Here is a 541,899-nt window from a genome sequence, read left to right on the forward strand (position 1 = left end):
GTCGCAGGGACAATGAGTGATTAGCAATTTGATTTTGAATATATTCAGACTGAGTACTTAGAGGAAATATCAAATATACAGCAGCAAGCAGACATAACTGCTGTTCCTGAGAATAAAGTTTGTTTTAAGTACCGCCCAAGGTGTAATAAATTCTTCTTTCTGCCTTTTATTAGGCCAATTACTGTGCAAGGCAGCAAGGGGAGGAGGGTGGGGGAGAACCACGGCAAAGTTTCAAGGCGGCTGAAACAGTGTGTGTTCCATTCCCAGTACACTGCTGTCCTACAGGTTACAAATGTGTCAGCAGCAGCATCTCCTGGAATCAAAACCAATTATCAGCCCAAGCCAGAGTCTTAAGGACAATGAAGTCCTACATGACTTGGTAGAGCACTAACTTACGATGGCGTTAGGTCAGAAGCCTATTGCCAGGCTCAATTCTTCACCCTGTTGCCACTCCCTGCTGAAACGGGGCATCGGAAAATGTCTTCCGATAAATAACCTGGCTAAAAACTAGGTGAAGGAACAGCTTGTCTTATTGGTTTTGTTCCCAGAAAAGCCAATTCAAAGCAGGCAATAAAAGGTAAACAGGTAGTAATGCCTGCGCTGCCTGCCACCCCATGTCTAAGTCAATTGAATGTTTGTTATTCAAACCAGCAGTCTCTTTTGATGTAAGAAATAAGAAGAGATGGGAAGAAATTAGAGCCCTGGCTCACTGCCAGAGTGGCCAACCAGAAATCGGAGATTTACATTAGAAGTATAAACAGCAAATTGTAGTTCAGGCTCACCAAAGAATACCCATGAAAATGCCAATAACATACAGAGTTTGAGATTACTTATAATGAGGTGGATTTCTAATATGAAAATTGGAATTTAAGTTGTCTTATAGTTTATTAGCATTAACCAAAGGCAGACTGTGTTATTTCTAGCCATGAGGCATTTTATTATCATCCATTCATGGCTTTGTCACAATGCTCAGGAATCAGACTGCACATTCCAATACGTGGGATTCCAAAAGCTAATTCTAAAATTTAATGAAGGCCTGATCTAAATCAGTTCATCTGCATTTTATCTTTATGAAGTTATAAGAATCTAAATTGATGAGGAATATCTTGCATTCAGTGTATTTAGATATAGTTTTCGGAATTTCCTGAGGTGATGTGATCTGCTTTTAATAAAAACTCACTTTTAGGTATATAATCAGTGGAAATGAAATGTTCTTTTTCATCTGGATTCTCAGATTCCTCTAAAAGGTGGGTTCCTTTGAAGAAACCCCAACTCCATGGATCTTAGTTGTCTGCTGCTTTCCAGCATTCTTACAAAGCTGATTTCATCTATAATATTATGTCTTTAAAAAGTGTTGGGGTAAAATGTGGGTACTAAGTTATTCACACACTTAAGTTTCTAATTCTTGCTCCGTCTCTACTTCAATAAACCTTTAAGGTGGATTAGTAGAGTCTTGTATATGAGCTAATCTATCGAATTCACCACAAAGTAAAAACGTGATTCCTCCTATCAACCCCATTCATGAGCATAAGACTTCAAAGAGATCTTTGTCCAATGGTTCAGCTCTGTTGAAAGTGTTGGCATTTATAGGAAAGTGATTAGACTGCTCTGCCATGATGTGGGAGTGATTTGTTTCCCGCCCCATACACAGTTTAGAAGAGTAAACTCAGCCCCAGCAAAGGGAAGCCCTTTCTTAGAGGGGTCCATTCTGATCACACTTCCACTTTGTCTCGGTAGCCGGGAACCTAGAATTCCCTAACCAGATGTTCTCCACCCACTTTCAGGGTGTGTATGCACCTCTTCTAGGGGGTCCAAACAGCTGAAGGTAGGCAGCAGCATGAGTGCATATCCCTGGGCATGGCAAAGGCTGAACGTGTGTGGGTAGATTAGTGCCTTGAGCCTGGGAGTATGCACTGGGGAATTCATACGTAAGTGAGAAGAGGCCCCTTGCAGTGAAAACCAGAGTTCAGGGAAGGAAAAGAAGGGGCTAAAGGTGGGAGAGAGGTAGACTAGGCTTTCAGGACCAAGGTCCAGTACAGAACAGTTAAAGATTCTAAATCTCTACCTGGGTTTCTAATTGTTATCAAAACATTTGTGTCAAAGTAGCAGGTTAAAACATGTTTTATTTCACACTATGTTAGCTTGATGTATAACTTTTAAATATCTAGACATATGGCACATGGGCTTTCCTTGGTACATACTTTGGTTCTGGCCCCTGCCTGGTGGATCTCCCTGGACATGACCTTGAGGTGCCCTTGAGTCAAATCACTAAGTTGGCACTAATTACTCACCCAGGTGACATAAAGAAAGGTATAGGTTGGGAAAAGGCATATCAAGGGTTCCTATAGTTAATGTTCTGCCTCACCTCTTCTTGGACCCGTGGCTTCACTGGAATGTAAGAACCTCTGAATGGACTGGGCATAGCTGTAAGGAAACCCTGTCCTATCACCTTTATTCTCCACCATCAATAATCCAGTATTATTGGGATATAAAGATTCCATATTCTGAAATGGGATGCTCTGTGCTATCTGGGAAATGGGTTGTTGTACTTTACCTGCTATTAAATACTAAATAAAATACCTGTTTAATGGTTTCTCTGCTCACAGAATTGCACAGAAAGTGCCAGAACTTTGAACTCCATGTTTTATGTATTTACATACAGGACTCTATATATTTATGATCTGGTGCAATTTAAACCTTCAGCTTCAGAAATCTGAACTAGAATTCCTTACCGTTTTTATTTCCAGTCTTATTAACAGGGATGGCGATGGTAGTGGTGATACGCTGCATCTGAGAACAAAGTGAATAAACCAGGTGAAATTCTAGGATTTTTTTTTTTTAGAAAATCCAAAAGGACAGCATTAATAATATATAAGAATAAAAAATATAGATAAGGAACACCCCCAGAGTTTTGATCCAAATGTCTGGCCGTGAGCAAGTCTTTCTTTGCCTCAGGACTAGATTCTAATCAATTTTCTTTCTAAGAAATATCAAATGTTCATTGGGCACAAATTTTGTGATAGTTCTGACCATTTCCATATAGAAGAATTTTTTACTTTTAACTATATTTTAACATTTTTACCCTAAAAGTAGTTTTTCCTTTTAGTTAACTAAAACAGATGCCAAGAAATGCCCAGCAAAAACTGCACATAAATATATGATATTGGAAAGAATTAAGAATGCCAACTATCATATTTTGAATTTTCACCCACAATCTTGAGAACATAAAGAACTTTTACTCTTCGCAACACCTTGTAAATTGTGACTCACATATTACCATCTTCATTTTGCATCTGAAGAATCAAATAACTAAGAAACAAAAATACACCTTGTAGGGCCGGCCCGGTGGCTCAGGCGGTTAGAGCTCCGTGCTCCTAACTCCGAAGGCTGCCGGTTCGATTCCCACATGGGCCTGTGGGCTCTCAACCACAAGGTTGCCAGTTCAATTCCTCGAGTCCCGCAAGGGATGGTGGGCTCTGCCCCCTGCAACTAAGATTGAACACGGCACCTTGAGCTGAGCTGCCTCCCGGATGGCTCAGTTGTTGGTTGGAGCGCGGGCTCTCAACCACAAGGTTGCCAGTTCAATTCCTCGACTCCCGCAAGGGATGGTGGGCAGCGCCCCCTGCAACTAAAAATTGAACACGGCACCTTGAGCTGAGCTGCCGCTGAGCTCCCGGATGGCTCAGTTGGTTGGAGCGTGTCCTCTCAACCACAAGGTTGCCGGTTCGACTCCCGCAAGGGATGGTGGGCTGTGCCCCCTGCAACTAGCAAGGGCAACTGGACCTGGAGCTGAGCTGTGCCCTCCACAACTAAGACTGAAAGAACAACAACTTGAAGCTGAACATAACCCCCCACAACTAAGATTGAAAGGACAATTTGACCATTGTTCCCCAATAAAGTCCTGTTCCCCTAAAAAAAAATAAAAATAAAAAAAATACACCTTGTATAAATTATTTTGCATTTAACTAGAAATGAGAAAATAAGATCTGTGAAAAACTTATATTAACATTGAAAAAAATGAAGTTATTTGAGATCTATTATGGCAGAAAAATTCTGCCCCTAATGCATTTTTAGAGTAGGTTTTGAAACAAGTCTACCAAAAAGATTTAAATGATTTTAGGAGCTGTTGTTTAGATTTGTATATTGAGTATTTAACGAATGCTGGAATCCCCCCTCTGCCTTCTCCCATCATCCAAGAATTCTTTTTAACTGGCAGATGAATTAAAATGTAGCAGTAACATTTAAAATTGTGATGTTTTCATTAACCTGAAATAATAGCTGGTAAAATGGGCCATTATTCTGTGAGACCTAATTATGTTAAACTGAAGATGTAGCTAGCTAGGCTGGCTGAAGCAAGCTACAGAGAATTGGAAGTAAAAATAATACCCATTTTCTTAACTTAGTCCCATTTTTTCAGAGGTGTCACTTATAACTATTATTTAATTAGTGAACTATGAATTGTATGGGGGGAAAAAACTGACTGGAAGAAAGAAAAAATAATTACTACCCCTCCTACGTCTGTCTGAATAGACTCAAATTCCTGCGTGGCAAGAATGTGTCAAGTTACACTGGAGACATAAAGAGCCATGGTGTGTATCCTCCAGCCGCCCTGCCCTGATAGTAGCTTTACTCTTACAAGAGGCAGTCATTCTAATCTAATAAAAGAAGGAAAATGGCAGAAAATCACACACCTGAAGTCCTGTTAAGAATAGGTGATTCTTTTTGCCCCAGGCAGGCAAGAACATAATGTCATTTTTGTTCATTTGTATTTGCACTCTGAAGGAGGGCCGATCCTGTGGGGGAATGATTCGCTTTCTGCCAGTGTGAAACACAGCAAGAAAATGTTCTCCAAGGAAATAGCATTTTGCTATTTACCAATCATGCCTACCCCATGAAGCCCTGAGTAATTGTTTTGGCTTTCGTGGTGTGATAAACACCTAAAGGCAAAGAGATTAGTGTCATCACTCTCCATCTCTTTTTCTCTCCCTTTAGAGAAAAAAAAAAAAAGTCCAAATATAGAATGACGACGTGTGCAAGAATCGTTCAGTCAATTGATGCCTAATTATGAAGACCTCAGCTAAATATTTAGTTTATTAAATGAATAGTGTGACAAATATTGGAGCAGTTTTACAACCACTTAAACTAGTGTTTACATCTTGTGTAATTACAATTCATAATTGGGAAAGCAGTCAACTCTAATGCATTCTGATCAATGGTTCTCATTCTGTCAAGTAGACCCAGCACAACTCGTTACAGTAAGTGACTCTGAAAAACGGGACTTCTGCATCTGGAGTTCACACCAGATTTGGGGAGGGCAATGAGGGATTCTAACAGTGAACTGCTTTAAATTATATGTAAGATTTTGTATATGTATGCTTTTTTTTTCTGGGCAGAGGATCTATTATACTTTCTCTCTTTTTTTTAATTGATAAAAGGCCTGAAAATGTAAGGATGACTGCTCTAAAACCTAAGAGTAAGATTTACCCAAACTGTAGAAGGTCTCTTTAAATAATACACTGTTGACAGGAGATGTGCGAAAAGAGCGTATAGGTATTTGAAAGCACATGTTTTCCAGCAATCCGCTGCTCATTCGTTTCATACTGACCTTATCTCTCCTAAGCTGCTAACGGCATCTGTATTCCCTTTTGTAGATACATATTTTAACATGGTCATGGTTGTTCTGGAAAGCAGGCATGAAGTAAAAGTGAAAATGGCCCAGATCAGGAGTGCAGTGTGAGTGCCAACTGATCAAAATGTCTTGGCAACTTTGCTGTATTTCTCATGGCAGCAGGTAGACCAAAGGAGACTCACATCCTTTGGGTCTCTGGCTTCATCCTCCTTTAGAGTTTGAGGGATATTGGCTCCAGTAACGAGTCCCAAATACAACTCTTGAGAGAATTTCTGTTCTCAGATAATTTAAATATTTGCATTAATATATTCATAATAAAAGCCTTATACCTCATAACCAGTTCCAATTAAATGATAACTAAATTTTGGCATTTGGGTGTATATCATTTTCCATTCAATGTGAATGTGTACATATTTCCATGTGCATTCTTACCTTAATGCACACAGCATTTTTTCATGCACAATCACATGACTGTACTATTGGTAGTGAGTGAGGGCTACCTCTAATTAAAGGCAGACAGCACTTGATTTGAGATGACAATTAGAGTATGTCATCACATAGATTTCAATCCCTCCCCATTAGTCAGATTCTGTCACCTGAAATATGATCACACGGAAAATGTCTGAAATAAGGTGGGTTCTGAATCTGTTTCCAAGGTTGTGAGAAGCACAACCCAGTCTGATTTCTCTATTGCAGACATTTTGCTAGAAAGAGCTCAAACTGTTTCTTTCCCACAGTTGTCATAAAATTTTAAAAAATGAAATGTGTAACACTGGAACACATTTGGATTGAATGACACTAAGTCATTTTCTTTTTGGCTGGTTTGTTTCATTTTTATGGCTATCCTAGGTTACAAGCGTTAGATCAGGAGCAAAGATCTTTCTAATTGTCTTTATGGTTCCCTGAGTTGTGGGCACTATTCTGACTATTCATTCAGGGGACTTTTCTACATTCCCACTCTGCCTTCTAGACCTGTGCTATCCAAACCAGTAGCCACCAGCTATCTATGGCTATTGAACATTTAAATGTGATTAGTCCAAATTGACATGCCCTGGGAATGTAAGATAAAAAGATTTCAAAGTCTCAGTACAAAACAAACAAGAAAAGAATCTAAATTATCGCTTTAATAATTTTCATATCGATTACATGTTGGAATGATATTTTGATTATACAGGCTTAAATAAAATACATTATTAGAGTTGATTGTAACTGTTTCTTTTTGCTTTTCTAATAATGCTACCAGAGATTTTTTAAATTACCTATGTGGTTCGCATTATATTTCTATTGAACAACACTGCTCTAGACACCTAATTTTCCCATCTATGCAATGGGGTTAATAATATTCATTCTCCAGAGTTAATATGGAAATCAAATTGAGCTAATGAACATGAAATTACTTGGTAAATTATAAAGTGTAGGAAGAGTCTAAAGTGCTGATGGCCGTAAGGGTACTAATCATGATGATATTTCCAAGCTCCAGTTCCACATTTCCAGATTTTTCTAGAAAAATTCAGCCAGAGTTCTTTCCATAACTTCCTCTAAAAGTGCTGTGGGCAATGAATGCAAAGCATTTAAAGTTTTGAATGTGACACAGGACAGGAGCATGGAGCTTACCTTAGCAACAATATCAACACAGAGAACATTAATGCTCATAAACAAATAATAGTAATAACAGCACTTCTGCTAATCTTTAGTAAAAGCCTTGAGCCGGGTTAAAAAAAAAAAAGTGCTTTTACCGTCTTTTTTCTAAATAATAGACTGCGCTTCTATTAATGCAACTTGTGAGCACATTGTTGACTCATAGTATTCTTGCTGGAAACTTAATTGCTTCTGATAAGTTATGAGTGCATTCAAAGAATGGAGTTTAGCAAAATGCAAAATGTGACTTAGCAGCAATTCAGCAGACAAAAGCAAAATGTGAGTCAACAACGTGTGGGTGGGTGAGGTTGCATAATAGAGATGCAGTGTTATAATGCAAAACGTGTTAGGATTCCTGTAGTTGGATTCAAGTGTTCACCCTCTCCTTAATTTAAATTGTACCTGCTTAAAGGATGTGTGGAGACAGAGCCAGGAGAGCAGTTTCCAGGCTCTCAACCTCACATGGAAAGGTGCTGGCTCAGGTGGTAGATGGCCATCAGCTGTGACAAGTTGGCCATCAGCTGTTACAGGTTAGCCATTGGCCACTAATATAACTGCCGTGGCGTGTACAGCCTGCTTCTTATGTCTCCAACCCAGCCGCCAGGGAGAATATAGTGGTATGACTCCCCTATCCATGGCTCCGTTGGCCTCACCATATCCTGCGTTTTTGTGCGGGGAGCGGGACCAGAGACCCTGCACGACAGGATGAATTTCATGAAATGATACTTGTTATCTCTCCTCTCCATTCAACAACCTTTCAAGATAAACTGCTCACTCCACAGCCCTGCACTCAAAACCCATCGTCATGTTGTTCCCAAGATGCCTTCCCAACCCACAAAGCTTGAAAATGCCCTGAGTATAATCATCTTCTTGACTTTAGTTGGGTCTTTTAAAAAACCTGGAGTACCTCTCAACATTCTTCACCCATAAAAATCCTACCCCAAGTTCCACCTTCCCAAGAAACCTTGCCAAATCATCCTCACTACCTCTATTCGCACTTAGTGGTTTGACTTAACACTTAGTTCTTGCTAAATGTGATTTATATTGTGATTTACTTGTTATCTCTCCTGTCATTGTTAATGCTAACATTACACACACAGAGACATACACAGAGGATCTTGCATATCATAGGGCTCTATACATTCATTCCCAAATATTTATTGAGCACCTATTATGTGCCAAACTCTAAATGATTGAAGCAACAGAGTCTACCCTGTTTCCCTGAAAATAAGACCTAGCCAGACCATCAGCTCTCATGCATCTTTTGGAGCAAAAATTAATGCAAGACCCGGTCTTATTTTACTATGAGACCAGGTCTTATATAAGACTGGGTCTTACATTAATTTTTGCTCCAAAAGATGCATGAGAGCTGATGGCCTGGCTAGGTCTTATTTTTGGGGAAATACGGTAATACAAAGTTGGGTGTGTGTGCCTCTTATTATAGTTAAATCATGCAATGTAAGTAAGTTACTGTCTAAAATAATATAAATAAGAACTAAAACAAGCTTAATTCCTGAAGAGAAAATGTGTATATATTAAAGATTTGCAGATTGAAATCTCATTAAATACATTGCAGAATATTCCCCACTAAAACGTGTGGTGTACGCTTCTTAGAAAGAAAACAGTTCTTCCTAAGACCACCAATGTATCCCAGTTCACTTTTTCTAATTTCTGATTTTGATATATGTCGGCTTTTCTTAAAATAGAACCATCTGTATTCCTCAGTCTTTGTCATACTGTGCCCTTGAGCGAATCATTCTCAGACCTGAGCGTGCATCAAAACCACCTGGAGGGCTTTAGTAAAACAGTTTACTAGAGCCAACCCCCAGAGTTTCTGCTTCAGTAGGTCTGGGGTGGAGCCGGAGGGTTTGAGTTGTACCAAGTTCCCAGGTGAGATTGATGCTGCTGGTTGAGTTGTCACCCTTTGAGAACCATTGGTTTAAGCTAATGAAAAACCTCACTGCAGTTTACTGAGAACCTCACCAGGCTTCACCTAACTCCCCTACCTTGAGGCTCAGTTACCTAACATTAAGATGGGCATTATAATCCATACCCAACGGGGTTGTGGTGAGAATTCAATGATGTAATGTCCATGATTCAGAGGTTCACATTTAGGAAATAGGAGTGGAAACCACACCTTTTCAATTTAGCCATAAAATAAGGCTAAGACACTTATTTCATTAGATTCTCCCACTCAAGCAATTCTAGCTATCCATTAGAAAATTCTGCCCTCTAAATTCAACTGATTTCACGGACAAAAGGACAAAACAATAGGATCCTACAGTTGACAAAGACCTTAGAGATTTTCTGGAGCGAGTAGTTAATTGTTTTGGACCGGTAAATTGTCCTACCTTTTTTTGTTTACTTTCTTGATTCAATAAAGCAATCAAAACCATTGAGCTAGTTGCATGTATCATTCCTCAACTTGAAAATCTGGCTTCTCCTAAAATGAGTTATTTGAACAAAACAAGCTACGTCTGAACTAAAAGGAAAATAGAAATGAGATTCTCATTTTTCTTGTCAGCTCATGGTTTAGCTTCCACACGGAAGCTCTAAGGGCCTGCAAGATCCCACTTAATTAAAGACCAGTTCCTTCTAACTCCAGCTTGCCCACTAACTTGCTCTGTGGCCTCGCTCTGTGGTGTTTCTCTACCCACCAGAAGGGCTCGGGGGAATGTTAATGCAAGGAATCAGTGACCAAAAATTAATTGTAAAGCCCGTGGTAAGAACGCATTACCATGAACAGTGCAGCTTGCCTAGCAGAGAGTCTGAGCAGCACAGCTGAGATCTTCCAAAGGATTTGAGAACAAAATTTTGCAGATAGAATGTATCTTGAGAATAATGACGCATGTCACTAATAACCTAGTGCTAAGTTATAAGCCTGAATTGGAGACTTTGCAGAGGAATACACAGCCTCTATAATTTCCAGTTTGGTGTAATAATATGGAAATGGCTTTTGGTGCCGGGATTGGATCAGCCTAAATGAGCTGGAATTGATAGCTGCCTGTAATACTAGGGCCAAGAGAAAGTGATCACGTCTGTGTCCTTCCTGACTTATCTAGGGCTCTCCAGACGTGACAATTTTAAGGAGTAAGCCTTTAAATGTGTTATGGAAATGCACTACAATATCCTGCAGCACAGAGCAGGTACTTCTAAAACTGCCTCCACAAGAATATAGAATGGGGAGTCTCCTTTGCAGTGAGGGAAGGGCTTTTGTTCCCTGAAAAGTAAAAGGAGATAGTAAATTCAGGGGGAAAAATGTGATAAAGGTATTCTGAGAGCACGGAGAAGTTAGCTCTCTCCTTCGGAGACCCCCCAAGCCCCAGTCCACTCTGTGTCCTGGAAGTGATAGCATTCCAGAAGTCAGATTCCTGTACCCTTTTGGGGGGGGGGGGAAGACGGGACAAGAAAGTAGACACTCAAGGACAAAGCAATTACTCTCATGATTAAAATGTTATACAGCAAAATTCAAAGCCTGAGGTCCTATGACAGGAAATACAGAGGTTCTTCAGTTTCTATTTATTGATAACATCTCAGTATTACACAACAATTAATGCCACTAATTAGCCATCACCGCATGGATGAATCATTGGGAGGGCGGCCCACTGGCAATTTTAGGTTAGCCTGAATGGATCAAGCATGACGCAGTATTTGCAAGGCATGTAAGGCTCCCTGTTATCTGGTCTCTGTATTGCATCCACCTCAGCTTCTTGCCAGCCTGTGCCCCAGCTGTCCCAGTGATGGCAATTCCCTGAAGACACCAGACTCAGATGCTCTCTGTGCCTTTGCATGTGCTGTCCCTTCTGCCTGACGTGCCCTTCGCCACTCTGTCCATCTGGTGAGCTTACCCTCAAGGTCCAGCTCGAGTGCCTTCTTGCTGATGCCAGTCACTATGGCTGTGTAACAAACCACCCTAAAACATCATGGGACAAAACAAGATAAGCAAGGATGGCTTGTCTCTCTTCCACAATATCTGGCACCTCTGTCAGAGGAGACTCAAAGGACAGAAGACTGACAGCTGGGACTGTAAAGTCTACTCCCCAAATGGCTTCTTCACTCAATATCTGGCATGTTGTTGAGGATGGCTGAAGGCTGAGCTCAGCTGGGACTGTCAACCAGAGACCTACACATGGCCTCTCTGGCGTAACTGCCATAGGGTAGTCAGACAGCTTATATAGAGGCTCCGTATTCCATCGAACCAGATGGAAGCCACATGTCTTTTATGACCCAGATCCAGAAAGCATATGGTGCTCCTTTTGTCACATTCTATCACGGAACAGTCACAAGCTAGCCCAGATTCATGTGGAGGGGACGTAGGCTCTTCTTCTTATTGGGAGAAGTGCCAAAGAAGTGGGCACCTTGTTCCTTCTCTGACGCCTCCCAGATAGGGTGGTCATAAAAGGCATGTGGCTTCCACTTTCTCCTTCACCCGCCCCTGTACCTTGGGGTCTCTGTCAGCACACCCTTGTGGCTGTGCTGTGTGGCTGTTTAGCACATTGACACCTGCACCAGACACTAGACTTCTAGAGGCATTGTATCTGCAGGGCCTGACCACGCTCATGTAAGATATTAAATAAAAAGGGCTTAATGAGACCACCCTGAGCACGGTTCAAATGGAGTGTCTGGTTCAAGTTTGGATTCCAGGCAGAAACTCCTCCACCAAAGGCTATGTCACCCTCACCCCAAGCGCAGCCCCACTGTGCCCTGCGGAAGAGCTGTCTGTGAGCAGGGGTGGGCAGTGGCTGAGCGAACACAGACTCAGACCTTCAGTGAGAGACCCCACCAGTGGCCGCAGCCCACAGCCTTTCCAGAGGCAAGTGATGAAAGACAAATGCCAGCAATGATCAAGGCCAGGGCTCCAGGCCAGGAGGAGCACTCCCAGTGCAGAGGGGGCAGGGGACAGGAATAGCAAGGGCACAGGGCCCAGGGGTCATGCAGGCGGGCACCCAGAAACACTCCATCGGCTGCAGTTATGCCCGGCTGCAGCACGGATGGACAAGATCCTGACAGGAAAAGCGCTGCTCTAGAGAACTAAACACAGCACACAGGTCAGGGTAAAGAGTCTGCCCTTCTAAGCAGCAACAGTGTTCTATCTGTGATGGACTGAATTGTGTTCTCCCAAAATTCTTATGTGGAAGCCCAAACCCCCAGTGGGACTATATTTGGAGACGGGGGTCTTTAAAGTTAAATAGGTCATAAGGGTGGGGTCCGACTCCAATAGGCCTGGTGTCCTTTTAAGAAAGGATTAGACGCATGGAATGCATGCACACAGGGAACAGGCATGTGAGGACAGAGCGAAAAGATGGCCGTCTGCAGGTTAAGGAGAGAGTCCTCAGGAGACACCAACCCTGCCAGCACCTTGATCTTGGACTTCCAGCCTCCAGAACTGTGAGAAAATAAATATCAGTTGTTTAAGCCATCCAGTCCATGGTATTTTGCTACAGAAGCCCTAGAACACTAATACACCATCGATAAACCTGCCTTTGAAAAAGAAAAGAAAAGCCATTGTTAAATGCATTCCCTCAGTCTCCACGTTTGTAGGAAGGACTTATCGTGCACAAGGAATGATTCTGTTCAAGTGCCAGGATCCAGTGAAGAACAGATGATCGTGTTGTGATGGTGCCTACACTCGAGTGGTGGGTGACGGACAGAGAGGACATGTCAGGTGGTGATTCACGCCACGAGGACAGAGCACGGGTAGGTCAGTGCCCTCTGAGGTAGAGTGAAGATGCCACGACAAAATGGCCTCTAAGCAGGAACCCAGATTAAGTGAAGGGGAGGAACGTTGCAGATAGAGCGTACAGCAAAGACCAATAACAGGAGGCAAGAGCATGTTTGAGGAACCACAAAAAGGAAGAATGGCTGAACAGACTGAGGAAGGAGAGAGTGGAAGATGAGGTGAGAGAGTCAGGGCGCATCTCATCTTAAACTGATACAAATTTGTAAACTCAATACAAACAGTTAGGTGAGGATTTCTGGTGCTCAGAGGCAATAAAGCGAAGAAAGTCGCTCCCTTATAGGGTTCTGCCTTAATTAGTCTCATTTCTGTGTTGCAAGTCATACAAAAAGGTAGCAAATCACATAAGAAGTGTTCAATAAATGCTTGTGGCACAAGTGAATTCATGACCACTTGAATTAACTGACTCAGTAATACTGCATCCAGACTTTTTGAACAGTCTCAATTTTGAAATATTAATATTTATCAGGCCATCTGTGCCAAGGTTTAGTCAGAAAATATGATCGATAAATTTTATAGAGTAGTCTGTATTTCCTCCACAATCAAAGGAGAAATTTTGCCAATACTGAAAATTTTGTCCCAGGAAATAACTAACATTTATGAACTAGAACTACACGCACCCACAGGGGTTGTCAAAGGCACAGCCAATCTTGCTGTCGCTCTCCTCAGCCACTGCCATCTCTGCCCTGCCCTGGAACCCAGCTCTGTGTCTGGTGGCCTATGGGACATCTACCTGGGTGTCTAATCGGAGTGCTCAACCAGTACGTCTAAAACACCAAACTCTCATGTGCCCACCTCCTCCAACCCCCACCTGTACCTCAGCTTTTCCCATTTCAGGTCATGGCACCACCTTTCGTCCAGTTTCTCAGACTCTGAAGCTTGGAATCTTCTCTTTCCCTCGTAGATCCAGTCAGCAAGCCCTTCTGGCTCCACCTTCAGTCACATCCCAAACGTAGCTCCTCTCCCACCTGGTCAATGGCAGCAGTGTCCTTACTGGTTTCCTTTCATCCAGGAGCCTTGCCCCTCTTCGCTTGTCCCCTGGGCTGGCAGAGAAACCCTTCAAATAAGAAGTACAGTCAAGTCCCTCCTGGGTTCAAACCCACCAATGGCTTCAACTCACATGTAGATTAAAGTCCAGAAGGATTCCAAGCCTCACAAGGCCCCACGTATAATAAATCGCCCTCAGCGCCATCTCCACCCTAATGTCCTCCCACACCACCCCTCACCGACCGCACCTCAGACACGCTCTGCCTTCCCTCTAGCACACTCTACCTCAAGCCTCTCTCCTGGCTGTTTCCTCCGCCCGAATCTTCTTCCCTAGATAGTCTTCAGAAGTCGTTCAGGATTCTGCTCAACTATCGCCTCACCAGAGGATCCCCTTTTTCTCACCAGCCACTTCCTATTCCTTTCACCTGCTTTGTTTTTCTTCCCACCACTTACCACCAACCGACATTATATTATTTGTTTCTTTGTGTCTGTTTCCTTCACTAGAATGTCTGCTATGGTTGCTACTGCATCCCAAGCATCAGAACAGCGTCTGGCAGTATAGATGGCTCTGAATAAATGTTTGTGGAATGAATGAACAAATGAATGAATGCTCCTGGAAGAAATTGATCTCAGTGCTGTCCCCTGCGGAGCCCAAGGAAGCCTTAGGACCCTTCTGATCAGTGATCTAGGTGGCCACTAATGGTCTAAAAGTATTTTGGCTCAAGAAGCTAAAACGATATTCCATCCCTGTGCTAAACCTTGGGATGCTTTTGTTTTTGTTTTCTTTTTACAACAAAGACTGTTCTATTTGTCTCTTTATTCCCAGGACCTAACAGCATCTGGGACGAATAGGCACTTGCTATGTGTTTGCTGAAGTCATGCTCAGTAGACAAGTGGAAATACACAAGATGGCTTTGTGACTCACTATACGTAAAAACTAACCTGTGATATGATCACCCCAATTTAATTCTGCACGTAGTTCATTGACACCCAATGTGTGTAAAGCACTGTACCCCATGCACCATGCTCCTCCTGCATCTCCGTGGCTCATCTGAGGGTTTGGAAGGCAGGAGAAGGGGCTCCTCACTAACCAGCTGTCTCCTGAGAAAAGTACCCCTGTATCCTTCATCAGTACAGCCTCCTCTCTGGGCACGTACTAGAGCGACGTGGCTGGTCACTCTGAGCTGGCATCTCTCCTTGGATTACAGGGAGATAAGAAACAGTGCTGTCTTTGCCCTGTGCTTACATATAACTTTTAAGGAAAGTATTGCTTCAGTTTGCAACACAAGCCCTTAATTTACGTTTGACATTTTCTGCCTTCTAATGTGAACACTCAGTCACTCAGGTGGCACCATCGCTTCATAGGACCCAAGAGACTGTGCTTTCAGCATTTCTGCCAGAACGGCACCCCTGCGATAGGTGCTAAATAAGGACAAAGAGACGCAGGGAATGCGGCTTTGTGTTTGCCAAAGTTCTTCCGGCCAAGGCTCTATAAGCATGGTAGAAACATTAAGAGAAATTATGATTCCCACTTTACATAAAAAGGAGAAACATTTGATTTCTTTAGTAATAGCCTCTTATAATGGTTTGCAAATGTAATTACATTGGTTGGAAATGCCAACTTGTGCAATAAAATTATCAGCACATTACAGGAGACAAATAACGGAAAGCAATACTTCATAGAACACATCAAGTACAAGAGGAGTTTCCTCTAGATCCTGACCCCCACTCTCATGTGGCAAAACACAGCATTGCCATTTGGAGGACATCTGACTTGTCTTTTTGGGCTGTGGTGGAATGTTCTAACATTATCATTTACACACACATGAGATAAGAAGTTCCCCTGGGCGTAAGAAGAAGGCTGCCCCTTGCCCCTCAGGCATTCATTCTCTGAGTGAAATAATGAACAAATAAAGTTTTACCAAGCACCAGCTATGCACCTGGCAATGTGATAGGGGCATTCACATACCCAATCTCCTTTAATCCTCATCACATTCATTTTACAGGTGAGGGAATTGTGGCTTAAAGAGGCAGTGGGAGCTTGGTCTTGGACTCCAGGGTTGGTGTACTTTCCATGACCCACAGCTGCAATACCCAGGTCAGGCCAGGACTCACTGCCCTCTCCCAGCACCTCCAGTTCCTCACTTCTCCAGCATCCCCAGTGGGCAGAGAGCCAGCTCTCCAGAGCTGGGGGGACATGTCTGAGTCATGGGAGTGTGACGTGGGTAGAAGGAGAATGCTGGGAGTAAGACATGATAGGAGCCCCCTCACTGAGGGCCACAGGGTCTTCAGTACCCATCCGGCTTCCCTGACGCTTTCCTTGTCTACTACAGTAGTTGGGAATGTGGTCCCATTGCCTGGGTTTCAGGCACAGTTTCTTCACTCATGCCATTTTTGGCACTGACTTAACCTTAGTGTGCCTCAGTTTCTTCACTGTTAAATGAGTTTAATAATATCTACCTCACATTGTTGTTAGAGGAATTGAATGTATTACTACATATTTCAAGCTCAGAACCTAATAAGCACTTTCCAGGCTCTCAGCCTCATGTGGAAAGGTGCCGGCTCAGGTAGTAAATGGCCACCAACTGTGATTGGATGGCCATCAGCTGTGGTTAGTTGGCCATCAGCTGTAAGCAGTGAACCATTGGCCACTAATATAATTGCCATGGCTATGCTAGCAGCAATTGGGGGCTAGCAAGAAGATGGTGGCTGAGCTGGCAAGCACAGATTGCAGAGAGGTGAATGCTGCCAGCGAGAATATAGTGGTATGAATCCCCAGTGTATGGCTCCGTGGGTGTTCCTTTTTGGCCTCACCATATCCTGCGTTCTTATGTGGGGAGCGGGACCAGAGGCCCCGCATGACACCCCACATGACAAGCACTTAATAAATACTGAGTGTTATCATTATTACTTTTATTAGTGCTTTTTTACTGCGAAGTGTCTGTGTCCTCCCAAAATTCATATGTTGAAGCCCTCATCCCAATATGATGATATCAGGAGGTGGGACCTTTGAGAGATAATTAGATCATGAGGGTGGGGCTCTCATGCATGGGATTAGTTCCCTTATCAGAAGAGACATGACAGAGATGATCTCGTTCTCCACCACGTGAGGACATGGCAAGAAAGTGGCCATCTACAAACCAGGGAGAGTCCTCACCAGGAACCAAATCAGCCAATACCTTGATCTTGTACTTGCAGCCTTCAGAACTGTGAGAAATAACTTTCTGTTGTTTAAGCCACACAATCTGTGCTATTTTGTTATAGCAGTCCGAGGTGACTAAGACAATTATATTCAATTACTTTAGTGGTGTCATCTGCTCCCATTATTTTAACCTCCACTTGGACATGGCACTCCTCACGATCTCCCTCTATTTAATTCCCTCTTCAGAGTTGCCAGGACAGGTCTGATTGAAATTGGGGTCTGCAGCCCTGGGTGGCTGGCTGGGTCCTGTAAAACTTGGGTCAGGCAGGGTGATCCAGAATGATCTTGAGGCCAAATGGGCAAAAATATTCACCACGTGAGGTTCTCCAGGATCCAGCTTGAACTGAAAGTTTTCCCAACAAAAGAACAAGACAAACAAATGAGAAACAGAAACTCATAGACACAGACAATAGTTTAATGGTTACCAGAGGGTAAGGGGGGTGGGGAGTGGGAGATGAGGGTAAGGGGGATCAAATATACGGTGATGGAAGGAGAACTGACTCTGGGTGGTGAACACACAATGGGATTTATAGATGATGTAATACAGAATTGTACACCTGAAATCTATGTAATTTTACTAACAATTGTCACCCCAATAAATTAAAAAAAAAAAGAAAGTTTTCCTTTTCAAGTTTAAATGGGTGGGGAAAGCCAGTACTAGTAAAAAAGCAAGAGATTCAGTAAAGAGTGAAATGGCAAGCGATGTGGGGAATGGGGACGGTGTGGGGGGCAGGGAAAAGAAGACAATTACCTGTTTCTCACAGTCACCCAGGCTCTAAAACTTGCGGTCGTATTTGCCACCTCCCTCAATTTCCCTTTCAATTCAGTCCCGTTCATTCTACAGCCATCAGATGTTTTTGTATCAGTCTTCTCTCTTTCATTCTCATCACCCCCACACCTCACGTCAGACCTTCTCTTCCTGTCCCCCACACCATTACCGTAGCCCACCTTCAGTTCATCCTGCTGCCTGCTGCTGAGATGGTCTGTATAAAATACACTCTGAGAATTCCAATTCTACCTTTAGAACAAAATCCTTACAGATGTCCATTTTGTTATTTAATAAAACCCATATGCCTTTCCTTTTTCTACTGTCCACTGACAAAGCTGGCTGCTTGCTGTCCCCAGAACATGTATATCCTATGTTTTCATTCAACAAATATTTATTGAGCACCATCACTGTTTCAGTATTATTGTAGGACCTAAGGGCATAAAGATGTACTTGGTCCTTGAACACCAGGTCACAATCTAGCAGGGAAATCGGCAGGGACTAATGTAAAAGCGTGTCAGGAATGGGTGGAGAGGATGCAACACATATGATTGGCAGCACTCACTTGGCGGAGGCTTCTCTTTTAAAATACTATCAGCATTGAGTTATTTCATTAATTGTTGAATGACCTTGACTTAATGAAAAAAATCTGAAAGAGAATGGAGAACACCTGGGTCAGGAATAGGACGATAAAGAGAATGGTGGTATGGAAGGGCCACAACTGAAATACCTTCAGTAGTCAGGAGGGAATGTTGGGGACTGTATGTCGTGCCTAAACATGTTCTTTCTCATTTTTCTTTCTAAATTCCATGACAAACCAAATATCTAAGCAGGGCATGATCAGCCCACTACACATCCTTTACAAGCTGCCCCACTGGAGAGAGAACAGCCAAGATCCAGAACTCTCACATCCAAGATGGCGTTCCACCACCTCTAAGGAGCTGTGTATCTTTGGGCAAGTGACACAAATTCTCTGAGCCTCAGTTATCTATTTTGAAAACTGAGATAAAACTATCCCAGGGGGGTGGCCGGTTAGCTCAGTTGGTTAGAGCGCGGAGCTCTTAACAAGGTTGCCAGTTCGATTCCCACATGGGCCACTGTGAGCTGTGCCCTCCACAGCTAAATTGAAACAACTGCTTGACTTGGAGCTGATGGTTCCTGGAAAAACACACTTAAATAAATTTTTTAAAAGTTAAAAAAAAAGAATTCCTACCCCATAGAGTACCATGGGATTTACAAAACAGAGCTCATTTTCCATTATGGGAATGCTATTATATCAGGAAAACAAAACCAAAGAAATGACCATGAAAGCGTTTCCTACCTTAATTACCCAATTATAGGCAGAGTTCAACATTCTAAATAAAATGAAGTCATAAGCAATGGTGCCTAGGTTCCTTTGCTTTCCAAATTTCCCCTCTTTTTTTATCAAGACCTCTTTTTCCTTGATATAGCTGCCTACAGATAAAAACTCACAGTCTCTAGGTGATTCCATCCCTGACCCACTCCTGTCTCAATGAGATGGGAAATTGTTCTCTGAAGATAGAAATGCACTTATGTAGGTGCATATACACATTTTCCTCCCTTTGGGCAATAAAGCCTTAAGGAAAACAACAATGTGTTTTTTAAGATGGGGCCATAAAACTATTTGGTAGATCTTATAATCTCAGGACCAAGAGAAACAAGAAGAGAAATTTCAAACAATGTTATAGAACCACAGCACTAAAGAAGTTGTTTTCTGAACAACATCATCGCTAAGCCACGTGACCTTTGCTGCCATGTGAAGAGCAAGAAATTCCCTAAATTAAATCAGCCGGAATGGTGAACCTGAGAGGTGCCTCCTGACTGAGACCTCTGGCAGCAGGTCAGAGGGCCAGGCTGAGAAATCAAGCAGAATTGAAGGCCCCCTGAGAGAGCAGTTAAGAGTGGAATGGGTAGGTGTTTATAACTTTTGCCAAGTTGTCTCTGGCTGACAGACTGTGGCTTCTCAATTGAGTATTCCACTTCTGTTTTATGTCTCTGCTTCTGTATCATGGACTTGCAAATACTGTAATGTTAAATTATGGCATGCTTCTGTTCTCTGAACCAACACCCAGAAGGTAACTTCCCAATATGCACATACGTTAGGACTAAAGACAAAACGGGGTCATAGCCTCATGATACTCAAATGCACTTCCCTTGAAACGGGGCATATCTGAGCCTCAGATGGACCTGTGAGAAAAGCAGGTGGCCCCATCTGGCCATATTTGCACCTGGCTGAGCTGGAACTTGGATACAGTTCACACATGGTATGAAGAGACACCTTCCCCAACTCAGCCATGAGTGTTTAGGGATCAGATGCTACCTAGGAGTGGAGTAAGGCAATGTCCTCCATCCTTGTCCCTTCCCACAGCCATGTACCTATTTGAGTCTCTAATTTAGTAGAATGCTAGCTTGGGATGGATCATACCCAAGAGCAAATTTCAAGAGAGGACATAGGTTTCTGAAGAAGAAAATGACTTTGGAGTAAGTGCCACAGCCTAAAACACAGAGAAGAGACTTGGATTTTGACCCAATCATCCTCTTGACATGGGGGGAGAGGGGCGGTGCCTTGGAGAAATGACTCTGGTGTAGTCAGGTTTCCAACAGGAAATGGATGGCACACTCAAAAGGAGCAACTGAGGAGAATTTCATGAAACAGCTATGTTCAAAGCTGTAAGAAGAGATAAGGGAAAAGCCATGATGAAGTATCTGGGTTTGGGGAGCTGCTATGTGCCCTGCTATAGGCCTGAAGGGTGAAGGGAGTGAGCCATCACCAGAACCTGGAGAGACTGGCAGCTTTGGGAGAGGTGTGGGCTTCGGCAGAGGAAACAGCCTCTGCCAACATGCATCCTATAGGAGGAGCTCCTGGGGAAAAAACTCCCATTCTCCTCTGCCCTTGAGTCTCTTGCCAGTGCCTCCCATTGGTTGAACCCAACAGGAATCAAAAGAGCAAAGAAGCCTACTTATGTGATCCATGAAGGAGCCAGGAAGGATTGCCCAAGACATGGAGCAGGTGGAAAAGAGTGGAAGGTGGGTCTTCAGGGGCAAATGGAGAATGTCAGCATCACCCTTCTCAGTCCCTGACATCCTGGCCATCTGGGGCAATCAGAGAATCTTCACAGAGGCCAACCTGAGTGACCAGATTAGGCATATCCCCAAGAGGCAATCAGGGACCCTTCTGTCTTGGTTGGCAGCCCTCCAATCAGGTTGACAAGTTCCTGGTTCTACCAATAGCTACTAGGATATTTTGCAACATGGTAGGCAGTGCAGAGAGGACAGTAAAAGCTATGGCATTGAGGCCATCAAGGCCAGCAGGAGGGGCTGACCCCATTGCAGTGGCCCCTCTGTGGGGTGTTTGAGGCTAGCAGTCTCTGAGACCGGCCTCAAAGGACACACACAGACTCCCAGTTCCCCAAGAAGGACATCCTCAGGACTGGTATGTGAGCATCCTGGCAGACCTCAAACATTTTGGAGGCATGGAAAGAGGGGTCAGCAAACTGTTTCTGAAAAGAGCCAATAGTCAATACTTTAGGCTTTGTGAGCTGTATGTTCTGTGTTGCAACCACTCGATTCTGTCATTGCAGCCTCAAAACAGCCACAGACAAGTAAACACATGGATGTGGCCATGTTCCAATAAAACTTAAAAAAAAGGTGGCAGGGTGGATCTGACCTTCAAGTAGTAGGTACTGACTACTGACTTAGAATTTGAGATTCGGGATGTTCATATAACTCTTCCCTCCTTTGTACCCGCAAGATGGGGAGGCTGTGGTCACATCTGTTTTATGTGTTGACATTCCTGATTTCGACGAGACTGTAAGTAAGCCACATAAAAACAGGAGCCATGTCTTATTGTTCTGGGCATCTTAATACTAAGAATTACACGAATGAATTAATTAATTAATGATTATCCACAGAAGGGATACTATAATTTCCAGTTCCATCTGCAGTTTTTGTTAACTGAAACTCCATGCCTTGTTCATATATTTAAAATATTGAATGATCAGAAAATGTGTAGAGAAATAGACATTCCAGAGGGGTCCGAAATTACTTATAAAATTGAAACACATTTTCATGTGCCGACTGCTGCTGCTTTACTTTCATGAAGGTAGACTAGGTTAGCTCAGACAAACAAACATTGACAGCAGAAAAGTAAACAAGATCCTAATTAATGTGTTTGCTAATGAGACTCCCTGGATGGGTGTTTAACCATGACACGTGACTTAGGTGTTTATTCCTAACATACGCTCAACTTTGGGGGTTGGGTGTTCAGTGCTCTATTGATCATATATGGCCTTCAAAAACTCCAGAAAAAAATCCTTGCAACTCTGTGTTTATGATCTTGAATAAGTTCTTTCCCTTTCTATCTTCCTTCCCTTCCACCCCCAGAGTATTGGTGGCACACCTGCTATCATCAGCGTTCTCATAAAAGATAACTTTGGAACTGCCTATGAGACACTAGTCTTAGCACCCCAACCACTAATGCAGATCCAAAGACTCCTGGGACTATATACACCCATTTGCAGGGAGGCAGAGAGAGCTGGAGAAGAGAATTCAAAACAGTTTATGTAGTATAGTATAAGGTTGGACCACAACCCCCCTTTCCAAGTAAAAAGAGATAGCAAGAGGAAAAGACTTCTCTGCCTTCCTCATAGCCTGAATCAAATTCTTTATGATGGACGGAATACAGCCAGTAAAGGACTGGAACAGAGCCTCTTTTTCCTTAAGTAAACAGTCATTTGAACCATTTGACCATAAAACATTGAAATAAGGGAGTTCTTAGCTTTCCCAGAGCAGAAACAAAATTTTGGGGGTGGTGGCGTTTATGGGGCACAAAGACTCTAGTAAATGAGTTTCAGCATGAGTGGCTGGAAATATCTATGCTCAAGCATCAAGAAAAACATATGACCTCTACTTCTAGGTCACTGAGTTCATTCAATAAATATTTATTGAGCATTCACCAAATATCCAGCAAGATGAATTCAAATCTGGATGCTGCTGCTTCATCCAGCCTATGCACAAACTGTTCTACAAGCATTTTAGAAAGTATATATTTGATACTTGCTTTATAGTCGTCACAGAATCAGAAACGAATTCCCTGCCACTGACACTTTTCTGTCTGTGTTTGTGCCATGGTTTGCAATGCCTCACCTTAGCATGGTTGGCCAAAGAACACACACAAAAAAAGTTTTGTGGTTTATTGACAGGCAATTGATAAAATAGTATTCTTATTTTTTTTGGTGAAAACAACAACAAAAAAAATGTGTTTCCTTTATTTCAATCTAAATAAAATGTAAATTTTATCTTTTTCTTTTTTAAAACGGCAATATTCTTCATAAAATCTGAGTTCTTCATAAAATCTGTGGTCTGAGCATTCGTATCTTGATAAATTATAAAACAACTTCCTCTCCTCTTGCCTTTTCCTGCTGAGACCCAGCTCTTCCCAGGTCTTGCTCTCTACTCTTTCAACCTGTGGCACATGGCTATTACTCAGAGTACCAACTAGAGGTCAACAAGTTCCTCAAAAAAGACCAGAAAAAGGAAAGAAATCCTTACTGCTTCGCACTGACTGTTGGCCTAAAAGCACAATGATTCATATTATTTTGGGGGGTCAAGTTCTTGTATGTCAGCCTATGTATGGGAAATACATAACAATAAGTGAGCCAGGTTAATAGAAATGTTAAATTGTTTACATGCAAATATATTTAATAAAATTAAATTTGAAAAGGTACAATCCTCATTTTGTTCAACCCCAAGACATTCTGCTAAAACGGATTCTTAGGATCAATCAGTAGGACAGGAACACAGATCATGAAAAACACTGGAATTTTAGAATAAAGAATGACTGTAACTAGAGTCAATAGGTGGCAGATAGTTACACATTGAGGGGCAAACTTAAACACTTTCATGCTGTTTCTGAATTTCTCATTACTTTGAAGAACAATTGTTTAGTCCTAAAGAAGCTGTATACTTACATAGTGAAAGAGGACACATGCAGCTGTAGATCTTGAGCCATCAATGGATGGCGTTATTGACACCAGCGGCCAGTGAACTGGTAAGAAAACTGGCATGTTTTCAATTCAGATTGACACTGTTTAAGACGTGGGCATATCTGACATCTCTTCAGTAATACTGTACTAAGACGTATCACAGATCTGAGAAAGTGTCTGATACTTAGAGTAAACATCAAGTCAAACACTGGGTAAAAACACCTTCCAGACTGTCACAGATGTTCTCCGCAAAACTGTTCAGCTGATGGAAGATTCAACATGAAGGGACTGTTTAATGAGTTAAATCATGTTCTTAAAAAAAGAACAACAAAAGAGAAAAACGGTAGCCAGGTTTTTGTGTGGTATGATTCTTTGTTTTGAAGTTGCTAACAGGAGACAAGATATAAATGTCAGTTCTCATTCAGCTATTCAATCTTTGTGGGCTGAATGAGACTTGTATTCAATCTTTAAGAGAATCATGTAGGAGAGGAAGGATTTTTAGATACTCCTTTTGGGGAAGTGAGGTAGTGGGCTAAAGATATAGATTTGGTAGAGGTGTTTGAGAATGAGAGAGATCAGAACCTAATCCTGTGATTACATGAGAGCATGCTAGTTTGAGTGTGTGGCAGTAATAGAGATACTGAATAATACATGTACAGTCACACAGCACAGGAGTTGTTTGATTTGAGTAACAGGTTAGGACACTAAAACAGAGACCAGTGATCAATCAAGGGTCAAAGATTACATAAGCAAACTCAGCACATGGCATGTGACTCCTACTTGCCGAAGAAAATGTCAACACACCGAAGCAGAACCTTGGGCAACTAAAAGAACATTGGTTAGATACCACCTCCAACCTTCTCACCCTACCTCCATTATTTTACAGATATAGAGACAAGGTCCAAAGAGAAATGATTCCTCTGATCATACTTTTTATTCCTTCATGCACTCAAATTAATGAACACCTACGATGGTCCAGGTGCCATGCTAAACAGTAGGCAGAAGTGGAGCCAGCTTTGTGGATCCTGTGTTATCTGTGTTGTATATAATTTTAAGAAAGGAGTGTAAAATTAGGTCAAAAAGTGAATACTTATGTAGAATAACGCAAAAACACAAATAAAAAAACCCACGAAAGCCAAGATCATTACAAGTATCACAAAATCCAGAAAAATAGTGACATTTTTATTAATTAGCTGCCCATTACACTTCTATAATACTTTTCCCTGACAATTCTGGCTGCGTATTCCCTGCTCACCTTTTTGATGACAAATGATTTTATAAAATAATCTTCTATAGATAGAAAGGAAAGGTATTTCAGTCTTCCCTTCAGCATCATTGGTCAAAATTTGTTTTTTTACAATTGGCAATGTGCAGTGTTTTTTTTTTCCAGCTTCACAACTCCTCATTGGTAATGTAATATAAAATGTCAGAATTGCCATCAAATCTGGGAAACCATTTATCAAGGAGAAAACTTCTCTTTTGATTTGGTTCCAGCAATGAGGACAAAACCCTCTAGGATTTTATACAGGTGATGAGGGAGAGATTTTTCATAGATTCACTTCTGGCACCATATAGTTCTAACCTTGTGTTTCTTCTGTTTCCTCTCCCTTCCCTGCTTGGAGCCATAGGAACACACACATTTCAAAGCACAAACTCTGGTCTTTCATCGTTGAGGATGAGCTGGCACAGGAGGCGTAAGATCATATCTGGAAACTGTTCTTGGCCTGGATCAGTGAGCAATAACTAAGTTATACAAAAAAGTGTATGTGAACCTCAGAAATATACCTCATTAAACGAAAGTTAAATATTTATGCAACTCAACTGTCCCTTAGCTGAATCCAAGAATCACCCCTGGCCACGTGGACACGACTCAACATGAAGGAGAGGGTGACAAAGGGGACGTGACAGAGGGGAAAGACCTGTAAGTTTAACTTATTGTTAAGATTTCTTACTCATGCAAAGTTTACCAATAATAACCATGTGAACTTTTGTTGAAGACACTCCCCACCACCACCCCAGTAAAGGGAAAATGCGAGTTAGGAGCCTGAAGTCCAAACTACACTAGCTTTATGGCAAATGCACCTCGGGTGCTAGGAATTCAATAATGAACAAGCAGCCATTTGAAAACCATCCAATGGCTTTCAGTCTAAACCAGTAAACAGCTATTACTACACAATGTGTTAGGCGTTACTTGTCCACTTGGAGAATAGCGTATGGACTACTTGTGAAAACTCTTAGACGACATCCCTCTCCCCCGTTCCTCTCAGGGAGCAAGGGATGATGGTTATAATTGAAAGTAAAACCCAGTCACTCTATCCAGCAGTCTAGGACCAGATAAAAGATCTTTTCCAAAGGCCGCAGGTTATTCTGAGCAGCGTTTTAGTTTATGATACTCATGATGGCTACAAACAAAGGAGACAGTGAAACTAATTGGTAAAGGAGTCTTGCCCGCTTTTTAAGAAGTGGTAAACTAGAAAGAGCAGCCCCAAAATTACTTATCACCTGCCATGCAAATTTTCCAAGTATTACAAGTTAAAGATTAGCATCTTGTTCCTAAGACAACTTATGTAGCTACTGGAACACTGTCACCTCTCTGTACCCCATCTATAACCACCATTTTTTGTCACTTACCATCAACAGGCTCCGGGCAAAGGGTTTTACACGGTGTCTCGCATTTCAGCTATTTGACAACCTTCGTGTTTGGGATTCTTAGTGTCTACCCAAATATGGAAACTGGTGTTAAGGAGTTTAAATGCTTTGCTCAGGATATACAGATATTGCAATTAAGAGTCTCTGACTCCAGAGCCTGTTTTGGACCCACTATGTGTCAGACATGGTTCCACCACAGGAGACACAGAGGGGAAGATAACACAGTTCTTGTTGCCAGAGAGGAAAGACTGACAAGGAACAACAACAAAACCCCAGGCCTGTCATATCTCATGGGTGATGAGTGCTGTGAGAAACCCTCCACATCCCCAGCTACTGGCCCCTGCACTTGCTCATTCTGCTCTATCACTCCAGACTTCGGATTTGTTCCTTACGTACACAAATATCCACAGTTCAGGGCTTTTGTGTTTGGTGTTTTCTTTGCCTCGGAACACTTTCCTCCTAGATTTCCACCTAGTTTATCCCACACCTTCCTGAGGTCTCTGCTCAGATAGCATCTCCTTAAACAGAATTTGGACCAAACCAAACCCTTTCGCTGTATTCCCCTTTGGTTTATTTTTCTTCATAGCACTCAGCACTACCTGTATGCATGAATGTTTACGTACATATACTCTTTATGTACACTGCCTCCCCCATTAGATTTAAATTTCATGAGATCAGGGGCTTTGTTTCATTGTCTGTTCTATCTGCAGTGCTCAGAATAGCGTCCAGTGCATTGTAGGTGACCAGTAAATATTTGTGGGTAAACGGATATGCCTCCTGTGTGGCCTGATGTCATGAATTGTCAATGAGGCTGTCCCTCTAAAGCAAAAGCAAAAGAAAAACATAAATCCCTATACACGTGTTTTTCCACTGAAGGTCTGGATCTATAATCTGAATTGTTCCGGTTCCCTCTGGCTTCTACCAGAAAACACTCCTTTTCTTTGTCAGGTAAACTCTCTCCCTGTGAGAGGGTCAGGTTTAAGGCCAGAATTAGGATTCTGAGCAACACATTCAGTCCTCACATGGACTTTTCATTCTTTACCATGAGTCACGTGTATCTCTCCTTGTCAGCAAGTCTGATTCTTAAGATATACTTATTGCACTGCTCTGGGAAGCTGTTTGTGATATTTAGGGCACAACTTTATCTACCCTTGCTATAAAGTGATACAGACACACACTATGTGTATAAATGGCTGGTGAGTCATATATGCATAGCAGAAAGGGGAGCGAGGATTTACTTGGCTAAAAAGCTGACTCTGAAACTATTGTTCCTTAGGCCCTGTAATGACACCCTCCTAGTAATATCTTTTTTAATGAAGAGGATGCATTCCAATGAAACTCTTAAATGCAACAATTTATCAGAGGAGTAATGACCTAGAAAGTCCCAGGATGTGCTTCAGCCTCAGCAACTAGGAAGTTGCTCCCATTTCCCCAAATTGCCTAAGAACAGAGGGGGTTCAGAGAGGCCAGTGTGTATAAAGCATCACGACAGCTCCATTCTCCAATTTAGGCTCAGCCCCATCCCCTGCAGCCATGGCTGCCAAGAATTTGTGCTGTAAAAAATACCATTACCTTTTAAACAACAATGGAGTTCAAAGATACTGGCTGCTCCTGAAATCTTTACCGGGGTATTCTCATTTCTTGCCATTTGTCCCAACCTGGACACACAGTATGGTGGGGAAATGCATTAACATTCTAAAGACATCGATCTTGATTTCCAGGTTTAATTTGAGGGAAGTGTTTCCATCATCCCACAGCAGTATAGGAACCCCTACCTGCCCCACAGTGGTTGGGCACTGCCTGTGAGTGCACACACGTCAGGATGAGGAGATAAGGGAAATTGGCCTCTGTGCTCACTGGGCAGCCCTACGTCTGGTCATAACGATGGAAACAGCACGTGGTGACTTGCCTGCGCTCACCCTGTTCTCATGACTGGGCCACGTCCCCTCTAAGAACCCACCTTCTCCTCAGCCAGGCCAGGCCTTGAACCTAAATCACCTGTGTCCTCTGCTGTGCCTTGGCCACCATCACGACAAAACCTAGACATCAACTGGAATGGAATATTCTGCAAGTTCTTTAAAACCCAAGGCCAGAACTCTCTAAACCCACTCCAAACCCTGGTCAAAGGACCTTTGCATCCAAAGGGCTATACCTAGCCTATATTTACTGAGCCCTTTATTTAATATGTTTCAGTGTGATTAGAGAATAGCAATCAAACGGCAGAGAGGTATCAGATGACGTTCAACAGGTATACAGGGGCCACATCAAGAAGAAACTTGTTTATAAGGATTTGGGACTCCTGTGAGGTCCTCTTGCACTAGATCACAGTTGTGATCTAGTGTTATTGACAAAGCTGGGACTCAAATCCAGGCCAGTCTGATCCCACAGCCCAAACTCTTAGCAATCATGATGAATCCTTAATTGCAGTTCTTACCATTATACAACAACTTTCTACATTTTTCAATATTTTATTTGTATTTTATTCTTTTTTTTCAAGTATAATTTCTATTTCTTTACACCCCTTCATCGGCAAATTTCTTAAAATATCCATCCAAACCCGTTTCCTCCTGATTCTCACCACGCGCTGTCAATAGTCTTAAAATCTGTTCCCTGCTCTCAATAGTCTTTCGTGAAACTCCTTGTTCCAGTACGGTCACTAAACTAAAACTCTAACGGGATTCTTTTAACCCTCATTCTTCTCAATGTCTCTACAGCATTTGATGCCTCTTTCTTTCAGAAAGTCTCTTTTCCTTTAGCTTCTGTGACACAGCAAGACAACGTCCTATGCTCCTTTAATGTCCACTCTTCCTTTCCTGCCCCCTAATGATGTTCTTCAGCTTCTGTTCTCAAGGCAGTCGTTTTCTTCACTTCCACCACCACCTAGAAGCAGGTGATTCCTGAGCCCTGAACTTTGTTTTGAATCCTTCAATCGTAATTAGTTCATGGTCCAAATTCTTTTTTCCTTCCAAACTCATTTCTCCTATTACAATTCCTATTTCCACTAAAGGCCACATAATTCTTCTAGTATCTCAAGTTGGAAAATCTAGACCTAGATCCTCCCCCCATCTCTCGCTGCTAATCACTCAAAGAAATCCTATAAATTCAGTTATGACGATATTTCTCCTATGTATCATCTCTCTTCCACTATCCTAATTCTTACTCTCATTTTCTCTTGTCTAGATTATTGAATATATTTTCGGTTTTTCTATAAATTGACATGAGAGTACTGTTTCAAAAATGTAAGCTTTGAACATATATGCCACTGCCCTAGTATTAAGACAAAACAAAACAAAACAAAAGGAAAGCACTCCAATTAGTCCTCATTAAAAAATCCAGACTCTTAACCATGGCTTGAGTTACAATCAGGACAGGCTAGGATTTGCTGAAGTAACAAGCAGTCCCCAACATCTCAGTGCCTTAAAACAATGCATTCATTTTTCATTCACACAAATCTGATATGGGTTCAAATGACTCTCCAAGGAAGCCATCCACCACATAATGACTCTATGTTTGCATTTCCATGTCAACACATGTTTTATAGTCTCATGATAGAACCAGATATAGAGTTGAGCACCAGTAATTAAATGTTTCTTTCAACACACATTCCATTAGCTAAAGGAAATCACATGGTCATGGCTAATTTTAAGGAATGTACAGTCCCCCCAGGTTCCCAGAAAAAGAGGGCAACAAGACTTCGGTGAACAGTAGTAAGGTTCTCCACAGTTTGCAAATGTTTGCATGTTCTGTTTCCTGCTTATGTAGCTAAGTTCATCTTTGGCTACTCTCATCTCCCTTTCATAATCTATATATCAGCCTTTCTGAGATAATTCCAGTTTTTCCAAACACAAGATGATTTTCTTCAATATTTTCTTGTTGAAAATCTCAGGACTCAGAGTTAAGGTCATCTGCCCAATAAAACCTGTCTGACCTTTTCTGAGCTATTAAATGCCTTGGTAATGCATCTGCATAGACTCTGAATTTACTCTATTACCGTACATTTTTTGTTTTATACTAAAATTGCTTTTTGCATTGTGTTGTTACCCCCCAGAAAACTGAAACCTTGAGAATAAGTAGCATATCTTATTCATAGGACCACTAGTCTAGTAGGTGCTCAACAAAAATTGGTTCAACAATGGTGTTGTCTACCACATACAGGCAAAGATTTTGGCTTAACCATAATCTGGCCTCTATGATCCCTCCAGTGTTATCTCTATTAGGTGTCTTCATGAACCTTATTTTACCACACAATTAAGTTGTTTACCATTTCCACTACACGCTTCCCATTTCCCCACCCTTGTGTCTTTGTTCCCACTGCTTCCTTATCCTGGAAGCTTGCCTAACCGCATTTGTATATTTTTAAATCCTACAGATATTTCAAAAGTCAGCTCTAAAGACAAGTCTCTTTCCAGTCTGAATAATGTCTCCCTCCTCTGAGTGAATGCCCATCAAATATTACCCATAGCCTATAACACCACTTTATCATACAAAGTGCTCAATAAAGTTTTGTGGGATGAATGTTGAATGTTTTACTACTTCATATAAAATCCTTTCCATTCCCTCCCCACCTCAGAAACAAGAAGTGGACGCCTAAAAATCCATGAAATATTCAACACTCTATTAGTCCTTATTAACAAGCCGCTGGAACAATGACCCGAGTGGGCAGAAATATCTGTGTAACTTTAAACGAATCATCAACAATCAACATTTTGCCCAGGAAAACCAATAGGTGTGTCTTATTTGTTGTTTTGCCTTATTCTTTCTTCTTGTTGGGTTTATTAATGCCCATATCATCACAGTTATAATAAGCCTTAAAATGAATATCTAATGTCTTTTATAGCTTAAGACTTAATTTATTCCCCAAGCCTTAGACTCTGGCACAATTAGGTTTTGATACATGGACTTTTCTGCTTACTCGGGACTTACTAGGAAAGGACTCCACATTTTGAACGGCCTCATAAATATATATTGAATTCAATTTTCTAACATGCAAAGCCCATTTTCCTGTTGTTTGGAGCTTTTTCAGGCAGGGGGTAGAGTGAGTTTCTATAAGTATTTTTGTTGTGTTCCATTAATTAGTTCATAAATCAACGTGCCTTAGAATTGCACAGATTACCCTAAAGCCAATACACTTAGCATCAGAACACAAAAGTACATTCTTCAATCTCACCTATGTCTTGAAAGGTTTTATTCCTAGCAATTAAGATTGTTGGGGTCACGTGTACATTAATAAGAAGTTAGTGATACTTTCAATTTTCACTGTATTCTTTTTTGAAAAAAAAAGGTTACTATTTTTAATTATACAGTTACATAGGTTAAACAAAAAACACTGCAGAAAAAAAGAGAAAATACTGTTGAACTAAAAGATAAAAAGTTAAAGTCTTCCAAGATGCCCCTACTCAGAAAAAAACACAGTTAATATATATATGTTTTATTCCATCTCTTAGGCTTTTATTTGTATGTATGTATGTTGTTTTTTTCTTTCTCATTCCTGGTCAAAATGTCTTGTGTGCTTTATTGTCACACTCATCTGTTGGTCATTATGCATTCTTTTTTTTTGATGAGGCTAGTGGGAGCAAGAAATGCAAAGGATAAGAATTATTGTATTGGATAGTCTCCATCGCTTCTGGCTTTGCTGCAGCAGTGAACGAATCTGGTCCCATTTTATCCTATTGTATCCTCTTGTTATAGCTGCTCTACCCTCACCTGGTACCTGCAAGGAGTATGCACAGAGGCCATGCACCTCTACCTCTCCTGACTTGATTTTCACTTCTGACTTTGGAAATGATAGTTTAATGAGAAGGCAAAGCCACACAGTGAAGGAAAATGACAAAAGAGTGAGATGTGAATTTGGTTGAGAACAAGTTGGTCTGTAGACAAATTTATTTATTTTTGGTTCACTTCCAGCTTCCAAGTTCCCAAAGATTTAAATAGCTCAAAATGATTATCAAGGAAGTACCTAGAGAGGCCTCTTTAAGTGGCAAGTTATGTAAAACAAACAAATAAACAAAAGTATGACCGATGGAGAATTCTGAGCATTATCAATTCATCCATCCATCTAGCCAACCATTTCATCTATTTGTCTTTCATTATTTTTTTAATCAACTCTTATTTATTTATTTTTTATTCCATAAAGGCATTGTTATTAGGTATGAATAGATCAGTAAAATCACGACCTTATCTTTAAGGAGTTTAAACTCTAGGATATAATCCTCATTTCCATTCTGATGAAAACATGAAGTTCCTTAATCCTGGGTTTCTTTTTCCTAGGTTTGGATCCCAGTCTCCAAGTCTCTCTCTCTCTCACCTCTTCAGTGATAACCTAATTATTTTTATCACCTTAAGGAAAAAACTTGTATTTGGATTATATCTTTCAGTACTCCATAGGTTATCTTTTACCAGAAGAAATAAACCATGCCAAGCTCCCAGCCTGCTGCCTGGCACACAATAAGCACACGTTATTTCCCTTTCTCTTCCCCCTTTGCGAGCTTATCTAAGGTGACATTCACACCCACCCACCCAGTGAGGTAAACTGAGCAGGGTTTGAGCACTCTCATTAGCATAAGAGGAAAAGGAAAATCTAAGAGTAATGAGGTGACAGAGTTGGCAGATCCATGACCTCTGTCTGACCCCTAGTCCAGCATTCTTTATTCCCAACATGTTACCACCGATTACTAAGACAAATAATAGGGGGGGGGGAATTGAAATGCCAAAGAAATTCCACTTGAAATTGAACAGTAAGAAGCTGTTGCATCACCGTGGTTTTTCTGAATATGCTTAAAGATAGCTGACGGCTCTCACCTCACACTTACCTTGATCTCTACAGCATACTAAGTCCTCTACTGCAATAGCAGCAAGAACGTTTTGGTTCTCTGGCATCTCAGAAACCTTGTCAGATAGAAAGAGCAGTTTCTCAGTGACAGCCACTGCCATAGCTTCCTTATGCATCTGCATCTAAGCCACAGTTCTCATAATGCACTTAAGGCAAGATGCCAGCGAGCCCTCAGGCTCTGCCACAGCCACACCCCTACTCTCTGCTCCAGCCACACAGACTCCTGTCATGCCTGAGAACAAACTAGGCCTGCTCCTACCTTAAGGCCTTTGCTCTACTGTTTCCTTGACCTGCAAGGAACACTCTTTTCCCAGTTACCCTCCATGGCTACTTCCACACTACCTTTAAGCCATCGCTTAAATGTCACCTTCTCCATAAGGCTCACCCGCACACTGTACTTCAAATGTCAAATACTCCCTGCCCCTGTTATTCCCCTTACTCTACTGTATTTTTTCAGGATTTGTGTGTTGTTGTGTTTATTTCCATAGTACTTATCATCTTCTGAAGTATATACTTTACTAATTTAATGTTTATTACTTATCATCTTATCCCCACCTCCCTTGCCTATCTTAGTCAAAGATAATATCAAGTGGCACTTAGGAAATATTCAATAAATGTGTGCAGAAGGAAGGGAGGAAGGAAGGAAGGAAGGAAGGAAGGAAGGAAGGAAGGAAGGAAGGAAGGAAGGAAGGACCACATCCTTAGGCAAAAGTCAGAGTTAAGATGGATGCATGGTAGGCATTGTTCCTATACTGAAATTCAAGGTAGGACTTAAGTCTTTCAAACTGTCACCTGTTGTAATTATTAGAGTTGCTTAATTATCCTTCGCTTTGTTATTTTTCTCTCAGGAAATAATTCCCAAAGAGATCCCAGGTGCCCTTAATTCTGCATTGTCTCCCTGCAGGAGTCATTTGCCCCAGGGCTGCCTGCATTGTCAAGACAGCATGGGCGGTGCATTAATTGGAGCTGGTCCCTGCCCTTGACTCTACCTGCAAACTAAAGGCAGTCTACCTGGCCCAGTCAGAGCTGGTTCCCCCTGAGCTTTCCTTGCCAGCAGCATGTTTTCCTGTTTGATCCATGTTAACAGCCCAATGCAGGTTCTCCTCACTGGAGGAGATTCTGTCTGATAAGCCTCATCCCCCCCTTCCTGCTTCTGTCCTCTTTTCTTTTATAGAAACATCATTTATTGATAATGTATTGTAACCGACAACTATACAGCCAAGAGGGAAGCGTACTTCCTCCTGATAATACCCGCGTAAGATATTACAGGTGATTTTTCCACTTGCAGGATGCAGGCTGGGAAAGCAGTGTAGGTTTGGCAGGAACCGGAGCTGGGAGGAGTAAGACGGAGATCCTGGGAAGCCCCCGCTATCGGGGTGGTTTTGCTAAACCGTCCCTTCCGGAGCCTGCTCAGCGTGCTTCAGCCTCTGAAAGCATGCAACGTGCTTCTTCCTTAACGTGACTCTAATGTACGTATATTTGGAAGTGGAAACACTGACCTCTCCGATCTGTTTGACTGGGCCATACACCACAGAACGTATCTTGCAAGGGGAAGGAGGGAGAAAAGCCGTTAATTTTCTTCAATTTGTCATGGTTTTCATTTCCATTTGAATGGTATATGTCAGAAGACCTCTGTGTGCTGAAATGTCTTACCCTTGTCATCATTTCCTCTCCACAGTCTGCCTCAGGCCCATGAACTATATCGTGGAGTCACTCCTGGCAGGAACCCATTCCTTCTTGAACTGCATGGAAATCATTTCCTAGGCCACCTTTGTTAGCATTCTAGCAAAGCTCCAGTGTGACCCTTTCAAGGGAGGGGACATCTGCTTTCAGGACAGTGCTTTGCTAAGCACACGATAAATAACTATTGATCAACTGCTTAGCCACCTAAGTAAGACATTTGTAATCTTGCCATTATGTAGTACAACATCTGGAAGGCCACATGATCCATTACCAGAGAGAATCCAATCTTACTCTTAGCCAATCACAAACATGCTTGGGGCGGGGTCAGGGGCAGAAAATGGTGCAAGCAGTACTTTATAGCTCTCCTTGGGTTCAGAGGGAGGCCTGCCGTTCTTCCTCCCTCCTTTCTCCTTTAGGTTTCTCTGACCCCACCCCCACCCCAAGGTCTGGCCTCTATCTAGCTGTGGCTCCCATGGAATAAGTCTGTGGGGTGCATTCCTGGCCCCACGTACCGAAGTGGATGCTAGGGAGACAATCACTTTCCTCAGCATAAAAGATCTGAAAGACACACAGGCTCTCATTTGCTAATATCTGTCATTTCTCAAGCATGATATGAAGAGCTAAAAATCTGTGGCGCTCTGCCTGTGTGCCGGGCACTGTGCTATATACACTTTACCTGTGTGATCTCGTTTAAAGTTCATGAAGCCTATGAGTTGAATACTATCATTTTTCTGATGATTTCATGGGCTGGGGAGGTGAGACATGGAGAGTTATACAGATAAGTCATAAGGAAAGCAGAACCAAACCCATGTTGTCTAATTCTAGAGCTGGCATGCAGTAGGGTCTAGAGCAGTGTTGAGAAGATAAAGGAGCTGAGACATGCAACGCACTCAAAATATTGCCTGGCACATGGCACACTCACCGCACAGGTGTGCTTCCCACCAGGGATGAACATGGAATGAAATCAAATGGGTGAAGGGAAAGTGTGTGCTACACACTCATTGTTCGGAGAGTGTATATAAAGAACAAAGGGGGGGGAATTGCCTTAAGAAGCTTTCTTTCCCTTATCAAATATTTATAGACTGACTATTAAAGAGCAGGTCCTGTACTCCATAGAAAGATTCAACCTAATTGTTGTCTCAAAAGAGAGAGAGGAAGAGACATAAATGGATTAGCCCATAACATGTTGTAGACCTTATGAGAGCAAGATTTACAAAGAAGAGGGAATGGTTGATCCCTATAGGAGTAAGGTTCAAGGTCAGGAAAGATTTCATAGATTCATAGTAAATGCATCAAGATTTCATTGGCCGGAATGAGGACCTCCAATTTGTAAGACAACTGGTATAACACTGAGGGGTATTAGAGTCAACCTTTTCCTGAATTTCATCTGCCAAGCCTGCCAAGCCCAGATACCACTCACAGATGTCTGAAGGCTATTTCTTGTCACATCCCTCCTTACCAGTACAGTGGGGTGCAGATATTGTTCACTACTGTATGCTTAATGAAGTGGCGAGATTAAATCCAAACACACAGTCAGAACCTGCTTCAGTTCCAATGACGAAATCACCTCTTTCCTTTGTTCCAAAAAGGTCACATTTGCTGTAGGTACAAAGAGGGTTGTTGGGCAGTGAACTTAGGTTTACATTTCAGTTTTGTTTAGTTTGTATAGTCCCCAAATCCTAATAATTTTCTGCCATACCCATATTACCATATTTCACTGTCGTCATTACACTAAGCTAAACTGATTTACTTTCGTGTGTACATTTTCTATTTACAAAGTTAGAATAAACCCAGGAAAATGTGACTGAGTGGAAAGGATGCTGGACCCAGAGTTGGATGATTTGGCCTCTGATCTCTTCCCTTCCATTTACTAGCATCACTTAACCCAGATTGTTCATCAGTAAAGCGGGTTTGATAATAGACAGAGTTGCTGCTCTGAAACTCGAAGAGAAATAAAATTGGCTTCTAAGAATGCAACTAGTGGAATTCTACACAAGGAACGTGACAAACATCAATGGTAATAAACCAAGAGATCTTCTGTGATGTGCAGCTTTAGAAATATCCCAAATTCCAATCAGGTTGGTCTGGGTGCAAATTCAGGGATGGTAAACTTGAGAACATAATTAAGATTTAGTTCGTAGAAAAAAATCAATAGTAATGAATCCTCCTTGGAGGAAGATTTTGTGAACAGAGATAATCTAAGAAATAATCTCAGACAGGTGGGGGTATCAGCCAACTACGGCCCATGAACCAAATCCAACTTGTTGCCTATTTTTGTAAATAAAGTTTAATTGGAACATTTGTTTACATATTGTCAAAGGCTATTTTTATGCTATAATTAGAGTTGAGTAGTTATGGCAGAAATCTTATGGCCCACAATATCTAAAAGGTTTAATAACCGGCCCTTTACAGAAAAACCTTGCTCATCTCTAATGTAGAAAGTCACTTTTAATCTCTCCATCTGGAGAGTGTCTCTTCTGGCACATGTCCAGAATAAAATATACTCCCATTAGTTCCCAAATTGGGGCTGGGAAGCCCTGGTCCTTATCAGAATCTCCATTTTGTGGGGTGTAATTATAAGTGTCCCCTAGTGTGGATATAGTGACGGAAACTCCAGAGTTTCCAAATTTGGGAATGTCTAGGACGAGATGCCTGTTTAGTCCAACACAGGAAGTCAGTGCCCCCGATAGCCACATTCCCACCTTGGAGATGAATATATCAGGCTATCAGAGTTTAACACCATTTCATATTCAAATATACAATTCCCCTGTTCTGTTGTACAATCCTAAAGCAATCTTCTAATAATTGACTTCCCGTGTAGAGAGCCCCCGAGAGAATGAGTCAAGTTGACATGTCTGCCTTCCAGTGGCGTGGTTCCTTACAGACGCCTAAATTGGTGTTCTGGCTTGTCTATGTCAGTCTGTGTGAAGTTAGTTTATGTGCCTCAGTCCCTGAGTGGTGGATCCACTCTCAAATGGACCAACACATTCAGGGCTCGGAACCCACAAGTTTCTCCTGAGAATTACATGAGTAATTCATGTATGGACCAACTTGATAAACCATAAAAACTCACTATGCTGGCTTTGATTTCCAAGGTGGGCATAATTAATAAAAACTCGGGAGTGTGGGGCCTTCTCCTCTGTGGAAGAGGCTTTGCTAACAGTGGAAATACTGTCAATATGTTTTGTTAACACTTTTTCATTGAGGCGACTAATAGAACCCTAACAGCCAGTTTCAGTTCAAATTCTTCTTAAATGTCTCTTAAATCTCCTTTACCCTCACTATCAGCACTCCCCCACCCAAGTAAAACTCTCATCATCTCTGACCTGAGCCTATAACAACTGCCTACTTCCAATCTACCCATGCCAACCATCTCTCAAATGCCAGGTAATACAGTGATCTACCCCAAACTCAAAACTCAGCATGCTGGCCCCATTAAAATTATTTCAGTTATGTAGCATTCAAACTCGTGCATGTCTGGCCCCACCAGCCACTATCCATGTCCTGGCCTCCACCACGTACAAATCCGGCAACACAGCATTCCCTTTATATCCCTTTGCTATGGCTGGCTGCTACTTGTTCCCCACAGCTTTTTCTCCCCTTTTCCACCATATTAAAAATATATTTCCCTGACCCTTACGCCCCCTGCAGCGAGACGTGGCCATGTTTCTATGCTCGAAGCCAATGAAATGTAAGGGGAAGAGGAGCACGCACCTTCTGCCTCACTTGATGAAAATCAACTAGCTTGCCCTGGACCTCTTCGCTTTCTCCTTCCTACAACTGCAAGTGCTCTTAGCAGCAAGCCTCCTGATAGTCTACAGATCCTGGAGGACTGTGGAGCTACACGTCGGAAGCATTTTAATCCCTGAATGGCCTAGTGGAGCAAAGCTGCTCCACCCAACTGACTCTCCAGCTTCAGACTGTTATGTGAGAGACAGATGGGCTTCTTTCAAGTCACTATATTAGATCTCTTTGTTAGAGCCCTTAGCCTTTACCTGAACACACTTGCCTTCACATGTCCTAATTCTTCAGGCTGCCCCATCTCTGTTCACTTGGTAAGCGCCGGGTCACCACTTTCGTGAAGTACCATGACGTCCTCAGGACCAAGCAAAATTAATCCTTCCTTGCGTCTACACACCACAGTGTGTTTACTTGATTACATCACCACCACCAGACTCCTGCAATTTGACTGTTGAGTTGTCTTGTGCATGACCATACTCTCCCATCAGGAAGATGAGAACCATTTTTTAAATTTATCTTTGAATCTTCAGACCAAAGGTTAGCATGTAGTAAGAGGTCAATATGTTTTCAAAGGTAAATGAATAAATAGCTCCTCTCCTTATCTTCTAGCTTAAGAGTAAGGAGCATTGGAAGGGTTGAGAAGCAGAAGACAGAAAATTAGAGAAAGGGGATAAATAAGAAGGAAGGAAAGAAGGGTGAGGCTTAGCCCATGCCCTCAAGGTCTTCTGCATTCTCACCAGCACCTGGTCCTCTGTAGGAACTCAGTAACTGCTTAATGTTAGACCCAACTTCTGCTTGTCATTACAGTAGCCACCATATAATGATAACTCAGGCAATGACTAAATCACCTCTTTTCTTTGTTCCAAAAGGGTCACATTTGCTGTAGGTGTAAAGGGGGTGTTGGGCAGTGAACGTAGGTTTACATTTCAGTTTTGGTTTGTTTGTATAGTCCCCAAATCCTAATAATTTTCTGCCATACCCATATTACCATATGTCACTGTCACCATTACACTAAGCTACACTGATTTACTTTCATGTGTACATTCTATACTTACAAAGTTAGAATAAACCCAGGAAAATGTGACTGAGTGGAAAGGATGCTGGACCCAGAGTTGGATGATTTGGCCTCTAATCTCTTCCCTTCCATTTACTAGCATCACTTAACCCGGATTATTTACCTGTAAAATGGGTTTGTGGTCCCATTTGTGCATATACAGCAGGTGGTCCTATGAGATTATAGTGGAGCTGAAAACCACCACCTAGTGACATCGTAGCCATTCTAACTTTGTAACGCAATGCATTCCTCACGTGTCTGTGGTGATGTTCGTGTAAACACGCCTACTGCTGTGCCAGTCGTATACGTAGAAGTATAGCACATACAGTTATGTACCGTACATAATACTTGATAATAAATAACTATGTTACTGGTTTATGTATTTACTATACTATGCTATACTATACTTTTTATCATTATTTTAGAGTGTACTCTTTCTACTTACAAAATGTTCCCTGTAAAACAGTATGCCATGTTACACAAGCTGCATCTCTTCATTGCATCATTCTCTCTTGTGCTTGATTTAATCTCATGTTGTTTTGTACAGTAACATGCTGTAAATGCTTGTAGCCTAGGAGCAATAGGATCTACCATACAGCCTGGGTGTGTAGTAGGAAATCCCCTAACAACACAGTTCTATTTAGAACATTTTCTGCTGTTAAGTGGCTCATGACTATATTGCTTCTTTTCTGTCAGCTCCCAAGGAAGCCGCTGTAGGAAGTCACTCAGGAGACTAAAAGAATAGTGAGGGAGGGGTATAGCATTGACTATTAACTAACACCCGTCATTCAAATCACTGAGTTAATAAATCTACGTGAGATATATGCAAATGTTTAGACATAGGGCTTTCATTTAACATAGTTCAATTTATAAAATGTCCCATGATTATATGATTGTTGTTAAAGCCCATTTCTTTATTTCATCAGATTTTCAAACAAAAACTTTCAGAGGTGATTGCTTCTCTAACTGATCCTGTTTCTTTCTTATAGTCCTGTCCACTCGTGGCACTCTCTAATTACAGCACATGTTGCTTGTGGTAACACATGCTGGGGAAAGAACTGGGAAACTCGGTGGCCTTTAATTATTCAAGATTTAATCGTGCAAGCAGGTACAATCAATATTTGTTCATTTTAACCTGATTACCAGCTAGCAGTGTTCCGTACCCCCACCAACAGGATAACAATATGGCACATTTCATAGACCTTCCCTACACCCTTCTAACAAGCTTATTGGAAGGATTTTAATCAGCTAATGAACTCATCAATGGCATTTTCAGGAGCCAACCCACCTTCCAGCACCTACGTCCCATGACCATATTTGCCTGACATCTTGTGGCCACGAGGAACATGACAGTCTGTAAGCCCAACATCTGTACACAGTACCAGCAGCATCTTTGAATGCTAATGTCAGCATTACAGTTGGAGCAAATACAAAACGGCTTAGAAGATGTGTGACATGTAATTATTTCATCTAATTAAAATGGAAAATAGCCTTTTCTTTTTATATTTATGAGGCAAGTTGGAACATGTGGTTCAATTTTTCTATGGAAATGAATGGCTGGGGCCTCTTTCTGAGCTGAACAACATCTGGCTTGGTGTCCACTACCTTGGCCACGGGACACTTCTCCTATGAAAAATCCTCTCAGAATGTGGCTCACTGGACTGCGAAGAAAAAGAGACTCTGCAGACAGCTCCTCTGGGAAAGACGATTTCAAGCTGGGACTGTTGGAACAAAGAACAAAGAATCCTGTGAGTACTACAGGAAGCTGATGAAACGTTTCGTTTTCAACACATCTGGTGCAGTGTTGTGGCTCGTGAGCTTTGTTTTTTAGCACTGGAAAAGTTTTGTTCCAAACCAGGTTTAGTGTGGAATCTTATAAATATAAAACAGAAAAAAGGGTGGGGGGAGCAGCTTTGATTGAATCGGGAGGTCTGAGCTCCTTTGGCTTAGCTTCTTTTGCCCCTCAGATACCTCCCAAAACCCAGACCTTTGAGAGAGCAGCTGGAAAACCATTGGAAAGATGGAAATAGCATTAGATTTGAAACCAGAGCTGCTTAGTATCCCAACTCGAACCATTAGTAGCTGAGGAGTCATTAACCTTTGTAAACCTCAGGTTCTCCATCTATAAAACAGGGGACATAATATTTATTCCACAGGGTTATTGGGAACATTAAAAGAGGCCGTAAAATGAAAGTGCTTTGTAATTACTAGACAAATGATCATGTTGTCATCATTAGACATAAATGGGCAGTCACGCAACCAAGACGAACACGCTCCAGACAGTGCCCTGCATTGTCTTCTTGCCAAGTTCCAAAGAAATCTGGAGGAATCCACCAGAAGTCTTGATTAATGAATATGTTTCTTTTCTCAGCTTAGCATAGCTAAGACACAGTGGAGTGCTCTGAACACTAAATACAGGGCCTCCAAAACACCTGTTGGTCCACCATGAAGGATAGCTGTCCCTCAGTCTGTCACCCTCTTCTACCTTACGCGATAACCAAATCAGGAGAACGACATCAGTATGTCTTAAAAGAAGGTACAGATACAGAGACACAGAGAGGCTAAAACGTGTCTGTGAACACAGAGCAAGTTCATGACTGAGGCTCCACTTCTCTTGTCACTCCAGCCATCATCCACCTGCTCAAGACATCCTGTCATACAAACAACACCCGTCTAGGAAGGGAGAGAACTGGTCCTGCACTGAAGAAATCCAGTGAAGATGGCCAGAAGCACAACTCCAGAATCACTTGCAGGAAGTGGGAGCTGGCTGGGGACAGAGAGCAGGATGAAACAGCATAGGAGCCTAGCATTTGCTTCCCTTGGGAAGGTAACGAGTGGGGGCATGGAATATGTTCCCTCTGCTGGAAAGAACATCAGGAGATATTTCTAGGTGTTTCCAAGGGAGGACTAACCTTGACTGACCAGCAGTAGGCTGTCACCCCTTGGAGCCCATGACTCTGGGCACACACAAACCCATGAGCGTGTGATACCAGGTGAGGAGGTAAAGCTGGAGGTGTTGCTACCACGTTACCCAGCTGGGTGTTATCAGAGAGCTATGATGCAGACAGTCAAATGCAGAAGACCTGGCTTATCCTACAGCACACATTTAACACATTAGAATAAATTCTCAAGAGAAAGCGTATTATTTCCAGTGGAGAACTTTACAAATAAGCTGTCTGATGTGTGATCCTGACCCAAGAAAGAGGATATCTGTAGGATCAGATATCCAAACCCTCTTTTGGGGCTGAAAATTATATGGTTGTATTGTACCATTAGAGATAATTTAAAAGAAAATTGATATTTAATTTAAAGATCGTCTCTGGCAAGCCTGAGCCCTATCTTCACCAGCATTTGAAGCTATTATATAAACCACCAAAATCAGAACTGCAGGCAATCTTCTCTATTAATGGTCCAGGCATTTATGCCTCTCCTCTCTGCTCTTTAATATTTTCTCTTTCCTTTATTTGGACCAAAGGGAGAAAAAGCTCAGTCGCAGAAATAGAACATCACTTGAATTCAGCAGAGGTTTTTAAAAAAAGAGAGCGCCTTCCGAAGCAAGATGATAAATGGCTAATGAGAAACAGGGGTGCCTGGGGGCTGGCAAGGAGGGGCTTACCACGCAGGGGAGAATTCAGGATTCAGTGAGAGGTAGCTGCTGTTTCTACCCTCAAAGAAGGAGCTATTGATTCACTTTTAAGGAAAACAAGTGGGATCCTAGGGACTGCTGAAGGTGGAGCAGCGGCTTCTCTGAGCCTGCCATACTGGGTGACCTTTGCACGGCGCCACAGAAAGAACAATGGAGAGGCAACACTCCTAAATTAGTCATCAGGGCTGTTTGATTTGTTCCTGTGCCAGATGTTCCCTGGTTGATCCCTGCCTGGCCCATATGTCCTCCGTGAACAAGAAAGCCAGTGGAGCCAGCAGCCACCACTTCAGAAGCAGCCACCAGAGCGGGCTAATGGAGTCCTTGGCAGGAGGTCACCGCCCGATTGGTTCCTCACTGTTCTCTTAGAGATCAAGGGCATTATGCAGACAGCACACCTGCTGGCTCCTGGGGCCAGACTCAGGACGGCCAGGCAGCCTTGATTCCCACTGAGCTCTGGTGAACTCCACAGTTCCTCAGCTGTGTCCCGACCCGCTCCCTCTTTTCATACCCTTAGCAAGAAGCCACTGAGCAAGTTTAGTAAACAGTCATGGAATTGAGTCAACAGCCATTGTCATGTTCAATGTGGGCCCCAACCTGGAGCAGCTTTTCTGTTCCCTCTAGCAGTATCTATTTGCTGTCTACTGAGCTGAGGGTTGGGGGGCTCTGCCCTGCTCTGAGTGAAGGGTGGGGTGGGGGGTCACCATCTTAAGCTGGCAAGTGGAGACAAGAGACTTGAGACCTTGTTCATTTGAGGACCTGGCTGGTTTTGTCCTTGTGTATCCATAAGAACTACGCTGTGGGTATAAAAAGCAAGGGCACCTTTTCCAGCTTCTCATGGGGTCTGTGAGGACATCTCTTTTCTCTGCCCACATCGTCCCCTTCTTTTAAAAACGCTGCCAGCCCCTGCTTTGGGATGCCTTTCTCATGCTGGCCAATGAGAATTTCTCTGCAGTTTTCAAAGCAAAACTAAGCAGATAGTCAGTCCGCTCCAGGGATGGGAGCCGTGGGATGAGAGACTCAGGACCAGTCAGTGGCTTCGTGGCAGAAGCCAGCATGGCACACGTGAGTCTCGGCAGACACCAGCCCTGGGGCAGCCTGTCCCTGGGCCAGCTGCCCCTGAGGACCCACTGCAGCTCTGCCTCTCCCCTTTAGCTGGCTGGCCCTCCCTTCAATTACATAGGCTTCTCCCATATCCTTCTAGTAAATTACTCTTTTTGCCAAAGCCATTTTGAGTTTCTGTCCTTGAATCTAAAAGAATCCTGACAAATAAATGAATCAAATCAAATGGAAACAGGACAGGACCCTGAATCACCATGTTTTTGAAAGCCACCTCTCAGATGAACCACTTCGCCCAAAATCAATTCCTCAACTAATCTATTTACCGAGAGACCTAGTCACAAAACAGGATTTCCCCATGCATTGGCTTAGCCATCGCTTCTCTCAGGCTGTTTCTTTAGCTATGATGTCAGTCACACTCGTCTAAGTTGAATGTCAATTTCTTATGGATTTCACATCTTAAATGCCCAGGACGTTTTGAAGGGGAGAATTTTTACACAGAAGTGGAATGAATTTCCCTTGAATACAGTTTGTCACCTTCTAATTTGAGACCTTTCACCCCTGCTTCTGCCTATTTATTTTCATCTGGAGCTCCATCATGACCTGTGCCCTCACAATGGCTGTGACAAGCTGTTCTAGAGCCAGTTAAAGAATGTATCGGACCAATTTCAGTGATTTGATCATTTAGCAAGTCTTCACAGGAATTATGAATAATTTACTGTCAATAACTTGACCAAGACCCCAGTCAAATATCTCACCACCAAGATGGATGGGAAGAATGAAATCCAAGAGGAAATTGCAAACTTTAGCTTTTACCTACCCTCTCCCTTCCCATTCAGTAGACTAGCCCACGGACCCTACTAGTGGATCTCCCCAACCCACAAGATAAATTTGGAGCCCCTGACCTGAGGGTTGGTACTATCGCTGTGGGAAGGCCACGTCTTCCTCTTGGGCTCCAAGCTCCAAGTGGTCACATCACCTGTGCCGTCATAGCTGGAACTTCTCTTTCACAGCCCATCAATCACCTGCATTAACTAATCTTTCATTACAGTTATTGTTCACTCTGTCCTTCCTCACTAAACCATAAGTTTTTGAGGGGAGGAACCATGTCAGCCTGATGTCATCATTGTGTCCTGGGTGTCTGGCCAGTCAGTGGCACCATTTGGGAAACATCCTACCTCCAGCGTCCTGAGCTGACCATGCTGTTGCCTCACCTCACCCTGCTGAGTCTCCAGCAGCCCGAGCACTAGGCTGCAGTCACCCACGCCTTTTCTATCAGCTCTGGTTTTCTGACGGCCATGTGACTGGGAGAGCCTAGTCATACCGAGCGGACGAGCCCAGCCAAGCCTTCTGCTTTCCATTGACCTCAGCAACTATTTCCTGCACCTCTCAGGTCTCTGTCTCTGGGTAAATTGTTGCCACTCTGTGGTCTATCCAAGAAAGGAAGCTGAAACACCTGACACCCGTCATCTATCATGACAAAAGAGGGGACTCAGTCGGATGCCTCAGAAAGAGGAGGCACATGAGACCCTGGAAGAGCAAGAACTGTTGCCATTGGCCTCATTAGGGTCAATTTCAGGTTCTCTCATTTATTAACCATTTAATGTGTTGTAAAGGAGAGTTAATAATAGCAACTCGCTTACAGTACACTAGTTGTGAGGAATAAGACACTCAGATAAAAAACAAAAACAAAACTGGAATGAATTAAAAAGGAGTGTTTCTGCTAGGCCAGGTGCAAGGACAGCTGAACTGGAAAGCTGCCAATAGTTTGTCTCTGTCTGTCTGTCTGTCTGTCTCTCTGGTCTCTATCTTTCTCTGCTCTCTGTGCACTGGCTTTCTCTGCACTATAAATGGCATACACGGGTTACTCTGGTCACCTAAAATGGCCAACTAATCTTCTGAGTCCATAGGCTCTTCGAACTTTTCTTCCCACAATTAAGAGGTTCAGTCTCTGTGTCCCATTCGGAAGCTTCAGGAGAGTTTCCTGTTGGCTCAATTTAGATAATGATATTTACATGGAAACTAGAGCTGCCAAGTCCAAACTCTGGCTGTGTGTGTGAAGGGGAAGAGGGTGTAGAAGAGGGGGACAAAAGGAGGAGAAAAAAGTGAGACAGACCCCAGTAAATAAGGACTGGGGTGCCGGGGAGTTAATAGGCACTGCAACTCCCCCATGTCACAGTGGTTGTTATGAAAATAAATTCAGGAGCAAATACAAAATGCCTGGCCCAGAGTAAATGTTTATTAGTTTCCCCTTAGGTTCTGCCTCTATTGAGTCACACTTACCAGCTAGTTACAGAGAATTCACACTTAGAGTCTCTGCTTAAGGTCACACTCTTGGCCCCTAGGACAACCAAACGTTCTCTTGCTTTTGAAAAAAAAAAAAAAAAAAAAAAGGCCCTGGAAAAATGTGAAGGGTTTTTAAATTACTGTTCAGTTCTTACTCAGTCTGAAGTCTGGCGGGACACGGGAGTGCTGCCTACAGCTTTCTCCCCGGACCTGGTGGAAGCAGATCTCCTGATTCACCCGCTGACCAAGGGGACTCCACAGCTGTCCACAGCAAGCCTACCTCCTGAGCAGAACCCATGGTGCTGTGCGGCCCACCTCAGCTAGGCTGCTGCCCACCTGCTTTATCTGACCTAGGCCTCCTGAATTTAGGGTGGCCGCATTTAGCAAATAAAAATACGGGGCACCCATTTACATTTCAGACAAACAACAAACGCTGTTTAGTGTAAGTCTATTCTAAATATTCATTGTTTACCTGAAATTTAAATTTAACTGAGTATATTGTATTTTATCTGGAAACATGTCATTGCTTGTTTTATTCTCTGAAGCAGCTCCCTAATCACACACACCCCCACCACCCCAACACACACACACTCCCTACCTAAGTAGGCCCATGGTCAGTGTTCTCTAAAGTTAATCTTCTCCCCACCCTCCCCTGTCTGCCTCAGTCCGGAGTCTCTAACCATAGTCCTGTTCTAACTTGTCTGACCAACTTCCAGCCTCAGCTGTACGTGCCTGATCATTTACGCTGGGCATTAGCCCAGCCCAGCCCAAACCCATAACAAACCAGGCCCTTGGCTCCGTACCAGCTATTTCTGAAACCAAAATGGGCACTGATGTTGCTTACGCACTACATCATAAGGATAACAGCTTAGCCTCTACCTGCATCTCCCTCTAAAAGAGTGATCATCCCGCAAGTAAGAAAACCTTCAACGTCTTGCATTATTTCATTTCCCCCCTCATTTCTAGGCTTCAGTGATGTATTCCAGAAAACTGCTGTGGCCCTCACTTTCTGTCTCTGTTGAACAGTTTGTCGTGTTCTCTTATGGTGTTTTTGTTGTTGTTATTGTTTTGGCTTGTTTCCCTGAAGCTACATTCCAGAGTGCCTCACTGAGGTCAGAACGAGGAGGGCAGACTGTATTCAGAATTCTCAAATTGGGGAATTGATAAAAGTCTTGGATCACATCCCTTTGGGGGATGGATGCCAAGATCTTGAAGTATATCCAAAATGATTTCATTTGACTTTCCGACTTCCTGTCAGAGATCCCTAAAACACAAAGCAAGCCCCAGGCCCTATAACCTCCCTATTCTGAAGGGTAAAGAAAAGACCAGAAAAATCTGAGCCAGTGCAGTCTGCCAGATGTCAGAGAGAAAGAAACACCTGCTCGAGCCACCATCGAAGACAGAACAAAACATTTCTCAAATTAAAGAAAGAAGGAAAATCCTTCGTCATCACAAATGAAATGTTTGGCAATTGAACAAACTTTTGCATCAACCTCATTTCGGTGGTGGTTACAAATACAAACATCATAAGATTTCTTCAGAGAGCCCAAGAGAGAGCAGATGTTAATTAGAATGAAATCGTAGCAAGGCAGACTGTATTTTGTTCTGTCCTGGTGTTGCATTATTAGTTCATCACATCCACTTAGTCAGCATTGCAATCTGGGCAGAAAATAGTCTATGCAAATAGCCTGGTCTATAGAAGCCATGCTCAAAGTGTAGTCCTGAATCCAAAGCCTCAGCATAACCTAGGAACTGGCTAGACATGTGACTTCCTGATGGACCTAGAGGGTAACATGCTAAGTGAAATAAGTCACACAGAGGAAGAATAATACTGAATAATTTCACTTATATGTGGAATCTTAAAAAACAAGACAAAACAGATGAACAAACAAAACAAAACAAAAACAGACTCACAGAGAATAAGCTGATGGTTGCCAAAGGGGAAGGGGTTGGGGGATGGGTGAAAAAATATATTGAGTGTCATGGAATCGATTTTTATTCTGTATCCCAAAACAAAACAAAAACAAAACACTGAGCCAACACAGAAACAGAAAAAAAAAAGATGTATTCATGCCCCTAAATTATATCAGAAAAAAAGAGAAAATAATAAAGGAAGATTTCAGAATACAAATTCTGCCAAACCAAGTTATTTACACTGCATTTCTTTTTTATTAATATGTCTAATCCAGACATTGTATTTTGGCTTAAAATGAAGTAGCACTACATAGCAGACAAAGCTTCAAGTACTTTTCTTGAGTTGTCTCCTTTAATTCTCACAACAAGCCTGTGAGGTAGACACTAATATTAACCCATTTTACAGATGAGGAAAATGAGGCACAGGTTGGTTGGTAACTTGACCAATGTTACTTAGATTATGTAAATGGTCAAATACATTTTTTTAGTTCCTAGTCAGGCTAATCTTACCATTGAAAGGGCTATGTATTTAGCTTACAATTTGCAGCTTGTCAATCGGGGTCTGTTCCTGTGCTTTGCATTCCTGTACCTACTAAAAAACAAACAAAAGAAAAAGAAGAAGAAAAGAAAAGGAAAGGAAATGTAACTTCCTGGCTGCCACCCCAGGCCAACTGCATCAGAGAGTCTGGGAATGGCCTGGCAACCTCTGGGTTAACTAGCCTGCAGCTAAGGTAGCTCCAGCAACAACTCAGATGTCACCGACACAACACGGCTCTTGGTGATTTCCCTGAAGCTCATCCACTCTAAAGCTTTTTGACAGGAGAAAGAGCCATTTTCGTCAAAGCATTTTTTAAAATGTGTCAGAAGTCTAATTTGGTCATTGACCTTGCTTAACATGAACATCAGAGTCAACCTGGTATTAGTCCTGGACCCAGAGGGTTATTTAGTTACCCACAAACATTTGCAATAACAAAAGCATTGTTTTCTTACTGCTTTCCCTAGTCTGGAGTCCTGAAGAGGGATCCCCACGGCGGGAGAGAGATATAGATATCCACATTCCCGTAAGTCAATCTGGAGTAACAGTAAAAGAAAGTGGATCTGGTAGGTGTTGTAATACTACCTTTATGTATCTTCCCAGACCCACAATACAACTGATGGTACTAGTTGGTTCACTTAAGAAAAGCCAAAGAGAGACAACGGTGGGACGCCTGTGCCGCTCACAAGGTTTTAAGGCTAATTATTGATACACAGCACTGTGATGGCAGCAGAACTCTGAAGTTTCTCTTGGGACTGACGGACAGTCCATGTAAATTTGTAAAATGCCTATAACTTTGACACCATCCATTTTTCCCTACATCTTTCACTATAATATTTCTGGGACATTCTTCATATTAGGGAAAAAAAGCTCACATTATGATTCTTTCCAAGACTCATTTATGAAATGAGTCCTAGTTGTTACCAGCTGGGCTGCCTCCCTCCACCCCAGGTGAGGGCTCCTAAAATGATGAGGAAAGCATTAGAATTTTCCTTCCGTCAGTGAAAATCAAACACTTTTGAATGAGATTTAAGCTGGCATTCTAGAATGTCTAAATGGCTCAGTTTTCACCGTGAAAGACTTGTGGCTTTGGTCTCTGCCTCAGAGGTCAAGAATGAGAGTGAGGTTGTCGAGCTTGGGAGCTAGGGAATTGCTCGTTGTCCCTGCCTTGAACCCCATCTCAGCACACACAACCTCAAGCTAGATTATTTTTGCCCTGTTACATGGTTTTAAATTAAAAGCCGATATATTTTAAACCTCGGGTGACGGTATTGATCTTAAACACCCATTCTTAGTAGCGGGGGGATAATGAATGAGTCATATCATCCTCGATGGTCTTCCCAAATATAATTTTGCATTAAAGTATGTTCACAACATGCTAAATTTAAGAAATCGGTTACCAAATAGTAAACACACCACACACACACACACACACACACACACACACACACACTGCAGTGATTGGTGAGATTCGGGTTTTTGTTTATGAAATAGGTGAGATTTAGCTTTTCTGCTTTCCACTTTTGTGATTAGAGAAAGGAAGAAAAGTTAATTTTAAAATAATAAAACTATTTGCCTTCAAATTAACTCTCCCAAGTATTGATTAATTACTGTGGTGGTTATAGCATATGTTTACAAATTCTTTCATAGTCCTCCCTCCTCCTGTCCTCAGTGTAGGCTGGACTTAATGTCTGTCTTCAAAGGAAGAGTATGGAAGGGGAAGGACAGTACCTTCCCAGTGGAGAGACCCAGAAGGTACCACCTTCACTCCCTGGAGGTTAACATCACCAGCCGTAAGCCCCAGTGGTACCACGTTGACATTACGTGACAAGAAGAGTGCTTTCACCTCAGGGCCACTTTTCCCCTGATCTATAACCCCAGGTTAATCACAAGAAAGCATCAAACACAAATTGAGGGACCTTCCACAAAATACCTGACCAGTACTTTTCAAAAGTATCAAGGTCATAAACCACAAGGAGAGACTGAGAAACTGTCCAGATTGGAAAAGACTGAGGAGGCCCTACAACTGAACACAATGTGGCTTCCTGAACTGGATCCTGGAATAGAAAAAAGACATTAGTGGAACCAGTGGTGAGATGGGAATAAAACCTGTACCCATATGAATTTCTGGGTTTTGAAAAATGTACCGTGGCTAAATATGAGGTTAACACTAGGGGAAGGGTATATGAGAATTCTCTGTACCATATTGGCAACTCTTCTCTAACTCTGAAATGATTTAAAAGCAAAAAGTTAAAACTAGAATAAGGCTACTGGGCGTTTATAAAAACACTAATCCATCCCTTTGCCAACTGTGAATCGCGCACCTGGACAGCTCTTAGATAAGGATGTTTCAGTCAATCCCAGCAGACCCAGAGCGCTCAGAACTTCCCCCAGGAGCATCACATCCTGGCAAGACAAGTGAATTCGCTCCCTGAGTGGAGAAGGAGCAGTTGGAACAGGAATTCTGCGTGCAGCAAGCCCCTGCCTTGCTTTTTTATTGAGCTCCTCTCTCCCCTGACTACCCCACTGGGGCATTGCTGGCACCTTTCTTGTTGCCTGCTCTAGAGAAAAAAAGGAATATCTGAATATTCACCATTTTTTCTCTTCCCAAGGAACCCACCCAGCCAATCTGCTTAATTCTCCATTTGTCATCAACACACGACAAGGACATTTTAGATTCATTTGTGCTTGGTTTTGTTTTATTCCTCCCAGAATGAGAAGAGCTTTTTTACCTCTGAGGGTTTATGTTTCATTATTTCATTGGCATTGATTTCTTTGCCACATAGCCCAGCTTCTTTCAAAAGCGCAAAATCTGTCCTCACTATACATTGCCACTGGAGTTCATTTTCTGTATGAGTTTCCAGGCATAGCTTCTCTTTTTTTGAGAAACAAAGGATCCCGCCAGCAGAGTGGTCTTTCTCACAACCTATTTCAGGATGACATCTGACCCAGGAGGTTTGCATTCTGGCTCACAAGTTTCCCCTGTGAGCAGACCCTCATATCCCCTGTGGATTGCAAAGGGCATAATTGAATAGATGAGAACGGTGACAATGGGCATCCAGGGTCTACAGAGCACCTTTCCTTTGGAAACCATTGGCTCTTCATCTGTATGATCATTTGCAAATATTCACTGAGCGGCCTTGGTGAGGGAGATGATGAAAACATTAAACAAGGCAGAGGACAACCTGTCTCGAACATTTGACATTAATGCTTACTAGGTTTCTGAGACAAGTCAGGAACAGAGGAAAAGAATGAGAAGAGATCACGCATGTGTCAAGTCTCCCAGTCTCCAGAGACTGGAAAGCAAATGAGAAGAAAGAAGATCTGAGTCTAAAGTATTCAATCCACAGGAACCCAGTGGAGGCTCATATGTGCTCCAAGGAGATCTGCCTTCTTTTTTTTGGTGGCAAAACTAGGACATGCTCAGAAAGGAGGAATTGTGAGCTGACCTGGGAGACGAGATCCTTGTTGGCAAAGTCCAGGAGCCATGACAACTATCGAACTCCATGTCTCCAATTAGCAAGATGGTGCCTACAATGATCTAAGATGGAAATTCATTTGCTTCAAAAAAAACTAACTAGCAACAGCAAAAAAAAAAAAAAAAAAAAAAAATACAAGAACAAAACCCTATTTATCTTACTTGCTTAGCATGTTGACTTTACAAACATTTTAACAGATTTTAAAAATCACAATAATTACATCACTGGGCAAATCAACTCTTTGTTTATTCAAGTGCCTTTGTAGGAGTTGTCCTTGTATAATTATTCTTACAAAATTAAAATCATAGCACAAGTAGATTTTTGAATTTTGCTGTTTAATTTTAAATGGCAAAGCATTTTCTAAGCTGCTAGAAGACAGCCATGATCACTATTTTTAGTAAGTGTACAATATTCTATTTTATTGGTATCCTGTAATTTATTTGACTAGCCCCTTTTGTTGGGTATGGATATTTTCCTTTTTTTTTTTTTTTTCTATTATAAACTAGAATTGAATGCATATGACTTTTGTCTTTTCCTGGATAATTTATTTGGGATAATTTCCCAGAGGTCGAATTTGGAGGTTAAAGGATACATTTTAAACCCCTCGTTTACAACTCATAAGTAATTTTCCAGAGACATTATCTATAATATGTTTCTTTGTTCAATGACTAGAAGACGAGATGAAAATGGAATAGATATGCAGCTTTGTTTCTGTTGGGCACCAGACCCATATATCAAAGTGTCTACCAGACATCTGTGTTTGGATGTTCTGTAAGTATTTGAAATTCAACATTTCCACAGCTAGTTGTTATATTCTTCTCGACTCCCCAAACTTGCTCCTCCCCCAGTGCACCCTGGTTCAAATGACAGCATTACCACCCTCCCCATTGCTTAGGCCAGAGCCTGGGAGTCAACCTTGAATCCTTCTCTGCCCTCACCTCTCCCTCCATCTAATTAATCATTAAGTGCTGTGGGTTCTTTCTCCTTGGTATTTGTTGAACTTGACCATTTCTCTAAATACCCACAGCTCCTGCACTAATCTCACCTGGACCACACACTAACCACCTAACTGGACCCCAAGCCTCTGGTCTAATACCTTTCCAATCATCTGGCTGCTCACAGAGAGATCTTTGTAAAGCATTCTATTCCTGTACTTAGAATTCTTTGTTTCCCCTTTGCACAATCTTAAATTTCTCATTATGGTTCACAGGTCTATCTGGGATCTGACCATTTCCAATCTCTCTAGTTTCATTACATGCCACTTTCCCTTTGTTTTCTCTACACCAGCCATTCTTTTTCTTGGGGACAGCCTACAAAAAGTTATTTTATTGCTGTGAAGTATTACTACTGAAGTATTACCCTCACATTCCTGTGGTTCTTGCTAACATATACGAGTCTTCAAACATTTGTGGGGGACGCCAAGGAAGGGTGGACAGAGGATAGAGTGGTAACCCTTCTCTCTATGGGTAAATTTGCAAGGGCTTCTTTTAAAAAAAAATAAATATATTTATTTATTTTTATTTCACCATCTCTCACCCGCTCCCTTTGGCATCCATCTGCTTGTTCTCTGTATCTGTGGGTCTGTTTCTGTTTTGTTTATTCATTTGTTTTGTTTTTTTAGATTCCATATACAAGTGAAATCATACAGTATTTGTCTTTGTCTATCTGACTTATTTCCCTTAGCATAATACCCCCTAGGTCCAACATGTTGTCAACAATGGCAAGATTTAATTCTTTTGTATGGCTGAGTAATATTCCAGCCGTGCTTATTTCAGTTACTGAAATGTCCCCTGCTCCCTTTTGCACTGGGGCTTACATATCCACCTTTCTCTCTTTTACCCAATAGCCCCTCTCCATCTACCTAAACCATAGTCACCATTTATATATCTCTAATGTCTCTTCCTCAGAAAGTGCCCTCATGTCACTCACTGCCACCACCATGGATTGTCACATTGAGTGGAGTGATATGGTCTCTGTGCTTCTCCTCTGGTAATGTTTATCTCACTTGTTTACTTATTAAACATGTATGTTCACCACGAGATTGTAAGCTCCATGAAGGCAAGAATTGGTTTTAGTCTCGTTCACCACTATTGTCCTCAGTGTCCAGCATGCATTTGACACAAAATAGATACTCAATATATATTTGTTCAATGAATGAACACAGAAAAGGCCTAACCATATCCTCAGACCCCATTTTAAAATGTTTTTATAATATTAAACAGGATATTCCAAGAATCCTTCTCCCAAAGATCTTTCTTACAATTCACATCTCCACATTTTATACTGAACATGCACTAAATTGCAAGAGCGATAGTTTCACAGTTGATTTGCTTCCCCCAAGCAGATAGATTATTAGTATAACAGCAGACCCATGACTAAGGGAAAGACAAATCCTACGTATTTTCTCCTCTTCCCCGCTCTCAGACTTGTCCTTTTGGAGAAGAGTGATAAAGCAGATGGATTTAGTTTTTATGTCAGTCATCATCAGCTAAGTGGAGGTTTTGTGTGAAAGGAAAGGAGAGCATTAAATTGATTGATGGTTCATTTTTCCTATTTGCTCCTTGGTCATTGGAGTGACACCGGGAGAGCTATCAAGTTAGAGGTGTGTGAAACAATAGCGATGCCAGCGGCTATCACAGACGCAGAAATCATCGCTTGTAACTGATCCCTGGAAATGAGCATATTTATACCTAGTTACCGATAAACTTGCATGCTGCACTGCCTGGGGAAAATCTAACCTGCACTTATTCAAGGAATATAAGCAATTAACATTAACATCTAATGTCAGGAAGAATATTTATAATTGTATTTCTCTAACTTTTATTACAAATGGGAGATGACAAACGTTTCATATGTGTATTAATAATTCCACCTTTGAGTTTCCTTCAGTCCTGGTCACACAACCAGGTCCTGAAAGAAACGTAAATATGTGAATTCCACGCACTGCGGTGGTTCTAGGTGGCACAGGTGATGTGTCCGACCAGACCTTGGGCTTTGATCCTATTGCTGCTATCACTTCTCTTTATTAAAATATCCAAGGTTTTCACCCTCAAAGATGAAGCTCAAGGCAGGGAGGAATAATTTGCCAAGTGGATCCAATATTGTCTGCCAGGGTTTTATTTTTCCCCATGGGACTTGCTCACAGAAAGTTCCTCTACCACCAGCCTGCCCCCAGAAATGGCTGCACCCCCTTGAATGTTCTGGCATAGAGGAGACAAAATCTTCTGTCTCTGCTATCCTTAGCACAGCTAAACCCGGCTGGGCTTGTCACAAAAGCTAAAGTACAAAAGGAAACCAAAGGAGGGCAAGAATCATAAAACAGCCCACGTACGAAGTGCAGATTGCTGAGCCAGCCCTGACCACCTTGCTCTAGAAGCTCAAGGGCCCTTCTCTTTCTACAATTGTTTCCTGTGGATGTTCTACTTTCACCTGAAAAGGGGGCAATGTGCCTGACTTCCTGGCCTCTCAGCAATGATGTCATGAATTACAGAGGAGCCTCCATCCAAAGCCTAAGCAAATTCCCTCCTCTGCATTGATATGCAGCGAATATCAAAGCATCTCATCCTTCCCCTTCCAGCAGGAAGAGTGTGTACATGAATGAGAGCAATCATTTGTTGGATTCTGTTTCTGGGCCCAGCGTTGTGATAACAGAAGTTTCTCAGGGTAAGGGGCAGGGCCAGGAGTAGATCTGGGGGTTGGGGGGGAGAGTAAGTTCATTACAAATATAGCATTCCATGGGGGTCACTGGTAACCAGGGCTCTTATTTCTTTCCCTTCCCTTCCCTTCCCTTCCCTTCCCTTCCCTTCCCTTCCCTTCCCTTCCCTTCCCTTCCCCTCCCCTCCCCTCTCCTCCCCTCCCCTTCCTTTCCCTCCTTCCTCCTCCTCCTCCTCCTCCTTCTCTCTCTCTCTCTGTCTCTCTCTCTGTCTCTCTCTCTCTCTCTCTCTCTCTCTGGTACTGCCAATGGGAATGGACACAATGCCAAATACCGCAGCTACCTCACCACACACCTACCGACCTGCTCTCTCAAAACACCCTAGACCAGCGCAGTCCCTGGAAGGCTCTGCGATGACGGAAGTAGCCTGCACCTGATAGTGCTGCCCAGTGTGGTAGCCACGAGGCACATGCGGCTACTGGAAATGTAGCTAAATCGCACTTGAAATGTGTGACTAAGAAAGTGAATTTATAGTTTTATTTAATTTTAATTAATGTAAAGTTAAAAAGGCTGGTGGCTAACATACTGGACAGTGCTGCTCAGGAGGCTAAGTGTGGCAGCGACCCCCCGGGAAGCCAGGTCCAGCATCTCTGCAACAGGTGAAGGCCCACACCCACCAACCTGCCGGTCAAGCCATCAAACCCAACCAAAGAGACCCTTCAGGGACCCCTGTGTATATCATGAGACCTGCACACACCTTCGGTGATACATTTGCACATCACTCAAGTTTCTCCTTTAAGGCACTTTTCACGCTGTAATTTGAAATCATTTGAACAGTTCATTCACTTTTTTTGTATTGTTTTGTTTAATAAACCAATATTTCTTGAGCATGTCCTCTGCCTGGCCCAGGCCCCATTTGGGGCACTGGGGCTGCACCAGTGAACACAGCAGACAAACCCCTGCTCTTGGGAGCTTGCATTCCAGTGAGCAGAGCCAGACCATAAACAAGTAAAGAAGTAATCATATAAAATAATAAAATCATAGGGAGCCATAAGAGCTCAGTAGGAAGGAATAAAGCAATGTCAGGGCATGGAGAGTACAGAGATTTTATTTTAGAGAGGCAGTCGAGGAAGACTTCTATGAGAAAGCATCTTGGAGCAGAGACCTGAATGAGAGGAAGGAGGAGGCATGAGGAACTCTGCAGGGAGAATATTCCAGGCAGAGATCTCAGCAAGTGCAAAAGATAAACAAGAGAGAGCGCGTGGAATGACCAGCATGGGGGAAACAGGGGGAAAAGTGAAAAGAGACGTGTATGAGAGCTTTGCTCTTTGCTTGTCTGTCTCCACAGCTCAATCGAAAGACCTACGATGACAGAGCCGATGCCTGCCTTGTTCACCGTTTAAAGGACTATTTGTGCTACTGACACGTCCAACACCAAATGTATGGGGTTTCCACAGCAAGCATTTCTCCACTTCTCTGCAGGCCCTGACTACATGTCCCACAAGTCAAGTCAATTCTGACACTGACTACCTGGAGCTAGCACTGACCCCCAGGTTAAGGACTCAGTCCCACAAGATTCTCAGCTCCCCACCGCCACTTCAGATGCCAATCACAAGTGGGTTGCCAGGTAACCCACAAGTTTTGTCAGGCTGAACCACTAATCAGGGTTCACACGGTGCCCTCCATCATTTGATAGGACAGTGCACAGACCCCAGGGAAACACTTTCCCTATTACTACCTGCTTATTATAAAGGCTATCATCAAGGATACACAGGAACAACCAGATCAAGGGGTACATAGGCAAGGTCTGGAGGGATCTCTAGAGCAGCAGCTTCTGTCCCCGTGAGTTTGAGGTCTGGCACCCTACCAACACAAGAATGCGTTCACCAACCCAAAAGATCTCCAAACCCCTTCATTTAGGGTATTTTATGGAGGTTCCACTACAGAGGCATCATTGACCATTGGTGATGAACTCAGTCCCCAGCCCCTCTCCCCTCTCTGGAGGTCAGCAGCGAGGCTGAAAGTCCAACACTCTAATCATGTGCTTGGTTCCTCTGGAGACCAGCCCCCATCCTGAAGCCATCTAGGGGCCTCCAGCCACCAGTTCGCAACATAAATTCAGGCATGGTTGAAAGAGGGTTGTTATGAATAACAAAAGATGCTCCTATTATCTGTCATGCAAGAAATTCCAAGGGTTTTTTTACTAAGGTGCTCAAAAAATATTTGTGGGATAAATGATTTGCAGGCGAGGGCAGGGACAGAGTTAGGGGAGCCTTGTAAATGAAACTTTACACCTTCTAGCCCACTCTCTGATGACACTTTGTCACCGTCACCACAACTGACCCAGGATTTCCTTCCTTGATAGGTTCTGTGAGCCATGGCCCCCCACTCAAGGAGGCAGGTGAGTTGTTGTGAGTGAGGTCGAATGGCATGACTGCCCTTGGCCATCGGGCCCCTGCACCCTTTCTCCCAGTTAACCCCTGTGATGAGTTATTTGCAAAGCTGGTATAATGCCGAGTGCCATGAGGAAGCAGATGGAGCACATAGTGAAAGAGGCGGTGTCATAGCTCGCGCTGGTCCCCAGTTCCATGGTCCCGAGCTCCACAGGAGAACAGACACTGATGCTGACAACTCAGGCAGGTTGAGGCAGGAGAAGCAGTGTAACTTAGGAGCTTGTCCTGCATTTCTGTCACAACAACCATCAGGACATTGAGTCCCTATCCTCCCCCAAGGAAAAAGGTCAGTTTATGCTCCTGCGTCCCTCTCAGCTCTTCCTCCTGGGTAATATCACGTCTCCAAGGTGCCTGGGTCTAGGGGGTTATAGGGAGACTTCACAGGGTGGTGAGATCTCGATATCCTCTGGCTCAGGAACAATGGAGAGAACACCCTTTTCCTAGGAGCCTGAGGAAAATACAAGATTGAAAGGACAGAGCCTGTAGTTGCCCTCCCCTTCCTGCTCCCACATCCAGAAAGGAGAAGGATGCCACTGGCGAGACAAGTGTGCCCAGGTGGCAGTGATTTGGCCTTTGGCTAGCGGCCTCCTGCCCTAGCCTGGCTGTTTGTGCCCATAACTACCCACCAGCTGGATGGAACACGTTACTGCTTTCATTCAGCTTCCCTACTGCCCCTCCGTCCGCACCCCGGAGAGCAGGTCCCAGACATCTCGGTGCCATCTCAACCTTGTGCACACTTAGGACTTGCCCTGTCCACTGGATTTTCTTTTGGAGAAACAGACATCGCTCAGGTGATGGTGGGACCGTGAGAACCAGCACAATGTGTGAGAGGCACGCAGTATAAAGGCATTTTATAAAACCCTCATATAAATAAATATGGCATGCACATAACAAGAAATGCACATGTGCACACGCGAGTGCACACACATGCCATCTGGAGAACAAGGAGGGCCCATTCCATCACAGTTGGTTGAGGCGGCCACACTCCAAATGGTCACATTACAGGTGGCCACAGGCCCCAAAGTCTGGAGCTGAGTCTGCTTTGGCTCCACTTCCATCCGACTCTGCTCTGCTGCTGCCCACTCTTTAAATGATCAGTAACCAGTTCCAAAGGCCAGACCCAAGGTCTGCAAGTGACTGTGTGCTGTGACAGACACTCAATAAACCACAGATTTGGCTGTCTTCAGTGCCCATCCCTAGTCCGTAAGGAGTCCTGAGTTTTCTAGTTGTTCGGGAATCATAAGGCTCCCAAGTGATTTGCATCAACTGTCCTCTGGCTGCCACCCCACTCCTAACCAGAAGCACCAATGGAGTGAGACACTTTGTATAGGGACATGGATTTGAGGCTCTGTACTTTGAAGCTAAGATGCTGGGGAAGGGCCACAGTGATCCCTTCTGGGGGATGGGCCCTTCAGCCTAAACTTGGCCTCTGGGCTGAAAGGTGAGAAGTTCCCACAGCAGCAGCATCGGGATGGGGGGGGGGGGGCAGCTGAGATGGACGCAAGGCTAGAGAGGAGCAGATACGCCTCATACATGATGCTAGGAGACTCTCTGTACTGGAACAGGGGAAAGGGCTCGTCCTCGGGGCTCTCAGTGAAAATCCAGAGAGGGCAACGTTTGAAAGTCCCATTTCTGCTAGGGCTCCAGCCCTCCTGTAGGTATCTTCCACCCCCACCTACCCCATCACTGCTCCCTGCCATGTGGACCTCTAGTCCTCTCTTACACTTTGATCCTTCCAGAAATTCAGTGACTGTCCAGGGCTTTTGGGTCCCCAAGGGGAAGCTCATCTTCTATTTCACCTATGTTCATAGAACCTGCTGCGTCATCATGGCAGAAAACAAGAGTGAGACCCCACGCCCGAGGAAGTAGCCTGGATGGACGGGGTAGAGCCCTGACGATGGAGTGTGCTGCATCGCTCGCTCTGCCCCACAGCCCCCATGACCTCAGTTCTTACCACGTCCCCTCTGTGGGTGCTGGAAGTATGAAGAAGGAGCGTGGTGGGGACACACCCCTCCTCTTTGGGGCTGCACAGCCATGGCCTCCTCTCAAACTAGAACTTGGGCTCAGCCTCTGCCCCCCCACTCTCAGACATCCAGCCTCTAACGTCAAGCCCCACATGGTCAAAAGAGACATGAAACTCCCTGGGGGAGGGAAAGGGTCCAAGGAGCAGCTGGGAGGAGAGAGAAACTCAACTCAATTGACACATCAAGGTCAGGGGTCTCACCTCTACGAGAATTAAAGAGGAGGATCTATACGCAGGAAAAGGGAGCCAGCTGAGGGACCCCCGAGTGGAAACAGGGCAGAAGTCTTTTGCAACACAATCCCCATGGGAAACATGACAAAATTAGTAACAGGAATGAGGCCTCCCTCAGAGGATACAAAAATCACTGGGTTGAAAAAAGCACAAGGTCATTCAGTCCAGCTGCCACCAATTGCCAGAAGTTTTCCAACACATTTTTGGACAAGCAGTCACCCAAACTCATACAACCGCTCAGTGTTCCATGTGGCAGCCCCTTCAGAGGATGGACAAGGCTTGCACAACCCCTTGGGGTCCAGTGCTTCCAGGGACAAGCTTATAGGACAGTATCCTGGGGCCTGGATCTAGCATATTCTTCCATGAGAGAGGTGTGTTCATACGCCCTTGATTTACAGCAAAGACTTGGTGAGATCAAGTTTTCTTTAAGCTGTTTACATGGCTGCTTTAGTGAACCAGCCTTAAAACATTCCCCATCAGAGGGCAATTTTTGGTTGTTCTTGGCTCTTGTTTCTGTGAAAGTTCTGGGAATCATGATTTTAGAACTGGAACAAACAAGCCTTTTAGTTCAACATCCTCATTTGACTTGTGGAAACTGAAGGGAGCCTTGGGACAGAATTCAGCAAATATCCTCCACTGTTTCCATCCAGTGCCCCCGCTGAGGCTGCTCCCTCCGTAGCTCTGGGCAGTCGCTGGCTCTGAACCCCTCATGAAGGTGCCTTGTGGCCTCTCTTCTGAGTCCCATGTTACCTGATCCACTGCAGCACTGGTCCTTGTTGCTCATCCCTTGTTCTAAAAATTCTCCCCCCTTGGTCTTTGCAACACCAATGCTGGTTTCTTTCACCTTCCTTTCAATCTTTGTGGCTGGACATTCTTCTACCTGTCCCATGAACACAGTTATTTCCTACCTGGTCCTGTCTCTCTACTCGCTCTACATATTCTTTCTACTGGTTACAATCACCACCTATATATGGATAATTTATACATACCCACCTTCCACTCACAGCTCTCTCCCCTGCTAATAGGTTGTGCTCCAGAGCCATAGATATAACTGATTGTCTCAATCTGGGTGTCTCATAAGCGTCTTGATTGAAAATGTTAAAAAAAAAGCAATTTGATATCTACTCTCTCAACCCAATTGTGTTCCTGTGTTCCCTACCTTTCTTTTTTTTCTTTTTTTAAATTTTATTAGTTTCAGGTGCACAAGACAAAGCAATACTTAGACGTTCATCATTTATATCCCTCACACTGTGAACCCCCTTCCCCCATCCACTGTCCCTCTGACCTCGCACAGAGCCATTACATTTCCACTGTCTCTATTGTTCCCTACCTTCCTGATACCTATGTCTCCTCATCATATCAGTCAAACACAGAAGGTATCCTAGACTTCTCTCTTTCTCTCAATTCCTACTTCCAATCTGTGCCTGCCATGAAGAAATGATGGAAGGAATACAGAAAACAGTTGCATCAAGATTGGGGAAAGGAGCTCCACCTCCCAACCTTGAGGGATGTGAGGAATGAAATGAACAACAGATTCTTCTTACCTCAGACAAAACTGCCCTCACAGGTGCCCTCACAGGTGCCCTCACAGGTGCCCTCACAGGTGGGCAGCCTTGGCTTCAGTCCGGAGGGCTCTACCCGCCCCCAATCCGTCTGTCTCCTTCTGTATTTGCCTCCTACAGATTCACCTCTGATTTAATGGGCTACCTTTTCAACTACTCACTTCCCAATAGTTGCAACTCACTTATCCAGTCATCACAACAGCTAGAAAATCCCAACTACCTGTCTTCTCCATGCCTGCACGTGGCCTACCAATGGCCGATGGGGGACATTTTGCAATCAAGCACAGTAGCACCACTGTAAACGCATGGTCCCTGACACAGGCTTGTCCTCGGCACTTCCTGTTAACATTACTCTGTCCTGTAGTCAGCTCACTCTTTTTTCTCCGCAGATTTCTCTCTGATCATGGTCACCTCTCCCTTTCACAGCTAAACTTCTTGAAGAGTGTCTGCTTCCATTTCCTCACCTTCCTTTCATCCCTCATCATGGTTCCATCTGTCTTATGCCTCCATGCTCCCCTGAAAATACTCTCACCGATGGCCTCTGTGTTGTTTTATTCCAATGTTCACTTTTAGTCCATCTGCTTGGTCTCTTAATAACATTTGTCAGAGCTTCTGTAAAATTCTCCTTTCCCTTGACTTCCTTGACACATGGTTTTCTCCTAACTCCACGGTAGGCTGTTTTGCCTACATGGCCAAGCCTTGACACTGTTGTCAGTTAAGAAATATTCTGTCCCAGACCTTTCTTATTCATTCTAACTCTTTCCTTGTAATCCCGTACTAATTCCTCGTGACCCAATGACTTGGGTCACCATCTATCTGCAAACCAATGACTCCTAACCTGTGGCTCCTGCTCAGACGTGTTCCTATGAGGGAACATCGTCATAGCAACACTGCATATGTATATGTCACATTCACTGAGTCGGAAGCTAACTCACACCTTCTCCCGATTCTCACGCTACCACTCTGCATCCCAAACCCCATTTACTTCAGTATGCCTCTCAGGAAATGGCATATACCTGCTGTTCAAGGAAGAACCTGGGGTTCACCTTTGACTCCCCTCTTACTTGCTAACCACCCAAATCCTATGCAAATTGGCTCTAGCTCATGACCTTCTCTGTAATGCAGGCATGTAGAAGCTTTTACAACGTGTGCAATGGGATGTCACTGGATTGTTTGCAGTAGAAGAATGACATGGTGGGACATGAATTTCAGCAGAATCACTCAGAATGCTATGTTGGGAACACAGTGAACAGGAGTAAAAACGGGAGCAAAAGTGCCAGATCGGAGGCTCCTGCAATCATCTGGTCTATAGATAATGGCAGCGACAACCAGGGTGGCAGCAGAAAGGTTGAATGCAATACAAATTCTGAAGGTAGAGTTGACAAGATTTACTGATGAACTGAATGGTGCCTATGAGAGAAAGAGGAATCAATAATGATTCTAATAGTTTTGGCCTAAACAAATGGAAACATGGAGCTGTCATTAACTGAGACAGGAAGACTGGAAGGAGTTGGTTTGAACATATTACTTCTAAGCAGCCATTAGACATTCAAGACATTTCATGATGATCAGAGTTAGACTTTTTAAATTAAAATATGACTTGTCAAAATGTCTGTTATCTTTTAGGATTAACCTCATTCCTTTCAGACTCAAAGTTTCTGGCACTGTCCTAAATTTATAGATGTCGTAAAACTGGTCAAAGGAGATATATTAGTTTGGTTCCATCTGTGGTGCCCAATCTCCAGAACTGCTGCTGTCTAGATATTTACTCTGAGCATCATTTTAAAAATCTAATAAGTAAAACATTCCTGGTTGTGTGCAAGTCTTGGAGCCCTTCTTTCCTCTAAAGCTTCCCAAATTCAGAGGTATTAGATGAGGTTTTCTTGGCCAAACCATGTGCCAGATCCTCTGATAAACCATCTGCTAAGAATCTGTCCTTCTGTAACACTGAGCCAAGTGCTCCAGATGGCGCTGTGAAAGGGCTCCAGTCTGGATAAAGAAGGTAAAGCCATAACTGTGGGCACGTTTTCACGTCATGGTACCCGGGCCACAAAGGACATCATTGGATCATGTCCTTTCGGGCCTTGCTGACCTAAGGATGGGACACTCATGCCTAGCAAGTCCCTATGAGAACCTCTGTGAGTAAATGGGGGGCAGATGTTGCCCCACGAGTACTATGAAAAAAAATCACAAACCCCAACCTGCTTAAACACAAAAGGTTTTATCTCAAAGCTACAATGCTAAATGGGTGAGTGCATTTTCTTTTCTTAAAAAAGCTTGCTTGCTAAAGACAAAGATGTGCAAATTTCTCAGACTCAAAAGTGCATCCAAGGAAAATCGCCAAATTCTACAACGTTCCATCATCCACTTCCAGGTTCTTGTGACAGACCTTGGGACAATTAAAATGTTAGCATCTCCATTTGGAAGGAGTGGTCCCCTCTTGAAGGACTCATGGAGCAAAGACGCAAGGTGAATTTTTGAGACAGTCCTGGGCAGTGCTTCACTTGCTGCTGTCATATGGAATGGAGGAATGACATTTTCCTGAGCTTGGGACAGGAGTGCCCATCAAATAACCAGCCTGGTTTCTCCGTAATTCACCTCACAAGACCCATCACCAACAATATTTCCAACTCTTCAGGGAAAAAGGCAGCAGCAATGAAATTGGAATACAGTTCTTCAAAGGGGGGTGCTTTGAAGACAATAACATACATTTAAATGTAGAATCGCTATAGGTTTACTGTTTAAAAAATTCTTTCCTCTAGAGTAGACAAGTAATGCACTAGGTAAATAAGAATAGATGGAGTAATTTTACTGAGATGCTTATTAAATAACATGATCCTTTCTTACCATTGAAACCTTGAAAAACAATTAAAATATAATAGTTCAGGTAGATTCTGAGATTCTGATCAATATCTAGGATAGGGGTTCAAAGGGGGACACCCCTAGTGGGAGGCATCTATGAGAATCTCAGCAAGAGAAGTTACTTGTAGAAAATACATTTGCCCCTCCAGTCTCGAAATTGCCACCTGCTACAGGTTCAGGACGTACCTCCGCCCCTGCATAGAGACGCAGGGGAGTGTGGGGTTTCCCTACCTGCATTGGGGTAGATAAACATTGTGAATGAATAGCTGTTTAATCATTGTAAGGTACACTTGCAAACTTGTCTGTGATTGTAGCTGGCTGTGACCCTGTCCTGAGAATGACTTTAGAATCGTGCCTGCAACACTGACATCGTAATCATGTGTTTGGAAGCCTAACCAGAGAGACAACAGAGCATGAGGTTACAGAGAGGCTGGGGCCCTGGCTGGGCCACTTGCTAGCTGTGTGATCTTGAGTAAGTCAAGGAAACTTGACGGGCCTCAGCCTCTTCACCTGTAAAGTGGGTAGGAACAGTACAATTCTCATAGGACAGTAAAGATGAAGTGATTTAATACATGCAAAACATTTCAACCAGTGTCTAGGACATTATAAATACTCTATTGTGTTTGTTATTTTAATATTACCAGCATTGTTGACATAGATGCAGATCCTGTGCCTACTCTGCCAAAGAATTGGATGACAAGGATATAAGCAATCAAGCATCCCATAGTGTCCAGTAACCTACGTGACTGCTGCCCTGAGGATGCCCAGGAAACCAGGGCAGGACAGGGTGTCACAGATCTCAGGTTGGGCACCTTTTTGACTCTGTTGTGCAAGGCGAATGAACTGGGAGAGCTTTCTGGCAAGAGGATAAACAGGGAGTTCATACACCTTTTTGTCTCTTACAGAAATTGAACTAAAGGGGCATATTCTCTTCCACCGTCTCCCACCGAAACAAGAAAATAACTGAAGATTTGAGACATCAATGTGTGAAGTTAGAAAAAAAAATTCTCTGCTTCTTCCTAATCTGCTGATGATGAAGACAAACACAACACACTTAAGAATTTTGCATTTTAATGATGCTAGTAGATCAAATCATATGAAATTGCTGATTTGTGGGTCAAATAAGATAACGCATCAGCAATTATCATAGGGGTCAATTTATAATATGCCCTGGACATTGCTATTCTGAGCAACATGCTTTGTTATTTTTTTATGCTTTCTACCCTAGGGGATATTTATTAAAGGGCGTGTTTAAAAAGATGTACATGAAATAAAAACATTTCGGGCCTGACCTTTCATTGCATAAAGATTGAGTTTGCATAAAAAGTTCCAATCATTTTGCCTCACTAATACATGGAGCTTCTAAACGTGGAGCAACCTTTAGAGAATACCTTTTCTAAACCTCTCTTCTAATGAAAAAACTGAGGTCGGAGGGGTAAATGTATTCGGTCAAGGGACAGTTAGGAACTATCAGAGCCAAGAACAGCTGTCAGGTCCCTGAGTCCCTGTTCAGTTTCTCTTATGAGAAAATCAAATCTCTGTTGTCTGGACGTTTGTCAGGTGGGTGCAGACTGTGTTCATAAAAAGACCCCATTTTCGGTGTGGATAACACAGGTCTGAGCAAATCTGCTCTGATCTGAATGCTAAGATCCACTTTCTCAGGTCCGAGGCCAGGCTCCTGATTGTGGACTATGCATTGGCCGTGACTTGCCTCAGATTCTCTCCTCCAGCTTCCTCCAGTTCTCCAGGTTCCTGAAGCTCCTCATTCTACTAGCTCCCTGGGGACTAGGTCTTTGTTCTCCACTGTTGCTGGCCTAGGGATGCCTCACCAAGCCTCACAGGTTTCCTTAAACCCTGCCCTGAGCGCTGTAACAATCTGTCCATTAAACTCTCTATTACTCATGTGCCATGTGTTTCATGCTGGGATCATGACAAATGCAGCTCTTGTAGATTGTATCAAACAGCATGAGATGTCATTTCATAAAATACACAGGAAAAGTACTCAATTCCCTATAACCCGTACTCCAAATAGACAGGAGCTCTTGACCAACCAAGAATTTATTTGGGCTTTTGAAAATGCTTTTACTGTCTTTCAGAGATAACTCTGTTTTATACAATAAGTCAATCTGTTCATGATTTGGTGTCCTTTCCAGTTCTACCCCCCCCCCCCACTCCGGGGATTGATAATTAGCACTTAACACACAAGTTTACTCTCTTCTGAGGCCAAGGGCCTTGGTATTATGTGGAGGGGGTACCTAATATTCAGGAAAAATAATCTGACATTTAAGAACAGATAAAAGTTACTCTAACAATACATATTCCATAAAAAATAGTTAGTGCCACTAGCAAGGATAGTTGCCTTACCTTATTTTTGATCTTTCATAATAACCATGTTAGGTGGATTAAGGGAGCTTTTTGACAGTCCTAACTCTGGTGACCAGTAAAACATTAGATATCTTATCTGTCCTCCCAATGCATAACAACTTAACATGAAAAATCCAAAATAAAATGAATTTTTATAATAGAAAATACATGCATCCTTTGCCCTTTCTTTTATAACCAATTTCAAGAAGGAAAGCAAAATGCTTTCATATGTTCATATTAACATAGCATAGCATAACATAATAACATAACAACACAACATAACATAAAACAACATAGCATTGCTGCCTTGGGAACTAAAGACTCTAAGCCAGTAGATGCCAAAACTGAAGTGATGGGAAGAAAATTTAATTACGGGACACTTAGGGTAACTCTGAAAGATCGCTTCCCATATCTATCCCTGATCTCAGAACTGAAAATCTTGGCTATGGAAGAAACAACAATATATATTGGCCCTGGTTTGGGGTATATACTACATAATGGAGGATACTACCCCAGTGTTGCCAGCCAACTGGAACCATAACTGAATCTTTAGTTCTATCAGGTCAGCTGTTTCAGCATGATGGGAAATATTGTGATACTAGTAAATTCTGTGACTACAAGACCATTGTTGCATTTAATTTGCAAATGAATTCCTTGGTCAGAAGCAATGGTCTGTAGAACAATGAAAGACATTCTGTAAATCCATAGATGTTAGTAATTTTGGCAGAAGCACTCTGGGTAAAAAAAGGCAAATCCATATCCAGAGTAAGCACTTATTCCAGGGAGAACAAAGCACTGCCCTTCCATGATGGATGTGGTCCAAAGTAATCAGATGGCTGGCTGGTTCCCGTGTGGAACAGTGCCATAGTCAGCACTGAGGACTGGTCCCTGCTGTTGGAAGACTGAGCCTTCTGCCCAGGCTATGGTCAGATCAGCCCCAAAAAGTGGCATTCCATGTGGCTGGGCCCATGGATAACATACTAATAACCAAGGTTTAACCAGAAAACTAGAGCCACTGTAACTCTCATTGGATGAAACACTGATTACAGAATGAGACCTTATACAATCGTGGCAAATGTTAGGGAAGGTGCCTCCAGAAAGGAAAGTTGGAGGAATCAAGACAGAGTCACCAACAAGTCCTCCTGAAGCACGGGGTAGACAAGTCCAGGTTTGCAGGCAAATCTAAGAGACCCTACTGGGGCTACAAAGCGGAAGTTTTTGATAGGTCTATGGGAAGCTGTGGCCTCTATACAGTTCTACCTCTGTGTCTCCACAGTCAAGCTCCTGGTTTTGAACCTAGGAGTCATGTCTAGTAGTCAGAAAGAAAAGCTAGATAAAGAGTGGAGAAGAGAAATCACAAATGGAATCCCCTGGGCACTTCTGAATTTATTCTCTACATATTTGACTGCAAGACCTTCTGACAATAATGACTATTGCTTTGCTTCTACTTTCCAAATCTTGCACACATTCTTGTTTTGCCAACTCTTCTTCGGAAACATAAAGAAAATGGGATTCTAGGAAATGTAGTTCCATCCTAACCAAGTTGATAGCCCCATGAAAGGAAGGCTGGTTAACCGTTCACTTATTCATTCATTTATTCATTCAAACAACAAGTACGTTGTGGCAGCAACAGTCTAGGCACTCATTTTGCAGAGTGTAAAGCATCCTTAATGAAACTTAAAGAACAGTGAATAAATTTCGAATACTTCAGTCCATAATTAGAAACATGATAGTTCAATGACAAAAAGTAAGATGATCCTATGAGAAAAAAATGACCGAGCAGGAACTTAGATTGGGTGGTCAGAGGACATTTTGCTCATGAATGGCATCTAAGCTGAGACCTGCAAAATGAAGAGTGCAAGGAAGTGTGTCCGATAACAGGAAGAGAAACACATCTCAAAATGTATTGAAAGGAGGTGAGTACGCTGGCTACCACCTTCTCGTCACCTGCTATTTTAACTGGAATCCACTCCAAATAGCATTATTTTGCTGCACTAAAACTCATGATGTCAGGGCTACTACCAAACCCCTCACTGCCAAACCCAGCAGCCAATTCAGTCCTCATCTCCCTTGACCTCCCCACATCACCTGTGCAGCTGATCGCCCCCTCTGTCTTGAAACATTGTCTTCTTCTGGCTTCCAGAACATCACTGTCTGCCTCTACCTACTAGAACGTGCTATGTTCCTTGACAGCAAGGGCTTTAGCTTGTTCGTTGCTGCATTCCTGGTGGTGGAGCAGTGTAGGCACATAGCAGGTACTAAATATTGGTGGAATGAATTAAAGACGTCCTGGAGAAACAGCTAGTGAGATAGGAAAAGGAACAAGAAAGCATGCTGTTCTAGAAGCTAAGTGAAACAATTATTTCAAGAAAAAAAGGTGTGATCAGTGATTTAAATGCTGCTGAGAGTTGATTTTTGGACTTGGCCATGTGAAGGGTTTTGGAGGAGGTTTTAGTGGAGTCTTGGGGTTGGAGTAGGTTTAAGAAAGAAGAGAAGAAGAATTAAATGGTAGCAACTTTAGTCAGCTGTGTGAGGCGTGTTGCTTTAGAGGAAAATGTGAAATGGCAGTAGCTGGAGAGAGATGTGGGGGGAATGGAGCTATTCCGTTTTGTTTATTTTTGTAAGAAGGACATTTATGTCCTGATGGGAAGTGTCTGGTAAACAAATGAAGTTTGAATTTTCAGAATGGAGAAGTGAGAATCACTAGAGTGATGTCCTTGAGGGCAGAAGAGGAAATGGGTTCCATGTGTAACTGAATTGGTGGCTTTGGACAGGAGTGGGTACAGTTCTTGTAAAAACAAGAGGGGAGGCTGTTGGTGGCGACGCTAGTAGAGTAGCAGGTGTTTTGAAGAAAGATGTGGATGGCCTTTGGGATTTATCCCCATTGCTGGAGGCTCCCTCTCTACCCAAACTGCAAACAGTGGAGTGCCCCAGGGCTCACTGCTTCCTTCTCCTCTTCCACTCAATTGCTAAAATGGTCTCATTTCATCTTATGACTTCAAATTTGCTGCTCATTTCCAAATGTTTTTATCCTGCTCCAACCTCAAATTATAGACTTATACGCAACTGCCTACCTGATATCTGTGCTTAGTTGGCCAACAGGCATCTTAAGTTTAATGGATCTGGAACTGAGCAGTTGATTTCTCATCTCCCTTCCCGAGTCAGCTGCTCACCCTTCACCGTGCATGTATAACACCATGTACATACTTAAACACCATTTAAGACAAAAATGTTGGCCTCAATCTTAATGATTCTCTTTTTCTCATCATTGCACATTCAAGCCATAAGCAAGGTCAGCAGTAGCTTCAAAATATATCTGGCATTCCAATACTTACTTCTCTATATACCTGTGATATCATTCCAGTATGAGCCACTTTCATTTATTTCTCTTCTGGTTACACAATAGTGCTTTCATGGTTTGTCCGCTTCCAGCCTTGACTCCCTTTAGTAAAACTTCCACCAATAAGCCAAAAATATTCTTTGCAAAAACAACTCTGATTATGTCACTTCCCTGCTCAAAACCCTCCAATAGTTTTTCCAAAAATAAAATCTAAAGTCCTTGCCATTACCTGCAAGGCCCGAGATGATCTGGTCCCAAATTAGCTCTCTCACTCATCATTTGCCAACCTTTCCCTTGTTCACACTGTTCTAGAAGCAGCAATCCACATGCTATACTTGGAAATACCCAGGATTCTGCACTGGCTCTTCCTTCTGCCTACACTGCATTACCCTGAGAGTCACATGACTCCTTCCCTCGTTTCTTCAGGTCTCCATTCAAAAATTCTCCAGAGAGCCCTTCCATGGCTACCATGTCTATAGTAGCCCTGTTCTCTTACTATCTCATTCCTCCACTTGGGTTTGCTTCATTGTATTATCACTGCCTGACACTACATCGTGTGTATTTATTGTCTGTCTCCTTCTTCTCGCCAATATCAAGTAGGCTTTATCCGAGGGGAGGATTGTCTGTTTTGTCCACCACTTATCTCCAGCACCCATGCACAGGTCAGTACGCAATATATTCATTGGATAAATGGTAACTGTTGAAGACTTTTGAGAAAAAGGAAATGAAATATAACCAGAAAATTGGCCAGAGGACAAGAATGGGAACAGAGATGCCACTTGGATGGTCTTGCAACTGTCTAGGTGAGATGAGGTTGACTTGCAGAAAGGTGCGGGGAGTGAAGATGTTAAGAAGATACTCATTCAACTCTTCTGACCTTCAAAATGATTCACCCCAATTTTGTTTGAGCCTCAGTTCTCTGTCCCATTCACAAATGTAATTCTCTGGTTAAATGCTTACCAAATATCTTAATGCAGAATAATAGAATGCCACAACTGAAAATAGGCACAGAAATCATCTAAATTGATGTCTCATCCTACAGATGAGGAAACTGAGCCTCAAGGAGATGAGAGGGTCCAGTCAGAGTCTCCTGGCTTGTTAGTGGAAGGAGCCCAGACTAGAACCTGCTTTAACTTAGTGCTGTTCCTGTGCTCTCTCCACCTCCCCATTAGTTGTATTACAGAATTACCTCGCAAAAAGAATATATGTACTTTTAACATTTTAAGAATTTTGAAACTGCTAATTGTTTTAAAAATAACTTACTATGTGATTACAAGTTGAACTTTGGCTTTTTCACAATTTTAATTGTGTTTTGGGCTGTGCTGAGAAGTCCCAAGAGAGTATAGCAGATTTTTGCTTGGGGTTTTCTGTACAATGGCTTTGAACTGAGGGCCTAGCCTCCAAGGTATCATTCTAGGTTTGTTAATTTAGAGTCTCCCCACCCCCACCGCTTTCCTTTATATGCCTCCCAGATATCTACTCAATGTCATCTTTGAGGCAGGACTTAAAATGGGATTATGGCCAATATTTTAAGGAAAATGTAAAGTAAATTGATTAATACGAGTAGACCAGAACAGACTGAATCAAGACAAAGAAAACAATTTCCTTTCACACTAATGTAGATTCATTTCATCACACATCATTAATGTAAATTTCCTCCTTCAAACCACCCAGGCAACAATATCTCATCATTAAGTGTAATAAATGCTAAGGGCATTTCCCACCTCCCTCCCAAAACACAGCACACCTTTCCTCCCTTCTTCATATTATGCAGATATAATTTGCACAGAATTCAGGAGCGTTTCATTAATTCATTTAAATAGGATGCTTGTTCCTAATGAGCTCATCACACAAAAGTACTTTGGAGCTGTGCTTTCCTTGTGAGAAGATGTGTGATCATGACACATAAGGTGAAAAAAAAAAGGGGGGTAATTCACTTGGGACTGATGGCCTGAGAAGCTGAAAAATACACACGTAGAAGTGGTATTGTTTCTGTTGGCAACTACATTAATTTCTAACAAAATTTGTCCTTCATTTATACCTCTCGAAGCTGAGCAGGACAGACTCTGGACACGGTCTATGGAAGGTGTGGCTCGTGTGGCTTCAGCCTCTCTTTAGCCCATGTTCCTCTTTCCATTCTGCACCCATTCCCCTGCTCATTTCTGCTGAAACATTTGTATTTTTTAGAGAAGCTCTCTAATAATCTGAAAATATAAAGAAGCGGACTGTTATCGGTTGAATTGGGTACCCCCCAAATTCATACATGAAGTCCTAACACCCAGTACCTCAAAATGTATCTTGAAAAACTTTATTTGGTAATAGGTTCATGACAACCATAACTAATTAAGATGAAGTCATACTGCAGAAGGACGGGACCCTAATCCAATATGTATCTTCATAACAAGGGCAAATTTGGACAGACACAGAGAGCACTCTTGTGAAGATCAGAGTTATGCTGCCACAAGCCGAAGAACTACCAGAAGCTCGGAGAAAGCCCTGGAATAGATGCTTTCCTAGTGCCTTCCAGGGGGACATGGCTCTGCCGACACCATGATCTTGGACTTCTGGCCTCTGGGATGGTAAGACAATATATTTCTGTTGTTTAAGCCAGTTGGTTCGTGGTGCTTTGTTCTAGTAGTCCTAAAACACAAATACAGGAGCTACTAAGGAAGAATGGCAGGGTGTTGATTTCACAGGTCTAGTGCTACTGTATGTCCCTCAAAATAAGACCTACCCCAAAAATAAGTCCCAGTTAAGATCTCAGCCAGACAAATGAATTTAGGCCTTTATGATGATGTTCCAGAAGAAGATGACATGACTGCATTTGAATAAATGTAGATTGTTGTACATTAAAAAAATAAGGGGCCAGCCCGGTGGCTCAGGCGGTTGGAGCTCCATGCTCCTAACTCTGAAGGCTGCCGCTTCAATTCCCACATGAGCCAGTGGGCTCTCAACCACAAGGTTGCCAGTTCAACTCCTCGAGTCCTGCAAGGGATGGTCGGCTCCGCTCCCTGCAACTAAGATTGAACACGGCACCTTGAGCTGAGCTGCCGCTGAGCTCCAGGATGGCTCAGTTGGTTGGAGCGCGTCCTCTCAACCACAAGGTTGCCGGTTGGACTCCTGCAAGGGATGGTGGGCTGTGCCCCCTGCAACTAGAAACGGCAACTGGACCTGGAACTGAGCTGTGCCCTCCACAACTAAGACTGAAAGGACAACAGCTTGACTTGGAAAAAAGGCCTGGAAATACACACTGTTCCCCAATAAAGTCCTGTTTCCCTTCCACAATAAAATCTTAAAAAAAAAAAACATTCTCTGCAAATAAACCCTAATGGAGTAAAAATTAATATAAGACCCCGTTTTACTTTCGGGGAAACACAGTAGGTCCACAGCAGACAGTGTGAGAGTTCCCAGATGTAAGTGGAACGTGTCACTCCCCAGCTTAAAACCCTTCAGTGGCTCTCATCTCCCTCCTTAGCTAGCGTGCAAGCCCTGCCCGATCTGCAGGAACCTGTCTGCCATAAGCTCCTCTTACTCTCTTTCTTCTCACCCTTGCCATCTGCTCTTGCCCCTTGCTGTTCTCCAGGAACTAAGCACTCAGATATTCACATATTCTTTTCTCTCTCACTTAAATTTGGTTTTTGCTCGAATAACATTTCCTTGACCACCCTCCATAGAATAGCAGTCTCTACTTATTTTGCTTGTTTCCCCTCCATAACACTTACCAGCACCTAATTTATGTATCAGTTTGTTGCTTTGTACCATCTGCAAGCATGTCAGTTCCTCACGAGTAGGACTCATGTCACATTCATTGTTGTATATCCTTAAAGCCTAGAACGGTGCAGTATATCAAAGGAGATTAATACATTTTTGTTGAATGGATGAATAAATGAGTTGGACAGCTTCTTGGGGGTTCTATAATTTTTAATTTTCAAGCTACGTCCAAGGCATGCCTGGTTGCTGCTTCCACTTTCCTCTGTTACTGTGAGGTTGAGCCTACTTCCTACATGTCTGAAAACACTCCTTCTCCCTCTTTCCCTCCCTCACCCAACACTTTGAGCCTCAGGAAAGGCATTCCCTAAATGAGAAAAGATAAAGAAAATGAGCTCGCCTGAGGAGACATGTCTCTCTTATCCACTGCTGTATCCTCTGCAGAGCCTGGCACACAGTACATATTGATTTAAGGAATCAACATGACTTTTTTATTTTTTAACAAAGAACTAAATTTTAGTGAACTAAATTTCTCCAAAGTGACCACGCCTCTCAGATGAACCTCGTACTTGTCTTAAATGACCTTTCAATGTACCCATCTGTGGTAAGCAGCAGCTAAGGTGGCCCTCCAAGAACCTGTCATCCTGACGTTCATGCCTTGTGTAACCCCCACCCCTTAAGCATGAGCTGTATTTAGTAACTCACTTCTAAGGAATAGAACAGAGCAGAAGCGATGGCTGTCACTTCTAAGTTATGAGGTTACTAGTTTTCACCTTGCGTGCTCTCTCACTCCTGGCTGGATCATTTATGGAGACGCCAGCTGCCATGTTGTAAGGTAGACATGTGTAGAGGCCCATATAAGCAAGCTTGGAAGCAGATTCTCCCCTGGTCGAACTGTGAGATGACTGCAGCCCTGACTGACACCTTGCTTGAAGCCTCATGGGAGACCCTGAGCCAGAAATACCCAGGAAACTACTCCCTGATTCCTGACCCACAGAAACTGAGGAATAATAAATGTTTGCTGTCCTTGGCTGCTAAGTGGAGTAATGTGTTCTGTAGCAGTAGATAACTAATGCACCGTGCACCATGTTTGATTTGTTCTCCTAGCACATCATTTTTAAAGCATTGCTATCATGAAAAATTAACTCAAGATGTTTCTTCCACCAGTCAAGATGGCAGAGCAGGTAAATGCTCTGCTTACCTTCTCTCACAACGACATCACAACTACAACTAAAATACAGAGCAAGCACTACTGAGAATCACCTAATGTCCAGCTGAACTGAAGCCCTACAATTAACATACAGAAGAAGCCACCTCGAGACTGGTAAGAGGGTCAGAGACACGGAATGAGCTGGTCTCATACCTGCGTATGACCACTAAAAATCAGGAGGCATATCTCAGCTGCAGAGGTCCCTCCCTGGAGGAGTGAGAGATCCCAGCCCCTCCCCATCCCAGGGTTCCAGTGCTGGGGCTGGCTGTGAAAACCAGTGGAGATTGTAGTTGAGTGAGACTGAGGGCAGCTGGAGTCCCAGGCATTGTTTTTAAAGAGCCCGCACGTGGACTTACTCTCTGACGGATTCACTGGCTCTGGCTCTGCTGCAGTGAGGCAGCAGTTGAAGAGGCGACAGGGATATATGGGGGGAAATTGAGTTATCTAGCTTCAGGACGAGGGCTGGAGGGGCAGCCTTCTCCAGATGGAGAAGCTGGTAGAAGCCATAGTTTCTTTGTTGAGCCCTCCCCCTTCCCGGTGTGTAGACACAGGCTGCTGACAAATCTCAGTGGATCAAGCTGGCTAACGTCATTCCTTGGCCACGCCCTGATAATTCTGAGACCATACCCCACCCACCTTTCATGCATATCTAAGCCACTTCAGTGGCTTTTTCATGCAAATTGCCTGCCTTGGAGAATGCTGCAGACTTTCCTAGGGTCTCTCAAAATTCTCGGAACACTGACAAGCAGTATCTGGCTTGAACATGTCCTGTACCTCTGGCTGAGCAGCCCTAAACCCAACACTAGCAGCCGCCGGCCTTGGGTCATGGGTTGGCCTCTCAAGGCACTTCCAATCATGGCATAAGTAGCAGCCATCTACAGATTGCTTTGGGGCTCCTGCCAGGTAGCCCCAGGTGGGGAACAGGTGGCAGCTGCACTTGACCTGCAGCAGGTCCCCTCCCAGGTGGCCCTGGGGCTGGTGCACCCAGTGGCCAGCTTCAAAACGAGCTGGAGCATCAACTAGCCACCTCCAAGGACGATACACCCAAGGGGCTTATTGGGCAGGCACCAGAGCCCTGTTGAGGCAGATTCTGCTCTGTAGGGTCAGCCTCTGCATCATAGCTCTCCCACCGTAGTCATGGACAGTCCTTACAACCACTGAGCCTGAGGGTCAATCCCTCTAAGTGACGTGCAAATAGCAATCAAGGCTAACCTACAAGAGGAGGGCACACACAACCCACACAAGGGACACACCTGGAGTGTGTGGCTCAGGTGATCAGGAAGACTGCACCACTGAATCCCACAGCATACCTACTACATAAGGCCACTCTACTAAGACCAGAAGACATGGCAGCCCTACCTAATACATAGAAACAAACACAGGGAGGCATCCAAAATGGGGAGACAAAGAAACATGTCCCAAATAAAAAAAAACTCCAAACAAAAGCTGCAGGAAAAGAACTAAACAAAATGAAGACAAGCAATCTACCAAATGCAGAGTTCAAAACACTGGTTGTAAGGATGCTCAATGATCTCAGGGAGAACTTCAACAAAGATAAGAAACCTAAAAACAGAGATAGAAAACATAAAAAAGAGCCAGTCAGAAATAAAGAATACAATAACAGAAAAAGAAGGAATTGACAGTAGATTAGATGAAGCAGAGGATCGAATCGGTGATTTAGAAGATAAGGTATAATAGCAGAAAACACCCAATCAGAACAGCAAAAAGAAAAAAGAATCCAAAAAAAAAAAAAAATGAGGATAGTTTAAGAGGCCTCTGGGACTACATCAAGCATATCAACATTCGCATTATAGAGGTGTCAGAAGGAGAAGAGAGAGAACAAGAAATTGAAAAACTATCTGAAGAAATAATGACGGAAAACTTTCCTAACAAAGGAAATAGATATACAAGCCCAGGAAACACAGACAGTGCCAAACAAGGTGAACCCAAACAGGCCAACACCAAGACACATCACAATTAAAATGCCAAAGGTTAAAGACAAAAAGAGAAAACTAAAAGCATCAAGAGAAAAGCAGTTAGATACCTACAAGTTTGCAGGACAGAAGGGATTGGCAGGAAATATTCAAAGTGATGAAAAGCAAGGATCTACAACCAAGATTACTCTACCCAGCAAAGCTATCATTTAGAATTGAAGGACAAATAAAGAGCTTCCCAGGCAAGAAAAAGCTAAACCAGTGTTACAAGGAATCTTAGAGGGATGTCTTTAAGATGGAAAAAAAAAAAAAATCAAAATATGAATAAGGCCAGCCTGGTGGCTCAGGCGGTTAGAGCTCCATGCTCCTAACTCCGAAGGCTGCTGGTTCGATTCCCACATGGGTCAGTGGGCTCTCAACCGCAAGGTTGCCAGTTCAATTCCTCGACTCCTGCAAGGGATGGTGGGCAGCGCCCCCTGCAACTAGCAACAGCAACTGGACCTGGAGCTAAGCTGCGCCCTCCACAACTAAGACTGAGAGGACAACTTGAAGCTAAACGGCACCTTCCACAACTAAGATTGAAAAGACAAGAACTTGACTTGGAAAAAACGTCCTGGAAGTACACACTGTTCCCCAATAAAGTCCCATTCCCCTTCCCCCAATAAAATCTTTTTAAAAATATCTGAATAATAAAATGGCAATAACTACATACCTATCAACAATTACTATCAATGTAAGTGGATTAAATGCTCCAATCAAAAGTGGAGGGCTGAGTGGGTAAGAAAACAGAGTCTTACATAGGCTGCCTACAAGAGACTCACTTCAGATCAAAAGACACACACAGACTGAAAGTAAAGGGATGGAAAAAGTTATTTACTGAAAATGGAAACAAAGAAAAAGCTGGGGTAGTGATACTTGTACCATACAAAACAGACTTCAAAACAAAGACCATAACAAGAGACAAAGAAGGACCTAATAATCATACTTCTTGGTATTTATCCAAAGAAATCCAAAATGCTACTTTGAGAAAATGTGCTCTTCCATATGGTCATTGCAGCATTATTTACATAAGCCAAGATATGAAGGCAACCTATGTGTCCCTGAATGGATGAATGGATAAAGAAAAGATGGTACATATATACAATGGAATATTACTCAGCCATAAAAAAGAATGAAATCTTGCCATCTGTGACAACATGGATGGGCCTAGAGGGTATTGTGCTGAGTGGAGTAAGTCAGTCTGTGAAAGACAAATGTCATATGATTTCACTTATAAGTGGAATCTAAAGAACAAAATAAACAAACAAAACAGAAGCAAACTCAGATACAGAGAACATTTTGATGGCTGTCAGATGGGAGGTGGTTTGAGAGTGGGTGAAAAAGGGGAAGGGATTAAGAAGTACAAATTTGTTGTTATGCAGTGGTGACTGGGATATAGGGTGTAGCATAAGGAATATAGTAAATTATATTGTAATAACTGTATGGCATCAGATGGGTACTAGAGATATCGGGCAATAGATGGGAGGGGTTGGGGGCAGGGTGGGAAAGGTGACTGTATTAAGAAGTACAAATTGGCAGTTAATAAAGTAGTCATGGGGATGTAAAGCACAGGGAATATAATCAATAATATGGTAATAACTATGTATAGTACCAGATGTGTACTAGTCAGGGGGATCACTTTGTAAATTATATTAAGTGTCTAACCACTATGCTCTACCCTGAAATTAATATAAAACAATATTGAATGTCAAAAAAAAATACAGCTGAACACAGAACAACACAGGATAGGGGCACCGACATCCCCTCCACCTCCCCACCCCAGTCAAAAATCCTCCAGTAACATTTTTTTTTTTTTTAAGATTTTATTGGGGAAGGGGAAGAGGACTTTATTGGGGAACAGTGTGTACTTCCAGGCCTTTTTTTTCCAAGTCAAGTTGTTGTCCTTTCAATCTCAGTTGTGGAGGGTGCCGTTCAGCTGCAAGTTGTTGTTCTTTCAGTCTTAGTTGTGGAGGGCGCAGCTCAGCTCCAGGTCCAGTTGCCATTGCTAGTTGCAGGGGGCACAGCCCAGGGAGTCAACCTTGTGCTTGAGAGGATGCGCTCCAACCAACTGAGCCATCTGGGAGGCAGCTCAGCTCAAGGTGCCGTGTTCAACCTTAGTTGCAGGGGGCGGAGCCCACCATCCCTTGCAGGACTAGAGGAGTTGAACTGGCAACCTTGTGGTTGAGAGTCCACTGGCCCATGTGGGAATCGAACTGGCAGCTTTCGGAGTTAGGAGCATGGAGCTCTAACCGCCTGAGCCACTGGGCCGGCCCTCCTCCAGTAACTTTTGCTGCCCTAAAACTTAACTACACCAGTTGTCCTTCAGTATCCACAGGGAATTGGTTCCAGGAAATCCCCACCCCATAACAAAATACACCGACGCTCAAGTCTCCTATATAAAAAAATCTTAGATCAGTTCATAAAAAAAAAAAAAAAAAAAAATGTTTCTTCCAAAGATTACTATACAAAAAAAAAAAGAGAGACTGTTTTCATGACTGAGTTAATTTTTAAAATTTGTAACATTTTTGTATGTATTACATTAAAGTTTAATTTAAAATGGTGACCAAAATGCAAATTAAAAATCTCTGCTGTTCATACATGTTCTCTCATTTAATCCTCATAAAACCCTTTGAAATAAGGTATTATCATCACACCCATTTTAACTGTAGAGAAATTGAGGAACGAGCAATGTCAGCAACTCACCCAAGGTCATGTAGCTAGTAAGTGGTACAGCCAGATAGTTTGGTTCTAAGACAGAGGTAACCATTAATCTATGCTGCTTCTTAGATAAAAAGGTCAAATACAATATTAAAAGAGGTCAAATTGCCTTAAAAACCAGACCTGGTGTGGAAGAGTTACTCAATCAGGACTAGACTTTTCATGATTAAGATGGGATAATATCAATCTGATGAATTCTCCTGAGGATTACATGAGATAGCATATACCAAATGCCTAGACTACTGCCCTGTACGTGAGTATGAAAATATCCAAATGAGAAGAGGAGACAGAGCCTACATTATCATTGAAAACAAAGAAACAAAACCTTTCCCTTTCTGAGAAGGTGTCATTCAAATCACTAAAAATCCAAAAAGCATTCACTAATGAGACTCTTGAGTCATTATTAGATTTACTGACAGATTCCACACTCCTGGGTGCATGCTGACAGCGAGAGGTGCAAGCGCTGTGACCCAGCCACATTCCCACCTGACCCGGGATTTCAGCAGCTCCCCAGAACTGTTCTCAGTAGAAAAGCCTTAGGAATTGTAGAAATAATTCTGAAAAATCAGAAGCTCTCATTTACGGTTGTGTCATAGATGATTGTAAAGAGCATTTACTTGACTTTGAACCAGGACACTGGGTTTGAGTCTTTATATTGCCAGTAGTTCCAATCTGCGTGACCCTGGGCAACTTGGTTCATCTTACCAAGCTAGGCTCAGTTTCCTCATCCTTAAAATGGAAAGAGGATAAGGTTGCCCCACCGGCCTTTCAAGGTTGTGCTGCTCCAAATTACACAAGATGAAGTGAGTCAAAAGACTTCATGAACTGTAGATTGCAAACGAAGGGATATTTATTTTTTCTTATCAATGGCATAAGGGAAATGTATATTAAATGCAGATAATTTGTATTTCTGCTGCCTGTGGGCGTGGAGCAGTAACAACTGAAATGCATTGCTGCTGTGGCAGAGGTGCTGGCTGAGGTCCAGAAGCACACAAACCAAAACAATTAATGCAGAGAGAGACGCTGTGTCACGGCACCAGCCAAAAACGGGCCAATCTCCAGTGCTGCCTTGAGCGGCTGTCGTTTCTTAGGCTCCATTGCGACCATCCACACAGAACTCAATGGTCAGAGTCAAAGGTCAAAGCATATGTAGCTGTTCAGCCATAAAGTCTAGAGCTGGTGCCCACACAGGAATTCACTCTGCAAGTTTTCTCTGACTTCTGGCATGTGGCAGCAGGTAAATGTTAAGTATACCAGCGTGAATAAAGCAGACCCTGCCCGGAACCGCCCTCGTGGTGCCACTCGCAGCCATGAAAGGATCATGTAAATAATTAATTGTGAAACCAACTGGATAATTGACTTTCACAGTACGTGCTAGCATATTTTAAAACCTCTGCATGTTGATGAAGTCTTTGAATTTCTTTGTTCTGAACCATGAGGAAAAATAGAATTTCATGTAACTGTGGAGTAAGGATGGAAGCAACAGAGTTCAACCTGTTAACCTCTTTATTTTCAGAGATGAAGGCCCTGTGTGCTTTGCCCAGGGTCACTGGGCTGCTGAGAGGCCCAAGGCTCTGCCAGAAGACAATGGATTGGATACATCAGACATCCTGGAGTTCACCTTTCCCTACTCAGTGCTCAATATGGACCTGAATGTCTGTTACAGAACAGGGTGAGAAGTGACTTTTGTGTATGTTCTATTTCTGCACTCAGGCCTCCCAACATCTAGGTCACTATAGTTGCACTGTGCCTAGAAATTCTGGAACTTTCTAACAGAGCCAGAGTCTAGAGTGCTTCAAGAGGAGTTTGTTTGCTGTCACCATTTCCTCCAATCCTGTCTAATCGATAGCACCTAACTGGAGACAGGGTTTCTTTTTTACCTTCTTTTTGGGACTTGTTCATTCCTACAATAAGGTTCCTTCCATTCTGCCAGATGTGAGCGCATAACATTTCTAATCAGAGTCTGACCAATCCCAGAAACCTAGTTTCGGGGGAAAATGAAGTGACTAATGGACTACCTCTAAATGATTATGAACTGAGTGAAAATTCCATCTTCCTAGTCAAAAGTATGTGGAGCTGTTAAATTCAACTCCTGAGATTGTTTGTGGGTTTGCATATTAATCTTCCTGAACACACACCTTTTATTCCATCTGTAATTTGAATGCTCAAAATTAAACCTTGTGTAAGAAACACAGCATTAGCGCTAGCATTCAAAACAAAAGCTGCAAGGACATGGTTTAGTTCCTGAGTATTTTATTCAGCTCCTGAGTCACAAAGGGAAGCAGATCAACATTTCCTACGTAGCCACACGTGCCAGGCCCTTTGCTGGACATCGTTCTCAATGTTATGGTTTATTCTTCATAGCAGACCCTCTGAGACCCTTGCAATTATCCCTTTATTACAGAAGAGGACATTGAAGCTCAGGAAAATCAACGACAGAGCTGGGGTTTGAACCCCTATCTGACTGATGCTAAAACTCCCACTCTTTCTGTGACATCATATGGTTTAATTTCCTTCCTAGAGAGACTGTCTCATTTAGAATCTGCAGTTTTGCCCCTTAATCCAATAAATGAGCCTGAATTATGCTAAAGAAATTCAAAGATTAATATGACAACTACCCAAATTTGCCAGCAAATCCATCTGACAACGACAGCAACGATAACGATGACAAAAACGGTTCAGCATAGGTCAGGCACAATTCCACTTTATATGTATGATTTCAGTTGAGTCTCACAATCATCCTATGAAGTAGGTGCCATTATGATACTGGTTGGCTGAGTGTGGCAGGGATGGAATATGAACCCACTGAAGTAGGCTGACATCAGAGGCCATGCTTTTATCACTCTTCTATACAGCTGTCAAATTAACTGGAACAAAGTAGGGCACCTAAAGACTAATTGTCACCATATTTTACTTCAATTGCTTGAAGAGAGAAAAATACTTGAATGTTATAAAGGACAGAGTCCCATGTTAACTGAGAAATAAAGGAGGGGATCTTATTACAACTGGCCTCTTATTACAGAGGAATGATCGTGATCTAATAGAAGGTTTAAAAGTCACATAAATGTTAATATGTTGAAGAGAAGGAATAAAACACAGACACTGAAGGAACTAGCTCTTCAAGTAAAGCGAGTAAGGAGTGGATAACTCACTACTGTAATGAATATATTTCTGTTTTTTTATGTTTCCTAAACTTTTTTTTTTTTTTAAGATTTTCATTGGGGAAGGGGAACAGGACTTTATTGGGGAACAGTGTGTACTTCCAGGACTTTTTTTCCAAGTCAAGTTCTTGTCCTTTCAATCTTAGTTGTGGAGGGCGCAGCTCTGCTCCAGGTCCAGTTGCCGTTTTCTAGTTGCAGGGGGCGCAGCCCACCATCCCTTGAGGGAGTTGAACCGGCAAACTGAGAGCTCAGCGGCAGCTCAGCTCAAGGTGCCGTGTTCAATCTTAGTTGCAGGGGGCGGAGCCCACCATCCCTTGCAGGACTCGTGGAATTGAACTGGCAACCTTGTGGTTGAGAGCCCACTGGCCCATGTGGGAATCGAACCGGCAGCCTTTGTTGTTAGGAACATAGAGCTCTAACCGCCTGAGCCACCGGGCCGGCCCCTGTAATGAATATATTTCTGAGCACAGTTGTGATGTCATCCAAAGAGCTCCTCGTATGGAACTCGTCCTGGTCCTCAGAAAGAATGGCCTTCCATGCGTTCCTGGCCAGCCTGCCTCCACTACTGCCTCCACTACTGCTGAAAACCTGAAGGCCTGTTCAGTCAAGGAAACTGGCCCCTGTGTCTCTCTGGTTTAGCAGTTCATTATTTTCTATGCAAAATTTAATTCAAAATAAAAACAAATAAAAAAGTTCAATCTCTGACACCGATCTCTCTAGGCAACATCTGTTTAGAGTTTTCTTTTAGGTGGCAGAAATACGAGAATGTTTCTGAAATCTGTGTTAATGTTTGTTTATACCACTATTTTGTACTAAGTAGCTTCTTCTTGGCTATGTAATCTTAGAAATCTCATTCTTGCTCCATGAAGTGTGGCAGTAGAAGGTGGTGGTTTTACAGGCTCTGAAGCTGGACTGCCCAAGTCAGAACCCCAGCTCTGATGTTTACCAGCTATGTGAGCTGGGTCAAGTTGAAGTCTCTCAAAATGCCTCAGTTTCTTCGTCTGAAAAGTGGAGATAATATAAGGTTCTACCCTCTGGGCTTGTTGTAAGTTAGAGCAAATAAAGCATTTAGAACAGTGTGTGGCACTAAACAGTATGTCAGTAGATATTATTTGCAACTATTGAGTGTTCCTTATAGACCACTATTCATGACTTAGGCAGCAATCCTGACCTGACCTGATCAAAATTAGGGCTTCTATTTCCATGTTTTTATGCGGTTGGTATACAGTAGTCCCCCCCTTACCCACAGTTTCACTTACCATGGTTTCAGTTACTCCCAATCACCCATGGTCTAAAAATATGAAATGGAAAATTGCAGAAATAAACAATTCATAAGTATTAAATTGCACGCCATTCTGAGTAGCATGATAAAAACTCGTGCTGTCCTGCTCCGTCTTGCCTGGGACATGAATCTTTCCTTTGTCCAATGTATCCACACTGTAGATGCCATCCACCCATTAGTCACTTAGTAGCCATCAAGGTTATCAGACCAAATGTCCGGTATCACAGTGCTTGTGTTCAAGTAACCCTCATTTTACATAATAATGCTGCATTCACATAACTTTTGTTATAGTATATCATTTTAATTGTTCTATTTTATTATTGTTGTTAATCTCTTACATTATATATATATTGTTGTCAATCTCTTACTGCCTACTTTATAAGTTGAACTTTATCATAGGTATGTGTGTATTGGAAAAAACATAATATGTATGGGGTTCAGTACTATCTGAGGTTTCAGGCATCCACTGAGGGTCTTGGAATGTATTTCCAATGGATAAAGGGGGACTACCGTATTTCAAATTATGAACTCATTCAATGGAAAAACTCTTTAGCTTTTGAGAAATCAAGTTAATGCAGGTAATAACTATTTATTGTATTGACATATTTACAAAATATTGCAAAGTGAAATACCACCTTAATTCACCATATTACATAAGTGCTTCATACAGGCAAGACAAAGTATATGGAGAAACATTGGCTTCTGTCTTTGGTATTAGAAATCTACACAAATCTGCAGCATTTTAAGTTTCCAATACAAAGTACTAAACATAGACAAAGATGTAATCAGTAGCATCATGAAAAGGGTCTCTAATATCCTCTGCTAGGAAACCCTCAGGTCCATGAAATGCATCAGGAAGACCAAACACCATTTGTAAGGGTGGGAGTCTATTGGCTAAAATGACAATAAAAGAAACAACACAAGCTACAGTACTCTGCACACATATGTTTCAATGTGTCAAGCTACACTCTCCATAACAACATTTGGCTGACAGTAACAGACAAAACATTCCTCAGACACAGTCACAGATAAGACTTTATAGGAAGAATCCACTCCAGGGGTACACCTTGCAGATATAACTTTACTGTACAGAACACTTTATAAAATTCATTTCTGTGATCATTTACACATATACAAAAAAACTTAACTGGTTTTAGCAAATAATAATTTTTCTAAAACACAATCACAGTTTACATAATTCTGAGGTAAAGGTCATGAATCTAACCTATTTGAGAAATCCTAGCCCATGAGGGTCTCTAAAGGAGGAGGGGTGTCCACTGAACATCAAGTTTTGGTATTCAAGTGGTTTGGGGAGAGGGAAGGCCACACCTACCTCATTTCAGAGAAGATCCAAAATTTCAGAACTGAACATTCCTAGTTTGGCTCTATTAAATTAATGATTCTAATGTTTTGTTTTGTTTTCTTCAAACATGAAACACTCTGAATCTTGTCAGAACATGACTTCTGCTATGGGAAAAAATATTTCCTCAGGAAAGGGCCAAGTTAGTTTCTTAACTTGACTGTCTTGACAGAGCACTCTGTGTACCACAGAAAGAACATATCTAGACTCCTCACATAAAAAGTGAAATCTTGGTCAAACAAACACACTGCAAAACCGATCTTTCCACCAGTGAATACACACCCAGAAAGGGCCTGCTGATGCAGAGACCCTCATCAGTGAGAAGCTGAGAGCCCACACTGAATGAGACCGGAAAAGCCTGTGACCCTACTATCCTGGAAATGCATAAAGGACCCAGCTGTGCTTTCCTACCAAAACCTTCAACTAAGTTGTTTGTGCTGCTGTAAATACTCCAGGGAAATATGAGAATCAGCAAATATGTCCCAGGTCTTTTAGCAGGGAGGAAAAGACATGTGTTAATAGATGTTGCTTCTATAAAATGACAATATAAATTACAGCCCTTGATCTGTTTCTGTAAACAATGCCACCTTACTCAGGTTACTTGCAACTACCTGTAATATACACAGCCAAGATTATTTCATAAAATGAAGTACTACATTTCCAAAATAACCCTGTGAAATCACGAAGGTTTTGAAGATTTAATATGAAGACACTCTCTTTTATGTACTTTCTTCTTTTTATAAAGAGATTTGCAAATATAATCAGAACATCAAATGAATAATTAAAACCCCTCTGGGATATATCACTTATGAAGCAAACCTGAGCATTTGCCTCTTATCTTATAGTTACATCTGGGTTTGCCAGGTAATGAGTCACCTTGTGAGGCAATTTAAAACAAGTAACGCTGGACGTTTCCAGTAGGCTGCCCAAATGGCAGAGCTCTAATTTTTCTTCATGCTGGGAAAAGCAAAATTAAACTTCTGTTTCTTTGTACGATCAAAAATTCTGGTGAATGGCATGTGAGAGGAAAGTAAATCTGCATTAAACATTTACTAATGGCCGGCATTCATGGTGCCTGAAGGAATGAAGTAAAAAGAAACACGAACCAATGCGTTTGCAGGGCTCTTTTGGGAAGAAGAGCTTTTGGCTTTGCCCTGGCCCCTGACAATGACAGACAGGCAGGCTGTTTCTTGCACAGCTCCAGGCAAGCCATTAAACTGTCAGTACCAGCATCTTTAGATCTCAGTATTAAGACTTAGGAAGGAGAATGTTGAACAGCCAGAAATGCAGCGTTTTAAACACTTCAGTTAATTCACAAGGCTGTGCAGGCTTCTGTTTATCCCTTCTCTGAAATTTCTAGTGCAGTGTGCAACGCTGGATTGGCACTTATTCATCCATTTCCACATACGTAGATGGAAACCAGCCCACCTGCAAAAGAAAAGCAACCAACATCACAACATGGCTTTGCATCTGGCACTTTAAAGGGTTCTACAAACGGAGCATATCGTTTTCATAACACCCGGATTAAGCTGGAGTTTTATACCCACTGTAGGGGAAGAAGATTGGTTGCTCCTAGAGCCTGATGGAGTGAATGATAGAAACAGGAGAATAAAATAAACTTAAATAATGTTTTAATCAGCTAGCACACAAATAAACATGTAAATTAAGTGTAATGCAGGGCTCTACTACTCAATGATCCCTATTTCTGCTATAAAACAGAATAGGATATAAAGACAGAGGTACTATGTCTCCTTCCTTCCCATTTAGATTGGCAGCTCTTATAGATATTTTGTACTACACATAAAGTTTATGTTTGAGGCTTAGGAACTAAAAAGGATTCAACCCTTGTCCAAACAGGAAGCCATCACTCTTGTCCAAGGGAAACCTCATTGATGCCACTCTCATCATATTCGTTCAACACATTTTTTTTCCCTCTGGGTTCTCTCTTTTTTTTTTAATTTATTTTTTAAATTTATTGGGGTGACAATTGTTAGTAAAATTACATAGATTTCAGGTGTAAATTCTGTATTGCATCATCTATAAATCCCATTGCGTTCAACACATTTTTCTTGAGTGCCTATTATCAGTAAGAACCAGCACCAGCCTCCGGAGCCAGGGCTGCAATACAGTTGAGGGGCTTCTCCCCAGCACCACGATGGGTGTCAATGACTGCCCAGTTCCCTTCGTTCACATGCATAAGCACGTCGAGAGGCACCACTCACCTTGCCGTTCACTTCTCCTCTCCACCAGCCATTTGCACCCGTCTTCGTGTAAATCTTCACCACATCTCCTTTCAGCAAGGACAGTTCTCGCATATCTCTTGCACAGAAGTCATAACGTGCAATGGCAATGCCGAGCACTTTCGGACTTAACACTGTGGAGAAATGAGGGGGAGTCCATTGATTTGCAGGTTAACAACCATAAGAACTCAATCAGATGGATGCTATCGATGCTACCGAAATGCACAGCCATGATTTCATTACAGACTAGTGATAATGGCAGGGGAGCTTGAAAGCAAGTGGCAGAACTTCTGTGTCAATTCAATCAGGTGTAGTCGAGTTCATTTCATAAAGTTTAAAGACCGTTGTTCTGTTTTCATATTCTTTATAACTTCAAAACAAGGACTAGTTTTTGTAGGAAAAAAATGGTTAATATCTAAGTTACTAACTAAGGAGACAGAATGTAAAATAACTAGCATAAATTTCCTAATAATCACACAGTAATCTACTTCTTACTACCGTGTTTCCCCAAAAATAAGACCTACCTGGACCATCAGCTCTAATGCGTCCTTTGGAGCAAAAATTAATATAAGACCCAGTTTTATATTATATTATATTATATTATATTATATTATATTATATTATATTATATTATATTATATATTTTACATTATATTATATAAGAGCCGGTCTTATATTTTATTATAAGACCCGATCTTATATTTTATTATAAGACCTGATCTTATATTAATGTTTGCTCCAAAAGATACATTAGAGCTGATGGTCTGGGTAGGTCTTATTTTCAGGGAAACACTGTAGAATCTCTAAAGGTAAAAAGCTTTATGTTTTTATCTTGTAACCTTTTTTGACTAAGACTCAAAATAACCAAACTTTTGCTCAGAAAGTCTCCCGTGGGCACCATGTCATCACTTCTAGTTAAACGGTACTTCCTCACCCAGCCAGCCTTTCTTTGTTAAAACTATTCGGGGATGAACTCAGTTATGGTTTTATATATAATTTCACTTATGTGAAAATGCTGAAATTAGGGTTCACATAAAGAACACACAAACACCATTTATTTTTTTTCTTTCAAACAAATACTGCCTTATAGAAAATCTTTACTGAAGTATGTAATCAAAAATAAGATGTCAGGGTAGTCATATTCAATATTCATATATATATATATATATATATATATATATATTTTTTTTTTTTTTTTTTTTTTTTTTTTTTTTAATGGAAGGAGAGGACTTGACTTACTCCCTGCCCTCACCTGCCCCATCTTAAAAGCAAAGCTCCATTCAGGCTGTATGTTTGTTCGTCTCTAGTGTTTCATAACACATTTTATATTAACTTCTCTACCTGTTGCTCTTTGGGGTTATAAAGTATTTTCAATGATATGTTCAGTGATTCTGAGAATCACTCACATGGGATTGGTGGGACTTTATAAACCTTAAATGGTGGAAGAACTTAAGTATAAGAAAAAGAAACAAATGGGAAACACCATCCATCTGTACTTTTAACAGTTCCCAGTGCCCAGGCAGCTGCAATTACAACCTTTGTTACCCTGGCAGAGCCTGCCCACTTGGAGACAGAGATCTCTGGCCTATTATTTGTGGCTTTGCAGTGACAGAAATTTTTTTAGTCTCCAGGTGTCGATCATAAGATAAATGAATCACAATGCTGTAGATTTCAGAACTGTAAAGGGAGTAAAAATAGGCCATTTTATTTTATTGTTCGGACAAAAATCCACTTTAATAGTTTTCTTATTGAATGCCATCCCCTTACCAGGACACTACTTTTAGAGTGGGTGCACATAAAAATATAACTGTGATAGAAAAACCCGGTCACCAGCTTAACTGTGAGACCCTGCACAGGTCTCTTAACTCCTCTAGGCCACGTTTTTCTCATCTATAAAATGAAAGGTCCAGACGAGATGATTTCTAAGGTCCTTCTAGTTCTAAATTGTTCCAATTGGGAACTTATATTTTTCTTGAGTACTAAGATTCCATTGGAACTTACAGGTAAATTTTTAAAATCTGTAAGGAAACATACTTGATCTAGCCATAATGTAGTCCTCTACATGTCACATAAACAACCATTAAATTCTCTAGTCAATGACAAAAATCAAGACCAAAATGCCCGTGCACAAACTTATGGGCACACTCATCCTTTCAAGCAATATGTACTGAATTTTAGTCTTGTATTTGAAGACAAAGTTGGGATTTGGGTTCTATTTATTTTCCTAATGGAAATACATACACACTGACTTTTCTCAACTAAAATGTCTGACCCTCAAGAAAACTAGTGATTTCATAGAGTGGTTCACATCCCCCTTTATACTTTCAGCCCCCATCCCTTTCCCACCTCTCCCCAACAGATAAAATAGAAAACGTGTCACTGGAATATATAGCATGAGCATACACATAAACAGAGGAGTGAAATGTCATGACAAACAGTGACTTTATGACAGAGGAGAGGAAAGTGCATGGTGGGAATGTGACTCAAGGGACTATTTGTGAGGAGATGTATCTACATGAGAAGCCATACACAGAAGTCAAAATATTTTATTTGCAAACAGCAGCAAGTTGAAAAGACATATAAAAGCAGTAAAGCAGTACCTGACCAGAAAGGAGTAGAAGGGGGAACAAAGCTGTAGTCTGGAGGAGTTACAAAAGAAAACCCACAGAACAAAGAAGGGGCTTAGAGAAAGAAAGAAAAAGAGAGAAGCAAAAGAACATTTAGGTATCGGCAAAAAAAAACATCTCAACACAGCTATTTTGTTGTCTATAATCATTAAGAAAATTGTCACATCAAAGTTGCAATATCAAGCTTCGCTGTCACCCACTTCTCTCCTACTACCATTTCTCAATGAAGAGCAAGCCAAACTTTTACGTTTTGATTCACATTAGTTCTGCAATCCAGAGTTGCCTGTTGCTTTGCAGGTGAACACAGCATACCCCCTCCTTTGAACCCCTCCCGTCCAAGGATGGGCTTCTCCTCTTGATGTGATACACAATTCCCACTAATGTAAAACATGCTTAAATCAAAACTGATATAAAAAAAAGGAAGATAAGCGTCTGCAGGGTGGTACCAATGAAACATGTGGTGCCCATCGAAAATTCAAGAAAACCACTCAAATGATTTGTTAAGAATCACGCCACTCCCCAACCGAACATGCACATGCTTATTTCCAGAAATAAAACATAAACCACTCTGCAGCTTATCATATCTGGAAAAGCAAGTAAGAAAGTAAATATATCCTCCAAATTGTAGGAATGTAGAGAGAAGTTATGTGCACTTGGACGTTCAAAAGCTTTTCACTTTACTTTTAATAATAAGAGCTAACGTTTGTCAAATGGTTCTGAGGTGCTAGATGCCACGCTCAGTGTTCTATATTCAGTATTTCATTAATCACAACAGCTTAAAGAGGAACGTACTGATACAATCCCCCCTTTGTATTTGAGAGGATCCTAGATTGAAACCCAGGCTCTCCACCGCTAACCGTTTCGCCACTACTTCTCTGTGTCGGACCGTGGTCACAGTGCTCTGCCTGCTGGTACCATGGTGCCATTGCAATGGAAAAGGAAGGCGTGGTTATATAAACTTTCTCCCAATATTTATTTTCCCATTTGCCCATGTAATTGATTGTTTGGTTGGACTGTGTTTGCCTAGAAGCAAGACTACATTTCTCAGCCTTCTTAGAGGTGGTGCAACTATATGACCAAGTTCTCGCCACTGGGATATAAGCAAAAGTATCATAAGGAAGCTTCTGGTACCTTTTCTGGCAAGGCAGCTGCCACATGTCTTTGCCACCCCCCACCCCGACCCCACCCCTTTTTAGTTCTTTAATCTATCCTGTTGTCTGGCATATAAGAGCTACCATCTAGGACCATGAGAAGGCAGGCCTCATCTTAAGGATGAGCATGGGCTTGAAGGAATCTGGGTTACCAAAGCTTTTGTGGAACAGAGATGACCTGCCCTTCTCCACAGCTCTGCACTGACTGACTACTTTCAGGATTTCATGGGAAAGAGAAACAAATGTCTATCCTCTTTAAGCCAATGGGTTTGGGGTTTCTGTTACTTGTACCTGGGCCTAATTTAAACTGTACCAAAAAGCTTTCTATAACCAAGGATGAGCTGAAAGTGGGCTAAGTAAACCGGGAGTGAGTCCATACAGTCTTCCAATAGCTGCTGCTTCTTTTCAGGTCTCTGACTGATTTGAGAGCCACAGATTCTTTTGAAGTTAACACTCTTGTCCAGAAGGGGTTCTAGAGAGCCTAAGAATAGGGGATTTCCAGATACCACCCAAGTAGACTGGCCAAGGGAACTGGAGGGGGTTCAGTTGTTCCTGGAACCAGGGACTTTGGAGCCCTTATATATGCACAGGCACACTCACAGTATTTTTCTCACAAAGCTCACATATTTTTAACCTACTCTGAAGAATATCTTTGTTGATAATCAGGGTTCTTTCCCAATCTATTGCACATTCCACATTACATTTTTTTTTTTTAAACGCAGTGGTACATGTACCGTATTTCCCCAAAAATAAGACCCAGCCTAACAATCAGATCTAATGCGTCTTTTGGAGCAAAAATTAATATAAGACCCGGTCTTATTTTACTACAATGTAAGACCAGGTATAATATAATATAAAATATAATATAATAATATAATATAATATAATATAATATAATATAATATAATATAATATAATATAATATAATATAATATAATATAATATAATATAATATAATATAATATAATATAATTACCAGGCCTTGTATTAATTTTTGCTCCAAAAGACACATTAGAGCTGATTGCCTGCCTAGGTTTTATTTTCGGGGAAACACGGCATTGCAACTAATTTTACAATCTGTCCAATTCCTTTACTGCCATACAATATAACTGGTATCTTTGCATTTCCTTGAGATCACGATATACCCACTACTAGAGAGAGGACAGGATGCCATCTCTAATTTAATAAGAAAAATGGCACACACCTATTAGTGGCAGAAAATCCAGTGAGAAGATTCCTATCCTAGATCTGTGAGAAATTAAATTAGAAACTCTCATTCTATACATTACTTCTGGCAGGTATTAGACTTTTCTCCTTGAACTGTTTTCTACGTGTCCACCCTTGATTCTCTCTCTGGGACTATTTTATCCATAAAGTAATAAGAGAAGACCATTTCTTCTTTTATAATTTCTAATAAAGGTATTGTAAACTAAGAGGCTGGAGTACAACAAGAGATAAATTAGCTCTAGAAGGAAGAAATAAAAAGAAATCAATGGAAGCACAATTAAATGCAATTTAAACAATCTCAACAATAGGTAGATATATTAGATCAGATAATCTCTCTGTAATCTTAAAATACCTGCCATTCCTGAGGTAATATGGGTACTGCCCCACCAAAGGACTTAAATCTCTGTTTCAAATACATAGTATCTGTGAGCTACCCTAAAAGCCTTCTTTAACCCTAAAAGCCTTACAAGCATTTGTATTCATGTCAAGTAGCTACATTTCAAATCTTCTTTAATCTTATCTAAAATATTATAATGTTAACTAAATGGAAGTTATTTCCCTCTGATTGGCCCTTGCTTCCTCTGCTGGCTTCCCTCTACTGAACATTTTCCGCAAAGAATGGAACAGATTCTTGGATATGCCTTGACCCCCTCACCTGAATTCCAGTGACTTCAGGACCCTGCCGGGAGGTACAACCATTATCTCTGATTTAAATTCTCTGAAACCAAACTCATCCTGAAGCAAAGCTCCCTCCCTGCGATTTAGCTCAACCTCTAACATTTCTGGGTTTTTTCTTTAATGACTTCCGTGTTCTCTTGCAAACCATCCTTGCAAATTCAGGGTATTCTGTTTCCCAATTGGCTTTCTGCTTTCAGCTTTCTTTCCATTCTATTCTAAATACTCCTCTCAGCTATTCACTGTAAACATAGATTCATTATTCTTTTCCCTAAATTAAGAAGTCCAATCTCCTGACCTGAATTCCATGACAATTCATAGTCTGGCCACAACCTGCCTTTCTAACCATATCTGCCATCATTTTCCTGTAACAAATTCTTTTCACCCAGACCAACCCCCTCGTGCACCCCCCAGGCCCTCAGCTTCATTTCCAACTCAAACCTTCTGCTCATTCTGGAATGCTGCTCCTTCACCTCTCCTGATAACCTTAACGTCCTTGTCTCCAAAGTTCAGCCCAGGCCCCTTCCATGAACCTTCCATGACCAATCCAGACACATGCCCCTTTCTCTGTTCTTTCCAGCCATTGATTTTGCACTTACACCATGGCACTCCCTGACTCTGCTGTTTCATTACTGCCCGTGTTCTTGTGTTATATCTCCAGTCAGTCATTGATTCTGGAGAGCAGGGGCCAGCTCTTCTATTGCACTAGACCCCACCCCCCTGAAGGAGCAGGTCCAGTGCTAAGCCACTGACGCTGCTGAATGGACATGTATCTCAGCAGGATATTTAATTCTGCCAGCTCTTTAGGTCTCCTCCTCCTATCTGCTTAGCTCATCTTTTGCTCACTTAACTGCTCAATAAGATTTCCAACCCAAGCCGGCACAACGCACAGGAAAGGATGTGAGATATGCTCCGGTTTTATTCCCCAGGATCCCTGAGAGCCATAATCTATCAATGATATTCCTACAATAACTGTAATTTTTTCTGAGATGTTGAACAGCTATTAAATGCTGTAGGTCTCATGGCATTAACCATACTGTACGCCTGAGAAATCTTAGAGGTAGAAGGTTAATCAGTTTCTCCTGCCACCCAGTGGATAGCTCTCAGCCAAACAGTTTAAGGATTGTTAGGGATGCTTTCTACTTTTCTACACATTGTAGCTTGACTTATTGTTGCCACTCTCTCTGTACATCAATTTTCACTGCCTTCGGGTCCTTAATTCTCTCTGGCTGGCAACATAGCATTTAAATGGCCTGGCACCTATGGAGACAAGAGTATCAGATAACGTGTGTCCCTAGGAAAGTATGGATTTAAATCTAGATGTAAGCAATGTCAGAACAAGGTACTTGATAAAAATACTTTGCAGAATGGTTTAACATGCAAAACATCTTTATATCCATACTGAGAATACATCCACCTATTTTTACACATGTATACAGATGCATGTTTTCTTCACCAAACTCCTTCTACTATATCAAGACATCATAATATAAGATGACAGTAGCATATCGTGGAATGGAATTAAAACAGCCGAGTAACAGTGACATTCAAATGTGAATGTTGAGAGTTTATCTCTTGGCCCTGTGTCTTCCTAGCCTAATATTCCCTTCACCTCCTAATATCAGTCGGCCTGGTATTTTGGGGAAGCTTCTTGAGAGAAAGAACTCTTTTATTCATGTTTGTACCCACTGAGACAATAGTAAATTAATGTTGAGATCTTTTTCATTGAAATAATCAGTTGCAAACTGCATGCTTTAGTTAAGGGCCTAACTTCCTTCCTCAGACACTTTTAACTCCTATTAGCACAGACAAAGGAGAACCTTGCTCATAGAGGCCACCATATGCAGGCAGGCCTCGCTGGTCATTTCTTACATGTATGGTACCTGGCATGCAATCAGGCTAATAGTCATGGAACGTAAGCAAGTAAGTGGCCCATAGTTTAATGACTTCATGTTTCTTATTAGGGACGGTTAAGAATATAGTCAACTATTTTCACGTTAAACAAAACCCAAAGTACCAACATTCTCTAATCAAAACAGAAATTATCTGTTAAATAAATAAATTGGAAATAGAAGCTATCAGCATAGTCATAATCAACTGATTGGCAAATCATTAGTGAATATTATTCAGTTCTGAGACTTGACCCAGAAGAGAGCACCACAGAACACAGAAGTATGTCAACTTAAAAAAAGAACACAGTGTGTACAGTAGAATAGAAAAGTATGAATGAATTGATATCTGAGGCCTATACTTTTGTTGTCAAGGCTAATTAAGCACTGCCTTAAAGTGATAAGCTCTGCCTTGATCAGACCATTTCTATTCATGAGCAAATGAACATCTATTCAATTTTCAGTAATGTTTGAAATTTGTACACAGCAGAGACCAAGCTCAATCAGCACTCTTCCTGAGGTACTGGTCATCAAATCACACAGTACTTTTGAACTACCACTTGATTTTCCATTACATGCATTTGCTAATTATTGTTCGGGATAGACATTACCTAACGCTCAGCTTTAAGTTGTAACAACTACATGTGTTCACACCCATTTATGTAATATAAAGCTGTTAGTAAAAATACCAGGGGTGCCAAAAAATGTATACAAGTGGACACTTTGGTCAACGTTGCTCAAGCAGTAGTTCGCCATAATCAGAAGTGTCTGGACGCTGATGGTAACCACTTTGAGCACCTGTTGTAATTGCAGAAGTCAAATGTGACTTGTAACATCTTTTGCTATTAGTATATATTGAGTATTACCATTTTAATAGTTTTTTCCTTTCTAAAAATGTGTGTACTTTTTTTTGGCACCCTCTGTATCTGGCAATTGGACCGATGGTACCACCATCAATACAGGGATGCTTGTACATTCACTGCCCAGCAGTAATCTAGAGGTTTTCTGGAAGAACGATGTCCTCTTATAACTCCAAGTTATAAAGAGTGAAACAAATTAGAATAAGTATGGAAATATTTAGAATTAATACTAAGATTGTAGTGAGTTGAATGGTGCCCCCCCCCGCCCCCAGAGACATGTCCACGCAGAACCTGTGAACATGACCTTATTTGGAAAAAATTTCTTAGCAGATGTAAGTTAAGGATCCCAAGATGAGAGATCATCCAATATTAGGGTGGGCTCTAAATGCAATGACAAGTGTCTTTATAAGAGAAGAGGAAGCGAGATGACACACCGAGGAGAAGGTAATATGAAGACCAGAGATTGGAGTGATACATCTACAAGCCAAGGACTGCAGGCGATTGCTAGCAGCCATCCAGAAGCTGGGAGAGAGGCATGGAATGGATTCCCTCTCAGCGCCTCCAGAAGCAACCAACCCTGCCAACACCTTGATTTTAGGCTTCTGGCCTCCAGAACTTGAGAGAGTAAATTTCTGTTGTTTTAAGCCACCCATTGTATGGTAATTTTTATGGCAGCCCTTGGAAACTAATACAATGAGATTAAAACAAATATTGAATTATCACAATAAAATTAGACCAACTCAAACCCAAATGCCAAATGACTAAGGAAAAAGATGACAAAAGGCTGAGGATAAGATAGGGAGGTCAGAAAATAAGGGTAGATGAACACAGGTATGTTGAATTACAAGGGTGAGAAGGTAAAAACTACATTAAGTAGATGTTTGAGGACTTTATAAAAAGGAGATAATAAATATTATCCACTTTCACACTGTAATAAAACTAATAAGTAGTGGTAAAGCATATCAGGATTTTTCAGGAATTGTCAGGAATAAAAAAGCTATATTATGTTACATTGAGACAAATAAATATAAATTATACAAATCCTCCAAGTCCAAGTTTCTAAAACACTGGCTAAAATGAAGCTAAGCACCTTGTGAGCTGGCCAACAGAATAACATGGATACTTGTATAGAAGGAAAAGAGACCACACCAGACAGAGCAGCCCCGGTGCTGACTCTGGCTTTTACTTTTTCCTTCAAGGTCATTTTTACGGTCCCAGTGATCCAGCAAGCCTTTGTCAGATTTTGAAGAATTACTATAATATTCGTCACCACACCAAAAAGAACATGCTGATCTATATTTTGCTTGCAAACTCACCCATCTTTCCATGCTTTTTCAAATATCAAATCCACATAGCCCTTTAATACCTGCTTTGTCTCCCAGGGACCTCAGGTTCTGACTTCACTAATTTGACCTTTCTGCCCCCCTGTTTCATGAAAGGCATTGTGCAAAGTGCAACTTAAGGATAAGAAACAAAGGAGGCTGGTTCCTAGGGCTTCTTGGAAAAAATACACCAAAAGAAATAATTAAACCTATACAGAAATTATATTATGTTCTATGTATGGTATGAAATGAAGTATTAATGATATGTAAAACTCTCTCTTCAACCCAGACCACTCCTCTTGGTGGCAACTGCCTGCTGAACCATTGAGTATGCACAGATACCTCAGATTTTGTGCAAAATTGAATGTATCACCTTCTCTCTACACCTGTTAGACCTCTTTTCTTTCCCGGTCAGTCAGTGGTTTCACCATTTGCCAGTTATCCAAGGCAAATACTTGCGTATCAAACTTGTACTACTTCTACCCCAACTCCTTTATCCAATCAATTCAAGCTCCAGAATATATTCAAATCTGCCCACTGTCCCGCTCCACTGTCACTATTCAGCATTTGTCCAAACCACCATCATGCCTCCATGGACATCTGTAATAGCTTCCTAACTCCTCCTTTTCTGTCCGTGCCTCCCTCCAAGCCACTCCTCACATACTCGCCAGTGATCTTTTAAACAATGTAAATCAGTTCATGTCATTTTCAGCTTATAAAGCTTCACTATAGTTCTACTGCATAGAATATCAACAGATCCACTCACTATGCCACAAACACATTAATCTCATTCCAATTCCTTAAATATATAAAGTTCCTTCCTGTTTCAGGTCCGTCACACAAGCTCCTTCTTCGCTGTGGAGTTTCCCTACTCTCCACCACCCTACACCCTGCCAGCCCACCTGGATCCTTTATGTTTCAACAAAATGTCCTTCCCTGGCCCGACAGGTTAAATAGGCCCTCTTGTCATACCCTGTCACCCATGCTCCCACTTCACAAGACTTATGAGAATTTGTGATCATTTATGAAGTTACTTGTTTTACTTTCGTTCCTGTCCACTGGGTTGTCTGATTCACTATAATAACTCTAGCATCTAGCACAGAGCCTGGCACATGGCAAGCATTGAATAAATATTTGTTGAATAAAAGAATGCATGAATAAATAAGCAAATACAATGTGGTCACAGGTAAGGAACAGATGGTTTCAAATATGACCTACTCAGCGCTCCATATACCCCCAAATCAGTGCACTCAGCAATCCCTGCACCCAGATTAGGTGAAAAAGGAGGGTGCTGCCATTTTCTCCCAGTTCTGTCAGACCTATTCGACTAATGGGATCATCGCCAAATCTTAAAATTTTTAATCCTGAAATAATTCGGACTTACAGAAAAGTAGCAAAGATAGTACAAAAAATTCCCATATACTTAAACTCCTCAAATATTAACATTTTACTATGTTTGCATTATCAATTTCGGTGTTTTCTTTCCTGAACCATTTTAGAATGTGTTGCAGGCATAATGCTCTGTCTCTAAATAGTTCCGTGTATAATCCCTAAAAATAAACGCATTTTCTTCTTTTATAATCATAGTGCAATTATCAAAAGCAAAAAATACTATTACTTTGTCTAGAAACTTCTTCAAAACTTAATTGTCCCACGCATGTCCCTTATAGCAAAAAAGGACATGCTTCTGGTCCAGGATTCAATCCAGAATTACATGCTGCGTGTAGTTGTCATGTGTCTTAGGTCTCATTGAATCTGAAACAATTCCTCAGTCTTTCTTCGTCTTTCATGACACTGACACTTTTCAACAGGATATGCCAATTATTTTGTAGAATGTCCTTCCATTTTGGTTTGTCTGATCTTTCCTCATGATTACAATCCAAATATGTATTTGTGGAACAGGAATATAATCAAAGTGGTGGTGTGTTCTTCTTAGGGAGTCACGTTAGGGGGTACACGATATCTATTTGTCCCATTACAGGTGACATTAACTCTGATCACTTCAGTTTTTTTCTATCTTTCCTTTTGTGATTAATTGTTCTTGTGAGAAGATACTTTGAGATTATCTAAATATAATGATAACCAACATTTTTTAAAATTAGCCATCTCTACACTGTGGTCCAACTAATTTTCCATAAATAAGAACTTGGAAAATGTTTGCGGTCTGCTTATGGGTCATGAAATAGCTAATTGTGCAATGAAGTTTAAATGTGTGCTTTATAAACTGACACCCAATCTCAATCTCTCTCTCTCTCTCTCTCTCTCTCTCTCTCTCTCTCTCTCTCTCACACACACACACACACACACACACACACACACACACACACACACTCACACACACACACCACTACATAAAGAGTTGGTTCCTTCAAAGCAGAAATTGAAAGAGGAATGTAACCTTGTCATATTTTTCTAAACAAGCTCAAACCCATGTCTGGGAGTAGATCTAGGCCTGGGTTAAGATCCAATTCCTGACATTCCTTCCTTGAATCAACACAAGCAGATTACAGAGCTTCTCCATATATCAGCTTCCTTATCTATAGGTACAGAGATTAAAATCATCCCTTCATCTTGGGGTTGTTGTCAAGATTAAACAAGAAAATGTAAGTAAAGCATCTTCTCAGTGTTTGGCATTAAAAGCTGCCCTCTGTGTGTTAATGATGAAAAGAAGAATGTTTTCTGGAACAGTAGGGTCTGTACTGTACATAGCTGTGTGATAAATCCCATAACACAAGTATACAGAATGTAGGGAAGGTTCTATTAAAAGATCATCTTGTAGGTAATGTGAAAATGTGCTCTAAGAGTGTGAAGAGATAATAATGTTTACTGAAAAAGCAAACTGTTCAAAAACAACAAATAAAAGGTGAAAGTTTTTTTTAAGACCAAAAAAAATAAAAGAAAGCTAATTGTGCAACTTTTCCTAGTGTAATTGGTCTATTAACATTCTACTTTACTTCCTTCTCTCGTGCATACAAAGAAAGAAATCTAAGATGTTATCTTGAAAAGAATATAATAACATATCTAATCTCATTCCTTATTCATCAGTTGAAAAAACTGAGGTCCAGACAAGTTAAGGGACTTGCCTGAGGTCAGACAGTTACTCAGCAGCAGACCTGAAAATAATTAAGTGCTCCTTGCAGAGCAAGAAAGGCAAAAAGGTCAATGCAGTGCCCTTCAAATACACAAGCCCACAGGTCCACTGAATCAGTAAGGGGGTTCTTACAGGGATGCACAGGACAGGCCAGAACATCCTCCAGGGATGGAGTCCTTGCCGTTTCTAGGGAAGCACAACAGCTCACTGCTATGCCTGGGTTTTCTCTTTGGCCTCTCCACCTTCTTTCTCTCCTTATCTTCTCTGGGAAACACTCCTCAGTCATCCCAAAGGCAAAAATAAACTCTCGTAACCCTGGGGAAAGAGCCTTGCTACCTATGGGCTCCTAACCTAGAACGGCTATGCTCCTCGCTTGATACTCTGGACTACTGTTTAATTCTAATCGATATATTTTTATATGTCAGTTTGCATTTGTGTGAGGGAGTTCTGTCATAATCATATCACATTTCACGAACCTGAAAAAGCGTTGGTTATCTGCCCAAGAAAATTCTGACCTGGACTGATACGGAAGCAAACAGCCTCTTCTACAAAGCCCTGGGACTTTTTTTTCCCCAAGGGGACTGCTATTTAAGAAAGAAATAGTAATAAAAGCAGATTTCAGGAGTTGGAGCTTCAATCTCAATTTCTACCCAAAACACAGGGTGGTACTAGGCTTTTAGCCTGCCGGCTCTGCTTCCTCCGAAGCCTCTTAGGAGTCATGGAGACGCCAGTACCCCGCGTCTGCGTCCAATCCAGTCTCCCCAGGGAAGACTTCTTGGCCAAGTTATTTTTAGATGACATTTAGCAGCATACCAGGAGCTATGAACCAGAGGTAAGGACAATAAAGATATCCTGAACACTCCTTCCAGGCAGAAGATGCAGCGTTTCTGCCTTATCACTGCCTGAGAAGTACAGCATGTGAAAAATTGGAGCTATGTTTTAATTAAGGGTTAATCCTTAATCAGAGCTTGGTATAAAATAAGCAAGGCATATTTAAAAAGTCATAAAAGGAAACAGACATTGCTGTGAGTTAAAATCAGTAATTTTTTAGTCAGCTCTTACAAATACAAGACCATGTTTTCTGCGTTAGGAGTTACTAGTCGTGGCAGTAGTAAAAGTTGAAGTGGTTTAAGTGGTAGTGGCAGTTGACCTTCACTGAGTTTTACATGTGCTGGTACCATGCTGAATAGTTTCTATATAACACCGCATTTATTCTTAGTGTTCTATACAATACTCATTGTACTTTCTGTTTATAAAATACCCAGTGTTGTCGAAAATACCGATTTAATACAAAGTCAGCATCAAGTTAATAAAACATTGAGACAGTGCCACAAATTCCACCTAAGATTATAATCCTGTTACATGGTAATAATGGAATAACCTTGGAGTGTAAACCTTATGCAATTATGGCTGACTGAGGTATTAATTCACTCCCTTACTTCTTCCGGTCACTTTAGGAGCAATATCTTCTCTGACCAACCTATATAAAAATGTAAAACTCCTCAACCTAAATGATAATCTAAGAAATTGGGTAACATTGGGCTGAAAAAATAGAAAGACAATTTGAATAGGTGTTTAAAGTTTCAACACAAAGTGTGCTCTGACTACTTTCACTGCACAAGCTTGGTCATTTATCACCGATTTTTGTGAAGAGAACAGCTATTAAGTTATACAAATAAAAAAAACACAAACCTGTCAGTTGATGTGACAAATTACTTGTATATTTACTTATATGAAGTGTATGAAATTTTACTGATGCTGTTTGAGCCCTGAGCATTACCTGTTTCCTTTCCAGTTTCTGCTTTTATGGGGGGAAAAAAGTTCAAGTTACATTACACTGATAGACATTCTTTTTTGAAATACCTCTAGGTATTCTAGTTTTGCTTAGGCTAAGGATTCTAAGAGTAATAAAGTTGTATTCATAGTCATTTCTCCTCCAAACAGTTTTATTAAAAAAAAAAGTTATCAAAATAAGAGAATGAAATCACATTTTATTCACAACATTTTTCATCATGATGTTCTCTTCACATGCTATGTCTACTTCCAGGAAGATGATGTGACATTAAACAGTGATGAGAAAAAAGTTTTTGATTTGAACTCTCACTCCAACTATAACATGCTTTTGGTTTGTGTGTAAATCTTTGGTGAATAGTTGTGGCATAGTGCTCATTCTGAAATAAAGTGGCTAATGTATACTTTTAGAAATACTGGCGTCAGAGGAAACATGATTGAGTCAGTTAAAAATTCCAAAAGCAATCATTGAAATAGAACCATCAGCGGGCTTGGGATAGTAAGCTAGATGGGCTAGCTGTGCCCTAGCCTTGCTTAAATACTGTTAAGTCAAATGGCATAATGACCACCAACATGTGTAAGTTAAAGAGATTTTGGCTAATACAGAAGTCAGTGAAAATTTCAAAACTTACGTGTTAACATACCCTTTACATTTCTGATGAATTTCTGAACACAAAAATGATTTTTAATTTGGCCCAAAGAATCATATCTCGACACGTTCATAAACCAGTTGGTCCATCTAATTCTGCTTAGCTAGAAAAATTCCTTGCTAAATTCATTAGCATATTAATTGGTTATATTTCAAATTTTGGAATAAAGATATTTAATATTATTGTGCCTCCAATCCTTAAGTGACAGCAAATTGTATTCTAAATTACAATACTCACAGCTGTTGCCTGCTCTATTACCCCTCTGTCCAGTTGAATGTTCTGGCTCCTTGTATGGAAACTGTAGAGTTGTATCTAAGGTTCTGAACCCTTCTTTAAGAGAATGATGCTTGTAATACTCCACAAGTTCCTATAAAAAAAATATAAAAGATCATTTTTGATAGAGTTCTGCTCTCAAACACATGAACTCCTTGACATAATGCTATACATATAAGGATGACCGATTTAATGCTAAATTTTCCATACGCATATGGAAGAGTAAGCAAATAATAATTGCTCCCTGCTGTGTGGATGGATGTACATGACACCTACCTACCTTGTTTCCCCAAAAATAAGACCTAGCCGGACAATCAGCTCTAATGCGTCTTTTGGAGCAAAAATTAATATAAGATCTGGTATTATATTATGTTATATTACCCGGTCTTATATAATAGTAAAATAAGACTAGGTCTTGTATTAATTTTTGCTCCAAAAGATGCATTAGAGCTGATTGTCAGGCTAGGTCTTATTTTTGGGGAAACAAGGCAGTAACTGTCCTTGTTACTCGGGCTGTTTGTAATGTGAGTTACCCCTATTGTTATTCATGGGTAGAGAACATCCTGCTAGGCTTTAGTCAGATGTGGTAAATGAAAAGAAACCATATTAAACCTCAAATTCAGGACAGTAATTATTGTTCTTATTTATGAAATACTTGCCTTTCTAAACAAAAATAAAGGGAACAGCTGTTTGCTGAATATATAGCAATTTCTAATTTCCTGCATGTTCTTTCAACGTGGCAGAAAAACAAACTTGATTCTAAAGGTCCTTTTCCAGGCTAACCCAAAGTTGACAAACCACAAATGCTACTTGACATAGTTTCTGGCTTACGATGACGTGGTAATGACTACCTCATAGCTCTGCATGTCCTCTGGTACTTACAGAGGTCAATAACTTGGTTCTTTCCAACTTTCTCTAACACCTAATTTGCCTTAAATACATCCAAGCCTAATATAATAACCTCCCACCATCTTTCACACTAAAATTTCAGGAAATTTCTTTTGAGATGTTGGTTTCATAGATTTTACACAAATCTGAATCCCTCTACTTTAAATAGAAATTAAATAATAACTAATTCATAATGAAAACAATGTATATTATTATCAGATGAGTACTGTAGATATAACGCTGCTTACAAGTACCTGAAATTAAAATCAAAGTAAAATCACTTTTAACCTAATTATTTTGTGCTTCTATTATAGCACTATTATTTACAAACAGTGTAAAACCAACTCATTTCTTTTAAAAAATCACACTGATATCAACTTAACACCTCCATTCAGTGCTTATGTTCAAAGTTCCCCCCAAAAATAAACTGGGCCAAAAATCACCTAAAAGAAGAAAAAGAGATTCATCAATGCTTTATTAATCATTTATGACCAAACTTAATGAGTTGTGGAATTTATTGTACGGGGAGTTTCAGGGGTCACAAGATAACTAGGAGTTCTCATCCTTGAAGGAGAGTGAGGGGTTATGAGAATTCAAAGGCAGGAGAGAGAACTTCTTTTGTGAGTCAGTGGGGAGGATGAGGGGACATTGCATTATGCAGATAGCTTGGCTTAAACTGAAGAACAGGTGAAATTTCAAAAACCAGGACAGAGGAAAGGATTATTTTAAGTAGAGCAGTCAGTCTGGGAACAGACACAAGTTGATACAGACCACATTCATAAACAAAAAGGAAGCATGGTGGGGCTGACTCACTGAATAAAGCAAATGGAAAACTGTCAACTCCTTCATCTGTAAAATGGAGATTTCACAGACTATAATCAAGGATGTATAAAGTACCTGATTCATGTGACTATCAAAACAGCTCCCGTGCTCTCATGTACAAGGTCTTTTATATAGTTTCTCCCAATCTTCACACAAGAGACAAGAGATAGGCCTTGTCCCTTTGATACTCAGGCTCAGTGAAGTCAAGGGCTTGTGTCTGTCTCCAAAGGTGTGCTCTTAACTATATCACACTACCAGCAAACAGTACCTGGCGAAAGTAAGTTCACAGAAAGGGAGGCAAAAGGGAAGGCGCATTTGCTAAGTGTCCATGATGTACCAGGAATTTGTTTGCTTAGACCTGAGATGCTAGACTTTTATGCACATTATATGTGTAACTTAAAAAAAAGTATTTCTTCCTTCTCTGGACCTAGATTATGGGGATTCTTGATGAAGCAAAGGAATTTGGAGTCTGAACAACTGGAAAAAAAAGAGAGAGACAAAACACCAGATAAAAGTTTATATACTCAAAATGGCTTCCATGATCAGAATATGGCATTTGTATTACAGTGATTTTGAATACGGTTTACAAAGGCAAGGTCTGGAATTAAATTCTAGAGACCAATATTATTATTTTAAAAAATAAAAGGCAAAATTTTGTAAGGTCTCAAAGAACTGTACATCTGTATATTGTGTGGCTGATGCAAATGATACCAGAGAATTGTCCTGTTAGGAATATTGTTCAAGCTGTGTAAAATGTATTCTTTTCTTTATCAAAAATACAAAAATAAACTTGAAAGAATTAGAAGCCAATAACTTTGAACTTCGATGTAATTTTGTTATAGGTAATACGGATTTTATGTATTATATTATGAGTTTGTATGAATTCAAGTTTATGTGAAGTAGGCTAGACACCCTAGAATTATCATACTGAAAAGGAGTTGGGGATCATTTAATACCTACCCACCTCCACATTTTATGAAAGAAAAAATGACTTTTCCAAGGCTTAGGGTCATGTGAATTAGTAAGCTGCAAAACACTTTTTTATTGCTTCATTAAGCATGGAAGATATTTTAGTTCCATTTTTACAATTTTATGAGGGTAAATCTTCCTACATGTTTCTAACTGGGTAGAATTAAATAGTGTCACTGTGGATCATTTCCAACTTATACTCTTATGCCTTCTGTATTTTAGTCTAAATCCACCCGTACTTTAGCAGTCATTGACCTTCAGGAACTACAGTAAAGAAGAAGACTCTAAACAAAAGAAATCACTAAGCTTTCCTTATCTCACACTGACACAGCAGTGTCAACAATTCAAGTCTCTCTAAAAAATAATGAGTGAGAGCCAGTCACTCCAATTACCAAGGAAACAGGCAATGGGGATGATTTATAAACAACATTTGGATATGGATTGTCTGGCATACATGAAAATTAGCACAAAATTAATGCCTTGTAATCTGGATACAGAAATTCATTTAGAATTTGAATTTAACGACTAAGAAACAGAAAGATTTTGATTAACCAAGCTATTGAAACCCAAGGGAAAGAGTTATGGTCACAACCACCTAAGGCCCCATCTTCTCTTTGGGAAACTGGCTAATTTAAAACAAGTTCTGGAATTTGATTGTGTTTACATCCTTTTCAAATTAACATTTAATTCCAGGCCCTCATGAGTTTAATAGGTAGAAAAATATAACTACCACTAATGATGGGAAGATGTCAAATTATTACAAAGAAACAAAACCACAGACCCTATTTATTTGTAATTAGAACAGTGTTATTTGACACCAGCATGATAAAAGGTAACTGCTGGAACTTGTGTGATCCCGGTTTCGAGAAGCCCTACATTGCCAGAGTGAAGGCTATGGCACCTATTCAATCTCCTTCAGAAGGGGCTGGTTACCGATAGGAACCATCCTTTCTGATCAAGCATCCATGTAGTATTTTCCACTTTAGGTTCAAAGGCCAGCGCCATTGTGAGGTTCTTAGTACAGATGGATTCACAATTTCAAAGCATTTTTAGAACAGTGGAGTCTTTTTTGAATTCTGCAAAAACGGTGCTTTTTATATAGTAAGGACTCAGTAAAAATGTATCCAATGAATGAACAGAAACAAAGCAAGGGCAGCTCCAGACTAGTTCGATTATCTCGTCAACGATTTTTACTGTCATTCACTAAACCTGACAAAAGTATTTTTCTAAGACTGAGGTTTTTCAGTTTCTTGTCTGTCTTCCTTTTAACAGTTATAGTCATGAGTCATTTAATGATCAGATTAGTTCTGAGAAATGCGTCCTTGGGCGATTTCGTCATGCCAATGGTTAGGGGCCACGATCAGCAAGATGGCCAAGATGAAATCAAGCACAAGAGAAAATGATGCAATCAAGACTCAGTATGGATGAGGTTGCTGCCAGCATAACATGGCACCCTGTTTTACAGCAAACTTTTTTGTTATAAAGAGTACACGCTAAAATAACAATGAAATAGAATAGTAAATACATACACCAGCAACACAGTCATTTATTATCACTATCAAGTATTATGTATGGTACATAACTGTATGTGCTATCCTTCTGCATATACGACTGGCACTGCAGTAGGTGTGTTTACACCAGCATCACCACAGACACGTGAGGAATGTATTGCCCTGTGACGTTAGGATGGCTATGATGTCACTAGCTGATGGGAAATTTTCTGCTCCATTTGAATTTTATGAGACCACTGTGTACACAGGGTCTGTTGTTGACCAAAACGTAGTTACACAGTATGACTGTATATACTGTGGCTAACGTTTTGTAATTTCATTGTAGTTTTCTTATTAATTCGTAATCCCCTCCCTTTAATCCACTGTGCTATGTACTTCCTTACACAACATCCCCAGATATGGAGGAAAACATAATATGCCTGTGTCTCTAGCAGTGGCATTTCTGATATTTTACACATACCATATAAGGGTAACTTATTTTAGCTCTGTGACGGGTACTTTTAATTCCACTTCTAGAACATCAGTGCAGAAACTTTCACTCCTGTCTGGTATAAATTATTTGGATTCTGGGTCGTTAGTGCTTTTTATGCAGATAGCAACTCCAGGATCTATGTTCACTAATCCAGGTCACTGAGGTATTACGGGCTTTTCACCTCTAACCTTAGCACTAAAGAACGTTCCTGAGCTGGACCCAGGTAACACAAAGCTGAATTGAGCAGCCCTTTCCAGTGACTATTCCTTTCATCCTCTTTGTCTCCTCTAATGGGAGTTCCACAAAGGCGGCAAGGCTGGCAGTCATCTTTGGCCCTACAGCTTTTTTTAAAGCCTCATATTTACGATAATACCACGAAGCAGCCTCATTACCATCCACGGAAGTTTTGCAGGTGCAAACTCAAGCTGGTGTATCTTGCAGTGAAGAGAAGACCCCCTGTGCATGGTTTTATCATGTCTCAGCTCGGGCTGTCATTCATTATTTGTGCTTCCACTCGCCACCTCCCCGCTAGGTTTGCATTTAAGGAAGAGCCTCCTCAGGTCCAGTGCTCTCTGTGCACAGCCTGCTTGTTCGTAAGTCACGTCCACAGGGAGGATGCCTGGATCTTGGTCACCAATTTGACAGTTTACATTTGTCAGGGCATGATCTTGCTGTCCATACTGAGCTTTTGGATTGGGAATGTGGTAGTTATGTCCAGAAGGGCTTTCTTACTTTGCTTTCAACTCAAGATGCTTCCATTTCTTTAAAACACAGATTCCTGGGGCTGGCCCAGTGGCTCAGGTGGTTAGAGCTCCATGCTCCTAGCTCCGAAGGCTGCCAGTTCAATTCCCACATGGGCCAGTGGCTCTCAGCCAAAAGGTTGCCAGTTCAATTCCTTGAGTCCCACAAGAGATGGTGGGCAGCACCCCCTGCAACTAAGATTGAATGCGGCACCTTGAGCTGAGCTGCCACTGAGCTCCCGGATGGCTCAGTTGGTTGGACAGCATCCTCTCAAACACAAGGTTGCCAGTTCAACTCCCGCAAGGGATGGTGGGCTGCGCCCCCTGCAAATAACAACGGCAACTGGACCTGTAGCTGAGCTGCACCTTCCACAACTAAGATTGAAAGGACAATAACTTGACTTGGAAAAAAGTCCTGGAAGTACACACTGTTCCCCAATAAAGTCCTGTTCCCCTTCCCCAATAAAATCTTAAAAAACAAACAAACAAATAAACAAAAACACGGATTCCTGTCTTACAACAGTTCTAAATTTTTAGATAAGGCTTTCAAGCTGGCCTACTTTGTAAAGCTCTCATACACTCAGTTATAACATTCATGTTAACATTTGCAAAGTGCTTTGAGATGTTTTCCGGAAGGATGCAGTATGTATCATTTGATTGATGGTTCAATCAGTGAGTGAGTGGTCCTTCCCCAATGTTACTCAAAGTACTTAGCAGAGTGCTACAAATGCATTCGATGTCCTATATCCAAATTCTTCGTTATCTCAAAAAACTCTCTCCAACTTGAGAAACAGACGAGATCACTTTTAAGGAAATATGAACTTTTTATTATCAGCAATGCACATATAATGACATATCTGCACTGTTTATATGATATATGCATTATATTCTTAAGTTGTAATTCTTAAAATTAAGTTGTAATTTTTTAATTGTACATACTATTAAAATAATCACTGTTCATTTACAACAACTTGGTAACAATATGCTATTTCAATTTAAATATAAAGTTCCTGTGAAATATCAATTATTGCATGTTAAAAAATGTTACCGTGTTAGTGTTTAATTGTCCAAGGTAATGAAGGAAAACCATAGTAGAGATCATTTAAAATAGCATAAAATACTGAAGCTTTTTCATTTGACATTATGTTGCAATTTGCATGAAATGAACCTAAATGTGGGAAGCATTTCACCAATTACAACTTCCTATGTTATAATTTAAAATGCCTTCCTCTTCCTGAATGAGGAGATATAGAGGCAGAGGAAGGAAGAGGAGGAAAGAGATGATATTAAACATTTGCTGTGCTTCATCAAACACAAGACAAAACTCACACGAATAACTGAAAGTTGGTTATATTTGAATTGGTCTATTACTCTGAGTCATAAATAGTCTAGACTCTGAAATAGTATCTAAAACTGGCAAACTTAGTTTATAATGAAAAATATGACTAGGGCAACATAAAACAATTGGAATTCTTAAAATAAGAATTTTCAGGATTTGCCGCAAAATTATAATATGATTCTCTTTAAACAACTTTTTAGGGAGCAAAATTTCCAAGAAACTACAGAATTAAACTGACCTATCTAATAAGAGAAAAATAAGGACCACAGATTGAAAAGAACTAATCAATGCTTACCATTAAACTTTTAAATTTTCTATTTTCTGCAATGTGAAAAAAGCCATCTCTTGTTAAAATCTTGATGTGCTTTGCTTCATTGTTGTACCTGTGGGCAATGAATAGCTTATGAATATAAATGTGTTTTTAATCAGTAGAAATCAATAATTACCAGAGGGCATACCCCAATAACATTATAGGAATTCATTCTGAAGAGAAAATATATACCTGTGCCAATACCCTGGTGACAGCTAATTAACAAAATATATTTACTGGATTGGTTGAAAATACAACCAACATTTGAAGTGACTGACCAATCATTATGCCCAGTTTGATTATGCCCAATTCTTCCGATGGAGAATACAGAAAAACAAAATAAAACAACATCTAGTAATTTATACTCTTAGATTTTACTAAAAACATACACACATCAAGTCACCAAAATACAATGTTATGAAAGAAATGCAATATGCCAATTAGCAGCCTATAACACATAATACTGCTTTTCTAACAGATATTTTCAAGTATTAATGAACTGTCTGGATAGATGCATTATTTCTACTGTAATTAGAACCTTGGTTTTCAACTTCAGTGTTATACATGTCAGATGGTCTATGCAATTAGAACAGGAAATCTATTTCTGTAAAAGTACTTGTCCTACTTACTTAATGCTAATGGCGTATTCTCCTGACTCTTTGCGCCTGTGCCTCACAAGGTAAGTACTATTTACCCTATTGATAAGTTCAGTCTCTGCCTGCAATCTTTCCATCGCTCCAGCAAACCTGTAACGACACAGAAAATATAGGTAATATACCTGGAAGAGCACAGAGGCTAGAAATAAGTGTCTGTCAGGATTTTAATTGAGTGGCAGAATGAGCTGTTTTTACTTCTATACCAACTAATGACATTGCTTCACAAAGATAATGCAGAGAAAAGTACTTAGATTCTTCCAAACACAAATGCTCTATGAAGCTAACAACAGTAAAGTGAACAGTGCCTAATACACAGTAAGCACCCAGAAAATCTTATCAAATAAATAAATGGGACAAAGACAAGAGCCAGTAGGTCTTGGGTTAGAAAGAGAGTTGTAGGGCGTTTGGGGACAAGAGCTGTCAGGAGTGTAAAGAAGGACCCCCCTGCCTAAGACACACACACATACACACACATACACACATACACAACCCAAAAGCTTCACCTTTTCTATGTACACTATGAAATGAAATCTCCTTTGAGCATCTTTTAAAGGAAGCTCCTGTAACAAATTATTTTTTTAAATTATTTTTGTATATAAGATTAATTCTTATAGTCCACAAATTTGATAACCAGTTTTCTTAAGCAATTAGCAGTAATAAGTAAAAGACACATATATATGAGTAAAAGATAGATATTTTTCAAAACCAGAATTCAGTTCTTCCTAAACTGTGTTGGCCTTAAACACACTCAAATTCCACAATAATAACAATAATCAAAGGCCCAAGTTAAATGTGAAATATTCTTTAGCGACCCTTCACATCACATATAGGCTTAGCATTTACTGGAAAAACGTACCAGAGATTTTGGCCAGTAAAAGTTAAAGGAAAAAATGTAATGTTTATATCGGGGCTCTTTCAAAGCTATTCACGAATTCATATTCCAGAAAATTCTCTGATTTACATATAGACACATGTAGCTCAGTGTAAATACCCACTTCTAATCTATACTAAATATTTATTTAAAATACACATGGTAAGCATTCAACAAAAATTTGTTGAAGGGGGACTTGTGAGGTTTCCACCAAGATAGCAGAACTAAGGGCATTTTATGTAGATAGTACCTCAGGTTAAAAGCACAGTTATCACAACCCATGAACAATTAGTACCTAGTACGATCTGACTCACACCTTCCTCTTCAACCTTATCTCTTACAACCCCCTTCTCCAATTTCAGGTCTAGGAATTCACCAAGCTTCTTTTGAGCTTTGAGTCTTCTCACAGCCTGTATTTGTGTCTGGAAAACACTATCAACACACATCCCATCTCATCATTCAGGTTTAGAGAAAGGTCTTCTCTGACCATCCCATCTGAAGAACGTCATTCCACATCTCTCACTCTCCGCTCCATGATACGCATCGTAATATCTCTATTTTCCTTCATGGCACTTATCACAATTAGTATGCAGATACGCATGTTTTATCCAAGTGACACATGAACATATTTTTTAAAAAATAACTCACGCTATAAAAATTTTAATGCAAAAGCATTACCCCATGTTATCAGCATTCTTCTCCAAGTCCCATGTCAATACATTTACCTATATTTTTCTTATTTCCACTTGCATATTTCTAAATAACATGACTAAACTACAATTTCATAATGTCTCAACCTCAGATATCCGGAAGGAAAATCACTTTTTCTCCACTTACGCACATTCTTTCATAGTCCTGCTTCTCACTCTTCCTTCTACAAAGCCAGGCCATCGGGCCCAGTTTTGTCATGTTGTTACATTCAAAGAACATCTAACATCCAAAAAAAATAATTCCTCAAGGTTTTCTTTGCTCAAGCTTCTTTATCTCTATCACAAGTTCTTTCCAAATTCTCTAAGAGAATTATAAACCCCTCAATAATACATTTTTCAACACCGTGTACTATATCTGTTCACTTTTTTCTATGGAGACATTCATTCCTCCTGAGACCTACATCCTCTTGGTCTAATCAATACTGCTTGCCCTCTAAGCCTGCTGAACCGCTACAGTCCTGGGCCTTCCCTTTGCTCCCCTTTCCTGGATTCTGTATCTCCCTCTTTCTTGGTTTACAAGCTCATCCTTCAGCTTCCTGCAAATGGATACAGGGGATGTCATACTCGGAAGGCCTCACATCCATGAAAATATATTTTACTTCATTCTTGTCAGGATTATAGTTATTAATTGCATGGAAACTAAGACCTCAAATTTGTCTTAAACCAGGTAAACTGTAGCAAACATTCCCACTTCTATCACCAATCTGCTACAATCTCTTCAGCAAGCTCAGCGCGGAAGCTCGGGGAGGGATGGCAGAGAAAGCAAATAATGACTAGAAAAGGCAGATGTGACTGCTGAAGGAGAGCAAGAGGGCAGATGAGAAGAATCCCATCCTTTACACAAAGCATTCCTGCAATAATTCAGCATTTCCCATGCTATGGTTATATATCAGAAAACAATCAGAATTTTTTTTTTTTTAAATCAGACAGCTCAGGTGTTCCTATATTTGCAAACTGAACTAGTACTATATACTTGCAGAATATTTCATTTATATACATATCCTGATATCTAATTTGTATGCATATACTTCAATATCAAGAAAATGAAAATAGATGCAGTCATTTTAAGAGGAGACAAACACAAAATTCAGGGAAACAGATATAAATAAGTGAATATGCCCACTTTTTTTTTTAAACATTAACAGGTAGTATAGCAACGTACGGACAACATAACTTGGAATATCCTGCTCTAACTTACTAGTTGCATGGCCTTAACCTTTGTTTCCTCATCTATAAAAAGAATAAGAACAACCTTCCTTATAGACATGTTAGAAAATCAGAATTAAATAACATGTGTAAAATGCTAAGCACATAGTAAGTACTGAGTATACCAGGGGTGTCAAAAAAAATGTATACACTTGACTTGTATTCATCTTTTGTTATCGGTAAATATTATTACAATTTTAATACAGTTTTTTCCTTTCTTAAAATGTGTATACATATTTTTGGCACCCTCTGTATATTAGTTATTGTCATATGACAATCTTAAATATTCTGGATCCTACACAGATTTTTTCCAGTTGAAGATATCACTCCTTACTCATCATGTCTAAAAAGTACTAATCACTATCCACTTTGCTTCCTTGTTTCTATTAATGATGATACTAGCCTCCAAGTGGTAAGTGAGCTCCATATAGATCCAAAACTTCAGATGTGACTACATCTTACTTCTCCCATATTACATGCTATAAATTGTACTTTTAAGATCTATTAACCTTTCTGGGCTAATTTTCAGTTTCGGACAATGAAATCATGTTTTTTTCTCTGCTTCATGAAATCTACTTTTCTAAAATACAAGACACATATTTGCTTATGTCCTATTCCTTTCTGTGGCTGTTACAAAGTTTGAGTTTACAGTCAAGTACACATGTATGCACACGCACGCACGCGCACACACACACACACACACACACCCCACTCTGATAAAGATATGGAAAGGTCAGCAATATGTAAATTCATTATAGTGTTTTGTTACATCTGAGAATACCTCTATCCAGAACAAATGGAAATGGAATGTGGTTTACTAACCCCACATTTAAGGCGTCCTCAAGCTAAGGGTATGGTATTTCAACTTAGCTACACAAACATTTTTAATGCTTACCAGGGTTGGCAAGAATAATCTACTGGTTTGGGCACCTAGGATATAAAAAGGCAAAAATAGATTAAGTTTACTTAAGGGAAGCTTTTAGAAATCAATCATTAATTCAGTTTAGCTGACTCAGCGCTATAAAACCCTAAGTAGCACAGTCCTGGAACTATCCATTGGCAATTTTATACAGAGTGAATCATAGTATATGTCAGATAAGTAGAAAATAATTCATCTTGCTTTAATTCATTCTTTCATTCATTTTACTGCCACTGTACCTCCAAGGGGAGAGATAACAGGAAAAATATGAATTGGAAACTTTTTTGGTATTTATTATCAAGGCAGTTTAATCCTATCATAAAAAATTAAAAGGAAAATGTTAGGAAAACCAAAGAGCAATCTGTTTTCCCAAGACATTGGGAAAACAGGCAAAATAAACAATATATACTGCATATAGACTCTTATTCTGTAACAAATTCTAAACTTTGATTTTGAAGTCTACCACCAGGAAAACATTTATTCATGAAAAAGTCATGGAAAATATTTATTTTTCCCCCTTTTCTCCTATAGAGCTTCACAACAGAGAAAAATATTACATTTTCTATGCAAATAAAGAAAGGAAAAAAAGGAAAACTTCTTCTACTTCCTCATGGTAACTAGAAAATGAACAAAGCCAAAGAAGGTATACTAATATTCATAAAATAACAAATAAAATGCATCCTATGTAGAGGGGGACAAAGTTTATAAACTCCTAAGAAAAGACTGGGAGTTGTCTTGTGTTCAGAAATTTTTCATGAAATCACCTGCATCTTTGATATATACACACCATGGTATTCTGGGCCTTTTTACATTGGGTAATTAAAAATATTATTAACACCATTTGTAACAATAAAAACTGTCATATTTCAGGGGCCTGGCCAATATGAATACGTCTTTAGCTATGTCAGTTTTCATAATGGGCTCTTACAATTTTGTCCTTCCAGGTTAAGAGTTATATATCAAAACATTATCTTTCTGTTCAGAACATCTTTAAAGTTATTGATATTTAAGTATTTTAACGAATGGATCATATCTTTAACTTCATCACCTATAAAATCCTGATACACAGCAAATAATATTGAAAGTAAATTATACCCATTTAAATCCTGCAAATATTTTCTTGTACCATTTTGTTTTCACAAACAGAAATCAATCTTCAACAGTTTCCCTTTTGGTGATAAGATATACATGGCCTCGGAAATTTGATGGGACAAATATTTCCTCCTTCATTCTCCTTCTCTGTATTCTTTAAACGTATACTTATTCCTAAGCCAATCTCTCTCTCTCTCTCTCTCTCTCTCTCCCCCCCCTCTCTCCCTCCCTCCCCCTAGGCATCAGAGAGTACATTTTATGTTATATTCATCCATAGTATTATTTCAGTAAATACTCATTCTCCGGGTATCTAACTAATGTGTTTGATGTTTTCAGAAAATGTCACTATAACATTAAATAAGTAAGACAAACTAAAGCACAGTAAAATGTATTTAGAGATTTGATTGAAGAATTTGTGACTAGTCCCTACCATTCTCACCTCGGTGGAAACAAGGAAATTTGTAAAATGCGTCTATCTAATCTGTAGCTTTGGTTATTCCTTCTAAAACCTTGTAGACAATTTAATTTTGCAAATTTTTCTTTTTACATATATTCCCTTAACTTTAAAAAATACTTTCTGACAATCAAATCACAATGATTTGGGAATTTTAATAACATTGCCTATAGCATTCAAACATGAAATAATATGATCCCCCCAGAAAATATTAATAAAATCAATGAGCAACCAACCCAGTATCCATTGTGCATTCTTGCCAATTAATTACAACATCAAAAACAAAACAAAACAAAAGAAATAAAATACTCATACTTACACATGGGCAAGGCTTGACAGCATCACTTGGAAAAAATCCAACCTCTCCAGATGATAAATTTCTACCCTACATTAGAAAAAAAAAATGCCAATGCTGAGAACAAACATACCATAAATGATAATCCCATAACACTGTGTACATAGTGTTGTTACTCGTAATCCTCAGAATTACTTACACTTTGTACCCAGCCCTAAGCACTAATTAACTACAGAGCTCAGGAAAGGAAGCAGAAGCAGAAGCAGAGAGGCTTTAAAATTGTTAAACTTTACACGTGGTCTCAGATCATGGTTATAAAATAAGAATTCAAGTTTGACTTTCCAAGCTACCGATTTCATTGATCTTACACTCTCTTAATCCTATATAGAGATAATAGCAATATTCTGTCCATTTTATATCCATTAATACAAGTAGATATATTGGCTTTGTGCAGGTTCATAATTAATTAGGAATTCGATTTACATGGTTACTATTGGTGTCACTAACATAACTCATGACATTGCTCCATCAAGAGACATTTCAAGATACGTGGAAATGGAAAACAGCATGGTATGATGTTTTAGGTGATTTTCAGATTTAGAAGAAAGAAATCAGATACTGATTAAGTTAAGATGTTGGAGGAAAATATTTTAGCTCAAAATGGCATTGTAAATGAGAACATGGAAGAAATTAACAGAATAAGGAAAACCTAAGCACAAAATGGACAAAAAAAACTTAAGAATTTATTCTTAGATACCCTTGGTCAAATTCCTCTTTGAAAATGTCTCATGGCACTAACCCTAAAATTGTTTCCTTTTTCCACAAACTATACTCAAAATACACTACAACAATCAGAATGTGTAATTAAAAAATTCTTATTAGAGTACTTCTCCTTGTCCAGAAATTGGGCTTATTTTTATTTGCTATTTAACAACTGCTTCTCAGTACCTCCGATGAGTAATAGCATGATTGGATGTTACAGCTCTATTATTTTTTAAGAAGAAAAGTAACAAATAATTATCAGAAAACATCTCCCTCTTAAAGCAATATCCCTTTGTGCTCATACAGCTTAACTATAATTGTGTAGAGAACATATAAAGTAGTAATTCAGAGCTTTTTTTAAAATGAGGAGTAAAGTAAAGGGAAGGAAAAGGGGAAGAGGGGAAAAGGGAAGTGGAAAAAAGGGAGAGGAAGTGCAGTAGAAAGGGGGGAAGGGTCAGATGTAGGGCAAAGTGAGAGAAAAGAGAAGAGGAGGGGGAGGTTAGGACAGAGAGGGAGATAAACTCAATAACCAAACAAAGACATGATATTAATTTTGGCAAGGTTCTAAAAACTGCACTGCCCTTGAATATCAGGAAAAAGGTAAGTGACCAAGTAAAATATTCATTCATTTATTCAACAAATATAGTATCTAATATTAACTTGGTTAGACACTGAAGAAAATGTAAAAATTCATAAAAGTAATTCCTATTGTTCCCTATATTTTCAGAGTAAAGATATGTATACACATAATTATAATACTAGATAGGAAGGGCTAACTATTGTTTGAGAGGGACAGAGAGCCTATGGAAATTAGAAAGATGGATTAACTTTTGGGGGGTTGACTGAAAGCTACATGAAGAGCTACATGAAGCACGTGAATATAAATTGTGTGGGGTTTAAATAAATACAGATAAAAAATGGAGAACATCCTGAAAACAAAGTATGACATGAGAAAAGCACAGGGGTAGGAAATTACAGGATGTGGATACGAAATGCCAATAGTTCCCCTCAAATAGAGTCTAATGATGGCTAATGCTAATTGAACACTTACTGTACGCTGGACACTGCTCTGAGCATTTCATTTAGTCCTTACAGTGAGCCTTTGTGGTAGGTCTAACTACTCTCCGTATTTTATAAGTGAGGAAAATAACACACAGAGAAATTAAATGATTTGCCCACCATCACAAAACAAGCAAGTGACAGAACAAGAGTTCCAATTCAGACATGCTAACAGCGCTGCACTGCTTCTCCAACCAGTCATAACACTCATAAAGGAAGACAGGGGGAAATAAGGCTAAAAGATAGCACGGAACCAGTTTGACTATGATATCTGAACTGATCACTCGTGATGTGGTTTCAGTAAAGGGGCCACATATTTTAGAAGAATTACACTGACATCCATGTGCAGCTGGCTTATGGAAAGGCATGACCTTGGAGGTGAGACTATCATTAGAAAACTGGGGTGGTAAGGAAACAGGGACTGGAGGAAGGGAAACAGGTGCTAGAGACATTACTTAACTACAGTGTTTGGGACTTGCCTGTGGAAGAGATACAGGGAGAGAAGTCTATAAGACTGAAGGAAAAGTCAAGGATAGAATTGATCCTTTAATCCATCCAAACAGATAACAGATAACAGATTTAGATGGCAATCATAGAGATGGGAAACTCGGAATCATTCGAGCAAGATTGTCATAGAAGACAATATAGAGAGAAAATGATGGAAAACAAAATTTTCCATCATTTACATAACTTACAGAAATTAGTGTAAGTAGAAGGTAGGACAGACCAGTAGGAATGAGAAGAATTGGAGAGTAAAGAGTGATGACAGCACAGTAACCATAAGGTTAGAATGAAGTATTTCTTTCATTCAAATATACTTACTGAGTTCTTTATGGTGCTTTATTTTAAACATGACACTAAGATACAAATAAGTGCAATATGTGGAGACTAAACAACTAGCCAGACCCTTATATATAAATGCACTGCAATGTTACCTGAGTACAAAATATAAGGGTGTGAACCATAAACTGATGGAAGCTCAGAAGAGAAAAGTGTGATTTCCAGTCAAGATGGTGGTGTAGGTAAATGCAGTGCTTACCTCTTCTCCAGACCACATCAAAATTACAACTAAACTACAGAACAACCATCATTGAGAATTGCCTGAAGTCTAGCTGAACCAAAGTCCTGTAACTAAGAACATATAGAAGAAGCAACCTTGAGACTGGTAGGAGGTGCAGAGATTCAATATGGGCTTGTCCCCCACCTGCAGGTAACTATTAAAAATCAGGAGGGATATCTGAGCTGCAGAGGTCCCCCCCAGAGAAGGGAACAGTCTCAGTCCCACATCCAGATCCCCAGACCAGGGTTCCAGTGCAATGGAGAGAATTCCCCATAACTCTTTCTGTTAAAACCAGTGGAGACTGTGGCTGGGTGAGACGGAGGGTGGCTGGAGTCCCAGGCATTTCTCTTAAAGGGACCACCCATGGACATACTCGCTGACACAGTCAATCACTCTGAGCTACAGTGCTAGGGCGTGGGGGGGCGCTCTAGGGACATACAAGGAGGAACTGAGTTGTCTGGCTTTGGGGTGAGAGCAGCTTTCTCCCAGACAGAGAAGCTGGCAGAAGCCACTGTTTCTTTGTTGAGCCTCCCCCATTCCTAGCATGCAGACATGGGCACCTACGGTGTCTGAGTCTCCATCAAACTGGCTACCACCATTCATTAGCCCCACCATGGTGATTCCCTGAGACCAAGCCCCACCCAACTTTCAGGCACACCCAAGCCACTTTCAGTGGCTTTTCCATACAACTTGCCTATCTTGGCTCATGCTGTGCACTTTCCTAAAATTTCTCAAGGGTCCACAAACCCAAAACAAGCAGCACTTGGCATGCCAGGTACCTCTTGCTGAGCAGCCCCAAGCCTGACACTAGTGGCAGCCAGCCTCGGTTCACAGCTTGGTCTCTTGATGCACCTCCAAGCCCATCGCAGATGGTGGCTATTTGTGGATTGCATTGTGGCTCATGCCAGGTGGCCCCAGGCAGGGCACAGACTGCAGTTGAACTTGGCCTGCAGTGGGTTCCCTCCCAGGAGGCCCTGGGACCAGCACACCCGGTGGCTGCTTCACACTGAGCCAGGCATCATATAGCTGCTTCCAAGAACAACACAACCAAAGGGCATATTGAGCATGCACCAGAGACATGCTAAAATGAATCCTGCTCCATAAAGTCAGCCCCGGCACAACAACTTCTCCATTGTAGTCATGGGTAGTCCTCACAACCAATCAGCCTGAGGGTCAATCCCTCCCACTGATGTGCAAACAGCAGCCAGGGCTCAGCTACAACAGGAGGACACACACAACCCACACAAGGGAAACACCTGGAGCACCTGGCTCTGGTGATCAGGGAGATTGTGCCATGGAGCCCCACAGGACACCTACTACATAAGGTCACTCCAGTAAGACCAGAAGGCATAGCAGATAGATGGGAGGAGAGTTGGGGGGCAGGGTGGAAAAGGCAAAGGGGTTAAGAAGTACAAATTGGTAGTTACAAAATAGTCAAAGGGATGTAAAGTACAGCATAACAAATATAGTCAATAATATGGTAATAACTATGTGTAGTGCCAGGTGGGTATTAGCCTAGACTAGTCATTTAAATTATATAAATGTCTAACCACTAGGCTGTACACCTAGTGTTTTAATATAAATATAATTATATTAATACAATATATAAATTAACATATATTATGTAATATACAAATTAATACAAAATAATTAATATACACTAATATTGAATGTCAACTGTAATTGAAAAATTTTTAAAGTAGGGAAAAAGGTGAAGGGGAATAAGAGGTTCAGATATAAAACAAGTTATGAGGATGTATGTACAGCATAGGGAAGATAGTCAATAATATTGTGATAGCGTGGTATATAGTGTCAGGTGGTTGCTAGACTTATCATGGTGATGATTTCCTGAGGTATATAAATGTTGAATAATTATAGTGTACACCTGAAACTGATATAATATTATGTTAGCTCTAGTTTAATAAAAAATCTTTTGAAAAAAAGAAAAGGAAAGGGTGATTTTTCTTTTTTTTTAAGAACGTAGGCATATTTATTATTTTGTTCTTTTATCTTGAACATGCCTAATTTTGTAAAATAGATTTTAACATCTTGTCTGCTTGCTTACTTTTATTTATTTATTATTTTTTATTAGTTTCACGTAAACAAAATAATGTCATAGTTAGACATTTACACCCCTCACAAAGTGATAACCCCCCTTCCCCAATCTACTACCCCTCTGACATTGTATATAGCTGTATTGTTTTAAAAAAGTAAAATAAGACCTCTGAGAACGGTCTTACTAAAGGAAGTAAGTCTATTTTGCAGGGGAAAGGCCTAAGAGAGAGCTTTATAATGGCCTTTCAAAACTCTATTTGAAGATGTATCAACAAATTGACAAATTACAGCTGTTGTAAGAATGGTGAACTGTCAATTCCCATTCTTCATCAGACAAGAACAAAAGGTCTTAATCTATGGAATGCAGAGTTTTGAAGCAGTGATATCTTTGTGACAGTGCATGTTAGCCAATGTAATAACACCTATTTTCTCTGAACAAAATTGACATAGTGACCCTCTTATAGATTGATACTTTTACTGTATTCCTTCACTAAAACTCAGTTCACACATTATCTCCTCTGTTATCTCTTCTATAAACCTTCCTCAAGATTGAGCTCCAGATTTAATCTCACCGCATTCTCCCCCTGCACCTTCACATACTTGGAATTATTATTTTCTATGGTCTTTCTCCATGAATTCTTTGAAACCCAGGATAACGTCTTAGTCATTTTTTTATAACAGAATGCTGATGCATCGTAAGCACTTAATAAATGCTTGTGATTTGAGGTATTTTTCAATCTGATAGTCGTACGTCAATGAGTAGTACGACTTTAACTTCCTTTCCATTGAAAAGAATATATCACACGTTGTTTTTAAAAACAAGAACTGAGAAGCATTAAGCTGCCTGTTTCTATATGAAAATATTCTTCTAGTCACACTGCTTGCCGTATCCCTGGCATTTTATATCAGGAGTGTGTGTTGGAGAATGCAATGCACAAAGAGAAAGGGGTTTGAGTACACAAAGAATGGAAGACTAGGAGACACTTTTAATGAATTTTATAATTTCTGAAGCTATAAGGACTGGTCAATCTTTTCTTAGCTTTCTTCCTTTGTAGAGCCAAGGGTTCCACCTGAAAGGCATGAATGGGAACTAGAACCGTCCTAGACAGTAGAGGAGGGGGCCATGGCTGTAATAAGGAATGTCCTATAACTAGGATCTTTTGAGAGAAAGGGGGTAGGGATTAATAACTATGCCAAGATATAAGGTGTAAATTGGGACTGTTTAGAGTAAGCCAGGACACATAGTTACTGTACAGAAAGCCATTTTGTGCTTTCTAAAAGCATTTCAAGACACTATCAGAGGTCTCTCAGGAGGGGGAAATTTCTGCTAAGGAGAAGACCAAGGTCATTCCGAATTGCTTTCTCCTTAATGAAATACCCTAGCAGTGGCGGTTATGTTTCCTTAATGGTCACAGACATTCCTTAGATGACAAAGAGGTGAGAGATAATTTAACATAGCTTAACAGTGAATAAAGTTACATTTCCTCACTAATTCCTATAAGATGTCAGTGTTAGCTATGGGAGATAATGTGTGTTGTATTCAATGATTTTCTACTGATTAAGGGAATAGCTATCCTACAACATTTGGAAGATTAAAAAACAAAGTAGTGTGTAGGAGGGGCGTCTTTGGTTCCCGAGTGGATGTGTGTGGGACATACATTGATAATTCATTAATACTAATGGGTGGAGCAGCTGTCAATCGCCTATGACTGGATGGAAATGCAGATTGTAGCTATGAAATAAACTATTTTCAAAGCCAAGGATTCTGTGCACTTTATGTTTTGATCTACGAAATTTTTACTAACCTTGATGAAAGACCTGTAGCTGAATTTCCTTCTTTTTTATATTCCTGTGTGGGCATTTTATTCTGGGTCAGATAAGCAACTTGTGATTCCTTTATGCCTATTACAAATGCCAGAGATAGGGAGTCTTCTTTTAGTTTTCCTCCTGTCTGATATTTGTTCTTCTAAGTCCCTTAGCAACTTCAAGGTCAAGTTGAAAACATTCCTCTTTCACAGTTACGTGTCATCTGATGTACAATGCTACCTTTATATGCATTTATTCTGCAGGGCATTCTCTATATTATGTGATAGGACTTTTGTAAATCTAACCATACAGGTTGGGTCATTCTTATGAAAGTATTTTCTTTGGAAAGAACGTGAGAAACTAGGTTATGGGCTGTATGTGGTAAAAAAGATGCACCTTCATAACTGTCATTAAATAAATTGGAGCAGGCACAAAGCAAAATAATATTAAATTATAATTCATAAATAATGCCACTTTTCCCTGAAAAGCAAATCACTTCCTATATAAAATTGTTGACAACTTTGTCTGAAATTCCCAAGCATTATAAATATAAATGCATACTCACCTATTTCTAACTGACGTTAGGTTATAACTATTTTTAATTTTTCTTCCACAAGAATCCATGGTGAATCATAATGAATTAAAAATACTTTAACTATGCTGGTAAAAAATGATATCTACAATCTACTTGTATAGAAAAAATATATATTAATGTATGCTAGGACAGCGGAACAAAAATTGCATTTTTAAACCCATAGACAAGGATGGCTTAAAATTACAGAGGACATCCTACCAAAATCTTAATCACAAATTGCTTGGCTTCTAACTTTGTAAAAAGGAGACAGAATTGCTTTAAGAAAAATACAGAGTGTCTCTTTTCCCTGTGGCTCATTTATCCCCGTAATACCACCTGGATTGGAGCTTTAATGCACTCTTGGAATGGCACTGAACAATTTGAAACAGATGTGGAAAGCTGAATGCTAAAAGGGACAGATTAATGGTTATTTATGAAAGACTGGAAATTCTCCCAAGTTACAGTGCCCTAAACACTTTCAACGTATGCATGATGGTGCTGTGGAGGTTACTAAGCAATTTATCACACACACGGGTAATGGCCAGAGCAACTGTTACCCTGCCGTCACTCTCAAATAGTCAGAAATACACAGCCTGAGTGTGTGGGGGCAGAAGACATACAGGGTGGCCATGAATTATGGGAATAGAGGCAAATATACAGATTAGTTTACTGACTGGATGGATGGATGGATGGATGGATGGGCAGACAGATAGCTTGTAGCAAGCAGCACTATTTTTGGAATTATTCTGACAGATTTTGTGAGTATATGCAATAGAACCAAAGGACTGGAAAAAGAGAGAAGAGCAGGACACAGACCTTGTCTGCAATTAGTCTTTGGTAAGGTGTCACCTGTGATCATAGCTGCAGCCATATTGTAACCCTTGTCATCAGTTAGATATCAGTGCTACTTCTTAGAAAACACAGAAAGGCAGGATCACACAGTAGGGATGTGTCATCAGAAGAGTTCATTCTATTCCCAACTCTTTTTTTTTTTTTTTTTTTTTTTTTTTACACAAAACTGAGCAACCTTAGGCAAGTCTCAGTGGTAAAATAAGGACAATGACAAGATCTGCCACACATGCCTCACCAGGGCAGCAAGGATCAAAGACTCAACAGGTGTGAAGGCACTTGGTAAATGCTAAAAACACCTATTTTCTATTTTCCCCACAATATTGCTTTTTAAATTATTCTCAATTGACTTTTTTCACTTCTAAATTTTCATTTTTTAAGTCGCCCTATTCACATGTTATTAAAATAGAAATTCCTAGTCCTGTCTATAATCCCACCAGCCTCCTTGTATTAGGCCAGTTTGCTAAGCCACAAGTAACGTACACTCTCACATAACTTTCACCTGAACAGGAAATACTACATTCCAGACAGTCCAATTCTTTATCTCAAAAGTCCTAATGCTTTCTTGCAAACCCGCACATTCTTTCATCATAATTGCTTCTTATATGATAAGGAAGACATGCATTTTTCCACCAGTGAACACCTTGACAATTTGCCAGGCACAGTTGCCTATGGGTACAGTGAATGGTCGTTCCAATGAATGCCAAAATATTCGTGCGCACACACACAGAAGAACAAAACCATAAGCCATGAGCTTTTATCATTCCTTAGTCAAAAGAGAATAGGATTTTTAACTTTTATCCAATGTATGAACAGTAAACACTTATAAGGCTTTTCAAACAACTGTATAAAATTCATAGTCCTGAGATAGTTCATTTGTAGTTAAGTGGCTGCCATAGGCCTAGAATTCTGAATACCTCTAAAAAAAAAAACTTGCATCTGGGTCTAGGACCTTTGAAATTAATCTTCAAGTTTTAAGGGTTTATAATTACATCAAAATACAGAGGGTGCCAAAACAATGCATACACATTTTAAGAAAGGAAACTACTAAAATTGTAATACTCAATATATACCGATAACAAAAGACGAATACAAGTCACGTTTGACTTCTGCAAATACAAGAGGTGCTCAAAGTGGTTCCCATCAGGGTCCAGACACTTCTGATTACTATGAACTACTGCTTGAGCAACACTGACCAAAGTGTCCACCTGTATACATTTTTTTGGCACACCCGATAAATGACAAAGGCCTCAATTATATTTGATGGTTGTTCCAATGCACACAACATTGTTGACTATCTTTCTGAAGTTTTGGCAGACTCAAGTGTCAAAAACTCTAAAAAATTTAAAAGTTGTGAAACGTACACTAAACCCACTAAAAAGCCATAAGCTGTATTGCTACACTTACTAGATGTGAGATGAATATAACAGCAGCATGAGACTTTGCAGAACCTTTATCTTGTTATCCAAAAAACCATTATTCTGTTAGGTTCCTGGATTTCCTCAGCCTGGAAGGGAAACCTCAAAGTCTCACTGGGTGAGATATTGCACACGATGCCATCCTAAATCACAATCTTATAACTGTGTTTTTCTAGTGAAGTAAACAAGAGAATACCGTTGATGAAAGAAAAAAGAAAATTCAGCAAGCAAACACCAGTCTGCATGTAGGTAATCCAAATCTCAAGTGGTTACTCAATACAAAATCTGGAAGGAAGAACCAGGTTCTACTACATCTTGGAAGAAATCCTATTTGGGGAGAGGCCATATAACCCAAAAAACAAACCTGGCTTAATGAACGTCCAAAATATAGAAATTTGTTTTTCTAGTCCTGGCAAACAACGAATGAATATTTTCCTATCCTTGGTGATTTTAATCATAAGTAATCACAGAGGAACTAGTTTAAGGAATAGCACCATACACATTAAATGCTCATGGCAATATTAGGCATTGTAAAAGAATTTGCTTTTCTACTAAGAACAGAACCAGTGCTTTAATGAAAAGTGTATATTGACTTCCTAATATGTATGGAGCACCATGTTAGGTACTAGGGGATTAAAAATGAATAAACATGGCTACTATCATTAAGGATCTCATTCAGATAATGTTATTTCCTTAATTAGCTATTACTTTACTTATTTTCATACATTTTTACAAAGTTTTGGATTTAAAAAAAAGCCTATGAGGTAATAATTTGATATGGATAGAGAGTCGGGAGCCTGGTATTCTATTCCTGGCCTTTCGATCTTGAGTAAGTCATGTAACCTTTCTTGGCTTCAATATTCTTATCTGTGAAATGACAGTTTGACCCAAGGATTCCTGAGGTTTGTTTTACCACCAAAGTTCTTTACTTATATGAGCACTTTTCCCAAGTCGCCACAATTCTCCAGTCAAGGTCCTGTTACCAAGAAGTATTTGATCCACAAATTCTTAATTAGGGATATTATGTGTAAGTAATTTAATCTGGTTGCAATTATTTATAGAAGATAAGGGCATTCCAGGTCCTTAACGACTTTCATTTTAACTCAGTGTGAAGTCCTCTATTTTCCAGGATACATAGGATTGACTTGTTAGGAATTACATTCATTCATTCATTCATTCATTCATTCATTCTTCAGGAATTCAAATTACTGTGAATAATTGAAATCAATAGATGTTATAATTTGATCAATTATTTGGCCCAAAGCCTTAAGGGCATGTGCATATGCCTTTGAAACCACTTGTGGGATCAAATCAATAGTCATGTCGGATGCAACTGCCGATTGCTAGCCCACTGAAGGCATTCTGTGATTGACAAAAACTTTGAATCATTATAGAATATAGCTGGTGTGGTGATAAAATGATAGAAGAAAAAGGACCACAACAAAATTCTTCAAAACTTTCCCCTTAATAACATTACTGTCAGTTGGGAAAGAAGAGGTAATACTTATACTTCACTGTGTGAACTTGGACTTAGACGGCAGTGTCCTCATCTAAGGTACATTATAACCTACATTTTGCCCTGTACCAAGCATAGGAAAAGAACCAGTAAGAACTGTTAACCAAAAAATGTCCATCTTGAGAGTTAATAATTAGGATCTCACCCACTTTGTCAGGAGGCTTGCCAACTCCCATAATACAGTCTGTACACTTGGAAACATTCCTGCACACTCAGTTTATGATCTATTCAATCAAAGCCAGCTGGCAATCACCCAGGGAAAATGTTTCTTCCAGGCTTTTACTAACATCTATTATCTTCTGTAACCATTTCTCCTGGGCCTCCCTTGTTCTATTACAGTCACTCTCTGCCTTTTTCTCCTTTCCTGTAATTAGGGACCGACCCTGATTTCACTCAATATTTTGAGGTAAATACCTGTCAAAATAAAGGTCTCACGATTACAGGGTATACTGATAGCAAATAAGCCTCTACTCTTTTCACATAGCTCTTGATCCCCACATCCACAATTTTCATTCTGCCTCGGCTCCTCCAGATTTTACACAAGGGATGGGCAAGTGATGATAGGCAGTGAGGAGCAAAACCAAGGTCAACTGAGGAATACCTTGAAACTATGCTCCAGTACCGCCTCAAAAGGTATCACTGCCATGACAAAAAACAAGTGTGGAATTTCACAAAGAAATGCCCTGGGGTAGAAATCTAAATTGGAAAAAACATAGTTCTAAGAGATGTTTATTCTCTGGTTTATAAGCCAAAGCAATGAGTCTTCTGGTGTCAGGAATCGGTTCTCTCCACAAAGGAGATTTGATTTTTTGAAAATAATATTTCTTCAGTGTTGTTATTTGTCTTTATGATACAGCCAGACATGTGAATTTTAGATCAGGAGAAAAAAAATACATAGTTTTAGAAAATTCTATTATAGCTAATATTCTTGTGTGGTCTAGAAGGGACTAGAAACGTATCCTCTAAATCTAGGGCAAAGCAAAAGAATCCTTTGAAGTGATTTGACTACTACAGTTGCAGGGAGAGGAGTTGGGAGGAAAGAAAGACCTACTAACTCCTCTCTACTGTACCTCTCTTCCCCAGGCCTCAAACGGTTTCCGGATCAGGTCCTGTGTTATAGGACAAATCGCATAAGGCTCTCACACAGAATGTCAATAGTTCCTACAGTTGATTCCATAAGTAAGCAAACCATTCCCAAGGCAAAGTTAGTTTTCTGTAGACTCATCTCTTCGTTTCCTTCCCACTCTAAGGCCTTCTCATCCAAATCCACTCTGAGGAAGGGGCTCATGATTTCACCATGTTTATTTACATCAACTATTCCCCTCAGAATTTATCATTTGTGCTTTCATGTCTAATTATAAAGTAAAATACTTAATATCTGATTAAAGAATTTTAAGAATTGGGAGGGCAGACTGGTCTTCTATATATGTTAATGGGAACCCATATATGTTAATGGGACTCTTCATATTAAATATGGGGAGATGAAATTTAAAATAAAAATTTTGAAAACCAAACTGGTAATCATTTTCCTACTTCTGGAAAATGAATTACATCTTTCAAAATCATTAACCATCATACAGACATATACTTTTTCTCCTTTTCAATTTTCTTTCAAGTTTACTTCCTATGATTTTTTTTTATAACACTCCTGTGAGTCATTTAAGTGTTAAAACCCCCATTTTATAGATGAGGAATTTGAGGACACAAGGTTAAATAGCTTTAAGACTATTCTGAGAGAACAAAGATAAATCTAAGTCTGACAAGATGAATGAACATTTTAATGGTCTTTCAAATAACATCATAAAGTGTAATTTGAGTAAATAAACAATGAATTTGAAAACTTGTAAATAACATATTATGAAAACAGCAGCTCTGAACAGTTTTTCATTATAAACTCACGGACTGAATGCCTACTTTAGTCTATAGAGAAAGAGATGAAAGCCATGGCTATTATCTTTCTGGAGTGCTCTAACCAAGAGGAAGAAGGGTGAGTGGGCAGTGAGGATGCAGTATGATGAGCATTATAATAGAAGCCCTCGGGTTCAGAGAAAGTGACCCCAGAACTGAGCCTTGACTGGAGGAAGGATTTCGCTAAGAGAATGGGGGTAGAAGGGAAAGTTCAGGCAGAAAGTAAAATATATGCCAATGACTTAAGGTTTTGAGAAAACATGTCTCCTATGAAAATGATTCCCGGCAACTGAACCCCTCATTTTTTTTTCCAGGTTAAAATGAGGAAAATGCATCTGTGGAGGGGAAAAAAAATTCCCTGGAGTGTTGTTTGTTTGAACACTAAATGTAGCAGTCATGTGGGAAGTAAAAATCCTTCACAAAGTAAACTAAGACAAGGGTCAACTTGCTGTACTCGTGACCACTGTGTCCTGAGGACTAAGATGGTGGCAACAGGACATTTAATACTTGTGGCCCATGGGTAAGTCAAGAGCCACCCCTCCCCAAGGCTCCTGGCAACCTGCTTCCCTCTTCCTGAGACTCTCCCTAAACTCAACTTATTTTCTGACTTTTTATTCTTTCCTTTGAGGCAAAGAGTTAAAAAAAAAAAAATTAAGCAAAAACTTCTACATAAAGCAATGTTTTGTTTCTTGATTACTCTACCAAAACAGAACTAAACTGCCTTTCCTTAGGTATTAAAAATCATAAATGACTCTCCTAAAACAAAGGTAGGGTGGTCTAACATATAGAATTAAAGTAGGAGACCGGGAATTGGGAAGAAAGCCTGATTTTCATTCTGCAAATGCCATTCTATAGGTGGATAATAAATCTGGCCCTTTAAAACCACAGTTCTAATTTACCCTCTTTATGGAGATTTCTGTAAATTAATCAGAATGTGTGTAAAAACATTTTCACTTCCTAGAATAAAGATCGTGTAGATGCATGATCTTTAAGTGTGAAGTATCACAACTATTTTCTAGGTTAACTTTCATTGTGGATAAAAATATATATATTTTTGGCACAATGATTACAGCTCTACTGCTTATAATTGGCTTTTGGTTCTAATTAGCTTACAAAATTCTCCTTGTGGAACATTTGGGTATTCATAAATGACAACAGAGCAAATAAAACCCCCATGATAGAGGACACAGAATCCTCACTGTTTCATAAGCTTTATGCTAAGAAGAAAACACGTATAAAGCATTCTATTGTTACAGAAACCATAGATGGCATGGCATGATTTTACATTTGCTGTGTCTCTCTTGTCCTCTCTCCCTCTCTGGTAAGTATAATCTGTATCTTTTCTGGGAAAATAAAAGTTTCCAAGATGAACAATCTCTTTCAGCATGATTACACATTTTTATCAACTTATAGTGACTTAAATGCAACAGGTTTTATCATTCAATGACATGATCAGAACTGTTCTACATGTTGTTACACTCAGTGAAAACTATGCCTTACACCTGCACTAGGAAACTGCCCTAAACGGCCAATTTCCTATTTTATATTCATTTCATTGGAAGACAATTTTATAGACCTTTCAAGGAAAGAGAAAGAAAGAAGAAGAGAACAAAGAAAAGAAAAGCTGCCAAATAAATCTCTTCAATGCAAAGATTGAACAGAGTACATTTCTATAGCTCAATTGGCAACTCATTGTTTGAAAGACATTATAATAAAAATGCGGAGAGCCCACTCACTTCAATAGCATTAGAAATTACTGTTGTTTTAATAATAATACAGACTAGACTAATAGTTATTCAAAGAAAGAAAGTTCCTGATAGATAGTGGAGGATAATTTGTATTCTCTGGACATAGAGTATGTACAAAACATGACAGTCTAAAACAAAATCTGACGTTCTACACTAATGTGTGGAGTGACTCACTTGAAAAGACAGAGGAGAAAACAGTTTAGTTTAGAAAGCATCATATCTTGGAAATTTCCAAATAAGCCAAAGCACTTAGCTAGTACAAAAGGCATTTTTGAAATTCAAATGCAAAGCCACTATCACACCCCAATAACTATTCCGGATTTTTATCTACAGGCTTAACTCTAGATATGTTTGTGACAATGTGATTTACAAAAACCCTTAATAAAAACTTAAAATGGAAATCAGCTGTGTCACCTATGCTGAGCTTTGACCATTCCTTACATTATTAAGACAACGGCTTTAGAAAGCTCTTGTCTTGTTTGTGGTCCTCTGAATATGAAAAACAAAGTCAGACACACAGTAGGCACTTTATTAGCATTTGAATGGATCAACGGATAATTGAATAAATAGGAGCCCTGTTTAATGAGCACTGTGTTAGAACGCTTTCATATAGTATCTCTTTTTTTTTCTGCATGTAGTAGTGATCATGGATTATTTATTTTAATCTGTATGCATTTTACAGGTGATAAAACTGATGCCCACAGAGTAAGTAATCTACTAACAGTTATGCTGCTAGTACATGGTAGAGTCAGTAACTAACACTCAGCAAAATGAGCTATAATTTACTAAATTCTAGCACGGAAAAGAAAAACAGTTAACTTGCTCCTCTGGTGCTAATTATACGCAATCTCAAATGAGACCAAACCAATTGGGTAGAGACCAAGAGAGGTGCTTAAAATCTATTTTCTCAAAAGCAATTTTGAAAAAAATTCCCAGTGCAGGAGTCACATCCTTTAGGATGCAAACCATAAACCACTTGTCTTCTCTGAACATGAAAATCAACAAATTATATATGAGGTGTGATAAAAAAATATGGTGAATGCTGCTGCCGAGTGCCATGTTACGGAAAGGCAGGGATCTTCAATACGGGAAGCGGCGTAGTGAACCTTAGTAACAGTGACAAGTTTCAACTTGTTCAGTGCAGTCAGTCGGGTGTGAGCTATGGTTGAGAGAAGGTGTGTTTTAAAGTGTGCCAGAAATCATGGATCACGAACAACACATTAACATGAAATGGGCAAACAGTTTCATCCTCCATCATGACAACGCTCCGTGTCACACATCACTTTGGGTATGGCAATTTCTGTCAAATAAAAACATTTCAGTGTGTCCTCATTCACCTTATTCACCGGATATGGCACCGTGCAACTTCTGGCTCTTTCCCAAAGTCAAAATGACCGTGCAAGGTAAATGTTTTAAATTGACTCAGGACATTGAGGCAGCCACACAGCACAACTAAAGACACTCACAAAAGAGGACTTCCAGAACCACTTCAGAAAGTGCCAACAATGATGGGATAAGATTATTAGAAGTGAGGGAAGGTATTTTGAGGGGGATTTATTGCACTGTGTCATCTACTGTAATTTATTTTAATTTAACATTCACTGTATTTTTTTTTCTCACACCTCGTACATGGATCCATTGTAAACACACAGACTCACATGACTCCAAAGGATCAAACCAGTTATATTCTTTACACAAGCAGTAAAGAGTTTTGTTCTAGATCATGCCATTGAGTAAGTACAAATTCAGGCCAGTTTCCTATATGTTCCTTCCATGTGTACAGTCCATAAAACAAAAACTGACTTTATCATGACAGCCTTAGAGCACTGCAAGACCTGAAGTGCCTTTTGAGTCAAAGAAAACAATTATATCCAGTTCAGTATGAAGGTTGTGGCAAGTATAGTTTAATTGTATACTAACTAATTCTTTGAAAATGTAACCTTTATTTGGCAACTACCAGAGCTAAAGTACTGCACCCATTGTAACACCAAATTTTGTAGCAATGCTGAGTAAGTTGGTTTGTTATCAACGACCAAATAGTGAGCTGGAGATAGTGCCATAACTACCATGGAATCTTACCAATTTGATCATCTAGTTGATGGCTCACATTAAATTTATCTGGGATTAGAATGGCATCAAAACGGCGGCGTGAGGTGAGCCTCTGTAAATCTCCCCTGGGATTTACAACTAATCGAACAACTATAACTCTACAAAGGACTCCCTGCACAGCAGACAGGCAAGACGAACAGACCCACTACTGAGTTCACCTAAAGGTGGGCGAATTGTGCGAGCGGGGAAGGAGGGGAGGGAGAAGTGCAGAGACAGAGCCGCGGGGGCGCAGGACGCAGACCTAACTCAGTGCTCCGAGCTCACTGCTTCCCGGAACTACCGCAGCTGTGGGAAAGGGAAGAACTCGGACTGCTAAGGCTCCGCTTATGGCCCACAGGGCTGAGGGGAAAGCATATAACACGGTTGAACCCAACGCTCACGGCAGAGACCTCGGAGAAAAGACTGAGGGAAGAAGGCTGAAAACGGTGGTTTAAGCCCTCACTGCTGAGCAGAGAACGGAAGCCTTAGGCACTGAGACTAGCCGCCCCCTCCGTACCCTCCCAGAGCTCACCCCACCCCCACCTGCCTAGTGCTAGAAGTGGAACAGTAGCAGTGTCAGATCAAAACAACAGAATATTTGCTGTTCTGAGAACTGTGGACCGCAGACACAGATTCGCAGCCCAACTAGTTCCGGCAAAGGGGAGGGAGCTGTGGAAGCAGGACTGGCTGCGGTGGTGATCGCCGCCATTGCTCTGGGCCCCTGGCCCCACCTATCTGGGCAGAGACCTGCAGGAGTAGACAGAACTGCTGAAACACACGGGTTCTGAATCTGGTGCAGGAAGAGCTTTGGAACTTCAAAAGCTCTCAGAATACCCACATGGACACTGTGCCCTGTGACCCAGGTGAACTATTAACAGAGGAGAAGCCTGTCTCCCAGGGAATCCCCCAATTGTGTGAGAAGCTGCAATGGTGCAGAGAAAACATAGCACTACCCAGTGAGAAAGAAAAAAAGGCTGCAGTCAGAGAGAAAATAAAACATCCTACCAACAAGTACTGGAAAACAAAAGAAAGACCTCTTCCTAACAACCTGTTGCAGAAGCCACTCCTGTAGATGTCTAGGAAGAGAAATAATAAATCAATAATTGCCATGAATAACCAAGACAGCAAGACAGCTCAGAAAGAAAGTGAAAAGTCTCCAGAAAAAGAACTTAAAGATATGGAAATATGTGACTTAAATGACAGAGAATTCAAGATTGCAGTTCTGAAAAAACTCAACGAGATGCAGGAAACCACAGAAAGGCAGTTTAATAAATTCAGGAACACAATGAAAGAACATGAGCATTTTACGAAAGAGATTGAAATTTTAAAAAAGAACCGAATAGAATTTCTGGAGATTAAGAACTCAATAGAAGAAATTAAGAATGAAATAACCAGCTTAGGTAGTAGAGTTGACCAGATGGAGGAAAGAATCAGTGACATCAAAGACAGAAGCCTGGAAATGACACGGATGGAAGAAGAAAGAGACTTGAGACTTCAAAGAAATGAAAGAACTCTACAAGAACTTTCTGACTCCATCAGAAAGAGCAATATAAGAATAATGGGCATACCAGAAGGAGAAGAAAGAGAGAAGGGAACAGAGAATATATTCAAACAAATTGTCGATGAGAATTTCCCAAACTTGTGGACAGAACTGGATCCTCGAATCCAAGAAGCAAATAGAACACCTAATTACCTCAATCCCAACAGGCCTTCTCCAAGGCACATTGTATTGAAGCTGTCTAAAATCAACGACAAAGAAAGAATCCTCAAGGCAGCCAGGGAAAAGAAGACGGTAACCTACAAAGGAAAGCCCATTAGATTATCATCAGATTTTTCAGCAGAAACTCTACAAGCCAGGAGGGAGTGGAACCAAATATTCAAACTATTGAAAGAGAGAAATTATGAGCCAAGAATAATATATCCAGCAAAGATATCCTTTAGATATGAAGGAGGAATAAAGACCTTTCCAGACATACAGAAGCTGAGGGAATTTTCTAACACACAACCTGCATTACGCACTATGAGAAATATTAAAGGAGGCTATTCGACCACCATCAACAGGGACAATTTGTGACAACCAAAATATAAGAAGGGGGACAGTAAAGGCCTGAACCGGAATATGGGAATGGAGAAAGTAAGCGTGCTGAAGAAAATGGAATACTCTAAATATCAAACTTTCTTTTACATAAACTTAAGGGTAACCACTAAAAAAAATCCAGAACTAAAATATGTACTGTAATAAAAGAAGAAACAGAGGGAAACATCATAGAATACCACCACACAGAGGGTAAAGGGGGTGGAGGGTGGGAGATGAGGGTAAAGGGGATCAAATATATGGTGATGGAAGGAGAACTGACTCTGGGTGGTGAACACACAATGGGATTTATAGATGATGTAATACAGAATTGTACACCTGCAATCTATGTAATTTTACTAACAATTGTCATCCTAATAAAAAAAAAATTATCTGGCATTCTATACAAGCTACTCACACCTTGGCTCAACCCAAACCAATGCACCCTAATCTCTGGAAGTGGAGTTACGTGTTGCTATTTTCACAAAGCCCCCCCAGATGATTCTGCCAGAGTTGTGAGCACTGCTTTGGTCCAGGCCTCCTCGTGGAACAAATGAAGAAATGAAGCTATGTAGAAATTGAGTTGACCCAGGCCATACAGCTATTTGGCTCCACATGCGTGACTTGAATCCAGATTTTCTCCCTTGCCACTGCTCCTTTCAACAAGGTTAGCATTTGTTAGCAAAAAATCCTTTGACTGGCTTAGAAGTACCCATAAGACAATTCTGACTTATGCTTCATCTTCGCTGGAAACGCTAGATGAACTTTTAACATATCCTTGAAAATTCAAACATCACTAGCTGCCAGCAAGCATGAATGGTTCTTCTAAAGACAGAAGACCTAATGTCAAACCAACTGCTGGAGTTGATGACTGAAGTGTGAGCAGTGTCTGAGTAGTGAGTACAGCGTTGACATTCAATACATAATTGCTGATCTGAAATAAATGTGCTAATTGTTTTTGTCTGTTCTAGACATTAGCTTCACTTGTTCCTATCATATATCCTCCCCTCAACAGACAGATACACATATTTTGCCATCGAATCTCTCTCATGTCCCCTGAGAGTTTCCAAAGCCATTATACCATCGTACTAGAAAAGCTTCCTGTTTCCAAGTCTGCTGAAAGAAATTGACAAGCAATAATGTCTCTTTTTGTCTAAAAAGGATAGAAGGCAGTACAATTTAGTGAAAAGTGTACTGTGGCTTCCAGTTCCACATGTAAGAAGCTTGGAAGCCATCACTCTGTCCTAACAAGTAAAAAGCTGAACAGGCTTGAAAATCCACAACTCTGCTTGGATTCATAAGACAGGGGAGGGCACAGGACAAACCTCGACCCCCAAGACTGGAGAGACAGACAGGCAAATGCAGGAGTCAGAGCTTAGCAGAGCAGGGACTCACCAGCAGAAACCACACCAAGATCTCATACCAGTGCTGGGGCAGGAAAACCTGAACTGTGAGATTTACCTTCAGGGGCTGGGCCAGATACGCACAGTAAATATGGGAGAAGAATCCCCTCTGGCTCCAGGTGGAAGGAGGGGAAAAATACTCTGACCTCAGGGAAAACTAGCTAACCAGAGCCTAACTACCAGTGACCATGGGAAGAGAACTCAACTCCAGCCCACTCTAGCCATCATGCCCCACCTTAGGGGGGAGAAAAAGACCTGAGAAACACTTGTGAAGTGCACTGTCCAGAGGCACAGGCCATTAAAAGACTGAGACCTAATCAGAGGACTACCGAACACTTCACACACCCACACACACCTAACCACCACACGTTTACTAAAGGTCTATGTCCAGCTGTTCCTTTTACCCAGCATATCATGTCCAGCTATCAAGACAAAAACTACAAGGCAGACCAAAAGGTTACTTGCCCTCTCGGTGTCAGTTCACTCATCTATAAAACGGGGATAACCACAGTATGTACTTTACAGAATTGCCATCAGTACTATCTTTGTTAATATATGTAAAGGATGCTTAGAACTCTACCTTGTACATAAGAAGTGTATACATGAGCATTAGTCATTGATGCCTTGTTGTCATTATTATCACAAGAAAGGAAGAAATAAGAAGAATTCTGTTCAATTCTGCCTAGGAATAGAGCTAGGAATAAGAAGGTAGATAGAACAGGAACAGGAAAAGCTTCAGAGGAGGCATCAGGTGAACTGGTGCAGAGGAAAGTAGGGGTGCCTGCAAGTGAGAACACACAGCCTGTGGGAAAAGGGTGAGAGGTGAAGTCAGAGAAGTAGGCAGGGACTGCAGCATGGACCCTCAGCTTTACAACGCCTCCACTCAGGCTAAGAAATGTGCCTTCTGTCTGGTCAGAAGGGAGACCCTGAAAGACTTTAACAAGGATTAGGAAACTGCATCTGAACTTGGCAGTGGTATGGAGGAGAACTGGGGTGGACAAATTCTGGAGGCAAGGAGATCAGTTAGAAGGTGATGCAACAGTTGGTTAGAGTAGAACTAGGCAGTGACAGTAGAGCTGGAGAAGAAATGCATTAAGAGTGATTTAGAAGGTAAAATGAAGAAATTTGATGATGACTAAAGAGATGTGGAGAAGGGTGAGAGAGCAAAAGGAATCGTGAATATACAAAGATTTCAGACTTGAGTGTAGGACAGTGGATGGGTTGGATGGTTACGTCCTCAGTCAATAAGGATACAAAACACTTGACCAACACTGTCAACTACTTTGAGTTAATTGCCATTTGTAGAACATCCCACCCCAAAACAGAATACACATTCTTTTCAAGTGCACACAGAACATTTATCAACATAGACCATATTCTGGTCCATAAAACAATTCTTAATAAATTTAAAATGATTCAAGTCATACAAACTACTTTCTCTAATGGTATGGAATTAAATTTGAAAATAAAAATGGAAAAATATCTGGGAAATCCCTAAATATTTAGAAACTACATACTGTACTTCTAAATAACCTATAAGAAAAAAGTAAAAGGGAAATTAAAAAGTATTTTGAATTGGTCAAAAATGAAAATACAACATACCAAAATTTGGGGAGGAAGCAAAAGTAGTACTTAGAAACTTACAGCGCTAAAGACCTATATTAGAAAGGAAGTTCTCAAATCAATGAGCAAATACTCTACCTTAAGGACCTAGAAAAATAAGAGCAAATTAAACCCAAAATGAGGAGAAGAAATGGAGTAATACCCAACCAGACCAGAGCAGAAATCAATTAAGTAGGAAACAGTAAAACAGTAGAGAGAACCAATGAAACCAAAAGCTGGTTCGACAAGAAGATCAATAAAATTCTTAACCATGTAGTTAAACTGACCAGGAGGGAGCGAGGGATGGATGGAGGGAGGGAGGGAGGGAGGGAGAGAGAGGGGAAGAGAGGGAGGGAGGGAGGGAGGGAGAGAGACAGAGACAGAGACAGAGACAGAGAGAAACACAAATTACCAATGTCAGAAATGAGAGCGATGACACCAATACAGATTCTACACACAAAGTACCAAAGCTCACCCCCCAAAAAATAGATCACCTGGATAGTTGTATATTTATTAAAGAAGTTGAATTTGTAATTTAAAAGAAGTTTCCTGCAAAGGAAACTCCAGGCCCAGACAGCTTCCCTGGTAAATTCTACAAAATACTTTTGGAAGAAAAAAATGATGATTCTATAAAAACTTGTTCAGAAAATTTCAGAGCAGGAAATAGTTCCCAATTCATCTGTTGAGCATTAAACTATTACCAAACCCAGACAAGGGCATTATAAGAAAATAAAATGACAATATACAAAAAGGAAAATATATCATTACCAATTGGGATTTATCTTAGGAAAGACTGGTTTAACATCTGAAAATCAATCAATATAATTTACTATATTAACAAACGAACAAAAAGAAAAACGATGAAATCGTTTCAATGGATGTAGAAGGAGCGTTCTGACAAATGCAACATGCTCACTGATAAAAACTCTCAGCAAACGAGAACTAGAAGAGAACATGCTCAACTTGACAAAGAGCTTTTATGAGAAACTACAGATAGCATCATACCTAATGGTAAAGGACTTAAAGCTTTCCCCCTAAGAACAGGAATAAAGCAAGGAGGTACTCTGTTACCACTTCTATTCAACATTTTACTGGAGGGTCTAGCTACGGTCACAAGGCAAGAAAAAGACATAGAAGTCATGGCAACTGCAAAGGAAGAAGTAAAACTGTTTATTCATTCACAACATTGATTGTCTATATTAAAAATCTACTGGAATCTATTTTTAAAAACTAGTAGAATGAATATGTGAGTTTAACAAAATTACAGGATAAAAAACCAATTTACAAAATCAATTGTATTTCTATGTACCTAGCTATGAACAAGAGAAATTGAAATTTGGAAACTATCATTTATAATCGTATCAAATGCAATATGAAGTAATTACAGATAATATGACAAAACGTGTACATGTCCTTCATCTGACAACTATAAAACATTGCTGAGAAATTAAAAACCTAAATAAATGGAGAGATCTACCATGTTCAGTGGTCAGAAGACTCAATATAGTTAAGATATCAAGTCCCCCACATTAATCTACAATCCAACACAATCCCAATCAAAGTCCCAGCAAGCTTTGATTGGTGAAATTGTTAAGATGATTCTAAAATTCATATGAAACGCAAAGCACCTAAATATCCAAAACATCTTTGGAAAAAGAAAAAAAAAATTAGAAGCCAAATACTGTCTGAGTTCAAGACTTATTATCAGCTGCAATAATCAAAACGGCATTATATTAGTATAAAGATGGAGAAAGAGATCAGTGGAACAGAATAGAGAGCCCCAAAACAGACCTACACATACAGAGGGTGCCAAAAAAAATGTATACACATTTTAAGAATGGAAAAAACTGTATTAAAATTGCAACACTCAATAAATACCATTAATGAAAGATGAATACAAGTCATATGTATACATTTTTTTGGCACCCCCGATATATGGACAAATAGTTTTCTACAAAGTGCAAAGGCAATCTAGTGGAGAAATGATGATTGTCTTTTCAACAAATGGTGCTTGAACATGTGGATACCCACAGGCAAAACAACAACAACAACAAACAAATCACTACTCTTATCAAATACAAAAATAACTCAAAATAGATCATAAATCTAATTGTAGAACTTAAAACTATAAAACTTCTAGAAGAAAATACAAGAGAACATCTTTGTAACCTTGGGGTAGGCAAAGGTTTCTTAGACAGAATGTCTATAGCGTGATCTACAAAGGAACAAATTAACAAATTGGACTACAATAGAAGTAAAAACTTCTGCTCTATGTATAACATTATGATAATAAAAAGGCATGCTGCGGGCAAAGATAAAACACACAGAAATAATATATTTTATTAAGGACTTGTACCAAAAATATATAAGGAACTATCAAAACTCAGTAATAAAGAAACACACAATTCATTAAAAAAAAGACAGAATATTTGAACAAGGACTCATTACCAATGGCATATGGATGGTAAATAAGCACCTGAAAAGATGCTCAATATCATTAGTTATTAGAGAAATGCAAATGAAAACTACAACAAGATGCCACTATGTACCTGTTAGAATAGATAAAATTGAAAAGGCTGACCATACCCAGTGTCAGCCAGGACACGGAGCATCCAGAACTGTCACATATAGCTGGTAGAAATGTAACAGAAAGTCATTTACAAAAATGGTTTGGTAGTCTCTCAAAAAGTTAAACATATATCTAGATATGATCCATACATTCCCTTTCAGTATTTACCTAAGAAAAATGAAAGCACATGTCCATGTAAAGACCTATGCTTGAATGCTCACAGACGCTTTAATTTTAATAGCCAAAAAGTGGTAATAACCTCTAAGTCCATCAATAGGCTAATAAATAAATTGTGCTATATCCATACATGGAATAATAATCAGCAATAAAAAGAAAGAACTTATTTCATTAAGCATAATGTCCTCTAATTTATTCCATGTTTCCTTCTTTCATTGTATGTACATATCATATTTTCTTTATCCATTTGTCCATTGACAGACATTTAGATTGCCTCCATGTCATGGCTCTACTTATATCAGCAATCTAAAATAGTCAAAGTCATAGAAATAGAGAACAGAATGGTGGTTGTCGGGGCCTGGAGGAAGAGGGAAATGGAAGGTATTAGTCAAAGGGTACCAAGTTTCAGTTATGTAAGATAAATAAGACCTAGAAACCTACTGTACATCATTGAGTCCATAGTTACTAATACTGTAATATATATTTTAAAAATTGCTAAAATGGAAGGCTTTCTTATTATACACACAAAATAAATCAAGAAGATGGGCAGAAATGTTTGAAGGTGATGGATAGGTTTATGGCAAGAATTGTGGTGACGGGGGTGGTCAGACAGCTCAGTTGGTTAGAGCGCGAGCTCTGAGCAACAGGGTTGCTGGTTCGATTCCCACATGGGCCAGTGAGCTGCGCCCTCCACAACAAAAGTGAAGACAATGAGCTGCCGCTGAGCTGCCACTGAGCTCCCAGGTGCCAGATGGCTCAGTTGGTTGGAGCGTGCGCTCTCAACCACAAGGTTGCCGGTTCGACTCCCTAACTAGATTGAAAATGGAAACTGGACTTGGAGCTGAGCTGCACCCTCTGCAACTAAGATTGAAAGGACAACAACTTGACTTGGAGCTGATGGGTCCTGGGAGAAAACACACTATTCCCCCATAAAGTCCTGTTACCCTTCCCCAATAAAGTCTTAAAAAAAAAAAAATTTGTGGTGATGGTTTCAAGGATGTATACTTATGTCCAACCTCATCAAGTTGCATATATTGTATATTAATATGTACAGCTTTTTGTATGTCAATCATACCTCAAAAAATAAGAAAGAACTATTGTTACATACAGCAACATAGTTAAACGTCAAGATGGTTAAGTTGAGTAAAACAAGCCATACAAAAAAGAATATAAATGATATGATGTGTTATATAATATTCTAAACAACGCAAACTCATTTAGAGTCTGGAAGCAGAACAGTGGTTGCCTGTGGGTTGGGGAGGGGCAGCAGGCAGGGACAGGAGGGAGAAATTACAAAGGGGCACACAAAATTTGAGGGGGACTGTTTTGTAATCTTGATTGTAGCAGTGGTTTCACTTGTATACACGTTTGTCAAAACTTGTCAAATTATACACTTTAAATAGGTGTTATGTGCAATTTATTATATATCTCAAAAGTGTTTTTAAAAAAAGTGGTATTAGTGATCCAAGTAGAAATCGTTTCTGCAGGAGGCTGCATTATGAATAGAACAGAAGGAAGTAGAGACTGAGTGTAGACTTCTCTCTCAAGAAGCTTTGCTTTGGGAATGAGAGAGGCAGAGGATGAGAGGGAGCCGAGGAGTGGAAGACTGACATAATCAGACAAAAGGTTGAGTTATGTGTTTTAAGATAGGAGCCCAAGCTCATTTATATGCTATAGAAAAGGAGTCAATGGAGAGAGTGAAGTTGAAAATGTAAGGATCAAGAGCCAGCTGATGGAAGATGACATGGAAAATCCAAGAAGAAAACTAAGTCTTGAATAAGAGGAATTTTATGGGTACAAGAGCAGGTATGGGTGGGGAGATGCAGAGTGGACTGCAGAGTCAGTAGAATTTAAGTCTGTCATTCTTTTTCTTTTGGGGGGAAGGATGAGGTAGGAGAGGAATAAGATACTGAAGAATAGTGGAGCTTTGGAAAAGTCTTTGGTTATAGCAAGGGAAGTGTAATTGAAAATAAATGTGCAATCTAGGAGCATTCTTCTGTAACAAGACGAAAGACAATAAAAGTTTTAAGCAAACAAAATAGCTATTATTACACATGTACACGATGGAGTATTATCAAACAGTCCTTCTCTACTTAATCTCTCTACCTCTAACCAAATTTCACTTATGTGTTAGAGATTTTTCGCAAACTCTTTAATTTTGTTGGAAAATAGTTCTACAATACATATAAAAATAGAGAATTAACTTAATGAACAGCAATGTTCTACCATCCAGCTTCATCAAACCTTAACACGATGTCATATGTGCCTCAGTTAACAAAATCCTTGAACCAAAGATAGGCTTACTGGACAAGAGAGATTGCATCACCAGCAAGCATCAGCATGCTCACTTACTTTTCACATTTTATATATTTCATGCATAATGCCCAGAGCACCTCTGAGAATCTCAGGTAATACTGTGGGTAGGGACAAATCAAATATGACCGGAAATGACCACTGGCAAGCTAATTAGCTAGTTCCCTTTAAGTGAACTGTTAATATATTAAAGTCATGCAAATTAGATCAGACCTATAGGTCTTAGGTTTGGGAAAAAATGCCCTCACAAAATATGAATTTTTAATAAAAATGGTAATTATGATTCGCAGCACTGACATTTTTTTCTTTCATGTTCTAATGCCCTTTCCCACTTTGGCATTGGTAAATATGAGCACGATTAATAAAAAAATATTTTTTCCCACATCATGTAAAATTTTTGAAGCTGAAAGCATGCAATCAGTTTCTAAAGACAAGAGTTTTATCGTTTCAATCGTCATAGAGCATTCATTAAATCTACAGAACTGTAATTTAGATCATACCTGCCAAAACAGACTGTGTGCGTCTCCGCTCAGAAGTTCAACTGTGTCCCCTGCCTGGATGTGTAATGGGGGTCCTTCATGAAGAGCAGGGGCTGGTATCCCAGTGTAGTTCCTAATGACCTGCATCTTTGGTAAACCTGAAAATAAGCAACACAACTTTTAGAATGGAGAAAACAATGATGGGTGAAGTCCAAGTGTACTTAGAAAAAAAACCAAACCGCCATTATTAACATTAAAAGTTTTAATAGCACCAAGTTCAAGTAAACATCTGAAGTCACTACAATGGGATGCTTTTCAACTTTCTCGTAATTTGAGATGGTAATGCAGTAAGACATATATTTATCCCCTGATCCCTTCCATATTTTTCCTCTTGCTCACCGTCAAGCTATTTTTAGTTGAAAAAATATTTCTCTTTTAGCTGACGCTTGCTTCATAAAACACACATCACGTACAGTTTAATGGAAAAGAATCAATTTTTTCATCAACTCTATCCTCTCTGCCTATTACTTTCCTCTTGGGCACTGGCTGATTTCATCACTAGGGCGGCTCACCCTTTCTGTGTATGTATCACATTGCCCAGTATAAGGCTCATATCTTAAGGTTATCTTTGTAATTCAAAAGCAAAAATGTGATGGATGTGCCACTGCAATACTTAAGACATTTATACGGAGAAATTCTTCAGGCTCAAATTTAGGCTTGCAAAACAGACCCAATAAAGGGAACATGTCTAAGCCAATAGTACCAACAATACTTGAAATACAGATCCATCCCCCACTTTTTTTTTTTTTTTTTTTGTATTTCTTTGAATGTGCAATGAGACCTTAGTTTAATATTTCATTTTTGAGAGCAGCAGCTTCAACTGCACATGGGCCATGGGCTTAATTGCACCAATAGTGTCACAAATGGACAACCTCACAGTCACTTTTTCATTTCGAGGTGAAACTGTTCCCTTGTAGGAGTGAGATCACCCATAAACAGGAGATGTGTTGCACATTCAGGAACTTAAATCATTGCTAATTACACTTCAAGACATTTTATTCTGATGATTGACTGTGCTGAGAGAGTAACTGTCTGAAAATGCTGCACTAAAAGGAAGATGAATGTCGTTGAATTCTAGATGTCCCAGTGACCTAGAAAAGACCAGTATCTATATGAAATGCTAGAGTGAACAGTTTAAGAAAGTCCTCAAAAATCAGTTTTCAAAATCCTCCCAAAGAGGAGAAAACAAGTGTTGGAAATGAAACAGTACTAAAAAGTTTAAGCGAACACATTTTTATCTGTCCAAACAGATGGCAGAAGGGCTGAAAAACATTGAGCCCTTCACCCCAATTGAGCTGCTGTAACTGCTGAGACATGTTACGAATTGCCTCACCTCCCCTTTGCTCCAGTTCTGGTGCTACAAAACCTCTGGAGGGATGACTTTAACCCCACCTCTTTTTCAGAGCATTTCCTTACCAGATGTTATAAGGGGGGGGGGGGGACACCCTTACACAAACAGCAGACTTTGTTGTCACTCCCCAAAACAACACTCGACAAGAGAATTCATCTCAGTGAGGTGTTTATCAGACCTGCTCTTGGCACACTGTAAATGCCTTGAGTGGAGAGAGAGTTTATGTTACACTTTCTATTAGGCTGCCATTGTTCATTTAAAATGATACCTAATATCCCATGCACATAACAGCTGACTTAGAAGTCCAATACATGGAAGAGGATGAAGTCTAAAGTAGAATTTGTTTACATGAAGTCTGGTTTGCATGATAGTGATTCCACGTGGAATGTGGGGTGGGGGCAGAGCCCCTGCAGTTAGCCTCCGGCTCGGTTTTATTGGGCATTTCTAGAGCAAGGAAAGCATTTCATTCAGCCGCTCCCTTAATAATTTTGTTTATGTGTCATTTTTTTTAGAAAAACAAAGGCTAAAGGCACAAAAGAAGAGTTTTGAAACCTGAAATCACTGATATGGCCTCAAATACTGGGAGCAGCTGAGTGCTCAGAAGGTCCCAGGTCTTCACAGCAGCTGTTTCTGTGGCCAAGACTCACGAGGACAAAACGAAGCAGTATCATGTGACCAGTGGTGGAAATGGCGGTTCTTTTGTTCCCAACATGCCCAAGGTAGTCATTCTCAAGGAGAAATTATTGAAAATGTTGAGTAGTTAGGAAAAAAATTAAGTTTGATGACATTTCACCAACCCAAGATAGAATAGAGATTACAATACGGAATGCCCAGGCCACATAAGAAGGCTGTGAAATGTCAGGTATGGAGCCAAGTTGCCTTAGTTATCTTTCCTGATGGACTGGAGTGCCCAGAACATATGGCCTAGTAAAATCATAACATGCACATTGAAAAAAGTACATAAATTAATATACTCCAGTCAAGAAATGAGACCCAAGTAGTCTTCGGACTTAGGACTAAGTGGTCTTCAGAATGATGGACTTGGTTTCGGTCTTGCTTACCCCTAATTTTTTCACTTATCTTTTCTGCTATTACTTTCTTTTTGGTTATGAGCTTCATTTGACAAGTTGAACCAGTCGCATACAAGCATAGGGTATGTTGCTGACCCTATTCGTAAGACAAAACCTTCGCCACGAATTATGCTCGAGCCCAGGTGGTAGCCAAAAAAATGCTGTGATTCGCCTGAATTCTGCCCTGAATGATTTATAAATTATAGCATTTATTTGACTTATATGCCTTTTCTTGTGGGAAGAGTTCTGAATTTATAATATAATGGAATTCATATTTTTTGGTCACTTGTTAGGATGCTCTTTAGCTATCTATTTGTGATTGGTCAGCACTTCCTGTTTCAGGATGATCTGTTGTCAGGGCCACAGATCAAAGGATAAAAGGAATAAAGCAAGGGCACAGCGGCATGATGAATTCTGACACTCTGCCCCTTGCCTCAGGTGCCTGCATATGATAGAAAAGCTATGGCACTGATGGGATGAACGGCTGTTTTCCAAAAGGCCCCTTTACATTCCTTTCTTTGATTAAAAAAGACACGGTAACATTGCTAAGAAGGTGAACACAATCATGTTAACTAATAGAAAAAAATGCAATGCAAATAAGAAGAGAGGGAGTGGGTTAAACTTTACGTCAGCACTCAACCATCAATATAATTGTTAACACAATCTACTGCCACAGCAGGCATCACGCCTCATAAATGAGATCAAGAATGGAGAAGAAATTAGATTTGCCGATGCTCATATTTCGAATAGCCATTTTGTGTTGATTTCATGTAAGTTTTTGTCTCCCCTTATAAAATATCCCTGACAGGGTTTTAACCTCTGTTTAAAAATGTCCAGGACAGAACATTCACTACACAACCCTATGACAACTCAGTCATGGTTGCATACAGCTTATTAACAAGCTGTATCTGAAACTTACTCAATAATCTCCCTGCGTAACTTCTCTCCATTGACCTGCCTCCTTCCCTTCGGATTTATGCTGAAGAAGGCAAATCTCCTTTTTATAGATTAGCTTTTCAAAATTGGTTCAGGCTTAAAATCCCTAGTTCCTTAAAAAAAAAAAAAAAAAAAAAAAAAAAAAAAAAAAAAAAAAAAAACACACAGACTGTTCATCTTTTCCTTTGGTTTTCCACACTTCAAGGAATTCGGAGATGCAAAACAGTATACAACTACAAAAGTAGAATGGCAATTTCCCTCGTTGACCATGACCAATTGGGAATAAATAGCCAAAAGTTATTCTAAACACTGATTTAAAAAATACAAATTCTATTATATTGTAAACTCATAACTCATCGCAGAAAGCTGCTTCTTTCTTCTTGAGTAAACAGATCCAACAGCTAATTACTTTCTTTCTGCTCCAGAACTGCATTTACAATGGATATGTTGGTACGGTTACAGGCTTGCTCATGGAAATCTAAAAATTTATACTGCAACTGCCTTCAGATATTAAATTCAAAGCAATCATAGGTAATTTCAACATATATAGTTAAGCAATCTTGGAAATTCCCAAAACTTCATATAATCAATCATCTTTAAGGGAATATAATTTAAATGGCTAAGACAAAATTAGATCTCCTGCCAAATATTTAGTTATTTTTGCTTGTTTTATACCCTATGATAAACGCTTTGCTGTATAGCTAACTATATTAATATATAACTTGTGGACAATTTTGCCCTTTAACTTTTGTTTGCACCAGTAATTATGCTTAGTCTTAAATCTGGGTCCCCAAGTCATCCATAGGCATGAAAAATTAACAAATGGAAGAATCAGCAATATTAAAATGATAGTTATACTCTAATAATACCATGTTTCCCCGAAAATAAGACCTACCCCGAAAATAAGCCCCAGTTAAGATCATCAGCCAGACGGACGCATTTAGTACATTATGACGATGTCCCAGAAGAAGATGACATGACAGTATTTGAATAAATGTAGATTGTTGTACATGAAAAAATACGACATCCCCTGAAAATACACCCTAATATGTCTTTTGGAGCAAAAATTAATATAAGACCTGGTCTTATTTTCTGGGAAACACGGTAGTCATAGGATTCTGATTAAATAAAGTTGAAGCCAATGTAATTATGTGAAACACTAGTTTCCCAAAACAATACAGAAGTGGTTTTAAAACTGGAATCAGAAGCAAGATTTCCTTTCAAATCTGAATACAATGCCACGAATAGTGACACATGCCAAGAAATCTTAAGATGTGCTTTAAAAAAAAAAAAGTTTATTCCAGGGAGAATCCTATTAGAAAGTTTGCCAGATATAAACTATTTCACTTATAATGTTCACATAAACCCTCAAACTTCAGTGAACCTAACCCACTGTACCGGTACCAATCGCTGTGGCTTCTAAGAACAGTCACTGCCACAATATAGATTGGTATCTATTCCTGACTTCCCGCCCTAATGCAATGGGCCTCCTCAGAGCAATAACTTGAGAGTGCACTAGCTAAATGGGCTGCCAGGAATGTGCTGACCTTTCACCTCTGAGTCCTAATTTAAAATCGAAACACAGCCATAAGAATAACTTAAGTTTGTTAGCTTTAGGAGATTTCAGAAGATGCTGTTGGTTTATCCTGCGAACCTGATCACAAGCGTGACATATCCACTCAGTCCTTAAATGTCTGGAGCGCTCCGTAAGTGCTGAGCATGGTGGTTTGAGAGCAGAGCAAGGGCAAGCTTCCCGCCCTGGAAGAGCCCGCTGTCCACTGAACAGACAGGGACTTGCAGACAACAATACCACTGGGCGTGGGCTCTTGTCTAGCGGGAACTTTTTCAAAAGATGCCATTCAATAAAAAGTTCAGGGAATTTGTTTTGCTAAGTTTTCAGTAAGATCTGAAATACGTATTTTACCTTTTCTATAAGATTCCAGGTGTGGTTCCCAAATCCACAGGCCAGGTTTGGGAATCACATTCTCGTGGGTCCATGAGCAAGGCACCATGACCGACAGCTACAGTTCCAAACTCGCTTTTGACAAAACAACAGTAAATAAGTGTTGTTTGGCATCTTTCCAACGAAATCCTCTTTAAATGAACATCCGGGCTCTTCCTGATATGAGTTCACGATCTAACCATCAGGTCTGATGATCAGGCTGACTAGACTGAGCAGCTGGTAAGTTAGGGGGTCTGGGATGCTGGATGCTGGGCTTCCCTTGTCCACTGTGTGGGCCCTTCCAACTACACAAGGCACTTTCATTCATGTGTGGTCTTCACAGAGAAGCAAAAGGAGCCGTATCATGGAAACCATCTGTTACAACTGAAGCAGACAATTTGGTGGAAAACAAACTGGTCTAAAAGAACTAATTGTTCACAGAGGAAACACTCCCCACAAATTACTCCACAAATGTGCACCCAGAGAAGGCTACTTTACTCTTATAAACAGTGATGAGTCAAATGAAGAAAACAACAGTCATTGTTCATATAAAAACAAGGATCAGACAGAAATACCTTCCTCCAACTTTATAAACACTGACTAACCACTCTTTGGCACTACCTATTGGAATATTAGTAAATCAAGGGTGAAAGATATAATAATGCCTTTGGAAGTTTTGTTTACATTTATTAAAAAGATTTTATAGGCTACTAAATATAAAAGAACTATACAATTCCTATTAAAAAAATATAAAATTCCATGTAGTGTGTCATGCGGGGCGGCCTGCGGGGCGCCTGGTCCCGCTCCCCACATAAGAACACAGGACATGGTAAGGCCAAAAAGGAACACCCACGGAGCCATAGGTAGGTGAGTCATATCACCATGTTCTCTCTGGCAGCCGGGGGAGACACACGCAGTAGTAGCCACATGATCTGTAGTCTGCCATTCATTTCTCTGCATGCCAACCAACCAACCAATCAACGCAGCCCCGCAGTTACATCAGTAGCCAATTGGCTAACCAGTTACAGCTGATGGCCAACCAATCACAGTTGATGGTCATTCACTACCCGAGCCAGCACCTCCCCACGCGAGGCCGAGAGCCTGGAAACTGCTCTCTGGAACTCTGTCCCCACATAGTGTTTAAAAATCCATGTAACTTTAACATTCTGTTCTATCAAATACATATGTTTCAGTGAAGAAAAACAAATGTTCCCCTAAAATCTTTAAATAAGATCAAAGCTCCAGGAGAATATGCCATGGGTTTGTCAGACTAGAAAACGACCCCTCCTGGGGTTGGGAGAAGCCCAGTGTGAGGAGCACAGACTGAGCTATTTCAACATCTTTACAGATAAAAAAGAACACAATCATGCAATTTCCAAGTAAGAGCATGATCACCCAGTCCAACCACCTCATTGTCTACCTTATGAAACTAAGAACCAAATGGTAAATAAAGTGCCTAAAGTCAAACAGCTAGTTGGAAGCAGAAATGGAACTAAACCACTCTTTCCTGACTCCTAGTTCAGTCCTCCTGGCTGCGGGCTGCTCCTTCTGTGGAATGTTCAGGAAATGAGGTTGTGGCAGAGAAGAGGTCACCTGATACCGAATAGTGTATGTTTGGGGGTCCTCTGAATCCCTACTGGGGGTCCAGTGTTACCCCAGGGATCAGGAAAAAGGAGGCCATACTCTCCTTCCTGTGGTGAAAGACGGAGAGCTCCCCAAGGAGGAAAGTAATAACACCCACTGGTAAATTTCAAAGACAGAGCCCCAACGCTCCTCAATAAATGTACATTATACTTGGCAATCTATGGAACTGCGAGGGCTTGACATGCCCACATGCACTTCGGTGAATCTGTGGACAAGTGGCTACATGTCGTTCTTTCTACAAAAAGGTATAATCACTTAAACCACAGCATTCGGCTATTCTGACCACAGCCCAGTGGATCAGGGATGGTGATTAAGCCAAAGCTTGCAGTAAAGGAGGCCAGCCTATGAGACACCAGGGTCTGAGGAGAAGGCTTGAATGGGAGTATCTGAGGGGGCAGCCTGCATTGGAGGAGGAGAAATAAGATGAGCAAATTTGCTCATACAGAACATGAAAACAACAGGCAGCTCTGTAAGTCAGCAGGGAACAATGGGTTCTGACTTCTGAGAAGAGACAACAGGGATTAATACTTTCTAGAACTGCCGCTCCTGAAAGATTCCCGTAAAGCCTGCTGTAGTCTCCTCCTTCGTGGAACGTACTGAGATCTGGAGTGACTATTACGAAGATTTCTTGGGCTGTTTTCTTACCCTCCCAGCAGAAACCCCCATCCCCAAAGCAATTGAGGATGCTTTAATAAATTGAGGATGTTAAATAAAATCTTCACCATCTTATCCTAAAGAATCTCTAACGGATAAGAAAAAGTTAAAGTGAAAACGATTAAGGGCACTTTGCAATAACCTAGTTTTCATTCTTTGTTCTATGAATGCATTCATTTATTCAACAAATATTTACAGATCGTTCATGCGCAGGTACTGACCGAGAATGCTGGAAATAAGACTGATATGCTCCTCCTTCATAAAGCTCATATTTTATTGGAGAAGACAAACATAAAAACAAAGAGACAAATATGATCGTATCCAATATAAGTATTATAAAAAAGAATTTAGAAAAGATTAGAGAGTGGCCAGGGTGTGTGTTTGGGGGAGGGGGCGGATTTCTTTAGGAGGTGATCGGGTCAAGTTGAAGACCTGAGGAGAGTCAGTAATCATTTGGGGGGGACGGGTGGGAATTTAACAGGTAAGCTGAATATACATGAAGACTCTCAGACTGAAATGAGCTTGAAGTACAGAAGAAAATGCTCAGTGACTTGCATGAAAGCAACTGATAAAATTTTAAATGATATACATATTCTTGAGGGTCTGACCCATTCCATCACTCTTTTTATACATCCATCCTGTTGAATGATTTGAAATGTACCCAACAGGTCAAGTTCTCATTCACATGTTGCACCTACTTCCTGGCATATACGTGCTGCTGTCTGCATACCCAGCTCATACCCCACCCAAGGGGGAAAAAAAATCTGACTTACTCCTCTCATTCCTTAAAACTCAAATATCACTTCTGCTCAGAAACCTACTGATATTCTTTTAAGTGTGGGTTAAGTGCCTTAAACATACGAGTGTGCTCCCTTAGATGTTCATGCTTCCTGCTTCAATACCACTCACTGCACCACAATGATTTAGTTAGCTAGTATAAAACATACACACTAGACCACAAGCATCTTTCTATGTGCAGTCTCTGTAGAGTTTATACATATGGGTACTAGACTATGAGCACCTAGGTGACAAAGATCGTGTTCTTGATCTCAATTAATCTTTTGGAAGAAAGATGGAAAAAGGTATGCTTCTCCCCCAGTAGCCACCCTTCCAAATTCACAAACACACACACGATTACACCTCCAAAATAGTGCTCTAATCAACTATTTATTCCCATTTTTATTTCTACCTTTCCTCATCCACTCTTATGATGCTTGACTATCCTCCACACAGCTACCTGAATGGCTTTTTCAAAATATGAATCATATACTAGCAGTCTCCTATTTAAAACCCTTCCCACTGCACTTAGAACTAAATCTGAACCCCTGGCCATAGCCTACAAAGACCATCTATTTTCTGGCCCCTGATAACTCTCCAATCTCACCTTGTCTAAATCTCATACTTCACTGCTTTTTGTCATACTGACCTTTCTGCAGTTGTATAACCACCTTGAGCAAGTGGGTCCAGCCAAGACAGTCTATATTATGAAACTTAACTTGTAATTCATCTAGTTACTTGTTTACTCGTTATCTGTTTCCTCTCCTTTTCTTTTCTATGTATTTGTACTGCCTAAATTTGTATGAAAAACATTTATTTTCATAATTAAATTTAGCTATTAATAATAAAAATATTCAGATTTATTGGCAAACTATCACTTCATCAATTACTTCTGACATGCTTTTAAACTGTTTCATTTATTCTTTTACCTATAACTATCCCTATGCGACATGTATCTGAAGCTTTGCAGAAAATAATTTTTAATGTGCAGAACTGCTAATATATTTCTTAAAATTCCTTAATAATGACTCTCTTAATAATTTATACACATCCTGAATACTTTAACTTAGGTGACTTAGATCATTTATGGAAAAAGAATCCTTTTTTATTCCTATACACTCAACTGCTTCACCAACATAAAAATAACACAAGTTCTAACACAGAAAGTAGCTTATACTTTCTCAAAACAGTCTGCCCTAGTCTCATCCTTTCACTTGCCTTGCTCTTATCTATTATTCTCTTTTCTCTTGACCTCCCTCCTTTCTGGGATACACTTGCTTGAGTAGCTGAGAGCATCTTTAGTTGCATTCCCCAAAGAGTCAGATGTGTGCAGACACATTTATTGATTTATAAGTTAAAATGAGGAACAAGTGCAATTGGTATTCCTGCCTGGCAAAGTTCCAGAGAAAGCAAAAGACTCTGGACCGTCCTTTAGACGTGCTGATTTTTTGAGAGGCCAGGGAGCCCCTTGGTCAGAGACCAACAATCAACGTATTACATAAAAATGCATGTAAATGGAATAATCTCTTCATCCTTCTTATGAACATACTTCTATAATGAACTTCTGAAATAGAAAAAGGAAAAGGAAAAGAGCCATCTCCTCTTTATAAAATGGCACTACACTGAAATTACTAATTTGGAAGAACTTCTAGCCTGCTAAGTCTTTAAAAACCTTTATGAGCCATTTTCAAACTCTGAGGATCCATGAGCCATCACAATATATGACAGTTAACTTGAGGTTTAGTTTCTTCCTTATTGTTTACCTTGACTCTTTTTTCCCTCCTTAACTTTTTTTCTGAAATGAAAACAGGAATTCAAATCAGATAGAACCAGTTAGTTACAATCTTAGGGATTCAGATGGGAGCAGACTGAGTGTATAAATTTATCAGTTTGAAATCAAGTGAACATATAATTATCACTCAAAACCAGCTATGTTTCACAGGAGGAGGTTGGCTCGGTGTCTTCATTTTAACGTGGTAAAATGTTTGTTTATATTCCCTTTCACTGGAGCCAAAGATCAACAACCAACATATCTACATAAGAATATACATAAACTGAAAACATTGTCCCTTTCTCAGGAACGCTGTTTCTTAAAACTATAACAAGGAGAGGGAAGTATAACAGAAACCACACTGAGTTATATATTCTTTTAAAATAATAGTGTTCTAGGCAATGGAAACACTGTACATTAGCATGGAATAATGATTCTATCAAAGAAGGTTCTTAGGACAATTTAGTCAAATATTTTTATTTACATATAAAACAACTCAAGACCAGTTACATATAGCTAACTAAAAGCAAAAAATGGTGTTTGTTCCAATAGATACCCCGGTAGAATCTTGAGTTGACTAGGAAAAATAAATTATGGAAAGGTCATACATGTTTGTTTCAGATTTTAATACTTAATGAATAAAGCACTACCTTTTCCCAAGGAAGCTGAGAAAGAATCAGATGCAAAATATTCCAATGGGAATGATAGTTTTATAAGCAACAACAGACCCTCGAAATTATTGTAGGAAGTTCAGAGATTTCATTTCAAAATCTCTATAGCCCTAGAATTATCACACTGGGAGTACATATTCTGCCTCCTTCCTATAAATTGATTGGGAATACTAAAACATTAAGGTTAACCTACAAAGCTTTTATCCTCTACAATTTCTCAATTTAAAATATTTGAAATGTATGTAGAATATCAACTTTAAGAATAGTATTGGTATTTTTTTTTCCCCTTCAAAAAAAAACACCTTGATTTTTTTTTTTCTCTGTCACCTATCAATTCAAAAACTATTATTTTTCTTTCTAGTCCTTTCCCCCCCTACTTCTTTAAGGTTAGCTTTATTTACTCCCTAAATTTTTAGTCCTCCTGCCACCCCCTTTTTTTGTGCTACATAAAGAGCTTCTTTCCTCAACCTTAAATATCAAAATCATGCTATGATTTCAACTTGTTCAATGGTTAGACATCCAGTTGATTCTAATGATCTGAAAAATAATAAAAATAAAAACAAAGTAGCACCTACATCCTAAGGGTATAATAAAAAATAATAATAAAAGCAATAATTATTAACATGTAAACTGTGGACTGAAAAGAAAAATACAAATGATAAAATAAGGGATTGTGCCAAAACTTTATGAATCATCGGGAAGGTGGTTATGCTAGTAAGAACAGGATTATGCACAGAAAAGACAGCCTGAAATAGACGTTCTGCCTCACTTCTCAAGACACCAGTGACACATAACACAAAGCTCACATACAATTACAATTTACAAAAACACCTGAATATAACACATAACATACTAATATGACACTGAAGTCTAAAACCAAAGCACTGATTTCTCATTAACTTTATCTACCATGAAAAATGGCTGACCCTATTAAAAAACGATCCTCTCCTGAGTTCTTGGACAGTCTGATCATTTCATTTGTGTGTTTCTCGCTCCTTGGTTATGACAAACTCCTCCAGGACAACGAACAAAAGTTCTCTTTCTTTGCCAGTGTTCATCCCATCATGGAAATGTGATACATACAGGGGTGAATCATAGAAATTGGCTGCTGTTGACTGTTTCTGAAGTACAAAAAGGGGCAATTTCTTATGGTTTAACCCAATATATGCCAAAACAATTCTTTCAATATGCATGTATTGAGAACCTAATATTAATGAGGTCACAGCAAAAAAATCTGCTTGAGCTCAAGGACGACAAAAAACAGGCATAATTCTGTGTAGAAAAGAATATTTCACGTAGTTCTGTACTTGGGCATTGGCTCTGTGGAATAACATCAATTAGTAACTCTGTTCAAAAATTCAATAAACACACAATGTGCTATATAGATGATGTATTACAGAATTGTACACTTGAAGCCTATGTAACTTTACTAACCATTGTCACCCCAATAAACTTTAATTTTAAAAAAATCAATAAACATTTGCTGAGGCCCTCATTTCCATCTACCTAGGAGCTATAGCTCTTCTGAAAATCTAGTCAAAGAATTTTTTTCAGGTTTTAACAATAAGGATATCCTGTTTTGCCTTTAAAGCTATAGGGTATAATTTGTGACAGTAAAGTTCCTTTTTTTGTTCCCTATAAAAATTTTTTACCACTGTGTATATAGAAAACCAAAAACATTTTCATTCATTACAAAAATCACAAAACACTATTTGTATATTTAGGGCAGAGACCGCCTAAATATACAATCATTAGATGTGTATTCCTCCCTAAATCATTCACCTTTGTTTTATTAATCCCAAGCATAGTGCTTGGCATGTGGTAAAAACTTGGTAACAGTGATTTAATTTTCAAGAGAAATTTTTACTTTGTGAGAGCAGAATGTTCATTTTAAGACAAACATATGTGACAAAACCAAGTTAATATTTATTTGTCCTATTATCTTCAAGGATTTAACAATTTATGATATATTCATTCTTGATCTAACCACTAAGAAACATAAGTCATGGCAGTAACTTTTGTTTTTTAGTTATCAAGTTTAATTAAACATCCAAGAGGGAATGGTAAACACAACATTTAAAAAAATCCAGGGTGCACACTTGAGCAACTTAAGTAGTACATTCCTTCTCAATTCTAAGATTTCTTTAGGGACTATTTCTCAAACAAATAAACTCATAAGCTACTTCTCTAGTGTACCATATATATCAAGCTTTCCATTGTCTTCCAAACTGCTTTTTCTTTTTGTCTCCCAAATAAAAAGAACCTCACAGAATATATCTGTGTTTGTCAAATTTCACCAAGACCAAATATAATGATTTTGCACAAAACTGAGACAGTAAGTTTAAAAACGTTTTGAAAAGTTACAAGTACTTTCCCATAAATATACTACTTTGAAGTCTACAGATACTTAAAACATATTCATCTACAGGTTTGTCTGGTTCCTTGACTTGTTGTTGGTTGTTTCACTTAGTCGAGAAATATGAGAGGCCTTAGGGATGCAACAGTGAGAGTCTCAGAAGGTCCCTTTCCTTAAAGGGCTCCGCATCTAGTAGGGACAGAGAGGAAGACACACACACTTACAGTGTAACAGTGCCATGCGAGTGGCAGACATGTCATGATGGAAGTGCTCAGCAGAAGCCCCTGAACCAGGGAGCTCAGAGAAGATTTCAAGGGGAAATAGACACTAAGCTGAACCGGAAGCAGGCATCAGCAGACATAGGGGAGGGGCATATACATCTCACCACAGTGAAAGAAGCACAAATCGTGCATGAATGACTTTCTTCAGCAGGAATCTGCAATTCAGGCAGATGAGCAAAGACAGGTTGATTCAGACACTGGCAACCTAAGAGTTGGGCCATAGAAACTAAGCAGATTAGGCATGGCAGGGAACACCGGAGGGGGCTGATGCACAGGAAGGCAGCAGAGGGGCCAAAGAGCAGCAGGGCCCTAAGACGTGGGTGACAGAATGAGATGTTAGAATTTAATTAGAGATGGAACAACTCTGGACGATGACAAGGCCCAAGGTGTGGCTGTGGGGATGTAGGGCTGAAATGGAGCAGGGGTCAGAGGTCACTAGAGGGTACAACATCAAGGTCAGGTGAAGTGGGGAGGCCCAGGTTTAGCAAATGTTTTTCAAAATTTTACTGAAAGGTCCTTTCTCTAATAAAATACTACTTTGAAGAGTTTAAATGACCTTAAAAAGTAGTTTATCCTATATTGATCATGAAGGCTATGAGAAACGCAGAATAAACAGTTATTTTCAGCAAACATCAGTTAGCCAGCACAATTTGCTATGCACTGAAATACTGCTCTGACCTTTGTTTAAATCTTCATCATTTGATTATGTCTGGATTTGTTGACTAAGATGCACTGAGTGACAGCAGAAGGTACTGAACTGCTGATGAACGGGAGGTCCTGTTATATAGAAATTATCCTCGCTCCCTGTGCTACCCGCTATGCCCTTCTCCTGTGTCTCTGACTACCTGTGACAGTCCATCAGTAATGCTCTCAGTGAGGGTCCCCGGAGAGCGGGAAAGGAAGACACGTTACTCCTGCAAAGGAGCCTAACCTCCAGCCCCAGCAGAACCCATCACAGGTTTTTCAGGGAAGACAATCCCTTCTATTTCTTGACTAATTAAAGTCAGACTTCAGGTTATGAAACAAAACAATCTAAAAAAGGTTAGGTCAATGTGGTGTAAAGATGACATTTATGAGCAAATTCCACATCTATAAAGTGACGGCCTAAAAATAAGAATTTTTTTTTTTTAAAGCAGAATTTCAAATTTCATAGCCTATGGTCTCTTCACTTTTCCTTTCTGGCTATCTCAGGCAATGATGAGTGTACGGAAGAGGAAAGCTAAGAAAGAATCATTATACACGAGGACTTAATTCTTCTTGACATTTTGTCCTGAGACTTGCCTGTGGGTGTATATGCTCTTAGGCACCACACTGGTTCCTATAACCTTGAACATATTACTTTTGATCTCAGCATGACACAGCTACAGAGGTCAACTGAAGGTCCACACAGCTGCAAGAGGTTCAGCAAAACACATAATTTAATGCAAAGATTGTGGCAAAATATGTTGTTATCCATAGAACACATCTTAGGATGAAAGTTCTATTAAACTGTAAACATGAAACGGAGCTGAAAATTAAAACATCATTTTTATACTTGCTATTCGGTGATATTTTCAGGTGCTTCATGGGTATTATTACAACTGTATGTCCAGCAACTTAAATACTCAGTTTATTAGTACAGTCACACGAGAGGAATTATAACTAATTGCTATCACGATAGTACAGCCACACAGGAGAAAAAGAACCAGAAACTCTGCAATTTTGGGTCCTACTTTTTATTTTGGTGTAGAATTTATACGAGAATGTGAGCATTAAATGTCATTTTGCTTCAATTCTCCTACTGGGTACAGTAAGTCGACATGTCTTTTTACTGAAAAAAGGAACACTCTTGTTCAAATAAATAGTCCAATAAAGTTACAAACATGTAAATATAGAGTCTACCATTATAAAACATACAGCTAGAGAATAAAGGTTACTTCAAAGCTATACATAAGAAATGAGATTAGGTAAATTCAAAGAAATTCACTTTAATAAATAAATAAGTGGCTACAGATGTTCCTGTCAAAGAGCAGAACCACTTACACGTTTAAGCGTTCTACAAATCCCAGCACTTTATAATTGCCATAAAGAAAATCAGCTAGGATTCAGAAGTTTCTTCCTTAAAGTGCTCCCAGAGTACTGATAACGGGATGCTCTTTTTATGAGGAAGCACTTTTATTTTTACGTAAATATAACGACATACAAGTACATAGCTACAAAAACATTTTCTGCTTTTACATTATATTTTGGGAATTTATAGAACAGTAACCCAGTTTAGTCCTATTTCTTAAGGAAATATTTATTAAGCAGCTACTATGTTAGGTCTTAGGGATACATAACTATTAATACCTGTTCTTTGTTTTCTTTTGAAGGTTTCTTTTCATATATGAGTTCAAATATACAAAGAGTTTTCCATAAAATCTGTTGACTAGGTAATGAAGCCCCCAATGAGAAACAAAAAGGAGGTCAGTGAGGGCTAAACCAGACCTTTCTCAGGGCCCATCTTCACAATCTTAACTGATAAATAGCCAGAACACTAAATTTAAAAGAACAAACATTTATACTTTTCTGTCTCCTACCTCTACACAAAAGAAAGCTCCTAAAATGCCAACATATGTGAGGGAAAAAAAACATCTCTTACAACTAAAAATCACTTGGCATCTAAAACGTATTCTCATGGATAATCTGATTCATCTTAAATTTACTCACTTCTTTCCCCACTCCATGGTTTATCTTTCTGAATTTATCCTGTCTTAGTTTCAGGTTATAGCATGTTGAACTCTGTAATGCTTAGAAAAGGGGATTTTCTTCCTTGCAGACCTTTCCCACATAGCTATTATTCTTTGAATAACAGCATTAACAGTGGACGCCACTTTCAAGGTGCTAAACTTGAAGATTCCGTTTTTTGCTGGATTGAGTTGTGCAATTTTCATGTTAATTATCACAAGTGAGTGGGAAGGCATTTTGAAGGTTTAGCTCCCTTGGCTCCGAAACATGGCAACTAGAAAAGAAACTAACTTATGTGCCAGTTTTTCTAGATATCCATCTCTCTTCCCAGAAAGACAGAAAAACGGTGTGACCAGGCCTTATAGCTTTCCTCTCTAACACACAGAAACTCGCTTTACATTCGTTTCCCCCTGTATGAAAAACATCATTCACTATGGCTGCAAAGTGAAGGAGACCCTAGGAAGTAATCTATTTACTGGTACTTTGGCTTTTGGCTTCTGTTTCTTCATCTTTTCCTAACTTATCCCCATATTTATTACTTTTTTTTTTTTAAATCTTCCAAATGCTTACTATGTGTTTAGAATGGGAGTAATATCATGTTTCCCCGAAAGTAAGACCCACCCCAAAAATAACCCCCAGTTAAGATCGTCAGCCAGACGGACGCCTTTAGTACCTTATGACGATGTTCCAGAAGATGACGTGACTGTATTTGAATAAATGTAGATTGTTGCACATGAAAAAATAAGACATCCCCCGAAAATACGCCCTAATGCGTCTTTTAGAACAAAAATTAATATAAGAACTGGACTTATTTTCAGGGAAATACGGTATAAGACCTGGTCTTATTTTGGGGGAAACACAGTAAACAAGAGAGGCACGTCGTTGCCCTCACAAAACTTGAAATCTAACAGTGAAAAACAAAACAAAACATATAGGCAATTGTTATAAAGCATTATGAGTTTTATGGTAGAGAAATTGCAAGTGCTATGGAAACACAAGGCAAGAGGGTATCATCTCAAGGGTTCAGGGGAGAGGCACCTACAAGAGGGGAAAAGTCCTGTTGCTACTGAGAGCTTGCAAGTATGTTCATGTAATGATGTGGATGACATTTTTTTCTATAAAAAATGGGACTTTAAAAAGCGCTCTTATAAAAATTCATGGGCTTTTAAATAACAAGGAAAAGTTAATTTCTAAAACATAATTAGGATTATCCGCCAAACATTCATTCCAGTGCAGTTTATGATATGAAAAAATTGGAAACAATCTAAATGAATAGCAATAGGGACTTGGTTAAATTAAATCTAGGACACATCCTTATAATTTCATAGCAAGCTGAAAAATAAAAATAATGTTATGGAAAACTGCTTAATGATACAGAATCATGTTCAAATATGTTGTTGGGGGCGGGGGGGGCAGCAGGTTACAAAACAGTAATATACACAATGAGACCACATTTCTGTTAAAAAGGAGAGAGAAGCCCAGGAAAAATTCTATGAAGACACATGCCACAATGTTAACAGTAGTTGTGTTAGATTTGCAAAATTATAAGAACGTTTTGCTTATCTACACTCCCTAACTTTATATAGTTAACATCTGTTTCTGTTATAAAATTATTTCATTAAAGTATTTTTGTTCTTGTCGTTAAACAAAATCCTTTCGTGATACCCTGGTTGCTGGACAATAAAGTCCAAAACTCCTTGTCCTGACCATAAACACAGGTACAACCCAGCATTCTCTGTCACTCCAATGGCCAGCCACCAGGGCCACCTGTAGGCAATACTGCCCCTGTAGGTGACTCAGAAAGAGCACCCCCTGTGGGTGGGCTTGGCAGGTAGATGGCACATTTGTGCAAACAAAAGCTCTCTTCCCTCGGGAAAGACACTTTCCCCTGCCAGGACCTGCAGGGAGCTGAGGAATGCTGGTTGGCGCTCCCTCTGCCAGCTCCCTTCCCTGGCACCTGTGTGATGTGCACACAGGCCAAGCAGGCCTGCTAATTAATAGTTCAGTAAGCCTTCCTGTCTTTCATGGCTGCCACCTCTGGAACGAATGCCTTCCCCCCACATCCTAAGGCAGATAGTCCCCTTTGTTCCACTACCTTTTGAATTACTATTACAAAAAGGATTGCACTGAACATAAATTGTATATTATTATTTTGTTTCCTCCCCACACGAATACAAACTTCACAAAGTCAAGGAACATGAATTATTCAACAGTCTATCATTAGTATGGGATTTGGTCCCCAATAGTCTCTCGAGAAATGCCTGTTGAATAAATGAAAGACTGTGTGAATGTTCATCATTAATAAATAAACCAAAAAATAATTTTAATAACATTTTTCATCATTTATTTCTTGACCAATTCTGCTTATACAAATATAATGGCCTAATAGGGCCATTTGTGTGTGTGTGTTGTGTGTGTGTGTGTGTGTGTGTGTGTATTGCCAAATTCTCTATTTCAGCTGAGGTATGGCTTTAGACTTCAAGGCCTTAGAACACATATCATGGCAACTGTAGTTCTAGTCTATATCTAACATACCCTGGGATTCCGAAATAACTGATTTCTCCAACTGTATCTGCCAAGGAAAATAAAGTTGGCACTCCAGATTGGTTGGGAGAAGTACTTTCCTCTCCTAAATGAACAATAATTGTTTAGATTTTTCAAGTCATTATGTGCCTGTAAGCAAAGAATTAAACAGCTCTGAAAGCAAATGAAATTTAAATTCATAATCTGACTAACTGCTCACATGGTACAGACCTGAAATTTTAAAACCAGAGCACTGTATTTCAAGTGATTGTACCATTTTTTAAAAAATGAGTTGCTACGCATTTTTTTAGCATTGAATCCACTTTGCAAAATGAGACTATCAACAAATTTATATTCCCACGTGTCATCAATACAAATGCATCTAGTCCCCTTTCTCCAATTAATATTATATTTAAAAATGATAAATTCTTTTAAAAAGGTTATAGTTAAGGCTGAAACATTAGAGGAACTCAAAAAAACATGCACAGAAAAATACCTCTTCAATTTTTATTCTCTTTGATTTGGATTTTTCCTTTCAATTTTTATTTTTCTTAAAGGATTTTTATAGAAGAAAAGACAAAGTGTCTGCCTGAAGCAGAGAGGATAAGGTTACCGAGGCGTAAGTTGTCACACACACTCGCAGAGCCATTTCCAGAGCCCAATGCAGCTGCTCCTCCATGATCAATGTTTCGGGGGTCCAACAGTCCTCTCTCCTATTGTATTAAAAGCACTGAGAGTGGAATGGATTATATTTAAGGCCACTGGTCTTCAAGTTTCTTACATCCCAAATCCAACCAGACTGACAGGTTTTATGATGCGGTTTTAGCAAGAACATTTACTAACCAAATGAAAGCTCTGTGATAAACTACACTTGGGAGAAAAAGCTAACAGGATCATATTCCATATGTGCCTGATGGGTAGAAAAAGACATCGTAGTATATGAGGAATGGGCAAGGAAATGAAGCTAAAAGTTTCTAAGTCTATCCAACTACTGGTTAAAATGCTGGCAGTTAAAAGCACTTTCAGAATGGGGCAGAGGTCCACCAGGAAGCACGAATTCCCAACACCGAGTGACATTCCCACTAATCTGCTTCCCAGGCTGCTAAGGCTGGTCCCTGGGTTTTTCAATTGTTCTTTCTAAACCTAATCAGATTTTAAATATGCTGAGGAATTTCTGTTTTAAAGATATCTGTGGTAACTACTGTATAAACTATTGTATCAACCAAGGAATGCATTTAAAATCCAATATGTATGACTGTCATTCATCCAGTTAGGATTCACTGGAAACCTCTGGGGAGGCAGTAATTACCCTAATGCCAAAAACTTAAAAAATTCAGTGACTTAAAATATACTTTCACATGTGAATACTTAAATGGGATTTTAATACATTAACTTTTGTATTCTTGAACAATACTGTGTGAATTTGGTGAATTATAAAAAGCCTACATAATAATAGTAAAAAAAAGTTGGGAAATGCATTGTCCTAAACTAAGTATTTATGATAGGAAAAAAAAGAACAAAATAAATGTGCATAATATTCCATAGGAGGGACTTTGAAAATATCTCTGGGTCTTCTGTAACCTCTATAAGCTTAAACTTTCTCTAGATTTTGAACCCTAGGTAGATTTGGATTTAAAAAAAAATAGTGGAAAAAAAATGACTATATAAACTCCTCTTTCACCAAACATATAGAAGAATGCGATAGGCAGAATTACATGCAATATGATTCAAAATAATTTGCAAAAAAAGTATTTCCAAAAAAGTGTTTCCAAAAAATTGTTTCAAAAAAACACCAATTTGCAAAATGAAGACTGTGCTAGTATTTTACCTCTGCTGAAAAACTTGATTGCCTCGCCTTTTTGTACCACCAAATTTCCCTCTATTTTTCCAGCAAACAGTGTTACACTGATGTTCTACTGCAGCTATTATGGATCTTAAATGAAACTCCTATTGTTTTAATTGAACCCCGAGTGGTTGATATTAGAGACAAATGATTTTTCACTTGAAGATTCTTGCAAAACTTATCAGAATATCACTTTGTAACCATGTCCATGTTTTATATTGTTGTGAGTTTAGAACCTTTTATTCATTGTTCTTGTGGTCTGAAAAAAAATCAAGAAAGCTAGTATAGACTCACCAATATTCATATATAATGTTTTTCATACACTATATACACTAATCTGAAAAGTAAGCATATAATAAAAAATAGGACTGTTCTCCTGAATAAAAAACATTTCCTTAATTTCCAAAGTATATTGAAAAAAAAAGCACACATCAGCTTTTCAAAGAGGTTAGAAAATCTGTACACCAGAAACCAGTGTTCGTGTTTATAAAGTGGGGCTTACAATTCAGTTCACTATATATTTATCGAGTTCCTACTATGTTCTATATACTATGGGTATAAGTATCAAACAGATGAGGTTCTATCTACTAATTAAGGAGCTTATGAAAATTTTTAGAAAGTAGACACACATACCCAACCATTTCAAAAAACTTAAAAAATACTGTGTTGTCATAGAAGAAGAAGCCACATAGCACACCAGATAGGGTGGGCTTCTCAGAACGGACTACCTGAACTGAGTTTAAACGGATACATGAAAGAAGGATGAAGAGGAGTTAACCAGATAAAGAAGTGGGGAAGGTTCTTTTGGCCAGAAGCAAAAACATGAGCCAAGCTACAGAAGCAACGCATGTGGAAAATTACCAGATATAAGCTATTGCAAAAGAGGAAAGTAGAAGGAATAAGTTCGGTATGAAACAGATCTAGGGACCCTCACACATTTCATATCCTGTAGACTGATTCTGATGATGGGCTGAAGCGTGTAAGCGGGAGAGGCCATGTTCTCCCTTCGGTAAATCATTCTTCTGATAGTACGGAGGAGGCAATAAAGGAAGTTAGGATGGAGGCAAGAGGAGCAGTTAAGAGTCTATAATAATAGTCAGTAAAATGAATAATAATTTACTAAACATCCCTGGTGTGTGCGTAGGGGGGAAGGTTGGGGGAAAGTAAAGAGGATGGAAGTAGTCCACACCAGACCAGATAATAAGGGTGCATTGTCTGAGGAGAATTTTAAAACAACAATAAAATGACTAAAAGTCAGTTTGATTTTTTTATCACCATGGGCCAGTAATTGTGAGCAATGTCAATGATAAAAGATTCCTCCCCACTCCTGGGTGGACAACACCCACTGCACCCACCCTCCGTGGTGCATCACTGATAAACATTTTTGTGCAAGGGTCCTGCAGTAAAACTATATGGGAACCATAAAGATAAAGACCAGGTGCTTCAGGGCAAGGAGATACCCATCTAGCAGGGGAGATAAGGCACAGACCTCAGTCACCACAAATTCACGAATACACTTTCTACAAATCAGTCCTTCTCCAGTCATACCATGAGCTCAAGGGTGGGGGCAAACTAGTCTTACCCACCCTGACTGCACAGGGTTACCCCTGCTGAGGGCAGGGCCAGGTCGCCACAAGGTCCCCCATATCCTGCCCTGATCCAGAGGGAGGGTGTGATTCTTCCATGTCGGTACTGCTGTGCACCTACCACATTCCTTCCCACTGAAAAGTCAGAGCTAAAGGTGCATGGAAGCTTTCACTATCTCTGCTTTGTATCCACACTAGCAATGCGTGAAGAAGGTAACGACAGGCAATGGACAGTATCTGTAAATGCAATGGTTCGAGGGAGGAGGCACATTCCAGAATCAAGGAGTGATTTTTGGAGAAAGCTCTGGAGGTCACTGCATTCAGAAGCAGCACCACACACCCTGTGGAGCACAGGGACAGGCTTCCATGCCAGTTCTTCCTCACTACGCCTTCCTTTTCCTTCTGCCCCTTCACCTCACCCTTCCTCTGCACTACAGAAAAAAACATCTTAGGATAGTAAGAAGAATACGTATTAGAAATCATCAAATCCAACTCACCAACTTTCAAACGTAAAATAAAGCCCTGAAAAGTTCAATGATTTATCGAAGTCACACAACTGGCTAATGGCAGTCAGGAAAAAACTAACAAAGTGCTTACACTCAAGGAGAGAAAAACACAGGAGTCAGTGCCTTATTTCTCAAAAGCATAGGTCCTTGGGGAATACCAAAGTAAGCTGAGGCAAGGCGACGTCTACAATTTGGAAAGAGGTGCGTGGGCCTCTAGGATTGTGATGGCCACCCACCTACATGCCAGGTGGTGAAATCCACGACGCCCGACACATGCCAGTATTTCAAGAGGCAGCACAGTATGAGGTCAGATAATGAAGTTTTCAAACTCATCCTAGAAGAAGTGCTACATCCCTCATTGCTGAATATCACTATGGTCACCTTGGAAGTACTCCCCTTGGGAAGCTATGCACCAGCGCCTAGAACACCCTTCAAAGCAATTTTGGAACTCTTTTTCTGGAATGGCCATCACAGCTGTCATCATATTACCCTTGATGTCCTGAATGTCATCAAAATGTCTTCCTTTCAATATTTCCTTTATCTTCGGGTAAAGAAAGAAGTCATTGGGAGCCAGTTCAGGTGAGGAGGGAGGGTGTTCCAATAGTTATTCGTTTACTGGCTAAAAACTCCCTCACAGACAGTGCTGTGTGAGCTGGTGCATTGTCGTGATCCAAGAGCCATGAATTGTTGGTGAAAAGTTCAGGTTGTCTAACTTTTTCCTGCAGCCTTTTCAGCACTTCCAAATAGTAAACTCAGTTAACTGTTTGTCCAGTTGGTACAAATTCATAAGGAATAATCCCTCTGATATCAGAAAAGGTTAGCAACAGCATGGCAACAAGTTCACAAACTTAATTGTCAGACCTCGTAGAGCACCATAGCTCTGACTTTCCCCTCAAACTTCTGTAGCAAGATCATTTAGGGAGACATTAATTTTGTGTCCCCCTCAGTCTTTTCCTTGTCTCTCTCTGTAGGCTGGTAGCTAACGTCTTTGTTCCCTGGCCCTAAGGAGCATTGCAGGGTAGAAAGCAAAGGCTTTCTGAAATCACTGATGCTCCATGCCCTTTGTAAAACCTGAATTACTGAAGAGATGACGCTAGGTGTACCCCAGAGGGGAGGAAAAAGAAGAGTCAACCTTTGGCAAAACCAAAAGAGGAGGAAGGAGAGTCCCCAGATGGAAAAGAAGATGAAGGTCCGTGGTTCCAGAACGCCCAGCAGCTGCTTACTGCTCTGCGGCTTCTCTGGGGAGACAGCAAGACTTCGAAGGCTGCACGGGCACCTAAGAAGGTTGAGCCGGAAACCTCAGACACCCTCCTGAACAGACACAGCCCTGCTCCATATGCAGGACAGGAAGAGACGGTCTTCATACACCAAGTTGGGGATGAAGGTCTCAAGGTTGGAATTAAACTGATTTTAAGAAAAATTTTTAAATGGCTTTGTGTCTTGCACTCCCACATTTATGGCTGAAGTCTTCGCCAGCTACCTTTTGAAGTGTAAGTCATTTTAGAGACAGCTAGCAGCGTCCAGTGTCCTCTAAGACACTCGGGCTGTACCTGGCTTCTTATCCTGATGATGCCACACTAACTGCCCAGCATACTGGCAGCTCTCTTTAAATACTAATCTACAGCCTTTTGGATATTAGAGTTATCTCTATGTATGACACGCTTCTACCATTGTCTCAAGAGAATTGAAAATATTTTACTTTAGAAATAATCCTAGCTAAAACTTATATAGCATTTACCATATGCCAGGACCTGATCTAAGAACTTCACATATATTAACTCATTTAAGCCTCATGAGAATCCTATGAAGTGAATCCTGTCATAATCCTCATTTTCAAGAAGAGGAAGTTAAGGCACAGAGCGGTGAAGTGACTTGAGCAAAATCACAGAGCTGGTAAACAGTGGATACTGGATTGAAATCCTGGCAGTCTAGCTCTGTCATCCACATACCATTCATTTTCCCAAAAGCCTTTCTAAGCAAGGCACGTAGAAACTGGCAGCTGGACGGATGCCTCTAATGGGACTGGGTTCCTAACAGCAGAACAAGGACCAGACCACAGTATCGCCACCAGCCTCCAAGGTCTGGAGCCTGGGCCCTGCCTCTACAGGTGTCAGCTCACCTTCCACACCTGCCCAGATCCTGGATTCCAAAGATGGTGGTGATGACAAGTGATCATTTGTCGTATGAAGTGCATACAAAGAGCCAGACACAGTGTTAACGCTCTACAAATACATTCTCTCAGTTAATCCACACACAGCACTCCTGGAAAGTGGATACCAATTTAACCCCTACTCAAGAGACTACAGACTGAAGCAAAACAGGTTGACCAGCTTCTCGGGGGGCACCGCTAAGGGGCAGAGCTAAGCATTGAGCTGGGCAACGCCAACTACAAAGCCTAATTTCTTAACCACTTATATTGTCTCGCCTCCTACACATTGCATTTAAGAGCATGCCTTATGGGCAACAATACAGGAAATACAATCCAACAAGGTCTCCTCCATATTTGCCTGATGCAATTTTTATGCAAAATAGTGTTCGCAGATTTATAAGGAATATTACCATAATTGAGCGTTGAGAACCTTGACTGACAATCGTTTATGTTATATTATAGGCACACAGACATAACTAACAATAAAGCACAAGATGGAAAAATATAATCAACTTCTATAAATTATTTAAAATACCAAAGTCATGCTCAAACTGTTTTCTACACAAATCCTAATGGCGACATTAAGGGAAAAAACACTGTATAAAGAATAAACAGAAGCAGTATTTATTACATTTAGTTGGGGTCATTTCCTGATATTTTGCTATGATTTTATTACCTAATCGTATTACAATCAAAGCAAAGACACACTAATGAAAGATCTAGCATGTAGTATGGAATGAGCTTCCTTCCTTGCCTGGAACTATAGTGACCCAAGGTTGGCCGGTACTCGGGAGGCCATTTATGTGCTGACTTGCTCCTCCTTCCAAACTGAGGCCCTTCAGAGAAGCCCTTCCCGGGGCTGTCCAATCACCTCCCGGGGTCTCCTCTCATTCAGGACTCAGACTTTCACGCAATTACAAAACTCGCTCTGCCTAGAAGCCCTGACATCAAGGTCAGATGCGTTTTTCCTCTTGAGATGAGCAATTTAGAGGCTTCTTCTTCTTCACTCTAACGAGGGTTATTTCCCCACAGCCTACCTCAGTTCACTTCCTCTCTCTCCTGAGCACCTGGCATGATCCACATCTGAGGCCATCCTGTCTATAACATAAATCTCTGGATAAAACCAACTGATTTAGTAAAGGGCCCTCCTAAGATTCCTCAGTTAGTTTATAAAAACACCTAATGCTTTTACTGGTTAAATTTTTGTAAGTTTTAATAAAACTGTGGTTAAAAGCTCACCGTCAGTGTTTGTAACTTAGATGAACACAGATGCCTGCCTTAAATTCTCAGGGTGGCTCCTTCATCTGTAAAATGGGCATAATATTTACCTCACAGGTTTTCTTGTGACAATTAAAAATAAAGACTATAAAAATTCCAGTATGTGAAGATGAACATCACCCTAATATTCATCCCAGGGTTACTTCACCAAAACGCCAATGGATGTATAAGTCATATATATTAAAAGAATTGAAAGTTGTGCTGCACATGAAATGTGTAGCCTAAGAGAAAAGCAAACCATCAACGTCTCCCTCATTGTGGGGAGAGGAGGATTAACTTAGAGCAAAGTTCCAGGATCTGTTTGTGCAAACAGGAAAGGAGGAAAGTGACAATTCTAGAAAAATTTATTCTCAAAGGAATGTAGGTGGTTTGGTAGGAATCTCTAAGGCTTAATATGAACTTTACATTGTGAGTGAAATTTACAATTAGGACAGTTCCATATTAAATGGAATTTTGGCTTCTAGCTGGCAGTGTCTTATTATGGAGGCATCCTGTAACAGTTCCCAAGCTCCTTATTGCCACCTGTTTATTGGAAATCTGTCCAAGTCTTTTGCAATTAGAGTGTGGTTAGAGTGTGGGGCTCCGGATCTCTAAGGGAGTCAGTGATGACTATGCAGAGAACATCCCCAAAGGGACAAAGTCAAGAGCTGATAAGAAGGTCAAGAAGAACAAAGGAAACAAAGAAAGACCGGTTAGGCCAGTGTTCTTTGACATTGAAGACAGAGAAATTCTTGCTTGCACTTGAATTCTACTTCACCTCACAAAAACCTCCTGCTCGTCTACTATGTGCAAACACTTCTTTCCAGATTGTTTCGGCTTAAAAAAATGGACTAAGCCTGGCTACGTATCCATAGGATCTTGTCTTTAATTTTTACTGTTTTTTTGTTTTGTTTTGTTTTGTTTTTTGGGGGGCGGGAAGCGCGACCCTGCTATTGTTGCTGGACTGTACCTTTGCTTGTCTTCTGTGATTTTCCGAACCTCACAGTTCAATCTCCAATCCTGACTTCAGAATTTTTTGTTCTTTTGGCTTTTAACAATGCTTCTAGGAACAGGGGCCATAGAAATGAACAGGAAAGGGCACATCGCCTAATAGGAACAAGTAAGAAATCAACATGTCTTCCAAAGTGCCTGAAAATTTCACTATGGATCCAGCCCGACCTCGGATACTTGGTAGCCAACACGTGTAAACAAAAGTAGACAGGAACCATCTTTTCTTCTTGCATATCGAGTTGTTGTTGGTTTTCTCTGTTTATGATTGTTTGAATTGGTGCATCTGTTTTCTCACATGTGGTTTGTATTAGTCCCTTTTTATTTAGATTGTCATCACTTTCACCTACTGGCTAAGTGCCATGTTATTCATTAATATTTTATTTGTCAATAATTTTTAAAATTAGGAGACACAAAAATGTAAAGACATAGTTATTTTTTTAAAAAGCTGTAAAATTTCCAGTAAATATTAATTTCAAAAATTGCATAGAGGATGTAATACCTTTGGCTGACCCTTAAATTCCATCAAAATTACTAATCAGCCATATAATTCTAACACTGGGAGGCTACGATATTTGAAAATAATGAAGATTCCACAACTTGGCACTTATTTTTATTTTATTACACTACTCTGTATGTCATGGCTAGGTTCCGTTTTCTGTCTTGCTTAGGGCATTATCTCATTTGTGGCAATTGATAATCCTGTGATCCAGGTAAGGCCACTATTTCCATCCTCAGTTTACATGGAAGAGAAAACTGAAACTATTCACTTGCCCAAAGATTTATACAGAAGCTTGCACTGCAACCTACGTTTTCAAACTTTAAGCCTATACTCCTTCCTACCAGTGAGATAAGAATGTCTGCCACTGCCAGTAATTGGCCATTCACCTTGTACCAAGCACATCTTTGCATGTTATGACCACACAGGCAGGAAGTAACTGAGCCTCTGATTCAGGGACCCAAACTCCACCAATATGCTTTACTGCTATGTACTATGCATGAGCATTCTCAGAGCATGTTAAATTTACATAACATTATCACGAATCAAATAACAGCCAAATTAAAACCTTTTCAGATGAAGATGAGAAATAGGAAAATGAGGGAAGGCTTGCCTTTCTAAAATGTTATTGATAAAAATTGGCAAGAGACATCAAATATGTTTGTTCTTGTGCTTCGATGATGATTAATGAACTCTTTTTGGAGAGGCAAGATCTGCACTTGGCATTACTATTATAAACTTTTCTCATCCCAGTAGCTTCTTTCCCACCTAAAGGTGGGAAAAGTAGTTACATAAGGCAGTGATTAATGAGATAACCACAAATGTTGATTTAGTCCCAGATAGGGATTTTTTTTTTCCGCTCTCAAATCTAATGCTTCACCAAAATTAATTTTAAGTCACACTACAAATAAGAATAAAGTGCCAATTCAAGTTGAAAATACATCATATGCTCAACCTGAGTCCATATGCTTTTTTCCAATTTCTTCCTGTTTTGCTAGAAAAAAGACATCCTTGAACAGTCAGAATCCGAGAAGGTGTTGCCATTTCATTTTTTCAAAACCATTGGCCAGATTCTGTTCTTGGATACTGGCTGAATTTAAATGGAAGATGCATAACTTTTAAAATATGGGATCCCCAAAGCATAGCATTACATTTTTTAAATGGCAAGTTTCTTCCTCTGGGAAGCTATAATATTAGCAATATAATAGCAGGTGGTGGTGGAAAAATACATGAATATTTTCATTTTTCATCCATCTAATCCTGTTAATATGCACTAAACAAATGGAAAGGGAATTCTCTATCCCAAGAAGGAAAGTTCTATCCTGAATTGAATGTGTCACATGATTCCTCTGGGCCATTTAAAATAATAGGAAGCTCGGAGCAAAACTGTCAGTATCTGGACATCCAAAAGCACATTCTCTGACTAGATTAGCAGGACCAATAGGCCAGGTAGGAAACCAAAGCCATTATTCTACCTGTTTGCAACTGGCTCCCCCAAGAAAGACTATTTATTAAACATCTATATTTTCATGGCAACATATAAAACTTCCTAGGTTAGAGCTGTAAACACAGAACTTCCACATTGTTTGGAAACAAAGACACACCTACAGCATCTTTCAAGTAAAATAGAAGATGAAATTTTCTTACTTTGATGAAAAATTATTAAAACTAAAGATCTTTTAAAATAAGAGGTCTAGTCTTAGTCCAGGAACAGCTGTGTAAATTAAGATGAGAAGAGAGTGGTAAAATTAAGGAGGATGGGGATTTGCAAGGGGAAAAGAGAGCAATCGGAGGAGGTTCTAATTTATTAGAACTCAAATGAATATCCACAAAGTATTTTCTCCTCCTACCTCGAAAAAGGCTTGGGAGAAATAATCTTAGTTGGTCATGGTTGACCAAAAAAAAAAAAAAAAAGCCCGATTATAGCAATGTTAAATACTTGCAGCTGTTTGAAATAGCATCCCCTTACTATCTATCAGAGCATATATAGTCACATATTATATACAAGATAACTTATGATCTGAGCCAAATATGTGTATAATGCAGCACAAAAGTAAAAGTACACAATGTAATATGGTTGTTAAACAACATACAAAAAAGGTAAATTTAAATTTTGTAAAATGTCATACTATGAATCCTTAAAAAATATTTTGATGTACATTTTGGAACTGCTCACAGAATTTTAATCTACTACTTAAGCTAAAGGGCATGGGTCAAATGTTATATAAATTAAAGAATAAGACTAGAATAGAAGTAAGTATTTAACAGAATTCAGAAGGGGAGAATTTTCTAAGCATAAAAGCAGCAAGAAAAAGAATCATATATAGACTATCGATAACTATGACCACATGCAAATTTAAAACTTTATATATAAATGACTAATAAGCCAGAAGTATTTTTCAATAAACATGAGAAGGATGATATCATGCATATCATCACAAAAGCACTAAATCTTGACTAGAAAAATGAGCAAGGTATGAATAGATAATTCACAGGAGAACAATACAAATAGCCGATAAACATTAAAAAGCGTCCATAACACCAGAAATCAAGTAAGTTCATATTATGTTATGAAATACTATGGTATGAATAGCAATATATTATTATTTTCTCCTCAAATGACCTAAAGTAAGAAGAACAATATATTGTTAAGTACAAAGGAAGACAATCTCATACATCAATAATAGTGGGGATATGTAATTCAATATAATATTTCTGAAAGGCAATTTGGCAACATACACATATATCTAGAACCTAGGAATTCACACGTTTTTGACCCAGAAATTCGACTTCCATGTCTCCATTCTAAATAATAATAATCAGCTCTGTGGGCAAATATACAAATATTCCTCAAAGTAGTATTTCTAATAATGAAAATGAAAAAGACTACCATCCAACAATAAATGATATTAAAACCATGTCATACATTTTTGAAGACTATTCAATGATTCAAGATACCCTTCACAGTATGGCTCGGATGACCTCCTAAACCAGTCCTAGCTGACCATGTCCCTCCTCTGGTTAAAAGGCTCACTCCGCTCCTGGGCATAAAGTCAAACTTCTTGGTGTGAATTAATAAAGACCTTGCTTTGGTTGCCTCTCAGTTCCCATGCTACACGGCTCTCCCTCTCAGCCCCCAGCGATTCCGTGCTTTCCCCAACTCCAGGCCAGTGCTGGAACTATTCCTTCTGCCTGCAACACTCCGGACTCCATTCATATTCTATTGATGCTCTACTCTTGTCCTGGGTTTCAGTTTAGACATCATTTCCTGATATCACACAACTAAAGTACGTGCCCCTTTTAAGCACAGCCCCTGTACTTCCCTGCTCTCAAATCTTATCGTTGTTCCATAACACGGTATGTCGTGTGAGGGAAAACACATCTTGTCCATCCTTGTAAACTTAACACTGAGCCCGCATACTTGTCAAGCAGGTGAATGAACAAATATGCTCATGAAACAATGTTAAGCGATAAAAGCAGAGTACAAAATTGAAAATACAAACAATTGATAAATATATGGCTACACCACACACACACACACACACACACACACACACACACACACACACGTTTTAGGAAAAAAATGTGTAACAAAATCAAAGAGCGTAAAAGTGATTACATGAGGGAGGTGATACAGACAATTTTTCCAGAAAACTTTTCTATACTTTCTTATAGTTTCTGAAATTTTTAGAACTTTTCGAACTGCAAAACTCTCATTTATCAAAGAAGGTCAAGTGTTATTTTAAAAAGAGAGAGATGTACTGTCTCACCTTCAAATTCATAAAAAAAAAATCGAAACTATATATAAGGATCAAAGATCATAAATGACATGAAAAATACTGACAACAAATTGTGTTTCTGTCACTACTACTAGAGTGAGCCAAAGACTACATTCCAAAATAATCTGAAGGAAGGTTTTCAAAACTGCATGATGTTTAAAAATTATATATTAATTTAAAGTTAAGTCCTTAAAATGGCTTTTTAAAAAAATTCAACTGTTTTCAAGTTTAACATTTAGACTGCCAGAAATCATTCTTTCCATTTCAAAACTGTTAAGTACAGTGAGTTCTGCTGGGTGTCACCGAGTGCCAGCGTCTACAGTTGTTTGTTTCAGAACCTCTCATTAGCTGCCTTATCTTCTGCCAGGGATTCTACCGTTGCTAAGCTTTTATTGTCCAAATTAACTGAAATACTGTAGCAATTTCAGATTAACATTTTCAAAATTAGCAATGCAGAAAATAAAGTCATCCATAAATCTGCTTTATAACTGCAGCCACCGATGAACTATGCAAAACAGACCAGATCACATGGCTAGTGTGCACTGTACTATACAGATAAACTTCAGGAAATAAGTTTTCCTTGGTCCAGAGCTTGGCATAAGTAGGGCACAGAGAAGATCTCTAGAAGAATGAGGTCTCTGGAGCCAAACACTACAATTAAGTCCTGGTACCAGTCAGGTGCTGTGTGACCTTAGGTAAATTACTTTACCTCTCAGAGCTTTGGTTCCCTCCACTGAAAAACAGCAATACCTCCTCTTACAGTTTGTGGCAGACAGACCCTAAAATAAATCCCAGTAATCCCTGCCCCTGGTATTCAAAGCTTGTTTAATCCCCTACCCTGAATGTGGGCAGGACTTATGACTGGTCTCTAGCCAATAGAGATGCAGGGGGATGTCATTTCCATGGTTGTGTTACATAAGATTTTAATTTCCACCCTGTTAGGAAACTATCATCTTCTTGTTTTGCACACGTTGATGAAGCAAGCAGCCATGTTGGGGAGGTCCACAGGACTAAGAACTGAGGACGACCTCTGGTACAAGATGGAATGGAGGCCCTCAGTTCAACAGCCCCAAAGGAACCAAACCAACAAATATTTAAGTGAGTTGGGAAGTGAATCCTTTTCCAGTTGACCCTTCAGAGGAGACAGAGCCCTGGCTAACATCTTCAGCGAGGTATTGTAAGAAATCCAGAAGCAGAGATCCACCTATACCACGCCCGGATTTCTGACCCACAGAAACCCTGAGATCATAAATGTGTGCTGTGTATGCTGCTAAATTTATGGTAATTTGTTGCATAGCAGTAGAAAATTAATTCCAGAGTGTACACATATTAGTAAGAACCATCACCACCTTCATCATTCCCCACGGAGTACTTACCATGTGCTCATTGATAAATGTATTATTATCTCATTTAATCTTCACAATAACAGTAAGAGGTGTGTTTGCTACTATTGCCTCCATTTTAGAGATGATAAAACGGGTTTACCTCCCCAAGATACAACGAGGAAGTGGAGCGGCAGGACACAAACCCAGCTCTATGACCTTGCAGAAGCCTCAGGCAAAACCCTGCACAAGCTGCCTCTGAGATTAAATGCACTGATATGAGTGAAAGTATCTAATACAGACAAAATTAGGAAAGATCCTCCCTTCTCTTTTTTTCCTCATTACTCTTTTATTGCCACAGAGGCAGGTTGTGGCTACATCTTAATGCCTCAAGGGCTGCACTCTCTGCTTCTCCAACATTCTCATCCTGACCGTCCCAGCAGGGAAGGCACCATTCTCCCTACACTCCCCACAAAACATGCTGTGTTAGGTCCTGTTTCCCCAGACCTCTGACCTGATGCGCCAATCGACACTAATATGTAAGTAGGAAACAGTGAACAAAGGCTTATCTTCTTCTAGAAACACAGTACCTGCTTCCAAAGGAGAATATCAATTGGGTATTTTAGGTACAATGGCAGGGTTACAAGAAGCTACTGTGAGACAAGAACACTTGTTTTCTTGGTTTCCGTGCAAACTAGAGCCGTGGGAAGGGATGAGCCTTTGTTGGGAATCTGCCGTTCCCATTTTAGGTATCTCCTTCCAGATTTACCTCTTTTGATACCAGAAGACAAACAGTCGAGCCTAAAAATGGGGAAAGAACAAGGCAGGAGAGGTAGAAAATGCAGCCGCAGCACGCCCAGGGAGGCAAATGTCTGAAACTCAAACACAGTAACAGATGCACATAACAGTCTGTTCACACCAAGCTTCTCCTTCCCCTATTTCTTTGTGAACATAGCTCTTCTCTGTTACACCAAACAAATGTCATGTGAACAGACCGGGTCAGCCCCGCTCCCCGTTTTGGAAGTGGGCACAGCAGGCAGATTAACCAATCCGAGGGTACCCTGGTTGCAGCCATTGCCTCAGAGACGAGCAGATGGTTTCGGCCAGGCCTTTTAAAGACCTCCTTGGGATTTTTTGCTAGATTTACTGGGAAACGGGCGTTCTCTTTTCTCTCAAATTATTAGCTGTGGGACAATGTACACGGAGAGTTGCTCATGGTCAACTTTGCCACCAAATGAGACAAACCTACCTGAGGTGCCTGTTGACAGGAAACCAACAGGGTAGAAAGAAGAACTGAGACGCAGGGGCAAATGGAACCCTGATATCATTTGAGCTTTGGAGCCAACTCTGCCTGAAGCCAAAACACTTTGGACTGACTTCTTAAGTCAGTAAATCCCTCAGTCTTTCTTCTTTTTTTCTTACACCAGTTTGAAACGGGTTTATGTCACTTGACGAACAAAAGCATACTGGGTGATACAGAAATGAGCTGACCCACACCTAGTAACAGACGGATAACTTTAATATCTGTAATTCTATGTAAATTTACTTTCACTGATGTACTTCTTGGGTATTTTGTCTCCTTGTCTTGCGTCGTTCTTTAGTTCACAAAGAATTCTCCCTCATCAGACTTCCTACTCAACTACACTGCTCAAAACGTACACCACACCCTCTGGGGCTTCATCATATGCTGCATAGTATTACCGTGTTTCCCCGAAAATAAGACCTAGCCAGACAATCAGCTTTAATGCGCCTTTTGGAGCAAAAATTAATATAAGACCTGGTATTATATTATATTGCATTATATAAGACCCGGTCTTATATTATAGTAAAATAAGACCGGGTCTTATATTAACTTTTGCTCCAAAAGATGTATTAGAGCTGATTGTCCGGCTAGGTCTTATTTTCAGGGAAACACGGTATTATTTGACATGTGTTTACATATCTTATCTTTCCAACAAAATTCCAAGTTCCTCAAAGATAGGGAAACCTCTTTATATTTCTAATATCTATGCAGGAAAAAAATGGGTCTCGAAAGAAAAATTATCTGTAAAAAAAGCCCACAAAATTCTTTTAAGAACCTAACAAACTTTTCTTTTCATTCAAATTAAAATTTTAAAAATCAACTTGATTTAAATGCACTGAAAGATAAATAATTGCCAATGAGTCATTTTGACAGAAATTCCACACATGGTACCCCAATGCTCTAATTACTTTCATAACCATTCTCAGTATTTGCATCTAGAACTACTGTATTGTAAGATTATAAAAAATTATGATATTAAGAATTACCTTCTCAATGTCCTCTTTCTCAGTATTCGTTGGACATTACTTGTATCAAATACTGTTATTTGAAGCCAATAGTTTTGACTCAACTGATTCCTTGTATTTACCTTAGTTCAGACCAAGTTGATTTGATTCTCAGAGGTTGTGGGCCCATAAGAAATTTGTGAAGTTTCTTTGTCTACTTAGCATACATGGCATGCTCTTTTTCTTCTGAAATGGAATAGTATTTAACTACTAGGCCAAACATATAGCAGAGGAAGCTAGGCCATACTTGACCTTCCAAATAAGGAATGTTTTATTGATGATTAATTTTCAAAGCAGTTCACCAAGTTTGAGACTTCCTTTGCAGAATTTTTTCCTAAAATTGTATAGATACATACTTTTTTCTAGAGGTATAATTACTATAACAGAAATTATGAGTTAGAACTGCATAAATGACCCAGAAGTAGGTTCTGTATGTAACACTGCAAATGTTTCATTTCAACTATCACATTATTGATGCCATATTTCCCACCTAACGCATCCCTGGTTATGTCTTCAAATACTCGCCTTGCCGTCATTTGTCTGCTGGAGGTACCTGAGCAGTGGAAAGACTGGCGTGGCAAGGTGTGGCTACACCTGCCAGACAACAGCAATAGTGACCCTTTGTGAACTCAGAATGAGGCTTTAAAGGGAGAAATAAATCCTCCCCAAACCAAAAAAGAGGTGAGTGAGGGACTGTGAAGTACATTTCAAAATCTGTCATCATGGCAAGGGAATTAAAAAGGTAGCCCTGAAAATAATGACAAGGGGATCAACTGCCTTAGTGCAAAACTTGTCTTATTGTCCACAGTTTAATGGAAGCTTGAGAACAAATCAGCTATTTTAAAACCCAGAGCAGGCTCCCCAGCACTTGTCCACAGCTTGGATTTCTCATTTCTTCGTGATGAATCTTAATCATTAGTTTCTATTGTCCCAGTTTTTTCAAGCTCATTCTTTCAATGTGAAACATATTTTTACACATTTATAATTATGCTCTCAATATTTAGATTAGGATTTATATTTGATGAGAAATTAGTTTTAGAGGTGACAGAAAAGACAAAAGTAGGTTTGACTGATTAATATGGGAACAGTATGATCTACGGCTACTTTATTACTTATTTATTGTAGACAAAAGCTCATTTACTAAAACCTTCAAGAATGTACATTTGTCTCCTCAAAAAAAAGACCAAAAAAAGAAAAAAAACAGACAAGAATGAAATGTATTTTCAGATCAGTGATTTTAAAAAATCCCAGGTTGGTATTTTTCTCCTCAATGTTTTCTATTTGGAAACTAAAAATACAAACCGTATCTACTGAGTAAATTGGCATTTGTTTAAAAGCATATCTAAAAGAAATCAACAATTCTGTTTAGATTTGAAATCAGTTTTTCAATCCTTTGAAATTAAAACAGTAACATAAATTGCAATTCAGTACAATAAACCAGCATAACAAAATTTTTATTTATATAAATGAAAACATATAGACCATCCAGGTAAAAGTAATTTGAGCCTACACTTGCGTCTGTCTTTTCCAATTTCTTTTCTTTTTGTACATACTACATAATTAGATCTTTTTATAAGTTTATCAGACTACTCACTAATTGTTTTTATGACACCATGCCATACCATAGTGAATCCATATATAAAAGAGTATATTAATATATTAAAGTATTTTAATATGTACATACATATGCATGCATTTATGCACTCAAGACTTGTGTCTGTGTCTACCACTTCCTTGGGCAGAATATAAATTCCTTGTGGAGAGGAGCCATGTTTTATAATTAATGACATTGCTGGTGTTTACTGGTCTATCAGACACAAAGTTGATAATGAAAAGAAAGATTTCTTGAATTTATTTTTTCATACAAGAACAAACAGAAATGACATTGCATATCAATTCTATCTACCTGAAAGAGAAAGTGACCATCTTTGAAGATATCTCTACTAAGAAACAGTAAGACATCTCTTCAGTAAATAAGACAGTGTTTCTGAGCCAGGTTTCTCTTTGTAATCAAGAGTTTTACAATGAGCACATGAGAAGCAAGAACACAGAAAGAACTCTTATCAATTTAACCATTCTCTGCTCATTTACTATTCAAGGTTATCACAAATCACATGAGTAACCTAAGATCAGAAAGAGATGAGGTACCTGAATATTTCCATTTACTTCATCTAATCTTTAGGCAGCACAACAGAGAACAATGTCCTGAATTTTTTAAAAGCTAGTAACTCTGGACTTAAATACAAGATGAATGAGTCGCACAAATATAAGATAATTTCGTAATCATCTAAAAACATGGATTTGATTAAAAGAACACATATTCTGGTATACAGCTTTGCTGCATGCAAACTAAAATAAATCTTGTATTTCCTATACTCAGACGGAAGGAAATTTTTAAAGCTCAGTATTAAAATTTAATTGGTAACTTTGACCTTGAATGCCACTTTAGGTGAAAAATATTATCCCAGTGCTCAGATTTTCTTGAGATTTATGATCTCATGTTCTTGAAAAAGGCCTAGCATCTCCATGTTCCTGAAATAATTGATCTGTCTCTTACAAGTGTTATTTTCCTGAAACTAACATCTGTCTCAGGAAGAAAAGTACAAACTGATGAAAATTACCTTGCTATATTTAAAAAATCCAAAAGAGCTACCGAAATTTGCATTTAACATATTACTATATTTATAAAAACAGTCAAGATCATAAATTGATAAATTAACACACAACAGAAGACAAGAAAATCTAAACTAAATTGCACAGCCATTTGCAAATATCGTCTATAAAGAGTAACTGCAATCATTAATAAAGAGTGAATGTTTTAAATATGTTAACAAGCCACATTGCAAAGCTACAGCTGACATCTTTCTTGGTTTGAAAAGAATTCCACAACACACTGTATCTGTTTTCCAACTTGTGAGTTTTTCCTTTCTTTTTTTCTTTATTACATTCACAAATACTACTAAATTCAAAAATTTAGAACCACCACTGTTGATGGTATCTCTTCTTAAAGATAAGCAAAATACCACAGAAACCATTAGATAAGCAGCAAATAATGGCAAACCTGAAAATGACTGTGAGTATATGACTTCTAGCTTCAATGGAAATTCAGCATGAAATTCTGGGTTTGTTTGAAAAGAAATAACTAGCAAATATTATTGATTCTCCTACACATGACAAAATGTCTAATATTAAATAGCATGCTCTACCACAAAGCAATTATTGTAATAATCACCACCTCTTGGAATTTACTACATATTGGCACAGTTATAAGTACTTTACACGTAGCAACTCATGTAATGCTCACAGCAACTTTGTAACTAGGTACTGTTATTATTCTCCTTTTACAAATGATGAAATTACAGTACAGAGAGCATACAAATTGCCCAAGATCAACTGCAAGTAAACAGCTAAACTGGGTCTCCAGCCCATCCAATATGGCTCAGAGCCATGCTTACTACAGCTAGATTATTCCATATTCCATCAGTACATTGGTCCACTTTGTCCACAGGAAGAATTGAAAAAGCAAGCAACTCAATGCATACAGAAAGTTATAGTCATTCATTAATTCATTTAGAAATATTTATTAAGCACCTGATACTCAAAGAACTATGTGCATTAAGTACTTTTCCAAAACAAAAGGTCTACGGAGAAGATATATAACTCGTGTGTGTGTGTGTGTGTGTGTGTGTACACAGATATATAATTATCAACATAACATACAACACTACATTTTTTATATTTGTAACTTTACTCTTCATTAAGTCTCCCATGATCTTTGGACAAATAGGAATATCAGAAGAGTTAATAGCTATACAAAGCCATCACCTATAGGATAGAGGATGAACTATTTTATTATTGGTCTACTTGCCGTACTTATAATCTATAAATTCACTATACCTCCCTTTAAATAATCTAAGGGCTCCTAAAAATTTGGGCTACATATAAAGAAATTTTTAATAGTCAAATGTGTTCCTACTGACACACCATAAATATGGAAATGCACTTCCCTGGAAAAAAATGGATTGAATGAAAATGCTCACAGAGAGAAAATATTTTTAAAATAACATTTATAAGGGATAATTTTTTTAAGAACAGAAAAACTACAACTCACACAAAATAAGAAAAAAAACGATGTTCACGGTTATACACTCCTATTGAACAGAACAGAAGTCACTTCTACATGTTATTGCAGAATACTTTGCAAAGAGTATTGTCTTGGGAAAGTTGGAACTATTAAAAAGTAAACCAGAACCTTATTATTTTTTTTAATGGCCTCAATTTTGTTCTGTAGTTAAAACATTTTAACTGATCTCAGGACACAAGTGAGGCAATTTCTAGCCAGAGGCAGCAAAGCACCTATAAATCTTTTCAAACAGCTCGTAAACTACCATGGCTGCGATGGGTGTGGATTGTTAAAAGTTATAATGCTTTGAAAGCTAAACTTTACAATGAGGTGAACACTGTTTATGATGAGAAAACAAAACACATAATCCAGATTATTTTCCAGCAAGACTACTCTGTATTTCATGTTCCACTTGATTTATTACCAAGCTCATATATTTGGAATCCTTTAGTCATGAATACCTTTTACCCACAATACTATGAGCATAGATTATACATAACAAATCTTTAGTGATTAAACTATGGAAGGCATTGCTTAACGGATGAAAAAATAATTACACTAAAATAATGATAGGGCAAACCTCATGATGTTAAACAGAACACAACTGAATGCTCTCTGCAGACCAACAATTGGTCTCCAGAGAGAATACTTGTTCACCAAGTCCTTAAGTTCATTTTTCCATTATAAAATAGCTTACATGCAGGATGAAGAAAAGCATTTTTCCAAATGGGGAGGGGACCGAAGCTGTCTGGCTATGAATCCCCCCACCTCCTTAGAAAATGCTAATGTTTAAGTGCCAGTTTGCTTGTTGATTTTTCTTTCCAGATTTGGGAGGGAACAGGGGAAGTTTGTTGGATATGTTAGCATTAACGAGGTACCCTGAGGCTATTCAGTAAAGCAAATAACCTGCTCCACTGCTGACTGTGGAAAGAATGGGGTACTGAGGGTTACCCACCACGTGACCCTGTCCTGAGAAGGAAGTACTGTCAGGTAAATGATTGACACATTAGACTGTCACCTCCTGGTCACATATTATATACCAAACTGTGAGGAACAAAGGCTAATAGTCTGCCTGACTTTCTACAGCAATTCCCATATACTTTCATCATCATTTAACTAAATCGTAATTATAGAAGCATAACCAGAAACACACCTGGATCGGCCTGTCGGGGGTTCCTTCGGAGACCATTGGTCCGTTTCTGTGCAGAAAGGGAAAACAAAGACTTTGTATTATTAAATTGTATTACTTTGTGACACTTTAGAAGGCCAATGAATGTTGCACTTTTTCCATTTCAAAGTATGACTACCATGTTTCCCCACAAATAAGACCTATTATAAAAACAAACTTTGGAACCAAATGTTTTGATCAAATTTACCGTGTTTCCCCCAAAATAAGACCTAACCGGACCATCAGCTCTCATGCGTCTTTTGGAGCAAAAATTAATATAAGAGCTGGTCTTACATTATAGTATTATATAAGACCCGGTCTTATATTAAAATAAGACCGGGTCTTACATTAATTTTTGCTCCAAAAGACGCATGAGAGCTGATGGTCCAGCTAGGTCTTATTTTGGGGGAAACATGGTAAATTTGATCAAAACATTTGGTTCCAAAGTTTGTTTTTATAATTTAACCTTTTTGTTTCACTAATAAGTCTTCCACTTGAATATCATTACATTTGATAAGTCGTTGGTATAACACTATGGGAAAGAAATATCTTCATTTGCCATCTGTGGGTATTATTACTCATTTTTTTGTTTGTTTTTGAAGTCATAATGACTACACGAATTACGAGAACAAAGGCCAGGCAGACAGCCTTGGTTGGAAAATGCTCCGAGCAAAGACATATGATCTCCAAAACTCTACCTCAGCTATTTCTGAAGCCTGACAAATCAGAGACTGGAGCAGGTATAAAACCTCAAAACAAAGATCTCCAGCTCTGATTTTAGCAAACATTTAAATGAGAATGATGTTTTAATAATGGATCAGTTGTATCTGAATTCTTTAAGAAATCAAACAAAGCATGCAGCTTGGAAACCAGGAAAGCAAATTCTTATTATAGAAAAGGAATCCATAAGAAAAATCGTACATTACAAAAATTATAGAAAAGATGCAAAAGAGATTTTCAACTTTTGAAAATGCATGGTGACACGTTAAGTTTCACAAATATTACATTAATGCCTACCTAGTAACTATGGTAATCTCATTAATTAATAAGGACTAGATTTCTACTTTTTATTGTAAAAATAAAAATTGGATGAAATGCTAAGTCTACAACAAGCATATAATTCATATTTCCCCAAAACAATTTTCTTTCTATGTGTGGGAGAGTTTCTGCCTGTGTGTAGACTCAGTTTCATTCAGAGCCCATTTGGCTTTACTAAGCACATATGAGCTGTGGGTTTTTCATTAGGCTGCCTTCTGTGTTCATTCATAAGTTAAATGGGTGAAATGACCCCTATAGCCTTCCAAAGGGCCTCAGCGTCATATTTAGCAGATTTTCAGGGTTCTCAAGTAAAAGCAAATTGGAGAAAGTTTTAAAATATAATTTTTCTTTTTAACTCAACTACTTTCCAAATGGATTTGTGGAAGGCTAACATGATCATTAAAATCAGCAATGAAGCTATGTTGAACAAGATGGTAGCTGTATTGGAAAAAGTAGTGGTAAAGAGAGCCCTTGTGAGTAAGGCGAAGAAAATGTAGCTCTGGGCTTCTTGGTAGCCGAGGCACAATAAAGAGAAGCATGGTGAGTTACAAATTCCTATCTAATAATTTAGAAGAAAACTGCTTTCCAAGAAAAACTCTTTTCTACCTGAAATTGTATGAACATTTTTGGAGCTCTCTATATAAAGGACAATGACACAACTGACAATATGTTCTATGTAATGATGGATATTTCGTTGCTACGTTTACTTCCTACCTAGCCCTCCACCTTCTTAATGTCCAACAGAAGCTGTCTTTCTACTGCTCTTATACCACCTACTATCAAAGTGCTTGGAAGGCAAGAAAGAAATCCAACCTTTGGTTCTTATTCCTGAACTAGTACTATGTAAATACTATAAACTTAGAATGTGAAAAACAACATTTGAGTTCACAAGCAGATCTATATTACCTTAGAATTTAAGATCAAAACAGGGAACACAGTGCAATAATTAAGAGTATGAATTCTAGAATCAGACTGCTTAAGTTCAAATTCAGAGCCTGTACTTGGCACCTGTTTGATCGTGAGTTAATTAAGTCTTTGTGCCCGTTGGGGATCCCCAATTTCCAATGGGGATAATATTCCCATTGGGGATAATAATAGCACCTACTTCATAGCATTTGTGATGAGAATTAAATGCGTTAATTTATATTAAGTGCTTGGAAGAGTTTCTGATACATAGTGAGGATTATTAAGTAATAGCTTATCATTGTTATTATTGTCATTATTATTATTAACTTCATGGTATTTGGAATATTTAAATTCACATAGAGGAAAATTATTTCTACTAAATTATTGCCCTACTGCTTATGTTTTAGGTTCTTAATCCAGAAATTCTTTGAAAATCAGTGACCCTGAAACAAAAACTTTTCAAAAGGAAGAGTGGGAAGTGGAACAAAATACAAGCTGGTTACATTTTTTAAAAAGGAGGGGGGTAGGCAATTTCTGCTACTTAGACCAAGTGCATTTGGAGAGTCTGAAATTTTTTCTACTTTAAAAGCACCTAAAAGTATTTTATATTGTAAAAAACTAGAAATGTTTGGCAGAACATATTTAAACCTACTTCCTTCCCCCCTGAATATTCTCAAAAGCCTGGGACAGAGCTGGACAAGACTTTGTACCCCAGCCAGCAGAGGAGGGCACCGCTAGTGGGCAGTCACAGTCCCATGAGAGCAGGTGAATCAGTCTTCAGACCCTTCTTGATCTCTTTTGATCTGCCTAGAAGCGGAGAACAAACAACCACCACCAACCAACCTAATTTATATCTTGATTCATTACCTATTACCTTGTCTTTCTCTAAAAGAAATACCTTTATCGTCCAAGACTCTCTCTTCTTGCCTCTTTGGGGTGAAACCTAATTCTGTCTGTTGATTTTACCAACAAAACAAGCAGAGCTTCATTTGCTATATTGAACAGGCTTTGGTTCCTCTACCTTTTCTAAAGGTAGAGAAACCTACATTAGGGAATACATTTAACATAGGTATGTATTAAATAGGTGTGGAATGATAACAGTGTTTCCTGGAGCTAGGGGTGGCTTCTGAAGGGCCACTCCAGCATGGGATGTGAAGTGAATATCCCAGATGTGGTCAAGGAGACCCATGGGTCCCATGGCCACTGAAAACGGACCTACCTTAAGAATGAGGTATAAAATTAAAACTGAAAAATTCACAATCATGGCTACTGATAGGGGAACACAATAGGACTACAAACTGGTACGTGGAGGAGAAGAAGATCTTCAAGGCGGGGAAAATAAAAGTCACAGAACTTACAGAAGGGCTTTGATTACTTCTGGGAAGACTCCTGAGCATCATAAAGTATCTGCCAGGGAGAGTAAAAGCACCTTCCATACAGTCTTGGTGGAGAGTATGGAGTGAATAATGGTCCTTAACATCCATTTGCTACACTTCTCCCTTAAACCAAGCTAAACTTTCCAGATAAATTGGCCAATCTAAGAGCTTACTATAATTATCCACCCAAAGTAGAGATTATTAGCAGAATCACACATTAAATAAAAATTACGCTTATTATATTCAAAAGTTAAGCTAGTCATTAAAACACCGATGCTACATTAAAAAAAAAAAATCAACATGAAAATTAATTCTTTTCATCAAAGACTTGCATGTAATTTTTAAGAGTATAAAAATACCTGGAGAGAATTATTTAGTATCCTGTGAAAATTATTAACCACTTCTTAATAGCACACTTTCTTTCTGTAAATACAAGCCACTTCACATTACTTAAATATAATCAAGTGACATCGTCTTCTCCTGGAAAAACAAATCTATATTTAACAGTATAAATGTAAGGTAACACTGAGTTAAAGTTCACAGCTCTACAAGGAAACCTGTCTCAATAATCTAATAACAGCAAGAAGGCTGCTTTCCAAGATCTTCTTTGGCGCTTCTGGCACAATCCTTATAGGCCTGGTGAAAAAAATCTTACCTTTTTGACTAAACACTAAAAGAAATTTTACATTATTTTAGCCCTAGAAGAACTCATGCAGCCTATTTTAAAATTATTACTCTCTTGTTATGCATTCCTTGATCTAGAGTCTAGATTCTAAAATACAGTCAACTGATACACGAAGAGGTGTGCACATAAATTTCCTCACGTCACACTCTTGATATCCTATATGAAAAAATTATGTGCTTATGCGAAAGAATAGGAAAAAATTACTTATTTGACATCTTGCTTTACTTTTTAAATTATTTTTACCAACAATATAAGCGCCAGCCTATTAAACACATACTAATATTGCACCACTCTTAATGAGATATAATTGTTATGTGTTAAAATAACTTGGCATAGAATGTTTTTGTCATTCTTTTATTCTGATGTTCTCAGATCACTGAGAATTTGGTTCACATAACGAATCATACATATTTTACATTTTAATTTTCTTTGCTGACATTCTTTTTTTGGAAGTAAGATAAAAAATTTGTTCTTTTTGGTTGAAGGACAAGGCAATGGTTGTCTGGAATTGGCCATATTTTTCATTCTTTCATATTTTTTTAAAAAATAGCTTTATTTTAAGCGGTGACAGGGATCACATACTCCTAAGCCATTCGACCTTAGACTCTGTGTGAAACTAAAAGGACATGTTATCAGATCTCGATTTGGTCAGTAAGACATGATACAAATTATATGTGTGTTCAGATGGAAAACTACCAGAAACATGAAATCACATCCTTAGATGAGCCATGTCAGAACTTTTCAGTACCAGCAAATGCTGAGCAGCAACACACCATTCCATGACAGGGCACAGGTCTAGCAACTTCTTTCTGTACTAACAGGATCAAGGCTATTCATTCCAAGGAAATATCTTCAGATGCATTGTTTTAAAAACCTCAGGGATTTGTGGAATTCTGTCTCAGGGAAATATATCCCCACATTGGTGCTACAATTGTTATTTAAAATTTACCTGAATAAGGAAGATTCTGAAAGTTCCATTTACACTCAGGCTTAGATTAAATACTCACGATTTTCCTCTACTGAAGACCTTCAGCGGGTGACTAAAAATTCCTGATTAAACCTGTGCATTTCATTCACAAGCAGTTGGTTGCTCATGGTCTCTATTTCTCTCCATTTTAAGAGGCACATTTAACATTCTAAAAGCTCAAGCCTGCTGAAGTTAGCAAACAATTTGAAATGCAAAAGTTATATAACAATGTGTAAATGTTAATCTTACCTCTGGTGGTTTGAGCGTCCCTGGTTCTGAAACAAATGTAAAAGTTGGCATCGTCAGAGTCAAGTTCTTTTGTTTGGTTAGCAGCCTTAGCCTGTTCTCTGCAGCGCAGTAAAACACAACTGCTGTGCTCTCCTAACTACTACCTGTAATAGAGTTCCAGGGTCCCTCAGGCTGGGCTAGCAATCGTTTTGCAACTCTGGATCTCTTGCCTTATTGGCTTGTCAGGAAAGTGACTCATAGTTCTAAACAACTTCTAGGTTATGCTTAATTTTTTCAATTGTTTATTAAGCAGTGTCAATCCAACCACATAAAGCACCTCGAAACAGTGGCTTGCACTAAATTCATGTACATAAGAGAAAGCTAGGTGGGAACGTTTCAACATACTTGGTTTTAAGAATCTAAACACACCAAGTCCCAAAGATATTACATTGACGATTTATAACAATTGCAAATTTAATACAGTACAATACTGCATGTATTTTTCCCCCCATTGAGTGGCTATACGTCTTATTTTTAATTTGGGGGGAAATACATTTTGATTTAAAGATGGAAATTAAAAACTGACAGGATTCGACTCCAATATGAACTTTCCTTTCAGCCTTAGTTTACCTGTCTATAAATAGAAACAATAATTTCCATGACATTTCAGTTCCTGATAATGACAGAGTTAAAAGGGGCCCTGGGGTCTTCAGGTGAGTAATGTGGCAAAGGGTGGATCTGCAAAGTAGAGGCACACACAACACATGGAAGAACAGGCGGATGGTATTTTTGCTTGCTTTCCCCATACCCAGGAGCACCTGTACATGTTACAACTTCTCTAGACTGTGGAGGAAAACACCTCATCATTTCGAGCCCACGCCTATACTTTTCCCATCCAAAATGATCCTTTAAAGGGGGATCTGAGAAGAAAAATAAAAAATAAAAAAACAGAGGGAAAAATCAGGAGGGAGAGGGCAGGCCGAAATGTAAGCTCTGTTGACCTAAATGAACCTCTTGCAGAGGTTCCAAGAAGCCTCCTCAGCCAGAGTTGAAGGGGAAAATGTTTGTCAGAATATCTGACTGGCTGCCACAGACTGATTTACACAGAAAGACTGCCTGGGGCATGGAACAGGAGGTTTTGTTGTTTTGTTTTTAAGGAATATTTCTAGTTAATGGAAATAGAAGATTCATGGGTAAAAAGACACCTTTCTGGAGAAGAGCTAAGTCTGCATTCCTTTGTCGATTTCAAACCCATCACCCTAGCTTTCATAGATTATTGTCTTCTATGAAGGAATCTTGTTCGGTCTGAAGTTGGCCTTTCCAAAGAAGTATAACTAGACAGAAAGCTATTTCACTTCTTTCCTCCGCTCTAGAAATATGCAATTGTTTCAGAAGAAAGACTGCCTAAGAGAACTGGTTTGGGGAGAGAGGTTAGAAAGGTACCATTTGGTTGGCTACTGTGCCCAGACTTAGAACCCAGGTTAGGTGAACTTGGTTCCTAACAGAGCAAGTATAATACCTGTTTCACTGGTTGGACCAAAAAGATCTATGTGCCAGAATAGCCCTAAACTACTTTCTTCTCCAACTACCATGTTTCCTGGAAAATAAGACCTAGCCAGACCATCAGCTCTAACACGTCTTTTGGAGCAAAAATTAATATAAGACCCAGTATTATATTATATTATATTGTATTGTATTATATTATATTATATAAAACTCAGTCTTATATTAAAATAAGACCGTTTCTTATATTAATTTTTGCTCCAAAAGATGCATTAGAGTTGATGGTCAGGCTAGGTCTTATTTTCGGGGAAACACGGTAGTGAGTTAGAGAAAAAGCCTGGGTATTGTATATTGCAGGGAGCACCAAAGAGGAGGGGAGTCTAAGTTAGCAATCCAAGGAGACTGAGGAAAGTCTTGCTATTTCTAGGTGACCTCTAAAATGGAAAAACCTCAGATCTTTTGAGTTCAGTGTTCATATATGAGTATGTACCTTAGTTTCGATTCAAAAGTATCATTTTATTTCCTGATCCTGCATAGATGTGTTTTTATGCCTTTGGGAAGTAGGTCTTTTAAAATGTGCTTTAAATGTTTATTTTGTTTGTTTGTTTTGCATAAAACCTATGATAAGCCATGTGGCAGTAGATGTCACACCTGCTCCATGAGGGTCATCTGGGAACTCCCCAGGAAGAGGAAATAATGGTACCTAAGGTGGTTATACCTATGCAGACACTTGCACCTCTTTACCCAGAAAACACATCTAGGTCCAGAAGACCCTCATCTACAGCTCTTCAGATTTTGTCGCACAGGGTTCAAGTGCAAGCTGGCCCAGCTGCCTGCATGGGTGAGAGCATCTATCACAGAACAGAGTGTGAGGTCCAAGCAAGGCGTGAATGAGACTGGCAGAAAGGAAGGACCAAATTAGACTTTGCTGACCACCTTCCTCAACGCTCCCTCTTTCATTTTTCCTGCTTCTTGCTGTCTCCTGCTTTCTTTCTTTGGTGTCTCATCAAGCAAACCAGCTTTCCTCATAAATCTGATTGGATGTACTAAGAACTGCTCTACACAAAGCCTCCTCTGTGTGACCCAAATAGGAAAAATAGAAGAGGGGTTTTGGGGTGGATGCAACTCCAGCTCCAAGGGCAGGAGTCCTTAATGGGGTTTACCCTTTCCTTGTCACCACTCCCTGTCCTCTTAGCCACCACATCTACCCTCCCCCTGCACTCGGTGCCCATGGAGTTGGCCTAAGGCCATTCACGCTCAGATTGGCTCATGCTGGGTAGAGCACAGAGTAATAGCTCTTGAAAGTCAGAGTTTTTGTTTCATCATATTTCATGGTCGGGCTCTGTAAATTTTCTGAGGCTAGGACAAAAGCCAATAGACTGGGAATAACTCTTAGAATCTGTTCTGAGTTCAGAAATTCTTAGCCAGGCTTCTGTACATATACTTTTGCAGCTGCTCTGGGGGTCATACCCTTGAGCTAATTGACTTCTTCACAGACATAATTGAACTTCTGATAACCGTATCGATGCAACAGCTTGTTAACCTATGTTAAAAATGACAGGGATGAGAAAGAGGGAAACCTAACTGCAGTGCTGTTTCATACATTCTCGAAGTAAAAGTTCATTCTGGCTGGGAAAATAGAATAAGAACCTCTTTCGATAAAGTATGCCACGGGAAAGTGGCTCTAGTTTTCAAGTCTGCAACACCATCCTTCACTTTTTGATATGTACCCAAAACTGCAATGGCGGGTGCTTAAATCTCTGAAAAAAACAAACAAACAACTCCGTGTCATAGCTTTGCATCGGGACTAAGACACTAAGGGCTGATGATCGCCCAATCTACTTTGGCTGAATTCTGATCAGCTGGAAAGGTTGCTGGTTGAGATCTGAGAAAAAGTGTCTCTCTCGGTCTTTTTCTCCTGGGAAGTGCCTTAGGATAATAATTCAATTCTTCAAGTTTCCAAAAGTTTTTAATCCTCAACTTGTCTTTACCCTGCCACTTACTTTGCAGGCCCCTATTGATCCAACTATAAAATGTTCTTACCCTTTCAAGAACCTTTCTACATGGTGACTCACGGGCCCTCAAGGGGTTTATACCTTGTGCTTCTTTCATGTCTCGACTGGTTTAATGTGATTCAGAGAACCGGTGTGACGAAGACGCTCGGAGCCTTTGCAGAACGCCATCTTCGATGCCAGCACAGGGTTCAATGTGCATGTTTGTGTAAGAGAAGTGCTTTTCACTGAGGCTTTAGACTCATATCATATAATTCATTTGTTTACATAAAAACTCCAGTCTCATTTTATTTGTTTTTTTCCAATACAAGTGGCTCTCAGAGCATACATTATTACACAATTTGCTTTGTCTCTTACCTGAAGTTCTGTTTCTTAAGACTAAATAAATCCATCTCCAGTAAGACCTTTTGTCTCACAAGGGGCCACAGAAAAGGCATTTCTAGTAGAGTGCCTTGTCATCAAGGCTCACATGCCAGCTTGGGAACCATTAAAACTAAAAGGCATTTAGACTGATCCAGTTTGGGAAGGTGCACAAATGCTATGTTCACCATTCAGATCTACAGCAATATTTTTGGGGGGTGGAAAAACTGTAAATAATACTTGGAAAGAGGCTTTGGTCTCTTTTGGGGAGCTCTAACAGGAATCCAACCATAAAACAGTTTCCAGTTCACTGTAACAATTTTTAATATGTCATTAAACTGACCCAAATAGTTAAGTGGAAGGAATACTAATTAATCTTGAGTATAAAATTGTCTTGATAAGTTTAAAAAAAAAAGTGGACTAATTGATGTAAAAGGTTTTAAGTAATATTAAGTAGAACCAGTCATTTTTGGTTATGTGATCAATGGTCAAGCCTCAGTTAATATAAAAGTAATGTGATAAAATACCTGGTGATAGAAGTCTGAAATAAAATGTTATCCTAATTGCTTATCTCACGTTAAAATACTGCAATACTATTATTTATAAAAGAGCCCTCTCAGGTGACAATTTACGGTGCAGGTTCTAGGTAGCAAACTTGCAGAGGTTTAAACAATTAGGATATCAAGGCTACTTCTTTCCCATTAGAAGTGGCTACTGCAGTAGCGGGAGCAGCAGCTGGCCTAGATAAAAGAGCGATTAAACAGATAAGCAAATGGAGATCTGCTTCGGTTAAATATTAGAGCCGCTGAGGCTTGCATTCCCACTACAGAGGAAGATGCATTAAACCAAATCGTCTGCTCCAGCAATATTTGGCTTCCAACGTTACTTTCTTTGTTTAAACTGAGAGGATGCAAAGCAAGCTACATTGATCAATGTCAGGGTCAGAAGGAGACAAAAGGGTTTTTATCCACATATTGTAGGAGGGGAAAAACACAGATGTCCCCAAAAGTTGCAGTCTAGGATTAGACCTTCACAGCGGCATACGGAGAGAAAGAAATGCCACTCTGGAATTGCATCAGCTTTGCAGTGACTTGTTCAGAGAATCTCATATAATGGAGTTCATACCTATTCATTATTAAGGCTGGGAAGTTTGGGCAGCACACTTCAGAGTCTGCGTACGTGTTGATCACTGAGGTTGCCATGGTGAATGTAAAGGAGTCGACTCAAGTTCAGTGAAAGAGTAGAACTGCCTGCTCTTTATATCCATGCTAATTTTCATATATTAAGACAAACTAACCACCCAACCTTCAAATTTGTTTGCAAGTTGCATAGTTTGTCTTATAAAGATAAAAAAATAATTAAAATACTTTTTTTCATACTTCATATGTACTTCAGTTAATCATCTGTCATCATCAAATATTAATATGAATCAATTACTTCCTTCATTCAGAAATGCACTACATTTTCGCCAAGTAATTATGATTTCAAAGATGAATGAAGACTAGATAAATTTCAGGACTATAGAGCATGAAATATAAGGTTTTTGAACCCAGCGAAGACAACATCCAAAGAAGGCTTAACTTCCACTAAAAGAAGAGCATAAGAGCTATTTCAAATGCTTATTTAGCCACATTCAACACTATTAAGGATTGCTCTAGGGGTGAAATATTCCTATTCAGGGGAAAAAGGATTGACAACTTGATATGATGCACCCTGACTTTGGACAGGCTACTACGCAGTGGGTACAAATGAGAAACACATTCCCTGTAGTGAAGGAGCATATAATCCACCAGAGGAGAAAAAGTGTCAGAGACAGCAGTTCTCACTAAACAGTCCATGTGTTCCACTACAATGCCCAGCTTCCCTCGAACTGAAATTGAGGCTAATGACCGGTTTTAACCAATGGTCTGTGACAAAACAAAATGGCAGTGCTCACTCCTCGTCCATGGCTCTTCAGAGCAGCAACCCTGGAGGGCATGTGTTGAAATGGCAGAGTCACAAGATGGAACCAGTTTGGATCCCCAAGCCATTACTTAGAAGGGAGCTACCCTGAAGGGCCACAGAAACCACAGCACTGTGTGTGAGAGAAATAAACTTTGATTTGTTAAAGCCACTGAGATTTGGGGATTTCTCATTACCATAACACAGTCTAACCTTGGCAAATACATAAAACCTGCACAAAAATTAGAGAACAATTTAAATCAGGCCACCACTGGGGTGGTCAAAGTGAGATGAAATGATTGGCAAAAAGTTTAGAGAAGTAAAGGAAAAGTAGAATCTTGGAAGAGCAGGCACAGAAGCGAGTGTATTTCAAGGAAAGGAAACAGTAAGAGCCAAGCAAGAATTCTTAAAACGGGATTGACTGGATCAGGGAGTAGATTGCTGAAATAGTGGTATTTTTGTCAGCAGGTGTTCTGCGAGCCAGTTCACTTTCTTGCTACTTATTGACCTAACCTAGGTGTCCTTGCGAAAGGCCTGTGATCAATACTCAGGGCATGAGTCTTTCCTTGCATAAATGCTAGAAAGAAACACAAAAGGTCTATCCAGTTTTCTACCTTTTATTCTAAAAGTACCAGCCAGGGATTCATATAAGGTCTCTATTCCACTTACAATATATCCAGTCAAGCTCCAGTCTCCATAATGGTAGAACCAAAATTTGAACCATCTCCCATCGCCTCTTTTTTCTGGTTCTAAGATTATTGTGATCTTCAGGGCCCAGAAACCATAGTGCACTACAGTTCTACTCATTAATCGGTGTCATCTCTTTGTCGGTCTATCCTGTCCCTCACCCACCTACCATGGCTTCCCAGAGGTCAGGACATCAAGTAAGCATGGTTCTCATCAATGAGAGGCTCATAGTCTAATTGAAGTCAGGACATTACCATGTGAGGAATGGAAGGTATAGTAAGCAGAAGAGTGATACATCAGACTTAATTTTAATAAAGATCATGTATAAAGGAGTAAGATTAACAGCAGAAAATTAAGAAACGTTTGTAGTTGTCCAAACAAAAAACAATGAGTTCTGTTTTTGTTTTTGTTTTTTAATCTATAACAAAACTATATAAGAATTCCAGAGAGACTTAGGAGGAGAACTAAGAATAGGTAAGTGAATGAAGATGAGGGAAGGGGGTAAGTCAAGACTGACACTCAGTTTTGGCTGAGTGTATGGATGGTGGACCTTTCAGGAAAGAAATAGGAGGAGATACGTGAAATCTGGAGTCACTACAGGAAACCTGGGCAAGGATATGTGAGCAGAAGATGGAAATTTTCAACTTAAAGTTCAGGAGAAAAGTTTACATGGAAATGGAGCTTTATCTACCTGGGGTGTAGGCTATAGCTAATGCCAGAGAAATAAATCAGATTTCCAAAGGATGACATCAGGAATATGGTGGAATGTGAAGGAGAGTGTCAAGGAGAATGGTTAACAGTGTCAAGTGATAGAGAAAGGTCGAGTAAGGTAAGGCCTGAAATGTGATGACCCGTGAATTTGGTAATTACAAGGTAGAGTGGAAAATTCTTTAGCCTTCATTTAGCCTCTGGGTTACTGTGTCATTTTGAACAACTAGTGCCTCTTCTCCAACTGACCACTATCTTATCTACAAACATGTCCAATGCTAAGTGAAAATGCTCCATTTCTTTGGAATTGCCTTCCACTTCTATCCAGCATTGACAACTTAACCATTCCTACTAGCCACCACATTCTGGACAACTGAACCCAACTCACACTGAGCCAATCAGAATCTCTTTTTGTCTCTTGAGAATATAGTTAGACTGTATAGTTAGTGCTAAGCACTGGAGTTATAAAGTTCTATAAAATTGGGGTCAGTCATGTGAAATCACCTATGATTTAATTTTATGGGGGAGATGGATTACATAAGCACTTGAGTTTGCCTTAAATCAATACTGTTCACTTGCTTTAAATTTGGCTGTTGGGGGATTTCCCCCAAAGTCAAGTTCTCCTAAAACAATATCATACTCTCCTCCATACAAAGGCCCCATTCAAGTAAAGTACGGATGCAGCCCCTGAAACATCTTGTCCTTCCTCCTGCATCCCACATTTCCCCAAATACCATACGAGTCATGGAAAACTGCATCACTGAACTGCTGCATCCAGTTCTTGGATGCCGCAACAAAGGACTGTATAAAACTGAACCAACGTTGAGATTCTCTGAGGACTGGGACATGGCCCATGAAGTCTAACTTGCCCATGACCTCAAAACACTACCTACCTGACCACACTCACATCTGCCCCACCAAACTCAAACTCACACTCTACCCGTGGTTACTACCTACACCAGTGCAGGAAGAAGTGAGTTTGTCCTAACTGCCAACATTTAGAAGGTACCTATCTGGGCATGTGGGAAAGAAGGCTGCCGATAGAGATTCCTCTTTACTCTGACGATAAGGCCCCTATATTTGTAAGGGCTCCCCAGCAAATGCTAATCTGAAGGCCAAAAAGGAAAGACTCCTGGGCGGGTTCTTACCACCTCCTACCACCTGATAACTGATGATAAGCATCCAGTGCCATAGGTCTCTTCAAACCTTGAGCAGGAGAGGACAGAAAGAGAGAGAGGATGAGAGTAAGGACGCAGATGCACAAACAGAAGAATGGGGGTCAACGTGACGACAAAAGGCAGAGGGAGAATCAAGACAGCAAGGGAATTCTGTTTAAAATTCCAAGAAACAAAATTAGCCAGAGGTTTTAAAAACCTTTTTCCTGCTTTAAAATGAATTACATAACAAAGTTTAGAGAATGATGCTACCTTTTAATGAATGATATCTGCAAAAGCAAGCATTATCTATAACATGCAGGGTACCAACAGCCTCATTCTCATTTTATTTTATTCTCCTATTTTTATGACTCAGTTTCCTCATCTTAAAATAAAAGGTCCTAAAACTGAAGCTGTCTAAATCTTCATGCTTGGAGACAGGCACTGATCCCCAGGGGTGCCTGAATTTCTCACACTTCAAAACATTTAAATCTAAACGCAGTTGGTAGTTACTAATTTAGCTAAATTCAACAGTGTTGTTGCTTAAAAACAAGACAAAAACAACAACACAAAAAAACTATTAGAAAAACTCTCCGTTTCCCAGAGAAAAGCCAGCACCTGATTTTCCTATGGTCAGGTACTCCTGTGCATTGAACACATCACCCCAGCTCATTCACAGCCTGAAAGCACAGCCCAGGGGTTAAGAACAAACTCAGGAGCTGGACCGCCTGGATTTGAATCTTCACTCTATTGATCAGGCAACTTAGACAAGTTACTTATTTCTCTGTGCTTCAGTTTCTTATCTGTAAGATAAGAAAAGCAACAATACCAACTTCACAGAGCTTTTACAGGACGAAATGAGTTAAGAGTGGTAACGTACTTAGAACGCTACCTGGCACTTTATATGTATTTATTTAAAAAAAAAAATTTTTTTTAAAGGCTGGGTGCTATTATTATCTCTACTTTAGAAGGAAGGAAACTAAGACTTACACAGGTGAAGTAAATGGGTCCAAAGTCACCCTGCAAGTACGTTGTGGAGCCAGATTCAAACCAGACGAGATTCCAGAGCTGGTTGGCTTTACTGCCCTCTCATGCTGTCTCTCTGCACACAGCTACCCATTAAAGGACAGAGTACATTGAAACAACGACCTAGGAACAGACGCTGGGAATATACCACTCTTGTACTTGGCTAGGCAGAATTCCCAACCGTTTCCTGCTGACTTTTTATTTTTTTTACATAGAAGTTAGTGTCACTTTTACATATCACTTCAAAGTCTGTGGCTCACAAATTGTCCTATCCACATCTGCTCCACATTACAAAAACGACAACAAAAACACAGATTAAGCCCATCCTTCTCATAAAGAACTGACTCTCATTATAAGACCTTGGATTCAAATACTGAGTTCTTATTGTGCCCAGGCTCTGTGCTAAAGCATCAACATTATATCACTTGATCCTCACAAGAATCCTCTAATTTCCATTTTACACACGAATAAATGAAAGCTCAGAATGTTTAAGTAACTTCCCAAGCTCATGTAGCCAACACATAGCAGAGTGAGATTTTCAACCATCTCTGCTTGATTCTCCTACACTATTCCCTTTGGAATGGAAGAACCATGCCCACTATGGGAAAACTTTATACTCCTCACAGACTGAAACTCTCTCATAAAACAGGACAGTGAAGTTTATAAAATGACATTAGCCGACCATGCGCACATAACATGTTAGGAGTTCTCAAAGACATTAAAGGATGGGGCACACAAAAGTGAAACAACAAAACTTTAAATGATCGATTGTATTCGGTATACGAAGAATAACAATGATACTATATAATATTTCTTTTACATTTTACAATTTTGTAGGCTGTTTCTGGCCTTCAGCAATATTAATGGGTGATAATAGTGTCTCCTTGAGCAAGTCACATAAGCACTCTTACCCCCATCAGAAAAATGGAAAGGGCTGTTCTGAGGACTGAATGAGTTCATGCAGGAAGGACCCAGCAGCGGTCCAGGCAGGGCAGGCACAGTACAGATGCTCAACTAACGCCGGGATCTTTTTCCTTGCAGCTGCCCATCCCTAGTATAGAGAAAGGCCTGGGTGGGGGTGGGGGGGGGGAGCTTGAAAAACGTCTATGGAAGGAGCAAAGTGAGGGGAGTGTACTCTGATCTGAGTCCTCTAATAGGATTCACACCTTTTCTACAATTGCCTATTTTCTGAAGTCAACTCTCAAACGGGCTATTATTCTCTGGTTCACTGTTCTTCATATTCTCCAAAATAATTCAATGTCCACCTTTTCCTTTGGGAAAATCAAAGGTTGACATGGCTACCTTTTGAACTCGAGCTGTTAAAGATCCCTTTCTTCTGTTCAAAAAGTTTTACTGATTTTGAAAGGTCTTATTGATAAAACACAGAGAAACTCGAGGGAAAAGGACAAAGAGAAAGAAGAAGAAAGAGAAAGAATAAAGAGGCCAGAAAAGAAAGAGAAGGAAGAGAGCCCAAGAGGAGCAGAGAGAGGCAAAAGGCTACTGAATGCATAATTGCCGACAGGCTTAGAAACCGGCTCATGTAACAATCATGGAGCATTATTTTTAAAAACCAAGGGGAAATATTTACACGATACCCAAAGAATATATGCTCTTTGTTGAATGCTGGAAAGTGACAATGTATTCAATTCATTAATTCATGAATTAGTCTGTGTGATGTTTACTTCTGGCAACATTAGTATTTGTGAGCCGAATATTTAAGAGACTAAGGGAGAAATTTACGAACTAAAGATAGAAATGAAGAATAATTTTTCTCTGTTTTGTTTTTGTTACTCCATTTGTCTGTATTTGCACAGTGTTAGTGAGATGTAGGGGTTTGAGTGAGGGAAATGGGTGACGTGAAACCTTCTGAGCCCCTCTTGAAGCCCTCTGCCTGCCAGGTATGTAGAAAAGTCACATGAATTTCAAACAATTTTCTAACTATGCTTCTAAATGATCATTTTGAAAGGAGATATGTTCCAATAAATACATGGTAACAATAAATTAGGCCTTAATTATGTTTAGCAAGTTTTATGTCCTATTAAAGACAGAGTCACAACAATAAACACGACTTACCAGCAGAATTAGCTCTCCCACAATTGTCTACTCTTCCCAGACATTCTTTGTGTGCTCTCGCGCCACACTTGAAACATAAATAGCCTTGATAAAATGTTCCTCTGCAAGGTAAAATTAGAGAGTGATACGTTAAAAGGTGCTGAATTCTGCCTTTATGAAATCATTAGTGTGAGAAAGGAGAACAAGGGAACACAGTGCTATGCCAAGTCCTCTCAGCAGAGGGAGAGGACCTCTCTGGGGGTACTGGGGGAACTGTCCCCTCCAGGTACAAGGTCAAGGAAAGCTCTGTGGGCTCACACTGTTAAGGCACTATCCCCACTTCAGAACATTTTGGCCGGGATATTAGAAAGGTCTGAAACGCTTAGCAGTTATACCAGCTCCCTCACAATGAAAGACAAGCTTACCTCAGGAGCATCTGGCAGACTTTGCAGGACGTCACCCGGGTGAAGGTGTGCATCTTGAACTCGTGGAAATTGGACTCCGCGTAGTCTGGCCTTATGTTCGAGCTATAAAAAGGGGGAAAGGAACTTCCTAAGGAAAGCTTCACAACAAAGGAGCAGTCTAGTCATCTAAAACCTAAATTCATCACCATACCATTGGGTAGAAACCTGATTCAAGCAAAAAGGAGATTAAGTGGGCAATGTTTTCTAAAAGCCCGAAGTGTGCTTTGCATTAAAATATGCACTAAAATCTGGTTGCGGCAGAGCCAGCAACACGTAAGGATTTAAGCAATCTGATCCTCCTCAGGATTGAGCGTACCCAGGGAGCTTTACAGGATGGCCACGTAGGTCAACCTGCCAGGAAAAACACGAAACCCACTGGATAGTCACGCTGCATGATCATTTCTTTCCCGTAGACATCACTGACATATAAACTAGCTGGAGAGGGCGGCAGGGAGGGGAAGAGGGTGCTGCATTTCCACAGAGTCCATCCCTAAATAGATATTTATATGGATGCTGTAAGGAGTTACCAAAGTGAATAATATAATTTTATGAAAAGTTTTCAAACAAAGCCTCAATCTGATCATTAAAACAATTCCTCCCTAACAAACAATTCACTTTCCCTGCAATCCAAATAAAAACTAGATTTTATTATTTATGTTTTATATTGTATTTGTGTTATACACAGATACCAAAAAAAAAATAAAATTTAAGCGTACTGCAAACTGACATTCAAGGTGCATGTCTTTGGTGTGGATACTGTGACAAACACCTGTTATTCATTATCTCGTTTAACCCTCACACCAATCCTAAGTTCAAGGTACTAAGAAGGTCACTACTTCACAAACTAGGAAACTGAGGCTAACTCTAAAGTAAAGGAAATGGCAGGGTCCAGAACGCCAACCCAGGTCTGTGCTTTTCGCCACTGGAGCCACCGTGCAAGGCAATTCACCTCAAAGTCATTAGATTTTTGTGTCTAGTAGGGATTTTTGTGTGCAGAAGGTACGGTCAGCCATTTCTAGAGGATTCGTTATATTATTCATAATTTATCCATGTCACAGAAGAAAGCATAAAAATTAGAAAAGGGTAAGTTAAAAACAGTTACATATCAGGGGTACACCTAGAAAGCTAAGACGATGCTCTCTGAGACGTTACAAGTAATTTGAGAGATGATAGGAAAAGTTTGAGCTACTGATAAGCTAGGATTTCCCCTTTTCTAGGATACGGCGATACTCAACCACACAGAGCTTGGGCCTAATGAAGCATGCCACGGGCGGCGAAGAGGCATCAATCTCTGAGGGACCAGGAGAAGCCTTATGAAAAAACATTTGCAAAGGCAATTGGAGCAGCAGGCAGTGATGCAGAAGTGTCAGAGAGGTCAGCCTTCCAATCCATCTGCTGAATATGAGCGTGCTAAAAATGAAATCAAATACGAGTGCCATCTGGGATTTCTCTGCCCTGCGCTTCTGGTGACCTCACTTTTTAGGAAAACATTCCCATGCATGCTGAAAAGCACAGCCATTTCTGTAGAGGTCTGTCTGTGTTGCTGATTAAAAATTATAGAGTTCTTCATGAAGGGAGGAGTACAGAAAAGACAAGAATCTGGAAACAAAACTCTCTTCACATTGTTCAGAAAACATTTGATTCCTGAGTCAATAAAGCCGGGCCTGAAAAGATTACTGAACCCCATTTCCTTAGCCAGGAAGGGCCGTTCATTTATCTGTAAGCACCAAGGTGATACAGTCATAGATGAATTGTCAAATAACAGCTTCGGTCCTGGGAACCTGAAGAATTCATCAGCCTGGAGTTTTAGAATTTACGAGTAAGAAGGTCTCCTTCAGGCAGAAAATCATGTAAATGGGTCGCAAACATGTAAATATTTAATTGATTTTAGAAGCCTGCCGGGGACATAGTTGGAACATCTTTCTCTTAAGGTCAACTCAAATTGTACATATATATATATGTATGAGGTCTGACAATTAAGTTTGCGAACTTGTTGCAACAATGTTGCTAACCTTTTTTGATATCAGAGGGATTATTCATTATTAATTTGTACCAACTGGACAAACAGTTAACCAAGTTTACTATTTGGAAGTGCTGAAAAAGCTGCGTGAAAAAGTTAGATGACCTGAACTTTTCGCCAGTAATTCATGGCTCTTGCATCACGACAATGTACCAGCTCACACAGCACTGTCTGTGAGGGAGTTTTTAGCCAGTCAACAAATAACTGTATTGGAACACCCTCCCTACTCACCTGATCTGGCCCCCAATCACTTCTTTCTTTACCCAATGAGAAAGGAAATATTGAAAGGCAGACATTTTGATGACATTCAGGACATCAAGGGTAATATGAGGACAGTTCTGATGGCTATTCCAGAAAAAGTTCCAAAATTGCTTTGAAGGGTGGACTAGGCACTGGAGTCAGTGCATAGCTTCCCAAGGGGAGAACTTCGAAGGTGACAGTAGTGATATTCAGCAATGAGGTAGGTAGCACTTTTTCTAGGATGAGTTCGTGAATGTAATTGTCAGATCTCGTATACTGCATATACTTTTCACATATACATATACAAATATATGTACAACTTGAGTTGTATACATCAGAGTTGCCTTTGGACCATTTGTAGCTAATACTTTTACCGACTAACTAGGAATAAGCTGACTTTTCAGAAGACAAAAAGCTGAGCAGAGAGTCACATTAAGAGGCTAAAAACGCACGTATTACAATTAAAAAAAAATTCTGAAAATACTGTTAGCAGTAGTTGCCGTAAGGGAAATGAGACTTGAAATAGTAGGGTAGAATGGTAGGAAGGAACAGTTGTAATTTTTAATACTATAACTGCATATTATTTTTAAATTTTTAAATCAAATACTAAAGAATGAAAGTTTACTCTATGATCCTGGCACTGCTACTGGGGCACTGTAGAATATAAAAGCATAGCTGAGGGCAGGATTCGGAAATTCCACCTGGGCTCAAGTACTAACTTGCAAATCACTAGCAGTGTGACCTCAGGCAAGGGAGTAAGTATAAACCAGGAATACTAATACAATCAAACTTATAAAGTGAGGTACAGTGCTTAGGCCTTTGTCTGGCCCACAGCTGGTGGCCATAAGTACTGGCTATCATTTATGAATTGCTGATTCCACATCCACATATTAATGATGTGATCAGGATAGAGCTTTACGAGTGGAGAGTCCCTTGGGACCAAATCCCTAGAGGATTCCCTTTCTCCTGAGAATTTCATACAAAAAAATTGTTATATGCTCAGTATCCTTGGCACTGAATCCATATATAACTATTGAAGCACCATAAGAAATGGGGTTATTCAGAAGAGGACACATGAAAAAATCCAGGGAATTAGATGAAGTCATGCCAACAGCCAACTGAAGAGAGATGCCAACACACATACATAGTCTTTAGCCTGTGGGGGATGCAAAAACCAGAGACAGTAAGTTGGCTGGATGGGAAGAGTTAGAAAGGTAGAGATAGGAGCAAAAGAACAGAGAGAAATATCAAAATTATAGGCTGGGTAACACACAGACAAAAAAGATCAAAAGTGGATTTATTCCACACTTCTAATGCACCAGGTATCTTATTAGGCTCTTCATATACTTTTCACATTTACCTCTCACAACAAACCTAGAAGGCAGAGTCATTCATTCACTTCAAATTTATTAAGTACCTACCATGTAAACAGGACCTAAGGTACAAACAGAAAGAAGGATCCTTTGGCTGAAGCCCAGTGAATGAACAGAGGAGATGCAAGAGATGACGTAAGAGAGGTCGGCAGGCGCCAAGGAAACAGGTGAAATCTTATACAGGGATTGATGTCATATTCAGTTGACAAAAAAAAATAATAATTTATGGCTATTATGTAAAGAATTCCTTGTAGTGAAGCAAGAGTGGGTATAGCAAGACCACTTATGGGGCTGGGTTTTCTATACATGAGAACTGAGGATTGAATGTAGGTTAGCTCACTGGTTCGGCCATGCAGTTATGCAGAAAGGATTCCACTTTAGTAACCTGCTTTGATATATAGCAGTGTACTTATGAGAACATGGATGAAGTTTTGTAGATTTCTCAATGAACTTTTCCATTTCTTTTGCTTTACATAGGGCAGGGGTGTCCAAACATTTTTCAACGTTTTTCACCAAGGGCCATATGCGGTAAAATACACAAACAACCGGGCCACTCACTCGAGGTGAAGTACGTATTGCCTCACCTGGTTTATTTAAGTAAACTAAACATATTTTTGGAATTTGCTGCGGGTCAATAAAAAATGGATTGCGGGCCGCAGTTTGGACACCCCTGATATAGGGCCTACCGTCAATGCAATTAATCAGTCAATCGACTATTTACAAGGCAAGGTATGGTGATGTTCGTCAGGTTCCTTGTAACTTCCCATGTTCTTCTGAGATTATCTCCACTCTCATCTGGCTCTATGGCTGGCACTAGCTCAGGAGCACATGCCCCCCGCCCCACTACCCCACCCCAGCCTGGGCATCTTCTCCATTCTCTGTATCTGTACTGCCAGCGGCTCCTCAGGCATCTCAAATGTATACAAAACCCAAGTCCACACCTTCCTTAACATACCTGACTCTAATCAAATTCTGATTTCAATCCATTGCCATTCACTCCATCTTCCAATCTAGAAACTTTAGAATTGCAATGAATTGTTTCCTCTCCCTCATACCGTCCACATATTCATTTTTTCTCAGGTCCAATTTCTCCTTTCCTGAAATCATGACCAATTTCTGTTGATTCACCCTTGAAAATACCGCCTCAAAAATTCAGGTTCTGTTCTCTCTTCTCACTACTAATTCAAACCCTCAATATCTCGCAACTAAATCGTTACAATGACCTTCTTAATTATTCCATCTCCCTATTTAAGGCCATCTTCCATACCATTCCAAGAATTATCTTCAAAAAACAAAAATAATTATGTCACTCCCTCCCCTCTGCTGGTTCCTACTGGCTGTAGGATAAAATTAAAATTTCTAGTAATGGCATACAATGGTTTCAGACTCTAGCATTAGATACCTCTCACATACCCCTTCTTTCCCAAGTACTCCTAAGACATACACTATAGATATACAGACCTTCTCACATTTCCCAAACATATTCTTCTCTTCCATAATTCTGTGCTGTTGTAGTCCATTCACTCTGCCTAAAATGTCTCCCTTAACCTGCACCTGCTAACTTACCTGGTTACTCATTTAAGACCATATAAAACCAGACTGGTCACACAAGCAGGCTACCTTCATGATCAGTCACCATCATTAAAAACTCCCAGAAGGAAAGTGGGTGCTCTTCGTAAACCACATAGTTTACAAAAAAAGTCTAGGCAGGCTGGCACAATGAAATTCAGTTCCCTTGGCACACCAAATAACTTTATCACTTAGCATCACAGGGAACGTTTCAAAACCCAAGTTCCCAAGAGCCAGTCAAGGGCCAACCCTGCAAGCAGACTCTTTTAAAGAGTCAATTTTCCTCAAATCAAAAAACAATAAAAAAATTAAAAGAGAAAGGAGCAAATTCAAGCCTTCCCAGTTAACTCTTTCTTACACAAAAATGTCTAAGAAAAATCCTAGCATGAAATGTTCAGGTTCTGTATGAGTAAAACTGAAAAATTAACTGAGGAAAATAAAAGATATTCAACCAAATAAAAGTTACATAACCAAATTCTTGAGTAACATGCTTGCATATTTTATTATAAATATACAATTTCTCAAGTTAATTTATAAATTTAAAACAATCCCTTCCCCCAAACCAACATATGCGTGCACACACACACACACACACACACACACACACTTTTTTTTTTAACTTGACAAATGATTATAAAATTCAACTGGAAGAATAAAAATGTGTAAGAATAGTTGGGAAAAAATTAAAACTAAGACAAATTATTGTAGGGAGTATGTGGGAAGCCATCATAAGTTAAGCGCCACTAAAATGTTTTTTAAAGTTATCATTGTTAAATGTGTATGGGACTGACAACAAAACAGATAGAAAGATGAATAATACAAAAGATAAAAGTCTTGAAGGGGACCAAGCATTTGCAAAAAATTGGTATGTGATGTCTGTGGCAGTTTGCTCATTTATTAATTTGTCAACTCAAAAAAATAAAATCTTATTAAATAATATGTGCGAGGCAGTGGGATACAATGATGAGGAAAAACAAGTACTGTCTCTGCCTGTTCTGTGCTATAGGGAAAATAAATAAATAAATCCACAAACACCCGCGAAACTACAGGTGTGACAAGGGCCACAAAGAAAGACAGTGTTAGGAGAACACAGTTTGGAATGTGACCCTGTCCATGTATTATCACAAAAAGCTTTCCTACAGAGACTACACTTGAGCTGAAATCTAAAGATGACCAAAGAAAAAGAATGTTCCAGACAGAGGAGAAAATAACAGACATTTTAGAAAATACGTTTCCAGCTTTTTGAAAATGTTAAGGAAGCTACATTTCTATTACTCATTTTATGACAATATAAAGTTGATCTAATTAAAGATTTATATTATTTATTTGATAAATATGTAATACATGCTTATGGTATGTCATGAGTACAGCCACCAATAAGGAATCAGATGGATAAAATGGCTGCCCTCATGGAGCTTATATTCTATATTTAAATGTAAAATTTAGACAGAAACCCGAAATTTGGTTTAAGCAAAAAACATAAAATTACTTGAAGAAAATATTGGTAACTATTTACATAATCTTTAAAAGTAAAAAAATAAAGATGGCTGGATTTATTTAATTTTTTAAAACCCCAGATTTTCCTTGAATCAAAAAACAATAAAAAACTAAAAGAGAAAGGAGGAAACTATCTAATATGTACAATAAAAGAATAATGTCCTTGCAATGTATAAGCACTCCTAAAAAAACCTATAGGAAAAAAAATGAACAGAGCAATTTATTAAAAAATAAAAACAATAAAACATGAAATATGTTTAAGTTACTAGCACCAAAGGAAATGCAAATTTAAATAAGATATTGCACATCAAACTGGCAAAAAAAAAAAGATAAAACTGATAATACATAGTGTGGATGAAGCTATACCAACATCCAAAACTTAAAGATGCACTAATCTTTTGACATAAAATTCTGCTTATTATAAGTAATCATGAAGGGTTCATTATAACATTTTTAATAATTAAAAATTGGAATTTAGTTAAAAGATACGGAAATAGATTATAGTACATCTATACATGGAATACTATACAACAATTAGAAATGATAAAGTGAACATATATATTAACCAAGGAAGATATTTATATTATATAGGAGAGCAACTTGATACTAAACTGTATCCATAGCTGTGATTAATATAACACAAAACTGCTTGTTAATATACAAATGCGAAGCAGCGAACAATAGGTAGAAGCATTATAAATGATTTTTTTTAATTTTAGAGTTATCTGTTTTTTCTAATGTTTCTACAGTGGCCATACATTATTCAATTTATTTCTTACATCCACTCGGTTCAAAGACAAAAAAAAAAAAAAAAAGAAAAAAACAACAGGAAAAACCATAATGATACATACAAGCTTTAAAGAGGTTAAGCAACTTGACTAAACTACACCGGTAGCAAGTCGCTGAACAGGATCTGAGGCAAAGATGTGTCCCTAGGCCCGTGCTCCAAATCACTATGCTAAAAATATCACACAGCAATTAAAAAGAAAAGATAAACTGAATTAAATGTTTGCAACATATGTGAAAACATTGTTGATGTAAAAAGGAGCCATTACAAATCAATGATAAACGTGACCCGTGGAAAACTTGGCAAAGGATATGAACAAGAACCTCATAAAGAAGAACACCTGGCTGACAAGTCTGTAATAAACTATTTAGCCTCATTAGTAAATGTAGAGATATGAATGTCCCAGAACATGGGAAGGTTACAGCAGACATATTGTTTGGAAACAATCATTCCTAGACACTGATTGCTATGCTCTCCCCTTCCCACACCCATGTGATTTTTGTGACGCTATATTCAGTCTAAGAAACAACAGAGCTCATCATTTGTAAGTATTTCCTTAAATGGAAGCATACCAACTATTAATGCTTCAAAATGGAAGTCTAGCCTCAAGTACGAACGCATTGTGCTGCAGCATGAATGGAATTTTCTGGAATAGGCAAGATGCTGCCCCACGCAGAGTGACTGGCAGTTGTGGGTCCAAGAAAAGCTAGTTGAGCTATGCTGTTTTTTTTCCTGCTTGATAAGAAAGATCTATCCTTATCCTTGACTGAACAGGATTCTGTCAAAACTTCCTTGGTGTGGGGGAGGGGATGTGTTGTCATTGTTGTTTGATTTGTTTTGTTTTGTTTTTGCTCATACATAGCCTACTAGAAAACCTTGGTTTTCAAAGAAATGAAAATTAAAACAGGATTTTGTTGTTTACAATAGTGAAAAATTATAAATAAGTGAAATGTCCAATAATAAAGTATTGGGCAAATATATACTGCAGTACTTCACGTAAGGGAAAAATAATCAGCCATTGAATCATATGGAAGAAGAGTTTTTACTAGAAAATGTAAGTATAAACATATACTATAAGCACTATAGATGTGCATATGTGTATGTGTCTGGGTACCTCTGTATGTATGCATCTCTGTTACTACAAAGGATATAACACATACAGGAAAAGAGGAATCCGGACCATTACTGAGTCTCATAGCGTCATATAATGTCCTTTCACTTTCCCTTTTAACATTTATTTGTATGATCATTTGATTAATGTTTGTTTCCCCCCAGAAGATTATAAGCTCCATGAGGCCCGGGCTGTGTCATATTGTGTTTACAGCGTATCTCTGGCATCATCCTCAGTTTCTAGCCTAAACACACATTTGACAAATGTGCTAAAGTTTAATGGAGTGTCAAAGGGAGATTGAAGTCAAATAAAGTTAGTATGAAAATGTACCCCAAACTATAAATGATTAATTGTTAAACACGTTACAAATTCAGTGCTCTACTACCTAGCAACCAAAGCAAAGAGGAAAATAGAATTGCTTCTAAGATCACTGCATGAATTTTCCCGGAACCAAAGTTTAAGAAAAATTGCTCTGTTGGGTTTTCATAAAAGGGACACACACTATGTAATGTATAGCCAAAGTCTTCAACAACATCCTTATAAATACAGTTGTATACCTGCCCCTTCTAGCCCTTCTTGATATGAGCCAAGGACATAATGCTGAAGTCTTGCTCAGCAAAAGCAATTCTGTGAGTGGCACCTTTTAGGACCTATTCCATCTGCATATCATCACTTAAACAACCACCATCTCTGCTAAGGTCAGACACCAAGCCTTGGCGAGTCAAATATCTTTCAAATGTGAAAATTAATCATTCCAAACATATGGAAAACATCTATAGATCAGGCAAACATTTGTGCCCAATCTTCCAATAGCAGATGGTCCTCGTGATTGAGAGGAAATTTCTAAAACAAATAAAAGTTAAGTTACCTTAACTTATATTAACTTATATAGATCATTTCTCCATGAGGAGTGAAGATAGATAAGACAAATACACAAATCCTAGAGCTCAAAAGAGTCCTAAAGTTGTTTGAAATGAGACGCAATTTCCTACACAGTCCCCAACATGCAGTGCAGAGCACCGAGCTAGCTGGAAAATGGATCTAACTTAGGAATGTTTCACATGCTCTTAGAATTACCAACTAAACATTCAGGAATGTCAGAGTAGTGTGCCCAGGTTGATTTTGTCAAGTCTCAAGGACTTCTGAAGTCTCCTGTTCTGAAAAAGCATTATTTCAATCAAGTAAAGTCTTAGCCAAAAATCAAAACAAGATCAATCATTTTAAATCTCAAGTTTAGACTTCCCTGTAAGATACAATTTTTAAGGGTCTCATTAAGTGATGGTTTTTGTTATTTTTCTCCCCTTCCTTTTGTTAACATGAAAAATTCGAGAACAAAAACCTAAATATTTGTTTTTAAAATATCCTATACTGTGAAATTAAATCCACCAAATAGCGCATAGATAAATCCAAAAGATTTTATTCATACAATCTTTCTGTAAACTATTTTAGATCCTTACCTTTTTTTTTCACAATTTGTTCCCACAACACCATTGCATACTAATTACACTGATGGCTATTTGAAAGGGCAAGCAAATGAAAACCAAACAGGTCTTTCAAACATGAAGTTTAAAAAAAAAAAAAAAACAGGCTCAGAAGGGACATCTTCACCTATTCCTAAGGATCCAGAAAAGCAGTGAAAACAAAAAAGATTTATAAATCACATCCAAATCATATTCCTTATATTCTAAATCACACAGTCTTTAATCTAGAAAAAAAATAAATACTTTCAAAATACCAATAAAAATAAGATAATGCTTGGCTCTGAAAAATAGTATTTTCTTATCTGTTATATATTGCACTTCTTTATTGCACAACATTTATTTCATTCAATATTGACTGTATAGTAATTTTAAATATAAATCCATCACTGAATTTCTGTGACATTTCAAGGAAATTATTGAATAAAATGTAAAGTAGTTAAATCCATAGTAGATTTAAAGTGGAAAAAATGTCAGACTACATGTAATTTGGGTCTTTGTTACAAACTTGATGTGTAGCGTTTGGCACATAAAGTATCTTTCTATTCTTAGTCTCCTCACCAACAAAAGAATTATATCTGTCATTCCTGCTACAGAAGGGCTGGTCCAGGAGTGAGAGAAGGAAGAAGAATCACCACTTGTTGGTACCTATTCTATCATTCGGATTTGTTCTGAAGATAAAATGAAAATACATACATGTTCATCTTATTACATTTTATTTATTAAATTATGAAAAGCATTACACAAATGCTAATTTTACTAGTACTGCTATTGTTGTCATAAGTGAGAAATACATCGGGAAAACCTAGAGGCCTCATCATGGTAGCACAAAATAAATGATGACCGACCCATCACCATATCCTGGAATCAACAGGAATAAAGCTTTTCTTCTAGGGGGCATTTAATAAGCATATTAAAATTTATTTTTAGTCATATATCGCCAACAAATTAATTGAGTGCCTATTATGTGCCAGTCATTTTCTAACACTGGGAATGAAATTTATCTAGCCTGAACAATGATGGATCTCCAGTTAATTTGGATTATCTTGCTTTACTTCAATTCTTCCATTGAAATAGATGAATTATCCTATTGGTAGTGAGAGAGAGAGAGAGAGAGAGAGACAGAGAGAGAGAGAGAGACAGAGAGAGAGACAGAGACAGAGACAGAGACAGAGAGAGAGAGAGAGATCTCAACATCCAGGATTAAAGTGCAAGACATCTCCCATGGTATTAAGTATCCCATGTATGGGATAGGTGCTAGAGAATTGGGACTTTTCATTCTCGGGTACAAGAAACCTGTACCATAATACAAACATTCAAGATAACATAAACGGAATGCTGAGCCAGCTTGGTGAATATAAGTTCCTGTAGCACATTTTAAATTATATCTGGTAATAGTCAAGTTTGCTGTTGAATTAATGTGTTTTAGAAGCATATGAAGATGGAGGTGACACTTCCACAAAGCAGTATTTGGGAACAACAGAGGAAATCTGAAAGGGAATCTGACAGGCTTCATAAGCATTGCCTCTTCAAATTCTATTATGATTATATATAAAAGAAAGAAAACAGGTGTGTTTTTTTGTAAATAATATTTTTTTTTTTTTAAGGGGAACAGGATTTCATTGGGGAACAGTGTGTACTTCCAGGATTTTTTCCAAGTCAAGCTGTTGTCCTTTCAATCTTAGTTGTTTAGGGCACAGCTCCGCTCCAGGTCCAGTTGCATTGCTAGCTAGTTGCAGGGGGCGCACACCATCCCTTACAGGAGTCAAGGAATTGAACTGGCAACCTTGTGGTTGAGAGCTCACTAGCCATGTGGGAATCGAACCGGCAGCCTTCGGCATTAGGAGCATGGAGCTCCAACTGCCTGAGCCACCGGGCCAGCCTGAAAATAGTTTTTTTAATCGACATTCCATCCTTTGCATATAACGTCTCTGTTTTATACTAAACTCCATGTGCAGAAGTTCAGTATAAAGGAAGCAGGATTTCAGTATAAATTTGGCATAAATTGAGGCTGCTACCATTTATCGAAACCAGAAATTACTCTTATAAAAAGCAAGAACTTTAAAATGTTAAATATATTTATTAATGGAAAAGGCATATTGATTATTAACATTACTATGACAAAACCGTCAACTAATAAAGAATTTGTTCAGTGGTTTGGTAATATTCGAGGCCCTGTGGGATTACAGGTTACGAAGATCCCTGTCCTCTGCAAGCTTGCCATGAAGTTGAAGAGATGAGACTCACACACCTCGACAATGTGTGAAGAAGGTGAGAATTTGAGCAGGAGTTGGAGAGTCACGTGGCAAACAGTCACAGAACTGCTTTGGGACCAAACCACAAGAAATAGAGATGAGAGAAGATAGGGTGTGAGAGGGTAGGTGGTTACCAAGAGGCTCCGTGCCAGAGCTCACACAGTTAAAACTGTGATTGACGTAGGAGAAGAGGGATTGGTGTTCAAAGGTACACACTGGGTGGAACAAAGACCTGTCCAGGTGAACAGGTTAAGAATTGATGCCTAGAGTTCAAGGGTGGACAAGAGAATCATGTATGGGTTCATGCTTCTAGATCAAGTTTAGGCACAGGGCATAAGAAAAGAGCAACAGAAAAATAATTCTGGAGGGGCGTGAGGGGGTCAGGGATGTCTCCATTCAGCAGATAATTAGACTAAGATGATTGATCCCAAGGTCTGTGCTGCCAGTGTATATCTGTCCTAAAATGAGAGAACTTCCCAGAGGCTATCAGGGGCTGCTAAGGCGCTGACATATGAGAACCGCCTGGCCAAGGACCCTAAACAAGGTCTCCGGCCTCCGGGAAGCTTTCTGCATTTGAGCTGGAGAGAACAGACAAATAGCACTGAGAAGGCAAGGCATCCCAGTGTTGAGAACTACTACAGGGTTAGGCACAAGTGGGGAAAAGGCTGGAGAGGTGAGGACAACAGAGGCTTCCGAGGGCACCAAACACACTTGACCTCCAAGGAGAGCAATGTAACGATAGCTGTGCTTTCACCCCACAACAGATGGGTAGAAGCAAACACAGAAGCAGCTCTCTCTCTCTCTCTCCACAAAGGAAAACACAACAACGCCTCTGAGGGTATCAAGACTACCTTAGAGGAAGGAGACACCCACAGCTCCCAAAGTCTGTTCCTGAGCCTGAAGAAAACTTGATGACGCCCTCACGCCACGCTGCACAAACTAAAGCACGCACCTCAGGCACACGTTCCGCTTCCTGCCGCCCCACAATGGCTGAGGGCCACTGTTCACTCAAATTGTTGCTTTATGTCTCCAAGGATTTGGGTGATAATATTTCCCAAATATTTGTGAAGAAAATGACTCCAACCCTGAGAGGACGATCTGGGTGTCTGAAAGAACAGACAGTGAGATGGGGTTCTGAGACAGCCCTGCTTTCTGTGGAGTCAGCTGTGCTTAAGATTTCAGAATATGCAAAAATAGCCTGAACGCAGCCTCAGTCTCCAGTGAACTATTAGATTGATCCTCCATTCCTGCCTTTCAGCTGAATGCTGTTTTTTCTTTTATCCTTCAAAACTAATTACATTACAGCAACTCAGAGTAAAATGTTCTGCAAAGCACACTTCTCTCCCTATCCCTTGCCAATGAACTTCAGATTGTTCTGTGACCTGGAATTCGCTACCCTACAGCCTCTATCCGTTTTGAAACCATTTCAACTCCCACATGAGGTCAAAAGCATACAGAACAGTAAAACTCAAGTGGCTCTTCCTGAAACAAAAACCCAAACAGGCTCACTGGCTTGAAACAGACACATGAACCAGACTACCTCAAAACAAAACAAAACAAAACAAAACCACCACCCTCAAAAAACATCCAGATACTGTAGCGAATGGACTCACTCCAAAAAACATTTGGGTGTCTACTGTGTTCCAGACAATGTGTAATACAAATACAATTAAATCTGCGACCTTGAGGGATTGTTTCCTGAATGAAAGAGGACCTGCTTGAGCCTAAAGAGCCTTCTGAGCCCCAACCTTAGGTGAGGTTCATTGCTGATCAGCTGCTTCGAGGTGCTGTTCCTTTGAGAGCTCCCCCATGGGGCCTTGCCGCTCCTCCCAGACACAGATCACACCCCCAAATTACTGCCACAGCCTCTGGGCTCAGCCCCTGATGTGTGCCTACACAGGGTCGGTGCCTTCAGGGCTCTTGCCCCCACCAATGGTTGACTGATGTAAACATCCCACAGAACTGCTGTGCCACCGGCCACCAGCTCAGCCCTCAAGCAAGTCCTTCATTGTCTTTTCTACTTGGACCCCTCTTGCTTCTGTCAGTTTACACCTGGATTCTTCCTCTGGGCCTGGCCCCTCCACAGATCGCCAGCTCAGCGAGATATTTAAGTTGGTGTGACTTCTTTTTATTCCTATTTTTGGTCTCACACATGAAAGCGTGTGGGACATGAGCAAACAGGCTCCCAGGCACTCGAATGGCCTCTCTGGCAGGAACTCTGGGCCTGTGTTCATTTGGGAGGAGAAACTGAAACCGTCAGCATCAGCAGTGCTTAGGATCTCAGGGGGATCACAACAGTTGCTTTGCATGTATTTTCTCATTTAATGAAGTATTATTATCTCCATTATGCAGATTATGAAACCGAGGCACAGAGCTTACATAATTTTTTTGAGGGTCACCTAACTGGAAAATCAAAGTGTCCTGATTCAAATGTTGCCCATTGATTTCCAAAACTAATGCTTTCAAAGTCTATTTTTGATGATCTCAACTTTAATTAAGATGAGAGAACTTTTTCGGGATCTTGGTTTCAGGGATTTCATCTGGCCCATCCCTGGAACAATGATCAGAAGAACTGCTCCAGACAGAGATTGTTCCATAGCCAGGCATGGTGCTCAGCTTAGGCCGTGGTCACATCAAACCCTTCGAGCTCCAACCATGGATGTCCGCAGGGCAATGTTTCCAGCTTGTAAGCTGGCAGCAGGGAGCCCCAGTTAAGAGGCTAACAGCCGCCCAAAGAGAAATGATAAAGACTTCATAGTTTTTCTTCCTCCTGATTCTGCATGACTGGTATCATTACAGGGCAGGGCCTTCATCTCTCCAGTGGTTCTCTGCATCAAAGACTGCTGCTCCCTGAACTTAGCTTTCCTTAAAGCTGGTGAAAAGTAAGTGGAAGTATGCAACATAAAGTGAAGACATGGAGTGGGGAAAAGGTATCCTGGAGAAGGCTGACAAGATACTCGGGCGTCCTCAGTTCTGGTCAAACTTTAAACGTGCTAATCTGCTGGGCAAATTTCAACAGCTAATCAGAGACAGTTTCTTGGGTTTCCTGGGCAAATACTTGGCTATCTCACAGGAATGTTTTCATTCAATGACAATATTTACTGACATGTTATTCCTTTACTTATAACAACAAGGTAACCGTATTATCCTCGGTAGTACCCGGTTTCCCCCAAAATAAGATCTAGCCGGACAATCAGCTCTAACGCATCTTTTGGAGCAAAAATTAAGATAAGACGTGGTATTATATTATATTATAACGGGGGTCTTATATTAATTTTTGCTCCAAAAGACACATTAGAGCTGATTGTCCAGCTAGGTCTTATTTTCGGGGAAACGTGGTATGTACTTTTAAATAGCAATTCTGACAGGTGAAGGCAAACACAAACTTCTTTTGAATTTAGGTTATTGCTGATCAAAAAAAAAATTCTCTAATGAAAGATTTTAATAGTATGCTATCAATATCTCTATCTCAGAAATAAATGATGATGTGTGATAGCCTACCTCCAGGGCTGTTGAAAAAAATCAATGCTCTTTTAAAAATTTGAGCTCTGATATTTGCAAAGTGCTTTGGGTTCAGATGAGGAAAGCACTAGAGAGTACACAAACAGATAAATAAATCAATCTATTTAAAAAAAAATTGCTCACAGAAGATAAACAAATCACTCCAAAGCAAAATTTTATTAAACTCTACTTAGGTCTCATCCTCAAACAAGCTACAGGAATTTTCCCAGAATCCCCCTGTGTTCTGACTCAAGTGCTCTGTGGGCACTTTTCATGCAGCAGGGCTGACGACTAATGGTTGGTTGGCTCATTTCCGTTTCCCCAGTCTTGTCTCCAAGCCATCTTCGAAAAAGTCATTGATTAAATTAATCAATCAATTTTCTGCATAATAATGTTCTGGTTTCCTATGTGTTTAATATCAAAGAACCCTTCCTCACTAAAAACTAATCATAACCAAGTTTCCTGGATCACATACTACCTGTGCTTTCCGATCAACAGTTTACAGCTCATTTCTTTGGCTTTGCAAGATGATGTGTTCGATGGAATCAGCATAGACTATCAATCTTATTCTCATTACTATTTTGAATGTAAGCAATGCCTCCATTTATAAGTAACCTGATTAAACTAATTTTCAGTATTATTTTATCATCATTATATTTCCACAGATGGAATAGGCCTGTTTATTGAATTTTCCTGATGGTTAACAGAATATGTACACAGAATTTAAAGTATATCACCTTTAGGGCATGAAAGCCTTAATCTTCTCAAAGAGACCACACTATGATTGTCTAGTACATCCACACACGTTCTCACACACACACACACACACACACACACACACACACACACACACAAATAACTGTCTAGTGAATTTGTGAAAACCAAAACAAAACAAGCACAAAAGAAAAATACCATAACTGTTGGGTAAAAATAAGAGGATGAGCTTACACTATTATTTTTGTATCACAATTAGCTTCCACACTTACCACCACCACCACCACCACCACCACCACCACCACCACCGCCTTCTTTTGCCAGTCACAAGCCTTCAACATATTCAAGAAAGGGGCCACATGGAGTCAAATATAGAGGAAAATTCTAGCGACACAAGAAAAAACTAGATCACAAATATTTCCCAACCCTCCTATTTTACTGATGGAGTTAAGTCCCAGGGAAAGAGCAGAGGCTTGCCTGGGTCACTTGGCCAAGTTAGTGGCAGGACTTGGGTCCCTCCTTATCTTTTCTCTCCTTGTCCAGCATTCTTTGAACTTCACTAAAATGTATTTTCCATTTGGTTTCCTATTCTGTTTTCAGGCTGATGAATAAGATCTCTACATTGAAATCTCGGCATCTTTAAGCCTTCATTACTATTCATCATTAACATTATCCTCAGCTATCTTACCTTTCCTCCAAATTATTAAAAACATTACTAAAGCATAAATTAATCATTAGGCATTTAACCTCTAAACACCTTTATGAAATCAGGTTTATTGGCAATTTTTCATAAACGTGAATTCTCACTTTCCAAATGAATTTAAAAACCAATTGCAAACAGTCTACTAATAAACATTTAAAATTAATATTTGACTACTTCCCCAACCAGCCAGATATTCAGATTATCAACCTATCTAGTATATTCAAAATGGCCAGCTAGACATATTTTAAATTAAACATAAGCCTATGAGATTTAGCCTTTGTGGGCTTTGCACATTTAGACTTGTGTCAATATCAAGAGTCAATACAAACCTAATACTAAAACACTCAATCTTTTATGTTGAAATTTTATAAAACCAAGGATTCTCCTAAAGCACCAATATGCTTTTAGAGCCATTTTTTAAACCCCAAAATAAACTCAGTCTAAGGGGAGTTTTATTATAATTGAATATGGAATCACAAGTTGGACTGTACAATACATTAAACAATTAAACAAGCAAGAAGTTTAATTAAATTTCTAATTCACTTTGGATTTCACTCTATCCTGCAATTTCAAGGTTTCAATGGTAGTATCAAGTATTCAGGAGTCAGGAGTGCCCTGCTGAAAATAAACCTACAGTGTCAATAGTGAGGTATATATTGTCAAATAGATGGTGGAATAACGGGTCCTACGGCTAACACCCAGTGGAGGAGGCTAGTTGAGATTTCCCCCTCTATTCCAAATTCACTCATCCTTAGACAAGGTATTGGCAGCTTTTCATGACAGGGATATTGCACAAAAAGGTAGATTCCCCCATTTTATGGAAAAGGAAACCACTGATAAAAGGTGTGCTTGAAAAAAAAGGAGGAATCACTGGGAATTAAAGGATCCGGGGTCTAGTCTCACTTCCACTACTTGCTACTCTTGTGGCTTTGGGCAAGCTCCTCTGTAGAAAAGTTACCGTGGGTCCAACTATATACAAAGTCTGAGGTCAACCAGTATGTAGGCATTTAAGGGGGGAAACCGCAGTCTGTGAATTGGTCTATCAGTAAAATGGCTGAGGTGAGAGGGCTGGTGTTGGTCTTGTCCTCGGTGGTTTCGTATCTGGGGCTCTTTGCTCTCCTGCCCTAAAGAAAAACCTTCATGAGGAGCATCTCATGTATATTATGGTTCACAACACGTATGCGTAGAAATGTGTGTATGTGTCTCACACAAAATGTCTCCAAATCAGCTGTACTGAGGAGAAGGCTTAGCACAAGTCTAATGTCACAAGCGAAAAGAATGCTTAGCTATATAACCAGATAAAAAAAAGTGTTTGCCAGACAAGAGACAATAATGCAAGCCTGGGGCTTAATGTACAGTCATCACTGTCACCAAGCACCATTTTAATCTTGATACTTCCTATCTTGAAGGACTCACAGTGGTTTCTAATTCATTATTCCTGGTCTCTATGGTATGTAGAAAATCCATTAGGTTGCTCTGTGGTGTTTCTTCAAAGCCTCGCAAAACAGCTTAGTTTTTTCTCCATCTCAAAGATGTTTAGGTCATCACGATAATTGAAAAACGTAATTCAAGCCCCTACCACAATTAAACAGGCCAGGAAGAGTTTTGTCTTAGTAAATCATGACCTCAGGTCTAGTTTGTTATGTATGAAATACTATTTCCAAGCTATCTCGTTTTTAAAATGCACTGACAGTAACAGCTTTAATTTAAAATGCCAGTGTTCAATATGTCAAAGCTCAAATATTCTCTGAGAAGGAGCTTTAATGCGTATATATTATTAATGCACTATCAAAGAACAGATCCCTGAGTTGATTCTGGCCAACGAGTCATTAGTCAAAGACTACATAAAGCAAATCTGGTGTACGATAATAGATGAGAACATTTCATTTCTGGTTGCTCTTGCTATCCGGGGGAGAAGGAACAAAGAAAAATACAGGAAGTCTGCAGCTTCGGGACAGAAGACAGAGAAATTGGGTTTAATAAAACATCACTTTTATCCTTTACTAGCCATTTGGGTAAGAAAGTCTTTGGAAAAAACAATGGGGATAGCGTGTCTTGCAACACGGAAGGCTGAAAGGGCAGGGCTGGAACATCGGCTCCATCAGAAGCTCGTGGTCAGGCAGGCTGCTTACATCGCTGGTGCTTGGTTTTCTTACTTATAGAAACAGAGCTTACTGCCGCCTTCGTAAGTTTGGTGAAGAGTTAATGAGACAAATATCAAAAGTATAGCGTTGCGCTTAGACTATAATGTTAAGTCTCGTAAAGGATTGAGGCAAGGGAATATCTGAAGGATAATAAATACACACAAAAAAAATAGAAAAGGGTTTCTGTTTACTATAACAAACTATCACATAAGAGTATTTTGAGTGATTTTTTATTTTATTTATAAAGCCCATCAATTTAGGGCATTTGTGACTTTTGAAATCACCTTCCTTTTTTCAAAGGGCTGGCTGCTTTGTGCAGTCAGGGATGCTGCAAATATAAAGATGCGGAGAGGACGAAATAATCAGGAACTACTGACCACTGCAATATTCTAATCACTTCTGTGGCAGATAATCTGAGCTCCCAAACTTCACTGTTTTCATAGAGAAAGATGTTTAGAAGAAAGTCTGCTATATTAATAAGCGACCAACAGGCCAAACGCATGGTTCACATAACCACTTCAAATCTGGCTCTCCCCAGGAAGCAGAAGCCACTCAGGGTTAGTGCAAAGTTGATCATGAAGGAGAAAACTGACAGCCTTCTCACACTGTGTTCATACCTCCAGTGACTTCTGTAATACACATCCAGTGTTAGCACATCCAGTGTTAGCTAAGTACTGGATGAAAACAAACATACATGTTTATTTAGAACTCATCTTAAACTGCCCTGGCAACTAGCCAGGGCTTAGTCTCAGGCTATGAGGCTTTTCCTCCCCAACTCCTTTACTTCTAAAAAGAGAATTTAAACCCTGAGACTAAAATTAAATTAGCTAGATAACTGGACGAAGAAAACACCATCAAATCAAATCAATCAAATCAAAACTTTGCATAAATCACATTAGGTTTAATCCTATGATAAGGTGACCAAACATCTTGCTATAAATTAACTTGTAAATTAAGACCTAATTTATTTTACTCTAAGGAAATTCTTTGAAGCCCAAATCATCCTTACAAATTATTAATAATATGCATAATGTCACTTATTATTTGATTCTGCAAAAATATCCAATTCCTATCTAACGGGCATCACTAAAAAATAAGTGGAAAGCATTTAAGTTCTAAATCATATTTTTCATCTAGTGTATGAATGTACTGCACAAGAATACCTCTTGATTATAAAACAAACTGAAGACAACTTTCATCTTTGGAGGGCAACAGTAGGTATTCTTGCTGTAAAGGAGACTGCATGGTGTGAGGGAAAAAGGTCTGGATTGAGATTTAAGATCAGTCTCTGCCACTTGTTAACTGCAAAATAACGCACAAAGTATTTAATCTCTCCTTTCTTTTCTGATTTTTTTTCTTTTTTTAAGGTAATACATTCCTGGCTACCTCACAAGACCCCTTAAGAATCGAATGAAGTATTATCCAAACAACACTTTGGAAACTACAAAGCACTCCATAAGAGTAAGGAATTATCTTCATATGCTACCAGACTCTAAATACTCTAACACAAAGGAATCAAAATCTGAAATCTTCCTTATAGTACTCAGAAGCAGAAGAAATGCTATGCATGATTCGATCATCGTTCCCCAAATTGATTTTGAAACACCATGAAAATTAAACTGTCTCATTTACTTTTTGTGGGAGTGACAGCAGCTAGTATCGTAGCCTGCCCATAATACTGGGTTGAAATTAAACACTGCATTTACCCATACCTTTACCGGATCCAGATTAGCATTCAGCTAAACTAGTTAATGAGAGAACCTTCCCAAGTTTCATTTGTTGAAGAGAAAGAATCTTTAAAACATGAACTTAGAGGAATACCTATCTCCGAATATCTGAAGGGTTACCATACAGGAAAACAAGTTACACATGTTCCATTTGGACCCAAGAAATAATATTAGGAAATTATACTTGAGCAGACAGATTTCAACTCATTATATGGAAGAGTTTTCTACAGTGAAGCAAGGCAAAGAAGGAGAGAGGTAGTGAGTTCCTCATCACAAGAGGCATTCAAGCACAGGCTACACTTGGAAAGAAGTTGTAGGAAGGCTCAGGCATTGAATGGTTGGAATAAAACAGCTTGAAACTCCTCCTTAGAGAGCTTAGGAGTTTATAAAACAGTGTGGTTTCTGAAGATCTTGATCATTGCAAACAGGTATTCAGAATACATAGGGAAACATCACCAAGAACAAGATAATTTTTCTAAATTATTTATCAGTGGCAAATGGCAATTTTTCTTAATTATTTAAAGCAAAACAAAACAAAAACAAAACAAACCACATATACTTAACCTACGACAACTTGCTTTTTCTAAACAAAGAGGGAAAGCCTTCAGTTGCAAATGCTTTTCTTAGCTCCCTAGAAGGCTAATAACTCTCAAAATTTGCCCAGCCGCATCACAATGCATTGGATTTCCTATGTTCTAATTTCCAATTCTATTCTCCTTATATCAAAATAAGGTGGTATAAACCATTTCATGTATCTTGCAATCTAACACTGCTTTGCATTGACATTATAATGCTGACTTGAAAATATAAGCCTTGTTAGAATGTAAACTCCATGAGAAAAGAAAGCATGTCTTATTCATCATTTACCCCTCGTGCTTATAATCATTCCTGGGCACGTATGAGATGGTCAATAAATAAATAAACGAATGAATACAGACAGACAATATTCAGTCTCATTCAATAATTGTTTCAGTATGACTTTCTTATGTCTCCAACTGGACTGCTATGGCCGACCACCTTATAAAAAGGAAAAATGAAGTTTGTCCCACGTTTCCATGGTAAGGATGGCCAATCTTCAACTGCAGCTTACGTTGAGCCCAAGGTATTATCCAGTGATCTAATAATTTCTTATCAAGAAATATCCTAAAAGTAGCACATGTGACATTAACTATAGGCTTAGACATAGAAATTAAAGCTTGCTCACTGGTTATGTCATTTTCTCAGAGGAAACCATATACATAGTTGACTCACTATAACAAAGGATTCGAAAACAATCTTATCTTTTGTGTTAATCTCTACATTACCCTGACAAGCTGGAAAAAGCACAGTGACCACCATTGTCAGGTTAAACTCTCCTAGTTACACTGTTTTTCATAGAAGAAGAAGAAGAGGAGGAAGAGGAGGAGGAGGAAAAAGAAGAGGAAGAAGAAGAGGAAGAAAACAGATCAAAGGTTCTGTTATAGAAGATCAGGGAAACCAACGATACCTAAGCTTAATAACTGTATTTGTGTTTAGTCTTAACCAGGGCAATGTTTCTTTGTTGATGGAAGTTTTGATATCTATCCTACAATTTTCCTCCTGCCTATGACTTGTCTTTCCTTATAAGCATGCTCGGGAATGCCAGAAAAACGTCAAATAAGTATTAAATATAACCAGAGAAAGCAGAGAGGTTGATCCCCACCAATATCAGAACAAGAATACTATTTAATATTTACTAATGCTTTGTCATGCATGAAATGCTTTTGCGTGTTTCTGGATCCAACAGGCTACTCAAAGACTCCGTTTTATGACAGCTGTGATTTTTCTGAGCACTGTCCCATATCCTACTTCCTTTTATTGCTGCCAGGAAACTGCGAGTCAGTTCCCTATACTTACTTAACTGCCAAGTTTGAAAGGTTATAGACAATACATTAGAGTCAGGGAGAGTCAAGCTGGCTTCAACTTGGGAGATTAATGTGCACAAGTCAGTACCGTGAGACTCAGCACAGCCCAGGGACAACGGGTCATGTCGGCATGGATGTCATATCCATAAACAAATTCTTCAGATTAAAAACTGGTAACGAAAGCCTTGCATGGAGAAAGAATAAAAGGGTGTTTTTAGAGAATATCATTTCTCCAAACAACAAAAATGCACGTGGGCAAACCAACAGAGACATGCTTTGCAGACGATACTTTAGGCTAACTTAGGAAAAAAAATAATGAGATAGGACATTGACTTCTAGAAATTAAAAAAATCTAATGCTGCTGGGGTGGAACATATGTTTTTTCAGTGCCTCCTATGTAAGGATCCACATTACAAAGGCTTCTTGTCATACTAGAAAAGGTTCCTCTTCCTCAAGGGCTGTTGAGATATTTTGTCAAACAATACGAATCCCCTAACTCATCAAGTCTTCATTTCTTTTATTGCCCTTGGTAGTCATGCTTGTAGGGCTATCAGTTTCCAAATAGACACTGACAGGCTTTGGACACCCAGGAAATGCCAAAGCAGGTGCCATCACAGTCAAAATGTCACCCCCACATATAGCCCATCCAGGAAGGCTCACCCTTGGGCCAACTCTTACAGCTCCGCAGTTTTCCTTTACCCTTTCTCATTTTCCTCGGTGTGCTCTCCAGGAAGGACATTTCAAAATAAATAACAGGCAACATATGTCATTATTGCTGGGAAGAAAACACTTCAAGAGCACAAAGCCATCACTGACTGCAGAACCATCCTTGTTGACGTGGTTGACTATCGAGTACAGAAAAGGTTACCATCTGGTTGATACTGGCCTGGATCCTGTGGGCCTCAAAGTCCTTTCCAATAAATCATGTAATAAAACTTCATGAAACCCAGTACCTGAATAGATGCCGTCTACTCTTTCAGCAGATATTTTTGATATTCAGCTGGATGGTACAAAATAATGCCAAATACAGATCCTTCATCCAGGTGTTTTGGTTTTGGTGGCATAGAGAACATTTTACAGCTCAATCATGATGGTCTAAACAGGAATCAGTGCTACTTAAAAAAACAAAAAAAACACGCTCTCTTCTACAAAAGACCACACTATGGTTATAGCTGAGATCATTTAGTGGCAACACACACGCACGACATTTCTTAGGTCTTAATCACCCTTGTGCTGTGAAACAGGGGTCGCTAACCACAGCTCCTGGCCAAATACGGCCCCCAGCTGTTTTACTGGGACACATCGCACTCATTGTTCATTTATGTGTTATCTGTGGCTATGTTATTACCACAGTGATAGAACTGAGTAGTTGTGACAGAGACCATATGTCCACAAAGCCTAAAATATTTAGTTCCTGGTCCCTTACCAAAAAAAAGTGTGCTGGCCTGCTCTAAGAGATGAAAATTATAGTCTCGACAGATATTTATGTACTTGAGAAGATCCAAACAGACCTCCTGGTGAAGACAATGGAGAAGAGGAGGGAGAGGAGAAAGGAAGAGAGAAGTAGTAGCGCTATTATTGTATTACTGCTCATAGTAGCGTCGGAGTGTGAGCTTGCTATAGAAATCTCTGACTTAGCTTCACGTAGATATTGGGGGAGTCTCCACCTGGGCAAAAATAGAAACAAAGCCAGTCGTTTAAATGTGCACAATAGAATGGCAAATGTGCTGCCAAACCTTTGATATTATGAACACGGGTCTCTCGTCCATCAACAACAAAGACCGTCTTCTCCTGTGACACTCACCAGATTTCTTAATCTTAAATTGCTGTGCAACAGAACACAGCTTTCTTCCTAAGTCCCAGCATGGCCAGGGGAGGTGCTGTCCGTCTGGCCTGACTAGCGGCTCTCCATTGGAGAAGCAGGGAGGTCAGGTGTACTGGGCCACTGCAGGGAGTAGCATACACAGGGAGGGTCCCACTCCAGGGTGCTACTGAGGGTGTCAAGGAGACCAGTGAAATGGCAGAGGCAACAAGCACATGAAATGAGTCTCCCTTGTGACATCCCTCAGTATCACAAAATGTAGACCGTGACTAGATTTCAGGTGGAAACAGATAAGGAGTGGGTCTAACAGGTCAGAAAAACAAGCAGGCCGCAAGGCATCAGCCGTGTGAACAGGAAGAAATGTGAGGATATAGACGGGCTCTGAACACCTGAGACCTTAGAACTGGAGTTTGGGTCAAGCTCTGCGAACGTCTCCTAGAGGCAGGGAGGCCCCAGATAGCCCGCGAGGTGCAAATTGTTGTGCAGTTTTTAGCAAAGGCATAGATTAGATCAGTGCTATTTCGAAGTCTAGGTAATGTGAAAATGACACATCCTGCCTGGTTCTGAAAGTTCCATCCACGCATGAAGTCAGACCGCCAGAAAGAAACATATCCGAGAGGACAAAAAAGAATCATAGTCTGAAAGCATCAGGTTAGGTGTCTACAAAAATGCCTTCAAAAAATTGCAATCTCATTTCTGAAGGCTAATTTAGGGAAAACAATAATGAGCTAAGACATTGACTTCTAGACCTTAAAAAAATCTAATGCTGCTGGGGTGGAACATATGTTTTTTTCAGTGCCTCCTATGTAAGGATCCACATTACAAAGGCTTCTTGTCATACTAGAAAAAGTTTCTCCTCCTCGAGGGCTATGGGGATTATTTTGTCAAACAATAAGAATCCCCTAATTCCTCAAATCTTCATCTCTCTCATTGCCCTTGTCAAAAACTAAAAGAGTAAAATTTCAGATGTACAATAAAATTGTGATTATGCACTATGTTCCAGGCAGTGTGCTAGGACTATCGTGCGTGTGAACGACACTGATGACATCCCTTGCTCTCTTGGTGTTTTCAGTCCAGTGGGAGAAACGCCATGAAACTGACATCCAGATCTAACGGGAATCCCATCAACCCAAGGGACCAGCCTTGGGGCGTTAAAGGTATATAACGTGTTTCCCCCAAAATAAGATCTAGCTGGCCCATCAGCTCTAATGCGTCTTTTAGTGTAAAAATTAATATAAGACCCAGTCTTATTTTAATATAACATAAGACCAGGTATAATATAATATAATGTAATGTAAAGTAATGCAATATAATACAATATAATATAATACCAGGTCTTATGTTCATTTTTGCTCCAAAAGATGCATCAGAACTGATGGTCCAGCTAGGTCTCATTTTCAGGGAAACACAGTATACAGCAACCAAAAAGCAATTTTATTCTTTATCTAGCATTTTGAAGAACATAAAAGGGAATATAAATCAGAGTCCACAGAAATGCATTTCTAAAGGCCTCTTTCCCCTTTCCAAATCCCTTAGACCCACTGACACCAAAACCCAAAACTTTATTTCCATTCCCAGACCCCAAAAGCTTTCTTTAGCCCTTTCTCCCAGTATCAACCATGAAGTTCAATGTAGCTTCTCTCCTAATAAACAAGAAAATAATCTCTGCTCTTTAGGAGGAGAAAAGGTAGGTAAAACTGAGGAGATAAGTAACAGATTTTCTTTAACAAGTAGGGGGATTGTGGAGTGGCGAAAAGGCTATAAATACTACTTCAGCGTAATATTTGTCCAGCCACATAATTACAATTGTGAGAGAAAACTGGGGAGGTGAGGTTACTGATTTAGCATAGTGGTCAGGAGATATCTCTCCCCCAAAGAGATGTTTAAACCCAAGACCTGCAGGATAAAGAACCATCTACCCGAAGAACAGGAGGAAAGACTACACTAAATAGGGAACCTCAGGGGTGACGGCCTGAGGCCTGTGCATTCTCCTGGAACTACAGCAACACGAGCAAGGGTGAACTCATGCGAGATGGGGCTGGAAAGACAGGCAGGATAAAATCGTGGAGGTTCTTCTCAGGTCCTGCTATGAATTTTGATATTATACTGAGTGCAATAAAGAGCCAACGAAAGGTTTTAAGCGGGGCAGAACACAATCCGATCACCTTGGATGCTTCCTGAAGAATGGACTGGTGGGGAGGGGGCAGGGAATAAAGATGTTAATTAGAGAGTGGGAGGCTTAAACCAGGAAGGTGAGGATAAAGATGACAAATGGGGTGAGATTTACTGTGCAGAGACTGGTGAGAAAGTGATGGCATGTGGAGGGAGAAAGGCAACTCTTGGGCCTCCATCTATTTTTAAATGAATAAATAGGATTGGGAGGAAGAGATCATTTCAACAGAAATATCCAGAATTCAGTTTTGAAATTCAATCCATTATATATTAACTGAAAAATTATACTTAGAACTTACAGTATTTAAATTCAATTGCAATAGTTCCCTCATTGTTATACGACCAGGGCTTCCAACAGTGTCTGGCAACAAGGCAAGTACTCAATAAATATTTGTAGAATGAACACAATTTCCTCTGGTAATTATCTCTCTGGTATTGAGAATATCTGAGCAATATCTTTAGATTAAAACAAATTATGTTTGATGAAATATAATTTTAAATTTTAAATGTGAAAAACGTACTCATGGCTTTTACAATACAAACAAAGAAGGTAAATTTCAAGAAAATGTTCACGTCTAGTGCAGCCTGAGTTTGAGGAAAAGGCTTTGAAACCTTGTTGTGTTCGACCTCTGATTATTTAAATTTTTCTTTTTAATTCTGTGGCATGTGTGCTTTTTACAGTGAGTGACCTCAAATTCCTCCTGGAAGGAAATGGGGAATAAATGTAAAAGAAACACTGCGGCTCAGATGAAATCTGATTTGTGGAGTTTAAAGGCTAAGTTCCCGCGCCCTGCCCCACTCCACTTGGAGATCTCTCCTTTTCAGGGGCTGCCCTCCAGGTGACTAATATGGCAGTGCAGCCTGGTCCCAGAGCCCCTCCTCAGCTCTAGAATTTCCATACCCCCTTCTCCTCTTCTTCCCACTACCACTACTCTAAGCGTTTAACAGATAACCATCCTGAGCTAAGGTTTCGGCAGACATTAATGATCTCTACGCTATTTTCCCTTAGGTAATTCACAAAGCGCTGTGTCTGGCATATAGTACACACGCAATGAGGAAATCTGAGATAGTACTAATAATGATGTATCTTCAAAGGAGTTTTCTTTATTCAAGGGAGTAAATATGAATGGTTAAAACTTCAAGAATTGGTCAAGTACGTCAGAAGAAATTCCAGGCAAACGGGCCTGTCAGTTCCCTTCGGTGAACACTACAAAAACTGGTTCAGAATCCAGCACATTCTACCACATGTAACGCTCTTTTTTTCCTATTTTACTTATTCTTTCCCTCCCTAACTCGTCCATTAAAAGGACTTCTTGTTCTGTTATTCAATTTCTTTATTTCATATTTTACCCAATTTTTATTTATTTCTGCAACAGTTGAAAAAACTGTCTGATTCTCTAGGTCCTAGTCACAGTGAAAAGAAAAAGGAAACCTGATTCTAGCTATAGATAACAGGACTTCAGTCCAGTGGCTAATTTCAGCACCTTCGTGGGTCAAGAAAATGCTGTGACCTGACACCCTGAACTCTACTGTAAATGATACACCACTGAACTTGCACAAATTTGCTGAAAGGCTCCTGTGATTGCCAGTTTCCTGAGCTATAAAATGGGCATGATGATGTTTATTAATTTAAATCTAGCAGAACTTATAAAAATACACTGGATATAAGGGGTTTAGGAGAACCATACCCATAGCTTTCTAACAGTATTTGGAACATTGCTATAAGGCACTCAAATCCACATTTTCTGACATCATTACGGAAACTAGCTTAAGCTAATAAAAATATTTGCCATCCTATTTCACAGATAACTAAATGGGATTGTGAGAGACGGTGACCAAAGCCCCTTTGGAAATAAATAAGAATAAGCAATGCCTATCAATCAGTCTCTTAAGATTGAAATACATTCTTCAGAGCAGGGTCCCCAGGACTATAGCTCTCAAACGTCATTCAGCTCATTAACTGGTCCAACAACCTCTAGAGCCATCAGTCCTGTTACCCTTCCTCTCACAGGGGGGAAACAATCCTACCCAAGTGGGTCACTGCTGCTTTTCTCTTTGTTCAGCTTTTCTTACGGAGGTCTGCCAAGTTCTGGTGTGGTTCACTACATGTTTTAACTGCTGGAAGTGGGTATAGCCAAAAAAGGTCAGAGAACACAGCCACTGAGCAGGAGTGGGGTGTTCCTGGGAAAGACACAGGCTGAGGTTCAGGTGGCCTCTAGGTAGGTGACCTGTGTTACCGGCCACTTACTGTTTACCGGTATCCATGCTTTCCTATGGTCTTTTGTTAATGTTCTAAATTAAGGGCAGTGTTTTCAACGCCTTAAAGGTGATTTGCAATTTTTGTTTTTAAATAAAAATGATCCAATCATCCTATAACAGTAGAACTGCCATCTTTTGCAAACAGAACTGGCAAGAATTTCATCAGTCTTAAAATATCACTTCCCTTGATTTCCTACCAGCCTCCCACCGATGCCTCCCTTTTCTTTTCAGAGTTCTTTAAAGTAACACCCCAGGATGTTCCAGGAGGACATACGGGACCCATGTTAATGCTGAAGAAACCGGAAGATGGTCGGCCTGTGGACACACACAAGGCTTACTGCTTGTCACATACTGTCATGAATGATGCAGGGTTTCTTAGTTTTATTCTATACGGCTTATAAAATAAGAGGACTAGGACTTTAGATAATGGATTAAAATAGCAAAATTTCAACCCGAGGCAAAGTCTTAAGCTTCAGGACTTACCTAGATTATTCTATTCTCCTGAGCACAGACAAGCAAGGGCTGTCTTACAAAGCTGGAAGCAGGGCTTTCCTGCATATTGAGCTTCCACAAAGAGAGGAGGAAATAACAAAATATTCCGAAGCTTCGATCAAATTCTAATTTTATTTTGCCATACGCGGCATAATCCTGCGTATAGGAGCCCTTAACTTCACCTCTGAGTGATTATCAAAACAAACAAAAACAATACTTCCACCCTCCCACCATCTGCGTGGGTAGTCCACAGAACTCTGAACTACAAACAGCCACTTCTATGGATGTCTAATTTTATTGTTGAAGTGTCTGAAAAATGCTCACAGACTAAGAAACCCAGTTACTCTATGGGTGGTGCAGCCATCTTTCTGTGGTGGAATAATGTATTTATGTATTTTTTATTTTTCAATAACAGTTGACATTCAGTATTATATTAGTTTCAGGTATACAGCATGGTCATTAGACATTTATACAAATTACACAGTGATCTCCCAGTTATTCTAGCACTCACCTGGCACTATACATAGGAATTATAATATTATTGACTATATTCCCTATGCTGTACTTTATATCCCCGTGACTATTTTGTAACTACCAATTTGTATCTCTTAATCCCTTTACCTTTTTCACCCAGCCCCCTAACCCCTCTCCCATCTGCAAACCATCAGTTTATTTTCTGTATCAATGAGCCTATTTCTGTTGTGTTTGTTCATTTATTTTGTTCTTTAGATTCCACACGTAAGTGAGATCATATAGTATTTGTCTTTCTCAGTCTGACTTACTTCACTGAGCATAATACCCTCTGGGTCCATCTATGTTGTTGCAAATGGTAAGATTTCATTCTTTTTTATGGCCAAGTAATATTCCATTGTATATATGCGTATATACCACTTCTTCTTTATCCAATTGTCCATCAGTGGGCACTTAGGTTGCTTCTACATCTTAGCTATTGTAAATAGCACTGCAATAAAAATAGGGGTGCATACATCTTTTTGAATTAGTGTTTTGGAATTCTTCAGATGAATACCCAGAAATGGAATTGCTGACTCAAAAAGTAGTTCTATTTTTTATATTTTGAGGAACCTCCATCCTATTTTCCATAGTGGCTGCACCAATTTACAATCCCACCAACAATGCATGAGGGTTCCCTTTTCTCTACATCCTCATCAACATTTGTTGTTTGTGGATTTCGTATTGATGATAGCCATTCTGACATGTGTGAGGTGATATCTCATAGTGGTTTTAATTTGCATTTCTCTGATAATTAGTGACCTTGAGCATCTTTTCATATGTCTATTAGCCATCTGTGTGTGCTCTTTGGAGAAACGTCTGTTTAGCTCCTATGCCCATTTTTAAATTGGATTGTTATTGGTGTTGAGTTCTTTATAAATTTTGGATATTAACCCCTTATTGGATGTATCACTGGCAAATATCTTCTCCCATTCTAGTCTTTTCATTTTGTTGATGGTTTCCTTTGCTGTGCAAAACTTTTTCATTTGATGTAGTTCCATTTGTTTATTTTTTTTCTTTTGTTTCCCATGTGGAAGAGATATATCAGAAAAAATACTACGAAGAGCAAGGTCAAAGAATTTACTGCCCATGTTTCTTCTTGGAGTTTTATGGTTTGGGGTCTTACATTTAAGTCTTTAATCCATTTTGAGTTTACTCTTATATATGGTGTAAGAAGGTGGTCTAGTTTCGCCTTTTTGCATGCATCTGTTCAGTTTTCCCAACACCATTTATTAAATAGACTGTCTTTACCCCATTATATATTCTCGCCTCCTTTGTCATAGATTAAATGACCATATAGTTATAGGCTTATTTTTGGGTTTTCTGTTTTGTGGTGGAACAATCTGAATCCATCCATACTCCTATATGTACATACCTCTAAGGCAGGAACTGACAGTAGCCTACAACTATCCTGTTTCCCCAAAAATAAAACCTAGCCGGACAATCAGCTCTAATGTGTCTTTTGGAGCAAAAATTAATATAAGACCAGGTTCATATTATATTATTATATGATATAAGACTTATTATATAACATTATTATATAATATTACTATATTATATAAGTCTTATTATACTATAAGACCGGGTCTTATATTAATTTTTGCTTCAAAAGACACATTAGAGCTAATTGGTCTTATTTTGGGGGAAACATGATACCCATTTCTCATTTCTTCCATAGGAAGAGAACTTCGATTCTTAGCGAGACGTAATCCTGCCTGGAATAAAGATTGTATTTCCTAGGCTCTCTTTTCAGATGTGGCCACGTGACTAAGTTCTGGTCCATATTGTGTATGTAACAGAAGTGTGTGGAATTTCTGCAAACGATCCTTAAAAGCAAGGGATCACCTTCTGCTGCCTGTAATGTAGATTCTACAGCTGGAACTCCAGCAGCCATCTTGGTCAACTAGGTGACCAACTTGAGGATAGAAGCCCAATGTTGAGAATGGCACAGAAGGAAGATCTGAGCCTGGGTCCCTGATGACACCCCTGAGAGCCATTGTACCATGCCTCGTCTACCTACCTCAGATTCTTTTATAGGAGAGAATTATAACCACCCGTCTTGCTGAGTCTTACACCCAAAGTTTAGATGCCTGATTTATACCAACTGAACAAAGTATTAACTGGCATCCCTATCATACAATCCATGTCCTCATGCTTGCTCTGAACAAGGAATTTCACTTCCCTCCTCTGCAGAAATTTCTTCACTATCTAATGATATATAGTTGAACCGAACCCATAAGAAAATACTAGCCTAGCATTTTTCCCAAAGAGCAAAGGCTTAAGATCAGTTCTGCCTTTGCATATGATCACCAACCCCCGCAACCTGTCACTCCCATTCTAACTGCTCAACTCCAAGTGCTACCCATCACTGGAAACCTCACTAAGGTAGCATGCTTGGTTTATGATGTAGCCCACTGGGTGGAGACCACCAACTTCATCACTTGTGCCAAATCAAAGGGGCCCCTGGAGTAGAGCCTTTGCATTAACGCAACACAACTACGAACTCCTTTTGTTTAATGATTGTAATCAATAACAATAGATTGCAAGACCTATAATAGTATACTGGGAGATGCCCTCCACTTGTATAAGTCCCCAAAGGTGTAGTACTAGGATCCTAAATACAAAACAACATTAATAATAGTGATAATAATAGATGTCACTATTGTTTAATACCATATGACTACTGTTTTAGTATTTGGCTAGCACTCTGCTTGACACATATTATCTGGAATTCAAAATATTATCCCCATTTTACAGAGGAGTAAACTGAGGCTCGGAGAGATTAGATAACTTGGTGAAACTATGCAACCAGCTCATGGCAATGATTATCACTGAATCTAGAACTGCCTATAATCTTAAAAATACTTAGCTACACAAGCCTATCTCTCAAAATGGTAAATAATCATAAGAAAAATCTCTGTTTTTTTCACTGCAGAACTCCTTAAAACAATCTAATTCTCCTTCCATTTTATACCACCACGAGCATGTCTGAAAAGAAAGCAAAAGAAAAAACAAACAAACAAAAAGACCTGATAGAATTTGTCTGCAAATGGTAAATAAATAATGCCAGAATACAAATGAGGGAAATCACGACAGTATTTTTTTCTTAATTCCACCTTCTGTTAACAGTTTCAATTTCAGGGTGACCTATATGTTTCTATAACCAGAGTCATTATGCACCTTTTAATCCATAAACATGAAAACAAAAAACTAACCCCTATAATGACATGTTCTTGTGTAATTACATCTCTTTATGCCATTCCTTTTGAAAACAGGTCTGAATTAGTCCCCACCCCTTTGTTAAGCTTCCACTTTAATAAAAGGAAAGGGCACTGAAAGAAATCAAGCCCTTAAAGCATTCATTGAATACGTCATGCAATTTATCCAGGATTCAAACATTAAATGAGTTACAAACAAACAGGAGGAAGAAATCAATCTTTCTATTAAAAATAGATATATGCATGTATAAAGATGTATGCATATGTGTTTGGGGGATATTTCTACTTAATTTAAAGATATATGTAAAACACGGCAATTATTATACATTAAAAATTTATCATTAGAATAATTAATGCCCGGGGTACCAAAAAAATGTATACACGTTTTAAGAGATGTTAACACTTTGATCAGCGTTGCTCAAGCAATAAATAGTTCGCTGTAATCAGAAGTGTCTGGATGCTGATGGTAACCACTCTGAGCACCTCTTGTAATTGCAGACGTCAAACGTGACTTGTATTCATCTTTTGTTATCGGTATATATCAACACAGTATTTTCCTTTCTTAAAACGTATATACATTTTTTTGGCATGCTCTGTATTTTCATGAGCTGCTGAAAGAATTAAAATATGCCCATAAAAAGAAAGTCAAACAGAAGGTTAGAGCTCCCTCTTTCTTTATCTTAAAGAAATTCACCAAAACCTCTCTCCTAGGAGACCAAAGTTATCAAGCAGACAGCCTAACAGCCCTCATGTGCTTGCAAAGGCTGTGTTTCCACAGCCTCTGTACAAATGCTACAAGCATCAGAGTACATTTATTGGTAGTTCATTATTCATAAGAGATTTAAGTGGTAGATAAAAAGCACACTTAAAAGTAGAAATACTCACAAAGCCATTTCAAACTGTTCCAGCCATTTTTTCTTTAAATCTTTCGTTTTGCAATAAAATTCTAACCCATTTTGTCCTTGGTTATGGATGAGGTAGAAGCCGTAAGACCACTGTTAAAATTAATATTCCTCAGGTTAATATGTTTTATTAATAACATCATGTTTCCAAATTCACTAAAACACCACCACAATGACCCACAAATCTCTCGTAACATTATCTGTATACAAACTTTGAAGAGTCAAGATTACTATAATCTACACCATATCTACAACAATTTCTGTGCCAAACGCCTATTACTGTCTCAATCATTAAGGCATTAGAGATGATCATATCTGCCGTGACACTGTCCAATTGTTTCCCACAGAGGCTTGCTCCTTATCAATTTCTAGAAACAAAAACACCTGAATCAATAAGCTACCTCTCACATTCATGGATTAGCCCACGTTTTTTGAATTTTCAAAGTTATGAGAAAATCACAGTTATGAATTTCCAAGAATTCACCTTTTTATTTTCTTTATCAGTTGTAGGATTGTTGGCTATTTTGTACTGCTGAAGATCTATTATTTCCTTCATTTCATAGTTATCACCTTTCCTTTTGCATATAATCACTGCCAAATCGAATAAGAAGATATGCCTGAGAGAGAGAGAGAGAGAGAGAGAGAGAGAGAGATTGATTGATTGATTGATTGATTGATTGATTGATTGATTTCAAATGGTTTGGAACTATGTTCTTCCCTGGTAAAACTTAATTAAACCCACCAAACATTTTCCCTTTGAGTTAGAGACAAACACAGTGAAGTATGTGTATCCTGGCACTACCGTTTACTAAATAAATGACCTCACTGGATGTCAATTTCCTCGTTTAAAAAACAGGCACAATTATAATAAGAACAATATGCATGTTACAGAGTTGCTTAAGAAACAATTAAGACAAAGTATTGATAAGAATTTCTTTTTTCTTTTTTCTTTTTTTTAGTTTAGAAGCTAAACATTTACAGCATAATATTAATGAAAACAATAGCAGTTAACTTCTATTGCTGTTACTAGGAGTCGGTGAAAATACCTTCAGGAGTGCGCATCCCACAAAGATGACTCACTTCACTTAAATCCCCAGGACCACTTGCTGAGGTAGGTATTGTATCACCTTCCTTTGAATGGGGAGGAAGCTGAGACTTAGAGTAACTTGCTCAAGGTCACACTGCCAGCCAGGTGCTGAGCAGGATTCCCACCTGGTCTAACGGTGGAAACCGCACTTTTACCCCCTATTTTGCTCCTCGTGATTTAAAGGACCACCTGAGACACAACCTGAGGGATATATGAGCAAAATGGAAACTGGAAAAATTATGGTTAAATTTACACTTTGCTATTTCTCTTCTTTTTTACTGGAAACAATGTAATTGGGGAGAAAACAAACCTTATCATCTCATCATCCAATATCAATACTTTGTGTCTTTTTGAAAACTCTTGGGGATTAACACGTACATATTTTTTAAACAATAATTATACATTCACGTAGCTCTAACACTTCCGTCATTTCCAAAGCCGATTTTCCTGGAGAAGCTAAAAGAATGTGTGTCTCCTGGGAGCTACCTGTAGAGCCTGGGCATTAAGGTGGAAGCAAGAGCTGATGCTGCCCCCTGCTGGCTGACTTTCTTGTTGCCAAATGTTCCTGAAATTTGCCATTTCAACCCAATAACAATTGCATATATAAACATATATAATTAGGGACACGAGACCAAGCTTAATCTTCAAGGATTCCACCTACAAATTTCCCTCAAGAAAATCTCACTAAGTGGTCCACACATAGACTTCTTTCTTAGGACATTTTGTATTATTTTCAGTTATTTTAAATGTATAATAAAAGAAAACCATTTGTGTTTTTACAGTAATTATCTATTGTTACTTTATCCCTACTGCCATTTTAATGTGTTTTTTTTTCACCCTAGCTGACACTCTATATTGTCCATTTCCTTCTTCGAACTTAAATTAGACAAATCAACAGATACCAGAACAGAGGAAAATACTTAACAGAGCTATATGAGAAATTTTTAGAAAAAGCATATGTTGATTTGTCCCCTTGTTTTTCTTCCTTTGTTTCCCTCCTTTGTCCTGCAGAAATTGTTTTTACGGTTTTCTCAACCTTCGGATACTAATTATTTATTTTGAAAATAAGTACTACTCCTCTTTTCTCACCTTTCTTGTTTTGTATGCTTGTCTAAAGTGGTTATTCGAATTTCACCATCTCCCTGAGGTCGTCCAAAAAGCAAAACCGGCTGGTTCTAAAACATAAAATTTATATGTCTCAGTTTTTCATAATCACACAAAAACAAATAAATTTTAGAGAAGATATTTGCTAAAGACAACTACCTCACTGCATGACAAATTTTATCATTTTACATTTTTAGCACACTTACTCCAAAAGGCTCAGCTCTGTAGGATACACTTTCCAAAACAGCCTGTCCTTGGCCATCCCAGAGGTATACTGAGACATTAGTTCATTTTACTTATAACCTTAATGGGCAAGTGAGCTACCAAGAGAGAGAATTAATTGGAAAAATTCAAATCACAAGAAGTTACAGCAACTAATATTAATTGAGCATTCACTGGGTGCCAGCCAGTATAAGAGGGCAAAATGATATATGCCCCTCCCTCAGGAACATACTGCCCAGTGGGGGTAAAAATATTCATATAAGTATATAATTACAAATGTGCTATTGTCTTGAAAGAAGAGCATGGGAAGCATGCATAGCTGAGGGACCTAATTTGGGAGTCAACTGTAGGGTGTCAAGGGTGACATCCCTGATCTAAGATCTCAAGAATCAAAAGTTCTGACTTAATGATTAAAAATAATGAGCCATTTCCCCAGAGGCAGACAATAAATTTTTTTTAACTATTTAGGAGCACCTACTATACAAAGTGCTAAGAGAAAAAAGAATTGACTGAAAAATTATCACTAACATCTAGGAAATTATATTCTAATAAAGGAAACAGAGTTATAATTCACTAACTTTACTACAAGAAAGTATAAAAATAAATGTTCCCTATCAAAATCCCAATGATGTTTTTTGCAGAAATAGAACACTCCATTCTAAAATTTATATGGAATCTCAAGGGACCCTTAATAGAGAAAACAATCTCAAAAAAGAACAAAGCTAGGGTCCACACTTCCTGATTTCAAAACTTACTACAAAACTATTGTAATCAAAACAGTGTGTAATTGACAGAAGACTTCTAGACCAATGGAATGGAACAGAACACCCAGAAATAAGTCCTCACATATGTGGTATATGGTCAAATGATTTTTGACACGGGTGCCAAGACCATTTAATGGGGATAGGATGGCGTTTTCAACAAATGGTGCTCGGGAAACTGGATATGCACAGGCAAAAGAATGAAATTGGACCCTTACCTTATACTGTATTAACTCAAAATGGATCAAAAAGCAAAAAATTAAAAATTCTGAGAAAAAGATATAGGGGAAAAGATTTATGACATTGGATTTAGCAATGATTTCTTGGCTATGACATCAAAAGCACAGGTAACAAAAGAAAAGTTGGACTTCAACAAAATTAAAAATTGTGTGCATTAAAGGACACTGTTAACAAAGTGAAAAGGCAACCCAGAGTAGGAGACAATAATTGCAAACAAAAAGAAAATAATTGCAAACAAAATATATCCTACATAGGAGGATATATGTATAAAGATCTCCTATAATTTAACAACACGAGACCACAACGTTGATTCAAAAGTAGACAAAGGACTTGAACAGACATTTATTTCTCCAAGGGAAGATATACAGATGGCCAATAAGTACATGAAAAGATGCTCGATATCACTAATAATTTGGGAAATGCAAAATCAAAACCACAATGAGATACCACTTCATACCCACTTGGATGGACATTATCAAAACAAGAAAAAGGAAAGAGAAAGTGTTGGTAAAAATAAGACATTGGAACCCCTGTGCAGAGCTGGCAGGAATATAAAAAGGTGCATCTACTGTGGAAAACAAATACCTCTTGTTTTGGCTCTTCCTCAAAAAAATTAATAGAATTACTACACAATCCAGTAATTCTACTTCTGGGTATATAACCAAAAGAACAGAAAGCAGGGACTCAAACAGATATTTGTACCCCATATTCATAGCAGCATTATTCACAAGCGTCAAAAGGAGGAGGAACCCAAGTGTCCGTAGATAGATGAATGAATAAACAAAATGTGGAGTATATATAATCCATGCTATATTAGTCAGTCTTAAGAAAGAAATTCTTTAAAAAAAAGAAAAAGGAAATTCTGACACCTGCTACAACCTTGAAGACATTATGCTATGTAAAATAAGGCAGTCACAAAAGGACAAATATTGTGATTCCATTTATATGAGGTATGTAGAGTAGACAAATTCATCAAGACAGAAAGTAGAATGTTCATCTCCAGGGTCTGAGAGGAGGGCAGAATAGAGAAAGGGTTTAATAGGTACAGCGCTTCAGTTTCGCAAGATAAAAAGACTTCTGGAGATGGATGATGGTAATGGCTAGACAATGTGAATGTAGTTAATGTCACAAAACTATACACTTAAAAATGGTAAATTTACTATTATGTATATTTTACCACAATAAAAAAATAAATTCTAAACAGCTGTTCAGGCAATGTGCTGTGGAATTACAAAGAGAAAGGGATCATGGGAGGTTAGGGAAAAGATTTATTTTTGTTGGACCTTGAAGGAATTTAACAGAAAATAATGGGAAAAGACATTCTAGGCTCTGACAATATTACGATCAAAGGCAGAAATATAAAAATGTTTGGCAACACAGCAGGAAAGCTGCAATGCAAAGTATGCAGGCAGTTATTAGCTGGGTGAGTTCAAGAAAACAGTTTAAGGCCAAATCACTGAGGGCTTTAAGTACGATGCTAAGGAATGTTGTCTGAATCCTGAAGGCAACAGAAAACTGTAACCAGTTTGGGAAAGAGAGTGAACTGAAAAAGCCACATTTTGAAATGCAACTATATGAAGAGATGATTAGAGGCCACTGTGATTGGAAAGTTGGCAGATGAGGTCCTGAAGTGGGGGTGTGGCTGCACGTGAAAAGAAAGAGACGGCTCAAGATGTTTCAGGGAAAGAAGCAATAAACCTGCTCTACCAAGAAAAGTATCTTAAATCCTTTCATTTATCTCTGTTTTCACTGCCCTCAGCTTAATCCAGGCTTCCATCACCTCTCTATTGAAATCACCTCAACAACTTGCTGACTGATCTGCCTGCTAAAAGGTTTTGAAATGTAAATGACTGTAAAACTGATAAAATAAATAAATAAAAATAAATAAAAAAACCATTCACTAGCTTCCCACAGCAATCATAATAACACCCCACCTCCGCACCTGACTACAAGGCTGTGGTGTGTGATTCCCCTGCCCACCTCTCCCTCTTCAGAGCCTGCCATTCTGCCTTTCACTCTCAATTTCCAGTCACTCTTGCCTTTCAGCTTCTTGACCTTCCCAAGCTCTTGCTCATTTCTGGGCATTTCCCTTCCTATGGCTTCTGCCTGGAATCCTCTCCCCCCACCCCAGATCTTTGTGTCACTGCTTCTTCTAATCCGTCAACTGCCAGAGGCAAACAACTCAGGAAGACCTGTCTGACCAACTTATCTACACTAGGACTTCCCTTATTATCCTGTTGCAGCACGCTGTTTACAGAACTAACGTCAAGACAGTATTTTAAAACGTGTTTTTTTTTTACTGTCTCCTCTGCCATGAGGCCATGTTGTTCAGCGTTATAGCCCCAGCCCCAAGCAAAAGGTCTGGCACACAGTAGTCACCCAGTAAATATACATTTAAATGAATAAATTAATAGGAACCACCCATGAGAATGTATGCGCGTGAGGAAAAGAACAAAATCAACTCCAATCTTTAGAACTCAGACTACTGGGGGGGAGGGGGGGGAAAGCAGTGTGATTAAGGTGAGAGGGACAAGTGATGGCAGAAAGTCCCTGGATAATGACACGTCACAGGTGCCACAAGACACTCATATGGATGCTGCCAGACAGGAACCATAAAGAAACTTAGAAAACAGAAACTTGACGGTAAACTAGTTTTTCTTCAAAAACAACTCCTAGAATGTCCCCCAATTTGTGGGTTAGAGAAGCCGGATGGAATGATAATTACATACCAAATTTTCTATAGATAGCTGAAACTGTTTAATTTCACGAAGGGTCTCATTATCTCTCTTCACTTCATTCACATATTGTGCCAAGTCCTAAAGAATAAAGAGACAGGGACAAAAACAAGGCATGATAAGATTAGACAAGAGATGAGAAGTATTTGAAAGAAAACACATCATTAATTTCATTAGTGGCAAAAGGATATCATAACTTTTCGGTGACAATAAAATGAATATCCGATCCATCAAAGCAGCATCTCAAAAGTGAGTTACAATAAAAACGTCTGGAGTACAGCTGGGAAGACTGAAGAGCTGTCATTTACTACACCCCGGAAAAGAGTGAGGATAAAAAAAAAAATTGAAAAAAAGTTGCCACCAGGCAGAACAATAAAAAGCGAACTAGGTCAGGAGAATGTAAATTCTAAACACGTTAATAATTGATCTTGAGAGAATTACATTTTACATGGGTTAGCAGAAGGGCAATAAGGAAGGCTTAGCAGAGAGAAAAAAGTAACAAAAAGTTAGACAATGAATCTAGCAGGGAGGACTGTTTTCTGCAACCAGTTAGTGTCTTAGTTCCTGAGAGCTTTCAGCCAAGGAAGCGAGTCCTATTTTAAAGAGTTAATAAAGGAGAAATCAAGGGGAAAACAAAGAGCACTAACTGAATTAAAGTGAACAAACAACGTGGGCCATGTTTCTCCAGGTACCTTCACCTAATTTAAAATGTCTTTTCTCATTTTTGAGGAAACATTACCTAATCTTGCCACACTGTAAGTAGCTATTTTTATTATATGTGTTCTAGATTTTCCTGTTTTCTGGGTTCTTTTTTCTTTTTTTTTTATTCCTCCATCCTCTTAAATTCATCTGCAGAACTCTGACCAAAAAAGCAGTTCCTAACTTTGTTCTAAATGAAAGTCCGACTTTTCATAGGATGTATCTATAAATGACTTCTTTAAAAATTGGACACTTGGTATGATTTTTTTATAATAATAAATAATTGTTTGATGTTTCCTGACAAGGTACTAAAATCAGCTAAAAAGCTATTACTATAATTAGTGGAGTGATCCCATTGGAAGGTATAAAAATGTCAAATCACTACATTGTGCACCTGAAACTAATACAATATTGTACACCAACTACACTTAAATAAAATTAATTTTTAAAAAGTAAAATCAGCTAAACAGCAAAACACTGAAATTGGCACAAGAATACAGATATGTAATTATCACTGAGCAGAATCATACTTGCATTTTATTTTTGAGAACATATTTCTTATGTTTTAAGTTACGGGCAAAAATTATTTTTTTCAAAGTCCAGCTTAAAATTGGGGTTACAGATTCCCCAATATAGTCAAAAAGTGTGCCTTTATCTACTTATAGTTCTTGAGTTTCAAATTTACCTCAAAATAGAAATCCAAACTGAAACCCACATATACTGATGCACGGAAGCCACAAAGGTAAACCTCACAGATACCCTCCCCAGAGGGATCAAATCACACCTGTGTTCTCAAGTCACCAGCTGACCTGAAGCTTATACAAACCAACAGTTTCCTATTAGTAACCATAAAGAGGATGGCAAAGAAAGCCATCATCTGAACTCATTCCTGGAGGTTATAAAAGTAGCCATACTTTCATAAATGTAACAAAAGTTATTTTAATATACCTCTTGGTTTTATGTGTTTTTGTCCAACAATTAAATCCATGCAAGGATATCTATTTCAATTAAAAATATCCAGGTCTCCCCACCAAAAACAAAACTGTACAAATACTTATTATATCACAAAGACATATACATTACAAGATGCATTATCAGTTTGTATTCTACTGTTCCCAGGCAAGAATAAAAACCACAAACAAGTTAATGACACGTGTGCCTTACCTTCATTGCGTCAAGAGCCAATTTCAGGTTTGCCTTCTCTGTAGGATCGGTAGTATGTTTGACCAGTTCCTATTTTGAAGATACAGATTAGTACTGTTTTCATCAAATTAACACCAAAATATAAGGAAAAACAACTTCTGATAAACACTTTTATCATTATTTGCACCATAATGTGATAAATCTGATGGCACTAGTTTCTATTTTCATCAAACATTTCAAACGGTAAGAAGGCCACTAAAACAACACCAGAAAGATATAAAAAAAACAACCATGAGACAATGATTAGACCCATTTTCCTTTCAAAAATGGCCCTGAATTCTATGCCCCACCACGTTCCCGAATGTAATGAACGGTCCCCTCATTGTCAAGCTGACCTGACACTTTTTACTCCTTATCAAACTTGGCTTGTCTCAAGCTTCTGAGTCTGACGGCCCCTCTCCTTTGGCTTCTCGGACAGGAGGATCTTCTGTGTGTTGCTGTTATTGTTGTTTGTTGTCCTTAAATTCCTGCCTATTCAGCAGTCTTTCCTACTTTATCTGCACCTTAAAAAGTTGTTGTTCCCTCAATTTTCACCTTTGTCTCCTGTTATTCTAACTTTCCATACTCTACAAATTCCATCACATGTTATAACGTCAGCTATCACCTAATGAGACAAGCAAGTGAATGTGCTCAACCCAGAACTCATGCCTGGGTCCCAGACTCCTAAGTCCAACTAAATACTAGTTCTCCCTGGGTATCTCACAAGCCCCACCATGTACATATTCACCCACAACCCTGCTTTTGTTCCTATTTATGTTTTACTGAACGATGGCACTCCATCAGTGTTATCACTGAAGCCAAACCTGAAAGATACCCCAGACTCCCCTCTCACTATGTAGTGGTGATATTCACTTTAATCCTTCCTCTTGAAACCATCTTCACTGCCACTACCTTGGTTCAGGTCCTTACTCCTTTACAAACGGGTCATTATAATAGGCTTCTGATTGGTCTTCTGACTTGCAGTCTCTCCTCACTGCAATCTATTCACTCTATTGTCATCAGAGTCAGGTTTCTAAAATGTAAATCACATCCTGTCTCTACCCTATGTAGACTTCGGTGGTGCCCACAAAATCCTCAGGTTGTCATCGATACCTCTTAGACTTATCATGATCTGAATTATGCAAACCTCTCCCAACTTCGACACTTCAGCCATACAGCCTATATTTTATCCATACTAAATTAACTGCAATTCTCAAAAGGCCTTCTAATATCTGATTCCCATAAGCCATGCTGGTTTCTCTCCTTAGAAAGCCCTTCCTCTCTGATCGATCCGTCAAACTGTTATTGTCCTTCAAAGCCCAATTCAAGAATCACTCCTCTGTGAAGCTTTCTATGCCAGAGGCCTCTACTTAAGTCCCCCTTCTCCTTACACATAATTAACAAGGCCTTTATTTGTTCCACCTCTGGACCTCTGCATACCTACCATTCTGTGCCGGACTTGGTGGCTTACACTTCATTTTCCCCATCTAAACAATGAGCTTCATCATTGCAGGGAGGTTGTTTTATATCATGAGTGTCTGATGCTGAATGTGGAACAGGGGAACCCTCTAAAACCTTTGCTGAATTTAATACTAACAGTGTTTCTAGTTGTAAAGAGGACCTACATACATCAACTCTGTTAAGTGTAATAAACTTGTCAAAGTTATATTGTTACTTCTATTTTTACTTTGACTTTATTAAACAATAATAGTAAATTATTCTCCAAGTTTCAACCCCCCTACTATCAAATATTCTAATTTTATAATTTCAAATCATAAAGCAATTCAAAAACGATTTCCTCAGGATAGTAGTAAGTAGGAAATGTTTGAATTCATACTACATTTATTCAACAAATTTCTAAACATTAGATGAATAAACTCTACACTATTTTAAGATGGAAAAAATATTTCTAGAAATTTTATCACTGTGTGGAGCAACACATAAAATATTTCCTATTTTAAAAAATCATCATGGGAAAGCATGTATTCTTTCTGTGACAATATGGCTGTGTAAATAATAGCAAAATGGATTGATATTTCCTCAAACTCCACATTAGTTGCATAATATCAGGTAAAGTCTAAGGCATTTCCTTCCACCTGAAAAATCAGAATTTCTCTCAATGGAGTTAAATTCATGCCACTGTCTTTTCCTTCCTTTTAAGTGCTTGCTGTTGGTTTTACAGGGCCTATTACCCATGCTTCACGGTTTTCACACTTGCTGCTCATAGAATGGCTCTAGGATTCCACAGTGCATGGATACGTTCAACTTATTGGCAAATAATTTTTAAAACTGCTTGAACTTTTCGCTTTGCATTCTCTTTTCCTCCCTCCAGCCAGCCCATATGTAGGCGTAACATTCATCTTCAAGTAAACATACAGGTCAGATGCATTACAACCTCAAAAGATTTTGTGTTTCAAAATATGCCTGATTCCATTTAAATCACTGAGGCATGATCGTCCAATTCATGCTACTCATCATCATTGTTTCGTCTCTTGCTTTATTGGCAAGAAATTGATAATTAGTGATATTTGTAATATTTCTACCTAAATCTGCTAAACAAGCTGTCATTAATATTGCTTTCACCTTTCTTTGAGGTTTTGTCCACAAAAAGATGGGGCAGGAAGACTGGTCTAAATCAGCTATGAAACTAGTCTAGCTAAACTTGGATTTGCATTTATTCCTTATAATTCAGTTGTTCAAGTTCACACTTTTCTCCATAATATTTATTTAGATAAGTTAAAAAATGTGCATATTCACAATGGTCAAAAGGTAGAAACAACCCAAATGTACACGGATGGGTGAACGGATAAACAAAATGTGGTATATACATACAATGGAACATTATTAAGCCTTAAAAAGGGAAGAAATAAATGCCAACACATTTCTTGAATAAATAATGTGTTAAAATTATTTATTCTTGAATAAATCTTGAAGACATAAGCCAGACACAAAATATTGTATGATTCTACTTATATGAGGGATTTAGAATAGTCAAATTCACAGAGACAGAGAGAGGACAGGCTTGTTACTAGAGCCTAGGATGAGAAAAGAAAAGTGAGTTAGTGTTTCATGAGTACATAGTGTCAGTATGGAAAGATGAGAAAGTTCTGGAGATAGATAATGGTGAGGGTTGCACAATAATGCAAATGTACTTAGTGCCACTGAACTATACACTTAAAATGGTTAAAATGGCACATTTGATGTTATGTATGTTTTTCCACAATAAAAAATATGTACATGCAGTTTCTTTTTTTAAAAAAAATCGTCATGGACCTACACATACTTTTGGAGTTTAAAATACAAAACAACACAAGAGGAATTAGGAAAACAGTTTGCTGAATTTCATAAAGGTATTGTCATATTTCATACTTTTAAAAGTCTGCCTAAAACCTTCTAAGAGACAAAAATAGATGTTTCTTGAAAATTGCACCTTCTAAATTCTTCAATTGATATTTGAGTGTACCAAAGTTACAAAATAAATTATTATCTTACTTGGACATGTTTTTAGTTCCACGATGTCTCAGAAACTGATTGCCTACGTCTTCCTTATTATTTTTTCATAAAATCCAATTCGATTAAGTTGCTCTGAGTTTAGGCCTCATAAATGTTTTAATGCATTTTTAAGAAATAATCAGGGTTTGAATTTTTCTGATTTCTCAGTAGAACAAAAATAGATATGACTAATAATTTTGTGGCTACAGTTCAAGAAATTTAATATACAAGATGTACAAAGCACAGCAGACTCAAAATTATATTTCACATACAGGTAGTAGATCTTTTTTAAATGACATTTCACAAGCGTCAGCAGAGTTGACAGACTAATACAGTAAGACATTTCTTTGGAGCAGAACTAATGAGTCTCCTGGTATAGCTATCAAATTAAATTTATAAGACTCCACCCTCATTAGAGAACTAACCGTGGAAACCATAAGCTTTGGGGTTATGACAAGAATCATTTCAAAATAAATGTAGTCTTATTATAATTTACTATAGCAGAAAGCAACACAGAATGTGACACAATTCTCTTTAGTTTATGGTTATAAGGCAGAAGGTCTAATACAATTAACCTGCAAAATTCAGGTATATTGCAACACTGAAACTTTAATAAATGAATGCTGCTAACTACAGAAGACTTGGTTGAAGGGATCTTTTTCTTTCCTTTGTCTTGTTTTTTAATTTTTTTGGAGCCAGTTCTGTGTGAAGGACACAAAATGTGACTTTGTGGGAGACACAGAATCATCTTTGCTAAAAAGTAAGAAAAGGTTTCCAGCTATTCGTTAGTTCCCACTTAGCTATACAAATAATTGAAAATTATAAGGGAATCGGGACCCAAACATGGAGTATCTGGCACATAGTTGATGGTTCATTAATATTTTCTTGAATGAATAAATGAACAAATTAACAAACAGTTTTAAGTTTCATACCTGGAGGAGAAGGTGATACTTTAAAACACGCTGCATAGGGACGACCAGCAAATCGCGAAGAGTGAATTTCCCATTATTGGCTCGTTTGGAACATTCCTAGTGAAACGTTTTTTAAAAAACAGTTTTTTAAATCTGTGCTAGTTGCAGCAAAGGGAGTCATAAAACAAACATTAAAAGATGCAAAGGCCATAAACAAAACTGTGATTATATAATAAATATTGTTTTCCTTCTTAACAAGCCTTCTTTCTAAAATATAGACAGCATCTTCAATTAAAAACCAACACACAAACATACCTGCTAGCATTTCAACTCTAAATATGAATCAATAAGTACAGCAATTTTATGTATGAAAACTACTTTCTCTAGGGGTCCTCCAGGGTCTTCCTCCACTTACCCTTGTAGCTCTGCCTTCTACCAATGCTCCCATTGGGCCTGTGGGCCAGGCATCAAGAACAAGTCTGTACCCACCCAAACTGCCACATGCCTTCCCCACCACCCGGCCTTGGTCCATTCAGTTCTCTGCAACCGCCATGTGCTTTGTCCAGTTTCCAGCAAACTCACCATCCTCTTCCAGAACTATACCTGAAGTCCTTTAATAAGGATACCAACCAAAATGGTGCTCTCCCTGTGTGCCTTACGGGTCTTTTCATTATTATTATATGTAATGTCTTCCCCAATATGTCTTTTACATCTCTAAGAATTTAACATTTGCTTATTATTTGTTGGACTGAATGAAATGAAATGATTAACTCCAAAACTACGCTAAAGTATAAACCTAACACTGGATTCAAAGTTTTAAAAGTCTCAGATTTTATTTTTTTCTCATCTCACGCTCTTCTTTCTTTAAAGCGTATCTCAAAATACTATTGACTTGTTAGTTCTTTTGACATTAACTTTGACTTTGAGGAAAGTACTTTGAAGTCGAAATAGCAAAGCCTGAATTTAAATCAAGTCTGCAACTATTGGCTGTGTGACCTTGAACAAGTTGTTTTTCAGATTTCACTGTTCCTCACACATCTGTGGTGTAGCTAAAATAAATAAATAAATAAATTTCCACAAAAATATTATTAGTAGTAGGCAATTTAGTAAGTCCAAAATCCTCAGATGACTGTACATCCCAGACCAAGAAATTGTCCAGTTCCGGGAAGGAGTTGTTCAAGAAAATACTCCTTAGCTCATGAGTTCGTTTCCCCTTTGCCCACACTTAGTGTTTCGGGCACATAGAAAGACATGTTATCAGGAGATGTAGCACAAACACCATTAGCTCTAATGACCATAGTGACTTAATGGGTGCTTGAATACAGATCTTCAGCAAGAACTGGGGACACCTCCTGGTATGTTAGCTCATGACTTGTCAATTGCTGTGGTTCACTGGAAGGAGAACCATTTCAACTGATTTCTTGCTTTTACAGATTATAGAGAGTTCTGGATCATGGGTTTCAAATAGGAGGTTAAACGGTTAATACTACTGTAATGAGTGGATCTCCTCTTTCAGTTGCATTTTAAGCTCCTTGGAATAAGGGTGTACCTTATACTTTACATGTGCCGTCTTAATGCAGTGTTACACAGAAATGTTACACATTTAAAACTCATTTTATTATGTTATGGAAGTCAGTTGAAGAAGAAATCGGTTCCTTTAAGTTTTAAGTTATAGACTCGGGAAGTAAAGAAACGAGCATTGCTGGCGTTTCCGACGAGAGGCCTGAGACTGAGGTTTGAAATGCTTATAAGTAGTGAAAGTAAATAAAGGGTAGAAATGATTCTTCCAAAACATTCAGTCACCTGCTTCGCCTAAACTCCAACTCTAATGGAGAAGAAAATACAATGGGATAGGGATGAGTCAGCTTCCAGACCACGATAAAGAGACTCAGTTATCATTTACCCCATGTTATCTTGGTTCCACAGTAGAGAAGAAAAAGACAAAAATCAACAAGAGCAAAAATAACCACAAAAGGGAAAACATGGAGGAGGCAGAGAAACACCAAGAATACGGCAGCTTTCCCTCCGTCACGCTGGGACTTGCAGAAGACAGTTCCAGCCAAGAGTATTTGTTGAGGTGTCACAGTAAGTGTCTGGTTAAATACTCCCTAATCACCAAGGTCAGAAGGAGGGGCTTTCCGGGAAGGAAAGGACAGCCAGCAGCTCCTCCCACCGAGCCTTTCAAACTCAGCCCGAGGTCCCCTCATTCCCTCAGACTGACAGTGACTGCAGGAACTATGCACAGGGTACCGTACGAGTCCCAGGGTACAGCCGGGACTTTGGCAGTGACTCTGAAAGAAGGGACAGGAACGTTTCAAACAATGCTGTGAATATAATGGAGGGTTGATTGACAACTTGCTGACTCCTGGCTTGAACCAGAATTTTATATCTTTATTTTTAAAAAGGTGCTTTAATGGCAGCTCTCTTAGGAACTAGCTGTATAAGTTATCAAGTTTTATCTTACCGTCATATTTTAATTTGAGTCAAGGTGGCTTATAGTTCTACACTTATGAGGCTTTAGTCTACAGAGGAGCATGAACTCTTTACTAAGGTCACCAGGATGTTATTCAGTGTTGACTCAAACCATCTCCAGACATAAGGTCTGCATCGCGAAGGACTGTAAGAGGTATGGACAAAAAGATCCACGATAGAGAGTCAGTACAGTTACTTGGTAGCTAGTTGGTATGCAAACTTTCTAACCAATAGCTCCCCTTTGTGGGAGTTAGAAGTTATGAAGTCATACCAGATATGCCAAAACAATGAAGGGATTCTGATTTGAAAATCATCTGCCTCTTTTTTTTTCCCTGTTCATCACCTGACCTCAGTGCTAAGGTGAACAAATTGCTACAAAAGGGGTATGAGAGAGCCAGCAAAGCCACACACAACCACTTAAGAAGAGTTGAGCATCTGTTTCTACCTGATATTTAAGAAAATCCAAACACATGGATAACATATTTGAGATGATAATTCACATAACATATAAATAATCATTTTTCAAAGTTCTTTGAAAGTGCAAACTCTTCCTGTGGGGAAAAAACAGCGCACACACACACACACAAAAAGCCAAAAACACTTAACACAGTTTCCAGACTTCTTTTCCATTGTTACCATGTGCTCTGTTTATACTGGCTTTCTCGCCATTTCTCAAACTTTCTCGACTCTTCTGGTCAAGACATACCAATTTTTCCAGAATGCTCTCCATAGAATCTCATCTGTCAAGACTCAGCTCATTCTTCAGTGACCTAACTCAAATGCTATCCCTTCCAAGAAATCTTCCACATTCACCTATACTGAAGTGATCGCTCAATCTTACTTATGGAGGCCTGTCAATCAGTGCTTGTCACATAATACTTAATCGTATTATATTTGTGTCTGTCTTGTCTTCCTTCTTACAGGCACTAGCCGTGCCCTTTTTATACACCTAAACGTCTTATACTTTTAATCAACATTTTAAATCTACATATACATTATCTCACATGTATCTTACTCATCTAGCACCGTTTACCACCCAGGTGCCCTGAACAAATTCTTAATACTTATAATCTCTCTGAACCTCACCTTTCTCAGCCATAACAAAATTAATTGTATATGTCTCACAGCATATGAGGATCTAATGATATAATGCACGCAAAACACAGAGCCACAGTCTCAGCTTTAACTACAATTATTATTACTACCATATTATTTTATAGGGCTATCTATTAATATATTTTACACAACTAACACAGGGCACTTTCTTGCTACATTGGTCATAAAAAGGAACACATTGCTTTCAGGTTTATTTTACTTTATTTCATAAACAAAAATAAATAGGCACCTCTAATTTCAGTTTGACGTCTTCTTTTGTCTTAGAAATGTAGTCTAAATTAGAGACGGCCGATTCCACTCCACTGCAGTACTGACCATAAATAACCAACCTGAAAGGGAAGAAGACAGAGGAAGAAATCTGTGGGACAAAAAAGCAGCAACGTGGAAGGGGAAAAAGGCAGAATTTCCATCTATTTAAAACCACAGTGAGAGAATCAAAGCAAATCTTACTTGTCCCACCTCTTTCTACCCAGGTAACCCCGGGGAAGTTACTCATAATCTCTCTAAACCTTGGTTTTTTCATTTATTTTTTAACACACACCACACATACAGTCATAGAATGAGGTTCACTCATATTTATGGTATTAAAAATGACTGGTTCTTATTGCTAAATTTGAATGGAATTAATGCCATGTACATTTTTACAGCAGGGAGAGCACCACTACAATCTGGCATAATGACTGTAAATGTCGAGTACAATATATATCACAAAAAATTTACAATTTCTGTTTAAGCTCCTATTATATAAATGTCTAATCACTACGCTGTACACCTGAAACTATTATATTGTATGTCAACTGCAATTGAAAAATATGTTTTTTTAAAAGTTATTTTAGAGGTCAACTTTTTACCGTTTACTCACTCAGAAACCGTTTTACTTTACACTACAAATTTATTATAATCATTACTTACAAATCCACTCATTAATAAACTTCCTACTTCTTCCTACTTTTTAATTAGGAAAATATATTATCAGAGAAGTGAGAATGAGGGACCTGAACGGTACTGGCTAGAAGATAAGTCATACTGCGTGGAGACTCAGCCGGCTTCAGGAATGATATCTCTGGTGAAATATAGACATTTTGCAAAGAGGCTCGGTTATTTATTGTTCCTTTTAACTCTTCATTAGAAAAAAACTACTAATAAGTTAGTGTTGATCTAATTGTTGATGCAAAGCAATTCATTAGCCACTGTTTAGTCAGTACTAAGAAACATAGTGTTTGATTTAAAAAGAGAGAACCATATTTTAAGCAAAATTCCTTGGTACTTAAATTCATGTGAGTTGTTTAGATTTTTTTTTTTCCAAACTTGGAAAGGGAGACTGACTCTAGCTGTGAATCGAATATTCTAAAATAGAGAATTATAAAATATTAGAGTTGGAAAAAGCACTAGTTACCAGAGAATCTACTCCTAACGTTTACAGATAGAGAAAAGGAGGTTCAGAGAGTTAAAATGACTTCCTGAAATCTACAGAACTCAAGAGTCACAGGACCTGTAAAAATAATCTGTACTGGTCAGGCACCTGAAGCTGAAGTGGAACAATACTGAATGTCAACTATAATCAAATATATATAAAATATAGTCACAAGATGTGGAATAAAGCCTAGGAAATATAGCCAATGGTATTGTAATAGCTATATATGATGTCAGAGGGGTAGTAGATTGGTGGGAAGGGATTTTCACTTTGTGAGAGATGTAAATGTCTAACTATTATATTGCTTTGTACACCTGAAACTCAAAAAAAAAAAAAAAAAAAAAAAAAAAAAAGGAACCTGTACTGATTTGCAATGCGAAAGTATGAATCCTTTTTACTTTTCTTTTCTTTTCTTTTTTTCTGATACACATACAGAGCTCAAACTACAACCCAGAGATTAACGGTCCCATGTTCTAATTACCGCCCAGGTAGTATCTCAATGAACAGTAGTAATACCTATTTATGAGCAACTTTAACACCAATCTTCACTATAATACAAACTAATAGTGACAAAATTTAAAATTCAGAAGTTACCTTTCCTTGTAGTTAATGAAAATTTGATACAAGTTCTGGTCATTTTTATTTACAATGGACTCATGAATCTCTTGCATTAGGTTCCGATGAACTTTTACAAGTTCCTTAGAAAAGAAAACAGTGTCAAAAAAAATTAGGAATCAGAAGAAAAGAAAAAAAAAAATCACCCCAATCCCAGAATCCTCCTTGTTGTTAGACTTGCCACTCAAGGATATGCTGAATGCCCTCAATATGTAAACCTGCTACCATCAATAAATAAAGGAGGAAGAGAAGGGGGAGAAAGTGAGGGAAAATAGAGAGAAGGGGAAGTAGGGGGAAGGAGAGGGAAGAGGAGGAAGAGGAGAAAGAGAGACAGATGAGAGAAAGCCCATGTGCTTGGGAAATACCAATTTCATATCTGACTTGAAATGTCAGTGTCCTGTGAAAAAATAAATTATTTCACTAGTTATTAAAGGATAATTTATTCCTCGTATAAAAATATGTACAGTTCATTTTCATTTTGTAATCACTTTAAATTTTTAAATAAAACTACCCAAGTGCTTAATGTTTTATTGACAAGATAAGCAATGATTCATGTCCCTGGGACATAAAAATGTAGATTTGTACTTTGGTCAATTAGTGGTGTCCTGTTACTAAGCTAACAACAATCAGAATAATTGCTTGAAACCAGACAACTCATGGCATAAACAAAGAGAAAATAAATTGCACTGGGCAGTTTACTAGAGCAACTCAAAAGTCAGAATTTCACATTTTTCCAGATAAGCAAGTAATTTTCAGTCTGACAGTAAATACATGTCATGGCCAGGAAATGAGCAGATGCGAATCAAGGTTCAGTCTCCCATTATCTCTTCCCTCATACACACTGACTTTGGGAGCACAGCATGCCCTTTTCCTAGTAGGGTGGACATGAAACAGGAATATATTGGTCCTGTCATTTTGTTGAGGAGCATGGAAAGGCCATTAGAATACCGTGTTTCCCTGAAAATAAGACCGAGCCGGACAATCAGTTCTAATGCATTTTCCGGAGCAAAAATTAATATAAGACCTGGTCTTATTTTACTATAATGTAAGACCTGGGTCTTATATTATATTATAATATAATATAATATAATATAATATAATATAATATAATATAATATAATATAATATAATATATAATATAATATAATATAATATAATATAATATAATTAATATAATATAATATAATATAATATAATATAATATAATATAATATAATATAATATAATATATAGTATAGTATAGTATAATTAATATAATACCGGGTATAATATAATACCGGGTCTTATATTAATTTTTGCTCCAAAAGACGCATTAGAGCTGATTGTCTGGCTAAGTCTTATTTTTGGAGAAACATGGTAAGAACTGTCAAATGGGTCCTAGGTCACAATGACGGTATTTAGGTGGCTTAAGATCCTCCTCTTCCTAGAACGTGCAGCTTGTTTTATCCTAAATGTTCATCTGATACTGTGACCTTTTTCTTCCTGTTATGTTACAAATCAATGAGAATGTCTTCGTTGGTCCAAAACCAAGGACAAGGACAGCATGCCACAGCTAACCAACAGACAGGTGCACGTCAACACTGAACATAACAGAATCAAAATAGAAGGGACCACTCAGGTGATACAAACAAGTGTGTGCGTTAAAGCTCACATATTGTGTGTAAAAGCTACATATTAAAACCAAAGCCAGTTCTAGACATCTAAGAACTTGAATCTTGCCTAGCATGACCTCACTTGGCAGAGCATTTGGCTTGCTTCAGTGCATCTAAATAAATATCTTTTTAGGATTCTAATATAATTGGAAGGTGCTCTGAAACTCAAAATGCTTACATAAATCTAAAACGAAGCTGCTCACCTACTGCCATTAAAATGCCAAATCATAAGGAAGTAGTGTATGTCAGAAATAGAAATCAAGGTTGACACAATTAGAAGCAGAAAAGAGTGACACCAAGAAAGCAGAGGAATGGCAGGAAGTAGAGACTGATGGAGTCAGGATGGTGTCTGTAAGACGGGGTGGAGGGGTTGGAGGAGCGATAAAGCAGGGAGTGGGACAGAAGGGGACTCCCGCAAGAAACAGAGAGGAGCACCAGGAATTATCTAACCGAGACTACCTCACCGTGAGAAGCAGTTACAGGTAATACATGAACCTTAGCCAGGTGTGCTCTGCATGCACTTTGACTGACTTTTGGTTAAAGATATTGTATATCAGTTACATCTAGAAAATACGGCTATAAGAACTTAGGAGGCAAAAAATACGGTCAACACTCTTAAAGAATATAGGAAAATATTAAAATAGGAATCTGGAATGAAATAAGAAAGTGAGAATTTTATAAAAGTACACCGATTTTAGGTAGCATATTTTTACTTACAGGAATGTTGATGAATACTGAGTCAAATTCTGCTGATGTCATAAATCTTCTTAGTGGTGCCATGAAATACTACCAGAAGAGAAGAAAGAAGTAATAATTAAGCACAACTTATCCTAATTTATATAATAAATTTTTACCAACAAACAAATATTTATTGAAAGTCAATTGTCAGTATTACAAATACCAAAAAAAAAAAAAATGCAGAAACTATTTTCTCTATCTTAAAGATTTTACATTTAAATAGAGATAGAAAGACATAAATACAAGTTAATACATTTAAAGCATAAAGTAAAAGGCTTAGGCAATCAATGCTTCGGAAAGTAAGGAAAAAAGAGAACACCATTGGCCGAATTGGCAAAAACATGGCAACATCTTGGAGACATCTTTGATGACTGATATAAAATATCCCTCAAATGCTTTGTGGAGATTTTAGATCCTTGAAATGAATAACCTGCTTATGCAATTTATAGATCATGCCTCTCCTTCCTTGAGAATTTCAGTTCCTGCTCTACCATACCTCTTTCTATTACTACTCCTATTTTTTTTCTTGGCAATCTCAGCATCTGTACAGACGATCTTCCCAATAGCCTGGCCTCCCAGGACCTTGAACTTCAATAATCTTGTGCCCCATCCTAACTCAGCTCCCTGCTCTTGTGGTCATATTCCAAGACCATGTGATTATCAACAACTGCAAATGGTCCACAACACTAATTTCAAGCAATCAACTCTGACTGCTACCTCCTACCTTCACTGCTCTTTCCTTCAAGGATTCTTCAATCCCATTGGGTCTACCAATCCACGGACCAGCCCATATCTCTCACGTCCTCACCTCCTTCCCTATCCAGTTTACCGTCTACAAACCACATCAGAATCACTTCCCTGCATATGCCCTTACCTTCTCCTCTTCCACTGTACTTTTCTGGAAAAAGGAAAACCTGCATTAAATCCAATTTACCACATATTTTGTGCTTGGACCTAAAAAATTAAACATGAACTATGTTCATAGTCTCATTTTAAATATCACAAAACTCAACTGAGCCTGTCTGCATAATCCTACTACAATTCCCTGGTCAACTTACTCTCTCATTCTCCTAAACAACGCTTCCACAACTTCATCTCTTTTTCTAAACTTCCAAAATGGTCTCCTGGTTCTCATTTTCCTAATCTCTAAATGTGGAAGTACCAGAACGGACCTCAAACACCGTCTCTATCAACATTCATTCCTTAGGTGACGTCATGTAGCCCCATGGCCTTAAACAACCTCGTTGTAATAACAGTCCAATCTACACATCAATTCAACCTTCCCCCTTACTGCCAGACTCATGTATCTAACTTCCTCCTCAACACATCTCCTTGGAAACTAATAGGTATTGCAAAGTTAGTATGTCCCTGCAGTCCCCATTCCCAAACCCGTCCTTCCCCCTCCTCATTCACCATCTTCACCATTCACACAATCACTCATGCTAAAAACCTAGCATTTTTGATTGCTCTCTTGCCTATACATCCTTTACCTAATTTATCATCAAATCCACTTAGCTCTACCTTCCAAAATTTATTCAGAATCTGGCCACTCTTTACCAACTCTACCACTACCACCATTTTCTATCAACTTGATTACTGCAGTATCCTTTGAACTTTTCTCCCAGTTTCCACCTTTGGCTGATAAGAGTCAGAATGAGCTATTAAACACTTACATTAGATCACGTAACTGCTTCTACTCAAAATGTCCTAGCTCCCAGATGCCCCTTCATGACCTGTTGGCTCACCAGCTCTCTGATCTCATTGCCCCCCTCCACTCATTCTACAGCCTCCTGGATTATTGTTGTTTTTGAAGCCCGCTGAACATAGTTCCATCGGAGGGCCTTTCCCCCAAGAATTGCCATCTCTGAGATATTTGTGTGGATGGCTGGCTCCCTCAATCCACTCAGCTGTCTGTTTAAATATGATCTTATCATAAAAACCTTCTATTACCACTTGATACAAAATAATACCAGCCCTCCCTCATCACTCTCCATCCCCTTCCTCTGTCTTATTTTTCTTCAGAGAATTTATTAGCATCTGGCATACTTGTTTGCTTAAATTATAAGCCCTCCCATGACAGGGAAAGTGTCATGAGGACCAGAGTTTTATTGTGTTCACTGCTATATTCTGTCCCTAGAACGGTGCTATTCAGATACTGAGAAATCAATAAATAGTTGCAGAACGATGAAATCTTTAAATCCAAAGTTCTACCGGAAATCAGATCACACACACACACACACACACACACACACACACACACACACACACACAGTAGAAGCATGGAGCCTAATATATTTATATAGGCAGTATTGGGGGACCAAGAATGATTGATACCTGATGACTTACTTTTTCTATTGACTCTAATGTTTCTGTATATTTTTCTTCCGTTTGCTTAATTTCTGCTAGGCAGCAACTTCGTATATCATTTTCTGGACACTTCTGAAATTAGAATTATCAAGTTAAAATTATTTAATCAAATGTATGTATTAATGGCTTGGTAGTAGAAAGCGATTAAAATTATTGCTGATTTTCTTAAGCTTCCCATTCTAATGAAACACTTGACTGTGTTTGTGAAGTATCTTCGCTTTCTTTAACTTTGAACAATGTAAATGAAAAAGGTTTAGATAATAAAAAATAAACTTGTGAGTATAGACACTCTCAATTGAAACGTCTCTTTCATTATAAATGCTATTTAAATCTGGAAACATCACAAATGGTGTAATATAGGTTTCTTAATGTACAGTGTACTTTACAAGTACTATAGAAATAACTGCAAAGATAATAAAATACTTTCAGGTAAGTAAACACCTGAAAATTTTTTTTAAGAGTTAACATCCTAGGGTTTAGCCATTTTACTGTCTAAGGCTGGAGGTAGCAGAGTATGAACATCAAAGGTTTGGAGATCACATGGAACTGGGTTCAAGTACCAGTTTTGCTGTTATGCTATTAGCTTGTTATTGTGAACAAGTTACATCATTTCTCTACAACTCAGCTTTCTCATCTACAGCAAGAAGAACAGTAGCAAACCCACGGAGCTAAAAATGCGATAACCCGTGTAAAGCACTTAATACCTTGAAGCGCACACAAAGAGGGCCCGATGCCTTCAAATTGTCATTACTGTTAACCCTGTCAGCTGAGTGAAGACTACCCTTGAGAGAGACACTGAAGAATTTACTGGTACCCAAAGCAGGTGATAATTACGGGGAGTACAGATGATACTCCGCCATCTAAAAACCCTCTTAAAAGGCTGTCACAGGGGTCCTATCAGCACACACAGTGGGTAAAAGCACACATTCATTACTTTTACCCAACACAGGCCAAGTAACCTGTTTCTACCCCACCGAAACTACTCCACCTTTTCAGGGACACTGGACAACCCTCCAGCCTTTTCTCAAATTCATCAAAGCATCAAAACCACCACCCAACTGTTGAAGAAAGTATTTTGTATTAAAAAAAAAAAGACTATACTAATAAAGCCTAAGCGACTGACTTCTTTTGTTTCAAATTATAGCTGCAAAGTACATCAATCTTTCTGAATGTTTCAGGTATTTTAAGGGCAGATAAAGCTTTGTGGGTTCATTATTGACTATGACAATATCTGAAACTATGTTTATAAAATACTAAAAATGCTAGGAGACAGATAATGAAACAAAAGAAACAAAATACCTCCTATCAACCCCTAACAAACATGTAGAAATATTCTTTAACATGTAGTTTACGCTGTATCAAATTTAAAGATTTACCTGCTTTGTGAGAGAAGATTTCCTTTCATAACAATACAATGTCATGATTCCCTGAAATTAAATTCTATTGCTCTTCTGCCCTTATTCAGCTGGGTGACATGTCATTTCTCTCTCAAACTTGGTTTCCTTACTAGTAAAGTGAAAGGATTAGACCAGAGATGCTCCACGGTTGTTTTAAACTGTAAAATGCCATGTTTCTATGTCTCCAGATGTAATAACAAGTCATGGTTATAGAGTTAGAACTATATTAACAAGGAAAGGTTGAAAAGGTGAGCAAAAAACCATTCCTGCAGAAGTTACGTAAATGAGTCTTTCAAATAATCCCGTTCCTCATACAATAAATACTCAGAGTAACTTTAAAAACAAGGGAAAGTCCTACAGGTTGATGTGCTTCCTCGGCTTTCATTAAGTCCTCGTAGACTTCGCCACCTTCATCTTCCCCATAAACACAGTCATACAGATCGTCTTCATCATCCACGTGGGTCTCGCTGAAAGGAAAGGTGCAACATTAAGTGCCTGGTCTGTTAGGAGTAAATGAAGTAGTGAGAAACAGCTTAGTGGACTTCAGTAGAAAACCCAGAGAGGAAATAAAATGGACCCGGTGGAAAGAGAACGAGGCTTACATTACAGTTCTGTCCCCCTAATAGAAACAATGACAAACAGCAGCATCCAACAATGACGGCAGAGACACTAACATTCCCTGGGCATTTACTATGCACAAGCACTAAGTAATCCCTTCGCTTCTATCAAGCCCGGCATTGATTGTTTTCTTAGGGAGACATTATTATTTGAGCCATTGTAGAAATAAGGACTTTGAGGGGACAGAAAAGTTACCCAACTTTCCCAAGGTAACACGACTAGTCAATGGCAGGGCCAGGATTTAAAACTGAGCCTCTTACAGTCTGAGTGTTTTCACTGTTCTCTCACGTTGCCTCCCACTCTTCATATCTCAGGGCCTCAGTCTCATCATCTGTATTAAAGGGTATAATATGGAGAAGATGGGCGTTTGGGAGGATCCGATATATTATAAAGTTTTTTAAAGCATCAGTTTCTGCAGGATCGTTTTTGCCAGTATCTCATGAAGCAGTTTTCAAACCATGTTCCGTCAAGGCCACTCACAGGGCACCCGTAGGTCCCCCTTCAGCCAGATTGTGCTTTTACCTAGTTTTATTTGTATAATAGTTTAAAGAAATGGTCCCAGAGCCATAAGACATCTTTTAAAAGCCATTTAAATCTTTTGGTCTCCTGGCAGTTGAAAATAACTTCTGTTTTTAAAGCTTCCATTAGCACTTACACAGTGACTGACTGATATATCTTTCCCAAATCCTTCATATGAGATTGTAAACCCATTCAAAGTAGGAACAGCTGGCTCCACCCATCGCATGTTCTGTTAGTACGCCTTGATTTTTTCCATTCAGTTGAAGACTTCTATCAATACCTTCTATTCACTAATAATGCCAAAAAATTGAGAATAATAAATTTAGGTATATTAGAAAGAAGCATTAACATCTCCCTGAAAAAGAAATGCAACTCCTTCAATACTGCCAGCTCTTAGTGTCTCTCTGGTGCCTGGGCAGATAGAACATTATAAATTGATATGCACAAAAATTAGACACAGACAATGGTTTGGTGGTTGCCAGAGGGTAAGGGGGGTGGAGGGTGGGGGGTGGGAGATGAGTGTAAGGGGGATCGAATATATGGTGATGGAAGGAGAACTGACTCTGGGTGATGAACACACAATGAGATTTATAGATGATGTAATACAGAATTGTACACCTGAAATCTATGTAATTTTACTAACAATTGTCACCCCAATAAATTTAATAAAATTAAAAAAAATTTTAAAAAATAAAAATAAAAATAAAAACACTAAAAAATAAAAATAAAAAATGTCACTCTGCAACTTGAAGCATTTTTCAAAGTAGGTGTAATCAGATAGCTGTCTGTTTGTCATGAAGGAGTATTTGGAGGCATTTGACAGAAATGAACTGCCAAACACCCAGGAGAAAGGAAGGTGATTTAAGGGAAAGCGATCAGGTGGTAACAGAAGCTGCAGAGAATTCTGCTTTGATAAGAATATATTCCAGGGTTACGTGTCCACCCATCCACCCACCCACCCAATAGCCACTTACTAAGAACCTACTGAGTGCCAGACTCTGCAGTGCTAAGAATGCAGACATCAAGAAGCTCCAAACACTGTCCCACAGTGCAGAAGGGCCCATGAACACATAACTCTGTAAGTGCAACAGGAGATGAGAAGTGTAGGAGCAGAGAAAAAAGTAAGAAAAACCTTCACAAACGAAGTAGGGAAGGCTTCACAGAAGATTACATCTGAACTGGATCTTGAATGTATTTGTCATTCTATTCAATAGGTATTTGCTGAATAAACACTATGTTCCAGAAGAAATAGCTGCAGACCAGGCAGGCACACACAGTTTCTGCCCTCAGGGGTGACAAACTGAAAGAGAAGGGGTGGGGGAGCATCCCAGACAATGGACCCCAACATATGCAAAGGCAGAGAGGTGTGAAGTGTGGCAATGTGAGGGTGGTGTCCCATTCAATGTGACAGGGTGAGTGAGGTGAGCCCCAGAGGGAACAGTTGAAACCAAACTGAGAAGGGACTTGTCCACCATAAGCTCAACCTTACCTGGGCATCTAGGAATGAACAGGGGGTTTTACATGGAGGTAGTCTGGAGGGGGCGGGAAGACAGGCAGGGAGATCAGTAAGCCAAGAAATGAAATACTATGAGTAGAAGACACTGAGAGCCATAACTAGATGAGGAGAGAAACGGAGGACACTGTGTCATTGAGTCAACCAAACTTGGTGACCTATCGGAATTAGGGAGAGTGAGGAAAAGAGTGAAAGATGTCTTTCAGCTTTCTGCATTGGACAACCAGGGAGATGGTGAGTCCGATTGGTAGTTCCAGAATTTCCATCCTGAGGGGCTTAGGCAGGCAATCTAGCCAGAGACCAGTGGGGCAGTTAAATTGGTCTGAGCACTTTCTATAACTCATCAAAACATATGGAGGTCTGATGAGTTCACGAGGGAGCTAACTGAGCTAAAGAATGATGTAGGAACAGGTTCTACATCAAAGGAGAGCCTGCTCAGAAGGAAGACAGGCTGTGGAATCTATTTCTCCGGTATCCCTAATCCCAGCTTCTAACATCCTCACCCTTAAAAAACCCTCATCGTGCTGAAGTCTTTTAACTACTTCCCATGAGGGTAGAGAAACATTATGTATAGATTCATACCGATTTTTCTCTAAGAATTGTAGGCGTGACACACACCTGCATAGTTACCTGCACACACACACACACACACACACACACACACACACACACACTGAGATTCAGCTAGAGCAGTCTGGGTTTTGTTATTCAACCCCATACTAAAGCTGTTTTCCTTGCTAACAGTTTGGTCAATAATTTCTTATTTGCAGAAAATGAAGTGAGGGAGGGAGGGGGAAGCTGTGCTTCTTCAAGCGGTCAATAAATCAACACTGTGCATTCATCTTCCTGTGTCCGGGCCACCTTATATGGGCATGTCTGACGCGGATCATGAAAGAAGGAGAAAGCGAGGACACTGCACAGTGCAGCCATTCAATGGTGAGCCACTGCACACGCTCTCCATTCCACCTGCCTCTGCTTCTCTCCAAGTAAGGAGGGAGTGACTCGCTCTGCAGCGGGGAGCAGACCCGTGTTTGGTCCAGGGGCTTCCCTTTGGGTGACTGATTCAGTCCCAAAACTTAGAGTTAAGTATATGCGTCCATGGAGATTGTAACAAAGCCGAGACTGAAAATCAAGCTGCCATAGCAAACTCAGCAGGAAGCATTTGCGGGACTAACAGCACCACATTTGAACTTTCGACCACCAGATGGGGAGTTGAAGCGGATGGCAGCTCACAGCACGAGCTGGTATCTGAAAGCAGTGGCTGCAGGAACCCATGTTTCCTCCACATCCAGCTAGGAATGCGTCCTAGCTTTCTCCTGACATCAAGAGAACAAGATGAGGGAAAAACTATAAAAATCAGTAGGAATAAGTGACAATTGGTGAGGGTTAAGAAGGAATTTCAAAATAGCACTAGAACTAATTAATACATTCGTCCTAGTACTTCAAAGAATTTGACTGTATTACCAGTAATCTCACAGTCACTTTAGGAAGATTGTAGCCAATCCAATGAGATAATTGGCAACTATCTTGCTTAAGATTAGTGAGTTCTTGGCAATTTTAAGAAGAGGTAAGAAGCTATTCTTAATACACAGTTAAAATACAAGTGTTCAAGGCCCATCCAGATGCCACCTACTCTGGGAAGAGCTGCCCGTGATCCCTGTGGCTCCCCCTCACCTTTTCCATGGAAGGTCCTTAGAAGGGCAGGTCAGGGTGCTTCTGGGAGTAAATGCTCAGCGACTCTGAGCCTCCATCCTAGAATAAGAACTATCTGGGTTCAAGTCCAAAGACTACTCTTTACTAGTGATGTGACCTTCAGCAAATTCCTTTTCAAGCTTTGTTTTTCTCCTTTGTACACGGTGATGCTAACAGTAACAGCCTCATCATGGGGTATTCCGTGAGATCGTGCGAGTAACATGGTTGGCAAGAAACGGGCACTCACGAGGTTCTTACGAACTGACTAGATAGCTTCGGCCTGAAACACAACGCCTGGCAAACAGTAGGTGCTTAATGCAGCTTTGGCTTATTCATTCAGAAAATAAATATTGATGGAGAACCTACTATATGCCAGACACTGAAGTTCTAGGAAGATAGCCAAGAACAAAGTAAAGTCCCTAACCTCACGAAGTTGATCTTCTAATGAGGAGACGGGCAATGAATGAAGCACTGATTGTCTCAGGCAATGGTGAGTGGCATGAAAACACACAGCAAGGTAAAGGGTGGTGGCGATTTTAGGTCGGGTAGTCGGGAAGACCTTCCGTAGAGGGACATCTGAGCAAAAAGTTGAATGGTAAGGGGTCAGCCATATGGGAGGAAGGAAGAGCAAGTGCAAAGGTCCAAAAGCAAGAAAGCTCAGTCAGTGTATTGCTATATCATTAATACGAGGGGTAAATGGGTGAAATTTCCACAGGATTTGAACTCTCTTGGAGAATAATCTATTTTTTATTACAATTCTTTGCAAACATGCCCGATCTTTGTCATCAGTTCCTTGAGGAGTGAGAATCATGTTTTATATTTATTTGTAATCTGCAGAAGTCACTCTGTCAGAAAATAATCAGCTGCAAAGACCTTTTGCCTCTCTCAATAAACAATAGAGCCCAAAAGGAGTCTCTGTTCAGAATAAACACCCTCTAATGAAACGTCCCTGAACAACCCCAGCCCATACCAATCTCGCCATTCCTTGAACTTACAAAGCATATACTATCTGTGCTACAACTCCAGTATTACAGTCTGTTTCTCTTTTGAACTGTTCCTTAATTGTCTCCTGCCAGTTTTATCAAGTACCCCTGCCCTGCCTTTGAGGAACCTCCATATTTTACTTCCTGTCAGTATGTGTATTTACTCTTCGTAAGAACTTGCACAATGTGGGACACACAAGAGGAACCAAAAGCCAGTTGAAGTACATTGTCTTGTGAAGTTTTCCGTTATGAGTTTGAGGTTAATTCCTACATGTCTTAATCATTAAGCCACTTTTCTCCTTCAGAGAACTATTTTAACATGCATAGTTAAAATCCACAAAGGATGCAAAAATGTTGCTGGAAATGGTCAACATACTCTATTAAGTCAGGAAGGCTTTTGTAGATGTCTTCATCGTTAACGCTTTCTTCTGTTGGGAAGGGCCTAGGAGGGAGGGAAAAAGAAGGGGGGGTGAATAACAAACATGTAGGCTAGGCATTTACCTATCATTAACTATGTAAGCTTGTCTACTACCAACGCGGTCAGATCAGACACCATCAGTCCAATACAGCATCTGGGGCTTCTTCCAAAGGATGGCTATGTCTGGGGTCCCACAGGGAGGCTGTGACACCTGCTCCCCCAAATCATCTGCAGCAATTCTACTGGTCACCGCAGTGTGTGAGCAGGAAGGGACATGCTGATGTGCTTAGCTGATCTCCCATGAGCGACATACCTGCAGGCCTACCTCATGGCCCCAGTGACAGACAGCCACACGTGCCCTTCCCTTCAGCACCAGCTCTTTACATTTACAGATCCTGAGCTGACAAATAATTGGGTAACAATCATCCTTGCATGGCTCAGTTCCACGAGTATCGATGAAAATTATTAAAAAACAAAAATACCATGCCCTTCATATAGGATTATTGACTGATACACTTTTCTACTCAGACTTTTAGATGTTTTAAAGACTTTTAAATATTTTATTATCTTCATTTATTGGACAAATGAGTCAACCTCACCTCAGGGAGAGTAAAGTGTTTCTCTGCCCCCTATTCAAAGAAAATCACTTTAATTTATCCCACTGCCTTCTCTGTTTGCTTCATGCTACTATGAAAATTTTTTATAACACCAGCATAATGCTCTAAATTTATGTCTAACAAAATCACAGAAATCATACTATAGTGCAAAAAGTTTTTCTTTACATGCAGCCAGCATGTCATATGTTTCATAGAAATAAGAGGATCCATCAAAATAACAAATGAGTACTAAGTAATTTTATTTAATATATTGAAAAGCATATTTTCACCTTGATTTACTTAATACTTAACACATTTGAGGAACTTACATTTTTCAAATAAATTGAAATGTGTGAAAAATGCCAAAGTTCAAAATCTTTTTAAAAAGAAATTTAGGCATACTTTATTATGCTCTTATAACAATACAAATCCACTGTAGAAAATTTTGAAAATATAGATAAGAATAATTAAAAAGGAAAAAATTATTCTGATGTGTATCTTTTTTTAATCAAAAACATATAAATACTCAAATACAAAATCATGGTATTTCAAAATCTGCTGCTTAGATATAACAACATAAGATAAATACTGATATGAAAAAATAATCATGTACTGAAGATCAAGTTACAAGGTGTTGAACATTTATCCAGCCTACATTCTACTTCCGTGGAAAGAGGCCAAAGTCATGGTCCATTTCCAAGGAAGGATCTGCAGGGATGTCCTCCTTGAGGTCACTGTACTTTGTACCCAGGGACTGGGCTGCCCAGCACTACAGATCTCCTGTAACATGTGCTTGGATCCTCTCCCTTAGAATCTGAATGTGAGCTGAGCACGGAAGAAGGAAGCAACACAGGAAGAGACACAGGGCAGAGCCTCATATTGGCAGGAGTTGAAGTATGGAGCCCTCAGAAAAAGAGGTGAAAAACGAAATCTATTCCATTTCCATACAGGCTGGCTATGTTGCTACTGAAACTACTTTTCTTTCTTTCTAATGTTACTAATATAAAACTTTCTATCTGATCTAACTCAAGTATGTAGTTTTTTCAACAAACAAAGTCCAACATGATACACACATCTACATTTCCATGCTTACTAACTGCATAATCCTCCATTGCCTGGAGATAGCATACTTAATTTAACCAATTCACTTCCAAGTTTTTCATTTAGTACCAAACCCTCAATACACATCCTTATACACATATTTTATATTTGTCGGGTTATTTCTTAAACTCCTAAAAGTTGTAAGTTATTGTTATGGTCTAAAGGAAATGAATCTACCACAATGTCTTTTTAAAAATGTATTTCCTTAAGCATTTGTGTCTGTCTTCATGAATCACATGTATAGAAATGTTGGAGGAAGTTAAAAAACAAACAAAAAGAAAGAACCATATCCAGTGACGGTCACCAGTACATTGAGAACAATGTTTAGCCCACGTGTCTTATTCAACTCTATGAATTAAATCTTTACTTGCTCAGTAAGTTTCAAATACATACTAGGCACTTATATACCATTCTATAAGTAATCATTACATCGAACAGGAACCACAGAGAAACAGACTTACCTGATTCCTGTGGCCAACGCTATAGGTGTGCGAGAAAGCCGTGACAATGTTTCTATAACCTGAGAAAAGAGGGAAGTGTTAATTGGACATGTATTTCATCAAAGACAAGATTTTCCCCCCAAAATAGCAGTTTATCATCTAATATTAACAATGGCAACATAAATGTAAATTTGCAGATGCCAAAGAGGTAAAGAATGGGAAGAGCTGTGACTGGAAAGTATAAACACCTGGGTTATAATTTTGTCCCTTTCTTCAACTTTCTGACTCAAAGATTACTCATCTGGTTTGCAGTTTCCAGGAAAACAAGGAGTTAGACTGAAGGTCTTGCATCTCTACCATTACAGAATCTGAAAACTCCAGTAAAGCTGCACTGTCCAAAACGGTAGGCACTCGCTACATGAGGCTGTTTAAATTTAAGATAATTAAAATTTCAAAAACAAAAAATTAAGTCCCTTAGTTGAACCGGCCTCATTTCCAGTGCGCAATAGCCACAGGTGGCTAGCAGGTACTGTATTAGCCTCCACAGACATCAAACATTGCCATCATCACAGAAAGTTCTATTGGACAGCACTGCTGTACACCAAAGTCATTCAGAACGTGGGCCCTTAAACTGGACCACATGAGTTCAAACCCTGGCTTTACCATTTATTAGCAATATAACCTTGGGCAAACTACTTAACTTCTCTGGGCTTCAGTTTTTTCATCTGGATACTGCCTATAACCATTCAATTGTTACTAATCATTAGATTATTATAAGGATTAAGAAGGCAATACACACAAAATACTTAAATGGCAGGTATAATTTATAATTGCATTAATAAATTGAAAGAAAATTTACTTATTCTAATTCTGTTTTTAGGAAAAAAAATAAGTTTCCTAAGTGACCATGGATTATCTGTATCTCTTTCAAAGATATCTTATGAAGATCTTCAGTACCTAACCCTAAATGCACCCAGCCCTAGCAATTTCACCCTCCCTTCCCAGTTTTATACCTAAGATCATCTTTCAAAGACTCACTGAGGAAATCAGGAGCTAAAATGCATTTTCCCATAAAGCCCATTTCTGTAATAACACTTGTAGATATAATTTTTTCTCTCAAATTTAAAAACATAAAGAGGTTCTACTATAAGGCCTATTCAGAATGAGGGGAAAAAAGAAGGCAAAATTCTCTCTCTCTCTCTCTCTCTCTCTCTCTCTCTCTCTCTCTCTCTCTCTGAGTTAAAGTAATCTTGTATTTCCGCAGTTCAAAGACAGAAATAAAAGTAAGGTCCCCAGTACTGCACAGACGTCTCATAAGGGAATTAGCCACACATATACTTATCTCTTACCTACTTCAGGGGGTTGTACATTGTGTGGTTAGAAACTCAAAGCTCTAGAGTAAGAAATCCTGGATGAGTCCAGTTTCCAGCTAAGCTCACCTTTATCAGCCTCTAGAAAATGTGGGTAATAACAACTCATTACCTGCCTCATGGAGTTACTGCAAAAACTAAAGGAGGCGATGCCCATCAAATGCTGAACTCAATAAATGTAAACATTTATTATTACATAAAAGAAATTTCTTATTGCATACAAATAAACTTGAATTGAAAGCCTTTATGCAATTTCTTCCTGGTATAACCTTGTTGAACATTGGATAGGAAAGCAACACACAACCACTTGGATAAATCAATGTGGATTAATTTCCCATAACAAAGATAAAGCATCATCAGGAATCTATAAATCCAGAAGATCACCAATGAACAAATAATAAATATATTAAAATAAACTGATTCAAGATAAAAATTATCACTTGCTAAAATTCCAAAATTATTCATTATTGAGTGAAAAGTCCAGTTTTTGAAAGGTTCTAGAATAATCTGTGGAGTAACATTTAGACTCATGAATTCACCATATTGTTGGATTTTAACAGGAGCCTTATGCTGATTTAAAGCAGGGGGTGAAATATACCTCTGATTCTAGTTTACACTGTGATCCCAGCAGAGTCACTGCTCAGTAACAAGAAAAAAAGCAGTAGCATTGCTATGTATTTCGCTATGGCTATTATTTAATAGAAATGTATTTTCTTACTTGGAGAGATTTTCTATAATAACTATCACGCATCTACAAGAATGCATTTTCTGTTCCTTTTGCTACCAATAACCAGAACTATACCTGCCCCCGCCCAACCCTGCAAGGACCACAGTTTGATTTTTTCATATATTGTCCACCAGAGGGAGCTAGAAGATAGTATTATATTACTTTCCTCATGCATGGAATGAGTATAAACTACTAATACAAACATTTCTGAAAATCAACAAGCTGAAACCAACTCGTTATTTACTTAAAAGGATTATTTATTACTATTCAGTAATAGAAGAATAATAAAGATATAAATTCAGTGGATGAGAAGAATGGAAGCACGTCTTAGAGTGAATCTCTCTGAGGGCGATCACTCAGTTTGATGTCTACTTATTGTACATGGAGTCCATCCATTAGCTCTATGTTTAGCCAAAGCAAATAAAGACTGTTTAGTTATTGTTGTGTTTTTAGAACAGTGTGTATTCTGTAAAGGTGGAATGTATCCAGAGTTGGAACAGACAAGTACACAAATTAATGCCAGGTCCTCAAGTCTTCTATGTGGAGATGGGGCCTGCCAGTAGAAACATCCATTCAGGAATATTTACCAAAAAAAAAATATATATATATATATATCCCAAAGACAGCAAGACACTATTTCTTCCTGAAATGTATTAATTTCTAAATCATTACCCCTAAATTATATTAAATTATAACATTAACTTTCAGAAGGCGGGGGTAGGTATCTAGTCAGAATATTTGCAAGTTAATAGGCCAACAACCAACTACTAACCCACATCATGGATTTCCTTTCTTTACCTACATCTATCCCTTCTTTGATAAGAATAGCGGCGTTTCTAACAAAATGGAAATAATTCTGGATAATATAAATAAGAGTTACTGTGGGAGGACGGTGGGAGAGGTGGGAGGGTCTTCTGTATGTCTGCTTTAGGAAGGTGAATTATTAGATCCCAGAATCTATAAAGGATCATTGAGAAAGTTTAAGAAGAAAGATAGCAGGGTGAAAACTGCATTTTTAGAAGATCATTCAGCAAAGTGAAGGACAGACTGGGGTAGGAGAATGTGGGGGTACAGACAAGGGACCAGGAGACTGGCCAGAGGGTGTTCTCAATTGCCCAGGTGAGAAATACGAAGTCTGAACTAGGACAGCAGCAGCATTTCTATGGGAAAGACTCTTAGAGGGCACGACTACTTCAAAAGTTACTGCCATTGCTCTTCAAAAATTGTACATGAATCTGTACACCCCTGAAGTGTGTAAGAACATAAGAAGGCATTATAATGACCTGCTTCTTTGTCTAGCTTTCCCATCCCACAATGGAAAATACCTTAAGAGCAGGGAAATCAAATTGCTTTTTCACGGTTCTACTCCCATCACCCAGCTCACAGCCAGGCTCATAACAACCACTTGACATAAAAATAGTTGTTGCTCAAACAAACGGATGACTAATAACTCACCCTGCAAAACTGCTGTGAGGATTAGGAATAATACGTGTAAAGATATGTAAAGAGCTTAGCCTGGCACGAGTGGGGAATGAATGAATAATTGAAGGAGGGGCCCATTATAAAAATTAAATATTAACTATGAGAAAGTGTCACCTATCTTCTCAAATCTAAAGATAACATACATAGTGGCAAGCCCCCTCCACCAAATCTTTTCACCCTAATGATGATTTTTATTTAGTTTGAGTTCTTTGTTTTATTTTTACAAAGAATAATCTTATTTATCCCTATTAGTTTAAAAACTGTGAAATGAGTTTTCAAAAATAGAACGGCAACAGTGTACACCAATAATGCTACCCATTTTACCTATTCCTTCACAAGACCTTCTGGCAAATTCTCACCCTCAGCTTCTCTAGCACATTCCTGCTGTTGATATAATTTGTAATTAAAACAAGTCACCCCCTGCAGAGGCAGTGTGTTATAACCACTCCTAGGGTTGTGGTGAAGGGAGCCGTGGCCAGAGAAAGTAACGGGAGGGAACCATGGGGGTCAGCACACAGCAAAAGGGCTAATTCGTTGTGGATTAATCGCCTTGAGTTCTCTAGTCTGATGCTTTACCTGACCCAGTGGAATGGGTATTATGGAGACTCTTGAACAGGGAGCTGGATTCAGCAGGAATTCCTGGGAAAGTGAGCCTTCCGGGGAGCTGGGCTCTGTGAGGGCAACCAGGTGGCTGCAGGCTTGAGCCCCAAGTGCAAGACAAGCTTAGCACTTCCAGACAGTCCCCAGCACTGAAGCACCACAGCACCAATGATGGGACCATCGAGCAGCTGGCGCTCAGCCAGGAATGCTGCACCCCGGTCCCTACAGGCTCCGAGCAGGTGTCCTGTGCGGCTGTGCAGGAAAAGCCCAGGCCCCAGAAAATATCAGTGGGAGTGTGGGTCTGGGGGGTTCTGGGCCGAGTAATTCAGACAGAAGGATAGGTCCGCGGACTAGGTCAGGTACGGCCCAGAGACCCCGTACTACCCCATGCACCCGGACTCCAGATTCTAAGGATGGGGCCTAATTCTAAACTGGACCAGATGGTGAGTTTCAGACGGACAATACATTTCACCTTAACTCTCCTAGGAAATCAACAGAAGTCCTTATCTTAATTTTCTTTGCAATTCTAATAGCACACAGTAAATTACCCCATTATGATACACTGTAGCTTTGTGTCATTTCTAGCAACACACTGCAGATAGCTCCTAAAACATCTGGTTGCTGCTTTGAATACTGGGGGATGGCTGAAAAACATCCTTCTCGCCTCCTCTGTGGGCAAAGCAAAGCAGGCGAGCCAGAGATGATGAATAAAACATTATTTCCATGTCAAAAAGATTATGAACCATGGGAAACAAATTTGCATTGTTCAAAGAGTATCAACAGAGGTTAAAAGGATCCAAATTATTGTTTGTGCAGGCCCTGGTAATGATCATAAATGCAAAAATTATCCTACACTAATTTTTCTGAGACTTCAAAATAAAGCTCTCCTGAGAACAATAAACTCCCTTTAGCAAAATTATACACTAGACTGGTTAGGAGGGAAGCTGAAGACTCAGATTTTCTGGGTTCAGATCCCAGCTCCACCTCACTAGCAGGGTGACCATGGGAGTTCAGTAGGTGCTCTGCGCCTTAGTTCCCCTACCAATAAAATTAAGACAAAATCATCGCCTATCACACAAATTTATTATAAAGACGAAATGAGGCGAGATAGCTAGATATTAAATGCCGATAGAAGAATGTCTCATTCTTCTGCTCTTTCCTAATGCCATCACTGTCACCATCATCACCATCATCATCATCATCATCATCATCATCGTAGTAAGCTTTGGTTTTTGCAAAGCATTTCCGAAAATAAAATGTGATGTCTACCTTAAGTTATCACCGGAAACCAAAGAAAGCTTTCCAACGGCTGTGCATACATACAATAACATAGGGTATACCTCTGTTTGAGTACACAACAGCCAGTGTTTGCTCCTAGCTGCAAACAGTTGCTAAGCTTATATAATTACAGCACTATGTTAAAAAAATATATAAAGACTGTGGATGGTAAACCTTTTTTATTTATTCATTTTCTGCTTCCATGTAATTATGTTTAATCCCAATATTCAAATGAAAAAATAAATCCCGGTCGTACAAAAGTATCTCTAAGAGCCCCAAAATAATTGCATTTGACCTTGCTAAAGTGAATATTAGTAAAAAACCTAAATAACGCAAAATGAGGACCAGAATCACTTATAGCTCGGATAGATTTAAAAGAGCTCTAAGAAGTGCCAGTATAAAGGGATGGGCTCAGAGAACATCTCCGCACAATTTAATCACCTCCACACCTCGCTGTCCCAAATAAATTTGAAAACCTATGTAATTAGAGTTTGTCCTGTAATCACAATTTGAAGACGTCTCTTAGCTGAACCCTCACCCCCCCGCCCCCCCCCACCATGTCGCCACCCCTTCTAACTCCACCCTACACACAAATGGTAGCGCCCCCACCACAGAGTATTCAGCAGTTCTTAATTATTTAAAGCCACACAGATCCTGTATGATGAAAGCTCTTGGTCCTTTCCTCCGGAAAAAAAATATATGTATTATGTGTATACAAATACACACATACATAAATATACACAAATCTGCATCTCATCTCAAGAAATCGAGGCACCTCTTAAAGGCCATTCATGGATTTCCCAGATTCTCACCCAATGTCCCCCTCTGCCTATAAGAAAACCAAGGCCCAGAAAGATTAACTCACTTGCCCAAGGTCAAAGACCTGATAATAGCAGACCTGGTCCCAGGACCTAGGTCCCTTCTCTTCTGTCTATTCTACCACCCTGTCTCTAAATCTCCTGCATTTCCTCAGTGAACGTCTACTGAGCACTCACGATGGGCTAGATACACCTGACACACCCCGCCTGGGGGCGGGGGGACAGGGGTAACAAAATGGAGATTATATACTTCCTACTCTCAGAAAACCTGCCATCTATTGGTAAAGACCATCGGGTGGTCGGTAAAAACACACCTAGTGCGTCACAGTACATCTGCAGCCTGGAGGAGAGAGCAAGGCCACTGTCCCCTTCAGCCTGAAAGCTAGAGCAAGAGAAGCCCAAAAGGCTTTTTAGAAGATGTGACCTTGGGCTGATCTTGAAGGGCAAGCGGGAATTTCCCAGAGTCTTTATTTGTCTGCAGAGGACTAATGGGCAAGAATTACCACCCTCCGGCCCCACCCCCTGCATCTTTACAATATACTGCATATTCCAATGAGAACACTTTCTTTCTCTAAGCAGATTCACCTGCACTTTTCTGAGAAGCTTTTTGTAGTTGCTATTTCCTGAATAATATTTTTCTTATTTGCTTTACAGTGGACATTTTTCAAGTTCTGAGAAACAAGGTCATTATGCAAGTTTTTTCTAAACCAAACAGGCATGCACTTATTTCATGAAGTATTTCCACACCATTCGGGTCTTGCCATCTCTGGGCTCCTGGCTCCTGCACTCTGCCTCCGAAAACCTCAACCTGCATCTTTCCTTCAAACCTGCTTCTCCTAATTCCCCCCTCCACCCTCACTCTCACTGGTCTGCACCTCACGAGACACTGGGGAACCTGTGTAGGCTGGTACTTTTCCTTCACTCCCCAGGTGGACATCCTATCAATTCATCCTTTTAAATCTCTCTCATATCCAATGCCTCTCTTCCTGTGTCTCTGCCTTTGTTCAGACCCTCTATTTCTTGCCTCAGTTATTGGAACAGATTTCCAATCTGTCTCCACACCTTCAATTTCACTGCCTTCACAGCTATCCTTTACGTGGCTACCATAGAGGCTGCATGACATTTCAAAACTGTCATTCTGACCACACCATCACTGCCACCACTCCCACTTTTAAATACCTAAATGTTACCCCTCGTGCAGAGATCAAATTATCTAGCAGTGCATGCAAGAGTCTTCCATTCATCTGATCTGCTCCCCCATCCCCTTCTACACTTACTTGGCTTACTCTCCCCAATTTCCCCTGTGTAGCCCTCACCAACCACTTTGCCTGCTGTGCTGCAGACAGATTCCAAACCATACATATACAGTCTAACAGAGCATAAAATTCACATTGCTATAATTCAGAGATGGTTTCAAAATAACACTTTCACAGTAACTAAAGAGCAGGCAGAAGCAAGAAAACGGGTACCAGCAATGCTAATTTTCTCACACCAAGTAAAAGGGTTTGTAAGTAACTCCCCTTACACACTGTTTTAACCATCCCCTGGGTCCGAATACCGAAGCAAGCGAAACCCAGAATTCATCAGTGCAGAGTTAGCTGTCTAGCAACATAATTCTTTAGTTAGACGTCAGAATGAACACAACCACTCCCTGCATCTCCCAAATTTACACTGCTCTGTTTGAGTATGTTGAACTTAGTAGGCAAATAATAAAGAATTCAATGGTGTGTGCACAACTGTAAAAGAAATCTTTCATTTTGAAAATGTAATCATATTTGCAAATCAATCCTTGCCTTTACACAGAGAACAGAGACATAATCTACAAAGATTACATGGCAATTTTAATACGTTCAATACCAAAAATTGGAATTTTACTGTGGACCCTGAAGATAGACAGATTACTCACGATTACTCACTGGACCGTGACAGTAACGACTCTAGCACAACGGCTGAGGTTGTGGCAGTGTCATTACGATCTCATGGGGAACCCAACGTGGCTTTCACACACAACTCACTTGAAACAGACATGCCCGAGGTGTTAGTACTGGGCTAGAGAAGGGTGGTTTATGTGATCTGAAATAGACTGGGAGAGTTCTATGAGACTTAAGGGACTTGGAAAATATAACGAATGTTCAAAGCCGCCCACAAAGCACACAGCTGGTTCAAAGTCAACACATTTCCCAAACCCAGCTTGCCTTCAAAGTCACACACGTGACTGGCCAAGAGCTCTCTGATTGCTGCATGCTGCTCATATGGCTATTCCCACTTTAAAGGATGAAATCACAGACTACAAGAACCGAAAGGCAATGCAAGAGTGACGGGATCCCACCGTGGAGAAGAACACATCCCTTTTTTGCCAGCCTGGAGACAGCCCATCTTCAGTCCCAGCCCCAGGATGACTCACAGAGAATGATGAGGTGTCTGCAAGTTATTCTCATATTTCAACTCACCTAACAGAGATTACACCTTTGCCTACAGGACTAGGAGAATAAAATGACAGGCCTTCGACATCTCTTTCATCTGGGGGCTTGGTAACCTTGGTCATTTCACACAGCTTGCAAATGCTCATTTCCACAAGTGCTTGAACAATTGAAAAGCAGGTACATTGATTATTATGTAAGAAACAGAGTTTCTAGACTACGGCTGGACAATAGAAATATGTGAGCCACATAGAAAATTCTGAAATCCTAAGGAGCCACATAGGAAAATAAATAAATAAAAAGAAAGAAGTGAAATTAATTTTAATCATAGACCTTATTTAATTCAGCATGTCTATAATATTTCAATAAGTAACCAAGATACAAATCAAGACATTGAACATCTTCAAAATCTGGTGTGTACTTTACAGGAACAGCTCATAACATTCAGCCTAGGCAAATTTCGAGGGCTCAGTAGCCACACATGGTTACTGGCAGCCACAGTGCACAGCACAAGTCCAGACAAAACCCTTCAGAGTACTCAAAATATGAAAGGGGGTGGGGGGAGGACATAGATCCATACTGAAGAAAAGATTGGGCCCAAAACATACAGAATTGGCAATACTGAACACCAATAGAGTTACCCATTTTAACTATTCTCTTCATGAGACCTTCTGGCAAATTCTCACCCTCTGCTTCTCTAACACATTAGTGCTGTTGAGAAACAAGGGAACAACTGAGTGGCATGCACAATGGGAGCAAATATTTGGAGATGAGGATCTTGGGTTCGCAAGGGGGGAGTGTGAAATAGGGTTGCAGAGCTAAGCTGGAGGCAGGCGGCTTTAAATGCTAGGCTCAGAAGGCTGGCCTTTATTGTTGATAATACGGGGAGCCAGTAAAGGTGTTTGAGCTGGAGAATGAAGTGTCAAAAAGCAGTATGTTAAGAGGTGGCTGCACAAGACAGTTCAGAGAAAGGAGCCTGAACCCAGGAAGTTGTTTTAACAATAGCCTAGCTCTGCACTGGTTACAGAGTGAACGTGGGAGATGGCAAAGGAAATGGATATGGCAAGCACTACGAGAAAGGGTCAACCCAACCTGTGCACGAATGGATGCACCAAAGCCCAGAGGAGCAGGTCTAGCTTAAGCAAATTTTAGGAACTCTGATCTGACCGTAGTTCACCATGACGCAGAGGATGTATCAGACAGGCATTATTTAGGAATGCAATTCTGTTCCAGTGGGGACCAAAGACAGCTCTGGTTGACGATGGTTGAAATAGCTGACCCAGAACTGTCAAGAATCTCGGAGATCCATGTTACCAGGATATCTCACATCACAGTTCCTGACCTGAACCTGTGTCACGCTGGACCCACAAATCCGGGGCTGGCCCAGAAGGAGCCTGGTCTCCTATAAGGGATTCGTAATTATTTGTGGTGTGTGTGTGTGTGTGTATGTGTGTGTGTGTCACCACACATGGACCAGCACTGATAAAATATGTTTTTATGGAAATTCATTCCACTCATAGTTTCTTCCTTCATCTTGCTTTTCTACTTTTCAGCCTTTGCTGAGGATCAGGCATCATCATGATGCATTAAGTTTTCCTTTCTACCTAAATTATATTGGATCTAATCAGCTTTCTAAAATCCACTTGCATTATGATTTAAGAAAAAAGCTAAAGGTTAACTTTTATTTTTATTATTGAATTTTATTTTTAGATTCCTTCTCTCTTTCAAGGGTTTACTGATGTTCTCTTTAGGAGTAACTTTAGTTGAATGACTTAAATAGCTATTTTTGAAGCAGTATAATAATATCTGCTGCTTTAGAACTCTGTTACCTGTGGCCTTTACGTTCTGAAAGGGACTTCTACCTTTAGAGGCCCAGGATACTTCTTTTTCGGGAACCTGGGTGATTTGCAGTGAGTACTTTTTAGTCATTTGCTCCTCTGAATGCATGTGTTTAATCCAGGCCAACATGAATATCCCCTAGGGTCTAGTATTTACCAAGAGTTGGCACAGAGAGAATAATCCTCTCAAAGGCTGTAGAAATATAGCTCAGTCCTGATGGGCAAGGCGACACCAGTCAGTGTGTGATGTTCTATGCTCGGTCTCAGTATTTTTCTCTGACAGTCTTTCATCTGATATTTTCTTTCACCTTAACCTCAGATGAAGTATGTCACCTGGGAGAATGGGCACAGTTTCCTTACAAGACAAAAAGAGAAGGGTAAAAAGAGCCACTAAAAGTTCAAAATTCTTTCATTAGCCACCTCTTTAGAAGCTGGTTCTCAGATACTCTTTCCAGCCAGCCTTTGGAAACAGACTGAGACGTGGACTATAGCAGACACACACTGCCTAGCAGCTGGACAGTGCTTGCCTTCATCTGCCAAAGTGATCTGCCTCCTGGCAGTCTCCAGGAATAGAAAAAGAACTCCTGAATGAGAAAATATTTGTATACAATGAAATTACCAAGATAACTCATGTCTAAATAATTCAGTAAATGATATCCTTTAAACCCTTGCCATGATGGCGTCCTTCACTGAGGTATGTCAAAAGCCCCATGACACCTTAAGTAATAAAATTCCTTGAACAGAGAAAATCAGGCTGTATCTGCCTTATATTGGCTTCTGTGCAACGGTAAACTGTGGTCTAATAATAATATGATGTTTCCGTTTTGATACTGGTGTGTTTTCTTTTCATTATCTTCGGTCTTAAGCACCCCCAACAAATGAATACCCTGTCAAAATGTGGCATATTTAAGAGGTTTTAAACTCTAGATGATCTTTTGAGGTTATTTTTCCAGAAATCACCTGGTAACCCCTTGGATTGAGAGGATAAGCCCCTGCTGTGACAGCACAGACTCAGCATTTGTATCTAGTTATAATTTACTTAATAAATATTTATTGAGCATCTGCATAGGGCCTAAGTTCCACTAAGTGTCAGGAATAAAAAGAACCATAACATACAGTCCCTTCCTTAAAGAGGTCCCGATAATGTGGAAAAGAGAGAGATGCATAAACAAAACCCAGCGATCAAATGTGAGGTGCTATGAACAGGGCACTCACGGCGCTCCAACAAGTACAAGAGCCAAGACCACCTGGGTCAATGGGTCAGGGCTGGTTTTCCAGGGAGTTAGACGGGAATAAAGATGTTAAGGATGATGAGAGATGTATTACATGGACAACAGCAGCGAATGGCATTCAAGACGGAAAAACAGCAGAGATACAACGGAGCACAGCACTTAAAAAAAAAGGTGTTATGTGTCCATAACACCATAGTGTCTGGGTTGGGGTAAAAGTGAGTGAAAAATAAGAGAGGAAATACCGAGTTAAAAAAATTTCAAACCTTTGTTTTTACATAGAGCAGCAGTTCCCAAACCTTTACCTGTATCAGTCTCACCTGGAGGACTTGCTAAAACACAGACTACTGGGCCTCACCTCCAGAGTGTCCCATTCAGCGGGCCTAGGGTGGGGCCCCAAAATCTGCATTTCTAACAAGTACCCAGACGCTGCTGATGCTGTTGGTGTGGGGGTCAGACTTTGAGAACCACTGACACAGAGAGAGATAAGTGCAAAAGCATCATTTTAAAATGTATTCCCTTTTAGCTTTCCCGTAAATATTAATCTAGATACCTTCTTGATGAAAAATAATGAAAAGCAACTACATGCAAGTCCAGTTGATGTAAATAGTCTTGTGGAAGTAACACAAACTAACAAAGGAAAATTCTAAGGAATGCATTCGTAAGCACTGACTCTAATTCCACCTGCTAAAAGTTAGGTTGAGAAGGTCTCTTGCCTTCCCACTGCTCTATACACAGGAAGACGGCCTGTGTAGAAATAGGAAGGGGTACTCTCAGACCTAGTTACTGCCCCAAGGTAGCCTTCTGCTCCCACACTTTCCCTCCCAATCCCCAACCCAATGGCTGCCTGTGTGTCCAATACACAGGATAGTCAAGGAAATACGGTGTTTCCCTGAAAAGAAGACTTAGCCAGACAATCAGCTCTAATGCGTCTTTTGGAGCAAAAATTGATATAAGACCCAGTATTATATATTATATTATATTATATTATATTATATTATATTATATTATATTATATTATATTATATTATACCCAGACTTATTTTTCTATAATAAACACATAGTAAAATAAGAGTGGGTCTTACATTAATTTTTGTTCCAAAAGACACATTAGAGCTGATTGTCTGGCCAGGTCTTATTTTCGGGGAAACACAGCACACTGGACTCACAACAGTGGCTATCTAGGAAGTGAAATTGCTATGGAATTTCAGTTTTGTTTTTATTTATTTCTGTATTGGTTAAAATTTTATTAATAGGTGTGCCTAAACTTTTACTCAGAAAAGGACTTTTTTAAATGCAAAGATGCTTTCAGAATTGTACAACAAACAGAAATGGTTATCAAACTTTTTCTTTATTGCTCTGTGGAGCCAGCCTTTGGTACAAACAAAATATTATCAGAAGCCCAAAACTTAAAATTGATGAAAGCAGATCAGATCAGGATAAAGTGATAATGCAGAGGTAAGAGACTCAAAAATCTTTGAGGAATAACAACCTTACTGTTTCTCAAGATAATTACAGTACTTTGACACAGTACTTTTTATTTACTTATGTAAGTTCTGAATTTTACTTTGTCATATTTGTACCTTATACAATCTATTGGCATACGTTGAAAAAAAATTAATTAATGGCGAGAAATTTCCTGATTTAAAATCAGTTTCTTTATTTGCCTTGTCTGTTTTTGGTGTTCACTCATCAAGAAAAGAAAAAGTCAGGTTCTGTCAAACTGCAAAAAACACCTAAAGTTGAAGTAATACAAATATATAACTTCCAAAGTTCTCCATTTAATTTTTTCATATCCAAATGTGTCAGAATGGGAACTAAATGTAAGCCAAGTCACACAAAACATAAATGGTCGGGGAAGATTGTCTGGCCTAAATAGAAACTAATATGTAAATTCATATAGTAACTTACTTTCCACGAATAATGACTTCTTACTATTTTCAGCCCTTAAAGGTAAAAACATACTTTGGAATATTTGGCACAATTTTTCTTGCTGTGAAAATACTAGTATTTCTAATTTGAATCCTACATAATAAAGCATGAAGAAGAGTCCTAACCACCCATTGTATTTTTTCTTCAAATGAGGTTTCACTCATTCTAACACTTAGAGTAAACCTGATGTAACCACAAAGCTCATGATACACAGTGGAATTTATCTTCTAATGCTTATCATCCTCGTCCAAAAAAGAACTGAAACTCTTGGTTTCTAGGTGTCAAAACGATCACTTCAAATCAGAGTATCTTTCCAAGGAAGATAATGTCAGTGCAAATGCTAACGCATTTTTCTTGATCCTTTTTTGAATATTTTATTTCAAATAGATATTTGAAAGGGAAGGGCTAGAAGCTATAGCAACTGTCTTTCCATTGCAGTTAGACTCAATGTCTAGAACTTAAATCTGCTGCTTCTCTCCCTATGTCATGGAGGCTGGTATCCCTATGCTAAAAGCCAATCGGATTCATCTTCTGCTCTTATAGACTGACACAGCGCTTTTGAAGAGACTCACACGAGGCTTGATTATGTAGAACCAATTTGATTCCACATAATACCCGGCTCCTCGATGGGATGAGCCGGAAGGGAGGGCAGGATCATTATGGCCCGAGGTCCATTACGTATAGTTAATCCCTGTGAAGGGCGCCCCCTACTGTTGCCCAGTGTACAACTGGCATGACAGCCTAGCCCCACTATTCTTCATACTCCTACCTAAGTTCTGCAAATGCCTGAGACCAAAATGATGCTAGCCTTGTAAATCCTCAGCCTTTTGACCTTGCCTTGAAGAAGCATTAAATGTAACCCAACTTTAAAGAAACGTTTCTTCAAAAGCAACAGAAGATGCGTGTAGGATTTTCTTTTTCCTCTTTTGTAGTGATTGTGGCAATATATTCCAGGGTCCAGGTCCAGGATCAGTGGGAAGAGAAACTGAGCAATATTACTGTTCCCCCATTGTACATTTACTAATAAGGAGCAAGTGTTGGGATTTAATAATTTACAGAAATACAGTGCTCTGATGACCAGGCAAGACGTAATTTTGGCTATTTTCACACCCTTGAATGAAGATGATTGATTTCAGAATCCAAATGCTTGTTTAGAAAATGCTCTCAACAAACATATTTAATTAGGTCTCAAAATAGATACTTTACACAATGTCCTGGGAGGCTTAGCTGACATAGGATTTCTTAAAGTGTTAATGCTGAAATGTCCATTTTTAATAGAAATATGGAACACCTATGGGTTAAGTAATGTTAATACTTAGAAAATGCCCATGAACAAGGGCTATCCTTGAACACAGGAATAACAAATATGAATGACAAGAACATACAAGGCCTTAGAAAGTGCTTTCAATGAGAAGTGATTAGAAAAGACAAGACAAAAGCAGTGAGTGTGCATAAAGTAGCAAAATTCCAAACAACCATATCCTTTTTCAAATTGATTTTAACATGCTAAACATTTTCTTACAATACAATATTTTTGTTGGTATGTATTTTTTCATGACTACTGGAAAAAAATTATACTAAGTGTAAAAACTAAGAAATAGTCTGTCACTTAAATTGGAAATCATTTTTGGCCCTGGCTCTCAAACCTCACAGTAAGGACTCTTCATCATCTAAATCCCCATTAATGACCAACTGCCCCCAAAAGTCATCCTCAATTTCAAAACACTATGACATAGGACATGAGAGACTCTAGATGGGTTCCAGTCTCAGATGTGGCCCCAATGACCCAAAGCAGATTTTTGTTTTTCCAATTTAAAATTATTTTTTAGGACTACACTTTCAGATTCACAGTATTCTGCAGAATGAGACGCTACAATACATAAAATCAATACCCTATTGTTGAATATATAAGGTTTTCCCCAAGTTATCACAATTACAAACAATGATAAGAATTATCTTTGTATCTAAATATTTTTCCACGTGTCTACTTATTTCCTGACGGTAAGGTCCAAAAAGTGAAGTTTCTGGGCCAAAGGGTATGAACATTTTTAAAGTTCATTTGTATACAGCTAAACTGTGGAAGTCATTTTTTATACCTTCCGTACAAATAAGGTCTTCCAAACTGCTCATAGGCTAAGTGGCACTTGCCCAGTGGGAAGGGGACTGTATTATCAGATTGTGCCTCTGATCCTTATGAAGTATTCTGAGGTGCCCTTGTGATTTTTCTCCCCCTTAAAGCAATTCTTGTTATTCTTGGCAACTGAAAAATAAGCAAAACCTTATAGTTCCTTTCTTAGAACGATTTTTTGAAGGTTTCCTTTGTCCACTGTCAATTCAGCAATGTCTTGGCGTTATTATCATTAGACACAACCCAAAGGTCTGGGAAATCAACTCCCAAGTCGATTTACCTAACTCCCAGAGTTACCTAACTCCCAAGGAAAAGACGAATGCAGAGTGAATAAAATATTTAACACATCCAACGAGGGAGATCACATTTCTCGGGAGAAAAGAGGCCTGCTGCATCAGCACCAGGTTTTCAGTCCCTGGATAGTGGCTCCATGTGGCACAGGCAGTATCTGGAGTCTGGGGTCCTTCCTACATCTTTAATTTATAGTCAATCACAAATATTTTATGAGCATTTGCAATGTGTAAGACCACGTTCTAAAGATTATGAAGAAAAAAACATCTGTAATCCAAGGAGCTTATAAATTAGAGAAGAGGGTCAGAATGATACATTCAAAATGCATTTAAAAGGGGGAGAAGCTAGTTCCACATTCCAAAACCATACCAGAAAATTCAGTACCCAATGGCACTAGACTGATGCAATTAGCGCAGATTACAATCCATTTTTATAGACAAACCTCATTTTATCCCATACCTTAGAATATCAAATTTGCACTCAGGTTACAGTTCTTTCCCAAATAACCCAAACACTCTGAAATTGAGAATCATAGAAATAATTTAGAAAGCATCTTTTTATTTTTGTACATGAAAGCAAAGAAGACTACTTATAAAGTTTTTAAAGATTTGAATCTCCCAGAGGAACACGGCTAGAAAGGTTCCAAGAACAGTCAAGCTACAGTAGCATAATTTATTGCTACTAGAAAAAGACATGTTGTAGTAAAAACAACACATTTTCAATTACAAAATGTTTCTGGGAGTTTATATTTTCATGAAAGCCATATTTTCTGAAACAATTACTCCGCTTTTAGCAAACATTTTGCCACACAAGAAAAAGTTGATAAAATCCTGCTGAGAGGGCAAACCCTAGAGACACTTGGACTCCAACAGGAGCTGCCTGGCCTGTGATTCTCAATCCAAGCTCCAGCTTTTGGGAGTCTGGGAACAGTCACCAAGGTGTGGGTGTCAGTCAGACATTCCTGCTCTTATTGGGCAGTTCCCTCTTTTTATCAGTATACTACCTACACCTTCAGAGCCTCAGAAGACCACTAGGTGAGGAGAACGGTGGAGAAACACACAGAAAGGGGTGGCAGGAGCTGTATGTCTTCTTCTGAGCCAGAAGAGAATAAAGGTCTTACATAGGGGACAGAGCAAGTGAGACTTTCCAGTCACACTTTCAATGTCACATACTCTATTTTCATCTATTAGTAAAGAAATTATGATGTTTTTTAATATTGATATAACCAAAAGAAATTTTACTATTTCATGAAAATAATCTCATTTGAATGTTGCTGTAATCATTATATTTACATGACAAGACTAAATTGTTTTTCTTATGATTTGGGCTATTTGAGTTAGTAAATCAATGGGGTATTTTTCCTCTCAGTGCTCCGGTTGAATAATTTTATCTTTCTATCCAAACATAATCACCAAATAGGTAATCATGTTCCAGCAAGGCTCCAAACACATTTTTTCCATTCATCCAGGATGTCCTGAGATCATCCCACCACAAACAGTAAGAAGACAGCAGTAAAATGGTGAAAAACAGGAACATTAAGCAACAGGCCCAGACGTCAGAGAACGAAAATGAACAATGAGGAAAAGGCAGCACGGAGAACCACTGAGACAAAAGAAAATTAAAAGGAAAAGATGTAAAAAGTCAAAAACTCATTTTAAGAAACAGGAAATCAGAGATTAAGGGATAGTATTCTCAAAACAGTCTTTTCATTTCAGGAACATGTGTCTAGTTCAACTTTTAAAAGTCCTGGCCTCACTCATGAATGTGTTCCGAATTAACAGACAAACGTAATTTTCTTCTAAGGCACGGAAAGCCATATAGAGAAGCTGAAAGAAATCAAATGGACAAGGTTTGGGTTTTTTTTTTTTCCTTTTGTAAATCTCACAGCATGCTCAGGAAATAAGGTCTTAATCATTCTTAAACTGTTCAGAAGGGAAACAAATATGTTGAGAGCATCATATCAAGAGATGCCCCAAACTCGTTCCATACCTTGTACACACAGATGACCTAGACAAAATACAGTGAGCCTGAAAACCAGGTCTGCACAGGATGTGATACTGACAAAGATTACTGCTCTGCACAAATGAAGAAGTGAGCCGACATTTTATTTAAAACTAGGATGACATTTTGGGAAAGCCTCACCTGGAAAGGCAAACCAGAGAAAAAAAATCTGGCCAGGTATAAATACAAGATACACGAATATGAACTTAATTACTTCCTCACCTCAAACCAGAGAAATTCTAGGTTATTAAAGATTTTTTTCAAATAATTGCAAAAACTGCAATTACTTTAAAAGAAAGATTTTTCAAAAATGTTTATCATGAGCTTTAAAAAAAATCTCATGATGGGGAGAAATCATAATGGAACATTTCAACAGATTGGAATTCACAAAAATGCAAAACTATTATATAGCAAAATAATTACAAACAAAAGCAAACATATTAAAGACAAAGGGTTAATGCTTTTAATATCCAAGCACCTCTTAGAAATCAATATGAAAATTGCTAACAACCATAGAGAAAAAGGGAAAAGGACAAATCTAAGGACAAGAAATATGAATGGCTGGTTACATACTATGAATCAGGACCCCTCAGAGAAATGCCTTTGGACTTCTAAAAGGGATTCCTAAGTAACAAGAATAACTCATAGATTAGATAATATGGGCTGAAATTTTGTTCTGTTTCGTTTTAAAATATTTCCAGTTTCAACAAGCAGTCATAAGCTCACCTTATTTTCTATGAGTGGAGAAATCAACCAAGCAGTGCTTTGCATCAAAACATGTGCCATTACGGAAGCCATTACTACTTTCTGCCAAACTGGACATTTTGATGTGTTTGGGGGGGAAGTAATAATGGCTTCTACAATGGCAAGCACAAAATTAAACAAAATCACATTTTCTTAGAATATGAAGTTTAAAAATAAATATTAAAATAGTATCATTAACAAAAGTTCGGAGGGAAGAACAGCACTAGACTTTCCAGCTAGGGAGTTACTTGAGCATAACAGCTGAATACATTAAATTACAATTCTGTCAGATGCTGCTAGCAAAGATGACACTCTTGTGCAAAGAAGGGATCCGTGCACAATGAGTAACACTCCCAATGGAGACATACTTCAAAGAAATATGTAAAGTGAGGAATCCTATAATAGACCCAAGGAAAAATATCCTAACTCCTATGTATGTCACGCGTATATCCCTTTTTATTCCCTAGAAAAACCTAATAATTGTTGTGCTTTTGCCTTATTTCTTACACTGGTTTCCCAGGAGCAGGAATAGTGGAAGTTCACTCTATACACCTAGTCAATGTGATATGTGAGCAACAGTGGTTCAGGTCACGTACAAAGGGCTGTTTTGAATGGACTCCCAGCATTAAATTCCATATGGAGAAGAATGAGCATAGAGCTCAGAAGCCCAACCAAGGATTGGTCAGAACTGTTCAATCAGGTTCCTTTCCTCCAATACCATTAAAAATACATAAAACGAACTAGAAATCTACATCCAAGGTTATATATTTCCCATTCAATTAATCATCAACCAAAACCTGTTATGGGTCTAACACCATAAAGAAGATAAACAAACCATGTTTCCCCAAAAATAAGACCTAACTGGAAAATAAGCCCTAGCATGATTTTTCAGGATGACATCCCTTGAACACAAGCCCTAAGCGTCTTTCGGAGCAAAAATTAATATAGGACCCGGTCTTATCTTCGGGAAATACAGTAATTATATGTCATGGTTCTTCCTCTTAAGGACTTGGCGGGGGGAAGGCCAAGGAGGGATGTAAGAACGTAGGAATTAAAAACACTTGATGAACTTTGAATAATAAGTACCAAAGAAAGAAAGATCCAAAAGGTGGTCTGGAATATCATGGGACTTCTCCTACATTGAAAAGGAGAGACAAACTACACTCAAGAAAAGACAGAATTCAGATATTAATGAACAGGGATCATACACTAGGCAGGAGACAGCAGAAGCAAAAACACTTCTTCCTCAATACTCTCTTTCATCAGCCACTAATGGTATCCAAATTCTCAATGACCCAAATTGGCATATTATTTACTAAAGGTCACTGACTTCGGAATCAGCCAAGGGTTAACCATAATAATTTTAAGCAATGTAGAGGCATGATGAAAACTGCTTACGGAAGAGTACTTTGACAGAAATTTGCAGGATGGATCCAAGAAAAGAAACTGGTGTTGCAGAGACAACAGAAAGAGATGATTGAGAAAATGCAACCTCAAGGTCTTAAAGACCCAGACCGGGGTTATGCCCCCAGTTATAAAGTGGTAGACCTGAGCCTGATTTAGGTCCAATTGGGGCTAATTGATTCCAAAGATAAGAGAGAATGCCAACGTTTCTAGCCCAAGGGAATGGAAAACATCTCAGTTTTCTTATTATAAAAATGAAGAGAAACCTCACACTAGAAGATAAATGACAATTACACATGATTTGATATTGCAGTGTCTGTCATTCTCTTTGGCTACTGTGTATCTGACTCACCTTCCTATGTTTGGAGAATGCCTGTTAGGAGAAAGAGCCCACCTTCTCCTCTAAAAATAAAAATGGCCCATACTCACACCGGAGCCTCCACTCCAGCTATGGTCTGGACTCACGACCTCATTTCAGACACATCATCAGATACACCAGCCCCTGACTTTCATTTGGAAGTTTGTAAAATGAACAGGCATGGCATGTAGATACACTATCATGGCAACTGGTGGCAGCATCTAAATCAGGGTTCCAGCAGCAGCAGCAGGAGTTCAGGACAAATATCAAGTGGCAAGGACAGTGCCCCTGGCCAACTCTCTACATCAAACGAGCTCAACGGTATGGTTTTAGGCGCCATTCCTGGCTGCCTGGTTCAAGGTCCCACAGACATTCTGTGAGCCACTCTCTGTGTTCTCAGTTATTTCCTTTTCCATTGAAATCAGCCAGCGTCTGTTTCTGTGGCTTACAACTAAGAATCCTGATTGACAGGGATGCTAATGAAAATAGCTTGTAAAACAGTACCAAAGTGCTTCTTTTAAGATGAGCAATTTGGAATGAAATGCAAGCACTGTCTATCAATAATCAGGGCACTATTTGTTTAGGATACAGCTTGCCTAGGAGCAATGCCTCCCGGTCTCTTCCATGGGCACACAGGCACTTATTTCGTTGCCTTCCAGAGGCACTGTGATGTATTATCAAAAAGAACACGGGCTTTAGAATTTGATGAACGTATGCATGAATAATGACTTGAAAATTTAGTGCTTGTGTGACTTTGGGCAAGTTGACTTACTTCTCTGAATCTGTTTTCTCACATACAAAACTGAAATAACCATGTGGTCACTGGGATTAAATGAGATAGTTGAACCAGAGCGCTCATCTAGTGCCAAGGACATGGCGGTGCTCAGTCAAATAATTGACTTATACTGGCCACATGGAGTCTTTCCCACTTTCACAACCTTGTCCTGACCTGGCTTATAAAATCTCATCTCTACCCCCCCGATTCTGCAAATCTTATAAAATCGGTCGCTCAGGAGCTCCGCTCCAATGCTCACTGGGCCTACCTGGAGGTGCTCTTTGATATTTAGGCTTAATGCTTTTTTCTTTTGACTCATTTACTTTTGCCTGCTTTGAGTCATAAACACTTCAACCCGGTAGCTCAAGTTTTTAAAGTAACATATTCTCAATATAAATAATTGGGAACATACAGAAAAGTGGACAAAAGAAGAAATACCGTGACACTTTTAGAGAATGTATTCCAACCCTCTTATTTTCCAAATGACCTACAGCACAGAGAGGTGTAGGAATGGTGCCAGGATCACACAGAGCTGATATTTCAACACACCTGTACTGAGCACCCATAGGTGTCAGCATCACTGAACGGGAGCCAAGCCCAGTCTTCCGCTTGGTCTCCTGACTCTACTGCAGTACACACCCCACTACACATCCAGAGACTGAAGTTCTGCCCTCACACCACACCCCCACAGCAATGTTCCTTCAATAACAGCTGGGTTCTGAACAGCGTGTCAGATTTCCATAGGCAGAGAAGGGCATTTGGTGCAGGGGCAGCATGAGAGGCATGAGGCATAGTGCCCAGGAGGCCTGTGGAACAGCGAGCAGTCAGCCAGAGCAAGGCCCCTGTGGTGGGGAAGAGGAGACGCGAAACTGGCCAAACTCTTCAGGGCCCGATTACCAAGAGCCCGTGCGGCTATGGTAAGGAGGGTGAGTCTCTTCCTCTGCAGCAGGAAGAACCATCAAAGACCCATGAAGAGCACAGAAGAGACAGGATCAGAGCTGAGTTCTGAAATTACTCCAAATTGGAAGGGAGACCAAGGGAATCAGGGAGGCCTGGTAAGTGACCACCGCAATGGCTCAGGTAACAGGAAGAGGTTGAGGAGATGGGAATGAGAGTGCTTCTCGAGTGGCTGACAGAAGCTAAGAGGACACTGATGACAGGACAGTATCTCTCGGAGCTACCATAAACCTATGGTCGTGCCAAGCCTAAAAACTAGAAAAGGTGGGGGCGGGGGGGCAAGGTGAACAAAAAAACACACAAAGATTAGCAAATGGCTTTCAGAGAAGAAAAATGCAATTTACTGCTCCGAGTTCACTCTCTGGACTCAACCTCACAATTTCATCTGGCAATCAAAGATTTAGGAGACCAGATTCCCAAGGGCCACTCCCACAGGCTCTAAACACCACTCACTTGGAGGCAATTAATTCACAGAGGATAACGGGGAGCACACTTGTCATTAAATGGCACAGGGGGACTCTTGACCAGGCCAACGGCTCTAAACAGGTTGCCACCTGCGTCAAGTTTTAGGGCGTGAGGGGAGTGGGGCTGGCTCGGGTGGACCTTGTGGTAGAAGCAACCCTCTCCCAGAGCTGATCTGAACGCAGTGATGATGTCGCAGCTCTTGGACACACCCAAGGCAGGTCTCCCAGAGGAAAGAATACCCGCCTCCCTGTTTAATCTCAGTCTCCATGGGCCCAACACCAATCAATCAGGATCCATCTAGAAAGCCAATGTAGTCTCTTCAATTAACCTTAGTGGAAATGCACCCAGAGTGTTTTTCACCATAAACTGCTGATCACGCTTTCAGTAATAACTACTCAGGAATCACACAGACCCAAGTTTATTTGCTTCCTTTGAAGGAAGGAAGACTAGATAAGCAAAATATGATATATGCTATATTGGTATTATCTAGAACAGTTAAAATAATGAATTAGAACTATATATACTACCAGAGATTCATCTCAAACATTTACAAAAAATAAATAAGCTGAATTGTGTCATTTCTATAAGTAATAAATATATGTACGTAAGAGGCACACACACAGTATGAATAACACTTATGAATATATAGGTACATCAGTAATAAAAGTACAAAATAACCACATGGGTAAATGTTGAGGACGTTCCCATGAGGTCAGGCCTCTAGGAAGCTGTTTATTCAGTCTCCCTCTTGACCCCTTACTTTTGCTATTTTATTCTCCTGACGGGGGGGAAGTAAAAAGGAGTTTATTCTATAGGCCTCCAATCAAGTGCCTGACTTCCCCGAGAAGTTAGATTCTTTTAGTCAAAGTCTATATGGAATTTTGTTCAACCAAATTTTATGACACCAGAATTGTTAAAGAGAAATCACTTATTACTGTGCAGATTTTTTTGTTTGTTTGTTTGTTATCTTAAACATTAGTGACCTCTGTTTTTAACTCAAGTATGAGGGTAAAAATAAGTTACGAAATTTTCTGAACCTTTGATACAGGGCTGTAGCTAAAATAGCAAAATGTATTTCAGCAAAGAAACTAAACAGTTTGTCTTTAACCAGTCAACTTTCTTTCTCCTTCAAAATGTATTACTAACAACTTCTTACAAACAGGGACTATTTCTTCTTTTGGTATCATACAGGTTGAATGTATGTACGTGTGTGTGTGTTTCAACTCTGAGGAGAGAGAGAAGGAAAATCATGGGTAGTACGAAAGCTTTAGCTTCATGTAAACAATTTTCATACAAAAAAAAAGAGAAAGAAAATTATATGAAATATACAAAAACGTTACTCTCTTAAATCTTGGTGATGAGAATATGGATGCCTCAAATTGTACTTTTCAGAGTAATGGAAATATATCACTTTAAGTTTTAAGTGGAAAAAAGTGAGGGTGGGGGAATTTGTTACATAGTTTTTTGTAGTGCCTTTAAAAATACATGTACTGCCCCAGTACTTCCTCCACACTGTTTTATCAGCATGGAAGTGTGATGATTGTGGGATTAAACTCTATGACAACAGTTATACCAACAACTGCTTTGTCTTTTTCTCAAGTCTGGGGTTGCCAGACAAAAATATCTGACCTTCGTTTTCATTTCGCTGACAACCAACTTTTAAAAATCTTTCCAGTCCAATATTCTTAGAAAAAGAAACAGTAGCCTAGTCCTTTTTAATTTACAACAAGGGGCAAGTGTTCCTTAATCCCTATCAACAGAAAGAAAACAATGCAAACTTCTTAATGGTTCAGATGACTAAAGACATAAAAAGGGAGTTAGGATAAATCCACAGTCTTGTATAAGTCATGTGTTGGGAGTTAACTCCTTGACTTATGAAGCTGACTCTTAGAGAAATATAAAGAAACAATCTTCTACTTTAGACTTACTTTGGAAGAAGCTTTAATAGAAGCATTATAATCTTAGCATTTAAGTTTCTTAAAATAATCATTCCTCTTATTAAATCCTTAGAAAACAAAGTGTGTTCAGACACCTTAGGAGAATTAGAAATGTTACACCATGTGTATTCACTGATTTGGCAAATAAGCAAAGATTGCCAGGAAGTGTGATAAGGCACCAAAATACATTCAAGAATAAGGCAGACAATCTCCTATCCTCAAGAAGCGAACATGGGAAAGAAAAATGATAAAAATATAAAACAATTATAGAGAGTACTCAGTGTCACAAAGGAATTTTTCTGGTGCTGGGGTCGAAGAAAGATGGAAAATCCATCTCAGATAGACAAGGCCTCTCTGAGGAGGTGACATTTGAACTGTGACATGAAACTTCAAAGAGAAGGGGCCAGCCATGTAAAGACTGGAGAGAAATGTTCTAGGCAAAGGATCAGCAAGTGAAAAGACCCAGAGTTGGGAGAGAGTAACTGGTGTGTTCCAGGAGATGGCAGACAATGTATGCGTCCACAGTAGGATGGATGAGAGGAAGTAAGATGAGGTTGGAGGGATATGCAGGGGCCATATCATACACAGAAAAGCCATGAAGAGCTTCCAGCCAAGGACGGCACAGCCTGAGATTCATTTTTAGACGATCACATTGGCTGCTTTATGGAGACGGATTGGAGGAAGGCATGAGCGGAAGTGGGGAAACTGAAAACAGTATACTGTAATGGTCCAGGCAAAAGATGACGTTGGTTTGGACTAAGGTGGTAGTAATCAAAGAGACTCATTCCTCCTACAACACATATTTTTTGAGTATCTACTGCGTACCAGGAGCTATCTGAGGTGGTGGGGATACAATGAAGAGCAAGGCTAACATAAGCTCCTCGTTCTTCTTAAGATGACATTCTCAAAGGAAAAGACCAAAAAAAAAGTAAACACAATAAACCATAAAATTTTAGATAAGATGCCATGAAGATAAAACACCAAAAACATGTGATAGGGGGTTCATAAGGACTAGCCTAAGAAGTCAAGAAAGGTAATCTTTTAACTGTGATTTGATTGACGAGAAAGCAGCCAGAAATATAAAGGAGATGGAGAAAGGTGAAACAAATTCAAGATACATCTTGGAGATAGACCCAGCCATAGCTGCTTACATGAGTGGTGAGGCAAATAAAGGAATCAGGACAATGCCCAGGCTTATGATTTCAGTAACTGCAGATAATGGTGCTATTTTCTAAAATGAACAATTAGGGGGAAAGTATCCATAGGAATTTTGGAATTAAGGGTTCCACTTTGGATGTACCATGTTTCCCCGAAAATAAAATCTAGCCAGACAATCAGCTCTAATGCGTCTTTTGAAGCAAAAATTAATATAAGTCCTGTTCTTATTTTACTATAATATTGGGTATAATATAATATAAAACCCGGTCTTATCTTACTTATATAAGACCCGGTCTTATATTATATAAGGCCGGGTCTTATATATAATTTTTGTTCCAAAAGACACATTAGAGCTGATTGTCCAGCTAGGTCTTATTTTCAGGGAAACGCAGTACTAACTTTGAGATCATACGAGACATACATTGGCAGTGAGTCTGGAGCTTAGGGAAGAGGCCTACACTGGAGATGAAAATCTGGGAGAGTCTGTATAGAGGTGGTAAGTGAAGCCATGGGAATGGATGAAACTACCCCAGTGGGCTGTGTAGCATGAGAAAAGAACAGGGCTTAGAATAAAGCCTGAGGAACTCCAAATTTTAGAGAGCAAGTAGTAGAAGAGAAGCCAAGAAAAGAGACAGGAATGGCCAGTGAGGTAGAAGGAAAGCCAAGAGAGTGTCTGTTGTGAACTGAATGTTTGTGTCACCCCAAGACTCCTATTTTGAAGCCTTAACCACCAGTGTGGTTGTGTAGCTGTATTTGGAGATAGGGCCTCTAAGGAAGCAATTAAGGTTAAACGAATTCATAAGGGTGAGGCCCTGATAGAACAGGATTAGTGTCATAAGAAGAGACACCAGAGAGCTCCCACTCTCCCTCCCCTGCTTTTGTAAAAAAAGTTTTATTTGAACAAAGCCATGCTCATTCAATTATGTACTATCTATAGCAGTTTGCCTACTATCATTGTAGATTTGAGTGGTTGCAACAGAGACTATATGGCCCCAAAAATCTAAAATATTAATATTTACTCCCTTATCCTTTACACAAAAAGTTTGCTGACCCTCAATAATCTGCAAAAGGGCCGGGCCACTTTATATACATATGTCAGTCTAGAATGACTGTAGTAATACCAAGCTTATCACCAATAATGGGAGTTTATTGCCTATTCATGGGACTGTGTAGATTTTAAGGTTTCTAAACTAAAATGATGCAAGTGGGGAGGAGCAACTACAAAACAACAGATAAAAAGAAAAATGAGATGCCATATAATTACCCTTTCCTAAACATTATAATTCATTTCAAAGACAATACCCTAGTGGAAAAAAATTTCTACAGCCTCATCCTCCTTTATAGATTGAGGAGGAAGGGAATACAGGAAGACTCAGGATAGAAAAAAATCTAGCACTTTTTTATTCCTATATGAATAATTATAACTACTCTCCTATAGAAATCTTCGCATTCTGTCAAATTGGCCTACTGTCCTACCCACAAACACTTTGACCTTTCCTACGTCAATGCTTTTGCCCAAATAGAATTCTACTATTCTCCTATTCTCCAACAAAATAAAACAGTTTCTCAAAAATTGTCAGTGAAAATCTCAGTTACCTTTCTAAGCGCACTTAAATGTCAACTGTTACCTGAATCTCTTTCCCTGTTCTTGGCCAAGGCTGGCCGTCCCTTCTGGGACTTACGTTATCTCTGCCTTTCTCAGGACACATAGCAAACATTGCTCTACAACATAGCAAATTACCTCCTTACCTACACAACCAGGATGAAACAGGCAAACCAGAGGAAAGGAATCATTTCATGTCATCTTCCTGTCCCCTCAAGCAATAAGAATACGTGAGAATGCATGGAGGCACGTATGTTCTTACTGAAATGTGACATTAATGGTAACAAGCGCTCTAGTTGTAAATGTTTACCTTGTTATTGTCTAAGGTTAGTAGATTTAACTTAAGATCGCCTTTCACTGGTGTGAAATGGGAAGTATTTTCAAATGTAATTGCAATGCACAATGCTTAAAAGGCTAAATGTGTTTCTCTGTACCCCACTGCTTAGCAGCCTTAAAGAGCCATTAACCCTTCCGAGTTTTATTTGTGAACAGAGATAGTAAGAATATGAGCCCTTCTGCCTAATAGTTCATAGTGGGGCTCAACGCAGTAATAACATAAGTGTGAGTGTTCAGAAAAACTGAAAATGCCATACAAGACATGTGCGACGCGACAAACCACCCTCTGATGAATGTTATGTGACTCCTTCTCAGGAAGAAATCTCATTTCAATCTTAGTGAGAAACCAAGGGCTTTTCCGGGCACTTAAGCTTTATGTTCCTCAAAAGACAGGTCAACTGATCATTACAGCCAAAGTGCTCTCACAAAAGGCCTTGTAACAAAGACTAGGAAGGTGAAGTCTTTGAGATTGTGTCTGCATTCATCAAATCGATTTTCCTGATAGAATCTGAACCCAATATTAATACAAAAAAGGACACAGATGGGAAATAAAGGGCGTCATGCCAGCCGGAGTCTATATTTTTAAAGCAGATAATTGCATCTAAGCACTATTACCACTTTTTTCCAGTTTTTGTGTTAAAAATGTTAAAGGTTTCATTGTAACTACCATTTGCTCTATAAATATTATAAAAATTTTAGTAAAAATATATAAACAACCTAAAACATAATATATTATAAAAAGTCCCACAGACAACCTTTCATATGTTGCTTGTCTTCTCTCCAATATTTTAATGTAAGTATATTTTTAGTTTTAGCTAGTTTTTTCTACTCTTAATTATCCATGATGACATCCAGTCAAGGCTTCTCTAAGCAAAATAAAATTTGCTGTGATTAAGGCAGGCAGAGTTAAAAGGAAAGAATTGCTTACTACACTTAGGAATGAAAATAGAAAGAAAAGCAATATTCGACACTCATGGTGCCTTCTTTCGAACCCCTGTTTATTTCCCAGGTGTGAGTTTACAGAACTAACCTACAAATGAGATTATCATTCCCTGTACTTCACATTTTTAAACTGTCATCACACTGATGACACCTATTCTTTATTTAGACCCAAAGAAGAACTGTGAGTGGGATACAGTTCATTTAGTTGGATTTATAACTGGCTGAAAAATCACACCCAAGAAATGATTAAGGAATTGATTGATATCTGGAGAGAAATCTCTAGGAAATAGATTCTCATTGCCCCAGCTGTCCCAATCAGTCTCAATCAAAGCACTCTTCTTGCTTGACCAAGGATGTGGTCACAGAATCCTTTTCAACAGTGTTCCAGAGCTATTTCCAACAGATCCGATTTGGCACACGAGAAGATGCACCTTTGAAGTCCCTGAAGGATAAGGTTTTCTGAAGGATATGTCTTTGCCTATATCCAATCTTAGATTTTTGTCATGGATTTTATTTAAGATACCCTTCTTATTTCTGTCATTAACTAAAAATTTTTTTAAAAATTAAGAACCTAGTGGATGTCAGAATCAGAACTCAAATTCAAAAGAAAGCTAAAACTTTTAAATTAATATCTTGAATTTATTTCATATGTATTCATGGCCAACCCCCATTCTAGACTAATTGGATGCTTTAGACTGATTCAGATGGGCCCCTGTCAATTGTTTATCCACCCACAGATATTCTGGGATATGGGAGTCAAAACAAGCCTAGATTGGGCACACCCCAAGACAGGCAATCCCAAGTGCTGGGTACTCCAGACTAAACTCTAGATACTCCTAAATAAAAATGGTTTGGGTGTGTTTGAAGAACTAAACAGTGCAGCAAGTTTCATGCTGCCATTTTGTTTCTCTCTGGAGCATCTGTTGCTTAGACATTAGCCCACAAGCACTTTCTGACTGGCTCCCATTCACCCATTCCTGGGCTACATCCCAGGGAGGAAGAGCAAAGAGATTTCTGCCTTTCAGGAGTACATGATTCAGTGATATAACAGGAACTTATCATCTGAGGAAAAAACCTAAACAGCAAGGCAGGTGGTCTGGGGACTGGACCTGGTTTTATCCCTAATTTAGTTTTCTCTGACTGCTATAATAAATGACCACAAATGTAGTGGCTTATAACCACCCAAATTTATTATCTTATATTTCTGTTAAGTCAGAAATTCAACATGGGTCTCACTGGACTAAGTTCAAGGTGTCAGCAGGGCAGAGGTCCTTTCCAGAGGCTCTAGTGGAGAATCCGTTTCCCTGGCCTTTCCAGCTCTTGAGGTGGCCACATTCTTTGGCTTGAGGCCCCCTTCCTCCATCTTCAAACCCAGCAATGTTGCATCTCTGACTCAGATGAGAAAGATTCTTTGCTTTTAAGAATCCATGTAATTATACTGGGCCCACCCAGATAATCCAAAATAATCTCCCCACCTCAAGGTCCTTAATCCTATCTGCAAAATCCCTTCTCCTGTGTAAGGTACCACATTCAGTTTCCAGGAATTAGGACATGGGACTCCAAGATTCTGCCTTTGACTCTGCCCACCAGCGAGCAACCTGGAAAACAGAAGTGAACCTCTCTGTGATACACCTGCAAAATGAGCAGTTGGACAATTCAATTCTGAAGTTCCTTTCAGCCCCATTTACGCAGGTGTGCACATATAAAGAAGTCTAACAAGCAGCTTTCCACATCACAAATTATAGACGCTGGAGAGCAGCAGGTACACTCTGCTCTCCCTTCTAACCCTGATCCAACTGTCATGATGAGCCAATTCCACAGCAAAATGTTAGGCAAATAGATTAAATGATTTGTGAAAAGAAGTGCAATAGGACAATTACAAATCTACTGCTAGTCCCTGGAGCAAATGCAAGGGGGTGATGGAGCTGCTTACTACAGCGCCATTGTGTTTTAAATCTGGGTTGCCTCCTGTGATTCCATCAAACAATAGTCCCTCAGCCATCTGTTCCCATTATTTACAGAGCCTTTATGTGGTTCGTCTCCTAGCTGCATTCTGTTAGCAAGCCGTATAAAAGTACGAAGTCACTACCATGCCCTACATTAAAGTGTATTAGAATTAATTATAAACATGAAATCTAAGAGTAAAGTTTATTTATATTTACTCATTTTATATTTACTCATTTATATTTATTCATTTTTACCTCAAGCGTAAAGTATACCATTAAGTCCTATTTTTGTTTCTTGGCGGGCATTTCCTTTACATAAGCCACAGTCTGGTACAGTATTTCCTGTAAAAATAACCACATTATTTCTTTTTCTCAAAGTCGAGATATTTGGCAGCTGAAGTCACAAGTAATACCAAAGTTTATTACTTCAGCCACTACACCCACCCAAAATATTGACTGCACATAGGAGAAAACAATAAAATTTTTAAAACCCATATTTTTAATCTCAAAAAAAAAAGATCTTTATAATGCCAAAGTACGGCTTATCATTTTTTTCTAATATAATTATGGCATGCGCTCAATGTCCAACTAGATCAGTCTTTCTCTGTTACCTTAATCAGAACAAATGAAGGGCTTCTCACGTAGCCCTTTTCAATGATAGTTAAGCATCTCCAAGTCACAACCTGCTATTTCACACACTATGTACCTGTTTTATTTCATTTACAAGCTTAAAATTTAAGTGAAATTGTATATGGAAGCACTTTGTGTCAATGTGGCAAAACTACTTGAAACTGCGTCACCAAAGACTACATCCTCCTTTCAAGGGAATTTCCTCTTTGACCACGTATGCAGCCTAAGGAGGAACGTCACTGGGGAACAGGAATGTACAACCAGGAAAAACCAGACAGCCCTCACGTTCAAAAGAAATGCTGAAGTGCATATATTTTTTCAAATTAGCATTTTGGATTTCTCTAGCTAGCTACCTACGAGTGATCACTCGGCCATAAAGAACAATGAAATTTTACCATGTGCAACAATACGGATCGACCTAGAGAACATTATGTTAAGTGAAATAAGTGAGATGAAGAAAGACAAATACCATATGATCTCACTTATATGTGGAATCTAAGGAACAGAATAAATGAGCAAACAAAACAGATATAGTCTCAGAGATATAAAAAAACTGAGGGTTGCTAGACGGTAGGAGGGTGGGGATGAGGGAGAAGAGGGGATTAGAAAGCACAAATTGGTAGCCATAATATTGCCACAGGGATACAAAAGATAGTTTGGGGAATATAATCAATAACGTTGTAAAGATTTTGTAGGGTGTCAGATGGACCACTTCATGGATGGTATAGATACCTGACCACTGTGCTATACACCTGAAGTTGAAGGTGAATAATACTGAATGTCAACTATAATTGAATATATATATATATATATATATATATATATATATATATGGTCATAGGATGTGGAGTACAGCATAGGAAATATAGTCAATGGAATTATAACAGCTGTATACAATGTCAGACAGGTAGTAGATTGGGGGAGGGGGGTTATCACTTAGTGAGGGGTATAAATGTCTATTACATTGTTTTGTACACCTGAAACTAACTTTAAAAAGAAAAGAAAATGATAAAAATACATATGTAAAATATAAAATACAAAAAAATTTAAAAAGTTGAAATTTAAATAATAATAAATAAATAAACAAACAACAAATACTGGGCACATTAAAAGCAGGCTTCTCATCACCTTTTATATTTCGTTACATAGAGTCCTTTTTAGGGTAGCTGAAATAACCGTGGAGATAAATTTAAAAGTATACGTAAATATACTTAGTTTCGAGTATCCACCAGAAAATAGCTAGGCAGATAATTTATGACTAAAAAAAAAAGAAAAAAAAAAGAAAAAAGAAAAGCTGTACCCAAATATTGAGAGGGAAATCATATATGAGTACTAAAACAATAAAGGCAAAAGAATATTTAGGAAGAGTTAAAAGAGTGGCTTTCATAACTGAGAAAACATCTAGAATTTAAGAGAAGTGACAACTGGTTAGAGGCTTAGGGGGGATTTCCTAGATCTTATCTTAAATTGCAAACCTCACAGTTCATTATTTTCAAATGGATTAAATTTAGTATTAAATGTTCTTTCTTCTAATTAGCTTGACTCATGTGGCTTCCATTTCTTTTAATTTTCAAAATTAAAAGAAATCTGACAACCACAAGAACCTAAGTTTCTCAAGCACATGACACCATTTACTGTTTTGTGAATAAGATCAAATTAAACAAACACTCCTTTAAGTAGTATAAGAACATTGCAAACCCAAGTAAGTAATGCTTGCTTTGTATACAAGGTTATATCTTTATTAATTCAAAACCAGGTTATTTCAAAATTAATGCTAGTAACTTCCACTTCAAACCTTTACCCAAGAATATAATCAATAATGTTTAAAGATTTTTTAGTGTGTCAGATGGGCACTTGTCTTATTAAGGAGACCACTTCATGGACGGTGTAGATGCCTGACCACTGCAGTGTACACCTGAAGCTGAAGCTGAATAATACTGAATGTCAACTGCAATTTTATATATATATAGATATATAGATATATAGATATATAGATAGTCACAGGATGCGGAGTACAGCATAAGTAATAGAGTCAGTGGAACTGTAGCAGCTATATACAATATCAGAGGGGCAGTAGATTGGGGGAGGGGGATTATCATTTTGTGAGGGGTGTAAATGTCTAACTATTACATTGTTTTGTACACCTGAAACTAATTAAAAAAAAATACCTTTACCCAAAAGAAGTAAACCTCAGATGCAGCTGATTTCTAATAAGATCTTATCAAAATAGTGGAAAATGGTAAAAAGAATTTAGGGGTGTGTGTGTGTGTGTGTGTTTTTTAAGAGTATTAGGACTTCTTTTCAGCATAGTTTTTTAAATGGTCATTATGAACAGTATGTGGAAAACAATGCACGGAAAATAATGCTTTAAAAATTACATATGAAATCTATTTCAATATAGTAATACTGATTTGATATCACCAATTTGAGATTACTGGAATTGAGCGAATTGAGATTGTTTTAGTATTATTTATGACAAAAAGGAATGACCAAAAAAACTGAAATGAAACACAAGTAAAGATAAGCACAATTCATATGCAAAAAAATGCTAATTAGAAATTATCTCTCCATATTTATTGCAGAATTTATTCCCAATAGTTTCTTTCCAGAATGGTCTTTCCTTCCCATCTTCCAATTCATATCTCACCTTGGTAGCTCATCTCAAGCTTTATTCCATCTATAAACTTTTCTCTTTTCGGCCCTTTTGGTCATGCTATTCATTTGGGTGCTTGGATATATTCCTCCCAGCACATTTATGAGAATGTTTCAACCACAGTGAAACTGTAAGCAGAGCATATACTCTAAATCTCTTTTTTAGGGTACTCTGGCTCCCAACAGCATGCTAGTATAGTAGGCCCCAATACATTCTAAACAGATTTAAACTGGTCTAGAAATATTTTCCTGTAGCCACAGCAACAACCAAAATTTTATCCATAATTCAGTGGGCAGTTCTGCTGAGTTTAGGTATGAAAATCCCCCCTTGTTGGAAAAGCTCCAGCAGAACCTTGACCAGTCACGGATGCAGAACCCAAACCAGAGCCTCGCCTATAACATCTGTTCAGTCCATAGGAATTTACCGAATTGGATCACAGAACTGATTTCAAACAACCACATGAGCTTGGAGGCAAATGCAGCCATCCAGGTATGAAGCAAGAAGCCAAGAAGGCAGAGGGGAAGGGTGACAAGGACTCGGCCACCGTGAGACTGACTCCAGTTATAAGAGTGGGATGCTGTAATATAATAATAAATATATACTTGGCCTTCGTTCCCAGTTCTTGACACAAGCTCCTAACGCTCGGGGAATTTCCTGAGGGAAAGGGGTAATAGGAACATCTTTTGTTATAATATTTGTCCTTGACCCCTCGTCCTGACACACAGCTCCTCAATCCTTTGGAATTTCACAAGTGATCTCAGCATCTTTCGTGCAGCTGGTGGTGGGCCCTTAGACAGCTTGAGACGGGGGATGATGGACAGAAAGACCAAATCTTGATGAGAAGGTTGGAACTTTCAGCCCCACCCCAACCACCAGGGAGGGGAGAGGGGCTGGAGATTGAGTTAATAATCAATCACACCTATGTGAAGCCTCCTAAATAAAAACCTGTAAATGACAGGTTCGGAGAGCTTCTGGGTGGGTGAACACAGCCATACATCAGGAGGGGACACACCCCCTCCACAGGACGGAAGCTCCTGAGCTCAGGACCCTGCCAGACCTCGCCCTGTGTACTTCTTCATCTGGCTATTCATTTGTAGCCTTTGTAATATCCTTTATAAGAAGCCAGTAATGGTAAATAAAGTGTTTCCCTGAATTCTGTGAGCCTTTCTAGCAAATTATCAAACCCGAGGAGGGGGTTGAGAAAACCCTTGACTTTGTAGCCAAGTCGGACAGAAGGGTGGCACCCTGGGCATCCAATACTTACGATTGGCATCTAAAGTGGGAGCAGTCTGGTGGGACTGAGCCTTTAATTTTGTGGGGTCTGCACTCACTCTAGGTAGTTGAGTGTTGGAACTGGATGAATTACACAACACCCAGTTGGTGTCCAGAAAGTAGGGAAATTTGTTGGTGCAATGGGGGAGGGAGGGGGGGAAGCTCACATAGTTGATGCCAGAAGTGCTGAGAGTAAAAACAGTTCAGAAAGCAACACAAGAATGGCCAGGGGACAGTTACTTACCCTCTCTAGACCTTAGTTCCCTCCTCTGGAAAATTAGGTTAGAATTAAAAATGTCTCAGATCCCTTCAGCTTCTAAATTCAATGCCCAGGAGGCATAGAGGCTCACTGAACACATTGGGACCCAGAGGGTCAGCAGAGCAGTGTGAGTACCAACAACGGAAGTCACCTTCAGAGATGACCAGAGCCTACTGATCTGGTCGCAAATAATCTCTGAACAATAACCAGAAAGCCTATTGGCAATCTGAGAGGCAACCTCACTGATGGCCTCCCGCTCGTTCGTGCCTGCGTTTTCAAATCCACAGTTTCCACTGTTGTCTGAATTTTCATACAAAAGAATGCAAAAGGCAAACGCTAAGTAACTATCAGATTTTTCTTTTTTAATTTTATGAACTCTTGCAACCCACCAGCTCACAGGATGCAAAACATGGGTGTCTTTAACACCTTGCCAGAAATAGCTCGCCTATCGCTAGCTTCAAACTAATTTATGTTTTCTAAGGTGTGTATATTTAAGCCATGGCAATTACAAAAAAAAAAATCATAGAAAAATGTAAGCCACTGAAGTTATATTGAACAAATAACCTACATAAATTGTTCCTTGAATACACTCATGCCAGAAAAAGGACTATAGTTTGCAGAAGGCATGTCAACATTTTTCAGCACCCCCAAGAAAGTTCTTTTTAAACCAAATAACTACTAAAAATGTCAGTCTTGATTAGAAAGCTTCATGACGTCTAACTAAAAATAACACAAACACTAAAGGAACCTTTTCCAAATCCAAAATTTTATGATTCTATCTGAAAACTCACTTTAAAAGAATCAGCTCAGGGGCGGCTGGTTTAGCTCAGTTGGTTAGAGCACAGTGCTCTTAACAATAACGTTGCCAGTTCGATCCCCACAAGGGCCACTGTGCCCTCCACAACAAGATTGAAACAACTACTTGACTTGGAGCTGATGGATCCTGGAAAAACACACTTAAAGAAATAAAAAATAAAATAAAATAAAAAAGAATCAGCTCAGTTCCTAATTACATATGCCTGACTACTCAATGGAAAACACAAAACACACACACACACACATACACTCACACACACACTCACACACGGACACACTTTCCATTTTAACTGAGCTGGCAGCTTTCAAACACTAAGTTTGACCATGACTGTCACGCCGGATGATGGGTGCGTGAGTGTCTGCTCAACTATTCCATTTTGCATGTTTGGAATTTTCACTATTAAAAGGTTTTTAAAAGTTTAATAGGATCATGAAAACCTAATGGGAAATGCTTCCTATGTATGTATACGCTAAGGAAGTAATTAGTACAAGGACCCTTTTTGATTGATGCCACTTAAAGACATAAGGCAGCAAGGGAACAGGTGGCCAAGGGATGTGCCCTGTGCCCTTTTTCTCTGCAGACCCTACACTTTGACACATACTCATTTTCCCTTCAACCATAGAGCTGCTGTATTCCAGCAGTACTCGGCCATTGGCACACATGCCAAGTGTCTTGCGTTGATGATATCTCATTGTCTATTCATATTTCCCAGGGTTCCTAGCGTCTATCAAGAAAGTGCTTCAAAGTTAAAATCTTAACAACATGGCCCAAGGAAAGCTGAAAGAAATAGCAAAAGCCGAGGGCAGGGCAGGATGGGAAAAGGGTGTCCAGGAATAGAGAAGAGTATGTACAAAGGAACAAGAGGAGAAAGCACTGAATGTATTTTAAAAAAAGGTACACTGTCCAGTTGGCAGGAGCACAGGCCAGAAGCACAGCCTGCACAGGTCCCTCTGAAAGCCAGCAGACAGCAGAATTGTACACCACTGGGAGGAACTGAAAATTCTGAGTAGGGGACTAACACGTTCAGAGGTACTTTTTAATATTTATATGGCAGTCACATGTCGAATGGCTTAAAAGGGAAAGGCTGGTGGCAGGGAAAGCATGACTTGTGACTATAGTGGTCTTGGCAAGATGCAGTGAGGTCTAGACTGCCTCTGATGACAGTGTGACAGGGAAGAGTGGAGGGTACCAAAGGGCAACCATACAGGCTGATGGCGAAGGGAGTATCGGTGTCTACAGTGGCAGTGGATGCCATGTGTCTTAAATTCTTTCACTCACACTATCGGGAAATGCTACACATCTTCTGTGTGGCTTTTCTAAGACATGGTGATAGAGCAGTGAATACAACCAAGTTCTTGCCCTATCAGAGCTCACAAGCCTGTGTGTGTGTGTGTGTGTGTGTGTGTGTGTGTGTGTGTGTGTGTATCCATCTGTTGAGGGGGTTGGTAAAGAAAGACAACAAACAATTTGTAAAGTATATTCTATATGTCAGAGGTAGTCGGAATTAGGGAGAAAACGAAAGCAATGTAAAGGGCATAGGAATTATCAGAGGGGTGGGGGAAAGGGTAGAGGTTGCTACTTTGTTTAAAATGTTCAGAAAAGGCATGTACAACAGAGGACATTTAAACAGAGACCTAAAGGAAGTGAGGGAACAACGCTTCTTAACTCCATCCCCATTGTGGTGGATTTATTTCAAAATGAGAAGAAAAGTAGCAATAACATTTAGCTATAATGTTATAATATTTGGCTATGAAAGGAGCAATAATACTTGGCCAAGCTATCATGGGACTCCACTTTAAAATAGGTACCATTAACATAGAAAAACACAAAATAAAAGTATTAAGTAGGGCATACTTTACTTGGGCCAAACACTGTAAATGTATTACCACATATATAAATATACTTTAGGTGTCAAGTACTACTGCTTTTCATTCATTATGCTTAGATAACTAGATGATTATCCCCTTTTCTAGATCTGAACTGTCCAATACTATTGAACTGGAAATGAGGCTAGAATGAACTGAGATATGCTGTGAGTATAAATACAGACTGGATACTGAAGAATAAAGAAAAATGCACAAGAATTCACTAATGCTTTCTATATTGATTACGTGTTGAAATGATATTTTGGATGGATTGAGTAAAACATATTAAAATTAATTTTGCCTATTTCTTTACTTTTTTAATGTGGTGCCTAGGAATTTTAAAATAATTTTATATAATGTGGCTTGTACTTATGGCTCATATTTCTGTTGAATAGCACTCTGCTAGACAGTTTCATTACTTATTAATCAATTTTTCTGTCCTGCTGTTGCCCATGCAGCAAATTACCTAAAAACAAATATCAATTTAGCAAGAATAAGAAAATCAGAGAGACCACTGAAAAACAATTTCCAGAAAATATATATTTTTTTAATATCTGTATTGTCTACCTAGTACTTCTCTCTTATTCTAAAAACAGAACCCTTCTTTCAGACACTGCTGTAAACATGTAGTTCCAGAGGAAGCTACCAAATTCTAAATGGGTCCACTAAACTGGACACAGCTGAAGGAGCAAGGAAGGGATGGGGGGACGCAGTTGCTGAACAAAAGCACTCTGCACTGCCGGCCACAGCTCAGTGGTCTGGGTTGGACAGCTGACCCAAATGGGGCCAATTACAGTCTTTCCCACTGATGCTTAGTCTTCCTGAATCATTTTGTTTTCAGTGCACCTCTTGTAAACAGCATACAGTTGGGTCTTTCCTTGTGAGTCAAATTGGAAAAACGTAGTTTCAGTATTTCTACCCAACAAGTGGACTTTCTGTTTGGCAGTAGCTTTGCATGAATCTCGAGACCCTCTTCTCTCTGGCATACTATTTTTTTTTAACCATTCTTGTTCACGGCAAAGGTTTGAGAGATACTTTAATGAGATTTGGTTTTTCTTTTTCTTTTTTTCTTTTCTTTTCTTTTTTTTAACTTTTATTTACAGTTAATTTGAAATCTGGGTGTCCCTGATCTTCATTTTTCAATTTTTACTTCTTAGTGTTCCGTATTGTTTGAAAACAATATTGGGAGAGGGCACAGATTTAGCCAGCTGGTATCACCAATCTGGAAGTTTTTCAACTGTTTTTTTTGGTTTTTCGTTTGTTTGTTTAATAACTGCTGCTGAGAAAATGTCTCCCCAGTGAAAGAAGTTGTAAAATATTAAGGTCAAGATCAACCAGTGACCATCGACTATCTACCATGTTTTCTACCATGTTGAGGAATCCGGTCTACAGTAAGAGCTGAATCAAGCATACTGAGAAGTGGAGATAAAAGACCATGCGAGAGAGAACGATATTTGAATCCCTGGTTCCAAGTGTTGCTGAAGCCCCTCTCTACCCTGTACTGCTCAACAGTCTGGCTGTGGCACTTTATGGCAGAATCTATGAATCAATAAATCTGCCACATTATGCTCACCCTAGGGCACGAGGCTCTGGAGCCTGACTACATGGACACAAATCCTGGCTCTGACACTTACGATCTTCAGTGAGTTGCCTATAAAGTCCTTGTGCCTCAGCGTTCTCATACATAACACAGAGATAACAGTACCTATCTCATGAGGTTGTTATTAGAATTTGATTAGATGATATATGTGAAGCCCTTACCACAATACAACTGCATATAGTTAATGCTTAATAAACACTAGCTCTTAATAGCACTAGTGGTAACTCAAATTGGATTTCTATTGTTTACAACTCCAAGAGCCCTCAGTAATCCAATATAGACTTAGACTACTGTCTCTTAGGATTATTGTTTGGTACAGGGGATGGATAAATGTGTGTATATGTGTTCTTGGGAGGTGGTTCAATTAACTAGCACCCTGCTGGAAGAATGATGAAGCATCTGCAAACCTCCACACTAGCAAGGAGATGCAAAAGGGGCAGAGACTGAGCCAAACTTCATTCCATGCTGTCTGTACTCAATGTCTCTACCCTCTCTCTCACCACAGGGTGATTCTGGACTGATAAACGCAGACACTGAAAAACACATTGCTGGGGGGGTCTTGTGTCCCATGAATTGTGGTAGATAATCCTAGGGTGAAACATACCCCTGCAGAGAGCAGAGATTGCCATTGTGGAGGCTGAGAGAAGAGGATTCTTCCTGGAAGAGGGACAAGGAAAGGACAAAGGAACAGGCTGTGATCTGAGGAGTGTCTGTGATGTAACTGTCTTACAAAAGGTTTTAACTTTTATTAAAGTTTTCTTCCTTTCAACTTAATAGAACTACCAGATTGATCAACCATTTTTAAGGTTTTTCTTCCTAACTATGATTCCTTCCTATTATCTACAAGTATCCAACAAAGTCTATCACACATGTTCTTCCTTTTGGATAATTGCATAGGAGGAAACATGCCCTTGACATCACCCTCCCCAGCTACGGGCCTTGGAGGAGAAGAGTTCTCCCAGAATTCTAGGTCATGACTGTAGCAAAAGCACAAAGGACCCAAGTGGCAGCTGGGAACAAGACAGAGCTGGGATGAAGTGCAGAGAAGTAGTTGCCAGGTGGAAACTGAACAAACCATTATTCCCAAAGTTAGAGGGAGGAGACTGGGGAGAGGAGATAAGTGGGGTGGGGGCTAACTTTTAGCTTCCATGCATTTCCAATCGTTGGTATCGAATACGTGTTTTCCTAAAATAGTCATTCCCATAGCTACTCAGTTTTCATCCAATTATAACACGCAGCCCACCTTAACTATAAAAACACTGAGGGAAAAAAAGCAAATCTTATGTTTCATGGTGAACTTGTATTTTACCTTTCATTTTAAATGTTCTTGCCAATTAAGTTGGAAAGCATTTTATTCATTTTAAATTTAGACTCAGGAAAACAACCTGTTCATCTTTATTTGCAAGAGAAAAAAGTCACCATACACACGATCCTTGTTCTTGTTAAGAGTTCTTGAAATACACAGGAAGTAACAGGGAAGCAGAAGTACTCCCCGAGGGGGATGTCCCCAAAGGGAACAGACTCTGAAAAATAATTCCTGCCCAATCAGGATATTGCTGGAACCAAACAGATAATAGGTAAGTTTCTTTTGCATGCATTTAATGTCCCCACTTGGCAATATCAGCTAAATGTGTTTCAACAGACGAGAATCGACCCCCTAACAAAATGTGTATCCCTACCCATGCTGTGCTTTTTTTCAGAGAATATTTTAAGAACTACAGAGAAACTGCTCCCATTTTACTCATTTGTTAAATTGTAAAAAACGTTTTTCAAAAGTTTCAAGGTCTTACTAGATACAATAAAATGGAAATATGAGTTTTGCTTTGTCTTTTGTTTTTTTGGTTTTTATCTGTAATTCTCAACAACGTAGAGCTGATGGCTGGAAAGGCTATGCCTGAGAGACACAAATGAGTTATCAGACGTCCAACCAGCGATTCTGGTGCTAAGCAACTCACGCCAGAGGAACGACTACCAGAGGTTTGAGTTGTTTCTTACCATGGAACCAAGAATGCACTAACATCTTTCACACAAATTTGAGATAGGAGTATTAGAAAGTGTTTTTCCCCATAAGAAAATAATGATGACATAGGAGGCGCCTAAATGTCCCTCCTCCCACAGAAGCACCAAGTATAAAGCTACACAGGGAGCAACTCCCTCTGACAGAAATCCAGAAAGACTCCTATACATCAGGCGAATGAGAAAATAGTCACACGGAAACAGGTAGGAAAGGCTGAGACACACTTTCACCATAAATTCCGCCCCTGGCACAGCACCCCACTATCAGGACGAACCCTCAACTCCGAGATTCTCCCTGAGGAGCAAAGGGTTTGAACCACACATCTGGCACCCCAACTTTTAAGGCTGCCACCTGAGAGACAAGCCCCCAAATTACCTAGATCTGAACACAAATAGGGTTTGCATTCCTGAGTCTCACAGGACTATAGCAAACAAAATAGCAGTTGATGATGGGCATACAGCAGTCACAGCAACTACTGTCCCCGTCAGAGCGGCCCTGTGATGGAAGGGCATCCCGTCCAAGGGGGGGGAAGGGGGGGCCCTACCCTGTGCCCTGAGCTGCCAGGAGATGCTCTGGCTTCCAGCAACCCTGAACTGGAATAAGCAGGTTGGAAAATCATTTCTTGTTTTTTATTAATCTTTTTAAAATGTATGTAGAGCTCCCATTTATTTCAATGTTTAACATTAGAAGTATTTTGGGTCTTTGTTTAGAAATTTAGTGATGTGTGTGTGTATGTGTGTGTCCAAAAATATGCCCTAGGAACTTAACTCTTGTTTATATCAATTAGCCTGTGGTAAAACTGGTTTTGTTATAGGTTGTTTTGCTTAAATGCAGTTTTCAAGAACCTACTGATGGCATTTAGGACTTAATATATATAGATATATAGATATAGGTATAGATATAGATGATATAGATATAGATAGGTAGAGATATGTATCTGTAGATACAGATATATAGATATATCTATATCTATCTATATAGAGAGACAGACAGACAGACTCAGACTATATGGATTATCCAGCCTTAAAAAAGATGGAAATCCTTCCATTTGCAACAACATGGATGAACATGGAGAGCATTATGCCAAGTGAAATAAGCCAGACAAAGACAAATACTGCTTGGTATTACTCATATGTGGAATCTAAAAGATGGAAGGGAGGGAGGGAGGGAGGGAGGGAGAGAGGGAGGGAGGGAGGGAGGGAAGGAGGGAGAAAGGGAAGGGAGACCAAAGTCGGGGGAAATGGTGAGGAGCTAGTGAAGGGTACTAGGCGATCTAATATATAACATAGTGACTATAGTTGATAATGCCGTATTTCATAATTGAAATTTTTTTTTCACCTGGCACATTACTTTATTAAAACAAACAGAAAACCGCTGCTCCAAGAGGAAGAGACTAAATGAAATTGTTCATCTCAACCAGAAGGAGTTTACACTGAGCCTTAAAGTTTTGGAAACTTGAGCAAGGACCCCGAGGTGAGAGCAGGGTCATATCTAGGACCTGTGGGTGCATAATTGAAATTTTTAAGAGAGTAGAACTTAGGTGTTCTCACACAAAAAAAAGTAAATATGTGAGGTGGGGATTGTTAATTGTTAATTAAGGTGGGAATCCTTTCACAATATATACACATATAAAACCATTATGCTGGACACTTTACATATATTACAATCTTATTTGTCAATTACATCTCAATTTTAAAAGAGTGCATTTCACCACACAAATGCTATGAAAAGAACAGCATTTCATTCCGCCTTTATCAGCTCTCAATATTATCATTTGGAACAAAAGATTTACCAATCTCATAGACAAAAATGAAGCCTTGTGGTTTTTTAAATCCATATATTTCTTTTTGCCATCATTTTTAACAACTGTAAGCATTTTATTGGTCATTTGTATTAGTAAGTGTATGCACGTGTGTGGGGGTCTATGTGGGTGGGAACTGGCTATCTGTGTCCTTGGAGCATTCTACTTTGGAGTTTTTCATTTATGTATGGATTTAAGAGAGTAGCGGTTAAGAACTTATGCTCTGGAATCTGATCACATGGTTCAAACCCTTCCTCTACCTCTTTTTCAGTCAGGTGGCTGTGGCAAGTTACCTAACCATCATTTGTAAAACCGAGATAATAATAGAGTAGCTAGGAGTATTGAATGTAATAATCTATGCTGGGACATAGTAGATACACGTTTTCTACTGAAATTTACTCTCTACGGAGAATGAAACTTTTAACACTGTATTTTCCATAAGTATCACATATTTTGTCGGAGTTTATTATATATGCCTTTTATTTAGGGGTATTTTTGAGGTTCATATGTTTTCATTTTTTTATACAGGAAAATCTATCAACATTTTCTTAAGAAGTTCTTGTTATTAACACTTTGAAAGGTCTTTCCCAGCACCCAAGAGAAAAAAAGGAAAAAAAAGAAAGAAAAATATTTCATCCATATTGTTGATAGTTCTTTTAACATGTCACTTCTTTAAAACCAAAGTTATTCTCTATGACAAGGACACCAAAAAGACATCCAAGAGACTAGCCAGGAAAACAATAAAAACGGACTGAAAGATCACCAGGAACAATAAAAGTTAATAAACATGCTAGTTTCTAAATATAGTCCTATATTAAGGTTAATTCTATAATATTATTCAAGTAAGGCAAGAAACACAATCTTTCAACTCCCTCATAAATTGTAACTAAAAACATTCCATAGATTCAATGGCAACTTATTCATGCGTTAAGTTTTTATGTGTTTTACCAGCTACTCTTGTACTCAGGTGAGACTGTGGCAATGTAGGGGTGACTATGTAATATTTTCATCCAAAATAGGCCACTGCTAAGAGTGAAAGGGCACTAGCGATAATTATTACTAGTCAACAGGCAAAAACAAGGCCATCCTGGGCAAGTACAGCTTTATGGTTACCCCATCACCATGTCAATAAGACCCTCATCTTTAGATCTGTCAACAAATGGCTTCAACAATAAACAACTACCTTGTTCTCCATGTATTGTACAATCCTATAACTGTGTCCCCAAAATCTAATAGAGTCAATAAATTCACTCATTGTCTCCACCTGCTCATCTACCGTTAACTTTTCATGCTTCTGCAATTTTGTCTCCTTCCTCCCCTCTACTGAAACTGTTCTAACAGTGATCTAGTTGCTGCTAAATCTCATAACAGTTCCCTGCAATTTTCCTGATCAACCACTTTTGCAACATATAATTAGAATGACCTCTCTGCCCACCTTGAAAATACATTCTCTTTGTTATCATGAATATTGATGTGGTGTCTCATCTCTCAGGTGTGTGAGGGTGAAAAGGTTGAGAACTACTGAAAAATGATGTGAAAGGGTAAAACTAACTTCTGGAACAAACAAATCCCAAAATTTCAGTGTCTTAACATGCTAAAAGTTTATTTTTGGTCACATAATAATCCAACAATGGTGTCCCTGGTGAGCAGGCAACTTTCCCCTACATAGGGATTCAGGGACCCAGAACCCACCCCTTCTGTAACTTCACCACACTCTGAGGCCTTGAGGACCCCTGTATTCAGTTAATGGTTGGGAAACAAAATAAACAATCATGGTGGACAGCCGGGGAAGGCTTTTATGCGCCAGGCCTGGAAATGATACACATTACTACTTCTACACACATACACGTGGTCACATGGCCACATCAAACTGTAAGGGCAGCTGAGGAATTCAGTCTAGATGTGTGCCTAAAAAGAAGAAATGGGTTTGGCAAATGGCATCACAGTATCTGTTACGAATAAGGCTTTTCATGAAATCTATGGTATCTTTAAACTCCAGGGATTGTGTCACCACTGGAAACTACAACACAAAACCTTCATGTTTCAACCATGCCTGACTTCCTTGTTAAGACTCACAGGTGACCTGTCATTAATCTAACTGTGTGAGGAACTGAGATGCCTAATGACAAATAATTCATTCTAATGACAATGCAAACAGGAAAAAACAAGGGGTGGGGGGAACTCAAGAGTAAGACTCCCACACACAGAGGGAGGAGGTCCCACCATAGCATGATGGGGCTCACACTTGTTTCTTTGTCTCTACTGCAAGGACACCTGCTGAGCTCAGGGAGGGTACAGGCTATAATACAGGGACAAAGTACTGAGAGAGCTGAGAAAGGCAGTCTCCTTCTTCTCTACCCAGAATCATAGGGTTCTGCTGTCCTGAGAGCTTCCAGTGGCCCAGCCAGCGCTCAAAGGCTTCACTGCCATGGTGGCATCCAACAGCCTTACCTGTCGGGAGCCACAGAGGCATTAGGAAGCAACAGAAGAAGAGCCTGGAGTCTTCTAGAGCATCAGCCCATCCCATGCACACTCATAAGCAAGCGCACAGATGACACAAATGAGGCCAGTGGAGCAGGTAAGAAGCAACATGACAGCTAATCCCACCGTAACCAACAGGACGACTCAAGAGATGACATGAGATAGAGGACTTGCAGAAACAAGGTGAGAAACCTCAGGAAGGTGAGAGTCACAGAAATACGATTCGTTATGGTTTATGTTACTCCACTATACACATCATTGCTGAGTTCCTGGAAACCAGCGGTCATATTGACAATATCTGAAATAGCTGAAATCTTTCAGATAGAGGGTACTGCATTATTCTATCAATTTTTACACATCAATTTTTCCAATTTGAGTCAAAATCAAGACAGGAATATAACACTTTTTTTTGTGAGTAGATCATTGAAATTTCTATCCGACATACTGATGTGCTGATCAAAAACACATGAAACTGTAAGTGGCAGTTTCCCCCAAGAGAGGCATCCTAAAAATCCAGATTACTATTTTAATAGTTAAATTGGCTCTCCAGTTTATCATTACTAATAGACAGGATTTTTCATTCGTTCTCAAGTTTTATTCTGTTGTTAACTAACATATTTCTCAAGAGTTGGTTGAAACCTAGTAAAGAAAATAAGAGAGTTTTACTTATCACTGTAAAAATCTAATGATTCAAGCAATTTCTAAATATAAAGGCAAAAATGCAAGCCTTTTTCAAAAATAATAATGTACATTCTGAAGATACATAAAACTTTAAAATCAGCCACAAGAATGGCCACAAATTATTCCCCATATTCTGGTGATCAGCCAATAGTCTTAGAATTATCATTCTAAAAAACAATGCTAAAGTGTCAGGACTACTAACTGAAATATTCAATAATCTGAACAAGATTAATTATGCTGATTTTTAAAATGCTAAATAGGGAACTCTCAATTTCAAATTCTCCACATTTTCAAGGGAAATAGAATTAAGTAAAGGGAACATCTATAAATTTGCATTATTGATTACCCTCCCCTGCACTCATGAAATTTACCGTCAAAGAATAAACCATCATTAGATGTGCTCTTAATAGATTTCAAAGACTGTGACACAGTTGTATGAAAGCCATAAATTTGTTTGCATGTGATGTTGATGTATTTGCATAAGATTTCAAAGACCTAAACACATTCTTTATTGATTTTCAGAGTTTATTTATTTTAATACCACTTAGGAGGCAGAGTAATGTTTTGATAGTTGCAGAATAAAAAGGTGCTATTAAAAAGAATGCCAGGTATGGGCCACTTTGGGTGTTACCACTAGTGAACATGAGGAGCAGCAAAAAATGTTTCCCCAAGTTCTTATCTTTAATTCCCAGCTTAGAATATTTTTTTCCTTTCTGGAAAAAAGTCTAGAAAAAAATTTAAATCTATCTGTCTTTGACACCGCAAATCACTATTCTTGAGGGAATTAAAATTTGGTAAAGCATACATAATTGTAAGCAGTAATTACTAATGTTTATCATTTATCAATAGAAATACAATTTCACAAAGAATCAGATACATGGGTACAGACCTTATGTTAATTAACACACACAGCCTACTAAAAGCAAGCCTGATTCATGATAAGTTGAATTTCCAAATAAATAGTCAACACTAAAATTTTGTTGACTAGCCAAGAGAGAATTTAACAAATGAGAGGTCAACCAATCACAAGAGAGAGAACTGGAGAACTCTTTATCACGTAAACCCTGGTTTCCTGACTAATTCCAGCAACTTTTTTCAAATACAGAAACAGAAGCAATACCATTACTGTTTCCAAGTTCCTCTTTATGCTAAAGGAAAACACCCTCCTTACTCAACATATACTCAATTGGTTATAGTTTTACCAGCACCAAAAAAAAAAAAAAATGCAGAAAACATCAACTTCCATTATCTATACTGACAATTCTCATTTTAAAGCAATCATCTTGTTTTCTTCTTAAGCCATCTAGAACCAAAATATTAAGTTAAGCCACATGAAACTGTAATTTTTCTCAAATATTAGCAATTTCATATGGTTCAGCATATAGATAATATAATTTTAAATGGGCCATAAATTATAACATGGCTACTGATTATTATTGAGCAATCAGTAGTAAATGTTTTATGCATTTTGTTTTATCTATGTTTTCATCCCTCTCTTATTTGCTTCCTCAGAGAAATTAAATTTATACCTTGACTTCAAATTGATTCATATTATGAAATGAAAACTGTAGTGAAAAGAGAGGTTCCATTTCAGGAAAGAGAAACAATATGTACACGTATGAAAAGAACCGCGTCTGTACAATAAATTATGTTTCAACATATATTTTATCAACTAACATTCTTCTAGCACATACTTACACATCAGGCATTATGCTGAAAACCTTAAAATATATGATCTGTTTTAATCTTCTCAGAAACTGTGCAAAGTAGATAAAATAATTTGATTTATAGTAAGGAAATGAGGAGCCATTCCACTGCTCCATAAACTGATTTTCTTGATTAATTAGCTGGTATTGTTGCTGAAATACTGACTACCTTCAGATTTTAATCACCCTCTATGTCTATATTTATTTAGATCAAGTTTTAGAAGTTAATAAACTTTCACAGATGTAAATACATGCACTAAAGAGAAACTATCTATGAAGGTAAAGATTACCTTGGTATTATTAAATTGCTTATGTATTGCTTTTATTCTTTTCAGCCAAAAAAAATCTTGAGGGTGGCCGGTTAGCTCAGTTGGTTAGAGCTCAGTGGTCTTAATAACAAGGTTGCCAGTTCGATCCCCACGTGGGCCAGTGTGAGCTGTGCCCTCTACAACTAGATTGAAACAACTACTTGACTCTGAGCTGATGGGTCCTGGAAAAACACTTAAAATAATTTGTTTTTAAAAGTTTAAATAAAAAAACTTCTTTAGTGTGTAATAGTAAATTAGTATCATTCTGTTGTTTTACTATTCTTATTAGAAATCCTGAATAAACTAAATATGGATTTTTAATTCTGTTGAATCTTTTTAAAGTGTAATGACATATTTTCCATGACAATGAATAGTGCAGGTTTAGGAACAGTAGAAAATATTAAGTGTGGAAGAGATTATATTTCAGTACTTTTTCAATACTTCATAAAATAAAAACATGATCTTTATCTTGAGATTAATGTACGGTACCATGGAAATGCAAGGTATTTCTAAAAACTATTTATTCTGCTCTCTTGTAATCTAGTCCTTAAATCCAAACTGTAAGAAAAATTTAAATATAATAGGATGCATGGAAAAAAAGAATCAGTGAAACCTCTAGATCAGAATATCCTGGAAATGTGAGTCATACTTAATATTTAGGTAAACTCTCCATGGAAATGAAATTCCTTCATGGGCAAAAATATGACATCTAACACTCTAAATATCCTTAAAATTACATAGTTCTTTTAGGCAGGACTAGATCAGAACACTGACATTTTTGATAAAGTCTAAATGGCTTAAATGCTTTCTTGATAACATTTTTTTGAACCAGATGAAAATCTTAGACTTCAAGCTCCTAAGACTCTCTCAAGGATCCTTGAGCAGTTTCTTGACAAACAAACATGGTTTACTGATTGATTTATCTACAAGAGTACATTCATTTTATTTAAACTCTATACAAAAACATATTGAATAATTCTGGATGGTTGTTTCAGAGCGTGGTACATAATAGTCCTAAAGCACTTCCCAGTTGTTCAGCAGTATAGGGCTTAAGGTTTTTGATTTTACAAAAAACCACTTACTGAGCCCCTCCTATAGTGCATACAACCAAGCTTTTTAAAAGTGCCCTAGATTATAGAAAACTCAAGTTTTATTCTAAACTTAAACAAAAAAACCCAGTAATTTAAATCCAATAAAAGCCATCAGAAATGATCATCACCTTTAGCTATCAGAAAATTGAACACAAAATAATATATTTACAAAACTGTTGAAGAAAATATTTTTCTTTAAGAGACAGAACAACCAAACGCAATTGATTTTATCTAAACATGGATTCTATCCTGAGTCAAAGAAACCAACGATAAAATATATTTTAGAGATAACTGGTGAAATTAAATGTATATTCTAGATATTAAATTGAATTATGGAAGTGTTATTCCTTTTGTTATGTGTGATAAAGACAGTATGGCTAGGCAGGAAAACAGCCCCATCTTGAGAACTATAAAGCTTGAAGTATTCAGTGATGAGGCAGAAAAAGAGTCAATAAAAGTGAGCCCAAGTAGGACCGGCCTGGCCTGCATCTCCCTCCCCAGCGACTGCCCAAACTCAGGCCCTAGAGATAAATCTTCCTGTCAAACATGCTTCAAGAAAGGAGATTAAGACCCAACCAGAAAAATCAAGTTTTTGACACCCGTGCAGATCACTAGGGCCTACCCTCAGCTTGAACTCCAGCCTCATTATAACACAATTAGAATAAAATGAACATTAAGGCGTGGCCCTCCACCCCCATAGATCTTTCTGTATGCATTATGGGTAAGAGCATGTGCAGAAAGAAACTAGTTGTATAACCTGCACATGTCAATAAAATAACCTCAGTCTATACGTCAGATGGACGTCATATCTCCTGCTGTAAGAAAAGTTACCTATCCTTTCGTATATAAGAAAAAGACAACCTGAAGTTAGGGAGAGTTTTTCACTTGAGACCCTTCCCCTGGCTGCCTCTCTGCCAGCGACTTTCTTCTTAAATAAACTCTAACTTCTATTTTTTTTTTTTTTTGAGTCTGTGAATTCTTTCACATTCTGCAAAGGACCAGGAGGGGTTAATTCTATGCCAGGACATTTAGGATGCAAATGTCATGATGCTTACCTATAATTTACTTTGAATGGTTCAGCAAACAGCAATATATACATATAGTAATAGCACATAAAGCAAATGTGGTCAAATATTAACAACTTTTGAATAATGAGTATATAATTGGTCAGTGTAGCACTCTTTCTACATTTCTGTATGTTTATTTCTATAACAATTTTTGTTTTTAATTCTTAGACTTTGTTCTTTCCAAATTCCACTGGGCACAAAGGCTTTCAGGCTAGTTCATCTGAATTAATCTGTTTTGTGCTTGACTTCAAGACAGCTCACAGATAAATGTAATCCTTAACCTACCTGGTGTGACGATAGTGTATCCCTTCCTCTAATTAGCTTCTAATCTCTTTTTCAATTTTAAATGTCTTAATCTTTAACTGCTCTGTTTTATATGTGTCATCATGATAAGAGATTGCAAATTATCCTCACTCATGGGTTGGATAAAGAAAGAACTGAGGATAATGAAAGAACATTTATTTTGTTTATTTCAAGAAGAAAAGACCTCGAGGAGCATAGAAATTTTCCCACATTTGAAGGATTCTCCTATAGAAGATTTATAAATTAATTTTATGCTGCTCCAGGATCAATGAGTAGAAAATTTAGGAAGACAGATTATGGTTTAACATTAGGGACGATTTTCTAAATAACTCAATATCCATTAATTGGAACTATTGCTACTTGGGAAACTTCTGTGCCCTCACTAGGACTCTTTCAAATACTGGACAAGGGAGTCCAACTATGAGCACAAAACAGTGTAAGAACAATGAGGAAATGTGTTTCATTGCTTATTTATCTACTTAAATGTCTATCTACTTATGAAAATCTTGTGGGCAGTCTACTGACAAAAATCCAAGTTACAACAAATGTGAAAACCCCTCAGTAATTTTTTGGAAAACCAATACTAATTAATACTATCTCCCTTTTATTATATTTCATAGTAGTTTCACAATAATGTTATGAAATTTTAAACTACTAGCTCCCTAAGAAATTGTTCTTTATCATCTGACAGTCAATAAATTCACATTTTTCTGCTGCTTCCTCTCAAAAACCTCCTAGGCTATTAGAAAAATTTCAGACGTAGCTTTGTTAAAGCAACGTTCAACTTTGGAGACTCAGGGAGCAGAACAGAGTTCATTCTAACCTGAATCTGGCCTTCAATGCATTTTTGTATCACCTTACCCAATCCATAGCTAATGCTGTCAATCAGCATCAACACGTGACCTAGACTGACCAATAAAAAATGGTGTAGTGTATGTTCCCATACCTAATATAACCGTTCTAAGGTGACCATTCTAAGATGAACTATGAGTAGGCAGCTACTTTAGAAGAACAATTTTAAGAGTGGAAATGATCTGCAAGGTACCTGCCCACACAGAAGCAGCAAACATCACCCTTCATATCCTTTGCACAGAAACAGGATGAGAATAGCAAGGTAAAGCATATTCTGAGGGTCATCAAGCACATTTAGTGTGAAATTGTGTGCAAACCCAGTTCCAGGGGGAATACTCTGGAAGATTTAAGTGCCATTTATTCATTCTAACCTAATGATTTTCAACTACTCTATGCACTGGCTGGTCCTGACCCTATTTGTCCTCAGATAGTATGCTGATTCAGCAGGACTTTTCATGCCCAAAGGGCCTTAGAAATGGCATTGAGGCAAACCAAAGAAAGGCTCATAATCAATTAATCTTTCTCCATTGCAGTCCTCCAAAGACACAGGTGCTTAGGTGGAAAACAAGTGACTCAGAAACTAAACTCTATCCAGAGGAAGCTTGCATGGCTGAACTCCACGCAGCTGCAGTGACTACGAAGTATCGTTTCCTGCAGTTGTTTGGTGTTCATAACGCTTCTGATGCACGCTTCCTCTGCCAATCCCATGCACATGACAGCATTCATCCAGCACCAGCCACACACACACCACTCCTGTCACTGAGCACAGAAAGCAAAGGCCAGCACGTCTTTATTCCTCCAGACGAGCATAAGCCATTAACAAAAGGGAGAATAAATATGGAAAATACCACCCTCCTTTCCTAAAAGATGCTGTAGATGGGAAACATATAGGCACGACAGATAAAGGGCGAAAGGCCAAGAGTTTTGCATCACAGCTGCTTGTACAGACAAGTCAATTGGCTATTATAAAATCATGCACTGCAGTTAACCAACTCTCCCTGTGGGTTTCTCAACCATCATATTCATAATAACAATTTATTAAAATCAAGTTAGACTCAATGAACTCCATATGTAACTTGGAAACACTAAACCTTACCTTTAAACCAACGTGACAGGGTAAGGATCTCTGGACACAGCTGAGGTGGGCTATGGCCCTACAGCTAAGCTGGGAATAAGAACGTGCAGACTAATCAGCATGGATTTGCCATTGGCTTCGAAACACAGACAAATCTTCCTAGAGAGTTTCCTATTACAAAAAATTAATATTTCAATTGTTAAAAGAAATAATAAACCCTTCCCCCCCCAAAAAAAAGGTTTTAAGAGTTCTAGTCTCCACTAGATAATTAAGTACAAAAAAATATCAAAAATGAAATACAGGGAAAATTAAAAATGGCAAATAAAATAAAAACCTTTGACTAACAAAACCGATAAAATACCCACTGGGTTGCAAAATATATCCACAGAAAGTGAGTATAAATGCCATTAGAACACTCTTAAATTAAAAAAAAATAAATAAATAAAAAATAAAAAAAACTAAGTTAAACCTGTTTCATTATCGTCCCTTGCTGTGAACTCAGCTTCCCTTCCAGTCATCCAACAGAAGCTCCAGAAGTCAATGTTCTCTCTTCTCTGTCCTTACCCTGTCATGGGTCATGGGTCTCAAACTCTGCGCCCCTCTTGCCGTGCCCTGCGCCCCTCTTGCCGCGCCCTGCGCCCCTCTTGCCATGCTCTGGTAAGGTCTGCACAGTGTTCAACCACACTGCTTCAGTCTCATACCGGCTCTTCCAGCTGCTGACATGACAACAGCCCTATACATGACAACAGTCCTATACAGTCCCGCTGACAGTGCTTAGCTCACGTGCACAGTGGGTCATCTCACATGTGTCTGTTAAAAGCCACTCACTGGCCCTTCATAAGAATCAATGGAGACCCTGTAAGACCCCTGAGCCCTCAAACTCTGGCCCCAATCTCTGGAGCCTTCAGATTCGCTCTCCCCAGCTGCATCTGACACTCAAGCTACAAGGACTCTCTTGGGAACACCAAACATTCCACGTGGATGTCCCCTTCTGTATCTTCCCACATGACATTTCCCTCTATCTAGCAGGTGCTTTCCCACTTCTGCTTAGAAGCAGTGCAGTAAAATCATTAACAACGTGGTCTTTAAAGTTACACAGACATTGTCTCAGATCCATGCTCATCGTCTACAAGCTCTGATTTATTTATATACCTCTGACCCTATTTCTTCAGCCATAAAACAGAGTAAAATGGTAGCATAAGGACACGGCATTGGTGAGTGCTTAAAAAATACCAGCCAGCAGCGTCCCCCTTATTTTCCTGTCTAGGTTCCGCAGAAGGATAAACTCTGAAGCACTTTCCTTAACCACATTTAGGAAAAGCTGATCCCTTTTCTCTCGCGGTCCTTTACAGCATCTCTTCGTTTTTCAGTGAATTACGGCACTTAGCATGCTATATGTTGTAATCATTTATTTAATTACTTGTATCTGCTGCAAAATGGAGCATTCTTTAAAGAGAGGGTTAAAAGCACCTCTGGCTTAAAAGCCTGTTTAAGAAAGCTTATATTATACACGAACAGCCTTACCCAAAGGCATAATGAAGCTCAGATAGGTCATCATGTAATAGGAATCACAATGCTTGGCTACATGGTACTTAAGAAAATATATGTACAGAGGGGGCCAAAAAACTATATACACATGTTAAGAAAGGGAAAAAAACTGTATTAAAATTGTAATACTCAATATATACTGATAACAAAAGACGAATACAAGTCACATTTGACTTCTGCAATTACAAGAGGTGCTCAAAGTGGTGACCATCAGCACAATTTTAATACAATTTTTTTCCTTTCTTAAAATGTGTATACATTTTTTGGCACCCTCTGTATATAAGTTAAAAATCATTATTTTATGAATATAGCTATAAAGATAAGGTTCAATAAATAAGTTACTATAGACAATATGTCTATAGATGCATATAATATATCTATAAACCCATATCTGTGTGTTTATTTACATGTATATTAGGAATCCAATAGAATTTTTGAAAAATACTACCCAAAAAATTCAGTGTTCTGAAGGGTTCTGGAGGAACCCTTGAGACAACAAAGAGAAAATGAATTTCAGTCCTCAACGTAGATTTCCCTTTCTGGAATTGACAACATTTGCATAATTATACCAAGTGAGCATGCAAAATCAAAGCAACAACCTTTGTCATGCTTTTACCTCTTTACCATGCCTTTAAATCTCTCCAAAGTACATGCACAATTAGTCTTTATTAAAATTTTAAAGGGATGTCAATATTGCTGAAAATAGAGTTGACCTGGGCTAAAAGGAAAAGCCTAAGCCTAGGTATTTTCTGAGAGGATTACACAACTAAGAATTAGCGAATCAAAATATTACTTTATAAAATATGTACATATTACATTTGCCAATAAGCGGCGATTTAGAATCAGATGGAATTTGAGAGTTGACGCAGCTGAGACCAAGTTGAAGGGCTATCACAAGGGGTTCTACTGGAAGACGTGGGACTAGCGTCTCGCTAACATGTGCTGGCTCTATGACCACTTAAAACTTGATGAGCAAGTATGCGGTAGTCAGCATCCTCCCCCACTGAGTCGCCAGCACCACCGGCTCACTCAATTCCGTGGCTGCCTCCAGGAATTCATCATTTTACTGTTTATCTCCTCCATAGCACTTATCACTGCTTGTATCATAATTATCTTGTTGTTTATTTCCGCTTTCCTTGTTTTGTTTCCTGACCCCCAACAGCGCCTTGAGGGCAGGAAACCGCCTGTGGACCCTGACTTGGCAGGTGACTGGCATAGGGAGCGTGTAAATATTCGCAGAACGAAGGCTGTTGGGTGAATAGCTGAAAAGTCGCCACTGACTCAGCCTCCGCCCCACACTGGTGGCTGCAGGGCAGCACAGAATTTGGTTCCTACTCTTCACTACAATCCTGTGAGGCAGGACCACCAGCAGGCCCCTTTGGTAGATCAAAGCACAGAGGCTCTGAGCTGTTAACTTCGCTGGGGAAGGGAGGGGGACGCCCAGGCTGTTCGAAGTCTCAACAGGAGCTGAGGAAGAGAGCCGATTTAATGTGTCAAGGTCACATCTCTGTACGAGGACACAGGTCCAGCGAGAACTCAGAAACAGGAAGAGACAAGTGGACAAAGTCAGGCCCGGGGGGATCTGATACCTCCAAGAGCTGACTACACTCAGAGCTCTAGATAAAGCACACACACGTTCTCAGATTTGAGGCAGCGTATGCATGTGTGGTATCGTGAAGTCCCTAAAGACAAGGGGACAAGGGACATGGGGAAGAAGGGGCATTCCTGGCCCAAGAAGCTCTATTAATAAATAGTCATCTGGAGAGTGATGATGACTTTAATAATTTGGTGGGACTGAAGCAAGGAGTTTTATGGGGGTAGGAAAGCAGAAAAGGTGAGAGAGGCAGGCAAGGGACCTGATCACGAATAACCTTGGGTGACTTGTAAAAGGGTTTGGATTTTATTCTCTTATAAGCAACAGAGGTCCACTATCAAATTCTAAACCTATGAGTGGCATAACCATTTTTGCATTTCTTTAAGATTGCTCTGAAGTTTAGTTTGGAGGGACTCAAACCCAAAGGCAGATACATTTACTTAGGAGATTACGTCAATACTCTGGGTGAGGCACCTTAGCTAAGGCCTTTGTAACTGTTTAGTTCCTGGCAGTGTGAGCTAAGGAACAGCTTTCCCCAGGTAGAAATGGGCTTAAAGAAGGGGGGGGAAGTAGTTCTGTTTTAACATAGTAAGTTTGAAGGGATCACCTAACGCCTCAAAGCTACCCATATACAAATTTTAGCAATCCAAGCTTAAGCAAATGTAACTGTTTCCCTCACTTCAGGACTCTTCAGTGCTTACTATGCTATATCCCTCCCATAGCGGGAGGGATAGAACATGCAGTGTCCACCAAACTTATTTGAACAAGAATGTTTTTCCCAGGCTAGTAACATTTTTCCCTACTAACATTTCTCAGGACAATGGGCATCCTTGGGAAATGTGGTTCTGTAAGTTTTCAACTGTATTAAGGTTAGAAAACTGAAGAGTTCTTTGAACTAGCTCAAAAACAATTAGAAAGCAGACCAAAAATGAACTTGAATAATTACTCAGTTGTGTAAAGAATGATCCTTGAATGGCTCATGTACTAGAGTTCTATGAAATGTGGTAAGAATAGGAAAATCTGACCAGTATTAAACGCCCTTGTGCAATACACCAGCAAAGAGATGGAAACAGAGAGGTTCCTAAAAAGCGCAGCTCTGTGCAAAAACAAAGGGAAATGCTGCTAATGATGCAGAAATTGTGTTAAGGACCAGATATATATCTATAGGTATATCTATAGATAGATATGGGAAGGGCAGAAGCTATTCCTTCCTTCTGGCTTAAATAGACACAAAGGAGACCTTGGAACAAGCTTTCTTTGTTCAGGAAGGAATCCCTGGAGAGCTCTCCCTCAGTAATGTAAATACAGGCAGCCACCTACTGCACAGCGGGGAGAAACTGAAGGAGGCCTTTGTAGGCTGACAGAGATGGACCCCTCACAGTACCCCTCATAGGCTGAGCCTGCTGGAGGCTGGAAGTTGGCTGATGTGCAGGAAAAACGTCCAAGACCTTCTGAGTGGAACGAGACCAGGGATCCCCAATGCTGCAATGAGAGTGGAGTTGGTATCCCCGTAGGGGCCGAATAAGGAGTCCTGACCCAAACTTGCTGGAAGGAAAGGATACCAGGAGCCCCTGAAGAGAATTCACTGCAAAGCTGGGGAAATGCGGCCTGGCCAGGCTCAACACAGAGGCTAGAATGTTGTAGGGTCAGAAGGAAGCTGGTGGGTGGTGTGGGGCTGAGCCGCGCTGGAACTACAGGGCATGTCAGCATCGGCGCTGGTGAAGGAGCCACCCAGGACCGGTCCTCAGGGTGCTTGCAAGCATGATTGATTGGGGCCCTGTGGACTGCGAAAGCCCCAGAGACTCTTGAATAACTTAGGACGGAAAATTCTTCGAGAGAAACGTTAAACTTCTAATAAGAGTGGGAGTTCAAATAACTATAAAAAGAGATTATATTTACATGTCAAAATGATTCATCCTGGGTACATACAGATACGTGAAAGATGTTCCTAGTTGTTGAGCAATGTGCATGCATGAGCCAATAAGGATCTTTCAAGTCATGCCAAGGTGTGGTCCCTGAGACCACCTGTACCCAAGAAAAGCCGAGGAACCTTTGGTTGAGAGGGTTTTCTTGTGACTGGAAAAGCCAGGCAGAGTTCCAAGGAGACACACAGTTAGTAGGAAACCATCACAGGTTCTCAAGTATTGCTGTCAACCCACACGTGCTGCTTTGCAGGGCGAGCTTCCGAGCTCACACGAGGTCTGGAAGCCGGGCATGGGGACATGGAGATTCACCAGTCACCCAGGTACAAATGCTGAGAGGCTGACCTGCCGTAACAGCACAGCCTGGGCGGGAGGAGGTCCATGTACCCTTATACGAACACTCTGAGGTGGACAAGTCAGGCTGGGAAGGGTGGAAAAGTGAAAAAACACACAGTGTAGGGCACAGCCGGAGCAAATACTCCCCTAAGACATACAGTAGGGGATTACAGATGGGACAGAAACTTGAGCTCACAATGTAAAGATGGCTTGACAGAAGCAGGTCTCTGCTAATAAGCTACGTAGGGGGGGAAAAACACTACAGTTTCTTAATGGAGAGAATATAGAGAGTGGTGAATTTCCATTACACAAACAATTTTAAAGCTCTTTCTACATTAAGTTAACTAAGTATCCCTTGGTTTTCTCAGCAAGCTCAAATTTATTTTTAAATGGCAATGTATTTAAAGTGCTGAAGAACCAAATCTCCAATCCTGAATCTGATATAGCTGCTAATTTGGTTTATACCCTGGGGGCGACGGGAGGGACATTTGATGAGTGTTATGGCATCAACTACCTTCAGTGAAAATCTCATTGCAGATCTCTGAACTAAACTCTCTATGAAAAAAAAAGAAAGAAAGAAAGAAAGAAAGAAAGAAAGAAAGAAAGAAAGAAAGAAAGAAAGAAAGAAAGAAAGAAAGAAAAAAACACCTACATAGTCTTACCACAAAAGCCCAGGAAAATATAAGGGATAAATAACCATATGTGTGCCTATATACATACACATACATGTCTGTACTATAATTTTCTTAATACTCTGAGCCAGAAAGAATCAAGCTAAATAAACTTGAGTTTCAGGAAAATGCCACTAGAATCATCATTTTGACTTTACCCCATCCACATTCAGAACTCTGAATGATTTATGCAAATTCATATACTTAATCATTTATCGAGTAATATGCCAGGCATTTTACATCAATTAACCCTATTTTTACAACAATTCTGTATGGTAGAAATTATTATCCCATTTCTAGACGAGGAAACTAAGGATTAGATGGGTGAAGTGACAGCTCAGTGGTCACACAGAACCCTATAGGGTTTTCTGACTTCTTAGACCATCTTGTCCAAATCAGTAAATATCCCTGAGCCCGATTCATTTCCAGGTGATGGAGTGAGAGGCTCTTTTAAGTCCTTTTCACCCTGAGGTTTTCAGGTCATTTTCAAATCATTCTGTGCAGTCCAAATATACAGACACGGCTGGGGGGCATCAGGAGAAAGTCAGTTCCCGGTCTGCAGAGGCCTGTGTGCCCATTTCCTGATCTTGTAATGCACAGACAAACGTGGGAAGGATGTCTGATGACTCAGAGTCTGCTCCCAACCTGAAGATCCATGATACCCCTTGAGTCAATGATAAGGAATAGAAAGCATTTACCACAAAGCTGAGACTATACTTTGATTCTTTACATGCTGCAAAACAGAGATGCTCTAGGACTCTGTTCATGTCTCCTCTTCTATATACAACAGAAGATGCTGAGGCTACAGAATGGTCTCCAAGTGGTAGACCACTTTGATAATAGAAGAAAGGTTCACATATCTACCCAACTGAAATCATCTGAGAAAACCAGGTGAGTCCCTTAGAGTTCTCTCACTTTTGGTTACAAGAACCAAGGAAAACTGGGTTGAGGAAGAAAGAAAGGAAGAATGCACTGGCTCATGTCATGCAAAACTCCACAGATGTATGTATTTGAGCTTTGGGCACTGCTGGATTCCAGCCTTACCTGATACCACAGAATCCTCATTAGCTCTGCTCCCTCTGAACCCGGTCTGATTTGAAACTCCATGTGATATCCAGATGGCTGAGCTCCTCCACGCTCTCCTCCACACCCTTCCATAGCAGGAGCAGAGCAAAACAAAACTGCTCGTGCAAATGTCTCAACACATATCGGTCCCAACTGAGTGACTGCCCCATCCCCAAACCCATCTCTGTGGCCAAAGGGATGGGATAGTCTAATTGATTAAATCATCCAAACAACATGATTGGAAAAGGGAAAAGGGTGGTTTCTCTAAGGCCACAGGAGGGAGAAAGATGGCTGTACAGAATAAAACAGATTATATAAGACCACATTAGAAAGAACAAAGTTGATTTCCTAATCTTGCTCCTCCAATATCATTAGTTCTGGCACTCAATTTACAATTCAACCCCTACGTATACCAGTGAATCTGAAACCAATTAACACTAGTAATGACAGTTGTAATATTAGTAACAATAAAAATAATAACACCTACTACTTATCAATAGTACACACATTGGACCTAGATACTCTGTTAAGCACTTTACATGCATTATCTCATTTCTCATCTAACCTCAATTTATAGATGAAACTAAAGCTCAAAGAGGTTAAGTAACTTGCCCACGATCACACACTCGTAAGGAATATAGCCAGAATTCAAACTGAGAGCCAACTCAGAAACCATGTTTTGAACCAAAACATGACACTACTTCTTCTCAATAATGTCCGTACCTGTGTCCCTGACCCACCCTTAAGCCGATGCTATGTCTTCCTTCTGTCCTGGACCTTAACACATTGAAACTCTCCTACTGCTATTACATCAGCTGGAACTATCTTTGGCCATGTGTGACTCTCTTTGATTCAAGAAAATGTTACCTTACACTTGCAAGGTGCTTTACGATACTTGAAACAACAAATGTGAAGTCTGTGGGAAGCAGAAAGCAGGCCCTACACCCACCGAAAGTCACCAGAGGAAGGAGCTACCTTCATCACTCATCTGGGCAACAACGGCCTGGTTTCTACTACCCACTAGAAATGGTCTTACTTCTAGACCTACTATAAAATGTGCCAACAGAAAGCTCAGTAGGAAACATCTCCAAACAGCAAAAATGTTCATCAGAAAATGACAAACTGAACATAGGAATAGAAAACCCTTTATAGGCAGCATGGAAGTGAGCAAATTTACAGATCCTGTCACAATGTAAAAAGGAATCAGTGATTTCTAATATTCTAGGGGGAAAATGGTCTTTGTTAATATTATATTTCTGGCAAAGAAGGCAACTAACAAGATTTTACTTTTTTTGTTTCTAGAAAGCCAGAAAAGGATTCATCTTTTTGTAAAGTAAAAAAGTAAATGATTTTTCGGCATCACACAAAAACACAAACCCATGAAGCCAGACAGAAGCTTATAAAGGTTCTTAAAAGGACACCCAAGCTCTGCCCACCTCAGAGCAGGGACAAAACTCAGCAAGACAAGGATTGCACCTCTTTCCGGAACCTTTCTCAGTATTTAACCATCCTGAGAGGGGGAGTCAGTTACCCTCAAGGCCTCTGTTGACTCCTAAATAAGTTCAAGTCACTAAGCTCATTCCCCACCTGTGTGTGACATTTTCAAAAAAATCAAAGTATAGAAAGCGTTCAGAACTATTCTAATCTTTGTTGACATATGAGTCTGAATTGAAATTAATACCCTACTAACATTGGGTAAAGAGCTCAATACTGAAAATTCAAGGTGACGCTACAAGGCAAAATTGTAATACGTCGAGAGCGCCCAAAATATGTGTTCTCCACCATCTCATAAATTAAATTTAAAAATCACCATTGATTTGTGCTGATTAGCACTTCCCCAGGATTTTCCTGATTTCCAAGAGAAAACACATCCATATCAAAGCCTATGATTCAAGGCAGATTTCCTGAACCTAAACCTCAGGAAAAGTTTGGACAAATATTAGGCAGAATACACCACCATGAGGAAACGGGGAAAGCAGCTAAAAATTGATTGTGTGTGTCCAGATACGAACCTGTGAAACGTTTGTCTATTTAGAGTCATTAACCTGAACTACAATTATATAGACTCGTGCAGTACCCTAAAGGTTTCCTCTTTCTAAAGATACAGTGTAATTAGATGCCAAGTGACAGATTACTTGTGCTTTTTAATTTTGTAAATTCCTTTGGTTTTTCTCCTATGAGTTCATCCTTTTCTCTGAGCATCCACACAACAGCGAGACCAAGACATAGATGGCAGACAAGAAAAGCAGAGGCTGCGACGTCAGAAGGCCTGAGCTCCAGATCCTCCTGTGTCCCCAAGAACGGAGACCTCCAAGTCACCATTTAACCTCCCCATCGCTCAGTTTCCTCATCTGAAAAATGGTCACACTTACTCGCTTCCTTCACAAGACTGTTTTGAGAATCAAATGAGGTCAGTAACCCCAGCACTCTGAAAGCTTCAAAATGCTACCAAATCATTAGATACCATTATCACAATTAATGTATTCCAGAGCAAAAAAGTGCCAGACATACGAGTATACAAATCCTAGATTCACTATTTGTATGAATTGAGGCAGAGAGAAGCACGCAGAATAAGTATTTCTCATTTTAAGTTAACTGAAAATTGAGTTAAATCCCAAGGAATGGAGAGAAATAAACTCACCTGTCTACATTCTATTAAAATGTACTTTCACACTATCAGGAAACTTTTTGTCTCTAAATTAACAGTTTATTCATGGTTTTTTAAACTTAAAATGTTTAACCTGCATGAATTATCCAAATTCCGTTGCTTACGGAAAAATCTAGGCTCTGTAAATAGTGTCTATGGGGATTGGTCTGAGGGTTGATTTAATATGTGCAAAGAGTTCGGACCACGCTGGCCGGTGGTACTTGCTATGTAAATGTCTGTACTATGGTAGGCAGTGAAGAATCAGCCAGATCTGTTTTCAAACCATTGCTCCAATCTCTATTAGATATGTGATTTGAGGTACAGGTTTTCTCACCTGTATAATGAGGAAAATAAAAGTACTCACCTCATAGGCTGTTATGAGGATTTAAAAAATTACATATATATATATATATATATATATATATATATATATATATATATATATAATATATATATATATGAAGGTTGAAAAGCCATCTGTCATATTGAAAGTGTTCAGTAAGTCATGGTATTGGTGGTTTTGCTTAGAGTAAAAATGTTTAATAGCAGTAATGCTGGTAAACTACGGAGCAGCACCCTAAATTCGTCAATTTTCAGTGGTTTACTTAAGCCTTATACAGTTCTGAAGAGCTAGCTGCACCAATCTTGGCAGTAGCAAAAATGTACTTGATTAATTGAAGGTGGTAAGTAGAGGATCGAGTTCTCAGCCACAATCCCAAGTTTAATTCTGCTTTCGACTTCCCACTGCCAAAATATTTTCAGTAGCCAGGAACACATTTACTCATGAGAAGCATACAGTTTATCCCTTTGCATTCAACTTTTTACAACCTCAGCTTTCCTACAAAGCTTCCATTGTCTAATCAGTCTAGCATGCAATGGTATTACTCCACTAGACCAAGGCCATGTGTTTCTAAAGAATTTATGATTTTCCAGTCTTTGTCAACACCATTTCTTGTAAATTTAAATAAAATATGAAGAGCTCCTAGAAAAGCTTTTTAAAGCCGGGGCTTTTTTTCCGTTTTTCATTTCCCCCATTTTTTTTTCATTTCCCCAAAAGACAGGGTGAAAAGGAAGGAAAATCAAAGATTTAAAAAACAAAAACAGGGAAAGTTTCAAAGGATAGAAACAGAAATATCTTTGTAAGCTGTTAAGGAATTTTTCAGGGTCAACAGCTTAAAAGGACTGTGCCCCTCACCTGAGATTCCTCTTTGTCTTCACAGCCTCTTTTCATGGCCACACACAAATATGCTAGCAGCTCCTTACTAGGAAGCTTGTTTTCAGTTCCTTGTATTTTTATTATCATGTTATTCTCCATCACTTTTTTGGACCTTGAAGCAGTTAAAGCACAGCTTGCCAGAGAAAAGGGATCTTGGAAACCAAGTTCTTATACCCATTTCCTTTTGTGCAGACTTCCAAGCTGGCAGGTAGTCTGATTGAGAAGACCGGGGACTTCCAGAAGATTGCAAAGTGATTCTTGGTCAAGAACGCAACACTTCCCTATCCTGGTGGCCTCCCCATCTGGTTGCATTTCAGCATCAACTTTCTTATGTTTCTGTTCTAAGTTTGTGCTATTTACTCCCACTGCCAAGCAAACCAATCCATTGCTTGATTTTTATTTTATAACCAAAATGTTCCATCTTAGAAATTAAATAGGGGAAAGAGGGGTGGTAGAGGAAGGCAAAGGGGATCCATATATGGTGATGGAAAGAGAACTGACTCTGGGTGGTGAACACACAATGTGATATATAGATGATGTATTACAGAATTGTACACCTGAAATCTATGTACCTTTGCTAACAATTGTCACCCCCAATAAACTTTAATTTAAAAAAAAAAGAAATCAAATAGTGTCACCCACAAATAGACTTTTGATGAGATACTAGCACCTGAATTACAAGAATAAGGGCAAACTTCTCAATGTCATTTCATTTGTTCCCTTCCTATGTGCTTATTGTCATAATGCAATCGTGTCAGCAGGAACTAAAATAAAGTCTCCTTAGTTACCTGACTCTTTTATGGCTTCTTACATGTAAGAAATTTAACTTTACGCCCAGTGACTACAAAACAATTGACCATAACTTTTGAAAGGATGATTTCAGTCACCTATTATACACAAGTATTTGGTATACACACAATAACCATAAACATTAAAACATTTCCATGTGACAAATATCATTGAAATCCAACATATATCTGCTGAAATCCAAGCAAAGGAGTTATTCAACAATCTCAAACATTTCAGTGAGTCACGTCTTCTCCATTTCAAAACAGAAAAAGGGCCCTCAACAGAAGATTCTCAACTTCCAAAAATTCAGAGTCTTTCGGATATAGAGAAAACTGGAGGGAAATAATACTGGTCCTCAGACATGAGGGAAATAATACTGGTCCTCAGAGTCTTTCGGATATAGAGAAGACTGGAGGGAAAGAACACTGGTCCTCAGACATGAGGGCCCAATGAACTATCTAAAAGATGAAATATTGTAATTCTACCCTACTAGGTAACCAGCAGGAAAAGTTAACCTCTGGATGAAAGATTCCCTTTATTTCAATCTCATTGAGACAGTTGGTACTGCTACTTATTTTTTGGCTAAGCCATCCATGTGAAATTCAACTACATAATTCAGATACGTAGACCACTTATGTCACATTCCTACTTCAACAAGAAACAATAAGTATTTGATTAAATGTTCTCCAATAAATATATAAAAAATAAAATGTAATTACCTTTCCAAAGTCACGAACATCAAACAGATCAAACGCCTCAAAGAGTTCGCTCTTTCTCATTCCAAACGTCTCGCAACAGGCGGTGAGGAATGTCCTTATGTTCTTCAAACAGAGAAACTGAGGAAAGGGAAACAACCATTAGTACATAGTGAATCATTCTGAATACCATCCATCCTCTGTCCCACCCAGAATGCTATAAAAGTGGCAAGGAAGAACTCCTCGGCTTTTTCAGTAATTCCTTCAGCATTATTTATCGAGTACCCAGTCTCTCTCCCGCAGAGGGGACACAGCGGTGAATAAGGCAGGCAAAATTTCTATCCTCATAAAACTCATATTCTAATGAGAGAAGACAGAGAAGCACCAACCTAGCAACAAGAACAAAAAAAGGAAATGTTTTCATTTTCATATAGTAATAAGCACAATAGAGAAAAAGCCAGGAGGAGGGTTCAGGAGAGCTGGTGGGGGAGGGAAGTTTAAATGTGATGGCTACTGAAGGTGTCAGTGAGAAGAGGATGAAGAAACAGGGATTTGAAGGTGGTGATGGCACAAGCCAGGGCAGAATTACAGGACAGAGGACTCCAGCCTAAAGTACCATATTTCCCCGAAAATAAGACCGGGTCTTATATTAATTTTTGCTCCAAAAGATGCATTAGGGCCCATGGTCAGAGGATGTCATCCTGAAAAATCATGCTAGGGCTTATTTTCCGGTTAGGTCTTATTTTCGGAGAAACACAGTAGGACCCCACACCAGAGCGCTGAGGCAGAGTGTCTGCGGAAGGAGCCAATGTGGCTAGAGCAGAGGGAGTGACAAGGAGAAAGGTAGGAGGTGAGCCAGAAAGGGAATGGGATCAGAGGATGATGGGCTTTGTTGGGCAGGTTTTCACTCTGACAGAGACAGGAAGTCACTGCAGGCCTTGGGGCAGAGGAGGGAGATGATAAGATGCTTTAAAAGGGAGCTTTAGGATGTTGTTTTCAATGTAGACTAAAGGATTGGAGAAAGGATGGAAACAGGCAAACAGAAAGGAGGCTATTGCAATAATCCAGGTGAAAGACAACTGTGGAAAGACCAGGTGTCACACTTTGTCTAGGTTAAATGTGAGAGGCCTATTAGTCATCCAATGTGGTGTGAGGCACAGGCAACTGGATATACAAGTCTGGAGTCCAGGGTACAGGTGTATACTCTAGACATAAATTCGGCAGTCTTCAGAGTAGACAGAACGCTTCGAACTATAATGTTGTCTAAGATGACTTTGGGAGAAGACTGAGGAGAGGACCTGGGGCCAGGCAATCTTAGGGGAATCAGGAAAAGAGGATGTGCCCACAAAGAGGCCAAGCAGTGACCAGTGAGGAAGAACAAGAAGGAGACTGGGTTTTCCCTGAAGCCAAGTAAAGAAAGTGTTTCTAGGAGGAAGGAGTGATGAACTTTGTCAGCCGCTGCTCGTGGTCAAATGAGATCTTAACCAAATGCGGTCCATGGGCTCTGAAGGTCATGAGAACAACCAGACAAAAGCAGGTTCCGTGTGGGCAACTGGGGTGAAACGCTACGTGGAGCAGGTTCAAGAGACAATGGAAAGAGAGGGCATGATGACAGAATATAGACTCCTGAGGAGTTTTGCTACAGGGAAACAGAGGATTGAGAAGGTAGTCAGAAAGAAAGGCAGGTCAAGGAAGGGCTTTTTAAAAGCAATGGAGGCTGTAAGAGCGTGTTTCTACTCTGCTAGGAGTAAGTTGGTAGAGAGGGGAAAGTTAGTTGTGCAAAAGAGAGGGACAGTCACCTCTCTCTTGAGGTGAAGTCTTTGAGTTGGTAAAAGGAGGAGGGCCTGGTGGTCAAGTGGAGAACTTGACCTTACTGCTCAGCTCACCAACATTAGCAGGAGGGCCAAACAGGAAGGCAGGTGCTATGGAAAACCCTTAACACCAGCAGAATTTACTTTCATTATGTAAAAGACTCAGTTCCACCCAAGCAAAGTACACACATATCCTGAAATCGAATTAATTCTGTTTGGAGAGATGAGCTGCAATAGCACACATAAAAATAAAATTATTCCTCTCCGTTACGTGAGAGACCTACCTATTAGCTAATTATTGCATCTTTGTTTTCTTTTTTTTTTTTTTTTAAGCACTAAGTCGATGTTTTGTTTTGTTTTTCATCTCGATTTGTTTTTTAATTCACAGAAGGCGCATTTTACTTCCTCTACATTTGAAACATTTAGATTTTTCATGGGCTTAACACAGATGCAGTTTTACCCTTTACAGGAATCTTTCGCAGATGTTTAAATATTTCAGGAGAGGTTAAAACCACAGGGGAAGCATCACAACCCCTTTGTAGCACAAAGGCAGCAGCCAATGGGCGTGTGCAGTTACTGTTTTCACTTTAAAAAATTCATAAAGGACCTTTATGACATAGAATCACTCTGCATGTAGCTCTTCCACACAGAATTGCTTATTTACAGATTAAAAGCCTTGCATTCTGCCAAGATAGACAACAATTACTCTCTTGGGGATTGTGCAACTGCTCTCTTGCAATATGTTTTACATAATTAAGTGCTCAACTCATAGCTCACCAAGGAACAAAAGCAAAATTGCACATGCCACCCTCTAAAAATTTCTCACCAGACTCAAATTTTCCCCTGGTGGAGGAAAAACTACAGTAAACTTCCACTCAAGTGCTTTGATCTTTAATTCAGAAAAGCAAGTATTACTGAAAGTAAAATATATATATATAGATCTGGAATGTAGTCATTATTGCATGCATACAAGAGATATTTTTAAAACAGCTCTTCCCCTTCTTTCTGGAACCAGTCTTAACCTTACTCACCCCTTAACCAGTTCAATTCTATTCCATTCTACAAATATTTACTGGATTTGAAAAAGGTCGCTAGTATGCTCTCGTTTTTCCAGGCAATCATCAAATTTGGTCACCCCTTTTATTTACGTATTTGTTTCAGTCAACAGTGTTTGAATGCCTACAACACTCCAGACACTGGAAATGCTAGAAATGAATAAGAAAAGGTTCTGCCCCACGCTTCTCTCTGAATCTTAGCTGGAGATTGTCACAGTTATCCAACAGTTGGCTGATAACACTCAGATCATGCTTCATGCGATGCTCATGGGTGTCTGGCTCTTTCCAAGGACAGGAACCAAGTTCAGGGTCAGGGGAAATAGGCATCTGTGGGTGCCCTGGACAGAGCTGAGCCCGCCAGTCTGCCCACCCACCCCAAGTCTTCTGCTTTATTGTCATCGTGTTGAATTTTTTATTCCAGTTTATTGTATTTTTTTAAAATTCAAACCAAAAGAAAAGTTAAAAGAATGCAATGAACGCTCCATCTACTCAACAACTATAGCACGCTGCCCTAAGTGCTTCTGTGTGCCAGCTCGTCATTTATTCATAAAATATGCTTTGCAGACATCATGGCACTTCACTTCTAAATAACTCAACATGCATCTCCTAGGAATAAAGATATTTTCCTACATACCCACAATACCATTATCAGATCTAAGAAAATTAATTCCACATTATCTAATATCCATTCCATATTCAAATTTCAATTGCCCACCCAATGTCTTTTTACACTACTTGCCCCCAATCTAGGATCCAATTAAGTTTTATGCATTGCAGCTGGTTGCTTTAGCTTTGCAGCACCTTTTAATCTAAAAATCCTGCTGCCTTTTTTTTTTTTTTTTTTTATGACATTGACTTTTTGAAGACTCCAGACTGGTTATCATATAGAAATGTTCCACATTTTGCATTTGTCTCATTATTTCCTCCTGGTGTCATTAAATCTGTTCCTCCATCACTGGCATTTCCTGTGAACCAAAAAGCTAAGTATACATATTAATACAAGGTAAACAGTTTTGGCAAAAATACTTCATACTGTGAACTTCGTATTTCATCACATCCCAAGACACAAAATGCTAGGTTATCCTATTATTACTGACGCTAAGCTTGATCACTTGCTTAAGATGGTTACTGTCACATCTCTCTATTTTACGGGTACATACCCTTTATATCAGTAAAAAACTTGGGGTAATAATTTGGTACCATGTGGCTGTCCTAGTTCCCAACAATGTTTCACAATGGACTTAGCATCCACTGATAATTCTTGCTTCGATTATTCCATTTGGGAATGCAAATAGTGATGTTTAGCTAATTCTATCATTCCTTCCATACTTATTAGCTGGTATTCTTACCTAAAGAAATGCTTCCCCTGCCCTTTCTCCCCACTGCAATTTTTTTGTTTTTGTTTTTGCTTATGCAATAATTAGTTGCCATCATTATTCCTTTTGATGTTCATATTGTCCCAAATTTGACCACCGGGGTCCCTTTGAACTGGTTTCTGAGTCCTTTTGACATGACTCCATTTTCTTAAATCAAGTTGTCCCAGGCCAACACTTCCTCTGCTCTAGTTCTGGAATCAGCCATTTCTCTAAGCAAGTCTATTTCTATTTATATGGCAAATGTATTTAGAAACCAAAGTTTGAGCTGCTGCTCCAAGATAACATGAGCCAATTATATCAAATGAACCAGTACCTCTACCCTTTGCTTAAGCAATCAATCCCCTGCAACAGAAAGAGTTAATGTAAATAAGATGGACCTAACTGGTCTCTTATGTACCTCTCAGATAATTCTATAATTTTCTCTGTGGTAGGCCTAATAAGCCAACTCTTATCTTACTCTGTTAAGAACAAGAAACATGAGTTCGTTGAAGACAACTGATGAACACATGAGTTGGTTTTATGCCTAGAGATGTGATTGGTGTTTTGACACAATACTATTTCAGTGTAAGTTTTTCTCTCCAGTTTGTAACTTTGAGATTAGAAGCCATCTGATAGTCCTTTTTATCATCTGCAGCAGCTTAAAACATTCTGCCTTCGGAGATGGTTCATGACACCCAAGGACAGACTCGTACATCTCATTAGTTTATAACCTTACCTTATGTTGGACCAAAAATTAGACCACTTTGCTAAATCATCTCTTTCACTTATATGAGATAACTTTAGGATTTCTTAGAACTTAGAATTAAAATTTTAGGAATCAAAATTAAATTACTTGAGGATTTTCAAAATATTAACTGTATCTACACGATACCATGTTTCCCCAAAAATAAGACCTAGCCAGACCATCAGCTCTAATGCCTCTTTTGGAGCAAAAATTAATATAAGACCTGATATTATATTATTATATAATTATACATTAATTATATTATATAAGACCCGGTCTTATATTATACATTATATTACATATTATATTATATATCACATTACATATATTATATATCATATTATATATTATGTATTATATATTATATTAATTATATTATATTATATTATATTATATTATATTATATTATATTATATTATATTATTATATTATATTATACTGGTCTTATATTATATAAGACCCGGTCTTATATTAAAATAAGACCGGGTCTTATATTGATTTTTGCTCCAAAAGACGCATTAGAGCTGATGATCTGGCTAGGTCTTATTTTTCAGAGAAACACGGTAGCTAGTGAAGTTGAGTATCTTTTCATGTATCTGTTGGCTGTTTGTATGTTTTCTTGGGAGATGTGTCTGTTCATGTCCTCTGCACATTTTTTAACTGGATTATATGTTTTTCTGTTGTTGAGTTGTATGAGTTCTTATTTTGGATATTAGGTCCTTATCAGAGATGTTGTTTGCAATATCTTCTCCCGTTCAGTTGGTTGCTTCTTTATTTTGTTGATGGTTTCTTTTGCTGTGCAGAAGCTCTGTAGTTTGATATAGTCCCATTCATTTATTTTTGTTTTTAGCTTTCTTCTATGCAGTTTATTGTTTCAGGTCTTACATTTAGGTGTTTGATCCATTTTAAGTTAATTTTGGCATATGATGACAGATAGCAGTCTAGTAGTTTCATTCTTTTGCACGTGGCCTTCCAATTTTCCTAGCACCATTTATTGAAGAGGCTTTCTTTTCTCTACATGGCATTGGCAGAAAAACAGACACACAGACCAATGAAATAGAATTGAGAACCCAGAAATAAACCCACACATACTACATGGCCAGATAATTTTCAATGATTTCTCATATAGCCTCACAACCAAGGGTGACTTGCTGATCTACTACAATTCTGCCAAGGACCACGGACAGCCAGGCTGTCTGATGAAGGACATTCTCAGAGTCTCATTTCTTAATGAGTCACTCATTATCCTATTTGAAGGAGAGACTCTGAATTTGAGAGTCTGGCATAATTCAAATTGTGAGTGGCGTTTTAAGGCTGACTGACAGTTTTTGAAAGGCACAGAAGAGACCACGATGGAGGCCATTTATAAATATGAGGGTACAAGAAGAGTTTTCCTGCCATTCAAATAAGCAGAACACTTAGCGCTGGCCTAAGCAATCTACCTCCCCCTCTTCCTTCCCTCACCTACAAAGCACATCATTTTCTCTATTTCTCAATGCCTTATCAGTAGGGTTCTTCTACACACTGAATAATTTTGAACAATCTGAATAACTGAAGAAGTTTGGAACAAAATTATTCTCAGGCAGATCAGTCTTTGCTTTGTTTTGTTTTTTTGTACCGAACTGCATTCCATTTTCCACCCACATTTTTAACCTCTTGAATTGTTATTCTTCAATCTGCACCTACACTCCTCCCAATTTAGCATCATCCACCCCTGATTTTATAAAAGTTATACTCATCATGTGTGATTTTATTACTTGAAAGACAGACTTCTTTATTATTTATGCCCCAGGTTTTAGCTCTGCCCACTATTTCACAATTTATTTTATTAATATAAAGTTGCAGTTTTTCCTAAGTTAAATAGGAGTACATAGAATTTGCATTAAAATCACTATAATAACAAGAAATGCATTATAGGTCAGGTTCTTTTCTGACTGATATCATATATATACATATATATATATATAAAATTTGTATGTTTATACGTATACATGCATATACACGAGTTTTTCTTAATAAATATCAATACTTCTATATAATATTTCTTGTGGAAATACTAACCAAGTAGAATACTTAGCCAAGTAGAAATACATTCTAATTAAGTATAGGAAATACTTCTTGGTCTTTTATTTTTCCCATCTTTTTCTTAACCTTCCAATAAACTCTGCCATCTCAGGTGATTTGTACTCTGTTTAGAAAACCTGTTAATCAAACAATCACCAATACCTCTAACCACATTATCACTATATCTGTCTTGAGCTCAGTATCAAATTAACAGTCTTTTATTTCCAGAGGCTTTGGAAAAAGCTAAAAAGAAAAATAAATAAATAGGTGTATTAACCTAAGTTCTGTTAATTCACACAGCCAGATACCTTTAGTCTCCCTTCTTTGAGGCAAACTTCCCAGTGAACTTAATCTGAACGAATTAAATGTTTTGCTCTTTTTTTATCCCCAACTCTAATACCTTAACTTCTACAGTCTCCAAATCTGCACCCACCTTAGCCATTTTTCCACTAAAAATTGAAGACATTTTTAGATCATACACATTCTTAAACTGACTGTACTAGATCATTCTAGAACTATCTTCTCCCTAATATAGGCTGCTTCCTCAGCAATGGTTATCTATTGCCCTCCTAGTCCTACAAAGCAGATGTGGAGTAGGTTTTTGTGGGGTTTTTAATTTTATTTTTTATTCTACACCAATTAAAATGTCATTATGTTGTTTTTAAACAGTAATTTGCAAGTGTAGTTCCCTCTGCCTAGAATGGCATGTCTGTAAAAAGACCACTGGCTTGATTTACCTTGGACAGTCTTTGTTTAAGCCCTACTGTCCTCCTGCAATTATTATACAGTACCCCCCCCTTATCCAAGACCCCCAGTGGATGCCTGAAACCACGGATGGTACTAAACCCTATGTATACTGTTTTTTCCTATATATACGTACCTATCATAAAGTTTAATTTATAAAGTAGGCACATAAGAAATTAACAATAACTAACAATAAAATAAAACAATTATAATAATATACTGTAATACAAGTTATGTGAATATGGTCTCTCTCTCTCTCTCAAAATATCTTATGGTACCCTTCTTCTTATGGTGAGGATGATGTGAGATGCTAAAATGCCTCATTAGGTTGAGAATTTTCACCTTTTCACTTAAAGGAAGCACTTGATGACGCCTCTTAGTCATATTCGAAGTGCGAGCATCACCACTCTTGCACTTTGGGGCCATTATTAAATAATATAAGGGCTACTTGAACATAAGCACTGAGATACCAGGACAGTCGATCTGATAACCAAGACAGCTATTAAGTGACTAACAGGCGGGGATGTACACAATGTAGATACTCTGACAAAGGGCTGATTCACATCTCAGGCGGGAAGGAACAGGACAGCATGAGATTTCATCACGCTACTCAAAATAGTATGCAACTTCCTATTTACAACAGCCAAGATACGGAAGCAACCTAAGCATCCATCAATAGACAAATGGATAAAGATGTGATACATACACACAATGAAATATTACTCAACCACAAAAAGGAACAACATAGAGAGTTGTTCTTTGCAACAACTGAGTATTGTGCTAAGTGAAATAAGTCAGACAGAGAAGGACAAATACCGCATGATTTCACTTATATGTGGAATCTAAAAAACAAAGTAAACAAACAAAAAAAAAACAAGCTCATTGATACAGAGAACAAACGGATGGTTACCAGATGGGAGAGGGTTTGGAGAATGAGTGAAAAAGATAAAAGGATTAAAAAGTACAAATTGCCAGTTATAAAAATAGTCACAGAGCTATAAAGTACAGCATAGGGAATGTAGTCAATAATATTGTAATAACTATGTATGGTGTTAGATGGGTACTAGATTTATCAGGGTGATCACTTCGTAAGTTATAAAAATATCTAATCACTACATTGTACACCTGAAACTAATATTGTATGTCAGCTGTAATTGAAAAAAAAAAACATTTTTTAAGAGGAGAAACAAATAAACTTATGAATTGTTTATTTCTGGAATTTTTCTTTTAGTATTTTCAGGCCGCAATTGACTTTAGACAACTGAAACCATAGAAAACAAAACCAGGGGTAGGCGGTGACTATTGTAAGCTCCCTTTCATTCAAAAAAAAAAGTTCAGTTTGGACGATAAATTACATAGTTATTCATCCTTTCTTCTTCCTCTCTCTACAATATTCCTCATCCTTCACAACACCAGATCAAATTACACTTCTGTGTTAAGCCTTCTTTGACAACTCCAGGTAGAGCTGGTCATTCTCTACTCTCAGATGCTATATCACTTTAATCATATATCAATATAAAATGTACCAAAGTTTATTGTAACAGAATAAAATTTTTTCTTCATTGTTATATGTCCTGAACATAGCCAAACACAGAACACGTCACACACACACACACACACACACACAAATACATACTACATACATAGGGGAATAAGAACTAGGAACAAAGACCTGGGTGCAAATCCTGGCTCTGCCATCAAGAATTCTGCGGTGTAAGGAAATAATTTAGTGTAGTAGGTAAGAATAGGTTCAAGAGTCAGACAGGCCTGGACTCAAATCACCCATCCAATGGCTAAGTGCACTTAGGAAGATAACTTGACTTCTAAGACCCAAACTATCAAATGTAGATAATTCTATCTCCCTCCAGAGAATAGTTCTCAGTCTAGTGAAATTATGGACCTCAAACGTAATTTTAGTGAGCAGTAATTGTTCACTAACTATTGCCTCAATGTTATTTATTATAAAGTAATGACTAATGAAATGAAAACATATTCCTGATTTATATGACTAATACGTCATAATGGTGGAATACCATTGTTAATGGAACTGTCATTATTAGGGAATCGTTTAACCCATGTGAGTCTTGGTTTCTCCATTTATAAAATGGGGATAATCATATCCCTAAGAGACCTGTTGTATTACCGTGTTTCCCCGAAATTAAGACCTAGCCGGACAATCGGCTCTAATGTGTCTTTTGGAGCAAAAATTAATACAAGACCCGGTCTTATATTATATTAGACCCAGTCTTACATTATAGTAAAATAAGACCGGGTCTTGTATTAATTTTTGCTCCAAAAGACGCATTAGAGCCGATTGTCCGGCTAGGTCTTAATTTCAAGGGAACATGGCAAGTGAGACAATCTCTGAGAAAAGTAAGTTTCATTAACTCATTTCATCCATGAAGCACTGAGTGCCCAGTAAGCACAAGGCACTTTGTTAAGCACAGGCTGATTCCAAAGATACAACGCTGATACAAGGATAGTACCAAAGATATCAGAGAAAACAGACAAGCCCCTCTCCCAAGTTCAGAGTCTAATGATTAGAATATAACCTTAAGTACTTGTAGAAATGCAAGCATCATTATATTCTCTTCACCATTCTCTTGTAAACTTCCTGTATCTCACATTTCTGGTTCTCTTTTTTTTTTCTTCAACTTCAGCTTACTATCTGAATTTCAGCTACATGAAAAATACTACTTATGAAAGAAAAAAAGACAACAAGCGAGTTATGAAATCAATAGGGGACAGACTACTATATATTTATATTTAAAGACTGCAATAAATGTACTAAATTAATATACACTCATTAAAAATTACAAGCATTCTATGAGATTATTTCATGAGTAGACATTTTTCCCTGAATTTTAGCAAATCAAGTTATTAGGCTTGTTTATGTCATATTCCATGCTCTCTCTCAAGTCTGAAAAAGACACAGATAAACTTTTCTTGGCCTAGATTTTCCCCCATTCCTATACCCATTTTACTCCTTTTGCCAGCTTTACTGAGCTATACGGACATATAACACTGTGTAAGTTGAAAATATATAATGTGATGATTTGATACACTTATAATTGCAAAATGATTAGCATTAGCTAACACCTCCATCACATCACATAATTACTATTTTTTTTTGTCCAATACCCATTTTAAATGTCAGCATTAGTATTTCAATGTTAGCTTTACTTGTTTCTTTTCCATGTACCCACCTACATGGGCTTTAGGATGAGGCTAAGTGCTATCTGGCCTGTAGTCTATGGCTAATATAAAAAATCTTAGAGATAATTCTGGATGGAGTCAACTAGAATAGTGCAGCCAAAACCAGGAAGTGCAAAAATAAAAAATGTATTTTAGTAAAAAACTTGGTCAATTTGCTAAAGCTCAAGGGTCACCCTATGAAGAAAATACTCAATGAGCCAGATGTCCATATTGTCAGTTATTCTGTCACTGAACATTTTAATTTGTAACACTATATTTTTATTTTGTGATTTATTTTGTGAGCAAGATTCTATAATATTTTAAATGATTTTCTATTAATACTTTGCTATACTAAATTTTAAATATTTGCTTCTTTTTAAAGTTTGATTTTCTATGTCTAAAGAAATACTTTTCCCAGGAGTACTTATGTCCAGCTTTATAACAGAAATCACAGGGTAAAAGAGTATTTGATTTTAAAAAAATTATCTACTCCCCACTGACACCAATGGACAGATCCTCCAGACAGAAAATAAACACAGAAACAGTGGCCTTAAATGGCACATTAGACCAGTTGGATTTAATTGATATTTTTAGAGCATTTCACACCAAAGCAGAATATAGTCTTCTCAAGTGCACATGGAACATTTTCCAAGATAGACCATATGCCAAGCCACAAAAAAAGTCTCAATAAATTTAAGAAGATTCAAATCATATCAAGCATCTTCTCTGAACACAGTGCTATGAAACTGAAATCAATTACAAGAAAACTGAAAAACACACAACTACATGTAGGCTGAATAACATGTTACTAAATAGCAAGTGGGTCAACAATGAGATCAAGGAAGAAACCAAAACACACCTCAAGACAAGTGAAAATGAAAACACAAAGACCCAAAATCTGTGGGATGCAGTTAAAGCAATATTAAGAGGGAAATTCATAGCAATGCAGGCCTATCTAAACAAACAAGAAAAATCTCAAATCAACAGTCTATCTTTACACCTAAGGGAACTGGAAAACGAACAGCAAAATAAGCCCAAAGGGAGTACAAGGAAGGAAATAATAAAAATTAGCGTGCAAATAAATGAAATAGAGACCCAAAAAACAATACAAAAGATCAATGAAACCAAAAATTGAATTTTTGAAAAGATAAACAAAATCGACAAATCTTTAGCCAGACTCATCAAGAAAAAGAGAGAGAGGACCCAAATTAATTAAATCAGAAATGAAAGAGGAGGAGTACCAACAGACACGACAGAAATACGAAAAATTTTAAGAAAATATTACAAGCAACTATACACCAACAAATTAGACAATCTGGAAGAAATGGATAAATTTCTAGAAACATAAAATCTTCCAAGACTGAATCAAGAAGAAACAGAAAATCTAAACAGATCAATTATTACTAATGAAATCAAATCAGTAATCAACAAGCTCCCAACAAACAAAAGCCCTGGATGGCTTCACAAGTGAATTGTACCAAACATTAAAAATAAAATTAACACCTATTCTCCTCAAACTATTATAAAAAATCCAGAAGGAGGAAAAGCTCCCAAGCTCATTTTACAAGGCTACCATTACTGTGATCCCAAAACCAAAGCTATCACAAAAAAATAAAAATAAAACTATAGGCCAATACCCCTAATGAACATAGATGCAAAAATCCTCAACAAAATATTAGCAAACAGAATTCAGCAATACATTAAAAAGATCATACAGCATGATCAAGTGGGATTCATTCCTGGTGTGCAAGGTTGGTACCAGGAAATCAATTAACATGCTACACAACATTAAACAGAATGAAAAATAAAAATCATATGGTCATATCAAGAGATTCAGAAAAAGCATTTGGTAAAATCCAACATCCAATTAGGATAAAAACTCTTAGCAAAGTGGGAATAGAGGGATCACATCTCAACATAATAAAGGCCATATACGATAAATCCACAGCTAACATCATACCCAATGGGGAAAAAGCTAAAAGCTCTCCCCTTAAGATCAGGAACAATACAAGATGCCCACTTTCACCACTTTTATTCAACATAGTATTGGAAGTTCTAGTCACAGCAATCAGGCAAGTAAAAGAAATAAAAGTCCTCCAAATTGGAAAGGAGGAAGTAAAATTGTCATTATATGCAGATGACATGATACTATATACAGAGAACCCCAAAGATTCCTCCAAAAAACTATTAGAACTGCTAAATGAATTTAGTAAAGTAACAGAATACAAAATTAATATTCAGAAATCAGTTGCATTTGTATACACCAATAACAAACTACCAGACAGAAGGAGAAATTAATAAAATAACCCCATTTACAATTACCTCAAACACAATAAAATACTTAGGAATAAATTTAAGCAAGAAAGTAAAAGACTTGTACTCAGAAAATTGTAAGACAATGAAGAGGGAAATTAAAGAAGACACAAATAAATGGAAACATATACCATGCTTATGGATAGGAAGACTTAATACAGTTAAAATGTCCATAGTACCTAAAGCAATACATAAATTCAACACAATCCCTATCAAATTACCACTGACATTTTTCACAAAACTAGAACAAATAATCCTAAAATTTATATGGAACCATAAAAGACCCCAAATAGCCATGGCAATCTTGAGAAATAAAAACAAAGTGGGAGGTATCATGCTATCTGACATCAAATCTTAATACAAGCCTATAGTAATCAAAACAGCACGGTACTAGTAGAAAAATAGACACATCGATCAATGACACAGAACACAGAACCCAGAAAGAAATCTATGCCTACATGATCATTTAATCTATGACAATAGCAGCAAGAATTTAGACTGGGGTAAAGACAGTCTATTAGTAAATGGAGCTGGGAAAACTGGACAAATACATGCAAAAAAATGAAACTGGATCACCTTCTTATGCCATATACAAGAATAAATTCAAAATGGATTAAAGACTTAAATGTAAGACCCAAAACCATAAAACTCCTAGAAGAAAATATACGAAGTAAATTCACAGACATTACCCATAGTAATATTTTTACTGACATATCTCCTCAGGCAAGGAAAGCAAAAGAAAAAGTAAACATGTAGGACTACATCAAACTAAAAAGATTTTTCACAACAAAGGAGACCACGAATAAAACAAAAAAGCATCCTACCAAGTGGGAAAAGATATTTGTCAATGATACATCTGATAAGGGGTTAATATCCAAAATTTATTTTTAAAGAACTCATACAACTCAATACCAAAAAAACAAACAATCTTATTAAAAAATGGGCAGAGGACAATAAGAGACATTTCTCTAAAGAGGACATATAGATGAACTCTTTAGATGGCCAATAGACAAACGAAAAAATGCTCAACATCACTAACCATTAGAGAAATGCAAATAAAAACCACAATGAGATACTGTCTCACTCGAGTGATAACGGCACTCATCAATAAATCAACAAATAACAACTGTTGGCGAGGATGTGGAGAAAAGGGAACCCAAGTGCAGTGTTGGTGGGATTGCAGATTGGTGCAGCCACTATGTAAAACGGTACGGAAGTACCTCAAAAAATTGAAAATGGAACTACCTTATGACTGAGCATTTCCACTCCTGGGTATCTATCCAAAGAAATCCAAAACACTAATTTGAAAAAATATGAGATTTGACAATTAAGTTCACAAACTCATCCTAGAAGAAGTGCTACATACCTTATTGCTGAATATCACTATGGTCACCTTTGAAGTACTCCCCTTGAGAAGCTACGCACCAACGCCAGCGCCTAGTCTACCCTTCAAAGCAATTTTGGAACTCTTTTTCTGGAATGGCCATCAGAGCTGTCATCGTATTACCCTTGATGTCCTGAGTATCATCAAAATGTCTTCCTTTCAATATTTCCTTTATCTTTGGGTAAAGAAAGAAGTCATTGGGGGCCAGATCAGGTGAGTAGGGGGGTGTTCCAATACAGTTATTTGTTTACTGACTAAAAACTCCCTCACAGACAGTGTCATGTGAGCTGGTACATTGTCATGATGTAAGAACCATGAATTGTTGGCGAAAAGTTCAGGTCATTTTCATCTAACTTTTTCACATAGCCTTTTCAGCACTTCCAACTACTGAACTTGGTTAACTGTTTGTCCAGTTGGTACAAATTAATAATGAATAATCTCTCTGATATCAAAAAAGGTTAGCAACATCATTTTAACTCTTGATTTGGACTGACGGAACTTTTTTGGTCATGGAGAAATGGCTGACTTCCACTGTACACTTTGACGTTTTGTTTCAGGGTCATATTGGTACATCAAAGTTTCATCACCAGTGATAACATGACCCAAAACATCGTCTTGCCTCTCCAAAAGGTCTTGGCAAACTTCAACTCTCCTTTGCTTTTGTTCATCAGTGAGCTCCTTCAGTGCCATTTTTGTATACACCTTTCTCATGCTGAGATTTTCAGTTAAGATTTTCCTAAGTTTCTCTATCGATGTTTACTTGGTCTCCTATGCTTCTCACAGTCAGCCAACGATTTGGACACACAATTCAACAAATTTTTGCAATGTTTTCGTCAGTTCTGCTTGGTACTGGCTGCCCTGACCTCTCTTCATCAGTGACATGTTCTCTCCCCTCGAAAAAAACTTTAATCTATTTGTACACTGCCGTTTTCTTCATGACCTTATCCCCATAAACTTGGACTAACATGTATCTGAGTTCACTTCTACTCTTGTCAAGTTCTTAACAAGAAATTTAATGTTTGTTCACTGCTCTAATTCAAGTTCAGACATTCTCACGACAGCACAAAACCACACAACAATAATGAACGCCACTCAGCAAGACATCGTTACACGTCGACATGAACACAGCTGTGAGACACTGATATACAAAGGTTGAGACCTTACCGAGCTGTATATAGTGCTGCCAATGTAAGCACACGGTGGCAAGCTCGCAATACAAATATCATTACACAATAAATTTCATTATGATTAAGTGTTTTCAAAAACAAAATGATTCTTAAATTTGGTCATGCAGCCCACAAGAAAAGGGGGATGGAAAACAGAGAGGAAGAGCGAAGGAGAGCAGGGAATCTGGTTATATTATTCTCTATATAACTAAAAACTAAGGACAATAAATGCTGTCATAGTAACTGTTAACTTTTTCAATGGCAGATGTCAAACTCTACAGTGTTTTACCTGCGTACTACGTAACAGTGACTGAAAAACATCTTTCATTTCAAACTTTTTGCTCACAATTTAATAAAATTATCAAATGTACCTTCTCAGACATTTTCCCCACAGAGGTGCCCCTAATGGCAGAGGGGAATGAACTCGTATCGCCGGTGTCCTGACTGCCTAAAGCTGCCCAGTCTACCACATGCACATTATGCCTTCTAGCCCATTACAGAGTCATGTTTAATATAAAGGATATTGCAAATTATGTACCAGCGATTCAAGTCCCTTTCCCCACCGTTGCCCGAACCTCCCATCAAGCCTGCTACCAACCCAAATGCCTAGTGAGAGGGGTTGGGGGAGAAAGGCGAAATCAAGAGGAAAGGACTGAGCTGTCCCAGAACTATGGAGAAGCAGGAGAGGGAACTCAGGGCAACAATGACTGTGAAAACTTAGGTGCCAAGGTTTCTGAGACTTCGTTAGAGAAGGCACTGTGGACTCTTGCCCACAGGACATCAGACGCGAGCTAAAGCCAATTTGATTTCTTCAAAGGCAAAGAAAACCATACCCAACATTCAACTCTACTTATATTGTACTGCACACCACTTGTCATCGGCTGTAGTTAAAATAATACAGGAATTTGAATAATAATAATTAGAACATTTATACACATCTACTATGTGCTAGGCACTATTCTAAGCATTAGTGTGTGCATACACACGCGCACACACACTCTCACTCATTCAGTCCTCAGGAAACTCTTTGTGGGAGCTATCACCATTTTGCAGATGAGGAAACTGAGGCAGAAACAAGTTAAACTCTTGTCCAAGGTCATACAGCCAATAAGTGGAGGAACAGGGATTCAAACTTAGCAACCTGGCTTCATAGTTACATTATGCTTTTATACTAATGACACAAGAAAGAAAATTTTAGGTGCTGGGTGACTTCACTGATTTCTGTACACTTTTGAAAGATTTATAATAAAAGAGAGTAACATTATTTATATATTATTAAATAATAATCCCACCCTGATCATGTGTCTCTCTTGCTCAAAAATCAATCACAGGGGGTGGCCGGTTAACTCAGTTGGTTAGAGTGCAGAGCTCTTAACAGCAAAGTTGCTGGTTTGATCCCTACATGGGCCACTGTGAGCTGCGCCCTCCACAGCTACATTGAAACAACTACTTGACTTGGAGCTGATGGTTCCTGGAAAAAACACACTTAAAATAAATAAAAGTTGAAAAAAAAAATCAATCACAGATAGATTTTGCATACTTTTGCCCAACTGTTAAGTTTTATATCTAGTAAACATGAATCACGCAGAACTATAAAAATGCTTCATTGTTGTGCATGTGAAGCTCATGGGAATTTACCCATGATGCAGTTTAGCAGTAACACCTGGAAACTGCTGTCTAGTGAGGTGACACCAGAAATACATTGCACAGAGGGGTGTCTAGTGAGGTGACACCAGAAATACATTGCACAGAGGGGTGTTCAGTGAGATGACACCAGAAATATATTGCACAGAGGGGTGTTCAGTGAGGTGTCATCAGAAATATATTGCACAGAGGGGTGTTCAGTGAGGTGTCATCAGAAATGTCATGCATCTGCCCCAATGGGGAACCATTTTCACCCTGGACCCCACGTAGGAACTGACTCCTCCTATCAGAGGAGGCATCACACTTGACCGCACGGCCACACCATGTGCAAGACTCTGTCTACCAGAACAACGTAGACACATAACGCTGAATTTAGGGAGCCAGAGAGCTGCAGAACCACAGAGCCATTTCTGTAAAATATTAGAGCCATCTCTGTAAAATATGTTCCTGCAATTGGCAGAAACTGGCTGACATAAACCAAGTGTTAAAAAGAAATCGATTGATAAAGCTCCCCACTTGCAGACTTAGACTTTCCTTGAGCAAGCCCTTAGGAACCGGCCTTTGGAAAAACGACAAGCATGGAGCACACCTACCCCACACCCGCTGAAGCACCGTCCATCTTCCTGTCCCATCAGGATCACCATGGTCCTCATTCACCAAATTAACTGCAGAGCAGCGAAGATCACCAATTTGAAAACTAAAATGTCAGGTGCACTCTATTTACCATACTTTTATTGTTCAATGTCAATGAAAACAATACCTATATAAAATGTAAGCTGTTTACTCACAAATTTGCTCCCCTGCAATCTATGTTTACCATAAAGTCCTTCAGTTCCTCAAACATAAAATCTCCAACCACAAGAAACCGAACCATAACCCAAGCCTGATATACGAGTATGGGTGTGGGAGGGGGTGGTTCCAGGGGGAGGGGATGTGTGCTTCTATGTGGTGCTTGTAATCTTATCTTTAAAAAGACTGGCATTCACTTATTAGGGATACATCCCTAAAAAATTATGCCTTTAGGAATGTTCAATTCTACCATGTTTCCCCGAAAATAAGACCTAGCCAGACAATCAGCTCTAATGTATCTTTTGGAGCAAAAATTAATTATAAGAGTTGGTCTTATTTTACTATAAGACCAGGTTAATGATGATGTGATGTGATGTGATGTGATGTGATGTGATGTGATGTGATGTGATGTGATGTGATGTGATGTGATGTGATGTGATGTGATGTGATGTGATGTGATACCGGGTCTTATATTAAGTTTTGCTCCAAAAGATGCATTAGAGCTGATTGTCTGGCTAGGTCTTATTTTTCAGGGAATCATGGTATTTATAACACCTTTCCAGACCTATAAGCCACTGTTTTTATTATGTATTAGAGAGGGAATCTGATGTACCTGCAATTTAGTCTGTAATTTAGGCCACATGTGGGACTCAAGAGTTTGACTCTTTTTAGAATTTGATGCTAGCCATTGATCACATCCTCAAAAAGTCCTTCTCCAGAAATTGACAAGAGAAGAAATTTATTCTGTGCACGATACTGCTCAGCCCTCAAATGATATGAAGGGGGAGGAAAGCAAACTGAACCAAAGAAATCTAAAATCTATCGGCTTAAACCAGTACACAGAGGGCCACAACACAAGAACAGGAAACGGCAATGACAACTGCCCCAAAAGTGCTAAAAGACCCAAAGCAACTGTCACTCTACTCAGAACTCCCACAGGCGGAGGCTGGGGTTGTCTTTGCTTCTCTGTTGCCTAGAGAGACACAGTGACAAATACCGGAGGCACCAAAAAAGTATATACACATTTCAATTTTCCTTTCTTAAAATGGGTATGCATTTTTTTGGCACCCTCTGTATATACTGAATGAACAATAAATTCATTAATCAATGTCACCAACTACTCTGGAAAAGAGGGCTGTGTCTTAAAAGATCAGCTGTTTTCCTGCAGAGGAAACCCTAAGAATTGGAAAATCAGGGGAAAGCAAAGAAAGGCAGACATGAACTGAAAAGCAACATGAGGGAACAGCAGCAACACAGACGGGGAGGGGCCTATGGAAAGCTGAGAAAGCCCAAGAGGAAAGGGCGGAAGGAAGTGAGGCAGGAAGGGGCTGCCCACACAGCAACAGGGATCCCACAGTCCCCGCTAAGTCCGGAGGCTTTTATCGTCCTGGACAGCAGGTCACATTACCTGGCCTCCTGCAGCTCGCCATGTGCACACATCCTGTCTATTGCACAATACCTCAGTGAGTTCAAACGGCGATGCCCTTCAGAACTGCTTATCTGAAGCCTCATGGTGGTACTTCCTGCATGAGTGCCTGGCCTTCTGAGATTAGACCCTTCCCACATTTATGGTGTGAGAATCAGTCCCCGCCCCCTTAATGAGGGTGAGAGTAGACATGAAGACATTTTGTGTGATTTGATGACTGCCCTTACTTGCTAAAACTGTCCCCCACTCTTTTCCTCACACTGGTCAATAAAATCCAGTCTCAGAAACACTTTCCCGAGCATACCACATTTTAGAATTTTTTTTTTCATTAAAAGAAAGAAAATGTGAGGAAGCAAACTCTTACTTAACTTGGAAACTACGAGGTAGAATGTTTTATTCTTCAGTGATTTTTACACAGAAGAGGTTTTATTCTTGTGAGTAAAGAATGTCATTATAATTTGAAAATATTGATAAAAATCAGACATTATTAAGTTTAAGAAGCAAGAAAGCAGGAAAAAAAATACTCAGCACCTGTAGTACAACCTCATTTTATAAAATATGGGTGGGTGGGTGTGAGCACATGAAAACGCTACATAACACACGCTCATATACATGTATACATGTGTGGAGGTACATACAATACATTTGAAAATGGTTATCTCTGGATAGTGAGACTTCATCTTACTTCCACTTTCTTCACAAGTAGAAATTACTTTTATCAGTAAAAGTATTCTTCCTCTACAAGTATGTAAAAGCTGTTTTAACTTGGACAAAATAAATAGATGAGAAAAAAAATAACACGAGAAAATAACATCCATCATCAACTCCATGAAGAAATAGTGAGTTTCCACCACGGCCGGTGGCCTCCTGAATGAAACATGGTTTTACTGCCTACACACCAAGCCTGGTAGACAGGCACCTCTGGTAAGGGCACCGTTACTTAACACATCAGTTTACATTAATAATGTAAAGATGACTTTTCCAAAACAAATCTTTCAACCTCTAGGGTCCCTGCAACAGGGCAACAGGAAACAGTAGAAACCTGGCTTCCTATATGTTTTATTATACTTAACTCAGATACTTCGCAGCCCTTGGGAGTTCTGTTGGTATTTCATATACATCTCCTGTGTGTATCTACAGAAAACATATCTCCCATAAAATACTTACGTAAATTGTGCATGCAATAGGTTATATATTATACCTATTGAATATAAATAACTGAATGTTGTATTTGGATGTGTCTTCTAATGAATGAAACACGCACCAAAGACCTTTTAAACTGTTCTAAACAGTGTAGGTCAATTTAAAAACAGTTTTAAGTACGGGGAAGATTCCTCATCCTGGCAAAATGAACAAATCAACATTTCAAACTGAGAAAAGCCATCTGTCAGCAAATACCCTCTGAGTACTGAGGATGCAGAAATGAACGAGATGCAATGCCTTCCCTCAAGGAGCTTATTCTCCATCAGGGAAACAGACACACAAACAAGTATTAGTTCAATAAGATAGGTCAAGTAATGCAGTGGAGATAGTGGAAGTACGTACTTGGTTCTCTGAGGGCACAAAGGATAGAATAGTTATCCTACATAGAAGGATGGGGTCAGAAAAGTTTCTTAGAGGACTTTTTTCAATATAATTATTATTTCCTACAGATGAATTACCAAGGCATCTATTTCTTTTACTATGCACTCAAAAGCATGGAGCAGAGTGTTAAGGTGTCATACAGATATAGTAACACAAAGAGCCTAGAGGTGAGCTGACAGGTAAGCAACCATCCAGTCATGCCATTCACTTCATATCATTTCTGAGCACCTACTAAGTTCCGTGCAAGGTAGGTACTGAATAAGACACGGTTCCCTCCGCAAGGACTACACAGTCTGCTGGAGGAACAAATGATTACAGGGCAATTTGACAAGTGCTATAACAGGGGTGTGTTCACGGCTATGGGAGCATAGCAGATGACAGTTAACTACACGTGAGCATCCAGGGAAGGTTTAAGAGATAAGGAGCCATGTGTGGGCTCTGAAGGACAGAAGAGAGAGTTCGCTCGGTGAACTTTTTGAGGCAGAGGATGTACCAAGGCTGAACAATGTCCTTTGGGGTGTTCACGGCATCTTATCTTTAGGATCATTTTATAAAATAGGCATTGTTCCCATTTTCTAGGTGAGGTACATGGGGTTAGACAGGTGAAGTAACTTATCCAAAGCCAAACTAACAACAACAGGTAAATATGGGTTTTGAAAGCAAATCAAGTCTTACTTCCTGGCTCCTTGGCTTTTCCCAGAACAGGCAAGCAAAACACAGATGGCTTCCACTGATGCTTCTCTTGACTGGTTGAAACCTCATCTCTTTAGGAATCTCCTTAGGTCTTTCAACAGTCCTTTCTCTATAGAATTTCTATGTCTTCTATGTGTTTATACATTTTCAGCATACCTATTAGATATCAGCAGGCATCCATGACTTCTAAAATTATTTCTACTTCCACTACTTTTCAAGAAACTCAAACCTGCACTAACCACACTGCAAAAACTCAACGCTTGATATTTTCAATAATTTGAAACAGTTATACAAAGGGTGCCCCCAAATGTATACACTTTTTAAGAAGGGAAAAAAACTGTATTAAAATTGCAATACTCAATATATACTGATAATAAAAGATGAATACAAGTCATGTGTATACATGTTTTGGGCACCCCAGGTATATAGACAGGCATCCATTTGCTACATAGTATACAAGCTATAGTACTTAGGCAAAAGCCTGAAAATTAACAGGGTGTATGAAGTAAAAACATGGTACACTGTAGCCACTAGTCGTTACAAACACTGGGTAGAAGTTATCTGTATGCAACCCACCAGCACTGCATGCAAACTTGATATTTTCCCTATATTATTCTGGAAAATGTCTGTGCTAGTGGTCGGAAGCCATCAGTGTACTCTCTAAGTTGTATTAGGTCTTCATTATTAATAGGTAGAGATGAGAAGTTTTCTTCTCCCCACGCACAGTGAAATATCACACCTTAAGACTAGATGTTGGGGGGCCATACTATATCAGATCTGCATCCAATCTGATGTCAAAGTAACAGTCTTGTTGCCAAACGATCACAGCCAGTAAACCACAACTGAAGTATGCTAAAATAAGCAGTGTGATTGACACTCTATTTTGATTTTCTAAAACAGCTAGTTTCACCATGACACAAAGAAGCTATCACTCAGTTAACAGAGGTTACAACAGCCCCGTAGGGACTCTGTGGCCTCTGTGAACTTAACAGATTTCTCTCTTACACACAACTGTTTCTGTTGTTGTGTAATTAAACTCCCAGGAAAACAGTCCACAAGTTTATCCTCACTCAATCTTATGTTGTTAATAACTATATCTTGGCCTTGTACGTTTTCTGTAAATATGGTTTTTATAAAGCCATCTGCTTTATAGCAGAGATTCTGTAATAACTGTGTCACCCTCTTACATATAAAATTAAACAATTGACAATAAAATGTATGATGTTGTACTTAGTAAAGATTACTAGACTGTAAATATAAGACAGACACCAGGGGAAATATAGCTATAAAAACTGATGATATGACAAGGGAAAGATAATTTATATTGGCTGGGCACCCACGCTTTGCCTCTGACAATTTCCCCATGTTATTACACAGCACTAGGGAGCAAGTAATTTCCAGTCTCTCTTCCATGATTTACTAGCTAGAAGATTATTGATCTGAGGTTCACAAATTATGTACCAAGGTGCCCTGGAACACCACAGAAAACTCACAGGGACACTGTAAGATATTTTAAATTTTCAAAAAAAAATCACAGGAATACTCAACATCTGTCAGACACTTACAGACTACTGGTTCAAATTAGTGTAAAGTTTCAACATTAGATCACCCTACATTGCTTTCAATGGCATATCTTTGTAAAACTGGATATTCAGCAGTTGTTATAATTAAAAAGCAAATACAGCACATCAATCAATGTGGAACAGGAAGTGAGAGTGTCGAGATATGTAATCTTATGCCAAGATTTGAGAAGCTGTATAGTGCCCATTAGGCATATTTCCCATTAGTAAGTAACTATGAACATTTAAGAAAGAAATAAGGGGCTTCTAGGACAACAAACGTTAACAACATTTATATCATACGGGAACTAGAAGGAGAGAGAGCAAGGAATTGAAAACCTATTTGAGGAAATAATGACAAAAAACTTCCCTAACCTGGTAAAGGAAATGGATATTCAAGCTCAGGAAGTGCAGACAGTCCCAAACAAGATGAACCCAAAGAGGCCAACACTGAGACACATCATAATTAAAATTCCAAAGCTTAAAGACAAAGAGATACTCTTAAAATCAGGAATAAAAAAGCAGTTAGTTACCTACAAGGGAGCTCCCATAAGACTGTCAGCTGATTTCTCAACAGAAACTTTGCAGGCCAGAAGGCACTGGCATAAAATATTACAAGTGATGAAAATCAAAGACCTATAACCAAGATTGCTCTATCCATCAAGGCTATCATTTAGAATCAAAGGACAGATAAAGAGCTTCCCAGACAAGAAAAAGCTAAAGGAGTTCATCATCACCAAACTATTACATATGCTGCCTACAATAGCATCACTTCAGATCAGAAGATACACACAGACAGAAAGCAAAGATATAGAAAAAGATATTTCATGAAAAAAAAAAAAAAAAGTTGGGGCAGCAATACTTATACCAGACAAAACAGACTTTAAAACAACGGTATAACAAGAGACAAAGAAGAACCTAGTAATCCCATTTCTGGGTATTTATCCAAAGAAACCCAAAATGCTACTTCAAGGAGACGTGTATCCATACATTTATGTTCATTGCAGCATTATTTACAATGGCCAAGATATGAAGTCAACCTGGGTGTCCCTAAATGGATGAATGGATAAAGAAGAGATGGTACATATACACAATGGAATACTACTCAGCCATAAAAAAAGAATGAAAGCTTGCCATCTGCAACAACATGGATGGACCTAGAGGGTATTGTAATGATTGCAGTAAGTTAGACAGAGAAAGACAAATGTCATATCATTTCACTTATAAGTGGAATCTAAAGAACAAAATAAACAAACAAAACAGAAACAGACTCAAAGATACAGAGAACATTTTGATGATTGCCAGATGGAAAGGGGTTTGGTGTGGGTGAAAAAGGGGAAGGAATTAAGAAGTACAAATTGGTTGTTACAAAGTAGTCATGGGAGGTAGGGTATAGCATAAGGAATATAGTCAATAATATTGTAATAACTATGTATGGTGTCAGATAGGTACTAGATTTATCGTGGTGATAAATGGGAGGAAGTTGGGGGACAGGATGAAAAGGGGGAAGGGATTAAGAAATACAAATTGGTAGTTACAAAATAGTCATGGCGATGTAAGTAAAACATAGGGATGATAGTAAATAATATGGTAATAACTAGATATAGTGCCAGCTGGATACTAGACTAGTCAGAGGGATCACTTCTTAAATTATATAAGTGTCTAACCACTATGCTGTACACCTGAAATTAATATAATATTGAATGTAAACTGCAATTGAAAAATTTAAAAAGGGAGGGAAGAAGGTTAAGGGAAATAAGAGGTTCAAATTTCCAGGTATAAAACAAGTCATGGGGATGTAATGTACAGCATAGGGAATATAGTCAATAATACTGTGATAGCATGGAACAGTGTCAGATGGTTGCTGGACTTATCATGGTGATCACTTCTTTAGGTCTATAAACATTGATAACTATGGTGTACCCCTGAAACTTATATAATATTGAATGTTAGCTATATTTTAATAAAAATCTCTAAAGAAAAGAAAAATAAAATTTATTTTTCCTTTCAATTTGTATGTATTCTTGTTTTCAAACAATCTTTAAGTTTTCTATAGCTAACTACTTAAAAGCAAAAAATGCTAGAGTTTTTTGTTTGTTATTGTTTTGTTGTTTTTTGTTTTGTTGTTGAAGTGAAGGGGGAAAAAAATCACAGAAAGTGAATCGAGCATGGTTTCTCAAGGTTTTACCTAGTTTTCTGAGCTGAGTTGCTGATGTGATTAATAAAAAGGCCACTGTGATTGCATGGACAAAATCATTTAATATTACCAGTGTAGCAGATGAAAATGTAATTGTTACCAAATAGTTCCCACTCTTACACTGACTTTGCTCATCTTCAATTCTGTGTTATTTGTCTAAATGTGATGATTGTATAATATTTATTTCACAGTCAGGAAAAATAAATTATATCTACTTTTGGTAACATCCCCTTTCACTATATTGTCATACACAGAAGTACTGCTTAGACAATAATATTATAGAGGGTTTTTTCAATGAATTATCACTACCATATGCATTTAATCTATAAGTAGACTGTTTTGATTTTCTCTTGTATGCTACACATTTTAGAATAACCTAAGATCCCACATGTTTAAACCTTCAAGAAAATATGAATGTAACTGTGCCAAATATATATGAAATTTTTACCGCCTTCCAAAAGATTATAAATCTTATACATAAGAAGGCCAGGAAGATACCAATGAAATTGTAATTTTAAAAAATAACTTTACTGACATATTTGTGTAATCTCCTGAAATAAGGCAACTTACTCATATACAGCCACACTCGTGTTTGCCATACCAAGTAGAAGACTTATTAATAATTTCCCAGCCATGGATACTAATGTTAATGTCCTAAGGGACAAATCCCAATGGCTAACATATGTGGTTTATCAAACGAGTCTTAGATAATATCACGTACCAGTAGGAACCAGTTTTAACTGACTAGGCAGAGCTGGAGGTGTATTTTCTTCCTTCTTAACAAGGTCAAGCCATAAACAAAAAGGAAATAACAATCAAAAGTTACAGTGTGAAAATGTGCTGTTGAGAGGGGAAAAAAAGAGTAGCAGAATATTTTTGATTTTTAAAATACCTGAACAGTTAGTTGGTTTATATGAAAAAAAGCACCTTAGAGCTTTCAGAAGAAAATGAGCATCTCCAAAACTTTCCCACTGCAGGAAAAGTCTGCAGCTCTGTCAAAGATTTGACCAAGGTAGACCAAATCATCTTGGAAGTAATTAATGTAAAACAAAGTCTGTGAAAAAACAAATAGCACTTTTTCCAGAGATGTGTTACCAACACCAAAAGCCTCTCGAGTCACCTGCAAAGTGACAGCCAAGGATGGAAGAGAGGACACGTGTTAAGGAGGAGAGCTTTAGAAGCAGAGAGACCTAGTCTGATCTCCAGTTCGATCATTTACAAGCTGTGGGATGCCGGGTAAATGATAAAATCTGTGTAACCTCAAATGGAAATTATAACAATACCAACCTCACAGGGTGATTTGAAGACTAACAAGGGCAGTCACCTAAGACCCTAATTACACAAGCATGTATCTTTATCACCATCTCATAACTTCAACTAAAAGCTGACAAAACTGATTCTCTGTTTGAAGTTTCTTCAAAAACTCCATTTACCTACCATAAATTCTCATCTTAACACCCCCTCAGCCATCTCAATCTACGCACAGCTAAAAGTAAATTCACATTTCCTGAGAAGCAGCACCTCACCCCCCCCACCTGAAATCATCCCTGACCCTTTGCTCTCTAAGTCACACTCAGGCCATCACCAGATCCTCAACCCTTTGCATCTGTCTCACGTTACTCCTTTGCTTTCCACTCCTATTCCGTCATCACCCCACAGCTGGATACTCTAATACTTTCATTATTAGACTCTGTGTTTGGCTCCTTGTCAGCTAACCTATCTCAACCAGAACCTGTAAATAACACGGTCCTCCTATAACTTCTGTCATGTATTACTTTCCTCTTTCTTCCACATCATTAAAAAAAAACGGTCCCAATAAGGACTTGTGGAGTTGTCTACACTCAGGGCACTTGGTAGACCCTGCTCACACGGACCCTTTGTGCAAATCAGCAAAGGCGCCCTTCCTTCCTCAAGATACTTTATTTCCAAAAATTGAGCGAAGGTACTGACTTCGTTAAAGAATGCCATGTTACCACTCTATGCTGGGATGTTACCCTAAATAAATACAAATGTATGATGTGGTGGAATGATGCCCAGCAACTGTGCTGCCCACAGTGAACTGTCATACATAAGAGTGGTGCCTTCATTGCCTTCTTTTCCAGTACCAACCCCTATGCCGTCCACACTACCCAACCGAAACAAAAATCACCGATGACCTCCCAACTGCCATATCTGACGACTGAATTTTTATTTCTGTTCTTAGTTGACTGCTATGTGATTCTGTACGATCACTGTCTTTTTCCATGGTCTTCAGAACAACACTATCTCCGGCATTTGTCCCTACCCCTTGGACTACAGTGTCACAGTTTCACTTACTGCCCGCTGCCCTTTCTGTTCTGTAAATGTCACTCCTCAGGGTTCCAATTTGGCATTCCTTTTATCAGACATACAGTCTCAGTCATGACTTCCGCGGCTCCCACATAAGCCCAGATGTCCCACCTCCTGATACTGCCCATAATAATCTCCCCTAATAGATCCCAAATTGAAATCCATATTCAAAAGCAGAGATACACCATCCCCCACCACCACACACAAAAAACAAAAAACAAAAAAAACTTCTCACAACCTCGGTTAATGGAGTCACTACTCTTGAAATCTCCTAAGCTGGAAAGATCAGTGGCTTCCAACTTCATTCTCACACTCAGTTGTTCATTCAGGAAATATCTGAGTGTCTACTGTGTACCAAGGGGGTGTTGCCAGCACTTTGATAAGGAAAAATCGCATAGAAGAAAAACTTCCCTGCCATCATGATACTTTAATTTTAGTATGGGGGTAGAAAAAAGACGCAGACAACAATGAATTTATTACATGTAGTGATTCATTATCTTCGATATTTATAGGAAAATGGCATAGCATGATACCAAGAGGGTAAAGGAAATTGTCGTTTTAAATGGGGTGGACAGGGTAAGCCTTCTCATAAACATGACATTTGAGCAAAGGCTCGAAGTGAGGGAATCGACCACATGGACATCTTAGGAATAAGCATTCCAGGCAGAAGGCATGGTCACTGCAAAGGCCGTATGGCAGGAACCTGTCTGCTGTATTCAAGAAACATCAAGGAATCAAAGCAGCTAGAGTAGACAGACTATCTACTTGAAAACTGTCATAAAACATACAAATCTGTGGCGTCCGTAATAGGACTGAGACCTGTGTGTTGCACAACCTGGAATGTCAGCCTTACCTAGAACCCCTCCTCCTCTCTCCTTGTCTTCGGCCAACCTCACTTCAGGTACTTTCTCAGCGAAGCATTCCGACCCCAAACCACGGCCCTCATCAAATTCTCTAAACTCCCATTTGCACACAGCTAACCATTGGCATACGCTACCATATATTTTATGTATTTTTTCTTTCTAGACAGATGTAGTCTTGGGTATATCTCTAACTAGATTAAACACCACTCTAGACCAACAACACTTCCCCCACACCTACCAAAGTGCCTTACACATAGTAGGCCGGTAACAACTATTCACTGAGGATGTTGCTACGGCCTCTGACATTTAAAAACAAAATCCCACAATACTTTTTATAAATGAAACCTGACACTGTCACCCAGACTGCAGTCCACTGAGCCAATTTACTCACCAAGGCATATTTATAAAGCACATTGATTTTTCAGTTGATTCTATTTTATTGATTTTTATAAAATAACAATCATTCACATTTCTTTTCGGATAAAGTTTTGCTGCTGGTTTTAACATTGCTTTCTAAGATATAAACTCTTCAATGACCCTAATAAAATGAAGCCACTTCTTTTAGAAAGAAAAAGGGAAATAAATAAAGTAGTGCCTTCTGGTAAGGAAAGGTTAGAGACGCATGGAATATAATAAAAAAACTAATGAATATATTCCAAGTCAAGCAAGCCCCCCCACCCATATAAACTCTAGGCAAAAGCTGGTGGTGTCGAGTTGCTTTAACTAAATACAAGTAAAGAGTTTACTGAACAGAAAAGTGCCACAGGAATTCTGGGAGTCTCAAAAGAGTGTTCTTGTATCTGACAAGAAAAGCAGCTGGGGCAGAAGTTGCTCATTTCCTGATAACCTGAACTCTGAGCACCAATGATAAACCGCATGTTCCTACTGGATCCACGGATGACCCCAGAAAGGCCGGAAGGACCCTCCCAGGACCCCCTACCCATGGCAGCCACTTCCACAAACACACAGGGCTGTGAATGTGGCCAGAAGCACATGTCACATGTCACCTTGAGTTCTACCACTGGGAAGTCTTGTCTATATGACTGAGGTCATGTCTGAATACTTAGCACCTGGCTCAGGACCCTTCATGAGTGTCTTTGTTTGGTTTGAATGACCTCAAAGGAAAGGAAGGGGGGAGTGGGAAGGATGGGGGGTGGGGTGGGGCTCTGAGAGAAAGAAAGACATACAGACAGAAAGACCCAGATACGTGGCATACTTGAACAAACACGTAAGACACGCATTTTGGCTTTCTTATTTGTGCAAAATCTGATACCTATTGAAGTGCACATGACAAAGCAGAGGACCCATTCCCTCCAAAGAAACCTTAAAATAATTTTAAAAATAAAGGAACCTACCAACATTGCACTCTACCTCTGGGCCGGCCTATCAAGCTATTCAAAACTAACCAGTGCCTGTTCTGTGGTTAATACTATTTAGACAAAACACTATCTCAAATATTTGAGTTTACTCCTAACTTAATCAACTTTAGCAACTTCATAATTTAAAGCCTAAATCAATTTTGCAGCATTTAAAAAGTAATCTCTCGGGCCAGCCTGGTGGCTCAGGCAATTGGAGCTCCATGCTCCTAACTCCAGAGGCTGCCAGTTCGATTTCCACATGGGCCAGTGGGCTCTCAAACACAAGGTTGCCGGTTCGACTCCAGCAAGGGATGGTGGGCTGTGCCCCCTGCAACTAGCAACAACAACTGGACCTGGAGCTGAGCTGTGCCCTCCACAACTAAGACTGAAAGGACAACAACTTGACTTGGAAAAAAGTCCTGGAAGTACACACTGTTCCCCAATAAAGTCATGTTCCCCAATAAAGTCCTGTTCCCCTTCCCCAATAAAATCTTAAAAAAAAAAAAAAAGTAATCTCTCTTATTCTTCTGATGTCCCAGAGAAGCACTGTGAATTTTTGTACAGGAACTAAACTTTAATATTCTTAAAGAATACTATCATGTGATTTTTTTTCCTTACCTAAAGTATCTTCCCCTCCATAGCTTAAACAGTACTTTTGTCCTTTCCCAGCACTCAAATTAGCAAATAACAGGCCGTGTTGGTATCAACACCCTCTTGTCACACACGCAACTCCAGGACTACATCATTTAACCAACGTCATGAAGTTAAAACATCAATGTAGTTCTCCAGGAGCCAAGAAAATGTATGGTTAGAAAATACTGGTATTCACTCTCTATAATTACCATTTGTAAAACACTTTTGTGAATTCAGACTTCAAATGTAAATCATAAAAGGGAAAGCTGTAATTATCACCCCAACCAAATGGAGAATCCCACACTAGACCTCCTGTTCCAAGAGTCTTTGTCCATATCAATCTCTTTGGAGCAGAAAGAGAGCAGAACTGGACCCACTTCCTTGGTCTAGCACAATGCAGGACATAGAACGCCCCCCAGGAAATGCAGTGAATGCCAAGATAAATCAGAAATCATGTCTATAACTAGTTAGTTGGTGTTTGTTGAGGGCTTACCACATGCTTTATGTCAGATTATCCAAGAAGATATTTACAGTAGAGGAAAAAAATTATTTCCCCAATTTTATAAGTAAAGGAACTCAAACTTAGAGAACTCAGCAACTGGCCCAAGGCCACATAGCTATAAAAATGATGCTGAGATATGAAACTGCAATCTGATTTCATTTGCAGTTTCACTTTTGTTGTTGCTTGAAACATATTACCAAAACATAGGAGGTCTGAAAAGTAAGTTTGCAAACTTGTTGCAACGATGTTGCTAACCTTTTTTGATATCAGAGGGATTTTCATTATGAGTTTGTACCAACTGGACAAACAGTTAACCAAGTTTACTATTTGGAAGTGCTAAAAAGGATGAGTGAAAAAGTTAGACAACCTGAACTTGTCACCAGAAATTCATGGCTCTTGCATCACCACAATGCACCAGCTCACACATCACTGTCAATGAGAGAGTTTTTAGCCAGTAAACAAATAACTGTATTGGAACACCCTCCCTACTCACCTGATCTGGCCCCCAGTGACTTCTTTCTTTACCTAAAGATAAAGGAAATATTGAAAGGAAGACATTTTGATGACATTCAGGACATCAAGGGTAATATGACAACAGCTCTGATGGCCATTCCAGAAAAAGAGTTCCAAAATTGCTTTGAAGGGTGGACTAGGTGCTGGCGTCAGTGCATAGCTTCCCAAGGGGAGGACCTCAAAGGTGACTGTAGTGATATTCAGCAGTGAGGTATGTAGCACTTTTTCTAGGATGAACTCGCAAACTTAAGTGTCTTACCTCCTAACATTATAGAATATAATCTTTAACCTCACATCACTCTTCCATTTAATGTTGCTCTTAACCACCATACCATACCCGTACCTCGGCCCTTTAAACACTTAAATGGCCATGTAATTAGGAACCATGGACACGATGCCCAGGGCCGACGAGCTGTTCTCGAGCCACAGAGGCTCATAGGGAAAAAAAAGTGTAGGGTCTCAAAATTATTAAAGGAAAATTTCCAAGTTGAAGTTAATGAATGTGTCACTTGAATGTCATAAATGTCATGAGATATAATGACAATTGTTCAATTCAGCATTCGTGTAAGTTTAATTACATTTGAAAACAATTCTAAGTTAAAGTCTTCTTATTCTTAAAGAATCCCCAAATGTAAATAACTGTAGACAGAATATAACCGATTGTAAATTGAACGTGCTATGATAGCCAAATAATTTCAAAAACAAAATTATGTGTAAAACCCTTTATACGTCTACAACAAAATGATATCCAATGTGAAACACGGATGGATGTTCATATGTATTATATGATTTGGGGTTAAACCTCCAAAAGCAGAAGAGCCTCGTTCTTAAAACCACCCTGGATTCACCCATCTCCATAACAACTTTCTGGCAGTTATCAACATCATCCCGCCCTGTCAAGCTTTTCCACAGTGGCTGGAAGCCTGGAAACTACATTTCCCAGGTTCCTTGTCAGCAGGATTTCCGTGCAGGCTGCATTGGTAAGAGACTTAGAAGGCTGTGAACTTAGAAGGCTGGAAAGAAGCTGCATTCACCTCCAACAGTGGCAGTTACACGTGGGGACAGATGTTAGACTGACATTGTCATGGCTTCTGGATGAAGCTCTTGGCAGTCATCCCTTTTGGGCCTACAGGTAGCTGAGCTCACATATGGCAGCTTCCTGGGATGCCAGCACTTCTTGATTTTCTCAAAGCGTATCAGTTATTGCCAGTATTCACTCCTTATATAATTCCCTACATTAAACCTCTTCTTGCTATAATACTTAGAGTGGTTTCTGTTTCCCTGTTTTATCGAGGGGGAAAAAAAAAAGAAATGATGATCTCTAGTAGGTAAGATTGTAAATGACCTTTTTCTTCATGTTTGCATTTTCTGGCTGTTTAAAATAAACACACTGCATTTGTAATATGCTTCAACTGGGAAGAGATTTTGTTTTTCTTACATTGTATTTTAGCTTATTACTTTATTCCCTCTTCTGACCTTCAGTAAGCATTAAATTATGCATACTTTTCTTACATGATGTTAACAACCTTGGTTGCCCATTTTCCCTGTTAAAAGGGAAAGGACATAAGAGAATATAAGAGCAGTGACATGTGATAACTGATAGATAAGGAGTCAGGAAAAAAAGTTCTTTTTTTAAATTTGTGCAACCCACCCACCCTACCCCCCAAAAAATGCTCTGGAAGTATTTACTATAGGGAAGGACTTCCTTACATCCCTCAGAAAAATAATAAATACTTGCTATACACAAGTGTGACAACTGGTATTTTTATAAATTACTCCAGTCATTTTTAAAATATAAATCATGCACAGTACACCCTGTTAAAGAAATCAGGAAAAACCTTTGACAAATTGATATTCCTACTAATGGCTGAAAGATAAACATCCATCTGCTTATCTAAACAAACACTTTTCAGAATAATCCACATTGCAATTATTTTAAAATTATTTTATTAACTATTTAATTAACAAATAATAATTGACAGCTTAAAACATTTGCATTCAGGTTATACTATGCTGTTCATTTCGATTTCCAAGACTCTTAGCAAAAGGAGTCTATCCAAGGACATTTAACACATAGAAAACTATCCTCCTGATAACTGAAAACAAAACATGAGTAACTAAGTGATATTTTGTAACTTCTTCCAGTATTGCAAAGGAAGTTCTCATTTAAATAAAATATTATTATAAGAGTATTTACAGCAATAGACATTAATAAGAGCAGTGGGTTCATAACTCCATTAAAAGATTTAAACACACACACAAAAAAAATGTTAAACAAATGATGGTGAGAAGAGACTGGAAAAAAAATGGTCATAATTTTTTCAGAACTTAATATTTCCATTAGCAAATATAAATTAAATAATCTGTTGGACCCATTTTAATCCAATTGGTACAAATTAGTGGCAAACTCCACATCCATATAGAATTCATTCAAAATTGTATTTAAAATGTGGAGAATTTCCTGAGAAGTCATGGTGTAATCTCACTTTTCTTGGTGCTTTAAACAAACAAATTGCAAGACCACACCATTATAGAATATAGTTTAACCTCACAGTACTCTTCCAGGGAGTTTGCAAACATCCCTCTAAAAGTCATAATGCAATAGATGTACCCAGCCCCTGGGTCACATATAGACATTCTCTGATTGTCGTATCTTCTATATGGGAGGGTGAAAAAATCTTTGTAAGTGAAAAAAATACATGAAATATTCCATGACAGTCTTTTCTTCCAAATATGAAGCTTCATCAGCTTCACATTCCAAATCAATTAAGGATTGTTTGAACAATAAAATTCAGAACTAGTAGGCACGAATCCAGGCCAAATTAACAATAAAAGCCACAATTGTTATGAACAATTGTTATGAGCCGCAAATGTCACTGATAACATTTCCTGAGCAATTACTATGTGCAGGCAGTCTGCGGAGCACATTACATGAATTCTTTTGTGTAATCCTCACAGCTCCATGATGAAAGCGTGATTATCCTCCTTTTATGCGTGAGGAAACAAACTTGGACAGGTTAAGTGGAATACCCCGGTTCACACAGCTACTAAGTGGTCTCGGTGGAATTTACATCCAGGCCTATCTAACTCCAAAGCCTTACCAATACCCCATGTACATTTTTCCATATATGATTAGGAAAAAAGAAGCCAAAATAAACATCCTCCCTGGGTCCTCAGCTATTAAAACACTTACAGGGACAAAAATCACGAATCCCCCTCTCCTGGGTGCTGAGGAAGGTGACCCCGTACATTTCGCTCCAAGGAGGAAGCATTCAGACCACCCTTCAGAATTTAGTAAGTCCATCTACATACCACAGTACACAGCCATTTGTTTTCTCTAAGCTACATGATTAAAAGCCTCAGATTAGCGCTGCTGGCATGACAGCTGGTGGCAAGGGAAAAGTCAGAAGGACATTAATTGAAGATCACAGGACTGACCCTGTTTCAGAGGAAAAGTCCAACCCAATTCAGGGTATTGTCTTTAATCACAATAAATTTAAACAGATGCAATTTTAATAATATAAGGTTTTCATCTTAAGTTTGAAATTTTAACATTTCAGCGTTCAAAGGGTAGGCTGAAGTCATGTGAAACTTAGGAAGACCCTCTCACGACTCACCTCCACCAATACTGCATTACTCAGATGTTTACTGTCTTAAAACTAAAGCAGATTCTGCTCTTCTCCCAATTTTTATTTGACAACAGCACACAAAAACATAATTCATCACAATCAGTTACAGTTAGAGGTTTTAGACAGACTTTCCTGATTATAAAAGGAATATGAGCTAAGCATATACAAAGAAGCATAAATTAGAAAACTTACCCATAATCCTAACATTAACTACTATATTTGTTCATTATATTCTTTAGTTTGTTTTATGTTTCCTGTCAACTATCCATAAAATATAAACTTAACATAAGAAACCTGCAGACCAAGAAAGGAGTTCAACGCGGGAAAAATTCAAGATTAGGGTAGATCACCCAGGTAGAAGTTTCTATATTTCGAATAAAAATGCTCTGCCTCCCAGGAACACTACTGTGGGCAAAGCAGATTCTGAATGTACCATAACAGTGGTATTAACCTCTCTGAAAACTGCTTAAATCCTTTTTAAATTCTCAAAACGGTTACAATAAATTAATAAAATGTAAATCCGGTTATTTAAAGGCACCTTTGGTTTCCTCATTATATTCTGAAGAGAAAATGTTCTAGTAGAGAATCTTTGAACAAATAGGCCACCACAGAGATAGCTGTTGCTATCTCAGGTGAGAATTAACTGTTTCGAAGACTGGCCAAGTGAAAATAAAACAGGTTCTATTAGAGTCAACCAACCAAGATACAATATCAGGGAAGGAATAAAATAAAATCTCCTATCAGCCTGAGTTTAAACGCTCTCTTACCCACAAATTTAGCATAGACAATTGGACAGGTCCTGTAAATTCCTCTGTTCTTCAATTACATTATCTAGAAACAAACATTATAAATTTATTGCAAACAGCATTAGTTTAGACAAAAATATAGTGAATCCTGATAACAGGTTTCAAGTGCCATGATACAATAATGAGACAGAAACAGCCTGACTGGGGCTAAACAACTTGGGAGTTTAAAAAAGATAACTACCAACTATTTTGCTTTGTTTTGTCTTGTTTTCATTATTTTTATATGAAGACTGAAAATGTTGTGAAATTTGTGGACCATACTGAAAACATACCTAAAACTATCATTTTCGAAAAAGCAAATGTTTCACAAAAATTTTATGACACAAAAATCACAACCTCAAGGACAAACTGATGCTTTCAAAAGAGAATGCATGGATTAAAAATAAATTAAACTATTGCTCTTTTGTTTTCTAAATCTTGGAAAGCAATCTCTAGTTTTAAAAATGCACAAGGAAATACTACACCAAGGGCAGATAGTGACTAATATTTAATATTCATATCACTGAACTTTTTTCCCTAATAACTCTATACCAGTAACTTAAAGTCTGATCCCGATTTTTCATTAGGTCTTGGAAAATAAAATCCCGAGAATATTAAAAGGCATGTGTTGAGAATGGACAGGACCTCAGGACTCTGGCCTGCTACCTTAGATCTAATGTTTTTCTTATTTTGTTAAAATTTTATCTTCCCCCAAATATTCATAGCTCCTGCAAAGAAAGGGACTAGAAATCTGTATCTATACCTAAATTGATAACATAGGGTCCCTCCAAAAGTACCAGGTACATGCTAGGCAATTGCAAACTTGGTTGACCCTCAGGAACCAGAAATCTCTAGCAAACTTTGTGAAAAGATAAGCTCATCTCTAGTTGAACTGCAAAACCTCAGGCACACTGTTTAGAAGACCAAAACCTCTGGGTACAATGGCGTTATGTTTAGAATCAAGTAAATCAACATGCCCATCACTATTTCTCTCCAGAGCTAAAATGAAGACAGCAAGCTCATGTTTATATTAGCTCTAAGCTAACCTATTATAATTTCTTTTCATGTAGGTTTTTTTAAAAATTATAAATAAATTATATCCTATCAAGAACATAAACATAGAACTGTCTTTTCTTTGTAGAACCCACACTGTCTACAAAAATGCATGCATATTTTTAATCATTTGTAAAATGCTTTAGAAAAGCTTCACAAGCCATATCCCCCTCACCAAAAAATGTCACAAGGCCACAGATATCAAGTGCTGATACGCAAGATGTGGTCAGCGTCAGTTCGGTGACCTTTGACATTTCCTTGTGCCCAGGGTGTGTAAAAAAAACCAAGCGTATAAAAATGTAGTTACACTGCTAATCAATCACTAACAGAAATAGCACTACAAAAAGGTAAATGCTACCAATTATGATCATGGCGCTAGAGAAATATTTTCCTGTCCTACAGCAAGACCTCAATTCGTGAGACAAAAAGGGAAGAAATGTATCTGACTTCAGAAGTATTCATAAATTTCCAAGGGTAGAGCCCAAAAATGACCAGGGCTTTATATCCTTGGTGAAATACGAGTGCACAAAAGAGTTCTCTTTCCCAAATAATGATTGTGAATTTTCTGACCCACAGCTGTCAGTATGGTTCTCCATCAACCTATTCGTACACAGTCACCCTCAACCTGGGGGGAGCAGCGAGTTCAGACAGCACTAACAAAAAGCATATAACCATCACAAGCAGCTTTCCAAAAATATTTTTTAAGACTTCAGATTGTTTTATACATTAACTACAAATACCCATTTCTACACATACACTCAGAGGGGGTAGGAAGAAGGGGAGGAGAGAAGAGAAAGACAGAGTGGCAGAAGGAATTGAAGGGAAAGGAGGGGAGGGGAAGGGAAGGGAGGGCAGAGCAGGGGAGGGGAGGGCAGGGTTAATTGGTGGTGAAATTCTAGCCGCAGGAGACAAACTCAGTTGTGCCAGCAGAGCCAGACAGACCTGAAGTGCATGCATGAATGCGTGGAAGGATTCAAAGGGCAGCTGACCCAAGGACCTCAATTTCATCCTGCAACCGTGATGCACGGTACGTATCCCTGGGCCCCACCCTCAGGAGCTTGCAGCGTGTCCCTCCTCTCCCTCCTGTGTGCACTGGAGTCACAAGTGTGGGCTTCAGGTCCCAGCTCCGGACGCCTGACCTGATGTATGGGCAACTTATCGAAGCCCTACTGTCACTGCTCCCCAAAGAGGACTAAGGGATCTCTAGCTCTCTTCCACACAATTACTGCGACGATTCAGTGAGCTAATAATGCGCATGAAAACTCTCTGTAACCCCACATGCACAACACTCATGGGACACATCCCTGTGCTAACAGAGAAGGCTGTCTCCCGCAGCCACCTTTCTCAGGGTGCCATAATGTTTGGAAAGGAAAGCACGGAAAGGAAAGCTTCCAGATGTAATTAGGAAGTACAAACTCTGTCATTCAAGTGACTTCACACGACATCTGAGTGCTTACTTAGTAGGCCGGTCCGACGCCCAGCACGGCACTAGACATTGTGGGAGATGGAAAGAAAAACGAGATTTGGTCCTTTTGCTCTAGATATAAAAAGTCTTAATAATGAAACAAAACCAGTACACATACACACGAAGTGGCCACAAGGCACGGAGGCCAGCACGTGAAAAAGGAGCTAAACCTGCAGATGGGACTTTTTTCAAAATCTAAAAGGAAGGCAAGTGTTCTTAATTTTAGTTGACTACATACAAGTTTATGGAAGCATTACCAGCAGGGAGATAGAGCCTAACACAGGTATGAAGTCAGGAATGCACCTGTAGGTCTGATTAGGGCTTGTCTTATATAATGAGAGGTAAAAGAGCAGCAAATTCTTCAGATTATGAGGGGCCCAAATACCAAGAAAAGATTTTTTAACTGAATCCAACAGGCCTAACATAAAGACTACATAGATTCGAAAGTCACACAAAAATATTGCCCTGGAAACTTTTGCCAGTGGTAAGAGAGTGTCTCAAAGGTAAAAAGGCTGAGGCTGACTGGGAAAAGTTGAATGAGATGCAAAACCTCAGTCAGCAGTTGGCTCATTTCCAAATCTTAATCCTCGCCCCATTTTTAAATGCAAACTCAAAAACACATGACTCAGAAGAAACAGATGTGATTTCTGATAAGCCTGATACGTGTAAGGTGTGACTGTCACCGCCATGTGGTTTACCAGGCTGCAGGTGGCACACCATTAAGGAGAAGCATTTGGGGCTCAGACAAAGGCAGGTTCCAATCCTGTGTGAACCGGAATAAGTGACTGAATCTCTGTTCCTCAGTTTCCTCACGTATAGAGTGAAACAATACTTCTTCACAGGGTTATTTTCAAGTTTAAGTTAGAAAAAAAACATCTGGAAATGTTCAGCAGTATATAAATGTGAGTTAAATAAGAATTAAATTTAGCCCCTTCTCTGAGTGGATGAGCACCATGAGGACGAGTGCTTGTTTCATCCTCCAGTGCAAACCCAGAGCCTTGCTCAGTCCCTCACACCTGGAGGAGCGCATCTGTCTCAGATCCCTGAATATCCATTTGATGTGGTGCATTTCTGGTGAGTGCCCATGGTGTGCTATGCACTTACTGTACACTTATCTGCTCTAATGGGGAAGACAGGTACCACCCAAGTAATTACAACCACAGGAAGGAAGAACCACCACCAAACAGGAAGCACAGGGAGATGGAGGTTTAGAACAATGAGGGGTGCATTTCACCTAGGCTACAAGGTCAGAGAAGGCCTTCAGACCTGAGCAAGTAACAGTCATCAATTACCGCTAGAATGTCCCAGAGTAACAACAGCTATTAAGACTTCACTGCCTATTGATTTCAATATAGCTAATTTTTTCAAATATTGATTCAAAGATCACATTAAAGGGGGTAGGGGTTGCACCAAAAAAGTAAGTGTCCCATGTAAGTTCAAGGGACATCAAGGCTGTCCTCTGTACCACAGGGAGGAATGATAAAATCATAGCGTTCATCCACAATCCATTTTTACCAAAATAAAAACTTCAACTCGTATAAGCAATCACCTGTGTAGTTACAAAGGAGCGTGCACCTGAAGCATAAAGATGTACTCATCTCTTACTTCAAATATATTCTAAGTAACACTTTTGATTTTGAAGCTATCATTCAAGAAAAATATTAAAGCCTTGCAAATCATACCCAGCTATCAAGAAATTTACAACCCATATGAAAAATAATATAGAAGTTCAATAAATAAGTGCAAATTACCCAAAGATGTCACAAGACACAATTGCCTGTCAACTCTAATACAAACCTAAGTTCCAGGGAGGCTGAGGCCCATCTTTTTTGTCCACTGGTGTATCCAAGTGTCTAGAACAGTCTATCTCACTCTTCAGTGAGCGAGTGAATGAATGAAACTCGTGGATTAAGCAGGGAGAGCAATATTAAGAAAAACTTCATGGAGAACAAGAATCAGGGGCCTTAAATGGTGGCTCGGGAAAACTGGACAGAAAGCAAAGGGAAGAGACAAGAGTGTCAGGCACAGGGGCCGGCACAGTGGCTCAGGCGGTTAGAGCTCCATGCTCCTAACTCCAAAGGCTGCCGGTTGGATTCCCACATGGGACAGTGGGCTCACAACCACAAGGTTGCTGGTTCAATTCCTTGAGTCCCGCAAGGGATGGTGGGCGGTGCCCCCTGCAACTAAAAATGAACATGGCACCTTGTGTTGAGCTGCCTCCCTGATGGCTCAGTTGGTTGGAGCGCGGGCTCTCAACTACAAGGTTGCCAGTTCAATTCCTCGATTCCCACAAGGGATGGTGGGCAGCGCCCCCTGCAACTAAAATTGAACACGGCACCTTGAGTTGAGCTGCCGACAGCGATAGGAAATTCATGCAGAAGAGTCCAAAACATGGCAAGAAATATGGGTGAAGATCAGATTGTCAAAAAATTTAATGTCAGACTAAAGTGTACAGACTTGATCACAGTTTCTTGAGAGATGGACAATGTGATTAAAATCTGCCTACTAGTGGGCTCCTGCCTGAGCTGGAGTAGAAGGCACTAGGGCCGCAATTCCTGCAAGAGATGAGAGCTGAAACAGGGCAGGAGCAGCCTGCCAGGAAACAATAGAATAGCTCACACACTCACAGCTCACTGGAAATCACAACTGCAGGCAGACAGTTCATTCGGCATTTACCATGTGCACATACCACACCAAGCACTTCCACGTGTATTTTGACATAATCCTCAACACGACTCCAAGGTGATAGAAATTTTATGATAAAGAAATTAAGATTCAAGGAACTTAAGTAACTGCCAGGAGTCTAGCTGGGATCTAACTCACAGATTTCTGATCTGAACCTCTGAACTCTAAATTGTGAGGGGACATCAAGGATTTAAAAATTTACCAGCTATTTTTAAATCCTAGTGACTTGGAGAAAGATGATACCATCAGTTAAAACAGCAAACACAAGAAAAACATTGGGATTCAGATATGTTATGCTTGGAGTTACAGAAGACAGCCAAGAATGGTCCAGCAGGAAGCCGGGATGAAGGAAGTTCAAGACCAAAGGTGGACTGTGTCTGACTGCTGCGATGTACAGACCCAGGCATGGACTTTAAAAAGTAATAACGGAACAGCATTCAATTATTTAATCAACTAATATTTGGAGAGCACCTTTCCTATGCCAAACACAAGGCCAACTTGGGGAGGTAAGCGAACTGGCAGTTTCTGCTCTTCTGGAGCTTACAGACTGGCTAAAAGGAAGGGAGTTAGACACCTGAATAGATAACGTAAATCACCTTTGGGGAACATCTACGTGCAGAGCGGGAAAGTCAGCACAGAAAGAAGAGGACACCAGGCTTGAAACCAAAATAGCACAGAGTGAGATGAAACACCCAAATCCCATGGTTTCAACAAAGCAGTAGAAAGAGAAGCCATAGTGCAGGTGGCAATGATTTTAACAACAGCGGGCCTGGTAAATGTGGCTGTGGAACTCATAAAGACGCTTACAAACCTGAGTGGACAAAGACAAATCCTTAGCTCTCTAAGAGCATACAATGTTTCAAAAATTCTAGTCTGGCTTGTTACAAACCAAACCAGGATAAATAAGGAGGAAGAAGCGAGGATAAAAGATAAAAGATACAAGATGCAGAAGAAACAAAGTATATTTTGGAGCATCCCATTTCAGAAGTATTTTCTCACTGTATCTGAATTAAATGGGATATTTTGACAGAAAAAAGAAACTGTTCCATGCAAACAAGCCATAAAGTGAAAAGTATTTTTAAGGAATATTTTTAAATGTTATTTCCAGTTACATGTATCACATAAATATATCAAAAATATACCTCAAATTATCCACATTAATGAACTGAATAGTTTATCACTCAAGTTATTCTCTAGTTTATACTTGAATTATAATTCATAAAAATAATAAGCCATTAGTCATTGGCTAAAATTTATATTTAAGTAAAAACAAATCACTGACTTGAAATATACTCTGCATTTCTCCTAAAAAATGAAACTTACATGTATCTTTAGATGACAATATATTAAATTTTATTGAACGGTAATGTATTTTTGTAGAGAAAATTTCAAATAAATCAAATTCACTATGGAATTATAGTGCTCATTAATTTAAACGTGCAATTTCATTCCTAGAGGAAAAGAATATAAGACATATCAAATCTAGACATATCCTATCACATGGCTCCAACAAACCTATTTTAATGAAATTTCTATGTAGCAGTTCTGAGAGTTATCTTTTAGCCGACTCTTAATATAAATTGGGAAGTTGTCTAAAGCCCTGGGTAAATCAGACATCTTAAAGTACAAAAAGCCTAAGAAATTATCATTTTCAATTCCATAGTGTTAAAGATTCCATAGAATTCCATAGAAACCAAAATGGAAGGGGGGGGGGGAGTAAATGTCTTTCCCAAACTCACAGACCTGGTTTTGGGTGGATGGATACATGGATGGGTAGATATATATACATGGATGGAATAGGGGAATATATACATTATGCATATATTTCCTCTAAATATTATGAAACAATTTATAAGCATATTTTATCAGTTATACACGTAATCATATAAGCATTACCATATACAATGGCATATAGAATGGTTATTTCCATAAATATGTAAAATAGCTGCAATGTCTCCAGTTTGCATTTAAACCAGACAGAAAGCAGCCATGCTCTCTTTTCAGAACACTCCGTGTGAACACGTCTTCCTGATCTGTGACTCAGGGAGAGGGGGATGTAGCAAGAGAACCTGCTGAACGGGGCTTAGCGTACAGCATGTGACAAGACGAGATGAGTACTGGGGCCACCACAGCACTTAAGGGGTTCATTTAACTAAGATTCATTTCACTGTTGAAAAGCTCGATAAAGTGCAGGGGAAGGAGTTCACTGTTACCACCATCCACAAAGGTATAAACGTGGCCATACACTACGCAATATTTGGGACACATAATAGGCACAAAACAGTAAGAAAGATTTATTCAAAAACAAACAAAAACCCTGGGTGAACTGTCAGCTATAAGTTAATATTTCTGTGATATCATTTAATAGTATGTCCACCAACTGTTGCCTTGGAGGGAGAGACAGCATTTTGCCCATCGAAAAAGCTATGAAATAATCTTAAAAATTCACATATCTCTGGATAATCAGCAAAATTCTATGCAACCACTGTGAACTCTCCAAACGACTTCTCTTTAAACCTCCCCTCCTACCCCTATGCTTTATTATAAAATTATTTTATGCAATGTTTTTTAAGAAATGCTTTTTTAAAAACTTTGAAGTGAATGCAAAGAAAATGCAAACATTTCCCTCTCCTCTAGTTAGAAGGGCTCCTCTTTTTACTGAATTTCCCTGCAAGCTGTTAACTCTTACAGTGATGATCCTATGTTCCCTTATGATTGTGTGTGTGTGTGTGTGTGTGCGCACACGTGCGTCAGCTCCCTTTCAGCTTTAAATTAGCTGAGAACAGACAAGAGCCTATTTATGTTTTCTCCCCCACAAACCATCTTACATTGCATTGTATGCACATATGAATAACATAAAATGCTTATGTCTTTTCACTAATATTGTATTTTGTACACAAAACTTTGCAAATGGCTTCCATTTCTACTACAATTCACCTTCACAGTCACTGCTCCTTGAAGAATTATTCTAAAATAAAACTCCAATTATATTATTCTCATATTTAAAATCCTTCAGTGGCGTCCTACTCCCCAGGATCAAGGGCATGCACAGGTCATAAACATCTATCACAATCCCATCTCCTCTCTTAGAAGATGCCCCACTCCCTGGCTTCAGTGAACTACCCATCATTGCTCCAGACCTTTGCTCGCCTGCCCTGGTCCTCCCAATTCATACATAGCAACACTCAACTCCAATCTTCAAACTTCATCTTGCACCTTCCTCAACCACACTCTATAATATTTAGCTGTGTCTGCCCTACAGCCCTTCTCACACTGCTGAGGGTAAGGAACTGGAAAGGGTCGATATAGCTTTTATTCCCCTGTTTACGTTGTAAGAAAGCCATAGGTAATAAAATGCTAGAAACCATCTGTAAGAATGTTTGCCTAAAAAGCTAAACCCAGAACTGTGTGCAAGATCTGCCACCAACAAAGTCTAGAAGGTGGCAGGAAAGTTTCTTCTTGTCAAACATAGGACCTGCCTGACCATTGAGCCTCCACCCTGTACCCAGTCATCCCGGAGGGAGGCACTTCCTAATTTCAACAAAGCACCCAAGGGGAAAAAACTCTTAAATGGAAATTATGATAAATGTTCTGTTCACACATAAAATCATCCAAATATTTAGTTCCTACAGTGATATAATCTACCCCAACATTCTAGAAGAATCTGCAAATAGGAAACCATTGTATATATGGTTTTGAGTTTTTAAATCTGCAGAAACAAGCAAGGAGGTGTAAAGGTATAAGAAATTATAAATATTGACACTGGTGCTTGCTACAACACCAGTTAACAGAAGATAACTATAACCCAGTTATTTCATGACTTCCCAGTTTTCTTTATGTAAGCCAGACTTCCACTTGCCTCACACACATAACCTACAAAATGGACACTAAGTTCTTCTGAGGAGTGTTTAGTGCTTGTGAAATAAATACATGGATTAGATTATGTATCTATTTGATCTGTCAAAACTGTATTTGGGGAAAGACCCATTTCATCACATATCACCCCCTCCAGCCAGAGAGCTGATCACTTCCTTCTCTTCGCTGCCACTCTACCTCGCACACAGCTTCAGAGTTGCCCTTAAAGTTGTACACATCAAGTTAGGTGTGTATCTTTATACATCTAACTGCATCTATATGTGTATCTCTGTATATATGTGTACATATGAGGTGTGATCAAACAATACAGTGAATGTTTAAATTAAAACATATACATTATAGTAAAAGACACATTGCCATTAATCCCCCTCAAAATACTCCCCCTCGCTTCAAACACACTTATCCCATCGTTTTTGACACTTTCTGAAGCAGTTCTGGAAGTCCTCTTTCGTGAGTGTCTTTAGTCGCGCTGTCATGGCTGCCTTGATGTCCTGAATCATTTTGACTTTTAGGAAGAGCCAGAAGTCTCATGGTGCCAGATCTGATGAATAAGGTGGATGAGGACACACAGTGATGTTTTTATTTGACAGAAATTGCCATGTACCCGAAGCGATGTGTGACATGGAGCATTGTCATGATGGAGGATGATTTACGTCACACTTTAAAACACACCTTCTCTCAACTGTAGCTCATGACTGACAGACTGCACTGAAAAAGTTGAAACTTGTCACACACTGTTACTAAGGTTCAATGCACCACTTCCAGTACTGAAGATCCCTGCCTTTCCGTTGGATGGCACTTGGCAGCAGCATTCACCATATTTTTTCATCACACATCGTATGTGACATATACATACATACATACATACACATGAGGGTAGAAAATAATGTCTTTTCTTTGTATCTCAGGATCCAGAAAAAAAAAAATAGCTCAGTTGACCCAGGCAGGAGAACATCAAAGAATATTCTAAGGCAAATTTTACCATACTAAGTTAAAAACAGAAAGTATATTATGTATTATCTAATGGATTCACGATATGCTGAGCTCTGTGAGATTTATGTTATCTCTCACTTTGTCATGATTTATATGGATATATAGCTATATGTTATATTGTATATAACTAAATACATTAGCCTAATTTTTTGTCCTTGCAATATGGCCTAAAATGTATTTCTAAGCATCACTGTCAACTTAATTTTTAAGAATATGATGAAAAAATTGTATATCATTCCTATTTTAAGACTCAATACCCATGCCTAAATAATAAATGAACAATCAAAAATTCTGATCATATAAAGTATTTTGACCTTCTAAATGATCAATGTTAGCCTGATAACCAATGTTACCTTCGGTCAATATTATGACGAAAACTATTAACCTACAGCAAGTTTTTTTTAGAAAATACTTTGATTGTCTGAATGGCTAACAGGCCTCAAATGGCATAAAAGTTGCCCTACCAGCAAAAAGAAAAGATTGTCTCCTGGCTCTCTCTCAGCTTTGCCAACTTCTCAGCATATCATCACCAAAACATCTATGGCATTTGAATTTCTGATCAGACAAGTACAATATACACTAAGAAAATTAAAGAAGCTGTAAAAAGGTCTATAATGTGACCACATTCATTTTATGAACAGCAGCTATAAAAAGCGCCTTCATACCTATTTGGAAAATTGAGGCTATGGTGAAATTGTTTATCCTGTTTTTTTATAGATTGCATTTGGGAGGGGAGGGAAATAGGACCACATGTTCCTTGAGAATACTTGTCTTATTAAATATTAAACAGTATTGAAGAATGCGAGGAAATTGAGAATAATTGGAGAAACTGGCAAATGTGTGGGACAGTAGTACATCTGGAGTTATAGGACAAAGCCACTTCTAATTCTATACCCAACAGAAGTATGTACATATGTCCACCAAAATATAGGTACGGGATGTTCAAAGCAGCATTATGTGTAACACCAAAAATTGGAAACAGTAAAACGGATAAATTGCAGTACATTAATCAGATGGAAAAAATAGTGCTACAAAAAACCATGTGGATAAATCTCAAAACATAATATTGAGCAGAAGATGCCAGACACAAAAGAATGTATTATGTATGCTTCCATTTATATCAAGTTTAAAATAAGAAACAAGAAAAACTAATCTAATAATGTTGAAGGTCAAGAGAGCAGCACATTTGAGGACTGGAAAGGAGACAAAGTGGGATTCTGGGGTGCTGGTAATATCCTATGCTAATGACATAGGTGAGTCAGATTGTGAAAAAGTCAGTGAGCTATATACAGAAAAGGGTACAAATCACACATGATACTTTAATGTAAAAAAATTGAATTTGTATACCCTTGTTCACAGCAGCATTATTCACAATGGCCAAAAGGTAGAAGCAACCCAAGTATTCATCAACAGATGGATGGAAAAACAAAATGTGGTATGATATATATACAAATATATATATTTATATAGTTGAATATTATTTAGCCTTAAAAAGGAAGGAAATTCTGACACCTGGACATGTAGATAAATGGATAAACCTTGAAGGCATTATGCTAAGTGAAATAAGCCAATCATAAAAGGCCAAATAGTGTATGATTCCACTTATATGAGGTACCTACAATCGTCAAATTCAAAGGGACAGAAAATAGAATGGTCAGATCCAGGGGCTGGTGGGGTGGGGAGGAATGATGAGGTTTTGTTTAATAAATACCAAGTTTTAGTTTTGCAAGATGAAAAGAGTTCTGTTGATGAATAGCGGTGATAGTCATACAACGATGTAGCTATACTTAATGCTAAAGAACTGTACAGTTAAAAATAGCTAAAATGGTAAATTTCATGTTATGTATCTTTTTCCACCAATTTTTTAAACTGAAGTAAAAAATGGTTACCAGAGTCAACAAGGGGTTCTCACTGGCCATAGACACTTAGAAACTAGAACATGAAGAAGAATGATGACTACAGTGTAAGAACACTTTAATATATAAAAAACCACTAACTCAGAATGAGACTAAAAGCAAAATAGAAAGACTATCCCCCCCAAAAAAAATAAAAATCGTTAGTCACTGCTGGAAATAACCGGGGCACCAACTCCTTACACTGAAAATTGGTAATCAAAGGGAAAGAACTGTTTCTCCCAGCGTTCCCATATAAATTACACTTCAGAGTTACCAAACACCCTAGTTAATCAGAGAAAGGTCTTCTTTACAGATACAGTCCCATCAAAAACTGTGGAAGAAATAAGGGCAATTTTTAAAAATCACAATTTTGCAAATCCTAATAAATGTTTTAGACAAAGACTAATAATGATTGACACAATTGATGAAAAGGTGATAAAAAAAACCTACATTGAAGGGATGAGGCTGTCAACACCTGAATTCACTAATGAACCTTAGCATGTCCAAAAGTGGGGCAACCGGACATTATTTGCCTCTGATGTGGTGCAAAGTACAATGCACAGCCCATGACACACCTTTGCAAAAACAGTTGTAAATGAATGTATTGTAGCTAATATTCAGTTTTTAAAAATTACAGTGAATCAAGGAACAAGTTAATGACACCATGAACAAGCAAACCCACAATATGGGCTATTCTACCAGACAAGTGACCAGGTTTATGTATCACGTCACTACCTTGGAGTAAAGGTACTCCAGCGTAAACCAGACTCAGAATATATAACGTCCAAATGTGACGTGTCGACTTTATTTGGATACCAACTTGAACAGAACAAATAAAAAAGAAAAGACATTTTTGAGACAATCTGAGAAATCTGAATATGGACTGTTTGTTAGATTACACCAAGAAATTGTTCATTTTGTTAGATGTGATAATGGATTCTATCTGGTTAAGAAAATGTGCACATTTTCAAAATGCATCTCAAAGCATGTAAGAACTAAGATGAGACAACTCAGGCAGGAAAACAGGTGTGTCACTGAAGCACGTACGGTAACCTTGGTAACTGTTCACCCCCGGTGATACGTGTGTGGAAGTTCATATTCTCTCTTTGTGCCTGTTTGAAATGTCCCATTATAAATCATTTGAATTATTCAAACGATACAGACTATCTTTACATATACTTTAGATTGTCAATGGATATTAAAACAAAATTTAACTGGTCTACTTGAAATCTCTCAGCTTTTAGTGACAGTCAACATCGGAGCAATTACCCTGTTTCCCCGAAAATAAGAGCTAGACAGCCAATCAGCTCTAATGCGTCTTTTGGAGCAAAAATTAATACAAGACCTCGTATTATATTATATTGTATTTCATTACATTATTATATTATATAAGACCCGGTCTTATATCATAGTAAAATAAGACCAGGTCTTATATTAATTTTTGCTCCAAAAGATGCATTAGAGCTAATTGTCCGGCTAAGTCTTATTTTCGGGGAAACACGGTATTATACCACAAAAGCCTTAATTCCACGCCACAGATTTTGGGGGCTTGGGAAAGGAAAAAAGGAACTAATTCCCAGTAATTTTACTCTACTATTTTATTTCAAATTTGAACTTTTGAAAATTAAACACTGTCCCCATGTAACTCATCTGAGAAATAGTTCTCTATTTAAAATATATCATTCTATTACATGCTTAAATGCTTTTCTCATGGCCAACCAGTTGAGGGCTGTCATGCCAACTCAGGCAATGCGAGCCAGCAGGGCACACTGCACTAGGCATTCCTGGTGCCCACAGCATGCTCTCTTCAGTTTCCATGGCCTACGCCAATAGGTTCATTTACTGTACCTTCCATTATTTTATGTTATAATGACAATTTTTACATCATCAGAAGAGCTAACAAAAGGCATGCAAAGCGTAATCCTGGAATGCCACACCAATGCCAAAGAAGTATTAAGACATAACTTTTCAGGAGCTTCAAGCAAACGACACTGTAGAGGGAGAAGCTGAAGAGACAGATTTGGTGCTGGCAGACGTCCTTTGCCCGGGAGGGAACCAGGGACAGTAGTTTGCATGGAAAGATCCCTGAAAAAGCCCATGTAGGAACATGTCAGGCTTGAGATGATTTGAAGGGAACAAAACAGCAACTATAAAGCATGACTTAGGGAACTCAACTCCTCAGGGACTGTGCTGAGAAGACCTTGTAAAGTAGCCTGTGGTGGGGTTGGATAATGACCCGCAAGGACACGCTAATCCCTGAAACCTGTGAATGCGACCTTATGGCTAACGGGACTTTGCAGCCATGATTAAATCATTGTGGCTTATCCAGGTGGGTCCTCAATACAATCACAAGTGTCCTTATAAAAGGAAGGCAGACCACAGAACAGGAGAAGGCGGTGTGAGGACAGAAGCAGAGACTGAAGTGATGACATACTTTGAAGATGGAGGAAGGGGCCACAGGGCAAAGAACCAGGCAGCCAAGAGAAGCTGAAAAAGGCAAGGAATGGATTCTACCCCTTGGACCCTCAAGAAGGAACTAGCCCTGCAGACATCTTGTCTTTAGTAAAACTGATTTTGGACTTCTAGCCGGCAGAACTGTAAGAGAATTAATTTGGGATGTTTTAAGCCATTAAATGTATAGTAATTTGTTGCAGCAGCAACAGGAAAACTAATACATACTCCAATGTTGAGGAACACATTCTCACCATAAATAGAATATGCCCATGTAGAAGAAACTTATACCAAAATTCTGAAAAGTGTGTGAATATATTAAAAATCTCAATATTTTGAGGCTTAAATGAAAATAGTGTTAATAGTTTTTTCCCCATATTGTTTAGTTTGGAAGAAGGGACATTTCCTTTGTGTTCTTGTTTTGTTTGTTTATAATACTCATATTTGAGAGAGCTTTAAGAGGTTTCATTTTGTTGATGGTGTGGTGGTGGTTTTTCACTAAAAAGACAATCTTTGCCCAGAAACTACTTGAGATCCCTCATCCTTCATTGGCAAAGGATATCTTGGACCCACTGCTTTTTAAAATCTGCTCTTTTCAAATTCCAGATACAAATGTCCTCAGAATCGATTCACACTAATTAGCTCACTTCCAAGTTTACAGATTAGTAAGAGAGGGGGAAAATTAAGGCTCATCTATCCATTTCCTGCAAATGCATTTGCAAATGCTTTAAATTTTAATTGAAACATAAAATTTCAATCTAGTACTTGAAAAACATGGAAAAAAATAAAGCACACTGTCTGTAGATAAAGCCATTTTCCTGCAGTCGTAGGTAAGAGGAGTGAGTGCATGTGTTCCATTTTCTTCTTAGGCCCTCAGCAGAAGCTGGGCTCACAAGCGTGATTAGATTCAAATGTGAGAGCATTACCGCTGGTCTCAGGGCGGCCTTGTTTGAATGGTGAGAACAAAATGGTTTTTGACATTATCATCATGACCGCACTCAGAAGGCTTTATTTCTTAATTTCAAAGCAAGAAAAACTTGGATTTACTCAAAAAATTTTTCAAAGGACCTTTCTTATATGCTGATCTTGGGACCAGAAGAACTCTATGGTTTATAGCATTTTAAAAATATTAATATCTTTTAAAACTAGTAGGAATAAATTCTCTAAAGTTATCCTCTGAAATGGCTAACTATAAATATTGCAAAACTCCAGACTTTCCTAGATGTCATCTCTAGGACAAGAAACAGATAAACCTCTACTTAGCTTAGAATCATAAATTCTTTAGCTGCTTAGAAATAATCATAAAAAATGTGGTTCTGGACCAAGCCCTTAGGACAGAGCAGTACATTTTGCCATTCTTTCTGTCCTTAAAAAAACAAAACAAAACCAAAAAAACCCACAAACAGAATTAAACAGATTCTGTGTGTATCTTTCATATGTGGAATTATTTTTCTAAGCCATTACTACTGAATCATAGTAACAATTACTTAAGAAAATTTCTAATTATTTCAGGCAAAGATGTGTCCCCAGGAGGATTGACTCCTAAGAAAACCATAGTTCAGACCAAAAAGTTAAAAACAGATAGCTCTGATGAAAGCTGTACCCATCTCATAGATCAAAGAACTCTGGGGGGGAAAAAAAATCTGTGTCCCAAAAACAAGTTGTGATGAAAACTTACCATTTAAATTTACCATTTAAATTTTAATTACATGCTGTATTTAGCATTTCCAAATTATCACATTCGGAAAATTTCAGACTGAACACATACTCTTCTGGGAATTTTGTAAATCATTGGGTTATTATTAAGAGAAGAACATGGGCTATTCAAAACGGAGCCTGTGTACCACAACAAGTGAGAAATACTGCAAAAAAGAAACTCCTTAGAAAACTAACTCCAAAGAGATCTACAGCTTTGAACAGAATACAGGAAAGCAAAACCTTCCCACGGCACTTCGTTTGTCTCATAACCCAACACACTAGTAACAATAGCCTCTAAATTTTCTCTATCACTTTTTCCCACAAAATATTATTCACCTCTCACAGAGAGGTGAATATTCTTCACCCCCAAAGCTAAGTGGGGAAGCCAAGTTACAGTTGGCAAAAATTTGTGTCAGCCCATTTGCCCTTGAGCACACTGATGGGATTCTCCTTTCAAGACAAATCCCTAAGGTTTTCTCTTTGGGTAGTAACAACTGCACAATTCCAGTTTCCTAGTGTTCCCCAAAGCAAATTTGTTCATTCATTTTAAAGCAATTAAGTCAAACCTGATTTGATTCCATTCAAGTCAGACACTAAAAACCCTAGAAAAATAAAGTTTCCACTTCAAGCCAGTAACTAAAATGCAGCGTGATAAGGTTTATAAAAGAGAGAAACATGTAATTCCACAGGATTAAAGCAGAGCTGCAGCATCCACTGTGCAGAGACCATTGTCCACTCTTTCCTACAATGTAAGGAAAGTGAAATATTCAATGGGTGCAGAAAACGGGGAAGCAAGGGTGTGACAAATACACAAAGTCAGTCATCAGTCGCCAAAATTAGGACTAAGTGTCCTCATCAGCATAATGAGGACAAACATTCCATCCATTCACTCACTCACTGCAGTGACAGAAATGAGTAAGAAAGCATCTGTGCCCGGAAGAAATTCATAGCCCTGCTATGGAGAAACAGGAGACAGTAGGGGATGGTAAGTGCTGGGACAAAGAAAAGGTGCTATGGGAGCATCCAGGAGAGCTATCTAAAACAGAGTGGCTATCAAGAGCCATCACCTGTGTTGAAGTCTGAAGACATTTGGGAGTTAACCAACCCCCCCCCCCAATAAATGTAATTTTAAAAAAAAAAAAAAAACACAGCAGCATTTATAATTTACTCTAAAACTGGTTTAATTAAAATTCAGAACAACACGAAAAAAAAAAGACATTTGGGAGTTAACCAACAAATCCAAAAGGAAAGATATTCCTATTAGCAGCAGATGCATATACAATGACAAGAAGAAAGAAAACGTGGCCTATTCAGGCCTCGGGCCAATGGAAAGCCTCGGTCTGGGGGAGGGAGGTGAGTAACGAAGCCAATCACGTGGGGAGGGGTTTGTTGAGTTAAAATAGTTTGGATTCTATCCTGAGGACACTGAAATGTTTCACTCAAGAAATATCAAAAAAACAAATGTTTTTAGGGAAAAAAAACATTCTACCCAGAGTGCAGAGAACCAAAAGCAGGAAGACCATGTGAGAAAATGAGGCTACAGCAGCAACAGAGAAGCAGCGATATCACAAAGGTGAAAATATCTGAGCTCTGTGTACTGCTAAATTTGAAGGAGGTTGACAGATGAGGGAGAGTTTTTTGTTTTGTTTTTTTTAATATGTGAGAGAGGCAGGCATATTTATGCCCCTTTTGGAAACCTTACCATAATTCTATGATTTGGGGGAAAATAATGAAGGACATAATTAAAGTTCCCAGATTTGAAGAATAATTTTAAAATGTGACTTTGCTACATAAATTATCCTGAAAGTATACCCATTTAAAAAAGAAAAAAGAAAAGAAAACTTGGAAAATAAATCCGAAAATAATTTGAATAATCAACTAATGCCTTAATGCAACTTATGTGACAACACTTTGAATAGTACTGGAAAACCTCTGTGACTAAAATTTGAGGAAACTGCGGTTGGGCGATGAAAATGCTATATTTAATATATGAGTTAGTTGTGCATTGGCTTAGATTTAGAATAGGATTAGATTAGAACCAAAAAGTTCTGGTCTGATTTTTAGATTTTGAACAAGAGATCTAAATTCTAACATTAACAAATTTTGCTCCAAAATTAAAAAAATATATAGGACAATCAAGAGAAACAGCAGCGAAGCTAAACACAAATCACTATCCTCCTCTCCTTAGCTTTACTTTGCAACTTGTGCGTTTGATTGTTTTCATTCATTTGCTTAATTGTAAGGAAACCAAAGCCGGCCAAGTGAGTCGTATATGAGTCACAGTTCAGCTCCTGGAGTGCCACAAGCCTGACTGTGGCTTACTGCACTAAGCCTGAATTTCGAGTTGAAGAACAATGCTGGGTGAAAGAAAGCCAAGGGCTGCCGAGGAGGCCAAAGAAATTCTTGGGAGAATAGGACGTCTTGAGAGCAGGCTTCCCTGCCTTCCTTTCCAGGATGGAATTTATGGGCTTTCATCGCATCCCTAACCACAGAAAAGATACACCTGCGTCACAGTCTCCTCCTTCCGCAGTAGACCTTGTGACTCATACATTCATTAAAAAAAAAGGGACAACTGAGAGCACAGCCCTTTTACTGTCTTCTTACTGCTGTCAATCAGATTTTCTGAAGACTGTGAAATCGCAGGACTACAGTGACTGCTCTGATTGCCACATCTTACAAACAAGCAGGTAAAGGATGCCAAGCAAGAGTGACAGAGTCTATACCCAACCCTCCCTCCTCCCAGAAAAAGCTCCATCATTCACACTATAATTCTTAATAAATAGTGCATATTCATATGTGACCCACAAAACCACGGTATTTGGCGATTTGAAACACAGATACCACAAAATAATGTGATTATCTAAAACACATACACACACACACACCACCCACCACCATCGAGGTGTTACTTCTTATAAGGCAGGGATGAAACCAGTGCATGACTAATTGGTTCCTTCCATGCTGACGGGGCAATGCTCCAGCCTTTTCACCATGAGTATGGCTAGTGACTTCAGCAGCTATAAACTTCAGCACAGAAGTTTTTCTTCAAACCGAACTTCCATCTTTGCCTGCCAAATACCAATATGTCATTTCCTTCCTGCTAGACTATGGTTTCTCGCGGGCAAAGACCATGTAAATCTTAAACTTACATTGGTGGTATCCTCTACCATCTGAGTTAAGTAGAACGCACTCAACAACGCTGAAGGCAAAATGAGTAGGGACTACCTAAACTGTGTCTTGGCTGTTCACCTCCCAGCCACCATGTTAACACAATGCTAAAGAAAATATATAATTATCCTACATACAAGCTTTATGACCAAAAAGCGCTTAACGGTCATCACAAGGTTTTCAGAGGCAGATCCAACAATTTCAGAAAATGCTAAAAGACTCAGGATGAGGCTTACAACGAAATCATTCCATACAGATATTATATTAACACCTATATACGAGTAGGTATAGGTAGGCCTCAATTTAACGAAGCCTTTCAAATGTAGCCATTCAGATTTCTAGTCTTTAGAATTTATAATATATTTTCCCAAATAAATAAGGCTAAGGTGGTCAAGCTCTTAGGCCAGCGGCCAACAGCCTTCACTTCAAAAACAAAGAAACTAACATAATGTGACCATTTTGGCTTCACCTCCTTGCTTTCCAACATCATGAAATGTTCTTTGTGATACCAGAGTGTGGCTGCAGTCTTCTTGGCATGTCTGGTGTGGACCTAAGCCCTAATCCTCAGGGTTAGGGAGGGAAGCCAGGAAGGGAAGACTCAGGACTACACCCATTCTGGGCCCCTCAAATATGAACAGATCAGGGGAGGGGGGTGAAAAGAATGAAAATGGGGCACCAATGATCCTAAAGCAACAGGAAGTGATCCTTGAACCAGAAGGGCAGCTACCCCACTGAAAGAGGCCTCTCCCTTCTATCCTTCAGGCCCAGGACAGCTGAGATGGGAAAGAGCTACCAGGTGGGTTATAAAGGCCAGGTGCAAGTGGCTCTAGGGATCTAGATCCTCTGATGGGAGACCCTAGTAGGACACTGGGGATGGTTGGGACGTAAGGGATGAATTCCCAGAAGAATGAAATATCTGTGCCCTGCAGAAGCAGGGGTGTGTACATAGGAAAGGGGAAGGAAATAATTTGGATGTGGGCAGTCCAGGATTGGCTGGACTTTTCCTCCATGTTCCCCACTTGGATAAGCCCCGAGGTCTGCAGTGCTGGTATCTCACAGCACTGAGTCCATAACGTACTCAAATATCTTCATGTCTCCAAGTCAGTAAGTCGCTTTGACCACCTCAGGGGCTCCCAACGTTACTGGGCATTTAATAAGTACTCACAGAACAAAAGAACAACGAAAAGGATGCTTTGTCCCTTGTGTAAAACGAGGTGTTCAGTTTGCTCTCAGCAAAACTGCAAGTGAACTTGCACATTTTATCACTGAGTAGTTAAAATCAAAGTTGATGACCATGGGAATCAGTTCCGTCTCAAAAGAAAAAAAAAAGCAGGGGAAGAGGGAAGTGTGGAGAGTTTGGGCTCCCTTTATTGCTTTTACAGGTCATTTATACCCACTGTATTATATCACATATACATTTTAATTATACGTGGGCACATTCGTTCTTCCTAGAAGACCTTTCCTCCCCAGACACCAATCACCTCCATTTTTTATACTTTAAGACTTGACTTAAATGTTCCTCCCAGGGTGACACCAAAGAATGCCTTTTAACCTCACAGCCTCAACCGCTCAAACATTAAGAATGTAGGGGATCTAATAAATAATACTTTCTCTTCATCTGAATTAGAAGGAAATGAGAGGTAGATGCATGAGTCAGAGAGACAGAAATACAAATGTCAGTTTTTTTTTCTTCTTAAAAACGTATTAGGAGAAAAGGCTTGGGTGTGCAGCCAAATGGGCTCACTAACACCTCTCTCACAATTGGCGACTGTCCCTAGGCAGTGGGCAGCAGACCTGGATGTACCTTCTCTGCAGGCAGGCAGGTCCTCAAGAGAGGCCCAGACAGGGCTGTCACACAAGCCCAAGTCCAGCTCCCAAAGAGACCACAAATCAGATAAGTCACTTCTCTTCTGCTGGAGAATGAATGAATGAAGTGGGAGAAAGCCAGGAATGTTATTCTAATGCCCCTCCTTATGAGGACTCCGGAGTAAGCATTCTCCTTCTCAGTCCCTTGAATTTTTTTTTCTTACTCACTAATCCCAGGGGCTACCAGAGGTGTGGCTGCCCCTCAAAGGAGAAAAAGATCAATCTCCTACTGCAGCCCAGTTCCCACTTTGATAAAGCACTTTCCAATGCCAACCAGGGTCCTTCAGGTAGTTTCTTGGAATCACGGGAGTAGAAGAGGAAGGATTCTAAAACAGACCAGAAAAGATATCAAATAAAATAACGTCAGGGCCATGCTGAACCCAAAGTTGAAATCCACTCCCTATTCTTTCTGATTCCAAACTATGGTTGTCCTACCTGAGTCACCAGGGGTCTGCAGTGAACTTCAATCACAATACTAAGACAACTACAAAAAATAAAATGCACAATAGAGAACTCCCAGCTTTAAATATAAACCTCCTCTTAGTCTGAGTTTTCCAGTAAGACATTCAAGTCCAAAAATTAAATATCCTTGCAAGTTTAAGTCCAACAATGTTAAATTCCAAAGGAATTAAACTCTGGACGCAAAGGATCTTGCCTTTATGTATACAAAGTCTGTCCTGGTCTGAGTTTCCCAGAAAGCCAAGTTTGAGACAAAAGCTTGCATGTAGCTATTTAGTCTGGGAAGGGATCCTGAGGAGGAGGAGTGAGGGAACGGGGGACGCAAATGGAGAAGGAGGGGAGGAAACTCTAGGATGGATGCATTTTTCCCTAAGGAGGAAACTCCGAGCTGACCATAGCCATTGGAGATTGGTGCTGGAGACCACCCCACCTGCTGAGAACCTCATGCAACGTGCTTCTGAGGGTGTGACCCCAAGCGAGGTGCTCTCCACGGCCACATGGAAGCCTGTGTGGCACTGCTCACTGCAACTGTGGCTGGACCAAGAGATCAGACAGAGAGGATGCTGAAGTGGTCCACAAAAGGTCTCCAATACAAACCCAACCATAGCAAAAGGCCAAATTCAACCTCTCACATTCTTTCTGTTCACACTCAGCTAGAGGAGTTCCGGATGCCCGGGGAGTGTTGTAGCAGTTTTTGTTGCCACTGTTATGGTTTGGTTTGGTTTGGTTTTTAGCAGCTTCAAGCTGTCATGGAGAAAGTATAGTTCCCTGAGGGCCTCGGTTATTGTTTTACCTTTGTCTCAAGTCTTCGCAGGCCAAGTCCCCACTTTTCGAGAGCCCAAAGCATTGCCCGTGACTGGCCCCACCCCGATCGAACCTAAAACGGAAGTCAATCGTCAGGCCTGGGGGCAGCCACCCCAAGCAAAAATATTTCCAGAACCCAGTGCGTGGCATAATCCAGACCCATTTAGTGGCTTCCAAGGACAATGACAGAAACTCCAGGGCATCTGAGAGACGTGGAGGGTCAGCAACGAGCACAAACTTTGACCAGGATGCCAGTAATACTATGCCAGTTTTCAGAACTGAAATTTAATTAGGGAACAAGTATCCATAGATGGATGAATGGATAAACAAAATGTGGTATAAACACGCAACGGATTGTTAGCTTTAAAAAGGAAGAAAATTGTGACCCACGCTATGACATGGATGAACTTTGAGGATATTATGCTAAGTGAAATAAGCCAGTCACAAAAGAACAAATACCATCTGATTCCACTCACATTAGGTACCTAGAGTGTCAAATTCATAAAGGAGGAAAATAAATGACAGTTGCCAGGGGCTGGGGAAGGTTACTGTTTAGTGGGTACAGAGGAGTCTGAATTCAGGAAGATGAAAACGTTCTGGAGCTGGATGGTGGTGACTGTTGCACAATAATGTGAATGTACATAATACCACAGAACTGTACACTTCAAAATGGTTAAAACGGTAAATTTCATATTATGCATTTTCACCAGAATTTTAAAAAAGAAAAAGGAAAAAAAATCAAGCAGATTAATTTGGGGCCTATTCATTTGCATACTGGAGAGAAAATCCAACTGTGCACACTGCCTTCTCTCTCAGAAGGTGGTACTGAGGTATCGCTGCTTTCTTTCAAAATTTAGACATGTGTCATGGTGGCAGCCCCAGTCCCCTCAGGCCCTAAGAGTGGGACCTTTCTTTCCCAACCTGAACACTCCAAACGTCTTAGCTTCCGGGTCCTCTTCGCTCAAGCGCTGAGCTGCATGTGGGCTCTGCCTACAGAGTCATGTACCGTCTCCACAACCGTTCGTAAGCAGCGATTTTTAGTTTCAGGCCACAGCATCTGTTGTAACTGCCTTTTCTGTGTAATTGCTTTTGGCTGTGAGAACCAATTCATAAGGACAATTGTCTCTTCCTCCCTACATTTCTTCCAACTGAACTCCAGCGGATTCCAGAGCTGTTTCCATTGTTTCTGAAGTCCACGTCCCTGGAGGCCTGTGAGGACCTCGATCTTTGCCTGGGCATCTCGAGACACTAGCATTCCCACGCATTTTAACGACCAGGTCCTCAGCACTCTTTTCTTTGCCTTTTCTTTCCTTTTTGTTTTTGCCAAAAGAAGAACTTATCCTTCATAGTTGATCTTTCTCTGCTGATCCCATTTTCTTTTAAGAAAGACTCAGAAGCTCCTCTCTTCCATTCTTGCTCTTTAGAGCTATCACTGTTGGGCAGAAAAGAATAGCTCTCTTCCTGGAACAGATATTCCCATCCAGGAGTTTATTCCCATCAGGCCACATCTAGCCCAGCCCGGACTGGTCTCCTAGAATGTGCCTCATCTTTCCCAAGCCTTTCCTTGGAATCCGAACTCCATAAAGAACCTAGGCACAAGGCTTTAAGGAACAGGTGATCAGATGCCTGCTTGCCCAACGACAGTAACTCTGTCACCTTGAAACTCAATAAACTTCACGACCTTATGCTGATATCTCAGGGCTTTCCCTCTCAGATGCAAATTCTCTATAACCACTTGGCATTGCTCTACCCAGGCCACCACCACAAGCCCAGTGGGACAGGAGAACACTTACATGTATTTGAAGAAGGTGTCCCCTCAGGACACATGCAAACCCTGGCCAGGTTCCACAGTGGCTAGAAAGTCAGGTGCATTTCAGCCTCTAGTAGCAAAAATCTTTATGCAGTGTACAAAATGCAAACTATACTCAGCCCTGAGCTATGTAAATTAAGTTTCCAGCTGTTCCTACTTCCAACTCTGGCTGAATTGTTAAAGGGGCACTTGGCAATAGTTTCTGGATCCTTGTGAAAACCTTTGCCACACTCTTCTACTCTTGGTTCTACAGGCCCATTACCCTTTCTAATTAGTACCGATAGAATGAATCTCCTTTTTATCTCTCTCTAACCTGGCTTACAATCTCATTTTCCCCTTCTCCGTCATCACATGTGCCACCCTTTGCCCTAGCTTAATTAGTCTTTCCAGTCTACCACTGCTCCTTTTCTGATAAGACCAAAGCATATTTTTCAAACCACTGTAGTTTCTCCTTGATTGCTCAAGAAAACCTCATCTCTAGAGTCTGAGCATTGCAGTCACAGGCCTTTTATAATCATCTTCTTAACTTTTGGATTTGCAGTCATTTCACGGACCCACGTGTCTATGAAGAACCTGAGAATGTAGCCTATACTTAAGGTAAAGTCACTCACATTCCTTTTAATTTGCTTATTAAGAAAATCGACAACTCTTCTGTAGGTGAAGAAGCCACAACTCTACGGTCTAATCAACAAATCCAGAGCAAGCACAGCGCATGCTTCAGCGTGGGGGAGCCTCCGACGGAGAATTAGAGTAAGGCTCTGTGCCCTGGACCGGATGTAGCTCCACTCCTTCTGGGCCTGTCTTTGAGACCTGCCCATGTGCTGATGGGGTGCTTTCCTCCGTCTGATCAGGGAGGGTCCGTTGAGGTGTGTGGAGGTAGTCTATAAAGATCTTAGATAAACTACAAAATTTCATAAGATTAGTCCTTAAGGGCCTTCCTTTGGCCTGGAATGAAATTAACTTCCTATCTTGACCTCATTCTCACAATTTACAGGAAGAACCTCACACAATACCACTCTTGAACCTCTGTCGCTTTTGCAGTCTGCAGTCCTGGCCTGCCTCTTTGACTGAAACACAGTAAAACCAGCAAATGCTCTTCCACCCCAAATGACTAAAAAGAGCCAGTCCCTTCCTCAGCCTCACCTGCAACACCAGGCCAAGCTGAACCCACAAAAGCCAAAGCAGTAGTGCCTCAGCCCACCCATGAAGCCGAGCTAGAGCAGTGCATTCTGCACCTGCTAAGACCTAAAGAACATCGCAAACCACTGTACTTTCTTGTGGGCTCAGCCACCATAAGCTACACAGCCCCCCAAGGTCAGAGTAATAAATGGTCCCCTTTCCTAGTGAGTGAAAATCCCAATAAGCAATAGATACAAAAATCAGATGAAAATGTGAGCTTGTTCTTAACAAAAGCTAATATATATATATGTATATATAATGTGTATATATATATTATACACACATATATGTGTGTATAATATATATGTGTAATAATATATAGAGAGGAAAGTGTGGCTTAGAGATGGAGGCTCTCCTCTCGTCCCTCCATCACAAAGAAACTGTAAGCCTCCTCCTTGAAGACAGAACCCACCTTCTGAATGAGAGCAGACCAGAAAACACCTCCCCTCTGTGCAAGTACATGAGTGTCCAAGAGAAGACCCAGGAGAAGCTGAGTCCCGCACACCCGGTGTTACTCCGATACTTTAACAGACGTTCTTCCGCAGGGAAACAGGAAGCATGGGGAGGGAGTTGATCCTCTAAAATATACCTCTCTTATATCTGGAGTTCTTCGTTTGCTGAATGGATGAGTGAGTGAAAGAATGAACTCCACGTCTGAATGAACAAAACGTAGTTTTGAACTTATGTAAGTTAACTGTGTGATATAAAATAGCTTGCCCTTGGGGGCCCCAAACAGTCAGAGGTCTTAAGTGCAAGGAAATGTACCGGGCATAATCTAATCTCTTAGGAATGCCCATCTAGCCATCCAGTCACCCAGTCCTTCTGTTGTCTGGCTCAAGATGATTTTCTGCCCAGACTACTGGATGGTTCGGGTAATATTATTCTAGGTCTTGGATGAAGAGTGTCGGTGGAGGACAGCTTGATGCTAAACTACACTTGCTACAAGTATTTGCCCTCTTCTCGTCACACTTGTCCTCATTAACATGAAAAATTATATGAAAAAAAAGCAGGCAAGGTCTTAATTACAAGATACATTTGGGTTTTTAAAAGGGCCTTGGAAAAACCTAGATATTTAATTTCACAGAACAATTTAAATCGCAAAGGCTTTTGACAAATTATGCCTAAGATTGTTCTTTTCTGTGGTTATTGCAATCATAACAGTTATTAAATAGCTACTTACACATTCCTAAAGATTTATTGAGCACTACGTTCCAGTCCCCAGGAATTCAGCAGTGAATAAAACTAAGTGGGCCCTGCCATCACGAGGCTTAGGTCTAGCCGGAAAAACAGTCCTGAAACAACATGTACTTCTCGGGATGAAGAGCTATGTAAAAGGGAGCATAAGACAAAGTGGCAAGTTCCAAGTCTGGAGGGGAAGCATTCTAACAGTTATGAAAGGGTTTGCATAATCGCGAGTGTGTGTGTGTGTGTGTGTGTGTGTGTGTGTGTGTGTGTGTGAAGATTAGTGAAGATACAGTTGGGAGAATATATTGGCGTAGGTAGAATATTCACAGGGAGACCAAGTAGGAGGCAGTGTTCCAAGTGAGAGGTGAGGGGGATAGCGGATGAGCACAGACGGATTCAAGACAGGCAACGAAGGGGTGGCTGGTTAGAGCGCGAGCTCTCAACAACAAGGTTGCCAATTCAATTGCCACATGGGATGGTGGGCTGCGCACCCTGCAACTAAAGATTGAAATCGGCAACTGGAGCTGAGCTGCACCCTCCACCACTAGACTGAAGGACAATAACTTGACTTGGAGCTGATGGGCCCTGGAGAAACACACTGTTCCCCAATATTCCCCAATTAAAAAAAAAAATTTTTTTTTAAAACACAGGCCATGAAGGCTGAGCAATGAACACCTTCCACCAACTAAGTACTTGACAGATATTGTGAAGTAACTACTTGTATCCCATTTTACGGGTGAGATAACAAATTTAGTGAGGTTAAGTAATTTGCCCAAAGTCATCCAGCAAATAAGTGGCTAAGCTATGAATTAAATCTAAATCATACCCAAGTCCTTGTTTTTAACCAAGACTTTGGAAATTTGCCCTTTCTCATCAATTAGAAATATTTCTCTGCAAACCAGCTAACAGTATGTTAACAAGAGCTATAAAATGCTTATCAACTTTGACCTAGAAATTTTGCTTTGGAAAATAAAACTGAAAGAAATCATCCAAAGGGGAAGAGGGGTTTGTACAATGATATTGGTAACCATGCTACCGTGTTTCCTCGAAAATAAGACCTCGCCGGACCATGAGCTCAAAGGCATCTTTTGGAGCAAAACTTAATATAAGACCCGGTCTTATTTTACTATAAGACCCGGTCTTATATAATACATAATATAATATAATATAATATAATATAATATAATATAATATAATATAAATATAATAAATACAATATCACGTCTTATATTAATTTTTGCTCCAAAAGATGCATTAGAGCTCATGGTCCGGCTAGGTCTTATTTTGGGGGAAACACAGTATCTACAAAAGAGAACTGGAAGTAACCCAAGTGACCAATTACATAAACAGGGAGCAGACTGAGAAGGAAGACATCATTTTCACAGCTACATACTACTCCACTATCACTTCCTAGGTGATACTGAAAAAATTACTCAGTCTTTTCTAAAATCCTCAGCTGTAATAATTGTTCTCTTACTGAATCTCACAACTATCTAGGGGAACTGGCATTAGTAATACTAACCATAATTGTACTTAGCAGAAGGATTGTCATTGCCACTCCGAGTTGACAACGTGCACGGCTCTGATCTGAGGCAGGCACTTGTCATACATTCTCTCACCGAATCCTCACAACCTATAGCACAGACAGTGCTGTTCTCAGGAGGCAGCTGAGGGAACAGAGAGACAGGTGAAAATCCTGCCTAGATCATACAGCTAATGAGGAGCACATCCAAAATTTGAACCCTAGACCCACGATCTTTTCCCTATGCAATGCCATCCCCTGGTAATCAAAGACAAAATGGATTTCCAGAGAAATTGAGCAAATAGAGGCTCAGCCATCACATAGCTAAATAGTGACAACTCCAGAATTTGAATGCAGGTCTCCCAATTCCAGGAACATGTTGTTTTTCCGCTTGTGTTATCTCACAGCTGTCACCTATTAAATCACCAACAGACTGATGGTGAAAACTACGTAAAGTAAATCATTTTTAAAGCCACAGTAGTCCAAGACGTAGATTCAATTAGTCTAAATAAAACACCTGCAGAAAGATAGCACACAACAGGAAAGAAAAATGTGCCACCAGACCAACAAAACGCTATCATTCCCAAAGAGCAGTGGGAAAAGCCCAGTTCCATGAAGAGGTTAGACGACAGGGTGGGAGAAGGGGAAGTGTCTCATAGTCTCACTAAGGGCCCACTAAGTCCCCAGTGCTGTGCTACTACTCTGCTCTGACTTCATTTGCTCGTCCCAGCACTCGCAGGAAGAATTAGCTCCAGTTCACAAGTAAAAAGATTACGCTGCTGAGAGATTAAGGGTTTTCCCCCAGTCACTCAGCTAGTGAGGTATGACACTCAAGGCCATATTCTTTCAATATACCACGCTGCCTCCCAGTGCAAGACAACTGGCAGAATATTAATTACATTTTTGCACCGATAATTAAAACAGAGGACAATCAAAGCTGGCATTCTTGTGCAACCAATAGCAATGCTAGTATCAGCAACTCATTCAATAGCCAGTCAGGCATCCACAGGAGCGCTCACTCTGTGCCAGGTATGCAGCTGGGAACATCAAGTTCATAAAGAACATATGTTCCCCAGTTTCACAGAACTCACAATCTAGGAGGAATAACATATGTTTTGGTGTCCTCATAAATGAATATCCATATTCCTGGAAATTTGGGACACACTGTGTTACCTGGTTTAAAATAACAAAACCTCAGCTCTCTTAAGAACTGAGAAATTCTAGATGACTAAGTATCTGGACAGCTGAGAATGTACTCCTTTAAGCATCGGATGATTGACTTCACAATTTTTATAATTTAATCACTTTTTAATTCTTTGTCAATTTTCCCAGGGTATTCTAAGCTCTAATGACTGAGACCTTGTATCCCCATTTCCCCTGACTTCCCTGTACTACTGTATCGGATGGATGGATGGATGGATGGATGGATGGATGGATGGATGGATGGGAGAAAACAAGGTCTTTATAAGTACTTCACATGAGAAATTCTGAACTCAAGCACTTTCCAATCTTTCTTAAATAGCTTTCTTTTTTGGTTTTGTTTGGTTTTGTTTTTAAGGAATAAGACGACCTAAACTTTTCTTGAAGACCTGGGTCACTAGTATTGTTATGAGAAAAGTAATGTGCTATGATTCAGGAAGCCAAGTATCCTTGGGCAAATCATTTTACATATTGGGGGCCCTTAAACTGCTCATTTTTAAAACCAAGGAGCTGAGCTAGAATGATCTCTAAGGACTCTCCCAGCTCAGTAATTGTATAACTCTTTGAACCATAAAATTAGCACTCTAACGGTCCATTCAAACAGGACGATCCTTCCCCAGAGTCTTGTGCAGTCTGTGACTAGCTTGGCTGCACTCTCCACAGTCTACGACTGATATGGTTTTTGAGTCCTTGAATTCATAATTTACAGTTCTTACTATTGCAAACTTAACTTTCAGTTCTCCCTCTTTCTCATTTTAACTTGTAAACTATAATCTTCTTGAATTTAAAAAAACAAATGAACAGGTTTAATGAAAAGGCATGGAACCTACATGTTTTGAGTGCCTTCCACGTGCCAAATACTGAATATGCATTACTTCAACTAATTTAATCCTTACAACACTGCAAATAGGTATGATTATCTCTATTTAATAAATGTGGAAATCAAAGATCAGAGTTTTAAGGTGCTGAAGATTGTAAGTGTCATAGCTAGGATTCAAAGCCAGGTTGACAGGTCCAAGGCCCATGTGCTGTTTATCAGAATAGTGTACAAATTAAAAGTAGGTAGGCTTACGGTCAGAATCTAGGAACCTCTAATAGTTAGCATAAATTAAGTTTGACTTATTGCATTTACATGGAGTTTAAGAAATCTATTTTACCTTCTTCTGTAGAAAGGTGAGGGTTTTATTATTTTAAATGCATTTCTTTACTTATTTTATACAAAACCCAAGAGAGCTTCAGGTAGTTGGCAAACGGACAAGATGTCAAATAGCCTAGTGCTAGCTAGACTGGTAAACAGTTAATGTATATGCACCACTGAAACTAGTGAACCACTTATTAAACAGTGAAGGGAAAAATCTGATCCTTTTTCTCTTAACTAAGGTCATTAAACAGAATTATATGTTCAAAAAGACTGAGAATTCAATAAGGATTTAACTATCAGAGCCACTATATAAATAATCTCAAGAGTCTATCTTTACGTGTTAGAATCTCCAGAAATGAAACTCATATTAACAGCAGTCGTGTCACATTCTCTCCTTTTAAACAGTGTCTCTGGAAGTACCCAGATATGTTACGAGTGTTAGCGCTCATTCTGAGCTCCAGATATTTCAATTCCTGCTTCCCCCTCACTGAGGATGAATTGCTGTATTTTCCTGAATCCCCCAGTACAGTTTATGAGCAAACACCAGATTCTATTTCCAAGTACTGTGTCATCACAAATAATCTGAAGTCAAGTATTTCTTGTGTGGCTGAGTGTAACCTAAGCTTACTAACTTTCTTAGCCAACACATGCTTTCTTATATTTGAAGGTTAAATACCAGGGAATTTAATAATCTTCTGCTGAATTTCCATTTTGGAGTATCAGTAAGTGATAGAATTATTTTCAATTCACTTTCCCTGTCAGGCACCACCTATAGGATTAAGTGAAAGCTGCACTAATCGAATGATAACATTACAAAAAAACAAAAGTCTTGCAAAATTGAGCAGTGTGAGATGGTTGCAAGAGGGGAAGGCAGCCTCGGTGCTGCTGGAAACTGAAAAAGGCAACTCGAGAGCTTCTGGTTTATTGGTGGATGCTCACTGAAGCACACCAGTGGGTTCTGAGACCACAAACCAAGAAAAGTACTGCTCGTGTATAGTGTCCAACTTCTCAGAATCAAAGTTTTCGTAAGACCTGGTCCTCTCTGGAATTCTAAAATATTCAAGAGTCTCTTCAAGACCCAAAAACTCTCTCGGGAGTCAGAAGGCAAGAAAAATGTACAAATGTACTAGTAACATTTGGAACAGTTGCTACCTACTTCTAGTAACAGTAAGAATGGTCACCATCATGGGGAGTGTATGGGACAGGAGGACAAGTCAAAACTCAGGCAATGATGAGGACTAGATGAACTTTCAGGGACTGGGGAAGAGTCAGAAAGTCTGGGATTTTGAGGGTTGGGAATGACAAGCCAAGAGGGCCATACAACGCACTGCAAAGAGGTGAATCCAAGCAGTGAAGCTGGACTGTAAAAGCTGCTCAGGGAGCCAGGCGCACCTGGTGTGGTGACCTGCAGCAGCTCTTTTCATCTCATAAGGCAAGAAAACCTGCAGAGGAAGGTGCTCCCGGGCGGGGGTGACTGGCCCATCTGATGCCCCAGAAGGTGGAGGGGATTTGGGGTGAAAGTGTAAAGGCTGTGCAATCAGACAGGGCTCAGGAGAATAAAGCCAAGAAGAAACAGACCAGAGAAGGAAGAGAGATCGATCAGCTGAAGAACACAGGGAAGGTAATCAACGGTTCTGTAGGAATGAGGGAGTGACAGGTGGCAAGTCAGGTTAGAGGGAAAAAGGAGGAGCAGGCCTCCACCTTTGGATAGTCTACTTTGGAAGCCCATGAAGCAATTTACTCACGCTTTATAAACTCTGTTCCCTCAACTGTTAAGACACTCACGAGAACAGGCCATCATTCGAAGCTCCAGACCACACACCAGAGATACGCAATCCAACATCTTTATTGCCAGATGCAAATGGTACAACCATATTCCGGGACTCTTGATATTAAGGATATTTCATCACTTCCCAGAATAACTGTCTGGTTGGGGACATCACTGAGGTCTGAAGGTCTTTGCACATTCTTCATCTCACACACACTCTCCCCACCCAGTGTTCTTTCTCAAACCTTCTTCCTCTCTAGTAACCACTCGTATCTCTGTCCTCTTCCTGGATTCATCTGTCTCACTCAGCTGCCTGCCCTTTTGCACCGGCCTTGTAACATCCAGTGACTTACTTGCCAAAGCCTGACGCAAGGTCAAGTCTGGGTCCCAGGCCCCCAAAAGCAGAAACTCCATATGACTTCTCTTTATGCTTTCAGTGCCCTGCACATAGGAATTACTAGACAAATGTCTATGGAAAGAAGAGAAATAACTTGAGCCATTGAGACTAAGACACACACACACACACACACACACACACACACACACACACACTCTCACATCCATTTTGCGATATGTCATATCCTCCATGTAGAAAATTAACAACGCATCCAAACCAGCACTTCCCACCTCCCAAACACTTGCAGTGACCCTGTACGCTAACTCAAATCTCCCTTCCAATCCCCCTGCTTTGTAAGGGCAGGTAGGAGGTAAAATCCATGCTGTGCAGACTAAAACAAATGCAAGATCAAGGACTGAGTTTCATTGACCTTTGACTCCCCAGCATCAACTATAAAACCTAATATTTAGTAGACAAATTGATGATTTAATTAATCAATCAAATCCTATGTATACATTCCCATGAAAACAGAACCAAACTGAAAACAGAAGAGGCTTAAAATTACCAAAAGGCAAATACGTCCACAAACTAGATAATCAGACTCTAAAACCAGTGAAAACTGATTTCATTATTTCAGATGTTTCCATTTTGAATACAGGAAATTTCAGTGCCAAATAATACAATGTCATTTTACATTTGCAGGGGAGGCCTTGCTTTTTCCAAGCCTTTTCCCAGGCATTTGCTCATGCGATCCACATCTGTCCACTGAGCTTAGTAGCAGGAATGGGGAACCTCACTGAATTTGGAATCAGGGCAATTAGACTCAAGTCCTGTCTTCACCACCTCCTGTCTGTGTGACCTTGAGAAAAGTCCTTTAGCCAGTGCACATCTCAATTTCCTTCTCTGTAGAGCTGTGATAAGATCTTGCTCTTCCTGCCTCTTAGACTTATGAGGATCAAGGAGGCGGGGGAGGAGGAAGGAAATAAAATCTTGTGGAATACCTTCTATGCCCAGCCATTTTACCTATATTATTTAATTCTCACCACAATCCTGCAAAGTAAGTTTTACTATTTCTTGCCTATGATATGAGGCTATGATATAAGACTCAACAAGTAAAACAACTTTCCCAAGGTCATAGAGTTGTTCAGCGCCAGAGCTCAGATTCAAACATTTCTGCCTTGTCCCAAAGCTTTCTGCATGAAACCACAATGCCTCTTAAGTGAGATTTAAATGTGTGTAAAAAAATTTTAGCTGCTCTTTAGCATATTATTGTATATGTATTTGCTGTTATCCCTGTAAGGATGGAAGGCAGAGACAAAGAGAAGCAGGTTATTTGCTAAGATCACATGTTAGAGACAGAGATGGGACTAGAACCCAGGTCTCCTGACGTCTCTCCATTAAACCACGCTGGCCCACACTCCCAGGAAAAGGCTCCTGACACTCACCGGCACAGAGGCATCATGCATGTTTACTCAGGCCAGCTGTTACAGATCTATTTTAAGACAAGCGCTTTGAAAATCATGGAAGGTGGGTATCAAGTGTTTCATTAAATATTCCATATTAATTGACCCGTTAGAGAACTCCCATGTGAGGAGCATATGCTGCTGGCTTCCTGTTAAGCAAGCAACTCAAAAGCTGACTACAGCTCTTGCGACACGTATTTTGAAAGTGCATTCAGAGAGCAGCACACAATATAATTCTAAAACACTTTTCCATGAAAATGAAAAATAGCTATTTCTTTGCTGTTCATGGTTCTGCCTACTAAGTGGGGAAAGGCAGAACTTAAACTTGTGACTGGCCTTAAACACCATGCAGGGTCTCTGTTAATAGGCGGGGGAAAGTGGGATATAAGAATACAGCAGGATCTCAAATGCTGTCATTTTATTATAATGTTGATGAGACACCATAGGAACTCCATTTATTTAGGTCAATTAGCCCATGGCAAAATCAGTTTCATTATACGTTGTTTTGCTTCAAGTTACAGAAACTACCAATGACGTTAAGTGAGAATTTACTGTATTCTAAACAACTGATGGGTGTCTGTGAATTTACAAGAATGGTGATAATACAGGGGGAAAAACCAACTGCAATTTGAAAGCATGCCATTTAAAACAGCAGCGTTCCTGCAGCCCAGGGAAATGCAGGCACACGGACCCAGCTTGCCTGACTCAGCTCAGAGCAGAGCAGTAGACCATGTGCTCAGGACCAGCTGTCACGGGGTATAGTATTAAACGGCAAAAAAGGACCTGCTACACTCATTTTGTCCTTCCCTCTCATCGACTTTCCTCAGTTTTTCTGATTTTATTTCCTTTCCTCTATCGTGTACCTGTCAAAGGTCTACCTCCCATTTTACACTGAATAGTATGATGTATATAAAATCATCTAGTGGATACATTCAATATCCTGAACCAAAATTATCACTCAATATCCAACTAGTATGGAGGAGTTACTATCAGTACTCACAGAACCAATCAGAACAGTCCTCCAGTGGAACAACACAAGAGAGCAACACAGTAAAAAAAGAAACATTCACTGCCGACCACATTCAGATGTGCCAATGGCCTTGCTCATGGGAACGCAGTTCACTGTAAATGTTCTGATTCTAATCTTGGCTCCACCACAAACTACTTGTTAGTACAAGTTACTAAAATCCTCTTCGCCTGCGAGAGTATCTATCACATGGGGATCAATCAATAACAGTGCCCTGGGATGAGATGAGATAATGCATGGAAGGTGTTAACGCGCTGTCTGCTGTGTTTCTGCAGAAGCAATGGTAATAATTCTCAAAAGCAGTTAACAAGAATTCAGCATTTGTTACGTGCCAGTCACAGGCTAACTCATTCGCTGAGTCCTCACAACCCCTCTTGGAGGTAGGTTCTTTTATTACGCCTATTTTTGAGATGAGGAAGCTGATGGACAGACAGGTTCGGTCACTTTCTGAAAGTGACTCTACTCTAGTGGTAAGTGGTGGAGTAATGTTATCTGCTCTGATTAGAAATGCCACTTAATGAACAGATGCATTTGGTTTTTAATGGCATAGTACCTAACACATCTTATTAAAATTTATACAGATATGTTTGAAAAGGTAGTGAACAAAGAATCATCATGTTCAATTCACCATCAATGAATTTAATTTATGCCTATTTATGTAGGGCTATTACGTATGAGTCCCTGTGTCAATGTCTAGAGATGTATGCAAATGACTACACCTCAAGCAGGTCACAGCCTGGAAGGGAGACAGAGGAAAAATACTGCCAAACAGTGCACGGAATGCCACGGCCCAGCTATGTACACTATACAGTGTGGCACAAAGCCCCATGTGATCGGCCGCACCTCGAGAAGGTACAAGGTGTGAACCAAATCTTCAATCAGACAAATGAGAAAAGGCATTTCAAGCAGAGAAATGGGCATATGCAGTGGCACAGAGACATTTAACAGCACAGTTTATTTGAGGAGCCACACAAAGATCAGGAGCACAGGATGGAGGAGAGCTTTGAGAGATGAACCCCTCGCATGCTTACCAAGGAGCCTGCATGTTAACCCGCGGTCCGTAGTGAACCATTCAACAGCTTTAAGGATGTTGACTAACACCTGCCCCAGTAGTTCCAGTAAATCCTACGCGTCCTTAGTCACTCTCCATCACACCCAATGTGTGTGTGTGGCTCTACCTTGGAAATATATCCTGAACCAAATGAGGGGGTTAACAGCATATGTGCATGCACATAGAAAGATCCAGGAGAGAACTGATGATGCTGGAAAGGACAGAAAGAGGAACTGGACTTTGCAAGGAGTACTGATAATTCTCCCATAGAACAGAGAGAAGGGATCATCTATGAGCACAGATGCAGGAAGGTGGGAGCCTGAGGAAGTTCTCCTCTGACTGTGTGTGTTTTCTCATGGACAGGAAGAATGAAGGCGAAGGAGATTCAAGAAGAAAAGGTACCAACCAGTCATCTAGGAAAGTCAAAAAGTGAATGGTCTAGGGCAGTTCTCAAACTTTTTGGTCTCAGGACTCCATCACACTCTTAAACAATAACGTCTGAGAACCCTCAGCAGCTTTTGCTTAGGGGGGTTTTATCTATCAACGTTTAACACAGAATACTAAACTGAGACATCTTTAATAAATACACCAGCACATAATCCATTGTCAATCACAGCAATGACACCAGCAGCATTGTGCAGGCTTTGGAAACCTCCTCTATACACCTGTGAGCAAGTGAGAGTGAGAAAACACAAACAAGGTTTTACTATTATAAAAAGGGCTTTTGACTTTATGGAACTTTTAAAAGCACCTTGGGCACCGTCCGGAGTCCCCAGACCATACCTGGACCACGTCTGATCTAGAGAAACGTACTAATTCAGCGGCTGGGTCACCTAAGGTGCCCACGTGAGGTTAGGGAACATGAATTTGAAGGGAGAAGAGTCAGCATGATATGGGTTTTCTTCCATCAGGTTCAGCAGCCGGGCTGCAGGCAAGGGTAAGGCGAGAGCTGGATTTATCCAGGTCTGGAGTTAACCCAAGTGAGTGAGTTCCATGAACCAAGAGAAGCTGGAAGCAATTATCACGGCTGTGGCATTCAAGCTGAGTAGGAAGGGAATGAAGCCATAACGGCCATGCAGAGGCAGCAGGACCCAGAGTTCAAGACTGTTGGATTCGAGTATTAGTAGAATAAACCAGAAGGAAAGTAGGAAGAGATTAGGATGCTTGAAACTGAGAGGGTGGAGGATCACTATTAATAACTTCAAACCCCACGTCCAAACTGAATATGCTCCCTTTCCCTCTGAAATTTGCAGCCCACTATTATTTGCCAGTCACCCAAGCCGGAAGCTCATCCTAGACCTTTTCACTGTTTGCATCTAAGAGGTCCCAAAGTCTTATCCATTCCAACTCTTCATTATCTCTCTAATCTTTTTTGTTCCTCACTATCCCTGCACCCCTGCCCGTTCTCTGGCTTTGCATTCACTGGCCTCACCCTCCCCTGACTGACCCTGAGCAGTAGTCATGCTCATGCCCAGTTCTGCCCCATCCAATGCATCCTCCACTCTGCTGTGGGTACCGTTTCTACAGTGAGGTCTGATCACGCGATGCTTATCCCACCACCCATGGAGTGACTGTAACAGCATAAGTGGAGGCATAAAACAGGCAGAGCAAGGCTGTCAGTAAGAACGGGGCTCGATCGAGGTATGAAAAGTAGTAACACCGCGGTGTCATGAGATGATACAGGGACGCGACTGTAGAAGAGAATGAAAGAGAAAAATACAAAAATGTTAAGGAATGTTTAGATAAAGAGAAGCAGGCGAAGGAAACTGAGAAGGAATCATAATTGGCATAAGAGAACGAGGGCTGTGTAGGGTGGTGAAAGTCAAGGGAGAGTTTCAGGAGGAAAGGAAAAGGCAGTGTCCACCGCTACAGAGAGTTCAAGAAAAATCATTTTTAAAAGGGTCCGTTGTATTTGAAAATTACGAAATCAGTGATCTATACTGAATCACTCATTTGCGGTACAAACATGATATAATTTTCACCATCTTAAAAACAAATAAAGACACTTTCTCATTTTCCTTGTCCGGGCAGCCATATGGTACGTCAGTATTTCCATCCTTTATCCCAGGCTCTGGTTCCTGGAGAACCCCGGGTAAGCCATCAAGTATGCAGACAGAACAAGTGCTTAAGATGCCTGAAGATGCCTTAACTATTTTACGTGAAAAGATCTTGATTGGTGTCAAGTGTAAAATTATGCTGACAGGTTATTCAAGAGAATAATCGAACAAATGGCAAAGAGGTTACTGACTTCTGAGAAGAAAGACTAAATAATGGCTTTATTCTGAACTGACTGAAAATGGAACCGGGCACACCACTCTTTTTGGACAATAACAGTCCCTTTTCCTCCCTTCAGTATAACCCAACAATCATTATTACATAGCACCACCTTGTTTGGGGGGGCACAGAGTACAGTCATGTATTTGGAGTGTATACCTTAATGTTAAAACTAATATAATCACAGTTTTTAAAACTACGTACAGTTATATACAGCAGAAATAAAGTTCTTTTTATTTAACTGTTTTAAAAAAGTAGTAACAACCTCAAAACCCAACTCTAGCGTGGAAGGAAATCTTAGGGACAACAGTGGTATATACTTTTAGAAATGCTAAATTACCAATATTTGGTGCTCAGAGTAAAATATTGTGTGAAAAAATAAGGAAATCAAAAGAAACAATAGGATTCAGAAGAGTGGTAATCTGAGTGAAGTTTTAGGAAGACATTAAATGTATTTCACTTGTGTTTTTTAATATACATGCATACTTATTTTTTTCTACACATACACATATATACAAGAGTGCCATATGATAAAATTTGTCTCAATCTAAAAGAGTTCTTTTAATAGGTAGAAAATAAAAATTCTATGTGATAAGAAAAAGAATCCTCTCTTGATCCCTTTTCTCCTACTAGCCACTATCCCATTTTTCTGCTTTGTTTACAGCAAAATTACTCCCAAAGAGATGTCTACACTCGCTGTCTCAATACATTTCTCCTCTCTTCTTCTCCAACCAGGTGTTTGCCCATCGTTCACCAAATCTGTTTCTGTCAAAGCCAAAAATTTTATTTCATTTAATAAAATATTCCATCCTCAATCCTTGTGGCATTTGACATGTCTGACCACTCCTTCTAGAAATACTTTATTCACTTGGTTTCCTGGAAGCACACTCTGCTGCTTTCCCTCCTACTTCATGGTCATTCCCTCTCAACATTTTTCCAGGTTCCCATCTCTCTACCCTTGACACATGGGCAGGCCCCATGGCTAACTCTTTTGACCCCTTTTCTCCTTTCCACAGTACTCCCTAGGTGGTACGTATCATCCAATCTCATGAGTTTTTTATGTTAACTGCTTAATTTATTTTGTCTGTTCTTGCTGTGTCCTTATAGGGCCTTTCTTCTGTGAGTGCCCCAGTCTCCTAATTTTAAATACCACCTATAGCCTGATGACTCCAAAATTTACATCTACATTCCCAATTTCTCCAACTGCCTGCTCAGCATCTCCACCTAGATGTCTACTCCAGATCTTCCTGCCCCTTTCCCCACACATGCCCCCAAAGCTCTTCTTCCTTCAGGCTTCCCCATCTCCGTAAATGGCAGCTCCATCATTCCAATTCCTCAGGCCGATACTTCCGGAGTCATTGCTGCCTCCTCGCTTCTTCTCATATCCCTCATCTGATATCAGCAATAAACTCCTACTGGCTCCACCTTCAAAATCTATCCAGAGTTGGACTATTTCTCACCTTCTGCCCTGCTATCACTCCGGTCAGAGCCGCCAACATCTCTTGCCCGAATGACCGCGCTAGCCCAACTGCTCCCATCCTTGCTGCTCTATAGTCTAGTCTCAACATGGCAGCCAGACTGACCTTGTTGAAAGGTAAGTCAGGTCATGTGACTTTGACTTTCACTCTGAGTGAAAGTCAAAGTCCTCACAATGTCCCATAAGTTCTAAAACTCTGGCTCCCATTTTCTCTCTGACCTCATCCCTACCACTCTTTCCCGTACTCTCTCTCCTCCAGCCACACTGGCCTGCTTGCTACTATACCTGCAATTTGATTACCTCAGGACCTCTGCATGTGGTATGCCCTCTGCCAAAAATATGCTTCTTTCAAACATGCACATTCCTGTATTTCCTCACTCTCTTCAGGTCTCTGCTCAATTGTCACCTCCTCAGAGAAGTCTATCTTGACTACCTTCTATAAAAAGCAAATCACATTTCACTCTAGTCCTTTACCCGGCTTCAAATCTCTTCATAGCACGTCATATTATATAGCCATTTATTTCTTTATGGTCCATCTCCCCCACTAAAATCTAAGTCCTTTTAGGGCAGGGACTTTGTTGACTTTGTTTACTGCTCCAAGCCAGTGTCTAAAACAGTGGATGGCACATAGTAGGAACAAATACTTGTTGAAGGAACCCTTAAAGCCTGAATAATTCATTTTAAGACAATTCAAAGTTTACCTCCTACATATACAGTATATATATACCTCCTATATACATACACACATACACATACACACATACACACACACACACACACAGCAGCAGTCAGTAAATTCATCAAATGTATCACTCCCATCCTAAGACATAGAATAAAGCAAAATTTAAAACTACAAAATAGTAATATTAAGTTAATATCATTAATAATAGATCTATGGTTGGTTATAGGCATTCATGAAGACCTTAACCACAAAAAATGCCTTCAAGCTCATAATACATACCCTTCCACAATGCACCACCTGGTACAACTCTCGCAGGTAGGCTCTTCCGGAATCATTTATAGCTAGAACACTGTTTTGGATGAAAAATAAATCTAATATACAGAGACCAAATTTCTTGGATTTTCATGGATCTTCTAGATTTTACTTGACTTTATTCTTTATAACAAAAGGAACAAGTCAAATGTGTAACTAAATGTTGATTAGCATTTACTCTTTAATTCATTATAAACAAAACTGAAATCAGCGTTTTAACAAGAGTAGTTATTTTTGAACTGAAGATCATCCTCTTACCAACATAGCAAGACTGGAAAAAAAAAAAAAAAAAGCTGATGTCTGGAGTCCTTCTTGGCTCCGGTCTCCTTCTCATTCCCCTGATCTGATTTCAGATTATGGAATCCCATTTATGACTCTATTTTGAAGAATAACTTATTGAGACCCCAAGATTCAAACCTATAATTGAGTAATTATTTGCAGTGTTTTCCTTTTCTTTTTTAATGCAAACCAGTCAGAAGCCTAACAGAAAGAGAATGGAAGAAATCCCACTCAACGGTGATAAACACCCATTTAGAAAGGCGACTCATTTCATAGTCTCTTTCAGGAGAATTAAAAACAAGCAATAAGCAATATAAACTAAAATTTCCAACATCGGTTCATAACAGTCTCAAATACCACAAGACCCTCAAATGAGAGCTTATACTTATTTTCTGGCTTAGAAGATCATGTGCCACAAGGAATCAGTCTATTTCAAATTAATATCTTCAGTAGAACCTAAATCAGGTGGACAGAATGACTCCTAGACACAGCAAAAGCCACAAGTACTAGTAATGACATCTCTAAAATCAGAAAAGTCTGCTGGGCTGCATGTCAGGGTTATTGGGTTATTCCCTGGACTGTATGAAAAGAGCTGATGTGGTAAGAGCTTTATCACCAGAAGCAGCTAGAACCTTTACCAAGAAAGGTACATGAGTAGTTAAGACAGAAATATTTAGAGATATCAGCCCAAAGGAATTTGTAGGCCTTGCAATTGTTTTAAATTTTTTTATTGTAACCTATTACTCTTAATATAATAGAAAAAATTGCTTTAAGTAATTTTGCTGTTAAGTGCATAGTATGTCCTGGGCCCTGTAGGCATGTTAAATACAGAGGGTGCTAAAATAAATGTATACACATTTAAGAAATGAAAAAAACTATTGAAATTGTAATATTCAATATGTACTGATAACAAAAGATGAATACAAGTCATGTGTGTACATTTTTTTGGCACCCCCAGTATATCAATTTCTTTAATGAAGCAATTTAATAAGTCTTATTTAGGGATTTAATGACAAACTCACCTGTCCAGCACTCAGCTGTTCAGCTACCTTATTTCTCTGCAATGTGGCCAAGAATCAAGAAGAAAGCAAAAACAAACATCACCCTACTCAGATGCCAGGCTTCCAGGGTTCACTTTTGGGAGAAGCCCTCACTCACAAGACATTACAGGGGAAACTGCACTGCATTTGGAACCAGAAAGCTCAGGGTTGGGCCGACTTAAGAACTCAAAAGCACAACAGCCCCAGGAAGGTCATCCAGCTGTTTACCTCATTATAACCTGGTGGCTTATCTGACAGCACAGTAATCATTCCTTTAGGGCAAGGTCCTGCTGTGTGCCTTGGGGTACCCCCAGGTGCCCCCAGTAGGGAATAGAGTTCTTAGAGCACTGTAAGTGCTCAATTCTCATTAATGACGCTTCTAATGGTGATCCTTAGTCATTAAAAAGATGAATAGATGCTACAAAGAGAACAAAACCATTTGAAAACATATTTGTTAACATTCAAATAAAGGCTAGAAGGTTTAAAAAGACAGATCCTCAAGCTGTCCAGAAAACTTGATTATTGAGAACAACTTATTGAACAACCCCTGAGGGCACCAGGAAACTGAAGTTTCAGGAAATGTGTACACAGGACTGTACTTGTGGCCACGGCATCCTGACCCACGCTGCCTCCTGAGGCCACAGCCAGGTGGAAAATGGGGGTCTGTGGGCTGGATAACCACCTGCAGCTCCCTACAGAACTTTGTTCAGAACAGCAGCTCCCAGCTTAATGGAAATGTCTGCTAAACCCGGTCACAGGATATCCAGATTGGGACAACTCAGAAGGGGTCCACAGAGTTAGCAATCACCACCCAGCATTATGGGAGAGTGGGAAGCAATTTATCTCATTTCTAAATGCACATGGCTCTCGCCACTTGTGACCAGCTTGTCCTTTCTTGGGGACTGCTAACCAGCCGGTGGAAAGCAGACAGGCAAACGGGAAGGAACAGAATTTGAAATGCAGAGGGACCCTGATAAAAACTGACACCAAGCGATGAATGTGCTTTAACTTTAAATACAAATTAGCAAATGATGTAAGGTCAGTTCGTTATAAAAGGCACCTCTCTAGTTGGTAAGTCGCTGAGGCTCCATACCATTCAGGATTAGTGTTCACATGTGTCATGGAGGGGACTCTTTCTCCTCCCTTTTAAGTTGAAAGTGGTTTTTTACATTGTGAAAGAGAAAATAGATGTCCTGAATCGTGTTTAACACATTTTTGTATGGAAACTTTCTGACAGGACCCAGAAACTACCATTCCACTGAGCTGTGACTTTTGAGTTGACTCTAGAATGCACACAGCCTTCCAGAGTTGCTTTTTTTTTTTTTTTAACCCCTAAAGAGGCACCTCCAGGCAAGGCGCCAACCCAGAAGCCAAGCGTGCAACACACCCACCAGAGCAAGCACTGAATGAAGGAAAGCAGAATCTCGACTGAAACTTCTCGTTTCCTGTCGCTGCTGAGAGACGTGGGACTCGCTCCTTCTCACATGGTTCAAGAAAGGCTGTAAACACAACCACCTAGCTTGCCAGCTGGCCACACGCTCAGGGGGGCTTTCAGGGCAGCCAGCGGCGGTGTGCTCCCTTTTCCTCCCTTTGACCAGGGTCATTCCTGTACAGATAACGGTACTAGAACGCCCTCCACTTCCTAGAGTCCTCATCGATGTCATGGTTCCTCTTTCAAGAAAACATGGGGACGAACGCAAAGCAAAAGAACAGACGAAAGGCAAAAATTAGCCCCCATGATGTCCGTTTCATTCCTCTCCATCGTTATTATAAAAGAGCTGGATCCAATTCCTTTTGTTGTCCTACACACACACACACACACACACACACACACACACACACCTACCTAGATGAAAGGCACCCTAGGACAGCTTATTTTTTCCCGCCTCAGAGAAAGCCTTTCCGAAATCCTCCTACCATCTCCGGACGCTTTAGCATTCAGCTAGAGAGCGAAAGCATTCCCAGCCAAGGTACGAAACGCTGAAGTGGTCCCCAAAGCAGAAGGCTGGGAGGCAGAGCAAGCTGGGCGCACACACCTAGATGTTTGCATTTACACAAAGAAATTAGCCGGGTGATTAATGGGAGATGCCGGCTGGAGGCGGAGGCGCCCGCGCCGGCCTCCTTACCTGGGACATCTGCGGCCTCAGGTTGATCTCCTTCAGGTTGATGGAGCGCGCCCGCAGGTTGTTGAGCAGCTGGCAGAGCAGGACTCCATCGCGGAGGGTCTGCGCCAGGTCGAACACCTGCGCCGAGTCCCAGGTCACCCGGTGGTTGGCGGGTAGCACCTTGCAGTGGATGAGCCACTGCGCGCACTGCTTCCACGGCTCCATGCCCGACGGCCGAGCCTGGCGGCAGGCAGCGAGTGTGCCCCTGCCGCCGCCGCCGCCGCCGCGGCCCGCCCCTTCCCTGCGAGGGTGCGAGAGAGCAGGCGCCGCGGGGGGCGGGTCCGGGGTCCCGCGCGGGGCTCGGCTAGGATCCCGGCCCGGGTCGGCCGCCGCCCGCCGCCGCTACAGCGAGTCCCGCGCGCTCTCGGTGCGCCCCGGCCGGCTCGGCGGCGGCGGCGGCGCACAGGCTTCCGACTCTGGAGCCCGGCACCGGCGACTGAGCATGCCCAGCGCGCAGCCCGTCTCGCCGCCGTCTGCGAGTCCCCAGGGGCGCGGGTGGGAGAGCGCGCCGCCCTGGCCAGGGGTCGGCGGCCGGGGCTGGGGAGGCTCAGGGGGTCCCCGCCTCTGCCCACCACCGGCCCTCAGGGTTTCTGGGCTCACACAGCCCCAGGTGTCCGGGATTGTCTCTCGGGACGCCTTCCCGGTTTGGGGACGATGTGCCTGAACACTGACACAGTGGGGTTCCTACTAGGACCCCCTAAACGGCAAGTGCAGCGTTTTAATAGTTGTGAGAGGAGCGAAGGAATAATTGGGGCACCCGGACTCCCCAGACAATGAAAACGGGGCACAGAGCATCTGGAGAACTCAGTACTGAAAGTTTGAGAGATCGGTAGCCCTGGCCCCTCCCCGTTCTGTCCCCTCAATTTTCTTCCTGCAGATAATCACGCTTCCTCCAAGTTAGTTGCGCGTAAGGATGTTTTGGCACCGTGCAAGTGTGTGTGTGTGTGTGTGTGAGTGTGTGTGGTGATGCCTGCGGAAACCCGGCCCCAGCCCCCGAGCCTCTGTGGACGCGAGGTGTTTTCACTCAGAGAGGTGGTTTCCCTCTCCCGGCTCAGTCTCAGAACTGTTCATGGTCACAGTTCTGGCCCTTTTGCTGACCACGCAAAACCTGCCAGAGAGAAATAGGCCTGCGACAAGCCCCCGGAGCCCCGCGGAGCCCAGCGGACAGACTGCGCATGCGTCGGTGAGCGGGGACCGGGTTTGAGAGCAGCTCGCATCAGTCCGCAGCTGCACCGGTCAGGCTCAGCATTGGGACCCTTAGTGAAAGTGGGAGCAAGCCCCCAGAACTCTTTCGCTGGCTGAAATAGTGCATTTGCATTTCTTAAAATCTTTTGGGGGCTCCCAACTCAACCCTTTGTACTTCCACTGCCCCCTCAAAATCAAAATATAGTGTTTAAATTATTTATGGCAAGCTATTACCCCCCCCTAAACTCTTCGCTGTTCTATGTAAAGGTGGTCCTCCGTCTCTTAAATTTCAATTTGTGGTCTTTTAAAATTGTAAAATAAAAGTAAAATATGAAACCCTGTTAGTGGGTGTGTGTTTTTTATTACATTTCTGCAGCAGAAATTTTCTATTACAAACCATATTAATTTATAAGCAGGTCAAATATTTTTTAAAGTATGTCTGATCTGTTAAGGACAGCGAACTGGGTCCTTTTCCACTAGCCTGTGACAAGAGTAGCACACTGTGTACACTGCATGTTAAACAGTAGGTCAGCCTGAGGATTTCCTTTCCTCACACCATCCTTCCCCAGTAATTTCCTCTTGTGTTCAATCCAGATTGCATCAATGACACAATGTTTTCTAAAATATAACTTTGGCAAACAAGTCATACTAAACTTTACATGCCATCTTTAGAAACAAAATCCAACACATCGGAATCACCATGTAATACAAGGCCTTGCACAAAGAGGAATTAAATTGGAAAAGGAGTTTTATTTAAAAGGAAGAAACTGTGAATTAAAAATATAAATTCTGCTTCAGGTTGCATGGGATGTCTTTGATGGCCGTAGGACATTTCCAAAACCCAGATAATATACATTAGACCAGGAAGCAGACCTGGGTTTACAGTCTGAGCGCTGCCAATTTCTAGCAACACGACCTTGGGAAAAGCATCTAACTCCATTAACCTTCAGTTTCCACATATGTAAAACAGGAAAAATAGTGTTTACCTCCTAGTGTTGTCGGCAGGATCAAGAGATACGATGTGTTGCTATTCAAAATGCAGTCTGTGGACCAGCAGCATCGCCTGGAAGCTTGTTAGGAATGTCAACTCGTGAGCGCTACGCAAGACCAGATGAATCAGAACCTGCCTTTTAACAAGATCCCCAGGTGACATATATTTACATTAACGTCTGAGAAGCACTGATATAATACATAAAACATGTGGTGCCTAACACTTCATAAGAGCTCAGTAAACATTAACCAATGGGTTTTAGTTCATAAAAAGGCAGCAATGACCAAATAAATTTTAACTTTTTACAATTTGTATATATTAGAATACATATATAATATGACTTCAAAACATAATACTATTAAAATACAGTAAACCAGAGAGTAGAGAGAAAGACAAGAGAAAAATATTATATGGAAGGCCTAGAAGAGAAGGAGGCTAGAGGAAGTGCAGGATTCTTCAAAATAAATGAGGAGCTAAGTGGCAAAAAGTGAGTCATGTGTAACACATTACAGTGTCAGAAACTGGCATGGTAACCAAAATGGCAATGGGCTGTTTTGAGCTGCCCGCCACAGTCTTTTCCTTTAAAACAGATAGGGACTAAATTCTGTCAATGGCAACTCCTTGCTATCCTGGGCCCAGTGTTCCAATAAAGGCCTTCCTTGCATTTGTGACATGGGACTCAGGACACAGTGGTCCCACTTCCCTGGGGGCCTGCATTAGCACCTGAGGCACATCCACACTCTATCATTTATTGGGCACTTTACATATACTATATGCAAGTTAGAGGATTCCCCCACCCCCAATAGATGAAGAAACAAGGTCAAAGTCATTAACCACCCTGCTCCTGGTTATGAAGTTCAGTGAGAGGGTGATTTTGATTGGCCTTCACATCTGTGCTGTTTCTCTTCAAAATTACTCCCCAAACTCGCTAATTACCCTAGCGAGTTAACATACTGGCTTAAATGTCTTTCTCTGCTAGATTGAAACAACTTGAAGGCAGAGGTGGTAACTTATCCATCTTCAAATTCCCAGAACCAACCTTGGTGCTTGGTGTGCAGTAAGCACTCAGTAAATATTAGTTGAGTATGTGGGTAAATGAATGAACAACTGAGTTATGTTGCCCCCTTTTGCTCTCTGCTCTATTTGGTAGTATGTGATCAGGAAACATTCACCCATGTCACGAGAACCAGGTATCAGGGTCCCAGGAAGGGAAGGTCCACTCCTTCCTGTGTGTCTTGTTAACCTCTCTGGGCCCTCCAGCATAGCAGGCCGCCCTCTGCTTCTCCCTTGCATCACTCTGTGGTTTGAATCTCTGCCCCAACCCTACACAGTATGAAAATGGGAAAGGGGGTGGGTGGCATCCTGAGCTTCAGGAAAGACAAACAGTAGATGATAGATATCACATACTCGGTCTCTTTCCATGTTCAAAATTACGCCATAATCAGAAAAGTAAGGATTAGAGGATTCACTAGGGTATGCATCAGTTCCAATGCATCAAAAGACTGAAGTAAAGGAGGTGAGAACCAAGTCAATTCATAGCTTGCTATAGTCTGTGTTGTTGTTCAATCCTTACCAATTGTTTTCTTCTGAGTCTTTCAATTCTTAAGTTTACAAATGCACTAAGATCTATCTAACACCAAGAAATTCTGAAACTGAAACTTATTTCTTACTCCTTATTTATTTCTTATTTTATGTCACAAAAGAAGTAAATCATTGATGGTATATAGCAAAGATAAATCAATTTATGAAAATATTTTAAATTCAAAAACATAAATATTGTAGACTACAAACAATTCTAGGCTCTCTGTCTGTTAGGTTAATTTTCTTCAATGACAATCAAATGTAGTTTGGTTTCACATAAACATTAGGGATGCAGTAATCTGATTCTGTTTTAAAACTAAATACCAGAAAATCATTGTAAAGATAGGTTGGGGGTAGGGTGGGATTCCTATCACAATCATTCTTTTAATAAATGTGCCCAAATCAGTTGGAATTTAAAGATTTTTAGGTACAACTGAGCAGGATGTTTTTATGATCACAGGATTTTCTTTTCAGACCTGTTCAAGTCCTGATAAATATAATAATAATGACAATAATGACCCTTATTCAACATTTCACTTAGCATCTAACAAAAGAAATTTACTTAAGATAATTTATGTAAATTATCTTAAGAAGCAGGTTAAAAAGGGGCATAAGAACATGACTCTAAGTCTATGTGTTACAAGAGATGTACTAATAAAGGGCTAATTAGCTGATGACCAAATAAATGTAAATACAAGTGTTTTTCCTCTCTCCACTGTGGATATGTACACACACACACACACACACAATGAGTTTCCAAAGATTTAATTTGCCAAATTACGAGGTGTGATCAAAAATTACAGTGAATGCTGCTGCTGAGTGCCATCTAACAGAAAGGCAGGAATCTTCAACACAGGAAGCAGAGCATTGAACCTTAGTAACACTGTGTGACAAGTTTCAACTTGTTCAGTGCAGTCAGTTGGGTGTGAGCTATGGTTGACAGAAGGTATGTTTTAAAGTGTACGATAAATCATCCTCCCTCATGACAATGTTCCATGTCACATGTCGCTTCTGGTATGGCAATTTCTGTCAAATAAAAACAGTATGGTGTGTCCTCATCCACCTTATTCACTAGACCTGGTGCCATGTGACTTCTGACTCTTCCCCAAAGTCAAAATGACCATGAAAGGTAAATGTTTTGAATTGATTCAGGACATCGAGGCAGCCACGACAGTGCAATTGAAGACATTCACAAAGGGGACTTCTAGAATTGCTGCAGAAAGTGGCAGGAACGAGGGGATAAGTGTGTTCGAAGTGAGGGGAAATGTTTTGAAGGGGGTTAAATGGCAATATGTTACTGTCATAATTGCTTTTAAATTTAAGCATTCACTGTATTTTTTATCACACCTCGTAATTGCACCTCAGCTGGGTCTTCTCTAGAGTCTGGTTCACATGAAACATGATGCAGCCCTCAAGCCTGGGTTAAATGTGAGTCCACTGTCAAACACTAGCAGTAATACATGTGCACAGTATGCTTTAAAGATGACTGAGGAGGTCACTGGACTTACAGGGAAAAGCTAAATAGCTACGCATTCCTGGGAGCAACTAAGGGCCTTAATCTAACTGTGGAACATTTCAATTCATTTGCATATTGGTATAAACAAATTGTCAAGGAGAGAGTTCTCCATACTGAGATGGTGAATATTAAAATCCAATATAAGGAAACTTTTGTGGGAAGACCTTGGTGGCCCTGTTTCCATGATATCCTAGGGATATGGCAATCATTACACTAAGTTTTTTGTAGAAAATTTTTCTTTAAGTGCTGACACCACAACTACCACCAATTTCCCTGCCTTTCCTGTGAGCTCGTTGGGAACAGGCACTGTATCTATTTCATGTCATATCTCCAATGCCTAGCACCTAGCAATGGATGGATTGACGGATGGATGGATGGATGACAAGTGAGATGGAGAGGATGTAAACCATATGGTGACAGAAATGCTGAGAGAGGAGAGCAGCGAGGCTGAAGTTCCACTTGTCATTTCCACCTGTCACCCAGATTTATTCCTGCCATCAATGATGTCCTTAGGAAAACAAAGTAATTCTGCAGGACTGATTGATTTTACCCATGTAAGAGCATAGAGTATAAGAATATTAGAAAGACCCTCTCATTGAACAAACAAACAAACAAAAAAACCCACATCCTTGATTTTTGTTTAAATTTTGTTTAACAACTGAAATTCATTATCACACAATTAGAAATTCTCCCTGGAAAAGCTGTTTAGTTGAATTCCTGCCTCATGCCTGAGATCAAGAACTAATATTTATTGAGCTTTTATTGTGAGTACTCACATCTAGCTATTGAACTGCATGATTTCTATGCATTGCTTTATTTGATTCTCATAACCCCTCTGAGATAGGTACTATTATTTATCTCCTTTTGTAGATGAGGAAACCAAGGCTAAGAAAGCACAACTTTCATTCTTAAATTCAAACAGCCAGTAAGTGGCAGGACTAGCATTGGAGCCCAAATATGCTGATGCCAAAATGCACATACACCATGATGCCCTTCTGTCTCCCCAGAGATGGGAGATACAGAGAGCAGACTTCCACAAGATGTTTTTATACATAGCCAACTTTAAATGCTCCCCGCCTGTGCAAACTTATTAATAAAGTACTGTTTAATATTTACATAAATGAAGTTCCCCCCTATTGCTATTCAAATATCAGGAAAAGATTCAAAATCTGTTTGATAAAGGAATGTTTTAATTCTTTATTTTTATTCTTAAAATATTTCATTTTTTAAATGTTTTAAATTTTTCTTAAGCATTGTATTTATTCTTTTCAAATGTAACCCTTCCGTTTTATTTTGTTGCGTTGTATTTTGTCATGTTTCAGACTGAGATGAGGGTTTGAAGTACTGTGCTCTAGAAAACCTGTAGGTATCTGTTTTTTTGTTTTGTTTTGTTTTGTTTTGTTTTGTTTTGTTTTGTTTTATCATCACACTCATTATGACAGCCAGGAGTGATTTTTAAAAAGATTAAGCTTTTCTGGGAACTGGCATGAGAATGCTAAAAAGTACCAAAAAGGCAATCTAATATGCCTTATTAAACTCACACATGGGCACACACAGACAGACAGTCTCACATTTATGTAGTTTTGCAGACGGTTTATGCTCCATCTTGCAATCTTGGCATTAGGTTACCTGTAAAATCATAAACTCATTTTTATTGCACATACAAACACAAAAGGAAGACACATTGCAAGCACTAACAGAACTCCATATCTGGTTAGAATGAAAACACACTGTTTCAAACTGTTTGGTTTATTGCTGGCTACAACTTTTAAGTTGTTCTTACAGAAATATTCTAGGTTTAGAAAATAATTCATGTCTCCTGCTAGCGTGGTTTTCTCCCCTTGCTGATATCCTCAAGCAATAAAATCCAGGGCTGTTTAGACCGGAATATAGCATTATATTCAGGCATAAGAAAGAAGGAGGTAAGTCTGCAGATGATTGCTCTGAAAGAACAATAATAATTCAGATTATTTTAAAGACAGAAGAAGAAATTGGTAGATCTAAAGAAAATAGGATAATTATTTTTCTATGTTTCAAATGTCAGTACAATATAGGAAGAACAATCATTTCAAAAAACGAGAAATTATTGTCCATTACAAAAAAAAAACCCTGCCAATATATCAAATCTAATCTACCTACCTCATTTAACAAATATTTTGCGCTTTCTAAGTGCAAAAACTCTTTTAAATCTTATGTGGGATTACAGATTAAAAGTAACAGAGTTCCACACTAAATCTCTAAAAATGGAGTGAACATTACAAAATGAGGATATGAAAGATGGCACAAGACCCCAGACCTTTCTATGTGGTGGTGTTTTTATATTGAATGCTAACTGCTTATGGCGGATGATACTAGTGTCAATTTATGAACAGGTACCAAGCTAAGAAGATTGCTAAAGAAGCTGAACACAGAATACATTTTCTTGAGGTCTGCCTGGGCCTAGAAGAGCAGCCAGCTAAATGAAGCCTATTATCTTCAGAATCCTGATATTTCCACGTTCATGTCCCTCTGCCTCTGTGTATTTAATCACTCTTAGTGCCAGAAACCAGGCATAAACTCTTGGGTGCCTTAGACTCCAAAAAGTTAACACTGATGCAATTCAACGAAGCACAAAGCGTTGAAGTTGTTAATGAAAAACTCCAAAATGTTGAAATTCCTGACTAATCTAGATCATTCAAATGAAACGCTCCCACCCTCCCAGTATCAGCACTGATCTCCCAAGCGCCCCTGCTTCTGAGCTAAGTGGTTCAACTTTCTCACAATACAATGGAAGAGGGGCTGCTGCAGCCCGCTGGGGAAGACAGGTGATCAATAATACAGACTCAGGGCTGTGGGCTCCCAGCCTACCTCCATCACACTGATGGGGAATCGAATTACTTGCATCAAAGTGAAGGAGATTTTGCTGCTGGCTGTCTATCAGTGCCTTTCATTTTGATCTGTCTCTCATTTGAAAGTGCCTGGGAAGATGTGGCCGCTGGCTAAAATTTCTCTTTACCGCTGCTTGCTGTGGTCTGCAGTGCTGGTGGGTAACTGGCCCGGCACCTTCACTGAAGCTACCGGTTTAATTTTTTAGTAAATGTGGAAATGAGTCAGGTGCTACTGACCCAAAGCCAGTGGGTTTCTGGGCCCTGGAAAAAGGATAATCAGAAAGGTCTTTGCTTCATTGTTATATCCACTTTGGACCTATTATGGCAGATATCTGCCAATAATTGTTTTTCTCATGCTCATCACATTTCTCACAGTCAGAGATTAAAAGCTCAGCTGTTCTTTAATAATGTCTTGTGGAGTATATATGAAAGCGGCAATAGTTTCATTATAGATTAAAAAGTATTTCTCATCTCTAAAGAGCCAGAAGCTAGTATCAGTCAAGAAAAGACCCATCTATCTTTTAAATAATAATGTAATTACTTTTGAAGTCAGCTATAACTACCCCTTTTCACTTCTCCACTTTTAAAAATCTAGTCAATATTTTGCTGTTTGGGAAAACTAATCCAAAGGAGATACAGGTTTAAAGTTATTCTTTATCTCTAATCCGTCTTTCCCTCTAGATTTTCTACTCAAAAGTTCTCCACAATATTCTCACACTCTGCAGATAAAATGGAGAAAATCCAAGCCTTGAACTCCACTTTTCAAAGAATCTTTCAGACATGAGCTAAGCAATGGTCAGTTTGCAGCAGGATTAAAAACTAAATTGGCATTTCATTCAAGTTACACACTGTGACAAGTGAGAGCAGCTGTTAAGTAAGTGTTGCCAGTGGACTCAGTTCCTGTATCAGCCACGTAAACCTTGCTATGCTCCACGGCCACAAAATGTGGCTCTAAGCTAAGCCAGACTTGTAGCCAATGTATATGACGAATGGGTTGGAGGCTTGAGCTGGGCTGGAGCATCTCTCTCTGTGCACATTAGATTCCCACAGCCCAGATAAAAGGCTGCCTCCTCAGGAAGGCCCTTCCCGATAATGAGTGACAAACAATCTCATTCTTGCCTCAGCACCACCCACCCATCCCCACTGGTGCCGGTTTTACCTTGTCCTGTAGTTATTTGTATTGGTCTTAAGAGGAATCCTTAAGGAAATACAGAGTCTCCGTTCATCTGGGAATTCCCAAGGTCTCGCTAAATATTTACTGAATGAATGAAAAAAAATGAATGACTGGTCTCAGAGCTATTACCGTAGATAATGCTACCTCTAATCTTACCCTACAAAATGTTTCATGTGATTTCCAGCATTCTTGTGCATATTTAACCTTCTGTTGCCTAGATTTTACCTGATTGGAACAGTTCTCTAATAGTTTGAACAGTATAGATAGAAGCCTAGAGGAGCGAAGTGGGGGTTTAGAGGGTGCGGTGGCTGGAGAGAGGGAACAAACATAACTCAGAAATCACATGATCCATCCAATTTAAAAACAAAATAATTCCAAAAGTGCCAAAGAAGATAAAATATCTAGTGCAATTGTGGTGTTAAATGCTATCTATTTAGTTATTAATAAGCAATTGCTACAAGCAAATAAAAACGTGATTTGAAACAAATATTTAATAGAGTTCTTGGAATTATATTTCAATAAGCCTAAATCATAATTCACTTATAGAAGGTGTAGTTTGTTTATGTTCCAGAGTGACTTTTCTCCATCATGTCTGAACTATACATGATTTGTGTGAGAGAGATAAGCCCTTCTAGCTGTTGAAAATTAGCTTAGTCCCAGTCTAGTGAGACCATCCATGAAATTCCCTGGTCATTGGCAACTTGTCATCTTGGAGCTCTTTAAATTGAATATGGTTATAGTTCATTCCAAGAAGGGGTGAAATCACTTAGCACAGCATGAAAAACAGAGGACATGTCAGTATTACTCTTCAGTCAATTTCTTTCACTTCTTTTATTCTTTTTCATTCTTGGCCTCACTTGTCTAAATTCATTTTCAGGGTTATACGTGGCCATTGGTCATCGGAGCAGGAGTCCTTCCTGAAGGGTCCAGGATTCTGTTATCGTAAACAAGTACTAAGAGCCAGGAACTGTACTACACACTTTTACGTACCTTATTATACAAGAACAGGACAACAGGGAGGGAGGAGTTAAAAATGACTCTGACGTTTTGTAACTAGGTAGTTCGAAGAAAAGAGGAATGTGAACACGCCTTTTCCTGAGACAGCAGAAGACAGGAGATTCATGTTTGGGTGAGGATTAGAGTGGGAATGCAAGGGTGGCGTCATCAGCATAGGAAATAATAGGAACAGCCACAGATACATGATGGGAAGGGCTCCTTGGGAGCTGACCATTGAGCTTCAGAGGTCCGGTCAAAGGAAAAGCAAGTAGAGCTTGGGACAGCCAAGTGGGGCTGTCGCTCTGTATGACCTGAACCCAGGTCAGTGCCCACCAGAGAACCACTTCAACATTAGGGATGCCCTTCAGACAACTGCTCCTGACCGTGCTAAGTGGGTAGAAACCCTGCCGTATCGCTTCCATAGTGACATCTGGTAATCAATGAAGGCCCGACCCTTATTCACTATCTGACTTATCGAGCATTAAAAATTCTTTTTAAATTGGGACTATAGAGGATAAAAGAACTTAGAGAAAAACAAGCAAAGCAACACAATAGCAAGCTATACATTATCATACAAATATTCACATAGGCCTATTCCATAGGTCTCCTACAGGTGTGGCCTTGTAGAACTGTGGCCCCTCCCACCCAGGGACTAGGAGATCTCCCATAGAGGTGGCGAAAGGCAAGTCTCAGTTCTGCTTTAGGGGATTATTTTCCTCGTCTGAATCCATTGTGCCCCTTCTAGGATTCCAAATTCGTCTGTGACAATCATTTATTAAACAAATATTTATTAACCACCCATTTTTTCTAATGCTAGGGATTCGGTGGTAAACAAGACAGATCAAATCTTTATCCTCAAAGAGTCTACGGCAGGGATGTCCCAACTTTTTTCAACGTTTTTTACCAAGGGCCATATGTGGTAAAATACACAAACAGCCAGGCCACTCACTCGAGGTGAAGTACATGTTGCCTCACCTGGTTTATTTAAGTAAACTAAACATATTTTTGGAATTTGCTGCGGGCCAATAAAAAATGGATTGCGGGCCGTAGTTTGGACACCCCTGGTCTACGGTCTCCCTCTGATTTTGCTCAATGACTAAAGATTTACGAAAGAACACACCAAAATAAAGCACACTCTTCTTAGCTGTATCAACTACATTTGCTATCCCTGCTGCTGCCTTTTTGGCTATGTGCACATTTGGATTCCAATTTCACATTTGAGCTCAAAGCTGTACTTTCTCCTCTCCCAGCTAAGAACAGCATCAGGCTTTCTGAGTTCTAAGGTACCTACATTTAGTTAAACAGCCACGGGGCCAGTGGCATCACATCCCCAGGTCCCTGAGCAGCCTCTCTTTTTGTTAATACCAATGACACCAACTTCCCCTGACCCCTTGTTGCTCTTACACCTCAGCGTTCTCTCCTCATTCCCAAGTCCCCATGACCCTGTGGTTCTCATGCTGTCACCTGCTAGAACAGTCTTACTCTCTGAAGCCTCTGGAAAGTGCTATTAGGAAGAGTGACACCTGCCACCAAATAAATCTTCCCCCTTTCTGTACCCATGGACGCCTCTCTCTTACGCCATTCTCAAATTCTGAGTCCACGGAGAAGAATTTAAAATCAATTTCTGACTACAAGCTGCACAGAAAACACTTTACTTCTTTCCTTCCTCTAGTATACAGGTTGCACTATATCTCCGCAATCAGAATAGGACAGAATTTCCAGAAGGACGGGTGATGGACTCAGAGGACTTGGCTGTATTTTGGCAGCGCTCTCTGGTGCCATCTCACACTTTCCCACCCATATAGCGAAAGTTACAGCAAACCATTCTATAGGCTCTTTTTAAACACCAAACAAGTATTGTCACTTTTAATCAACTGGATTCTGTTTATCCAGGAAAATTATTTTTTTCCAGAAAAGTACCGTACTTATAAGGCTATCTGTGCATCCCTGCTAATATTTTGAAAAGGATATTTCATTTTAGTGAGGGTACATTTTTTAATCCTATTCTCTTAAGAATAAACATTTCTGTTTTTTTTCACTCATTTAGCATTGCTTCCCTGCTTATGTAAGCTATCTAGACATCTTTTCTTTCCCTTTCTTCTAACCAACCTGGATTATAAAATTATAACAAATCTTTCTAATTAACGAATAATGGATTAAATCAATCTGGAAAAATATTTCTGGAGAAAAATCGTATTATTTACTACAAAGATAATAGGACTAAAATCCAAGTCAAACAATTCTCAAAGGAATTGTTTCAAAAGGAACACTATTTCCTTTCAAGATGCACCCATGAGAAGTAAATTGTTTGCTTCACTGAGGCTCCGAAGAAAAGAATTGTCCACAAACATTAGGTCTAATACTGGAAATAAATGCTATTCTAAATGTGAAGCTTTGCTGTTGTTCTAATTTTTGAGGAGGTTCAGAAGCTTAAATCTTTTATTAAAAATTGATATGGCAGTTGTTACTATCTTATTTCATTTTCTGTTTTCTTTTTCTGTCTTTCATAACTTTTATATGATGAGGAAACAATCCCTCTGCTATTAAAAACTGCTTTTAACAAGAGAGATGTTATTAACTACAAGAGAAAGAGAACAAAAAATAGATTTAATGTCAGTGCAGAAAGGAGAGTTTTCCTCAATGGTTAAGACAATAAAAGTAATACATTTTAAAACACACAGTCAATTTTGTAGATCTCATGGCTTTACAACAGTTAGGCTCCCATCAAGCACATGTTTTCATGTTAGAATTTATAAAGTTCTCAGCCTGAGATAAAAAGGGTTTTGTGGGTTTTTTTCCCCATAAAGAAAACCAGTGCCCAAATTCCCACCAACAGATGCTGAAAGAAAACTTTTGTATCAACACGGATTACCTTATCTTGATTTATGTTAGACACAGAACTTGTAACTTCAATTAAATGAGGAACAAATATTCGATTATGAAGTCTTTTAAAACTTGCAGCTTCTACGCAGAATATTAAAGTCATAAATTAATAATAAATAAAGTGATAAATTAATCCTGTAGAACCAAGATTTCACATTGCCATCCTCTGACTCTACCTAATTATCTCAGAAGATAAAATGTATCAGAAATTCAAGAGGCTTATAAAAAAATTTCAGAAAATCATGTATTAACATACTCTCTAAATAAAGGTGAATTTTGCATAGTTTCTAGGTGAATAAGTATATCAAGTCTTAATAAAATTACATGCATAAAATCTAAAATTCTGAATCTCTGGAAATGAAAGGAAAAATGCTCTCCCTTAAAAATAAATTGGTTTCAATCAACATTCATCCAAACGTGCTTCCGAGAACAAACTTTAACACAGTTGCTATTCTTTTTCTACATTCAAAGAAACTGTAAGCACAAAGTCATCATCTGTACCCTACTTCTGCCTTTCTCGTCAAAAAAAAATCTGGTAAATTTCCTCAGAAATGCGTCCTCTTCTCAGTTTCCCATTTCAATTACAGAGCTGGTCATGATTGCAAAAAGTGTGGTCCTGAATGCCTCATGAACTTCACACACAAACCATCCACGTGGCATCCATTTAGTTACTAGAGCAATGTTGTAAATTTTATAGAGTGTCTGCCAGTCTATAGAAGTTCAATACCATGGTAACACATAAGACTGAGGGCAGAGAACCAAGGTTCTAGCCTTGACCGCATCCGCCATTACCTGCCCATGTGACCAGGTGACCTGGAGCAATCTCCTGGGCCTTGGTTTTTCTTACGTATTAGGTGAATTGGACCTGATGATTTCTAAGTCCTTCCCAACTCAAAATTCTGATTCTAAAGGCACCCACACGCACTCCAAGGCCATCATACTCAAAACTATGAAAGATTTAACTCATTGTTTTCATCTAAACTATCATCAAGCAATTTTTGTTTGTTTCGTTTTTTTAATCTCCCTAGGATTTTATCCTCTTAGGCATGGTCCATAACCTTGTCAATTCATTTTCCCCATAGTATCCGCTTCTCATCATATTTCCTAGCTCTGAATCTTCAGGCGTTTCCTATAGCACATCTTATTAGAAACTCTTCATAAGACTGTACAATATGATACATTTTGAGACTCCAACTCATCAATCAAATCTTTATTTTCCACCTCTCCAATACAGTAAAAACCACTGGCTCATCTCACCTCCAAACCTTTACTTGCCCTGGTCCCTCATCTTGAAACTACAGTGTTCCATTCCCACTCCCAAGCTTAGCCTGTCAACTAAATTCCTACTTATCTTCCAAATTCTTTATTCAAGTACTCAAGATCTGCTGCCTTCAACTAGTGTGAGCCAGCATAGCATAGTAGCTATAAGTGCCCTTGCTGAAGTCAGATTGCCTGGGTCCAGCTCCTGGGTCTGTGCTAGTTCTGTAATTCCGGATGTTACATAACCTCTCTGCACTTTGGTCTATAGAGTCAGGATAAATTAGTACCTCCTGGATTGAGTTGCTGTGAGGTTAATAAGTTCATATGTGTAAAACACCTGGAACAGTGCCTGGCACACAGTTTGCTATCTCTGTTACACTGGCTCCCTGCAGCGTGGTTGGTCGGTAGCATGTACATTTTTAGGCACATATATTCAAACTGACACCTGCTGTTCACGTCTCTTCTCTTGACAAGTGAGTTATGAAGAAAAAAGGAGAACAAGAGTGATGTCACCCTTATTTCCACTCTCTCCGTGGGCACAGAGTACCATCGAAACTCCCAGTATCCACAACCATCGAAAGCAGTATGAAACTACTGAGGGAAACCATAATGATGATTAAAGGGTTGGAAAGTGATGATTATGAGGGAAGATCCCAAAAAAAGAAAAGTTGAAGGCTATTGAAGTAAAGGGCTTTAGAATACAAAGGGCCCTTGAAACCCCACTGGGAATTGTTGACTGTTCATTTTCAACTACCATACCCTCCTTCCTCCCTTTCCCTCCCCATGACTGCCTTCATGCCATTTCTCATTCTGCTTCTCTTTCCTGGCTTACGTCAACCATGTGCCAGACACTCATACACATTATGTTCACTACCACTCTGGAAAGTGAATTTTATTAAGCTTTTTATTAAAGCGTATGATAAATAAATTGCCCATTGTCACACAACCAAGCTAGTAAATAGCAGACCCAGAATTCAAAGCCGGGTCTGTTGGCTGCCAGAACCTAAGATCAGCCCACGACACATGCCATCACTCCTATTTCTCCTTGTAACTCCTGCTGCCTGATGCCCACCCCTCCTCTCGACTCCTCCACCCCTGCATAGGAATAGGCACGTAAAAAAATTCACTAAGAACTTGTTGCTTCAATAGAAAGTATTGAGAGTTTTAAATACAATAATTCAAGAAGGTGGGAAATATTTTTGTGTGAATGATCAACATTAATAAATTAACTAATTAGTTAATTGCCTCTCCCATGTGTCAGCCAGATTAAGGATGTCTCTAATAGGAGAGCAACTGGTTTGACAACTTTTCTGGTTCTTTTGAGAACCGAAACTTTTATGTCCATAGGACATCCAAGTTGTAGAAAGTTATTTAGCCAATAAAATGCAATGTCTGAAAATGTCACCAGTCTATAAAACCACATGAACTCTACTAGGCATTGATAGAGGTAATTTGTCAAGAAATTTAAAATCTAAGCATTTTTAATCCCCTTAACAAGAACAGAAAACTGGTGAACAGTCTGTTTATGATACCCATGCATGCCAAGGCTGCTGGGTCTGTGAACTTAGAACTCTCCCAGGAAACCAAACCTTTCTAACTTTTGCCCAAGTTTTAGGAAAAGCTGAGTAACAATTACAGAAAATTGCCCATGTGAAAATGCTTCACTATGTTGTTTAATGACCACAAAATAAATATGATGAAAATTTTGATACTCTTTTATGATAGGTGAAATTCTACCTGAGTCTACTATCTTCTTTATATTAAATAGAAGCAATCAAACCTCCCAATCCAGGAGGTCCACATAAAGCGGAAAGTTTCCTTTATCCCATCAATGTGTGTTGACTTGATCCCTTGACCTTCCTTAAAATTGAAATCCAATTAAACATACACTGTATAAGCTCAGCAGAAACCTCCCAGGACCTACAAAGCTGACCCTGTTAAAAGATTTTCTTTGACTGGGACACAGAACAAAACATAACCATTTTACTGTCATATAATCAATAGTGAAAAGAAACCCAACAGTGTATTTTACTATTGTGGCTCTCAGATAGTTTTCTCCTGTATAATTATTTTAACCTTATTTTCTAAAAGTAATATATAATAAATCCAGGAGAGTGAAAATATGTATCTATATAAAATATAAAATAACCAGGAATTCCATCTCCAAAAGACCTTTAACATTTTGGTATGCATTCTTTCCATTTTTTCTTATGACACATATTTTTAAAAACCTAAGTGCCATTTTACTGCCTACCCATTTTTTTACTTATCACTCTAGTATCATTTTTCTCATATTTATATAACTTTTACTATTCGATTTTATAAACTCTCTTAATTCATTTAACATGGTATATACCAATAGTTATACTTTGTATTTTTTAATGTATCTTATATGTGATGGTCTCCATAAGTTGTTTAGAAACACACGAGCTTACCAGCATCAAGATACTCTGTTATTTACAACTCTATCTTGCTCTTAGATCCAGCCGTGCCCTGTGTTCAGCGAGCCTACATACCATGAGATGGAAAAAAAAAAAAATTGTTATAGTCTGAGCAGCTAGAAAGAAAATACTTTTTAGGTGGAGCAGACCAGCCTGGGGCAAAAGAACAGATGGAAGCCACATGTCATATATCCAAATAGTTCAAAGTTATAAATCAAACTAACAACCTGTTGAATAAAATACGTGCTACACTTCCACTTTGATAAACGTACTTTCATGGTGATCTGAGTCGGGCTAGAATTAAGAACTCTTAGACAACTTGGAATTCCTTAACAAAATGTGAAGGCACAGGGAGATCCCGCCTGGCCCCTGGATCTGGACCTTAGCGTCTGGTCCACTCCTCCTTCCCCTCCCCTCCCTGGCTCTGTCCCACACCGCAGGGGGCCTCACTTACATGCCTTGGACACCTCAAGTCTGTCTGCACTCTGCCCATGACCGCTGCCCCTTACCGTCCATCGGGCCTGAGAGTGAGCTTCTCAGGAGCACATCGACCCCCAAGAAACAGGAGCGGTGAAAGCAAGGGACCAGTGCAGGCCTTCGGCAACAAGCTGGAGGGAGTTTGGTGGGGGCTTTGGAGAGCTTCAGTACTAGAAGTACAGTGTCAGTGTCATGCAGGGCGGCCTGTGGGGTCTCTGGTCCCGCTCCCCACATAAGAACGCAAGATATGGTGAGGCCAAAAAGGAACACCCACGTAGCCATAAGTAGGGGAGTCATATCACTATATTCTCGCTGGCGGCATCCACCTCTCTGCAATCCGCTCTTGTTAGCTCAGCCACCATCTTCTTGCTAGCCCCCATTTTTTTTGCTTGCTAGCGTAGCCACAGCAGTTATATTAGTGGCCAATGGCTCACTGGTTACAGCTGACGGCCAACTAGCCACAGCTGATGGCCATGCAATCACAGTTGATGGCCATTTACTACCTAAGCCAGCACCTTTCTATGTGAGGCCGAGAGCCTGGAAACTGCTTTCTGGGGCTCTGTCCTCACAGTGAGGAAAGGGGGATACAGATTCCCTGTGGGCACATCCCTGGCCCCATGGCTTCTTGCCTTTGATATGCATGTGTTGAGGATGGGGCAGGACATGCAGCTGAAGAAGGGGGTTGCTGATCACAGAGCCCACGGCAGGGTTCTCTTCTGCCTGTGTCTGAGGGCCGTAGGAGGCAAGCCCAGCTTTCTGACATTTCTTGACAAGCCCTTTTGGAATAGAAGACAAGACCCTAAAGGTCCAAAATTTGGGGAAGCAAGAACTAAATAAAACAGGGCGAATGATTAAAACTCTGAGGCCAGAGTCAATAAGATTAGATGGATAAATAACAAAACTTTCTGTTACTCATAAGCTACTTGCTGGAAATGGGAATTTTTGCGCCAAAATTGAAACCCATGAAAGAGTTTGAACCTAGTGGACTTCAGGGTATCTTAGATTGACTTAGACAGAATGGGCCAAGAGGAAATAAGCTCTCGGGAACTTGCAAACATCCTAAGGAAATCTCGACTTTGACGGACTATGACATGGTAAGATGTGGGAGGGACAGTGTTGAACTGATACTATCTGACCTAATGAGGGACAGACAGGACAACGGACATCTTGGGACTATCTATATGAAAATCTGCATTTGAATAAAGAAACTGTGAGTGCTTTTTTACCTGGCCAATATAATTATTCTGGAATTATTTTTTAATGGCATAGCTTAGTATTTGTAAAGTGATTACATTCTGAAATGAGGTTGACAAAATATATTTCGAAAAGGTTCTGTGTAGAATCAGATATAGAAACACAGGACCCTGAATTCCTCTGTGCTGTGCCAAATCCCTAGTCTTGCTCCCCATTTAGGGCACTAAAATGTTGCCAGCTGAGGTTAAGGTTTTTCAATGAACTTCAGGAAGCAGTTTTCAAGATTTATCTCTAAGATTAAAACCATCTGCGTTTTCCATACAATGCGCTATCCCTGTCTAACAAGCTTTTAAGGGCACTCTGTCCTTTCGTAGAGAAGACTGGTAAACCACAAAGTGATGGGTTGGGTGCAGCAGTGGGAAGCACAATGTATTGTTTACTTTCTTGAATAGTTCATTGGAATTTTAGTCATAACAGACATGACTTTTACAGCACCAATGGTTGGGGCCTGTTTCCATCAGTTTCTCAGCCTATAATCATAGCTCCTTCAAAAGCGGTCTTCATAAATACTACTAATTACAAACAGGAAAAAAATATATAGGAAACATCAAATCCTTCATCGTCAAGACATTGTCTAGTTCAAGCACCATCGTCAGTAGTTTAAGGTTCTGACAATTACTTTGGACCCTTCGTGACCACTACAAATGTATGTTGACTGTATTTTGCCGAAACTATTTCCCATTAGAATCATTTCAATTTACTGAGCATCTGATATGTGTGAAGGCTCATCATCTAGTGGGGGAGACAACCCCAAAGTATGATTATAAACCAGGGAGCACCGGGGTAGATGTGGATCCAGATTGAGACAAAAGCATAGAGGGAAGGAGTGACCAGCTGCCTGGGTTGGGACAAAGAGAGTTGGGGGCAAGGGTGGGTGACGAGGGGGGGACAGAAGATGTTCACTTAGAGGGAAAGTAGGTGGGTGGGCATTGTCAGAATAAGAAGAGCACATACCAAAACTCAGAAGCCTAAGGGTACACAAGGAAGTGAGATCAGTCCATGTTGTAGAGGGGCCAAAATAGTGTGTGTATGGAGTGAGAGAGGAAAGGAGTATGTGAAACTAATGGTCGGAGTTGCGAGCAGAAAGACAGACAAGGACAGTCTGCAAAAGGTCTGCAAAGGAAACTGCAGCCGCATGCCTGACACACAAAACCACCTTAGAATGACATCTTGTTTATGATACCTCTTAGTAGAATTCAGAGATTATGCTGAATTCCATTTTTTAAGGACTTGTGTTAGAACGGGATTCCACCGCCTCCAGAGTGGACTGCAGATTGTACATAAGATCTCCCTACGCCTGGCTTAGCAGAGAAGAAAGCTGGGCAAAGCAAACTGTGAAAAAGGCCTTTGTATAACTACCTTGGGAGCCTGGGGGACCACATGAGATGGAGAGGCCCATGGCCAAGGTCCTGGGAGAGACTTCCTTCAGGAAGGGCCATCACCTAGTAGTTTGTTTAGTTTGAGGCCAGAGTCGCCCAAGGCTAAGTTGCTAATGCCACAGTGACAAGGGGCATGGACGCTCATGAGAGATAGAGGCTCAACCTTAAGCATTTAGTCTAAACATCGTAAAGATATCTAAACTAACAGGAATGCAAAACCCCTCTGCATGCGGCCCCCAAGTACACAGGTCCTCACATGCCCCATTCCGTCATGCTCAGAGCAGAACACAGATGTGGTTCCACCCGCAGTCTTCAAAGATTACATACAGGTTAAAACCGTAAGTCATTAGCATCTTTTGTTTTCAGAGCAAATTGTTTGGTTTTACTACCCAAGTTGAACTCTACGCTATGAAGATACTGAAGCTAAGGAAAGGTTTCATAGTAATGTCTAGAGATGCTTTAGAAGGCGACAAAGGTCCCTGCACTTTCCTTTGGTGGACAGTTGTTGGTGCCTGAGCAACATTCACTTCTCCTTCTTCTGCGACTCCTTTAGGGCATGTCCACTTCCCCACAGTGTGCAGTCTCGGTGGATGGTCAGCAGAGGTGTCCTAACAAGGGTACATGGCTCAGGCTGGACCAGTCTCCCTCCCGGAAACTAAATATTTAGGAGAATGTCAGAAGAACAAGAAATGGTTAGAGTCTTATCCCTCCCTCTGTCTTTTCTTCCTCTCTCTCTCTCTCTCTCTTCATTGTGTTAAGTTAGCCAGGCCTTTTGCTTATAACCAAAGAATCCTAAATAACACAACGCAGTTCATGCATCTTGGTAACATTTGAATCTAGTTTGATGATCAGAAGGGCAAACACAAGGGAAAGAGACAAGGGGTTACTAAGGGACGGACTGACAGGCCAAGACATACCAAGTTTCTATCTTTATACAAAGTTCACTAGAATTTCCAAGTTGCTTCAAAATGGTGTGAGAGGAGGAGGAGGCAGATGGTGGAGACGGGTGTGGAATGGAAAATTCTGCAAGCGTGTGCCAGCCCCGCTGTCTCAGGTGCTAACCCCGGCTGTAAGAAGCACCACGGGCAGGCACGGCAGTCACCTGAGTGAGGGCAGTACCGGGACCAGCTGAGTCACCAGTGACACTAGGTAAGGGTGGCCACAGTGAGGCGAAGTCCACTCACTTCTGGAATCACTGGGGCAGTATCAATGGGTGAGGTGTAGGACCCTGGAGCCACCGGCCCCACAGTCGGGAGAAGCGTGGCTGCAGCAAGTGGCACAAGCTGAGGGCTCCTTGCTCAGCCATGGCAGGAGTCTCCCTGTCATTTCTGACTTGGTATCCCCACTGGCAGCTTTCCCAGACAATGGACGAGTTCTGAGGGAGCTCCAGGGGCCTCTGACTCGTCTATACCACTGTTGCCCCCCAGTGGCTAGGGAGACCTCAGCCTCCAGAATTCCAGTTCAGCCTGCACATTCCCACCCACACGGAGCAGGACCTCCCAGCAATGCCCCTTCCAGAGTCTCTGTCTCAAAGGAAAGCAGTGCCGCTCAGGGGGCCTGGCGTTGCAACCCTGCCTCCTCTGCCATAGCCATAGAGTCCAGAGGAGCACAGTAGCCATCTCCCAAGGTTGCCGGGAGGGAAATCCAGATGGTGCATATCATGCATTTGGCATAGAGACCCCCACACCGTAACTGCTCGACCATGTTAGAGAAAGTGCCAGCAGAGATGCACTGGGAGCAACTCCAGTCCCGTCTCTGTTACTTTCAAAGTCCTATACACATTCTGCGTAAGACACAAGCATGCTACTATGTCCTGCACTCCCTGTGACCATCAAGTGGCCCTAGAACATTCTACCGCAGATGGAGGGGCCGGGACAGGGTTTGGCTCTCACTTTAAGAGGGGGAAAGGGGAGCATCTGGCAGCAGAGTCCCCTGAGGCCAAGTGGCAGCTGATTCACACAAATGGTATTTGGATTGAGGTGGAAGGAATAAGAGAGGAGCCTGCCCCTGCCTCCCGGAAACTGCTCCTCTCTGTCATCATCGCAGCTGCCATCTTTCATCAGCCAGGCCTCCCCCAGATGTGGCAACCAACTTGCTCTTACAGAATCCCCTCCCACACAAGGAACATGTTGAGACTTTGTTGCCTGCCCAGCACTTTGGGGAGCTGTGCTCTGGTCCCTTGTATAAGAGGCAGAGAGCACCAGCAGAAAAAAAAAAATGGGGGTGGAGAAGGATTAATAAGTGCTTTTTAATGCAACTGGAGATAGAAAACTATATTTGACATTTAGGTAGTTTGAGTACTGCGGCAAGAGAAAATAGTCAGGAGCCACGTTCACAGAAAAAATTAAAAGTTGCAACCATGGGGGCTGGCCGATTAGCTCAGATGGTTAGAGTGTGGTATTAATAACACCAAGGTTGCCGGTTCGATCCCCACATGCGCCATTGTGAGCTGTGCCTGCCTAAAAAAAAAAAAAAAGAAAGAAAAACAAACACATTGCAACCGCTAATGATGCGGAAAGGCAAAATCCCTCTCCCGTACAAGTGCTTTCAGTGAGTCACGGTTGGGGCAGTGTTGGCTCCAGCATCAGTGAGACAAGGCTATGTAGCTGGTCACAGTGGGGATTAATTGGTTTCATTCAAAGTCACAATACAACCACAGGGCGGGGGTGGGGGTAGACCTGAACTTCATTTGGGTCTCGGCACTACATATTTTAAAATACAGAAACTTTCAAAGATGTTTTTGTTTTTTTGCTATGTTCGTGTCCATGTGTTTTTACAACAATAAAATTCCGCTTGGAAATTGTTCTGCTATCACACCGCCCCTTTGGAAGTGGTCCATGGGAAGTGAGTGGTGCTGAATTCCCATCTCACTCTGATGTCCGTGGAGGAACTTTAGCTCTCACTTCCCGTGACCTCATACCTGAACTGCAATGCTGCATGGGTAAGAAAAGAAATGCTATTCTTTACTGGGAGTCTCAGACCCTGTGCCAAGCACTCCAGGCATTGTCTAATTTTGCAGAGACAACATGAGGCTCACAGAGGTTAACACCACGGAGCGAGTAACTAGAAGAGCTGGGATTCAAACCTGTCCGAGTTCTTTGCAACAGTTATGCGACCTGGACAGAAGGTCATGTTTCACAGCCCCAGGTTTTGTATTACTATCCCCTATCCCTAGGTCCGCAGTATCTGGCATATATTAGGTGCTCTGTAAATGTTTATCCTTGGTCAATGGTTTAACTTCTTTAGGTAGGCTACACCTGCACTTACATTCTCCTGGCCTATTCCATCTCAAGCTAACCAAAATAAAGTTCTCAACGTCTGTAGTTTTTTCTAGAATTCTAGGAGGAAGATTAGAGTATAAAAACGAGAACTAGACAAAAACATAAAATGAACTCTTTTTACTGGTGACTGAGGAAGTAAAAATCTTGTTTTGAATTCACATCGCTATTTGGTTGTCACAGGTCTCTTCACAGCTTTTCAGCCTTCTCAAACTCAAGGAAGGTAAAGGATGAACGAAAATAAATTGAATTACTAAGGATGCAACGTTAATAGAGAAAACCAAATGGTCTAGATAGTGGCTGGCAACGAGTGAGTGGGATTCCTGTGCCAGCCATCTAGATATCCATCATTTAGTTGCCTTTCTCATTCCAGACGCCAACACAGGCATCAGAGATTCTTCCCACCTCAGGACAACCCCGCAAGGATGGAGTTAGTGTTATCCCCATTTTACAGATGAGATAAGTGGCTTAAAGGAATCAAGCAATTTGCCCAAGATCACAGAGCCATTGAGTGGCAGAGCTGGATTGCAACCAGTTCCCTCTGAGCTCTTAGGCTGTTAACTAATTCTGTTTCCAATAAAACCTGAGCCTGTTATAAAAGTTGCCCTTCAGGAACCTTTTTGACTGAGGTGGGTAAAGACCTGCGGAGACTGCATTTCTGATCCAAATCAAACCTAAGCTGAAGGAAACAAAGCAAGGGCCAAAAACAATGATTCATTGCCTACCTTGTGAAAGAGGATAGTAATTCTAGGTCAAAGTCTAATGAACGGATGTCCGCATAGCAATTAGCACTGCTGGGCGCCCCGGCTGACAGTCTTGGCAGAGCAGCTGTGAATTGTCATAGAAACTGGACTCCTCTTTCGCCCGCAGAGGAATCCACTGGGCTGATTAAGGACGGACAGAGCAGGTTTCTACCCACAACTCCCCTTCTTCCTAACACAGGAATCCTGCTCCTTTAATATCTCCACAAAGAGAAGCAACTCACAGAGAAAGGATAACAGCAAGATGGAAGAGCTGTGCCTGTTAGTAAAAATATACGTGGCCTTTTATTTCATCTAGTGGCTTTGAAACTTCAGCTGACAGCTGACACATGATTCCCCAAGGCAGCTTTCCAAATTTGCTGAAGAAAATTTAAGAAGAATCAACTTTATGCAATATCATCTCCCATTCTATAAAATTCATTATTTGTAGTCAAGAATACTGATGGAACCAAAAAAGATATCCCATTACCATTTTGTCTTATCTCTACAAATGTCTAAGAGTCTTCCTAATTCCCTTAAAATTTTTTTACCCAGTAATTTTAATCTAATTAGCACTCTGGTTGAGCCATCAGTTACTTATAAAATTAATGTTACATTTTTCTCATTTGTAGTATATGACATTACATAACAAATCTACCTTCTCTTTTACTGGGAAGATAAAAGGTAGAGGATTTGGGGGGAGGAACCAAAATTTACATAATGCCTAGCATGAGCTGAGCTTTTTATTTAATCTGCACAATCCTAGGAGATACTTTTTATTATCTCCATCTTATATGAAAGAAAACAAGACTCAGAGAAGTTAAATAACCAGCCCTAGATCTCAGATGCAGTGTGTAGAGCTGGGATTCAAAGCTAGGGCTGTCTGATTCCAAAACCTCTTTTCTTTCTACTGACAAACTGCACATATATTTATTTTACGTGGCATGCCTCTGTATCTTGGATTACTCAGCAATACATAAATTATAGAAAAATTCCAAAGTTTAAACTAGTTGGAACCCAATTCATTAGCATTTTGAATTACCTTTTTCCTTCTTTGCCATCCCCCAACCCTCCGCTACCATCACTTTCTCAACGTGTAGGAACAATAATTAAATAGTGACAAAACAACAGGGACTCATGATTGTCTTTATTCCTTAAGGTCTGCTGTGAGGTACGATAATATTTAGCCCAACTTCCTAAATCTATTCCATTGCACTGCTGGTCAGGGATTGTTGATATGTGCCCAAAGCATTGCAAGATTCTAAATTACTGAAGAAAGATTCAGTTAAGTCCAGAATATAATACTTAGGCAGGGAAATGGACTGACGAGTTCCCCAAAGTTTTCTGGTAGCATGCTAAAAGAGAGGCACTTTGGGTGGCCCAGGGTGAGGGGGCCATCTAGAAAACTCCATTACATGGTTTCTAGCCTGTGTAGGTTAGTCTATGTAATTAAGTACATTTTTTAGGAAACCCTCATTTCCTTCCAAAGGCCCAAATTTTACCATGGAGATGAGAACAGGTGCAATGGGTGAGGAAGCCAAATGACCAGGTTCGAATCCCAGCTCCAGCACTCGCCAGCCTTCGGACCACTGACAAGCCCTTCACTCTCGACGTCAGATTCCCCATCAATGAAATAATGAGTTAGAGTAAGATGATCTTTAAGCCTTCATCTAAGGGTACGCACTCACGCATTCATTCATTCATTCATTCACTCGTTCAATATAAGTAGTTTTATAATGCTCCAGTGTTTACAGTGTTCCAGTGTTTGATGATAACCATCTAGACATCATCACTACCACCAACATTACACATTCATGTTTTGAGCACCTGACATATTAGCATAGTGAAAAAAAAGAAATGGCTCCGTCCTTTCCAAGGAGCTTTCAAGGGGAAACATGACCTACATACCACTGCAGAAGGTAGCCAGGGGAAAGCACCAGTGACTGGCACAGCCAAGAAGCACTACAGGATTTCCCAAGAATTATTTAAATTTTTTTTCAGTAGTTATGCTAAGACAAAGGTAATGATTTATGGAGCACTCTTAACCTCCACTTTGGACAAGAGATTATATTGGATATTGCCTCTGCATTTCCCCCTCATTGTACAAAGCACATATATCCAGAACAGGAACTAAACACAATCAGAGGCAAATGAATACATGCACATAGAGAGTCTATGCGGGAAATGTGAATTGTGCACCATATTTGCCTTCCAGTGTCATAGGAAATACCTACTATGTGCTTGGTCCTGCGTGGGCTACAGAGGTAGAAAAGAAAGGACCCTGTCCCCTAGGAACTCACTATTTACCCCACTTATGCAGGAAGACAAAAATACAATTAATTCCAATAGGGTGCAATGACAGTGATTCTAACATTAATGCTTCTGGACTACCGAAAGGAGAAACTTAGCATTGCTTGAAGAATCTAGGAAGAGTTCTCAGAAAACAAAGGGCTTTGAGCTCTCAAGAAAGAGTGGGACTTTGACAGTGACGTGTGTGCGAGTGTGTAACGAGAAGCAAGAAAGCCTATCCTTTCACACTGCAGCACTGTATCCCCGACTCTGTGCCAAGATCTACTGGGGCCGGAATAAGTAAATCCATAGGACTGAATCCATATTGAGGGATCTAATAGAGGTCAAGGTTAGATACAGAAACACATCCACAGAGCTTCACCCCTGTACTCAGTAGCAATTAAGAGCACGGGATCTACAACCAGACTTGTTGATTGTCAATCCTGGCTGTACAGGACTTCTTTAGGCAAGTTCCTTAACCTCTCTGATCTGATGTAAGTATTAAATGAGTTAATGTGTGGAAATACTTAAAACAGTGGTTGGCACTTAGGATAAGAGCCATATACATGTTTGTTATTCAATATACAATGGGGAGCCACTGAAGGTAATGAAATTAGCATGTGAGCTGCGCTATTACATAGTTATCTTTACTATGCAGTGGCTATATTAAGGAGCTGAAAAAAGTCTGCTTACATTGTGTTGCAAAATTATAGGAATAGATATATTTAATCCGTGTAACTAGTAATGACAGTCTTTCAGCCCCAACTTGTCCATCTTCTAACGACATACCATGGGAGATGGTTTGCATGCTCAGGAACCCCTGAGATTTGCAGGGTACATTTCTTTTTATTAAAACAGTCAGGGTAGATGCATACTTTCGTACGAAATAATTCTCCTATTTCTTATTCACTCTTTCATGACTTTTATTAGATTGGCCTAGAAAATACTAGGGTTTGGAGAAATGATTATGGCGCATAGAAAAGAACATAGGACATCTATCCAGATTGGCATACTTTGTTCTTTTAAAAGTTGCCAAGGACATTTTCCTCTCAGGAGAACCAGGAGCAACGGGCCGAAGGGGGTTCTACAGTTTGTGGGTATTAATTATAAGGATTCTTTGTTCCCCTGAATTATAACTCACAGGTAACCAACCTTACAGAGAAAGGGCATGGTTACAAACAGCAAAAAAACAGAAGTTAAAGTTAGAATTGCCTCGGAAGACTCCAAAAGTGTGATTTTCCTTCCTTTGAGGGAATAGTAATTACAGTTCATAAAGGTTACTCCTTAGAAAATAGTTTGTAAGGGTTATTCCTTTAGAAAATTCAAATCAAACTTTCATTACTCTCATCATTACATGTTCAGCTAGAATTGAATTTCTGGATGATAGAAGTTTTAACTATGGACTCTGCGCAAAGTTCTGCAGGTTGGAAAGAAATAAGTAGGGCAGCAATTCTATTCCATGCTCTGAAGGAGGTCTGGAAAGGGAAGCAAAAAAAGCCATCACACTCCAGGAAGTGCAGCAAGACAGGGTGACCTAGTTGTAGACACCTGGCGTTCTATTCCAGTTTTGCTGCTATCTGGGCCACACCATTTACTTACTAACTTCCCTGGGCCTGGGTTTCAATCTGTGCTAAAGCATACATTAATGCAGGGGATTTCCTAGCTTGGTTATGCCCTCGTTGCTTTGGAAATTCCAACTAAAGTAGTCAAGAATCTCTTCTCTCTCTCTCTCTCTGTCTCTACCTCCCTCTCTCTCCCTCCCTCCCTCCCTCCTTCCCTTTTTGCTATTTTGCTTTATGAAAACTCAGACTGGGAAGACATTGGATTTCAGTTATACATTTATGAGTATGTGTGTATACACGTATATGATGAAGGTGGATCATATAATGATGAAATATATATCGTTATCATATCATATATATGGTATATAATCATTTTGTAGCTGTCTGAAAATCACGCTTCCTCTATGCAATGCTGTTGTCTACATGTAGAGAGAAGGTCATTTTATCCTGGGGGATATTGATGAGATGATAGGATCCAGCTCCTTTCACCTCTTGGGTTACTTTCCAGAAAAATACTATTCATGCACCACCACCAGCCATTCAGAGACTAAAAGAAACAATTGCATGGAAGAACAATGGGGTGGTATAAAGCACACATCAAGTAGGTTATTACAATATGGTCTCTTTACACATTATGGTGGTATCCTCCACTTAAAACCAAAATTGTAATACGAGTTTGTTCATGTCATATCTTAAATCAAGAAACGTTTATTAAGGTGAAGGGATTGGGAAGTATAAATTGGTGGTTGCAAGGTGGTCGTAGGGATGTAAAGTACAACATAGGGAATATAGTCAATGATATGGTAATAATATACCAAGTGGGTTCTGGAGTAATTGGGGGAATCACTTCATAAATTATGTAAATGTCTAACCACTATGCTGTACACCTGAAACTAATATAAAATAATACTCAATGTCAACTATAATTAAAAAATAAAATTAAAAAACAGAAACATTTATTGAGCCCCACCATATGCCAAGCACAAGGGGACAGAGATGAGGAAGACTTAATTCCTGTTCTTATCAACTCACACTCCACTGTAACCCAGGAGAGGGGAAGAAGATGCAGGCAACCAATATGTATTGAACTCTTGCTATGTGTTCTTTGCAAACGAGATATTATCTAGTAAAGCAATGAATGAGGTTTCTACTGTCATTACAAGAAAGGAGATAATCTTAGTGAGGTTAACAAACTTGCCCAAAGTTGGGAAATTTTTTTTCTTGCAATTTCTACATTTCAAAAATTTCCAACCTATAGAAAACTTGAAAGAATACTACAATGGTTAGAGCTTCCACCTAGATTCACCAATTGTTAACACTTCACACCTAAATACATCGTGATGTACCTTCTAAGACGTCATTCTACATAAGCCCAATAGTTTTATCACATCCAAGAAATGTATTACTGCTATAATAAAATGTCTTGTAATCCCCAGTTGGCTCAAAAATATCCTAGATGACTGGGGTTTTATTCCCCCACGCTGTGTTCCAATCAAGGATAGTGCCTTGTTTTTGGTTATTACGTTCCTTCACTTTTCGTTTCCTTTCATCTAGAATAGTCCCCCTGCTTTTTTTTTTCCCCCTTTATGTTTCATGAAACTGACATTTTTGAAGTGTCTAGGTCAGTTTTGTTTAGGAGAATGGCCTAAACATTTTGGATCTGACTGATTATTTCCTTATTTTGGAAAGAATTTTACATAGATGTTGTGTATTTTATCTGGTACCTACAGTGTTTCCCCGAAAATAAGACCTAGCCGGACAATCTCCTGTAATGTGTCTTTCGGAGCAAAAATTAATGTAAGATCTGGTATTATATTATATTATATTATATTATACCCGATCTTATAGTAAAATAAGACTGGGTCTTATATTAATTTTTGCTCCAAACAATGCATCACAGCTGATTGTCCAGCTAGGTCTTATTTTCGGGGAAACCCGGTAATATCAGTTTGGCCTGATATTGGACAAACTTTTTTTTTCTTTAAACTTTTATTTATTTAAGAGTGTTTTTCCAGGACCCATCAGCTCCAAGTCAAGTAGTTATTTCAATCTAGTTGTGGAGGGTGCAGCTCACAGTGGCCCATGTGGGGATCGAACCGGCAACCTTGTTAAGAGCACCGCGCTCTAACCAACTGAGCTAATTTTGATACCTTGGTTAAAGTAGTATCCAGATGATATCTCCATTACAAAAGTACCTTTTTCCTTTTGTAAAATTTAAGTAATCTGCAGGGTGATGTTTTCAAATACTATATCCTGTTTTACAGAAATCTTTTATCCAATGGTTTTAGTAACCATTGACGACACGTGTCTGAGTAATTTATTATATTGTTGACTGCAAAATAAATTTTTTTAATTCTATCATTTCTTCTAAATTGATCAGCTGTTAGTCTTTCATAAAAACACAGCTTTCTCTTTCCACTTCCCAATTCTATTTGGAGCATTGTTATGGACTCAATTCTTTTTTTTTTTTTTAATCAATATATTATAATTCAGTACCATCATTATTTTTCTAATGTTCAAATGGTTTCCCAGTTGGGCTTCCCAAAGAGAGCCCAAAGCGGTTTCTTATCCTTTGGTCATGACTTCGTGATTCTTTGAGTCTTTCCTTGCTTTCTGGTCCAATAATATATTCTAGGAGTGTCTTTCCATGCTCCTCACCTCAGATTAATCATTTCTCTAAGGAATACTGGCTCCCTTTCGTAGGCAATGGTCTTTAGAAATCAACCTCTGAGAGCCACAGCTAGAATTTGAACCCAGACCATGGGACTCTGAAGTTTAAGCTCTAAATACTGTGTTATATGACTATAGTTAAATATAATGCCCTCTACTAAGTGAGGTGCACAATAGACGCGTTGGGAATATAAAAAGAGGATGGCGGGGTGAAAGGAAAGCGGGGTTTTGGCAGGGGTTTTGCTAATCCACCTTTACTGTTATTTCCACGCTGATGCCAGAGGTATTTCATTTAATTACTCCAGTCACTATGGAAACAAAATCTTTCTTATCTGAGCCCCAAGTCTCTCCCAAGTTTTGGTTTTCCTGTATCTCACCCTAGTTACAAAAATCTGTGACAAAGCTGCTTTCCTAGGCCTTCAGGAAGGGTTATGGGAAGCCACTCTGCTCCCTCATTTCACTCCTGCTCCTCCCTTTACTCATTCACTCACGCTCGACTCCATTCTTTCCTCCAAGCACATAAACTTTCTTTTCTAAGTAATTCTCTTTCTCCAGAGTCATCATTTGGGACCTTCTTTCTCCCACACTCCTGACGATACAACTCTCCAGACCTCACTCTCTTCACAAAAGGCTGAGTACAGAGTTTAACATGCTTAAACCCCAGTTTTATATTTCCCTTACCCTGCCTCAGCCATGCTGGGGGTACCTCTTAAACCACATCTGTTTTCTCACCCTAGCTAACTTTCAATTTGCTTAGTGAGAGAGCATAGGAGAAAATGGGCAGCTTGGGGTTCACACCAGGGCAGCTTTCCTCAAAGGGGAGAGGAAAAGTAAGCCAGCTGAGCGCTCACCTGGGCTGCAGCAACTGAAAATCAGAGCTTTTGTGGGTTTGGACTTCTCTCGATGGAGCCCCTTTGAAGGCGTCCTTCATTTTCCACAACATTGTGTTTCTTTATTACTATTCCTGCTGCTGCTATCAGTGATAAAATGAATCACTACACCCTGGCCTCTTCAGCCATCTCAAATTGTTGTTCATTTTCACCCACAGGAGAGACAGCCAGCCTGTGACACTGCAGTTGAATAGTAATTAAGTGATCTTTCAGTGGCATAAAGAAAAGAATCAAGGGCCTGCTCAGAACCGTTCTCTTAGATCTATTCCAGATAGGAATCAGTAAAGCATCTATGGTTAGGGCCACAAACTGGCCTGGAAAACAGATCCACAGCTGAGAACCTGTGGCCTCCAATGGAGCTCTCCAGACCAGATCTCCCCCATCTGCTGACAAACCCCAAGAACCGGAGTAATCATTGCTTACTCCAAAACTGTCTTACTGTCTTTTCCTTCCTTCCTTTCTCTCTTTCCTTATTTTATTTATTTATTTATTTATTTATTTATTTATTTATTTATTTATTTTCTGTTGCTTGACCACAAGACAAGCAAAACAAACATTAATGCAGTGGACTTGGCAGCCGCCCCCCTCCAGACTGTGCTTTTCCACAGGCTGTGAGTGGCTTTGAAGCTTGTCTCTGCTCCACTTTGTCCCAAGAGGGGTATCCCCCTTGGCGCAGCAGAGACCAGCCAGCACTGAGTCACGCAGCCCTCCAGGTCAGGCGACATTCAGGAAGCGCCCGGCCTATTGACCTCATGACTAAGCCGAATGACTCAGCCTATACCTTGGGCTTCAAAATGTTTGCTGCATCTCTAAAGAGTTCAGCATTTTATATTCATGCGTTAACATAAGCATGTCCGTCCTTTTTCCTGTGTGCATGGAGTCATGAGAGCGCCCCAGTGCAAGGCTTTAGAAATGTTTTGCAAACTCATGCTGAGTTTACCAATAATTAATTGCAGGACATGGACTCATATATGGTCAGGATGCAATACACAGAACACTGGATTAAAGAGCAAATGACGTTACGAGAGCAAATGACGTTAGAACACTAAATGAAGGAATGGGATAAATGAATGGAGACTGAATGAATGTCAGGGAATCTGGCTTTTTGTCCTGGGTCTGTCCCTTTCTGGCTTCTCATTTAACCACTTGGATGGCTACAGCCCCATCTAGAAAATAAAAGGCTTGGGGAAATGTGCCACCCTAAGTTTACATAAACCACCCTCTGCCTGCAAATATACCCAGGCACCATCTTACACTTATACACCTTCAAAGAGGATGTAGAAGTAGAAATGACAGAGTAAGCAATTATTCCAAAGAGAAAGACTGAAAATTACCTAAAGGGTTCCTGAAATTATTGGTTCTGGAAAAATTTAAAACCACTGAAAAGTGAAAGTTAATTGGTTGTTGTTTTTGTTTTGTTTTGTTTTCATCCTGCTACACAGTGAGCGTGGGTCATCAGGAATGAAAGTAAGAAAACACATTTACTTTGCAGTTGTGGAGTGAGTGAATCTGAAACTTTGCTAAATTATTGTCGCGTGGGGCGGCTGCGGGGTCTCTGCTCCCGCTCCCCACATAAGAATGAAGGACATGGTGAGGCCAAAAAGGAACACCCACGGAGCCATAGATAGGGGAGTCACACCACTATATTCTCGCTGGTGGCTGGGTTGGAGAAACAGGAAGCAGGAGCCACACTGTTCGCAACCCTCACTACACGGCTTGCAGGCTCAGCCACCATCTCCTTGCTAGCCCCCATTTTCCTGCTAGCGTAGCCACAGCAGTTATATTAGTGGCCAATGGCTCACTGGTTACAGCTGACGGCCAACTAGCCACAGCTGATGGCCATCCAATCACAGTTGATGGCCATTTACTACCTGAGCCAGCACCTTTCCATGTGAGGCCAAGAGCCTGGAAACTGCACTCCTGGCTCTGTCCCCACAATTGTTCATGAAATTAGAGAGACAATGATGACTGCACCAAGGGACACCCATGAAGCTTTACCTTCTCCCCCAATCTCCTTTAATAGCTTGCTTCCGGGTAAGCAAGCTTTTCCTTATCCTGGCCTGAAACTCCAAACTTTTCAGTAGGTAACAAAGACAGACGCATTAAATCCAAGTGATGCTGAAAACCAACCTCACAGGGTGGGAAATAAGCCCAGTTAGTTCATCTGAAATTAATTCAAGAGCATTGTTATCCTGCTAATCTCTACGAACCAGGCCCTTGAGGAATAAAATAGAAAGAGAAGAGCAATGAATAAACATTGCTGAGCACCTACTAGGTACCAAATGCCGAGCGACAGAACTTTCTGTGACAAGCATCACCTCTCTCTTCATCGTCCAATATGGTAGTCACACACCACATGTGGCTTTTACGCGCTTGAAATGTTGTTATCATGACTGAGGAAATAATTTTTAATATTAACGAATTTATAAAGCTACATATGGCTAGCGGCTAGTACTGTGGTATTAGACAATGAAGGTTTATATAAATGGTAAGATATTTGAGGCTCTAACACTTTGAGGAGATTCAGGGCATGCGAATATATTAACAACAATCTCTGGTATTTGACAAAGCATAATTAAGTGTAAATCAGAAATGATGTCTACTTCCCAATTTGCATAGAGCTAGCTCAGCTCTAAAGTACCAACACCCATGGTTTGGAAAACAAATATTTAGGGAAATTACATTAATCACATTCTCCCTTTGAATTCTGGTTATGAATGGAAATGGTCTAAAGTTCTCTTAAAATTGCTTGTAAAATGCTTGGGGCTATGAAATACTTACATGCTTTATCTTCTGAGTGTCAAACATTTCCTCCCTTTCTTATCCTGCTCCACTTCCTCACCTCCATGGGTTTATTTTATTTTATTATTTTTTTACTGTTTCTTTGCTTTTATTTTGTAGGGACTAGATAGAAATAAAAATCAAGAAAGTTAAGCATAGGGGCAGCCAGATGGCTCAGCTGGTTAGAGCGCGAGCTCTCAACAACAAGGTTGCCAGTTCAATTCCCGCAGGGGATGGTGGGCTGCGCCCCCTGCAACTAAGATTGAAAATAGTGACTGGACTTGGAGCTGAGCTGTGCCCTCCGCAACTAGATTGAAGGACAACGACTTGGAACTGATGGGTCCTGGAGAAACACACTGTTCCCCAATATTCCCCAGTTAAAAAACAAACAAACAAACAAACAAAAAACAGTTAAAAAAAAAAAAAAAGAAAGCTAAGCATATGAAACTTACCACACAGCTTCCTGCAGCCCAAATGATACAGAGACATTTTGAATATCACCTACTTAGCCACAACGCTCCACTTTCCTGGAGATTATGTGTTACAGTCTTGGTGACTCTGAAGCTTTGCAGTCCAGGTTTGGATTTGGTAAGTAAAATGGGCAGCCTAAGAATATTAGCAACATGCTTGATAGGGTGGGGGTTCAGAACAAGTTTCCCCAAGTTGTGCCACACTGGCATTCAAATTATTTCCAGCTGAAAACAATCAAGGCTCAGAAGCCTCAGGAAGAAACTCTGGCCTTCCCCCTTTACTGCCTAAAGAATTTAGACAGTGGACCTGCCCGGAAGGAAGAAATGATAGCTAATTATAGTTTAACTGGAACTACAGTAGGTAGGTAGACAAGGAGGAACCTAGCAAGCCCATTTGATCAAACTCCTTCCTGTGTCCCATTGTTTCAAGATGGCCCAGCAAACATTTGTTTACTAAACATTAACTCCTTTCATCCCCTTGTAAATTTGCCTCACTTCCCTTTGAAGTCCTAGACCCATGCTTCCCACTCCTTGGTCCAGAATGACACACCTTGTTTCCCTGAAAATAAGACCTAGCTGGACCATCAGCTCTAGTGCATCTTTTGGAGCAAAAATTAATATAAGACCCCCTCTTAATATAAGACCGGGTCTAATATAATATAATATAATATAATATAATATAATACCCGGTCTTATATAAGACCGGGTCTTGTATTAATTTTTGCTCCAAAAGATGCATTAGAGCTGATGGTCCGATTAGGTCTTATTTTCAGGGAAATATGGCATATAGCAAAACACTAGAAAGAAATCACCTAAATATTCATAAGACAAAAATCAATGAAACCAGTTTAAATGTTGTGGATAATTTTTAATAAAATTTTAAAAACTTATATGTTAAGTTTTAAAAACGGAATATCAAATATGTACAAATAAATGCAGAAACAGATGAGAAACAAATTCAGTCTCCAGCTACACATAGAACAAGCAGTGATCCAAACAGCCTGGGAATCCAGGCAGCCAACTGGGCGCAGTTATCTAAGTTAGGAACAGGCAGGGAGATTGAATCCAGGAAGCGAAATATTAAACATAGATGTAGCACCACTGCTCAAGAACCGCCTGACGCCAGAACAAAGCACATGTGGGTTAGCAGCTCCTAATATACTCTTCCCTGTAAGGGCAAGAATTGGGGTCTGCGTGGAGCTAAGTCTGAATCTGCAGCTGTTTGAAGAGAAGAATGAGAGAACCGATACTGGGTAAGACAAAAACAAAAAAACTAAAAACGAGGTCTAATATTGCAGGTGGTCTCTGAGAGATATAGAAGGCAAGCTTTCAATAAAAGGCCTGAACTTTCCACTGAGAAAAGAAAGAGAATTATTGATACCCGAACAATTCAAAAGTCAACAAGCTTTCTAGTGTCACCAAGTTAATCACCACAGCACAGCATCAGAATGAACCGGGCCAAGTGCCCATTAAAATAAACTGTCTGAAGGAGATTCACAGAACTGGCTCTGTGAGGCTCTGGGCTCCAGGATGCTCGTAGAGAACCAGTGAATCTGGAGTGCACTGATAGAGGGGCGACAGAGTGGCTTCTTTTTTAGTCAATAGAATACTTTTTTAAAAAATAAATTATATTGGGGAACTGTGTTTCTCCAGGGCCCATCCGCTCCATGTCATTGTCCTTCAGTCTAGTAGTGGAGGGCGTAGCTCAGCTCCAAGTCCAGTCGCCATTTTCAATCTTTAGTTGCAGGGGGCACAGCCCACCATGCCATGAGGGAATCGAACTGACAACCCTGTCTTTCAGAGCTCACGCTCTAACCAACTGAGCCATCTGGCTGCCCCAATAGAATACTTTTTTTTTCTTTTTTTCAGAATACTTTTTAAATGCTATTTTAGTGCTATCTTTGAATGTCTAGAGAACATGACAGCTACAGATCGATCCTTCAGTTCCCATTGCATAACAGATGGCAAAAGTGAGCTTATTTTTCCTGTTGAATTACCCCAAACAAAATTCCAGCATTTTCCTTTTGAGTCAGCCAGAAAAGAACGAGTTTACCTATGTTTTGCCCAACCCTCTGGAAAGCAAGGTGGAAAGGACATTTTCTGCAGGTACAGAATTGTTGCCTGATGCTTTCTTCATCCCAACAGTATAGAGACTGAATTGACTTTTTCTGCTACATTTAACTTCTTTCTATATCATAGTCTGTTAAAATGGATCTTTGACACGCTGCACATTCAAGGGGTGGAAGAGGGGGTGGGCAGGCTGCTCACTCTCAGGAACTGTTTAAGAGGTTTAATTTCTGTAGCAATCTCTACAACTGCTCTTCTGTGATCCTATCAGTGATTTCTCTTTTATAAGACCATTTATATAATTCCCCTCTCCCCCTTATGGGATGATTTGTCAAATTTCTGATGCCCAGAAAGTAGCAGGCATTCTTGGGAAATGCCAAAAAATGCCTTACTTTGAATTTCCAGATCCACAGATACTGCTGAGCTAAGAGAACAGACTTCCATGGGTTGAGTTACCCCAGCGGACGCTGCAACCACCCCTACTCCCACCCCCAGCATCCAAAAACTTGTTTTAAGAAGTAATTGACTTTAACCTTATCGATGGTTGACTCAGAAATATAGAATATATGGTTACATTTAATATTAAGACCTACCTGTCTGGGCAGTGGAGAAAATGTAATAACATAAAGCTTCAAAGGAAAATTACCCCCTAAGACTTACTGAAAGCTCATTGTATGTGTAGAAGCAGAGTGGAGGGGGGCCTTAAGCAGCCACACACATTCACTTTCTGTGCCCAAGTAGAACTGAAACCAAAATGAAATAAATGTAGGCATTCAACATTTAATGGGGAATTCTGCCAAGAATTGGAGTTAGACCTGCCATGAAGGGAATATTTCTTTAACTAAAAGGCTTCGGTATCCATAACACCTAAAACTGGATCCTTGGTCCTCTATGAAATATCAGCAGCTCTGCGCCCTCCCCCCGCCCCCCCACCGCCAAAATGAGCATTCACAATGAGCCAACTGTGTGTCCATTATTGATTTATCAGAACCTGCACGAGAGCCTCAATCATGTACCCTAATTACAATCTAGGGCAATAACTCTGTCATATCTACTAACTGGATGTGCTATCCATTATGTTTCTAAAAACATCTACAGAAACCAAAGAGTTTCATTTTCTCCCTGATAAATTGGAACATATAGGTAATTGTCAACATCCCAGAAGCACTAACCTCATGTTCAGGTTCTACTTGTTACATTATTAATCCACATACATAATTCTGAGGTAAGAAGTACAAAGTACTTTATAGTACTTATAGTCATAAGATTCATGGGGCAGGGGAGGGAAGGAAGTACAATAATGGTTTTCTGTCTTCCAAATCTCATTTTCTAGAAATATTCATTTGTTCATTCATTGAACAAGTATTTATTAAGCCAGGCACTGTCTAGTAGAGACCAAAACAGACACACTTCCTGGCCCTCACAAAACATATTCAGTGGGATGAGGTGAGTTGTTTAGTCATTGATTACAATGTATATACCTTTTCTAGAGTGCATTTACTACTTAAACTGCAAGTCAAAAATACAAAAATTATCGTTATAGTGCCAGATCACTCCAACCTGCAACCAGAATTGAGGCAACAAAGACCATGAATGCTCTCAACTTAAGTATTCTTCTTAAATTATATAAATGGGTTCTTTTAACTTGGAAGCTTATTTACCAGAATTCCTCCTGGGAAAGTGGGAGACCACACTGGACCTGAAACATCAGAATTACTGGGTCAAGAATAGGTACATTTTCAGGGTTGTTCAGAACGGTGAGGTGGCTAATTAAACTGTGAGGAGGGTGTAGGTGAGAGTAGATGGGAAGGAGGATGGAAAGAAGTCGGTGGATTATAAGCTTTCCTCATGGTAGCCCTACTTGCCTCTCCCCCAAAGACCCACCCCAGCAGGAACCCAGGACACAGTGCCCTCAGCTCCCCAAACTGAGCCCTCCCTCCAACTTTGTTCTCCACTTCAGTGCCATCCCTCAGAAATAATCCTTCTCCAGAATTTCAACCCAGCCACTTTGGTTGAGTGGGTCGTAGCAGGCAGGTTTCTGTCGTCTTCATTACAGTAAACAGATGCCACTGGTCTTTGAAAAAAAATCTTACCATTTAGGAGAATGTTTATTACTATATCCGTATTTACTGTATTTGCTTGACTTCATTTCATTACTCTCATATCTGTTTTTTCCTCCATTATTTTTATCCTTTTAAATGGGGAACAAGAAGGAAGCATAGTCCCATGTTAAGGTAGTATTTCAAAGGAAGGAAGTTAGATGTCCCTTCTCTGGTGTCCTCTTTTCTCAACAGCCACACCTCCCCACCCATCAGACCCTTCTAGCCAGTCTCTGCAGTGGGCCTTTCAGCACCTTCAGTCAGTTGGTTAGTCACTCAACAAATGCTGTATCTACCAGGTGGTAGGGCTGGGGTTTCAGATATAAACTCAGCTCACACTTATGGGGGATTCCCGTTCTAGTCACAGAGTGACTCTTTGACTTTAAAGACCCATCTCTGGAGAAGACTAATGATCATATTATTTGTATTTTTCAAATGTGGAAACTGAGATACAGAGAGGTTAAACAACTTGTCTAAAATCACAAAGCTAGTAGACAGATATAAACCAGGCATTTTTTGCAAATGCCCAGCTCTTTCTTTCTACTTAAGAGTGCAGTCCTTTAAATATGCTAACTCACTGGGGGTGGGGTACATTTGACAGGGGCCAAGTTTTTCAATCCATGTTTATTTCTTTCCAGGTGTTCTGTCTGCAATTCTGACACTGGATGAGCCTGTCTGCCCAGCTGCAGGTGTATAACTGAGAAGCGCTCTCAAGTCTCCCTGGGTTTTATCTAGAAATAAAGCAATCCATAGTGATTTCCTAACATTCCTTTAAGTAACACATTGATATGTATGAGCCAAAGAAACAATATAAAGAAATTTTTAATTTTTTTTGGAAATAATTTTTTTGAAATTTTTTTTAAATTTTGTTTTTAATTTTTTTGAAGAGTGCTCAATAGAAAGAGCACTCCTTTAGGAATTAATAGATCTAGGTTTAATCTTAGTTCTATCATTGACAAAAGATGTTGGGAAATTTATTTCTCCATCTTAAGGCCTGTTACAAAGAGAGAGAGAGAGAGAGAGAGAGAGAGAGAGAGAGAGATTTAAATTAGATTCTCTCTAATACTCCGTCCAGCTCTAAAGCTCTATAATCCAGCTATAGACTTTATGAAACATTAATTTGTCTTTCTTTTCCCTTTTCCTCCTCTAAAGAGAGACTTTTAACTTTTTCTCACTTAAAGTGCCTGGGATATTAAGAAACCCCAGGATTTAAAGAACTGTTTTCTTCCACTGGCGCGCTGTCAGGGACTAACTGCCCTTGAAACGATCCTTATCTGCAAACGCAGGTTGGCCTCCATCCCTTCGTTCCACTCTCACTTAACACACAGCGGTGCTCCCACCCCAGCAGCTGTCTGCTTCTCCTAAAACACCAGGCAGAGCAGCGGCTCGGAATCAAATACACTGGGTTCCTCTCACGGCTGCTGCGAGATGAGCATGCGGTGGAAGAATTGTGCTCTCCCCTCCACCTCTCCCTGCGGAGATTAGACACAATGCTGATGAAACCTGTGGGGACACAGCAGGTGCCAATGAGTGGCCGTTTTTTCCTTTCTTGACAGAGGCCCTAATCTTCAAGGTCCTTAGGGGACTCCCTTTTATGCAGTCTTTCCTAATGACAGTATAATTTAATCAAAAGCTAGAAGTTTCTGAGTCTTTCACCTGATATTTTCCATGTAAACTAGAACTACACTCCAAACATAATAAAATTAAATTCGCCCAGACTCAACCAGCAGTGTCCAAGTATGAGCACACTTAGGTTCAACAAACGACCCTCACCTGGAGAAAGAGAGCCACCATTTGCAAAACACATTGCTTGGTTTCCTTACCTTGGGTGCTGATTGGAAAGGTGAATGGGTTTTAGGTGTAAAAGTACTGAGGTGTAAGCAATGGCTTACCAGCTGTTTCGGGAGTCTGACTTCAGAGTCCCGTATTCGTATCTGCTGTCACCTCTCTCAAATCCATCGGCTTCTCATCAAACAAATACCTTTCAAATGTCCTCAGTGTTCCCCAATCTGGGCACACAGACCTTCACTTTCACACATCAAAATGAATGGGTCCTATGACCAGGATCCCTCGGCGTGTGAAAACAAGAGTGGACTGACCTGAGAAACCAAGCATGAGGCCACACAAATGGTGTGCTGAGAGCTTCTCTCCACATCTGGTTATTTGAACGCACTTTTCATGGTCCACTCAGGGCCCTCACACATGCAGTTTTCTCTGTCTGGAATGCTCCCTCTTCCCTGAGCCTGGACACTCCAACTTATCCTTCAAGTCTCGATTTAGAGGTCATTACCTTCTAGAAGCCTGTTCTGACTCCTTAAGTCTTGGTCAGCTCCTATATGGTCCCTACTGACCTGGCTTATACATCTTACAGCATGTAACACTCTTTTGCACCTGCCTTTCACCTGTGTAGACCAGCACTGACCAGTGGAAGTTTCTACAATGATGAAAATGTTTAATATCTGCGCTGTCCAAAATGGTAGCCACCCACCACATGTGGCAACTGGAACATGGAAACTATGACTAGTATCACTGAGAAAATGCATTTTAATTTTATTTAAATTTAAGTAATTCAATGTAAATAGCGACATGTGGCTACTGGTTGCCATTCTGGACTATGCAGGTCCTGACCTATGTCTCTTAGGTACAAGGCTGTGTTTTGTTTTCCTTTGAATCCTTGGTGTTTAGCCGAGGGGCTGGCAATCAGTAGGTGCTGGGTAAATATTTGTGGAGTTAATAAATTTAGCAAAACCTGTTTTGTTGTCTCACCAAAAAAGCTTTCATGAAGGGACCTCTAGGCCAGGTACAAAGAAAGGTGACAAGGAGGAAGATTTTAAAGGGAAAATGAGATTGTTACCCAGGGGCACCGCAAGGCAAAATTCTAAAGGACAAGGGTGCCATTGGTGCCTCCCTCTTCTTCTCTCAGTTACTCTACTTTCAGGGTGTCTCACCCTGAGCCCTTAGTGTCCCAGGGCCCATCCATTTCCTCCTGCCTATCCCAGCCCTCATACAGGGGCACCCAGTGTCAGGGAGATGTTTTTGGTTGCAACCAGCAGAAAACAATTGAGGCTCACATAGGCAAAAAAGAAACCAACTAGAAGGACATGGGTTAGTTCGCATAACTGAAGGAAGACCGGAGACTTGGACTTCAGATGGACAGGACGAGCAGCTCTGGAAATCGTGGCGGCAGGACCTAATGAAGAATGTCTGGAGAGAGAGCCCTTGGGATGATGGGATTCAGCTGTTTCTTTGCCTCTCTCCCAGGATTCAAATCTAGAAAGGATGTGTTTGATTGACCCAGGCTTGGACAGGGGAGGCAGGCAGTTGGATGGGCTGTTGCCAGACATAAATCCAGTAAGAAGCAGTGGTCCCCCTAAAGCAAAAGCAGAGTGCTTGGACCAGGCTAGACACTGACAAGCAAAAATGGGGGATGTCCATGGTGACTTCCAATGTGACTGGAGCTTCACAGCAATGTGCTTCCAGATTTTTCCCTTCCTCTTCCATCTTCATCTAACCCCCAGCCTTGTCCCCTTAAGAAGACCCAAACACCCAGTATCTCAATTCCTCATAGTTCATAGTATTGGAAATGTTTACCTGTTAAGTCCTTGGCGAACTTGGTTTTGTTTTTGTTTTTTCTTTCTGGAACATTTATGATTAAAAAATTACTTAGAGGGCTACCCATATCACGATTCCTTTCATTTTTGTAAGATCCTATTTAAAACTCAGAGTAATGGAAGAATATCAGCCACTGTGCAGGGCAAGGTAGAGAAGGACTTGCAGGTAAAGAGGCTCTGAGACCAGGCCTTCAAATCACGTACTTGGCCTACAAATAGGTTTCATCCTAGTTCTCACTTTCTTCATCTCCTCACTGCAAGGGGGGCAGGGGAATCATATAAAACTATTTCTGCCAGGTCAACAGCTAAAAATATAAACTATATATGTGTGGTACAACATATTAAAAGATTCTACACTTGTATTTAAATATTTGTAATCCAGTGGTGAAAATGGTTGGTTGGCTTTACGTATCCATCACCAGGAAAGGGGGCTGAGAAGATTTAAGGGAAAATCCAAAAAACAAGTGACTTGTGAGAGACCAGAGCAACTCAGCCAAGTCCTGCTCTCTGCTTTTTCAGGCAGAAACACTCTACGTCCTTGAGGTCCAGAGCCCTTGAAGTTGAAAAACAATGCCCAAAACAAATAGCACCTTGAGCCAAAGAAATCATTCTTCCAGAAGAGTCCACCCAGGACTCTACTGGAAGTAGTGGGGTCATTCCCCAGGGGAAATGGTTCTCCACACTGGGACAGAAGTGAGGTATGACAATGAACAATCAATATAACTTCTGGCTTCACTTTCCCAGAACTGGCGTAGGGGAGCAGCAGAGAAGGAGAGGCCAACGGAAGCCCACAATAAAAACTCACCAGACCATCAGATTTGCTCCTACATTCCCAGAAGATAATCTAAACCCAGCTGCTTAGTCTCTGGCTGGGTGGCCAGGACTATCTCTCTTACTCACTATTGTTCCAGCTGTCAGTTACGCCAGTGAGTCACCCCAGCAGAGAGATAAGAATCCTGCCGCAGAGACAAACCCAAGTGCCATCCTGGGAATGCTTATCATTTTTTTCTCACACCACAAATGTTCCACTTGGCTTCCTCCATCTGGCATTTCAGCACCTGAAAAGTTTCAAACTTTGGGTGCAATTCACATCTAGTTTCTGAGAGCCTTGAATCCCTTTGGAGGCTTCTGAATCTTTCAGTGCTGCAGAGAAATCATCAAGAAAATCAGCGATCATTGCATACTTAATCAACTCAGAGCCTGCAGAATTTATGTATAAGGTGCAAGAAGTGAACATTCAGGGCCAGTTCCTGGGAAAACTGTAGAGGGAGAAAAATCAGTACTCAGGGTGCACCCACATCCCCTTTCTGAGGTCAAGTCAACCCTCTCTTACTCCCTTGCACCCAGGAAGCGCTTCGTTTCTGAAAGTAAATCTCTTCCACAAAGTCAGGTGATAACCCTAAATGTTCCACTTCATCCAAAGCTACTTCCATTGACAAAGTATCCCGGAATCAAAGCAATGGGAGATATCAAAGGGATTTATGCACAATCAAGACACAGTCCCGTTTACATTTTCAAAAGATTATTCTGGCTCTAGTGTGGAGGAATGTGGGAATCAGCGAGACGTGGAAAAAGGGACTTCATAATTCAGACCATGTGGAAGTTCAGTTCTATGTGCTTTGGGAGCAAATACTCGTACATAAAACATTTACAAAGTGATTGCAAAACAAGACAAAGCCATGGGATACGTGGATTTTGAATCATTCAGATTACATTTGCAAGAGCAGATATGATGCCTTGTGTTTGAACCACAGGTGCCTGACCTTTGGTAGCTGCCTAGAGATGCTTGTGAAATTAAATTGAATTGAACACATAGCACGATCAGTACACAGTAAAAAGTACAAGCTCAAGGTGGTGTTTCTTAAAGTGTTCCTCTGATGAATCACTATGTTTACTCTTTTTTGATAGGGATAGTTATTGTTTATGTAGTTTCCCCTTTGGTGTTAGCTGCCAGGGAGCTTAGCGTCAACTAATTATTATAGCCCTGGTGTTCAATATATTTGCTTCCTTGTCTTTCTGAAGGATCTCAATAGTTCTTTCTACCTTATTCACCTTATAATATTGTTTTATGTAATTTTGGTAAGGAGGCAGTGTACAAATAAGTCATATCTCTGCCTAAGTTCTTTGCTCAAGAACAAGGGTGAACATTGAATTCTTTTTTTTTTTAATTTATTGGGGTGACAATTGTTAGTAAAATTACACAGATTTCAGGTGTACAATTCTGTATTACATCATCTGTAAATCCCATTGTGTGTTCACCACCCAGAGTCAGTTCTCCTTCCATCACCATATATTTGATCCCCCTTACCCTCATCTCCCACCCCCCACCCCGTTACCTCCGGTAACCACTAAACTATTGTCTGTGTCTATGAGTTTCTGTTTCTCATTTGTTTGTCTTGTTCTTTTGTTGTTTTTGGTTTATATACCACATATCAGTGAAATCACATGGTTCTCTGCTTTTTCTGCCTGACTTATTTCGCTCAGCATTACACTCTCAAGATCCATCCATGTTGTCACAAATTGAACATTGAATTCTGATTGATGGTCAATTCCTGGAATTGCAGTGGCTGCTTTAAGACAAAGGCAGGGCAACAGGAGGCAGGGTCATTTTATTTCTTGGAGACCTAGCTGGAGCTGTGCTGGAAATCTGTCCCTTCCAACCTCTACTATGGGGCATCCTGAAAGATTAATAAATGGTTGTCCTCTTAGGGAAACTCCAAGGCAGAAGAACCACAGGAAGACAGATAGAACCTGAGCTAATGCACAGCTGCCAGAGGGAACACAGAAATAGAGAGAGGGAGACAGAGAGAAAGAGAAAGAGAGAAAGAGAGAAAGAGAGAGAGAGAGAGAGAGAGAATAGAAAAAAACAGTAAGAGTAGCAGCAGAGTGACACTAGCCTTTAAGGGAAAGGGAAGAGGAAAGAAAAGGAGAAAGGCGGGGAGGAGGTAGAGAAAGAACAATTCTCAAGTACTATTAATTAATTGAATAAATATTTAATAAATGCCTTCTTTGCGTCAGGAACTGAAGCTACAATGAGGATCAAGACAAGTTTTCTGCTCTCATGCAGTTTACATTTCAGCGGGGGTGGGGCGGGTGGCGAGGAGACTTTTAACAAGTTATTACGCTTGTGACGAGTGCCAGGAGAAGTGCATGTTGCTATTTTAGTGAAAAGTGAGGGCCCTTATCTAACTCAGTGAGTGGAGGAAGAGATATTTAAGTGAGACCGAAGGATGATGAGGAATTAGACGGAGGAAGAGTAGCGGAACATGTTCCAGGCAGAGAACGGCGTGTACCTGACAGAGCGAGGATGTGGCTGGCAGGGGGCAGAGGAGGCAAGAACCTCCCAGGGCCTGGTGGGTCAAGGTGAGGATGTACAACTAGACCCGAAACGCAAAGGGAGGTCATCAAAGGGTTTAAGCAAGGTAATAACACGGTCCAATTTCCATTGTCAAAGGGTCACTCTAGTCCAGGTAGGGACAATGAACTGAAGTGGGCAAGTGTAGAAGCAGGGACACCCATCAGGAAGGAGGCTCTGCTTAGCGAGCTTGGAGGATCAGAAGGGAGCGGTGGCCGTGAGGCTGGAGACAGGTGGTCAGATCCAAGGTGGACCGGATAGGACTGGTTACTGTGTGGGGGGGGGGAAGGGGGGTTACAAAAGAGAGGGATGAGTCAAGAATGATTCTCAGACTTCTGGCTTCAGCCTCAGGGCAAAGGGTGAGATCATTTTCTTAGAAAGAGAAACCTGGAGGAGAAGGTTAGGGGTGAACAGAGAGGGGAGGAAGATCATGAGTTCAGTTATGAACAAGCAGAGTTTGGGGGAGCCTCTGAAACAGTCGAGTGGACAGCCAGGATGCAAAGTCGATGTATCGGTTTGTGTCTCAAAGGAGAGTCTGGGCTTGAGATACAGTTTGGGGAGTTGTTGGACCATAGGTAATAAGTGAAAGATGTAGGACTGAATAAGTTCACGTAGGGAGTGTAGCTTGAAAAGAGTCTAGGACAAAGCCCTGAAAGTTTCTGACTTTCAGTGGTCAGGGAAAAAAGATGGCAACGGATACTGTGCCGTAGTTGTGAGGAAGGTTTCAGTTGGTGTTTATTCAGGAAAACGGACATCACTTTAGATCTTTTAAGTAGGAGGGCAGAGATACAGAAAGTTAGGTGCTCACAAGTCTATCAGAAAGTATAGAGAGCAGGGAACGCCACTGGCGATCTTTCAGAAAAGTAGGAAACTGCAAGAAATTACAAAACCTCTTGAGGCCTCATGCCCACCTGCTGCATGGGGGAGGTGATTTGCAAGAGGATGTTGGAGGTGGCTATAAACCTCCTACTGTGCCTGCATTGTTGGAGGAAAAATAACTTCTGTTTCTCTTCTGCCTTCCAAGCCTCACACAAATGCTTCTCACCTGGGTGGGACCTAAGGCAGAAGCTGCAAGTGAGTTGCTCAGACTTCCCTGCAATAGAGGGGGAACAGCAAAAGGTGTGAGTCCAGTGCTGGATGCCAAACAAAGATCAAAACAAGAGCAGGAAAAGCAGCAGCAGCAGCAGCAGCAAGAATAACAATAGTAACCAGCCCAGATAGGAATGTGCAGTGTCTCCAACGTCAGAAAAGAGCGTTTCAAGGAGTGAACTTTGTGCCTCTTGCCTTTTTAAATGTTTCATTAGTAGCTCGTCTCCTGCATCAAACCCCTCATACTCCTAATAGTCAAAGTGATTTCTATTTTCCTGACAAATGCCATCCTTCTGTAGTTCTCCCTCCTCTCCACAAAACAGGGTTGTTACTATTTTCCCGAAGAAGAAAGGAGCAGTGAGAGAAATTAAATAACTTGCCCAGGAATAGGGAACTAGTCGTCGCAAAGTCAACATTTTAATCCAGACTCATCTCAATCCAAATCCCATGTGCTTTCTATCACACTAATCTTTTGTACACAGTACAGGAAAGAAAGACTAGACAAGATAAAAAGGGAGGAAAGGAAAAGCCAAAAAGACGACAGCATCGTGAAAACAGAAAGTAAGGAAGAAAAGAGCGCCAGCCTTTCTTTTCTCCCCCACCCCAAATTTGCTTCTTGTTTGGATGGCACCAGGATCAGCCCACCCTCTCTGAGGCCCCCTCAGGCCCCTTTCTCTGTGGTCCTCACCTCAGTTCAGGTCTCCATCATTTCTTGTCTGAATAATTGCAACTTCCCTCCTTCCTTCCAGCCTTGTCTCCATCCAATTCATCCTTCACCTTTCTTCTGCCTTTCACCTTTCTTCACCTTTCCAAAGCAGAAAACTGACCTCTTCCATAATTGTTCAAAAGAGTTTGGTCATCTTTTGGATGAAGGTAAAATGTCTTAGCGTAGCCCAATCTCTTCCTGGCCCGCTGTCATGCAGGGTGTCAGGCTGGGTCTCAGCTCCCGCTCCCCACACAAAAATGCAGGATGTGGCTAGGCCAAAAAGGAACACCCACGGAGCCATAGGTAGGGGAGTCATACCACTATAGTCTCACTGGAGGCTGGATTCACACGACGTGCGATCTGCTGTCCGCTTTTCTGCCAACCGACCAACTCGACTCAACTCCCCAGCGTAGCTGTGGCAGTTATACTAGTGGCCAACAGCTCAATGGTTGCAGTTGACATCCAACTAGCTACAGCTGACGGCCATCTATTACCCAAGCCCTCCCATGTGAGGCCGAGAGCCTAGAAACTGCTTTCTGGGGCTCTGTCCCCACACCCGCCTCTCCATCTTCATGTCATCCATTCCCCTGCACGTGCCCTATGGGCCAACTACACCACCTTCCTCGTTATTTATTCTCGCGTCATGATTTCTTTACCTCCAAACGTCTACCTGTGCTGTTCCCTCTGCCGGGAATGTCCTTCCTTTCCCTTCCTTGTATAATTCTTCCTTCAGTGCTCTGCTCAGGAAGCTTTTCCTGACTTCTTGGGCTGTGTTGAGTGTCTCTCTTCTCTCCACTGGCACCTTTTGCTAACCTCTGTTAAAGCACTCATCTCACTGTGGTAACAGCTGGATAGCTTTTCCGTTTGTCCATCATACTGGGAGCTCTTTAAGACAAGGAAACACCTGTTTCCCAGCAATAGGTATTTTCTATATATTCAATATTTAAATATTGAATATTTAATATTCAATATTTATGTATGTATGAATGTATGAATGAAGCTGCTTATGAGGATTGTGCAATATGGAGAGAATATTTGTTGCCATAGTAACTACTAATGTAACTGAAGTTACCCTCACGAGATGATGGTCAATTCAGTAAATGATATCAGAGGATAACATGGCATATAAAAAAGAAGTTGGCCGAAGGCCAAGAGGCCAAAGAATTGGACTAAAACACAGACTTATTACCCTTGGCCCTTAACCACTTACCAACTCCCCAAGTGAAGAATTGGTGAAAGCTCAGCTTACATGTACGCAGCCTGTTTATGGTAATACAAGAATATAATGAGCTACATATGTTTGTTTGATTGCTCAGTAAATCTGTTTATGCTTTTGTCCATGTTGTATAAATTGATTTATTGTGAAATAATCCAATTTGTTAAACTTCTAAAGTTTAAATCTCTAGGTATTGCAATTAGAAACCACTGATTGCTATCAACCATCCAGTGCTACATCGGAGAATGGAATGGAATGTTCTAAAAGCAGTTTCTTAGATCACTACCTCATGGTCAGAGAAGCAGATAGAGAGGAGGTCACATATGTATCTGAATAATACTAGCTGCATTTATGTAGGACTTTCCAGGTGCGGGACAGTGAGCTAAATCCACTTCCTTCATTATCTCATTAAAAGCTCAAACCAATCCTCTGCAATTTGTGTTATTCTCCCATTTTATTGAGGGGGAAAGAGGCTTTGCCGGGGTAAGCAAATTTCCCACCGTCAGGGCGCCCTAAGGGACAGAGCTGTGATTCCCAGTCTTCTGACTCTGAAGCCTATGCTTTCTACCCTTTATTTGCTCTACTGTCCTGCCTCTCTGGAATTAGTCGGGGGCTCTATTATGGGCAGCAGAGACGTTTGGCTAAGAGAGAAAGAAAACATGATGCAGTGACATTCTGATATGTCGTGATGACTACCATGGCTGGAGTCACCTCAGGAGAAAAGGATTTCGTTTGGCCTGGACAACTGAAGCTCATTCAACCTTCAGCTCAGAAGGCCCCTCCCCCTGTGGGCGGGGCCTCCCTCCGTCCTCTTACATAAAGCTGATTGCTCCCTCCTCTGTTCGTAGTTCTACATGTCTCTACAAAGAGGCTTTTTTTTTTTACCTTATATTATAATCTATGTGCCTGTCTCCTTAACAAAACTGTGGTATTTTTTGAAGAAAGAGATGATGCCTCGTTCTTCTCCAATTCCCAGCATCTCTCCTGGTGCCCTGTACACCCAAACCTAGCAAATATTTATAGAATGATTAAATGAGTGAGTTATAGAAACAGTGAAGGCTGTGGCAAGATCTGAGATAAGGGGGAAAATGAGAACGAGAATCTGCCAACTTGTGCACACAGGATATGACCTAGACTTCCTCTGCTTGAAAAGTAGTGCTCATATTTTGAATCATTGCAGGAACCAAAGGAAGAAAACGGAAGAAACATCGGAAGGACAGAAGCAGCAGTTTTCCTGTTTGGGGCTTTCATTACGTGGCTGGGCTTCTGGTTGTGATTAGATTAGCACCGTCCACGTCAGGACACTGCTGCCACACAGAGGGGCTTGTAGTCACCTTCTCGTTATGAAATATAAAATATAGATGCTGAAAACAGGCCTCTGAAAGCAACACAAAACACACACAGAGAGACACTCACAAAATCCAAAGCAAACAGCACAACTCAGATTGCAAGTCAATGCATTATTTCCATGTTGTTTGCTTTCTCTGAAAACACCTCACAGATGACACAGACATTCTTGGAGCTGACTGTGTTTTCAGAGCCACACATCATGCCAGTTGGGGACACTCAGAGTCACCCCAAATGGCGAACTCTTGAATTACCCATGACTTCATTTGAAGAGAGAAGGACAGGCCTTCTGGAGCGCATGCCTCCCTGGTGTGCACTAGAAAAGGCTGCCATTGTAATACTTGGCACAGAGCTAGTGGATATAACCTGTTGAATGTCACAACCACAGTTTTCAGCCTCTTAGACTAAACTTTAGGGAGAAAACATGAATGCTAAGTACCGGCTGTCAACGCTGGTGCTCAGAACTGGAAATGAGTCTCTCTCTCCCACAAGAAATAAAAATAAAAACAAACCGCTCAGACAGTCTTGGCGTTTACATGAACTTGTGAACATAGCTGCCCCCCCTACACACACACACACACACACACACACACACACACTCCCCACCATGATCCCTAAGTGGGACAGGTTCACAGTAAGGAGAAGTCATCTTGAAAATCTAATGAAAGCTGCCAAGAAGGCAATTGCAGTGCAGGACTTCACCACACCCAATGTAATTTTTATTTCTTATGCTTTTACCAGCACTTGCTTTCATCCGGCAAGAAGCACGAATATACACAATGCCGTAAACAGCACGGTTGTTGAAGACTGTTTCTTTCAGTAAAGGATGAAATAGGACCAAATTTGTTTTTATAAAGTATGTTAAATCCTGTAGTTATCACCTCATGTAGCAATTGTTCAGTCTTTTAGGGTGTTTGCTGTATTGATCAATAAAGATATAATTGTCTCAGTAAAGGATAGTGCCCAGCACAGAGCAGGTCATCAATAAATAAATGTTCGTGAATGAGTGAATAAACCAATGAGAGAATTGTCAACCATAAAGACAAAGATGACAGATGTCATTAAAATGCAGTAATGTTATTATGGTATTTTATTTACTGGAACACAGCAAAGGGAGTCAGCTGAACAGGATCATAGTTATAAACCTGCATGATTACAAATTTGCAAGGTTTTATGGAAAATATTGGCTCGTCCAAGTCTTTCTATAATGTGAGCAAAGCACTTACCTCTTTCTTCCTCACAAGGATATTATAATGCCTCATGTGATTGGTGTGTTTCTGATGTCAATCCATAGCTGAAAACTGCCACAAGCTCAAAATCCAGCCCCCAGGTAACAGGAATCCTAGACGAGCTCCTCATATGTTGGACACTGGCTCAAAAATCCCACCATGGATTCAGGCTCCACAGGTCGCCAGGAGGCTCTGGGAGTCAGTAAGAAAGCCCAGCGCAGCCCAGAGCCCCAGGACTCTCACTAAAAGTCTAAAGAGTCTCAGAACCGGCCTGTCCTTGGGCCAGGAAGGCCAACCCTCCACAGCCTATAACTGCAAGGGAAATGCTACGGTCGACTCCAGATGAGAGCTTTCTTAACTTTAACGACCATTATCTGGGAATCTTGTTACAATACAGGTTTGGATTTATTACTAGGTCTAGGATAGGGCCTGAGATTCTGCTTTGCTAATAAACTGCCAGGTGAGGATGGTGCCACTCATCCATGGGTGGACCATCCTCCCTGTCGTAACATGAGTCTGGAGTCTTCTAAAGCCACAAGAGTGTCTCTTAACAGTGCTTCAGGGTAGCAATCGCAGAGGTGCCACATGTGCTCAGATCAGAGAGAGGATTTGGAAAAACTCTCAGTCTTAGTGCCATCCCTTTACAGCATAGTCTCCCGAGCCAAGCAGACATGAACTGGAAGCCTGATGCTGCCATATTCGGGAGCTTTGTGACCTTGGATCAATTATTCTTTGGGCTTCAGTTTCTCCATCTGTAAAATGGGGATGATAATACCTAGTTACTAGAACTCTTGTGAAAATTAGCAAACAGACCTGAATTTGAAACCCAACCTTTCCCTTAGCTCTTACTAGCTATCAGATTTTAGGAAAATCCCCTAATCTCACCAAGCCTGTTTTCTCACCTGAAAAAGGAAAGTTATTAATACGTAACTTGCAAGGTTGTTTTGAAGATTGAGTGAAATTATGAAGTGTCTCCAACATGGGAGAGATTCCTGGCATGGAGATTCATTTTAAAATATGACTGGATGTAGGAGTTCAGAGGAAATATGTCATACAGTTAAACTAGTCAGTGGAAGTTCTTGGAGGAAGCAGAATTATCTGAGTCTTAACAGAATATAAGATCTACAGAGTAGGTGGGAATGTTGCCATTTTATAGGCAAGTCAGAGCAGAGAATGTAATTCTCACCCTCTTCCCCCAACTAATTCTTGTTCGCCCATTAGGTCTCAGTTTAGTTGTCATTATCTCAGGGAAACCTTTCCTCTCCCAGGTCCCTGTACTCTACATTATTACAATTTTCGGTGCTTGCCGGCGAATTAGGTAAGTGGCCTCCCACACTAGACTCTAAGATCCATTAGGCTGGACTGTGTCTGCTTTGCTTACTGTTGTATCCCTCAACCTGGCACAGTGTTCAGGTATATCTTAGCCATTTTGTTAATGTTCTTGCAGAATTTAATGAAATAGATTTCAGAACTCAAATGATTAGCTTTCAGAACATATTTGAAATGAGATGCAATTACTTTCTAAAACTTATGCATAAAATATCATCATTGCCACTGGCTCGACTCGACAGCAGGAATTACTGAAGATCAACACCCCTTCAGACCTTGCAGGAAATGGAAGAACACGGGCACAAATACGTCACAGGCCCGCGGGAATCTCAGACTAGCAGGACGACTAATGCATTCATAACGGTAAGCATTCTGATCGGGGCATGTATGACGTGTTACAGGAGCACAGATAAAACAACAATTTCTTGTTCAGGGGAAAAGTGGGAAGGAAGCAGAGAGAACTGCAAAGACGAAGACCGCGGAACTGGATCTTGAAGGTTGGGCAGGAATGAGCTTAGTGGACCTCTACAAGGAAGAGCCTTTATTTCATGCTAACAGTGCTTCAAGAGGACAGATTCTGAAACCCAACTGTCACTTACGATTTGTGGAACCTTCGGCAAGTTACTTGCCCTCTCTGTGCCTCAGTTTCCTCCTCTTGAAATGGGATTCACAGTAGGAATGTACTTTATTGGAACTTTCATGAGGATTATATAAGTTAGTATATGTCAAGTACTTAGTTAGCCTGGCACTTAGGAAGGGTGATATAACGGTTAGTTTCTGTTGTTATGGTTACACTTAGCTGTAGCCAATTTTTTTTTCACCTGCTAATCAAAATTGGACTTTATACCTGCAACAGTTTCAAGGTCACATCAGTTGCAAACAACTGATCTAAAGAGAATAGAGACAAGGACCCCCAGAAGCCGACAAATTAGATATTAGCTGACTGCAGGCATCCAGGTGTCTTCTCAGGTGCTGCAAACAGAGCGCTGAGCCAGGGCAGAGCTTTGAGGTGTTATATTGGGGAGTGCTGGGTTAGTGCGACTTAGGAGAAAAGAGGCCTGCGATCTGCCATGCATATTTAACTGCGAGTGCCCATCGAGTGAGGAGTCTTTCTAAGGATGGTTTCTTTTAATGGCTTTTTTTTTGGCCTCCCAATCTTTAAGGCAGGAAGATGGCTTAACACATCAAAGAAGCATCATGCATTCTGTATGCATGGCTCTAAAGTAATCTTCTCTATCAATATTTCATGAAACAGACTCCCCGGATTGAGAGTACAGACTGAAGGTCAGAGAGGGTGAGCTGCTGCAGACTTTGGAAGGCTCGTCTGAAATCCACCGAAGTCACGGTCAGAGGCTGTCTGTAATTGAGACAACTGATACCACCTCCTCGTGCAGAGGTTTAAAGCGGGAATGCCAGAGAGACATCTGTTGTACAAACAAACAGAAAGCCCTCCAGGTTCTTACATTCATTACATGACCCAGTTCCCCACTCCAACGGCGTTTTTGTCATTACTCAGCCTCTGGTTTTCCCTATTTCCACACGATAAATTGTCAGATGATTCTTAGTCATAAGACAGTGTTGTCGCATGAGAAGATGGTGCGTGATTGCTGCATACTTCCTCCCTCCACCCTAATATTTCACCAATGTGACAGAATAATTTTGGTGAAAATCTCAGAATTTATGATAACTTCTATCTCAGCCACGGTTCTGTTTTCTGAGTCTTTTGTGCAATAAAAACAGTAGAAGGCCCCCTGGAAGTAAGCTGAAGAACGGTCAGTTACCTGTCCCAGCCATCCCCAAGGCGTCCGTATGAACTCCTGAGAGTCAGACACCATGGCCAGTTAGCTTCCTTTGTATAACATTTCCTAAAGTGCCTCAAGCTGCTTCTATTTTTCTTATTATTTGACGGTGATTGCAACCTATGGTTCAGAAATGTTTTTTAAGAACAATATTGTATCTCAAATGCCTCAATACCTCGTTTCCATTTGGCTTTATTAATAAATTAGAGCATTCTTCTAGGTCCTCTCCAGGCAAAGAAGCCTTCTTTCCCCGAAGCAGTAGTTTTCAAAATTGGATCCTGGACTAGCAACATCACCAGGTAACTTGTTAGATATGCCAATTATCCAAGCCCATCCCAGCCCTACTAAACCCAGAAAGGGTTTGGGATCCAGCAATCTGTGTTTTAATAAGCCTTCTGGGTAATTCTGATACATACTAAAGTTTGAGAGCTACTGCTCTAGATGTATGAAAATTTGTTATGTTGAGACCCCAAAGGTTAATATCAACATATCCATTTTGTTGAATCTTTCTCCATATATCAAATCACTTGGTGGTCCCCTATTGCCTACGTGATCAAACACAAACTCCTCAGCGTGATCTACGGAGACCTTCAGAAGCTGGCCCGCGTGCAGCTGTGCTTCCCTACCACATACATCACACTCCAGGCCCACTGTGTACACTCCTCACTCCATGCCACAGGTATGCTGGGTCCTCTCCCCTCCTTCTCACCTGGCAGCCCCCCTCCTCCTTGAAGACAAAGGTCTGATCACCTCCTTCCCTAACTCCCCCAGGTAGAATTAGATGTTGTGTCCTCAATGTTCCCATGTCTTCTTGTTCATATATCTCTAAGAGTATCATTATTTTGTAATTTAGTCTCCCATGGCCACCTCCCCGGGGACAAACAATGAGCAACCAAGAGCAATGGCTGCATCGCTGTGGTCTTTGCAGCCCCACAGCTGAGCTACTGCCTGATCCCATCAAACGTTGGGCATGTTTGCTAAATAACTGCTCGATGCCATTATCACAGTCACGGAAAGAAAATCCAAACACATATTCTACACTATGGCAAATGCAACTAATATCAAGGAAAGAGTTCACACGATTAAATCCTTGTTACATGGGTCTGAGAGCCTGTGTGAATGGAGATTTAACAATAGAAACAGCAAGCACTTCCAAACATGGGTTTCGATTCCATTTCTTGTAGTTGTTCAACTTTGAGCAAATGAGTCCCTGGGTCTCAGTGTCCTCATCTGTAGAATGGGATAGAATAACTGCCCTGTTTACCTCACTCCTTGTTGTGATAACATGAGCTACTGTATGTCACAAAAGATATTATCAATATTTCTAGTCCTATCCATACGCAGTTTGATCTTATTATTAAATATGGCAACATTAACAAACATTAAAGCTCGCTGAAGTACAAAGATTTCAATCCACCCACTGAATATGAAGCACTATGTTAAGAGGAAGGGGGAAAGGAAAAAAGTTCACCAGCTAAAAAACACTTCTTTGAACTTAACCTAGCAGAGGTATCTCAACCCAAGAAAACTTCCTGTGGATATTGGCTCTACAGAGTAATTGTGTGTTTTTCTATCCCTCTCTGTGCTCCCACCCTTCAAAGATTCTCCAACGTCTGATTTCTGACGGTGAAATCAATAAGGAGGGCCTGTGCTTGTGGTTTCCTTTCCCACCTCCCTTCTACACACTTTCTATTTCCATTTTCCACCTCTAGGAAGGCAGGGGCAGCCTGCCAATGAGGTTTATCATGATTCTCTCAAGAACCTCATGTTATACAATTATGCCGAGCTTCCGACTGCCTGCAGTCAGGTTACCAGGCCACTTTCAACTCCAGGCTTTTTTGGCAGACATATGGCATCTGGTGATACTGGGCAGGGTCTTCCGTTCCCAGCCGCCTCTGCCAAGTACACTTGATGCTTAAGGCAACAGTAAAGGAATTTGAAATCGACTGACTCTGGACATTTTGTTTCATGGATGTCAGCAGTTGATAAAATTTACTTATTTTTCAAATTAAGTCTACTGCTTTTTTGTGTGTGCTCATCTGTAATCTCTTCTCTTTGGCAATATTTTCGGCCTATTGGGACAGCCCTGTTCAGACACTGTCAATCATTTGACGACCTCTCTACTTTTCCATTTTAAAGGTGCTTCAAGGAAAGTCAGTCCCCCCCAGACACCTGCGTGTTACACTTAGGTCATTTATGATGAGGAGAGTTGTATGACCAAATATGGACCTCATCATGCTGACAATGAACACAGGCCCGGGCCGGCCAGGCTTGACCTCCTGCAGTAAGGATAGTTAGCAAACAGCCCAAGCAAACCAGAGAGGAAATGAAGCAACAAGACTAAACAGAAAGGTGAGAAAATAGAAGGGAGGGGGGCAGGCGGGCGATTAACGAGGTCACCATAAAAGGGATGTGTTAGGTGACCAAAGCAAGCCCTCTAGAAAGGGCTCCCGTGCACAGATGGAGAACACACAGGGCTGTCCTGTCAAGGGAGGTGTAAATGCTGAAGAAAGAGAATAACTTGTCCAGAGAAGTTTCTAGACTGAAGTAGAGTCCAGGCAATTTGCTGAAGTTTGAATATTCAAGACTGGTTTCAATATTCAAGCAATCGATAAGACCCCTACAAAACTTATGCTTTTTCCCTGACGAGAATAGGTTAAAATAACTTAGAGTAGGTGTCAGCACAAGGGAGAAATAGCAGTCTTGGCAGAGCAACTTAGCCTACTAACTTTCGCTACCTAAAATAAATAACGTAAGATACTGTAATTTTATCCTTATATGTAGTTTCTCCCATGAGCTCTCTCCACCTGCCATTATTTTTATCCCCTAATAGGCTGGTGATGGATATGTTCTGCTGCAGAGGACACTGGAGAGGAGGGAAACTCTAAAACAAATGAGGGGAAGCCCCCCTTCCCACAGGAGGGTGACAGCAAAGATATATATGAATACCATTTAACTGGTGTTTCCCATACCCTAATAAATAGACAAGATTGATTCAACTCCCCAGTCCACCAATTTGGGAATTTCCAGGTCCTCCGTAACATTTCTGAATTCCTGGGGGGAAGTGGGTTGAACCTCCTGTGGTCACTTTCAGCTCTGAGCTGGAACATTCCACGGTTCCCGCGTAATAGATGTTACACTAAAATGATGTTCATTTTAGGGATCATCATAGATCATCTTTCTTGCCTTCTCAATTGTGCGGTCCCAGTTCCTCATCATATGACCCAGATATTGAATTCAACCTTTTTTCTTTTTTTCTTTTTTTTAAATTTATTGGTGTGACAATTCTTAGTAAAATTACATAGATTTCAGGTGTACAATTCTGTATTACATCATCTATAAATCCCATTGTGTGTTCACCACCCAGAGTTAGTTCTCCTTCCATCACCATATATTTGATCCCCCTTTACCCTCACCTACCACCCCCCACCCCCCTTACCTTCTGGTAATCAACCTTTTTTCTTAATTTTCGTCACCCCAACCAACAAACCAACAAAATAAATAAAACCATCACAGCAGTATTTGTGAGAATAGAAGACTTTGTCGAAGATTGGAGCAATGGCAGGATATATCTGGCAGTTAGGATACTTAAAAGTCTACTGATATCGCTCTTCCTGTAAGTCGCATGGCCATTTCTCAGATTTGGACTCCAGTCTTCCACCATATTGCTCTACTCTGTTCTCTTTGCTCCTAATCCCACACTTCAGAAATTCTGTTCATTTCTAATACACAGAAGGTCAAACAGCTCTTTAGTTACCCTGGCACCTACCAATCCATCTTATGAGGAGTTCATTTTCTACTACAAGAAGCAAAGTGTTGCCTTGTTATGTGGAAGCTTAGATCTCATACATACGCTATTTCACTTTCCCAGGGATAATGTCATTTCAAAGTTCATTGAAGAACTATTTACTTAGGGCCTACCATGTGCCACAAGTTTAAATGCACAAAGATGTTCATATGTCTCTAACAACTGGAAAATTTTAAATTTCCAACCAGAAGTGAATGGGTAAACTTACTATGATTAAGTCACTCGATGAAGTAGTATATTCAGTAGGAGTCATGAAACTTAACATTATCACTCGTGTGTGCAAAAAACTGTAATTGCTTTATTTAACTTCTAAGTCTCCTGGTCTTACCCCACTGATTAGTGGGGGAAAGATTAACTCACTGTCCAACCTGATTTAAAGCTTAATCTGCCTTCATAATTTCAGTGGTATTCAGTCCCCTTGGATAAAAGGGTTAATCTCTCATATAGTTCCACTTCCCTTGCTTCTCTCATTAAGACAGCATCTAGGTCTACGGGGGCACCCTGCATGTCCTTTTGGCAGTAAAAATGAAGAGGTGCCTTCAAGCCCAGTGGTGATGTCCTCCCCGGTCTCTGCAGCACATCCAAGGCTGCCCTGTGTCTTGATGAAGTTCCCTGACACCAACTGCAGCAAGTTTGGTCCAATGTCACCTCGGCCTGCCCAAGCCCTGCGTGTTCCATGTCTGAAGGGGCTTTGCCTCGGTCTGTGATGGCTGAACATCCCTAAGCAATTGTCATAGACCGCGCCCAGCCCCTGGCCAACCCCAGGTTTGCTGTTGGGTTACCTTGTTCCACTACCACAAACCATTCCAGGCTCACAACACAGCATGGACACCTCCAGGAACAGAGGGTGTTCCAGAAAGTGTCAGCCTATTCTGGTTCACAGCTCCCCTTCTTAATTAGCCAGAGCTACCCCACTATGCATAGAAATCTCCTCCCAAAAACTCAAACGTAAGTGATAGGGGTCAGGGGAGGAAGCTTCCTGGAGTCTCTTTACTCCCTCTAGTTACAAAATGCACAGTCAATTGGGACCCACATTGAATCCTTTCACTTCTCTCCCTTCTTCTCTGTCTCTGTTCCAACTTCCTCTGGGACCGAAAGAGAGTGAGCTTTTATTTTGCTTCCTTTTGTCATAAATATACCCCTTCATCGACTGAGCAGCAAGCCTCACCTTTGCTGTAAAGGACAGAAAGAGCATCTGCCCACCACAGGAGAACTCCCCTGGGTCCGGGTCGTCCAGCATCACTGGCCCAAGGAATAGCGAATCCTTTCTCCTGCAGCACAATCCTATTTGCATGTCAGAAACTTAGTGGTACCTGTCTTACTCCTGACGTTGCTCCCGTGCCAAGCAGGAGGATATTGTGGCCAAAGGGAAGAGATGAAGGCCAAGTATGCAGAAGACAGAAGACGAAAGTATGATAATAATCAAAAATGTATCTCCATTATAGACTAACCATTTAAAAATATGCTTGTGAAGTTTCTAATAACATAGAAAAATGCATATGTTGGAATGTTATTGGAGAGAAAGCAGGATAAAACATTATGGGAGAAATACAATCACAACTGCATTAAAATGGATCTAGAGGAATGGTTGAAAGGAAAGATACCAAAATGTTAACAGTGGTGGTCTCTGAGCAGCCAGCTTATGATTCTTAACTTCTCTGTTTCCCTGATTTCTCAAAATTTCCATAATTGAGGATATATTGCTGTTATAATGGGAATAAATTTTTTGGTTATATGTAAAAGTTTTTTTAAAAGTAAATTTAAATAAACATTTTTCCTGTAATTTATTCATTCGTTCAACAAACATTTATTGAATACCTGCCACATTCCCGCTACTGTTCTAAGGCTCGTGGGTTATGAGTATTAATGAGACAAAAGTCCCTGCTTTCAGGGAGTTTTACATTCTAAAGAGGGAAGGTGGGAGATGATGGTGGTGTCAAAATTAGAACAATCCAGATTGAATGAGTCATGGAACAGTAATACAAAGAACTACTATGCAGAGTATAGTATATACTGTAGTATACTGTATCCTATTCTATGCACTGTAATATACTACATTATAACATTCACTAATATTATACTATATAGTACATGCTGATAACATAGTATATCTGTAAATATAGATATATCAAAAATATACAATATATATAGTATACAAAAAACTACACAGCTGTTAAATATAATTAAACAATGATACAGAAAATTCTTCAAAATATAGTCTTTAGAAGAGTGCATAGAGCATACCGCACACTCACATACTTCTTTAGGTATAGCTCTTTCTGGAGAAATACGTAAGAAGCTGTTCACAGTGGTTTCCCTGGAGAGAGCTCACTAAGAAATTGGAGGACAGAGGCAGGAGGCAGATTTTCTGAGTATGTTTGAACTAAGATATATTTATATTGCCTGTTTTTAAAAAGAATGATTTAACATATATTTTTTAAATCTTGTATCTGTCCATAGGAATCATGCAGTTTGTGCTATCTTTTTGGAACAAATATTTAAAGATAACTTTGACTATCCTATCACTTAATGCAAGTTATTTCTATGAAAAGTATCAATTTTCACAGAATGTTATATTTAGAGGACATTACCTACTCATTTAATCTCTCAATACAGAAAACATTTAGACACTTAAATTATTTTTGTCTGTATATTTGTATTTAATAGTCTGCTTACTAAGCTAAAAAGTTCTCAGGGGAAACAAATCATCTTTAAGGGCTTGAAAACTAGAAACTTTGAGTAGGAGGGGCCCTGCAGTGGTGCATGAAGTCCAAACCTCTAAGTGGGAACATGAGGGCTTCTTTCGTCACATAAATAGCACAGAATCTCCCTCTCTCATGAGGCAACCATCCTATCAGAGGACAGCTCAGGCCCTCCATACGTTAGGTAGAAACCTACAATTGCCAACTGAGTTTTTTCCAATACCTGAATATCCACCCCGTTTCAGAATGCCACCACTTTTTAGGGATGCATCGCTAACACCATTCCTTCTGAATGTTCTTTCCCCAGTCACAGTCTGCCTTAAGTTTATCACTGACAATCACCGCTGAGAGACCCCAGGCTGCTGAGGGCAGATCTGTGTTTCCTTCTTCTTTGAAGCTCCTCTTGCAATAAGCACACAGTAGGTGCTCAATTTTTGTCACACTGAATTGAGAGATCTCTTTATTCCAGTTGCCCTCTGGGCCCTGAAATTATTTCTTAAGCCAATGGCTCAGCAGTGCATAAAAGAAGGTAGCTGCGAGGCAGGGAAACCATCCAACCACAAAGATGAAGGTATGACAGACAGAAGCGGTGACACGATTCTGCCCCTGGAGCGGCTAGTCTCTGGAGGAGATCTCTCCTCGCTTGTGTGCCTTTAGCAGGGAGGGCAATGGAATACTTCCTGCGGCGGCCGGTGCCGTATTTAATGTGCCTCAGCTGTGCGACAGGATCAACAGCTATGATCCTGCTTTCATCCTTATCTAATCATTTTATGGGGCATTAAGCTGCCTTTGGCTGGACCGGTTGCCAGCTGCAACAACACTCCAGGAAATGACACAGCCCCCTCTTATGATAAAGCACATTACACTAATAGAACCCACCTCTATGTCGCTCTGATCAAGAGCTTATATAACGTATCTGAGGTGCATCCTCCCTCTCCTATGCGGCTGAAGGCAACTGCTTTCTGGAGGCGTCTGTACTGTGCTAAAGCATTGTTAGGTTTTTAGGTAACGTCAATGAGTCTTTTTCCCTTGGCAATGGAGCTGTCACAGTCTCGAGGTGAAATGCAGAAGGCTCCATTATATAACTTTCCCGGTTTGTACATGTTAATGACCTCGGTTTTACTGCAAACAGTAGTTACCATGTTTGTGAGGTCAGCCTCCATCTGTGGAGAGCTGCAGAGCCTTCTGGTAACCCGGAGGCATCTCAAACATGTCTTTGCTTGAAAGGATAATTGCTGCGTGCCTCTCTTCATTTCTCACCCAGATCTCCATGTGCTTTGCTTTGCTGCCGGCATATGTTCCTTCTGTGAATCCTGGCAGCTGCTGCTCAGGGCAGTAGGGTTCCAGCAGGTGAGGAATGTATATTATGCAAACCATGGCAACCAGAAACACCAACATCTCCTGTGCCCCCCTGAAAATTAATGGCACAGCTTTTGCTACAGAGTCCATGTATTAGACCAGCCTGTGTCCTAGGAATGAGCTCTGAACCTTGACAGAGAGGTACTGTGGTGAAGTGGCTGATAACACCGGTGCAGAGCCAGCCTACATTGGGATCCTGGATCCAAGCTTCACTAATTGTTTTACCTTTAGCAAGTGCGGAAGCTCTCTGTTGCCTCAGTTTCCTCATCTGTAAAATGGGGGAAATATCTCAAAAGGCAGTTATGGAGATTAAATGAGTAAATACAAGTAAAGTGCTTAGAATTGTGCCAGGCACAGAATAAGCCCTCAATACATGTTAGTCTGGAAGACGATCTCATCTCTACCCAAGTAGTTGTTATTTATAAGCCCGTGATGCCCAGAATTCTAACCCCAGAGCAGACCTCTCCAGAGTGGCTAATGAAACGTCTGCTCTTGGCTACCTCATCCAACATCAAACTCATGGTTGTTCCCCATCCAACCCAGGTTCACTCCAGTGCTCTCTGCCTCTGAGAACGGTACCACCTTTTATCCCGGGGCACAAGCTGAGACCCCTGCCTCTCCCTCAGCCTCCACACCCCCCTAATCCAAGCTATCATCCAGGCCATGCCAGCGCCTCCCACCTGGGCTCCCCTCTTCCTCTCTTGACACTTTCCAACCCATTCTCCACACAGCAGCCAGAGTGGTCTGCTAAATCATAAAGGTGCTCTATCACTTACACACATGCATGTGTGTACACACACACGTGCACTACTTAAAATCCTTCAAAATCTCCATATTGGCTCTAAGAGATGCCAATATAGTGACATCCCTGACCACAGCTGACGGTCAACTAGCCACAGCCGATGGCCATCTACTACCTGAGCCAGCACCTTTCCACGTGAGGCCCGAGAGCCTGGAAACTGCTTTCTGGGGCTCTGTTCCCACACTCCACCCCTACAGGGGCTCGCTGCACAATCTACGTGACAAGCATCTTCCACGAGGGTCCCTGTGCCATACGAGCCTACAGGCACCCGACCACACAACACCCAAGAACTTGACGGATAAGCCCAGGGCCTTGGACCTTTTCCTGATTCACCGCCCAGCCATGTGACTTCAGGTGGTGGAGAAGAGAGGGAGCTGCTTGCTCTAAATCAGAAAGAATCTGATGTTAATAAAATATCATCGACATAATGAAACAAGCTCACAGAGGACGGGCGATCCCACTGTGCCAAATCCTGGGCCACGAGCCCATGGCAGATAGTGGGGCTGTGCAAGTATCCTTGTGGAAGGACTTGAAAAGTCCACTGTCGCCCGTCCCAAGTAAAAGCAAACTGTTCTTGACACTCGGGTGCAATGTCAATGGAGAAAAAAGCATTGGCCAAGTCCACTACATGGTGATATGTCCCCAGGCGGACAGTCACACGATCCATCAAATCGTAAATTGAAGGTGCTGCTGCGTGCAAAGGTGGCGTCACCTTATTTAACTCCCTATAGTCCACAGTCATTCGCCAGGTCCCATCTGGCTTCTTGACAGGCCATACTGGGGAGTTAAAGGGACTATGAGTTGGCCTCACAATATGTGCCTTCTCCAATTCCAATATTGTACGACCAATCTCCTCCTGTCCTCCTGGCAGGCGGTACTGTCGCACTGTAACCACACGCCAGGACTGTGGCAACTCTTGAGGAGGGTGGTGAGCATGCCCGCGTGTCACCGCTTTCAACACCCGGATCCGGAGACGGAACTCTCCTACCGACGTCTGTAAGCTGAGGCCATGTAGCACGTCCACCCCTAGAATATATTCCGGAACGAGGGAGACATAAACCTTGTAGGTACGAGGAGGGAGCCTTCCTATACCCAGTGCTAAGGAAACAGCTTTCACAGTCACAGTCTTTCCCCCATAGCCATCAATGCAGATTGCTGGTCCGGGGAACAATTCTGGGTTCCATAAACAAGACTGCAGTCTGTGCCAGTGTCAACTAGGGCTAAAACCCTCTGCACATTAGAAGGGGACCAATGTATGAACAGTTCCACATGGGGCCTCCGGTCCCTGCTCATCCCCTCTGACCGGGTACTTTGGCCCCACCCTTAATCAAGCTGAAAGGAGTCGGCCTCAAGTGGCCGCATGAAGTCCTGGAGGGACACAGGTCACGCTTTCCCAGACTTCTCCTTTAGGCTTCTTCAGAATTGCAGTTCCAGACACAACTGTTTCCAAAGTTCCAGCAGGAGTGCATTGGGTTGTCGGTCTATTTTCTCCTGATCGACCCCTGCTGCCATGAGATCACGCCACATCTGTACGCGTGTTACTCTCTGAGGCCCGCGATCTCACCCCTTTACTTTTGATTTGGGCTTCCAGGTCTCAATTGCGCGGACCTCCTGTCTTAACTTCCTTCGCCTCCGGCTTTCAACATCCCCTATGGTGGCCATGGCAGTTGTAACTTCATGGATCCTTCGCCCCACCTAGGGCATAAGAATGGTGACCAAGGATCTAAAAGCACTCGCAGGTGCAGTATCCAAAACCAGATCTCTCATGCTGGCTGTAAAAAGCTCGTCATCCGGCCCCTGCATATTAGGGTTGAAAACAGCATGTCTCATACCCATTTCACGGATGATTTGCGTAAGTTCCGTATATGACTGCCATTGACTCACAGTGTCTGGCAGCTCGCCAGCCTGTCCCCATACTGTGCGTACCGCAGCTGTGAGCCACGCCATTAGAGAATGGTTGCCCTGGTTATTGGCCAACCTATGGCAGTTTTGTAACCTTTGTCGCAGGGACAGATGCACTGTCACAAAGGCTAGCTTTTCCATCTCGCCTGGGGAGCAGAGAATGCTGTCTGCTCCCTCATCCCATAAACGTAATAGCCAAGCCGAGACTGGCTCTCCAGGGCGCTGTCTGTACCGCCTCCCCAGCTCCTGCAACTCAGTGGGAGTGTATGGGGTGTAGGTTGTGAACTCAGTCATGGCTGGGTTGCCGGCAGCAACGCCCCCGGGGCCCAAAGGTTGCTCAAGTTTTACCCTTTGCTTCAAGATTGGCCGGGCTTGGGGGTTGGGAGCTACATTGTCTCCACTCGCTTCCTCCGCCTCTGCCTCAGAGTCTCCACTGTGGGGCCCCTCTTCTAACAGACGAACCCGAGCTTCCAGCACCTCCAACCGGGACACCTGGTCAGGCACCTGGGCCATTTCATTAAGCGCATTTTCCATGTTGAGACTCAAGGCCGTGAGGAACATCCAGCCCATGTGGCCGGCTGTAGCCTTCTCCTCCTCCGGCAACTGCTCAGCCAGAGCCTACAGGGCCCTCTCTACACTGGCTGGAGAGCCGTCCATGTCCTCCCACCCCTCCTTGGGGGTCCAACTCCTGAGAACAGTGGCCACCGGACACCATACACTGTGTGGGGGCCACACGTCCTCCTGCCCAGAGTCAGAAACCATTCCTACCTGGTCGGAATCTTGCTCACCGTGCCAGGTGTCTGAGTGGGTGGAGGCCTCCGTGTAAGATGTCCACAACCCTCGGAGCCCAAGGCCACAGCAGATCAACAAAAGGAGGACAACACCTTCCATGGCCAAGAGGGTGGTGTGCCAGCTGGAGGCTTGAGTCTCCCAGGCAGACCGTGCATCCTGTTCCCAGTGTTGCTCCTCATGGGCCTCCCAAAGCTGGGCTCTCACACGCACTAACGGCTCCACCATGTTTCAGTACATTTTGGCCGGCACCTTACCCTGCTTGCTGCGCCATTTGTCACGCGGGACGGCTTGCGGGGTCTCAGCTCCCGCTCCCCACATAAGAACGCAGGATGTGGCTAGGCCAAGAAGGGACACCCACAGAGCCATAGGTACAGGAGTCATACCGCTATAGTCTCACTGGACACTGGATTCACATGACGTGCGACCTGCTGTCCGCTTTTCTACCTGCCAACCACCGACTCCACTCTCCCGCACAGCCACGGCAGTTATATCAGTGGCCAATTGGCTAACTGGCCACAGCTGACGGTCAACTAGCCACAGCCGATGGCCATCTACTACCCACGCCAGCACGTTTCCATGTGAGGCTGGGAGCCTGGAAACTGCTCTCTAGGGCTCTGTCCCCACAGCCACCCCTAGGCCATAAGGACAAGGGAGCAGGAGCCTTACCAGAGCCCAGGGGCCCAGGTCTCCTTGCAGGTGGACAGGGAGAAATACCCTGGTGTGGTACAGAAGATAATGGCCCCCAGAGATGCCATGTTCTAACCCCCAGAATCTGTAAATATGTAACAGAGCAAAGAGGACTTGGCAGATGTGATTAGGTTAAAGATCTTCAGATGGAGAGATTATCCTAGATTATTCACATGGACCCAGAGTAGCCTCAAGGGTCCTTGTAAGTGGGAGGCAGGAGGGTCAGAGACAAGGCGATGTCACCAGAGAAGCAGAGGTCGGAGTGATGGGGCCACAAGCCAAGGAATGCAGGCAGCCATCAGACACTGGAAAAGGACAGGAAACAGGTTCTCCCTTAGAGCCTATGGAAGAAACATAGCGCTGCAGACAGGGGACTTGATTTGAGTCCCCTAAGACTCATATCAGACTTCTGACCTCCAGACTATAAGATAGTAAGTTTGTATTGTTTAAGTTTGTGGTAATTTCTTACAGCGGCAACAGGAAACTAATACACTCGGTTTATCCCTTCTTCCCACATGTCCATCTTCCCACTAGCCGAACCCCAACAGAGAAGCCAGGGAAATATGGCCTGCAAGGGCAGGGCGAGGAAAGGACCTGAAGGAAACACTCCAAGGACCACTGCCATCACTTTACCACCCTGTGGGAAGCTTGTGCTATAATGCATGTCTGAATCTCATTCTTCTGGCATTCATTTTAAAATACTATGTATATAAATCTTCCTGTTAAGTTTGTTTTAATCTAAGTGGGACTGACATATTAATATAAAACGTTTGCAGCCAAAAGAATGTGTATGTAATAAAAACAAGGTTTATTCTCTCCTGATTTATTCAAATTTATCATTAATCAATCGAACCAAGGAATGACATTTGGTCAAAGAGTAATCTTCATGATATGGTCTGCTGATTTTACGGACTCCATCTGATTTTTAAAATTTTTAGTAGCATGTAAATCAAAGCAGATGACATCACCTTATCCTCCTTAAAACTGCACCAGTGACAGTATGGAATCTATAAAATGAAGGAATGCCATAAAGCCCGAGTACCACCCAGGGTAGCATGTGCCCAGGCCACTGCCCACTGCTTCCTTCCCTGAGCCATTCCCCCCTGTGACTTGGCAGCCCTTCTCCATCAGCTCTGTGGTTGAAAAAAAAAAAAAAAATGGGTCATTGCACTGTGACAAAAGGACATTCACTGAAAATACAGCAGTTAAGCCCAGTTTGAGCTTCAATCGTCTGAAATGCCCAGAGGAGGCTCGGACTTGCAGCCAGAAACAGACCGACTGACAAAGCAACGCAAGCTCCACCAGCAGCCCACCCGGGACACGTTTCAGGATTCAATCAGACAGAAGGAAGTGACTGAAAGCCCCTGATGGAGGAGACATTAGGCCTTGGGGGGGAAAGGCTGTTTTCTACATTACTAGCATTAATTGAAACATTCTGGAACCACCAGTCTCACAACCTAGAAATAGGACATTGCAACAAAAGATTCAAGAGTAACATTTTTATTGATGAAATTTTAGTTTTTGCCGAAGTAACATGTAACTACTCACATTATGTAAAGTCAAAGTTTCACTGCTCGCACACATACAGGCAAATAGACACACAAAATTGGAAGCACTCACACATGAAACTAGCCAAAATTGGATGTTGGTGGAAGCCAGACGAAGACTACCCAAGTGTTTGTTCTATCAGCCTTTGCTTAGTCTTTGTGTTTTAAAACTGCCATTAAAAAGGGGGAAAGGCAGTATTGATTTCACTGTATGCAGAAGGCTTTTCATAGTTAGTCTTCCTTCACACAGCTCATTTCATAAAAATTTTAACCAAGCTTCACTATATCTCTAAGTCACGGGACCCAGAAGCATGGCAGATATTGTCAAGTGGCCCTGATTCTCTCCATGTTTATGTGCAAAGCAGAAGCCTGCTCTGGCAGAGGAGGGAGTGTCCAGGCATGGGGGCAAATGAGTGGGCAGCAGGCTGAAGCGGGTGAAAAACCAGGGCAGGAGCAGCCCCTCCACTAAAATGCACTGGGAAGGTCCCCACTCTGGGACGAGCTCACCTGTGCGAGAGCGCCACCAGTACCCCGAGGGAGACCTAGATACTAACTCAAGTTCAATGCACAACACACTCATTTTACACCCACCATGAGCCAGGTCTGGGCGCCAAGCACAGAGCATATCACTGTGAGTAAGTGCCACCATCTGCAATAGCTAAAGTCTGACTGTCTTGAAACAGCTGAAAAACGTTGACTGAATTACCTGCGAAGCCAGCCATCTTAGCAGTGTTAACCTAACGAAGACAAATCTTCAGAGACACGCTCTCCAAATGTTGCTGTGCAGCCTGCGGGCAGAGCAGGTGAGTTGATGACATGTTAGCCTCCCTTCTTAGCAACAATGTTTAAAAAGCAAAGCAAAACTTTGCTTTTCTAGCCAGTACCAAGCTGGTCAAGATATCCGCTGTTGACGGGCTGACTAATTTCCAGTGTTCCTAGCACAGAACAACAAAGTGGAACACAGTGAGAAAGAGATTCACGCCAATCCCATTTTGGAACAAATGTCTGAGAAATCACAAGGGTCATTAGCTCCGGTCTTGCTTGGTTCTGTCACGGTGAGGAAACAAGCCAGGACGGGCAATGGGTCATGCAGTGCCTCCTCCATCTAAAGCAGTGCTCCCTTCCCCCGTCTTTTCCTTCTTAGCAGCTGGCCCAAAGAACCTAAACTTAGCAAGGGCGAGGTGTAGGAAACTAGATAGTGCATTCTGCAGTTGGATAGGAAATACTGGGCTCAATCTGTTTAAGGTTAAGATTAATTCCTCACTTCCTCTGAATCTATTTTAAAAACAGAGCAAAGGCTGGCATATGCTTTCTTCTAACAAAATGACAGATGATCAAAGGATAAACATGATCCGTATGTCAAACCCTCCTACTGCCATAGCCCTTTGCCTACAGAATTAAAAAAAAAAAAAAAAAAAGGTAGTTTTTTCATTGTGGTTAAAACGTGGTTGCCTGTGTTTATTCAGAAAATCCAGCAGTGGCAACAGCCAGAAAAATAGTGCATGGTGATTGGCTGAATTGACAGGAGCCAGTAGAACAAAGGAAGAGTTTAGTGGTATTGTTCTTCAGTCATAAACAAAGACCACAGGCTCTCTCTCAGCAAGGAGCTGACATTTCAAGCCTATGAGGCTTGATGTCTGACAGCAGAAGTCTGCCTGCTATTGAGGTATCGAATCAATGTTCCTGATCTGCAGCAACAATCCTAATTAATGTTGGCTCATTATTATTCCCTGTGTTCTGTAAACAAGCGCTCTCTTTCTGCACAGCCGTTCCTGAGGGCTGATGTAATTACATTTCAGAAAGAAAGGGAGGACTGCCTTGGAAAGGGGAGGACGGAAAGAGTAGTGTTTCACAAGAGACATACCAGTTACACTTGTGTCTGACACATGCAGAGGAAGCATGAGCACAGGCCCTTTTCCTCCAGAGTGGTTTGTGTGGCTCATCACTCATTGTTTTTGCCACAGTCTGCCTTTGCCTGGGCCCTCTGAGGCTGTAATTTTTTATGTCCCTCTGAGCTATGGCCCCCTTTGAGTTTTTCAGGACACGGTCTATCCAGGAGAAATGCTATTCAATCTATGACCCTTTAATTCTAAAGAAAATCAGCTGAGAAATTCGCAGGCCATGAGATTCTCTTGGTTCCCAATTCCATTCTTAGTGCTCTGACTGAAGTGCTTTTTCAATCAAAGCACTTTTACCTCTGGATAGAACCTGATCTTTCTTCGAATAGGGGTAAGTATCAAGACTATGCATTCAATCATTCATTCACTTATTCTACAAATACTTCTTGAGTTCCTACGTGTTGGGCTCAGTTCTGGACACTGGGGGTTGGTGTTGAATAAGACGCTGAATGTGCCCGCTCTCTGGGACAGTATATCCAGTGCAGGGAGCAGACAATAAACGTGGAAGCAAATAAATGAACCAGAAAGAGGGTGCCACGAAGAAAATAACACAGATTATGCAATTATAACTGCCAGGTGAGTCACTTATATTGGGGGTTCAGGAAAGACTTACTGAGGAGGTGTCATTTGAGCTAAGATATAGATGAGATGAGAGAGGCAGCCAGGTGGAGAAGGGGGCAGAACATTCCAGGTGGGGACACAAGTATAAAGGCTGCAGACAAGAGCAAGCGTAGAAGTTCAAGGAGCAGTAAGCAGGCCAGCGGGGCTGGAGCATAGGGAGTGTGGATAAAGGGAGCGCTGTCAGAGAGGGGACAATGCCAAATACTTCCTTGTAGGCCATGCCAAGGAACTTGGGTTTGAGTTTCATCCTCAGCGGCAATGATGGGGAAGGACTTTAAACAGGAGCGTGGCGTGATCTGGTCTGCATTTTTAACTTTCTGGCTGTTATGTGGAGAATGTATTAGAGAAAGAGTGAAAATAATGAGACCAGTTAGGAAGCCGTTATAATGCACATGAGAAATAATATAAAAATGGTAAAGTCAGAACAATTAGCGTGTATTGAGGGCTAACTGTATGCCAGACATTGAGCTAAGCACTTTGCATGCATTGTCTCATTTATTTCTCCTAAAATGCCTATGGGAAGTTAAGAGAGATTAAGTAACTCCTCCAAGGTCACCAGTGGTGAATCTGGATTCAAACACAGGCAATCTGACTCCTGTATCCACCTGCCTTGGAACGTCGGCAATGGACGCTATGTGAACCCTGGAAAGAAAGATATCTATTTAAGGCAACCATACACACCCCCTTTTATATATCGGATGAAGCCCTGGAATTGGAAGTTATTTGTTCTGGTAATTCTGATTTCATGATTATTAGACTGTGTGTCTTTGTGAATCTGTGTGTAATGAAATAATTGACACACGTTCTTGCCTAAGGACAGCTTTGGCTTTGTGACTTGACTTCCGCCTCTGATGGAAGCAGATCATCACTGTTGGAAATCTCCACCATTTTTTTAGCCCAAACAATCAGTGGCTTGGCAGCCTCCACCTGGGTGGTTCTAGGACAGCAGTCCCTGCTTTGGAGTGTCCCCCAAGTATCCCTGGGGTTCTCTGAGGACAGTACACATACTCCACACTCCCTGCTGGGACTCGTTGGTCACCTGTGCTGGACGTCGGCACTCCAAAAGGTGACTGACTGTCCCAGCACTCTCAGATTTCCTGCTCTTTCCCTCACCTGGTTCCCTAAGTTGGGACCATCCCCTTCCACAGCTGCCAGGACCTCAAACCTATCTGCGGGTGCCTGGCTCCCAGCAGCATTCCACAGAGAAGCAGAGGTGTTGGTTGACCTCACTAAGACAAGACCCGGACTCTCGCCACCTAAAAGTCTGTCTCCCAAGAAGATACTAGGTATCCAATTTAGAAATACCATCTGAGTCTGAAGCAGTTGCCTTGGGTTTGTAGCACTAACTTCTGGGTTCTCCCAAACATAATCAGTGACTATTTATTCTAAAATTGTGTGACAACTGTGTGATGGGAAATAAGCAATGGGCTGCTCTGTGACTGACCTGCTCCTTTTATAGCTAGAAAATGTTGGCAACTTGAAATACGACTCCCTCTCCAAAAACCACTCTAAGTTCCCTCGTAGCAGGCATTCTGCCTCATTTACAGCAGAAAATTCAAAAATATCACCCAGTTAGCTAAAACTATCAAAATAAATTATGGTATACACTTACAACAAAATATTAGTCAACCATGGAAAAAATTGGCTCAGAAGAATACATAATGACATAGAAAGATGCTTATGACATGTTGGAAAGTATAAAAAGCCAGTTACCAAAAAGTAACACATACCCTTTCATATACACATATGGATTTCTGGTCATTTTTATTAACATTTTATTATATACATTTTCTAATACTTTTTAATGAAAATGCTTTACTCTATAATATGTAAAAACTCAATTAAAATATTTTTTAATTCATAAAAAGCCTCAGCCAGCACCCTGCAATCACCCAGGAGCTGAAGGAAGACATACGAATAAACCAGAGTCTGATCACACAGGACCTGGCTGTTCTCGGACCAGTGCTGGTCACTAGAGATATAATAATGACAGGCACAAACAGGAACCATCTATGCAACTGAATTTTTCCTGTAGCCACATTTAAGAAACAAGTGAAACTAATAATTGTAATAGTTTAGTTTACCCAATATAGCCAAAGCATTATCCTATTTCAATATACAATCAGTATAAAAATCTTGAGACATTTTAAATTCTTTTTTCTGAGACTTGGAAAACATTTACACTTACAGCGCATGTCAAGTGCTGGACAGGCATGTGTGGCCAGTGACTACCATTGTGAAAGCAAGGAGGAGAGGGCAGCGGGTGGCCAGACCCGGAGGGCATCAAAGAAAAGGGAGGTTTCCCAAGCAAGCACCAAGAAGGGATGCAAAGGAGCAGATGGGGAGCTAAGAAAAGGTTCCTGCTGCCTTGGTTTGGGGCCTGAGAGAAAGAGCCAGCTTTTTCTGAGACCCCTGCCATTGGGAAGAGCTGGGTTTCAGTTAAGGTGAGGAAGTGGAGGGAACATTCTGTGACAAACAAATGTGTGAGGGGGTTGATGGGGGTGTTACAGCTGAGTGGGGATTGCAGAGGGCACAGCAGGAGCAGGGTGAATGAGGAGCTAAAATGCCCCCAAACACCACAGAAATGAGTACGTACATGCAATGATGTGTGTCCAGAGGGCTTGCCTTTTGGGTGGTGGCCAGAGCTCACAGGGATGAGAAGCAGGAAACTAATGGGGCTTGTGGTTCCAAACAGAACTGTGGCAAGCGGGTCTCTCCCTGTCCTGGCACAGGAGGACTCATGGCACGTGGAAGCCTCTGCTACCCGTTCTCAGTCCTGCTGTCTTTCCTGCCTCACATCTGCTGATGTTAGGACAACACACATAATGTACACCCTTGAAGTGGTCAGATGTTCCAAATAGCTTTGTAGACATAATCTAAGAATTTTGAAGTTGAGTTTTCAGGGCTAAGTCTTCTCAAAGCATTCTAGATCTTCCTCCTCTCTAGGCCTATGAGGTCTAACAATTATGATTGAGAACTCATCTGAGAAAAAGCGCTACATACCTCATTGCTGAATATCACTATGGTCACCTTCCAAGTACACCCCTTGGGAAGCTATGCACCGATGCCAGTGCCTAGTCCACCCTTCAAAGCAATTTTGGAACTCTTTTTCTGGAATGGCCATCAGAGCTGTCGTTGTATTACCCTGGATGTCCTGAATGTCATCAAAATGTCCACCTTTCAATATTTCCTTTATATTTGGGTAAAGAAAGAAGTCATTGGGGGCCAGATCAGGTGAGTAGAGAGGGTGTTCCAATACAGTTATTTCTTTACTGGCTAAAAACTCTCTTACAGACAGTGCCATGTGAGCTGGTGCATTGTCGTGATGCAAGAGCCATGAATTGTTGGCGAAAAGTTCAGGTCGTCTAACTTTTTCACGCAGCCTTTTCAGCACGTCCAAATATTAAACTTGGTTAACTGTTTGTCCAGTTGGTACAAATTCATAATGAATAAACCCTCTGATATCAAAAAAGGTTAGCACCATCGTTGAAACCAGTTTGCGAACTTAATTGTCTGACCTCGTATATCGATGAATACTTTCATCAAAGGGCAAGAACCTAAACTTAACCTAGAAAATAGTACCAACTAAACGTGACAGCAGAGCAATGAAATAAAATGAAACAAGATATTGGCAAGATTTTATTTCTGCTTTTCTAAAATATAGATCTGTGTAATTGACACCTTAAGTTACTTAACCAATTTTCCAATAAATTCAGGCACTGACATTGTAGTTATTAAGGTAATCCTGGTATATATCAAGTGCTCAATAATATTTGAAAAAGGAATGAAGTAAATTTACCTATGTTCCATCACTGCATCAAACAACTATGTTGGTGTCAAGTAAATACCACTTCTGTATTCGCTAGCAAACTCCAGGGGAGAATACACTGTTCATTGGTTCAGTTTTCTTTGCAAGATCCCACAGAGAATTGTCAGAAATTGACCCTAAAAATGTATACCTTTCTGGAGGAACTCATATCTTCCCTTCATGATCAGAAAAACCTTAGAGTAAAGGAATCACCATGTTTCCTCCTTCGTGATAGTGAAAACTTTCATTTAGACAGTTTTTCTTTTTGCTCTGGACACTAGGAATCTCAGAGAAAAACCTGATATTCAGTCAGAAGTCCACATCAAATTGGCTACCCTTGCAATCCATGCTCCTAATTTTCTATTTCTAATATATTATTGGCTATACACATATACACATGTACCCCTATACGTTTTTGGAAAAGAGATGGGATACAATGAGATTTTTTAAATCGATTGCTGCACAACAGAAGGTACACAACACTTGGACAGAGGCGGGCTGACCATGAGGTCCAGCTTGCCAAACCCCAGCTGGGTGACTTCGGACAGTTCATTTACTTTCTCTAAAGTTCCGTTTCCTCATCTGCCAAATACCTATCTAGTCTCCCCCTTACAAAATTTTGAAGTTTAAATTAGATAACATATGTGAAAATAAATAGCATTTAGTGCTACTTCTCCCAAGACTCTTATTCTATTCTGGCCATTTGCCCAGCCTAGCTGCACCCCAGAACCAGGGCCAGCAGATCCCATTCCACATGTACTGAGCCAGAATCCAGGGGTTATGGCTTAGACATGTGGACTTTTCATACATTTCCCTAAAATAATCACCAGAATTCAGTGTATGTCCAGGAAAGGGGGCATACCTAGAATCTTCTTGATATACATTTTGTAGCCCCAGATCCTACAACTAAATGAATAATGGCTGCTCTTTGGCTCTCTTCAGGACTCCTGGAAAAAATTGTATCTTCTATTTCAGTCTCCCTCTTGAGTGAGCAAGGGTCCTAAGAGCTGTGGCCCGGGAGAGGTGTGAGGAGCAAGCTCCTACTGCAGGAATCATTTCCTCGGGAAGACTCCCTATGGCCCTCATGCCCACCCCCATCCAATGGAAATCAGGTGACCCTCTAAGCGCTCACTGCCCCTCATGCAGGTGTCTGTCCTCATCCTCTTCAAACCTCCATTATGTCTCTCGAAGTCTCCCCTCCCAGACGACGAGCTCCTCCATGTAGGAACAAGAGTCTTAGCTCATCTTCGAGTCCCTAATACATGTATTAACAGTTGTTCAATGCATGATAAAGACTCATTCCCTTCCTCCCATCTTTCCATGTCTTATTGCCTTGCCTTAGAACATTGGTTATATTCTTTCTGCTCTTTTGGGGTACGGGTAGGGGTTCTCCAAAGTAGAAAGTGAGACCATTTTGCTGAGAATTTTGTGAAATGGTAATCAGGAAAGAAAGCTAGATGCGGGGAGGAAACTAATATTTATTGAGTGCCCACTGTGTGCCAGAAAATATGCTAGGGGGCCTCACCTGTATATCTCATGCAATCATTCCCTTGTGTGCTCATTAAGCACTCACACATTAACCCACACAATGACTTCCAGTCAAAAACTTGACAGAACTTGAGCAAACTCATTACACGTTACAAGGGATACCAAATATAGGTTTTTAAAATAGAGTGACACCCATTCTGTTGATTCCTCATCCCAAGAAAGCAAATCCAACATCAGAAGTCAAGAGGCCATTATTTGTTCTGATGATCCATCCTGGGCAACAGATCATAGAATTGAGATAATTGCATACTTGCTGGTTAGTTATTAGGGCTGAAACATCCCACAGATATATAAAAGGTCAGCGGAGCTGCACTCTGAGGCCAGCTGTCACAGGAAACTGTTACTGATTCTCAGCAAAGGTCAGACAGACCCCATATCAGACCACGCAAGACTAGAGAATTCCCGCACACCACCGCCTGCTCTGTTCACAGCCCTTCACCTACCAGTCGCCTCAGTTTCACTTTCAGCCTCCACCTGTGCTTCTCTGCCTGTCCATTCTCTCAATGTGGGTCTCTGTCCCTTGCTCATCACACCATCCACAGACTCAACCTTACCTTTACCAATGGCTAAGCAAGACCCCTGAAAATTAAGGGTAGTGGTTAAGGAGATGAAGAGAGGGGCACCCTTAAATTTGTACATGTGAACAAAATCCCTTCCAGTTAGATCTGCTGTCAAGTTTTTGGCCAGAACACAAGGCAGACATTACTGACGGCCTCGTCAATGTAGTCCCACTACCCTCTCCTTTGCTAAAAGAATATCCCTGCAGCCGTGGGCTCAGGGATGTAACATCGTACTAGCTAGAGACTTCAAGGAAGGGTTTCCTCCCTAATAAAAAGAGGTTCACACAGATAAACTATCCTTTCTGCCTTTGGACATTGTCATGAGGACGTGATGCTTGTAGCTGCTGCAGCCATTTTGTGCCCATGAGAGGAAAGCCAAGAAGTGGGAAAGAAGCCTATATGAAGCCCAATGAGCCAATTCTGGCACTACGTGAGAAACTTAACTCTTTATCAGTTAAGTCACTTTCAGTTTTGTATTCTGCTACAACCAAAATCATCCTCACCAACTCAATGGAAAAGTCAGGAAAAAAAAAAAAGAAAAGCCAGGAACTTCTCCATTATTCATACAAGGAACTAGACAGAGCACAAGGCTTGAACAACAGGAAAATATCTCTAATGCTGGTATTTCTGGTCTCATGACAGGTATAAGAGTTGTTTGAGGAAGACAGCTATCTTTAGAGCAGCTCCTCCAATGATCTTGTGGAAATGGCCAAAAATATCCCAATATCTATATTAAGAAACAGTAACTATGACCACTTTCTGTCTGGTGACATCAGCACTTTGGAAGGACTGCAATATTGAAAAACCAAGTTCACGTGCCTTACAACAAGTTTTTCAATTGGGAAATCATTCTATCTCATGAGCACCAATTATTTTTGAACTTTATTCTTCTGGTGGATAGAAAGCATGACAGAAACTACAGAATCCTAGAATTTTAAGGTTGGAAAAATGTTGGAGATCAACTACACCAAACATTTTATTTTGCAGATGAAGAAATAAATGCCTGACCCATTTCCTACAGATAATTACTGAGGTCATTAAAACTAACAAAAATCATCTTATTTTAGAATGAGACAGAATTTCTCCAGTAACATTTAGACCATCGATTTTAAACATGGCGTATTTCTACCAGGTGCTTGGCATGTAGAATGCTCTTTAAAAATGTCTGTTGAAGACAATAGTTTAGTGGTTACCAGAGGGTAAGGGGGGTGGGGGATGGGAGATGAGGGTAAAGGGGATCAAATATATGGTGATGGAAGGAGAACTGACTCTGGGTGGTGAACACACAATGGGATTTATAGATGCTGTAATACAGAATTGTACACCTGAAATCTATGTAATTTTACTAACAATTGTCACCACAATAAATGCAAAAAAAAATGTCTGTTGAATAACATGGAAAGATTGAACTCATGTAAAAGTAAAATAATCTGGCTTCTCTACATTCTCAAGCTACTGTCATATGAAAGACGCCCTGGATTGCTGTATTAGGGTCATGTTTCTGAATTAGTTAGCATAAATTCTTATTTCAAATGTTAAACCAGAATGAGTGAACTAAATTTGCATTGCGCATAGTTTACTCCTTCCCCGTAGTATCTTACAAACATGTGAGAATATTTTTACTAACCATATGTATGTAGACTGTTGTCATCCTACATCCATTTTACCAAATACATATCCACCCACTGGGGGGTCTTTATGCCCTTCTACCCTCTGAGTTCTAAAATCAAATGTTTCTAATTAGACTTTTGGATTTCTCCAGATACCTAGGAGTGGGATTCCTGGGTCATAAGGTAGCTCCATTTTCAGATTTTTGAGATACCTCCATACTGTTTTCCGCAGTGGCTGCACCAATCTGCATTCCCACCAACAGTGCACAAGGATTCCCTTTTCTCCACATGCTCACCAGCACTTGTTGTGTGTTGATTTATTGATGATAGCCATGTTGACTGGGGTGAGGTTGTAGCTCATTGTGGTTTTTATTTGCATTTCTCTAATGGTTAGTGAGGTTGAGCATTTTTTTATATGTCTGTTTGCCATCTGTATGTACTGTTTAGAAAAATGTCTCTTCATGTCCTTTGCCCATTTTTTAATTGGGTTGTTTGTTTGTTTGGAGTTGAGTTTAGTTAGTTTTTTATAAATTTGGGATATTAACCCCTTATCAGATATATCATTGGCAAATATCTTCTCCCATTCAGTAGGATCTCTTATTGTTTTATTGATGGTTTCCTTTGCTGTGAAAAAATTTTTAGTTTGATGTAATCCCACATGTTTATTTTTTCTCTTACTTCCCTTGCCCAAGAGGATATATCAGTAAAAATCTTACTCCGGGTAATGTCTATAAACTTTCTTCCTATATTTTCTTCTAGGAGTTTTATGGTTTCAGGTATTACGTTTAAGTCTTTAATCCATTTTGTATTTATTCTTGTATATGGTGTAAGGAGGTGGTCCAGCTTCATTTTTTTTAAAAAATTTATGCATCCCTATGTTTATTGCAGCACTATACACAATAGCCAAGAAATGGAAACAACCAAAATGCCCATCGGTAGACAACTGGATTAAGAAACTGTGGTACATTTATACAAGGGAGTATTACACAGCCATAAAAAAGAATGAAATCTTAACAATATGCATGGATCTAGAGAATGTTATGCTAAGTGAAATAAGTCAGATAGAGAAAGACAAATACCACATGATCTCACTTATATGTGGAATCTAAAGAAAAGAATATTTGAATGAACTAATCAGAAACAGTCTCAGAGACATAGAGGAAAAACTGAGAGTTGCTAGATGGGGGGTGGGATAAGGGGGAAGGTGAGGGGATTAGAAAGCACAGTCAGTAACCACAAGATTGCCACAGGGATACGAAAGTCAGTTTGGGGAATGTAATCAATAATGTTGTAAAGATTTTGTAGGGTATCTGATGGACACTTGTCTCATTAGGGAGACCACCTCAGGGATGATGTAGATGCCTGATCACTGCACTGTACACCTGAAGCTGAAGCTGAACAATAATAATGTCAACACAATTTTATATAAATAAATATATATATATATATATATATATATATATATATATATATATATTTACAAGAAGTGTAGTACAGCATTAGGAATAGAGACAGTGGAAATGTAATGGCTGTATGCGATGTCAGAGGGGTAGTGGGTGGGGGTCGGGGGGGTTATCACTGTGTGAGGGATATAAATGATAAATGTCTAAGTACTACATTGTTTTGTACACCGGAAACTAATAAAAAATAATAAGTAAAATAGAAAATAAATGTGAAAAAAAATAAAAAATAAAAGTAGAATCAAATGTTTCTGTGACAGTCTTTAAGTCATTTTCAGCTGCCCATCTCACCCTAGGAAATGAAGAGAACAGCAAACCCCCAACAACTCTACTTTCTGCCTCTTCCTCTTACTGTTCCCAACAAGTTGCCTGCCCTCAGGAATCACAAGTTTCAGCCATTAAAGAGAAGGGAAGACATAAACAAAGTTTTCAGAGTTTGTAACAAACAACATGGGTGACGTTCCTGTCAAAAGAACGGAGTTTGTACTTTGGCAAGGTATACACGTACTAAAATACTGGGATGAATCTGAGAAGTTTTATGATCCTACAGTTGATACATTCAGAACCAAGATAACTTAGAAAGGGAAAAAAACCTAAAAGTATCACTTACCTTTCAATGAGCACAAACCTTATGATTGGGAGGCCACCAACCTGGGGTAATTGCAAGAATTTAAGGATGTGAGAAAATAAGACTCAAAAGCAAACATCTTAGGGAGAGGTAACGTGCTAACTTAAGTGCATAGTCATTCAGATCAAATATGAACAAGATTATTCCTGAACCCTTGTTTGGATAGTGGGGACAGAAGTTAGCCTGGATTGAGAGAAAGGATGAGTAGATGCCAAGAAGTGAAGAAAAAAACAGTAGAAAGAGGATCTGAAAAAAAAAGAATTCTCCCTTCAGCCCTCTCTCAGTTTGTTTTCTTTTTTTTGCCTGTGCATGAAATTATACATAATGCTTCTTGGGGGTTTCAGAATATGAGTTACAGGAACAGATAATGCATTCCCTCCAAAAAAGTGGTCTGCCCTACCTCTCTCTAGGCAGCAAAGCAAAACCACTTGTTTGCATCCATCTCTAGCACATAGTTATTAGCCAAAACTTAGAGGTGTTTCTCTGAAGGATATATGCAAATGGAATATGTGAAGCCTATGTATTGTAGCATCATAAAGAATATATTGGGTCTTTTTCCCTGGTTCCTAGCACAGAGCTTTGAAAAACACTTGGAATTTCCTGAGTGTTATGGGCTGAATTATGTCACCCCAAAATTCATAGATTGAAGTTCCAATCTCTATTACCTCAGAACGTGACTGTGCTTGGCGATAGGGTCTTTAAAGAAGTAATTAAGTTAGATGAGGTCTTAGGGTGGTTCCTACCCAACACAACTGATGTTCTAATAAGAAGAGGAGATGAGAACACAGACATGCACAGAAGAGAAAGACCAGGTGAAGATACAAGGAGAAGATGGCCATCTACAAGCTAAGAGGATAGGCTTCAAAAGAAACTAACCTTGTTGACACCTTGATTGGACATCTAGCCTCCAGAATGGTGAAAAAGTAAATGTCTGTTGTTTAAGCCACCCAGTCTATGTTATGGCAGCCTCAGTACACTAATACTAGACGTACACTAATACTCAGGACACTACTAATAGAAGTATCTTTGTAATGTGACTCCTAGTGGATGTCTAGATAGCTCAGGATGGGTACTGGCCATCAGAAAGATCAATCACATGGTTAGAGGGTTGAAAGTTTAGGCAGCTGGACCACCAGGGAGAGCAAGGGTGCTAGAAATTGAGTTCAATCATGTGGCCAATGATTTAATCATTCCTAGGTAATAAAACCCCAATACAAACCCTGGACCCAAGTTTGGAGGTGCTTCCTGGTTGGCGAACATATTGATGTGCTGGGAGGATGAAACACCAGGATTCCACAGGGAAAGGATACACAGAAGCTCTACGGCCCCTTCCCCAGAACTCACCTTATATGTGTCTTCCATTTGATCTTTCCTGGACTGTATCCTGTATAATGAAACTGTAACGGTAAGTATAATGCTTTTAGTGAGTGCTAAAAGCTCAATCATTCTAGCAAATTATTGAAACTGAGGGAGTCGTGGGAACCGCAAAATGTATGGCTTGTATTCAGAAGTGGGGTGGTCCTCAAGACTTGTGGCAAGCATCTGAAACAGGAGCAGTACTGTGGAGGACTAAACCCTTAAACCTGTGGGGTCTGATGCTAACTTTGGGTAGCAGTGTCAGAACTGAAATGAATTGCAGGACAGTCAGTGGGTGTTACAGAACTGGTGTCAGAACAGGAACAGTCTTCTGAGAACTCTGTTGATGGAACTCTTTTTTGCAAAGCATTTTTTCTATTGTTTCAAGTGTAAAGCATTCCTTTCTTAGAAGAAAACATTCCCCTGGAATTATTTAAGGGTCTTTAGACATTTTAGAAAGTCAGTCTGAGTAGACATTAAATGCAGCTGATGAGATGTTTTTCATAGTCACAAATGAAATCAAATAGTAAAAATAAAATACCAATTTTGGATTATTTTGAGAATTCTTCAAACTGTTCAATATGAACAGAAATAATATTTACTATTTTATAATATTTGTTTATAACATCATAGTGAAATGATCTTATGACATGTAACTCTCAGAAAAATGTCACACAAACTACAGCCTTTTTATGATAATACCTAATTTCAGAACTTAGATCTTTTTTTTTTTCTTAACCAGGCATATTCTGATCAACATTTATCATGGGAAACAATAGATTCAAAGTCTAATGTTTATTTTTGATTTTTAAAAGATAACATAAAAACAAGAAAACAAAAAAGGGATGAGGTTTTTAGACTAACAAAAGAGAGAAATTATGCTAAAAAAAAAGGGGGGGAGGATTACCTGAGACAATAAAAGAGCTAGATTACTTTGTAAAATATGTTAAATGACAATATTGGTAGAATTTTCCTACAATCACTGGTTAAACAGGCATGTAGAGTCTTTAGATGGAAACAGGGAGTAGAGTTTGAGAATGTCTTTAATAAAGCATAGAAAAAGATATACATTTAGAAAGGCAAACCATTTCATTAGAATAATGACTGCCAGAGGTCTCACCTAGGCAAGGGAGGAAGCCACTCTGAATCTTCATCCTAACTAAAAGTGGAGAAAAACAGGAAGCGAGAGGGAGAATACTAACCAGTTGTATCTCCCAAATATTTTCATAAGCATATGCTTTGCTCATCCAGACAACCCAAATTGCTTGTAACAGCAACAATCTGACTTACGAACAGCCAAGTCTCTAACTTTGAGACTTTTGCTGAATTCATACTTTCAAGTGAAAGATGTGTGTGTGTGTGTGTGTGTGTGTGTACGTGTGTGTGTGTGTTAGAGATGATTTGTTGCTATTTGAAATGGTAGAGTTACAGTAAAAATGCAACACTTTCCTTACTTGAAAATTATACTTTCAGCATTTTTAATGTTGACATTGGGTAGTTCTAATAATGCCAAAAATACTTGGAGATAGTCGAGAAGAGCACCCAACAATTCCCTTACCAAAAGCAAGAGCAAAGGAATTGCGTAAGTGGATATTAAGTTAAATTATGTCCAAATTCTTTTTTCTGGGAAAGAAACAAAGCAGCCAAAAACCAGTACAAATGTGGAACAAATGTGGCAGCAGAGAAAACATCAAGAACAAAGCAATTACTTCTTCAGTCTTCTAGCATGCAATCATTGCTGTAGCAAGTTGTAATGAGATTTGATCTCAAATAAAATGGGAATTAAGTGATTTTTTCCCCAGGAAACTAGTTAAGAAATTAAGAGGAATGTGGAGGCTATGGTTATTAAAATAAAATTTAGTCAAAGTCAATCATGTGCTGGGAAAAGCAACTGTTTACAGATGTACTCATGGGTGAGAAGACGGCCAAACCCCACAGTGACCTCAAGCACATCAGAAGTTTAAAAAGGGAAAAAACCTACAAAATAACAAAATGTCCTCCAACTCCGACCATAATTTGATGAATCTCAAGGAGCAGAGGAAATGTACATAAATTGTCACTTTTTTATGGCATTGACTAAAAATCAATTATTTGTACTTTACCTTAAAATGGTGAGGCCAAAAATATTATGTATATATGCACATATTGCTTGTGAGTATATAGATATTCACTGAACAATTCTTTCTACTTTTCTATGTGTTGAAATTTTTTAATAACAAAACATCTAAAAATCGGTTAACCAAACAAGAACTATTTAAAACAAACTGTACAAAGCCTAAATAATTCAAATATTCCATTAGCTGGTGCCAAATACACACACACACACACACACACGGAGGATACCAAAAAAAATGCATACACATTTTAAGAAAGGAAAAAACTATGTTAAAATTGTAATAATATATACCTATAGCAAAAGATGAATACAAATCATGTGCATACATTTTTTTTGGCACCCTCGGTATGTATTTGAGATTCTTCCCAAAATTTTGCTAAAAGGCATTAATAAAGACCGCTTTCTATCGTAGGCTTATTAGAAGAATTTATATATTTTTATTAGATGACGAGACCTGAGACTGCTGGGAAATGAGAGGAGTGGATAAATTTGCATTATAGTCAATTAAACACCATGTTTTGGTGTTTGTGTTTATACCAAAGAGATACAGAGTGTTTGTCAATGAACAAAATGAAAGTCTAAAACCAATAGATATATGCCCAGCTCTGTGGAAGATATTTGCTCCCAGGGGATTTGCACTTGGGCAAGAAAATGAGATTTACACACAAAATGATTAGAGATGACATAAACTACAGAACTAAATTAAGTACAAATGTGGATTAAAATGTATTACAGATACACAAATACAGGGCATATGGTCCCCCAAAAATGTCCGTGTCTCAATCCCTGAGAATATGTTCCCTCCCATGGCTTTGTAGGTGTGATTAAAGTCAAGGATCTGGAGATGGATTGTACTGGTGGGCCTGCTATAATCACAAAGGTCCTTATATGAGGGCAGCAGGAGAGTCAGAGATGTGACAAAAGAAGCAGAGATTGGAATGCTGTAGGGTGACAAGCCAAAGAATGTGAGCAGCCTCTAGAAACTAAAAAAGACAAAGACACAGATTCTTGCCTAGAATCTCTGTAAGGAACACAGCTTTGCCGATTCATTTTAAACGATATCTAACTCCCAAAACAGTACAATAGTAGATTACCATTGTTTTAAGCCACAAAATTGTGGTAATTTGCTGTAGCAGGAAGAGGAAACGAATACGCCACATTCTAAATTGGGCTGTTACAGCAGTCAGAAAGGAGAGAGATCAATATTTATTAAATAGAGAGGGCATCACGGGAAGAAGAGATATGTGAAAGGCTATATCAGCTGGTGATTACCTTTATCTGCATGTAACAAAAAGCTATAACAATGATGTAAACAAATCCAGCCACATATTGTTTTCACACCACAAGAAGTCTGAAAGTGGGCAAGCCAGACTGGTACAGTGACTCTACAATGTCAACTCTTTGGGCTCCTTTTAACTTTTGGCTTCTCCATCCTGTTACAGATCAACCAGGACTTTAAAGAAACTGATCAGACTGGGAGGTCTATGGGAGGAGTTGGGCTCGTGGAAGTTCATGAGCAAATGTAATCGAGCTCTATGGTCCTAACTTCCTGTCTCCCTGCCTTAAATACCGTCCATCTTAGCACACAAACCAGACTGTGCACATGGCTTGCCAGGTCTGCACGTGCTGGTGCTGGGTTACAGCCCTTTTTACTTTTTGTTTTTCTTTTTCCCAAATAAATGATGTTGATGACAGAATACATAATCGATATTATTGTTCAGTCGACAATCCTTTGCATGTGGCTTTCTTATGGTTGCCTCATAGCTACAAGATAGCTGCTCCATCACCAGCCTAACATCTTCCTCCCAGGTAGGAAGAAGAAAACGACCAAGGAAAAAGTGGTCCCTATATCAGGAAAGCAAAGATTTCCCTGGAAATCTCCAGTAGTTAAGTTACAACTGTGTTACATAACCATTCCTAGCCCCAAAGAAAGCTGTCAATTAATGCCCCAAACAAAACTAGGATTCTGCCAGTACTGAAGAAGAGGAGAATGTACTCCTTAGGAGTATCTGAAGCAAGGGACTCACAAGTTTTGAATAATTGCAGAAGCCAAGACAGCATTGTAAACAAGACAGCATCACAAACCCAAGCGGAAGTAAACTCTAAAGGGGTAAGAGAGAAGGCCATCATCACTCGCCTCCCATACGTGATTCTCCTGCCTACCTGGCACTGTTCTCACAGCAATCAATTTCCCATAAGTACCTTTACTTTGAGGTATTGACTGTCGACAGGAAAGCCCGCCCCTTTCTACTCCCCCACCATGTCAAAACTCCCCATACTGGGGAAACTTTCAGTACCATCTTCTGCCTCCATTTTCTGCCAGGTCACCTTCTTTCCAGAAAAAAGAGGGGATGCTGATACAGACAGGTAAAGAGCCAAGGACATTTATTGGACAACGATTTTAGGAGCATAATCAGAGTATTTTCTCTCTCCCTCTCTCTCTCTCCTCAACACTCTCCCCACTCTGTCTCTCCTTCTCTCTGTCTCTCTGTCTCTGTCTCTCTCTCCTGATTCCATCATTAAGAAATCTATTTTTTTTTTTTTTTTTGGTGATTTCCCTTAGGGATAGTTTAAACCAGATCTGTTTTAAGTCAGATAGAACCCCTCCTTTACTTTTCCTCAGCCTGCTTGTTAAGATGACACCATCAGAGACATGAAAAGAATTTTTGCATTGGAACTTGACATCTCTTGCTGCTGGGAACCCCTTTACCACCATGTGAACAGATTCTGGAGGAAGAAAGACAACATAGAAAGGGCCCTGAACTATTCCCAGCCATCCTGGCTGAAGCCCCTAATATGTGAGCAAGTCCTTTCACTCCAGTTTACCAGCCTAGACCAAAAGAAATGAACTGCCAATCCACAGAATCCTGAAGAATAATAAATGTTCGTTGCTTTAAGTGATTACAATTTGGAATTGTTTGTTATACAGCAAAAACTAACTGATACATTGTTTTTCCTGGAACTCAGCTACCCCATCATCGGAATGGTGAAATGCTTAGGGCTGACAGTTTGGTGTGGGCATAGAGGGAAAGAGGCTGGGGAGACAGCTCATAGACCATGTATACCTAAGACTCCACATAGTCTGGTATTCCTCTAGTAAGCACCAATAGTGTGTAGTTTGAATCTGAAGTTCATAACATTAAAGAGTGTCGTTTTCCTGGCCTTGTACCCTGGATTGGGATTAAAGAAGAGGATTGTAGCATATCAGGATTTAGGTGTTTGGATCTCAGGCCAAATACTCCACTCTACCCATAATCCCTACAACTATGAGTAGGGATTAATAGGAGATCAGATTGGATAAGTAAAATGGAGCCAAATTATGGAGACATTATGAAGATTAAGCATTGAGGAAAGATAGGAAAAGTACATAATGAAAATACTATTTTGAGAAGTTACATAGAATTACCATATGACCCAGCAATCCCTTTCCTGGGCATATATACCCAAAAAAATCTGAAAATGTGTATCCATAAAAATATATGTACTCCAATGTTCTTTGCAGCTTTATTTACAGTGGCCAAGACACGGAAACAACCAAAGTGTCCTTCGATAGATGATTAGATAAAGAAGATGTGGTATATATACACCATGGAATACTACTCTGCCATAAAACAAATGAAATAGTGCCTTTTGCGACAAAATGGATGGATCTTGAGATTATTATGCTAAGTAAAATAAGTCAGACAGAAAAAGTCAAGAACCATATGACTTCACTCATATGTGGGATATAAAACTGAAAGCAACAAAGTAACAAGACAAACAAATAAATAAACAAAAACTTATAGACACAGACAAAAGTTTAGTGGTTACCAGAGGGTAAGGGGGGAGGTAGGAAAGGGTAAAGAGAGTTAAATATATGGTGATGGAAGGAGAACTGACTCTGGGTGGTGAGCACACAATGTGATATATAGATGATGTATGTATTATAGAAATGCACACTTGAAATCTATGTAATTTTACTAACCATTGTCACCCCAACAAATTTTTTTTTTTTCAAATTTAATTTTTAAAAAAAGAAGATACATCTACTGGAGCTGTGTAGGTTTACTAACAGAAATATGAACTGAAAACAGGGAAGACGTTATGACGTTATATATGATGTCACTATTGTTCAGGCATGAAGGAGAAACATAAAAGGCTACTAGAAAGTTACTTTAATGCAAAAGGTAGAACTCTCAACAAATCTTATATTTTATATAACAATATACATATAAATAATTATAGCAGAGGCTGGCTGGTTGTTTACCAATTCTGTTTCTTTTTCCTCCTGGGCCCACAGCTAGTCCACCTTTCCCAGACTCCCTTGCAGTTAAGTGTAGCATTGTGACTGCGATCTGGCCAATGTAATGAGGGCAAAAGTAATGTACTCCACTTCCAGGTCTGACCCATAAAAATTTCCTGTGGGATTCCCTGTCCTCCCTCTGTCTTTCCTTATCTACTGGCTGAAGGGACATGATTCCAATCATAAAGAGATGGGCAGAGCCACAAGATGAAGGAGGCGACCACAGAGAAGGCTACTCACTAAGTGGAAACATCTGCTTTGAATTTTGTGGGTGCAAGAATTAAACTTTCATTATATTAAACCACCAAGATGTGGTGGTTTATTTGACATAGCAGCTAGCACGACTTACCTTATGCAATACGACTATATAACGTCAAGCCTAATGATTTATAATATTTTAACTAAAAAAGTGGAGGGGTGATATATTTCAAAGGACAGGGAATTGGGGGCAGTCCAAGTTAAACAGGGAATTTTAGTAGAGTGAGATAAACACAATCTGAAACTTGTAAAGATGGAACTCATAACCACATATTGAAAGGGCTTATCTTACTAATAAAAAGGCAAATCCACAGGAAAGGAGCCAGAGAAATGGCCACACTCCAGAGTAAATCAGTAAAGCCCTGTGTGGGAATCCAGGACTTCTGATAATATATGCAAATTAGCAAGTATTTAGTTGGGGATAAAAGAGAAATAACACAAATTAAATGGCTGTGGGCATGCTCCAGAGAGCACCACGCTAGATAAAAGTCACAGCTTTCCTAATAGACATTAAAAATTCAGGGTAGAGTTCAATTGTACTAATGACATCAGCAGCTTCTAAAAGTCCCCTTCTGCTGAAAATCAAGTATCAGACTCAGTCTTGATTACCTGTTGGTAATTTCATCTCTTGGAAGCCACAAAAGAAACTGATGTTCCAGACCTAATTCTGAGAAATAAGGAAAATTTTGTTGACGATTAGATATGACAGGGAGAGACCATATCGTTTTGGAGCTTTTAATAGGAATGAAAAGGAAAGCTAAAAACTGTTGGAAGTGTACCATTGGCTTGAGAAAATAAGATATTTGATTATTTTCGAGAAAAGGTAGGTATGACCAGAGATCCTAAAGAGGAATTTGGCACAAGAGAGTACAGATATTTTAAAAGTATGAAATTCTAGGTAGATAGTCCTGAACATCCTGTCCATTGTGGAAGAAAAGTGGAGAGACAATTAAAGAAATCAATGAGATTCCATGAAAGTTCTCAGATTAGCTCAGACTTAAAACTATGCATTTGAAAGAAGAAAATAATGATAGACATAGATATAAAACCTGGAATAAATACCTACAAGTATAGACTTTTGTGAGGGTAGAAATGGCACCTGTTTTCCTTAATTCTGTACCTATAAAAATTATATCAGAAAGTCTGAAAAACTCCATAAGTAGTCCACAAAGGGCAACTAATGCTTGAGTAATATGGTATAATTTCAACAGATGGTAGAGAGAGGACACCTCCACTTTTGCTTCCATATTTTCCATCATAAATATCTAAATTATCTTCAAATATTTAAACTATAATCAAGTTAACAATCAATTAAAATCAAATTATAATCAAGTAAAATATTGTAATAAAGGGGAATGATCCTTCAAGTAAATGAAAAAGATAGTAGGAAGTAATCCAGATGCTTTTCAATACACTTAATTTAAAAACAGTTCAAGAGGGCAGATTGGCCCATATTTGACTTCCTCTACACTAGAGCCCATTGAAATAAAATAAAGCTATTCAAACGTAACTCGACCCTAAAAGTGACTCAACCCTAAATTAAAGCCCCAACTTGGTGTCTTCTTCAAAGAAAAAAATTCTGACATGTAAGTAAGATAGTGGGGAGTACATTCTTAATTAATAACAAACATCTGTAATATCCTCTTCTATCTCCTCTCCTCTTTGTCTTCTCCACCTACAGCATTATCTATACCTAATACTCTCAATTTGACCCTCCCGTCTCTCCTAGCAGGAGAGAGAGACAGAGAGAGAGCGAGACAGAGAGGGGGAGAGAGAGAATTCTCTAGATACCTCGTCCCTTAGGTTCTTGTTTTTCCTCCATCCCTATCTCACCACTCTAAGTGGCAGCTGGAATGTCTGCTCTTCCCTGGGAGCTGCATCAGATCACTGAGACCTAGTGTCCCTTCACTTCTGAGAAGGAAATGTGTGGAGCTCCCTGGGAAGTATAATTTTTTCACACTAACAAATATGCAAATCTTCATGGAGAATTTCTGATGAACAAAGTCCTTCATTACCCAAAAAAGAATAAATCTGTACATGTGGTAAAGTAAGACAAGGTACCATCAGACAAACATTTTTGACAGAGTTTTGGATGGAAAGTGAGTTGAATCACACTGACAGGCAGTGTTGGAAAAAAGATTACTGAACAAACACAAAGCCCGGAAGCCTGGAATATCAGAGGCAGCAGAAGTAGAGGCAGAGCCTTTCTTCTTTACAGAACCAAGAGAAGTCCAATTCAAGGCTGGCAGGTAGAGAATGCAGCGTTGGACCTGGGCGGCCATCAGGTAAGAAGACAGAGAGGTGCACTACTGTCTCTTTCAGGGAAAAGCAAACTTCTCTGCTTCTCTCTGCTACTGAGTTTAGAGAAACAAAGTGATTTTCAGATCAATAGCTGCATGCCAGGTGTGGCAGCGTTGTGTTGATTGATTCCAGCAAAGAGGAAATATTAGGAAAAATAGATGAAATTAGACTCACCCCTTGATTAAATTTATGATAATTACTCTCATTATCCAAGATCTATCAGGCCAAACAGACAAGATAAATACAGGACTAATAAGAATTACCCCCCATGCATCTTTCAAGTCTTTGATGGTGGCACTAAATCTCTACAGTTCCCCTGGGGATTCAATATTGTTTTGGGTTTAATTTTTTTTAATTTGTCCTTTCTACTATAATAAACTTAAACTATACTTCAGAGTAAATACTTTGCTAGTTTCTTCCTATTCATTCAGGCCCTGGAGAAATAACCACAGGACAGATCTGTGGATCCACTGGGCCCACTGTGAGAGACTTGGCAAAAAACTCCATTTTACACCTGTATTACTCAAGATGGTCTGGGTTATGCAGCAATAACAATAACCCCAAATATCAGTGCCTTACAAAAACAAAGCATAATCTCTATTCATGGTACATGCCATCATTGATTGGGTTGGGTTCTATCCCACACTGCCTTCACTCCCAGGCTAGTAGCTGCTATCTGGAGCATTGTGTATCTTGTGGGAGAAGGAAAAGAAACATGGCAAAACATTTAAAAATGTATCTTAAAGCTTCTGCTCAGAAGTGACATATGGGGCCTGCCCAGTGGCTTAGGTGGTTGGAGCTCCGAGCTCCTAATGCTGAGGTCGTTGGTTCAATTCCCACATGGGCCAGTGAGCTGCGCCCTCTACAGCTAAGATTGTGAACAACAGCTCTCCCTGGAGTTGGGCTGCCATGAGCAGCCAGAGGTTGGCATGGGCTGCTGTGTGCTGCTGTGGGTTGCTGTGTGCTCGCGGGCTGGCTAGCCTGAGGGGCCGGCAGCGGGCGAGAGCTGCTGTGAGCCACTGTGAGCGGCTGACCGACTGCCTCAACTGGGGGGAGGGCAAGGCTCATAATACCATCATGGGCCAGGGAGCTGTGTCTTACACAACTAGGCTGAGAAACAACGGCTTGAACCGGAGTGGGGTGGGGGGAGGAGGTAGAAGAAAGGGCCCCTGTTTCCTGAGGGAAAGTTAAAAAAAAAAAGTGACATATGTCCCTCTTGCCCTCATTTCATCAAGCAAAGGAAATCACCCCACTACTCCTGAGTTCAATATGACATATAACCTTGCCATCTTGAAGGCACTACAGGGAGAGATAGAGTATTTAGCAAGTTGTAATAACATCTACTACAACATCTGACACGCACGGACTTTCACCCTGACTGGTGGACCACAGTGGTATTTCGGAACCCTAGGAAGTTGTGTCAGCTCAGAGGCAGTGTACAGAAATCCCAGAAAAGACTGGAGTTTTTCTGTAGGAGATTTACAATACATAGTCATAGCAAGGCCACAGGAATATTTCTCCAGGAAACAGGCCTTCCCTTCCTTTCAAGGGGTTCCAGATTTGAGAAGTGGCTCGGGTCTGGAAATTGGGTGAACAGAATTAATTCTACATTGTGATTAAAATTAAGCCTCTACTCACAGACCTAGAACTTTCCAATTTTATATATAAACTGAGACCTTGTCACATAAAAGTAAAGCTGCCCACCTATTTCAGTTTTAGGGACACCATGATCAATTAGCCACCTTCAAAAACGTCTATGGATTAAACCATTCTAATTATCATTATTCAGTCTCACCTCATCTTGGCAGTATCTGCGGCCACTTGGCCTGTCACTCTGAGATCCCTCATCCACACTGAGATCAAAGAGCCCAATGGCAGCATCTTCAGCTGTCATCCTCCGCCATCAAGGATGGACACTGGAGAGCTTTCCAAGAAAGCTGGTGCCCTTCTGACCCATGTCTTTCCCCTAATTTGATAAAGGCAGTATTGTCTGAGAAGATGTATTAGTTTGCTAGGACTATCAGAACAAAATATCCCACACTGGGTGACTTAAACAACAGAAATCTATTTTCTCACAGTTCTGGATGCTGAAAGTCCAAGATCAAGGTGTAGGCAGGTTTGCCTTCTGCTGAGGCCTCCCTCCTTAGCTTGCAGGTGTCTACCTTCTTGCTGTGTCCTCACATGGACTTTCTTCTGTGCCCACACATCCCTGGTGTCTCTTTCCTACAGTGAAAGGTTTACATAGTGAACCTTTGGTGTGCACGATCAAACTTTTGGTCTGGATTTTGGTTACATTGGTCCCGTAATACTAAAAGGTAAGATTTTATTTGGGGGCAGTCACAGAAGCACTCTGGTTTTCTGAGAATGTCTTAAGCAGATATTTTAAAACCCAGAGGCCATCATTTCTTTCTATAATCTCTCTCCAGGGCACTCAGAAATATCCAACAATCCCTGTACGTCTCACTCCAACAATACCCATGTGTTAACCTCAGCTACTTGGTCTCCCAAAACGGCAAGTTTAATATTAGGCCCTTCCTTCTACGTAAGTGCGGGTAATAATTGGCTGTCATGCTGGCTTAAGCTATGACCTTCCTCGAGTCACACAGATTTCTCTGTTTTTCATTTTTCTGACTGTAAAAATACTGACCTACTTAAATAGAAATACTGTGAGGATTAACTAATAGATTGTTCTGAAACTATCAAGGTCTATAAACATTGATGTTAATGCGTTAAGCTATAAATATATACAAACAATACAAAAACAAACTCATAGACACAGAGAACATTTCGATGGTTGCCAGATGGGTGAAAAAGGGAAGGGAATTAAGATGTATTATTTACAAATTGGTAGTTATGAAATAGCCATGGGGGTGTAAAGTACAGCATAGAAGATATAGTCATATTGTAATAACTGTGTATGGTGTCAGGTAGATACTAGATTTATCAGGGTGATCATTCTGTAAGTTATATAAATGTCTAATCACTACGTTGTACACCAGAAACGAATGTAATATTGTATGTCAACTGTAATACAACTGTAAAAAAAATAAAAAATTATTTTTAAAAAGTCACAGCTTTGCCCTCATCATCTTATACTCAATATCAGTCTATCTTATACTCAATATCAGTCAGGGTTCAATCAGAAAAGCAGCACCACTCAGAGTAATAAGGCCTATTCCGAGGATTTGACCATATGCCATTTGGAGAGCTGGTTAAAGAGTTTATAAAAGTCATTGCTTCTTCATTTCGTGCTCGCCTAAAGTCCAGGCAGTGGGGTAGGAAAGACAGACAGAAAGTGGGGGAGAACAAGGTCAAACTGGAACCCACATGGACAAACTAGAATGCTTGTCCATCTCCCATCACATCCAAGCTTTCACCCTTTGTCTGGAATCTAAACCACAGCTGGCCCAGAAGTTGGAGGAGATGGGCAGTAACGGGAGCAGTTGCAGGCTGGCCGCTGCCTCTGCCAAGTGGGTGAACCAGCAGATTCCCAACGATGTGTGTGAGCAGCCACAGCGCCTGCGGCAACCTTCTGCAGTAAACATGGCTGCTGCTTCACTTTCCCCCTTCCAAATCTCCCGAAAATTCCTCTTGAGCTCCATCCTAGCTGAGAACCTCGCAGGGGAGGGATCCTGAGAAGTCTAGCTCCAGTGTTGCCAAGCTGGCCCAGCACAAATCACCACATCATAACCGTGTGGCTCTCTCCACCTCTCTGTCCCTTTCTACTGGATCTTTCAGTGTCTTCCGGAGAAGGTTTTCACATACAGCTCAGACCTTGTTGCTGCCCCAAATGCAGCAATTCCCTACTCAAACGCACCTCTGTCTCTCTATTGGCAACATACGAAATCTAAACTCCTTTGCATAATATGCTAGTTAAGATTAAGTATGTTTGCAAGAGATAGAAAGCTCAATATAATCGTTGCTTGGAACCACATAGAAACTGATTTCTCGCTCAGGTAGAAATCCGGGGGGTTGGTCTGGGGCTGTGATGTTTTCCATGGCCTTAGGAACCCAGGATTTCCGTCTTGTTCTCTATGGTTGACATTATTTGCTTCCCAAATTTGGATAGAGAAAGGGACAAAGACAAAACAAAGCGGATGCTCTCAGATGTCACTCTCTTTAAGGGCCTAAGGGCAGACTCCATGGAGCTGCCACGTGACCCTGACACTTTGTTTATAGAACTTAGTCACCTGGCCACATCCAGCTTCAAGGGACCTTGGGAATGTAGACTTTAATCTGAGCAGCTATGTGCCCAGCTAACATGTCTATTGCTAATTAAAGAAGAGAGAAAACAAATATTGTGGGACAATTAACTTTCTCTCCTACGTGTGACATATAAGATACCTCATTACTTGCCCCTGCCTGCTTCTCTAACCTCATTTCCTGCCCATCTACCCCTCATATTTTAAAAACAAAACTAAAATACTTGATGTTTCACCCGACACTCCCTGCACTATCCTAGTTTCATGACTTTGCACATGCTGTTTCCTGGCCTGGAATTCCCTCATCCACTCACCTACTGGGCAAACAAACACCTGTCCTCCAACATCTCATTGGCTGTTTGCCCCAGGTGTTCCATCTCCTTACATACTTGCTGCCCTTTGAACAAATGTCCGTTACACTAATTATATCATCGTATGACACTTATTTGTTGCTACGTCTATCCCTTTTCTGCCTGAGTCCCTTACATGTGGGGACTGTCATTTTAGCCCCAAATCACAACGTTAGGCCTAGTGTCCAGTGCATAATATGTAGGAAATGTTTGCAGAGTGAAGACTGACAGCATATAAGGGGGTTGCTTTTTTATTAGGTCCATATACAGTATTTCTATTAATGAATCTAAAGTTGCTGGAGACAGCGGGCCAGCTATAATCTTCTGTGGCTGTGGAATTGCTACATTGCTTTTCCTGTTTACTGAGGAGACATCAAGGCAGAGGCTTCCAGACAGGGGAAAAAAAAAAAAAGAGCTTGCCTGAGGAGAGAAGTAATTGCTTCTTTATCTCTTAAACACAGTGTTGAGGGCAAGCACAGATGGTTCCCTAACTCTCCCTGTGCCTTCAGAGAAAAAGACAAAATGTCACAAGAGTACAACCAAAACATTACCGGACTGCATAAGGTTAGAAGAGGTCCCCAGGAGCCAGACTAAAAGTGAAAATGATAAACATCACTCATCATTAAAAAAGTATTCTTCTTAAGGCTCCAATCTGATGGGGGAGATAGCCAATGCTACCCCCATCAGTAAAGGCTCCTGGAATCTCTATGGCATCTCCCCCAGAACAGGAAGGCCTTTGAGATGCAGCTTTGTCCCCACCCTCACCCCACCGTGTTTGCTGTTCTTTTGAAAGGATTCAAAGGTTCTTCCTTTGACACAGATACTCAGCATTAGGGAAAATCCTTCCTGGCAATCATTACTACCACAGCTGTCATTATGTTTTGCCGAAAAGCAAATATTAAAGATAAATTCAATAAAGGATATTTTGAGAGAAAGCAGTTAATGAAACTACTATCTAGTTTGTTCCTCGGGGATTCCAAAGCAGCCATGTATGTGAATAATACAACTCTAAGCCTTGATTCCATTCTCTATGGACCACTTAACAAAAAGCTACAGGAAAGCATCTCATGAATTATTTTAGATGACTACTGAGAGCCCTTTGCATAGTCCCCAGTGCTGCTGCTGTTGATAAAACTGGACTAGCCTTTAACCCAGCCAATTACCCTTCCAGGAAACCATCCAAAGGAAACAATCAGCGATGTACACAAAGCTGTTTATAAAAGGATATTTATTTCATCACTGTTCATGACAATGAAAGAACTGAAAATAAATATCTCAATGATAGAGGATTGGCAAAATCTACTATGCAGCCATGAAAAAATGATGCTATAGAAGAATACAGCCATGAAAAGATGTTCACGAGATTAAGTAAAAACATGAAAGTTATAAAAGACAATATTATGAGATCCAAATTTTATTTTAAAATGAAATATTATATCATATATTACAAGATACTTTGGCTGGGCATGTGCTGAGCCAGCCTCAGGAAGATGGCGTATTTTCATTATGTTCCTCCCAATATATCCATTTGTGCTAAAGCTTGAGAATTACTGAGTGTCTGACCACAATTTCTGTAAACCCATAAATTAAGAAAGAGAAAATAAAGACTCCTGGAAGACCCCAAATCCTTCTTTTTGAGATTCAAAGATTTTTCAAATTGTCTGATGGATTGGGAGTGAGAGGGTCTGAGTTTGAATTTTAGGAAAGAGTAGTCAGAATCCAAAGAAGAACTTACCATGTAGATGGAAGGGATCAAGAGCAGTGGACGGGTCTTGGCATCCAGGACTAAAGACCAGGATGGTAGCCTTTGTCCCACGACTCTCCCCAACTCAGCTACCCTGGAGGAGAACTTGTGTTAGAAGAGCTTTAACCCTTGAGGCGAAGGTTGTATTTCTGTGGGGCACAAACTGTAAGGCAGAGAGAAGACAAGTGGTCCCTCACCCTAGGAGGTACCACTGCAGTCATATCTGTCTCAGTGGTGGTGGGCAATGGAGCCTGCAGGAGTGGGGGGGGTCCAGCTGACCAGACCCCTGCAGGGTACCAGGGTCCCCACAAGACTGGCAGTGACACCCCAGCTTGCCCCAGTGGTAGGGGCAAGAGCCATTTCACCACAGAAACAATACTCCTTGGGTCGCAAACACCCTTGCTTAGGGCTTCCCTCCACCGTCCTCTGACTCCCATTTCACTGAGCTACCATAGAAGGAGCTAGACCTGTGAGAGTGACATTTGGATCTCTGGATTCGTACACAACACCAGTTTTCCTGTTCTACCAGCTTCAGAGCAAGCGGTTCTCAGTTGGTGGTAAACTCGCTGGAAAGCTAGCCCCATGGCCAGTGGTAGCCTCAAGGAGTCATTTGAGTTCCTACATTACCTGCAAGTAATAGAAGGATCAGGACAATCAGGGCAATTTTTAGGAACAAATTAGCCTCCGCAGTAATTCTGGAAACACCAGGGAAGAAAGAGGCAGGGAAAAGCTGGATTTTTGCTAATTTGGCTAAGGGGAATCATGATCATTTTGAGGTACCAGCGTGAGGACGATGGGGTGGGAGAATTAGGATAAATCTTTGTCCACTATACACTTGCCCCACAGAAGAATTACTCTATCTAGAACAAGAATTATTTGATGTTTGGTACAACTGTATGTACTTGTAGTGTCCAGGAAAAATGGATGGACTCTCAGAAGTGACTGGTGGACTTCAGTGAAAATGAAATTAAAGGAATATTACAGACTGCTTTCAAATGTTTGCTTGTAAGGGGTTCAAGAGAAACAAGGAAGAAATTTAGCCTTATTAGAAAAATAGGTGGGATCTATTATATTACTCTGGAGAGCTTAATTGTGACGAATGATTATAATTTTGAAATGATCTTAGGACCACTTAAGCCCCTCCTTTTGCAAGCATTGTGTGGCTTGGAATTCCATGCCAAAGTCCAAATGCTTCCCTCCACTTCGGGTATGTGAGGCTGGAGTCTCCTGAAGAAGGGGTGGGGTAAGGAAGAGATGGTCACCGCAGCCACTGCGTGTCTAGATTGGGGATGGGTGTGTAAGGGGTGGTCCACCAACACAGTACAACCCCGACCCACCTGAAGTGTTTACCCAATACTGTCGACAAGAGGCTGGGGAGCTTCTGGATATTCTCCTCCTTATCTTGAGTGCATATTCTGCCAAAAGACAGAAACAGCTTCCTCTCCTGAAGTTTTCACAACTGAGACACCTCGTTTAAATCTTGGAAATTTTTGATTTAAAGACTCGTCAATCCCCAGAAAGTAGAAGAGGCTGAGGAGGAATATACAAGGAAGGTTATGTCTTTTCTAAGTGTGATGGACTCTGTGCTCAGGGCAACAGCATAGAAGAGAGATGTAAGAACTATGACCCTGAAAATAACAGCATAGAAAGAGTACTCTGCCTTAGGTAAACATCTGGCTAGTGCTTAATGACGTCATCTCAAGGGTGATCATATACTTTATTGTCCAAATCAGGGTAACTTGAGCATGAAAGGGAACCCTATTAATATTTATACTCAAATAACTGGCATAAAACCAAGACTGTCTCAGACCAACCAGAACGGATGGTTACCTAATTGTTTCTAAGTCCTATAGTCCATTTGCTTCTATTGGGTTATTGCAGAAAATCAAGGCAAAATTTAGTGGTAATATGAACTACTGCATTCTGAATAAATGCAGTGCATTAGATTTGTGTACTGAAGCCACAAATCCAGATATTGTAGACTAAATGGTAGGAAGCTAGTTGTTTTCAATGATTGTTTTAAGACGTGGGTATTATCAAATATGTAGGACCAACCAGGATGAAGAAAAGATAGTATTCTTCTGTCTCATAAGGATCCAATTTAAAAGAATGACCCAAGGGATCTTAGAGCTACTGCTATTTTCTAGAAATTGATGCTAAAAGGATTAATGACAAAATATACTAAAGTTTGTTTCTATGACCTAATTTTATTTGGCAAGATCTTGAAGGACCGTGAACATAATTGCTGTCCATCTGGAAGATACAGGCTTACAGTTACACCTTGACAAATACCAACTCTGCTAGGTCCTTAGTTTAAAAACATGTAGGACATAGAATTTCAGCAATGATGAAAATCTCTGTGCCATAGTTGTCAGCCCAGGTTCATCAATGATAAAGAATTAAAAACCTTCCTTAAGTTCAGGAGTGTGATTTGAAGTGAGTAGGTCAGCACTGTGGCACTATTGTGGAAAGGCAGACAAAAGGGACAACCCACAGACAGGAACTGCTAGAGGAACCCAATTGTCCCCAGACCTCCTGGAAGTGCTATGAGGAAAGATTTGTGAGCATGCACGCAAGGCCTCAGCAAACATAATTTTGAGTTCATGAGCAGGTATTTGCTGACACAATCCTCCCCCAAGTCTTTCATTCGACACCCTTGCACTATCTCTGAGGGTTAGAAGCTGTGCTTCATCCAGATAATTCAAAGGAGAAGAAGCCCAAGGTTTTTGCCAAGCCATCTATCCGAGATTGAAACTCAATACGCTCATCATAACTTACCAGAGCAGCTGAGAATCAGCTGTGTGTTTATGGAGTGCTTCTCCAGATGTGAATGGGGCCAATCCCCTAATGCATGAGCTCATCACCAGTGTCAAACTAGATACTACTGGGAGATGGCAGGACACACCTCAGGTAAAAGGTGAAAAAGCTGTTTTCACAAACACAAAGGGAAGGTAGAGCCTTAAAATTGCTTTAGGACTGAGCTAAGAATGTATGACGCCACAGGCAGGGGAGCGATTCTCTCCACTTCATGTTAGACAAGATGAATGAATTCTTGCCTCATCAAGGACACGTGAGGGACCTCAGCACAACAAAGCCTGGTCATAGGGAGAGAGAGACAGCTGTGGAAGGGGGTACCACAGCAGCAGGGACATACCTGCCCAGGGCTTGCTGGTCAGCTGCGGCCTGGGCAACAGGCGGTGCCCTGGGGAGTTAGCTCCAGAGCAAAAGAAAGCAGTATAGGGGATTCTATAGATGGAATGTGGGTATCCCCCCAAACGACAAAACTCATATGTTGAAAACATAATCCCCAGTGTGATGGTATCAGGAGGCTCACCTCCTTTGGGAGATAATTAGGTCGTGAGGGCAGAGCATTCATGAATGGGATGAGCACCCTTATAAAAGAGACCCCACAGAGCTCGCTTCCCTCTTCCGCCATGTGAGGACACGGGGAAAACACAACCCTCTACGAACCAGGAAGTGGGCTCTCACCAGACACCAAATCTGCCAGCACCTTGATCTTGGACTTCCCCTCCTCTAGAACGGTGAGAAATAAATGTCTGTTGTTTATAAGCCACGCAGTCTGTGGTATGTTGTTATAGCAGCTGAACAGACTAAGACGCGATGCGGCAGCTGGGCTTGCTGGGTCCCAAGCTCCTATAAGACATCCTAAGGGCTCCATAAACATACCTATGAAAGCTTCTTCCAAACAATGGAAATTCAGAAAGCGCAAGGTGGGTAAATTTTAAAATAGTGTGTTGATGTGGCTTGGTAAACACAGGTTCCACAAAGAAGACACTCTATTTTCTTTCTTTTTACTCCAACTGGTGTGATTTTATGAATGATGTTTTTAGTTACAGTTACATTCCAAAGAGTTCTGTTTTGATTGTGGTACTTATTTTATCTCCTATTGCCAAAACAAAAGCAGACTATAAAACAGTCTGTGCACTATTACAACTATCTAAAAATATGCAAGCTTAATGACAGACTGAAAGGTAAGATACAGAAAAAGAAAGAATTGTTTGTAAAACTTGGAGATAGGATATTTGAAACCAAAATTTGTTGTCTTTATGTATTTCTAGTCATGATAATTCTTAGTCACTGATATTTCAGAACAAGTATTATTCAGAAATATCTTATCAAAGCAATTAGAAATAACATTATTCTCTCCAAAAAAATGTCAGATTTGGCAATTAATTATCCACTAATATCTCAGGGAGTCCCTCCTTCTCTAAATGTTGGTTATGAGTTTCAAATGTGTTAGAAAATAGAATGTGCATCTGAGTGAAGAAGTAATGGTTCACAAAGGAAGGGAAGCCTTTCTCCGTGAATGTTATCAGTTCAATATTGATGGTTACAAAAGTTTTATCCAGAATGGGTTTTAAAAATGTAACTCAGAGTCTATTGATTTTTAAATGAAAGGGCAAAGCTATAGCTCTGGTCTCCTGTCTCCTCGCCCAACACCATTCCAAATCCCTCCACTGCTTTGAAGCATAGACAAACCCTCTGCTCTTGTGCAATCCGAGAGCAGAAATATTCGTATTCCAAAAGGTGTTACATTCCTACTGGACCATGCCAAACCTGAGGGTCACATAGTACAAAGGAAGTTCTTGTGCCTTTCACAGTGAGAGGTTTCTAGAAATAAAACACATCCATTCAACCCTAGTAGCCTAACTCAACTGAGAATGAATGGACACTTTTGGATATCAGCGAACTGAGATGTACAGGAATCCTCCAGAGATGGTGAACTGGCTGGAAGACTTTCCTAGAAAATGCATCTGTTTGTTACATGAGGAACCCAGGGCACTGACCTCATGAGAAACAACGTACACCTTTACCCACGTTAGCAAATAGCAAGGCCCAAAGGTTGGGTCAACAAATGGGACTCCAAGGAATTGTTTGAGAGCAGTGCAAAGTCAGGGCCTGAAGCCCACAAGCCATCATCTGGATGTTGGACTTGGAAGTGTAGTAGGTCAGTCAGTGTGAGTCCCAGTTCCCTTGCCTAGTAGTACTACACGCTCCTTCCCTGATAATCTGGATTCCTCTGCATCCATTTGAATATCAAATTCAGGAAGTTTAAAAAAATCAAAAATTTAAGACAAAATAAATCCACAGATAAATGAACTGTATTTGATTGTATTCAATGCCTGCTACAAACATTTCACCTTGAGGAAATGAGAGCACATTCCTATAGAAAGAGAATACAAGACTGGAATGAAATCAAAGCTATTTTCAGGGATAGTGAGTGGCAGGGTACACTTTCCTTTCATTAGATAGATGAGCAGTGACCCAGAGAGGCAGCAGGAAAGATGGGGGAACCAAAATATTTTTATGTTTATGTATAAATTAATTTTAAGCTACCTCTCTATCTGAAGTTTCTCTCCTTCTTTCCTCCCCACCCTCTGCATGATACATCCACCAATGTCAAAAGGGACAGTGGAAAGAAGTTAAGAATTAATCTTTATTGTACACTAACTAAGTGCCAGAAATTCTAATAAGTGCTTCATTCATTTATTCAAAAATAGTTTGGACGGCCAGATGGCTCAATTGGTTAGCGCACGAGCTCTTAACAACAAGGTTGCCGGTTCAATTCCCGCATGTGATGCTGGGCTGCGCCCCCTACAACTAAAGATTGAAAACGGCAACTGGACTTGGAGCTGAGCTGCGCCCTCCACAACTAGATTGAAGGACAATGAGTCGACTCAGAGCTGATGGGCCCTGGAGAAACACACTGTTCCCCAACATTCCCCAATAAAAAATTTTAAAGGAAAATTTAAGGCATATTCTCCATGGGCAAAAAAAAAATAGATGCACAAAGATAGTCACAGCAAAATGTTAAATAATAGGAGGGAACGTCCAGACAGCCAAAATGTCTAACTGTAAGCATGGGTCTCAATCAAGCAAACATTTATTAAGCATCTACTCTGTAGTAAAAGACAAATAGGATGTGGTCCCTGTTATGGGTTGAATTGTATCCTCCAAAAAGCTATGTTGAAGTAAGAAGCCCCAGTGCCTCAGAATATGACCTTATTTGGAACTAGGTTTGTTGTAGATGTAATTAGTCAAGATGAGGTCATACGAGAGTAGAGTGGGGTTCTAATCCAATATGACTGGTGTCCCTATAAGAAGAGGGAAGAGAAGGCCATGTAACTACAGAGGCAAAGATTAGAGTGATACAGCTACAAACCATAAACACTTAGCATTGGCAGCCACTACCAGAAGCTCGGAAGAAGCAAGAAAGGATTTCCCTACAGATTTCAGAGGGACGATAGCTCTGCTAACACCTTGATTTCAGACTCCTCGCCTCCAGAACTGCAAATTTCTGTTGTTTTCCAGCCACCCAATTTGTGGTATTTTATTACTGCAGCCTTAGGAAACTAATACAGTCCCTAGCACCAGAAACCCATAGTAAAAGAAAACCACACAAACAAATATTTACAACATGTAGTAATAAGACCAAAAACTAAAATTATGCACAACATTCAAGAGGAGTAACAAGTTGTGGTTAACACAACTGAGGATCTAGATTGGGGAGAAATCAGATAAGACTTCACAGATACAGCGATGTTGATTTGGGGCATGGGTGGCAGCTACGTGAAGGGCATTGAACAAGATGGGATGGCTAATGAGAGGATATTTTTCCAAGCACAGGCACCAACTTGCGCAAAGTCTGAAAGGTGTGAAATGGCATTGTGGGTCCAAGAATTTCAAATACTTCACTACTGCAAGTGGAATGGGGAGAGAAAACATTAGCAAAAAAAAAAAAAAAAAATTGCAAGAAGCAAACACCCGATTCTGCAGCACCTTCTACGCCTCTTCAAGGAATCTGGAAGTTATCCATTCCATGATGGGAAGCACTGAAGTTTTGAAGGGAATAAAAAGGTAAGATTAGAAAGGTCCCCCTAGGAGGCAAAGTGAAGAAGGAATTGAGCCAGAATGTGGAGTTTCACAAGCCCAACAGAAATATTAATACAAATTTACAAGCTGACTCTCTTTTTTGGTCCGTCTTGATGCCCTCTCTATCCACCTTCTACCCCTCACCCACTCCCCATCTTGAGTGGCCCACTGTATATTAGATTTTTATGTGGAAAGGTGATTGCTAATTTTTCTGTGGCTCCAGGTTACAATTAAGAATAATTGGTGCTGGACCAGCCAGGTGGCTCAGGTGGTTGGAGCTCCGTGCTCCTAATGCCGAAGGCTGCTGGTTTGATTCCCTCATGGGCCAGTGCCAGATGGCTCAGTTGGTTGGAGCACAGGCTCTCAACCACAAGGTTGCCGGTTTGACTCCCGCAAGGGATGGTGGGCTGTGCCCCCTGCAACTAACAACAGCAACTGGACCTGGAGCTGAGCTGTGCCCTCCACAACTAAGATTGAAAGGACAACAACTTGACTTGGAAAAAGTCCTGGAAGTACACACTGTTCCCCAATAAAGTCCTATTCCCCTTAAAAAAAGTGAATAATTGGTGTAAGTGTGAGAGAAGATACAAAAATAAAAATGTCTCATTATAAAGAGCTTCAAAATCATTGCAGGATTTTTCCAAACATGTCTTCAGATCACTTTTGTGAAGAAGGTGAAAAGTTCCATGGCCAAATATTTGGGAAATTCTGGGTTAAATAAAATATAAAATTGACCCCTGCTGATTTTTTGCAGAGTTCTTACTATGAGAATTTATATGATGGTTCTCCAAGAAGGGACACCTTTGTAAAATATTTCCCTAATATACTTGACCTCAGAACCTTTTTGTGCAAATTGTCACTTCCCAAAATGGAACACACTTTGGGAAATGTTGAGTTGAGTTCAAATTTTCTAATGATGTAGTGATCTCCCCATTTGCTGGCATGTTTCATGAGAGATCTGCCCTCTTGAGGACGATGTAAAAGGAGATTTTTTTCAGTGAGTGGGACATTAGATTAAACTACTTCTGAGGTCACTTTCAACTCAACATGTCATTATTCTGTGGCTATTGATGATTTCCTCATGCCTGAAATCTGAATTGTTCTATCTTTAATATTTCATTTTATTATTGATTTTTTAAAGGGGAGGCAGTTTCACCCATTAATTAAATGGTCAGCATAACTGGGAATTGATGCCTGGATATTTTTCCCTCAACCTACATAAGGTCATTCACTCCCAGCATCAGACTTCACGCTGTTTCTTAGTCATGAAACCCAATCCTTTTCCCCTAAGAGAGCCGCTCAGCTCCAACACCACACCCAATTGTGTGGCTTCTCTTCAGACATGTAACTATGAGACACATAATAGCTTAAACTACTCCTGATTTTTTTCCACAGAAAATGAGAATCAAATACTTTACTGTCACAAAAAATAATGTGAGGAGGGCTGGAAAGGGACAAAGACAGTCACTGTCTAAGGGCATGCTGAGAGGACATACCTGCTGCCACCAGAGTAACCAGAGAGGCTGTGTGGAATGGACTCATTCAGAGCCGAGTATGAGGGGCAGAAAACACTGAGGAAGTTTTGGTATAACAAAGGCCAATTAAAACTCAGCTTCGAGGCAAATATCTGGTCAAGGCATGGACATCTAAATTCAGAGATCAATACCTTCAAAATGAGGACGTTGGCTGGGAGTGAAGATTGAATTAGTAGTGTAGTATCCAATAAATCAGTGGGAAAATGGCTCAGGGAAAATATATTGTGTTTACTGGGATTTGGGGGCTGTATTTTTAAAACACAGGAACTGAAAAAAGGATATGATGAATTTTTTTGTAAATTTGAAAATCAGATGAAACATATCAATCCCTAGAGGGAGGGGAAGTCTGCACCAACAATAACTGAAGAAATAAAAATCTGAATATTTCTATAACTATTAAATTTAATCAATGTGTAAAAACCTTCCCACAAAGAAAAGGAGATCCAGAGAGCTTCAGAGGCAAACATTTAAGTAAAAAAATAAATAAACTCTAAGCTTGATTGGATAAAAAAAGATGTGTATATATACACAATGGAATACTACTCTACCATAAGAAAAGATGAAATAGTGCCATTTGCAACAACATGGATGGATCTTGAAATTATTATGCTGAGCGAAATAAGTCAGACAGAAAAAGTCAAAAACCACATGACTTCACTCATATATGGGATATAAAACTGAAAGCAACAAAAGGACAAGACAAACAAACAAACAAAAACTCATAGACACAGACAACAATTCAGTGGTTACCAGAGGGTAACGGGTGGGTGGTAGAAGAGGGTAAAGAAGGTCAAATATATGGTAATGGAAGGAGAACCGACTCTGGGTGGTAAGCACATAATGTGATATATAGATGATGTATTATAGAAATGCACACTTGAAACCGATCTAATTTTACTAACCATTGTCACCCCAATAAATTTAATTTAAAAAAATAAAATAACTCTAATCTTATATAAACTCTTCCAGATAACATAAAAAGAAGTAACATTCCCCAACTCACAGCCTCAGGCTACCATAATTCCATACCCAACCCAGACAAACACAGCACAAGAAAGGAAATTGATCAGCCAAGTTGGACTCTCATGAACACAAATGTATGTATCCTAAGGAAAATACTATAACCTTGAATCCCAAAATGCATAAAATGGTAATGTAACATGATCACATTGGTTTTTCTTCTCCGGAATGAAAGTGTGACTTAAAATTAAACATCAATTAATCTAAATGATTATTTCAATAGATATAAGAAAAGCATTCAGGCCAGCCGGGTGGCTCCAGTGGTTGGAGTGCAGAGCTCCTAACGCCGAGGTCGCCAGTTCGATTGCCACATGGGCCAATGAGCTGCGCCCTCTACAGTTAAGATTGTGAACAACAGCTCTCCCTGGAGCTGGGCTGCCATGAGGAGCCAGAGGTTGGCATGAGCTGCCTAGTGCTGCGATGGGCCACTGTGTGCTACTGTGAGTGGCCAAATGGGGGTGCAGGGCGGGAGTGGGAGGGTGGAAGAAGGGGGGGAAAAAAAGGAAAAGCATTCAATAAAATTCAATGTCCACTCATGATTTTAAAAGAACTTTAAGAAACTAGAAATAGAAAGTCTCTAACTTATTGAAGGGGAGCTAAAAATAACCGATGGTAAACCATACTTAAATGTAGTGCTTTCAGCATTTCACTGTCAGGCACCGTTTGGCATGAGAAATGGATACCTAATTACCACTTATTCTATTTAATGCTGTACTAGAAATCTTACCTTGTACAGTAAGATAAGAAAAATATACCAAAAAAAAAAAAAAAAGATTTCAAAGAGATATATATGTCAATATTTGCATATCATATGACTATCTCCATATAAATCCAAAACAGCTACAAATTATTAGAGTTAGTAACAGTTTAGTCAGTTGCTGTTTACAACATCCATATGACAATGTCAGTTGCAATGCTCTACCCCCTCAACAGTCAGAAATCATACTTTTTTTGAAGACACATTTTAAGGTACTTTAAAAAAAAAGAGACATATTTAGCTAGGGAAAAAAACTAACAACAAATGTAAAACCTTTTACAGAAAGAAAATAAAACTTTATTGTGAGGCCATGAAAGACCTAAGCAAATGGAGAGATCCACCATATTCTTGGATGGAAAGATTTAACATAATGAAGTCAATTCTCACTGAAATGATCTTTAGATTCACTTATATACTTTTCAGATTTCCAAAAGGAACATAACTAGGAACAAAACAGTTAACACAAATTTCAGAGTAGTTACCTTTGGGTGAGGCTGAGAAGAGAATTAAATGGGGAAGGGGTTCTGAGGTTTTAGTAACATTCTGGTCCTTAAACTGGGTCATAGCTATGCAGGAATTTGTTTTACGATGTTTCATTAAACTGTACATTTGCATTTTATACGCTTTTGACTGCATGTTTGAAAATAGAGATTTTTAAAACATGAATATTGGTAAATAATTTGCCCAAATTGTCCACTAGCCTATAGTCGACTACAAAAATTCCTGATAATGTTAACCCACTAGACTTTGTTAAGTACCAAGACGGTCGGCACTATTGGTCTTGGTCTTCATCCCATTTTCCATTGTCTAGTGCAGTATCTGGGATGGAAAAGTAGCTCCATAAATATTTTTTTAATGAGCGAATTAAAAAGCCTCATGAATTCTCTATAATGGCATGCATCCGTGCCAAAGCCAATTACGCTCATCAGCAAAACTCTGCTTGGTGTTCACGTCTCTCTGAACCCTGCTGGTGTTCCTATTATTGCCTGCCCACTGTCTACTGGATTTCCTCTCCGCTAAAATGCTTGACTCACTTCCTCATATATGTTTAATAAAGTTGTCAGCAAAGCCCTTTCTGTTCAGACAGCCTGGCTTGTGTTTCACATAAGGTCTTATTAGCATGCCTAATTCTATTTCCAGAAAACACAGTTAATTAAACTACCGAATCTGTGAGTGTGGCCTGGCATTTAGTTTGCATGCCACAAGAAATTCGAGAACCCAACCTCTTTCCTGGGACTTGAGGAGCATAACTGGGGCTTTCTTGGGGGGGAAGGGTCCATGAAGAAGGAATTGAGGTGGTAGTCAGAGCACCGTAGAATATTAGGCTCAGACATCAGCAGCAACAGCTACAGGAGCCCATCTGCTTCAGCCCCTGGCAACAAACTCCTGAGCCCACCCTGAGACTTGGGGCTCTGAGCTCAGTCCCCTTGAAAAGCTGCCATTGCACAGATTATTTCTCCCCAGGAGGCTCCTCCATGCTTCCCAGGGATTCATGCTCATGAGTGGCTTTGGGGTAGGGTGTGTTCCAACGACCTGGACATAGCGACACCAAGCAACTTGGGGATTTCCATGCCACTTTGGGAGAAACTAGGGGACTGGGGAAGACAAGGCAAAGCTGACATACATCCAGACTAGCTCACTCTCAGGCAGCCAGAGAGACCACCTGACTCTATCAGAGGCTCTTCCTCCTGCGGCTACTCTTCCTCACCCTCCCATTAAAACTGAGTCACTGCCATAGGCTCAAAACTCCCCAGGGAAGATATTCAGATTAAACTCTAAGTGTGATTCTGGGCTAATTACATACAGAACTACAACAAATGCAGTGTAGGAAAATAAACTTAATAGAACTCTAGTTCTTGTATCTCAATTACTTCTCAAGGTGGGTTATGCCAGAACCATGAAGTTGAGGCTACTTCCTGCCTATAACAGCGTGTCCTTCTCTAAACAGGACCAGGTTTCTCTAAACATAAGCACATTTATGGCCCTGGTAACGGAATTCAGGTGGGATCATTTTGCCTCACAATCTAAGCACCGTTCTGGACACTGAAAATGTGTAACTTGGAGCATATCATGCAACCTCTCTTAGCCTCCATCTTCTTATCTGGAAAAGGGGGATCACCCAGGCCTCATTCTAGGGTTGTCGAGAGGGTCAGGGACATTACACGTATAAGATGGGTTGCACAGAGTGGGTACCCAATACACTGTAGCTACCTGTATTAATATTATCATTAATATTCTGTTTCCCTCTCACACTGCCTTCTGGCCAGCCAGGGACACGCTCTCACTTCTTCCCAGAAGTGCTCAGTGAGATGAAAGCCTTGACGCTGAGGTGAGAATGTCCTATTAAATTCCAACCCCGACTGCCAATTATAGGGTTACAGCCTTGAGCAAGTTATTTACCTTCTTGGACTAATGACACCAACCTCAAAAGATTCTAATCAAATAATTGCAGGAAATCAGTTGGTTCAGTTCTCAGTAAACAATAATCATTATTATTACTTCTTCAATTTCTCAACTCCAATTCCTGGTATCCCAATGCATATTGGCTTAATGTATACTAAGAAATAAATTACTGACAGATTTAACCCTAAGAGTAGGTTATTTGTTAACCAAGAAAAGTTTCTAATTAGTGGGAATATTGGAAAGATACTTTTGAACAGGAGGGTCTCCCTATCTCTTTGACCTCTCTCTCCATATCCACATGTTACAGCTCAGTCTTTGGAACTGCTCCTGACTTTGGAGGGGAGGCCCAGGGCACCTGCTCTGACTCCTCAGAGACAAAAAGAGTGTTCCTATTCATATTCTTAAAAGAGTAGAGCAGCATGAGGTTATTAAGCAATTATTTCCTTAATGCAATCCTCTCTTCAACTCTTCAACTTTTTTTTTTTTTTTTTTTTTGGCAGTTGTTCCCTCTTCTCTTAATTTGGCAATTTAACATCTCTAATTAAAGAGACTTTTGTAACCAAAACCACTGCGAGTGCAGCTTGCCTATCTACCCTGGAGACACATAAGGGTGTTGTCAGGGCTCACTTTGCATCATGCCCCTGTGCCTTGTGGGAAACGGGATGTGGGAGGGCATCTCTGAGGCTATTTAAGGGCGGCCTGATCTGGCTGAGCATCAACAGAAGGAAAAGCAGCACTTCCTCCTCATACTAAAATTTCTTTAACATTTGTAATAAATTGGCGAATTATCTGTTTACTGACTCTTCCACCACACACACACACACACACACACACACACACACACACACACACGGTGCTGGATTTAGTCACCACATGTCCCGCCCCTAGCATCATTCTGTCCACCTAACGCGTGCTTAATAAATGTGTTGAATAAATAAGCAAATTTCAAGTTTCCCGTGGAAGGAGATTTTTTTTTTATGTCCTCTTTTTTGGGGAATAAATTCCATTCTTGGGTTAGGATTTTAGGGGCTAATAGTTCAGAACCATTGAGAAAGGGAGAAAAAAGGGAATCAGGAAACTTTTTCACTGAAGCATGAGGCCTAGATGTGTAACTACAATCACTTCCTAATTCCCCCAGAGTGAATAGGCTTACTGGCACCCACCCTTCGTCCCTAACTGCACAATCAGAGGCCTCCCTGACTGGGTCAGACCACCTGGTATAGAGCAGAAAGCAGATCAAAATAAGCCTGTTCTATGTTCTGGTGGTTCCAAAAGACAGTAAAAATAGGAAGGAGACACTGGCTGAGCCACACATGTTCAGTTCCTCCCAAGGTCAATCAAATAAGTCGCCTCCTCCCACCCCCCATTCATGGGAAGGAATGAGGTGAGTGATGGATTAAGAACAAAGCCAGATGCATCATTTCATACTGAAAAGACCCACCTCCATCTGATCAGCAATAAGTCAGTGAGGGTCTGGTGAGCCCCAAACTGAGGTCATGACACTGAGCTTACAAAGGGACAGCCCAACTCAGTATGACAGGTGACCAAGAGAGGGCCCTGCAGACCTGGCCTGGGCTGCCACAGTGCCATCAGTGACAGAAAGACACACACACACACACACACACACACACACTCACGCACGGCTCTAACACAGCTCCTAGGACCTTGCCCAGCCAGCTTTGGAAGTGTTCCCAGGTTCCCTTGTGAATGGCGACGGAGCTGCTCACTGGAGCAGGTAAGAAAATGGCCCTATCCTGAAGGTCAAATGACAGCTTAGTCTTATCTGGAAATGGGACTCTTGTCAAAGGCCTCTGAAGAGCAGAGAGGCATCAGGGCAGATCTGTCAGTCACCACTCAGCCTCGTTTTCTTGTACCTCTCTCTTGTTTCCGTCCCTTCCTTCCGGCACCTGGTCTCCCACCCAAAGTTCCCAGTGCTCTCACCCTCCTTTCTCTGGCTTCCCAGAGCCCTCCCAGACTGCACGTCCTGAAATGTCGCAAAATAACAAACTTCAGACTCCATTTCCCCGTCATTATTCCTATCCCCAAAACTCAATCTCTCTCAGGAAAGCTCAAGTAGATATTAGGAAGAAAACATCTCATTGGATTAACTCACACAAAGGCTCCCCTTTTCTGCCCCAAACACAACTTAGTAGAACTTCTGCAGAAGTTGTGTCCCCCCTTTGCTCTGCAGGGATAGCCTCTGAATGTAATTGCTGGAACACTACAGCAAATTACAATCCTGTAAGAAACGAGCCTGGGGCTGAAACTGACCCTGACGATAGCAGAACAGAAGATGAAAGGAAATCTGGGTCCTCCATGACATAACTGAGCTGAAGATCGTAAGATGCCTGGAGTCCACCCTTTTCTTCCTATAGATGTTTTCTTATGTGACATAGTTATTTCTTATTGTTTAAGGGCCAAGATTCAGAGAAAGTGAGTGAGTCAAGTAAATGCAGGATCAGATTCTTTGTTTAAAATTTTGATATTTGGCTTACTGTGGATTTTTTGCATCAATATTGCTTTTTCTACAACATTGCACTAAAATGGTATTAATCTTTATTACTGTGTTTTTTGGTGCTCCATCCCCAAATTTGCACCCAAGGCGAGTCCCTCAGACATCTCACCACAGTCCTGGCCCTTCTCCTTTCAGTTGCAGTTTTGGTTACTTGCAGTCTCAAGGTGAAAAACCAAAAAAAAACAAAAAAAAAAAAACAGTTTCATAAAAGCTGTTAGGGAAATTGGTTATCCACAGAAGATAAATGTTAAAATGAGATTCTAACTTTAAACAGGCCCGAGGAAAAGCCTATGTGCTAACTGCATTATGGGAAGAAGGGAGAGCAAATGCATGGAGGTGAGTTACTGAGCAGGCCACAGATTTGCCACCAACACAGCTCATTGCTTGGACTCACAGGACATCTCCAAAAAGGCCATGTGAAACCACTGAGTTTTGGACCTCTGAGGGAAGAATTTAAATGCTAGCTTTCCCCTTCCTCTCTCCTCTTTCTTGGTACAAGTCCGCCTGCTGGCGCTTTGAGGCCCTCACCCTTCCTGGCTGTGTTCCCCTACAGGCAGCCAAAGAAGTGTGAGCCTCCAGAGCTGCCATACAACCAGGGTGTACATTTTTCAAAATAGCTTTTGAAAACGGTTGGCTGAGCTTATGTCATCAAAGCACATTCAACAAATCAGAACTACTATTAGTAAGAGGCAAGTGCATACGCTTTGCTCTCAGGAGACCCCGGTTGGCAGATGTGTACCAAAGTCTGCGTGCTGCTGTGCTTTGCTCAGGTTGCTTCATCTCTGAAGCTGTTCCTTCATGTATAAAATAAAGACAATAGTCCCTCTTTCACGTGACTATTGTGAGGAATAAAGAAAACAAAGTATGGTGTTTGGAAAATACTCAATAAATGGAAACACTTATTGTTATTGGTATTGTTAGGATATGTGTGAAAAGCAAAAGAAATGCTCTCTATTCTACTAGAAACGTATTTATGAAAATAAAAATGAAAGGGTTTCATAGCTGATAAAGAAGGAAAAAAATGAAACAAAATTCAGTTCCACTTAATATGCATATAGTGAGCACCTATTTTGTGCTAGACACTGAGATACAAAGATGAGTAAGACCTAGTCCCCCGCTCTTAAGAAGCTCAGAGTCTAACTGGAGACACTCGATGAAACAAAACCTCTAAATGTAATGAAGAACTGATCTGTGCAACAAGAAGAGTAGGACAACGAAACTGGCAGTTCCTTTACGGTTGGTTGGAGAGATTTGGGATGGGAAGGCTTTGGCCGGAAGGTGATGTTAGAGACTTGAGAGTAGGAGGAGTGAGGGTGTCAGAGGCGAATACGAGCGGGGCCTTGAATGCCGAGGCCGCAGAGTGGAAGGTGGACATGAAGGGGGCGTGGCTGGGAAGCCAGAGAAAAAGGAGGGAACGATTGCTGCTGTTAGAGCAATGAGCATAGTAATGGGGACCCAGAGGAGAGGTTGTTTAGGTGGCAAATTCCAAAGTAATAGATGACACAATGGACATGGGGGAAGAGAAAATGGGAGGAGCTGAGAATGGCTGTCTCTGAAATGTACAGAGTTCGGAAAGCGGAGCCACTGCCCAGGCTGGAGGAGGGAGCTGTGCAGTGGGTCCATTCCTGAGCCCCCCGATTCCTGTGCTGCCAGGTGTGAGGGTGAGTGTTGGGTGGCACTGCCAGATCCTGTAGGGTGACACTTGTGGACAGGATTAGGGATGAGTTAGAGTGGGAAAAGACAACTGCTGGCCTCTCCTCTCCATAGAACCCTGAAAAATGTCATCCACCTACTGACCCGTGATCAAGTGTTTAGACATGCTCTAGAACAGCCCAATTCCTCATCTGAACTCAGCCGTGTTTGCTCAAGCATTTCTGTTTTCCCTTAAACCTGCTACAAGTGCTGCAAAGACAAAAGATGGAAATGTGTTATCTTATGCTTGATATCTGTGTGCTTCCTCTTTAATATTTTCAATTAAATCAGGAGGAAATAATTATGCAAACCATAATTTCACCATCCACGTAGAAATGATTAGTTTACTATCCTTGAGAGGTTTGTACCAGGGCAACTAAATCTTTAGATAAGGAGCTAATTTAATTTTGGTTCCCCTTTTGCTAAGATTTCATACTCTGGGGTAATATAAACAAAAAAGGGAAAAGCATGTGAGGCCTCTGGGTTAAGAATATTAGCATGATTTTTAATAAGTAGAAATTTAGCTGTTTTACTTAAGTCTCCAAAGTTCTTTCTCACATACCATCTCGTTTGTTCTTAAAGATCATACAAAGCAAAAATCCCAAAAAACCAAAATACCTAAGTTATACAGAGGCAAATTGCATTTGGGAGAAAGAGTTGTTTTTATATATTTATATTATCAAACTTATAACACTTTGAATCATAGAGTTTTACATCTGAAAGAGACCATTCCACAGAATTTCGCTTCTCATAGAGGTGAAATGAAGGCCCAGGCAGACCAACAGCGTAGTGAAGCTCCCGACATTGGTTAGTCACCCCGAGAACCAGAACCCAGGTTTTCCGCCTCCATCCAGCATTCTGGCCTCCACCCCATGCTCGTTTCCTTACTGACACCTAGTCATTCATTTAAAATTCAGGTTTTGAATTTAAAACTAAAACATAGACCTAGATTTTAACTATCCCCAATCAAACCCATCTCCCTTATTCTGTTTACCTGCTGGTTTTATAACCTCTCCCTTCTGCTCATTTTCTTTTTTTAAGTTCATAAACCTACCACCCTTAAAAAACAACAACAACAAAAAAAAAAAACCACAGCCTCTCTTGGATCCTGCCTCCCCCTCGAGCTACCTCCTCCCTCTCTTCTCCTCACAGCCCAACGTTCTGAAAGAATGTCTGCCTTCCTGTGCTCCTCTCCGTCCCCCCACCCATTCCTCAGCCCACTGGCCTCTGGAGCCTGCCCTCCAGGGAACTCTGCCGTGCCAACGCCCAAGGACCTGGTCCAGCAAGGGCAAGCTGTACCTCCCTGCTGCACATGATGGTGTGGCCATTCCTTCCTCTTTGAAACTCTCCCACCCTCAGCTTCTGTCATGCCATCTCTTTGGTGCTTCCTTCCTTCTCAGTCTCCCTAAAGGGCACTCTGCCTTGATGAGTCAGCGGGGCTGTGTGGCAAGAGGCAGAAAAGAGGCACAGCTGTCCCCAGATGTGGCTCCTCCCAACGTCCTGCATCCACTACCCCAACTCAGGCATCTGTCTTTCCTCCCTTTGTTTATTCATTCAACAAATATTTGTCGAGCACCAACCATGTGCCAAATAATGTTCTTGGCCCTAGGGATACAGACACGTAGCCTCTGCCTTCAGTCTGCACCCAGCTCCAATTTGCTCCCTTCCAATCCATCCATCTTCTGGAAAGACTTAGCAGGTCTCTCCAAACTCCCTTTACTTACCTTCTCTGTGTGGCAACATTCTCCTCATCCTCCAAGACCGAGCGAAAATGTCATCTCCCCTATGACACCCTGTCTACACCCCATCCATTGTTCCCACAGTACACTGAACAAACTCATGTTACAGCACTTATCACTTTATATGGAAATTGTTTCTTCGTATCAGTCTTTCCAATAGACTGTGAGCTCTGAGAACAAAAGTTACATATTATTTATTTTTATACACGTCTAATGCCTGGTATGCAGTTAGCCAGCATCAGCAAAACCTTGTTGAATCCATTACTCTATTTTCAGTGGTACCGTTGGTGCTGGTACTTCTCACCAACATTGCGTATGTTCTGGGTTGACTTCCTGTGCTTTACAATTGTCTACGTCTCACTACTTCTTTTCATGCTATTTGCGTACTTCAAGCAGGAAAGGCAAAACCTGACCTCTTTTCTTATCCCTCGGGCTCTTCTTCTTTGTTAAGATGAAGCCAAAAATATTAAACCACAAAAAGACTGGGTTCAAGCCCTTCCTCCTGGAGATAGAAATGAGGACAGATTTTCTTTCACTGGATGTGATTTATTCCTTCATAATGGAATACAAATTAACTTCGCGGAAACAGTACATACAGCCAGAGGTAATTTGATGACTAATGAATGAGATGTTACATAACAAAGCAGCTTAATTGGCTATTCTTGATTCAAAAGGCGCAGTCACTGTATTTTACAATGTTTAATTTCCTTTCATTTTTTTTTTCTAATTTTGTCATTGTGCAGTAATTACTACATCACCCTCTTTGAAGACTGCCTTCCTCTCATCCTATTCCTTGCCCTTGTAAACAAACCACGCCCACCCACACTAGACATCACTGGGATAGAATTAAAAAGTCACCGAATAAGAGAGCAGGTCTGCCAGCAGGATGCTCCCAGGCCCCTCCTGCTGGTCCATCCACTTCTTCCACTCGATTTCCAGGGTTCCCCACACTCTCACATTTGCGGTTTGCACCGTGGCCCCCATAGTTTCTTAGTAACATGCATCAACGATTCAGTTTGAACTTACTGTCCCTTCCTTCACAGGCCTTCTTGCTGGGACAGCCAGCCATCAATGTCCTGCCTCAGGCCACAGAGAAGCCCCCCTGGGAACACAAGCTTTAAGGAGCCCCAGCCTGACGAGAGAGGGAGACTGACGGGCGTCAGTGCTGCTCACATGTTATGTCATCTTCACACTTTTTAAACTCTCCCCCTCATCGGCTTCCATGAAACCTTAGCTTCATAAAGGTTTGCTCCCCCATCCTCTCCCACGTCGCCTTTCCTACTAAACCTACCTCTCCTGTGAGGACTCCCCTTGCCCTCCGCAGGATGGGTGGTGGGACACGCGTGCTCCTCACTCATCACTTCAGCTTCCATACCATTCCCCCCACAGACACCCTTATTAAACCCCGCTCCACCAAGTGCCCTGCCATTGGACCACTCATTCCCCTGGATGTCAACATTTCCCCCCCATTTCCTGGTCACGCCCTCTCCTTCATTAAAGACTTCAGGTAGTTGGTTCACTAGAGATTTTCATAACTCCACAGTTTCTCTGTCAGATTCATAACTCAAAATTTCTGTCTGGCCCTACCTCTCTCCTCCCACTTGATTTGCTAATCATTCCCACCACTCTTGTTCTTCAAATTCTTTAGGACCTCTGGTCCATCAACCTACACCCTTCTCCAGGCTTCAGTCTTCTCCTTTTCTTTCCACTTTGATTCCATGGTCCTAACTTCAAAAAATTCCCTCTCCAGTATTCACAATTTCCTTCCCTCTCTGTGCTTTCATAGCACCTGCCCAGTTAAACGCTGGGCGAATCAAGCCATCCACTGTCTTTGTGCTTCCGTCAGGGATGTTAAACACTGCTGAAGAAAACAACTGTGGTAGGGCAGGATTTTCCTTCCTATCAGCTTATTTCTTTTCTTCCTCTCCTTCCACTTGTGGCCTCCGGGCCGCGAAAGCCAGTGGTCCATTCACAGTCCTCAGCTTACCTGATGTGGCTTCCAACACATCCCGCGTTTCAGGTTTCCCTCCTACCTCAGTGCTGCTTCTCATCTCCTCTACTGCTCCCTCCTCATTTCTCTGACCTCGTACTGGAGGGGTGCACCCGCTTCCGGCTTCATCCCTTGTCTCCTCCTCATCTGTACCCACGCCTTAGATGGTCATCCCATTTGGCTTCAAATACTATCTAGATGCTGAAGACTCCCAAAGGTATATGTCTAGCCGGGACCTCTCCCCAGAATTCCAGAACTGCCTTCTTGAAATTTTGCCTTGTTATCTCATCGGCATCTCAAATTGCATATAGCCCAAACCCAATCTTCTACCTCCCCACCGAGCCCCACCTTTTCTGGTATGCATGCAGCCTTTCCATCTCAATAAAAGGCAACTTTGTTATTCTTTCTTGGGTCAAAAACTTAGGAGTCACCCTTAACTCAACAATGTCTTTTAAACTTCTAATCTGTCAACAAATGCTGTCAGCTCTCCATCCTGGTCTCCTTTACACAGGAGAGTACTGGAGAATATACCCACAGTCCTTTCATTTCAACCATTACTAACATTATTTATATGAGTGGACAGAAGGAAACCAATTTGAAATGGCTCTCAACCTTGACAGCACACTGGATTCACCTGGCTGGTAGAGAGGGGAGCTTTAAAAAATTCTGGTGCCCTGTTCCACCCTCAGAGATTCTTATTTTATTAGTCTGGGGTATGACCCGAGATTTTTAAAAAGCAGCTCCTGGCCCCTACCCAGGTGGTTCTAATGTACGTACAGCCAAGTTTTCAAGCCACTGTTAGGCTTAAAACAAAAAGAGAGAAAGACCTGGTGAAAATCATTAGTATTAATCAGTGTTTAAATGTTAAATAGATTTCAGAATCAGCACCACACATTAAAAACAATATCCCCCAAATTAAAATAAACAATAATAATAATAACTAAAACTGGGGAACTGTATAACTATGCTCTATTCCCTTTGATCCTTATAATTTCAATCTTTAGTTTTATAATTTTTTCTTTCTCATTTTTATAAGAGTCTTTTTCATTAGTTTTAAATACTGATTACTTGGTGAGAAAATTCTACCACTGGCTAAAAATTGACTCTCACCAGATCTCAGCTCTGGATCCTCTCTGTGTTCTCTTTTCAAGCATAGATGTTTTTCTGTGAATTTTAAGGGAAATGAGCTGAAAAGCTTGTCTCAGTTTTAGGCAGGGTTCAGGGAGTTCAACAATTTTAAAAGGTCAGTTTTATCACCTTAATTTTCCTTTTTAATTTTTGTATGTTTTTCCACCTGTGGCATACAGGGGACCAGTTTTCAGTTTTTAAAAAAGTTAACAAACAATGTAAAAGACACAATTGGGAAGTAAAGAATGATTGCTAAAAGAAAACACTTCAGGAGTGGTGGGTGGGTGGGTGGGAGGAAGGAGAAAAGAAGAGGCAAGGGCATGAAGGTCAGGCACCCCTTCTCAATGCCTGTTATCAGAGGGAGTTGGGGAAGCAGCTGATGGATCCTGTGAGGGGGCCCCATCGTCACATCACAGCCTAACATTTCTCTTCCCCATTTTATTTCTGGTTTTCTCTGATTGAAATTGTCTAAGTTTGTTAGCATCTGTGCAACGTAAGTGTTTATGTCTTATTTCTCAAGAAATTCCCTATGGACGTCATAACTGTATATTGAACAAACATTTGCACTTATGCAGTAGCATAACAGTGAAATAAAAATTTAACATTGAAAAAAAACCTGTTTACTGGCATTAAAGGATACTCCAGCTTAATCCAAAAATACAGATATAGCTGCCTGATTTTCCCGTCATATTCTTCTTCTGATATTTACTGATCTAGGGGTATACCAAAGCAAGTTTGTCATAATCTGAAACCTAAATTGTATTAAAAAAACATGTCAACTAGAGCACCACACAAGTCAATGAAAACAACTTCTTGTAAAAAAAAAAAAAAAAAAAAATCCCTAAAAGAGAACAGAGCAAACTAAACTGTGTGGTGCATTTTGTTTGTTTTACTTTATTTTTACACTTATTTTACTGTCCTTGTACTTCAGTCTTGAAGTATGAGTACACTCCTTAAAATATTTTAAGCAAATTAAAAACTATTCATCACACTATAAAAACAAGTATCTCAAAATATCTTCTGTGGTCACAGTGTTCATATCTAAACATTGAACTATAACTCTGTATATAACCAGCAATTTTTCTTTAATCATTTTGAATTTGACTCCTGAAATACGGAATTTTTGTATTTTTGAAAAGTTGTCTAAAAAAATAAGAACAAGCCTTTCTCTTCAGTGCTACATATAAAGGACCTTCTTTGTCACCTTCCCTCCTGGAATGGTAACAGGCTGACCCTACCTTCACTCCTCTAACCAAAGTAATGATGGTTTGTGCGGGAAATCTAAATCTGGCTCAAGGCAGCCCAGTGATTTTCCAGATGGAGGCAAAGGGAGAAAGCTCAGAGGCCCTGCATTGCTCCCAGGTGCCGCAGTCCGCAGAGCTGGGAGAAGTCTGCCACCTGGTGGTCGACGGAGGCAGCGGCCAGTTACTCCTTATCCACAGGGGATGGGCGCCAAGACCCCCAATGAAGCCTGAAACCTCGGATGGTACCCAAGCCTATATATACTAGGTTTTTTCCTATACACACCTACCTATGATAAAGGTTAATTTAAATTAGGCACAGTAAGATATTAAAACGAACAATTATAATATACTGTAACACAAGTTCCGTGAATATGGTCTTTCAAAATATCTTATGACGTTGTACATACCCTTCTTCTTCTGATGATGATGATGATGATGATGATGATGTGAGATGAGTCGAGAACGTCCACCGTTTCACTTAAAGGAAGCACTTTACGGCTTCTCTTTGCCACATCCGAATTGCTAAGCATCACTAACTCCCGCGCTTTGGGGCTGTTACTAAGTAAAGTAAGGGTCACCTGAACCCAAGCACCGCCATACAACACCGCAACAGTCAGTCTGACAACCGACGTAGCTACTATGTAATTAATGGGCGAGGGGCGTTCACAGCGCGGATTCGCTGGCAACGGGATGAATCTCCTCCCGCGAGAAGGTGCAAGCTTTCATCATGCTCCTCAGAAAGGCATGCAAATTAAAACCTATGAATGGTTTATCTCTGGAATTTGCCATTTAAAATGTTCAGACTGCAGTTGACTGCAGGTAACTGAACCCACGCGACGACCATAATGGTGCTTTGGTGCCAGGGCCCCATGGGCATCAAGAACCGAGTCCTGGGTGGTAGTCCACTGGAGGTGTGGTGTGCTAGCAAGAGCATACCCAACAAGGAGCAATATTCAAACTCAACACACAAAATGTTCCTTCCCCTAAATGAAAACAGTAGTGTGCTGTATAAATTACCTCTATAAAGTAGCCCACATAAAGTACTAAGTATTTTATTTAACAAATTCCATCTCATTTCTTCAGCGATCACCAATGTATTCTGTGTCTTTTCCTATCTAATGGCAAAAACACAAGGTGGAAGTACACTTATTGCCCATTGTAATGATTAAAGTTGTCTTCTTAAAATTTCTGCACAGACAATATTTTTCATCTGTTCAGATCTACCTCAGCGGATGTCCGTCATTCAAAAATGATTCACGTGTTCAAGGAAAGTTAAGGGATTGGGAGCTGGAGTGCAAGCCAGGCCATGCCGATGTAGTTGTGCTCTCTCCTTTTGATTTTGTCACATTGTTCCAGCTTGCTTTATGTTTTAAATAACTGTTTTTAATTTATATTAAAGTAACACATGAACAGGCATCTATTTGAAGGCATCAGCCCCTTGTTCTATCCTTCCCACCTCCAGTCCTGATCCCTGGAGGTAACTACTTGCAGGTTAGCCGCTGCTTCTGATATTTTCCTCCATAATCTCTAAAGAAAATGCTTCTGCTGCTGCATCTAGATCTGTTGGTGGGGGGCTGCCTTAGTTTGGGTTCTCGCAGAAGCAGACCACGAGACAAAGATTCATGGGAGAGATGGGGATGTAAGGTGAGGTGGGGCAGGCAGCCAGGAAAGGGCACATCATCAAATCGGTTGCCACTGTGGGCGCTGGGAGCCAGACCCCAGTGCAGAAGTGGGAGCCAGTTGAACACGGAGCCAAGGTTCACCAGTTCAGGGCTGCTCCTGTCACATGGGCAGCCCAGTGAGCTCCAGCAGCAGGAGAAACTGAAGCAGAGAAATACAGAAGCTGGCAATTGAGTACAGAGCCACTGTGTGCAGCCGTGGTCAGGGTCAAGGGTCTGGGCAGGGCACCTATGACGGCCGTCTTACCCAGACGAGCAAGTCGAGCACACACTGCACCTGCCCTGCCCACCCTCCTAATACCACCATTTTCAGTCCTTCTTTGGAAACCTGTGTAACTTTAAGGGTCTACTATCAGCTTTCTTTTTTGTTCCATCCCCACTAGGCAGTATCTTATCCTCTGGGATGAAGACTTTAGGACCCCCACACTTCCCTGTAGCCTCTCCTCCTCTCTCCTTCCTCTCAACTTCCGATTATGTTTTCTTTCCCACTTACACCATTCTATCTGTGGCCATACTTAAGTCCGGGTGTTCAGCCTATAGTTTCATTCTAACACCTTGATGTGACTGCATAGTCATTTTCATTGCTAGTGTTCACTCTCATCACACTTCTTTTGTAGTCAAGCTTTTTAATTTTTCCTGGTTTCTGTCGTTGAATGTTCTTGTATTTTTTTGCCTTTATTTCATATTGACCTTTTCCCCGAATTCTTCTACCAATCAGAGATCAGGTGTTCTGTGGACCCCCCTTTCTCTGTAGTTCCTCTTCATGACTATCCATCGTTCTGCTCCTACCTGGACTCCTCACTGCCTCTGTCGTCACCCTGAGACTTCCTGACACTGCTTTCCCAGGTTGGATCCCCCGTCGTCTGTATCCTGTTCCCCCTTTTTTCTTGGTATATTTATTCCCTGCTTTTGCTTGAATATACCCTAAGAAATCGTGTGTGGGAAGAAAATTTCCTTGCACTTTAGAAATTTGTCTTATCTTTAGCTTAGTAAACAGTTTGTTTGCTTTTAATTCTAGATTGAAAATCACTTTTCTACTGTCTAAGGATACAGATGCAAAAATCTGATGCATTTTGATTCTTATTCCTTTGTAGATGGTCTGTGTTTGCCCCTCCACCATAGAAACTTTTATGATATTTGCTCTTTCTCCTTGGTGGTCTGGACTTTTTACAATGGTGGGTCTAGATAGTATGTGTGCCTTTTGTGTATTTTTTGTGCTGGGCAGCAGCGGCCAAAGGTTCTTCCAAAAGCAGAGGCAGGAGAGAAACACCCTGGCTTCGTCCTTCCTCTGCCCTCCAATCTCCTGCTAGTACCTCCTATGGGCCAGCTCCAGCTGGGAGCAGCAGATCTGGAAGCCCCGGGAACACAATCTGGGAGTCTGGCCCCAGGAATACAGAGCAGGGCAGGGGAAGGGCAAGGAATGGATTTGAGGGCAGACAAGCCCAGGACCAGCACAATCAAGGGAACAAAATGTCAGAGTGTAATCTCATTTTGCTTTTTATGGCTTTCAAGTTTATAAAGGAAAACATAGTAGTTGTAGAAATTTTTTAAAACATGTAGGTCTACATGAAAAAGTGAATGTCCTTCACATTCGCCTAACACTAAAAAGTGAATGTCTTTGTGCACCCCCCACCCATCACTACTAGGGAGAACACACAGCTCTGTGTGTTTCGTTAGAGACCCTTATCTACGTACTTACAAACTCTATAAATACATGACTATGCAATGTCTTTACATAATACATTCTCATTGTTTCATTTACATCCCCTTTGCTAAATTCTGTTAGGCTGATTAAGGTCTCATGTCTCCTGTTTTCTTTGAGATTAGAAATTATACAGCTATTTCCAGTCTTATGGTTTTGACTTTTAAATATTTCAGTGACATATCCTATATGAATATGATAACTGTGTTTCCATTACCCAGTCTAAGATATCACAATATTATTGAAATATCCAGAATGTCCCCTAAATCATAAACCCCCCCACCCAATAGTAACCACTAATCTGAATGTTGCTTTTTTTTAAACTTATATTTTAAACTATGTGTTATTTTTAAAATACTACATGGGTAACTAACTGTAGTTTTTTTTTGTTTTTTGTTTGTTTTTGTTTTTGTTTTTACTTTATATGAAAGGTAACGATCATAAGTATTTTTCTGCAACTTGCATTTTCCACTTGATATTCTAGGTTTTGTTGGATTCATACATAGTGCTATGAAATACAAAACATTTCTGAGAAAAACAATCTTTATACTAATAAATGGAAAGATACACCTTCTCCATGGGTCAAAAGATGTAATTTCTCCCCAGATTAGTCTATAGATTCAATGTAATCTCAATCAAATTTCCAACAGGCTTTACTGTAGCTACTGATAAACTGATTCCAAAATTCATGTGGAAATACAAAGGACCTAGAATAACCAAAACAACTTTTAAAAAGAACAAAGTTGGATGATTTATAGCATTTGATTTTAAGACTGATGGAGCCAAAGTAATGAAGATATTGTGGCATTAACCTAAAATACACAAACAGACCAACAGAACAAAGCAGAGTCCAGCAATAGACTTTACAAAGGTGCAAAGGAGATTCAGTAGAGAAAGAATCGTCCTTTCAACCAATGATACAAGAACAATTGAATATCCATAGGCAAAATCTTGAACTTCAATCCACACCTTGCCCCGCAGACAAAAATTAACTCAAAACAGATCATAGACCTAAGTGTAAGGTCTTTAAACTACATAACTTGTACAAGAAAACATATGAGAACATTTTTGTGACCTTAGTTTAAGCAAAGGTTTCTTAGATTTACCATGATTCATAAAGAACACATGGATAAATTGGGCTAGATGAAAATTTAAAACTGCTCTTCCAAGGCACAGCTAAGAGGATGAAAAGACAAGCACCAGACTGGGAGAAAAGACTTGCAAAGTATATAACTGATAAGGACTTTCATGCAGAATATATAAAGAACTCTCACTACTCCATAATCAGCAAACAACCCCCACCCAAAATGGTCAAAAGATCTAAAAAGACACTTCACCAAGACGAAACATAATTTGGTAAGTTCTGACATACATAAACACCCATACATACAGTTTTTGTCAGAACTGGTGGCCAAAAAAGGACATGAGAAGATACTCAGCATCATTAATTTTACCCTCTACTGCCTATCTCCTCTCAAGCCCTGGAAAAGTGTCAACTCTCAATTATATTGTTGACTTTTCAATTTGGAAACTGTTGATTGAAATTGGCCATGAAACTACATTGCCACATACAAATAGTTTGGATTTAGAGATTCAGTAGGTGGAATGATGGGTTGTTCATGTGTGTACAGCTGACACTGGTCGGCAGAACAATAACATTCCAAGACAGAGTACCAAGGGGCAGGAGACAGTTTGAGAGCCTGGAGCAAGATAACTGAGTGAAGTACTAAGTTGTATTTATTCTCCCTCCATGTTCCCTTTCGTCTCACTTCAGACAAGGAGTCAGGCCTTTAGCATTTCCTTCCCTCAGGGATTTTTAAAAGTGGAAAATAAGTCACTTTCAATCAAAGGGTCTCCTGTCTTTTGCAAACATCTAAGCTACCTGCAGGGGTTCCCAGGCGGAAGAGGAGAAGAGAAAAAGGGGTGAACCCAGAGGCTGGGAAGGAGACAAAGGCTGGTGAGTCCCAAAGTTAAGAGAAATTCACATTCAACTCCTCACCCCTCCAGAATGGGGAGACCAGACCCCATGTTCCAATGCCCCATGTCTTCCCAACTACTCCCATGCCAAGCATGGCACAGCCAGCGAATCCAAGGGGCCATGCAGCTGGAACAAAGAGCTCCTTACCAGTCACCGATGGACCATCACCAGGGTCCAGAGAGCCCAAGATCCCAGGTCTTTGGCACAACACCAAGGGGCATAGAAGCTGCCATCTGGATTTAAGCTGACTTAAAGAAAATTAGGAAATGTCATGTTTTTTGTACATCCCTGTTGGTGCACTAAATTCATGTGGGGACCTCCTGTGGGTGTAAGTGGTACAAAAATGCAGCTGACAGATTGTAAATGCTAGACTTTACACTAATTCATCCTGAGCCCATAGTCGTGACAGTGGTAGAACAGGTGTAAAGAAATGAGTGTAAACGCTGGGAAAACATGGCTGATTAGCAAATCCCAAGAGTCCATGTAAGTTTAGGTTTGAAAGAGTGATTCAGAATGTTTTAAAATCCCTGGTCAGACCAGCACTTCTTTCAAGAGTTAACAAAAGACAAATCACTCCTTTGTTACTATTATCTGGACTTGGTGGAAGTGAATTCAAAGCAGAATAATATCAACTAATAAATAGACAGATAGATAAACAAATAATGTATAAAATAAAAAACATGTATTATTTCCAATACTGCAGAACTTATATAAGTTATAAACAAACAAATCCTGGGCAGACACAAGGTGGGCAGAGAATGACGTGAGATCAATAGCCTTGTTAGTTTAAGATTAAAGTTCTTTGTAACTCTGAAGAAAACCTCAATGTGAGATACAGATGATGTATTGCAGAATTGTACACCTGAAATCTATGTAACTTTTCTAACAATTGTTACCCCAGTAAACTTTAATTAAAAACAAAAATCTCTAGCAGGACTTTAAGGTCTCTAAATTCTCTTTTTTTAAAAATTTAAGTTCTCCTTGGAGAGAGGGCATAGATTAGTGAGCAGTCGTGTCATTTGGGGAAAGGGTCGATTGCTACGTTGGGGTACCAGTGAGGAAAACTATTCTGCGTGTGATGGATACCAGAAATTGCAGGCGTTTTCCAACGAAGTTTCCGATAATGAAATTCCCACCCCCAGAGGAGAGAGAGACATCTGAGTCTTGGTTAGGAAACATCACCAAAAAGTGCCCCGATTGAAGTACCTCAGATTGAACTGGCGTGGAAAAAGCTGGGCTAATCGGCCTCCCTCAGCCGCCCTCTCTGGCTTCAACGCTTACCACCCTCC

General features: G+C 40.0%; 1 protein-coding gene and 1 long non-coding RNA gene across 4 annotated transcripts; one reads left to right on the forward strand and one right to left on the reverse strand.

Moving 5' to 3' along the window:
- Window positions 1-85,939: 85,939 nt before the first annotated feature.
- On the reverse strand, window positions 85,940-415,779 carry VAV3 (vav guanine nucleotide exchange factor 3). Of its 2 annotated transcripts, XM_019746513.2 has the most exons (28): window positions 415,424-415,779; window positions 334,827-334,943; window positions 269,124-269,182; window positions 266,924-266,989; window positions 261,581-261,689; window positions 259,805-259,897; window positions 257,438-257,506; window positions 255,048-255,151; window positions 253,269-253,368; window positions 249,473-249,568; window positions 245,031-245,099; window positions 243,162-243,248; window positions 239,195-239,280; window positions 237,503-237,635; window positions 237,002-237,111; window positions 202,603-202,704; window positions 202,199-202,299; window positions 190,756-190,781; window positions 185,520-185,565; window positions 145,267-145,403; window positions 117,810-117,875; window positions 115,921-115,955; window positions 112,212-112,328; window positions 111,568-111,655; window positions 104,496-104,625; window positions 91,576-91,656; window positions 88,958-89,109; window positions 87,972-88,163 (listed from the first exon to the last, which is right to left on the reverse strand). In XM_019746513.2, the coding sequence occupies exons 1-28, from the start codon at window positions 415,625-415,627 to the stop codon at window positions 88,122-88,124; spliced, it is 2,625 nt and encodes an 874-aa protein (XP_019602072.2). In that variant the 5' UTR covers window positions 415,628-415,779; the 3' UTR covers window positions 87,972-88,121. The 2 variants fall into 2 exon arrangements, with proteins under 2 accessions (XP_019602073.2, XP_019602072.2); XM_019746514.2 differs by lacking the exon at window positions 91,576-91,656 and having other exon boundaries at window positions 85,940-88,163; window positions 415,424-415,773.
- LOC141568617 (uncharacterized) lies at window positions 314,889-334,146 on the forward strand. Of its 2 annotated transcripts, none has more exons than XR_012491786.1 (3): window positions 314,889-315,419; window positions 331,637-331,865; window positions 333,511-334,146. It is a non-coding gene; the product is annotated as an uncharacterized LOC141568617 (long non-coding RNA). The 2 variants fall into 2 exon arrangements; XR_012491787.1 differs by having other exon boundaries at window positions 314,889-315,333; window positions 333,511-334,145.
- Window positions 415,780-541,899: the final 126,120 nt, after the last annotated feature.

This window comes from Rhinolophus sinicus, linkage group LG14 (assembly GCF_036562045.2).
Source record: "Rhinolophus sinicus isolate RSC01 linkage group LG14, ASM3656204v1, whole genome shotgun sequence".
NCBI classification, from domain to species: Eukaryota; Metazoa; Chordata; class Mammalia; order Chiroptera; family Rhinolophidae; genus Rhinolophus; species Rhinolophus sinicus.

Excerpts from the sequence above, each read along its gene's own strand:
- VAV3 (XM_019746513.2), bottom strand. The coding sequence starts at position 415,627 with ATGGAGCCGTGGAAGCAGTGCGCGCAGTGGCTCATCCACTGCAAGGTG. Across the intron at positions 253,369-255,047 it reads TTCATTAACTACAAGGAAAG|GTTGGTTATTTATGGTCAGT; the intron begins GTAACTTCTGAA and ends CTTCCCTTTCAG. Across the intron at positions 190,782-202,198 it reads TGGGAGAGCTAATTCTGCTG|AACCAGGGACGCTCAAACCA; the intron begins GTAAGTCGTGTT and ends CATTTGTTTCAG.